The following is a 548,528-nucleotide window of genomic DNA, read 5'->3' as shown; positions in this document are numbered from 1 at the left end:
CCAATCGGTGCTATCTGTCCGCGGCTCTCTGACCGACAGCCAGCTTCACCAATCGCCGCTCACTGCCTGCGGCTCTGCCAATCGGCGCTCTATTCCCGCGCCTCCGCCTATCGCAGCTCCACCAATCAGCGCTCTCTACCCGCTGACCGACAGCCGGCTCCGCCAATAGGCACATTCTGCCCGCGGCTCCGCCCATCCAATCAAAGCCACCGGGAGGCGGTCCTCCAACAAGGAGGATGGGACGTCCCGCCGCCGAACTGTCTTATCCATCAGTGAATGAGGTGGAACACGCACAAAATTCAGCCGGTCAGGCAGCGTCTATGGAGGGAAATAAACAGTCCTGAAACGTCGACTGTTTATTTCCCTCCATACATGCTGCCTGACCTGATGAGTTCCACCAGCATTTTAAGATAAGATCTTTATTAGTCACATGTACATCGAAACACACAGTGAAAAGCACCTTTTGCGTAGAGTGTTCTGGGGGCAGCCCGCAAGTGTTGCCACGCTTCCGGCGCCAACATAGCACGCCCACAACTTCCTAACCCGTACGCCTTTGGAATGTGGGAGGAAACCGGAGCACCCGGAGGAAACCCGCGCAGACACGGGGAGAATGTACAGACTCCTTACAGACAGCGGCCGGAATTGAACCCGGGTCGCTGGCGCTGTAATAGCGTTATGCTAACCACTACACTACCGTACCTGCAGATTCCAGCATCTGCAGAATTTCTTGTGTCTCTAATAAGGTGGAGCTGATACCTCAAAGTCACTTTCCCCGTCCAGATCCCTTTAGAGCACCTCCATCGACTCGATGGACTCTTAACCTCACAATCAACCTCGTTGTGACCTTGCACCTTATTGTCTACCTGCACTGCACTTTCTCTGTAGCTGTTAAACTTTATTCTGCATTCTGCTATTGTTTTACATTGTACAACCTCAATGCACTGTTGTAATGAATTGATCTGTATGAACGATATGCAAGACAATTTTTTCACTGTACCTCGGTACATCTGACAATAATAAACCAATTTACCAATTTATCTTTAAAACAGTCTCTCTGGGTCAAGAAACTGCTGCTCATTTCGGTCTTAAATGCCTGACCACTTATTCTAAAATTTTGTCCCTGGATAAGATAAGATCTTTATTAGTCACATGTACATCGAAACACACAGTGAAATACACCTTTTGTGTAGTGATTTTGGGGGGCAGCCCGCATGTGTCGCCACGCTTCCGGCGCCAACATAGCATGCCCACAACTTCCTAAACCGTGCGTCTTTGGAATGTGGGAGGAAACCAGAGCATCCGGAGGAAACCCACACAGACACAGGGAGAACGTACAAACTCCTTACAGACAGTGGCCAGATTTGAACCCGGGTCGCTGGCGCTGTAAAGCATTGTGGTAACCACTATGCTACCGTGATACTAGATTCTCCAGCCCGAGGAAACAATCTTTCAACATCAACCCTGTCAGTTCACAAAATTATTGAATAATCATGTTATGTAAGGTCATTTGGTCAATTGAGTTCATGTCAGCACTTCATAAGGGCAATAGCACTCCCCTGACCCTCCCCATGGTCATGAAAATTCTTTTTCAGATTCTTCTCAGAATCTTGTGTCTCAATGAGATGACCTCTCATTCTCTTAACTCCATTGAATATAAGCCATTCTCATTCAACCTCTCCTCAAACAGCAGCCCTTCTTCCCAGATATCAATTTAATAAATTAACAAGTATAATATTTTATAGGAATAGAAATCAAAACCATACACAGTGCTCCAAGTGTGGTGTCCCCAAAGCCTTATACAATTGCCTGACTTCCTTACTCTGGTACATTAGTCTCAATGGAGTAAAGGCCAGCAAGCCATTTGCTATCCTAGTTAGTTGATTAGTTATTTTGTTATTCTGCCTGAAATTCAGAATCCACTTTTGATTTATTTTTTTAACACCGTCTCCTGACTCAGGGTAAATCGGGAAGGAGTAAACTGCAAACATACAACAGATCCGTTTTAAAAAAAAGCTGAGTGATAAGAAGACATAATATAAAGCTGGAAAAAAGAGAAATAAGATGGAAGAAAATGAATGGACAGAGGAATCATAGTTTTAAGAAATCTGTAAACTGCTTTGTAAAATACTATAATGTGACGTAAAGGTATCTGTGAGTGGAATCGCCAGTGCAGCATTGGCCTTGCACTTTAGGACGGATAACTTGGCTTCAGTGAAGGTGTTTATCAGAGCAATGCCATGGATGAAAGACACCAACCTTGTTCCAAAACTGGAACAATTAGGTTTGTTTGTAGAGCAGACACAATTGAGGAGAGATTTAATAGAATCGTTCAAAAATATTTTACGTGCAGTAAGAAACTGGTTCCATTGGCAGGAGGTTTGGTAATGACTGAATGTATTTAAGATGGTTGACAAAAGACCTTGGGGAGTTGGTCTGGCCATCAAAACCTTGAAGAGTAGTGGAAACAGATTCAAAAGTAAAGGAACAAATAACAAGCTGCTGGAGGAACTCAGCAGGTCAGGCAGCATATGTGGAGGCAAAGGGATAGCTGACATTTCAGGTCGAGGTCCACATCAACCTGTCTGTTCTTGGCCTTCTCCACTGCCTGGGTGAGGCCAAATGCAAACTAGAGGAACAGCACCTCATATTCTGCCCGGTTAGTCTACAACCCAATGGCAAGAACACTGAATTCTCCAATTTCAGGTAACTGTACCCCATCCACCCAGGTCCTCCCTCACCCCCCACCCCGCCCAAATAAAGGAGTCCTGGTGCAGGGTCTCAATCCGAAATGTGGACTATCCCTTTGCCTCTGCAGATGTTGCCTGTCCTTGCTGTACCTCCCCTTTTACATTTCATACATGTATATCCAGAACCAACTACCTACCAACATTTTAAGATAAGAATTCTTCATTAGTCACACGTACATCGAAACACACAGTGAAATACATCTTTTTGCGTAGTGTTCTGGGGGCAGCCCGCAAGTGTCGCCATGCTTCTGGCACCAACATAGCATGCGCACAACTTCCTAAATCGTACGTCTTTGGAAAGTGGGAGGAAACCGGAGCACCCGGAGGAAACCCACGCAGACTCGGGGAGAACGTACAAACTCCTTACAGACACTGGCTGGAATTGACCCCGGGTCGCTAGTGCTGTAAAGCGTTACGCTAACTGCTACACTACCGTGCCTGCCAAGTTTCAAGTTTCTTATTACCCAGATAATATTCTTTATTTCTATTCTTATAAGAATTCTTCTTCAGTTCTTCGCACCTCACATAACCAACATTATATTCATTTGCCACTTTAATACAAGCTCTAATCACTCCCTGACAAATAAAAAACTTACAAAACTGTTTTTCTTCATTATTCTTACAAATATTATTTTCCAGTAAGCTTTACTGCATATAATTACCAACCAAACCCTACCCCTACCCCTACCCCAGGAGTTTAAATAAGGTGGTAAAAATCTATAATCTGTAAACTTCCCGTGTTTATTGATTGTAAATGAGCGTGCTTTAGTTGTTCGAGTTAATCATCCAAACCAGCTCAATTTGCATTGGGCTAATTACTATTCCGCTGGCTAATCATTTGTTGGTGTCAACTCTTTTCATCCAGTCATAATCATTGCAGTTGTTATCCACATTTGGTGATGCCCTGTAAGAAGTAATCACTGTTTAGTTCACATAAACATAGAAAGTAGAAGCTAAGAAAACATACCAGATAGAACAATTTTCAGGAGAATGAGAGCGAGAGAGAGAGATAGAGAGAGACTGAGACAGACAGACAGAGAGAGACAGACAGAGAGAGAGAGACAGAGAGAGAGATACAGAGAGAGTGAGAGAGACTGAGAGAGAGACAGAGAGATAGAGAGAGACTGAGAGAGAGAGAGTGAGAGAGAGTGAGAGAGAGATAGAGTGAGAGAGAGAGAGATTACTGTTTGGACTTTTCAGCCTTACGTTAGAATTTAAAGTGTTAAGACAACAATACTAAAGCAAATATTTTGTTATTAGTAGAATACCCTATAAACAGAAGAAAATGTACGATACAAGAAATATCGGCCAAAATTGTCCGAGACCTTGGTGTTCTGGCAACTATAAGCTTACTGTTATATCATAGAAATAACATTTGAACATGCTTGCCTTAATCTTTCACACTTAAATGGTTAACAATCACGACAATCTAGTTAGTATGAGTATAGTAGCTTACCTAATATACTGTGGGTTCTTCTTACCATCGACAACTTCTTTATCTATGTGAACACTAATGATATTTGAATTTGGGATCTCATACATGGGTTCAAGCAGTATTTGTTCCTGAAATAAATCAAACATCACTATCCTTCAAACTTGTAACTTTAGCTGCACATAATTAACTAGAAGTTAAACCCTGTGACCCCTGCTTTTTATGAGTATATTTTGCTGAAAAAAAAGCATTTTGTGAATTTCCATTGAAGTTTTGTCGAACGAAAATTGGTCTGGACATTTTTTTTATTGCAATTCACCCCAACATGGATTTAATTTATTTTGTGGATGTGATGATGTTATCCAAGTGGGCAGCATCTATTAATTTCCTACCAACAAAATGCATCAATAGCTCAAACCCATGGCAGTTGCTTCTAATTGTCAATATACAAGAATTACACCACATTGAAAGTGGGGAAACATGCAGAATTTAACATGTCCACACTGGAATATTGTTTTCATATTTTGTAAATGCCACTCTTCCCATCACTTTCGAGTAGCCCCGATATCTTCAGTTCTTGGATGCCTTGATATTGACACAGTGTGCAGTGGCTGGGAATACAAGCATAATTGGCCCAATCTATGTATTGGTGGGGGGACGTTCATATGGAAACCCATGGCAGTTTCTCCTGCTCCCCATTTCTCTTCCAATCCCACCCCTACACCATTTTCTGCGATTTCCTCATTTTCCCTTCCCTCCAGCACAGTTTTAAGCCACCACACCAGCCTAGGACGAGGAAACCCCATTAGCGAAAATCCAAAAACTGCAAATATTAAAAATCTAAAACATAAACAAAAGGGTCTTCTGTGTAAAGGTCTCAGTCCTGAAACATTAACTCTGTTTCTCTTTCCACAGATGCTGCCAGACCTGCTGAGTTTTTCCAGTATTTAAGATATAAGATGTCTTTATTAGTCACTTGTACATTGAAACACACAGTGAAATGCGTCTTTGTGTAGAGTGTTCTGGGGGCAGCCCGCAAGTGTCGCCACGCTTCCGGCACCAACATAGCATGCCCACAACTTCCTAACCCATATGCCTTTGGCATGTGGGAGAAAAACCAGAGCACCCGGAGGAAACCCACGCAGACACGGGGAGAACGTACAAACTCCTTACAGACAGTGGCCGGAATTGAACCCGGGTCGCTGGCGCTGTAATAGAGTTACGGTAACCACTACATTACCATTCTGATTTTAATCCATGATAAAGATTATATAAAGCAAGGATGTCACAATTTTGTTTTTTTTTGCTGACACTCAAATAGTATTTGGGTAAAGCATTTAGCACAGCAAAAAAATGGATGAAATCAATTTCTAAGCAAGCTTTTATATTCAAATAGTTATTTTTCCACCTTGTGGCCCATGAAAGAAGATGGATATGAAAGTTCATTATCTACCAATATGAAAATTCAAACAAAATATGTTGAAAGGACTGGACAGAGTAGATGTGGTCAAGTTGTTTCCCTTGGTGGGTGAGCCCAGGACCAGATGGCACTACCTTAGAATTAGAGGGTACAGGTTTAAAACAGAGATGAGGAGAAATTTCTCTAGCCAGAGGGTGGTGAATTTGTGGAATTCCTTGCCACGTACAGCAGTGGAGGCCAGATCATTGGAGGCATTTAAGGAAGAGATAGATAGATATCTAAATAGTCGGGGTATCAAGGGATATGGGAGTAAGGCCAGAAATTGGGGTTAGAATAGTGTGTTTTTTTTTGCGCTCGCCTCCCCTCAATTTTTCATTTCTTTTTCTTTTTTCCCTTTTCTTTGGAGCAGACTCGTTGGGCCGAATGGCCTACTTCTGCTCCCTTATCTTGTGATCTTGTGAAAATATGCCTTGGACCACAGACTGGGACATAGTTTATCCTTGTACTTCTACCACATATAAATTTTCGATCTCACCAACAGCATTAACATCAAAAAAGATGGTAAGTGGTGTTGTGGAAGTTGTATTCCTGCCGTCTGAACTGAAATGGAACAGGAAGATTCCCCTAGATCATACTGGAAGAGGCAGAAAAACAACACAGTTTTTGGAAAAGCATTGAAATACCGGTATAAATTTGGGGATTTCTGCATTAAATCACATAATGCACGAGCTACCAGTTTCACCATCACAGCAATCACAGAGCATGGACAAATATTATCAAGTGACGTACTGCTAGTACACTGCTCAAGAATATTACAATTCAATTGACTTACAAACTGAACCTTTGTTACACTTCAATGTCCTACCTTGCACAGCGGCAATTAGTTTCAATATTAGTCCGAAAATATTTTCAATTTGATTTCCAAAATGCAACTGCAGTATTCACTTGCTCTGATACAGTTGGTGACACTAAACATACCATGATTGATCTCAGTCCTCTTGCTCCTGTCTTCCATTCAATTGCTTTACATGCAATGGCACGTAGGGCTTCCTCAGAAATGGAGAAATGACACTGAAACACCCAGAATGACATCCATAAAATATCCTGTATCACCATGGATTTCTTGTTTAAGCTCAAAAATATTTTAAAGATGTATGCTGAAATAATTGTAGCACATTAGTATTATTTTTATATATATATTTTGCGCTTTCAAAGAATATATTTTAAATTGCTCGAACATCAGGATAAATGCTGTCCACAGCAGTCTCAGTATCAAGAAAACACACTGAGTCCATTGGGTTTGTGTGTGTTAGCAGAGATACAATCACACGGCAGTGAATATATCTTTAGTCTGCTCGTCCTTCACATTAGCTTGGAAGCCATCGAAAGGTGGCTGACAATGCCTCTTACTATCATGTATTGAATTTAAGACCGTGACAGAACTGCAGTGCTTATAAAATACTGGTTTAAATGATTGTACTGATAGCAGAGGCTTCGCCAACAATATTGCTCATGAAGCAAACTCTAGCACATGGAATATGATGCAGCAACTTTGACTAAAATTAAATATTAGTTTACTTCTGCCATAAGTAAAATAATTCACTGATTCTACTCCTTGTGATGTTAAAAGGTAGACAAAAAAATTAATGTAAACTGAGTCACATGAATTGCCACATGTGTAGAATTGGCAGTCTATTTCGGTCAGAGGATTGGAAGACGTATGTGTGCAAGTTATGCTACAGATATAAGCACTGGGTGGACCACATCTGGAGTACTATGAACTGTTCTGGACTTCATACGTGAAGAACATCATACACACCTTGGAAAGAATGTAATGTGAATTTACTGGTATGAAACCTAGGCTCCAAACTTTAGAGGAGAGGTTACAGAACTTAGGGGTGTATTCTTGGAAGTTAGAAGGCTAATGTGTGGCTTTTCTTTTTGGTGTTTTCATTGTGTTAAGGGAAACCATTAAGCAAATGGAGAGGAACTATTGGTCTATCCCTGCTGGTTCAGAAGCAATGACCAGCCGTCATGGTCTAAAGACTGGAATCAGCCCTTTTGGGAGTGAAGTAAGAAAACAATTTTACTACGAAAGGATAGTTGAAATCGGGAACTTTCTTCTGCCAATGGAAGTAATTTTATGTGAATTGTTAGTTTAAGATCAGAGTCATTTTTTAATTCATTCAGGTGTAGTGATCATTGCTGGAAATGCAAACACTTAATGGCTAAGCCTAACCTTCTTTGCAAGGAGGCAGTTTAAGTGTGTCTAGAATAAAATGAAGGGCAGACAGGGAAAGAATATCATGCATGCTACATGCAGTTTTGCTGATGAGGTCCAGGTGTGACATTGGAGAGGTGGATTTTTGACAACATCAGGTATTAAAGAACATGGGACAAGGCAGATTTGGGGGCCAACTTCAGCCATATACACCCTAACCTCAGCTGTTTAGTTGGAAGGAGGCAGCGAGTGCAGGAAGGGGAAATGAAAGAGACCTTTTGCCTGTGACTGTCAGTTACAGGAGTAACTGCTGGCACTGTTGCGATTCTGACAACAGAACGTTCAACACCCTCAAGTGTGCAGAGGGAAGATGTCCAGGTGTGTTTCCAAACAGTGCAAATAAAGGCAAGGACAAAGATTTTAGTAGCAGATGACATGAGCTGTGGGCAAGTAATTCTATGGAAGTGAAATTTGCCATTTTTCATGATGTGATGCAGATTTGTGGTTGGATACTCACCTCAAGATAAAAAATACAACACTCATGTTTTGAAATAATCTGGTTCAGCCTCAGAGAATTGCCTCTGACAATAGTTTCACTTTTTCTGATATCCAAATAGGGCAAGTTACTGCTTTAATACTGGATATCATTTATGTAATTTAAGAAATAGTGGAAGACTCAAGACGTGTTGATGAAATAGAGCTGGATGTCATTAATGTACATACAGAATGTATGCTGTGTTTTTGGATGATATTGCTGATTAAATCATCTAAAGCACAAATCCCAATTTCCCTTCCTGAAAAGAACCTGCTCCTGGCTTTCCATTGTATCTAGGATTCCACAAATCCAATGAACATAACTTACAAAGTAAGATGTACAGAAATCTTCCTCATTCTTGCTTCACAGGGTGATAGTTGATTGCCCATCAGTGGTATCATACAAACACCATGTGTACTTATAACTAACTGGATCGCCCTGGCTTCATTAGAGAGATCAGCCAATTTTCATGGTTCACCATCACCCTGAGGCATTTCTCAATGCACCAGAAATGTGCAGAGTACATTGTACAGGTCTGACAGCCAATGAAAAGCCACAGGTGCTCTTCTGTAAAGAGGGACGTAGTGGGGTAGGTTTCAAAGTAAGAGGGTCAGTGATAAATTAAAAACAGAGCTTCTCTGCATTTTAAAATTAATAAAACGATTTTATTGTAACTTCATATGCAATAGATAGGGTGGTAAAGAAGGTGTATAGCATACTCGCCTTCATTGGTTGAGATGTTAAGTCTAAAAGTAGGTGTATGTTGCAGCTGTATAAAACTTTGGCAAGAGCACATTTGAAGTACTGCATGCAATTCTGGTCACCGAGAACAGGAAGGATGTGGAGGCTTTGGAGAGGGTGCAGAAAAGATCCACCAGGATTGGAGAGTATTAGCCACAAGGAGAGGTTGAACAAACTTTGATTGTTTTCTCTGGAGCGTTGGAGGCTGAGGGGCAATCTGACACGAGCATATAAAATTATGAGAGGCATAGATAGGGTAGACGGTCAGAAACTTCTTCCAAGATTGGAAATGGCAAACTCTAGAGGGCATATGTTTAAGGTGAGAGAGGGAAAGTTTAGAGGAGATTTATGAGGCAAGTTTTTTTTGAAAACATGGAAAGCTGCAGGTGTCTGGACTGCTCTGCCATGTGGATATGATAGCAACATTAAAAAGCACTTAGACAGGCACATGAACAGGCATGGAGGGGAGGGATATAGAACATGAGCAGGCAGATGAGATTAGTTAACATTGGCATGATCACCAAAGGGCCTGTTCCTGTGCTGTACTATTCTATGTATAGACCAATCAACTTGCTCAAAAGGGGCATACTGAACATACAGGTATCATCTATATTACAATATAAAGGAATTATACAGTCAGAATGTCATCAGTTTTAGACAGTAACATTGAATTAGTTTGCATCATGAAACACCATCTGATATTTTTTTCTCCTCATTGTCCCCCTTGACAGAAGTTACTTGGAATATACTTCCTCAAAAAAATTATACATATTGGATGGGCGCACATTCTTTTTCAAGATATCAGACACCAGCTATAATTGGCAAAAAAACTGATCATGACTTTGTTTACCATATTTGCTCATTGTCTGATTGCTGGCCTTAGCTTCCTCTTGCTGATACAGAAAGCAGCAATGGCCAGTGCTGGCATTTGGTGCTATGTCAACACTGCTTCTACATTTGATGACAGAATAAGGTCACAGGCAGAGCTGTGGATGTCATCTATATGGACTTCAGCAAGGCATTTGACAAGGTCCCACAAAATCGGTTAATCAAGAAAGTTCAGACGCATGGGGTCAGTGGAGAATTGGCTATGTGGATCCAGAACTGGCTTGCCTGTAGAAGACAAAGGGTGGTGGTTGAAGGGACTTATTCGGGCTGGAGGCCTGTGAGTAGTGGTGTTCCACAGGGATCTGTGCTGGGAACTGTGCTGTTTGTAATATACGTAAATTATCTATATATGTTGATGGATGGGTTAGTAAGTTTGCAGATGATACCAAGATTGGTGGAGTTGTGAATAGTGTAGAAGATTGGTGACAGATACAGCATGATATAGATCAGCTGCCAATGTGGGCAAAGAAATGGCAGATGGAGTTTAACCCAGATAAATGTGAGGTGTTGCACCTTGGTAGGACTAATGTCAAGAGGCAGTACACTCTTAAGGGCAAGACCCTTAACAATGTTGAAGAGCAGAGGGACCTTGGGGTGCAATGCCATGACTCATTGAAAGTGGCTGCACAGGTAGACAGGGTGGTTAAAGTGGTTTATGGAATGCTTGCATTTATTAATCAGGGTACTGAGTATAGGAGTCAGGAAGTTATGATGCATCTGTATAGAACTCTGATTAGGCTGCATTTAGAGTATTGTGTGCAATTCTGGTCACCTCACTATAGAAAGGATGTTGAGGCTTTAGAGAGGGTGCAGAGGAGGTTTACTAGGATGCTGTGTGGATTAGAGGGCATGTGCTATCAGGAGAGGCTGGACAAACTTGGGCTCTTCTCTCTGGAGCGGCGGAGGCTGAGGGGTGATCTGTTGGAAGTGTATAAAATTATGAGGGGCATAGACAGGGTGGATAAGCAATATCTTTTTCCCATTATTGAGCGATCCGATACCAGAGGGCATGCATTTAAGAGGAGAGAGGGTAGGTTCAGAACAGACTTGAGGGGTAAGTTTTTTTTTACTGAGAGAGTGTTGGATGCTTGGAATGCATTGCCTGATAGGGTGGTGGAGGCAAATTCATTGGGGGCTTTTAAGAGTGGCTTGGATGGGCACATGAATGAGAGGAAAATAGAGGGATATAGGTATTCTGTCAGTAGGAGGGAATAGCTATGTCAGCACAACATGGTGGGCCGAAGGGCCTGTTCTGTGCTGTACTGTTCTATGTTCTATGTTCATATTTTCTTCCTCTCCAGTTTAACTCTGCAGAAATTGCAGCTAAATTTCGTTTCATTTATTTTCCAGGATCCAGGCATTGCTGGTAATCCCAAATATTATTGCCCATCTCCAAATGCCCTTGAGAAGGAGGTGGTGAGTTGCTCTCTTAAACTACCATATTCCTTCTGGAGACAGCTGTTGAGCAGTTACCTATTCTCAGAACCCAGCAATGCCCATCCTGAACAACAGAATAGTGGCAGCTCAAGAGGGTGAGATAACTCCATTTAGTTTAATTTCCTTTTCTGTGGGCAAGCATTGAAGTTTGGTTACAGCTTGCCTACCACAGTGTTGTGACTGGAAAATTTTGCTTCTTCAAATCACCACCACCACTGTTTTTTGTTACCTTGATCTATATAAATTGAATAATTAACTTTTTTTTTTATATTCTGCAAATATACAAGCCTAGAACTCTGCTTCTGTCTTCACCATACCTTATCCATGCCAAACAGCATCTTGTACTGAGTAATTATTGCATTCTGTGGTTCTGTCAGAATCTGAACTAACATGTCCTCATTTAAACTGTGCAGTGCGAGAACCACAGGAAATCTTCCTACAAATTCAGGAATCATTCCATATTCTATTAGGTCCCTAGCCTCCACGTGATGGAGTAACTTGTCTCTCTCCTGGAACTCTTCATGGGTATTCACTCCCGAGGAATTAGCCAAACCAGCTGCTGCCACAGCACGACAGCCAGTGCCTGGACCAAATGTTGCACCAAATCCAAGGTACTGAGTGTAAAAAAAACAATTAGCATACATTTTTAAGAGCTTTATTATGTAAATAAAAAGTGGATAGTTTTGCAGTTGAAATCACGAGAAAAGTTAACATTAAATTTGATACTGAACTCTAAGCGTTGAAGGGAAACTTTTCAAAATGCTATCAACCTCATGGTAAGTAATTAGGGAAGAATTAAAGCTCGTTTATTCCTTTTTTAAAAGAAGTTTCATTATGACTGTAGTTAAAAGGGTGTGTCAGTTCTGGGAATTTCATACTGGATTCTGGGAGTAATGGGTGGTAAGAGTCACCAAGTCTAAAAGGTACTGATGGAGGAATGATTGACAGGCAGTGTTGAGTGTAGGTTTACAGAGGGTGACAATATGGGGAAGAGGTTTTGGGCCACACACTATTGTAAAGAGATGTGGGGGGTGGGGGGAAATGGGGAAGAGCAGGATTAGCATAGGACTAGGGGTGTGACCGCTTGCCAACTGATGAAAGTACTTCATGCATTGTTACATTGGTCTAATCATCTAAATGACTGTTTAAAACTCGGTAAAATCAGAACTTTGTGAACTGGAAGTGTACGAAATGATAAGAGGTCTATTCAGAGTGAATAGTGGAAGGCTCTTTGGTGGAGGGTTCAAAGACTAGAAGTCAGGATTAAAATGAAAAGGGAGGAGGAATTAAGTGTGATACGAGAAGAAACTTTCTCCTTTACAATAGAATGTGATAAGAATTAGGAAGGCACTGCCTGTCGGTAATGGAGGCAGGTTCCAATGCAGCCTTCGAGGAGGCATTGGATAAACATATACTGGGAAAAAAAAATTGCAGGGCCACAGAGGAAGGGCCCATGGGTGAAACTAGACAGTAGCTCTGGTGGCGAGGTTGCACAAACATGGTAGGTGGAATGACACCTTCTCTGCTGCAACCATTCTGTCATTCTGAGGTTTTCCCCATCTCGGGAAAGATCATAATACCAACATTTCTCACAGTGACTCAATAACATTGTTAGCTCCTTGAATTGTTCTCTGTGCTTCCTTGAAGTACTTCTTGTTTGGATACATCTTTCTCAAATTATGAAAAATAGTGAAAGTGGTCTGTGATATTCAAGTTACATCCAAACACAAGTGCTTCAAGGGCACTTTTATACTTTACATATATTTTGAATAATTAATAAAATTAATATTTCCAGCCAATACAGAAACATCCTCCAGAAGTTACAGAGAAGTCCAGTATGGCAATGGATTTCAGGAACTCAGGTTTTTAACTTCTTGGTGTGAGGAAGAGTCAAAATTTTTTGAATTATGGAACATTGTAAATCATAAACCTATGCAATACTGTCTCAGGTATTATTAACATTATGAGACTATTACAGCAGAACTAACATTGAGAGAACAAATTATCATAGGTATTGGAAAGAATGTTAGTTAAGAACTGACTTTTTCGTTTTTCCTCCTGCTGATTATTCTGTCCAATCCATTAAAAGCTCCTGAGCCTACAAAGAGAATGTTGGTGGTATCCACTGGAATGGTATCAGTACGATATCTCCGCGAGCTGCGTTCTGGAACATTCACTATTGTTCCCTCTATCAGTTTCAACAAGCCCTGAAAAAAAAATACAAGTACCGTTGACACATGTCCCCATTTTATAAACAATTGCAATCTAGTTCGATGTACATTTCAGACTATAAACTTTATCTGCCATTTTGCAATATCATCAAACTAAACACAATGATGTTAGGAATCCTTTTAAGGCTACATGACAACATGAGAAAACAATGTGTGCACTCCTTAACTTGGGTCATCTTCTTAAAAGCAGAAACTTCCTTAACGGCACTGTGTAATGAATTGACCTGTACGATCGGTATGCAAGACAAGTTTTTCCACTGTACCCCAGTACATGTGACAATAATAAACCAGTACCAAAATACCAATCACCTGCCCCCAGGTTTGGTGCACAGTTGAGGCAGATGTACTCAACTACTACTGTGTACTGTTTGATCTCCATTTTACAAAAAGGATTTAGAAGCAGGAAGAAAGGTCTTCAAAGATGATACCAGAACAAAGACATTATTACCATTAAGAAAGACCCAACCAGCTGGGGATTATTATGAAGCCGCTTCATGGGGTAAACAAAGAGAAAATATTTCTACATTTTGACTAGTCCTGAAATAAGGCTGATAAATAAAAGGTCGGAATCCGAAACAGATTTATTATCACTGACATATGTCATGAAACTTGTTGTTTTGCGGCAGCAGTACATTGCAAGACATAAAAATTACTATAAGTTACCAAATAAGTAAATCAATAAAATGGTGCAAAAGAGGAATAATGAGGTAGTGTTCAAGGACTGTTCAGAAATCTGATGGCGGAGGGGAAGAAGCTGTTCCTGAAATGTTGAGTGTGGGTCTTCAGGCTCCTGTACCTCCTCCCCGATGGTAGTAATGAGAAGAGGGCATGTCCCGGATGGTGAGGTACCCCCTCCCCTAAATGTTCACTCATCTCCATGGCAGACTTTTCTACAGCTGATCTAGCTACCATGGAGATTGCACCTTTAAGGTCCTGACATCCCCGTGATTCCCACCTGCAATGCCTTGGGAATCGTCTGTCTCATTTTCATACAGCATTCTGGGCGAAAATATGCTGGAGATTTTTTCAAAAAGGTAAATTTTGCAAAATTTGGTGCAGATCACTTATCGAACATTGGTCCAAAACACAGCACCCATTTAGAACACCAAATAAAAATGAACTTCAGTTTGGAAAAAAGTTGTAGATAAAGATGTTGCAAAACTTGCAGCTTAAAATGTGCTTCAATAGCCTTCACTCCATTTATGACTTGAGCCACAACAGGTCTACATCAAAATCTCCTCCCTGCTGCCTCACTCACTTGTTGCACACCTTCTCCCCCTACATCGCGAAGCTGATGTATTCCTGGAATTGCTCCAATCTTGTCCACTTCATCCAGAAACACAATTCCTAATTAATTAAAATGGATAAGTAAATAATCAAAACACCAGTGTCCCACTCTGAATAGACAACCCTTATTGTGAGGCTCTGATCCCAAATTCTAGACAACCCAATCAGGGGAAACATCATCTCAACATCCACCCAGTCAAGCCTGTTAGAATTTTGAATGTTTAGATTTAATCTTGTCTGTATCACTGGATGCCACAGCTTGAAAGAAACATTGTTGTACTATGGCCCATGTCACAGTCTGCATTACAGCATGCACTTTTTAATGGTATCTCCACTAAAAGAGTAAGATGTTCCATCTGGGTTGTTGATGGTGACCCCCATGCTATTTAAGCTAGCCAACCATAAGAACATAACTAGAGTAAAGAGTTCAGGAATAGGCCATATTCAGCTCCCTGTGCCTGCTCTGCTATTCAATGGGATCATGCTGGCTGATCTCTTAGCTCGGCAGCACTCTCCTACATTAACCCCATATCCCTCATGTCTTTGATTCAAAATCTATTGATCTGTCTTGAATGTACTCAGAGACAAAACTTCCACAGATAAAGTTCACTAACCCCTGGGTGAAGAAATTTTTCTCATTTATGTCCCAAATCGATAACCCCTTATTTTGAAACTGTGACCCTGGTTCTAGACACCCCAGCCAGGGGAAACATCATTCCCATGTCTATTCAGTCAAACCCCATTAAAATTTTATACATTTGAATTTAAGTCTCTCCTGGTACCACAAGTCACTATCCCGGAATTAATCTGGTGAACCTTCACTGCAATCTCTCTGTCACAAGTATATTCTTCTTTCAGTAGGGAAACCGGACCTGTACGCTTGTACAATATTCCAGATGCAGTTACACTTGGGCCTTCTATAGTTGGAGTTGGACCTCTTTACTCTTATATACAAAACCTCTAGTAATAAATATCAACAAATTGTTTGCCTTCCTAATTTCTTGCTGCACCTGCATGTTACCTTTCAGTGATTTGTGATTCCCAATTCCATTATTATTTTCCAAGTTCCCAGTTGTCACTTCCTTAATACTAGATCCCAGCATTTTCCCCACTACTCATTTCCAACTAACTGCTCTATAGATCTCTATTTTCTCTCCCTCCTTAACTTTGCTAGCATTGCAGTCTGTGGGAACCATTAGAAAACTTGATGACATTTGGAATGTGACAATCAGTGGATCCAATATCTTCATAATACTGCCCTGAAAACCGGAGAATGCATGCTAACAGGTCTTGGGGAGCTATTGCCTTTCAATCCCTCTAATTTCCTTAAGATGAATTGTTCACATTCTAATCTCTTTTATTCATTCTAGACCTGTTGTTCTCCACTATTTCCAGGAGGTTTTGCGTCTCTTCTTCCATGAAGAAGTAGTTTAATTTCTGCCATTTTCTTATTCCCTAATATAATTTCTCCTGTCTCAGTGTAGGAGACCCAGGTTAACTTTAGTTATTCTTCTGCTTTTACATAACTATAGATGATTTTACTGATTTGGCACATCTCTTCAGAAGGAATACAACTCACGTCAAAATTAACTGCCCACTCTGTATATGAAGAGACCTAATCATTGTTTGAGGCCAATTTTGCAAATTTTGTTTGCAACTATTCATAGCTGGTGCTCTGCATGCTGAAGCAAAGTTAGTTGTGATCCAGCAAGTGAAGTAAAGCAAAATCAATTTACTTTGAAATTGTATAATATGGACAATTTGGCAACAATATTTTTATTTTACAGGAATTGTGTGAGAAAGAGTAAAGGTTCATATGACATTTAATTTCCACTGTTCCCTTTCTTTACATTTTATCTTAAAAATAAATATACAAGTAACAATTTTTTTTGTTTAAATTGTTTAAGCTCATCCTAATCCCAACTGCTGACCTACATAAATCAATGAAGTACAGTACAGCACTCTTCTACCTATCATCTCTTAGCTTATTACATCTTCTCCCCCTCCCCGACCCACAACCTCTCCCCTCTCACATGGACTCCCTGCCTGCATGTGCTGCTCCCCCTTCCCCCCACCTTCTTATTCTGGCTTCCGCCCTCTTCCTTTCCAGTCCTGATGAAGGATCTTGGCCCGAAACGTAGACTGTTTATTTCCCTCCATAAATGCTGCCTGACCTGCTGAGTTCCTCCAGCACTTTTTGTGTATTGCTCCAGATTCCAGCATCTGCAGAATTTCTTGCGTCTCCGAACTACAGTACTGATGTCCAGGTTGTCCAATTGCTGGAACTTATGTAACTATTGAATAGGATCTATGTTTCATATTGCATAGCCAACATAAGCAAAAATACAAAAGAATTGACACATTTAAACAAACGTAACCATGGTTAAAAAAAAACACACTGGTATTTGTCCATTCCTCTTATTTGATTGTTTAACTGACAAAATTAAAAAATAATTATACCTTGCTGAGCTCTTGCAACATTGAAGTTTGCATCCTGTAGTAGCTTAGCAATGACGGATTCAATGTCTTCACCAACATATCCGGATTGTGTTAGGCATGTACAGTCACAGATAGCAAACGGTACATCCAAGCACTTGGCCAGTGTTTGGACCATTAACGTTTTCCCTATGAAAGACAAGCAGAATGTTTGAATTTGAAATAAAAAACTAACTCTTACTACTTAAAATAAATTGTCAATCAATTTAATTCTTCAGAGATATAGCTGACTAAAAAAGTTCCCAGTCTCCTTCCAATATATTCATACCAGGCCTGCAAATTGCTTCCTACCTCTGGTAGACAGAGGCCATCCATCCCTTTCTGTATTTTCTGTGCAAAGCCTCCAGTGCAGTAGCAGATAACCATTGTTACAGCTGTCAACAACAATCCCTGCCTTCAGCTGCACTTGAAATCACAGTGCCCTCCAATGTAGTAACTGTTGGCTGCCCTGGAAGAATGCTGCTCATCTCCAAATGAGGAACCTGTGTGCAGCCAACCAATAATGCAGGTTGCAGTAAATGCAGCATGAAACCAGCAAACTAGATGCGCAAGATTGAACATGATGTTTGCATCATTATGAACTGCACAGGTCAATTTCCACCACAATATCAAGTACATTTTCTTTTAAAACTCCCATTCACTTATGAAATATGAATGCAATATGAAAATTCTCTATCCACCATCCTAACAAAAACATTTAATCTATATGGGTTAATATTTAGATCAAATGTTAATTGGGAGTCCCATCTCCCTGATCAGATCAACATGAAAGAAGTCTCATACTGTTCAAAGTACTGCAGTGAGTCTTCCATTAACTGGGATAACATTCCTCCCTCAATTAATACTGCCGTAAAGAGAAATGACTGATCCATTCATCACATTAGCCTTGGATGTTGTCCTATGTTAAATGGCTGCTCTGCTTTTACTTTAATAATTAATTGAAGATTTTGGGATGTTTTGAGAGAAACAGCAAATTAATTTGGCAAAAATGAAAATTATTATAAATGTCAGATTCATTTTTAACCAAACAATACAAACTAGTCTTCATGGGCAGATTTCTTCATATTGTAGTGCACAACTGAAACAAAAAATAATTTACAACACATCAGTACCCGAGCCTGTGGGTCCAAGCAGAATGATGTTACTTTTGTCCAGGTGAAGACTATCATTAACTGAGTCAAAGTTCTTTCGAAAATTTCTCTGTCGTACTGGTTGTTGCGATAAATAAGCCGAGGGTGGAATCAATCCTTGGAAGTGCAGTAGTTCTGTGGGAATGAAAAGATGTACATCTTACGAGTCTACAGATGGGAAAATGTTCAGAAGGGAATGGGAGTACGCAGTGGCCTGACGTGTAGCCCCAAGAACAGAGAGGTCATACAAGTAGAAGTTTACTGCTATGACTCTGGTTGTCAAAGCGAGTTCAATTTCCCAAAGACATACTCTACCAACTACCACCCTAAACTAAGGCTCATTTAATTTACTATGTCCCCATCTCTTACCTACTAATCCAAACTCTTGCCCAAACTCACTACTAATGCACGGGTAATCAACCATGACTGCTACAACTTCCAAACCTATTACAGAAGATTCATTGATACACTTTCATCTAAACGTATTTAGTTTTTGGGATATGGCCCTCATTGGCAAGGTCAAGGCCAGCAATTATTGCCCTTAAGTATTTGGTGGTAAGCAAACTTCTAGAACCATTGCAGACCTTCTGGAAAACATACTGCTGGCTGAGGGGAAACCTGAAAGAAGTATATAAAATTATGAGAGGCATAGATAGGGTGGATAGTCAGACTTTTTCCCCAGGGTGGAAATGTCAAATACTGGCGAGTATAGAGGGGAGATGTTTAAAGGAGATTTACAGGGCAAGTTATTTTACTTTACACACAGAGTGGTGGGTGCCCGGAACACACTGCCAGGGGAGGTGGTGGAAGCAGATATGATAGCAGCATTTAAGAGGCATTTAGACAGGCATATGAACAGGCAGGGAATGGAGGGATACAGACTATGTGCAGGCAGATGGGATTAGTTTAATTTGGCATCATGGTCGGCACAGACAGGGCCTGTTCCTGTGCGGTATTGTTCGATGTTCGAACCAACTTGTGGGAATCTCTGGCCTGTGACTGATTAAAATGAAGGAGCATCTAGGAGAGCACTGGGAACCTTGAGTTCCTTCAGCAGGAGCACACAGGAACCCGGTGCAAATGTGAAAAGGAGAGTACCACCTCCTATACTCCCCACCCAATCAAACACCTCCTTCCCCAGCTACGACGGAGTTTTGGGTCACACATTTACCTCATTGGCCACATCAAAACCCACAGAACTGGAGTGGAATAACCCTCAACTGAGGGACTGATTAATAAAAAGAGAAAACCTGCCTCTCGAAGAGCTGGAGTAGCCGTCACCATATCCCTCAGAACACTGTGCAACATCAGGTGGAATATTATTGTGAAGTCGTTTATAGTGATTGTAGACTGCCACCGAGAGAACTTTCTTTGCTTGGTTTTGACCAATAATATACTCATCCAAAAATCGATGGAGCTGAAACCAAAAATATTTAATAATATTTCAAAATTGAGAGACACATAAAAAAATGAATAAGGTGTAGTAATTTTCCATCTGATCCTTTGAACCTGCTCCATCTTTCATCAAGATTGGGGCTAATCTAACTCAGTGCCATTTTCCTGCACTATCCCCATATCCCTCAATTCCCTTAATATCTAGAAATCTATCTGTATCTGTTTTGAATTAACTCAGTGACTGAACCTCACAGCCCTCTGGGGTAAAGACTTCCAACTATTCACCACCTGCTGAATGAAGAAACTTCTTCTCATCCCAGTCCTAAATGACCCACTCCTCATTCTGAGACGACGATCCCTGGTTCTAGACTCAGCCAGGAAAAGATCCTTCCTGCATCCTACCTTCAAGCCCTGCAAGAATTTTGCAAGTTTCACTGAGATCACCTCTCATTCATCTAAATTTCTACAGAATCCAGCACTTATTGACTCAATCCCTCCTCATATAGTGAACCTGCATCCACGGAACCAATCTGGTGAATCTTTGCTACACTCCCTTTTTGGCAAGTACTTTCTCTGAAAGAAAATGCAAAGTATTACAAAACTCCCCTCCTTGGACTATGTCTTTACCTCTCGCTGCCTTGGTGAAGCAGCCACCGTAATCAAAGACCCCACCCACCCGGGTCATTCTCTCCTCTCCCGTCAGGCAGAAGATACAGGAGCCTGAGGGCACGTACCACCAAGCTCAAGGACAGCTTCTACCCCACTGTTGAACGGTTCCCTTATATGATAAGATGGACTCTTGACCTCACAATCTACCTTGTTATGACCTTGCACCTTATAGTCTACCTGCACTGCACTTCCTCTGTAGCTGTTACACTTTACTCTGTACTGTTATTGTTTTACCTGTACTACCTCAATGCACTCCGTACTAACTCAATGTAACTGCACCGTGTAATGAATTGACCTGTATGATCGGTATGCAAGACAAGTTTTTCACTGTACCTCGGTACAAGTGACAATAATAAACCAATATAATAACGTAGTTGTGGTCTCACCAAGACCCTAACTGTATTTTACCTTCCTCCTGTACTCAAATCCTCTCACAAAACAGCACGATTCCTCTAATTACTTACTGGACTTGCATGTTAGCTTCCAATGACTTTGTCTATAGTAATACCCTGATCCCATTGAACATCAATATTTCCAAATCTGTCATTTAATAAATATTCTGCTTTTGTTTTGAATGTAATTTTTCCGCATAACATTCTATTTGCCATGTTCTCAGCTACTCATCTAGCTTGTCTAAATCCTCTTGAAGCCTTCTTGAATCAGCCTTGCCACTCATAATCCTGCGTAGTTTTGCATCATCGGCAAACTTGGAAAGGTAATATTTGGTTCTCTTCAGATAGATGATTGATAGAGATTGAGAATGGCTGGGGCCCCAAGCAACAATCGCTCTGGTACCCCATTAGTCAGAGCCTGCCAACCTGACAAAGTCTGGTTTATTCCTTTTTTTTTGCTTTCTGTGTGTTAATTAATTCTCGTTTGGTGCTTGTAAATTACCCATAATTCCGTATCTTCTAACCTTGTTGACCAATCTCCCGTGTAGGACCTTATCAAAAGCTTTGAAAATGCAATGCACCATATGCATTGGTTTCTCCTCATCTATTCTATTAATCCTCAAAGATTCATCAAAAATAATTGTCTGTTCATAAATCCATGCTGAATGCTCAATTCCATTATTCTCTTCTAAATGTTCTGTTATTATGTTTTAGATCGAAGCTTTTCCCCCCACTATTGTTGGGGGACTCCTGTTTCCTCTGACCTTCCTTAAATAGGGCAATCACATTCAGTTTGCAGGAAGCATTCCAGAGTCAACGGAGTTTTGAAAGGTGATGACCAATGGATCCACTCTCTCTATTCTCAACTCTTTCTAAACACCGGGATATAGATAATTTGGTCCTTGAGATTCATTGTCTTTTAGCCTCACCAACTTCTCTACTACTATACTTTAGCTAATACTTAATTCCTTTATTTCCCCATACTCACTGGACTCTTGGTTCTTGAATATTTCTTGCAGCCTTTCATGTATTTTTCCATGAAGACAGATGCAAAGTATTTATTTTCTTTTGTCATTTCCTTATTCCCCGTTATAAATTCGCCATCCTTGCTCGAATTTTCATTTGACATACCTATAGCAACTCTTACAGTTCATTTTATTATTCCTCGCTAGTGTTATTCTCGTATTCTGTTTCCTGTTTCTCTATCATTTTTATTGGTTTCTTTGCCGAGTTCTTCAGATCTCTGGGTCTACAGCTATTTCTGAGAACTTTAAGCCTCTTCTCTAAAGTAACAGGCCATTAAATACAATTAAGTATAGCTTCATTAATTGAAAACTGGATTCAATAAATCTCCCTCTGCTGATTAAGAGAGAATTTTTCACAGCATGAACGTTTGAATTCTAGCAGTTTTCAATCAAGTGGGGAGGGTTTAAAATAATGCTTTTTGTCAGCAGTTAATATACCAATATACAATGTTTATATTAACATCTGACTTTTTCTCAGTAAGAATAATTTCCCTGAAGTTACTTGGCCGATATGTCAATCGCCCACTATAATTCGGGTGGAAGTCACAATGGAAAACTGGTAGAATCCCCAGGTAAATGGGTACAAATAGCCACAGATTTTATTATATTATTGGAATCTGTACCATTTTTACAAGGAGAAAGGAGGATGTGGTGAATATATCAGTGACTAAAACCTTTGGAAATATCAGGAAGGTGGAGGTCCACACAAATTTCACAGCAGGAGCACCTTAAGCATGTTTTACTCCTCTTCATGCCCAGCAGCGATCCAAACTGAGGAGCTTGTTGATCCCTGCAGGATATGGTAGCTGCAACTTTCAAACTTCCCCGTTTCCCTTTCCTCCTTGGCTGCAAGATTTCTTAGACAAGATATCTTTATTTGTCACATGTACATCAAAACACACAGTGAAATGCATCTTTTTGGGAAGAGTATTCTGGGGGGCAGCCCGCAAGTGTCACCACGCTTCCAGCGTCAACATAGCACGCCCACAACTTCCTAACCCGTACATCTTTGGAATGTGGGAGGAAACCAGAGCACCCGGAGGAAACCCACGCAGACACGCGGAGAACGTACAAACTCCTTACAGACAGTGGCTGGAATTGAACCCGGGTCACAGGTGCTGTAAAGCGTTACACTAACCACTACACTACCGTGCCTGAGTTACACTACTGTTCTTAACCATCTCAGCTGGTTGTCTCTTTACTAGCAACGAGCACTCTAAGGTTCCTCTACATGTCCATTGTTCTTTTGTCTCTTCTACCATTTCCTGCATCTTAAAAGTTGTTTCATCTCGAATTCTTTCCAGTTCTGATGAAAGATCATTGATCATAAATATTAACTATTTTTCCCTCCATCTGCATACCCTGCCTCACCTGCCGCTTCCATTTTTACTTTAGATTTCCAGTTTCTGTGTAAATTTGCTTTTGCAGTAGGGAAGGTGCATTACCCCCAGTAGACTCTTCCTGCCACAATGAGCTGTCACACCACTTGGAATGCAAAATTGCTCTCAATTCCATCTTTAGCGTGGCACCAACATTAATAGGCATCAGTATACTTAAATTCAACCTGAACATCATGTCCAAAAACAATTCATGAGAATGCCAGTTCAAGGAACAATAGATATCAACAAACAAAAATGTATGAACCTTACTTCTTTGGGTGCTGGCAGATTCACCTGGCAGTCACTTTTATCGGCTGTATGCCACAGGTCTACTTCTTTGTAACTGTTTGCAGGAGGTTTTTTTGAAGTCAACATCAGAAAGAAATGTTGACATATATTGCATTTTACAAATGGTGCAGCACCTAGAAAAGATCATTTAATATTTTATACATATTAGATCATGCATATTATCAAATATTCTACTTGAAATTGTAAACTAGAAACCCAACACATTTGGAGGCAGAATACAAGGTGAATGGGAAGACTCTTAGCAGTGTGAAGGAACACAGGGATCTTGGGGTCCACGTCCATAGATCCCTCAACGTTTCTGCGCAGGTTGACAGGGTTGTTAAGGAGGTGTATGGTGTGTTGGCCTTCATTAATCAGGGTACTGAGTTCAAGAGCCACGAGGTAATGTTGCAGCTCTATAGAACTCTGGTTAGACCACACTTGGAGTATTGTGTTCATTTCTGGTCGCTTCTTTATAGGAAGGATCTGGAAGCATTGGAAAGGGTGCAGAAGAGATTTACCAGGATGCTGCATGGATTGGAGAGCATGTCTTATGAGGATAGGTTGAGTGAGCTAGGGCTTTTCTCTTTGGAGAGAAGGAGGATGAGAGGTGAGCGTCGATTGAGTGGACAGTCAGAGACTTTTTCCCAGGGTGAAAATGGCTAACACAAGGGGCCATAATTTTAAGGTGACTGGAGGAAGGTATAAGGGGGATGTCAGAGGTAAGTTTTTCTCCCCCCCCCCCTACACAGAGTGTGGTAGGTGCATGAAACACACTGCCAGCAGAGGTTGTGGGAGCAGATAAATTAGTGACATTTAAGGGACTCTTAGACACATGAATGATAGAGAAATGGAGGGCTATGTGGGAGGGAAGGGTTAGATAGATATTAGAGCAGGATAAAATATCAGCACAACATCATGGGCCGAAGGGCCTGTACTGTGCTGTAATGTTCTATTAATACATTACATCATTTGGATTTGAATCAAAAAGTGTCAAGGGACTTCCAGGACATACTAAAACAACAACAGGCTTCCGACTTGTAGTTTTATGCTACTAACCAAGATCAATTTCATCCCTTAGAAAAAATGGCCAACGGCTTAATCAAGGACTTAGATTTCAGCAAGTCTTAACAAAAGGAACAGAGGTGAAGAGAACAAATTCAGTAGTATGGATTCAAAAACTAGAGGTCACAGAATCATAGAACCTGGTAGCACTGAGAGGTTATTCAGCCCATCATGTCTGTGCTAGAATCGGATGAACCATCACATTCAATTCCTTATTACTGTTGTAACTCCAAGTTTTTTCTTATTGACAAGTACCTGCCCATCTCCCATTTAAAATTATTAATGTAATCTGCTTCCACCACCTTTACAGATCCCACAGCTATCCAAGGTTACACTGTAAAGATGTACTTTAAAATTTATGATCTCTGGTTATTGACCCACTCACTATAAGACATAAATTCTCTCAATCTATTCTATTAAATCTTCTCAACAGCTTACAAGTCTCCATTATTTCAACACTTAACTTTTTCTGATCCTTTAAGTTTTAATGTTGAAGTCTCCCACCACGAGAATACTTTTCATTAGTCCTACCTTCAGTACTTCTTCCTGGTAACATTCAACATGAAGGGGAGCAGATTCCATGGTTGGCACAGATGGTAGGAGATAACCAGCTCCAGGTTGCCTAACCCATATTGACTGGTCCTGTACAAAGGCCCTGAGGCTCTCAGCCATTTCTTGATATCACATAGAGTGTATTGAATTGGCTGAAGTCTGGTGATGCTGTGATCTCAGCAGGAGGCTGAAATGGAACACTTATTTAGCACTTCTAGCTGAACACAATTGTGAATGTTTCAGCCTTGTCTCTAGCACTCACATGCCGGGCACTGCCATCATTGAGGATGGGGATGTCACAGAGACTGCTCTTTCTGTTGGCTGCGTAATTGTCCACCATCATTTCTTACTGGATGTGGCAAGACTGCAGATTTCCTACATTTGTTTATTTTATGTATCTATTCGTGACAATTTTAATCCAGAGCTACTTCACTGTGAATGTCCTGGAGAGTCATAACTAACTAGAAACCTATTTGGAACACCCTGAATTGCAGGAGCAGGCTTATGGAAAATAACTTGCCTTTAGACTTCCCAAAGCCTTTCCACCATCCGCATGGCATGTTAGAAATGTGATGGAATATCCTGGATCAGTGAAGCTCCGACAATACTCAATACCATCCAGGACAAACACTTGATCAGTAAACCACCCTCCAACATAACCATTCACTCCCTCCACAACTAGTGCACCATGGCTACGAGTGTGTCATCTATATATTGCAGCAACTTCCAAAGGCTTCTTCAACAAGTCTCTCCTAAAACATCCACCTCTGACACTGAGGTACAAGGCAGCAAGCACATGGAGACACCACCATTTTTAAAGTCCTCCAAATCACACTATTTCTGTTGTTACTGAGTCGACATCCTGAAGCTCTGTTTGTAACAACAATGAAGCAGAAGCTTCACAGACTTGCTAAGTTCAAGAGAGCAGTTAACCAGTAATCAGGGATGGCTAAACAAATGCTGGCCATGCTAGCAATGTCAACATGCCGTGCATCAACAAAAGACAGAAAGTGAAAGGATATGAAAGATTGATTGGGAGAGCGGAAAAAATTAACTGAAATGGAATAAAAAAGCATATTGAACCAAAAATTTAACATTTCCAAAATCCCCCAACATCAATCACAATCTGAAGGAATGAGAATCCAAGCCCCTAATGGTTCACATCAATCACCGAGGAGAGATTGATAGGGAGTCAGTAAGAATTATCAATTAGTTAAAAATGTACTTAAGTAGGTTATTATTTAAAAAATAGTTCTGTTTATGTAGGGCCTTAACTTCAGGCTCTAACTAATGAAACACTTCTTGAAATGTACTAGATTTAACTTTCTATGGTGAGTTTAATCAGTAATATGCAAATACAGCAGCAGACTGAAAATAATTGCAACGATTCCATATTCAAAGCTAATGATGGACTGGGATAAACTGGCAAACAAGTTGTAGCCACTGTAAATATGCAACATATTATTTAGCTTGTCATTAGTTATGGGTTGACTTGCACATGAGTTAGTCCTGCATCATTCAGATGCCATTACTTTTCAACTAAGTATAGGCCATCTAAAACCTTGGTTTTAGTTTTCTCAAAGATGCCTAAAACAAGCAGTAGGTAATTGACTTGGGTCTGCAGTGGCCCTCCTGCCAGCTGCAGGGACACATCATTCGGCAACCTTCAGCACTCCCATGACCTTTGTAAAATGAATCTCATTTTTACATGACCCTGTACAATGTTAAGATGAGCAAGTGTGACAATTCTTAGATAAGGTACTAATGTCATGGTTGACCTAACTGTCCAAGTAACTAAACCAAGACTTACAGGTAATTGGCTCTATAAGTATACTTTGACTTCCACATTTTGGACAGCGTAATTGGTCACGTTTTTTCCTGAAGGACTTATTTGACTGTTGGTATGGTATCTTCATTCCATTTTTATGATTAGCCTGTTAACATAGATTTAAAATACAAATTAGCCCCAATATTAATTCAAATCAGTCAGAGAAGGGGCAAGGCAGGTGGGAGACCAGCTTAGCTTTGACTCCTAGGTTTTTGACTGCAAACTCCCCTCCTGATGGCAGATGAATGGAAATCATGTTGGCTTTCTCCATTCAAACCACCATTGCCCTCGTGACTGCTAATTCTTGTTATTGACCACAGTAAGATCTACCACACCGAGGTTGAGCTGATTTGGTGCCGGAGGTTGGCAGCTCGTTGCAAGCTGCTCTCTGCAGATCTGCTCATTACTTCTACTATAATCGTTCTACTCTTTTAAATCTCACTGCACTTGCTCTGTAGTTGTGACATTTTACTCTGCACTTTAGATAAGACGATAAGATATCTTTATTAGTCACATGTACATCGAAACACACAGCAAAATGCATCTTTTACATAGAATGTTCTGGGGGCAGCCCGCAAGTGTCGCCAACATAGCATGCCCACAACTTCCTAACCCGTATGTCTTTGGAATGTGGGAGGAAACCCACGCAGACACGGGTAGAACGTACAAACTCCTTACAGACAGTGGCCAGAATTGAACCCGGGTCGCTGGCGCTGTAATAGCGTTACGTTAACTGCTACACTACCATGCCTGATACCTTGCACTACCTCAATGCACTGTGTAATGAATTGATCTGTATGAATGGTACGCAAGACAAGTTTTTCCACTGTACCTCAGTACAAGTGACAATAATAAACCAATTCTAATAATAAACCAATTCCAATGGATTATCCCCACCATGTCTTTTGTACAAAGGACTAAAATTTGGAGGTTTCAAGTCTTCAGGCATTTAAGAGTCTTGTCAAAATAGGTACACCACATCCTCTTCTTTACAATGTCTGGTTCAGTTACGTCCAGGGCATGCCTCAATCTGCTTGTTTAAGGCCGAAGATGTTGGAGTCTCCTCTAGCTGTCTTACTCCTTTCTGGCATTACATACGCTTTGCCCTGCAGAAAGGAGGAGGTAAGTAAATAAATAGATTGAGAAAATTTGTGGAGGTGCGTAGACGTGGTGAGGTGCGAGGATGAAGCAAATGGAAGTGAGGAGGTGAATGCAAGGGAGAGTGTGGCCGGTAGAACCCTAGGGTAGTGTGGTAGGAGTTGTGTGTGTGTTTGTGCAAATGGTGGAGGGTGAAAGATAACGGCGTTATCCTAAGGTGTGGAGAAAGGAAAGGAAGATGCGAGTTTATTTATAATGAGCCTGAAAAGTATTTCATTGTGTCTTTGTGTTGAAAAAATGTGATAATAGGGAGGGAATTGTTCAGGTGGAGAAGTGTTTCCTGATACTTACAAGATCATTGTTGCCATGAAGTGCTGTCCACACCTTTGCTGCTCTTGCAAGGCCATTGAATCTCTTGATACACTAAAGCCAGGTTCCAAATGTAATGCTAGTGGCATTTACCCTGTCAGCTGTCTCCATCAACCCTCTACCTTAACTCTAGACAAGATATTTTGAAGTATTCTTCCAGCAAAAAGGATCTAGAAATTGCAACCTTCCATAAGACTTGGACAATTTGACTAAGTTGTGTAACTTCGGTGAGGTGAGAGCAGCATGGATGGAAAGTTTTCCACTGAACATTTTGTTTTTGAACCAGAGGGCAATGCACAGCAGGGTTTCCCCGGAGTCCACTGCTCAACATACATATGAATGATTTGGATTTGGCAGTACAGGGCAGATTTGAAGATGATGCAAAACTTGCAGTCAACTGTCAGAGGAGAGAATTTGTCTTCAAAGAGGCTGGTGAAATGAGTGCATAAGTGTCACATGAAATTTATTGCCGAGAAATGTTGGTAGGAAGAACGAAAGGATGAAATAGAAACTGGAGGACACAATTCTAAAAGAGGTATATGGACAGAGAGATCTGGGAGAACATGTGCATAGTTTGTTGAAGGTGGCAGGGTAGGTTGAGGAAAAGCACGACATCCTGGACGTCATATCCTGGGACACACACCAGTCCTCATTGAGGGGTCAGCAGTGGAAAGGGAGAGAAGTTCCTGTGCGTCAACATCCCGGACGATCTATCCTGGTCACGTTAACATCCTTGTACCAGGAGGCCACTTATGTACTTAAAATAAATGGTCATGCAACTTTGATTAAGAATGCTGATCATTCAGAACCTCCCTATTAACCTACCCACCTCCTGTTATGACAATTATTTCCATAGATGCCCCAAATCCCTTCATCCAAGTTAATCGATTAACAGCCGTTTTCCCACACCTCTTACTTTACCACTTCCACGCTGCATGCCACATATTCATAAATTAATAACTTTTGCTCATGAGAGGTGGGTGGTGTGCTGGGGAAAATTAGTGTACTGTATATCTAACTGAAATATCACCAAGCTCTTCATTGCTAGATGAATATTAAGTCAACTATTCTCCATGTTACTGTATATAGGTGAAAAATGGAGTCAAAATCTCCAATTGCCACTCACTTGCAAAGCCAGGGAGAAGAAAATCCAGATCAATGGGGCAGAATGTCAGAATATTTGCTGCAAAAAGTTGTGCCCAGCTGCAGTAATTGCAAGGACAACTCTCTCACTCCTCAGACTCAAATCTGCCCATCTCATCTTGTCCTTCCAACAAGTGCATTGTATAATTCTCATTCTAATTTAGCCAAGTGCATTGGAAGAGCAAATGTAGGGATCTTGATCCTCCATTGTCACCAGCTCTCATTACAATAGTTACATTTTAAATTTAGTGGACACTTGCAATAGGGGCTACAAAGCACAAGCAAATTCAGAAGCATTGATTTAGGGTGGACACCAGGAATAAATTGGTTTTGTCACATTTTGTTAGCAACCAAAGTTACTTGCTTTGATTTGATGGTGAAGTTATGCTGAAAGCTGAGTGTAATAGTCAGGTCACTGAAAGTACACAGATGTTAGGGTCACAGAGCTATACAGCACAAAACAGGCCCTTCGGCCCAATTCACCCATGCTGACCAAAATGTCTGTCCCAGCTAGTCCCTGCATTTTGCCCATATCCCTCTGAACCTTTTCTATCCACATCCCTGTCCAAATGTCTCTTAAACATTGTAATTGTACCTGTCTCTACAGCTTCTTCTGGCAACTTGTTTCATATCCCCATCACACACTGTGCAAAAAAGTTGCCCCTATTCACCTTAAATCTATGTCCTCTAGTTTTAGACTTTCCTACCCTGGAAAAAAAGATGGTGACCATCCACCTTATCTATGCCCCTCATGATTTTATATACCTCCACGAGGTCCCCCCTCAGCTTCCTACACTCCAGGGAAAAAAATCCCAGCCAGTTTTAGCCTCTCCTTATAACTCAAGCCCTCCATACCCTGTAACATCCTCATGAATCTTTTGTGCACCCTTTCCAGCTTAATGCCATCCTTCTTGTAGCTGGGTGACCAGAGCCGTGCACATATTCCAAGTGCGGTCTCACCAATGACTTGTACAGTTGCAACATGATATCCCAACTCCTGTACTCAATAGCCTGTCCAATGAAGGCAAGCATGCCAAACGCCTCCTTCGCCACCCTGCCTACCTGTATCACTATTTTCAGGGGACTACATACCTGTACCACTAGGTCTCTCTCTGAACATTACATTCTCCCACTTTAAATAATCCCCACCCCCCCTTCCTCACAACCCCTACCCTCCACCATGTTTCTTCTCTTTCCTTGCTTCATTTTTCCCCCCCCCCTTTCTCTCCTTACCCTTGACCCATCCCCTGGTGGATCTGCTCTCCCCTCCTCCCCCACACCTGCCCATCACTGTCTCTTACCTGCATCTACTATCACCACCCTGTGCCCACCCCGCCTCCCCTCTTTTGTCCACCTATCACTGCTCTGCTTTTCCCTCCTATATATTGGGCTTCCCCCTTTTCCTATCTTCAGTCCTGAAGAAGGGTCCTGACCCGAAACGTTGACCGCCTGCTTTTCTCCACGGATGCTGCCTGGCCTGCTGAGTTCCTCCAGCATCGTGTTTTTCATCTAGATACCAGCATCTGCAGTCCCTTGTTTCTCTAGGTCTCTCTCATACTTATTTCCCCCCCCCCCCCGCCCAAAACAAAATCAAATTAACTGCCTCAAACAAAGGCGTGGTATTATTAAAAGAGTTCATCTTGTGATGAAGGAATAAGGCAACATGATGTTATTGATTAAAGTAGACAACATGTCAAGGTTTAAGGGGTAATAAAGCTAGTTGTAGGAAAGGGGGGGGGCTAGAATAAAAGGAAATGGACTAAGGATAGTTACGTGTAGATCAAGCAACACACGACTCGTTTGGCCACGTGGTCATTTCTATCTCATTTCAAAGCTCAGTAGCTTAAGAAGTCATGATCTAAAGTTCCAAAGAATAAATGGAAAAGTAAACATATATGGTTTATATAAGGACAGTATGGAAATATTAAAAACAAAACTGCACCTGTTTGTTTCTTGAATGATCTTTATCACAGCCATCATCCTTTTTGCCAAATACAGGAGTGACAGAAAATGTTCTCAGTGGACTATATGCTGGTTTATGGATCAGTTCACAAGAGGTTGTCGCTATTGCCAGAAGTTTTGTTGTGGGCAATAAGAGCTGGCAGGCTAAAAAGAGTAACAGAAATGTAATGCTCAGAAACACCATCGGTTCATTTGGAGTTGAGAATCTCATTATTTTAATTTCAAATTTCATAATAGTCCTAATCTTGAATTCAATATCTTCTTTCATTGCAAAGCTATACTTCACTAGCAACAGAAAAAGTGTCTAATATGGTTCACCTTTGCCTGCCTTTCACACATCAACAATTGGTCCAACCCTACTTCAAAACACTATCTTGAGCATTAGGCAGAATCATTGCTCTTTTATGTATGCTCATCTATTGTAACAAAGTATATTTGTTTGGATAGTTAATCTAGTGATGAAGAGACACCAAGCCAGAAAATTGATCTAGCCAGCTATGTCAAGAAAAAAAAAACACCACTAGATGAAAGGAAAAAACATATTATTGCTGATAGAGCAGTGAGTCTGGGGACCAGGAAAATTTCAGAATTCACCAGAGAAGGACCAAGGTAATGACAAGGAAAGAGAAACAGAATAAAAGAGTAGGCTAGTGATGAACATAAAAACAGACTATAACAGCTTCTGCAGATATTCAAGAAAAAAAGTTAGCTAAAGTTAATATGGTTCCCTTACAAACAGACAGAGGGGAAATTATGCTGGGGTGTATGGAAGTTGCAAAGAAATTTTTTTTTAAATGTGCCTGTCTTTACAGAAGAGGATACAGAAAATCGTCTGGAAATAGCAGAGAGAACTACAGTTCTAGTGTGGGTGAGCAGCTGAAAGAAATTAGTGTCAGTAAAAAAAAGTACATTGGTGATATTAATGGAGCAAAGCTAATAAATCCCATGGATCTGAAGGAATTGGCTATGGAGATAGGAGATGCATTAGTTATCATCTTCCAAAATTGCATCGACTCTAGAAAAGCCACCACAGATTGGAGGGTGGCAAGTGTAGACCCACTGTCTCTGGGAGGTGGACAAGGGATAATAGGGAACTATAGACCAGTTAGTAGTAGGGAATACGATGTTGACATCTATTCAGTAAGCAGTAAAAGGGCACTTAGAAAATAATAACAGGACTGAGTAGAGTGAATATGGATTTATGGAAATAAATTATGTTTGACTAATCTGTTAGAGTTTAAGGTTAGGAGGCTCCGAGTCACATACTAATACTTGGAGTAACACACTAATACCCCCACATACTAGTTAACAGCTAAGCTCTTCTGCTACGCTCTGAATCAAATGTCTTGTTTACAAAACAGAATAATGGGAAGTAGCGTATAAAGTCACCTCCTGCACTTCATAAATGAGTGAAGAGATTGCAGTAGACTTCTTAATGTTACCCATGGAGGCACACGAGAGGACCTTCCATTCAGATGAAGGGTCTCGACCCGAAACGGCACTGTCCGTTCCCCTCCATAGATGCTGCCTGACCCGCTGAGTTCCTCCAGCTTTTTGATGGATAACATTAAGCCACACACAAAGATTCAGCTTGTATTTTAGTCATGACACTTAATATGGTATTAGAGTTTTGGAGGATGTTTAGCACAATCTACTTGGTTGGGAGTTTCTCATTCTCTACCCTGGTATCTCAGGCAACATCCTTGTTGTGTACCTTTGCTCCTGGTACATCAGAGTCAGATTTATTATCACTGACATTAGCCATGAAATTTGTTGTTTTGCGGCAGCAGTACAGTGCAAGATAAAAATTACTATAAGTTACAAAATAAATAAATAAAAAGCAAAAGAGCAATAACGAGGTAATGTTCATGGGTTCATGGACAGTTCAGAAATCTGATGGTGGAGGGGAAGAAGCTGTCCCTAAATCATTGAGTGTGGGTCTTCAGGCTCCTGTACCTCCTCCCCGATAGTAGTAACGAGAAGAGGGTAGGTCCTGGGTGGTGAGGGTCCTTAATGATAATAATACATAACTTTTGGCCTGGAGGAAAAAATCCCAGCAAAAGTACATATTCAAAAAGCCGTAATGTATGAAACGGCACCTCTTCGAAGCAGTTTGACAGTCCAAACCAGGGATGAACAATAGCCCGTTGCTGTTAATTAAAATTAAAACCAGCACGCAGGATTAACGAAAGACAATTCTAAACTACTTTTCGCCCCAACTGCAAGGATTCCGAACATCATCATGTGCAGACAGGATCTCACTCCATCTGATGTTGCCGCGGAATTTTCAAAGTCACGCACTTAACTCCTGACGGCAGGGAAGGAGAAAAAGTCTCGGGAGAAATGCAACATGAAATATGTTTTCACAGGCGTGGGCATCAACGTCAACAAACCAATTGTCCCCATCCAATGGCCCATGTTACGTCAATTTACGCAAAAAGACTCGTATACATAGCTGTATATAATCACAAATACGAGTGTTTAAAATCCACAGCTCTCTCCCAGATTATGAATACCATACCTAAATCCGGAGATCGAGTAAGTTATTTTCTCCTGGGGAACGCTCTACTTCCCGATTCCTTTTTGATTTAGGTTTCGAAGGTACAACGATGCACAGGAACAGTGGTAGCTTCCAAAAGCCGGGTTGACGGTCCCCAACTTGGCAGGAGGAACACCCGTGTCATGATTGATTAATACTGGGCACAGAGCAGTTTAATCACATTCAATCTGGAATGAATTGAAAAAAATGTTTGCCTAATTAAGATGTTGTTAGCATTTAAACAACAGATTGAAAATCAAATTAACTAATCTCTAGATTTATCTATTAAATAGGCTTGAGTATACTTTATTTAGTCCACTACATAATCAAACAACATTTATGGCAATATGGGGTTATTGTTGATAATTGGGCGTGGCTATGCTCAATGCGTTAAAAATATCGTGCTTGCATATCGAACGATTGATATAAGTGGCTATCTTCTGCTGCTTATATGGTGTCGTGAGAAGATCGATTTGTCACTGCCTGTGTGACTCGCACTCTCCGGTTGTGAGGCTTCACAACCAATATTACATCCTTTTCGAGAGGATGATGTGCCAGCGAATTGCTCTCAATGTCTCCATTAAGTTACTGCAGGTACATGTTTAATATGTTTCGTACAGTCGGCAAGCCTTTCTGTAGCAAAGTTAATCCATTTAATCACCGAGGACCGATTGGTGTAAAACACAGGCTGGCTAGAATTTTAATTGCTTGCACCAGGAATTATCAACCTGCAGCCTGCTAACAATCTGCTTCTTCCTTCCTTCCACGGATGGCTGATGACGAAAGTTTCATGTGGGAAATGGTACAAACACATGTCAACTTGTACAGTCTCCTCACCATCAACTTTCAAATACAAGGTGCCTAGAAAGTAGCTCTTCTATTGGTACACCATACGGTGGCACAGAATCATCACAAGAGCCTTCCCTCTGCTAAAGAACCTAAGGCAGGTTAGATACCTTCAGTCTGGGATTTTCCCCAGATGCCTGTTCATTTTGCACACCAAGCCACCAGTACGAACGAGTGTAGATGCCAGGACAATTCCTAGGCTAAGGGACAGGCAGAAACCCATAGTGCAATCCTCATTGCCTGGGTCATGTCCGTCACCTTCAAAGAGGATGCTCATGTAACCCTGCAGTACATTGGTTCTGGTGACAGCTCCAGCCGCTCTAAACATTAGAACTTCATTGTCACACAGGTTTGCTGAGGGATAGATAGTAAAGTCAGATAATATATAAAAAAAACTTAGGAACTGGGAAGTTATATAATAAATGATAGCAATTGACAGCACTTTGGAATGACTTGCTTTGTGACAAGAAGCAAGCTCAATGACATCATTGGAACTGATACCAAAATGGTAAGTTTACAAAATTTTATTACTGAAGATGTGAACATCTTGAACACACCACTTGTCAGTAACTAGGTCTCGTTCATACTAGGCTGGTATTTCTTTACCTGGTGTGGTTCAATTCAATTTGAGATGTTGCTCTTATAATTGGCTATCTGTTCCACTTCAAAATACGCTCAGTTTAAACTGACAATGAAAGAAATACAAACAGATGCTGACCGCACTTTTACTTTTAGTGCCCCCACATTGAAAGGGGGATTAAATTATTTACTTCCATTTGTAATGCAGTCCATTTCCAGAATTACTTTTAATCCATTCAACATCTTATAAATAAAAAAAGTTGAAATCATTACAATTCGTAAGAAAATTCTCAGGTAATGATGCTGGTAATACCATATTTATTGTCAATACTCGGGCACTTGAGCAGATTGTGGAATCTTTCATTGAACAGCTGAAGAGATTGTGTGCACCACACGGTGTTGATTAATTAAAATTAAAATTAAAATGATTTTTTTGGGGGGTGGATGGATGGTCTCACTTTTCCACCCACAGTAATTGAAATTCGTGATGTCCAAATTTAAGTTTCCAGCAGCAAAATCTTATACATTTCAAAATAACAATCTGTCCATAGAAATTGCCTAAATGTCTTTTATAACTTCATTAAGGTAATCACCCATAGAGAAGGCAAATATGCAATGTGTATAATGAGTATGGGAACTTGCTGTTCTATTTGTCACCCGTGAAGTGTGCACACTCCTCTATGGAAGTAGCATGTTGCTTGCCAAAAAAACCACATGCACTGCTGGAGAAACTCAGCAGGTCAGGCAGCATCTGTGGAGGGTTGAGGCCCTTCAGCCCAGATGAAGAATCTCGACCCAAAACGTTTACTGTCCATTTCCCTCCACAGGGGCTGCCTGACCCACTGGGTACCTCCAACAGCTCATTTTGTTTTACTCCAGATTCCAGCATCTGCAATGTCTTTTGTCTCCATAGCACAGACAGAAACCAAACAACATGCTAAGTCCAGACATAGAACATAGAACAGTAGAACACAGAACAGGCCCTACGGCCCACAATATTGTACTGACATAGCTACGCCCTCCTACCTACAGAATGCCCATATCCCTCGAATTTGCCTCCACCACCCTATCAGGCAACGTATTCCAGGCATCCACCACTCTCTCAGTAAAAAAAAAACTTTCCCCTCACGTCTCTTCTGAACCTACACCCTCTCACCTTAAATGCATGCCCTCTGGTATTGGATCACTCAATGATGGGAAAAAGATATTGCTTGTCCACCCTATCCATGCCCCTCATAATTTTATACACTTCCAACAGGTCACCCCTCAGCCTCTGCCGCTCCAGAGAAGAGCCCAAGTTTGTCCAACCTCTCCTGACAGCACATGCCCTCTAAACCAGGCAGCATCCTAGTAAACCTCCTCTGCACCCTCCCTAAAGTCTCGACATCCTTCCTATAGTGAGGTGACCAGAATCTTCTCATATTTACCAGTAGCTCCTCACTCACATCATTAGTGCCACAGATGTGCCACAACACCATACATTGGAATGAGTGCCGTACAGCATGGAAACAGGCCATTTGGCCTAACTAGTCCATTGCAACCAAGATTTCCATCTAAGCTAGTCACACTTGCATGTGTTTGGCCCATTTCCCTCAAAACCATGAACCTGAGTGCCATTTAGATGTTGTTGATGTACCTGCCTCAACCACTTCCTCTGGAAGCTCATTCCATATACTTACCACCCTTTGGGTGAAAAAGTTGCCCCTCAAGTTCCTATTAAATCTCTCCCCTCCCACCCTAAACCTATGTTCTCTGGTTCTTGATTCCCCAACCCTGGGAAAAAAGACTGTACCTCTATAAGATCACCCCTCATTCTCCTACACTCCAGTGAATAAAGTCCCAACCTGCTCAACTTTGCTTGAGTCCCAGCAACATCCTTGTAAATCTCCTCTGCACTCTTTCCAGCATAATGGCATCTTTCCTATAGCAGGGTGACCAAAACAGAACACACTATTCCAAATGCAGCCTCACCAATGTCTTGCATGACTGCAACATAATGTCCCAACTTCTATTCTCAATGACCTCAGGGCAGGCGCAGCAGTGTAGCGGTTAGCATAACGCTATTACAGCACCAGTGACCCAGGTTCAATTCCCACCGCTGTCTGTAAGGAGTTTGTACGTTCTCCCCGTGTGTCTGCGTGGGTTTCCTCCGGGTGCTCCGGTTTCCTCCCACATTCCAAAGACATACGGGTTAGGAAGTTGTGGGCACGCTATGTTGGTGCCGGAAGTGTGGCGGCACTTGCGGGCTGCCCCCAGAACACTATACGCAAAAAGATGCATTTCACTGTGTGTTTTGATATACATGTGACTTATCTTATAAAATTTCTGGGGGCGATGAAGGAACAAGCAACAATGAAAACATGAAGTGATTTGGGTATCATTGTTGTAACATTGTGAAGAGAGGGATAAAAGTAAATTCTTCGACAACCAGTAAATATATTCTTTTCACCTCACTGAAAAAAATTGTTACCATACTAACACTGCCAATGCAAACAGCTGCTTTGGATCAGAAGCTTCTGCTCTCAGCCGGACACAGGAGTTCTCGCCTGCAGTAGATGAATGTTTTTATACTGATTTAAGCTGCCTCTGCAATATCTCAGAATATAAAGGGAAGCATCCCGCTATTTTGCATCTTCCACCGTCGGTCCCAGCTAGTGACATGACAAAGCTGTTTGGAAAGTGCTGAGTCAGATTATGTGACATTGCCTGGTCAGTCAGAGGCGGTGCATGCGTGGTCCTGCCGGTGGGAGACTCCCCGCTCTGTTCGGCCGGTGGGCGTTGCTTCCAATACAAACCCTCTCTGTAGCGGCGGGGCTGCACTTGTGATCAGGGCGCGGTCGCTGTGGTGCCCGGGCGGGACCAGGGGGCGGAGGGAAGAGGCGTCGGTCAGCCTCCTGCTGCCGGGAGAGGGGGACATTGGTCCTGCAGCGATGTCTGAGAAAGGACGCGGCCGGGGGAGAGCGCAATTCACGTTCAACATCGAAGCCATCGGCTTCTCCAGAGGCGAGTCTCTACCTGACACTGGGTGCCAGCCTCTCCCTTTATTCCCGGTAGGTGAGGGTTAGTTTCTTCTAAAGGGGCAGAGTGGCCTCGGGGGAAATCATACAGTGCAGGCTGGCTGTGATCAGCTTTTCTAACTTCTCTTACGTGCAAAGTACTTAGGACTTTCTTGGTGTACTTCTAAAACTCATCGCGGATGTCCCTGTTCTGATGGGAGGACATTACATATTACACCCAGCCCAGTTTTATTATAAGGCAAAATATCTCGCAGGGATGTCCGACTGAAACGTTTGAGCTACTAAGGATGTAGTCAGCATTAGGAGAATCGAGCAGGATGTGTAACTACTTCTCCGTTCCCTTTCACGTTTGAGAATTGTTGGATTTTACCTCCACTGTCTCAAGTGTCAATGGGAATGTGTCGTTTATTTGAATAGTAAGATGAAATTATTTAACTGTCGACGTGATGCCAGTTAATTTATTGAAACAAGTGTGCAATAAAAACTGGGGTTAGAATGTTTAAAAACCACGCTGCGAAAGTTCACACTGCAGTATACAAATCAGTTGCAGTATTTTTTTGCGCTTGACCACAGGGTGATATTGCAGTTACCTTCCAGAGCATGCTCAGAGCTGGATGGGAGCTGCTGAGTGTTCGGAGTTTGCCATGTGGCTGCTTTGCTGCAGTTTAGAGAGATGGTCACCCAAATGTTTTGTACCGACTGAAGCAGCTTATTCCAGCTCAGAAGTTGAACGCAGGTGAACAGTGAATTCACTGATTCACGTCAAATTGTATTAACCACTGCTTCCTTGAGAAAAAGATTCCTTGCCTGTTTTGTCGTCTCATCTTAATTCTTTAAATAGAAGCATCTAACACTATAATTTTGTTTGACAGCAGTGGGAAATCTGGGCCCATAAAGGTATTGCAACATTGAGTGAGGAATTTTGTTGTTGAATATTATGTGCCCTTTAAAGTATCTGCCTCAAGTATGCTATTTTTCTGTCTGAAATAAAGGCATTTTTTTCACCTTGTGTTACATACAATAATTCCTGCAATTAATGCTCTGGGTCCTATGACTGAAAAGAAAATAAAGGACTCCAGAATGACCACCAGTTTCTCAGTAAAATTGGATGAAGTAACGCCTTCATATAGCTGCTTCTTTCCTTTCTGTGTATATTTCAAAGAAATATTTCAAAAAACTATGTAGATAGAGTGAAACCATTCCCATTGACAGTGGGATTGAGAACCTGGGGACAATGAATAAAGGTAATTGTCAACATAAAAACAATGACATGAGTGTATGAAAATATGAATTAGGGGCTCGAGATTTGACTCCTTGAGCATGTTCCACCATTTCATAAGATCATAGCAGATCCAATTGCAACTTAAACTCTGCACTCCAATCTGCTTGCAGTAACCTTTCATCCCTTTGCTTATCTGGAGTCTGTGTATCTCTACCTTAAAAATATTCGTTATCTACGATCTGTCCACCTCTACTTCTAAAAATATTCAAAGACTGTCCTTCTACCACCCTTTCTGAGGAAGAGTTCTGAAGACCCTCAACCCCCTGGGAGAAGAAAATTTCACCTTGTCTTGCACGGGTGACTCCTTACTTAAAGATAAATAACCCCTTAGTTCTAGGTTCCACCCCCACCCCTTCCCCCCCCCCCCACAAAAGGAAACAACATCTTCTCACCTACCCTGTCAAGACCTCTCAGAATCTGGTGTTGTAATTAAATCCCATCTAAGTCATCTAAACTTCAGTAGATTGAAGCCCTGACTAGTTTCTAGTGCTCCTCTGGAAGATAGGATTATGGAAGGAAAGTGTTTCATCTATCATCCAGACTTACTGGTCTGTTTTGACTAATTTACCAGTGTCACAAACCAGCAACAAAAGAAACACACTGAGCATGATTCAGTGTTAAAAACTATTTTATTAATCACTACTTATAATAATACGTAAAATAAAAGTAAAAATGTTAGTATGTTAGAATTCAAGAATGTTAAACCTCGAACGTTAACCCCAAAACTAAACTCTTCGTGTGTGTGTGTGACAAAGTCCAAAACTCCCAGTTCCTGAATGGTTCTTAAAGTTCAGTTCCGCAAGCCATAAGGTGAAACATGAGCAAGGGCTTCTTCAACAACCACCGTTGTCTGAAGATAAGATGTAGATGTAGAAAAACATAGAGAGAGTACATACGAAATCCAAATGTTTCACGATGGAACCCAAACGACACTTCAGTGTTTACTCGGTAGTGACTTCCTCACCCCGAAAAGCATCCGAACCGTGGTCGTCCACACACAAATACCTGTTTCCTTCTACAGGTCAGCAACAAAGTGAACTCCACCGGATTACTTCCAACTTCCATACATGGATTTCAGTGGCAAACACAGTTATTGTTTCTCATCCATCGATAGAGAAAACAAGCAGGCTGGTGTCTCTCTCCCTTCTCTCTCTCTCTTCTTCTTCTTCTTCTTACTTCTTCAACAACGTCATTACGTCCTTTATCTTCTATTGACGTAAGCACGCCCCACACACACATACACACACACTCTCTATCTTAAAGGGACTTTCACTGAGTCCGTAACACCTCCCACCTAAAAAAAAAATTTTCCCAAGAAAATTTTAACCGCGCATAGAGTTAGTAATTTTAATAATTATCATGCTACACAACTACAGACTATCAGATTAGTACAGATACATGTTTCCCATTTAACATCGGGAAAGACAATCAGCAATCACATTATCTTTGCCTTTAATGTGAGTTATCATGAGATCAAACTCTTGCAAAATTAAACTCCAGTTTAACAGCCTTCTGTTCTTGTTTTTGACTCGGCTCAGAAACACCAATGGGTTATGATCTGTATACACAGTCAATGGTTTCTGAGCGGTGCAAACATATACACTGAAATGTTGCAAGGCTAAAACAAGTGACAGTAATTCTTTCTCTATGGTGGAATAATTCTTCTGATGCTCATTAAATTTCTTTGAAAAGTAAGCTACAGGATGGTCAATATCATCAAGGTCACCCTTCTGCAACAACACAGCTCCTGCAGCTTCATCACTGGCATCTACTGCTAATGAAAATGGCTTTTCAAAGTCAGGTGTTCTGAGCACAGGATGGTAGCATAAAATGGCTTTCAGCTTCTCAAATGCTTCTTGACAAGAATCTGTCCAAACAAACTTTACTCCCTTCTTCTGAAGATTAGTTAGGGGAAGAGCAATATCAGCAAAATTTTTACAAAATTTTCGATCATATCCAACCATTCCCAAAAATCTTCTAACAGTCCTCGTACCTGTGGGAATAGGGAACTCAGATATTGCTTGAACTTTTGCCTGAACAGGAGCTTGCTTGCCTTGACCTACAACATAACCAAGGTACGTCACAGTGGCATGGCCAAATTCACTTTTAGCCAAGTTAACTGTAAGGTTAGCCTTGGAAAGTCTTTCAAACAACCTTTCTAACGCAGAGATGTGATCCTCCCATGTATCATTCCCAGTCACTAAGTCGTCAATGTAGGCATCTGTATGTTTTAACCCATGAATCACTGAATTAATCATTCTTTGAAATGTTGCCGGAGCATTTTTCATTCCAAATGGCAAAACATTGTATTCATACAATCCAGAAGGGGTTACAAAGGCTGAAATCTCCCTTCCTCTATCTGTTAATGGAACACACCAGTACCCTTTTAATAGGTCAATCTTTGTAAGAAATTTTGCCTTTCCCACTCTGTCTATGCAATCATCCACTCTAGGAATAGGGTAAGCATCTGACTTTGTTACAGCATTCACTTTCCTGTAATCTGTGCAAAATCTAACAGTTCCATCAGGTTTAGGTACAATAACACAGGGCGAACTCCAATTTGAAGTAGAATGTCTAATAATATCATTTTCCAACATGTATTTTATTTCCTGATCAACAAGTTTACTTTTTTCCACATTCATTCGATATGGGTGTTGTTTGATTGGTTTTGCATCCCCAACATCAACATCATGGGTAATTATCGATGTTCTGTTTGGAACATCTGGGAACAGATTTTTAAATTTTAATATTAATTCTCTCATCTGTTGTTTTTGTGAAACTTGTAAATGGTCCAACTTCGTTTCAAGGTTCTCCAGGATATTTTGGTTTTTCAGTTTCGATGGAACAATATTTGGTCTAAATTGGCCTTCCTCAACATCAACATCAGGCATTCTAGAAACAACCTTTACACCATCCACCAAGGCCACAACTGAATCCCTCTCATAATAAGGTTTTAGCATGTTTACGTGACAGAGTTGTGTTTTCTTGCGTCTATCTGGTGTTTTGATTATATATGTTAGATCAGTCACTCGAGATTCAATAACATAGGGTCCAGAAAAGCGAGCTTGCAAGGGATTATTTTGGCTAGGGAAAAATACCAACACCTTTTGCCCCACTGCAAATGTCCTAGGCTGAGCACGTCTATCAAAATATGTCTTCATTCTTATCTGGCTTGTTTTCAGATTCTCTCTCGCTAGCTGGCAGACTCTCTCCAACCGAGTTTTAAATTTTTGGACATAGTCCAACAGACTCAAGTGAACTTCTTCATTTACCCATTGCTCTCTTAACAACTCCAAAGGTCCTCTCACCCTATGTCCAAACACAAGCTCAAAAGGACTAAATCCGATTGACTCCTGGATCGATTCTCTAACGGCAAACAAAAGTAAATGGATACCTTCGTCCCAATCCTTGGTGTTTTCAAAGCAATAAGTCTTCAGCATATTTTTGAGAGTAGAATGAAATCTCTCCAGAGCTCCTTGAGATTCTGGGTGATATGCAGATGATACAATCTGCTTTGCTCCCAGCTCATAGACTATTTGTTGAAAAATTTTTGACATAAAATTACTACCTTAATCAGATTGGATTTCTTTTGGCAAACCAAACAAGGTAAAAAATTTTACAAGAGCCTTTGACACCGTCTTGGCCTTAATATTTCTAAGGGGTATTGCCTCTGGAAATCTAGAAGTGGCACACATGATGGTTAACAAATACTGATTTCCAGTCTTAGACTTTGGTAAGGGACCAACACAGTCCACAATCACCTTCGAAAAGGGTTCACCAAAAGCAGGAATTGGTTTCAAAGGAGCCACAGGGGGTTTTTGATTTGGTTTACCTACCATCTGACATGTGTGGCAGGTTCGACAAAACATCACCACATCTTTTCTCAAACCAGGCCAATAGAATTGTTTCAAGATCTTCCCTACAGTTTTATTCACACCAAAATGACCACCCAAAGGCATACTATGGGCCAGGTTTAAAATCTCATCCCTATAAACTTTTGGAACAACAACCTGATGAATAACTTCCCATTCCTCAGTAACAGGAACATGAGGAGGTCTCCATTTCCTCATTAACACTCCATTTTTGACATAGTATCCAGTTGGCACTTTTTCAATCTCCTCACATGAGAGAGCTTTTTCTTTCAATTCTGTCAACTCAGGGTCCTTTGTCTGTTCCACCATAAAATCCTTCCTCGACAAAGACAAATCTTTAAATTCAGGCTCACTATAAGGATGTTGATCCTCCAGTGAAGACAGAAAAGTCTCAGATAAGGCATCAAAATTTTCTTCCTGTTTAGGACTGTCACAAGGAACTACATCAGACTGCACCGGACTGTCTGTCTTGGCTAATTCTCTAGCTCTAGCTCGAGTCACCGCACATGATGGGTAAACATCTGGATCATCCTCAGACTCATCAATCCTTGGTTTGGTTGTTAACCGTACCACAGGATCACTTTCTCCATTTGCAAGGTCATTTCCCAATAATAAAGAAACTCCTTCCACTGGCAAACTAGGTCTTATCCCTATCTCGACTGGTCCTTCTACGAACTTTGACTTTAAAATCACCCTGTGAAAAGGGACAGACATGGTCTCACCTGTAACGCCTCGTACTAGATTTACTTCACCAGTGTCACTTTCTTCACCAAAATTTAAAACACTGTCCAGCAAGAGAGATTGACTAGCCCCAGTATCTCTAAGAATTTTCACTGGCACCTGGGGTGACTCATCATTCAGTGAAACAAAACCCTCTGATACATACGAACGGAATTCTTTTCTCACCTCCTCCAACTTTTCCGCTTTTCCCTCTTGCAAGGACTGATCTTTAACAGCATCTCCTGAACCTTTTTGATTTTTAATTGCCTGAAAGCAAGCATTGGGCCCAGCTTCCTTCTTTTTCTTCAAAAGGGCACAATTAGATATCACGTGGCCAGGTTTCCTACAGTAATAACAAGTACGCTCAACAGGTTTCTCCAGCCCTGGCTTCTTTTCATCTTTTCCTTTTTGATTACCTCCCAATTTAATCTCTGGTTTACCTGGATTGTCTTTGTAACTCCTTTGAAAGGTTTTAGGTTGTCCCCATTTGGATTTATGGGTTAAAGTATAATCATCTGCCAACCTAGCAGTTTCTTGTAAAGTTTCCACTGCCTTTTCATTTAAATATGTTGTTAATTCAGCTGGAACACATCTTTTAAAGTCTTCCACTAGTATCAATTCTGTCAATTTATCATAATCCCCATCTACATTTTTAGCCAGGCACCATCGTTCAAAACATATTCTCTTTCCATTGGCAAATTCCATATAAGTCTGATCTGCAGATTTCCTCAAGTCTCTGAATTTTTGTCTATAAGCCTCAGGGACCAATTCATAGGCCTTCAATATAGCTTGTTTTACCTTGGTATAATCAGCTGCATCCTCAACAGACAAAGCAGAATAAGCTTTTTGAGCTTTACCTTTAATCACACTCTGTACCATAAGAGCCCATCCTTTCCTTGGCCAGTTTGAACTCACAGCAACCTTTTCAAAATGTTGGAAATACTGATCAACCTGATCTTCTTCAAACGGAGGGACTAATCGAACCTCCCTGCTGGCTGAAAAACCATCATCAGAATCAGATTCCGAACTCCTACGCTTCATTTGTAACTCATGCTGCCTCTGTTTCTCCTTCTCCTCACTATCCAGCTCCATCCTCTTCAATTCCATCTGCTTCATTGCTAGATCAGCCTCTATCTTCATCTGAGTTAGCTTTTGTTCAGCCTCTAATCTCTTTTCCTCTCGTTCAGCTTCTATCTTTAACTGGGTTTGCTCTCGTTCGGCCTCTAATCTCTTTTGTTCTCGTTCAGCTTCTATCTTTGCCAGCTGCACCTGTGCCTCAGAAATTGCTATTTCACTGCCAGGAAACTGTTTTAACACTTCCTTCTCAAACACCTTCTTTTCCACATAATGGCCAGCTATCAGTCTCTGAATATCTGCCTTTCTCATAGACTGCTTTACTTCTGTAAGGTTTAACCTTGTAGGCCAAGGACAGATATGGGATTTGTTTTTACTGCTTGTAAATTGTGAAGAAATATTTCTACCTCTGGAAAAAGAGATTATTTATTCATAACTGTTTTATGGTTTTATTTCCAGTTTTTCAACAGAACAATCTTTAAATCGTGTCTTGGAAAGTGCCCGGTAATAGGGCAAGGTGTCACGCTTTGGCAGTGTCCAGTTACTGATCACAGCTGCTTTTCTCAGTAAGAAGAGGCCGAGAGAGCAGAATATTCGAAGGAATGTGTGTTGCAGGGCCGTTTGCATTTCAAATGAATAGCAAATCAATATTAGCAGAGGGACAGTACTGGCTAAGCAAGAGGAAATGGAATGGGGATAAATGGGCAATTTTTAGGTTGGCAAGCTGTAACTTGTGGCATCTTAGAGGGATCATTGCTGGAACCTAAACTATTTACAATCTGTGTTAATAACTTAGATGAAAGAACAGAGTATATTGTATCCAAATCTGCTGACAATGTAAAAGATAGACGGGAAAGAGGTTGGATGAGTGGACCAAAAGGGTCCATGAATCTAGGAAAGCAAGTTGTGAGAAGAACAGAGTGTCTGTTATAGAGAGATCGATTAATGTACGAGAGTTTGGCAGATGGGGAATTAATGTGGGGAACTGCAGGTTATTGATTTTGATAAGAGAAATAGAAAAGCAGAATACTGTCCAAATGAAAAGAAACTGCAAAGGTAACAGACAGGAAAGTGGAGCTGAGGCCTTGATCAAATGAGCAGTGATCTAAAGAATTGACGGAACAGGCTCGGGGGACACGTAGCCTGCTTCTGCTCTCGTGTTCTTGCAGGTAAACTCATTTCTGGTAGTATATTAGTTGGTTTTTGGAAGGGAGGGTTGGAGCTATGGTGAGATAGCAAAATAAAAGGAAAAATGTATTTCTGACAATGAAAGTGGTTTATACCCTCAATAAAATAAAAAAAAATCTAGATTATAATTTAAAATAATTTGTTGAGTGAGTGAAGTGTTTAAAAACTGGATTTGGAATTCTTTGCCTTGGTGAACAGAATTTCTTTGGCTTAATGGAAATATTGTTTGGATCAATAATGTATTTATCTGGTTTCAGTTGTGTTATTTCCTAATGTACTCGTATTGTATGATAATCTACATTACCAATCTGTAGCCCACAGAATTTAAGCCTGTCCCCTTGAATACAGGGGAAGATGTGAACTATATCCTAGCCTTGAAGCAGGAGCTAAGGGGAGCCTGCAAGAAACTGCCTTACTACATGGAAGCTGCTATTGAAAAGAAAGGTAAGAACTTGTATTTCCTTCCAGGTAGCCTCATTAGGTACGGAGTTTGATAGCCTTGGAGTGAAGCCACGAAATTACATAGAATTTACAGAAAGGAGAAATGCCGATTCAGAGCAATGGTCCTTACCAACAACTTTGCTCCGTGTAAGAAAGCCACATTTGCACAGGCACTGCACAAAATAAGTGGAAAATCCAGTATATTCATGAATGCTTGACTTGGATTTTGCTGGTAACAGAGACTTCCATGACTCTGTGGCACAAGCTTCAGTAACGTATGTTAGTGGATTATTCAGATTCCTCTAGAAATCTTGTGTCATTGATACACCAAGATCCAGCAGTAAGCTATGCAGTTGGGGTAAGAGTCCCTAAATTTTAAATGTATAATACATTTTCAAGTGAACCACTGTGAAGTCTACCCCACTGTGTTAAGACTATTGAACGGTTCCCTTATACGATGAGATGGACTATGACCTCACGATCTACCTTGTTGTGACCTTGCACTTTATTGCACTGCACTTTCTCTGTGGCTGTGACACTTTACTCTGTACTGTTATTGTTTTTACCTGTACTACCTCAATGCACTCTGCACTAACTCAATGTAACTGCACTGTGTAATGAATTGACCTGTACGATCGGTATGCAAGACAAGTTTTTCACTGTACCTCGATACAAGTGACAATCATAAACCAATACCAGGCGAGTTTAAAGGGAGCAGGAACCACTGGACCCTGGTTCTGGCTGGGAACCTACTTGTATTCCTGACCCTCTGTGTTCTAGACCCCAACCCTTGGTGTGGCCTCGCGGCCGGTCCACAGTTCGGACCCAGCCCTGGCCGCACTAAAGAACCCCAGCTCCAGCTGCACACCCAGACTGCACTCTGGACGTCGGCTCACTTTCCCATCTAGTGAGTGAGCCAGATGCTGGGCCTTCAGAATTTCTGAGCAATCAGGTGTCAGATTATGGAAGTTTTGCTGTGTGTATGTGGAGAAGGACCAGAGCTGTGCATGTTGGTCCAGCTGTTACCAGGGCCCTATATCATTGCAGGATGTTTGACAGAATCATAGGAAAGTTATCACAAAGCAGGAGGCCATTCGTGTTATCATATCTGTACCAGTCAAGAAAGAGCCGTCCATTCTAATCCCACCTTCCAGCAATTGGCCTGTGGCCCTACACATCACAGTTTTTTGAGTATGGACTATTGAAGTTCTAACACTTGGCAGAGAGGAATTTCAGTCACAAATTCCAGAGTGGTTGGCATGGACTCGTTGGGCCGGAGGGCCTAAATCTGTACTGTATTGTTCTATGACTCTGATTTCGCAACCTCTTTCCCATACCTGGGAAGCGAAGGACAAGCCAGGGAAGTTCAGAGATGCTACATTTGTGACTGTCTTCAAGAATGGAGACAAATTCTGATTATGATAAGTGCAGAGGGGTTTCCCTTGCCTGGGTCCTCCCCAGCCACCTCCTTCCATTGCCGTTGCCTGTATCACGGTCTGGATTCCACACACCTAGCGGTACAATAGACATGTGCATGTCACCTCTGAGAAATGCAGGGAATAACATCAACCACTGTACAGTGAAGCCTTTCATTCAGTCAAGGAGGACTGTTAATCCCTCTGGCTGCCTGCAGAAATTTGTCTCCTTATGTCCACTATGCAATGACATGGAAGCAGAGATTTTAACCAATGGGTCCAAAACCGACCTCATTGCAATACAAGGCTGTTCTTTCATCTGAATGCTTTCTCTCCTGAGTCTTTTTTCACCATAATTCTGCGCTTCACCAACATTCTTCCCGCTGACATGGGGCTAATCCACAGGACAACTTTACAACCTATGTTGCCTGTACTCCAGAACCAACCTCACTGATCCAGCTGCAATATACAGATGATGGTTGTGTTCACACATATCTGGAGGTTGAGCTCCAAGTCCTTGTCAATTCATTCACTGAAGAAGGCAAGTCTTACACTTAACACCTGCTAAGCAAAGGCCTTCCACTAACTTGCCCTACAGAGCAACACTAATCCACGATGAGACATGTTGCTTACACGATCCCTGAAACAGACACGCTTTCTCTGAGCTCAGGTAGACAAAGGAAATGAACTATCAATGCCTTGATGAAAATATGTAACATCTGCACTGACTTGTAGGATTGCTTGGCCCTTGACTGCTCAAGATGTAGGAGGAGCATTTGGATGGTATTGAAAGCCTTGACTCTCTTCCTTGGGAGCACACAGAAGCCCAGCATAAATAGCAGAAGGAGCACCACCATGTCCTACGTTACCTGCCTGCCCCGTCCATCCATCACCTCCTGCCCCAACTGTGGCAGAGTCTGCAGGTCCCAAATTGGCCTCATCAGCCATCTCGGAATCCCACACAACTGGAGTGGCAGCATGTCGCTTCAACCCCAGGGAACTGCCCAAGAGAAGATATAATTGCAGTAAGCTTGATGGTATAAGAGAAAACTTACGACGTAAAAAGCAGCCACTCAGCTCATTGTGTTCTTGCCGGTTATAAAAGAGCACTGCTGCCAAATCCTACTTTCACACACTTGTTCTTGGAGCCCTGCAGGTCAAGTTGTGGAAAAGCTCTTTCAGGAAAACACCTTTGACCACAAGTCCATCAGGCAGCAGTCAGCACGGAACATCCCTGCAGGCACTTTGAGGGAAGGACACAATGGATCCTGAGGTATGGATACCTGACCAGACCGTCAAAGCCAATTAGCAGAATGCCTCATCACCAAAATTCACCAACAAGCACCGAGATCTCGCTTGGTTGGCAGTGAGGGGAGCCCTCTGTGTCAGACGGTTGGAGTCTCAGTCCCAACACATACTTCCTTCATGACGGTTGCGAAGAGGATGAGACGATCGCCCACTTCTCCGTGCATTGTAGATTTACAAAGAAGGTCTGGAAAAGGATGCAGGGAGGTTCATCCTGAGTAGTTCTGATCCATGGGCTGCTCTCAGAGACACATACCGAGACAAGCACCAAGTGCTGCTGGACTCAACTCAGTGAATAGACGCGCTTTGGTCTGCCTGAAACTTGTTGGTCATCCAGTACAACAAGATGTCCGTAAGGGAGTGCTGATGACTGGCACAGTCCAGGCTGCAGGAGTACGTGCTGAGGGAGGCACTGAAGCTGGGTGCAGCCAACACAAAGTCTTTGTGACAAAACACTGCCGTCTAAAATCTTTCTGCGACTAGACACTGAGGGACTAAGCCCTGGATAAAAGCCTCTCTAAACATTTGAAGTTTGTATTGTACAAAGGGGCCACGTGAGTAGCAATGGTGGTTTGTACATAGAATGTGCTAATTCTACAAGTGTAAAGACCCAATAACACTATGTATATACAGACTGAACGGCCTGAATGTAAAAAAAACATGCACTGTTTTTGTATTTCCTCTGCAGTATGAAGTTTATTTTTGAAATAAAAGAAAGTTTGTCTGAATAGATCTATTGGTCCATGATAACTATTGCACACCTCATGTGGAGACAAGGTCCCTTCTTCACATATCATAGAACATGGAACATAGACCAGTACAGCACAGTAGGGGCCCTTTGGCCCACGATGTTGTGCCAACCTATGTAAACCTGATCCCCATTCAATCTATCCTCTCTACTTCACCTCCCTTAACCCTCTGTTTTTCTTCCATCCATGTGCCCATCTAATAGTCTCTTAAATGACCCTATCGTATTAGCCCCTACCACGACCCCCAGCAGTGCATTCCAAGCACCCACCACTCTTTGTGTATCCAAAATAAAAACCTACCTCTGACACCTCCCCTAAAGTTTCCTCCACGCACCTTGAACAGGTGACCTCTAACGTTGGCCACTATGTCCATATGCTGGTACTCCCTATCCAACAGCATTGTGGGAGTATTTTCACCAGAAAGATTGTCACAGTTATAGAAGATGGCTCAGTGTCACTGACTTCTTGGAGGACTTCTTGATGGGGAAATTATTCTGGCCTTGCCAACGATGTCTAGATTCCAAAAAGAGTGAGTAAATAATAAAACTCAGCCATGGGTGGAGCGGGAAAGACTGATCTGTGGTTGTAAATTGTACAATGGATATCAAGGTGGGGTGTTCACATAAAATAACTTTCCAATAGGTAAATTTAATATTCTTCACATTGTGTTGAAGACCTGGATTTGAAATTCATTGCAAGGTTGTGCTTTTAGTTTGGTGTTCTCTTTCAATAACCACCAGGTGGCAGCCAAAATAAAAATAAGTCGACACTGCAAGGTGAATCACCGATAATATTTGGTCATTTTGTATAAGTTTATTTTGTATTTCAGCAAGAGTAATGTAATACGGGATGAATAGTCGATCATATTCTTAAATAATCACTACTAAAAGCTGATAGTGACCATGAATGATTCAACAATAAAATTTTGTTGTGAAGCAGCTTTGAAAATTTAAGAAATGCAATTTTGAAAGATATTTCTTCAATATAGATGTTGAAAGGTATACACAGAAGTATATGAAAAAGGATAACAACAAGAAATGGACACCAGGTAACTACAAATTAATTTGTTAATGCATATTGATGTATTTCCAGAGAGCTCAACATCACAGCCTCGCCCAGTCCATCCCACAGTCACTCATTGATTTAGCTGAATGCATATAACACGACAATGTGTATTGGATTACACTTTGGGTGTAATGGCATAACTCCATCCATGTTTAATATAAAATCTGACTAAAACAATGCTCAAGTAATCATCTGTGCTACATTATTAAAAACTAATTGTCCAAAAGCAATCAAATGACTATTCAATGTCGTTCTGTGTTTTTAAATATATCAACTACTTAGCACATAGAACAGTACAGCACGGAACAGGCCCTTCGGCCCACAGTGTTATGCCGATCTAATTAAATTAGTAATCCAGTGCCCAACTAAACTAATACCTTCTGCCTAAATATCCATATCCTTACATTTCCCACATATCCATGTGCCGAGCGAAGAGCCTCTTGACTGCCCCTATCTTATTTGCCTCCATGACCACCTCAGGCCCCCACCACTCTCTGTGTGTAAAAAAAAAAAATTGCCCTGCACATCTCCTATGAACTTGCTCCTTCTCACCTTAAATGTATGTCCTCTGGTGTTAGACATTTCAACCCTGGGGAAAAAGATACTAGCTGCCTATCTATTCCTCTCTTAATCTTATAAACCTCTATCAGATCTGCCCTCAGCCTCCACCGCTCCAGAGAAAACAACCCAAGTTTGTCCAATCTCTCCATGTAGCACCAGGCAGCATCCTGGTAAACCTCTTCTGCACCCTCTCCAAAGCCTCCACATCCTTCCTATAATGGGGCGACCAGGACTGAATGCAATACCACCTTATAATGGGGCAACCAGAACTGAACCAGACCAGAAACCGACCAGAACTAATTGTTCCTTCTTTGGAACAGTGTCAATAGGAATGAGAGAGAGGGCTTTGCAAGATTTGAAAATTCAAATTATACAATAAAAATAACTTACAAAACTGGTCACAATTGAGTTAATGCTTTAAAGCCATCTCTTTGTCAAGAGTTTCAACCATTTGGTATGTACCCTTCTCTTGAGGGAAATGCTTGTTATCACCCCATTACAGATCTTACTGTGACGTGATCTATTGTGAATTGGTGATAGAACATGTTCTAGTGATCGTATACCTCTCAAATAGTGAATGGGGAAACAAGGCAGCAGGGGAGAGATGCTAAAGTGGGAACACACCACTGTCGGGTCACCCTGTTAGAGAGGTCACCCACGTGGTCAAGGTAGGTGGCCTCAAATGGCCTTGGCTGAGAATCTTCAGTGGTACTGTAGGAGTTTCAGTAATATCAGATATAAAGAGAGGGATTTATATTAGATTTCTTTAGATTTCAGTTGATGAAAACAAAAACAAATACTTGATCACTTGTACATTCATTATTCATTGTACTCAAGATGAAGTAGCTTGCTCAAATCATTCCCTGGACCACTGTAACCAATCACAGACCCAACGCCTTTCTGGAGGCGTGTTTCCTGCCCATGCCACCACCTTTTCTGCCTTAAAGATTGCTTACTTTCACCCTTATAAAATTATCTGTGTCCATCCTTATCTCACATCTGCTGTTAAAACCCCTGAAGCTTTCATCTGCCTCCAGAAAAGACTGTTTGATTGGCTTTGTAACCTTGGTCACATCCTTCAGCACAGGGAAGAGTTAATTTCTCAGATCAGACTTTCTTTTCCATCACTTTGGGAAGTATCAATAGTTTTCCTAGTCCCTGGCATTGTATTATATAGGAGGATGTTATCTGGGTTGCATTAGTCTCTGCTGTCTTACATTGAGGAATGTGCAGAAGTTTATTCATTTATTCTTCACAAATGTTGGTGAGGGACTGAAAAATGGCTGCTTTACAATTGTTTCATAAGTGATTATTACTGACCTACATGTGAATTCATGTGCAAATGTTTAGATTGGAGAAGATTTCCAAGGGAGCTAAAGCCAAGAATGAAAATGTTAAAAAAAGCAAGTAAGTGTGTTTTATAATGTTACATTTGGTGTGTAAATGTTGTCAGTTTTCACTTGTTTGCTTCCACGGACGTCCTCTCTGCTAGGTTTAAATGTGCAGGTCTTAAACCACAATCATTCCGATTTTTCAGAAAGTAAAGCTTAAATGGTACAATAATCTTCAAACTGTTTCTGAAGCATTTTCGTACCTTTCTTGTGACACACTTTGAAAACAGGAAGGTTAATTTGGATCTGAGAATTCTGCACATCTACAGACAAACGTGGAAATCCTGACTGATACAAGGCACTGTATCTAATAAGACAACATTGGACTTCCTTTGGAGCCTGTTCTTCCTAAGATTGCCCATTTACATTGGGAAAATAATTTTTTTAAAAACTACTGGATTCTGTGGCTATGCGGTTCTATTGATTACAATAGGAATTTGTCAAATGCAAGGAAGGGATGGGCAAATCCCATGCCTTAATTATTTAAATATATTAATTATTTCATTTTAATAATTTAACAAATTTCTGAATGTCAAAAGCACTCCAGAATATTTCACTATTTTAAAAGCCAATAAATCTGGGGTAAATTTCTCACCTCACCTTTGAATTCGGCTGTTTGATCCACGTTTGAATCTGGGCTGCGATGGGGTCTGGAGCGAATGGTCCTGATGAAACCAAAGTGGGCATCAATGAGCATATTGTAGATGAGTAACTGACACAGTAGCTGTCGATTACAACTTACCACCCATGATTTGAGAGTGACCTGACTGGATTTGTCCTTCACTAACCAATCACAACTAAATGTAGCAAGACTGCACCACTTTAAGTCGATCTGTTGACTGCAGGATTACCTAACTGTCTATTTTATGTTGTCTTCTCTCTACCACATATGTAGCCTTGTGTTGCAGCTTCACCGTATTGTCTCATTTTGTAGTGTGACTACTGCTCCCAGCATGTCCCTCTGTGCTCCTCATCAAACCAGTGTTGTTTTCTCCTCGCCTCATAGTAATGGTGGTGTGAGGGATGTACTGGGCAATGAGGTTACAGATTGTGATGGTGTATATTGCTGATGATCTACTGTTCCTCATGGGAGCAGGGTTTTGAAGTGCTCAGTCTGTTCTGAGAATATCCCATTTACTGCAATTGCAATGCACACAGCACAATGGAGAGTGTCCTCATTGTGAAGATGGGACTTCATCTCCACAGGCACTGTGTGTGGTGGTCACATCTATCAAGGTTCTTATTGTCATTGGTTGAGTGATGAGGAAGTGTTCAAGTCGGTTTAACCCTGGTGGTGTCCACTAACTCCATGCAGGAGGCCCAGTCTGACAGCAATGTCTTTCAAGACTTGGCCAACTCGGTCAGTGGTGGTGGAACTAAATCATTCTTGGTTATGAAAATTTAGAGAGTACATAATGTGACTTTTGGGTTGGGAAGGGTGGGTTAGTAAGTTTGCAGATGACATGAAGCTTGGTGGGGTTGTGGATAGTGTAGAAGGTTGTTGAGGGTTACAAAGGGGCATTGATAGGATGCAAAGCTGGGCTGAGAAGTGGCAGATGGAGTTCAACCTGGAAAAGTGTGAAGTGATTCACTTTGGAAGGTCAGCTTTGAAGGCAGAATACAGGGTTAATGGCAGGGTTCTTAGCAGTGTAGAGGAACAGAGGGATCTTGGGGTCCACGTCCATAGATCCCTCAAAGTTGCTGAGCAGGTTGATGGGGTTGTTAAGAAGGCGTATGGTGTGCTGGCCTTCATTAGCTGGGGGATTGAGCTCAAGAGCCGCAAGGTAATGTTGCAGCTCCAAAAAAACCCTGGTTAGACCACACTTAGAATATTGTGTTCAGTTCTGGTCGCCTCACTATAGGAAGGATGTGGAAGCTTTAGAAGTGGTGCAGAGGAGATTTACCAGGATACTACCTGGATTGGAGAGCATGTCTTATGGGAATAGGTTGAGTGAGCTGGGACTTTTCTCTTTGGAGAGAAGGAGGATGAGAGGTGACCTGATAGAGGTGTACAAGATGATAAGAGGCATAGATCGAGTGGACAGTCAGAGACTTTTTCCTGGGTGGAAATGGCTAACACAAGGGGGCATCATTTTAAGGTGATTGGAGGGGATATCAGAGGTAAGATTTTTACGCAGAGTGGTGGGTGCGTGGGACGAGCTGCCAGGGGTGCTGGTAGAGGCAGATACATTAAGGACATTTAAGAGGCTCTTAGATAGGCACATGGATGATAGAAAAATGGAGGGGCATGTGGGAGGGAATGGTTAGATTGATCTTAGAGTAGGTTAAAGGTTAGCACAACATCATGGGCCGAAGGGTCTGTACTGTGCTGTAATGTTCTACAACAACACTAGGAGCATTGATTTATTAGCTGAAGGAGAGGAAGGTGTTAATCAGGAGGCTGAATCTTTGGCCTTGCAGACTTCGAGGCACAATATTTCAAATAATAAGAGGCCATTTTACTGATGAACCATGTTGGCTTCACTGAAACATCAGCAGTATTTACCATATTCAGAAAAAGGAATCTTGTAGCAGGTGGCTTTCTTTAGGCAATATATTTAAAATACCTGATTAAGTTAAGGTAAGATATCTTTATTAGTCACATGTACATTGAAACACACAGTGAAATGCATCTTTTGCGTAGAGTGTTCTGAGGGCAGCCCGCAAGTGTCACCACGCTTCCGGTGCCATCACAGCGTGCCCACAACTTCCTAACCCGTACGTCTTTGGAATGTGGGAGGAAACCAGAGCACCTGGAGGAAACCCACGCAGACACGGGGAGAACGTACAAATGCCTTACAGACAGCGGCCGGAATTGAACCGGGGTCACTGGTGCTGTTATAGGGTTGCGCTAACTGCTACACTACTGTGCCTGCACAATATTACACAAGAACAAGTGGCTGGTGGAATTAAAGACCACAGTTGTTAAAGTTGTCTTTTTTATTTTATTTTCATTTTGAATGTTTTCTATTTCCTTACAAGAATAAGATCAAACATGAAGAGCTTGAAATCGTATGCTTATGTTTTGCACGTGACCGAGTAACTTTAGTTGGTAGTATTTGGTCTTCTGACTGTTAATGAATGCTACATAAATGACAAAAGGAAAATAGACAGCCCCTTTTAATATCATAATTTATTTTACTCTTCATCTTTTTGATCTTGGTTCAGCAAGCAATTACTTCTGTTACGGACTCAGTGAAAGTCCCTTTAAGATAGAGAGTGTATGTATGTGTGTGTGGGGCGTGCTTACGTCAATAGAAGATAAAGGACGTAATGACGTTGTTGAAGAAGTTAGAAGAAGAAGAAGGAGAAAGAGAGAGAGAGAAGGGAGAGAGACACCAGCCTGCTTGTTTTCTCTATCGATGGATGAGAAACAATAACTGTGTTTGCCACTGAAATCCATGTATGGAAGTTGGAAGAAATCCGGTGGAGTTCACTTTGTTGCTGACCTGTAGAAGGAAACAGGTATTTGTGTGTGGACGACCACGATTCGGATGCTTTTCGGGGTGAGGAAGTCACTACCGAGTAAACACTGAAGTGTCGTTTGGGTTCCATCGTGGAACATTTGGATTTCGTATGTACTCTCTCTCTATGTTTTTCTACATCTACATCTTATCTTCAGACAACGGTGGTTGTTGAAGAAGCCCTTGCTCATGTTTCACCTTATGGCTTGCGGAACTGAACTTTAAGAACCATTCAGGAACTGGGAGTTTTGGACTTTGTCACACACACACACGAAGAGTTTAGTTTTGGGGTTAACGTTCGAGGTTTAACATTCTTGAATTCTAACATACTAACGTTTTTACTTTTATTTTACGTATTATCATAAGTAGTGATTAATAAAATAGTTTTTAACACTGAATCATGCACAGTGTGTTTCTTTTGTTGCTGGTTCGTGACAAAATTGGGGGCTCGTCCGGGATCGTTCCCAAGGTTAACAAGATTCGTCCGGGATCGTTCCCAAGGTTAACGAGTGTCGTCTGGGATTGTACCCCAGATTGACGAAATTTGTTCGAGATTCAATCCAAAGATTTTTGAGGGAGGTCTGATAAATTCTTTTTAATTGGCTTGTGTGTGTGGAAACCAGCAACAATGGATATTAAGGCATTTTTGGAGTCACCAAGCCAAAAGGGATTGGAGGTGGCGAAAAAGGATGATTTGATAAAGATTGCTACAAGGCTAAACCTTACAGAAGTAAAGCAGTCTATGAGAAAGGCAGATATTCAGAGACTGATAGCTGGCCATTATGTGGAAAAGAAGGTGTTTGAGAAGGAAGTGTTAAAACAGTTTCCTGGAAGTGAAATAGCAATTTCTGAGGCACAGGTGCAGCTGGCAAAGATAGAGGCCGAACAAGAGCAAACCCAGTTAAAGATAGAGGCTGAACGAGAACAAAAGAAATTAGAGGCTGAACGAGAGCTAACTCGGATGAAGATAGAGGCTGATCTAGCAATGAAGCAGATGGAATTGAGGAGGATGGAGCTGGATAGAGAGGAGAAGGAAAAACAGAGGCAGCATGAGTTAAAAATGAAGCGAAAGAGTTTGGAATCTGATTCTGATGATGGTTTTTCAGCCAGCAGGGAGGTTCGATTAGTCCCTCCTTTTGAGGAAGATCAGGTTGATCAGTATTTCCAACATTTTGAAAAGGTTGCTGTGAGTTCAACTTGGCCAAGGAAAGGATGGGCTCTTATGGTACAGAGTGTGATTAAAGGTAAAGCTCAAAAAGCTTATTCTGCTTTGTCTGCTGAGGATGCAGCTGATTATACCAAGGTAAAACAAGCTATTTTGAAGGCCTATGAATTGGTCCCTGAGGCTTATAGACAAAAATTCAGAGACTTGAGGAAATCTACAGATCAGACTTATATGGAATTTGCCAATGGAAAGAAAATATGTTTTGAACGATGGTGCCTGGCTAAAAATGTAGATGGGGATTATGATAAATTGAAAGAATTGATACTGGTGGAGGACTTTAAAAGATGTGTTCCAGCTGAATTAACAACATATTTAAATGAAAAGGCAGTGGAAACTTTACAAGAAACTGCTAGGTTGGCAGATGATTATGCTTTAACCCATAAATCCAAATGGGGACAACCTAAAACCTTTCAAAAGAGTTACAAAGACAATCCAGGTAAACCAGAGATTAAATTGGGAGGTAATCAAAAAGGAAAAGATGAAAAGAAGCCAGGGCTGGAGAAACCTGTTGAGCGTACTTGTTATTACTGTAGGAAACCTGGCCACGTGATATCTAATTGTGCCCTTTTGAAGAAAAAGAAGGAAGCTGGGCCCAATGCTTGCTTTCAGGCAATTAAAAATCAAAAAGGTTTAGGAGATGCTGTTAAAGATCAGTCCTTGCAAGAGGGAAAAGCGGAAAAGTTGGAAGAGGTGAGAAAGGAATTCCGTTCGTATGTATCAGAGGGTTTTGTTTCACTGAATGATGAGTCACCCCAGGTGCCAGTGAAAATTCTTAGAGATACTGGGGCTAATCAATCTCTCTTGCTGGACAGTGTTTTAAATTTTGGTGAAGAAAGTGACACTGGTGAAGTAAATCTAGTACGAGGCGTTACAGGTGAGACCACGTCTGTCCCTTTTCACAGGGTGATTTTAAAGTCAAAGTTCGTAGAAGGACCAGTCGAGATAGGGATAAGACCTAGTTTGCCAGTGGAAGGAGTTTCTTTGTTATTGGGAAATGACCTTGCAAATGGAGAAAGTGATCCTGTGGTACGGTTAACAACCAAACCAAGGATTGATGAGTCTGAGGATGATTCAGATGTTTACCCATCATGTGCGGTGACTCGAGCTAGAGCTAAAGAATTAGCCAAGACAGACAGTCCGGTGCAGTCTGATGTAGTTCCTTGTGACAGTCCTAAACAGGAAGAAAATTTTGATACCTTATCTGAGACTTTTCTGTCTTCACTGGAGGATCAACATCCTTATAGTGAGCCTGAATTTAAAGATTTGTCTTTGTCAAGGAAGGATTTTATGGTGGAACAGACAAAGGACCCTGAGTTAACAGAATTGAAAGAAAAAGCACTCTCATATGAGGAGATTAAAAAAGTGCCAATTGGATACTATGTCAAAAATGGAGTGTTAATGAGGAAATGGAGACCTCCCCATGTCCAAAAATTTAAAACTCGGTTGGAGAGAGTCTGCCAGCTAGCGAGAGAGAATCTGAAAACAAGCCAGATAAGAATGAAGACATATTTTGATAGACGTGCTCGGCCTAGGACATTCGCAGTGGGGCAAAAGGTGTTGGTATTTTTCCCTAGCCAAAATAATCCCTTGCAATCTCGTTTTTCTGGACCCTATGTTATTGAATCTCGAGTGACTGATCTAACATATATAATCAAAACACCAGATAGATGCAAGAAAACACAACTCTGTCATGTAAACATGCTAAAGCCTTATTATGAGAGGGATTCAGTTGTGGCCTTGGTGGATGATGTAAAGGTTGTTTCTAGAATGCCTGATGTTGATGTTGAGGAAGGCCAATTTAGACCAAATATTGTTCCATCAAAACTAAAAAACCAAAATATCCTGGAGAACCTTGAAACGAAGTTGGACCATTTACAAGTTTCACAAAAACAACAGATGAGAGAATTAATTTTAAAATTTAAAAATTTAAAAATCTGTTCCCAGATGTTCCAAACAGAACATCGATAATTACCCACGATGTTGATGTTGGGGATGCAAAACCAATCAAACAACACCCATATCGAATGAATGTGGAAAAAAGTAAACTTGTTGATCAGGAAATAAAATACATGTTGGAAAATGATATTATTAGACATTCTACTTCAAATTGGAGTTCGCCCTGTGTTATTGTACCTAAACCTGATGGAACTGTTAGATTTTGCACAGATTACAGGAAAGTGAATGCTGTAACAAAGTCAGATGCTTACCCTATTCCTAGGGTGGATGATTGCATAGACAGAGTGGGAAAGGCAAAATTTCTTACAAAGATTGACCTATTAAAAGGGTACTGGTGTGTCCCATTAACAGATAGAGGAAGGGAGATTTCAGCCTTCGTAACCCCTTCTGGATTGTATGAATACAATGTTTTGCCATTTGGAATGAAAAATGCTCCGGCAACATTTCAAAGAATGATTAATTCAGTGATTCATGGGTTAAAACATACAGATGCCTACATTGACGACTTAGTGACTGGGAATGATACTTGGGAAGATCACATCTCTGCGTTAGAAAGGTTGTTTGAAAGACTTTCCAAGGCTAACCTTACAGTTAACTTGGCTAAAAGTGAATTTGGCCATGCCACTGTGACGTATCTTGGTTATGTTGTAGGTCAAGGCAAGCAAGCTCCTGTTCTGGCAAAAGTTCAAGCAATATCTGAGTTCCCTATTCCCACAGGTACGAGGACTGTTAGAAGATTTTTGGGAATGGTTGGATATTATCGAAAATTTTGTAAAAATTTTGCTGATATTGCTCTTCCCCTAACTAATCTTCAGAAGAAGGGAGTAAAGTTTGTTTGGACAGATTCCTGTCAAGAAGCATTTGAGAAGCTGAAAGCCATTTTATGCTACCATCCTGTGCTCAGAACACCTGACTTTGAAAAGCCATTTTCATTAGCAGTAGATGCCAGTGATGAAGCTGCAGGAGCTGTGTTGTTGCAGAAGGGTGACCTTGATGATATTGACCATCCTGTAGCTTACTTTTCAAAGAAATTTAATGAGCATCAAAAGAATTATTCCACCATAGAGAAAGAATTACTGTCGCTTGTTTTAGCCTTGCAACATTTCAGTGTATATGTTTGCACCGCTCAGAAACCATTGACTGTGTATACAGATCATAACCCATTGGTGTTTCTGAGCCGAGTCAAAAACAAGAACAGAAGGCTGTTAAACTGGAGTTTAATTTTGCAAGAGTTTGATCTCATGATAACTCACATTAAGGCAAAGATAATGTGATTGCTGATTGTCTTTCCTGATGTTAAATGGGAAACATGTATCTGTACTAATCTGATAGTCTGTAGTTGTGTAGCATGATAATTATTAACATTACTAACTGTATGCGCGGTTAAAATTTTCTTGGGAAAATTTTTTTTTTAGGTGGGAGGTGTTACGGACTCAGTGAAAGTCCCTTTAAGATAGAGAGTGTATGTATGTGTGTGTGGGGCGTGCTTACGTCAATAGAAGATAAAGGACGTAATGACGTTGTTGAAGAAGTAAGAAGAAGAGAGAGAGAGAAGGGAGAGAGACACCAGCCTGCTTGTTTTCTCTATCGATGGATGAGAAACAATAACTGTGTTTGCCACTGAAATCCATGTATGGAAGTTGGAAGTAATCCGGTGGAGTTCACTTTGTTGCTGACCTGTAGAAGGAAACAGGTATTTGTGTGTGGACGACCACGATTCGGATGCTTTTCGGGGTGAGGAAGTCACTACCGAGTAAACACTGAAGTGTCGTTTGGGTTCCATCGTGGAACATTTGGATTTCGTATGTACTCTCTCTCTATGTTTTTCTACATCTACATCTTATCTTCAGACAACGGTGGTTGTTGAAGAAGCCCTTGCTCATGTTTCACCTTATGGCTTGCGGAACTGAACTTTAAGAACCATTCAGGAACTGGGAGTTTTGGACTTTGTCACACACACACACGACGAGTTTAGTTTTGGGGTTAACGTTCGAGGTTTAACATTCTTGAATTCTAACATACTAACATTTTTACTTTTATTTTACGTATTATCATAAGTAGTGATTAATAAAATAGTTTTTAACACTGAATCATGCACAGTGTGTTTCTTTTGTTGCTGGTTCGTGACACTTCCCATGAGTCACTGTTTTAAATGCATTTGAGACATAACAATTTCAGTTGTTGGAACTGATTATCATTCCGAAGTACTTCTTCATTGCTTATTGTAGTTATTAGCATTTCCTTGGCAGCAAAGAAGTGAATGTCACGAATAAGCAGTATTTAGAGCTAAGGGAACAATAAGATTGACTGCTCATGAGAAGGGTTTATTAGAGAGTGCTATATCAAATAGCAGTGCAGCTTTCATTCTTGGGGTAGCTATAGTTTTGACTGATTTTAAATCTTCATGGAACAGACTGCTAATTATTTTTTTCTACATTCCATTTTTTTTGCAGAAACTGGTACAGATGTACCCTCAGTCTCTAAAATGAATAGTCCAAAAGTTGTGGTTGACAAATCTAATGAGGACATAATCCAGAAACTGGAGGTGAGTATCAGAATCAGGTTTATTAGCACCTGTGATTTGTAATTTTACCATCTTGATTTCAGCTTTTTGTAGTTATCTGAAGCATTCTAAACCTTCGCCCACACAATCAATCAATCAATCAATCAATCAATCAATCAATTAATTAAGCTAAAAGTGATTTATGGAAAGCCATTGATCTCAGAAGTTGCCTGCAAAACAAAGTTCATTAAAATGCAGTGGATAAGATAGACCGACAGCAAAGCATCTACCAGGAGTTTGGTGATATGTGGCTACGTTCTTCTTAGGCAGTCCCATGGGATAACGAATGACTTGCACCTAATATTACTTGACTCATACTCCAGGTGCTGGTATGATAATCCACCCATTAAGAGTACGAATGCCACTGTGGTAGTTTGTGAACCTTCATTCACCTTTTAAAAATATCTGAAATTAACAAATACTCAAAGCCCAGAACTAATCCTTGTAACACTCCACTAAAATAGCCTGCCAATCTAAAAGTAACCCATTTATTCCATATTTCCGTTTTATAACTATTGACATGAGCCCTTATTTTACGTAACAGTATTTTGAGTGGTACCCTGCTAGTTGCACCCTTTTAAATTTGTCAAATTTTTCTCCCTTTCCATAAAACGATGTTGACTTCACCCAATCATATGATTTTCTGAGAACCCTGCTCTTCCATCTTTAATGATGAGTTTGAACATTTTGCAGATGATAGGTGTCAAGCTAATTAGTCTTTTGTTCCCTATTTACTCTCCTAATTTTCTTAGGTAGTAGTTTTATATTTGCTCCCTTCCAATCTGTAGGGTTTGCTCTAGAATCAAGGGAAATTTGGAAAATCGTCACTATTGCATCCAAAATGTCTGCATCACCTCTTTTAGAGTGTTAGAATGCAGACTGTATGGAAACGGGAGGAGGTGAGGTTGCAGATCCATATGTTTCCAGGAAGAAAACCTGCCACACATACTCATTCTGATCTCTGGGGCTCCCAATCCACACCAACGTTACATTTCTTTACATCTACCCAGACTCAGACCACCATGTTGTTTTAAGTGCCTTACAAATTCTAATCCACTCTAATTGTAAAATTTGGATAATCTCAATTTAATAATTTAAAAAGTAAAACTATTTGGTGCATCTGTAAATGTTATTTTATGTCTAGAGCTTCTCTGCCATAAATTTGTTAAATTAGTTACATTCTCCTCTTGCAGTTTATAACTGACCTCATGCTGTGGCACCAGGAATAATCTAAAGGTTATTTATTTTGGTTCCCCATTTTTAATTTTAAGATCTGACTCTTTAATTTTCCTTTGCAAAATGTGTACTGTTCTTCCTTACTTCATTTGTTCCACAGTGGACTGTGGCTTTACTGTTTGCTTTTCCCACATCTTTTCCAGAATCTATTCCATCTATTCTTTTTACCAGCAGAGTACTCCTGGTCAGGGCTGCAGAAAAGGCTCCACATTCCTTTCATAATATTTTCCCACATTCCCTGCCTCCACCGAGCTGTTATCTGCCAGTCCTCATTTGCCATCGTCTCTTTTCCATGAATGAACTGTTGTATTCATTGAGAAAACTTCAGCACTAGATTTTGTTCAGCAGTCAGACCATTTGTAATGAACAATAGTCGAGTAAATAAGTGACAGCTTAAAGTCCCTATTGATGCTCAGGACTAATCCTTGTGAAGTATGTAATTTAGCACTGGAGCTCCATGGAACCCAGGTCTGCCTTTGCCGGTTAAATGAATTGCCTTTGTTCTCTGAACCTCGGCTGTCTTCTCTGTTGTCTGTACCCTGCAATAGGCATGTCTAGATAAAGAGCCCAGTTGTATAAAATTTGCAATATCCTGTTGGCTTTGCTTTGTTTGGATCTGAAAATTTCTAGCTATCTTTAACGTTAAGGAGGTAAATTATTCCTTGTGTAACAGTGTGGGTTCAATTTCCTTAGACTGAAAATAAGTGTTCTTGTAGGTTCTAGAGAAGAAAGATACAGAAAATAAATCTGATGAAGAAACTGAAGAGAAGGAGAAAGAAGAGGAGGATGCGGAGGATGAAGAGTACAATGAGGAGGAGTTTGAAGAGGTATAATATTTAATGTTTCTAGCATTCATTTAAACCGATTACTTGGATATAATTCATAAACATTAAAATTATGGCAATTTATGGCCCTAATTGTAAGATAATGCAGTTCTTACTGGTGTTTACAGCATGCTTGCTAGCATTTGCAGCATGGAGTTAGTACATGTTCTTTGTAATCTTGGGAAAACTCCATCTGAAGTCACTTTATTTGCCTTTTAGGAAAATGACTACATTGCATCATACTTTGAGGATGGAGATGATGATGCAGCTAGTGACGATAACATGGATGAAGCTACATACTAGCAGTGTCAGGCATTCGGTGTATTTAAAACACTGTGAAACTGTTCAACAATGTTGTTTTAACATTCCTCAGGTCATTGCAAAATCCTGTTTTGGACTTGCAAAGGAAATCAAATAACAAAAAATCTTGTTTACAATGAAGATAAAAGGGTTGCGATGAGGCTAAAATGAGCATAGATCAGATCTAGGCACCTCAGACGTTCATTGGATAGTAAATTGATGGTAATAGATCTTGTTTATTGGGCTAGCATTGATGTACCATTATATAATTATGCACTTGTGAGAAAAATATGTTGCAAAAATTATTTTTATTGAAGAAAAATACTTCAGAGAAGCATGTTAAAATATCGTCATATGCAAGTTGGAAGCTGACAGGTTTGAGCAGCAATTTTATTAATTATTTTTAAAGCAATCCTCGGTATTTATGAATCTTAAAATCATGTCGATGGACGTGTACTATTTTTGGTGCTAGAATGTATCTGCTCTCTTTGCTGGTTCTGACTTCACTGGCATGAATGAATGACCAAAGCAATAGGTTTGAATAAAAACAGAAAATGCTGGAAATTTGCAGCAGGCCAGCCGGTATCTGCGGAGAAAGAAACAGTTCACATTTTGGTTTAATGAACTTCATGTTAGGTTTGAATAAGACTGATTCATTCTGACTGAAACTTTACTTAGGAGTGCTTCAGCTATTCACAGTAGTTGAAAACCATTATCAAATGAGGAATATTATAAAGAAATGCAATCACGTTTACAGAGCCAACTGCCTTCAATGCCCAGGCATGTAACCTACCTCTTAAATTATGACTGCACAGGTATGACTTTGAGTAATTCAAATCTCCAGCTTCACATCACATTTTCTGTGCAATTGTCTATAAATTGCATTAGAAGCAATGTCTTAGAAACCATTTTTCAAAAAAAAACAGTCCACTTCCCTAAGTAATTCTCTTCAAGTCTTATTTCCCAATGTTAAATGCATCAAACTGTCCCAAGCACTACTACATATGGCTATCCCTTGAGTTGTTAATGCATTTCCATTTAGGATCAGCATTTATTTTCTTATGTTTACCCAATATTCAGTCCACTTCAGAAGCTCACTTCTTATTGTTTGCCTTCCTGTTTTGAAAACTAATTGCTCGTGTTTTGTTCTCAGCCACAGAAAGTTGTGGTAATGTGATGTTCCAAAGTATGCTCCAAACAACAATTACTTTTGAAATGTAGTTAAGATTGTCTTCTAGGAAAGCGTGACAGGGCCTTTTGAACAACAAATGTACTAAGGGTCAAAATAATTCATTTTTGAGTTATTGGATACATTTTGGATGAAAATTATACTGGGGGGGGGGGGGGGACTCACTGATGATGTCTTTTTCCCACATTCATTTTTGGATTACAAACTTCAATTAGAATTGATAACTTTTTTTGAAGGTGTACTTTCAACTGCTAACTGTTAGTTATCTTTTGAATAAAACATGGTATGTTTCAGTTTAATTCCCTCTTCCAACATAAATCTGCACATGTGCATTGAACAAATTTGTGGATGGAAAAATGTGATGTGACTGGGACTAAAATTACTGTGATTAAACTTGAAGAAAGTGCAGTATAATTTTGCCTGAACATTTTTAATTCTTTTGTCCTTGAAGAAAATAGCTTATTTGCCTTTGATTTTATATAGTACATTGCATACCTTGTGCCTAATAAATTATTGGTGTTTATATAAAGTTTACCAACAATATGAAATATCTGAATATCTTATAATTATTATTTAGAGTGACTATTAATAATAAATTTGTTTCCATGATGTAAACTGAATCAACTGTTGTAATATACTAATATCTGACTGTTGCAAATAAAGTATTTAAGCACTGGATCCTTGGATAACCATTTTCATGTATTAAGTAGGCTTAGAAGAGTGACAATTAGTGGAGGGGTTGGATTTGCATCATTTTGTCAGCAGTTAATAAACACTGACACAGTTCATTTGACTGATCAAACACAACAGGATGGCTGAAATTCCTCACACAGAAATTCACATATTTCATTGATGATAGTCTCGGAAAACCCAAATCTGTGAGGACACTGTTCATTGAGGAGGTCTGGGTAAGATGTAGTGTTCAAGAAGAATGTGTGGGAGAAGGTTCTCCTGAGATGGCCTTGTCTGTGCCTTCTGCCAAGATCCCCAATCCATCTTGCATGCCCAGCCATCACCATTTCAACAGATTGATACCAGCAGTGTGAATACTGAGGTCCCATTGCAGGAAGTTCCCAACAGTTAAATGCTGTCAGTTATAGGTCACTCTTAAGACTTTGGAAGATTTCTGAAGTGACGTCTTGGAACTTTGTCAGGTAGCCTAATGACAGCAGAGTGTCTCTTCAAATCAGAAAACAAAGTAATACCATGTAGTGAAAATCAATGAACTGCAAATGCTGGAAAATAAAACAGAAAGTGCTGAGAATACTCAGCCGGTCAGGCCACATCTGCAGGAAGAGAAACAGTTAACGTCTCAAGTCAGAACTGGGAAGAAGATGCTGGAGGAACTCAGCGGGTCAGGCAGCATCTGTCATCCAGTCCAGACGAAGGGTTTCGATCAGAAACATCGACTGTCCATTTCCTTCCACAGATGCTGCCTGACCCACTGAGTTCCTCCAGTGTCTTGTGTGTTGCTCCAGGTTCCAGCATCTGCAGTCTCTTGTATCTCCTGGAGAGGAGAAAAGTTTGTTAGAGGAGGCTTGTCTCTGAAAGGGCAAAACCTGTAAACGAGGTTATGTGGTCAATGAGTAAATGACAGCGGTTAGAGAGTTAGAACGTTGACAAAAGAACATAGATGAAGGAAAGGCCAGCAGAAAAGCGTGCCCAGCAAATTACGATGGGCGTGTCCTCCACTTCCATAGAATAAACAAAAAGACACAGATGGATGACTAATACAGACAATCAAGTGTCCCAAAGTTTACGAATGCCATGTATTCCCAGCTCAACTGAATATTCAACAAAAAAAGGTTGCATCTTTATCATCCATTAAGACAGAAATGGGAACTATCCACATTGATAACATGAACAGCACGTGGATGCACCCAGTCAGATTTTTCACTGGTAAGTCGTATTGTGGCGGGTCATGGTTGTCACGTGACACCACTGTCCCCTACCTGGTCAGATGACAGCACTGCCCACGACCTGGTCGGAAGACACACCACTGCCAATCAAGGTTTGGCCCCGCCCCACCCATCAGCGCACACCTGACCATTGGTTCTTGCTCTTGAGACCCATCGAATCTGTTTTCTCACTCACAACAGAAGTATCTTACATAAACTCATGCACTAGGACAACAAACAAATCTGCTGGAGGAACTCAGCAGGTTGGGCAGCATCTGTGGGAGGAAGCAATTACTCCCATAGTTGCTGCTCAATCCACTGAGTTCCTCTGGCAGGGTGTTTATTGCTGCAGATTCCAGCTTCTGCAGTCTCTTGTGTCTCATGCACTAGGGCAATCTGTTCTGCTTTAAAGAACCAGTTTCTACCGTTCTTTCTGTAGGAAAAAGTGTGTTTAGAGGACAATTCCATGGTTTGTGCTGGTTTACTGATTTCTTGGTGAGTTCAGATTACCCCAAGATGCACGTGCTCAGGTTTAAATGGTCTTATCTGTACCCATGTTTTGTGAAGGCTGCTGTCCAATTACCTTATTACTGATAGTACTTGCCACTTCAAAACTTAATTCCTGCTTGTTTGGCTGAAGTGGGGCCTGTTGTGGCAATGAAGATATGCTGAGTGAATTTAGGTGCATTACACTTCAGCTGGGTGAGAACCTTAAAAACATTCCTGATCTTTCCGTTAATCCTTCAAGTCAGATAAGATCAGGGGACCCTTAACCCCTCCCTTCCCAAGGGGAATACTAGAACCGAGATTAGATATAGATATCTTTATTAGTCACACGTACATCGAAACACACAGTGAAATGCATCTTTTGCGTAGAGTGTTCTGGGGTCAGCCTGCAAGTGTCGCCACGCTTCCGGCACCAACATAGCATGTCCACAACTTCCTAACCCGTACGTCTTTGGAATGTGGGAGGAAACCGGGGCACCCAGAGGAAACTCACACAGCCACAGGGAGAACATACAAACTCCTTACAGACAGCGGCCAGGATTGCCACTTCTTTGTCACCAGTTCTTTGAAAATTAGCTCTCATACTAAGTTTGCAAACCGCTGCAGATTAATGGTGGAGAGTATTGTAGGGTGTGATCCCACTAACAGGGGCTACTTTGTTTACTCAATGTATAATTGTCCCAAACTAAATATCATAATCTGAATACAAATCTGAAATCACAGTGCATCAAGAGGTTTCAGTTTTTATTTTAAAAGTTAAAGAATATAAAGAATATAATTTCTTTAAAGCTTTAAGAATCAAAAACCATTACATAAAATGTTAACCTTCAACAGCCTCAATATTAACAGAATAAACACGTCTTCAACTATGGTATTTTAACAGTCAATAAATATACTTTATATTAAAACTTACTTTCAGGCAGAATCACTTTATATGAACAGTTGAATGTAAGACAAGATGTGGTCCTCTGACATTTAGAATATTTCTATGCTGCTTTTCCTGTAGCTATAGTGGTGTAATCATTCTATACTACTGAAAATCAATGTGCTACCACTAAGGTACCACTCAAGGTTTAAAGAATATGGAGGTGGGAATAAAGCTAAATGCATAATTTCTGACACTGGATGTCAGCTTTGGCATTTTAAATCAATTTATACTTTACCATACCAGGGATGAGGATATAATTTATTAGTTAATGTATTCTCACGCTAGAATACAACTGAACCACAAAAAGCCTGGCTGAGAAAAGTACATCATGCTGATCAGGATCACATTGCAATTATTGAAATGAAGATTGGCTGATGTCACAATGTTGCTGCTTACAACCAGAAATACTACAATGATGCGTCTCATGACTCGAGCCTAAACTGACACTCCCTTTAAATTCAGCCAATTATGTATCAGTGTCATTTTTTGTAAGGTTATCCCATAACATTGGAAGGCAAGTTTTGGTGACCTATCAACCATTCTACAAATGTTGTTTCTCTTTACTTGAGTAGAAAATATGAAAATTTATAACATGATGCAATTTTCCCAGTTCCTCCACATTATAATCGGACGTTATAGGATACAGCTGGTAAGCCTTTGCACAGGACAGAAACATTGTGTGAGGTGATCGATGTCAGGTGACAGACAGCTGAATTTTTGAATTCACATGCTCCAGAGCTTCCTCTGAACCTATTTTAGTCCTTTTCATGGGATCAATTTTACTGTTAGGTTTTGGCTCCTGCTGCACAGTCTGAGTAACAGGCAGATTTGTTGATTCCATGGTAGAATGATGGCTTGTCTCAACCTTTACCAGAACTTCATAGTAGAGTAAATAAAACAACGGTGTGACAATCCCAACCACTAACATTATCATCACTGCATTCCACCAGCGCATGCCCCAATCAGCTCCATAATGGGGATCTTTCCTTGGCACGACTTTGCGATCTGCTGCTTGATAAAATGGTTGTGTAGATAAAGCCGAAACCACCTCATTTAAATGCTCCCGAGTACTGTCATTAGATTTTACTATCCTTTCTATGTCTCTATCAACTTCTCTGAGAAAGCTGTCAGCATTTTCATTTGAAGAAGATTCTACACCCGTTTTAAATTCCTGAAACTGTGCATTGGATTCCAAGGCTACACGTGGAACCAGTCTCGATGCAACGGGACTGTGCTTCTCACCCAGTAAAGTGATCTTTTTCACAGGAATCTTAATAGATCTGAGAGCGAAGAAGTCCTGGTCATTGATGAGGTTATTAACCCTCTTGATATCTGCAACCTGAAAAATATAATTGATCAGAAGAGCAGTCAAACTGCGGAAATAATATTTAATTTTTGAGGAGCTATTCATAGGAAGATATTTTGTTGATGCATTCACTCTACCAACAGGACAGTAAAACTATGATGGCAATTAAAATGCCGTTCTAACATCAACGCAGTGAGTCGCTTCAAAGTATATTTCTATCTCAGCCAAGCAACAGCATTGTTTTCTTATATCAGGATTTTAAATCAGGTTTTTAGTTTTTTTTTGTTTATCAGATTTTTAGCTTTCTATTGATTTACTTTGATCCAGTGCAGAAAGCCAGAATGTTTCCACAGTCAGGAAAGTGGAAGCCCAGATCGGATTAAGCACAATTTTAAATGAATTATGGAGCAAGTCATAGAGCACTACGGCACAGAAACAGGCCCTTTGGCCCATCTAGTCCATGCCAACCTGCCTAGTCCCATCTACCTGCACCAGACCATATCCCTCCAAACCCCTCCCATCCATGTACCTATCCAAACTTCTCTTAAATGTTACAATTGAACCCACATCCACCACTTCCGCTGGCAGCTCATTCCACACTCACACCACCCTCTGTGTGAAGAAGTTCCCCCTCAGATACCCCTTATATATTTCACCTTTTACCCATGTCCTCTAGTTCTAGTGTCACCCAACCCGAGGGGAAAAAGCCTGCATGCATTCACCCTATCGATACCCCTCCTAATTTTGTAATCCTCTACGAGATCTCCCCTCATTCTCTTGCGCTCCAGGGAATAAAGTCTTAACCTATTCAACTTTTCCCTGTAACTCAGGTCCTCAAGTCACAGCAACATTCTTGTAAAATTTCTCTGCACTCTTTCAAGCTTATTTATATCTTTCCTGTAGGTAGGTGACCAGAACTGCACACAGTACTCTAAATTCGACCTCACCGATGTATTGTACAACTTCAACATAACATCCCAACTCACGTACTCAGTACCCTGATTTAGGAAGGCGAAAGTGCCAAAAGTTCTCTGTATGACTCCATCTACCTGTGATGCCAGTCTTCGATGTCACGTGGCCTTCTCCTGCTATTTGACTGTGTATCTGGTCTGCAGTTTGACTATCATTTTCTTGAATCAAGAGATTAAAATCTCGGGTTCTATCACCCTGCATTCACTATGGAGGACGGAAAATGACTTTCATCACTTTTATTGCATCATCCTTGTATAGCTGTACCGTTGGAACTAAAATATTTTTTTCAGAGTAGATTCTCACCGCATACCAAATGTTGACTTCAAAATGCAAAGCCTTGCTTGACCAACCCCACTGAATTGTGAAGAGGGAGATTGGATAATGGTAATGCAATACTTTTAATATATCTTGGTTTCTAAAAGGTCTTTGATAAGGTACCACACAATAGGCAAATGAGTAACATCAGGAGGATGTGCAATAAACAGAATTGATACTTAGTTGAAAGACAGAAACCAGAAGTCATAATAAAGAGTAGCTGTTCATAATGACAAGGTGGGAAGTAGATGCCCACAGAGTCCGTGTTGGGTCCATAGATTTTTTTTGGAATCAAAAGCACAATTTCCAAATTTGTTGAAGGTACCAAATTGGAAGGGATAGTTTAAACTGAGGAGGATTGCAACAAGTTACAGTAAGATATTAATAAACTTGCAGATAGGCACAACATTGGCAAATGAATTTCAATGCAGAAGCATTTGAGTGGAACATAAACACCTGTATAGACAAGCTGGACTGAAAGGTTTGATACTTCGCTGCAATTTCTATGTAATTCTATGTAACTTTGTTTTGAGATCAAAATCTGAATTCCTCTGCCCGGCAGGAAATGGTTCTGAGGCAGCAAAGTGTGTGAAGAAAGGGGATTTGTGTTGTAAGGATCAGGAAAGGCTACACGTGAAATGAATTATTGAGTTAAAAGTTGTGATACTGATGAACAAAATATTGAAAACATCAGTAAGACAATTGGAAGTGGTGCTGCTGGGGGGAGAGGGAAGTGCTAAAGCAATGGGGCACTGCATTTTCATTACATTGGAACAAACAGGGCTCTTAATTTGAAGAGCTGATCCGAAACATGCCAAAATCTGTCAAGATTGACACATCGTTCACTGATTTAGACTGGTTCCCAGTCAGCTAATATCTCATATTTATAATTGGTGTTCAAAATCTTTCATGACCACGCTAATCAATACTTTAATATCCTCCAAGATTTCAGACTCTCAAGAATAATGCGTACTCCACCTTGAATTTCTTACACACTCCTACTTGCTTCTTTCCACAACAGTAGTAATGCCTTCAACCATGTCAACACCAGGGTCTGAAGTCGCTCCCCAGACCTTAACCATTTGACACACTTCCCTCTTTAAAGCCACAGGTTAAAAAAAATCTTTAATCAAGCATTTGCACACCTATTTTGATACCATTCCATGGCTCTTTCCCAGTTTATTTTTCAGATAACACCTCTATGCACCAAGGGACATTTTATTCTATGAGAGGATTTTTACAAATGAAAGCTTTACTGCACTGCTTAAACAACTGACATTTAATGATATGTACTAAATGAAAGAAGAACCAGATAAAAGAAAGAAAATGTTTTGTTTGGTGTAATGCTTCACCCTTGTGAAGCAGAGGATTTCTTAGAAGGAAAGCCAACTGGTCTGGTGCTAATTATAACACACATCCTCACAATTTGCCTGTTGGTTCTAGACAGTTAAAATTGTATGAAAAACAAAGTAACAACTAATTAAAATGAGATAAAGTACATGCTTCACTCAGAGCTGACCACAGGGCATACCAATGTGCACTATGCTATATCCTCTTTTGGAATCAGGTCCACAATATCTAGTCCTTCAGTCAACATTCAATGGTGCTGCCATCCATGAAATCATGAGAAATTGCACAGCATCACATCCATTAGGTTACCTATCATATTTAACAGCTAAACTCCTCCGTAAATCTTCAATAAGTACATCCAATAAATTCAGTTATTTACAAAATTTCTGGTTGGCTATGAATATAATTCTCAAGAGGACTGAGACGTTGGAGGATATTGGAATTTGGATTGACAAAGCCATGGAAGGATTTGAAAACAGCTAATAATAAATGAGTCATAGGCTGACTGGGAACTAGTCAAAATCAGGGCACTTTGTACATGAATGTTTATGGCATATTTCAGGAGAGCTCCTATTTGTTTGAAGTCAAACAAAATGCGCAGTACCACGTTGCTTCCTCCAGCACTCCCCCATTCCCTCAACACCCCCCCCCCCACTGAATTGTCCCACTGATGAATTTACGATTTTACTCATCTATGTAACTTCTAACTTCCCCAATTCATTTACCTTCCACCCTTTCCAAAGCTGTAAAACGTCACCTACTGTCAACTTTTAAAAGGCACTCATTTTATCGGATCAAGCACAATATCACATCCTCGATGCAGCTTTTGTTTTAAAATCTCTTAAAATACATACAAAACAAATGACAATTATTAGCATGACATGCATATTTGACTAATGACTAGCACTACCTGTTGGGATTTAGTCTTGAATTAGGATAATGATTAAGTAAAAAAGTCAACAGAAAATCAAATCAGATTATACATATAATATGTAGGACTACAAAATTCAAAAATATAGGAATGATAGATATGAAGAGTTAGTAAATAAAACAAAATGTTGCTTTGAACACCCTTTTATAAAAAGTTATTGCTAACATCCAAAACAGTACAGATTTAGCAGTATGATACCCAAGATGACAAATACAATTATGTCAGACTTAAATAACTAAGGACTTATTCAAATGAGCACAAACCATTTGGCAGGATTGAAGATAAATATTCAAAATATATTCACTGTTTGGCAGATCATCACAAGCAGTATAAATTTTGAACGTTTTCTCATTTCTTACAATACAGCTGATACTGCCAAGGCTACATTTAATGCCTATCCTTTTGGTGCTGAGGTGGTGGTGGTACTTGCAAAGACTGGTAATATAAGAGGAGAAATTAGGAGACAACTTTCTGTGAAAAGATTACAGGAACATCATTCAAGTAACCATAAGTGGCTGCAGCAGTGAAGACAGGCTTGGTATTCTAAAAGGAAGTAGATACATACATGCAGAGAAAAGGTCCTAATGGTATGGGGAAGAAGCAAGAAAACAGGAACACAAAACTGTGTTAAAGCAGGCTGAGAATTATCAAACATTATGGGCCTTCCTGTGCTGAAATGTCTATTATAAATTTAATTAATGCATGAGTAATGCTCTTGAAAGGATATTAGAATTAAAATTTGAGACAAACTTTGTCATTTAATTTTACCACATTTAACCAGAAAATGTATACAACATTCACAATTTTTTTATTGCACATTTGAAGGACTGATTTACTTTTGGAGAAATAAATTTTGATGAGATATTTAATGGAAGAACTATACTACAAAACGTAGCATTATAAATTATCTTGCACATCTAATTTACTTCTGACATTTGACTGATTTGGAAGTGATACAAACAGAGTGGGGAACTATTTTGCAGCCACTCCTTTTGTGTTTATTCTCCCTTACTCTTAATTCCTGATACTGTTACACTTAATAGAATATTTTACTTCTATATTTTAAGATATTTTCTATACTATTTTCTACCTATGGCTTTCTTTACCATTCCTTCCACCTCTTCTTTGCAACAATCCTTTATGTTATGACTCAAATCATCACTTACAGTACAGCAGTACTGCAAAGCAAGTGCATTCAAGGTGTCACCCTCTTGTATTTCTCGGACCAGGTATACAATATCATCCAATCGATCTTTAGATGCAGTTCTTCGAATTTTCTCCTTTCCTCTTGGCCTCAGTTCAAAACATTCTACATCTTCTTCTGAAAGTTCATTTTCTGAAGGTGTGCTGTTGGCAAACACGTAAACGTTGCCTCCCAATGATGGCTGAATAGTTGCTGGCAGAAAACGTGTCTGACTTCTCCCTGTCATGGTTAACTGTAAAATGGTATAACAAAAATTAATATAGTATTGCCAAACAATAAAATATTCCGATAACAAGATAGGTACAAATGAAGAAGATAGTCCAAGTCATTCTAACACACTACTGCAGTATCCAGCTTTCTTGTAAAGGGTAACACATTTTTATCACCATTATCTTGCTGTAAAGTCAACTCTACTGATCCCTTCTTGTAAACAACTTCTGAAATTTTCCTTCCAATAAATTTCAATTTGTGTCTCTTAATAATGTGTGCATCAAATTTATTTTTCTATGGTCATTTACTGCATTTGATAATTCTATAACATGCTTTTAATATTCGAATGATAATAACTAAGTAATATTCTCACATTAAAATAACATGTACAATTTTTAAAATACATTCTGAAATCTACCGAAAAAAATTGCAAAACTATTTGAAAGGAAACCAGATTGCGACCTCAAATGATATCCGTACACAAATACTTGCCAGAATGAGGCACTGGACATCAATCAGGAAATGCTGTTAATTTTTCCCTTCCTTGTCCAAGGTGATGAAGTTAAGTGTGGCATCTAACTGCTGCCCTAAGGAATTAAGTCTGATGCCTTCTGCTTAATGACTTAAGACTGCAACTTGTAACTCTTTTCCCCCAACTTGTCACTAAGCAACCAGTGGTATAATCTGTAACCGATTTTGTGTGCAACCTTAGAGTATACAGACTTCAGTAAACATGAATAATTAACAGCTCCCGTCTCTGCAAAGTCACCTGCTTCTTTCAAACATCACTATTAATACATTATAATCCACATTCCACCCTCAATCTTATTTTCTGACTTTTTTTTAAAAAGAAACTCTACCTTTTCAAGTTTCCTACCTGTTATCTTCGATAACATCTGGTGACTCATTATGCACTTTTCCAATTATTTGTAAGATCCTTACAACTACCCTTCAAAAACAATGCAAACGTTTCACATAGGTTCCTGTACGGGTTCAACGTCACATTTCTGCTTTTGGACACAATCCCCCAACACAAACCCAAAAATTCTGTTGGGGGAACTCAGCAGGTCAGGCAGCATCAACGGAGAGAAATGAATGATCGACGTTTCATTTCCCTCCATAGATGCTGCCTGACCTGCTGAGTTCCTCCAGCATTTTGTGTGTTGCTCCAGATTTCCAGCATCTGCAGTCTCTCATGTCAAAAATTTTGTTGCTCACTGTCATTCTATTTTATGGTGAAGCTAACAACTCATATTCACATCAGAGGCTGCTGATGACTGAGACCACCCCTCAGGCAATTGGCCTTGGGATCTCCCCTCGCTTCATAAACAAAGAACAGAAGAAAATAGGAGTAGGCCACCAGACCCTTCATGCCATACAGTATGATCATAGCTGATCTATGCCAGCCTCAACTCCTCTTCTGTGCCAGTTCCCCAATAACCTTAACTTCATGGTCTTTCAAATATTTATCTATCTCCACCTTAAATAGAGCTCATCTCCACCACCTGCCGCGACAGAGAATTCCACAGATTCATTGTCCTCCAAGAGAAGAAACTTCTACACACCTCACTTTAAATCATCAGCCCCTTATTTACTAGCCAAGTCCCCTTGTTCCTGACTCACCCACTAGTGAAAACATCTAATGACCTGTCTCTTAGTTTATTTTCCCAGTCCACCTTAGAGAGCTCCATCTTCATACCATTAATAACTGCCCTTATTTAAGCTGAAGACACTGGTTTTGGTCCCGTGATGCCCACCCTGAAACTGCACCTGAAATTCTATTATGATCACTACCAAGGGTGGAAGGTATATGGAACGAGCTGCCAGAGAAAGTGGTAGAGGCAGGTACAATAACAATGTTTAAAAGACATATGGACAGTTACATAGATAGTAAAGGTCTAGAGGGACTAGATCAGGACGTCACCTTGGTTGACATGGATGAGTTGGGCCAAAGGGCCTGTTTCTATGCTGTACAACTCTGTGACTCTACCTCCTAGGTGTTCTTCAACACAACATCTCTTATTGATCCTTCGCCATTACTCATGACCAAATCAAAAATAATCTGTTTCTTGACAGGTTTCATAACATACTCTTCTAAGAAGCAATCTCTGACACACGCTACAAATTATTCTACAATACCCTTCCCAGGTTGGCTCATCCAACGTATCACCCATTACATTTGCAATTCCCTTCAAACATGCCCTAGATCTCATGTCAACATCTCAGAGGATCTATCTTGGGCCCAACACATTGATGCAATCACAAAGAAGGCACGCCAGTGGCTCTACTTCGTTAGGAGTTTGAGGAGATTTGGTACGTCACCAAAGACCCTTGCAAATTTCTACAGATGTACGGTGGAGAGCATTCTGACTGGCTGCACCACCGCCTGGTATGGAGGCTCCAATGTGCAGGATTGAAAGAGGTTCCATCACGGGTGCAGCAACCCTCCCCACCATCAGAGACATCTTCAAGAGGCAATGCTTCAAGAAGGCAGCATCCATCACTAAGGACCCTCACCATCCGGGACATGACCTCTTCACGTTACTACCATTAGGGAGGAGGTACAGGAGCCTGAAGACCCACACTCAACGTTTCAGGAACAGCTTCTTCCCCTCCACCATCAGATTTCTAAACGGTCCATGAACCCATGAACACTACCTCATTATTCCTCTCTTCCACTATTTATTTATTTTTGTAACTGCTAGTAATTTTTATGTCGTCTCTTGCACTTGTACTGCTGCCGCAAAACCAACAAATTTCACGACGCAGAGATAATAAACCTGATTCTAAGATTTCCCCATTTATGTTTCACCCTATTGAGGTCACATTTTGAGGAACTATGGACTAATCCTACCTGTGTCTTCTTTCCCTTGCTATTCATGATTTCAGCCTAAACCAATTCTCCATTAATATCCACTGCCTCTGTATCATGAAAACAGGTTGAGTGAACTCAGACTTTTCTCCTTTGAGTGATGGAGGATGGGGGGGTGACCTGATAGAGGTGTATAAGATTGTTCGTGTGGATAGTCAGAGGCTTTTTCCCAGGGCTAAAATGGTTGCCACAAGAGGGCACAGGTTTAAGGTGCTGGGGAGTAGGTACAGAGGAGATGTCAGGGATAAGTTTTTTTACTCAGAGATTGGTGAGTGCATGAAATGGGCTGCCAGCAACGGTGGTGAGGCAGATACAATAGGGTCCTTTAAGAGACTTTTGGATAGGTACATGGAGCTGAGAAAAATAGAGGGCTATGGGTAAGCCTAGTAATTTCTAAGATAGGGACATGTTCGGCACAGTTTTGTGGGCCGAAGGGCCTGAATTGTGCTGTAGGTTTTCTCTGTTCTATATTCTATTACAGCTCAACACCACTCTGAGATTTTCCTTGATTAACAATGTTCCCGTGCCTCCTTTCTCTTCTGGCACCTTCTTTTGGAACATTATGTAACCTGGAATATTAATCACCCAGTCCTGGTCACCCTGCAACCATGCATCCACAACAGCTGTTAGATCAGACTCATCCATCTTACTGTGAATGTTACATGCATTTGAATAAATACCGTTAAGCTTTGATTTTTTCCCCTACTTTTATTATCTTTGGATTTTCCCAGCGCTGCATACTTTTGTTTACGGTTTCGGCCTCAGACTGTTACATTCTGCTTGGCAACTTTGCCCTCAATATCTTGCACCACTGCTCTCTAATAATAAACACCCCATTATTGGAGCTCCCCTGGCTCCATTTAGTTTAAAACCGTGTCTACAACACTATTTATGCAATTCGCCAGGACTCTGGTCCCACTCAGCATGACCCATCCCAACAAAACAACCCTCTCTCCTTCCCTGGTACCAGTGTCCCATGGGCTACATATTTATCTCTTTAATCCGACTTACCCTTTGCCAAATGACACGAGTCAGGTAATAATAAGAACATAAGAAATAGGAGCAGGAGTCGGCCATTCAATGAGATCACGGCTGATCTGGCCGTGGACTCAGATCCACCGACCTGTTTTGTCCCCATAACCTTTAATTCCCCTACTATGCAAAAGTCTATCTAATTGGGTCTTAATTATATTCAATGAGGTAGTCCCTACTGCTTCCCTGGACAAAGAATTCCATAAATTCACTACTCTCTGGGAAAAGCAGTTCCTCCTCATCTCCGTCCTAAATCTACTCCCCCGAATCTTGAGGCCATCTCCCCATGTTCTAGTCTCACCTACCAGTGGAAACAATCTTCCTGCCTTTTTTTTAAACCAAAATTCTCTGGACCCTGGGCAGGTCCCAGCAGACTGGAAGACAGCGAACATCATGCCATTTTTTATAAAAGGATGTAGGCAAAGGCAGGTAACTACTGGCCAGTTAGCTTAACCTCCATAGTCAGGAAAATACTTGAAGCTGTCATTAAGGAAGAAATAGCAAGACATCTGGATAGAAGTGGCTCCATCAGGCAGACACAGCATGGATTCAGGAAGGGCAGGTCCTGTTTGACAAACTTACTGGAGTTCTTTGAGGATATAATGAGCGCAGTGGATAGAGGGGAACAGGTGGATGTTGTATACTTGGATTTCCAGAAGGCGTTTGATAAGGTGCCAGATAAAAGACATCAGTAAGATAAGAATGCATAGAGTTGGGGGTAATGTGTTAGCATGGATAGAGGATTGGTTAACCAATAGAAGGCAGAGAGTTGGAATAAATGGGTGTTTCTCTGGTTGGCAATCAGTGGTGAGTGGGGTGCCGCAGGGGTCGGTGCTGGGCCTGCAACTGTTCAGATATGCATTAATAATCTGGAAGAGGGGACTGAGTGTAGCGTATCTAAGTTTGCTGATGACAATAAATTGAGTGGAAAAGCAAATTGTGCAGAGGATGCGGAAAGTCTGCAGAGAGATATAGATAGGTTAAGTGAGTGGGCAAAGGTCTGGTAGATAGAGTACAATGTTGGTAAATGTGAGATCATCCACTTCGGAAGGAAAAATAAAAGATCAGATTATTTAAATGGTGAAAGATTGCAGCATGCTATCGTGCAGAGGGACTTTGGGAGTGCTTGTGCATGAATGGCACAAGGTTGGTTTGCAGGTGCGACAGGTTATCAAGAAGGCAAATGGAATGTTGGTTTTTATTACTAGAGAGATTGAATTTAAGAGCAGGGAGGTTAGGCTGCAATTGTACAGGCTACTGGTGAGGCCGCACCTGGAGTACTGCGTGCAGTTCTGGTCTCCTTACGTAAGGAAAGATATACTGGCTTTGGAGGTGGTGCAGAGGGGGTTCACCAGTTTGATTCCGGAGATGAGGGGGTTAGCCTATGAGGAGAGATTGAGTCGCCTGGAACAAGCATTTCCCCAGCTACCTTGCAATAATATTCTCAATCATATTTTACCCTGAACTCCTGATAATTGTTCAGCAGTGCCTCCTTCCGCGTCCAAACTAGTTCACCGGTGACTTAGTGAACCACAACAATGGGATCCTCCCAGTCCCTCTCCAAGTTAATCTCAAATCCAGGGAAGTCCTGAAGATCTAACACCTCGGGGGTTCTCCTCCAACCCGAACCCATTGGCAGTGACCCTCACCCTCCGACACCCCAGGGTCTCCTTCGACCCCCAGATCAGTCAATGACCCCCACCCTCAAACACCCTCCCATTGTCCCCTTCCCACAACATCCTCACATCACCGTACCCCCACCCCCCATCCCATCCTCAGGCCGGGGGGGGGGGGTGGGGGGGAATCAGGTCACCCACTGGGACACACGGGGGTCCCACTCCCATCACCGTACCCCCCCCCCCCATCCTCAGGCGGGGGTGGGGGGGGAAGCAGGTCACCCACTGGGACACACGGGGGTCCCATTCCCATCAACGTACCCCCCCATCCTCAGGCGGGGGTGGGGGGGGGGGAGGTCACCCACTGGGGTCCCATTCCCATCACCATACCCCCCCATCCCATCCTCGGGGGGGGGGGGGCAGGTCACTGTGGTCCGGGCTCTCTCCCTCCCTCCCTCCGGGTCTCCTCCTCCCGGGTCCCCGGCCACCCCCTCCCCTGGGGATCCCCCCCTCCCCCGGGACACCCCCTCCCCCCGACTCCCCGGCCCGAAGCGCCGCTGCGCCACACACCGAGCCCCGGCCCCGCTCACCCGCTCGCCCCGCCGCTCCCATCGCTTCACGGCCGAGCGGGCCGCATCGCCGGCGGGAAGCCCGGGGCTCGGCTCCTGTCTCCGGCGGCTGGGACCGCGCCGGGGGGGGGGGGGGGGAGAGGGGGGTGTGGTGGGTCCGGGGCTCGGCTCCTGTCTCCGGGGAGGGGGAGGGGGGGCGGGAACCAGCGACACCTCCGTCCGTCCGTCCGCCGCCGCCGCCGCTCGGCCCAACTGCCAGGTCAGCGGGCGAGATCTCGCGAGAGCCGGCGGCTTCTGTGCGGGGGGGGGGGGGGGGGGAGGATCCAGGGGGCGGGATCCAGGGAGAGAGGGGGGAGGGTCCAGGGGGCGGGGCCAGTGGGGGGATGCGGGGGGGGAGGGGGAGGAGAGAGGGGGGAGGGTCCAGGGGGGAGGTGGGGGGGTCCAGTGGGGGGATGCAGGGAGGGGGGGGAGGACAGGGGGGGGAGGACAGAGGGGGGAGGGTCCAGGGGGGAGGTGGGGGGGTCCAGTGGGGGGATGCAGGGAGGGGGGGGGGGGAGGAGAGAGGGGGGAGGGTCCAGTGGGGGGATGCAGGGAGAGGTGGGGGGTCCAGGGGAGGGGGGAGGGTCCAGTGGGGGGATGCAGGGAGAGGTGGGGGGTCCAGGGGAGGGGGGAGGGTCCAGTGGGGGGATGCAGGGAGAGAGGGGGGGGAGGAGAGAGGGGGGAGGGTCCAGGGGGAGGGTGCAGGGAGAGAAGGGGGGGTCCAGTGGGGGGATGCAGGGGGCAGGATCCAAGGAGAGACGGGGGGGGGAAGAGGGGGAAGGTCCAGGGAGAGGTGGGGGGTCCGAGGGAGGGGGGAGGGTGCAGTGGGGGATGCAGGGAGAGAGGGGGGGGGAGGAGAGAGGGGGGGAGGGTCCAGGGGGAGGGTGCAGGGAGAGAGGGGGGGTCCAGTGGGGGGATGCAGGGGGCAGGATCCAAGGAGAGATGGGGGGGGGAGAGGGGGAAGGTCCAGGGAGAGATGGGGGGTCCAGGGGGAGGTTGCAGGGAAAGAGGGGGGGGAGGAGGGGGGAATCCGGGGGGAGGGGGAGGAGGGGTCCAGGGAGAGTTGGGGGGGAGAGAGGGATAGGGGGAGGGTCCAGTGGGAGGATGCAGGGAGAGGGGGGGGTCCAGGGAGAGGGGGGAAGGCCCAGTGGGAGGATGCAGGGGGTGGGATCCAGGGAGAGACGGTGGGGGGGGGAGAGGGGGAGGATCCAGGGAGACGTGGGGGTCCGGGGGAGGGTGCAGGGAGGAGGGGTCCAGGGAGAGGGGGAGGGTCCAGTGGGAGGATCCGGGGGGGGGATCCAGTGGGAGGATGCAGGGGGGGGAGAGAGGGGGGAGAGGGGGAGGTGAGATGTTCCACTGGGAGGATGCAAGGAGAGAGGGGGGGGTCCAGGGGGAGAGAGGGGGGGTCCAGGGAGAGGTGGGTCCAGGGAGGGGTGGGGTCCAGTGGGAGGATGCAGGGAGAGAGGGGGGGATCCAGGGGGAGGATGCAGGGAGAGAGGGAGGATCCAGGTAGAGGGGGGGTGTTCAGGGGGAGGGGGAGGGTCCAGTGGGAGGATGCAGGGAGAGGGATTGCTGGCAGTGACGACATCCTGGAATTAGAGAGGTCAGCAGTGGAGCAGAAAAGCTTCTGGGTGCAGTGAGGTCGCTGGGAATGCGAGTTGCTGGAGGCAGTGAGGTCACTGAGAGAGCTGATGTTGCTGGGGCTACTAACAATGTTAATTAGTCTTTTTTTTTCTTTTTTCACTTTTTGTTCCTGGGTTGTGGACTTTGCATACAAGGCCATCACACATCCCTAATTGTCCTTGAGAAGATGTTTTTTGAGCCACCTTCTGTTACTTCATTTGAAGTTCTTCCTCAATGTTGTTAACTAAGTATTTCTGGGATTTAGGTTCAATAGTGAAGAAGAGACAGTGATACATTTCCAAGGCAGTAAGTTAGAGAGGTGGTGATGTTCCTCTGCACTTGCTGCTCTTGTGCGTCTTGGTAGACATGGGTTTGGGAGATGCTGCAGGAGGAACTTGGTGATAACTTCTGTGCCATTAGTACAGTCTGCAACTATACTGAAGAGAATGCATATCTCGGGTGGTGGATGGACAGCTTGCTCTGTCCTGGATGGTGTCAAGCTTCTTCTGAGTTGTTGAAATTACCCAAATCACTATTCAAGTTCTGGATGCAAATATATTTCCATATTTGTATATTTGTATGCGCCACAGCCAAGAAAACTCACCAGCGCCTCTACTTCCTCAGGAGGCTAAAGAAATTCGGTATGACCCCTTTGACACTCACCAACTTTTGTCGATGCACCATAGAAAGCATCCTATCTGGATGCATCATGGTTTGGTACACCAACTGCTCTGCCCGGGACCGCAAGAAACTGCAGAGTTGTGGACACAGCCCAGCACATCAAGGAAACCAGCCTCTAATCCATGGACTCTGTCTATACCTCTCGCTGCCTTGGTGAAGCAGCCAGCATAATCAAAGACCCCACCCACCCAGGTCACTCTCTCTTGTCTCCCATCAGGCAGAAGATACAGGAGCCTGAGGGCATGTACCACCAGGTTCAAGGACAGCTTCTATTGCACTTAATAAGATAAGATCTTTATTAGTCACATGTACATCGAAACACAGTGAAATACATCTTTTGCGTAGTGATTTTTTGGGGGGCAGCCCGCAAGTGTCGCCACGCTTCCAATGCCAACATAGCATGCCCATAATTTCCTAACCCGTACATCTTTTTGGAATGCGGGAGGAAACCGGAGCACCCGGAGGAAACCCACGCAGACACGGGGAGAACGTACAAACTCCTTACAGACAGTGGCCAGATTTGAACCCAGGTCGCTGGTGCTGTAAAGCATTATGCTAACCACTACACTACCGTGCCTGCACCTGTACCATTGAACGGTTCCCTTATAAGATGAGATGGACTCTTGACCTCACAATCTACCTCGTTATGACCTTGCACTTTATTGTCTACCTGCAATGCACTTCCCTGTAGCTGTGACAATTTACTCTGTATTCTGTTATTGTTTTTACTCTGTACTACCTCAATGCACTGTGTAATGAATTGATCTGTACAATCGGTATGCAAGACAAGTTTTTCACTGTACCTCGGTACAGGTGACAATAATAAACCAATACCAATAATACAAGGTGGACACCATCTCAGTTAAATGCATTCATCTGAAACATAGTGCAATCAGCAAAGCAGCACACTCTCAGTATTGCAGTGAAATGGCAGCCTCTGCCATCTGTTCAATTCCTGCAGCTGGATTTGGATTCATAAACATGTTAGCAAATATCTGTAAGTAGACCAAGATGTCACATTGATTTGACATATAAAGAATAGATAGCATGAAAAAAATTAATAACATTTATTTCAATTCCAAGGGTAGGGCTTCTTGCCACTGTGGTGAAAAGAAAATAAATGCGTTGATTGGTATTCGAGTCTACGTTCTGTGGAATGAAATTCAGAAATGATACATAATTCATACCCGTGCAAAACATACACACAGATTTTCTAACCTGAGAATTTTAGTTGAGGCTGATAAAACAGGTAAGAATTGAAAGTGAGATACTTTGCTGAACCTATTTGTATTTGAGATTATTTGAGCTTTCTAGGGGCCAAGGATTGTTACAAATATACAACTTATTATAAATATAAAATGTAATTTAAATATTTTGCATTTTTGTGTACTCCTTATTTATAAAATTGGTATTTTCTGTTAGTAGTCTTCTAAATCTGTCTTTGTGTTGGCGCCTTGAAATATATCCCTGTTTAAACTTCATAGAAGGAACTGTGAAAGTTGTAATACACAATCAAGCCACCGGGTGGGGGCCATGTCCTCTTTACTAAAATTATCGCTCCGTATGAAGTATTTTCCTCGAATTTCTTCATCTGAAAAATTTCAAACAACAATAGCAGTGTCAGTAGGAGAACAGTTTGGAGATATTGACAATAACTTTGTAAGTTTAGTATTAAGAAGCACCTGGCTCTTGCTTAAGCATTCCCCATTTTAAAACTCTGTCTTGTTTTCAAGAACCACTATAACCAAAGTCGAGTTCATTGCCATATGCACAAGTCCATGTGTGCAGAGGTGCAATGAAAAACTTACTTGCAGCAGCATCACAGGCACATAGTATCAGATAAGCAGCATTCACCTAAATTAAACATAAATTATACCCAATTTTCACAAGAAAGAACACAATTAGAACAACAAAGTGATCAAAGTGGTCACAGTGTTGCTAAACTGTGGCGATTAGGGTTTTGCTGGTTGGTTCCAGAACTGAGTGGTTGAAGGGAAGTAGCTGTTCTTGAACCTGGTGGTGTGGGACTCACCACTTGTTAGATGCATAATGTTAACTTTAAGCATGGCATCAAGTGCTTGCTGTTTGTTTCAGTGTTGAAACGTCCCCAGGCTGTCTCTGCAGAGGAAGCCACTATGAGAAATGTTGTTTTATACAGTGTAAGTTCTTTAATTAATAGACTACTTTTTTTTTGTTTAAATTACTGGCTACCTTCCAGTATCTTACCAAATGTAAACAAGCAGTAGATGAGTGTTAAAGTGTTCACTTTTGTTTTCAAATCCAGCTATATTCTGCACCTCTCCTATTTGCATAAACTACTTTGGCTGAATGATCTCGAAAGATAACTGCCCCTCTAATACAGGCCTCTGGATCATCCTCAAATTTAATTATACCTCGTCCTATCTCTGGAATCCTTCCCGCAATCTCTCTGGCTTTCGCATTTTCCTCATATAAGACTTTCTTTAAAGCTTATGTCTTTGATCAAGCTTTTGGTTATCTGTCCCAATATCTCCTTGAGTGGATCAGTGTCAGATTTTGTTTAATGTTGTGTGAAGATCCTTGGGATATGCTTAACTAATTTGACTAATGAAACTTCTCAGCCAGTCTTAAGTTTCAATAGTCCACATTTCACCATGGCATCAATACATTGTCTTTTCAGATTCTTTCAATTTTGACAAAGCTGCTTGCAAAAGCTGAACTTGGATTAAAGATTTTAATATAAGCAGGTTTCTCAGGGCGCATTAGTACCTTAAGCCAGTTGTACTACAAGAATATATTTCTCAGGTTTTTTAATTGTTTCTGTTTAGCTATAGTTTCCACAATTATTTACATTGAACAAGTGTGCGTACTTCATGTGGAGAACTATGCTGCATTCAATATTTTTTCACTTCAAGGTGGTCTTTGAGTAAAAAGAGTGTTTTTCCACTTGTAAATGCTCATTCATTTATAGATAAGCACCAAATGAGACAGCAACATAATTTTCTGAAGCTTTGATGAAGGGTCTTCAGCCTGAAACAAGCATGTCCTACAGTGTTTTCAATGGAGAATACATCAATTCATTCCATTGCCACTTTCTACAATTAAACTATGGAGTAACTTGTTGAAAACAATGTTATGTTATGTATCTTATGGTACTGAGTCATTTGGAAAGTTTCTCCTTCCACAGATGTTGCCCGACTTACTGAGTGTTTCCAGCCTTTTCTGGTTTTATTTCAGATTTCCAGCATATGCCTGCCTTTCTTCATTCTAATTTAATTTGGAAAAGTCTTGATTTTGAAAGCAAACTTGACAAAGAGTTGGAAATAATAACAATGGCAAGGATGGGAGAAATCAGCTGAGTTATAGGAAGGCAGATGCGTTGTTGTCCATTTTGCACTTCTACTGAAGATTTTCCCTGCAAAGTCAAGCATAATGGTGCAACCTAGCAACAGGCTTTCTGCTTGTACCACCTGTACGAAACAATAACTACAACTTGAAATAATGACATTAAGTATTTATACTCAATTCCCAAGTAATTATACTTACTGATGGATAGTAAAATTAATTATTTAAAAAGGCATTTACTATGAGCTGATTGTAATGATACCTGATATCATCAGCATCACTTAAGCAATCAATAACTTACGGTAACTGGACAGGGAAAAAACATGATCATATTTGGCATATTTCATGAGCTCAGATGTCCAAATGAGGTATATTTCAAGAGTAGTCACAGTTGCAATGTAGTAAATAAGGAGCTGTCAGCAAAGGTCTCACAACATAATAAGTATTCAAATGATCTGTTTTATTGGCATTGGTTGAGGGGTAAATACTGGTCATTGAGAGAACTCCTAGCTGTTCAGATACTGGCATGGAAGGCACATGGGAGTTTATAAAATCATACAAATTTACAGCAGTCATGAGTCTTCTGCTTGAAGAGAACTTTTCAGCTTAATTCCGATTTCCATGTCTTGGTCTGAAACTTCACACATTGTGGTGCTTCATGTGATGAAAGTTTCTGCCATTCCACAACATCAAAACGTGAATTTCAGATACCCTTGACACACAGGGTGAATATAAAATTCATTTCTCTTCTGGTCATTCAAACAACTGCTTGAAGTGTATGCCCCCAAGATATTATGCTGAGGGAAATATGCTTAGAAATTTATGGGCAGCTTTAAAGGCACCTCGACTAATAATGCAGACATTATTGAAAATACCAGCCATGTGTTGCACACTATTGGACGCTAGTGCAAATGTCTATGCTTCACTGTGTCAGATGCATCAATGGATTTGATGCAACTAGTATGAAATCCCTGCTTGTTAATTAGGGTTCATTTATTTGTTGAAACTGGATTGTGCAGTGACTAAAAAGCTGGTGCTACATGATCCAATGTAACAGTAAGAGAGAGAGTAAATAAACAGAGGCCTCTAACTTCCCCCATTAGCCTTATCAACCAAACAGCTCTGTAAGCGGCGGGATCACCTGAGCGACACTAGTCTCATCAGAAATGTACCTTTATCCTCTCCAACCTTTCCCCACTCTCCCAGTGCAATTTAAAACTAACTTATTTCCTCACATTCCCAGTTCTAATGAAGGGTCTTCGACCTGAAATATTAACTCTGTTTCTCTTCCCACAGATGCTGCCTGATCTGCTGAGTGTTTCCAGCATTTTCTGTTGGTTTTTTTTCAGATTTCCAGCATCTACAGCTTTTTTTCAAGAACTACTGAACCACAAAGCAGTTTAAAGAACCTTGCTCGAAGGAAGAACTAAAGCTGTGAGATTGCTTCAGGGCATAATTACCTTGAACATGAATTGCATAATGATCATGCGTCATGTGCTCTACAATTCAAATGCAGTGCAAAATAACACATGAGGAAAATTGACTCCTTCGAGTCGGGCAAAGTCTGTGAAGGTCCTTCTGGGTCCTCCCAGCATCTGACGAGGTAATGCGGACAAATACTGCGATGTCCAACTGTATGCAATGTATGCTTAGAGGTCACTTCGTGGATTTTCAACCACATTTGTGAGGCCACCACTACTGACAGGCCCTGGCTGCTAGTTTGGAGTCCAACCACTGGGAATCTAGCCCAGGCCACACTCACCCATCGGACAATCCGTCAACTTACACTCAGTCCTGGTGATCCTCAGCACAACACCCCCCTACCAACCTCCCTGCTAGGCACTGCTCCAACCACTCAGCTGACTGCCAGCGTGACCCCTCGACCAAACTCTCCATCCTATCCAATCTACTATCCTCCCTGGTCCATTTCCTCTGCTGGCTTCCCTTCCCAGATTCGGCTACCAAGTTGCTGGCCTGGTCCTTCCACAAACTTGATGGCCTGACTCTCTCTGCCAACCTACTGACTCGAGCCTCTTCTGATTCCTAAAAGAGTGATTTTATTCCACTTCCAGTCTGATGACCCCTTAGCACATACTTCCTGATAATGTCCTGATGTTTCCTTCCCAATTCTATCCTTATATCCCCCCCTCCCGAGTTCTGCGCTAACACCCCTTTCCTCAGTCCTATCCTGATTTTGCTCTACTAATCCTCTCCTGATGTGCCCTTCCCAATCTTGTCCTGATGGCCCTCTCCCTGATCCTGTACTGATGACCTGTGTTCTCATCCTGGCTTGACAACCCTTTATAGATCTCACAAAATGCTGGAGGAACTCAGCAGGTCAGGCAGCGCCTATGGAGGGACCTGACCTGCTGAGTTCCTCCAGCATTTTGTGTTTGTTGCTCCAGATTTCCAGCCTCTGCATCTCTCTTGTGCCTGTCTTTATAGATCTCAGAATGGTGACCTTGTCCCTATCTCAGCCTGAGATCCCGATCCCGATCCCTACCCCTATGCTGGCACTTTCAATCCCTAAACCATTCCTGCTATTAGGCAGCAACACACACACACACACACACACACACACACACAAAATCCTGGAGGAACTCAGCAGGTCAGGCAGCATCTATGGAGGGAAATGAACAGTCGACGTTTCGGGCCGAGACCCTTCATCAGGACTGGAAAGGAAGAGGGGAGAAGCCAGAATAAAAGGGTGGTGGGGGGCAGGCATGAACTGGCAGAACAGCTAGGATCTTCGATGGTGGCCAGCCATTTTAATTCCACTTCCCATTCCCATGCTGACACATCTGTCCATGGCCTCCTCTATTACCAAGCTGAGGCTAGATGCAGATTAGAGGAACAACACCTCATATTCCATCTTGGTAGTCTCCAACCTGACGGCATCAACACTGATTTCTCTAACTTCTGGTACTCACTCCCCTCTGTTCCCCCCCCCCTTAATATCACTTATTCCTCTGGCCCCATTACCCCTTCTCTTTCCCCTCCCTCACCCGCACGACCTGCCCCTCACCCACACCTTCCTCCCTCTGGTTCCCCGCCTCCTTCCCTTTATTCCATGGTCCACCGTCCTCTCCCATCAGATTCCATCTTCTTCAGCCCTTTGTCACTTCCACCCATCACCTCCCACCTTCTTACAGCATTCCCACTTCCCCCCCTCCTCCACCTACCTACCTTCCCCCTCTCACCTGGATTCACCTATCACCTTCCCCCTCCCACCACACCTCCAACCAGATAGGCACATAACTGTGCAGAGAATGGAGGGGTACAGACATTGTGTAGGCAGAAGGGATCAGTTTAGTTAGGTGTTTAATTCATTCAGCACAACATCGTGGGCTGAAGGGCCATTTCCTGTGCTGTACTCTTCTATGTTTATTAACCATGGTCACAAAATTTATTGGTATTGGTATTGGTTTATTGTTGTCATTTGTACCGAGGTACAGTGAAAAGATTGTCTTGCACACTGATCATACAGGTCAATTCAATACACAGTGCAGTTACATTGAGTTAGTACAGAGCACATTGATGTAGCACAGGTAAAACAATAACATTACAGAGTAAAGTGTCACAGCTACAGAGGAAGTGCAGTGCAGGTAGACAATAAGGTGCAAGGTCACAACAAGGTAGATTGTGAGGTAATTCCAAGCATTTCAAAATTCCCAATGTTTCAACATTTCAAGATCAACACATTATAGAGTCAAGACTAAAGAGAATGCAGATACTGGTATCTGCACAAAAGGTTCAGGCATTGAAAGTGGGTTCATCAGGTCAGGATAGGGGTGAGATTGTCAGCATATTATAGTCTGACTAATTGTAACTGACTTAGTGCTCCTTTGGAAATATACTGTACTGAATCTGGTGACAAAAAGAATCCTCACACATCATCACACGTAATTAAACTGAAGTATATTTAACATTTAGTTTATTTCTGCTATTCTAAAATGTAGGCCTAGAATTGGATTAGATCATCAACTAATGAGATTGCAAAGGAATGTTACCCATTGATTGACATACACTAAAACTGCTCGGTACTTGGGCAGAGATGAGGATTTGAGACTGATATGGAAGGGAACCCTGACCTGACAGGTTATTATGAAGGGAGAGGAGAATTACCAAAGGAGAAATTCCTTGACCAAAAGCTTTTGATTATTTGAAAGAGTCAGCAGGAGATGCTGAAATTTCGATTGCTTTTTAAATGCTCTAACATCTGAGACTGGACACAGGAGAAGCCTTTGAACCACGTCACCCAACCAAAGTAATCTGAAACCATGAATTGATTAACTACACTGCAACAATGCATTGGCTTGCCATAAGTTTCTGTAGCTTTTCAATTCTATTTCTTTTTTCTCTCCGGAAATATTCATTATACATCTTCGGGAACACATATCACCCAGAGATTATTAAGAGTTGCATAACGGATGCACAGGCTGACGTTATTGTTTTTTGGTCATGCCGAGGCATAACTATAAAATTACTTATTCTATACCTTCAGCAGAAGACCTGCAAAGCCACAGAAAGGTTTCAACAGGTTTCAAAGATTTTCTAAAATATTTTAGGATGGAGCTTACAATGTCAGATAAAAGAAAGTAAAGAGAACCCAAAGCAGCAAAAATAATGTGCTTATTTTGGGGCACTTAATGTAGTAAAATAATCTAAGGCGGTTCGAGTGAATGTTATCAACACCAATTCAACACTAGCGACAAACAATGTGCTGGAGGAATGAAACCCTGATTTCTTTCATCTCACAAATGCATCGCGACCCGCTGAGTTCCTCCAGCAGATCGTTTGTTGCTCGAGATTGCAGCAACTGCAGTCTCTTGTGCCTCAGATGCAACACCAAATCACAATAAGGAGGCATTAGGGCAAATGTTTGATTAAAGAGGTAGGATCAGGGAGCATCTTTTAGGAAGGAAAAGAGCTAAGGAGAGAGAGTTAGGGAGGAAATTCCAGACTTTAAGACCTTTGTGGTTGAAGGCATGGCCATCAACAGTGGAATAACTAAAATTAGGTTGCTCAGTACTTTTGGAAAGCAGGAAGGGCTGATGGAAATTACAGAAACGGTGCTTGTTGGGAGTTGGGGTAGTGGTGTTGGAGCCATGGAAGGATTTGAAAATTAGGATGCAAATTTTAAAATCATTTTTTAACTCTAAGCCATCACGGTTCAGTGAGTGCAGAAGGGCTGTGTGAGCAGGAGTTGGTGTGAGAAACAAGAAGTGCATGGTATGTTGGATGATCTCAAGTTTACAAATGGTATATCATGGGAGGCTATGCAGAAGTATATTGGAACACATAAATTCAGATGTGTCGGAGGTATAGATGAAACAAAGGCTGAAAATCTCGGAAATATTGTCAGCATTTGTATAGAAATGACATTTTACATATGCGGACATTGTTACGTTTATTTTGAAAGTTTACCAATAACCTCAACAATGAGACCTCTTGTAAAAAGGTAATTTTATTAACACATGGATTTTGATGTATCTCCAGCCTTCTTGAAAGTTTGTACTAGTTGTTGAGACAAGCGAGGTTTTTATGTAGCATGTACACATGGTAAGCCAGTCATAAGGTTATTTTTACGAACAAAATATTCTCACCAATTCACAGTGGGTTACCAGGGTGAATTATATGTATTCTTCCTTACTATATCAAACACGGAATTGATTTAGAAAAATAAATCAAGACATGATTGTGGTAGGAGGTATCATTACATGCTGTAGTCTATTCTACAAATCAAATATCAGATGTTAACAGTGCTCTTCTTTTGAGATGGTTAATATATTTTTAGTATTTTGAAACCAAGACATGTTTATTTTGAACCTACACTTTTCATTTTCTGTTATTTTTTCTGAAGTGGAATGTTAAATAGCTCAAATATTGATTCAGGGACGCAAATGGCTGCATCATTCATTGGGCTCTGACAACTGGACATATGCTTCCATGGTTACTTTTTGACATTCACAGTGGATACTCTGCTTTGTCTGCTCCCTCCTCTGCTGTTGAAATAAAATCACAATCCATAGGGAACTGCCACACATGGTGAACAAAATTCAGGAACAAGTTCAATCAAAAGGACTGCGTCAGCTAGTCTTGCATGGATTTCAGCAACAATGAACTCCTTTGGATTACTACTGAAGTTGACCAAGAGAGGTATTTAACCAAAGCAACATTTTAATTGCTATGTTATCTATCAACTTGTTTCTAAAAACTTTGTCCTTCTGTTGAGTGTACTTACACTATTTTGCTTTCCTACTTTATGTTTTCTGCAATAAGGGCAAAGACTTTTTGCAAGTTCTAATCTGCAGTGTGCATTTTTTTATTTTTAATTTTTTAGAGGACTTCATATTTCTGCTTGCAAAATATCATGTTTTAACTTAATAAAATAGTGATTATACAGACTCATCTAAAGCTAGGAAAGAAATCTCAAAGACAAAGCAGAATGTACTCTGTTTCGAAGTCTGCGCCAGAGATGAGAGCCCATTCATTGAACATCCCTGGTGTTACGACTATTAAATCCTGCACCTAATGACATTTTTCCATATGGTCTGAAGATGAAATTGGCAAAGCTACCAAAAAAAAATCAACAAGTAACTTCTGGTTAAAACTTTCATCTTTAGACAAGAATTTTTCTCAATAAGTTCTGCAACACATTAGCAATCTTATTTAGTATTTTCAATTTGTGTTGGTGGTTTCTGTTATTTTGTACCAGGAATGTCTTTATTTATGATGGAAAATATCCTCATGATACAAAAGCCTGAAGAAGTAAAGGAGGTGATTTTCTTCTTCACCCTGTTCATCGGTGTTGTCAAGGAGCTGGCAAGTGATTAAAAGTAAGATGACTGTTGACTGCTTTAGGTCCATCCGACACAACTTTCAGACGGGTCTTGAAAGAGGAGGCCAGGACTCCTGCCTATTTCAATCGTCCGTTCAAACTCCAGTTGTCTGGCAGGACAATGGAGGATGCTATTTGCAATTTTCACTGACGCTACTGGGCACAGGGTGGATTGATAATTGATCCCAAGAGGGGCTGCTGCAAGGCATTCAAAATAGTCAAGTTTCAGATGCAAATATGATTCTTATTAGAGTTTGCAGTAATGAACTGGAATTCTATTTAAGCTTCCTGGCAATTTTGTTATTTAACGTACCTTTTGATAATAATGCAGGGAATTTGCCTTGAAAGCCAAGAGGCTGTAATCCCAGTAATTACACAGGGATTACATCTGTTGATACTCTAACACCAACAATGAAAGATTTTGCAGCTGGAGACATTTGACTGGAGAATGGTATAACACATCCCTGCCCTTCTGCAGGCTGCGTCTCACTGGGTACACATCATACAAATCATGTGATGCCAGAGCAGGGGAAATGGAAACCCCTGGCTCTCTATATCTGGCTCTGTAAGTGTTGAGCAGAAAATACAGCCTTAAAGGACTGACTGGAAATTCTAAAGTAATTTTCGAACTCAGCCAGACTGACTCTTTTCTGAGTTTTTCTCTGCTGACACCCATAGGAGGAGTTATAGCAGGAGTCTGGTGAAATGTCTGATGGACAGGCACGGTAGTGTAGCGGTTAGCATAACGCTTTAAAGCGCCAGCGACCCGGGTTCAATTCCAGCCGCTGTCTGTAAGGAGTTTGCACGTTCTCCCCGTGTCTGTGTGGGTTTCCTCTGGGTGCTCCGGTTTCCTCCCACATTCCAAAGACGTACAGGTTAGGAAGTTGTGGGCATGCTTTCTTTTTCAATCTTTTTATTAGTTTTCAAATTAATACAGATTAATATATCAATGTTTATACACGTAATACAAAGAGATCAGGAGAACAATCATGACATGGATAATCATAAAGAACAATAGAGTATAAAAAAAATCTGTAGATCCAATGATCTGTTAGTGAATGAACATAATATAAAAGAAAAAGATTTATTATAAAATATTAAAAAAACCAAAACAATAAGAAAAATTATAAACAATATATCAAACCAAACTAAGCTAAAGAAAAAAAAAATTCGTAAAAAAACTGGACTAAAATTTCTCAATAGAAACAGAGCAATATTATGTCATCAACTCCGTTCCTCTAAATTGAAAGGTTATTATAAGGGGATCTATATCATGTGAAAATATTGAATAAATGGACTCCAAACTTCCTCAAATTTAGGCGAAGGATCAACAGTACCACTCCTAATTTTTTCCAAGTTTAAACATGATATAGTTTGAGGAAGTTGTGGGCATGCTATGCTGGCACCGGAAGCGTGGCGACACTTGCGGGCTGCCCCCAGAACACTCTACGCAAAAGATGCATTTCACTGTGTGCTTCGATATACATGTGACTAATAAAGATATATTATCTTATCTTATAAATGGCTAATGATTTGTCTCACAGACTTTTAACTAAAATGGTTTTAGAAGTTGGTCAGTATTTATGTTCCTAATGGAAAAGTTGTTGAGGTGTGGTTAGTGATTGTATTCTTGAATAATATAAGATTTCTTTATTAGTCATATGTACATCGAAACACACAGTGAAATACATCTTTTGCGTAGAGGGTTTGGGGAGCAGCCCGCAAGTGTCGCCACGCTTCCTGCGCCAGCATAGCACGCCCACAATTTCCTAACCCGTACGTCTTTGGAATGTGGGAGGAAACCGGAGCACCCGGAGGAAATCCACACAGACACGGGGAGAACGTACAAACACCTTACAGGCAGCGACAGGGATTGAACCCGGGTCACTGGCGCTGTAATAGCGTTACGCTAACTGCTACACTGCTGTGCCTGTATCATTGAATTTGATAATGTTAATAGAAATTTTGGAATATAATGTGACCAAAATTCAGCTGGTGTCACAAATTACCTGACTATATAGAATAATAATGGTATCTGTAGCTTATCATCGAAGAAGTGCTGCTCCATTTGTGGGTTCTTGTGCATATATTCTTCCTTCTTCCCACCATTTGCAGCCATGCCTTCTACTGTCTTTGCACTGACCTAGGGAATATCTTCCCTCAAACACTTGGAGAGCAATGGGTCAAGAAGGTGTGCCCCATTATCTTTTTAATTAAGGATGGGCGTTGTGCCGTCATTGCCTACACCCCAGGAAGCAATAAAAGACTTTAAAACCTACTTGTGTCACCACGTTTGTAAGAATGTAAGAAGAAGGAGGTCATTGGTCTTTGCACCTACTCCATCATTTGATAAGATCATGACTGACCTTTTATCTCATCCCCACTTTCTTACACTAACTTCATATCCTTTGATTCCCTTAATGTGGTAACCTAAGATTTTCTTCTGAAGAAAAATCATTGACCTGAAATGTTAACTCTGTCTTCTTTCCTACAACTGCTACCCGATGTGCTAAGTATTTCCGGCACGAGCAGTATTTGGCCTTTTGATTCTAGTATGCCCATATGTGGCACAGGACCAAATCTTACCCATGAAGTTCCTTGGGATATTTGATTACATAAAGAATGCTCTAATAGATACAAATGGTCCCAGTGTTAGAAAATTGAGCTGGAGGACAGTTTCCACAAAGACGTAATGAAAGAGAATTTCCACTGGGTTCTTCCAAATACTTGCTGTAAAATTGGTGGCCTCCACAGAGAAACAGCAAATATAATCCTTTTTTTGTCATTAATGCCAAACCCCAGGGGTTCCACCAATCTTTTGCACTTATGTCAGTAAGTAAGGAGAATGACTGCAAACATCACTATTTCATTTCAGGTGGAATATTAGTTTTTAATGCTAGCTTTTCAGAGTGAAAAAATGATGATAGGATTGATATATTTTGTAATTTTAGTATGAAATTTGAAATATTATTTTCTTACAGCTAATGGTGTTATATGATATGAACTAAATGGAAAAATATCATTTCTAGTTTCTCATATGTATTCTCAAATATTAGGATGCATTTTTTGGGAACTATGTCGATATTGTATTTGTAGTTGAACTTCAAATCCGCGTACTTTAAATCCATGTAAAAAGTGAATTTCTTCAAACATATGAAAGACCTTACAAGCAATTTCCATTTATATTTTAAGTTTTTGCACGTGGCAAGAATCTGGAATGTCTACCCCATTACTTGAATGAGACTGGTCCTGCTGCTCAGAAGGGAAGGGAGGAGAAGAGGAGGGCAATAGTGAAAGGGGACTCGATAGTCAGGGAAACGGATAGGAGGTTCTGTGGAAGTGAGCATGAATACCGGATGGTATGTTGCCTCCCAGGTGCCGGGGCCTGGGATGTCTCTGATCGGGTCCACAGCACTCTTGAGCGGGAGGGAGGACAGCTAGAAGTCATGGTACATATTGGTACCAACGACATAGGTAGGAAGAGGGATGAGGTCCTGAAAAGTGAGTTTAGGGAGCTAGGCAGAAGGCTGAAGAACAGGACCTCAAGGGTAGCAATCTCAGGACTGCTGCCAGTGCCACGTGATAGTGAAGGTAAGAATAGGAGGAGATGGCAGATGAATGCGTGGCTGAGGAGTTGGTGCAGGAGGGAAGGTTTTAGATTTTTGGATCACTGGGATCTCTTCTGGGGAAGGTGGGACCTGTACAGAGAGGACGGGTTACACCTGAACCTGAGGGGGACCAATATCCTTGCAGGCAGGTTTGCTAGGGTGGTTCGGGAGGGTTTAAACGAGTTTACGAGGGGGATGGGAACCAGAAGGGTAGGTCAGAGGAAGAAGTGGATTGGGAAAAGTCAGATCTAACATGTAGAGAGGCTTTGAGGAAGGAGAAGCAGAGTATTGGGTATAAAAGTAGTAAGGTGGATAGGCTAAAGTGCACTTACTTGAATGCAAGAAGTATCAGGAATAAGGGTGATGAACTGAGAGCTTGGATAAGTACATGGGACTATGATATTGTGGCTCTTGTAGAGACTTGGCTGTCGCCAGGGCAGGAATGAATATTGAATATTCCTGGATTTCAGTGTTTTAAAAGGGATGGGGGGGGGAGGGAGAAGAGGAGGAGGGATAGCGTTACTGGTCAGGGATACTATTACAGCTGCAGAAGGGGTAGATAATGTAGAAGGATCCTCTCTAGAGTCAGTATGGGTGGAAGTTAGGAACAAGAAAGGAGCAGTTACTCTACTGGGAGTATTCTATAGGCCCCCTGGTAGCAACAGGGATACTGAGGAGCAGATTGGGAGGCAGATTTTGAAAAGGTGCAAGAATAACAGGGTTGTTATCATGGGAGACTTCAACTTCCCAAATATTGATTGACACCTGCTTAGTACCAAAGGTTTAGATGGGGCAGAGTTTGTTAAGTGTGTCCAGGACGGATTCCTGTCACAGTATGTTGACAGGCTGACTAGAGGGAATGCCATATTAGATCTAGTATTAGGTAATGAACCAGGTCAGGTGACAGATCTCTCGGTGGGTGACCATTTGGGGGACAGTGACCACCGCTCCCTAACCTTTAGCATTGACATGGACAGGGATAGGAGCAGAGAGGACAGGAAAATATTTAATTGGGGAAGGGCAAATTATGAAGCTATAAGGCTAGAATTTGCGAGAGTAAATTGGGATGACATTTTTGAAAGGAAATATACTATGGGGATGTGGTCGATGTTCAGGGATCTCTTGCAGGATGTTAGGGATAAATTTGTCCCGGTGAGGCAGAGAAAGAATGGCAGGGTGAAGGAACCACGGGTGACAAGAGAGGTGGAACATCTAGTTAGGAGGAAGGAGGCAGCATACATAAGGTTTAGGCAGCAAGGATCAGATAGGGCTCTTGAGGAATATAGGGTAGCAAGGAAGGAACTTAAAAAAGGGCTGAGGAGAGCAAGAAGGGGACAGGAAAAGGCCTTGGCGAGTTGGATTAAGGAAAATCCCAAGGCTTTTTTCAATTATGTGAGGAGCAGAAGGATGACGAGAGGAAAGGTAGGATTGATTAGAGACAAAGGTGGGAAGATGTGGCTGGAAGCTGTGGAAGTGGGTGAGGTCCTCAATGAATACTTCTCTTCAGTATTCACTAAGGAGAGGGGCCTTGATGATGCTGAGGACAGTGCTGGTAAGGTTAATGTTCTAGAGCATGTGGATATCAAGAAAGAGGATATGTTGGAGCTGTTAGAAAATATTAGGACAGATAAGTCCCCGGGTTCTGATGGAATATTCCCCAGGCTGCTCCGTGAGGTGAGGGAGGAGATTGCTGAACCATTGGCTAGGATCTTTGAGTCCTCGTTGTCCATGGGAATGGTACTGGAGGATTGGAGGGTGGCAAATGGTGTCCCCTTATTCAAAAAAGGTAGTAGGGATAATCCAGGGAATTACAGACCAGTGAGCCTTACGTCTGTGGTGGGCAAGCTGTTGGAAAGGATTCTTAGAGGTAGGATCTGTGAGCATTTAGAGAATCATGGACTGATTAGGGACAGCCAGCATGGCTTTGTAAAGGGCAGATCATGTCTCACAAGCCTGATAGAATTCTTTGAGGAGGTGACCAGGCAGATTAATGAGGGTAGTGCAGTAGATGTGGTCTACATGGATTTTAGTAAGGCGTTTGACAAGGTTCCACGTGGTAGGCTTCTTCAGAAGGTCAGAGGGCATGGGATCCAGGGAGACTTGGCCGTGTGGATTCAGAATTGGCTTCCCTGTAGAAAGCAGAGGGTTGTGGTGGAGGGAGTGCATTCAGATTGGAGGGCTGTGACAAGCAGTGTCCCACAAGGATTGGTTCTGGGACCTCTACTTTTTGTAATATTTATTAATGACTTGGATGAGGGGGTGGAAGGCTGGGTTAGTAAGTTTGCGGACGACACTAAGATCGGCGGTGTCGTGGATAGTGTGGAGGGCTGTCGAAGATTGCAGAGGGATATTGATAGGATGCAGAGCTGGGCTGAGAAGTGGCAGATGGAGTTCAATCCGGAGAAGTGTGAGGTGGCACACTTTGGAAGGACAAACTCCAAGGCGGAGTACAAAGTTAATGGCAGGATTCTGGGCAGTGTGGAGGAGCACAGGGACCTGAGGGTTCATATCCACAGATCAATGAAAGTTGCCTCACAGGTGGATAGGGTAGTTAAGAAAGCTTATGGGATGTTTGCTTTCATAAGTCGTGGGATCAAGTTTAAGAGCAGTGAGGTAATGATGCAGCTCTACAAAACTCTGGCTAGACCACACTTGGAGTACTGTGTCCAGTTCTGGTCACCTCATTATAGGAAGGATGTGGAAGCGTTGGAAAGGGTGCAGAGGAAATTTACCAGGATACTGCCTGGTTTGGAGAGTATGGATTATGAGGAGAGACTGAGGACTTTACTCGTTGGAGAGAAGGAGGATGAGGGGAGACATGATAGAGGTGTACAAAATATTAAGAGGAATAGATAGAGTGGACAGCCAGCACCTCTTTCCCAGGGCACCAATGCTCAATACAAGAGGACATGACTTTAAAATAATGGGTGGGAAGTTCAAGGGAGATGTCAGAGGGAGGTTTTTTACCCGGGGGTAGTTGGTGCATGGAATGCACTGCCTGGGGCAGTGGTGGAGGCAGGTACGTTGGTCAAGTTCTAGAGAATTTTTGGTAAGCATATGGAGGAATTTAAAATAGGGGGATATGTGGGAGGAAGGGGTTAGATAGCCTTAGACGTGGTTTAAAGGTCGGCACAACATGGTAGGCCGAAGGGCCTGTATTGTGCTGTATTGTTCTATGGTTCTATGGTTCTCTGGAGAAAGGAGTTGTAAAGGAGGAATAAATGTATTGAATTTAAATCGCCCAGTTAAACTGTCCCACAGAAAGGTAAAGTCATGTGTAGCACAATAATCTTGAGATCACATCTGGGAAGCTCAGATTTAGGCTATGCCATTTTTATTATGGTTTATTCCTCATTCAATGTTCAGAAAGTGGGAGTAACAATTACTGCCCTTCCAAATTGCATGTCACACATCTATATTCGCCTTTGATATACAATGACTTCTAAAAAATATATATGTAAGCAGCTGATATAGAACTCTGCATCATGGAATCATCCAGGAAATTGCTTCCATGTTTATTGCAATATCTCTGGACCACCTGAAAATGTAGTCACATCTAAGACCACCTGGAATCTATTAAATATTAGCCTGAGTTTTCTGCTTTTCAAGATTGCAGCAATCCCTCAGAATAAGCTGATTTAGTGCATTGCAGATTATGTTGGTGAATTTATTGTGATTTACTTTAAATAATGGGAAAACTGATCATTGAAAGGCTGGGAATATAGTCAAAACAAGAAATGTTTGTAAAGGTATTCACTTTGACGATGTTCACAGAACTGAGCTTTCTTTATAATCAACACTGAAGCACTTCAGAAGCCTTAGAAACTGAACTTGAGAATTAACATAGGTCCTGAAGTACCTCATTAGTCCCTTGAGAGAACAAGGCTTAGCTAGTTCTCGAAGAGAATAGTATTTGTTGCTTCACATGATATCCAGAGGTCCTCTCTGAATCTCACTTGTTAACCAAGAGGAAGCATTTCATGGAAATAATTGCAGAATCGACCATTTGAATAATGGGAAGGAAAAGTTTTAATTTGAAGGAGATAATTGTTAGAAATTGATTTTAAAGAGAACTTTTAAGTTGAGGAGAACTTTAAGAAAAGTGCCAGTTGGAGCATTTACATTAAATCTTGTTCCTTTCTACTTAGTTCCAAAGCAAATTGCTTTATAAGTGAGATGCGATTCTGGGTCTGGGTTATTTGAACATAAAGCTGACTTCGCCAGAGGCAGAGATGATTCAGTATAAGCTGATAACAAAGCATAAACAGGATTTTACTGACAGAAAATAGCTTTCATATAAACTCCACTCGATGGAAGAATTGTATTTATCCTCATTTCTATCTATCTATCTATCTATCTATCTATCTATCTATCTATCTATCTATCTATCTATCTATCTATCTATCTATCTATCTATCTATCTATCTATCTATCTATCTATCTATCTATCTATCTATCTATCTATCTATCTATCTATTTCCTTCCTTACATACTTGTTTGTTTATATTTCTAAATTATCTCCTCCAAAGCAAATCTTATTTTTTTCCCTTGCCAACCCACCCTTCATTTATTTTGTGGTATCTTTTGATCCATGCACTATTATGATATAGCATCAGATCCCAGATGCTTTTAAATCTGTACATTATTCCAATATGGAGTATGGATATCCATTTGTTACAAAAAAAAGCTTTTTTTTACACCTGCAGGATTAGAATCAGAAATATTGTGATGGTGTATTGAAGAAACGCACTCTCAATTCACCTCTCAATTATTCTGTGCAAACATAGAAAATATGAGCAGGAATGGGCCTTCAGCTCTTGCAGACTGCTCCATCATTCAGTAAAATACTGGCAGATCCTCCAGCACAATACCATGTGCAAGTGCTCTCCCCATATCTTTTGATGCCTTTTGTATCTATAAATCTCTTTAGCTTTCTTCAGTAATTTATCCTCTGCTGCTTTCAGTAATATGCTCACCATCCACTGAATGAAAAAATATCTCCTCATCTTAGTTTTAAATGTTTACTCCATATCCTGAGACTGTGTCTCCCAGCTCTAGACACTCCAGATGGGGGAAACATCCTTCCCACGTCCAGTACAGCCCTGTCAGAGTGAAATATGCTTGTGAATGTTTAAGCCCCTGTCCTCAGCGCTGGGAAATTTCCTGAAACCTTTTCTTCCAGTTAGCTGTTCAACTGTCAACAACCAATCATGACTGCAGAGCTTTGATTTGATCTTTTGGTTATGAGATTGTTAAGCTCTGTCTTTTGCATGCTATTTTTGCTGACTGAGGCATGTATATAATCCGGTGTTGCATCTTGGGCAGGCATGGTAGTGTAGTGGTTAGTGTAACGCTATTACAGCACCAGCGACCTGTCTGTAAGGAGTTTGTACGTTCTCCCCGTGTCTGCGTGGGTTTCCTCCGGGTGCTCTGGTTTCCTCCCACATTCCAAAGACGTACGGGTTAGGAAGTTGTGGGCATGCTACGTTGGTGCCAGAAGCATGGCGACATTTGCAGTCTGCCCCCAGCACACTCTACGCAAACAATGTATTTCTCTGTGTGTTTCGATGTACATGTGACTAATAAAGATATCTTATCATATCACCAAATTGGCACCTCATTTTTAAATGCACCAGCCATTGCTTCTGACATGACATTCTGCACTCCTCACTGTGGTGGGCTTGTTCGTAAGTTTGTGGATGATACCTACATTGGTGGTGTGGTGGACAGTGAAGAAGGTTGTCTAAGGTTACAACAGGATCTAGATCGGCCGGGAAAGTGGGCCAAGGAAAGGCAGGCAGAATTTAATTTGGACAAGTGCAAGGTGATGCACTTTGGGAAGTTAAATCAGGGCAAGACTTAAACAGTAAGTGACAAGGCCCTGGGAAGTGTTGTAGAACAGAGAGACCTATGGGTAGAAATACACCATTCCCCGAAAGTGGCGACACAAGTAGACAAGCTGGTGAAGAAAGCGTATGACATGCTTGCTTTCAATGGACGGGGCAATGAGTACAAGAGTGGGATGTCATTTCACAGCTGTAGAGGATGTTGGTGAGATTGATTCTGAAAGGAATGCAGTTCTGGTTGCCAAACAATAGGAAGGATGTGATTAAACTAGAGAGGGTACAGAAAAGGTTCACAAGGCTTGAGTTATAAGGAGAGACTGGATAGGCTGGGACTATATTCCCTAGAGTGAAGGAGGCTGAAGGGGTGACCTATGGAGGTTTATAAAATCATGAGGGACATACACAAGGTGGATGGTACAGTCTTTATCCCAGGGTAGGGGAATCTAAAACTAGAGGGCACAGGTTTAAGGTGAGGGGGAAAGATTTAACATGGTCTGAGGGTGCAAGTTTTTCACACAGAGGGTGATGGGTATATGGAACGAGCTACCAGAGGAAGTAGTAGAGGCAGGTACAATTACAACATTTAAAAGACCTTTGGACAGGTTCATGAATAGTGAAGGTTTAGAGGGACATGGGCCAAATGCAGGCAAATGGGACTAGTTGAGGAAGGCATCTTGGTCAGCATGGGCACATTGGGCTGAAGGGCCTGTTTTCCTGCTGTATAGCTCCATGACCTATGAGTTTAGCCTGAAATCCAGTAAGGATTTCTGAAGTTAAAGCATTGACTGATAGGGCAAGCAGACAACAGGATACAATGATTACAACACCTCTTTCACATGTGGAGCAGCAGCTGCTAGAAATGTCAATAAATCTGGAATGAACAACTCGAAGCAGACGCCCTGTTGTACATCTGCATTAATACCTTTGAAGACCATGCAAATGGGCATAATGGAAACCAGCCATGTTCTTTATTGTAGAATGGGATGGGAAAATATTAAGAAATCTTCTTCCTTTGTGAGAAAATCAATATAATGAGAAACAAATGTCCGAATTGTAAATAGGTAAGTTGAAAATGCTTTAGCATATACAGCCAGGGGAGGTATAATTAAATCTAATATCTCTCTGACCAATCAGAAAGATTTCCTTGAGCGATTAAACAAAATAAGTAAATTTTGAAATCTGATTTAACATAGTTCTTGTGAATGTTCTTTAAAAAATTGGTCTAGAAATTTGAAAGCATATTGGTATTGGTTTATTATTGTCATTTGTACTGAGGTACAATGAAAAACTTGTCTTACATACCGTTCGTACAGATCAATTCATTACACAGTGCATTAAGGTAGTACAGAATAAAAACAATAACAGAATACAGAGTAAAGTGTCACAGCTACAGGGAAGTGCATTGAAGGTAGACAATAAGGTGCAAGGTCAAACAAGTTAGATTGTGAGGTCAAGAGCCCATCTCATTGCAAGTATAGTAACGCAAGTGAACGTAGTTCTCCAGAGGTGAAGGGCATGGCTTTCTGCTGGGGCAAGGAAAGTATGGTTTACTTCTCTGCACAACCCGCAAGGCTCAATGGTACAAAAGCAGAAGTTATTTGAGAAGTTTCTCTGAGCGCAGAACTGCTGAAGAACTGTTTTTTGGCCTCAGCTGTGTACTTGCACCTCAAGCACTGGAAAGGTTGCTGAGTTTGTCATGGAGGCTGCCACAGTTGAGGGATCAATAGTTCTAATGAGCACAGCAGCACAGACCTGGACAGAGGAAACCATACAGGACGCACATTCTCACAGAATACCCTGCCGACACAAGTTGCGGTAGCAGAGTGTGAAAAAGGCTCACTTCAGCAAGCAGCTACTGACCTGTTACTTGTTGTAGCAGAAACTGGAGCCAAACAGCAGGGCAGACACTGAGAATGTAACTGTTTGCATCATCTTCTATTCCATATGTTAGTACCGGGCTACAAGCCGCAACAGTCAAATTTTTGAGCATATAGTCAGAGGTTAAGTGGCCACTGTATACTTCTCGCTGCCTTGGTAAAGTAGCCAGCATAATCAAAGACCCCACCCACCCCGGACATTCTCTCTTCTCCCTTCTCCCATCGGGCAGAAAATACAAAATCCTGAAAGCACGTACCACCAGGCTCAAGGACAGCTTCTATCCCGCTGTTATAATTGAATGGTTCCCTAGTAGGATAAGATGGACTCTTGACCTCACAACCTACCTCGTTATGACCTTGCACCTTATTGTCCATGCATTGCACTTTCTCTGTAAATATAACACTTTATTCTTCATTCTGTTATTGTTTTACCCTGTACTACCTCAATGCACTATTGTAATGAATTGATCTGTACGATCAGTATGCAAGACAAGTTTTTCACTGTACCTTGGTACATGTGACAATAATAAACCAATTCCAATTCCAAATCCCTACTGTAGGTGGGTGTCAGAATCTGGAGGGAGCTGAGGGGATTGTGGGCAGAAGAGGTTACAGGAAAAGTTAGTGGGGGAATGGCAGTATGGTGAGCCAACATAGTTTTGATGAGCTGAATGGCCTGCTTCTATGACGTAAGGAAATATGAAACCTAACTCTGGTACCTAATTCATCTATAAACTAGCAAATACATAAATGAGAGGATGAAAGTTCTCAGATTTAAGTATGACGTGGTAGTGTACGATAGAGGGCAGGCACGGTAGTGTAGCGGTTAGCATAACGCTATTACAGCGCCAGTGACCTGGGTTCAATTCCAGCTGCTATCTGTAAGGAATTTGTATGTTCTCCCTGTGACTGTGTGGGTTTCCTCCGGGTGCTGTGGTTTCTTCCCACATTCCAAAGACGTACGGGTTAGGAAGTTGTGGGCATGCTATGTTGGTGCCAGAAGCATGGCAACACTTGCGGGCTGCCCCCAGAACACTCTACGTAAAAGATGCATTTCACCGTGTGTTTCGATGTACATGTAACTAATAAAGATATCTCATATTTCTCATCTCGTGGTAATACATAACTAATATGTAACTAAAACCACCTTTTTCCCCTAAATTCCTTGACAGCCTGTCATGAACTGTCTAATTATAGCTAGCTGTGATCACCAATCTATTTTCTCTGTTGGTCTGGTAGATGTATTGGGAGGGTTTATTTTCAACCCTGGTGGTCTTGTGGTGGAATATGTATGTGATTTCCCAAAACAGCATTAACATCCTGTCCATTTCAGTGGTGGGAGGACTACCAATAATCTGCCTTGAATAGATAGTACATCCACACTCCCAGACAGTACAATGGACAAATAATGTATCACTCTAGTGAGATTCCTCAACTGAGCCAAATAACTACAATGACTGCACACAAAAAGTAATTAATTGGCTGTGAATAGATTTGGGATGTTCTGAAGTTATGAGAAGGGTTATATCAAACTGTTTGTGTATTAGAATTATTACAAAATTACAGAATGAATACAAGCCATTTGATCCATCAAGCATGTCCTATTATTTCCTTCCACTTAGAACAATACCACTACCTTGTGCTTTCTAATATTAACTTTGTTCAGAAGCTAATTGCCTTTTGAAGTATGAGTGAATTTACAGCACCGAGTTTCATAATCAAACTATGCTCTACATAAAGATATAGTTTCGTATCTGCATTTTAGCTTTTCAACAATACCTTAAGTGTGTGCCCTCTGTTTGTCATTTCACTTTCTCGCACTGAAGCATGGCAATTCATTATAAGCTGCTCTCTGCCGATCCACTCATTACTTCTATAAAAATCGTTCCACTCTTTTAAATCTAAATTCTATGTCACTAATAATTACTGAAAATGTTCTTTTAAATACACTTTATTTTGCATTCTGTATTGTTTTACCTCATACTACCCCAATGTACTGCGTAATGAATTAATCTGTATGAACAGTGTGCAAGACAAGTTTTTCACAGTGACAACAATAAACCATTTCCAATTAAGATGTGATTTTGAAGATAACTTGCTTGGTTAAAATTTAAAAAAAAGATTCATTTCTGAAATCTCTTTCTAGCTTTGGCTCCTCATCTCTGACAATCAGATCTAACCTAAAATCAGCAGTTCACCTTCAAGCTTTGTGAACATTCAAAATATTTCAAAATATTCAAAATATTTCAGTCCAACTCAGGCCAGTCCCCTCAACTCCTTTTCTGGTATATTAAGATTAGATTTTTTAAAGATATCTTTATTAGTCACATGTACATTGAAACACACAGTATGCATCTTTCACTGCTACTATTTGCCTTCCTATAGTCTGAAAAACATTTGCTACTATCCTAGTGTAGGTGGGCGGCATGGCAGCGTAGCAGTTAGCATAACGCTATTACAGCACCAGCGACCCAGGTTCAATTCCTGCTGCTGTCTGTAAGGAGTTTGTACGTTCTCCCCATGTCCACTTGGGTTTCCTCCGAGTGCTCTGGGTTCCTTCGACATTCCAAAGGTGTATGGGTTAGGAAGTTTTGGGCATGCTATGTTGGCGCCGGAAGAGTGGCGACACTTGCAGGCTGCCCCCAATACACTCTATGCAAAAGATGCATTTCACTGTGTGTTTCGATGTACATGTGACTAATAAATAAATATCTTTATCTTTTATCCTTATCTGTTGCCTTTTATTTTGCCAACTTTGTATCCATGCTGTCAATATAACTTTTATGCCATGTGCTTCAACTCTGCTGATAAGCCTGTCATGTAGAACCTTATTAAAGGCCTTCCTAAAGTCCATGTACACTACATTGACTGCATTAACCTATCAGCTGTTATCTCAGCAAAAGTCTCTATCAGATTGGCTGAACACTAATTGCCCTTAGAAAATCCCCTTTTCTCCTATCGTGGTTAATCCTATTCTGGATCAACGTTTTCAAAAGGTTTCTCATACTGAGGTTAAACTGACAGTTCTGTAGTTGCTGGGTTTACCTTTACTCCTTTTTATTTGAACAAGGGAGTAACATTGGTCACTGCAGCCCTCTTGCACTGCCCACCAGCGTGCAATAGTACAAGAGTGCCGGAAAAGATTCATCACCCAAATTCCTGACTTGCACTAATGTGATTCTCCCACAAACCCAACTCACCAGAGCTCCCTTACTTTGTAAAGCCTGCAAACTAAAGACCACTATGTAAAAACCTTGGTGAGTTTTCCGACCCTCTCTTTTTAAACTCCCACACAGCATTGGGTGAGTCTGTTGATCAATGAAGAACATTAAACATAAGAGTGGGGATTTATAATTTTAAGCATGGGGACAAAGAGCCAATATAAATCAGTGAGTACGGAGGTAATGGGCAAGGGTGATTTGTTGGCATGGCATATGTGCAACAAGATTTTGGATTTGCTGGACATGGGAAGTAGACGGTGAAGTGTGCACTGGAATAATTGAATCCGACAGTGACAAAGTTATGAATAGAAGTTGCAGTGGACGGACATGATGTTGTACGGGTGGACACAGATGCCCAGTCTGGAGGAAATGACATGTGGTTGCACACTTAGGAGTGCATAGGACAGGGAGATTGCAAATGATTCTGGTCGACCTGGTGTGGATCGTAATGGAATCAATGGCAAGGGTACAAACTTATGCTGAGGCCAAAGGCTTTCTCTTGAATTTGATAGATCATCAATGTGAAATCAAAAGCAGAAAATGATACATCAGTAAATAGGAGCTCGTCATATGTTTATCACTTGCAAGGGACAAGGTGAGAAATTAGAACTAACACTTTTAATCCAAATGGCATACAATCTGTAGCTATAAACGTGTAGGACATTTTAAATATTTTCAAACTGTCTTCTGTCAGACCTGGCCTGGGGCGTTGGCTCTGCTTCCCTTTCTGATGATACTGTCCAGTCTGCTGAGTGTTTCCAGCATTTTCTGTTTTGATTTCAAATTTCAAGCATCTGCTGTTTTTTTTTATTTTCAGCTTGCTTGTGATTCAGGATAGAATGCTGGAGTGAAATTTCTGTGGATATAATCTGTGTTGCGCAACACCTGTCGACGGTGGGTTTTATTTTACACGCAAGAATATCTTCGTCCACTTAAGTTGCGGTGGGGGCTGTCATTTTAAATAAGATAAGATGATTTCTTTATTAGTCACATGTACATCGAGACATAGAGTGAAATGCATCTTTTTGCGTAGAGTGTTCTGGGGGCAGCCCGCAAGTGTCGCCACACTTCCAGTGCCAACATAGCACGCCCACAACTTCCTAACCCGTACATCTTTGGAATGTGGGAGGAAACCGGAGCACCCGGAGGAAACCCACACCGACGCATGGGGAGAACGTACAAACTCCTTACGGACAGCGGCCGGAATTGAACCTGGGTCGATGACATTGTAATAGCGTTACGCAAACCGCTACACTACCATGCCTGCACTCCGACTTTTTACATTGCTGGAAAATGAGCTTACCAATGGTATCACTGGCAGCACAAGCTCGTGCATTGAGGTGACTGTGTCATGGAGCACCTGCCCTCTGTCTGCAATGATCATCTTGAGCTTCTGGTTGCATATCATTTCAGTCCACCTCTCCATTCCCATGCTGACCTATCTATCCTTGGACTTCTCCTCTGCCTTAGTGAAGCCAAACGCAAACTGGAAGAACAACTCATATTCCACCTGGGGAGCCCAAAGCCCAATGGTATGAACATTGAATTTTCCAATTTCAAGTAACCCACGCCCCCGGTGTTTCTTTCCCATCCACTAGGTTCGTCCTTTTCATTACCAGATCCATTGCCTTCCCCCATCTGGTTCCACCTGTCCATCACCCACCCACCTGGGTCTCCTCCCTTGGTCTACCCTTCCTATCCACTCCCCCATCCAGTTCCATCTACCCATCACCTCCCACCCCACCTGGTTCCACCAATCATCCGTCAGCCTCTGTCTCACCCCTCCCCCTCACCTCCTGACACTGGCTATCTTCCCTCTACACTCTCAGTCCTGTTGGAGGGTCTGGACCATCCCTTTGCTATCTCTTGACCAGCTGAGTTCCTCCAGCCGTTTTGGCATTGCTCCAGATTCCAGTACCTGCCCTCTCTTGTCCCTTTGTGGTGCATGGAGCTTTGTTTACCGTTTAACTCCTTTTGGAGGAAGAGAAAATAAATCTAATTGCCATTTCTATCTGGCAAAATTAGGAGAATTTTGGATTGATAAATATCAGTGAATGGTTGTGGAAGAACACATAATAATTGTCCATCTTGGTTCAATCAAAAGAGGCTTGAATGGTTGTCAAATCTGTATGGTGGTGAAATTGCACGTAAGCACATTTCTTTGACAACTATTCATCACTGACAAAATCGTGGTGTGAAAATGTTCTTTAATCCAGTGACCCATTCAAAATCCCTTTGCTTGAAGTGGTTGTCAATTGGTGAAAAGTAGCAGCTTGCTGAACAGGCTGGAAAAGAAAATCCAAGCCTTTTGGCAAACTTTGTAGATATTTTGAGGATTCGAGCTGAAGTGAAACCCACTGTTGCTGATGAATGCGCACAATTACCACAGGTTCTGCGGGAAAATGTTGCTTCGAACAGAAGATAATTTCATTCCTCTGCACATGCATTAAGTGCGAGAGCAACAAAAAGTGCGCTGGGGGTCAGGTAGGGGGTGGTGGTGACTGTTCAAATTACCCTGTCCAGCTTTCAGGCTGAGAATTTACACCCGACAGTCACTGCAGACAAACGCAGGTAAATGCTCCATTTTGAACTGATATATAGTTGCTCTGCTCCCTACCCACACCATTCAGCACTTGATATGGTTTTGCCACGAATCGACTCTCCTGATTTTTTTCCCAGCATATGCATTGTTTACTGGGTCCCTCCAGTGAAAAGAAATACCGTCATTTTGTCTTTATCAGCAATATTTTATAAAATCGTTTATGGACACGTCAGACTTTTGAATTTATCCTTAGCTCGTCCAACCATTGAACAGAATCGCAATTTTAAAATGTAAGCTAAAGAGTTGTTGTCATGGCATTTATGAAGCATGGAGTTGCACTGAAAGAATGAGTTCAGAAAGTCTGGTCATTCTGTCGTGCCCAGTGTTCCTTCAACTTTATGTTAGTTACCATTCGTCAGATCATTTGACGTCTTTTGTGAAAGACATAGCCTAGGAAAGTATATTTACCCATGCCCATCAGAATACAGCCGCTGGAGAAAGGCAGTTTAAGGACATTCTAGGTAACAGAGAAAATGTTTAATTAAAATTGTCCTTTATTTGGACTATACTTTTTCTTAATTAAACTGATTAACATAATCACACAATCTTTGGTGGGACCGGTCAGAAATAATTCACCCTTTCCCTCACCAACTTGTCAGCAGTTGTGATTCTAGTCAGTGTATATAGGCTTAGAAGTGTTCAGACTGCCCTTATGAAGGGTTTAACACAGCCTTAATCCTGCCATCTGTTATCTGTCTGCTAAATAAGCAAATTTAAAAGGCTTGGATAGACAGTTAAAAATTTCCCACATTTTAAAAGGTAAAGGAAGATTGACAAAAAAAGTCGTCAATGGTGTATAAATATTTCCATAATAATATTTCTGAATTACAGAGTTTCCAAACTGTTTTGAGAATGCTATAGGTAATTAGCATTTCAACCAGCCGATTTGATTAAATGCATTGAAGTAATCTGGTTTGCAATTTGTCATTCTCCACTTGGCATGTTGCTGTATAGACTGCATGGAATCCCTTGAAGGCAAATTTCTTTTCAGCATTGTTATTGTTGCTTCTTATAAATAGCTAATCAGCAAGAGGCTGGATAATCCTGAACAGCTAGGCGACTAATAACAGCAGCATTTGAATCCAAGCTCTATTAAGAAGTATTTCAGTTTTCATTGAAGGTGTCAGAAAAAGAACTTGAAAAAGTTAAAAGATACTCTAGACCATGTTTTGTCTTTTTTTAGTTCTGCTTTCATTATTGTGTCCACCAGCTTTCTAAAGTGCAATGCGGCACAGTTTAGGTGGCTTTTTGTAGACAATTATCAACAACTGATATTTATTTTTAAAGAGCGTCTTTCACAATCTCAGAGTGCCCCAAAACACTTTACAACCAGTACAGCACTTTCGAAGTGAAACCACTGTTTTCACGTAGGAGTGAAACAGACAACTCGTGAACAGCAAGCTCCCACACGTAGTAAGATGGGAATGATCAGACAATCAGTGAACTGAGGGATAAATAATGTCCTGTTCACTGGGGATAATTCCCCTTTTCTTCCTTGAAATAGGTCTATGGGATATTTCACCAGCTAGCAGATCAGAAAGAGGCTTCTTCATCCAAAAGATGGCTTCTTCAATTGTGCAACTCTCCCAGAGTATTGCACTGGAGAATTAGCCCAGATCAAGTCTCTGGAGTGGGTCTTGAAACTGTAACCTAATGACTCAGAGGCAAGGACGCCAGCAACTAAGCCACGATTAATCCAAATACATAATTTTTACATTAGAATGGTATCTTTCCAATACTATGTTTCTCAGTGTAGCAATTTGATGTGATGCATTTAGAACATAAGGACAGATGGGGTAATAGGAACATCTGATAAAGCTGTTAAAAAGCATAATGGATGTTTTGTTTATAAATGAGGGCATAGGATAGCAAAGCTAGGAAGTTACGTTAAATATTTATAAATACAATTAAGCTGCAGCATGAGTGTCAGATCCACACCTAGGAATTGCTGTTTATGAAAATGATCAGAAAGATATCATTAATATGATACTTCAGGTTATGCAGGGAGACTAGAAAACCTGGAATATTCTCCCTTGGGCAGAGAAAGTTACTGGGGAGATCTAACAGGGGTTCTCAAAGTTACAAAGGCTTTTGGCAGAGTGGATGGGAAGAAGCTGTTTCTACTGATAAGGAAGGTCTTTACCAGAAGGCCCAGATTTAAGACAATTGGTATAAAAAGAAAAGGCTGCAATGGCGGGAAGTGCATTTGTGATGGGGAAAATCTATTATATAATGCATGTTGTGATGACTCACAGTTCTGTACTGGAGAGGATGGTGGATGCAGATTTACTTGTAAATTTTAAAAGGAATACTTGCAGGGTTACGGGGAAAGAGCAGAAGAGCCTGACGAATAGGAATGTTTTTTTCAATGCATCAGCACAGACACAGTCATCTTTCTGTGCTAACTGATTCTTTTTTTAAAATCCCTCCATTGCCACATTGACTTGTCATTCTTGATCTCCCTAATCTCCTCTGGCTAGTCCCATAATTCTTTGAAATTTCTGCATTCCTCAAGTTCTGGACCATAAACCAATCCTAGATTTAACCACCTCACACGGACATCCATCACAACTTACCTGTTACAACTCAGAAGGGGGCCATTCAGCCCATCAGGCAGGCCCATGTCAGCTTCCAGCAGAACTATCCCGTCAGCCTCATTATCCTTTTCCTTATTTCCCTGCAACATATTCTTTCTCACATGCCCTTCCATTCCCCTTTGATTTTATTTTGCACTGAGGGGTAATCTACAGTAGTCAAGTAACCCATCAGCTCAGCTGTGGGATGTTGGAGGAAACTGGTAGAAACCCATGCAGTCATGGGAGAATGTGTGAACTTCACATGGACAGCACTGGAGGTCAGGATGGATCTGGGGTTCCTGGAGCTGTGAGGCAGTTGTGCTAACTGCTGCACCACTGTGGCAAGGCCAGAAACTCTGCACTTCCTTCCCTAAGCACTTCTACCTCTCTTTCTTCCTTTAAGTCACACCTTAAGACACGTCTTTGACCAAGCTTTTAGATAACTGCCCTAATGTGTCAAATTTTGTTAAGTGTTGTTTGTGAAGTTCCTTGCAACCTCTTTCTATGTTAAATGTATTATTGGTATTGGTATTGGTTTATTATTGTCACTTGTATCGAGGTACAGTGAAAAACTTGTCTTGCATACTGATCGTACAGGTCAATTCATTACACAGTGCAGATACGTTGAGTTAGTTCAGAGAGCATTGAGGTAGTACAGAGTAAAAACAATAACAGAGTACAGAGTAAAGTGTCACGACTGCAGGGAAGTGCAATGCATCTAGACAATAAGGTGCAAAGTCAAACAAGGTAGATTGTGACGTCAAGAGTCTGTCTCATTGTAGAAGGGAACTGTTCAATAGTTTTATCACAATATTATCACATAACCTTTAAGCTATTAATGTGCAGCAAATGTCCATTGGAACCATGCAAAATAGACAGTTCATGGTGTCAAATAGTGCATAAAGGGAAGTTGCAAAATTGGCCATTGGATGTTGCATCAAGGCTGAGTCTACAAGTGTTCGAGCATGCTGGAAAGAATGGACTCCAAGCTCATAGCAAAGACCCACGTCTAGACCCTTCTGTGCACCCTGACTTTCAAAGAAAACTTTCTGGCAGGTCTACCAATCTACCAACCATTCTGAAATAAACATAAAGAGTGCTGGAAATACTCAGCAGGTCAGGCAGCATTCTGTGGAGGTAGAAAGAGAGTTAGTGTTTCAGATCTGAGACTCTTCATCAGAACCGGAGAACTGGGAAAACCAGTGTGTTGTAAATTGCAGAAATGGGAAGGGATGCAAAGAACAAAGTGCATATCTGGGATAGGGTGGAGACCAACATTGTCCAAGTGACAATGATTTCAGAGATGTTTCTGAAGACAGCCCCTGTGCATCAATTAACCAGGTCTCCAGTGACTCCTGGTTAACAGATGAACAGGGGCAGTTAGAGAGAGAATAAAATTGGAGCCATGCTCCCCTGTATTATGTACTATCAGGAGATGCTGGACAAACCTGGGCTCTTTTCTCTGGAGCGGCGGTGGCTGAGGGGTGATCTGTTGGAAGTGTATAAAATTATGAGGGGCAGAGATAGGGTGGACAAGCAATATCTTTTTCCCATTATTGAGTGATCCAATACCAGAGGGCATGCATTTAAGGTGAGAGGGGGTAGGTTCAGAACAGACGTGAGGGGTAAGTTTTTTCCTGAGAGAGTGGTGGATGCCTGGAATGCGTTGCCTGATAGGGTGGTGGAGGCAAATTCATTGGGGGCTTTGAACAGGGGCTTGGATGGGCACATGAATGAGAGGAAAATGGAGGGATAGGGGCATTCTGTAGGTAGGAGGGATTGGCTATGTCAGCACAACATTGTGGGCCAAAGGGCTGTTCTATGTTCTATGTATTGTGCAATTCTTCAGTGACTAGACCAGATTCAGAAACACATTCTGCACGACTGTAACAGCTGCTCTAGCCACAATGCATCCCTCCTTTGAGCTGGTCCACGTTTTAAAACTGTGCCTTTGTGAAGTGCCTTGGATTCTTCCCTTTTCAAAAGAAAACATAATGAGCTGAATTGTTCTGGACCTGGCTCGCTGCCCAAACTCATTGCACATGGAGCCTGCCTGCCTGCACTAAACTGTTATGGATATTGAGGACCAGCAGGCAGATCCTCTGTACTTGAAAGTCATCAGGACCAAATGGAGAGGCGTGTGAGCAATGACGAGTCTTCCAGTGGGGCCTCAGCATAGCTGCTTGCTAATGTCAAAGGCTTTTGAACTATTTTTAAATGTTTCTGATTATTTAAATCTTTTTGATATTAAAATAGATTGAAATAATTAAAACAATATTACAAAATTAAAAAAAAGGTAAACTGGAATTGGTTTATTATTGTGACATGTACCGGGGTACAGTGAAAAACTTGTCTTGCATACCGATCATACAGATCAATTCATTACAGAAATACATTGAGGTAGTACAGGATAAAACAATACAGAATGCAGAACAAAGTGTGACAGCTGCAGAGAAAGTGCAGTGCAGGTAGACAATAAGGTGCAAGGTCATAATGAGGTAGATTGTGAGATTAAGAGTCCATCTCATCGTATAAGGGAATCGTTCAATAGCCTTATCACCATGGGATAGAAGTTGTCCTTGAGCCTGGTGGTATCTGTCTGATGGGAGAGGAGAAAAGAGAGAATGTCCCGGGTGGGTGGGGTCATTCACATTCACATTCACATTTAAGCACCAGAAATTAATTAAAAATTTAAGATGAGGTAAAATAGGTAACAAAAAAATCCAACCTGCACATATTTCTTTCTTCAGGGTTGGTGAGCCAATTTGAATGGGGTCATACTTCTTTCACCTTCGTTGGCAGGTATGCCTGCACTTCATTGCTGAATTCAGTGGTGGTCAAGCAATGCAGTGGCAGGTCAGGTGCCCTGAGAACTGACTTTAAATTCACCCCTGACATCTGTGCTTCAATGCGCAGGCACGGAAACTGGAGATGAGCAGGAGTGGGAGTGGAGGATGAGCTGAGTAAGATCCAAGCCCACACTAGCTGAGAATTGGAAAGAGAGACTTCAAGAACGAGCTCCACTGGACAAAGAATGTAATTACACTGGAAAACTGAAATTTGAATGGTCTCTGAAATGAAACATTTCTCTTTCCAGATGCTGCCTGACCTGCTGATTGTTTCCAGCATTTTCTGTTTCTTTTATTTTATACTTAACTATACTGCTCAAAATAACTGATCTACACAGAATTTTCCAGTAACATGTTTCAGCAACTTAAAAAATCATGGTAGAATTTGGTCAGGAATTTCTTGAGTACACAGGAGCACCACCATCTGTGTGCACCTGTCGAACTCATGCGTGCTCCTGACTTGAAAATATATCTCTGGTCCTTTATTGTTGCTGGTTTTAAATCTAGGAAATCCCAGCCAATGGCAGCGGGGGGGTACTAGGAGGTGAACATCACCAATAGCCTGTCTTGGTCCAACACATAGATGCCACGGCCAAGAAAGCTCACCAGCACCTCTACTTCCTCAGGAGGCTAAAGAAATTTCGCATGTCCCATTTGACACTTACCAACTTTTATTGATGCACCATAGAAAGCATCCTATCTGGATGCATCATGGCTTGGTACGGCGACTGCTCTGCCCAGGACAGCAAGAAACTGCAGAGTTGTGGAAACAGCCCAGTGCATCACGGACACCAGCCTCCCCTCCATGGACTCTGTCTATACCTCTCGCTGCCTTGGTGAAGCAGCCGGCATAATTAAAGACCCCACCCACCTGGGTCATTCTCTCTTCTCTCCTCTCCCATCAGGCAGAAGATACAGGATCCTGAGGGCACATACCGCCAGGCTCAAGGACAGCTTCTATCCCACTGTTATGAGACTATTGAATGGTTCCCTTATACGATGAGATGGACTCTTGACCTCACAATCTGCCTTGTTATGTCCTTGCACCTTATTGTCTACCAGCACTGCATTTCCCTGTAGCTGTGACACTTTACTCTGCATTCTGTTATTGTTTTTACCCTGTACTACCTCAATGCTGTGTAATGAATTGACCTGTACAAATGGTATGCAAGACAAGTTTTTCACTGTACCTGGGTACAAGTGACAATAATAACCAATACCTTCACGAGAAGGGACTGTGGAGTTCATCACCATCTTCTCAAGATCAGAGAGAGATGTTCAATAAATGACGTCCTTGCCAGAGATGCCCTCATCCTGTAAAAAAATTGAATTAAATACCACCAGAAATATAAGAAATGTTCAGTAGATCCTAAGCACTAACTTTTGAAGTTGATTTAGCCTGCTGTCAGTGAGAGAGACACAAGAGACTGCAGGTGCTGGAATCTGGAGCAACAAGCAATGTGCTGGAGGAACTCAGAGGGTCGAGCAGCATCTGTGGGAGGAAAGGAATTGTTGAAACCCTGCATCAGGACTGATAGTGCAGAGGTGAGATGGCCTCTGAGAAAAGGTTCTGGGGCGATTGTGCAAGGAGAGAGGGCAGAGGGCAGGCAGGTCGGTAGGTGGACATCTGCCCGTTCAATTGCACCAGGCAGTCTCTGCAATGATAGAATGAGAGGAAAGCAAAAACTGCCTTGACGAAGGAGACTGCCTTCACCTTGAGAAGCCTCAGCCTAACTTGGGGGGAGCCAGTCAGCCCCCAGGGCTGACGCATGCGCTCCGGCCAGGCTTGGAGCAGCCGTGCAGTGCCGGGGAGCGGGCGCCTTTCTCGCCTTGACGCTGCCGGCAAGCGTGTGGATCAGCGGCTGGAGCCGGACCCGGACCCGGACCCGGACCCGGACCCCGGCGGGGGCGGCACCCGTGGGCGAACCGTCGCAAGTGAGTTTACAGCCGGTGGTTGCTGAGGTGTCCTTTACAGACTGTGGGACAGGGGTTTACGTTAGAGATGGCTTGTTCAGTGAGTCTGACTGCACTTGTGGTGGGCAGGGATTGCTCACCTTTGGATGATCCTGTATTTGCAAGTTAAACCAAACCAGTCAAAGAACTGGTCACTGAGGGATGTAGCTCTGTCAATGCACGTTGTGGGGGCTTTTGTCAGCGTTGGAGCTGGGTGTTAGTTTGTGTCCGGGAGGCTGTGACTGTTCGAGCCTCAGCGGGCGATTGTGTGGGAGACAGGGGACGGTGTCTCAAGGTGACAGGGAGGCGTTACACTCTTAGTGTGAGAGCTGACACATCGTGTTCAGGAGAAGCCCAGGATTCTCTGAAAAGTTTCTTATTTTCAGCAATCGGGACGTTTCTGCATTTCGTTTATGAAAAGGTTACGAGATCTTTAGCTACTTTAATTGAATACGTTTCACGTGGCAGCAGGTGACAAGTGAAGTTACTGTAAATATTTTCGTAACTTATAGTAATTTTTATGTCTTGCACTGTACTGCTGCTGCAAAACAACACATTTCACCACATATGTCAGTGATAATGAACCTGATTCTGATTCTTTGACCAAGGCACAGAATTCATTTACAAGTGGTAGTTTGCAGTGAAACTGTTATTTTTAAAGATACCTTTATTAGTCACATGTACATCGAAACGCACAGTGAAATACATCTTTTGCGTAAAGTGTCGCCACGCTTCCGGTGCCAATGTAGCATGCCCACAACTTCCTAACCCGTACGTCTTTGGAACGTGGGAGGAAACCGGAGCACCCGGAGGAAACCCACGCAGACACGGGGAGAACGTACAAACTCCTTACGGACCAGTGGCCAGAACTGAACCTGGGTCGCTGGTGCTGTAATAGTGTTACACTAACCGCTACACTACCGCGCCTGCCGTTATTTTAAAAGGATTACATGAAATTAGCCATTTACAGTCCATATACTTTTTTTTGAAAATCGTAACCAGAAGAATACAAACTAAATTGTGATGCAACCAGAATATTTATTTACTTAGGCACATAATAAAATAATGTTTTTATTTACTATTGATGTTATTATCTTGATTGAGTCTTTTGCAGTACTTTTATACATGTCAAGGTATCTACTTAGATACTACAGTTGAATAATATTTGAGAAATAAAAATTGGACAAACTGGTTTTGGACTGAAAGTTAACATTTGTTTCTATTCGTTGGCCTCTAGATAACATAACTGCTGACTATGTAAAAGTGGAATGGGTTGGATTTTGGAATGCATTTGGAGCTAACGTGCTTTTTGTATGAAACAAAAATAATTATACTTTAAAATGTTTTGGGATGGGTATGGCTGTTAATTTATGAACCTGTTTATGAGGAAGGGGTTAGATGAGGAATTTATGAGGAAGGGGTTAGATAGTCTTAGGTGAGGTTTAAAGGTCGGCACAACGTTGTGGGCTGAAGGGCCTGTATTGTGCTGTACTGTTCTATGGTTCTATGGTAACCCATGAAACACATAGTAACAAGGACATGTCATTATAGGATCTTGTTCTGGAGGATGCTATAAAGAAATATTGTCACTGTGCCGATGGGTAATGATCAAAATCATTCAGTTTGGAAGATGAATGCTAAGAATTTCATTGCAAAGTGGAAGTAATTTTAATATATTTGGTGCAACTGGGGAATTAAGATATGGAGATTTTCATCACCAATTTAATATGCCAGTGATTTGAAGTTTGTCATTGGAGAATTGTATTTTGGTTTTGAATATTTGTTGGAATTGTAAATCTATTCTCATTCTATCAAACGTTGACAAGTTTTTATAGGAGATAAGGATTAAAGAAAGTGCTCAACAAATAGTTCATCAAAATGGAATGAAAGCCTGGATAAGTTTTAAATCCTTTCCCAGTTGCTCTCAATGCTTCAGTTTCCAAGGAGGGAATAGAAAGAGTATTGAGGGCCAATCAACCTTGAACATTTCAGGAAGTAGCAGCCAATTAGGTCAGTTAAGTATATTGTCACAGAATAGGTATGAGTACTAACTCTTATGTTTAACCACGGGACCAATATCAACATCTGCTTTCGGGAGTGGCTGTAATGGTTGGTTTTACATTTATCAGTGTGTGACTGTTTAAATGATATCCAAACAGATGTAGAAAACTCTGAAAGGTTTTTCAAATAATTATTTGACTTTAACAGATGTAATTAATGGCTTTTGTTCCGTTTCAGTAAATATGTGTTCCACATAATGAGAGGAAACCAAATCAGGTGTTATTAGACCATAAGACAAAGGAGCAGAAGTCGGCCATTCGACCCATCGAGTCTGCTGCACCATTCTATCATGAGCTGATCCATTCTCCCGTTTAGTCCCACTTCCCCGCCTTCTCACCATAACCTTTGATGCCCTGGCTACTCAGATACCTATCAATCTCTGCCTTAAATACACCCAATGACTTTGCCTCCACAGCTGCCCGTGGCAACAAATTCCACAGATTCACCACTCTCTGGCTAAAGAAATTTTTCCGCATCTCTGTTCTGAATGGGTATCCTTCAATCCTGAAGTCATGCCCTCTTGTACTCTTATTAAGACAGAATTACATCAAACCATTATAATCCTCAAAAACAAAAATAGAATGGATGACTTTTTGTTTTGATGTCTGTTTTCTAAAACAGGTTATCTATACTGAAGCTGTGATTGTAAACCTGTTTAATTTTAGAATAATTGAAGGTGTGATTGATTGCAAATGTATGAAGGAAAGGTTTATAAAGCCTATTAAGGTGTGCATATACAGCAAATATGTTAAAGTATTGTTTTCTAATGGAAATCATTGAATTTGTCACGTTATCATCACTGTAAATGCATATTTACATTTGTTGTTGATTTTGATTGCTGTACTTTAAATAGCTTTTGTGTTAAAAAGAATCATCATTTAAAATATGGTTAATAACAGGAATATGTTGGCACCCAGCAATATTGCTTGTTTCAAACAGAACATATTTGAGTAAATATTTAATGGTTTCTTAGACTTATGCAGGTTTAATGTGCGGATCCTGATCAATAATCTTAGAAAAATTTTTGTATGTATATAGGATAGGGAAAGGGGTGTTGGGGTTTAGGGGGAAGGTAAATTAGCAGTGAAAGCTTGAAAATCCCTAAAATATGATTGCCACTTAATTTATGAATAAATTAGTATACTAAAGATTAAGATAATAGTTAAGATTATTTAGATTTGATTCTTGTTGTAGGTGCCAAGATAATATCCAAATGTCTTAGTTCCAGTTGGGTCCCATTATTTTTCAATCTGAGTCTATACATCCTTTTGTCCCCTTAGATTTTTCAACCTGGTACCACGTACTGTACTGTATCAATTGTATCATTTTATTCAATCCAAGGGAGTGAGCATCACTGGCTCATCACTTGATGCACTTGAGAAGATTGTGGTGGGACTTCTTGAATTGACTTATTCCATATTACCATAGATACGTTGCATGTTGGGAAGTGGGAGTTTGAGGATTTTGGATCATCAATAGCCCTAGGTGGTCTCTTGGTAAAGATATCCATTGCCTGCCATGCGTGGCATGAATTTTACTTGGCACTTATCCACTCAAGGCCGGATATCATTCTGGGTCTTACTGCACTGGGCAAGAGCTGCTTTGTTAATTGAGGAATTCTGCATGGAACTGACCACTGTACAATTATTAGTGGACAGCCCAAGTTCCAACCTTATTATGAAGGGAAGTCATTGTTAGATGCAGCTAAAGAAAGTTGGGCACATAATTGGTAAGTTTGCAGATGACACCAAGGTGGTGGTGTAGTAGGTAGTACAGAAGGTTGTTGTAGGTTGCAACGGGATATAGGCAGGATGCAGAGCTGGGCGGAGAAGTGGCAGATGGAGTTCAATCTGAAGAAGTGTGAAGTGATACACTTTGGAAGATCGAATTTGAAGGTAGAGTATATGGTTAATAGCAGGATTCCTGGCAGTGTGGAGGAACAGAGAAAACAAGGGTCCATAGATCCATAGAGAGTACATAGATCCCTGAAAGTTGCTGTGCGTTGATAGAGTGGTTAAGAAGGCATATGGTGTGCTGGCCTTCATTAGCTGGGGGATTGAGTTCAAGAACTGAGAGGTTATGTTACAGCCCTATAAGACTCTGGTCAGACCACACTTGGAATATTGTGTTCAGTTCCGGTCGCCTCATTACAGGAAGGATGTGGAAGCTTTGGAGAGGGTGCACAGGAGATTTACGAGGATGCTGCCTGAATTGGAGAACATGTCTTATGAGGAGAGGTTGAGCAAGTTAGGGCTTTTCTCTTTGGAGCGATGGAGGATGAGAGGCGATTTGATAGAGGTGTATAAGATTATGAGAGGCATAGACAGAGTGTACAGCCAGCATCTTTTCCCCAGGGGCAGCAATGGCCAATACTAGAGGTCACCCGTTTAAGGTGCATGGAGGGAAGTTCAGGGGAGACGTCAGAGGTAGGTTTTTTTTTACACAGAGAGTGGTGGGTGCCTGGAATGCACTGCTGGGGGTGGTGGTAGAGGCTGATACAATAGGGTCATTTCAGATAGGCACATGGATGAAAGAAAAATAGGAGGTTATGGGAGGTGAAGTGGAGAGAGGGATAGATTGAATGTGGATAAGGTTTATATAGGTCGGCACAACATCGTGGGCTAAAGGGCCCATACTCTGCTGTACTGTTCTATGTTCTAATACCATCTTGATGAACCATGTAGATGTAAAGACATTTATATGGCTGACCTTCTGAAATTACAACCGTTCCTTTTTGCAAATATGACCAGCAGCTGAAGTGTTTCTCCATAGTCCCTCCCCTTGCTGGTCCCAATACCACCCCAGCCATTCCCACTGTCCTCATTACCAGTTTTGCTGGGGCATCTAAGTTCCGCAATAGCACAGATGTTCTTCTGATGACACGAGTGACCATTCTTATCTCAGCTGATGAAATGCATTGCTGATGACTCATTCCATAATTAAAATAATGATTGGGAGTAGGCATAGGTGGTCATTTGAATTTGTTTTGCCTTCAGGACATACCTGGGCAATTATTTACGTTATTGGCTGGATGCCAGAGCATTAGAATACTGGTCTTCAGCGTGGTTATCTGGTCCAGTATAACATTTAAAACCCATCAGAACTCTCACCTGACAGCAGTCAATTCGAACCCAACCTAAGTGTGGGAACCCAAAATTAATCTGAACTGGTAGTTGACACATATTTTTGGGTGCTCTTCAGCTTAGCAAACCAGGTTCTAAATAAAATATCAGAATCAGGTGTATTATCACTAACATATGTCATGAAATTTGTTGTTTTACATAGAACAGTACAGCACAGAACAGAACAGGCCCTTCGGCCCACAGTGTTGTGCCAACATAGCTAATCCCTTCTACCTACAGAATGCCCCGATCCCTCCATTTTCCTCTGTTTCATGTGCCCATCCAAGCCCCTCTTAAAAGCCCCCAATGAATTTGCCTCCACCACCCTATCAGGCAACGCATTCCAGGCATCCACCACTCAGTAAGAAATGTGCCCCTGACGTCTGTTCTGAACCTACCCCCTCTCACCTTAAATTTATGCCTTTAATTGATGCAACAGTACAGTGCAAGACATAAAGACATAAAAATTACTATAAGTTACAAAAATAAATAAAGAGTGCAAAAGAGGAATAACAAGGTAATATTAAGCTATAGGTCACTTATTGATAAATAGTTCAATCCAAATAGAACTTGAAGATAAGATATCTTTATTAGTCACATGTACATTGAAACACACAGTGAAATGCATCTTTTTGTGTAGAGTGTTTTGGGGGCAGCCCGCAAGTGTCGCCACGCTTCCGGCGCCAACATAGCACGTCCACAACTTCCTAACCTGTACGTCTTTGGAATGTGGGAGGAAACCGGAGCACCCGGCAGAAACCCATGCAGACATGGGGAGAACATACAAACTCCTTACAGACAGTGGCCAGAATTGAACCTGGATCACTGGTGCTGTAATAGCATTACGCTAACCGAGAAACAATCCAAAACCCTACAAATATCATTTGGTCCCATCAGGCTCAGGTTGAGAAACCAGGTTGTATTTCAGCACCACAGTTTGAATCTTGTTGAAACTTGTATTCTTCTGTGTCCAATCCACACAGCTATTTCCAGATTTGAAATGGTATGAAATGAATTGGTTGAAGTCTGCCATCTCTGTTGATGGGAACCTTGTGAGCCAGCTGAGGAGTATCATTGCTTATCCATTACGGGTTGGAGATACTGGCAGACGAGCCAGCCTTGCCTTTTGCATACAAACAAATTAGGCTCCACAATTTTTAAGGTTGGAGATATTAACCGAGTTCCATTTTCTTTTGTGTGTTTAACTGTATGCCACCATTCGTGGCTGCAGAAGTTTAACTATTCTCTTGTTTTCACATGCTGCTTTTGGTGCTTATTATGAATTTAGAGCTGTGTTATAACTTCACCAGGTTGTAGGCTTGCTTTCAAGTGCTGAACCGCACCATTCACAACCTTGGTGTTATATTTCACTCTGCATTCACTGTAACATTGCCCGTGTCTCAGCTTCAGCTCACCTTCTACTGAAACTCCCTCATGTGTAACTTCATTACCTCTTGACCATTTCTCTCCAGTACTGGGTAGTCTGTCTCCTACAACATAAATGCCTCACATCTAGTCCTGTTCACTTATCACACTGGTGCTTGCTGACCTACATTAGCTCCTGCAACAGCTTTTACCTTTGTTTGCGAATCCTTCCATGCCCTTACCTCTCATTATCTTTGTAGTCTTCCTCACAACTATATTCCTTTTGGATATCGATGCTTTTCTAATTCTGGCATTTTGAACAGCCCTGCTTTATATTTCTTCCCCATTGGTAGGTGTCCCTTCAGCTGTCTATGCTTCTGAAGTATGGCACCGCAAAGCTCTGCAGGTCTCCAAAAGATCCTCTAAGTTTACCAGCAGAATAAGTGAATCCCTGTTGATACCCTCTTCCAGCCATCATCCGCAACGTTGTGGCCTTAATTAGACTTGGTCAACTCTGATCTTAGGCTATGCTGGTATTGGTTTATTATTGCCACTTGTACCGAGGTACAGTGAAAAACTTGTCTTGCATACTGATCGTACAGATCAATTCATTACACAGTGCAGTTACATTGAGTTAGTACAGAGTGCATTGAGGTAGTACAGGTAAAAGCAATAACAGTACAAAGTGTCACAGCTACAGAGAAAGTGCAGGTAGACAATAAGATACCTTTATTAGTCACATGTACATCGAAACACACAGTGAAATACATCTTTTGCGTAGAGTATTCTGGGGGCAGCCCGCAAGTGTCGCCACGCTTCCAGCACCAATGTAGCATGCCCACAACTTCCTAACCCGTACGTCTTTTTGGAATGTGGGAGGAAACCGGAGCACCTGGAGGAAACCCACGCAGACACACAGGGAGAATGTACAAACTCCTTACAGATAGTGGCCGGAATTGAACCCGGGTCACTGGTGCTGTAATGGCATTACGCTAAGAAGGTCACAAGGTAGATCGTGAGGTCACAGTCCATCTCATTGTATAAGGGAACCATTCAATAGTCTTATCACAGTGGGATAGAAGCTGTCCTTAAGCCTGATAGTATGTGCCCTCAGGCTCCTGTATCTTCTACCTGATGGAAGAGGAGACAATGACCCGGGTGGATGGGGTCTTTGATTATGCTGGCTGCTTCACCAAGACAGCGAGAGGTAAAGACAGAGTCCATGGAGGGGAGGCTGGTGTCCGTGACGCGCTGGGTTGTGTCCACAACTCTCTGCAGTTTCTTGCGGTCACTGGCAGAGCAGTTGCGGTACCAAGCCGTGATGCATCCAGATAGGATGCTTTCTATGGTGCATCAATAAAAGTTGGTGAGTGTTAAAGGGGACATACCATTCACATATCCAACACCAGACACCCAAAATAGATACTAAGGTCTGTTGCAGCAAGAGATTATCAGGTGGACAGAGGAAATGACCCAAAGATGTCTTCTGAGGCTTCTATCTCCACCAACCCATGCACCATGACCCTTCAAGATGGAGAGGGAGCTTTAAGGATGGTATTGAGATCCTCGAGTCCATTTGTTATAAAACCCAACATGAAGAGCAAAGGAGCGCACCACCTCCCACACTGCTCACACATCCAACCTGTCAAACACCTCCCGCTGCACATGTGGCAGGGTCTGCAGGTAACACATTGGCCTCAACAGCCGTTTTAGAACTCACCGCACTGGAAAAAATGAAAGCCATCTTTGACCACGAGGAACCGCCCAAGCAGCCTGACCAAGAAGACGTTGGAGGGACTGGAATTACCTCCCCAAACATCACTGACTTCCCTTTCTCCTTTATGGTGGTCTTTAAGAAAAGCTTTCCTTTTGTGTAAGCTTCCGGTCATCAGTCTTATCGGGTTGGATCTGAACTATTGGCCGAATTTGCTGCCTGCTTTCTCTATAGATGTGCTCACACTAACCTGACAAGGTACAGAGGAGTAGCAGAGCAAAGTTTAACAGCGTGCAGGTGATGTATCCTGAGGTCCCATCCCAAGAATGATCTGACTACCATTTGACTGCCCACCACTGTCAAAAGGCCTTTGAACTGTTTGTAAATATCTCTGAGAGAGATACATTTAAAATCTTTTAAAATAGACTGAAACAACAATTTAAAAATATAATAAATTACTAAACAAAAAGCTTAATTATAAACCAATTTTAATTACTTTGTGGAGTATTAAGACATAGAATAAATTAAGTAAAAATCTTAATTGATGTTTCGGGTCGAGATTCTGCATCGGGACTTATGCGGTATCTTGAACCGAAACGTTGACTATCCCTTGCCCCCACAGATGCTGCCTGACCTGCTGAGTCCTTCCAGCAGCTTTTTTTGGCTCCATATTCCAGCAGCTGTGTCTTGTGTCTTCAAGTAAAATTCTTACCTCGTTCAGGTGAGCACATTCAAACAGACGGCTTCGCACTTCTTAAACCAGCCGTACCATAATGTTGGGGGGCAGATGCATCACGTTGAAATCGTCTCATCAGTTTGTCTGCCCTCCGCCACTGCACCGAGTGGGGGGGAGGCGCAGAGTTCAGTGGCAGTGTGGTGGGATGGATACCCCCACATCTGTTCTCCAGTATGCTTCTGACTTCTCAGTTTCAATGCAAGAAGTTGAAAGCAAGCTGAACAAAGAGCAGCATATAGCTGGCACTCCTCAATGGAAATGTCAGCTGAAGGTAAGTATGATTCAGCCCAATGTCACCTTGTGTGTCTAGGCTTCAAGCATTGTGGACATTGCCATAATGAAGTGCTTTGGGATGTGATAATAATATTAAAGGATGTTGTGTTAACCTAAATTGTTATTAATAGCTGGTACCATTCTGGTATGCATTCCTTCTATGCTCTAACTAGTATCACCAATAGCCTATCTTGGTCCAACCAACTTCCTCAGGAGGCTAAAGAAATTCAGCAAGCCCCCTTTGACATGGCTTGGTATGGCAACTGCTTTGCCCATGACCACAAGAAAATGCAGAGTTGTGGACACAGCTCAGCACATCCCAGACACCAGCCTCCCCTCCATGGACTCTGTCCGTACTTCTCGTTGCCTTGATTAAAGCAGCCAGCATAATCAAAGGCCCCACCCATCGGGGACATTCTCTCTTCTCTCCTCTCTCATCAGGCAGAAGATATGAAAGCCTGAGAGCACATACCACCAGGTTCAATAACAGCTTCTATCCCACTAATATTAGACTATTGACTGGTTCCCTAGTATGATAAGATGGACTCTTGCCCTCAATATACATCGTTATGACCTTGCACCTTATTGTCCATCTGCTCTGCACTTTCTCTGTAACTGTAAATGCTTTATTCTGCATTCTGTTATTTTACCTTGTACTACCTCAGTGCACTGTGTAATGAATTGATTTGTGTGAACGGTATGCAAGACAAGTTTTTCACTGTACCTCGGTACATGTGACAAACCAATTTACCAATATGTCTCAAAGTGATTAAGATAGTTATTAAATGTTATCGTCCCAAAAAAATATTATTAATGCCCATTAATACTGTCTCTTGTAATTCATAAACTACTAAATATCAAGCATTAGATCACTATCTTAATCTATTGCATTGTTGCTTATTTTTCTCTCAGAAAATATTGGGTTATTGTGATAACAAACATTCTAACTTCATTCCAGCTCAGAGTATGTCAGAAGATCTTAGATATAATCTAAAAACTTAAATGCATTCACTGTGCTAGTACACTGCACGTTTGGTTAATCTGTACTACATTTCTGCATTCTGTATTTGAAAATCTTAATTTGGACCTTAAGTGAATTCAGATGAAAAACACAATGATGCTGGAGGAACTCAGCAGGTCAGGCAGCATCCGTGGAGAAAAGCAGGTGGTCAACGTTTCGGGTCAGGACCCTTCTTCAGGACTGAAGGTAGGAAAAGCGGAAGCCCTCCTTACCTTTGACCCACCCCCCGGTGGATCTGCTCTCCCCTCCTCCCCCGCACCTGCCTATCACCATCTCTTACCTGCATCTACCTATCACCACCCTGTGCCCACCCCACCTCCCCGCTTTTGTCCACCTATCACTGCTCTGCTTTTCCCTCCTATACATCGGGCTTCCCCTTTTCCTATCTTCAGTCCTGAAGAAGGGTCCTGACCCGAAACGTTGACCGCCTGCTTTTCACCACGGATGCTGCCTGGCCTGCTGAGTTCCTCCAGCATCATCGTGTTTTTCATCTAGATTCCAGCATCTGCAGTCCTTTATTTCTCTTAAATGAACTCATTTGTTTCATCCACAGCTGATAATGAAGATGTTAAATGTATATGTTTTTGCATAAAATGTACAAAAATAAAGGTAGTGTTAAAAACAGCAGGCATGCACATATTACGCTCTGAACTGCCACTAGTTCAGACCTAAATATAGGCATCTGAAAAGGTTAACACAAATTACTTTGCAACTCCTAAGTATGTAATATTCATGGGACCTACAGCATTGTGCGTGGGAAGGTGAGCAGTGGCATCTCAGTTGTTGCTGGGTGAACTAGAAATACCAGCTGATTATTAATTGATGATACTATTATGAAACAACTTCTCTGTTTCCAAATGAGTAGCAGAAGACTTTAAAATGACCTCTCTATTGGCAGTATGGCTAACCTTTCATGAGATGACTATGGAGGATCATATGTTACTATATCAGTTTCAGTATGGTACTTCACATGGGGCAGGAGTGGCATAGTGCTACAGCTGTTAGTGCAACTGTCATCTAATTCTGGCAGTCCAGGTTCATTCACAACCTGTATGTGTGGAGTTTGCATATTCTTTGTGCGCGGTAGGTTTCACCTGGGTAGTCCGGTTTCCTTCCACATCCCAAAGATATGCTGATTGGTAGGTTAGTTGGACACTGTAAAGCCTCCTAATGTGGGGAGGTGACGGGAGAATCAGGGGATAGTTGATGGGCATGTGAGAGAGAATAGGTTAGGGGAAATAAGTGGTGGAGTGGGTCTTATGGAGAAGCTTTGGGAGCTGGAATGGACTTGAATGGCCAAATGGCCCCTTTCTATGTTGGATGAGAAATGTAGGGAAAAAAAACGTGGGAAGAGAAAGAAATGACTTGTAGTGCTGGTGACCAAGACCACAATATGTTAGTCAGACTACTAAGAAGTATCTGGGATATTTGAAAGGTATTTAAATAATTTCAGTAGTAGGTAAAACACAATATGTGGACCATTTTGGCCAAATGACTAGGAACTGAACTACAATGCAACATTGGGTGCTGTATTCAATGTTGCATGCAGTGTAAAGTGCTTCTCACGATAAGAGTCTCCACATGTTGCATGGTGAGACGTTGCAAGCAGTCCTACTGAGGAATGAGAGAAAATACCTGCTTTAAGAATGGGAAGTTAAACAGGAAAACTGATGGAATTGCAGTATTTTCTCATTGAAGATTTCAGTGCAGGAAATGTCAACTGGAGTGGACAGATCCAATAGATGTAAAAATACTTAGATTTTAAAAGAAATGTTCAACAAGGTGCCAAATAAAGGGTTACTTTGCAAGATAAGACCTTGTGATGCTGGAAGTAATACAAATGGGGATAAGGCAGTCTTGTTCACATGGGCAACTTGTGAACTATGGGGTGCTGCAGGAATTGGTGCTGGGACTACAGTTGTTTGCAATATATTTGTGGGGTAGAGGAAGGAGGCAAATGTACTGTAGCCAGATTTGCTGGGTAGAAGGCAAGCTGCAAGGCTGAGTGAGGTCTTTTTTTTATCAGAAACGTAATCGTGGGTATAGTCTGGGAAGGCGAACTTGAGTAATGTTAGATCAGCCACGATCTTATTGAGCTGCAGGGCAGGCTCGAGGGGCTGAATGGCCTCCTACTGTTCCTATTTTTGTTTATATAATCTTAAAGCATCATCAAATGTAAAACCATGGCTGCCACCATTTGTCAGGGGTATCTTCTGGGTAAGAATGACAGATGGAATTTAACTCAGACAAGTGTGAAATGTTGCATTTTGGTAAGTTAAACCAGGGGAGGACTTGTACAGTAAATGGCAGGGCCCTAGAGAGTATTGTAGAATAGAGAGACCTAGGGTTACAAGTAGATAGTTCTCTGAAAGTGGCAACACAGGTAGACAGGGTGGTGAAGAAGCTTGCCTTCATTGGTCAGGTCATTGAGTGCAAGAGTTGAGACTCATTGGATGAAGGATGTGGTGCCTTTGAAAAAGGTACAAAAGAGGTTTACCAGGATGCTGCCTGGATTAGGGCGTATGGGGTTGGACAAACTTGGATTGTTTTCTCTGGAGCGTTGGAGGCTGAGGGGAGACCTGATAGAAGTTTATAAACTTCTGAGAGGCATTGATAGGGTAGACGGTCAAGATCTTTTTCCCAGGGTAGAAATGTCAAATACTAGTGGACATGCATTTAAGTTGAGAGGGAGAAAGTTTAAAGGAGATGTCCAGGGCAAGTTTTTTTTACACAGGAAGTAGTAGGTGCCTGGAGCAGGCTGCCAGGGGTAGTGGTGGAAGCAGATACGATAGTGGCATTTAAGAGGCATTTAGATAGATGCATGAATATGCAGGGAATGAAGGGATATGAATCATGTGCAGGCAGAAGAGATCTGGCAACATGTTCAGTGCAGACATCATGTGCTGAAGGGCCTGTTCCTGTGCTGCACTGTTCTATGTTCTATCATGTTACAGCTGTATAGGATGATGGTGAGACTGCATCTGGAATATCGTGTGCAGGTCTGGTCGCCATACTATAAGAAGGATGTGATTAAGCTAGAGTGGGTGCAGAAAAGATTCTCAAGCATGTTACCAGGCCTGGAGGGCTTGAGTTATAAGGAGAGACTGGATAGGCTGTTCTATTTTTCTCTCCTGGAGTGGTGGAGGCTGAGGGGTGACCTGAAAGAGGTATATAAAATCATGAAGGGCATAGATCAGCTGAATGACTGTGGTCTTTTTCCCAGGGTAGGGGAGTTTAAAACTAGAGGGTAGAAGGTGAGAGGAGAAAGATTTAAAGGGGACCTGAGGAGCAACTCTTTCACACAGAGGGTGGTGGGAATGTGGAACAAGCTACCAGGGCAAGTGGTAGATGTGGGTACAGTTACAATGTTTAAAAGATATTTGGACCAGTACATGGATAGGTAAGGTTGAGAGGGACATGGACCAAATTCAGGCAACTAGCTCAGGTAGGCAACTTTCTTGGCAAGGACAGATTGGGTTGAAGGTCCTGTTTCTGTGCTGTATGGCTCCACGACTCCATGACTCTGAGTTTTGTCAAGTGACGAATTCATAAAAAAACTAATTTTTCATTCAGGGTTGCATTATTTAAGACTCCAAACTACTTATTTTTTGTTGTTGTTGATCTTCAACAGTAGAGTGATAGAGAGCCCATTTCTACAGATCTTGGTTTCATACAACCACTAATTGCACATCAATTGTAATTTGGGCTCCTGTGTAATACAATACCTTGGATTAACTGACAGGAATACATTCTATCACTACAGCTGCACTGTACAACCAACATGCATTAATTTAGATAAATTCTTACGGACTTGGCAACTTCCACTGTCTTCATTTCAAGGCAGTCAATTATGCTGTGCCCACTTGACAGCATTAGCAACAAGGATGGATCTTGAGAAGCAACAGGTATCGTCTAAAACCATCTTTTATCATCCTTGTATGGCAGCTTGGAGAGAAACCAAAGGCTTGCACAATGGATTCTGAAGGAGGGGTTAAAACCTCTAGAGCTTTTAGGGTTTTTTTCACATTATGATCTGGTCTATTGTTTCACAAATAATTATTGTGAGTTGTCTGATGCATACTTTTGCCCCTGCATACTTGAATATTGGGGATGGGTACCAGATTGATGGAACTACAGAATGGCAAAAATCTAAAAGCTACGTTGAGTTAGATGCCTGGTCATCAGGGTAGCATGGAAGTCTGGGGGACAAACATTATTCCAAGGTGCCTTCTAATAATTCCCAAAGTTGTGCCTTCCGTTAAATATGCATGCATCCAAAGTAGCATACTGCATTTTTTCTGGAATTTATGGTACAATTCTTCTTCGTATACTGCCTGCTACTATTTTTTGTTGTGCTATTGTATTATTCTGAACAATGACACAAAGATGCTTAGCACAATTTGCAAACCATTTGAAGTATATTTATTTTACTTTAGTGTGTATTTTGTGAATAACTAATGATGTGTCTTGTCATTTTCCATTTTGCATGCAGTTTGTTTGTGACTGTGGAACATCTACCTCGCTTCTCAGTGATCTTGTAATTAATTACAAGGAATAAATATGCTGACACTTTGCAGTCTATCACTGCCAGTCTTCTGGGATTATGATAGCAAAGTTCTCTATAATATGCATTTCCTTGAAAGTAGCCACACAGCCAGGGTGGTGAAGAAGATGTATAAGATATTTATTTATTAGTCACATGTACATCGAAACACGCAGTGAAATGCATCTGTTTGCGTTACTGAGAATGTGCTGGGAGCAGCCCACAAGTGTCGCCACTCTTCCGGCGCCAACATAGCACGCCCACAGCTCCTAACCCGTACATCTTTTTGGAATGTGGGAGGAAACCGGAGCACCCGGAGGAAACCCACGCAGACGCGGGGAGAACGTACAAACTCCTTACAGACAGCGGCTGGAATTGAACCCGGGTTGCTGGTGCTGTAATAGTGTTACACTAAAGGTGTTTAGCATGCTTGCTTCATTGATCAGGGCGCCAAGTACAGGAATTCGGGCAACATGTTAGAACTGTGCAAGACGTTGGTGAGACCACACTTGGAGTATTGTGTGCAGTTCTGGTCGCCCAGCTAAAGGAAGGATGTCGGTAAGCTGGAAAGGGTGCTGAAAAGATTCACACGGACGCTTCCAGGATTAGAGGGCCTAAGTTCCAAGGAGACACTGGATAGGCTGGGTTTTCTTTCCCCGGAGTGTAAGAGGCTGAAGGGTGATCTTATAGAGATATATAAAATCACGAGGGGCATAGATAAGGTGAATGGTCGCAATCTTTTTCCCAGGGTAGGGGAGTCTAAAACTAGAGGGCGCAGATTTATGGTGAGAGGGGAAACATGTAAAGGATCTGAGGGGCAACTTTTTCACAGAGGGTGGTGGGTATCTGGAAAGAGCTGCCAGAGGACCTGTTAGAGGTGGGTACAATCACAATGTTTAAAAGACATTTAGATGGGTACATGGATGGGTAAGATTTAGAGGGATATGGGCTGGACACAGGCAAGTGGGACTAGCATAGGTAGGCAACTTGGTCGGCATGGACAAGTTGGGCCAAAGGGCCTGTTTCCATCCGGCTATGGCTGTGTATTTGATTCAGCAGGCTTGGCAGCAAAGCTACCAATACAGGGATACCTGATTGACAGAATGTGGTGCTGTCATTGAAAACTTCTTGCCTGATTTGCAACAGATATAGGGAAAATCCTTTTTGTTTCGTATCTGCACGTGACTGAAAAGAAATCTTTGGGTGAATATGACGTTGCCTGTGGGAAATAGACTTTAAAATTAGAGACAAAGAGAGAAAAATAGTGGCATCACCATTCATGCAAGGTGCTCTCTCTATACTTACGATCCATACAGTTATATGGTCCACTTTTTATATTCAATGATAGACTACAACAAAGTCATACCATGCTGATCCGAGTGGTGGGGTTCTCTGCACTCCAATCTATGTTTGGCTATGTGCCTTACATGTGTGCTATGTGCCTTGCACTCTGTACTAACTCAATGTATCTGCACTGCGTAATGAATTGACCTGTACGATTGGTATGCAAGACAAGTTTTTCACTGTACCTCGGTACAAGTGACAATAATAAACCAATACCAATACATGAAATATTCAGCATGATTACCCATTTTGAGCTTTTATCAAGGGGTTGACTCCCCTTGTGCAGCCCATTTTCTTTCTACAGAGTTCATTATTGCTTGACAATATCCCAATGGGATTCAGAAGAGAAAGATTTGGCAGGGCTGGATTCTTGCACATATGCTGAAGTTTCCTCTCATACCTAAAGTACAAGTTGCTTTGGAGGAGCCACTGTAATATATTCCCTGTGTTGTTCTTTTGTCAGGCAGCATGGTCATTGTTTTAAATGCTGAGTTTTAAAAATGTTCTCTTGCTATCCATGCACCACTGTATAAGAAAATTATCAGTGCTTGTCAGCAGTGAGTTCCTAGTAACTACTGCAGCAATTTCAGTGGTTAAATATTATTGCTTAATGGCTATCTTATTGGTCCTTCTGTACCACAGCATAATGATTATTACAGCTCATGCAGTATACAGATCTTGGCCGTATAGATGCAGGGATGAACCTTTCCCCGAGCTGGGTTGTCTGGAATTAGACATCGCAGCATCACAATAAGGGGTTGGCCATTCAGGACAGAGTTCAAAAGAAAGTTCTTCGCCTAGAGGGTAGTAATTTTTGGAATTTCCATCCTAAGAAGGTTGTGAAGGCTCAATCGCTGAGTATACCGGAGGAAGAATTTGGATGTTTCGATCTTAAGGGAATCAAAGGATATGGGGTTAGTGTAGAGAAGTGCTGCTGAGGTGAAAAGATCGGCCATGTCAGGTATGAGGGGCTGAAAAGCCTCCTTCTGCTCCAAAGTAAAACAGGAAATTGCAGAATTATATGCATGTGTAACCATGTTGGAAAAATGAAAGCAACACTTAATTCCAAAGCACCACGTGAGCGATGATGTGTGATATAATTCTGCCTAAACAGTTCTGATTCTAGTTAAAAAATTTAATCAGCTAATTTTAGTGAGAGTGCTCTTATTTAAAATTTGTGTAGCGGTCAGCGTAACACCATCACAGCACCAGTGACCCGGGTTCAATTCTGGCTGCTGTCTGTAAGGAGTTTGTATGTTCTCTCCATGTCTGCACGGGTTTCCTTCTGGGTGCTCCAGTTTCCTCCCACATTCCGAAAGACGTACGGGTTAGGAGCTGTGGGCATGCTATGTTGGCGCTGGAAGAGTGGCGACACTTGTGGGCTGCCCCCAGCACATTCTCAGTAACGCAGAAAGATGCATTTCACTGTGTGTTTCGATGTGCATGTGACTAATAAATAAATACCTTGTATCTATCTTGATATCCAATGGAGTACCTTGGACCTGGGTCTTTCCCAATCACAGAGCCATAAAGTTATTGAGATACAGCAGGGAAACCAGTCCTTTGGCCCACTAAGTCTGTGTCAACTAAAAAGCATCATTTTTACATACACCTTGTCCAAGCCCACAGGGAGAACATGCAAACTCCACACAGGCAGTACCAGAAGTCAGGACAGAACACTAGTCCCTGGAGCTGTAATGCAACAGCTCTACCATCTGCGCCACAACAGTTGCCCTAAATAAGCAGGTTCATCTCTCATGTGGGCACAAGATCAGGGGTGTAATATTGTGCTCTCATTGTGGAACTTCGTGAGTGTGCTTTGTGAAATATTGAGTCCGCAAGTTAACAGGTCCCACTAAAATGAATGGATTGGAAGTTCTGTAGACAATTCTGGCAGATCTAACCCCAGAGAATTGCATGGCTTACTCCTGCTCTCAGTTCTTGTGCTCCTATGATGGGGAAAGTCTGTTCTTGAGGAAAGTTGGTGAAGGGAGGAAGTTGTGTTGGGCAGCAGCTGGCTTTGCTCATTGGGTTGATGAGTGGTGAAGGTTGCTTGGAGATTAGCAGGAACTGCAGTGCATTGTTCTGTGAGAGTTGTGAGAGCTGCTGAAAGATAGGGAGACAAAATCACAAGGACTCAGTGGCTGAGCAAGAAGCTTCCATATTGGAGACAGCAGGAGTTCCTTGTGTTTTGTGTCAAAGTTGAAAGTAGAGAGGGCAGGAAAGGTGAATTGGAAGAGGTAATTAACAATGAAGAGGAAGATTTTAGAGTTAACAAACAATATTCTGAAGGAACGCAGAGGGTCAAGCAGTATCTGTGAGGGAGAAAGGAATTGCCAATGTTCTGGGTCAAAACCCTGCAGCAGGACTATTCTGATGCAAGGTTTTGAACCTAAATCTCAACAATTCCTTTCCTCCTTCAAATGCTGCTCGACCGGCTGAGTTCCTCCAGCAGGTTGTTTGTGGCTCCAGATGCCAGCAGTTGCAGTCTCTTGTGTCTCGAAGACCTTGTCTGGCCTGCAGAATTTTCCTGTTATAATTATTGTTACTAATAAACAATAAGAAATTCTATGATCAAGAGTATTTATAGAAATTATTGGGAAAGATTGTGAATCTATAAAATGATATCTTTATATTTTTGGGTTTGTATTTATGTAATCCCAATGATCCTCATTTGAAACTGGTCCTGTTTCTCTGATTTTTGTCTCTCCAGGAATGCCTGCTGCCTTCTCGGTAGCTGAGCTTATTTTGGGTCTCTGCGTCACACTTGCGTTTGGAGATACAGAAGTAAGGTTTGCAGGTCAAACAAACTTTGTGGTGAATGAAACAAGTATTTCAGTTATACGCTTGGTTATTGAAAGGATTGGAATACCAGCCAATGTCACAGCACTCTTACTGGTAAGTATGTTATTATATCCTATTATGTAGTTATAATAAAGAACTACAGTTCCCAGTAGGCAATGCAAGGGGTCACATGGGGGAACTGGAAGTGACTTTAAAAAGAGAGGGAAAGCAAGCCAGTCTGGTGTTGGTTAACAAAATGTTCAGATGCTAAACCCACGCAAAGTTTGTCTCTTGATGAAGAACAAACAGAACATGGTGTCAGAAGTTGGGGTGAGGTCTGAACAGGGAGAGTAGATGAGTACTGTGTGCAGTTGAGAAAGAGACCCAGTGAGTACGAAAGAAAAGCTGTAAAAAGACGGAGAAAAAGACGGAGAAAAAGCTGGCCGGCGTGGCGAGGGAGCACATTGTTCCCAAAGTTCAGCAGTCCCTGGATTTGCCAAGAGAGATTCAAGTGAGAGGCCGAGAGTTCCCGTTACGGATGAGCTAAGTCCTCCCACGCCTATGCAGTTTACTGGCAATCTAACCGATAATTGGAAACACTTCAAGCAGCAATTCAACATATATTTAGATGCTAGTGGAGTGGGAGGGAACAATGAAAAATTGAAAGCGTCTATTTTTCTGCACTTGATTGGCGAAGATGCTTTGGACATCTATAACAGCTTCAAATTGATGAGACAGCTTTTGGGTTGGGCACTTTGATGAAGAACAAACATAACAGTAAGGAACAAAGATTGTCTTGGCGATACCCTCTTGGAACTGCTGCAGTGTTAAATATTGCAGTCATTTTACATTTAGAACGGTTTTACATGAATTAGAACACTAGAAAATATGTAGCAAAACTTTCTTAAATTCTCATTCATTCATTACTTCATCTGCTTATCTGCCTGTCCACCTCTCAATCTTTCTCTCTAACCATTCATCGATATTTATTGGGAAATGCAGTTGCTATATTGTATTGCAAGAAATTCAGTGCTTCATTCTGTGTCATTCCTTTAAATAAAATGAAGTTTTTCTGTAAAATGAATGTGATTGGAACTTGAATAGCTTTCATTTTGTGGAAAACATCCAGAATTTGTGATTAGGATTGTATGTAGCAAATAAATCCTCTGATTTATAAAAACTAGATGAAATATCAAACAAACCTAAAAAATATATATAGTTTCTGAATCCTGCAGATATGGGTTAAAAAAAATTAATGAATCCAATCTTGTTAAATTGTATTCGTAACTAATTGTGGATCTTTTTGCAGGAAACTGCTGAAACTAAATATAACTTAGATTGGCATTGTAAATGACAGGACTTCAAAACATTTATTGTTCCTTTGTGTACTATCAAGTGTCTGTGAAGTGATTAAATAATGTATTGACAAAAGTCAGTTGAAAATTGAGTTATCAGTAATGCTGCATGTTGTATAAACCAGTTGATCTCGAGACTATGAGAAATCTTCTAATTGTTAAAGAGCAGAAAATAATTGAATAGTAGCTCACAATTCAACTCTCAATAAGAATTGTACATGATATTCTCTTTATATTGGCAGTATTTGTTGAAATGCATGGCCTTTCTATAAACTCCAGGCCAGTTTTTTATACGTTGCCATTGCCCTCCCAGAATATTGTTTCATATTTAGACACAAAAACTGCAACATTCAAAAACTAAGTAAATGTAAATTCAAATTCCTTCATTCAGGGTCTTATTTCCAAACATTAGAGATTCAGAATTTACTGCAGACTATAGAAAGTGTGATTTTGTGATAAAGTAATAATTCAAACATGCGAATTAAAATAATTGTGTTCTTTTTTTGAAAATCATCTCTGCTTCTAGCATTTTTAGTAAAGAATACATACATTAAAGTATGGCACAACCTTTGGAAGATTTCTCTAATTTGGTTTGGTTCGGTCTTTGTTTTCTAACAGATACATACAGATACATAGTGTGACTGTAAGAGATTCAGCTGGCTCATCTGCAGAATATTTCAAACTGAGCGGGCATTGTAAAATTTCATCTGTCAGATTACAATAACCATCCAAAGACATTACCTTGGAAGCTTTCTTTAAATGGGTTCCAGTGCACATTTAAGCTTGAAATGTGAATACATGTAAATTCTTGTCAGATTCACGATGCTAAATTTGGGCTGTTTGGATTACTTCATCAAAATGTTTAACTTTTTACAGCAGAGCAAAAGAAGTGATACGGACTGGCTCCCTATGGATTTTCCTTTTCATTTTAATTTGATCCAGTTACAAAATTGAAACATTACACAAAGCTCAATTTTTCTATTGTTATCCATTCACAGTTAGTGTTATCTTGGTCAAGTATATCTATTTCTAGAGGATAATCTCTGCGCTTTGGGGATTAAGATATATGCGTTTGGTTTTGTGCCTTAACATGTCAGAAATTAAATGTTTGAAATGATAGGGAAAATGTATTCCCAAATACATGAAAAATTAGTTGTCATTTTAAACTCTGCTGATCTTTAAATTCAGATGGTATTTTCTGATATTTATGGGTGTATGAACAAATTTATCAATTGCTGATAATTTATTTAGTACTATCAGACTTCCCTTAAATAATCTTAATCTGCTGGCATTGTTACACGGTGTTGTCAGCGTAAAGGGTAAATGACAAATTTATGGTAAGTACCGTACGCAGTGTATGCATGCATAATTTTTCATACATAAGCCTTACATGACTTTTCAAGAAGAAAGAAAAAAATGTAAAAGACTAGTTTATCCAAGGCATAGATTACATTTGGTTTAATATCAGTATTAAAGTATTCCTGTCTCTCCATTCAACAGTTTAACTTTTATTCTAAGCCCGTAATATATACTACCAATAAGACCTGAGTAATCGAGAGGAAGGCCATGAATCATAGTGTAAGAATGCAACTATAAATGCTCTGAGATGCACTTGTTACCATTTATAATTACATCTAAAGTTGTGAAGTGTGTTATGGTACCCTCCTGGCTATTGTGTAAGATGGAACCAGATATACAACCTTGATATCCTATTTGATCCCAAATTGCTTCAATCCCCATATCTCTTGCATCACTAAACCACGTAAACCTATCTGCCGAACATCTCTGGCACTATCTCAGTTCATTTGATGCCAAAGTTCTCATACTTGACATTGGTAGTTCCAACCTCACACCTTGACTTACAGTAAGCTTGAACTAAAATAAAAACAGGAAATGCTAGAAACACTCACTAGTTCCGACAGCATCTGTGGAAAGAGAAGCGGTTATCTTTTCAAGTTTGAGACAGTCAGAACTGGGAAAGGGAGAGACCAAGTTAGTCTTCAGTAGCAGAGAAGGAGGGGTAGGGATGGATAGAGCAACGGAAGTATCTTTGATAGGGCAAGACCAACATCTGCATTTGTTAATTTTCATTACCTGTCTTTCTGACTTGACAAGTATCAGAATCAGGTTTATTATCACTGACTTGTATGTTGTGAAATGTGTTGTTTTGCGGCAGCAGTACAGTTTAAAGACATAAAATTACTATAAATTCACCCATTATTCTTCTTTTTGCTTTGTATTAACTTCAACTGGAGGAAGCGTCTTGATTTTAAAATTCTCAATCTTGTTTTTAAGCCCTTTCATCATTTCATCTTTCCCTGTATCTGTAGCTAACAACAACCCTACAACTGTCTGACATCTACAGGCTCTTCCATTTCTGGGATCCCTGAATGGTGACTCTGCCTTCAGCTGCCTTGCACTAAGCCCTGAAATTCTCTCCCCGTACCGTCTCTTGGTGCTGATAGTGTGGAGTTTGTGTGTGAGTGTGCGTTTCTTGCAGGTGCTCCAGTTTCCTCCCCTATCCTAAAGCTGTCTGGGTTGTTCGGTTAATTGCCCACGATGAATTGGCCATGGTGTGCAGGTTGGTGGTAGAACTTAGGAGGATTTGATGGGAATGTGGTGAGGATAAGATAAGATAAGATCTCTTTATTAGACACATGTACATCGAAACACACAGTGAAATACATCTTTTGTGTAGAGTGTTCTGGGGGCAGCCCGCAAGTGTTGCCACGTTTCCGGCGCCAACATAGCATGCCCACAACTTCCTAACCCTTACGTCTTTCGAATGTGGGGAGGAAACCAGAGCATCCGGAGGAAACCCATGCAGACATGGGGAGAACGTACAAACTCCTTACAGACAGTGGCCGGGATTGAACCTGGGTCACTGGCGCTGTAAAGCGTTACACTAACTGCTACACTACCGAGCCTGCCCTGATATGATGGGATTATGTAGGATAAGTGTGATTGGGTGGTTAGTGGTCAGCATCAGCTCGATCGGCCATTCCCATGATATGTCTCTTTGATGAGTTGTTGCTATTTCCATGATGATATAGTGCACAGCATTGTGAAGCATCATTATTACTTGGGCAGACTGTTTTACTATTTCAAACGCAAATAATTTGTAATCAAATATTTTTTCATGAAGGAAAAGTAGGAAAGCAAATTGTCCCAGATTGTGCTTCCCCTGAGGAATTCAAATTAAGATTAAAAAAAATATCTTTTCAAAAAGACCTTGAAATAGAGTTTTGTTGCTGAACCATATAATGATGCAGACTGTTATCTCAGTGTTATATTAATACATCACACCACTTTGCCATCTTTTAATTTTTTTCTATCCTGCAATCATACTTTTGCCTTGTGCATTTAATAACATTTTTGGGCAACACTTGATATGTTAATAGAATAAAATAATGGTTGAGTAGAAGTTCATCTTGATCATTGATCTAATAATTAGGTTACCATTTCTACGACAATTTAAAAACCTCTGAAAAATTTCTATATATGTACATGTTTAGAAGTCTAAGATATGATCTCACGTATTCATTGCAAATATTTATAGCTTCAAGGGGAAGATACTGATGATTTTGAGGCCACATCTGCTGCAGCCAGATTATTGACTACAGAGACAAATAAAACTGTGTATATCGCAGTCAAGGATGATGATTTTCCGGAAGCAGATGAAACTTTTGTTTTCTCACTAAGTCTACAGGTAACTTCATTTTGGTTTTGAGTCTATTCCAAGTATGATGTGTGTTGGAATGTTCTTCATGGCGATAAGCCATTTGTTACAGTTGCAACAAGATTGCTCCCTCAAATCGAATGGAAATACCCAAAACATTCTGTTCAAATGGCTGGAAGAGAGAGGAGAGCGGGGATCTGTAGGAGACTAGTAGAGAGATTTTCGCCCTGCTTCAGAATCAGAATCAGAATCAGATTTATTATCACTGACATATGATGTGAAATTTGTTGTTTTGCGGCAGAAGTACAGTGCAAAGACAAAAATCTATAAATTATTAAAATATATAGTGCAATAAAACAAGAATGAGGAGGTAGTGTTCATGGATCATTCAGGAATCTGATGGTGGAGGAGAAGAAGCTGTTCCTGAATCATTGAGTGTGGGTCTTTAGGCTCCTGTACCTGCTCCCCGATGGTAATAACGAGAAGAGGGCATGTCCTGGATGGTGAGGGTCCTTAATGATAGATGCAGCCTTCTTGAGGCACTGCCTCTTGAAGATGTCCTAATGGAGGGGAGGGTTGTATATGCGATGGAGCTGGCTGAGTCTATAACCCTTGGCAGCCTCTTGCGATCCTGTGTATTGGAGGCTCCATACCAGGCTGTGGTGCAACCAGTCAGAATGCTCTCCACCGTACATCTATAGACATTTGTAAGAGACTTTGGTGACATACCAAATCTCCTCAAACTCCTAATGAAGTAGAGCTGCTGGCGTGCCTTCTTTGTGATTGCATCAATGTGTTGGGCCCAGGATAGTTCCTCTGAGATGTTGACGCCCAGGAACTTGAAGCTGCTCACCCTTTCCACCGCTGACCCCCTCAATGAGGACTGGTGTGTGTTCTCCTGACCCCCTTCCTAAATTCCACAATCAGTTTATTGATATAAACTATTGATTTCAATGATTAGTTGATTTCTATTGATTTAAATTATCTCCTTGGTGCTATTTTTGGTAAAATGCTGTCTTAATCTCAAGGGAAGTCACTCTTAATTCATGTCTAGAATTCAGCTTTTTTGCTCAGGTTTGGAGCAAGGCTGTGACAAGGTCTGACGCTGAATAATCCTAGCAGAATACAAACCAATTGTCCATACATAGGTTAAAACCACTGAGTAAATGGGGCTTAATAGCACAGTTGAGGACTTTTTCCATCACCCTGCTGATGATTTGTCAGTAAGCTGAATGGGATGGTGCTGCTAGGGTTGGATTTGTCTTGGTTTTTATATATGGGGCACACCTGGCCAATTTTCTGCATTGTCAGGAGATACCAGTGTACTGGAGTTGCATGGCTAGAGTTGTGCCTAGTTCTTGGGCACACCTTTGAGACCACAGCCAGGATGTTGTTGGGTCTGTAGTTTTTGCTGCATATCTAGTGCTATAGGATGTTAATTGATTAATCACATTGGCTGAAAGTCGTCTGAAAGAAGGCAGAGGTGAATGAAAATGGAAACAAACACATTAGCTCATCATTTGCACTCGCATGCTGGTGTCTAGCATCCTTCATCATGATTGGTGCTGATGCCTTTGGTATTGTGTGGTTTAAAACAATATGTGGTAAAATAAGAGTTAAATATTTATCCAAAATTCCTTCTAATTAATCGTCATACATGCTGTGACCAATAAAATCATTTTTTGAGTTTTCTTTCCAGGAAAGAGAAATGGAAACTCAGCAGTATTTTTGTAGTTTTGTTTGGAGACACATGAGTATTAGTTTTGTTTGGAGACACATGAGTATTATGATGATTTTCCATGAAGCCAGCTAGCTGGCTGAATGCATAAAAATATTTACCATCCATTCATCTCATGGCTGTCATAAAATGGCTGCTCTGTTTCTCTACATAACGCAGCCAGTGACATTTAAAACAAAAATAATTGTATAAGATATTTTTCAGTGTTGTCAAATTGGAAACACAAAATTGCTATGAGTATTATCTTAGCTTCATTGTGCCGTTAAAAACACATTGATAGATTTAATGAATTAGCAGTCGAAGTGCAAGGTTTTGCATGATAAGAGTGCATACTGGTTATTTAAATACACAACTAATAAATGGTTGGAAATGTTGACTTTGTTGCTTAGATTCCATGTGTATACTGCCCTAGTGTGTAGCCTTGTGCCACAGCATTGATTTGTAAAATATATTCCACGTAATAACACTTCAAAACATCTGAACTTGGAAAACCAGTTTAAGAAATACAGTTTATAACAATCCAAGTTACAGTAAAATAATTAGCAACACTAAGCACATCATGAAAATTATTTTTCATGAGATCAGTTATACAATCAGTATTTTTGGAAGTGCAATAAAGAAATGAATGGAAATTCTGTTTCAAGCTAAGTAGACATGAAACAAAAGCTTTTGTGTATCGTCACTGAAATCTCAATGTTAAATGACCAGATGCATTTTTTAATTGCTTTTCTCCAGTGTTGTGAGAATAAAAAGAAACTCACTTTATATTAGAAGTCTAAATCTTATTTAAATTACAACTGCAGGTATTTCAAGGCATAGATGAAATCATTCGCGTTTAAATTTAAATGGTGTTGAGTGTGAACAGTAAGATGCTAAGTAAGTTGCTATGGAAACTGTTGATAATGGAGTTCTGAGTAGATGGTATGAAGTTCAGGCTTTGGATCAATTGAATATAAGTCACAAACTGCAGAGCCCCAATATTTCTCATGGGGCTCAGGAAACAAAATCAATGAAACAACTATTATGGCTTTAATATTTTATAGAGTCCAGAATATTTTAAAAGGATCAAAACATTATATGGGTAATATTTTGGCAGTCAAATTAAATACTTGGTTTGTACCTATTCACTTTAATGTATATGTAAACATTTCCCCTGAGATATTTTCTAACATTTGAGGTTAGACATCCGTTTATGTTAAAAGATACTTACAAAATGCTTTTCATTCCTTATTTTTAAAACCGAAGAGTTCTTGTGTCCAAGTATGGCAGCTTCAAATTAACAATGTTTAAATGGAAGATATGTAGACTTTTAACCAGTATGTTATAATTCCTATACCAGTGCCTGTGAGCTTATGGGCCAGATAATTTCTTTTAAGAAGCTATACACTTATTCTTTTAGAATGTCCGATATCATTTAAAATATCCACTTAGTACACTTGCTCTAGATTTCATATTTTATTTCAGAGGCAAAAATATTCCAAATTTTTTTTTTGTCCAGATGTAATTAATTTACTTTCTGCTGTTCACTGGAGAAAATTTCCTTATTTGTGAGAATTGATTTTGAGCAAAATGTCTTATTATATCTCAGTACAGCATGTAAGATGTTTTACCTTCACTCGTTTTCAATGTGCGATAATCATTAAGGATTTTAATACAGTATGTGTTTAGTGGATAAGCTTTTTTGAACATTATTGTTATATTACATTGATACATCCAGTTTTAAAAAAAGGAATGTATTTATCTTCCCACAACCATTCAATTTGCTGCATGAAATGGATTGTAGAGACCTTTGACCTGGACCTAGGAAGAGAATTCCGCTTTTTAACGTTTAAGTCAAAGGATTACGTATGAAGGCGTTGGACTGAGAGGAAACTTCATTTTCAAACAGAACTGCATACTTCATACCTAGTTTCTTATTGCCATGGTGTCTTAAACAGATTGTCAAATCATGATAAATGAGTTTCAAAAGACCTCCTTATTAACTGGGGTTCCTAATGTAGCTAAGGTGCCCAAAGCACTTTCTTTCTGGAGAAGTTTTACATGATGAAAAATTTTAAGGTTTCGAACAAAACTTCATTCCTCCTCATTATTACAACACTATTAAGAAAAATATGCATCAAAATATGTCTGGCAACTGTATTTTTAGTTTAGTTAATATGTTTGTACTGAATATTGCTGTAAATTAGGTAGGAAATGTGGAATAATTTTCAACCTGGAACTGTTATAATCACTCTCATTGGGGATATATAATTCTTCTGTTACATCTTTGATGGCATCAGAATGCAGCACATAATTGAAAATATGTAACATACTGTCTATATGAAAGTGCCTCAAGAGAACTGGTCCAACTGGAATTATGCACAAAACCTGGAGATAAAAACAGTATCTTTCTCTTTAGGGATCCTTTTCAGATGTTATGCTTGGAATTCCCAATATTGCCAGAGTAACCATTCTGTCAAATGATAATGCCTTTGGAATTATTTCTTTCAACATGGTAAGTATACTTTTAAGCCTCTGTAAACGTTTGGCATTTTCAGAATGTTCTTTAGCTTGTAATTATTAGAACAGATTAATGGATGGAGAATTTGTGGCCAGGAATCCTCAAAGTATATTCCTAGTAAGAGACAGGGTCTGCCAACAGCATGCTTTTGATAGATTTCCCATATTATTATCTAATTGAGTGTTATAGTGCATAATATAGCCGAATGATGATGCTGATGAAAAATAGATAAACAGGATTTAGCTTGGAGGACAGGTGCAGGAAAGTAAAACGATGATTTAAAAAAAGCATGAAATGCATGTTAACAACTTGGTTCCAAATTTGTTAAAACACATTTGATGTTTTTGACTTCCATCAAGTCAAAGTATTATCAGCAATCAATGAAGAAACTGAATGCATTGTAGTATTTTTTGGTACTGTAGTTTTTACCGTGTATTCATTACCTTGTACAACAATGTGGAACATTTTTAGCTCATTTCTACCTTCAGGTAAGTGTCTTGGAGTATTTTCATAGGTACTGTGGAACTATAAACTGTTGAATTATACTAAAATTGGGAATAGGGGTAATATTCTTTACTGATATATATTGTTTTTTCTATTAACATTAATAAACAGATGCATATAATCTTTCAAATTCTCTGTTTGAAATTATCCTGCTTCCACAGTTCACAGATTGACTCACAGGGTCTTTTGAAGAGGTTGAGTTGTATTGCCAAAATAACCTTGCAAAGGTGCTTCTCAGAAAATGAAAACGTATTTCCAAGTGAGGTTGCTGTGTGACTTGGAACTTCCTTTGAAGATATTAAAAGACAAAAATGACAACTGAACTTAACCTTTGGGGTGCTGCAGGCCAATGTCTTCTCGTACAGTACAGAAACGGGCACCTTTAGTCCACCATGTCTATGCTGAGCGTCAGTTTATCTATACTAATCCCATTTCCCAGCAGTCGCTCTGTAGCCTTGGTGATATAAGTGCTCTTACAGATGCTTCTTAAATGGCATGAGAGCACCACCTTCTCAGACAGTGCATTTCAGATTGCAGCCACCTGCTGGGTGAAAAACTTCTTCCTCTGTAAACCTTGTAAGCATCCCATCTGGATACATCACGGCTTGGTACGGCAACTGCTCTGCCCAGGACTGCAGGAAACTGCAGAGAGTTGTGGGCACAGCCCAGCATGTCACTGAAACCAGCCTCCCCTCCTTGGACTCTGTCTGTACATCACGCTGCCTTGGTGAAGCAGCCAGCATAATTAAAAACCCCACCTACCCAGGTCATTCTCTCTTCTCCCCTCTCCCATCAGGCAGAAGATACAGGAGCCTGAGGGCACGAACCACCAGGCTCAAGGACAGTTTCTATCCCACAGTGATAAGACTATTGAACAGTTCCCTTATGTGATGAGATGGACTCTTGACCTCACAATCTACCTTGTTTGACCTTGCACCTTATTGTCTACTTGTAATGCACTTCCCTGTAGCTGTGAAACTTTACTCTGTATTCTGTTATTGTTTTTACCCTGTACTACCTCAATGCACTGTGTAATGAATTGATCTGTATGAACGGTGTGCAAGGCAAGTTTTTCACTGTACCTTGGTACAAATGACAATAATATACGAATACCAAATATTACCTAGCTACTTTTGGATCCAATTTTACATTTTATCCTGAATCCCATGGGCTCTCGCTTTTAGAACAGTCTTCGATGTGGAACCTTGTCAAAGGCCTTACTGAAGTCCAAGTAAACCACATAAACCACACTGTCCTCATCAAAATATTGTTACCTCTTGGAAAAACTCAATTAGTCTGACAAGATCGTCACTAAACAAAGCCATCCTGAATAAATCCCTGTTTCTCCAAGTGCAGTTTTATCCTGTCCCTCACAACTTTTTCCAATAATTTCCCTCACCCTGATGTTAGATTAACTGGCCTATAATTCCCTGGTTTATCGCTGAATAAAAGCACCAGATGATGTCACCCAGTCATCTTGCACCTCACATGTGACCAGCAAAGATTTAAGTATCTCCATCAGGGCCCCAACAATCTCCTCCTTTGCCCTCCAGAGCAGCCTGGGATACATCTTATCAGCCCCGAGAGACTTATCCACCTTTATGCCCACTAAGGCACCTAACTTTTTAACTTAATATGCTCTGGACTTTCACTGCCCCAAGTGAACTCTCCAATTACAATGTTCTCTTGAGAGAATACAGATGAAAAGTATTCTTTTAAGACATTGTCCACGTCCCCTGGCTTCACGCACAAATTGCCCCTTTGGGTCCTAATGTGCCCACTCTTTCCCTGGTTACCCTCTTGCTCTTAAACATACATATAAAATACCTTGAGATTTTCCTTGAACACATTTCAGTGATATTTGTGACCCCTCTTTGGCCTCCCAATTTCTGCACTCGAAGAGCCTTCCCAGTTCTCAGTGCTCTATGCCTACTATATGCGTCCTTTTTTTTTCATTTTCAAAGTCTCAATATTCCTTGACATTCCTGGTGAGTTCCCTGGACTTGCTGTCCTTACCCTTCACCCTTACGGAAACATGTTGGCCCTGAACTTTCACAATTTAACTGCAAGTAACTGCTTTCAATCTACATTTGCCAGGTCCTGTCCAATGATAATTGAAATTGGCCTTCTTCATTATGGACACTTAATTTCTGACAATCCTTACCCCTTTCTGTACTACTTTGAAACTTACTGAGTTATGGTCACTATCCCCACTGAATCCATTTGCCAGGCTTCATTCCCTGAGACTAGGTCCAGCATTACCCCATCCCTGGTAGGACTATCTACATACTAGCGCACAATGCTCTCCTGTGTGCACTTTAAAAATTCCACCCCATCTAACCCTTTCACACAAAGATGATTCCACTTAATATTGGAGAAGTTGAAATCCCCTGCTACTATACAGCTAGAATGCTATTCTCCTTGCATTTCCTGCTGACTTTTGGGGAGCTTGTAGTACATCCCAGCAAAGTGATTGCCCTTTTTTAATTTCTAAGCTCTACCCACATGCCCTCATTTAATATAGAACGTAGAACAGTACTGCACAATACAGGCCCTTCGGCCCACAGTGTTGTGCCGACCTTTAAACCTCACCTAAGACTATCTAACCCCTTCCTCCCACATATCCCTCTATTTTAAGTTCCTCCATATGCTTATCTAGTAATCTCTTGAATTTGACCAATATACCTGCCTCCACCACTGCTCCAGGCAGCGCATTCCATGCCCTAACCACTCTCTGGGTAAAAAAAACCTTCCTCTGATATTTCCCTTGAACTTCCCACCCATTATTTTAAAGCCATGCCCTCTTGTATTGAGCATTGGTGTCTTGGGAAAGAGGCGCTGGCTGTCCACTCTATCTATTCCTCTTAATTTGAAGAGCCTTCTCAGATATCATCCCTCATTACGGCAGTGATGATCTCGTTTATCAATAATGCAATGCTCCCTCCTCTTCTACATTCCTGCCTATCATGCCTGAAGCTTCTCTACCCTGGAATGTAGAATTGTCAGCCCTTCTTTCAACCATGTCTCAGTGATTGCAATATTATTATTATGCTGATCAACACTCCAAGTACATCTGCCTGATCAGTCAGGCTCCTTGCATTAAAATAGATGCAATTTAACGTTCCATTTGTGCTTTGAGTGCAGAATATTTCACAGTGTAAATGCTTACTTTGCTGAATTCTTCTTCACGTTAAGAGTAAATATCAATCGCTGACCCAATCCTTTTTTTATTACATGTAATCTTTAATTGTTAATGCTCAGATTAATTCAAACCAACTTCATATTGTGAGTCAGTTATGAATCTCACAACCGCCCCAAAGAAAATTTCAATTTTACAAGGATTTTTATGAATAATATGGGGAATTAAAGATCAACACAGAAATTAATGGGCAATCCAAATGTTATTTCTGTCATTAGCCCTTTAATATTAAAGTCTGATTTGCTAAATTTATAACCCAGCATCTTTTTCAAAAAGTTGGATGATTTTGGCAGTTTCTTTCCCATGGAATGTAAACAATTTGCTGAAGGGTTTTACAGATTAGATTTGTCTGTGAGAGATTGATGTTGTCAGGGTTATTAATCTGTCAGCGTTATTCATGCAGGGGAGTATATTGCTGAAATAATATTTTCTGTCTCACCCACAGTCTTCCATAATCATTGTCAGTGAGGCAAGGGAGGGAAAAGAACTTGTCCCGCTTAAACTAATCAGAAAGAAAGGAACCTATGGGACCATAACTGTGACCTTTGAGGTAAGGGATATCAAATTACTTCATTTCATCTGGCTTAATACCAGAACCCAGCATTCGGTTGAGTGCCATAAGCTGACCTAAATTAGTTAATCAAATAGAAAACAACATTTGTGACTGGGCAGTCACCCGGCTTAAATATTGATTAGTTTCATGATTTTGCTCTCTGGATTGATACGGTGTTTGAATATTATTTCCACTAGAATTGGAGCTGCCTTGGACAGACTATGGCACCTTAGTTTAATCAAAAGATCTTAAAGGTAGCACCTCCAACAATGCAGCATTTAATTCCTTTCACCAAAGTCTTCCTAAACAAATCTAACAGAATTTTTGAGGATCTATTTATGATTGATTATTTTCTCACACAATACGGATATCGCTGGCAATCCCAGTGTTTACCATTCATTCCACATTGTTACTGACTGATAGCAGATAAGAGTGAACTACGTTGCTGTGGCTCTTGGGACGCGTGTAGACCAAAGTGGATAAGGATGGCAGAATTCCTTACTGACAATCTGATTTTTTTTGAGCAACATACAAAGTGCTGGAGGAACTCAGCAGGTCAGGCAGCATCCATGGAGGGAAATGAACAGTCGACGTTTAGGGTCAGAATCAGATTTATTATCACTGACATATAACGTGAAGTTTGTTGTTTTGCGGCAGCAGTACAGTGCAAAGACACAAAATCTATAAATTACAGAACTAAATAAATAGTGCAAAAAAAAAGTATGAGGTAGTGTTTGTGGGTCGTTCAGAAATCTGATGTCGGAGGGGAAGAAGCTGTTCTTGAATTGTTGAGTTTGGGTCTTCAGGCTCCTGTACCTCCTCCCTGATGGTAGTAACGAGAAGAGGGCATGTCCCGGATGGTGAGGGTCCTTCTTGATGCTGTCTTCTTGAGGTGAGACCTTTCATCAGGACTGGAAAGAAAGAGGGGAGAGGGCCCATATAGAAGGGCGGGGGGAGGGGTGGAGCAAGAGCTGGTGGATGATGGGTGGGTCCAGGAGCGGCGGGGGGAGAGGGAATGATTTAAGAAGCTGGGAGGTGATGGTGGAAGTGACAAAGGGCTGAAGAAGATGGAATCTGATAGGAGAGGACAGTGGACCATGGAATAAAGGGAAGGAGGTGAGGAGGGGAACTGGAGGGAGGGATGTGTGGATGACGGGCAGATTGAGAGGGAGGGGAGGGGAAAGGGAAGGGGTGATGGGGCTGGAGGGATAAGGGAGGGAACAGAGGAGAGTGGTTACCAGAAGTTAGAGAACTCGATGTTGATGCTGTCAGGTTGGAGACTACCAAGGCAGAATATGAGGTTTCTGTTCCGCTCATCTACGTCAAGTCTCAGCTTGGCAGTAGAGGAGGCTGTGGACAGACGTATTGGTGTGGGAATGGGAAGTGGAATTGAAATGCCCAGCAACTGGGAACGTTGACTGTCCACTTCCCTCCGTAGATTCTGCCTGACCTGCTGAGTTCCTCCAACATTTTGTGTGTTGCTCCAGATTTACAGCAGCTGCAGTCTTTCTTGTGTGTCCTGATTTTTTTTTTTCCCCCTGGTTCCCACAACTTGTACTGGTGGGATTCAAACTTGTGTTTCCACATCAACATTTCAGGCTTCTGGATAATAATCCAGTAATTTAACTGTAAAGTTACCATGCCCTCCAATTTTAACAGGCACATTGCAGCAGTGTAGATGAAGGGGGAAACCACTAGAATAGTATCTATGTTTTTAGAGTCATAGAGTAATACAGCACGGAAACAGGCCCTTCGGCCCAACCGGTCCATGCCGACCACAGCATCCTCCCTGTTAGTCCCAGCTGCCCATGTTTGGCCCATAACTCTCCAAGCCCCTCTCCTCTTAAATGTTGCAATTGCACCCACCTCAACCGCTTCCTCTGGCAGCTCATCTAAAAAAACATTTGACAGAGATGCGACTCATAAAATATAAACAGAAGGGATTGGAGGAATAACATGAATAGTGGATGGTTGAAGGACAGAAGACAAATAAATAGACTGTTACTGGTGAAATGTCATAAAGGTTGACTCGAGCCAAGTTGTCACTGACTGAGTTAAGAGTCAACCACGTTGCTGTGCGTCTTGGATACATATAGACCAAAATGGATAGGGATGACAGAATTCCTTTCCTGACAATCCGTTTGGCTATTTACGATCTATAATAATAAGCCAGATGAAGGAACAGAGTGTATTGTGATAATATCTATTTGCCTTGGAAGCACCTTAATGTAGATTTAACAGAGCAGGTGCGAGCTTCATGGTCTACTCCTGCTTCTGTTTTTTATGTCCTTCTGCCTCCAAGGCTACACCAAAGACTTTCGTCCAGATGATGTACTCAAGTTCTTGAGTGGGGCTGGAACTCGTGAGCTCCTGACTGACGGGAAAGTGACGCACATTTGGGTACAAATGTAGAGTTGGTTAAATGGTAGAAAACAAAAGATACTCAGTTTCATGAGCTTAAGAACTGAGAAACTGAAAAATTCAAACTGTACGTGTGGTAAATGAGCATCTAAAGTAGCAGCTGAGCATTGTGTTCTGGTTTTGATGTTTGGCTGCTTTGATGGATTGCGTTTGTCTCAAGTGTCCAAAGTTGAATTGGTGCTTTTTTTTTAATGAATTCTCTATTTTCTGTCCTTCAGACATCTCTCTGTGGTAATATATTAAGCTCTTTTGGAAATTTAAACACGTGACATTCCCTGTTTGTTGCATTTTAAAAATCCATGTTTACACTATATATCCAACAGCAAAACACACATTACGGGAGGAACTCAGCAGGTCAGGCAGCACCTATGGAGGGAAATGAATAGTCGACGTTTCGGGCCGAGACCAAAGAGGGCAGAAGCCAGAATAAAAGGGTGGGGGGAGGGGTGGAGCACGAGCTGGCAGGTGATAGGTGAGTCCAGGTGAGAGGGGGAAGGTAGGTAGGTTATTCCTCCCCCATGTACCTTCCCCCCCCCCCTCACCTCAGCTACCTTCCCCCTCTCACCTGGATTCACCTATCATCCACCAGCTCATGCTCCTCCCCCTCCCCCCACCCTTCTTATTCTGGCTTCTGCCCTCTTTCTTTCCAGTCCAGATGAAGGGTCTCGGCCTGAAACGTTGACTATCCATTTCCCTCCACAGATGCTGCCTGACCCGCTGAGTTCCTCCAGCATTTTGTGTGTGTTGCTTCAGATTTCCAGCATCTGCGTCTCTCTTGTGTCTCTATATAATCCAACAAGATGCTTTATGGATTGCTGCTGGTGGCACGACTTCCTCTAATTTGCATTGATAACTTGGTTTCAGAAGAAACAAAATGAGCTGGCTATATTTTCAGATATTACTGATGCAGGAGAGGCAGTGGAATCAGATGGGAAATGTGTTGACTGAACATGTGAATGGGTTGAACAGATGCAAAGAATAGATGAATGGGTTGTACATGTGCAGATTAAGTGGACAAATGTCAAGTATGCTCGTAGGAAGGGCAGCACACCACTCCACAAGTATTGTTATCATAGGTGACACTGCAAAAAAGACCCAGAACCATAAATAGTTTATATGGTCAATCTGTCTAATCAAAACTGAACCCAAATCAGTAAGGTCAATACAAAGTTTATAAAATAACCAGAACAAAAGTGTGCGAGTCGGAGGGGGTCAGCATCAAAATGTAAAGATTTGAATGTGGAGCTGATGCCAGAGATCTGCATGATGAGCAGATGGTTGGAGGAGTGAAACACGGTGCCAATTCCAATTCCTGCACTGCTGTTCTCACATCTTCTCATCCCTTCCAGAGCCAGGAGAGTATTCCCATTGTTCCCAACTTCTGCCTCTGCCGGTCTCCATATCCAATCAGCCACATCTATCACCTCCAAAGTGAATCTCCTTTCGCACGCATCTACCTCTCCTCCGTTCTCCTTTCTGCATTGTGAAGGGCAGGTTTCCTCAGGGACACTCTAGTCAATTCCTTCATCTCCGTCAATAACTATTCCTGTTCATATGATGCATTTATCGATGCACCATAGAAAGCATCCAACCTGGATGCATCACGGCTTGGTACGGCAACTGCTCTGCCTGGGACTGCAAGAAACTGCAGAGAGTTGTGGACACAGCCCAGCACATCATGGAAACCAGCCTCCCCTCCATGGACTCTGTCTACAATTCTCACTGCCTCAGTAAAACAGCCAGCATAATCAAAGACCCCAGTCATTCTCTCTCCTCCCCTCTCCCATCAGGCAGAAGATACAAAAGCCTGAAAGCATGTACCACCAGGCTCAAGGACAGCTTTTATCCCGCTGTTATAAGACTGTTGAATGGTTCCCTAGTACGATAAGATGGACTCTTGACCTCACAATCTACCTTGTTGTGACCTTGCTCCTTATTGTCTACCTGCACTACACTTTCTCTGTAGCTGTGACACTTTATTCTGCATTCTATATTGTTTTACCTTGTATTACCTCAATGCGCTGTTTAATGAATTAACCTGTTTGAACGGTATGCAAGACAAGTTTTTCATTGTACCATGGTACAAATGACAATAACAAACCAATTCCAATTTCATACAGTGCCTTCCAGAGGAGATGTAATTCCTTTTCTTTTCACTTCTCCCTACCCCTTGTCCAGGGCTCCAAGCGTTCTTTTCATTTGGGGCAGTGATTTACTTTAACTTTAGTGCACTGTAATTGCTGTTCATAATGCTCATGTCTTTCTACATTGGTGAGACCTGATGTCGCAGAACAACTCCATTCAGTCCACAGTTATCTGCTGGATGTTAGCAGATCTGTTATCAGTTGTGATGTCATCTTCTTGAAATATATCTTCATGTGTGTAAAATCTAAGTAAATTATTTACAATTGTTTTATTTTTGACTCCATTGGCAGATTACAGCAGGTCCAAATTCTGCAGAGGAAGACATCAGTCCAGCAAAGGGAACAATTCTTCTTCCTCCTGGGAGAGCAGTGATAGATTATAACCTTACCATTTTAGATGATCAGGTGAGAGACACAGTCCTGAAGAACACAAAGAGTGAACATTCTTCACTGATTGAAATGACTCTCTGCCATGTATTTGGAACCCAATGCCCCAGGAGCTACAGTCTGCTGCTGTAATTCTGGCAGATTCTGCTTCAGTGTTTACAAGCTCAATTAAAAACTGGATACGCTGATCTTGGTTATAGTTTAGTGTTGAGGAATTTGTTTGTGGTTCTTTGACGCTTAAAAAAGCTACACAATAATTTTATAAAATAGTTTTAAAAATCTCTCTTCTTAGACATGCCAATGCCTAGGAATTCTAATTTGGGTATGCTCGAATGATGTAGATAGAAGGGTGTCAGTGAAATTTTGGCCATTTGCTACAGCTTCAAATTTCCTTAATGCAGTGCCCAGTCTCTTGCAAACTTCTCTATGGAAATTAAGCTATGCAGCTTAGCTTCCTCAGCAGATCACGGTCCCTGTTTAAATCAGGCATGTGGTTGTGACGGGGAGATAGGCTGCTGATGGTGAGAGATGGGAGAGTGGAAGGTGCTCAGAAGATAGGTTTTGAGTGTGGGTGAGAGGAAGATAGTGAATGCTGCTCAGGTGTGTTCAAGGAGTTGTGGGGGAGTAAATGGAGGCCTGAACTGTTGTGGAATGGGGTAGTGGAATTGGGGTTGACGGTGTGGCAATTAGCCTAGACAGGTGAGACAAGGATTTAGAACTGTCAGGTTACTTGGAAGGAGTGAGAGTGAAGGATGGTGTCATTAGATTATATCAGGATTGGCGGCAAAGGCAGGAATAGTTAGAACTAGCAGCAAAGTGAGGTGCAGGAGATTTGGATGGGGGCTCCTGGAGATTGGGTGGTGTTTGTCAGCAGGAGCTTGTTTTAAACCTGTGGTGAGGACCCAAAGACGTAGATAAGCAATTCACTTAACTGCAGGTCTTCCTGTTCAGTGCCCATGGAGTATGACTGTTGGGAGTGTCAAGCGAAAGGCATGTTAGTGAATCATGCTCCAAGTTCCAGTGCTGTGCTCCAGAACGTGTGTTTAAATGGGGAATGGAGTTACAATATTTGGCACTGATAAAGATATTCAATTGGATTGCAAAGGTGATTCATGACAGAAAGTGCATGGTGAAATTTTCCGAGTGGTGTGAAACGACATAGGTTGTTATTGTGTTTACTCAGGGGGGTGGGGATCCAGTTGCAAAACTTGCATAATGCTGACAGAAAAAACTGCTTTTTGTAACTGAATTTCCAAGCACTGATGTATTTTCATTGGGCCATTGCCTTGTCATGGCAAACATTTTCAGCATTTTGCTGGAGAACTGGTGATGAAACCAGTGCCCTTGGAGAAGCAGGGTTCATGGCAGCTTTTCTGATCTCCTTTGCTGATTGTGTTGACACAGGGCAAGAAGTAGATGAACAGGCTTTAAGAATCAAACATATATAAAGCATAACATTCCTGTTTCTGGTTACAGCAGATGAATGCTTGCAATGCTCAATTGGTACTCCTCCATCTGCTTTGTATTTAAACAGAGGTTAACTTAATTAAAATAAATTAATCCTCTTTATTAAAACAGAAGACACAGGAAGTCAGTCAAATGTGTTATGCAGTTGAAGCTGTTTTTGAGCAACATTCCTTCTGTTATCATTAGAACATAGAACACTACAGCACAGGACAGGCTCTTCGGCCCACGATGTTGTGCCGACATTTTATCCTGCTCTAAGATCTATCTAACCCTTCCCTCCCACATAGCTCCCCACTTCCCTATCATTCTTGTGTCTATCTAAGAGTCTCTTAAATGTCCCTAATATATCTGCCCCCACAACCTCCGCCGGCAGTGTGTTCCACACACCCACCACTTTCTGTGTAAAAAAAAAACTTACCCCTGACATACCCCTTATACCTTTCTTAGTGAAAAATATGCATTGTACTGGAATCATCTAAAAAATTGGGGAGCTGGATTTGCTCTCTTTGGTAGGTTTAACTGGTTCTAGTCAGAGTTGTAATCTATTCTATTCTAATTGATTATTAATACTGCTCCTCACATTTCTGTGTGGCAGCTGACCACTCTTTTACAGAGGTTGCAGGCTTTTCTCACTGATTATTTTGTGTTAACAATAGAGCTTCGAGGATAAATTTGTAAACACATTGGAGTCTAATTTTTCAAAGAGGCGTAAGAAAACCAGGCTCTACATTTCAATGCCAAATGAATCTATGTCCTATCACACATCATACTTGTACATTGTAGTAGGATTCCTATCATTGCATTTCAAATAAACTTATCAGTTTCAGCTCAGCTTCCTATTTTAATCCTAACTGTAGCTAACTGTAGCAGTGAAGCCCACTATGTACACTTGTAGCCTGGTGTATCTTCTTCATCTCCTATAAGTGATTGAATCCAGTCTTAATGTAAGGGAAATAGCTGGTATGCATTGTCCAAAAACAAAAATGAAAAATTTTATTCTGGCACAAATTGTACCAGCTTATTTGTGAATAATTGGAAGCTTTCCTGAATGCTCCTGCTTCTTACCACCCAAAGGATGGGTAAGCATTAAGCAGTTTCACAATGGGAAGTCTTTCATCATTTTTCCCCGCTGCAGATGTTCTTAAATGGAAGGCATGTGCTGATCATCAATGCCTCTGGTGTTTGTGGATGGAGAGGAATGCTATTCCATTAATATCCAGGTCATCTATGATCATATTCACAAGATAAAGCAACTAAATCCTTCCTAATGTACCTGCTCTATATCCAAGTCTATTACTTTCTTTCTCTTCCAGATTCCTGAAAACGATGAAGTTTTCACTGTCCAGTTGACGAGTGTTGTAGGGAGGAGCTGAAATTGACTCTACGCAAAGTAGTTTTCAACTTGAAATCAACAAAAATGATTGTCCACTACGATTTGCACAAGCAGTGTACACCGTGTCTGAGACAGTTGGTGTGATTACCGTACCGGTCATTCGGGGCAGGGACCAAGATGGAAAAATAATTGGTTCTGATGATGTTCTGATTTCCGTTAATTACCAGATAGTAACTGGCAACAGTTCTGCCAATGCATTGTTACAGCACGATTTTATTGATCTCCAGCAAATGTGACCATTATTTTCCCTCCATATGTTTATGAAATAAATCTGAAGTTTCAGATTATTAATGATTCTATCCCTGAAATTGCAGAGGTCATTTCAGGTTGCTTTACTTGAAGATACAATAAAAGGAGATGCGGTGCTGCTTAGTCCCAGCAAAGTTCAGATTATTATTGAGCCAAATGACAAACCCCATGGAGTTCTGTCAATTAACAGCAATCTTTTAGCACAGAAGTTGTTATTGATGAAGACATGATAACAAGGGTAGGGTGTATCATATTGTGTCACTTTGCTATGGCTTCTCCTATTACTTTGCACAGTTTTGTTCTTTGTTTGCAGTGGGTTTTTTTAAAAGTAATTATTAATCAAGTTGTAGTGACTGTAGCACACATGCAAAATGCTAGAGGAAACTCAGTGGGTCAGGCAGCATCTATGGAGGAAATGAACAGTCGATGTTTCTGGCCGAGACCCTTCATCAGGACCGGAAAGGAAGAGGGCAGAAGCCAGAATGAAAGGAGGGGGGAAGGGGAAGATCACGAGCTGGCAGGTGGTAGGTGAGTCCAGGTGAGAGGGAGGGTAGGTAGATGGGTGGGGAGTGGGAACGATGTGAGAAGCTGGGAGGTGATAGGTGTAAGAGCCAAAGGGCTGAAGAAGATGGAATCTGATAGGAGGAGGACAGTGGACCATGGAATAAAGGGAAGGAGGCAGGGAACCAGAGGGAGGAAGGTGTGGGTGAGGGGCCGGTCGTGCGGGTGAGGGAGGGGAAAGGGAAGGGGTAATGGGGCCAGAGGGATAAGGGAAAACCAAAGAGGGGGAGTGGTTACCGGAATTTAGAGAAATCGATATTTGATGCCGTCAGGTTGGAGACTAACCAAGACGGAATATGAGGGGTTGTTTCCTCAGTGAACTGCAATTACTGATGATTTTCTTTTTCAATGGTACACTTTCCCAAATAATAAGAACACCACCATTTAGTTTGCTCTCTGACATATTGAAGGTATTTTATATTGTTCAATAAGCTGGTGATGTTGTTTTCATTGCTTATTTAGTTAATTGTATATTGAGTTGTTGCCATCATTCTGAATCATCATCCTGAATTCAAGTGCTTATTTACCTATCAATGTCCACTTAAGCTGGATAAGTCATTGCTCACATAATGTGTGGACCTTGAATGGACAGAGACTTGTATGAAGAGGGCCTCCACGTGGGTTTGAAGGTAGAAACTGAGATGCAGGCGGGCACGGTAGTGTAGCGGTTAGCGTAATGCTATTACGGTGCCAGCGACCCGGGTTCAAATCCGGCCACTGTCTGTAAGGAGTTCGTACGTTCTCTCCGTGTCTATGTGGGTTTCCTCGGGTGCTCCGGTTTCCTCCCATGTTCCAAAGACGTACGGGTTAGGAAGTTGTGGGCATGCTATGTTGGCGCCGGAAGCGTGGCGACACTTGCGGGCTGCCCCAGTACACTCTACGCAAAATATGCATTTCACTGTGTGTTTTCGATGTACATGTGACTAATAAAGAAATCTTATCAATGTAGAAGGAAGGAGAGAGGGCAGGGTCAGGTGACTGATGGATAAGTTTACCAGTAGTGGAATTGAAGCGTGAAAATAAGCCATTGCTGGAGAATCAGTGGGTAGGTTTAGATGTGGAAAGTTGGTTTATGAGAGCTTCATCGGGCAGAAGAAAGGATGCCCAAATTAGGCAGACAGTAAGCTTGAACATCTGGGACAATCGTGATATTGATGTGGACACTATAATAATTGGATTTTGGAAGCAGGATTTTTAATAAGGGTATTAGTAGTGGAAGGTTGATGTTATAAACAACAAAAACAGGAGCATGCAATAATTTTGAATAAGAAGTGCTGGATTTGTATTCAGCCCAGAAGGTTTGGAGAGTAGTTGAGAATCAGTTTGGGATTCTGAAAGATTGGGTTGTGCACAGTGAAGTTTGGGGTTGATATATGAATCCAAAGTTACCGGGAAAAATCTTTGGTAGTCTTTCAGAAGTCAGGAGTAAATTATTTTTCTGTGGATTTTATATGGTTAATCCATATTGTTAAAGCACTCATAAGTCATGGAGTCATAGAGCACTACAGCACAGAAACAGGCCCTTTGGCCCATCCAGTCCATGCCAGCCTGATTTTCTGCCTAGTCCCATCTACCTGCACCCCAGACCATAGCTCTCCATTCCTCTCTCATCCATGTACCTATCCAAACTTCTCTTAAATGTTACAATTTGACCCACATCCACCACTTCCGCTGGCAGCTCGTTCCACACTCGCACCTCCCTCTGAGTGAAGTAGTTCCCACTCAGATTCTCCTTAAGTATTTCACCTTTCACCCTAAACCCATGACCCTCTAGTTCTAGTCTCACCCAACCTGAGGGGTAAAAGGCCTGCATGCATTCACCCTATCTATACCCCTCATAATTTTGTAATCTTCTGTAAGATCTCCCCTCATTCCTCTTGCACTCCAGGGGAATAAAGTCCTAATCTATTCAACCTATCTGTGTAACTCAGGTACTCAAGTCCCGGCAACAGAAAGTAGTGGCTAAGAAATTAAATTGAAACTTTGACAAATTTCAGATGCCCATACAATACAGTGATCCTTAATCCAAGTAATAATCTATCCCTGTGTATCTTCTGGTTACAGGTTTGATGGAATTACTATTGTAAGGAATGGAGGGGCACATGGTAACATCTCAGTGGATTGGATTATTTCAAGGAGTGGTAATGACTCTTCAGCTGTCACTGAAGACCTCAAGCCATCTTCAGGCACTCTGGAACTTGTGGAAGGGCAAATGATGGCTCTTGTGCCCCTCACCATTGTTAATGATAATATACCTGAGAAGCAGAAGCTTTATCTTTTCCAGCTGTTAAACAGTACAATAAAAGGAGGAGCAGAACTGGATGAACCCATGCAAGTAAGTTTATTAAAACTCTTGAAAATCAGAAAAAACCTTTTGATTGGAAACACTCAGCAGGTCAGGCAGCATCTGTGGAAACGCGAAACATGGTTTATGTTTCAGGCTGTAAGTTAATGTGTTTGCATCTTCTGGTTCTCATACAGTGGGCTGGGTTGTGTTTGAGTTAGTCTGTGCCTTGTGTTGCCATTTGTGAGTGCTTGGGACCACGTCAATGCCCAGTGACTGCATGGCTTATGATGTCCTGGTGGCTTCGCTGCCACCACTTGTCCTGTCAGAAGGCCTTTCCCATTGTTTCTGAATGTCTCTGATGATCAGAGTCATTTGGAAATAGATAAGAAGTACTTAAAAAATTAAAAGAAAGTTAAAAAATAAATTCATTGAAAAATGCATCTGTTTCTGTAAATCAATTAAAAAACACCTACATTAATTTAAACTAAAAAGGCAAATACCTTACTTCCATATTGATGATGTCATTCTAATGAAATATGGCCATGCTAGATGCTGGTGTAAAGCTCATGGGCTCATTGCAAAATCCGTGCTATCCCAGAGCTCAGTTGTTCCTGGCGCAGGAGAGGTATGAAGTACACTTGCATCAGACCTTCAGCAAGTTGCATCTATCCACTGCAGTGCACAGGTGCAGAAGTTCAGAATTCACTCGCACGCACGCACGCACGCACGCACGCACGCACGCACGCACACACACCACACACACCACACACACACCACACACACTGCAGCTATGATTGGTTCTCTATGGGACAGTTGGCTGTCCATCAGTGTGATCTGGCCTATTCCAGCTTTCTTCCCAATACTCTAAAGAATAAATAAAATACTTTCAACCAAATTTTTGATGATGGATAGATAATTTAAATAAAAGAAAGATCTTTGTTTTATTTAGTGCTTTCACAACATCAGCTCATTCCAGAGGGGTTTCACAATCAGCAGAATACTTTTGAAAGCAGTTACTGTTGCAGAATGGTACATAATTACCTGTTCTCTGTTGCGTGTTGCTGGAGGATTGACAGGTGTTGCTGGAGGATTGACAGGTACACCTGGAAATTTTTTTCTGCTCTTTGTCCAATGATCATCTGAGAAGATGCACAGGGCTTCAGATTAGAGTCTTATTTGACTGGTGACACATTGACGAAGGAAAATTGCACTGGAGCGCTCTCCTGCATTGAGTACTGTGGGTTATGCTTTCTTCAATAACATGAGCTGGAGAGCCTATTAAAGTGATTTTTTTCCAGTTATTGCCATTGTTTGGGGGAAGGGCAGACGAATTTAGGTTCTCAACTCATGAACCAAACTTTTGGTGCTATTTAGCATGCTGAACTCTAATGGTGCTGTTGGTGTTCAAGGAAAACCTCCCTATATTGGTGCATTTCCACAAGTAAGGTATTAGTTCAAATACCTTCATTTGCTGCATGGATCTCACTCTTTTCTTGAAACAACTTGTGAACATTGAGAATTAAATCCAGTGTAGAAAATAACTTGTACCTGTATGTTCTGCAATGCTTATGAGATAGGAATACTTGGGTAATTGTTTTTGTATCAGTTTCCAAGCTGTAGGTTTGGTATAATGCACCAATATGTTAGATTTTAAATATTTAAGGTAGACCATGATTGAGAATAAAAACTATTTATGTTTTTTCCTTACTTTCTCTCGCTTAGATTATATTTTATATTCCAAGACAGTGATGATGTTTATGGCTTAATTAGCTTCTATTCTATGGAGGAACAGAAGATCGAAGTAGCCTTGCTGGGCGGTTTCTGTCGTTGAGTTTTGGCAGGCACAATGGAACAGTTGGGGTTGTGCAGCTGAACTACACTGTACTGTACATGCCTGCTGGTGTCATGGATCTTTCCAAAGCAAAAGATGATGTCCTAAACGTTTCCAGCAAAAATAGTATCATCTTCATGCCGGGGCAGTCACAGATGAGCCTCAAGCTACCAATAAGAAATAATGCATTCCTTCAAAATGGAGCAAGCTTTCTTGTGCAGGTAAATTATTACAAATTACAACTGATTAGAACATGATGAAGCAGTGTTAATCATCAAATTGTCAATATAGTTTAATGTTCAATAATAATAGACAATTATTGAAAATTTAGACTAGCTCTTTCAATAGTGTTAACTGTGCCTCAGTGAAAAATCAGTCTCTGCCTACTTCCCCATGAGACTGTTTATTTTGTATTGTGTCCAGTTGCTGCCAGTCCCATTATATTTAACTTAAGTAGGTTTGATGCCAGTGGTCTAGAGTGCCCCTACCAGGAGAAAGCTGGATTAATTACAATGGGAGAAAATGTCACTTTTCCATCCGAGCCTAAGCAAGATTTTCCTAATTAAAAAATAGATAATTTGTGAATTTAAACTGTTTGTGAACCAGCATTTGAATCCGATAAAATACGTGCTGTCCCCAAGCTCAGAATGTTATGGAGCTGTTTTTGGCACAGGAGAGATGTGAGGTAACACTTGCATCTGTCCTTCAGCAAGTTCTGTATTTCCTCACTGCAGTGCACAGGTGCAGAAGTCCAGAATGCACTCTCACACACACACACACACACACACACACACACACACAACACACACACAACACACACACACACACACACACCACACCACACACACACACATGCAGCTATGACTGGTTCTCCATGGGGCAGCTGGCTATCCATCGGTGTGATCCAGCCTATTTCCAACTTTCTTCACAATACTGCAAAGAATATATAAAAGAATCATAATAGATGAGTTGTGAATTTAATTGTTTGTAAACCAGCATTTGAATCCTATTTTTAACGATAGTAGCAGTAATAATAATGAGTAATGCACTGAGGAATCGTGAATAAGCACTATATGTGTGTTGGTGATGGGTCGTGGTTTATATTTTGTTGTGACTATTTGATCTTAGTTCCTGTTAAGTAAGCTATTGCCTTATTTTTCTAGTATTATGCTACTTTGCAAAAAAACTTAAGCATTTGTATCCAAGCAGGGAATCATAATAGTTAACAAAAACATGATGTAAATTAGACGGAGCCCTTGGGTTACAATGAAGTTTATTAGTGTTTATGAATTTGGAACAAGGAGATGCTGAAACTCTATATGTATAAACTTTACGTGCTTTATCCTTGCTTTGAGTAGAAAGGTGGGAAATGAAACAGATGCAGTTGAAAGCTCTGCCAATTGTGATGAAAGAGTTGAGGAAAGTGAAGACCTATTTGAAACACTGTTGGGAGGGTGGTGTCATTAGAACAGATGTAACAGAGATGGAGAAAGTGGGTGAATGAAAGCAGGGTGGGCGCTAGTGATGTTGGTGTTGGCTCTCTTGTGGTGGAAACTGGTCGCTAATCTACCCTCTGAAATGGAGATAGAGAAGTCAGAAAGGGAAAGTGAGAGTCAGAAGGGTACCATGTGAGGGTGGGAAATGAAAGCAAAGGTTTGTGTAATGGCAGAAAGATGCACTGATACGGCCATCAATGGACCAGAAAAAATGGGTGAGGTAGAAGATCCAAAAGGACTGAAACAAGGAACTTCTATGCATCCCGCACAGAGACAGCCCTAGTTTGGACCCGTTTGATTTTTCCATTAGCTCTATGTTTTATTTAGAGGAAATGTGTGGATGTAAAAGAGAAATTGGTCAAAGTGAGAACAACTTTATCCAGGAAAAAGGAGGATAGTGGCTGGAGGGTGATAGTTAGGCCTCTGTTCAAGGAAGAAGTGAAAAGCCTACAGATCATCCTGTTGTGTTTTACTGGTGTAGAAGGCTGGAAATAACTGGCAGCATTAAACCAATGAGGATATCAAGAAGAGACATGGTTAAGTACAAAAAAATAGTAGTTCATAATAAGAGATGTGTTCTGTGGGATAAGAATAGGCTGAAATGATGAGTTGTCAGGGCCAGTCCTGCTTGTGGATCTTGGAAGGGGAGGTATAAGTGGACTGTGCACTGTTTGAGGGACTCTGAGGTTGGAGACTGTTGAGGGAAGATCTCTGGAGGAAATGAATTCAGTAACTGGGAAAGTATGGTCTGATGTTCCATGATGGGGTCATGGGTCCAGTGGGAGGAATGAAATGTCTGATAACTGGGGTAGAAGTCAGGAGGCCAAAAGCAGTACCATGCTTGTCACCTGGTTAAATGATAATGAAACGGTTAGTGAGAAGAGTTATAGATTCAGAGTGGGCTGGGTTAGTGGAATGGAAATATTGAAAGCTTCTGAACTTTTTGCCTCCGTTTATGGATCTCAGGATCCAAATGGTTTCCTTACCACTCTCTTAACAACCCTTTCAAAAACGTATTCATAGATTCAGGTGTTGCTGCATACCCTTTGGAACTGTGCCATTTTATCCATCTCGCCTTTCCTCATCATTTCTGCCGGTGTATCACTTTATACTCTTTTTATTATATTTCATCTATCACTTGGGAAGCCAATTCAGACAGCCTATCTACTGAATGTCTTCTTGTTGCCTATTACTACCCTCCCACGGATTACCAACTTCCAGGCTCTGTCGTTTGCTAATTTGTAAACTTTGCTCTGGACATTCATGTCCAATGTCATTAATATATCTGAACAAAAAAGCAGTGTCAAGCACAGACCCCTGTGGACACTGCTGGTCTGCCATACATCAGTCTAAAAGAAATAACACTTTCCCACTACTCTCTGCTTCCTGTCCTTCAGCCAATTTCCAATTCATGCTGCTACTATGCCTTTAATCCCTTGGTCCTCAGTTTGATAATGAACCTTTTGTGTGGAACTTAATAAAAATATGCCGGGGGAGAATTGGAGGTGAGTATTGTGGGAGAACAAGAACTTGGGAAGTATGAGTTTTTATATGTTGTTCAAAACAAAATTAATTTCAGGTTGTCCTTTTGGGCCTGAGGCATAACATAACTGCTGCTACTAACTGATGAACAGTGCAGTAAGAGGACATATTGTGGATCTGGTCCTTCTTGCTTCCTTTACCAGCTTAGTTTTCCTGAGGACCGACAATGTGTTAAGACAAGTGCACTACTTCTTAAAATATTTCACTGCCCACTTCCACTTTGAAAATTGGTTGAGAAGTAAAGGACTGCAGATGCTGGAATCTAGATGAAAAACACGATGATGCTGGAGGAACTCAGCAGGCCAGGCAGTATCCGTGGAGAAAAGCAGGCGGTCAATGTTTTGGGTCAGGACTGAAGATAGGAAAAGGGGAAGCCCAACATATAGGAGGGAAAAGCAGAGCAGTGATAGGTGGGCACAGGGTGGTGATAGGTAGATGCAGGTAAGAGATAGTGATAGGCAGGTGTGTGGGAGGAGGGGAGAGCAGATGCACCAGGGGATAGGTCAGGTAAGAAGATTGGTTGCCTACCCCAATTCTCTTAAAACCAGAAGTGGGAATGTGGTGATTGGACTTGGGAATTATGGTTTCACTTTCACATCCTTCTGCACCTCTGGTTATCTTGGAAGGAGGAGTGGCTGTGGAACTAAATTTCCTCTCCATGTGATTTCGTTTTGTGGATTTGCTGATGGTATTGCAACGTGTTCCAGCAGGAGCTACAGCTTTGATAGCAGTAAGGGGATTGTTTTGTATTAATAAAAGTGTTGTGCTAGATAAAAAAAAATGTTTCCCTTGTAATGTTTGACACTTAATTCTGACAAGTTTATGGAAGCCATAGAGAGGGTACAGAGGAGATTTACAAGGATGCTGCCTGGAATGTGGAGCATGCCTTATGAAAGCAGGCTGAGGGAACTCGGCCTTTTCTCCTTGGAGAGACAGAGAATGATGGGGGATCTGATAGAGGTGTATGAGATGATGAGAGGTATTGATCGGGTAGATCGTCAGAGGCTTTTCCCTAGGGCTGAAATGGTGGCCACAAGAGGACAGGTTTAAGGTGCTGGGAAGTAGATATAGAGGAGATGTCAGGGGTAAGTTTTTTACTCAGAGAGTGGTGAGTGCGTGGAATGGGCTGCCAGAAACGGTGGTGGAGGCTGATACGATAGGGTCTTTCAAGAGACTGTTAGATAGGTACATGGAGCTGAATAAAATAGAGGGCTATGGGTAAGTCTAGTGATTTCTGGGGTAGGGACATGTTCAGCACAGCTTTGTGGGCTGAAGGGTCTGAATTGTGCTGTAGTTTTTCTATGTTTTCTATGTTTCTAAGTTTCTGTTAATTCTTTCAGCTGGAGACAGTGGAGCTAGTGAACATCCTTCCCCCTGTTCCATCAGTGAGTCCCAGGCTTGCTGATTTGCTAATGGTCTCACTAATAATTACACCTGAGTTGGCAAATGGAGAAGTTGGATTTACCAGCAATGAAACTCTCCTTGTTTATGAACCAGAGAACTCCTCTGACAGTCAGGTATGTGGAGCTATGTATGGTTTTTGTTTTGCCTGGGTTGGAGTATATAAAAACAGATTGAGTAGGTGGCTGCAGAATTGGCAAACGGAGTTTGAAGTGGGAAGCTGTGAGGTTATGCACTTTGGCAAAATTGTATCTGTGCCCTCCAGTTCTGGACTCCCTAACCCTTTTCCCCTGGGGGAAAGTGGGCCAGAGGAAGTGGTTGAGGCAGGTACAACTGCAACATTTAAGAGGCATTTGGATAGGTACGTGGAGGGGAGGGGCTTGGAGGGTTATGGGCCAAACGCAGGCAACTGAGACTAGCAGGGAGGATGCTGTGGTTGGCGTGGACCAGTTGGGCTGAAGGGCCTATTTTTGTGCTGTATTATTGTATGACTCTAAAATGAACCTAAAGACAGTGTATTATCTAAATGGCAAAAGATTGCAAATAAGTGAAGTACTGAGAGATCTACTTGTTCTGACTGAATCACAAAGTTTGCAGGCAGGTGCAGCAAGTGGTTAGGAAGGCATATGGCAAATTGGCCTTTCTTACAAGGGAGATTGGAGTTTAGAAATAGGGAACTATTGTTGGTGAGGCCATACCCAGAGTACTGTGCACAGTTTCAGTTCCTTTATTTAATAGTGGATATTCTAGTTTTGGAGGCAGTCTAAGAGAGTTTCACCAGGCTAATTCTCAATAGGTGCCCTTTGTAAGCAGCTAAAGTAAATGGATCTGTATTCTTTGGAGTTTAGAAAAATGGGTGATCTTCTTGAACAATACAAGATCCTATGTGGGTTTGACAGGGTAGATGTGAAGTTTCCAGTATTGGGAGAATAAAGAGACATAGATATAAATTGGTTTATTATTGTTCCATGTACCAAGATGCAGTGAAAAACTTGTCTTGCATACCGTTCGTACAGATCAATCCATTACACAGTGCATTGAGGTAGTGCAGGGTAAAACAATAACAGAATGCACAATAAAGTGTAACAGCTACAGAGAAAGTGCAGTGCAGGTAGACAAATAAGGTGCAAGGTCACAATGAGGTAGATTGTGAGGTCAAGAGTCCATTTTATTATATAACGAGGTAGATTGGGAGGTGGCTGTCTAAGACTCATGTACATAGGGACAATTTCTTAGAGAGGGTGGCAAATCTCTGGAATTTCATACCCAAGAGGGTTGTGGAGGCTGGATCATTTGGAGAGGGTGTAGATAAATGTTTGAAAGGTCAGGGAATTGAGGGCAGTGGGGATCTGGCATGGAAGAAGAAATGAGCCTGGGGCAGATCATCCGTGATCATCTGAATGAAGGAGCAGGCTTGAGGTTGCCTACTCTTACTCCTATTTTCTTGTGAACATGTGAATATGATAAATATTAAATCATTTCTTCTTTTGTTGTTATTTTACTGTTTCAGAAGCACTGGCACAGTCTAATAAGTTGTTATTCTTTATTGTGGACATGGTTTCAGATATATATTGCTTTGCAACGCGATGGCACTGATGGCTCTGCAGAGGTGTACTGGCATTTGGAGCCCGCAGGGGTTAATCGTCATAACATTAGCATTGATGACCTCAGCCCTATCAATGGTTCTGTTAAATTCTTGTCAGGCCAAAGCAATGCGACGATCAACATCACAGTAAAATCAGATGATCTACCTGAAATAAATGAGACTTTGATTATCTCTTTAGACCGGTATGTGAATTTCATCCTGGGCTTGTTTATTTTTGATTAACAAGCTTTTATATCAATTTATCAAATAATATAAATACATTAATATTTATTAACAGTGAATACTTTATTCAGTGAAGTATACATGTCTGTATTTCAGTCGGGAATGAATTTAAGCCCGATTTCAGAGAATCAAGCATGTAATCTCAGATGACATTTCCGTCTAACATTTTAAGAGAGTTTTGCACTGACAGAAACATAACCTTAAACTGAATTGACTTCTGCCTCTTGGATGGGTGTAAAATATCTTCTGGCATGATTGGAAGAACAATTGCCCTGGTTGTTACATATTTCTGAACCAACATCAGTGAATGTAAATAAAACAAAAAGTGCTGGAAATATTCAGCAGGTTAAGCAGCATCTGTGGAGTGAGGGAAAGAGGGTTCTTCTCTCTTTCCACTCTGTTTCTCTCTCAAGTGAGGCTGCCTGGTCTGCTAAGTATTTTCTATACTTTCAGCATCTATTTAGCCCTTGGATCATTAAATGCCATTAGTTTTATTATACTGAAAAAAAATACTACAGATGCTGGAAAACTGAAATAAAGAGCAGAAAATATTAGAAATACTCAGCATCACAAGCAGCATCGATGGAAAGAGAAACAGTGTTAATGTTTCAGGTCAATAACCTTTCATAACAGAAACATAATCTTAAACTGAATTGGCTTTTGCCTCTTGGATGGGTGTAAAATATCTTCTGGCACAATTGGAAGAACAAGAGAGTTCTCCCATTGCCCTGGTTGTTACATATTTCTGAACCAACATCAGTGAATTGAGGAAAGATGGGAATAGTTAAAGTTTAAATATTGTTTCATACAGCACGGTTCTGTGGTTCAAAAGAGTTCCTTGACTCTTAACTTCACTAGTGTTCTTGGGCATTAGTTATTTGATTATGTCATTAATCTGTAAGTGTAACAGTTAACTGATATAATGTAAAGAATGTTATTTGTTCTTAAATTGCACAAGATTATTAGCATCAATATCTTGCAAACTAAGTGTAATTATGTTTACCAAACCAATATTTAATATGGTGCAGTATCTTTGATTTATAGAGTGTGATTTGTTTATACACTTGAATAAATTTGGCAGAACATACCCAGCGAAATGAAATGTATTAAAGCTACTTTTGTATTGGTTCTGTTTAACTCAAAGTCTAGGAATGATCTTGGGTCATTTTCACCGCTAAATGAGCTCTCCTACCTCTGACAGGTTTATTTGTTCAGATTTGTTTTTCACCCAGTCGGTATTGCAATCCGTTTGTGTAGGGGAAGCCTTAACTTTTCTTGTAGAAGACAGCACAGCACACCTGCTCTTGGTGATCCCACAGGGAACTTAGAAAGTACCTGTTTGGGCCACTTCAATACTCAGTACCCCTGCCAACTACATTCACCTCATGGGAAAAGTGCTGTTAATATGACAGCTTTGGCCTGATAATGTCTTTGAGCCTAGACCTAAATGAAGAAACACCCAACTAGCTTTAGGTGTGTGTATCTCGGTATTAAATTTTGCTTTCCAGAAGTGCATGTTGGGGAATTGCAAGCATGCAATTGAGAAGTTTCAACATCAAAATATAGGGACATGTTTGTGATTTCCCAATATGGTTTCCAGTGAATACTGTTTTTCATACTGCACTCATAAGATTGACCTGTAAATCTTTGCTCAGCACATCTTATACACTATCCATGTGTGACTGTAAAGCATTGTATCGTGTTAAATTGACAACTGCCCATGCTAAAAATATCAAGGTAAGTTAACACTGCCTACAATTTACCAACTGCCTCCTTAAAATTTGTTGATATAAGCACAAAAGCTCTTAATTATATTTTTGCCATGGAAGGGACATCAAAGTTCTATTAAATTATAAAAGTATGTTTTTATAATTTGCAACAAAATGACTAACAGTCCTTCTGTTTTCTTTATTGTAAATTTTCATTGCATTGCTCACTTTGTTACAGCTATTAATGAACAGTAATAAAATGTCAATCTTAATTTGGATAACAAAGTTAAACTGAAGTAATGCTGATGCCACTTAATCCTAATTGAAATTATTCCACAGCTGTTGCATTGCCAGTTTGTCTGCAGCCTTGCAGTTGCCAGTAATTTGGCTGTGTGAAAGAGGCAGTTCTGCTGCCGGCATTAGTGTTGTGTGGCATTGAAAGAGCTCGTTTCAGCAGGGGCCTCTTGTACTGTCTGTGGTGACAACATGAACAGCATAAGCCTGCCTTTGGAAGAATAGGCAGTCTTTTTTTGTGTATCTGAAATACTCAACTGGTGTCTCAAAGATCCATAAAATATTTTAAAATCATAGTTACTTTTTTGGCCAACTAAATTGTTATGAATTGATTTAAAAGAAATGGTGTGACTAATTGTTGGAGAAGAAGAAAAAAATGTTGCTGAACAGAGGTGCCCAAATTCAATACTTTAATCTCAATTCAGGCAACAGTTTCTTTCATACATGGCTCAAATTGGCTAGTCATTGCAGGAATAGTGGAGTTATCTGTTGGATAGATTAATGGCCTGATTATGAAAGAGGGTTTGTGAATATCGGTGAAGAAGAAGTGTAGGTTATGGGGTAAAATTAAAGAAAAAAAATCAAGACAAACCTTTCTGAATGATAAGAATTACATTTCATACTCTTTCTTGCCCACCCCAAACCCCAAACCCCACCCACACCACCACCCCTCTTTTAGTCAGCATTACTCTTAATTTGAGGCAAATTTCCTCTTGCTGACTTATTGGTAATAAGCCAATCATGCTTTTGATTGGACATGGTCCCTTTCCAAAATTAGTTTGCAAACAATCGTTGAGACTACCGCTACTCATGATCTGAAGAAAAAAAATGAGTAAAATTCCGTCATATCCAAGTGACAGTGTGGCTTGGAGTGCCAAGCATTTTGTACCCTACATCACACAAGCACTTTTTAATTTTATATTTATATTTACTGCTATGAAAGACTACCATCCCTTATTCAGTGTGAATAATCTCCACACATTGAGGAAAAAAAATTCACCAGTTGGTTCCTGAATTTCCTGGATACTTATTAAAAACTGCACATTTCCAAGAATAAAGCTATAAAAAGAACCAGAAATATGAAGAACATTATCATGATTTTTTTTTCAGATACATGAACAATGTTATCACTAAATCTCTGAAATAAATGTTACTCAGCTGCTCTAGCTTGACTGCTTTGTGTGTGCATTGTTTGTCAGCAATCCTCGTAGTGATATCCTGGAATAGCATTATGAACAGATCTTGACATTCTGATTAGTCATGGGGATGCACTTGTTAAGTGGGAAATAACCAAAAATTCTTTGAATGTGTTTGTCAGGAAGTAAGTAGCATTATCATAATATGCATGCTATGCCATGTTACAGATGAAGAAAATCCTTAATTTATCTTCTAAAATTTCTAGTTTAAAAAAAAAGCTCACGTTACCTACTAATCTGTGTCTGCAGGGTAGAGACAGAAAGATTTGTTGTATATTTTGGGTAAGTAGAGTGAGTTGTGTTGTTCAGATTTTGCTCAAAATGTTGATTCTAATCTAATTGTTTCATAAATATTTTATTGCACACATCACTGGTTTGCATGTAGCATGATTCAAATTAAGGAAGCGTTAGGTTATTGGTACCTTAGATATAAGGTGGCTAATTTGAATAACTAGGTTGCTTCCTTTTTTTTATTTAATTATTCAAATATTTAGTAACGATTAAAACAGAGGATGTCACTTGGATGAACAAGTTTTTATGTTTTCAACAACTTTATTTCAAGTAACCTCCTTTGCATTGACCATTTGCATTTTGCATTACATAAACAAATGGATTATTAGAAATGTTTTAAAAGAATACTAATTTTTCTTCTGCTGTATTGGGCACTTAAAATACCTTTCTATGAAGCAGGAGACACAATGAGTTTTCATACCAGTTTTGGAAACTGCAAAGGGGTCTATGTGAATGGACAAAGATGAGGCAAATGGGGTATAATGCAGGAAAATGTGTAATTTTCCATTTTGCCACGAAAAATAAAAAGAAGCCACAATATCTAAATAACAGGAGATTGCAAAGGTCTGAGATACAAAGAGAACTGGGTGTCATGGTGTATAATTCACAAGTTGCTAGTGTGTGGTTGCAGCAAGTAATGAGGAAAGCTCACAGAACGTTGTCCTTTGTTGCTCAGGGAATTGAAAACAAAAGTAGGGAGGTTTTGCTTCAGTCACACCTGCTTCCTTGTATTTCATCTTGATGTAGAAGAAGGTCATTTACACCACTGAAACTATTACTGATCCTCCCCTCCCCCCTCCCCAATTCTTCCATGGGGGATAATTTACAGCTGTAATTTACCTTGATAACATCATGTCTTTGGGATGTGGAAGGAAACCAGATCACCTGGGCATTATCCATGTGGTCACAGGGAGAATATTATAAATTCCATATTAAATCAAACCTTGGATCACTGGGGCTGTACTACCTGCAGCACCTCTTCTTGGAGTCATAGAGTCATTCAGCACAGAAACCGGCCCTTTGTCCCAACTCGTCCGTGTCGACCAAGATGTCATTCTGAGCTATTTCCCCTTTCCTGCATTTGGCCATGTCTCTCCAAACCTTTTCTATCCGTGTACCTGTCCAAATGTCTTTTAAACATTGTTATCATACCCACCTCTACAGCTTCCTCTGGCAGCTCGTTCCATGCACCCACCACCCTCTGTGCGGAAAAAGTTGCCCCTCAGGTCCCTTTTAAATTTTTCCCCCTCACCTTCCACACGTATTTGTGGAATCTGAGGTGATTGGTGAGGTCAATGTGGGAACCACAGACTCTTCCACAGATGGGGCAGGAAGTGGCTGATGGGGCAGGCAGATAAATAGTGTGTGAGGCAGTGTGTTGCTTCTGCCATTTGCAAAGGACTTCTCTGTGCTCCCAATGAATGAATTTGGAAGTTCTCAATAAAAGGCCCTTATGCTTCCTTCTTTGAGCGGTAAGAGTTTGTGGGGATGTTGCATTTGTTCAACAAGGTTTTGAACCTATTCTTGAACCTTTTCCTATGTTAGCCTGGTAATTTCTTCCCATGACAAAGTCTGTTTTAAGAGACATGAAGATGTCATGACTTGTCCAACTCATCACAGGGCCTCAATACTGGGGATATTGGCCTGCAAAAGGACACTTACGTTGATTCACTTACTCTTCCAGTGAACTTGGAGGATTTTGCAGAGGCAACATTGGTGCTTTCTCTCAAGTACCTTGACATACTTTTGGTCTTCCAATTCTCAGAAGCATTTTTTGGAAGGAATCACTGCAACCCGACAGACGTGCGTTTTTTTACCAGATTTGAAGTCTTGATCTTCAAATGCCCTTTTCCTCAACAGACCAAAGGCTGTGCTGACACGTTGAAGGTGATGGTGAATCTCATCATCAACTTCTGCCTCAAATGAGCAGTGGTTCCTGAGGTGTGGGAAGTTCTCCACTTTTTCAAGGGCTTTGCCATGAGCTTTTATTGTTGGAGACTAGTGCCGTGTAATAGAATCATGCAGCACAGAAACAGGCACTTTGGACTACTGAGTCCATGCTGACCACCATCCCCATTTATGCTAACCCCATTTTATTCTCTCCATGTTCTCATCAACTCCACCATAGGTTCCACCACTCATTACCCATGAAGATTCGACCACTCATCTCCACACCAGGGGAAATTTGCTTTGTCCAATTAACCTGCCAAAGTGCGCATTTTTGTGATGTGGGAGGAAACTAGAGCATCTGGAGGAGTCCCATGCAGTCACAGGTTCACATGCGGTGCAAAGTTCACAAAGACAGCACTGGATGTCCGCATTGAATCTGGGAACAGTGAAGTAGCAGGTCTACTAACTGTCCCATTGTGCCACCCTGTGCAGTGTGGGCAGGTTGGCAGAGGACCATTGTCTTGCAGATGTTGAACTTAAGGCCCATATTCTTGTCAATGGCATCAGAATACACACAAAGCCAATTGTTATCTGCACATTACATCTTAATTTCTGAGATTATAAATTATTGGATGCAATTCAGAGAAAATTTGCTGGATTTGTACTGAAATGTAAAGCCTTGTATCTTCTGGAGTTTAGAGAGAGGACTTGATTGAGACGTGAGATCCTGATGGATCCTGACATGGTGGATGTGGAGAGGTTGTTTCCTCGTGGTGACATCTGGAACTGCTTAAAAACAATGGGTTGCCCATTTAACACAGACATGAGGTAAAATTTCAAAAGAAGGTAGAAGCAGAGTATTTGAACATTTTGAGGTAGGTGCAGACAGATGCTTGATGAGCATCAGAGTCAAAGCTTATTGTGGGCATGCAGGAATGTGGAATTGGGGTTACAACAAGATTGATTGTGTGGCTCCTTGACAGAAAAGAGCAACTTAAATCTTTGTACAATGACTGAAACTTATAGTGACATCAGTATGTACACATGAAAGAGGTAATAAAGTATTTCAATGATCTCTTGCTTGCTTGCTAATAAAGCAAGACCAGTGCAAGTTGGGAATCAAAGGTCTGAGATCATGAAGTTATTGACAATAAGGTTGTTTGTTTTAAGGTAGAAGCAGGTATTAACAAGTAATTATTCAGAAATAAAATTTCAGGAACGTTGGTGAACAGGATGCCAAGAACGTTGATATAATATTCAATGTGATCTGGCAGTTAGAAGTGGCATGGCAACAAAAAAGGATTAAAGAAGAACTTGGTCCTTTGGGAGCATGGCACTTGAGCTGCGTGGTTGAACTAGGGAATAAAGTTGCTCTTATCGAATATAATTTTTGGGTGTTGTGAAACTGCAAGAGACCGGCATCAGGTGACATCGTTCTTCATGAAGTGCTGTTTTTGGAGTGTTGCCCGGGAAATTAGGCCATGTTGTTCCAAAGAGCCGCCATCACTGGTCATTTCAAAAAAACTAGTGGTCCACTGGACTGCAACCCAAGTAAGGAAAGTCAAGTTGGAAGATAGAACATAGAACAGTACAGCACAGGAACACGCCCTTTGGCCCATGATGTTGCGCTGAACTAATTATGTTAATCACACCTAATCCCTTCTGTCTACACATGGTCCATATCCCTCCATTCTTTGCATATTCATGTGCCTATCTAAGAGCCTCTTAAATGCCTCAATCATATCTGCCTCCACTACCACCCCTTGCAGTGCATTCCAGGCACCCACCACTCTTTGTGTTTTTAAAAAATAACACTTAGCCCGCACATCTCCTTTGAACTTTTCCCCTCTCACCTTAAATGCATGCCCTCTTGCATCAACCCGAGGAAAAAGATACTGGCTATCTACTCTATGATAATTTTATAAACTTCTATCAGGTCTCCCCTCAGCCTCCAGAGAAAACAACCCTAGTTAGGCCAACCTCTCCTTGTAGCACATGCCCTCTAATCCAGGTAGCATCCAGGTAGAAAGAAGGTAAATAGTATAAAGTACTATTTCCTCTGATGTCAATTCCCACTACCATCCACTGATCTCATCTCTGATGATTCCCGTTTCTCAGGTCCTTCAAAAGTTCCAAATTCTGATGGAGACCCTGATCTCCACTCCTCTGCCCTCCCAGGCCTTTGATTCTTTGATGGCAAAATTGACACTATGGTGCACGAAGAACAGATGTAATGCTGATACCTGAAGGCTAGGGATCTTGACTGCCATTGAGCTTTGCAATAACCAAATGACCAGCTGCAATGGTGCACTGCACTTTCTGGCCAAGATATCTTGTTACTAAATTCAGGTTGTTACTGAAGTGAAATGACAAATGAGAGAATTATGGTGCATAGCAATGATTCAAATCATGTACTAAAAAGGTAATGTTGCAGCTATATAGGACCCTGGTCAGACCCCACTTGGAGTACAGTGCTCGGTTCTGGTCGCCTCACTACAGGAAGGATGTGGAAGCTATAGTAAGGGTGCAGAGGAGATTTACAAGGATGTTGCCTGGATTGGGGAGCATGCCTTATGAAAACAGGTTGAGTGAACACGGCCTTTTCTCCTTGGAGCGACAGAGGATGAGGGGTGACCTGACAGAGGTGTATAAGATGACAAGAGGCATTGATCGTGTGGTTAGTCAGAAGCTTTTCCCCAGGGCTGAAATGGTTGCCACAAGAGGTGCTGGGAAGTAGGTATAGAGGAGATGTCAGGGTAAGTTCTTTACTCAGAGAGTGGTGAGTGTGTGGAATGGGCTGCCGGAAATGGTGGTGGAGGCGGATAGAATAGGGTCGTTTAAGAGACTTTTGGATAGGTACATGGAGCTTAGAAAAATAGAGGACTATGGGTAAGCTTAGTAACTTCTAAGGTAGGGACATGTTTGGCACAACTTTGTGGGCTGAAGGGCCTGAATTGTGCTGTAGGTTTTCTGTTTCTATGTGAAAAAAAAACAAACCACTGGAATTACTCAGCATGTCAGAATGCATCTGTAGAAAGAGAAACAGTGATGGTGTTCAAGGTCATTAACCTTTCTTGCTTTTAGATTCAAATCATGTTTTGTGTGTTGTAGGATGACTTTGTAACAGTTTAGTATGTGTGGAAAACTAAATTGAATAAACTGTTGTAATGATTCAGTATATTAATTTTTAATTGTTTATTCTGTCTGAGTGTGCTTGATAATTTGTTTTTAATGGCTTTTTGCAGCATCGAGATACTGCACAAACAAATTTTATGTGAATATGTTTGCTGTGTATTCATTTTTTGGAGAAAATTCACTTTTTGGTTTTGATTTGCACTGAAAACATGCTTTCTATCGATTATGCCTGCATGGGGTTCTTGCTTTCAAAAATATGCATTACTTAGTTTATAAAATTTAAAGTTGGATGTGGTTAACAAATATTTCACTGCTATTTGAAGGCATGTGGTTTTTTTTCTGTGATACCATGATAATTATAGATTTTGACTTTTAATTTCATTTGCAGAGCTAGCCCGGAAAATCAGATTATGAAATCAAATTTCATCAGTAGAAAAATAATTATTTTACAAAATGATGACCCGGGTGGAATATTTGAATTCTCCTCACAGACAAGAGGACCATATTTTGTGCACGTGAGTCTGGATGAGTAATGTTGAAAATTATTACTATGGGCATAATAACAACGAATATATCAGAGCAAGTGAGGGGCTTGGGGAACTAAAGGCTAACAATGAGAATTGTTTGAAATTTTTAATTCAAAAGTATCTGGCATACAAAGGATAAGAGAAATAGAAAACATGACATAAAACAAGATACAAAATTAACTTTCTCTAGTTCAAGCCCGGCTTTATCCAGAATTTTGGGAAATATCCACTTGGTGTGATTATTAAACTACAATGTGCATATTTCATGCTATGATTTCTATCATTTGGAAAAGCATTCTGCTGTAGAGTCCAAGTTATGGAGTCTTGGAATCACAGAGTCATAGAATCGTACAACACAGAGTCGGGTTCTTTGACCTACCATGTCCGTGCCAATCTGTTGTCCATCTATTACCAATCCCATTTGCCTGCATTAGGACTGTATCCTTCTGTACCTTGCCTATTTAAGTGTCTGTCTAAATGCCTCATAAATGTAGTAATTGTATCTGATTCCACCATCTCTTCCGGCAGTGCGTTCCAGATATCAACCATCTTCGTCGTAAAGAAACTTTCCCTTCGGATCCCCTTTAAACTCCTTCCTATTCCTTAAACCTATTCCTTCTTGTTTTTGATACCCCTACCCATGGGAAAATGATTTTGACTATCTGCCCTATCCATGCATCTCATAATCTTATGTACTTCTTTCAGGCCACTCCTCTACCTTCTCTGCTCCAGGGAAAACAAGCCCAACCTATCCAATCTCTCTCCATAGCTAAGGTCCTCTAATCCAGACAATATCATGGTGAATTTCCTTTGCACTCTCTCCAGCACAACCACATTCTTCCTATAGTGTGGTGACCAGAACTGCACACAATAGTCTAGTGCAGCCTAACCAGTGTTTTGTAACATTTCAACATTATGTCCCAACTTTTTTATATTGTATTCTCCCACCTACGAAGGCAAACATGCCATATAGCTTCTTCAGCACTTATCAACTTGTGTTGCTACTTTCAGGGAATTATAGACATGGACCCCTAGGTGTTTCTGTTCATCAACATTCTTTTGTGCCCTACCATTTACTGTCTATGTCCTACCCCTATTTGACATCCCAAATGCATCACTTCGCACTTGTTGGGGTAAATTCCATCTGTCAACGCTCTGCCCAACTTTCCATCTGACCTATATTCTGCTGTAGCCATAAACAATCTTCCTCACTTTCCACAACACCACCCATTTTCATGTCATGTCATCTACAAACTTACTAATCATTCCTCCTACATTCACATCCAAGTCACAAATAGCAAAGGTCCCAGCACTGATCCCTGTGGTACACAACTAATCACAGTCTTCCAATCAGAAAAATTACTTCCACTACTACCTTCTGTTTCTTCTGACCAAGGCAGTTTTTGATGCAATTAGCAAGCTCACATTGGATTCCACGTGCCTTAACCTTCTGGAACAGCCTATGATGCAGGACCTTGTCAAATTCCTTACTAAAGCCTATATAGATGATATCTACTACCCTGCCTTCATCGATTTCCTTTGTTACCTCCTCAAAAAAACTTGATCAAATTAGTGAGACAGGATTCCTTCCCCACATAAAGCCATGCTGACTATCCCTGATCAGCCCCTGCCTTTCAAATTGATTTAAATCCTATCCCTTGGAATTTTCTCCATTAATTTTCCGATCACTAATGTAAAGCTCACCCACCTGTGGTTACCTGGCTTATATCCCTGTTACCTTTCTTAACTAAAGGAAGAACATTAGCTATCCTCCAATCTTTTGGCTAACAAAGCTACAAAGGTCTCTGTCAGGGGCTCAACTATCTCCTCCCTTGTTCTCATAACGTTATGGGATAGATCTTATCTGGCCCTGGGGATTTATGAGTTTCAAGACATCTGACACTTCCATCTACCGACATTAAGTCATTAAACATATCCAAGTCTGGGATAGATATTTAAACCCAGGAAATTATGAGTTAACAGGAAAAAAGGTGTCGAGACCAACATCACATCAGCCACGATTTTCTTGAATGGTGGTTCAGTCTGGAGGAACATCATGGCATTTTACTGTTCATCCTCCATATGCTTATCTTTGCTTACTGCAAAAGGCCGTGATGTTTTTCTTCAGATGTGAATAGGTCATTTGTGTCAGTTGATTTAAGTGAATGAAAATATTTTCTTTCATAGGAAGGTGTTGCCTTTGAACTCAAGATTGTACGATACCATGGTGCACTTCTGAAGCAATTCCTGCGCTATGTTGTGGAACCAAAACAATCTTTTGAATTTTATGGGAACACAGGGGTTTTGGAATTTGACCCTGGTGAAAGGGAGGTAGCAATAACATTGTTAGCAAGGCAGGATGACATACCAGAGGTAAGGTTTTGAGTTACCTTTATTCAGAACATTAAAAAAAACATTTGATGGGTAGATTTGCACATGATAATTTCAGAAGTAAACATCAAATGACAGAATATTCTGTTCAAGTGAGTAGATTCCTTTAAATCAAGTATTTCTTTAAAAATCTGCCTGTGCTGAATGCAGTGATTATAAGATGCTGTGTTGCAGGTGAGTAGTTGTTTTATAAAAAGGAGACTTGCATTTATATAGTTCCTTTTACAACTTCAGAACTTCTCAAATCATGGTAGGCTAATGGAGCTATTTCAGATGCAGTCATTCTACCAAAGGAAACATATCCAATTTGCACACAAGAAAGTTCTCAAAACAACAATATTGTAATGAATAAGTATAGAAAGAGAAAGAAGATACATAATTCTAATTCTGATGAATCCTTCTGTAAAACCTTGTTCTTTAACTGCAAGCCTTGCTGTCATGAAAAGAGAACCAATTTTGGTGGATTTTTCAGTGTGACTGCTTCTGTAACAGATAATTTTATTACAAATTAGCTACAACTTGTGTTTCATCCATCCTATCTCACTTCCCAAGGTTCTTCAACATTTTGCCATCCCTATTGCAAATCTAAAATCACTTCAAAGTATCAGTATAAATCTACACCCTGTCGCCCAACCAACCGACGCCCTGGCAAATCAGGAGCATGAGATTTGTAAGATGTTCAATCTCTATTTATACTTCAATGCTGTTTGCAACCACTTCACTTTTAAGGGTGTTGATTAGCACAGTATTGACTTGTTTTTCTGCATGCTTTATTGTACATCTTTATGTCTGAAGAAGGAAACAATTCTTCTTTGAGCTTGAAGCTTCTTAATTTTCCATTTCTCTTTTCATGTTTCAACTTCCGTGAAAAACATGGGTAACAGATTAACGATTCTTGTTTGTAGTTATGTAACTCATTGACTTGTTCTAGCTGGATGAACACTATTCTGCAATACTCAGCAGCCATGGGATACCGCCAAGCAAATTAGGAGCTGCTACTCAAGTCAACATCACAGTTATGAAGAATGACGACCCTCATGGTGTCTTACTGTTCAACACTCCAGAATCTACTAAAAGCATAAATGAAAGCAAGGATGATATTTTAAACAAAGGTAAACACAACAACACCAACTTTACATATAACCCAACTAATGATCTTATTTTTCAGTAATTGGATGGATTTATTATGTTAGATGTCTTCAAACACATCCTGTTAAAGTAATGAAATAACTTGATCATCAACAAAAAAGGTTGATCAACATACAACTCTGAAAATGAGAATAAAATAATCCAGGTGCCAATGGCAGGAGCTTCATTCATTTACTTTGGCACCAATACACATTCTTGGGGCTCTGAGGAAGTAGAAAGACTGAAGACTATTACTGAGGGACCAGATACTGCTGGAGTTGTGAGTGCCAACATGATTATAACACTTCAAGCACTGATTAAGAGAAGGTACAAGGAGGCTCTTTGGTATCCTGAAACAGAGCTTTCAGTGTCTGGGGGGAAGAAAATAGATCTTTTACCAAACAGGTCAGAGAACGCACAGCCAAGTAATTTGCAAGCTTTCTTTTGTCACCCAAATCGTGGGCCCCATTCAACCAGTACACCAGAGAGGTGCATTTGCAGAGAGGGAGAGCAGAAATTGAAACATGGCAGGTTTTCTAACAAACCTATGAATGCCTCAATTGTAGCCTTGCTGAAATTCCATGGGTCATCAGGACCCTAGAGAGGAGTTGAAATATAAATCTACCAAAATTACACCACGATCGAAGATGTTAGTTTTTTTCGTTAGAGAAAATAAAATGTACAGATTCTTTGAATTAATCTTGTTAGCATTTTGTAATTTTTATCTCCTGGCACTCCAGAAGGTGTCAATCTACAGCACATAGTGTGGACATTGTGGTCTCTCTCTGGCTAAGAGACTATCAGAGGTTGCTCTTCATTCTTAACAAACTCAGGCCCAGTGAACTGGTTTGTAGTCACATCAGGGTCAATACATAGGGAAAATCTATTCAGATAACATAAGATTTTGTTTTGAGTGTGCAGGATTACTTGGCAGAATTAGATGTCCTGCAACCTTCATTTGAGAACAGAGAAGTAAACAGAGTTTCAGGTTTACTCACCAACATTGTTCTCTTTGTTGCTGTCTTTTTAATTACTGAACTTTGTATCTTTCTTCACCTCAATAGCTGACTTTACTGTAATCCGTGACCGAGGAACATTTGGCAATGTTAGTGTTCACTGGAGATTGGACCCAGCATTCACCAATGATGTTTACCCCGTCCAAGGTGTGGTCAACTTCAGAAGCGGTGAATCTTCAAAGAATATCACACTCCAGTCCCTTCCTGATTCTGTGAGTTATGGCTTTGCAAATTCACTAAATCCTGATATCAACAGCAGGTTTAAAAAACAAGTTCAAATTAAGCAAATGTAAAAAATCTTGAAGAAACTGCTGTCAATCTATGGTACAGTCTTAAGATTTGAAATTGGTGGAGGCTTTTGAAAGGGTGCAGAAGAGATTTACCAGAATGCTGCCTGGATTAGAGGGTATGAGCTAGAAGGAGAAGTTGAACAAACTTGGGTTGTTTTTCTCTGGAGCGGTGGAGGCTGAGAGGAGACCCGATAGAAGTTTATAAAATTATGAGAGGCACAGATGGGATAGACAGTCAGAAACTTTATTCCAGGGTAGAAATGTCAAGTACCAGAGGACATGCATTTAAGGTGAGAGGGGGAAAGTTCAAAGGCAGTGTGCACGGCAAGTTCTGTTACACTGAGAGTGGTGGGTGCTTGGAACAGGCTGCCAGGGGGTGTGCTGGAAGCAGATATGACAGTGGTGTTTAAGAGGCAGTTAGACAGACACATGAATATGCAGGGAATGGAAGGATCTGGATCACATACAGACAGAAGAGAATTCGTTTAATTCAGCAATGTGTTTGGCACAGATGTTCTGGGCCGAAGGGCCTGTTCCTGTGCTGTACTGTCCTATGTTCTAAAAAATGGATGGTGGACCAAAAGTATGAATTAAGAGAATGGTTAAAAACTTGGGTTTTAAGGAAGTTTTAAAGAGGGGAATTAGAGAGGCTCATGGAAGGAATTCAGAGGCTTAGGACTTGATTACTGAAGGTAGAGTTGCTGTGAAAGGGCAAAATCTGAGGGGAGGAACAATAAACCATTGTCAGAAATGTGGAGCAGTTCAAGTATTGGGCTTGAGTTGGTTACAGAGGTGGGAAGACAGAAGGTCATGATCAGACTTAAAGATGAGCATTTATCATTTCCAGTACGGGTGGGGGTGGATGTGTGTCATTGTTTAGTAGTTAGTTGGAGTGGGTACAGGAGCCTTCAGGTGCTCGGGTGTAACAGGCAGAACACAAGTGTGGGAATCCAAGGCAAGAACAAGGATTTTGGCTTCAAATGGAGTAAGACCAGCATGGACAGGGTGATGTCAAGTACGTACATTTAGATCATGGTGGTGGTGATGGTAATGCAGAGGTTAAGTTAAAATTTCTACTATAAATCTAACAGGAGTCAAAGTTGCTACTAGTCAGGATCAACCTGAGAAAGTATAGTAGGAGATGGAATCAGTGGTGAGGAGTTGGAATTGGTGAAGAGTTGGAAGATAATCAATGTTTTACATTTTATTCATGGGAAGTAAATAAATTCTTAAAATTCCCATATTGCATAATTGTTAGATGTTTTAAACTTGGAAGTTAGGGCATGACATTCTAAGGCATCCGAAATACACAGTAAAGTTGGGGAGAGTGGGAGGCTTGTACCAGTTTTCTGTGAAACGCATAAGTAGGGCGGCAATTAAGAGGAGTGTGGAGGTGGTTGGAGACAGTGGATGTCTGTGGGTAGGAGCTGAAGTGTAGAAGTGTGGGTTATGCTTCTCCCCCTGCTGACCTCTGTCACAGCAGGCTGGCATTGTACCATCACTGAGTGCAAAAGTCTGATCCAGGGATTTAATAAGTGATGACAGACCCGAATTCCTTATTGTGTGGTGATAAACCTTTACTTGAAGTTGAGAGTAACGTAAAAGCTGCAACCATGATTCCCTCTCTCTCTACTTGATGTTCTGAGCCCTACAAACTTGTGACCGTCTCGGGCGTCAGTTCGCCAACAACTTCAGGTGGCTTACCAAGTCCTCCGAGTGCATTCTCTGTCCTGGTGTTCAACCCGCTGATGTCACCCCTTCCTTGCTGCAGTGCCCCTATGGCTGAGAGGCCCTGCTACCTGTTAGCAACTGTAACTGCAGTTTATCCTGTGATCATTCATTAAAGGTTGCATTGCTTCCTTTTCTTTGCCAGAGCATGCAGAATTTCAGACTGAACACCACCCTTTTCCCCCCCCTTGTCTATTTGGTGTTTTATGCCAACCCAATGCTTCTTTCGATCCAGTTTCAAAACATCACGTGGAAGTTGGAAAATGCAATTTTAATACAATTTTAATATTGTACGTCTTCAGCCTGCCTCCATCCCTCTTTCTTTGTTTAAAGAGTCTTAAGTGCCATGTGCTTAGCAACGTGATGGCTTCTATCTTTTACATGGAGTGGCCGGTTGATTGTGAATATTACCAAAAGCTGTAAATGCTGGAGCAACGTGTTCTGCCACAAACATAATATTGACTTGGGTAATTAAAGTTTGCAGAAAATGTAATGTAATGATATCCAATGTTAAGATATTTATAAGATTTCTTTATTCGTCACATGTACATCGAAACACACAGTGAAATGCGTCTTTTGCATAGAGTGTTCTGGGGGCAGCCCGCAAGTGTTGCCACGCTTCTGGTGCCAATGTAGCATGCCCACAACTTCCTAACCCATACATCTTTGGAACGTGGGAGGAAACCGGAGCACCCGGAGGAAACCCACACAGACACGGGGAGAACGTCCAAACTCCTCACAGACAGCGGCCGGAATTGAACCCGGGTCGCTGGCGCTGTAATAACATTGTGCTAACCACTACACTACCGTGTGAATATGGATGAATTCTTTGGAAAATGCTCTCTGCTGAAAAGAGCTCCTAATTATTATTACTAAATAAACATTATATAAGCCGTTTATATTTTTTATCTTTATACTCTCTACTCAGATTCCTGAGGAAATGGAAGCTTTCATAATCATCCTTTGGAATATCACTGGAGAAGCCAGGCTTGGAAGTGCACAGAATGCAACTTTGTTTATTAATAAAAATGATGATCCCATTTATTTTGAAGGTTTGGTTCATTCCCTATAAGGTTTTTCAACAAGCATTTTGGCAAATGTTTTCAATTCTTAATGCAAGCATTGGTAATAACAGATGAAACTGTGTTAATAGAAGATTGGGCGCTTCACCCTTGGCCAACCCTTCCTGTCCCCTTCCCCATCTGCCCATCATCCCTCCTTCATCTGGTTTCACTTACCACTTTCCAGTGTCTACCTTCCCCTTTCCATCCCCCCCACCTAGCTTCATCTGTCCATGTCTTTTCCATATTTCCATGGAACACTCACCAGCCTCTGTCTCTGAACTCCCCCTCCCCTGCCTGGCCCCATCTGCCCATAATTCCACCCCCCTACCTGCCCAGTTCCACCTGTCACCTACCGGCCTGTGACTCATCCCTCCCTCTCAGCTCTTCCTCTGGGCTATCTTCCCTCCTCACTCTCAGTCTTGCTGCAGGGTTTCAACCTAAAATGTCATCAACCCTAAGCTTCCATGCTGCTTGACCCACTGAGCTCCTCCAGCAGTTTGTTTTTCACTGCAGAATCATTGAGTCATTGAGTAACAGGCCCTTCAGCCCAACTCGTCCATGCCGACCATGGTGCCCACCAATCTAGGTCCCATTTGTCCACATTTGGTCCATATTCCTCTAAACCCCTCCTATCCATGTACTTAATCAAATGTCTCTCAAATGTTATTGTACCTGCCTCAACCACTTTCTCTGGCAGGTAATTACATATACCCACCACCCTCTGCGTGAAGAGGTCGCCCCTCAGGTCCCTCAAGTCTTTCCTCTCTCACTTTAAACCTATGGCCTCTAGTTTTTAGCTCCCCTTCTCTGGGGAAAAAGACCATGTGCATTAACCTTATGATTTTATACACCTCTGTAAGGTCACCCTCAATCTCCTAATCTAAATAATTTTTCCCTCGTACCTATAATTCTCCAGACCTGGCTACCTCTTCATAAAGATTCCTACTGCTAAAACATACTTTCTGTCCAGAGCTCCACACAGCATGCTAACTGTAGCCTAACTGCTGTTTTATTCATGATTCCCCCTGTTCTTACATTCCATGTTTCAACCAATAAAGACAATTATCCCATATGCCTTCTTTGTGAACATGCACTCTCAGGATTCCTTTGTTCCTCTCCTTGCCTTACTACCCCACCACCTATGGTGTGTTCCTTTACTTTTTTGACCTTCCCCAACAAATTATCTCCCATTTATCTGGATGGATTTCCACTTTTTCCTCCTTTTGAACATCACTGAAGAAAGCTCCATTCAAAGACATTAAGAACAGTATAGATATTTTGAAAGATTATTGTCAGGAAAAGAACAATATATCATCCTTGTCATGTGAAGAGTTTGTTATTGCATTAGCTAAACCACAGTAATATCTGGTACAACTGATTCCGCACAGTTCTGCATACACGCAAGTTATCATCAATGTAAACTGTGTAGATTAAAAATGATCAGCTTGGTAGTGGATATTTTATCTGAATGAAGTGGGTCTCAAGTACACTGTGAGTGGTACACGTAGAATGACATTAATTAATGCATGGACACAGGTAAAATGCCAATAGACTTTCAGAATTTAAAGTTAGAAAACAATAATATAAAGATTGGAACTAAACTAAATAATAAAATTGGAATGTAATTTGATTGCATTATAATCATCATCAAATTGGACTTCTTTCTGATGGATTTGTTCTTCAAGGACCCAAACCTAATGGGAACTTAAACAAAGCTGAACAGCTCCTTTGACCTATTGGCAGTCCATAACAAACAAAGGCATTTGACAATGAAACAAACCCGTTTATATCATCATTTGAATTTGGATCTGTGTTTGAAAACCATTGTTCCTTGTCTTATTTGTAATCATCAAATCTCAATTCTGAAAGTTTCCTGTTGGTACTTGCAATAACAGTGGTGTTATTTCTAACTTTATGCCCAAACTTTCCTTTACCACATTTTAAAAAGCTCTGACAATGAGCTACAAGGTACATAAAATAACATCACAGGGGCAGTTTCACAAGACCATTCTTAATAATAATGAACATGGGCCAGAAAACACTAAGGCTCTGACATCTTCTGACTTGGCATGTAGGCTTGATTATCCAATCCGTGCTCATCATTAGTAAATCTTCTCTCTCCTATTACACCAAGCTAAATTGCTTCTGTACCACATTGCTACTTTGAGAAAACAGTATTGGAAATTACTGAAGTATAACAGGACTTTCCATTCTGACTAATTAGTGGATAATTACTCTTATTGAACACTTACTGGGTAGAAGTGGTGTTTTTTGAATACTATCTGGAATTTAGTCAGAATAGAAAGGAACACTGCACGTATTTGTTCTGCAATCATGAACAGTTATACTATATGTATCCACAGAATTGTTTTCTGCCATGTAGCACTTAAAGGCAAACTTTCATAATTTATATATCTGCATAAGATTCGCAAGTGCATTTACCTGATTTGAAATGTGTTTAATGTTCTTCCTGATGTATAATGTTGGTAAAACTGATCCTAGTCTGATTTGCTTAATTATAGAGCCAGTTGTTATTAGAGTCCAAGAAGGAAGTGTTGGCAACTTCACAGTTGTTAGAAATGGATCTGCAGATTTCGTAGCTGTTGTCGTCTACAATGTTGAAAGTGGAGGAGCCTCCCAAAGTGAAGGAGACTTTCATTCACTGACTGAAAATATGACGCTGGTATTTGAAGTTGGAGAAAAAGCTAAGACTATTTCTGTGATTACTAATGAAGATGACATTCCTGAAACAGATGAAATGTTCTACATTGTGTTACTTAATTCTACAGGTACTATAATTTGTTTTTCTTCAGCAGTAATTGGATGTTGTTGCATGCTTTGTCATTAGGACATCTGTTTCATTTTTTAAAATAAGCAAAGAATAAGAATGCCAACTGTACAAATGAGTTTAATTACATCAACTTTATTGGGAATAATATGGTTATGTTTCATATTTGTTTTAGTAGTAAAAGGTAACTGCAAATAGTAAATAGATCCACGATGAGCACTATTTTTCTGAAACAATTTTGTTATTTACACAATACCCGAAGAATTAACTATCTTGGTAAAAATAAAATGGATCGTTGAGCCACTTTTGACCCAGAAGGCATTAGTTAACCCATCCATTATTTAAAGAACATATATGAGAGTGTTCAGAGTGTTGGACACTTGATTCATTTTTGGAAAAGTAAAATGGGAATACAGAAGGATTAGATTTTTTGAAGAATTACTGTCTTCATCCAAACCTGTTTTATGATTTTAGGGGAACATTTCTGCTGGTTTCTTTTTGTGAAATTTTACATGTATCTGTTTATAAATGACTTATAATATTTAATTTATTGTTAAACCTCTTTTAAAGAAAACAGTTGTTGTTCTACATTTAGCGCACACAATAAGTGTGAAATACTTATTTTTAATGATATGTTTCAAAACACCATATGCATTGTGAAGAATTAAAATCTTACCTGCTGTTCTGAAAGGATATTGAGTACTGAGTTACATTTAATTGTCCTAGGGGATACAGTTGTTTATGAGCCTGTAAGGGCTACAGTTATTATTGAAGCAAATGATGATCCTAATGGAATCTTTTTGCTGGAACCTTTTGAAAAGGCAGTTTTTGAAGGAACGACCAACAATTTTATGTAAGTAATAAATTTTGTTTTTTTTTAAAGGTAAGGTCAAATTTCAAACAGGGTAAGTATGAAAGACAAGCATTTGGTAATGCAAGTATCTGTCCAGGAATGTGGTATACGCTTTGTGGATTATGGTGGCTATAAAAGTAAATGCTACGTCCTTGAACATTAGGATTTCTTTGCAATGCATGAGGACTTTTAACAGCCTTGTGTGAGCAACCAAGGTATGCTGCTTTTTTCTGCTGACTCTTCTTGGTAGTCTCTTTATCTAAGCGGTCCTTCCTTTGTTACATTTCTGTTGACAAAGACAAAGATATTGGAGTGCAGAGCTGATAGAGGCATTAGGTTCTGGTTCTCAAGATTGTGAACCCAGATCTTTGGAGTTCCACTATCAACAAAAGAATGTTGGGTTTGGATTGCAGACCAGAGAAGGCCATGGGGGCTATTGTTAAAAATCCAAGATGGGCAGCATGGATTTGTATGAAAGTCAATCTCTTCCTCAGTGCTGAAATCTTTTGGAAAGAGTTTGACACAGTGCAGTGTTCACTGGAGCATATAGTGCACCATAAAAATCTGGATCCATTTCTTCAAGTGGGGAGGGCCAGATCACATTGGATCCATAGACGTTACCAAGTTCTTTCCAAAGTCAGTGAACTGTTTAAGGAGAAGGATAGAAAGGAGCTTCCAGGACCTTTGGTAACAGTGATTTTCAGGAACTGGGGATCTAAGTGAGCTGCCAAGTTTGGTGTCTGCTTATTAGTGAATATTCAGAATTGGGACATAGCTTAAATGGGAAATTTTAGAGTCTAGTTTTATGATGTTGCCTCTTCTCAACTGATGATGACTCTTCTATTTTTCCCTGTTCAGATATTGGCTCATGTGGCTGTCATGATATAGGAGTAGTTTGCCTTTGGACCCTCAGACCAGTAATGAATTGGGGCTCCAAAGTTCTTAGATAATAACCACTTTTGTCCCATGAGGGTACAGGTGACCTCCATTCCCATCCCTCAACTATTGATTTGGAAATAGCAAAGAAAAGGCTCCAGATGTGGTAATAAACATTTGCTTTATGAGTATATTGTGGTTTGAACTGCAGAAATTTGAACATAGTTTGCTCTTTGTATTTTGTGTGTTGCTCTTTTTTTGAGATTGTTTGGAAATAATTTTTAACAGAAAGCTCTAGAGTTTAAGCCACCTTACACAACCATGGCCTCCTTAAGCAGAGTCTTTCTAAAAGGAAAGGTGGAAGTATAAGATTTCCCTGTTTGAAGCTATAGTAAGGTAGTTTTCAGAATCCTATCATTGGTGCCTGGTTGAGTGCAAAAAAATTCTGACTGCTTCAACCAGAAGTGATTTTTCAGACATTAGAAGCCTGTACTGTCAACTACTTCATGGTAACTTGCCTTCCTTTTTCTGTAGGTTTCATGAGCGTCAGGTTCAAATTGTGGTGTCGTAGAATTTTTGGGGCAGCGATGTCTGCCCTCGTTGCCAGGCATTATCATTAAATAAGTAATTTTTCCACAAACTGCTAATTCAGAAGGAAGGAATTCTTGAAATGTGATTTATGTTCTATATTCCTGTCCTCGTGGCAGAATTATATCACTATTAAGTGAAAAGATGTCACAATTCAGGACTTTTTTTATCCATTTTATTCCACAAATATGTTATCACTGAAGTAACGTACACCAGCCCAAAGCATAAAGTGAATTACTTTAAGCAATTTTTTTTTGTTATTCCTTTGTTTACTGACAGGATTATGAGACAGCGAGGAATATTTGGAAATGTCTCTGTTTCATGGCAGCTGTTTTTCAATGATACCTTATTGGAACCTGGGCAGGAGTTTTCCGAAACATCTGGTGTTGTGCTCTTCACTACTGGAGAACTAGCCTCTCCTATAGCTCTCCATGCACTTCCCGACGGAATTCCAGAGTTCAATGAAACTTATGTTCTAAGGTTGATCAATGTTTCAGGTATGTGCTTGAGGCAAGGCACGTTGAATGATATTCTACATTTTATATTGCAAAAATATTGTAGTATTCCCTTATAGCTATATTATTATAACCTGAATTTACAGTTATTATTGACAGTTGTTTAAAAGAGCTTTTTCAATATGTATCAATATTCTACATTCTTGGGGATTCTGGGATCTTTCATTGAACAGGAAAAGCAGAAGTAGTTTTTAGAAACTGCATTCTTGAAATGACTGGTACAATATTTTGTTAAAAACATTCGCATCAAATTCTTATTTTGTAATTTCATTGAGATCATTTAAATTTAAATCATTGAGATCATTCTCCACTGAAGAAAAATTAATAAGAATTTCCATATTTCTTCACAACATGGTAGGAGGCCATTTGGTCATTTTAGTCAATGCTGGTTTAGCAAACAATCCCATTGCCCATTAACGTTTTTCCCTTTAATCTATTCTTCCCACGTTCCCATCAACTCCACCCACACACTGGAGGCAATTTGTAGTAACCAATTAACCTACCAACCCCTAGGTTCTCGAGATGTGAGAATAAACTAGGTACCCTGGGATAACCCAGGGTTTGCAGGGAGATTGTGCAAACTCCATGAATTCTTTAAGTGTATGTGCAATAATATTGCAGACAGATTTACAATGCATGAAACTCCAGCTTGCATGTGGACTTTCAGTGGCCCCTCTGAACACATTTTACATTTATGTGTGACTCTTATTTACATTAGATATACTGTCTATACTTTAAGTTACATTCATTGTTATAAAATGAGGAAATATAACGTTATTAGAAATTGATAAAAATGTCCAGTTGAATCATTCCGCAAAGACTTATTAACTTTTCTCTAACTTCATAGGAGGGACTCCTGGCTCTGGCGGTCAGTTATCAAATAAGAGCTTAAGTGTCAATGTTGTGATTCCACTCAATGATGATCCTTTTGGAGTTTTCGTTCTGGATGCAGAAAGCCAAGACAGGGAAGTTGCAGAGGATGTGCTTTCAGTTGAGGATATGTCGTACATTACAAACTTTACCATTCTACGACAAAAAGGCATATTTGGAGATGTTCGACTTGGATGGGAGATACTGTCCAATGCATTTAGATATGAACTGCCTGAAATGATAGACTTTATACTGGTTGGAACATTTTCCAGTTCTGTTGAATTACGTCCTCACGCCAGAAGACGTCACACGGGTACAGATGTCCTGTACTTCAGTGGGGCAGAGGGTGTTTATGGAACTGTTAACCCAGAATATCATTCATGGATGAATAACACAATTCCAAATTTTACGTTATCTGTTTGGGTGATACCTAATCCCAACACCAATGGGTTTATCATATCGAAAGCAAATGACAATGGCACCATTTATTATGCTATGAAGTTGATGACTAATGAATCCTCTGTCTCAGTCATGTTATGCTATAACTTGTTGAGCTCAAATATTACCCATGTTGCCACAGTAACAGCATTAAAATATATGGATGAAAATACTTGGATACACATTATAATTGTGGTGGCTGATAGAATAATCGAATTTTATTTGGATGGGATTCTACTTCCTGATGGCATTAAGAATCTCAAAGGTGAAACAATTGCAGATGGTAAGTGGTAAAAGCAAACCATTGTGTAGAATCCGATGGTACATTTGTGCTACTGGCACTAGTTCTTGCCAGCAAATAGTTTAACAGAGTGAATGCTGTTGCTGGCAGGGTCAGGAGTTCTTTATTGAAAAAAAAGGTTTTGGATGTAACCTTCAGTGATTGTCATACTTCTGTCATGATTTAAATACAGCTGTGTTATTTGCTCTTTGATGATTGAGTAGGAAAAGTGATCACACCCATTGTATACTACTGGCCAAGTACGTTTAGAACTGTAAACTCATCTAGGACCTTTGGTAGTTCTGAGGAACAAAAGGACCTTGGTGTATACATCAAGAATCACTGAAGGCAGCGGTAAATACAGATAAGGTGATTAAGAGGGCATATGGGGTTCTTGACTTCATTAGCAGGGTCATAAAACATCAGAGAAAGGAGATTATGGTAGAATTATATAAAACACTGGTTTGGCCACAGCTAGAGTACCGTGTGCAGTTCTGGTTGCCACAGTACAGGAAGGATATGATGGCATTGGAGAGAGTGAAGAGGAGATTCATCAGGAGGTGGCCTGGAGTGGAGATTTCCAATTATGAGGAGAGACTGGATAGGCTGGGTTTGTTTTTCTTGGGAGGCTGACTGGGGACCCAGTTACAAAGGCCATGTATAACAGAGGTATCTATTCACCAGAGGGTACAATTTTAAATTAAAGGTGGGTGATTTAGAGAGGATTTAGGGAAGAATTTTTTACCCAGAGGGTGATTGAAATCTGGACTGCAACAAAAAATTTCATGACAAATAAGTCAGAGATAATAAACCTGGTTCTGAGGATGTGGTAGAAGCAGGTACTCTTCAAGCTCTTAATAAATATTTTGACGGGAATTTAAAATGCTGTGGCAAAGAAGGCTACTAGTTAACTGCTACTAGTTAAATGGGATTAGTATAGGTGAATACTTAATATTCAGTAGGGACATGGGGAGTCAAAGGGCATGTTTCCATGGTGGATGTCTCTGTGACTTAAGAACATAGAACATAGAACACTACAGCACAGTACAGGCCTTCGGCCCACAATGTTGTGCTGACATTTTATCCTGCGCTCAGATCTATCTAACCCTTCCCTCCCACATAGCCCCCTATTTTTCTATCATTCATGTGTCTATCTAAGAGTCTCTTAAATGTCCCTAATGTATCTGCCCCCACAACCTCTGCTGGCAGTGCGTTCCACGCACCCACCACTCTCCGTGTAAAAAAAAAACTTACCCCTGACATCCCCCTTATACCTTCCTCCAATCACCTTAAAATGATGTCCCCTCGGTTAACATTAATGAACAGAATCTTGACAGTGTTATTTTAAAATTTGTTTCTCGATAGTTTTATGTTGAGTTGTAAAAACTGTAAATCCAAACTTTTGTGAGGTGAAAGCATTGCCAAGGCTTATTTTGCCTTGAGTTTAGAAGATTGCAAAGGGCTTGACAGAGTAGGTGGTGGGAGGATGCTACCCTGAGGTGAGAATCTAGAAATGGGGGCATAATCTCATGATAAAGGGTTGACCACTTAAGGCAGAGATGAGGAAGAAGTCCTTTCCTTGAGCTGAGTATATTTAAGACTGAGATGAATAAGTAGATTTTTGAGTTATGGCAATCAACAGCAAAATGAAGTTGAGGCCAAAGATCAAAACAGCCATGATCTCAGTGAATGCCCAGACAGGCTTGAAGCACTACTGCTATTTGGTTTTAAGTTATCTTACAGTAACTCATTGAACAATTCCTAATTTTTGTGGTACGGCATATTATTTAATTCACATTAAGCTTTCTGTACCATCATTCACATTGTGTTTCATATATTATATTTATGCATCAATATCATAAAAGAGAATTATATTTTGGATGAAAATTGCAATAATATTTAAAAAACAGTTTTATCTTAACTTATTTGAAATAATATTATGCATCTCCAGGGCTTGGTTTTCTAACTGTTGGGGCAAATACCGATGGGCAGAACAGGTTCACGGGGCTAATGCAAGATGTGAGAATGTATGTTTGCAAGCTGAACCGAGAAGAAATCCATGAAATCCATGCCACTCCGGCCAAGGCTGACCTGCACCCAATATCTGGATACCTGGAGTACAGGGCAGGAGAGAAAAAGAAGTCATTTATTGTTGCTGCAAGAGATGACTCTGAAGAGGAAGGGGAGGAATCTTTCACCTTAAGACTGACGAGCGTGCATGGTGGAGCCAGAATTTCACAGGATAATGCCACAGCCAGACTGCGAATACAAAAAAGTGACAATGCCAATGGATTGTTTGGTTTCACTGGGACCTGCATTCCACAGGTGAAATGTGTATTTTCACACTGTATATGAGGTTAACAGGCAAGTTTCTACATGTAAGATTTTAGTCTAGTTTCATGAAATTTGGGGTCCTTTATATTTGGAACTGTGGACATGAAACTCTGTAGCCTGGAAGAGACTCTTTTGGCCTTTATATCTGTCAGTCTCACCTGCTGCAGCAGTCCAAATCTCTTCCCACTGGTGACCCTCACCACTAAGTCTTAAGGTACAAATACTTATCCATTTTTTCCGTGAAGTTCATTGCTTCAGATACCCTGTCACAATGTGTTCCATGTTCCAGCAATTTCTCCCAATCTATGTTTAGATATGCAGTCACTGTCTGACAAACCATACTCTCCTTTTTCTCTTTGAAGATCTTTCATAACTTTTTCAATGGATAAAATTATTTGTATTCATACCCTGTAGCAGTTAAGTTTTTGAAGTCTTAAATATCCATGTTCAGTTATTCCAGCAATCGTTTTTGTCAGTATATGCTTCATTTCTTGTTTTTCCTCTCAGAGTATGTTACTTCATAATAGATTTCATCCGTCCCCTTTAACTTTTTCAGCTAACCTTCTGTATCGTAGTGGACTATTTTATATCTTGTTGTTTGCAAATCCTGTGCTGAGAAATTTCAAGTGCTCAACTCCAAAATTATGAATGTATGTGGCAAACAAAAGTAGACAAAGGATGAGTACAATGCCCACTTTTCAATTCAAGTAACACCTATTAAACAATTTATTTAATGTTCATAAATTACCTTTCCAACTATGTTGCAGTCTTTCTTGAAAGTAAACATCTGAATTGTTGAAACAAATCACCCGTGAGTGGAAATTGTAAGCCTTTTTTCGAAAAAAAAATCTAAATTTGTTTCATCCAATCTTTTCACTTCACAGATGCAATCAATTTCTGATCAAAAATTATATTAAAATTGTTCTATGTAACTTATCATTAATACACATGCCTAGAATTTCCTGGAAGCAGCAAGCCAACTGTGTTTGCTCACCTGCTAAACATTCACTTATTCAAGTAGATCCCTTGGCAGAAACTTCCTGAATGTATTAGTTTGGATCTGATCAGTGAGGTCCTGTCCAGTGCACAGCATTCCAATCATGTCCCACAGAATGCTTTGATGGACAGTTAAGCCACTCTTCCAAGTTTAATTGGCTGTGTCCAACATTCACATTCAAATATGATTCAAAATAAAATATATTATTAATTTTTAAGCAAAACTAAATGAATTAGAATGTATTAACAATTAAACTTTAACTTGATCAAAGTACGTAACTTGCCTATCTCTCTTACAGCTGTTGCTTTCCATTGAAATGGCTGGAGTCACTGACCCGGCCAGCTTCCCCAGTGTAACACTTGGTGCTCCACCAGTGGGCTAAGTAAGAAGTCCAATGTCAGAGCACAGGGGGACTGAGGACTGCCTGGAATTTGTTGACTTATCTTCTCATGCAGAGTTAATATGGGATTCCCCAGTTTCCTGATAGCTATGTGGGGATATGCTGGTGCCTCTCAGGAAAATTGGATCCACTATCCCTTGCAGCACTTAGTATTTTGATCTGGGTTCCAAACGCCTTACAGTATTGCTTTTTGTTTTGTGGGGCCCTTTTGTGCAGTTTACCAGCAAATCTTTCTTTTGTTTTCTTGCAGACAGCCAGTGAAGGATCTACAATATCATGTGTTGTAGAAAGAACAAGAGGAGCCTTGGCCTATGTCTTTGTGAATTATAATATCACACAGGTTGAATTTGACAGCAGCAATATTAGTGATTTTGTCAGCTCCACTGGTACCATCACCTTTGCTCCCCAGCAAAACTCTGAGGTGAAAAGAAAACTAAACACCAAAGAAAGTTAAATTCTGGGGTGTACAGCAATTTTAAGCACTACCAGATGGTGCCATATAACTGTGGGCTTTAGTTTTTAACATCATGCTATCATATATCTTGAATTTATGATTTCAAATGCATTTGTGTTGTTGGCAAATTCAACGATAGATCAGAGAGGCTTCAGGGCAGTTTTCAGGTAGCACATGAAAAGAACGTGAAGTTTGTAGAGTGGCAGCTCTCCTTGCTCGTTTGTACTGGATTGATGCATGGGCTCCACAAACATACCATTAGAAAGCTGTGGTGACCAGGCTGTGTAGGTCACTGGTTATGTGAAGGCAGGAAATGGAATTCCTATGGAGGATGAGTAAATATCCTAGTGACCTGTCTTGACTAGAATTGAGATAGAGATTTCTTTTTGGTAAATTGGTTTATTATTGTCACATGTACTGAGGTACAGTGAAAACATGTCTAGCATACTGTTCATAAAGATCAATTCATTACACAGTGCATTGAGGTAGTAAGAGGTAAAACAATAACAGAATGCAGAATAAAGTGTTACAGTTACAGAGAAAGTGCAGTGCAGGTAGACAATAAGGTGCAAAGTCATAACGAGGTAGATTGTGAGGTCAAGAGTCCATTTTATTTGTGCTAGGGAACCATTCAATAGTCTTATAACAGTGGGATAGAAGCTGTCCTTGAGCCTGGTGGTACATGCTTTCAGGCTTTTGTATCTCCTGCCTGTTGCGAGAGGGGAGAAGAGAGAATGTCCGGGGTGAGTGGGGTCTTTGATTATGTTAGCTGCTTTACCGAGGCAGGGAGAAGTGTAGACAGAGTCCATGGAGGGGAGGCTGGTTTCCGTGATGTGCTGAGCTGTGTCCACAAATCTGCAGTTTTTTGCAGTTACGGGCAGAGCAGTTGCCTTACCAAGTCGTGATGCATCCGGATAGGATGCTTTCTATGGCACATTGATAACATTTGGTGAGGGTCAAAGGGGATGTGTGAGAAGGCTAAGAGGTACAGATATGAGTAAAAACTGAAAATGCTGGAAATACTCAACAGGTCAGGTCACGTCTGTGGGAAGAGAAACAGGGTCAATGTTTCAGGTCAAAGACCCTTTATCAGAACAGTTCTGACAAAGGTTCTTCGACACGAAATGTTGACTCTGTTTTTCTTCCCACAGATGCAGCCTGACCTGCTGTGTACTTACAGAATTTTCAGTTTTTATTTTTGATTCCTTGTATCTGCAGTTTTTTTGATTTTCTGATATTTTCTGAGTGTCCACCAGGGAGCTGCTTTAAAGATTGCTGGTAATGCCTTTCAACATCTGGTCACAGTAAAAAATCACATGATTAATTGGTTGAAGTGTACATGCCACAGCTCTGTCTAATGATAGCAAAAAAATTACTATGGGTTTCTACTATTGGGGCATAATTCATTAGGGGAGTCAAGAAAATTAATATTATTAAACCAAAGATGAGTTTAAGTTGACAATAAACTCAGAAAATTTCTCTCTGACTTCCCAACTCAATCAAAGAGAGTTTAGGAGATCACAGTGAGTATTAAGATAATGATGATGAATCTACAGTTTCACTTGTTGTTTGAAATTCTCTCAGCGTTGGTGGAGGAAAAAGTATTTGCATAATTCTGAAATGAATCTTGAGTTAAGGTATGAAGAGAGTGGTTCTTCCTTTTAAAAAAATTAGTTTGCTTTCACTACCAAAAAGTGGAAGCATTTTATTTATTCAGGCATTTGTCCTTTCCCTTATTTCGTTCATGATTTACTGCATTTAGTGCAAATTCTCTTTGTTTCATTCACCTTGATTCATTAAAACTCTACATAATTAAAATGAGACAGATTTTGTCGTATAATATATTTCGAGCAAAAACACTAAATTAGTAAGAAATACTGCCTTTTTTAAAAGTTCTCAAAAAGTTGATGTTCAAAAGTAGTTGACTATTTATAACCATCTTATTTTTTTGTGGGGCATTGATCTTTGATTGTAATGCTTCTTCTCTCTTGAAGGTTTTGAATGTGCATGTTCTAGATGACAATTTACCTGAGCTTGCTGAGCACTTCATAATTTCCCTGGTTTCAGCAATATCCGGAGATGGGAAAATGGGCTCTACTCCAACTAGTGGGGCCAGTATAGACCCAGAGAAAGCAAGCACAGAAGTCGTAATAAAATCCAGTGATCATCCTTATGGTAATTATGTTAAAATGTTCATTGTACATGTTAAAGTAGTTGCCACAGAGCAGTTAATGATTAGATTGTATTGTGATGCTGACTCTTGATACAGGTCCCACCCAGCTTACAAACACCCCGTTTATTGGAATTAGTTTATTATTGTCACTTGTAGGATAGGATATCTTTATTAGTCACATGTACATCGAAACACACAGTGAAATACATCTTTTGCGTAGACCGTTCTGGGGGCAGCCCACAAGTGTCGCCAGGCTTCCGGCGCCAATATAGCATGCCCACAACTTCCTAACCCGTACGTCTTTTTGGAATGTGGGAGGAAACCAGAGCACTCGGAGGAAACCCACGTAGATACGGGGAGAGCGTACAAACTCCTTACAGGCAGCGGCGGGAATTGAACCTGGATCGCTGGCGCTGTAAAGTGTTACACTAACCACTACACTACTGTACAGTGAAAAACTTGTCTTTCATATCGTTCATACAGATCAATTCATTACACAGTGCATTGAGGTAGCACAAGGTAAAACAATACAGAATGTAGAATAAAGTGTTACAGTTACAGAGAAAGTGCAGTGCAGGTAGACAATAAGGTGCAAGGTCATAACGAGTTAGATTGTGAGGTCAAGAGTCCATCTTGTCACACTAGGAAACCATTCAGTTGTCTTATAACAGCAGGATAGAAGCTGTCCTTGAGCCTGGTGGCACGTACTTTCAGGCTTTTGTATCTTCTGCCTGATGGGAGAGGGGAGAAGAGGGAATGTCCCAGGTGGGTGGGGACTTTGATTATGCTGGCCTCTTTACCGAGGCAGCGAGAAGTATAGACAGAGTCCATGGAGGGGAGGCTTGTTTCCGTGATGTGCTGAGCTATTCATGTCCATACAAATGACCGATGGGAGATCAGTGTTGGCTGCTGCAGGGCTTCAGGCATTTTCTGCTGCCTGGTAACTCAGTTCCTATCCACATTTCTAACTTGTGAATTGTTAGGGTTATGGACAGTTCACAGGAACAGAACCCTGATGTAACCTGGGGAGGGCCTGTAATTGTTTGTTGGTGTGCTGTGCAACACTAAATTAATGCTAGCAATGCAACAAAGGTGGCACGGTAGCGTAGCGGTTAGCGTAACGCTAGTACAGCGCCAGCGACCCGGGTTCAATTCCAGCCGCTGTCTGTAAGGAGTTTGTACGTTCTCCCCGTGTCTGCGTGGGTTTCCTCCGGGTGCCCTGGTTTCCTCCCATGTTCCAAAGACATACAGGTTAGGAGCTGTGGGCATGCTATGTTGGAGCCAGAAGAGTGGCTGCCCCCAGAACATTCTCAAGTACGCAAAAAGATGTATTTCACTGTGTGTTTCGATGTACATGTGACTAATAAATAAATTTCTATCTTTCCAGGCAGCTTTGAGTTTTAAGGGAGCCTGTGGGGGAGTTGAAGATGCAGTCGGCCAAAATTTGCTTCAGCAAAGAAATCAAAAAGCATTTGCTGTTGGTTAAACCTGTCCTTCCATTCTTAAATATTTAATATTTTTGTGTGAGTAATCACTCTGGGCTTCAGTTGAGCAAACATAAACTGAGACCTGAATGTTCAAGGAAATTAACTATACTTTGTTTTAGCCAGTAAGAGTAAAGAATTGTAAAATTCGAGTGAGAAGCACATGCAAATTACAGAGGTTGAATTCATGGTCAGATCAGATGTAAAAAGGGAAACAGGGGGGGAAAAAAGCTGGATTAAGCGTTAGAGATAGACACCAATGGAAAAGTAAAAATAAATGTGTTTATTTTACTAAATAAAATATTAAAAAATCCGTCAACCATTAATCCAGAAAGGCTTGACCAAGACATTGTGGAGCTGGCCACTATTGGGGGGTGGGGGTTGTGTTCCTAGTAAACAGTCTGTATTGTTGTCCTGTGTTACACAAAGCTACGTCATCTGCGTATGTGTCAAGGAGCGCAAATTGAAAGAAAATAAAATTTTGTTTTTGTTTATTTATTTTGACATAAATCCGGCGGGATTCAATTTTATTCTGTACCTCAAATTCCGTATCTCAAGTTTTTGGGTAGTGATTTGTGAATTCTGTAAGGGTGAATTTCCGTTACCCAAACTGCCTCAGCACTGGGGTCGCCTGTACTTGGGAAGAGGATATTTGTGCTTATAAGGACAGCATCCATGGTCAAGTTTGGTTTGTAGTCAAGTACAAGATATCATATCTGCAAGGCAGCCTGCAGTGTGACTTCAGGTCTTGAGCGATATTTGGATTTTAGTAACTAACCACCTACTATCTGAAATTTCTGAATTATTTGTGCTTTTATCACACAAGCACCTTTAGCCTCAAAGTCAAGGTGACAGGAAAATCTGAGTAAAATTATGGTTTTGGTGGCTTTGTCTAAACTGAAGATGATATGTGCATATCACTGAGTGAAAAAAGGGGAGAAAGAGGAACAGGGGTATGGGACATCACAGATATTAGAAAAATAGAGGAATGGCAATGAGATGTTTGAATGAAAACAGGAAGCACTTAACATTGAAATGCTATTAGTGTCGGATGTGATCAGCTATTATGACGGAAACCAAAGAAATTGGGGATATTTCTAAAAAATCACTCATTTAAAAAGACAAGCTGAGGAGATGAAGGATGACCAAGAATGAAATTGATGCATGAAAACCTGGAAAAGTGAAACCAGGATGCAGCGATGTCTATTGTAAGGGGAAAAGAAATTCAGCTGGCATGAATGGTGCGGACAGTCTCACCAGCAGTCTTAGAGCAAATCTCCAATATCAGCCAATTTCTGTTTCCCTTCCCAGGAAATTGGTAACACATCTAACCTGAACGACAGGCACTTGATAAATTACTGTTGTATTAAATTGTAACTTAGAACATGGAAACGCTATTTTAAAAATATTAAGTGTTATAACTAAGCCTTAAACGGCCCAAAGCTCAGAATTCTGAACCCGAAACATCTACCATCCCTCTGCCTTCACAGATGCTGCCTGACCCATTGAATTCCTCCAGCAGTTTGTTCTCGTTCCAGATTAGAGCATCTGCAGTTTCTTGTGTCTCTCAGAAGAATAATGTCTCCTGTGATATTTTGACAGGTTTGCTGCAGTTTTCCACTGGGCCACCACCTGATAAAAATGTAATTGTCCCTCCTGCACTTTCTGTACCAAGCATTACTGTGACGGAGGAAGTTGGTTCAATCAGATTGCTGGTAGTTCGTGCACAGGGTCTTCTGGGCAATGTCGTGGTGGCGTACCAAACTGTTCCTCTGACAGCTGCCAGCCCATCTGATTATCAAGTAAGCAATAAAGTTTTTTGTTTAGAAGTAGAATTCTTCTTATTTAGATTCACTTAGTTGGACAAATGATATTATTAGTAACTTTGTCAGAGCCATTAGCATTCTACACATGTTGACTCAACAATGCTATCAGTGCAACAGATTAAAATGTCACTAAATTGTGGCCATATCTTTCACTTTACTCTTGTATGATGTTGAGTGGAACAGAAAAGTTGATCCATCCATTGTGGCAAATCAGAAGAATCAGAATCAGTTTATTTATATGTCCTGAAAAGTTGAGTGTGGGTCTTCAGGCTCCTGTACCACCTCCCCGATGGTAGTGACATGAAGTGAGCATGTCCTGGATGGTGAGGGTCCTTAATGATGGATGCCGCCTTCTTGAGGCAGTATCTCTTGAAGATGTCCTTGATGGTGGGGAGAGTTGTGCTCATGATGGAGCTGGCTGAGTCTACAACCCTCTGCAGCCTCTTTCGATCCTGTGCATTAGAGCCTCCATACCAGGCTGTGATGCAACCAGTCAGAATGCTCTCCACGTCTCTAGAAATTTGCAAGAGTCTTTGGTGACATACCAAATCTTCTCAAACTCCTAACAAAGTAGATCCACTGGCATGCCTTCTACGTGCATCAATGCGTTGGGCCTAAGATACTGTAGAGCCTCTGAGATGTTGACTCCCAGGAACTTGAAGCTGCTCACCCTTTCCACCGCTGACCCCTCAATAAATACCGGTGTGTGTTCTCCCGACCTCCCCTTCCTGAAGTTCTCAATCAAGTTAATAAAAGTACCAATGTTGCAATAGTGTGATTCTAATGAGCTTCACAAGTTTTCTCCCTTGCCATTATCTTCAAAGAAATAATTAATTTCTAGTGTACATTTTCATGGATGTCTGAATGTGGCAGCATCTCGGCCAAGTGGTTATTCTTCATGTTGGGCTTTAACAATGTTTGTAAGTGCACTGTTCTGTTACTAACATTTGGTCGAATGAGGAATGTGGCAGGTACCAGCAGCTACTGACGCTGAAGGCAACGTACGTGGAGCTGAGTGTTGAACTGTCAGGCCAGTATGGATTCGGTCATCGCCCAGTAAGATGAAAATAAAGAACTATGTCACTTGCTTGCCAGCAGTTATTGGCTAAACTATCATTAGGATTGTCTTTTTTTTTAGGGACCCACAAATCTGTGCTTTCAACTGGATAATGACCAGTGACCAGGCACCCCAACTCAAAGACAGTAAGGCCATGTGTAGTGCCTTTGCTGTTTTTATTGAGATAAGCCGACTCAGTACAGTTTAGTGAATGCACTTGTGCATTTTCCAGTCTGTATATCTCAAGTTTCTGCGTAGAAATTGAATCTTGCTTCACTGATTTCAGATGAAACTAGGCCATCTTTTGATCATAGCTTACAGTCACTTAATGATAGGCATTTGGTGCCTTCTATAATCGTAGCTATTTAAGGCTCCTTTGCAGCAAGTGGTCTATGAATCAGAATCAGGTTTATTATTATCACTGACTTCTATGACGTGAAATTTGTTGTTTGGCAGCAGCAGTACAGTGCACAGACATAAAAATTACTATAAATTACAAAAATAAATAAATAGTGCAAAAAAAAGGGATAACAAGGTGGTGTTCATGATTCTTCAGCACCATGTATGTGTTTATTTTAGTTGCAAAATTATAGCCGTGGAACCAGAAGAACTGGGGGTGCTTTCCCAGCTCCGAGGTATTCATAGTTGCACCACTGTTGTTGGCTTGCCTTTCTTGGGCTTACCTTTTGTTTCTTTGTGGTCAAGGCAAGCACCATGACTTTCATGCAGGCAGAATGGGCAGACTGCATGTGAATGTGTGATGGGAGCTGGCACATTGGCCAAGTACAGTAAATGAGAGTGAAGCCTAATAGCAGCCTGGCAAATATGCTGTTTATTTTTCTACCAACTGACCAGCGTGGATTCACACCACAGCTGGAAAGATGCAAATGCAGAGAAACATGTTATTAAGTTACACTAATTTTTCTTTTTTGAAATAACCAATTAATATAGTAAAGAACATTAACTATTGTGAGACACAAGTTGAGAAAGTAAAATATGACAGTGTAGCAGCTAGCTACACTACTATAGAATAAAGACACGGTGTCTGTTGCTTGGAGTCAGAAGTCGATTGCCCGACAGGGGCGCGGTGCACCTTTTAATACCGAAACTCTTCCTGCGCTTCAGTTCCCGCTCTGATGTCATGCGCGGGTCACTTGACCTTCCCGCGTGCGGGCTTTCCTAGCCCAACGATGGAGAAGAAGGAGGGCCCCGCGCCATCTTGGGTCGGGGCCTCTGACGACGCTCACGATCTCAGGAGCCGGTTCGATACCGGTAAGGTGAGTCGCCACAACAGAAAGTTTATTCATCCAAAGGACATCTGTGTTGTACTGTATAACAAGCTAAGGGGGAAGGTATTGAGACAAACAACAGAAGAGAGAATTGGACTTTTTCTTTCAGGACCGGTTCGAGAATGAGTTTCACCAGGCAGATAGGATTGTTGAGTACGTACTTTTGCTCATGGAAATGTTATTGTTTTACCTAATTAAATAAAATCAAATGTTTCACTAATCCCATTTGTGATGCATTACTGTTATTGTTATAGAACACTACAGCACAGTACAGGCCCTTTGGCCCACGATGTTGTGCCAACGTTTTATCCTGCTCTAAGATCTATCGAATCCTTCCCTCCTGCATAGCCCTCCATTTCTCTATCATTCATGTGGCTATCTAAGAGTCTCTTAAATGTCCCTAATGTATCTGCCCCCACAACCTCTGTAGGCAGTGTGTTCCACACACCCACCACTTTCTGTGTAAAACAAAACCTTACCTCTGACATCCCCCTTATACCTTCCTCCAATCACCTTAAAATTATGCCCCCTCGTATTAGCCATTTTCACCCTGGGAAAAAGTCTCTGACTGTCGACTCGATCTATGCCTCTTATCATCTTGTACACCTGTATAAGATTTACATCTTTTCAAATTGTTAATTTGTATTTTTTTTCATTACTGTCTCAATCCAATATCTGGTTGAATGCTGTTACAGTTTTATTTGCGGTGGTACCTTCACAATTTCACTAATTTTTCAGGACTTGAATAACAGATTAACCTAGTGATATAAAGTGTAATAATGCAACAAACAAATTAAGGGGGAATTGGAAGGGGTGAAGATCAGCAAATGATCCTTAATAATGAAAGCTGATTAATAGATACATCTCCTTTTAAGTGATTTGCAATACTTGCAGATTTTTCCATGGTTGTTAATTTTGAATGTATAAATTAAAATCAATTAATACCGGTATATCAGCACCTGCCAAACCCATAAGAAGAACATGGGAACACTGCCACCTATAGGATTCCCTCCAAATCACATACCACTCTGACTTGTTGCTTTATTGTCACTGGGTCGAAATTCTGGAAGTCCTGTCCAATAGCACTGCGGGAGTACCTTCTCCAGAATGACTTTAACAGTTCATAAAAACAGCTCATCCTCCCCTTCTCAAGGATAAATGGAGATTGATATCAAATGCTGCAACAATGCCAGGATCTTGAAAGATGAATAAAAATGCATCAAAATAGTGAAAAGCGCAATTTTCACCCAGAGCCATTAAGTGTTTGTGCATGTGTGGATTGTAATTTCAAGCTATTGAGACCATTTGTCTCATTAATTGGACTAAAGTAAATTAAACTGATTTCTTGAGTGATCCCCGTGAACTGCAGATGATGGATGGGTTGCCTCATTTGCGTTAATATCCAGTTGTCAAATACTGAAATATTACTAATACATTTAAATTATTTTCCAGGATACAGCAGGCACTCTGGATTTTAAACCTGGAGAGCAATATAAATACATAACTGTAAATATCACTGATGATTCTGTTCCTGAACTGCCCAGCAGCTTTAAAGTGGTGCTGTTGAACTCTGAGAAAGGTGAGGACCAATAGGAGCTTTTCAGGTATACAACAAAGAGCATTTAACTACTTTCTGATTGTTAAAGAAAATAAAGCTTATTTTTCAATGGCAAATGAAAGATTAAGGCAACTTTCACATTATAACTGCAGTGATTTTCTACTATAGTTTGGTAGGATAAAGATTCATCAATTTTCACTTGGTGAGTTTCTAATCTTGTGCCTTGTTATGATGCAATTAGTTCTTCACTAAGTAATGAGTGACAGTTTGTCATTTCACTTTGTACAGTCGACATTAGTTTGGGTAGATTTCTTATGTCTGAAATCAAAAGCAGCTGCCTGCTCGTGGCACTTTAGTAATCTTCGAGCTGTGTTAAACCTATCACATCTATGACATTGTGGCATGCATTTTTCCAGCTCAGTTTCCGTTTATCCACCTGAGCTGTAAATCTAATGGGGGAAAAACTGCAAGACATTGCTACAGCTTGTTATCATGAAGCTACCTGATTAGTTTAATGCTATATATTGCCATGGTTATTAACTGTGTTGATGTACAAGAAAACTGCTTTATCTTTCAAAGCTTCTGTCTTATCTTTCAGCAAAGTCATTTGTTTGTTTTCTCATGTTCATTGTTTTACCTGTTTTTTTTGTGTGTCTGTGGATATGCTGTGTGTTTATTTCTGAAGTGGCTGAACTGCTTGGCATAGGTACCAGCGGTAGTGGTGATGGTGGGATGGAGTTTGTCCTTCCAGCTTTCCACATGCATGGTAAGAACCTTCTGTCTATCATGTATTCGTTCTCATTTCATTTGCTGGTTACACTGAGATCCTGAAGTGGTTGAGGTGGATGGTGCCTGGACCTGATGTCCCTTCTTATCTTTTACATAAGAATCTGTCTCCTGTATCAATGTTCAATTCATGAGAATTTAGTTTTGTTTTGAAAGTCTCAGCTGTTAAGTTTCTTCACGAATCATATTTATACTTCCTCTAGAACTGAATTTTATGATAGGCAACTTGTTGTCAATTGTCCTGGGAGAGCAGAATGACTTTTGTTTAATGTTTGTGTTCAATATTTGTCCCATTATGTAAAAAAAAAGTGAAATTCGGGGCTAACTGCAGTTAAAGCAATAGAGTTGAAAGGTGTTATCCAACAAAGGAATTCCCGTGAAGAGCCATGAGACAGCAGAAAACTTTCACAGTGGTAGTGGGGTGAAGTGGAGCAGAACACAGTTGCTTTAAAAATATTGGGCATTACAAGTAGGAATGCAGAAGAGGGAATGTAACAGAAAACTAATTGATGTGTTTGAAAGGGAATGGATGAGACAAGGGTACGAAAAGAACTAATGCTGGAAATCTGAAATAAAAGTTGGCTATATTAAAAATGCACAGCAAATATAACATGAGGCATATATAGCAAAGAGTGGTAATAATTTTGTGTATAGTCCCTTAACTAGGTCTGAAAAATGGCACCTGTCTTGCACCAAATTTGGTTATTAAATGCTGTAGGTTGTAGGAGCATGGACATTAAAGGGAGATTAAGCATTTCTCAATGAATCCGAGTGAAAGGCATGGATGATGAATCTTCAACACAATGAACCTCAGAGAGAAGAGGATCATGTGATGTATCCTGTATGGAACTTTGCTGGAAAAGAGGAATTTACTAAAGCATCTTAAAAAGCTTCTGTTTAAAAAATATTGTTCAGCTGTTAAGTATTGCCCGTCAGTTGTCTGTTGCCTTGTGACCTGTCTAGAAGTGTGCTAGATCTTAGAAAATCCTCTGTAGATATTCAAAATATATTTGTTCCAAATAGAAAGTTTCTTGGAAAGTAGATGGCAGTGAAATGTTTTACAGGAAACTGAATTTAAGCTTTCTGTAAACAACTATGTCAATGGAGGTTTTGGGGCCTTATTTTGATTTAGCTTATAAAGTATATCTCCAATGATCCATTATCCAACTTTTCAGAAATCCCAATGATTTGGCATCTGGTTCACCTGGTGATGTTTCCTGCATTCCGTTCCGACTCACCAGGGCAGCAGGTCCCACACTCTCTCGAAACTGAGCAGGGTCCTGTTTCCCATTCTCCCGTTAAACTTGTCGAATTCACTGGGAAATTTATTATAATGCTGTGTAACACCTTAACACAAAGTGAATTAAATATCTGTTGGGGCATTAATAGGAATAAAAGCCACCAGAAGTCCAGAAAGTGTGCGGGTCTGGCACCAACAAAGTCCCAAGCATGCCGGATTATCGGAGTTTTGCTGTCCATAGCTATATTTTAGGAGTTCGATAATACATATTTAAGGGATAGTGGGATGGGGTGAGTCAGACCTAAGCAGGAGAGAGGAGAACGGAAAAGTGCCCGAATGCAGGTAAGGAAGGTTTGAACTGGAGCAGTGACTTGAAAGGAATTTGGAGTAGTTTTGGCGGAGTAGTTTTGGCAGAGTAGTCCTGATGTAGGTTTTACCCGAAATGTTGACATTCCTTCCCACCCTCCCCCCCCCCCCCCCCCCCCCACAGATACTGTTCATCCTGCTGAGTTCCTCCAGCAGTTTGCTAGTTACCCCAGAGTCCATCATCTGCAGTCTCTTGTCGACCATGCTGGTTGTCGGATTTTCTTTCCTAAAAGATCGTTTGGAATGTTATGTCATCTGCTAGCTTCTTGTCACCATTTCAGAAACGCTTTTGTCTTTTTCAATTTCAGATTTTTTTTTAACAATTCAAATTTTCAATTTATCATGGTGGTCATTTTAATTTACAATTAATCCAGATCCCTGGATTACTATATCTTTGTTGGAAATTTCAAAAGACCATAATGCCACTTACGTATGTCCTTTGCTACTCTAAGCTCCTCTCAAGCCTAATTAAGGAATTACAGGACTAAATTTCTGGGACAGGTCAGGAATTTCTAATGATGCAACTCCTTTGTGTGGGGATAAATGAAGGATCTGCCCATTTACTATTTCCCTTGGAAAATTAATTTTATTTTAAATATTAGTCTAATGTATTCTTAAAATGCAAGTCATTTCATAAAATCAGTAGGAATTTCTATAAAATCAGTTAGCAATGAAATGATGTTTCAAATGTTTTGATTTGCAGCTAACCTTGCAATAGCATCTGAAATCATAGTTACTATTGATGCCTCTGATGATGCATATGGAGTGTTCCAGTTCAGCAATGACTCTCTGCACACAGACGGTACAGAACCCGAAGGGAGTCATGACATTGTTTTATTTCAGGTCAGTATTTTATCTTGCCTGTAGGTAAATGTCTTATCTGGGATGCAAAATAGAAATTGTGGTCAAAGTCGAATTTATTGCCATATGCACAAGTACATGTGTAATGAAAAACTTACTTGCAGCAGCATCACAGGCACACAGCATCAGATAAGCAGCATTCACAAGAGAAAAAAATATTATACATAAATTATACACAATTTTTACAGGAAAACACAAATAGAACAAAAAAAAAGTCCATTTTAGTGCAAAGTGATTAAAGTGGTCATAGTGTTGCTAAACTGTAGTGATTAGGGTTTTGCTGGTTGGTTCAAGAACCGAATGGTTGAAGCTCTTGAACCTGGTGGTGTGGGACTTCAGGCTTCTGTACCTCCTGCCAGATGGTAGCTGCAAAACGATGGCATGGCCCAGATGGTGGGGATCTTTGATGATGGATGTTGCCTTCTTGAGGCAGCACCTCCTGTAGATACTACCAATGGTGGGGAGGAATGTGCCTGTGAAGTATTGGGCAGAGTCCATTATTCACTGCAGCTTCTTGCGTTCCTGCGTATTCAAATTGCCAAACTAGACTATGATGCAACCAGTCAGGATACTCTCAACAGTACGTCTGTAGAAGTTTGTTAGAGTGTTCGGTGACAAGTTGAACATGTAGTGAAACATATTACAAGGATTCCAATGCTTATTTTGCAGTGTTAAATTTGTTAATGCATAATTGTTCCATTAATTTAAGTAACTCTGACAAAACTTTATAATTAGAAATATGCCTTATAATTCAACTTAACAAATTGTTTGAATTTTTAGGTGATACGTGCTGGTGGTGCTCTGTCCCAGGTTACTTTATTTTGGGATGTGGTCTCTGACCCTTACAATACTTTGGTCAATACCCATGGCAATGTCACATTCGAAATGGGACAATCTCTGGCCAACATTGTGCTACAGGTGGCTTCAGATGATGTGCCGGAATTGGATGAAGATTTTATGATTTATATTACTAATGTTTCCAAAGGACGCCTGGGAATTCTAGTAAATGCCACCTTGACAGTTTTAGCTGATGATGATCCTTATGGTGTGTTCATCTTTTCTATAAGAAGTCGACCTATCAGAGTTGAGGAGGAGGACCAAAATGTGACGCTGACAGTTGAACGAATTAATGGACTCATGGGTATTGCTGTTGTCACATACTCGACTGTGGATGACACAGAGTCAACTGATCTGCCATATTTCATTGCTCGGGCAATGGAGGAAAGTGATTATCTTGCCATATCTGGGTCAATAATCTTTGAAGCCAATCAAACGGAAGCTAATATAACTATTCCCATTCTGGATGATGCAGAACCTGAGAGGCCAGAGTCTGTGTTTGTCCAGTTACGTAATGTCGTGCTGCTGAAAGGGGAGCAGGACAGACCAAGTGAGTAATCCAAAATGGTTGACTAGATTTTTAGTCTATTTGGTTGTATTGCTCAAGCCATTGAGTGCGTCATTGCAATAGACATTTACTCCCGACATGTTCCAATGGGCTAGCAGTGGAACCTATCTCTGGAAAACAGCTGGGATTAATAGTTTGCATTTCCACCACGTTCCTCCATACACTCTGACTCCCCTCCCTCTGCCCTGCCCCATGCCCTGCTTTGACGCTTAAACTCTCAGTCTAACCCAATGGAAGTTTCAACCTTTCCACTCCAACAACCCAAACTGTGTCTCTCTCCTATGTGACCACCACTCACAACTTGCAATGCCCAACCTGCAATTGTGACTCTCTGTCTGCTCCACTATAGGTCCTCCTGCAGTAGAATGTTACAGCTTGGGCCTCGCGCACGAAGCAGGTATTGCCCCCCCCCCCTCCCATCCCAAATGCATTGTCAGTTTACATGCCTTTTCAGGCAGAGTAACCTGGAATGCTTATGTCTGCACCAGGTAATGCTCCAAGAGGGAATAAGTAGAACGTAGAACATTACAGCACAGTACAGGCCCTTCGGCCCACAAAGTTGTGCCGACATTTTATCCTGCTCTAAGATGTATCTAACCCTTCTCTCCCACAGAGCCCCCTATTTTTCTATCATTCATGAATGATAGAACATTTTAGCACTCAACATTTTAGCATTCATAAAGAATGCATGTAAATAAAACTGAAGTGTCCTTTAGGAACAATTTGGGTTTGGAGTCAGTAATGGGCAGTTAAGTACAATTACCGGCTAATGAAAAGTATACTTTTAGATCTTATTTGCTTGGCTGATGGCAATTTTATTCCCTTTCCCCAATAATAAGGTATTTAGTACATCAATAGAACCTATCACTGAAATGAAAGTGAGGTTAGAAAACAACCTTGAAGCTTGCTTTTACGATGGTAGCCTTCATCAGGGTCTGCATGGCTGGGAAGAAGATGCAGCTGTTCCCAAATGACATAGTGTTAGGTTCCGAATAACACTCCATTATACAAAAGTTTTCCCAGTGGGAGGGTAAGTAAGTCCTTAATATTTGTGGGGGATACCAGCTGTTGTGACTGTTGAGAAAAGAAGTCAGAAGCTCCCTGTGAAGATGAAGTAAATCAAAATCAAACTATGTTTTGACAAGCCGGAACATACAAGATATTTACTGAAGGGCCATAATTGCCAATTAGAGAAGCACAAGTGCTTATAAAATTTAGTTTCCATCAACCTGATCAAAAAAGATTGTTAAGTGTTGCTGGTTTTTAATGACCTGTGGACCTGTGTTTGAAAGACAGTCACTCTACCATTGCTGCATGAATTAAATCTTAGTTAAATGACAAATTAAATTAAACCCTTTTTTGTGGTGAACATCATTTAAGTAAATGTCCGCTAACTGGGCGAAAGTTGTACGCTGCTTTGTGCAGATGTGATCTTTATGGTTTAATAGGTTCATGGAAGGACTTGTGGCCGAATATCACTGAAATTATAAGTAGAGCAGGTATAGTGACTATTATAGATCTGCTTTAATTGATTGGTTCAGTAATTGTTACAGTAGTGAGCAGGAACTGATCATGAATTATTATTTAGCAATTATTTCTGACACCAGAGAATATTTTTCCAAGCTTTTCTGGAGCACACTGAACACGATTGTTAACTTGTCTGTTGGTGTGTCAGATGACTCTAAGGAATATTTTATGAACGAAACAGTTAAGTTTATATACAATTACCATTGGATTAATTATGCTTCTATTATCTCTGAAATAATAACAATAGAATGAGACATATTATCCAGTCTGCTTCTGGGGAGCTGAGATTAAAGAGAGAATGTGATTTAAGTTTTCCAGAGCCTCTGAAGAAACATTAGTGACTGAAAAGAGAGTACAATAGATGATGCAAGTTCTAAATGACTGATAGTGGTGCGAGCCATCACAGGCCCACTTCAGCCATATGATCACTGACCTTCATGTATCAGTAAAATAACAAATGGTTTCTCAAACAGCTTTACTTAAATTTTGAAACTGGTGTGGTCAGAAGGAAGTTTCAGAAAAGGCAGGCAGATTTCATTATTATTGGTTTTCCTTGCCACTTCACTGAAGTACCACACTGGGTTCTTGAGAACCAACACCAGCAGAAAGTATATTAGGACATGCTTGCTGTAAAAAGAAACACTCAGCAGATAAGTCCCGTATGATCTTCCTTACAGATATTTTATCCAATATAAAAATAAGTTATCAGAGTGCTAATCCGAAATAAGTGTGAATGTGAATGCAAAAGGAAATCATTTTAAATGTAAAGAGACAATACACTGTTAATGGCAGGACCCTTGACAGTGTTGATGAGCAGAGGGATCTTGGGGTCCAAGTTCACAGTTCCCTGAAAATAGCTGTACAGGTTGATAGGGCAGTAAAGAAGGCGTGTGGCATGTTTGCCTTCATTAGTCGAGGCACTGAGTTCAACAGTCAGGAAGTTATGCTGCAGCTTTATTAAAACTTTAGTTAGGCCGCATCTAGAGTATTGCAAACAATTCTGGTTGCCCCATTGTAGGAAGGATGTCGAAGCTTTGGAGAGGGGGCAGAAGAAGTTTACCAAGATGCTGCCTGGATTAGAGGGCACGTGCTGTGAGGAGAGGTTGGACAAACATGGGCTGTTCACTCTGGAGCGGCAGAGGCTGAAGGGAGACCTGATAGAGGTTTATAAGGTTATGAGAGGCATAGATAGAGTAGACAGCCAGTATCTTTTCCCCAAGGTTGAAATGTCTAATAACAGAGGGCATGCATTTAAGGTGATGGGGGTAACTTTAAAGGAGATATGCGGGGCAGGTTTATTTACACAGAGAGTGGTGGATGCCTGGAATCTGCTGCCTGGGATGGAGGTGGAGGCAAATACGAAAGGGGCATTCAAGAAACTCTTAGATAGGCACATGACTGTGAGGGAAATGGTAGGATGTGGACATTGTGTAAGCAGAAGGGATTAGTTTAGCTGGGCATTTTATTACTCATGTAATTGGTTCGGCACAACATTGTGGGCCGAAGGGCCTGTTCCTGCGCTTTGCTGTACTGTTCTATGTTCTCATCTTTTAATGAAGTTTTACCCCAATCTAGATAGCTAATGTACAAATAAATAAATCCTTTGCTTTTTGGAATATAACCAATGTTTTGACACATCGTCCTGATTATTTGTTTATCAGAACACAGTGTAGGATCACTCAAATTACATCCACCAAGCACTCAGTTATTAATGGTTCCATCAGAAATCTTGTCGTGGATGCTGACTGGAGCTGTCTCAGCAGATCAATCTCACTGCACTCTAAATACTTTACAGTGCCACTCTACAAATATATTTATCTGTACTGTGCATTAGATAAATTGGTCATTTCAATCACCCTAACTTTGGAAAATTGATTGAATGCAAAATTGGTTCAGAAGTATTTGGTTCCATTCATGTATAGTTTTACTCAGTGAGCAACTTCCCTATTCTGTTATACAACATAACCAATAATATCCAGTTTACTCAGAGAGTGGATCAGAATTTTTGTTTCTGGGTACTGGATTGATATCTAGGGAATACTTGTGTCTCATGGTATGATTGTAAATTGGTATTGGTTTCAGGGTTCATATAAAAAAGTTTTTTTATGTAAAGACTGTAGAAAAAAAGTAGATTGCTTTGTGTCACTAGGCGTGTGGAAAGAATACATGATACATCAAGTTTACCCGCAGGATTAGAAATGACTTTTGTCTTATTAAATGTTTCTTATTTCCTGATTTTTCACATGGACTGTAATAATATATACATCAATGATGCTTTCATTCAATGCATTAGTTGCTGGTTCTCCACGCCTTGGATCAAGGAATGACATCATAGCCCAAGTGATAATCGATGCCAATGATGATGCATTTGGTACGCTGCAGCTCTCTACTTCTGCTGTACGGGTTCCTGAAAATTACATTGGACCGATAATCAATGTGACGAGGACTGGAGGCATATTTGCAGATGTTTCTGTAAAATTCCAAGCTTTGTCAATGACAGCAAGAGCTGGTAGGATATATGAATTCTTATTGGTATTACACACGGAGTGAAGTCCTGTATGTTAATTAAAATTTTTACACGTGAATATTCATTACATTGGGAATACTGAAGTTGTTGCTTTGTGGCTGAAGTTCCCCAGCCGTTATTAATAATCTGTCCTGTACTAATCCCTCATCTGACTCTGGCAACCAACTCTTCACCTCATCTATTTACATCACCATGTTCAGCTGACTCTCACGGTTTCAGTTGGCCCGGGCTTCATCAGTAGGGCCAGAAAGAGACTTGCAGCTAAAATGTACTCTTTAACTCAAGGGAACATTCCAAGCACAAGTTGGGACTTCCTCTGGCGGGTCACCCTTAAGTATTTGCCAAAGCTGGCCTCTCATTTGATTGGATTCCCCAAAAATGTGTGGTGCCTTCCACTAGAGGCCACTACTCACATCAAGGTGTCCGTGCGTTAACAGGTCATGCTGATGGAGGGTCCACTTGCAATTTTGCAAGCTTTGTTAAAGATACAATAATTACAAATGGCATGGGCTATAAAAGCAGGGAATTTATGCTGGACCTTTATGAACGTTGATCTGGCCTCATTTGGAGTATAGTGTTCAATGCTGGTTGCTACATGACATGAAGGGTCCGGAAATGATTTATGGACATGGTTCCTGGGATGAGGGAACATAGTGATAGGGATAGATTGGAGAGGTGGGAGTGTTTTCCTTGGAGAAAAGAAGGGTGAGGGGAGATTTTCTGGAAGCATATAAAATCATGAGGGGTCTGGAATATGTTGTCTGGGGAGGTGGTGGAAGCAGGTATGATAGTAACGTCTGAGAGGCATTTGGACAGGCACGTGAACAGATGGGGAATTGAGGGATAGACCTTGTGCAGGCAGATGCTTTGATCGGCATAGTCGGCATTGATATCATGGGCCGGAGGGCCTATTTCTGTGCTGTACTGTTCTATGTTCTATATCTGAGCAGAATGGATTGTGGTAGGCTCTTAGGGTAGGGTTGAGGACAAGAGGTCACAGGTTTAAAGTAAAGGGTGTGACAGTTAAGAGTAATAGCTGGAAAAAAAACTTCCACACTGCCTGCAGATGTGTCGGAGGCAGGCTTCGCTGTGGCCTTCAGGTGAGAAGTGCACAGATATATGGTGGAGAAAAATCTGGAAACAGACACTCGCAAACTTGAGCAGATAGAATGTAGCAAACTGGCTCACACTGTCTGGGATAAGTTGTTGGGAGCCTTAGCCTGATTCAGGCACTTGAATCTGTGTTTCAAAATACTATTGTTACACTTAATGGTGTTCCTGGTGGACCCATTGTTCCTGTGTTACTGAGGTGTGAAGATACTGTAGAAGACTGTAATCATCCAGCGATGGAGGGGCAACATTTGTTCCTTCGCAGCTATAATTTTTAATGGGTAATGTGGTTAAAAATAGACCAGCATCTACATATCTGGATCATTGATCCAGAAACGTGAGTTCAAATCTCAACACAACAAATCTTTAACTCAACTTCAAGTAATTAAGTAAATTTGGAACAAAAGTTCAGAATCAGGTTTATTATCACTGACATATGTCATGAAATTTGTTGTTTTGTGGCAGCAGTACAGTGTTGAGTGTGGGCCTTTAGGCTCCTGTACCTCCTCCCTGATGGTAGTAAGGAGAAGAAGTCATGTCCTGAATGGTGAGGGTCCTTAATGATGGATGCTGCCTTCTTGAAGAACTGCCTCTTGAAGGTGTCCTCAATGGCGGGGAGGGTTGTGCCCATAATGGAGCTGGCTGAGTCTTCAATTCTCTGCAGCCTCTTTCGATCCTGCACATTGGAGGCTTTATACCAGGCGGTGATGCAACCAGTCAGAATGCTCTCCACCGTAGATCTGTAGAAATTTGCATGAATCTTTGGTGACATACCAAATCTCCTCAAAGTCCTAATGAAATAGAGCCATGGGCGTGCCTTCTTCGTGATTGCATCAATGTGTTGGGCCCAGGATAGATCCTCTGAGATGTTGATGCCCAGGAACTTGAAGCTGCTCACTCTTTCCACCGCTGACCCCTGGTCTGTGTTCTCCCAATTTCCTCTTCCTGAAGTCCACAATCAATTCCTTGGTTTTGCTGGCATTGAGTGCAAGGTTGTTGTTGCGACACCTCTCAACCAGCTGATCTATCTCACTCCTGTACGTCTTCTCATTTGCAACTATAATGCTGAACTTTGAACTATTGGATTATTGAAAGGCTTGGTAGGTTGACTAGAGCACTGTTGTGGTAGAGAGCTGCTGAGGGCACAATCTTTCTGTGCAGTAATCATTTTGTAAATCTATGGTACAACATGAGTGACTTATTGATAAAATTTCTGTTGCATAAACATTATAGTACATAATAGAATGTCTACCAATATTATGGAATGAAACACATGGTGTCCGGTTGTAGAATTTTATAGTGACATGTTAGAATCTTTATAAATACTAATACTTTGCAAAAAAAATAACTGGTAGTATGTCTTAAATTATTCCTGTAGGTGAAGATTACAGTATAGCATCCTCTGATGTCATCCTTCTCGAAGGTGAAACGAGCAAAGCAGTGCCAATTTACCTTCTTAATGACATCATTCCTGAACTTGAAGAATCATTTCATGTTAAGCTCATTAATGAGACCACAGGAGGAGCTGTGCTTGGAGCTATTACACAGGCAACTATTACTATTGAGGCTTCTGATGACCCTTATGGATCCTTTGGTAAAGTGAAAAGTTTAGAAATTAAATGGTTCCAGAAATGCATGATTAGTTTTCTTTTCCCCAGTCTTGAACAACCCCTGAGACAACATTGAGTGGTAATGTTGTATTTATGGGTTATTAAGATTTTATTCATGAATGAAATTAAAGGATGTGTGTACAAAATGTGGGCATGCTCCTTATGATTCTTCACCAAGCATGGCCAGTGAGTTAAGTTCCTCTTGTCAATAGAATACTTCATTAAAATTGGCCCTTGAATCCATATCTTTACCCTATTTACCTGTCAGAACATCACACCGCTATAAACTTAGGTTATTGAAGTGCTGGGTCAGGATGCATTTTAAAACTTTACTATTGTGGAGTGCAAATAGAAAAGGGAATGCTAGACATTTTTTTTATACCTTGGCCTGGGTCATGAGTTGGGAATTTGCACACAACAGCTTTAATACATAAGTTAAAAGAAACCAATGTTAATTATTGAACCAAACTGACCACGAAGGAGTAATACACACAAAATGCTGGAGGAACTCCGCAGGTCAGGCAGCATCTATGGACGGAAATAAACAGTCGACGTTTCGGGTCGAGACCCTTCATCAGGACCGGTAAGGATGAGGGCAGAAGCCGGAATAAGAAGGTGGGGGAAGGGGGAGGAGCACGAGCTGGCAGGTGGTAGGTGAGTCCAGGTGAGAGGGGGAAGGTAGGTGGGTGACTTCCACCCTCTTCCTTTCCAGTCTTGATGAAGGGTCTCAAACCGAAACATCGACTGTTTATTTCCCTCCATAGATGCTGCTTGACCTGCTGAGTTCCTCCAGCATTTTGTGTATGTTGCTTCAGATTCCAGTATTTGCAGAATCTCTTGTATCTCCACAAAGGAGTAATACTTGCTTCAATTAGTACCCCTCATAGTGGTTGCCAGAACCTCAGCTAAGTTGGCAGTGGCAGCAGCAAAAGTGCTATGTCTGCAAACAGACCCTCAGAAACTCAAGCAGACAGAATGTAGCAAACTGTGGCTCGCACTGTCTGAGATAGGTTTTTGGGAGCCTTAGCCTGATGCACTTAAATCTTTGTTTCAAAATACCATGGTTACACTCTACGGTAGAAAAGTATGGTAGAATTTGGAATAAAATTTTGCAGCTATAATGGTGACTATCAAACTACTGAATTATTGAAAGATCCCATCAGGTACATAAGGGAAAGAATATAGCCAGTGTCTGATTTTTGACACACTGCTTCCTATCTGCTTCCTTAATTTGGGGTCAATTAGGAATGGACAATAAATGCAGGATTGCTAGTGATAACATTCCATGTATGAATACATCTAAAGGAGAATAAGGGGCTGGATGAATGTTGCATATATCATGGCTCTCTCATCTTGGTGCCTGGTTTTCTCTTGAAAAGGAAAGTATTGGTAGTGTGTTTGCCATAGCTGTGCACTTAAGATTTGGAAATGTGGCTAGAACCTGTACCATCATGCAAAGAGACTGTGGCAGCAAGTTAAGGATTGTGGTGAGCTATGCTAGCTGGCAAATCATGCTCCTTAGTCCATCAGCTAAGAGTTTCCTCATCCATTGCTCCAAAGATATGTCAAAGGAAATATTGCATGGACTCTGCGGGTTGGCTAAGTCCTTCTACGAGCACTTGCTGTCTTCTCAAAGATTCTCTCGCCTTATTTCCATAGTTTGCTTGAATAACTCCCATTTAAACTTTCTACATCATGCACCTGCCCCTTCTTGTGACCGGTAAAGTGAAAATGGCTTTCAACCAGTTTGTCAGCCATGTGCTGATGTGACCTTCAGCCTTGTTTCAGGTCACCAGTTCTGTGTGCTCCTGGTATGCTGCCTATCTTAGACCTAAAGGTGGACATGGCTTAAAATCTCATTTGATTAGACAGTACATTGAGCAGTGCAGCAATCCGTTGAAACAACACTGAAATATTAGCCTAGATTTTGCTCAGGGTCCACAGCGGTGTTTTAATGTGCAGCTGGCTAACTTAGTGCTAACAATAGTGCCAATGTGGAGTATTGTTTTCACCAGTTGGATCATTTCACCAGACAACTCAAAGCAGATTATTGTATTACATTAATTGGTTTGGAATCTTAAGACTATAAAATTAAGTTAATTCTATAGGCTTTTCTTTAATAGTTTTCGAAGGGACAGAATTCATTGTTGCAGAACCAGAATCTGAAACTACAAAGATAAATCTGCCAGTTGTTCGAAATGCTGGGACGCTTGGTACTGTTTCAGTCCATTGGGTTGCCACAATGAATGAGCATGAAATTACCAGCGATCTCCAGGAGACCTTGGGAGAAATAATTTTTGCTCCAGGACAAACTATTCAAACTTTGCAATTGGAGCTTCTAGCAGATGATATCCCTGAAATTGAAGAGGTAAGGACAGAGTGAATTTATTCAGATTATAAGATAAGATAAAATATCTTTATTAGTCACATGTACACCGAAACACACAGTGAAATGCACCTTTTGCGTAGAGTGTTCTGGGGGCAGCCCGCAAGTGTCGCCATGCTTCCAGTGCCAACATAGCACGCCCACAACTTCCTAACCCGTACATCTTTGGAATGTGGGAGGAAACCGGAGCACCTGGAGGAAACGCACACAGACATGGGGAGAATGTATAAGCTCCTTGCATACAGTGGCTGGAATTGAATCTGGGTCACTGGCACTGTAATAGCATTACGCTAACTGCTACACTACTGTGCCTTCGTGAATACTCTTCGTGAAATTGCAGTTAGCTCTGTGGAGTTTTCAAAGTGGTACCACAATATAATGCACATAACTTTAAGAGGCACTAAATCATCCTGCAAAATGTTTATAGAGCTCTGTGCACACTGACCTGACGTCATTTTTTTTTGCTGTTTGCATATAGATCCTTACCACAGATAATAAAGTTAAATGGGCAATTAACTTTCAGCCTTTTGCCTCGGTACTTTATAGCTGGCTTTCAGATTAAAATCAAGAATGATTGCTAATTAGTCACAAGAATATCAATTATGCGTATGACAACCTAGCCATTGTTGGCCACTTAATAGATGGCCAGTTTTTATGAAATGGCATTTTAATAAGAGGATATGGATAAATTAGTAAAGATTCCATGAATTATGTTATGATTTAAACATATTGAAATCATGAAATTAATATACATTTGAACCAAGTCATTTGTGTTGAATAAGATAAATCTAGTTCTTGTGTACCTGACAGGAGGTGATCAACAGATTCTGTGAATTTCAATGGTCACCAATAGGCTCTGAACACAACAGGTTAAAAAAAACATCATCCAGAGACTGTCAAAATATGTCTCTCCTTTTCTCATGTGGAACCTCCAACCCAACTGTGAAAGATGCCAGGAAATGTTCAAGCAGTTTGTTACCTTTCCACGATAGTTGTCCTCTAAGAACTGAGAGACCATGGCAGTGTTTGACTGAGTATAGCATTAAGGAGCCTGTAAAACTAAGGTCGATGGGCATCAAGGCAACAAGACTCACTGATTGTTGTCATACCTTTCATGAAGGAGGATGAGTGTTGTTGTTGGATGTCGATTGCCCCAACCCTAGCATATCACTGCAGAATTTCCTCAGGGCAGTGTTCTGGCCCGACCCATCTTCAGTGCTTCATCAATGACCGTTGTTCATGATACAAAAAAATTTAAAAAAAGCATCAGAGTACAAATGAAAAATAGAGGTTAAAACTGTTAGTCAAGCCCGGTGGCCAACCAAAGACCACCAAGGCTTCCCAGATGCTGGACTTCTCTAATGAAAACAGAAATGCTGGAAACACCAAACAGGTCAGGCAGGGACAGAGTTAAAATTTGCCAAAGACCTTTTACGAGGCTTTGATGGCCACTGATCTGTAGTGTCTTGCCTCCCATGCTGAGTAGGGGTGGGCAGATGGATATTAAATGAGGACATGGAAGTTAAATACCTAGGCCCTAGGTCAGTGACTGCATTCCTTATTAGCCCACCCTCTCCATTGTAAAATCTGCGTATATTATGGCCAAGAAATTCATTGGTGCTGGGGTGGAGAGGGAGCCCATCTTTGCGTAGGGTCAATAACAGCTGGATGTTCAACGGGGTTGTGGGGGAAAGTGGAGGAGGGTCAAAAGCAAGATGGGACCCAGGTTTCTAGAAACTGGAGCTGAATTTTTGCTTGGAAACTTAAATTTATTCCTTTTCAAAAGAATAACTTTGACATCAGTTTTTATGTGGCTGGTAAACAGTTTAAAATTGAATCTTCTCTTTCAGATCATTCAGGTGAAACTTACCCATTCTACTTATGGGAGCTCTGTTGGGAGAAACAATGTGGTGAATATTATTGTTCCAGCAAATGACAACCCATATGGTACTGTTCGTTTCACACAGACAGTTTACAAAGTTCAGGAGCCACTGGAAAGAAATTCCAGAGCAAATATCACAGTGGCGAGAAGGTGTGCAATCTGCTGTGAAAGTTTACATATTAAGTTCTTTTTTTGTGACATTTTGGGATAATATGGGCTAAATTTCACTATGTAACCATGTTGAGACTAACAACACAGGCATGTAAAATTATAAATTGGTTTATTATTGTCACATGTACCGAGGTACGGTGAAAAACTTGTCTTGCATACTTTCCATACAGATCGATTCATTACAACAGTGCATTGAGGTAGTACAAGGTAAAACAATAACAGAGTACAGAGTAAAGTGTTACAGTACAGAGAAAGTGCTGTGCAGGTAGACAATAAGGTGCAGAGTCACACGAGGTGGATTGTTAGGTCAAGAGTTCATCTTATCGTACTAGGGAATCATTCAATTGTCTTATAACAGCGGGGTAGAAGCTGTCCTTGAGCCTGGTGGTACATGCTTTCAGGGTTTTGTGTCTTAGTATTAATAGGGAGTAGATGAAAGCATCTTCTAGAATACATGCATTTGTTGTTAAACATAGAAACCTGGTCAGTGACATCAGAGATACCCCGCTTCCCTGTAGCATTGGTGTCATCCTCATCAATAGATCAATGATTGACTGCAGTGGTGTGACCTTATTGTGTTTTCCCACTAGTTTTGCACTGAAAATGGTTGAAAGACATAAAATAATGGTTTCAGAGGTGAATGATCTCTCAGTGTTAAGTGATAGTTATTACCAGTCGACTTCATTGATCCCAAAAATGTCATTTTGTAAGAGTGAAGTCCCATTAGTTTAGAAGATTACAATTGGAGATTAAAAAAATAAGTGAGCCAGAATTTAATTCCAGTAGTTCCCACCTGACTCAACTTGTAAGTACAGGATAAGCCAATATTGATGGTGCTCTGTGGTGACAGGGCATAATGTGGTCTAATGCTATCTCTTGAGTAAGCTGAAATGAGCTCTGCCCAAGAAAAAGCAGAAAAACTGTCAAGTACTTTAAACACCCCTGAATGCCCCTGACAACCAAAAATATTCAAAAGAACATTACAAGTGTTAAAGGTTACTGAAGGAATGAAAAAAAACTTCTTAAAACAGGTTTAAATTAAAGCCATTTTAAATAATTAAACCGATGAAGTTAACTCAATTAATTCGTAGGAATGTAAATAATCTAACACTAACTTGCTGCTCTTGCATCAGATCTAACTAGCACAGGTTCAGTGAACAGAATTCATTTGCTGGAAAACTGCAGCAGGTTCAGGCCCTCCTGCCCAGTACCACGAGGAATCCCACATCAGAGTGTTGTCAGAGAGTTGCTGATAAAGAGAGGTCAAGAAATTTAGGCTAAATTTCACAATATAACCATATAATTTCCGCATGGGAATCCTGAACTTGTCGGCACTTATGCTGAGAAGCTCTCAAACTTTGGTGTGGAATTATTGATAATTCCCTTAAAAGTTCCACCTTTTTTTTAAGAAACATTTTATATCTGTCTCTTTCATCTATTTCCCTTAACCCTATCTTAATTTTTCTGTTGCTTCCTGTCCACCCTTTAATTAATATTTCATTTTGCTTCTGGTTTAAATTTTGTTGCTGAGAGATTTATCACTAATCATCAGTGCCAAGACTTCAGCCGAACAAACTGCAACTTCATGCTGAAGCTGCTGTGTAGCACAATTAATACTACTGACCAGGATTGAATTTCTAGGCATATAATGAGCATGCTTTCTCTCCATTAAGTACACTAGAACTCTTCTTATCTCTGTTAATCACATTATTGCCATGGTTATATAACTGCGGGAAATCCTCGGGGCAGCGTCCGTAGCCAAAACGTCTTCAGCTGCTACATTGAGACCTTCCATCATAGGTCAAATGTGTGGGTTATTCACTGATGATTGCACAATGTTCATTTCCAATCTCAACCCCTCAGCAAATGAAGCCGCCTATGCAGCAATGAATCGTGAAATTACTAGATTGTTGTAAAAACCTATTTGGTTCTCTGATATCCTGCAGTGAAGGAAATCTTCAGGCTTTTGTGATCACAGACCCATGATGTTGTTAGCTCTTCACTGGTTCCACTATTCAAAGGCAACGCAGAGTGGACAATATATGTTTGCACTATCCACATCCTGCAAATAGAATAAAATTTAATACTTCATGAGTCATTGAGAACTGTTGTGCAGTTATGTATTTGATTTATTGTTTGCATTGTGAGTGCAATATAAATGAATTTGTTGGTTTTATTCATGCATATTAATTAATTAAAGATATGAAGTCTTTACTGCAATGTGGCTGTCAAAACTTAATTGCCAGCATTAATGTAATAATGCTTTTCTCTTGACACTTATTTGTACTGTAACTGAATATTTGGTTTGAAGTGTGGATCAATAACTAGATACAATGAGTGAATGTGGTCTCTGTTCATGTTTTCTGATAGTGTTTTACTGTGTTTGCTTTCCATGTAGTGGAGGCCATTTTGGGCAACTGCGATTATTTTACAGCACCTCTAAGATTGATTTTGTGGACCTTCTGATAAAAGAAGGACAAGACCTGCTCTCTTATTATGAATCCCCAGTTCTTGGAATTGCAGATGGACAACCTATATTCCAGCTGAATGTTTCTCTGGAGATGGATGCTTTACGTGCCTGTGCAGCTTCTTGTCTCAAAGAACAAGCTTGCTTAGCTTTCTCATTCAGTAATACCTCTGGGCAGGCCAATTGTTCCTGGATAATTTCATCATCTGACATATTGGCCCCCAGCATAGAATTCACAACATATCGCAAGAACAGTTCCAGTGTGTCCGCCTTGCTGAGAACTCAGGCCACAGCTGGCTTTGACTATGAGCCAGTCTCTGGACAATGGGCAATCATGCATGAAGGAAATGAATTTGCTAATCTATCAGTTTTAATTCAAACTGACACAATACCAGAACGCGATGAAAAATTTGCCATTTTGCTTTTAAATGTGGAACTGCTGAATGAAAAGGTCACTCTGGAAAACCAGCCTACAGTTGGCCAACCAAACATCTCAACTATTATCATAGCCATGAATGGAGATGCATTCGGCATCTTTCTGCTTTATGCTGTAAACATTAATGCCTCAGACAAAGGAAGTTACCTTGAAGTAAGAGAAGAAACTCAGCTGACAGTGCAGCTAGTTGTAGACAGGAGTGGTGGAAGTCTTGGTGAGGTGACTGTGGAGTGGAGTGTGGTTGGTGGCACAGCTACAAAAAACATCGATTTCATTGGTGATGGTGAAATATTAACATTTGCAGAAGGTAGGATAGATGTGTCCGCGTAAACGCTTCTCTGAAAATAAGCATTTTATTTGTGTAGGTGTTATAAATACTTAAAGATTCTGATTCAACTGCTTGTCATATTAAATACAAAATGGGCAATGTTTAACATGAAGTATATTTTTTATGTATATTTCTTTATCTTTGATCACTGAGTGGGATTGTAACTTTTTATTTTTGCCCAGTAAATTGCAGATTGTTTCTTTGTGATTTGCATTCCTAATCTGGGTCTTTAAATCCATAAATTTTATTTGGATATTTTTAATTTTTTATTTTACAGAACTAAACCAGGACATTAGGGCCAATGGGTCTCTGCCACTGCTTTTGCTCCACATGGGAGGAGACTCAAGTGGAACAAACACCTGACCAACACCAACATGTCCTTCTTTACCTTTCACCCTTGCAGAAGTAACTATAAAAAGTAGCAATCAGAATATATTTTGCACCAGAGGCTATTTACAAGCTGTTCTAATTCAGCTTCTCCAATACAAAAAAAAACTTTTTACAGATGTGCACTGTATCTGGAAAGAAAACTGCAAATTCAAAGAAAGGACAGACTTTAAATTGTACTTCAATACTAAAGAGCAAAAGAGAGAGAAACTTCATTTCAATTTCTCTGCATTTCTCTTGCAGGTGAGAATAAGAGAATTGTCACATTAATAATCATAGATGATGAAGAACCAGAAGACAATGAAACCATTTTCGTCCGTTTGACACATACTGAAGGTGGCAGTCGTATTCTGCCCAGCTCCAACACTGTCACTGTAGTCATTCTAGCCAACGATTATGTTGCAGGAGTGATTAGTTTTCAGGCATCCTCACGATCAGTCACTGGACGGGAAGGTGGGTTTCTGTGTTTAATGACAACACTCCTAATAATCATCATCAATTTTAACAGTGCCACAGCATTTCTTTCTGCCTGACTTTCATATATTAGCCATGATATATTTTTTTTATTTACCTTACAAGAAGAATGTTGGAGGATAGAATAAATAACCAAGATTCTATATCTATGTAAAACAGTTAATTTTGTGACAATTATTTTTATTTTATCCTCCTGGTACTGTAATAGGATAAAATGAATAGTGCTATCAGATTTGAAAATCGTCTTCACCATTCTATGAACTGCAGTATATTTTGCAAATGATGAGAAAACTGAGGATGATCACATCCAGGATAAGCCTGAAGTGACAATAATCGTGCACCAAGATATAGCTGAAAGCGATCCAGGGTGTTACTACTTTTAATCTGCTTTGGACTAGCTGCTATATAACATCGGCACCAAGCAACAGGATACCTTTTCCTTAATGGCCAGTTGGAAATTGGAAATTGAGGAGATATTAGTATCTGTTTTATTATACAACATTTTGACAGGAAGAAATTACTTTCTTAAGGAACAATCCATGACTTTCTTTTTTGGATTTTTGTCCAGGTGCTTATACATTCTCCTGTCAAGAGATTATTATAAATCATGTTTGACAAACATATTTTGAGTTCCTAAATCATGTCCTTGAATATTGTTGCTTTAATTATGTACAAGTGTTTGTTGTTGCTCAAGATTTCTCAAGAATATTGTGGTGGTGATAATTAGTTTTTAAACATGATTTATAATATGTAGGAATGCTGAGGGAGCCATCCATAATTGTCATTTTTCCAGAAGTATATTTATAATTCTTTCTGCCAACTATAAAAGAAGGAATAAACTAGTAGTAATACTTGTGTAAAAATGATGAAATTATTACAGATGGCTCTTTTAAATCTTCTTTTGAAAGCCCTTAGTGATGTGGATTGTCCTGATATTTTATGTGGTGTGTCTCTGCATTAATGTTTCTGGTTTGCCTGTCAAGGTTGGAGCTGAAGCTCAACTCTGATTGGTCAAAAAGAACCATCAATGTTGGTTAATTCTCAAAGTGTATTGGCTTTTAAATAGTTGTTAAAGAAATATTAATTACTGCAGTTCTCTCTTTAATTCTAAAGAAATCTACATCTATAATGAATTGTCAATTTCACCTATACCAAGATCCACAGATAATTATTGGATGGCTGTAGTGGCGGAGGAGGGATTTAGTGATCAGAAGACTCCAAAAAAAAACAGGAATAACAGTGATGAATTTCAGTGCTGTTGTTCTTCTAACTTGAAAGTAATCACAATCTGATACAGCTTGGCATAGTTAGTTGACCCAAGTGTAAGATTCGTGAAGTAAATCTGGACTTAGTTTCTAACTTCATTATAGTTACCTTCCAGTTATATCATCATTCTTCGGATGAGGTGACCAGTGACGTCCTCTGCCTTTTCAGATGCTGTGGTAAACATTTAAAAACCTGTGGAATTATTTAAATAAGTACTTGGCAATTTTCCAGTGTCCTGCCCCATTTCCATTGGTATGATAATTACAGTACAGAATGTTTTTGCTGTCACTTACATGGCAACATATCACACACTGAAAACAATCATTGTGCAGCACTGGTAGAATAGAATAAATTCTATATAATGTAAATATTATTAAGAAAGATAAATTTTCCACAATATACTGTAAATTATTTCAATAGAATTTCATTTTCAAGACATATTGGTTGTTGAAAACTATTTCAAAGAGTAAAATGTTCCTGTGGAAGTATATTTTGCAAATTCCATTGAATTAAATGGTCAAACAGTTGTAAAAATTATGTCTATGATTTGTGATTGTTATCTTGGAGGGAGAGGCTACTTGGAGCATACTGTAAAGTCAGCATTTTTCTGCCTGACTTGTAACATTTAGTGTTGTGTTTCAACATCCATATTTGAAATGTGTGGATTCTTTTCTGTGATTGGTTGGGTTATATTTAAAAGCCAATGCAATACTGTGTGTACTGGCAATGCAATGCTGTTTGAAGAAGTTTATAATCCCAATTCTTAATACAATAAGAAATCATGATTATGTAATTGCAATACTTTGGGAAATTTATAAACTTTATAGTTATGAATGCAATGTTTGATATGTAAATGTAAACACCAGTAGGTTTACTTATTTCCTGCAGAATTACAGGTAGCTTAGTTCAGCTTTTTTCAAAACATTTTAATATATTTCAGGTATATTTTTCACATTCTGTTAGCCTAATTATAATGTCACTCTTAATGTTTTGGTTAGCTATCTTAGATTGATTTTTCTTTAAAATTGTAAAATATTTTTTCTAGATTTTTTGACAAAAAATATTTTCAGCTGCAACATTCAATGTATTTTTTTCTCTATTAATAAATGGCTGCTCTTTGGTTTAATGGTTTTTATCCAAATTTATTTTTAATGAATGTTTTTTGCCAGTGAAACCAATTTGCCTTCCAATTTTGTGATTGTTCAAACCCTTTCTTATTTTTTTTGCATAAAATCAATGTTTAACATTTACATAACCCTTGGCTTTTCAGGTAGATGCAGCTGTATAAATTTTGCTGCATGCTTTTCACATAGTTATGCAATGCCAATAGCTTTAGCATGCACTTTTATAACATAATAATGTAGTTGGTACATACGGCATGCCAATTTGCCATTGTAGAACTCAGCAAAAATACCTTAGATTAAAAAGACTGAATAATTCAAACTACTTGTGTGTTGTCCTATGGTTTAACTTTGTAAGTTAAACTGCAGTGAAGTTGATTGCATGTATCATTGCATGAGCTGTCGGATTTATTTTTCGTTCTTTGGGAAGAAAAGAACTGCCATGAGTAAAAGTATTTCAGATTATAATGCTTCAAAATTCATGGCAAAATATCATATTTAGTGTTTGGAGTTCAACAACAAACCATGAGTACTGAGAGTTATTACTGACACAAATATTTGAAACATTTAGTGTTTCCTTGGTTGTTCTCTTTCGTGCATGTTTTACGCAGTTGATTTGTTGAATTGTATTTGCAATAAGGAGTGTAGTTCAGCTGTATTTGGAAAAGTTTGGATCACTTTCTATTCTGCATGCATGCATATGAGTGAATACCAGCAATAATTGAGCAAAGTCAAATACAAAATTTTACAATTAGGACATGAATTACTAAATCCTGTTTTCAGTAAAGATGATATGTTCCTCTTTACCATTTTGCTTTAATCTCATCTCCTTGCTCTACACTTCTTTAGTTTTCCTCAGCTCTGCCTTCTATTCTCTGAAATCCTTCTTGTCTACTGCAAATATATTCATGACTGCTTTCCTCCTCCTCCACACTGACTGAATTCTCATTGAAGATTTGGCCAGAAACTGGTGAAGTAGAAAATCAGCCATGATCTAATTGAATCCCAGAGCAGGCTTGAAGAAATGAATGGGTTTACTCCTATCATTGTGTGCTTATGTTCTCATTTGCAGTGATATTGATATTTATCGTAACTCCCCTTGTTCTCTTGTACGTTCATTGACCATCTTTCCTCTCCATGAATGCACTTCAATCCATAATTTATGACCACTTGTTGATCTTTATAGAATGTTCACATGCATCTTCTAAAAACTGTAACTATTCCAAGTATTTTATATGACCTTGTAAATGATTATTTAGGAACTTTATTAAAAATTCTATCCATAGCTATATCAATTCATTGGCCATTGCTGCTCAAACTTTGTAAATGCTTTTGTAAATTGGAATTGGTTTATTATTGTCACATGTACCGAAGTACAGTGAAAAACTTGTCTTGCATATCATTTACAGATCAATTAATTACAATAGTGCATTGAGGTAGTACAAGGTAAAACAATAACAGAATGCAGAGTAAAGTGTCACAGCTACAGAGTAAGTGCAGTGCAGCTAGACAATAAGGTGCAAGATGAACAATAGAATACTTTCCCAATTCCCTTGTGACTTCTGTTTGAAGGGAGTACAAATTTAAGAGAATTCTGTTGCACTGCAGATATGAATTTTAACTCTCCCTCCTTTTAAACATAATTCTAACCTGAGGGCATGGCCATCTTGAACTTATCATTTGGACACAGATGCTGAAATTTACTGGGTCGCCAACAAAAGACATGTAGAAATTTAGAGTTTTTGAAGAGACACTTTAAGTGCATATATGATAGGCATGTGCACACCTTTGTAATAGGCCTAATAATTATTGGAGGAGGGAGACCTGTCCTTCTGCTGGTCCTCCAGCCTTCTGCACACCTCTGGCACCAATTAATCCTTGATATCAACATCCAGCCTACAGTGGAGTGAGTGTGGGAATTGACAATTTTTATATAAATGATGATCTTGCACTACTTTGTGCCAACCACTCTGTGGGTTTTAAGTTGGAGAGAGACAAAATGCATCATAAAGTTACGTCAGCCAGATTCTCACAGTGTGGTTGCCAGCCAGATTTAAATATAAGTATATGCATGGACTTTTGCAGCCTGGAAGTTGGAAGATAAAAAAAGTAAATAAAACAAATGTGAAGGTGGAGTACAAGGTTAATGACAGGATTCTTAGCAGTGTGGAGGAACAGAGGGATCTTGGGGTCCACGTCCATAGATCCCTCAAGGTTGCCACGCAGGTCGATAGGGTTGTTAAGAAGGCGTATGGAGTGTTGGCCTTCATTAGTTGGGATATTGAGTTCAAGAGCCGCGAGGTAATGTTGCAGCTCTATAGAACTCTGGTCAGACTACACTTGGAGTATTGTGTTCAGTTCTGGTTGCTTCATTATAGAAAGGATGTGGAAGCTTTAGAGAGGGTGTAGAGGAGATTTACCAGGATGTTGCCTGGATTGGAGAGCATGTCCTATGTGGATAGGTTGAGTGAGCTAGGGCTTTTCTCTTTGTAGAGAAGGGGGATGAGAGGTGACTTGATAGAGGTGTACAAGATAATAAGAGGCATAGATCGAGTGGACAGTCAGAGACTTTTTCCCAGGGTGACAAATTTTTCCCAGGCTAACACGAGGGTACATAATTTTAAGGTGATTGGAGGAAGGTATAAAGGGGATGTCAGGGGTAAGTTGTTTTACAGAGAGTGATGGGTGCGTGGAACGCGCTGCCGGCAGAGGTTGTGGGGGCAGATACATTAGAGACATTTAAGAGACTCTTAGGTAGACACATGAATGATAGAAAAATAGGGGGCTATGTGGGAGGGAAGGGTTAGATAGATCCTAGAGCAAGATTAAATGTCGGCATGACATTGTGGGCAGAAGGGCCTGTACTGCGCTGTAGTGTTCTATGTTCTATGGAATGCAGTGATGCAGACTTTATGTCCATCCCTCATTGCCTGTATTTTGAGACTTTAGAGTCTGAAGCACAAACTGTTGTACTGACTTATTATGCTGATTGTGTTTAAAAAAGGTTGGAAAATAGTCACTTTTGTTCAAATCTGCAGAGTACAGTTGAAACCTTGGATAAAATGGGATTAAAAAAGAGTCATTAATTATCTACTACTATACATTTATTTAATCTTATCCTATAGAAACCTACTGTAAATACAAAAAAATTCTCCCAGACATTGGTATTTGGAAAGAAGTGCTTTTCTTACTTGATTTAATCTTAAATATTCTGAATTGGTACATTTGCTAAATGTATGCTGAACATTTATGGACTGCAAGGTCTAGGAAATACTTGCTTACGTGGTTTTCATTTTAGCTGCGTACTTTTTTTTGCATGATGTGTTTGATTAATTAGATGAATGAATGACGCATGTCTGATAAATCCACAGCTTCCTGCTGGGAGGAAATGGGTTGAATGTTCAACTTGGTTCTGATTTGTAATTTTCAGGAGAATCTTTGCTACTCTGGATTGAGAGAAGTTCCCCAGGAAGTGGAAACATTACAGCTGACTGGGAGATTAATGGGCGACACGTTCAGCAAAACTTTGTGGATACTGGAGGGACCCTTTTTCTCTCTGAGGTAAATAATAAACATGCTCTGTGAAATTTACTGAACAGTTATTTCCTTCCATCAGTTGATGGGCACTCCTGTTATATGGAACAAAGAACTACAGATACTGAAAATCCAAACCAAAAGAGAAAATGCTGGAAGTTGTCAGCAGATCAGGTAGCATCAGTGGGGAGAGAAGCTTTTACAGATTTAGGATTTTTCATTGTATCTGAGAAAGCGAGAAGACAAGCATGTTTTGAGTTGCAGGGAGGGAAGAGCTGGAGAGAACAGAGAGAATTTATGTGACAGAGGGCAGAATGACGTTGTCAAGATAACAATTAGAACAAAATGTTACAGAAACGGGTAGAAACATCATGAATTGAAAAAGAAAGGCACACGTACATCTTGAAGAAGGAAAAAAGATGAATCTGATTCTTTTTGATAAATTATAGACAATAACAGAAAACGCCTGAAATACTTGGCAGTCAGGCAGCATCTGTGGAAAGAGAAATTAAGTTAATATTTCAAAGTCTTGTCAGAACTCCTGACCTGCTGAATGTTCCAGCATTTTCAGGTTTTGTTTCAGATTTCCAACATTTGCAGTTCTTTGATTCTGATAAATTTATAGTATTTCTCATTTACTTTAATATGTCTTGGAACCTTGCAGCCTAATGGCATGAATATTGAATTCTCCTACTTTAGGTAATCCCCACCCCCCTTCCCCCCGCTTCCTCACGATTCCCCCCCCCCCCCCCCCAGCATGCTGCTTCTCTTCCCTTTCCTAGTCTCCTTTTTACCTCTCACCTTACCTTTGACCCATCCCCCGGTGGATCTGCTCTCCCCTCCTCCCCCACACCTGCCTATCACTATCTCTTACCTGCATCTACCTATCACCTCCCTGTGCCCACCCCGCCTCCCCTCTTTTGTCCACCTATCACTTCTCTACTTTTCCCTCCTATATATTGGGCTTCCCCTTTTCCTATCTTCAGTCCTGAAGAAGGGCCCCGAACTAAAACGTTGACCGCCTGCTTTTCTCCATGGATGCTGCCTGGCCTGCTGAGTTCCTCCAGCATCATTGTGTTTTTCATTTACTTTAATGTGCATCTAGTTATAATTGCTAAACGTAATTATATTTCTGCATTTAATTGATGCATAATTATCTTTATGAACAAAAATATGAAAATGGACCTTTTTGAATACTAGCCATGGTCATATTTTAACTCCTGTTCAGAAATGTAAAAATAAAGACATGATGTGGTTTATGGTAGTTTAGATATTGTGCACAAGACTAGAATTGCTGAAGAACTGAAGAACACTAGAATCATTTCTCTTTCTTGCAATCTGTGGAACTGAATTTAATTCAATTAGTTACTTCACGGGATGCACCAGGAAACAATGACCTCTGAAGGTGCAATTTTCTTGTTTAAAATCTACTGTTTCACCAACACACTTCAGGAGAGGGATCTTTCCACTCCTTGGTGGCCTGTGACTAGCCTCCTTGAAACTAAACTCTTATACTATGTAGTTGTCTTTGAAACCTATCTGGACTTGTCTTGCAGTTCAGGGCAACAAGGGATTGGAAAGGGTACTTGATGTGACTTTGTCTCCGTTGGAGGGAGTGCATTCAGATTGGAGGGCTGTGACAAGCGGTGTCCCACAAGGATCGGTTCTGGGACCTCTGTTTTTTGTGATTTTTATTAATGACTTGGATGAGGGGGTAGAAGGGTGGGTTGGTAAGTTTGCAGATGACACAAAGATTGGTGATGTTGTGGATAATGTGGAGGAGTGTTGAAGCTTGCAGAGGGACATTGATAGGATGCAGAGCTGGGCTGAGAAGTGGCAGATGGAGTTCAATCCGGAGAAGTGTGAGGTGGTACACTTTGGAAGGACAAACTCCAAGGCAGAGTACAAAGTTAATGGCAGGATCCTGGGTAGTGTGGAGGAGCAGAGGGATCTGGGGGTCCATATCCACAGATCACTGAAAGTTGCCTCACAGGTGGATAGGGTAGTTAAGAAAGCTTATCGGATGTTAAGATTCATAAGTCGTGGGATCGAGTTTAAGAGCCGCGAAGTAATGATGCAGCTCTACAAAACTCTGGTTAGACCACACTTAGAGTACTTTGTCCTGTTCTGGACACCTCATTATAGGAAGGATGTGGAAGCGTTGGAAAGGGTGCAGAGGAGATTTACCAGGATGCTGCCTGGTTTAGAGAGTATGCATTATGAGGAGAGACTAAGGGAGCTAGGGCTTTACTCTTTGGAGAGAAGGAGGATGAGAGGAGACATGATAGAGTTGTACAAAATATTAAGAGGAATAGATAGAGTAGACAGCCAGCGCCTCTTTCCCAGGGCACCAATGCTCAATACATGAGGGCATGGTTTTAAAGTAATGGGTGGGAAGTTCAAAGGAGATATCAGAGGGAGGTTTTTTACCCAGAGAGTGGTTGGGGCATGGAATGCGCTGCCTGGGGCGGTGGTGGAGGCAGGTACATTGGTCAAATTCAAGAGATTACTAGATAAGCATACGGAGGGATTTAGAATAGAGGGATATGTGGGAGGAAGGGGTTAGATAGTCTTAGGCAAGGTTTAAAGGTCGGCACAACATTGTGGGCCAAAGGGCCTGTATTGTGCTGTACTGTTCTATGAAACTAATATGATATCAAGGAATACAGAAAAATACTTGGGAAGCAGTGTTTCTAATTTTGTTGTCGTGTACTATCTCCATGGGAAAGAAAACAACATTGCATAATAATTGTTATCCTTGCAATTTTGCAATTAGTTTCAATGGAACTTGTCCTAAAAGTTAAAGAAAAATACTGGTAACATGCTGTACATTTATTGACATTTGTGTCATGAAAATACATGTTAATATTTTCGACATTGACTCTGACTTGAAGTTCTAACATGTGATATCCTTTTGAAATATTAACTTGCCTATTGCCTTTTCAGTGACGATGTATTCCGAGCATTTTCTGTTTGTACTTTAAATTTCTGATACTTCCTCACTTCTCTTTAGTCTGTCGTGCACATTACCATTACACCTGTATTGCAAGTTTAATTTTTTTTCGAATTGATCTGCTGTTTTCATGTTGGTCTGATCTGAACCCATAATTTTCTGTTAATGTTTCTGCTGTGTTTTCTGTTGGTTCTAATTACATCTGTGATCCATGTAACCTTGCAGGGTGTTCTAAATACATCCCTTCTGGTCCACATACTCGATGACGGCATCCCTGAAGAAAAGGAAGAATACAGAATTATTTTGTCAAATGTCAGAACTCAAGGTAATGTGTCATAAGTTATTTTTGTGACAATGACAATGAAGCCGTTGGATGGTGAGAATGCATAAGGAAATGAGGAAAATAAAAAAAAACTGCAGGTGGTGGACGTTGGAAATAAAATTGGAAAATGCAGGAAACAGTCACTAGGTCAGGCAGCATCCACAGAAAGAGAAATGGAGTTAATGTTTGAGGTTGTAAAACCTTCAGGTGGGACATGCTGATGCTGCCTGGTCAAAGTCAAGTTTATTGTCATATGCACAAGTCCATGTATCCACAAGTGCAATGAAAAACTTGCAGCAGCATCACAGGCACATAGCATCAGATAAGCTGCATTCGCAAGAAAAACATCAATTAAACATAAATTATACACAATTTTTACCAGAAAGAACACAATTTGAACAAATTGTCCATTTTAGTGTAAAGTGATCAAAGTGTTCATAGTGTTGCAAACTGTAGGGATTAGGCATTTGCCGGTTGGTTCAAGAACCGAATGGTTGAAGAGAAGTAGCTGTCCTTGAACCTGGTAGTGTGGGACTTCAGGCTTCTGTACCTCCTGTCCGATGGTAGCTGCAAACAGATGGCATGTCCCAGATGGCAGGGATCTTTGATGGTAGATGTTACCTTCTTGAGGCAGCGCCTCCTGTAGATACTACCGATGATGGGAGGGATGTCGCCGTGATGTATTGGGCAGAGTCCATTATTCTCTGCAGCTTCTTATGTTCCTGTGCATTCAAATTGCCATACCAGACCATGATGCAACCAGGTCTGCAGAGTGCTTCCCACATTTTATGACCCATTGTAAATATCTGCCTCAATGAGGTTGAGTTATAAGAGAATTAGGGGAATATAAACAAGATGGGATGAATTTTCCCCTCAAGTGTACCCAGTGGGCAGGCACGGTGGTGTAGCGATTAGCATGGCGCTATTACAGCGCCAGCGACCCAGGTTCAATTCCCGCCGCTGTTGTGAGGAGTTTGTACGTTCTTCCTGTGTCTTTGTGGGTTTCCTCCGGGTGCTCCGGTTTCCTCCCACATTCCAAAGACTTACACGTTAGGAAGTTGTGGGCACGCTATGTTGGCGCCGGAAGCGTGGCGACACTTGCGGGCTGCCCCCAGAACATCCTACGCCAAAGGTGCATTTCACTGTGTGTTTCGATGTACATGTGACAAATAAAGATATCTTGTCTTATCTTAATGACATTTATTCACACTGAAGAGTGGTTTGTGTCTGAATTGAGGTGGCTTGCTGTATCCAAAGTTGAGAGACATTCCCTAACTATGCTAACTGGGAGTCATTACAAAATTGAGCAGCCTAACCAGATTCCAAACTGAAGGAAACTTGTTTTAGTTGGTGGGGTGTGGAGGGGTTGGTGATGGAGATGATGATGATGTTTGGAATTTGGAGAGCTGGCCGGCAGTTGTCCCAACTCCCATACTCAGTACCCTGACCGATAAAGACCAGCCTGTCAAACAGCTTCTTCACCACCCTGTCTACCTGTAATGCCACTTACAGGGAACTCTGTACTTGTACTCCTAGGTCCCTCTGTACATAGTTGGAAGTTTCTAAGTCCTATGGTAGCAATCTAATGACATTAATTAACTTCTGCATGATTTCTTGAACTATAATAGTTTGCGGTGATGGTTAACTTGTGTTTTCAAGAAAAGTAAAAAAAGTTTCTTTTTCTCTCCTTTGGCAGGCATTCCCCCAACAGGTGCAGCTGCTCTTGACAGCCAGGGATACAAAGCCATTCTTACAGTGGAAGCCAGTGATGACCCACATGGCATAGTGACATTTGCTCTGTCATCTCGCTCTGTTTCAGTTGAGGAAGGCAACAAAGCCATTCATCTCTTTATCAGTAGGGAATTTGGATCCCTAGGTAACATATTGATTGGAGCAAACATTCAATTAAGCATTGGTTTTCTCCATCAAAAGCAAAAAAAAAAACAAGCTGCTGATGGAACTCAGTGGGTCAGATAGCAATCATTGGAGAAAAATGGACAGTCAACTGGCAGTCCAGTTAACCCAATGTGTTGACTGTCCATTTTCCTCCACCACTACTGCCTGACCCACTGAGTTCCCCCAGCAGCTCGTTTTTTGCTCCATATTCCGGCATCTTCAGTCTCTTGAGCCTCCTGGTTGGCTTTGTTTTCTGTTGTGAATTAGCCAAACATATATTTTATCAAGTAAACTGTACACAAGGAGTCAAACTTTGCAGCGGGGTTTTAGCACACTATAAATGGCAATGCATTTCCACTTTAATGATTGTGTGATTATTTTGCATGTTAGTAACATTTAAATTCTAGAGAGTAGATGTATAAAACACATGGAGATAATAGAAGTAAACTACCAAGAATTTCTACTTGTCAATAAACCTAATACAAATCCCATTAAAGGATTATCTGAAGGAAGATTTAGTTCTTGTAATCTCTGAAACTATGCAGCACAGCAATAGAACAACATAATATATTCACTGAAATTCTTGCTACTACATTAGGCATTACTTTAAAAGGACTAATTATGTGAGCATTTACATCATTGTAAATGGAATTCTATTTCGTATTTGCCGGCTAATATCCCCACTGTATAACTTCAAATGGCCTTTTGTAACTTTGAATATGAAAAGCTAACATACTAAATTTGAGCCTGGTAATATTGATAGCAAATGAAGGCTTCAAGATATCTGACTGAATTTATTGAAGTTAAGAAAGAAACCAGTTATTTTATGTAAGCACTTAAGTGCAGAAATTCAATGTTTCTGTCAGTGTTTTTACCCCAGAAAACATATTCTTTTAATGTAGGCTGCATAGTGGAGTGGCTGAGGGGATTTAGAAACTATGATGGTAATTTTGATTTTGAATGATATTTAAAAATAGCTAACATCAAACTGCCATCCATTAGAGTGATACAGCAATACAGCACAGATACAGGCCCTTCGGCCCAACAAGTCCATTCTATTCCAATTTTTGTTTCCATTGAAATAACGGTAGGCTTACAAACGTGAGAAAGAATATGAAAAATCTGAGGAACAGTATTAACCTGCACTTGGAAAGGTAGGGATTAATCAAAGATGGGAGGCATGGCTTTGTTAGAGGAAGATCCTATCTTCACCAATTTGCTTGAATTCTTTGAACAGCTACAATAATATATTGATGAGGATAGTGTGGTCGATGTAGTCTAGATGAACTTGTCAAAGACTTTAATGAAGACTTTGACAAGTTTCCACATAGGAAGCTGGTCCAAAAGGTTGGAGCTTATGGGATCCAAAGCAACTTGACATATTGGATCCAAAATTGGCTTGATAGTAGGAGCCAAAGGGTAATGATGGAGGGTTGTTTTTATGATTGGAAGGCTGTGACCACTGGTGTGCCACAGGCGTCGATGCTGGAACCCTTACATTTCAATATGTACACTACACTAATGATTTGGACGTGAACATGGGGGTATGTTTGCGGATGACATGAAAAATAGTGGTGTTGATGTTAATAGGATAGTCCAAGGCTAAAGGAAGATATTGATCAGTTGGTAAGATGGCCAGAGCAATGGCAGATGGAATTTATTCCTGATGAGTGCCAGGTATTGAACTTTGGGAATACTAGTAATAGTAATGAATGGTAAGGTCTTAGGGAGTATCGAGGAACAGAGAGACTTTGAAGTACAGATTCATGGATCCCTAAAGTTGAAAGCACAGATAGGTGATGAAGAGAACATTTGAGATACTTGTCTTCATTAGCTGGAGCATAAAATTTAAGAGCAGGGAGGTTATGCTGTAACTTCATAAATCATTGTTTAGGCCTCGGCTAAGGTACTGTGTGCAATTCCAGTTGCCATACCAGAGGCAGGATGTGATTGCACCAGAGAGGATGCAGAGGCAATTTACCTGAATGTTGCATGGGAAGGAGCGTTTCAGCTATGAGGAGAGACTCGTTAGGCTGGGTGTTGTTTCCCTTGGAGTAGAGGAGGCTGAGGGGGGAATCTGATGATATATACAAAATTATGAGGGGTATAGATAGGGCAGGCAATAGAAAGCTTATTCTCATAACGGTGCTGTCTGAAACTAGAGGACATAGGTTTAAGATGTGGTGTAAGGGGGTGTAGAGGGAATCTGAGGAAGAATTTTTCACTCAGGGTAGGGTGGTGGTGGTTGGAATCTGGAACACATTGAGGAGGGGACAGACGCAGAGATTTTCACAACATTTAAGTAGTATCAGAATGAACACATGAAACATCAAGGTTTAGAAGACTACAGATCAAAGTTCAGGTAAATGAGATTAGTACAGATACATATTTGATTGTCAACATGGACGTGGTGGGCCATAGAGTCTGTTTCTGTGCTGTACAATCCTACAGCTGCTCAGCTGGCTCATCTGAGCCTGCCCATTTTGCCCTGATTTAACTTTCACACACTATGACCATACCCTTCCCAACCTTTCCCTTCTGACCCAGGACAATTTTATGGGGCAAAAGAAACAATAAGAGTCCATTGTGTGGAAATTCATCCCCAGTCAGGGTACTAGAGGTATGATAAACTGCTGTTGTTCGTTGTACTCTGACACCTGAATCATTTCATTTACATCCATTGTATAAATTTTTTTAGTCCAGGTGTAACAAATGACAAGACCCTGGAGAGTATTGAGGAGCAGAGAGAACTCGTAGTACTAGTCAGGGATGAATTTTTAAGGCCTTGTGTCAATTTAAAACAAAAAGGGATGAAGAATTGCTTTCTGACATCTAAAGGCATCAAGCAAGTTCCATCAATTTCCCTAGTGTCAGTCCTTGCATTATTGTGGTTGTATGTTCCTTAAAGATAGAGATTGCAATTACATCTTCTATGATTCCTCCTTGATGGCATGTTTTCTTTTGTTCTGCAGGTGCCATTAACATCACATTTGAGACAGTTCAAGGGTCGTTGCTGCCTCTGAACCAAACTGAACAGTCCCTGGCTGAGTCTGGTCTCGATTTTCTGCTCATGTCTGGTTTCGTTATTATGGAGGAGGGTGAAGCCACCACAACTATAAATGTCACAATTTTAGAGGTGAATCAAAACTCTTTCTGGAGAGTTTGTTTCGTAATTTGCAAACTATGTGACTAGTTTAACTGTGCCTTCTGCAGCATCGGTGTGCTTTTTACTTTTAATTATTCATTGATGGGAGGTGGACGTTATTGGCAATGTTGGCATTGATTGTCTGCTAGAATTGTGCCTGAATTAAAAAGCTAGTTAAGTTTCAACCACATTGGTGGGTCTCTAGTCATACGAGTATCAGACTGGGTAAGAATGGCAGATTTCATAGTCAAAGGACTTGGATGTTTCTTTTATGAAAATCTGGTAGATTCCTGGTTATTGTACTGAGGCTTATTCAGTGACTTGAAATTAAATTCCCCTACTCTAATGGTGGGATTCCTATTCCTGTCTCTTGATTAATGGTCTGAAACTCTGGCTGCTATTTCAGCAACTTAACTGATCTGCTGCTAACCTCTTTTTATCATCCCAAAAGATAAATATAGTGACTTGTGTACTAAAATTATATTGGGTGTGAATAAAATCGTCATAAAAATTAGGTGAACACAATTATGTTAGAAGGTTACACAGCTGTGATATGGAGAATTGAGACCTTAATGAGACAAGAAGATGGGGATGAGGATTTTAAATCATTGTTTTAAACAGATCAACCAGTTACCTCAGGAACAAAGCCAGATTTAAGCAACCTGTATCATACCCAAATCTGCATTGAACTCCCACCAATATCAACAATGTCTCTTAAAACTAACTTTTTTGAGGTTTTAATGTGATAATGTACAAAATATTGATGTGAAATGTCATTCACTGTAGCTTTGAGATTTTAGTTTTTTTTAATCCTTTGGTTAGATTCTCAGAGGAAATAAAAGTGCGGATAAAAGGGAAAAATAAGTTTGTCCACTAAACCAGTCCCACTGTTTCAATATGCACCTTGCACCTACTGAATTTGCATCCTCTGCAGAGAAAATAAATCTTAGAAAAATATCAGGGACAAAATGCTGGGAAATATTCCCTAAAAACTTTTTCACACAGATAACTTCAAAAATACTGTGCTGATTCCAAACGATCCAAAATAAAATTTGAGCCCATGTTTGAAGACGAGATTTATTTTGAGATCTTTCTGAAGGAATTAATTCAGTTCCAGGAGGCTACAATATCTAGGAGACGTGCATACCAATACATGGCCTTCCTTCTGTGCATTGCTTGGCCATTTGCAGCCTTGAATCCTTTTGAATGCTTTCGTTGAATCTGCATAATCCAGCAAAATGTTTCATAAGTTCACTCCTTTAACGGGGTTGCATGAAAAAAGTTATTTTTTTGTCTCTAGGACTACAAGTGTGAAATTGTCATATCCACTGATACTCTCATTCACTCTTGTTGGTTAGGAGGGGTGACAATGCTGGTCTGAATAGATTGCTGTGGGATGGAATCAAGGGCATCACATTAAGGACAGAGTCATGGTTGCAGAGGTCTTCAAAGTATTTCTTCCAGCCGGATTCGTGCTTCTCTGTCCCCAGTGAATTCACTCCCATTCTTGGCTCTGGTCCATGACTGCTCAAAGTGGAGAAGGAAATGATATTGAGAATCTCAAGGCCATGTATTGAGAGAACATAGAAAGCCCTGTGCAAGCAGTGGAGGGAGCACAACACCACATAAAAACCATCTGCTTGCCTCATCAGTCTTCTCCCACCCTATGTGTGGCAGAGTGTGTGCTTCCCATTAGCCACCTCAGAACCCACAAAACTGAAATGGAAGTAAGTCATTCTTGACCCAGAGGAACTGCCTCAGAAGAGGACAAAAACTGCATCTGTACCTTAGTTGTTGGATGTAAATGAGAGCACAGTAGCTTGATCTCTCAGTTGAATTTTTGGTCTGGCAATGAATGGAATCCCCCTGTCTGCCACTTTTTGAAGCATCGCCCAAGCAAAATACAGGCGATCCCCATGTTGCAGCTGTTTGGGTAATGGAAATTCGCTCTTGCAGAATTCACAAATCACTACCCAAAAATTTGAGATATGGAATAAAATTCACTTTCACAGAATTTAGGTGGAAAAAATGAAGTAAATAAATACAATTTTTTTCTCAACTCGTGTTTCTTGACGCATGTGCAGATGATGTGCAGATGTGCAGATGATGTGGTTCTGTGTTACAGAAAATCTCGATATGGTCCGTTTCCTAGGAACCCAACCCTCATTATGTAGGGGTCACCTGTATTGACTTGTGTTTCTTTCACAAGCATCTTTTTGTAGCACCTCATTTTAAGTCAAGTTAGCAAACCTATAATTTCCCAGTTATTAAATATCATCAGATCACAGGGTTCATGTTACTAAAAATTTTTGTTCTGTTTTTATGATTTAGAAGATAGTATATATTTTGAGATACATCAGACTTTAGGGGAGATGTGTATTTGCTTTTGTTGTAAAGAAATGTATATTTTTGCAGGACGAAATTCCTGAATTGCAGGAGCTCTTTCTTGTGAATTTAACGTTTGTGAAGCTCATCCAATCTGATTCAAGTATTTTCCCCCCTCGATTGGGTGCGTATTTTGTGTTTATATACGTACATTGTTTTTTGTTTTTAATATCATAATTGTGAATCCTCAGTCCATTGAGATTTTTAATATGTGTCGATGCTCTCGCTTTCTCTGAGGCCTTCTACAGTAACCTGGCATCATATTTTGACCGTGGTTTTATGCGGCTGTTGTGTTCTAGATTTGTTCCTAATGTTACCACCTCCTGTTTGTCTTGGAATTGGATTCATTCTGTCAACCTGTGCTCCCTGGAGGCTTTCTCCTCTGTTAATTTAGGTTATTTGATTCTTTGATAGTAAAATGCCCTCTTATATCTGCTCTACCCTAGTTTACCTCCTTGCTATTTCCTGATCTTCACCAGTCCACCACAAAACTCAAACTTGCTGCTGTTTGTCCTTTCAGATGTACTTAAGGTCTTACTCTGTGTCCAAATTCATCTCCCATTTTCCTTACCAGCTGTCTCCAGCCTTCTTTCTTCATGTACATTTTTCACACGTTTTTTTTAAATTCATTCAGTTACTTGCTTTCGGTTTTAATTTTCAGATGCAGCAGGTCAGGTCTCTCAGATAATTATTAATGCAAATGATGGTGTGAAGGGAATTATTCAATGGCAAAGCATTAAGTAAGTGTGCATTCTCTTAAGTAAAGTTGTTAAGTTTTTTTTCTTGTCACATGTATCAAGGTACAGTGAAAAGCTTTGTTTTGCATGTCATGCATCATTTCAATACAATAGTGCACTGAGGAAGTTAGTACAAGGGGAAACGATAACAAAATGCAGAATAAAGTGTTACAATTACAGAGAAATTGCACTGCAGGCTGACAATAAGGTGCAAGGTCACAATGAGATAGATTGGAAGGTCAAGAGTCCATCTTGTCATACTAGAGGCTGTTCAATAGTCTTCTAACAGCGGGATAGAAGCTGTCCTTGAGCCTGGTGGAATGTACTTTCAGGCTTTTGTATCTTCTACAATAAAGTTATTTTTACTTTGGAATGTTGTTGCATTCCTTACTATATATTTGTTTAATTTGTAACTTTTAAGTTAATTTCATAATTGAACATAATTGTTTCATTTGAAGTTTCTAATTGTGTAGTATATTGGATAATGAAAAGTCTCAACATGAAAAGTCTTCCTTATATTTGACACTGAGAGGGTTTCTTGAAGTTACCCTATATCCAATAAACTAACAATCACAGATAGAACATGAGTGTTAAAATACTTGAATTGAGAAAAGGACTCTAGCCCAACTCCATTCCACACACCATATCACCTCTCAGATTCCAACCTCCATAATTTTTAATCATACCAATTCATAAAGATGAGCAGTGTCATGTGTGGAATAATATTGGTTAAATTCTGAAGATTTAATTAAATCAATAGTTGCATAGGAACTAAATTATTTAGTAAAAGTGAAAGAAATTGCTTGCTACGCATCACTGTCTGTTCCTGTGATTGGATTTTACAATTTAAAGCCACTCAGCTGTTGTCTATTTAATTCCAAAAGCCAAGACAAAACTTAATTTGAAACATTTTAGCTGCATTGGTGCGGTTAAATTACTTAAATTCAATTGTCATTCAAGCACTCAGTTTCTTGAACTGCCTTATTGGAACACTTGTTACCTTGCAGATAAGGACGGGCACGGTAGTGCAGCAGTTAGCGTAATGCTATTACAGCGCCAGCAACCCGGGTTCAATTTGGCTACTGTCTGTAAGGTGTTTGTACGTTCTCCCCTTGTCTGCGTGGGTTTCCTCCGGGTGCTCCGGTTTCCTCCCACATTCCAAAGATGAACAGGTTAGGAAGTTGTGGGCATGCTATGTTGGCGCTGGAAATGTGGCGACACTTGCGGGCTGCCCCCAGAACACTACGCAAAAGTTGCATTTCACTGTGTGTTTCGATGTACATGTGACTAATAAAGATATCTTATCTTATAAGTTTTTACTTTGCTTTCTCTTCAAGTTTGGAGGTGAATGAAACCACAGAAAATCTCACCTTGGTGATTTATCGAGATAGGGGCACATATGGGAATGTATCACTGTTTTGCTATCCCCAGAATTTGAAAGCACAACTTGGATTGGACTTCAATGTGCAACCAATGGTGAGTTGTAATTTTAAAATAAATTTCCAAAATGTTGGAAATGAATAATTAATTTCGCAGGATTTTAGGGTATTTGTTCTGTCCTGCACCTGTAGTATTTGCTGCGGCCAGAAGCACTGGGGTTAGGGGTGTGAGTGTAGGAAGAGGGGAGAAAGTGAGAGAGAAGCATTGCTTGAAACTTCTTGCATTCACAATGGTTTCTGTTTGTGTGTAAAATTTATTGAAGCTTCAGGCTGGTTTTCATATTAAGTTCAGTGGTAAAATCCTGGATTGTAATTTCTGCATTTGAAATGGCTGAATACAGGTTTAAATCGAAATTTAGTTTATTTATATCCCAATAACTTGTATCCTTGCATTTTTACCTTGTTGTATGCTGCTTTAAGTATCAATTTTATTGCTATGTTTGGGCAGTTCAAATGTAAACTTTCAGCCAGTTAGATTTGAATACTAACTAAACTTGTTTTTCTCCACCCATAATGGTGTTCTAGCATTGGGCCAATATTAATTTACATCAGTCTATATTTACAAAATCTTTCATCTAATGGATTGGTCTCTGTTACAGCAAATTCACATCATAATGATCCAAAAGAGTTATCTTAGGTTATTTGCATTCACACCTCAACCATAGGCACTCACCGGCCACAGTTCGTGCCACAAAAAAATGCATTGCATTTACTTGTCAACTCTATTCTGACAACACATTTAAACCATCGAGAAGGCAAAGGCATGAAAATGTAACCACCTGTAGATTCCTCTCCAAGTCACACACCATCCAGTCTCTTGAAATTCTTCACTGTTCCTTCACCGTTTCTATTGCTAAATCCTGGAACTCCCTACCCAACAACATTGGGAGAGTAATTTCACAAGGAAGGCTGTAGCAGTTCAAGGAGGTGGGTCACTACAGTCTTTTAAGCTTTATTTATACATTATTTATACGGCCCTTTTTGGCCCAACAAGCCTGCGCCACCCAATTACACCCATGTTAACCTACTAACCCGTACGTCTTTGGAATGTGGGAGGAAACCCAAGCAGTCACGGGGAGAACGAACAAACTGCTTACAGGCAGTGGTGGGAATCGAACCCCGATCGCCGGCGCTGTTTAAAGCGTTACGCTAACCGCTACACTACCACGCCTCCCCTTCTTAAAGTTAATAAGTGATGGGTAATGAACGATGGGTAATATATGTCAGCCACACATTGACATCATTATTATCTGAAAATGTCCGTGATATCCAATCTTTGTGGTACATTATTTTCCTTGATGTTACAGATCATATATTTTGGTGAAGGAGAAAGATATAAAAATGTGGAGGTTTCAATCTATGACGACGATATTCCAGAAGGGGATGAGAAATTCCAGATGATTCTCACTAATCCCTCTTTCGGATTAGAATTAGGGGAAAGAACCACAGGTAACATAATGAATATTTGTTTAGAAAGTAACTCGGGACTGTGGTTTGTTTTTTGTAGGACCGGCCAAGAACAAATGTTTTACCCTTTAAGTGTGTGTGTCAGGATTATAATTTGTTTTGCGGTTGGAAGAATAAATGGAATGGTTTACCTGACCTGCAAATAAGAAAGCAATGTGAGCAGGTAGATGGGGGCAGAAGTAATAAAGGTAGTGTATGTGAAAGAATGGAAAGATACCCAAGGGAAACTTTCTGGAGAAGATGACTGGATTTAAAATTAGGAAGATAGTAAAAGTGATTAAACATGCGAGAGAAAAAAAAAACAGAATAGGGGTTTAAAAGTGATTTGGGGTTCATTCTGCACCCATTTTGTTGCAGTAAAGATCATTGCAGCCCTAATTTGTTCCCCCCTTGCTCCTTTTAGGAATACCGGTTATGTCAGTTAGTTTGCAATTCCTGACTTTATACTCACAAAAAAAAAATTGCTGGAGGAACTCAGCGGGTCGGGCAGCACCTATGGAGGGAAATGAACAGTCGACGTTTTGGGCCGAGACCCTTCATCAGGACTTGGAAGAAAGAGGGCAGAAGCCAGAATAAAAAGGTGGGGGGAGCACGAGCTGGAGGGTTTTAGGTGGATCCAGGTGAGGGGGGAAGTGGGAACAATGTGAGAGACTGGGAGGTGATAGTGGAAGATGCAAAGGGCTGAAGAAGATGGAATCTGATGGGAGAGGACAGTAGACCATGGAATAAAGGGAAGGAGGTGGGAACCAGAGGGAGGAAGGTGTGGGTGAGAGGCAGGTCATGAGGGCAGGGGAGGGGAAAGAGAAGGGGTAAGGGGGCAGAGGGATAGGGGAAAACAAAGGGGAGGGCAGGGAACAGAGGGGAGTGGTTACCAGAATTTAGAGAAATCGATGCATGATGGCTTTATTCTGTTTTTAACAGTTGACTGACACTGTTTCAGATTCCAGGTGATGGAAGAAGGAGCAGAATAGTTGTACAATGATAGCAGAGAAAAAATATTCAACTTAACATGTTAAAAGGGTAGAAGAGCCCAAAAAATCATGTCAAACACTGAGACACTAGGAGTGTCTTTACTTTATTTCATTTACACAGCACTGTAACAGGCCCTTCCAGCCCAATGAGCCCGCGCCACCCATTTTAAACCCATGTTAACCTACCCGTACGTCTTTGGAATGTGGGAGAAAACTGGAGCACCCGGAGGAAACCCACGCAGACACGGGGAGAACGTACAAACTCCTTACAGACAGTGACGGGAATTGAACCCCGATCGCTGGTGCTGTAATAGTGTCGCGCTATCCGCTAACGCTACCGTGCCGTACCGATGTCTGAGTATAGGAACTGTATGAGTGAAATTGAAAGGGAAATCAGGAATAGCAAAGCGAGGATGTGAAAAACTATTGGAAAGCAAGATCAAAGAAAGTCCAATGTTGTAAGCACATGAAGGACAAGAAGATAACTCAGGAAAGAATGGGGTCCATTAGGATTGAAAGGTAAGCTAGTTATGGAGATGCGGGATGTGGATAATCTCCTTAATGAATATTTTACAACTGTCTTCACAATTTTGTGAGGATGATACCAAAGTAGTTAAGACAAAAGAATATGAAGTATTAGATAGGGTTAAAGTAGAGAAAGTATTAAGATGTTTGCACTGTTGTCAAAATAGACAGGAATCTAATAACTGAAGGCCAGTTAACTTAACATCAGTGATGAAGAAATTATTTAGAATATATTTTAATGGATAGTATAACCCTTCATTTAGGAAGTCTGATCGGTGACGGTCAGTCTTTCTCCCCAGGGTAGGGAAGTCTAAAACTAGCAGGCATAGGTTGAAGGTGAAAGGGGAAGATGTAAAGTGGAACATTTTTCACAGAGGGTGGTGTGCGTATGGAACAAACTGCCAGAGGAGGTGGTAGAGGCAGGTACCAGTACTAAATCTAAAAGACATTTGGAAAGGTTTAGAGGGAAATGGGCCAAACGCAAATGGGATGAGTGTAGATGGGCATCTTGATCACCGTGGACGAGTTGGGGCAAAGAGCCTGTTTCCATGTTGTATAACTCCATGAATATCTCTGATAGTCTGCATCAGTTTGTTACGGGAAGAATGTATCTGACTAACAATGAAGTTTTTTGAGAAGAGAGCAAGGAGACCTTGATGGAGTTCAGTGCATTTGATGCTCTGAATGGATTTCAGCAAGGCTTTTGACAAGGTCAAACGTGGTAACCTGGTAAATAAAGTAAAAGTCCATGGTATCCAAGGCAGATTGGATTCAGTACTGCCATTGTGGCAGGAAAGAAGGAACTAATAGCTGGTTGGTGTTTTTGTGACGGGAAGTTTGTTACCTGAGGGGGTCCACAGGGCTCAGTACTCAATCCCTTGCTTCTAGTAGTAAGTATTTATGACTTAAACCTAAATGTAGGGTGCATGATCGAGTCTGAAAATGATACAAAAACCATGAGGAGGAAAGCCTTATAGGGCAGGAAGATGTAGGTAATCTGGTCATTTGGGCAGAAAAAAATAGCAAATGGAATTCAATCCGGGAAGGCTGCAACAAGGCAATGGAATGTACAGTCAATGGGAAGATATTGAGGAATAAAAGGAGTATATGATCACAAATCCTTAAAGATGGCAAGGCAGATCAATGAAGTGGTTAAAATGCAGAGTAGATGTTTTCCATTATTAGCCAAGGCATAGAATATAACAGTATGAGGGTTATGCCAAAACTGTAGAAAATGTAATTGATGGAAGGATTAGAGAATCAGAATCAGGTTTATTATCACTGACATATGACGTGAAATTTGTTGTTTTGCAGCAGCAGTACAGTGCAAGACATAAAATTATCATAAATTACAGAAGTAAATAAATAGTGCAAAACAAAGGGTAGTGTTCATGGGTTCATGGACCATTCAGAAATCTGATGGCAGAGGGGAAGAAGCTGTTCCTGAATCGTTGAGTGTGGGTCCTTCTCCCCGATGGTAGTAACGAGAAGCTGCATGAAAAGTTGCAAAGCAGAAATCCTTATCATATTTAAACAATACTTGAATATGGACAAGGGATGTGACCTGCAGGGTTTCGATCAAGAGCTGAAAGGCAGAATTAGATCAGGAGCTCTTTTTCAACAAGCACAGACAGAATGGACTGAATGACATTCGGTGTCAATTTTTTTTTCTGATTCAATTAATTGACAGTTTCTATGTAGAAATTGAGCATTCTTTTTCATCATGTCTAATTAATGGAAGTTGGAAATACACAGGAAAATTAATTTGTTAGATATGGTTTGGTGAAACATCTGCATATCCTGAGATCACTTGAAGATTATGCCAAAATATTTTGAGGAAGATTTTTTACCCATTGGCGTTTCTGCTTACAGAATGCTATTGTTATTACAGCCACAGTGACCATCGCTGCCAATGATGATGGACATGGGATTCTGTCGTTTAACAACACAGAGCACTTTTTCCTTAAGGAGCCAACTGCCCTTGGTGTATCAGAGAGTGTTGCTGCACTGCATATTATACGAGACCCACCACAAGGGACATTCGGAATAGTCTCTGTTCAGTATGTTGTCACAAGTGTGAATGGATCGGATCCTTTACTGGACTTAACACCGACACAAGGTCTTATTGTATTGGAAGATGGTATAAAAAAGAAGGTAAATTACTCTTGAAAATATTTAAAGTATTCTTGGCCAAAATAATAGTCGTGTAACTTTGAGATAATTCATGGAAGGATTAGAGGGTAACTTAGAAAAGACAATTTGTGGGTAATGTTGTTATACACACAATATAAATGTTCACATTGCTATGCAGCAGTGATGTTAAACAGATTTTTAAAAAAATCAAACTGAAATTGAAGCTCTGATCTAACCAATATTTTGCAAACAGTGTATTTCCAGTACAGTATGGAAGGAGGTGTTGCTGGTTCGGGGCTAGGATGGGTCAAGTGGAGCAATCATATTTTAGATTTTGATTAGTAACAGAAAAGAACAGGAAACAATCAAGTGCAAACAAACAGTTGAAGGAGGGTCAATTTTAACAGTTTGAAAATGGATCTTTTCTCTCTGTGGATCCTCAAAGGGTGGTGTAAACAATCTTTGAATATTTTTATGGCAAAAGTAGACAGATAATTGATAAGAAAAGGTGAAAGATTACTGTGGGTAGATAGAAATGCAGAGTGAAGGTTAAAATCACATCAGCACATGATCTTATTAAATGGCAGAACTGGTCTGATAACTGAGTGGCCAACTCCTGCTCCTAAGTTGTATGTTTGTATGTGATTCCAAAAAAAAAGTGATCCAGGGGCAAAAAGTACTCATATTTTATATGAAAAGTATTGGATGTGCATTCACTTCCTGTTAATCCCCTTGATTATTACCTCCTGTTCTGCTAGTTCTATTATGTCTGTCTGACATCCAGACCAGACTGATGTGCACTTTTCCATCCAAGCTATATAATGCTTCACACCACCCTCTTCCACCTCACCTCAGAATCTTTGCTGCTTGTAAAGCAAGGTGATTATTTGTAAAATATTTTCATACCTTTTTCTAATGAAAAGGGTGAGCATTGCGACACCCCTTCCCACTTATGCTGGCTGGATCCCTGTTCCTGACCAACTGTTTCACCAGACCTTGGTTAAAACCATACCTAATCTTTTACTGTGTTCCCACCTTCATGGTAGTATTGACAACCATTGCCAGTCCTGCCCCTAAAACATCAGGAAAGCTTTGGAGGAGGTGCTCGGTGCAACACCTTCCTTGGTGTGAAGCTGGATCATCATCTGTGGACAAAATGACAGAAACAGCTATTAAAACGAGCAAGGAGTAAGGATAGCATGGTTACGTTATGAAATGACTGAGACACAGATGAGAAAAATCCCTTTGCAGATGTCTTTTTATGCTCAGGGTTAATGTTAGGATATACTATATAGTTTTGGGTTAGATGCAGTGTGCTTTTGCTCTTAGTTCAATAGTTGGCTGCTTGGTTTAGCTCAGTTCAATGCCCCATCTAGTGGCCTACGTAAGTACTTGCATACGGCATCGTACCCTGACCAGTTTGGTAAATAGGTTTATTATTGTCACGTGTACTGAGGTACAGCGGAAAATCTTTGTTATGCATGCCGTCCATACAGATCATTTCAGTGCATTGAGATAGTACAAGGGAAAACAATAACAGAATGCAGAATAAAGTGTTACAGCTACAGACAAAGTGCAGTGCAGGCAGACAATAAGGTGCAAGGCCATCTTAGGTTTAGATTTAAAAGAGTAGAACTATTCTAATAGAAGTAATGAGTAGATCTGCAGAGAGCAGCTTGCAATGAGTCACCACACTAGCGCCATTGTCACACTCCAGTGCCATTGTTTATTAGCAACTGTGTCTATTCTATTGGTTTATTATTGTCACCTGTACAGTGAAAAGCTTTGTATGCTATCTAGGCAGATCATGCCATACATAAGTACATTGAGGTAGTAAAAAGAAAACAGAATCCAGAATATAGTGTTGTAACTTGAGGTACATCATGTTTGATTATAAGTATGTTGTTTGCATTTTTGTTTCCTCAGATTCTGCGTATTTCTGCTGTATTGGATGAAGAGTCAGAGATGGATGAAGAATTCTTGGTTACTTTGTTTGGCCCTACAGGAGGGGCTAGGCTGGGTGACAAAATACAGGTCCTGATAACAATCCTTCAGAACCAGGCGCCACTGGGACTTTTTAGCATCTTCCCAGTAGAAAACAGGTGAGATAAATCTTACAACATAGAACAATTTACATTGGAAATGAAGGATATGTTTTGGGATCCTTCAGCAATTCATAACAGTAAACTAAATTTACAATCCAAAAGATCGTAAATTCAAAATTTGGCCTCAATTTGTAATCAGCAAATTTTTCTTCCAGCAAACAAACGTCTTGTAGAATTTACCAGTTCATGGTAATGGCATTTGTTTTAAAACTGTCATTATCTTAACTTCTCAGAAATTTTGGGGTAATTATTCCAAGTGAAAATTTCCTGGATTCTATAGTGATGTTTTTAATTTTTTTAAACACAATTTTGCTTACAAACATAATTTTTTGCAGTCTATCGATATTTTAGAAAAATATGACAGAAGTCTTGTGGCTCCATAGCTGTCTATACATACTACCTGGCACTTTCAGGACTTGTGCCTTCCAATACTGCACCCCAATCATATTCATGTGAACAGGCCTGCTCTAAACATATGGATGGGATGCCACTCTGTGTGGAGTTCTGGGAAAGACAGCCACTCATCCTGACAGGGGCGCTGGGGTGGGCCCATGTCCCAAGTGGAGCATGGGACAGGTCTCCACTCTCCTGGCTGCCTTTGTGCATGATATCCTGTCGCACAACATTATCAGGTCTCTTCAGCCACTCTTATTTCTGACCACACACAGTAACACCCAGGCACATTTGGCAGTGCATACCTGCATTCCATGACATTTTGCTTGAGATTACCAAGAACTGACCAGCTTCCACCCCTCCCCATTTTCTCCCTTCATCTTTGCCAGTATCTGGATTATGTTCCTTAACCATTAAACTTGGTTTTGCAACATAAGCAGACAACAGAATTCTGATGTATTATTTTCAAGGCTGTTTTGTCACAACTTTTACATTTTTTAAGTGTACATATTTTATTTATTCATGCTTATTTGTACTTGTCATGGATGGAAGCAAAGCAGTTTATTAAGGATTAGTAATATTGTGCATTTTGCAAATTTGTATGACATTCAGTGGAATCATTTGAATGCCAGCTAAATTAATAAATTGGTTTATTATTGTCACATGTATAGAGGTACAGTGAAAAACTTTGTTTTGCATGCCATCAATACAGATCATTTCATCACATCAGTACATCGAGGTAGTACAAGGGAAAAGCAATAACAGAATGAGGAATATAGTGTTACAGTTGCAGAGAAAGTGCAGTGCAGGCAGACAATAAGGTGCAAGATGAAGAGGTAGATTGAGGTCAAGAGTCTATCTTATCGTATGTGAGGTCTATTCAATAGTCTTATATAAATAAGGTGAATTATAGCTAATGGGAAAACGACTGTATGTTGGCAAAAATGTAGAGTAATTCATCTTCTGATGTTTACTATTTGAATTTCAAAAACACTAAGAAGAAAGAGATATAATGTAGAGTTAACACAACTTTTTCTGCCTGAAATAAATTGCAATGCTAATGTTAATGGGTAATGGTTATCAGTGTATGGGCAACCTACAGCTTCAATCCCACGGTGATAAGACCATTGAACAGTTCCCTTATATGATGAGATGGACTCTTGACTTCACAATCTACCTTGTTATGACCTTGCACCTTATTGTCTACCTGCAAAGCACTTCCCTGTAGCTGTGACACTTTACTCTAAATTCTGTAATTGTTTTTACCCCATACTACCTCAATGCGCTGTGTAATGAATTGATCTGTATGAACGGTATGCAAGACCACTGTGACAATAATAAACCAATACCAACATAAGCGATTGTTCATGTTAAGCATGGATATTTTATGTGGTGGGGACTATAATTGGCTTTACCTACGCAATCTGAAGGACAGTGGGTCTCTAAGAATAACCCTGTTTATCTGTGAAATCAATAATCTCATCAGTCGTTTTCTATAGGACAATGTACAGACATTTCAGCTGTATGTAACGACAAACAATAGGAGGAAATAAGGCACAAATTTAATGAATCGTTAACTTCTGTTCTTATTTACTTCTCGCAGGAAATTGGACAAAAACTCAGTAAAATTCACCAGACTGATGTTCTGGTTGCCTGCCCTATTTTTTTGAAAAACACTGTGTATGTAAAGTGTTATTGGAAGTTTATTTGATCTAAGGAAATCTAGTTTAAAAGCTCAAAACGTTTGAATGATTTTAACCAAATTGGTGATGGTATTAACAACCTCTTTGATCAAACAGCTTGGTTCAAAAATACAATGCCATACCAGGTAATGGACTTAAAAACAAACTGAGGTTTGTTCTATGAGTTCTAGTGTTAATATGTCACTAAATTACTGCTCTACAGACAGAAGCCTAAATAATATATGTAAAAAATTATCTGATGAGATTATTGACTCAAGGCATTACAATGGAACTTGGCTTTGCTCTTGCCTGACGACACCACCTTGCTCTTAGGTGCACATACGCATGCTGTCTAGAATTAATTTGATGGTAATTCAAAGCAGAAACTGTGGTTGATGTATTTCCTGTCCCTCCATGATTCAGGGTACTGAGGCCAATTGTGATTTCTCCAACAGCTAACATTTGCACGATGCATCAGTTCTGGTCCATGGGAGTAGATCTTTATGCAATATTGATTTGCACTACAATTATTTTACATTGTGAAATCAGGAAGGTTTTATTTCTTTTTGTTGCTTTATTTAGGACTCGCTCTCTGAGCCTGGAGGAAGGCCATAGAACTTTGTATTTTAATATTTCTCGAAGTAATGGCTTAGGGAATAGAGTCACTGTGGAGTGGGAGACACAGGCTGGAACAGCATATGGAACAAGTGAGTTGCACTTTTAGAAATAATGTGTAGTTACACATAGAAAATCTGTTGCAAAAGGTTAAATATAATTCTGTTGTGATAGTTAAAATCTCTGAGTGGCTACATTGATTGAGAATGTATGCACTGTTAACAATAACAGAAACAGGTTTGAATGGATTGCTTCTTTATTTTTTATAAAGAATATGTCATTTTACAATCATACTATACCTTTACTTTTTCTCTCATTTTTATTCTTTGTTATTTCATTAATGTTTAATTTATTTTGCTGGTGGAGGACTTCCTATGCCACAAGGCTTTGTGGTTGAGAACTTGGGGTGTGACTGCTTTACCGTAATTTTTTAAAATATAAATGCTTCTGTAGATCGAGTCACTGGAGTTCATTGGGCTGCCTTGTTGATCTACATCCTTCTACTTTAAGAAATAATAAGTTGGGTTATCGGTACAATGGACTTTGCATTATTTTCTTTTTGTATACACGTTGCCATTGAAACATTTTCAGAAATTCTTAGTTGCTTTGTTTATTCTTACCTTGGCTCTGTTTTTCTTTAATTGGAATTTGTGGTTTTAATCTCTTTGTTAAATTAATTAGTTGCTCACATTAATTTATTTTTGTGTGTTTTCCTGGATTTTGTTTTAAATTGAAAAATTAAGGCTAAACATTGATTCTGCAGAATATTATCAGAATTAAAAACAGGGAAAGTGAAGCCTGAGGTAAACTTGGAACATAAATACATAAAATATAGCTTTAATATTGGTTCCGTCCTTCGCCTTTCAGTGAGATCATGCTGATCTCTCACCTAACATCGTATAGCTCTTTTTGCTCCTTTTTCTTTGATACTTTTGGTGATTAATCTGTTAACCAAGATTTCAAAGAAACAGTTAACGTTCAAAAAGATGCATTTCACTGTGTGTTTCAATGTACATGTGACTAATAAAAATGTCTTATCTTATTTGTGAAAGAGTTTTGAAAGGCAGAGTAAATAAAGATTAGAATATATACACGAAAAAGAATTCGGCTGTGCTTAACAGTATAAATTAGTGCTCAATGAGTTGAGGTTACTGGTAAACAAATATGAAAAGGAAAATGATATTCTTGGTAATATGGAAACGTGATTTAAAGAGGAGCAGGACTGGAAGCCTAATGTTACTTGTTATGGCTTTCCGGATGATGTATACAGGGGTCTAAGCTAAAGGAGAAGTTTGCTGATATTGGCTGACAAACCATCATAGCGGTGAGAGGGAATGATATATCAGAGGGATCATCAAATAAGCCCATGTGTATTAAATCAAAGATCAAAAAAGGTGCAAACACACTCTTGAAAGTGCACTATAGCCCTCCAAATGGTCTGAGGGAGATAGAAGGGCAACTTTGGAAGCAAAGGTGTAAAGCACCAGGGCAATAATAACAGGAGATTTCAATTGCCCTAATGTTAACTTGGCGAGGGTCAACACAAAAGGTTTAGATGGCAACAAGTCCCTAAATTGCATTGAGAACATTTTTAGCCAGCATGTTTCAGGCTCAACAAAAAGGAGTACAATTTTGGAGTTAGTCTTGGAGAATGATTCTGGTACCAGTGGGAGAGCAGTGATCATCATTCAATTAGATTTAGGATAGTTATTGAAAAAGATGAAATTAAAGTGGGGCAAGGCCAATTTTCCTAGAGTAGGAAGTAATTTGTCAAAATTGGACCAGAAATATCTCTTTGAAGGTAATTCAGTCTCAGGATAATAGGAGGCATTTAAGAAAGATATTCAAGGAGTTCAGTGTAAATGTGTTCCCACAGAGGAAATGGATGTGACTGCCAAATGTAGAACCTGTTGGATGACAAGATGCATGGAGGGTGGGATAAGTCAAAAAAGGAAATTACTTTTAGGCTCTGAGAGCTTAATACAGCAGCAAGGACACAGGAGTGTACAAAGTGTAGCGATGAAATTAAACAAAATTTAGGAAAGCAAATGCAGATTATGCAAAAAAAATATTGGTAAGTAAAATAAAACACCCAAAGCTATAGCAAGAGGATAATTAGGGAAAGAGTAGGTTCTTTTGGGAATGGAAAGGTAATCTATGTGTGAAAGCAAGGAATGTGGATAAGGTCCTTAATGCATATTTTGTAACAGTCTTCACAAAAGAGGGTGATGGAGCTGATGTTGTAGTTAAGATGAACAAGTGTGAAATATTACAGAGATGAGATGAGATTTCTTTATCAGTCACAATGTACATCGAAACACACAGTGAAATGCATCTTTTGCGTGGAGTGTTCTGGGGACAGCCCGCAAGTGTCGCCACGCTTCCGGCGCCAACATAACATGCCCACAACTTCCTAACCCGATAAATAAAACAAAAGAGGAAGTACTAAGGGGTTTATCATCTTTAAAAATGGATACATTGCCAGACTAAATGAAATATGTCCCTAGCTATTAAAAGAAGCCAGGAAGGAAATTAGAACATAGAACAGTACAGCACAGAACAGGCCCTTTGGCCCACAATGTTGTGCCGATATAGCTTATTGCCTCCTACCTACAGAATGCCTATGTCCCTCTATTTTTCTTTCATTCATGTGCCCATCCAAGACCCTCTTAAAAGCCCCCAATGAATTTGCCTCCACCACCCTATCAGGCAATGCATTCCAGGCATCCACCACTTTCTCAGTAAAAAAACATATCCCTCACGTCTGTTCTGAACCTATCCCCCCTCACCTTAAATGCATTCCCTCTGGTATTGGATCGCTCAATAATGGGAAAAAGATATTGCTTGTCCACCCTATCTATGCCCCTCATAATTTTATACACTTCCAACAGATCATCCCTCAGCCTCCACCGCTCCAGAGAAAAGAGCCCAAGTTTGTCCAGCCTCTCCTGATATCACATGCCCTCTAATCCAGGCAACATCCTAGTAAACCTCCACTACACCCTTTCTAAAGCCTCGACATCCTTCCTATAGTGAGGTGACCAGAATTGCACGCAATACTCTAAAGGTGGCCTAACCAGAGTTCTATAGAGATGCATCGTAACTTCTTGACTTCTATACTCAATACCCTGATTGTGGAGGCTCTGATGACCTTTCAGTCATCTCTGGCTACATGATTAGAAACGATTAGAGGACTACTAACTAACTGACAGTGTTGAGGAAGTGATAAACCAAGTAATTATAGACCAGTGGAGTTAACTTTGGTGGAGGGGGGGGGTGCAAATTATTGGAATCCATTCTGTGGGACAGCATTAAGCTTTGTTTAGAAAAGCACAGACTGTTGACCAACAATCAGCATCAATTTGTTGGGAAGAGTTGTGTTTGGCTCACTTGATGAATGATTTGAGGAGGTAACAAAGAGACTTGACAAAGGCATTGCTTTTGATGAAGTCTGTTTGGATTTTGGCAAGGCTTTTTACAAGGCCTGCATTTCAGGCTGGTCAAAAAACTAAAAGTGCATGGGATCCAAGGGAGAGGGGCAATTAGAATCTAACTGGCAAGGGGGTTGGGTTGGGTTGCAAAGGTTAACGATTGATGGGTATTTTGTGAGTTAAAGGCAGATCCTACACTCAGTCCCTTGCTTTTTGTAATATGTGTAAATGATTTAGACCTCAGTATAGGGGCCATGATAAAGAAAATTTTTTTTGATACAAACATTATTCATTTAATTATCCATGAGGAAGAAAGTATTAGGCTACAGGAAGATATAGATGGCCTGACACTGGGCAGAGAAATGGCAAGTGACATTTAATCCAGAGAAGTACAAGGTAATAATGCATTTGGTGGACTTGTAACAAGGCAAGGGAAAAGATATTGAATAGTGTGGCTGAACAAAGAGACCTTTGAATGTATGTCGACAGGTACTTAAAGATAGCAGGACAAGTTAATAAGTTGCCTAAAAAGGCACACAGAATGCTTTCTGTTATTTGCTGGGGGACAGAATAAAGGGGTAGTGAGGCTGTGCTAAAATTGTACTCACCACTACAGCTTGAGTGCTGTATGCACACATTACAGGAGGGATGTGATTTCATTGGAGAGGGTACAGAGGAGATGTATGAGTGAAAATTTTACCCACGAGGAAAGATTGTATAGGCTGTGGTTGTTTTTCTTGGAACAGAGGGAATTGAAAGGAGACTTAAATGAAAAATATAAAATTATGAGAGGCTGAGATAAAGTAAATGGGAAGAAATTGTTCCCCTTCACTGAGGCATCAAAAACCAAAGGCATAGATTTAAAGTAACTAGTAGAAGAATCAGAGGGAAGATAAAGATTTGTTCACCCTTAGGGTGGTAAGGTTCTGCTTGAACGGGTAGAGACAGAAACCCTCATCATTATTGAAAAAGGACTTGAAAAGCTGTGACTTGCAGGGTTATGGACCTAGAGACGGAAGGTGGGATTAGGTTAGGGAGTACCTTTTCAACTGGCACAGAGATGATGAGCCAAGTGGCCTCCAGTGTTGTAAACATGATGTGATTCTGTCTATGATTCTGAGATTAATATCTTGGGTCAAACTCTTGAACTTTGTAGCTCGGAGAAAAGGCTGAAGTAGATAAGGAAGTCTGTGGAGCTGGGGTAAAGTAGTTAGAGCCTTCATTTAGAACCATAAGCAATACAAGTGGTGTAAAAGTCCTCCGAGACACAAGATCTTCAGTAAGAGGAGGTGCAGTGAGGCAGCTGGTAGAGCTTCTACCTCACAGCTCCAGCAACTCGGGATAAATATTGAACTCAGGTGCTGCCTTTGTCGTGTTTGCACGTGCTCCCTGTGACCATGGGGTTTCCTCTGGGTGCTTCCTCGGGGTTTCTTCCTGCATCCCAAAGATGTATGGGTTGTTAGGTTAATTGGCCACTATAAATCGAGTGGTAGAATCTGGGGGAAGTTGAAGGACACGTAGGGAGAATGAAAATAGGATTCGTGCAGATGAGCGCTTGATGGTTGATGCAGAGTGGTGGACCAACGGGTGTGTTTCCTTGCTGTGTGACTCTGTAACTGTATAAAATGAATGGATTGACAGTTCCAGTGCCAGGCCGAATCTGGCACAGGATCCACACTCAGATTCCCCAGTTTAAATACGGGAGAATTCCAACAAGTTTGCGCTCTACAACTGGACTCTGCGCAGAGTTCAGTAGCAGGTCATAGTGACAGATTGGCTGGCAGGAATCTGTCAGCAAGTTCAGAACTTCTGCATTTAGATAGTCATGCACTGAAGTCACAACCTTGTCAGCATTTACAAAGGATAAAATGTTGGGAATTTTCTGTGGAACTTCTTGCGTTTTAATATTACCTCAGCTAATAATAGGTAGATTTAGTATTACCGATACATTGGTACTTTTTAACTCTGCTTATGAAATGTAGGAGCCCATTTGTTTTATGTCTACCATCAATTTTGTGAGGCTACAAAGTGAATGAAGAGCAAGTAAGATGAGATATTTAAAGCTTAGAAGGTGCAACGGAGGTAGGAGGAAAACAGGTTCCAACAGCACCCACAAAATGTAGAATGTTAAAATTAGTTGTAGTTGAGGAATGGCGGGGTTGGTTGTAGGTGACTGTTGGAAAATTTGCATTTATCCTGCCAGTGCTTCCAACAGAGAGAGTAAAGGTTCATCACATTGATTCCTGGAATAGTGAATTTGCCTCGTAAGGAGAAATATAACAGACTGGGCCCGTACTGTCTCGAGAGAAGAATGAAAGGGGGTTGACAGGATGGATATGTAGAGTTGATGTTTTCCCTGGTTTGTGTGTCCAGAAGCATGGGTAGCTGACTCAAAACAAGAGGTTGGCCATTCAACACTGCATTGGGAAAAAATCTCTTCACACAATGGGTGGTGAATCTTTAGAACCCTCTACCCATGAGGACTGTGGAGGCTCAGTCACTGAGTGTATTCAAGACATTGATTTACAGATATTGAGGAAATCAAGAGGTATGCAGTTAGTGGGGATGGGTGATTAGAATCCTTGATATAAGGAAGGAATAGATTGCAAAGGAAATCAGTGCAATGGGGAATTCTTCAATTAATGGAAAGAGTCTACCAATGGGATAGTCAGAGGCTATTTCCCAGGGCTGAAATGGTTGCCATAAGAGAACACAGGTTTAAGGTGCCGGAGAGTAGGTACAGAGGAGATGTCAGGGGTAAGGTTTTTACTCAGAGAGTGGTGAGTGTGTGGAATGGGCTGCCGGCAACGGTGGTGGAGGCGGATACGATAGGGTCCTTTAGGACACTTTTGGATAGGTACATGGAGCTTAGGAAAATAGAGGGCTATGGGTAAGCCTAGTAGTTTCTAAGGTAGGGACATGTTCAGCACAGCTTTGTGGGCCGAAGGGCCTGTATTGTGCTGTAGGTTTTCTATGTTTCTACTGTGAAATCAAGTAGGGCACAGAAATGAGTGGCAACTTGGCAGCTCTGAATGTGGCGTTGTGGGAAGCCATGATTTGTTCAGGAATGAAACTTCGTGGTACCAACGGTTTTGAAAGTGTCTCAGATGATGGTTAATAATTGACCAAAAAGTTTGAAAAGAAAACCTCAAAAATTTGTAACAAATGCAGCAAAATCATATCAGGAATGGCACGATACAATATGTGGACCAGAACTTCCAAAGTAATGGCTAATTTGAGTATGGATATAGATACAATGATCACAGTTTCAAAAATGCACAATGGATATTTAGTTGAACATCTGCTAGATTGACTTTTCTCACAGCTTGCACAGGGCTTTGATTAATGTGGAACCTCTGTATGCTTCAGTCATTGTCCTGTGTCAGAAAGAGAATGGGTTGATGGTGGAGACCTGCCAAACAAAATGTACCCAGTTCTTCCTGCAAGGTCAGTAGGGCAGAATATATACTGCGGCCAATATGATCAGTGAGTTGAGATGGGAACCTGGATACATCTATAATGATGTTTTGGCCTTTGCTAATTGGTTTCCTTTCCCTAATCCTCTCTATGTATGCATTTCCACCCAGCCTGTATTGCAGTACTTTGAAGGTGGGGAGGATTGTTTTTATGAAAATGATGAGCACAAAATTACATGAAGAGAGAAATAAACTGAGAATGAGAGAAATTAATCAGATGGCACTGAGCAGCCTATGTTCACGTGGTGGGTTGCCATCAGCATCATAGGTCTTACTGGAGGCGGTGGGAACAGCTGAAAACTGCTAGATTAAGACTTTTTTTAAGCAAGATAGTGGAGATATAAATTGACAGTGGAAAGTAAGTCATTAAGGTTTTTGATGTAACATTATATAGTTCTGTTTAAAATGTTAAGTTATCAATGTTTAATTAATATCCACATTTTTCTTGTCTTTTCAGGGGGTGATGTTCAAGTGCTGTCCACATTGCAGAATTTCCCTGAAGTACTCGGCTCAAGGTGGTGCTTCCTGACATTTAACAACAGCCTGTTTGGAATTTTTCTTCAAATAAACGGAAGCAGTTGGAAGGTAGATGCTGTGTCAACCCTATATCAATGGCGTGGTGTATTTGTCCCAGTGCAGGTAAAGGGAAAGAATCCAAAATGCTCTTGAATTGCTTATTCTGAAATTACAATTGACTTTTTAGTCATTTTGGAAACCTGAGAAATTAATGATGTTGTTGTTGTTCTCACAGAACATCGAAACATGGAACCCGACAGGCTGCACGACGTTTGTCAAAAGTGATGTATCTTATATAGTCATTACCCACAGTGGAATAACAGGAACGAAAGCATCCAATAACAGCATTTACAGGTTTACATTGCAATCTGAATTAACATTGGTATGAGCTATATAAAGCTTCCTGTTTTTAGTTATTAATATGAATGTGTTACAGTAAACTAATTAGAGTTGTTTTCGACAGAATAGAATTTGTCACAGGGGAATGATCTGAGGAAATGTATTTGGTCCATGCATATATAACAACTCATCAGATTACTGTTGAATTGTGATCACCAGCAAACCAGCAGCATTCACTGCTAACATTACAATTCAGCAATTCCTATGCCAGGTGTCAATTCGGGGAAGCCCAGGTGTTCCACAGCTGTGAGATCATCATGCTACCTTATCACCAAATATAACATTCTTTCAGGCATATGTCAGGAAACAAAAGACATATTTTCCAGTTAAATTTTAAATATTATACAGTGTGCTGAATAAGGACTAGAACATACCAATATAATTAAGATGGAAATTGAAATTGAAATTTTATAGTCCTTTGTATATTGAAATCTGAAATGAGACAATTATAATGTAAATCCATACAATCATTTGTTTAGGACTGGGTAATTTATTTAATAACAAAGATAGTTTTGTGTATTTAATAACAAATATTCCTTGTGAATATCTTGTGAATCTAATACAATAGAAGTTAAGATTTTTTAGCATGTGTTAAGGGGGGACCAGTTTTTGAATAGTTTAATGTTAATTTCAGGAATTTATAAGAACATAAGAAATGGATGCAGGAATAGGCCATTTGGCCTGCTAAGCCTGCTCCACCATTTGTCTAAATTATAGCTGAATTTCTACTCAAAGCCATTTTCCTGCACAATCCTCATTTTTCTTGATTCTGTTAATGCCGAGAAGTCTCTTGATACCTGTTTTGAATGAATTCAATGACTGAATCTCCATAGCCCTCTGGATGAAGAAATTTCTCCTGTCAGTCAAAAACAGCCGACTTCTTATTCTGAGACTGTGACCAATAGTTCCAGACCTAATCCCTGCAGTCAGCCTGTGAAACCTTGTGAGGACTTCAAACAACATAGAACAACATAGAATATTACAGCACAGTGCAGGCCCTTCAGCCCACAATGTTGAGCCGACATTTTATCCTGCTCTAATATCTATCTAACCCTTCCCTCCCACATAGCCCCCCATTTGTCTATCATTCATGTGTCTATCTAAGAGTCTCTTAAATGACCCTTATGTATCTGCCCCCACAACCTTTGCCGGCAGTGTGTTCCATGCACCCACCACTGTGTGTGTAAAAAAACCCACTTACCTCTGACATCCCCCTTGTATCTTCTTCCAATCGCCTTAAAATTAAGCCCCTTCATATTAGCCATTTTGTCCCTGGGGAAAAGGTCTCTGACTGTCCACTCGACCTTTGCCTCTTATCATCTTGTACACCTCTATTAAGTCACCTCTCATCCTCCTCTCCAAAAAGAAAAGCCCTAGCTCACTCAACCTATCCTCATAAGACATGCCCTCCAATCCAGGCAGCATCCCGGTAAATCTCCTCTGCACCCTCTCTAAAGCTTCCACATCCTTCCTATAATGAGGCAATCAGAACTGAACACACTACTCCAAGTGTGGTCTAACCAGAGCTTTATAGAGTTGCAACATTACCTGGCAGCTCTTGAACTCAATACCCCAACAAATGAAGGCTAACACACCATATGCCTTCTTAACAACCCTATCGACCTATGTGGCAACCTTGAGGGATCTATGGACGTGGACCCCAAGATCCCTCTGTTCCTCCACAATGCTAAGTGTGGTATACTTTAGAGTATACTAAATATACTTTATAGAGATTTCTGCTCTTGTTCTTCTAAACTCTAGAGAAAAAAAAACAGCCCCAGTCTGCTCAATCACTCCAGAAACAGCAAACCCACCACCCTGGAAAAAGTCCAGTGAATCTTTAGTGCACTCTTTATGGGACATATATCTCCTTAGGTAAGGAGACAAAAATTGAACACGATAATTCAGGTGCAGTCTAACCAAGGCCCTGTATTATTGTGGTAAGACACATTTACTCCTGTTCTCCCAGGTGGCACAGTCGCATTGCAGGTGTAGTTTATATCAAGTCTGAATGTTCTCTGTGTGACCTCGCTGGGATATGCTGGTTGGTGGGTGAACTGGAGAATTGTGGGTTGTTAATGGGTATATCTAAGAAGATAGGTAGCAGATAAATAAGTGGGGGAGATGGGATTGATGCAATTTTTTAAAATCAATTTCTTGTTCCTTCTTCTCTGTGTTTCAAAATGCTCCCAATTCTCAGGCCCATTGTTATTTCTGGTAACTTTATAAGCAACTTCCTTTGATTTAATGCTACAGTTGTCAGCCACAGATGTATTAGGTAATGTTTTAGGTTTTGCTGTTTCTTTTGTTTGCAATGGAAAATGCTGCCAACAGTGGAGGAGTGTTGAATCTCTTTGAACAGCATGGAAATTTCTGCTTTGGACTATGCACACACAGAAATCTTGAAGTTGGTGTCATTACTGCAGAGTAATGATGGAGACTGCTATTAAATTTGCCAGCATTACTAATTCAAAATCCAGATCATTAATAGTGCAGCAAAAGAAAAAATAAAGGAAATTCTTGACAGGTTTAGGAACATCTCTAGAGAGAGAAGTAGAATTAATGTTTTGGATCATGGAACTGCACGTTAAACAAATAGGGAAGGGGAGAGGAGAACAAGTGTGGAAGCCTGTGATGGTATGATTAAGTGACAGAATGTGAAAGAGAGTGGAGATATGTTAAGTAAAGAAACAAGACTACTCTCTGCTCCATCATGGCAAGTGACTTCCAGGAGGACAGAGAGCACCAAGCACTATGTGGAGGCCAAGCACAAGGAATGTGCCAGGACCCAATTAATCTCTCCAATCTGCTTGGACAAGCTCCCAACTGCCTCATCTGTGGCAGAGTCTGCCACCTGACCAGCCATTCCTGAGAGTCCACAACACTGGAGGGGAAGCAAGGCAAGCTCATTTCCAAAGGATTGCCCAAGAAAGAAAAGTGGGTGACGAGAAGAAAGAGACAAAAGGTCAATGGAGGGAAGGTGTATAGGGGACTAGCAGAATCATCTGAAATTGTTGAATAATATGGCAATTAGTATAGTACCAAAGAAAAGTTCAAGGAAGACTCTTTGATTTTCTAGACCGCAAATCAGCCAGATAGACGCTGAGAACGATTGAGTCAGTTGACCCCTAGCTTGAGGGAACTTTGGGGTTGAGAATGATTCTCGCTATTTCCGAGCTGAGATTTAAAAAATCATTCCTAACTCCTGTCACATTTGCTGAAATCTGTGAAATATAGAATAGTTCTTGCATGAAGAGAAGTGGAGGATGTATCAGATGTTTAAATTTAGTGCTTTAGAGAAAGAATAAAAGTAATTAGATGAAACAGCATTTACTGAAAATTACTTCAATGTCTATCTGTATAAATCAGTTCACTGGAGTGCTAGGAAGAGAATTTCTATACATTTTCTGGCTTGGGACAGACTTAAAATGAATAAGCTTTAAGTTTATGTATTTATGTTTGTACTTAAGTTTTAGGTGCTTAAAGGAGCGAAAAATAGATCCTGGTCAGGTTTGTCTGAGGTGAACCCTGTTCAGTTTTTATGGTTTTACAGGCAAAAGATAGAGATAATAATTTTTAAAATGACGTGATAAATTCAGATTTTATTATGCAGAGTTATTCCTAATTTTTTTGTGCTTTTCCTCAAAATACTGGCTTGTATTCTCATGAATAGTATGATGCTTAATATATGTTATCAATATACAATGTTATTATTCTGGTGATGTGAACATTTTGAACATTAAATCAAATAGATACAACCTTGTTAGAATTTTAAAGTGTGATCCTTGTCTTTGCTTTGATTTTCTCCACAGATTCAGGCTTTGACTGTCCCAGAGAGCAGTGATGTAAAACATTTTGCACAGGAAAACCAAGATTACTTGATCATCAGCAGTCAAGTGGACACTCTTGACAGTAACTCAAAGGTTAATTTTGAGGTTACACTAAATTTTGAAACTGTGTTATTCATTTCAAGATATTATTTGTATAAAGCTAAAAAAAAGTGACAATTGAATAGAACTGTATCTTTTAGACTCAGTTAATTCAAATACCAGAAACTGACTGAATTTTTCATTGTGCCTCTTACACCAGTGTTACAGATTTGGTGGACCTGCAGTTCTTTTGTTTACAGTGGTACTATTGTTGGGGTTGGTCACTAAAAGAACCTAAAGGTTCTGTCAGAAAATAATTTCTGAACCAAACAGTAATTGAGACTTTCATAGGGTCATGGAGCCATACAGCACGCAAACAGGCTCTTCAGCCCACTGGGATTGTGCTGACCACTCGCACCCATTTACACTAATCCTACGTTAATCCCATTCTAGTCTGCCCACATAAACATCAACTCCCCACAGATTGTACCACACACCCACACGCTAGGAGCAGTTTACAGTGACCAATTAACCTATTCATCTGCATATCTTTGACACGTGGGAGGAAACCGGAGCGCCCAGAGGAAACTGGTCACAAAGAGAATGTGCAAACTCCACACAGACAACATTGGAGATGAGGTTTCAACCCAGGTCAGTGGAGTGTGATGGAGCAGCTCGACTGGATTCATCAGTGTACCACCCAGATCTGTCAATGGCTATTTATGCAAGTCAATCGGGTTGGCTGTGGTCTGGAACCACAATGTTTTGGTGCAGTTAATGCTGCATTCATGGACGTAAGTGGCCAAACAAGTACAACCATATCAAGGATGGTTTCAGAAGAAAATTATGCCATCCATTTTAAGTTCAGTTATTTCTACCCGAAAGCCAGCCTCTCTAAAGAATGACATTGTTAAACATAGCACCTGATGGAAGCATAGCCGGGTTTATAAAGTGACTAGTTCATATTTAGTCATTCCAGAGATAGAGATACCTGATTTTAAAAGATTAATTCTGCAACTAAATCTTAGCCTTGCACCTTCACGTGAGGTTTTGATTGTTGACTTTCCTACTATTATGAGTTCCAGCAGAGATATAACAGCAAAATTCTGTGGTCACTAGAAATCTGAAATATAAAATGGCAGAAACACTCTTTTGGTTGGGCAGTGTCTGGGAATCTCATATATTCCCTCTCTAAAACTGCTGAGTACTTCCAACATTTTCTGTTTTAATTCCAGTGGGAGCCCCCTCTTTGTGATGTATATTTATTGAACATTTGTCAATTCTTCAATTAAACTTTGTGAAGGTGCAGTTTTACTTTGGCAGGGACACAGTGGACAACCTGAGAAATCCCCCCCCCCCTTTGCTTTCTCTCTGATAAACAAATATGAATCCCTGTTGGTATATTACACCCATTTCTGCATGCTCTAATCTTGATCACCATCCTCCTGTACGAGACCTTATTGAAAACCTTTTAAAAATCCAAATACTCCACTGCATTGGTTCCCCCTTTTATTTGCTCTACATCACATCCTCGAAGAACTTCAGCAGAGTAGACAAATGTGATTTTTCCTTTCATAAATCCATGCTGACTCAAGAGCACAAGAAAACAGGTGCAGGAGATGGCCACCTGGCCCCTTAAACACACCTCACCATTCATTGCTGGTCTATGCTGGCCTCAACCCCTCTTCTGTGCCAGTTCCCCTATTACCCTCAATTCCTTGATCTTTCAGATATGTAATCATCTCCACCTTAAGTATATCTAATGATCTTGTCTCCACCACCCTTAGGGACAGAGAATTTTACAGATTCACTACTGTGAGAAGAAATTTCTCTGCACCTCGGTTTTAAATGACCAGTCCCTTATTTAGTAGATACGTCCCCTTGTTCAAGACTCTCCCACTGGTAAAAATATTTCAACATCTACCCTTTCAAGCCCCTTAGAAATTTGTATATTTGAATAAGGTCACCCCTCCTTCTTCTAAACTCCAAGGAATACAGACCCAAACTGGCTAGTCTTTCTTGATAGGACAATCCTCTCATCCCAGGAATTGGCTTGATGCATCTTCTTGAGACTGCCTACAATGCTATTTAATTCTTTTTTAGGTAAGGGGATCATAACTGTGCATGGTATTCCAGGTGTGGCCTTGCCAACACCTTGTATAACTATAACAAGTCCTCCCTGTTCTTAAACTCCAACCTTTACACAATAAAGACCAACATGCCATTTGCCACCCTAACTACCTGTTGGACCTGCCTGCTAACTTTTTGTGATTCATGCTCCAGAACACGTAGATGCCTCTGATTCACTCATTTGCAGTCTCTCTTCATTTAGATAATAATCTGCCTTTTGATTTCTCTTACCAAAGTGCATGACCTCCCAATTCCTGACATTAAACATCATTTGCCATATTTTTGCCCAGTCACTCAATCTATCTATGTCCTGTTGTAGAATTACAATGTCTTGATCACATCATGTCTTTCCATCTATTTTTATATCATCGGCAAACTTGGAAATGTTACATTTTGTTCCCTCCAGGTTGCTAATGTAAATAGTAAGCAATTGAGGGTCAGGAGCTGATCCCTGTGTTACTTCACTTGCTAAATTTTACCAGCCTCAAAAGGACCCATTTATTCCAAATTTCTGTTTTCTGTGATGGCCAATCTCCACCCCTCCTCCCCACCCCCTTCCCTCTTTTGATATGTTCTGCAAGTTTTCTTGCAAATTAAATTTTCTCCATTCTTATGAGTTGTTCAGTCTTTTGCTGCTGGATCCTGAAAACAATCTAGTCCTCTGGTCTACCACCATCCCTTGCCACTTTGTATGCCTTACTTTTCTTTTTAAAACTTTGATCAATCCTTATCTTTTTAAGGTGTTTTGTTATTATCTTTCACCCCAGACTGAATTTTAAAGGGAAATATTGGTCAATTGCTTTTCGGGTCATTAAATGTCCTTGTGCATTGGAGTGAGGTTTCATTGTTAGAAACCTGCCATGCCTCAAGATCCTTTCTGCTCTCTCCCATCTGGTGTGACCTAGGGTTCACCCCAGCATGAGGTTTGGATAGTTTGTTCCGGACCACGGACACACCTCAAAGATTCAGGATCAGGACAGGTCTGGTGTGTCAGCAGGAGAAATTACACAAATTATGATTATATTCCCTGGAATGTGAAAGGTTAAGACATTATTTGACTGAAGTTTTGAAAATATTAAGGGAGAAGCTGAGAGTAGATAAACTATTTCTGCTGGTTGGAGAATCCCAAACTAGAGGCCATAGTCTAAAAATTAGAGCCAGACCTTTCAGACTTGGTTGAGAAAAACATTTACGCAGAATCCTCGCATGCCTGATCAGCTGTTGATTTTAAATGTGAAATTGTTAGATTTTGTTTTGTTAACTAAAGATACTGAAGGGTGAAGATAGAGGCAGTAAGTGTACAAAATTAGGAACATCAGGAATGATCTTATTGAATGGGCTAGGTTGTCTTCTCCTGTTCGTATGTTAATTAGATTGTGTTCCACCTTCTAACACAAAGCAACTTTCTACCCTTCTTTCCCTACCTGCTGTACAACTTCCATATGCTAACACTGCTGCTTTCTGTACTTCTGCAGTCCTACACTCTGGTAGTTATATCTTTGACCCTAGACTGTGCCCTCTCTCACATGGTTCAGGCCCCCACAGACACTTCACTGATAACATGTAGTTTAACCACTGCCTCCACATCCAACTGTTCCTGCTCCCAATCTGATACTCAACCTTGGCCAAACTTAAAACTTGGCTTTCACATCCAACTGTTCCAGCTCCCAGTCTGATTTTCAACCTTGGCCAAAGTCTACACACTTATTGAGCAAATTCTCAGGGCCATTCGCTGGTGTGAAAAGATATCCACATCCACAAGTAACAAACAAGGCTACCTTGCAGTATTTAAAGATGCTGCTTGACAAATTATTGAGGAATGGGGATAATATAGTGAAATATCTGTAGACCAGTGAAGTTCACTTTGTAATGCATAATGATTAACCTGGCCCTCTGAAGTCGCCTAAGTGTGTTAAGAAGTTGGATCAGAATATTCTACAATTTTTTATGAATTTGATGTACAAATTTTACACCCCACTATAAAACTGTACTGACCATTTAGCAACATCAATTTGTGCCAAAATCTGAATGACTCGTAGGGCTGAAGTCATTCGGATAATTGGCACAAATTGATGTTGCTAAATAGATTGAAATAGGCAGAAAGGACCCAAACAATATAGCAGTCTGTGCACTTTGGATGCTAATTGGACCAGCTGATCACTTGAATTTCTTCCCTAAAACTTTTTTAATGATTTAGAAACCAGGGTGAAATGAAATCTAATTTATTCCTCTATTTGGTTTTGAATCTTTTAGATTGTTTTATTTTAGTGGCAAATGCATTCTCATTACACAGTGTCTTCTTGTGGCAGTGAATGAATTCAACAGGCTCTCAGATCTAAAATAAATAATTTGTTTCAATTATTATGCACACAGATCTATAGATGGGATGGGAGTTCATTTACTTTTCATCAGAACCTACGGACTCATGGTGCTACTGGCCTTGCTCTGTTCAAACAAGGAAATCTACTATACCTGGCTGTTTCCCAGTTCAACCGAGCATCTGTGCTCTTTCAATGGAGTGACGACCAGTTCGGCAAGCCCCAGAACTTGACTGTCCATGCAGGAATGCACGTCAGTAGCATGACTGCTGGGGCTGACACCTACCTTGTCTTTGGTAACACTGCCATATTACTTGATCATTTTGTTTTCAATAGATATTAATTTTCTACCAATTTTGATTATTTTGTATTGGAATCCTTTGTTAATTAAACATTGTTAATTGCCACAGTGTATTGATTATTCTTAGACGGGTATTTTTAAATGGAATTTGATAAACCCAAAAGTTCAGATAGCATGATTATTCATTGTGAATGTTCTGCACTATTGCTGTTGGCTGAAGATGTGGCATTGGAGTTGCAGTGTAGAAACAGAGAACTTGTATTTGTACCAAGGTAGTTAATGCTGAGATTATTATTAAAGTGCTATTGGTTTACTAATGTCCTTCAAAGAAGGAAATTGTCACGCTTACTGGCTTGGACTACACATGGTTCTGGTTCAGTGTGGAGATAAATTGTTGTACATCCATCTTGTGCACCACAGTAGAGATGAAGAAACTAAAACAAGAGGAGTGATTCAAGTATTTGATGGCAGAGCACAAAGCATGTAAAGACATCTCAGATTCTTGTATAACAGGATTCTTCAGCCAACTGTGTCAGATTTTTCAGTTAAATAGATATTAATTTTGTTAGAAATAGGCTATTTTTGAGTTATTATTAAGCAGTGCTATCAGATTCTTTTACTTTAGTTCTTACACCAATGCATTAAATAAGCTTACATTTATTATGCTTCACAGGCAACCATACTTCCTGCCTTGTGTACATTTGGAAGGCAGGACAGCCCTTTTTAAAACTGGTCCAGTCTATTCCTGTCAACACTGTGAGAAGCATCCACCTTTTCACACCTCCCTCTGGTGTAGGTAAGGCTCCAGAAATGAACTCATCAAACCATCAAGGGTAACATGGAAACACTTATGAAAAATAAACAGTGTGCAGAAAGATAGATCTTAAAATTTACAATTACCTTGTATCACTTATATATGATTTGAGGCTTCATTTTCACAGATTAGAAATTATTCCAAAAATGATTACTCTTTTTGCTATTTCACATCACCAGACACATAGCTCAGGATTAGACACATCTCCAGGGGGATGGAGTTAGAGTTAGACTGCAGATTGCCTTCGTTTTACCTGTCCAACTACATTCCATATGTCTGCTGCAATTGTCTATGCAATAAGTGTTACCTAAGCACCTGTCTATTTGATGAAATGGCCTGTGTACAAATAGGTACAGATACAAATGCTGCTCGACCTGCTGAGTTCCTCCAGCAGATTGTTTGTTGCTCCAGATTCCAGCATCTGCAGTCTCTTGTGTCTCTACAGATAGTTCCTTGTGTGCATTCAAATATTTGGGCCAAGATTCCCAGAGGGATTTAATGGTATCTTGGCAGTTGTGGCTAGTTAGGCAGATTTGCTCTTAATCTCCATTTTTACTGCACTTCAAAGCACGTCATTCCAAAATGGGGTCTAGCTGAATAAGCATGTAAAAGTATGGTTAACTTGTCATACATCTTAGTGGTGCCATTGGGACCCAAGAATGGTATGCTCACCTCTGGGAGCGTAATGTTCAAGTTCCAGCAAACTGATCTCTCTCCACCAATCTTCATTTCATAAATACCTCCAACAGGTGATTTGAATTGGTGACGATAACAGTGCTCAAGTAAAAAGGAAACTACAACAATTTGCATGGATCCTTATGGGAACCTAAGATCAGCCATGATCTCAAAATGGCGGTGCAGACTCGAAGGGCCGAATGGTCTACTTCTGCTCCTATTGTCTATTGTTACCATAAGATGAAAGAAAAATAAGAAGAATCAGTTGAAAAACTTTTACTTAATATTACTTCGTCTTTTTAATGAACTAATTATTATCTTATTTTGTGGGCTAATAACTCAACTAACAGTTTACCAAATCTCAAGTGTTATTCCTAAATTAGTTGTCATGTTGCTTATATTTTGAATGGATTAGGAGTATTCTGTGTCTAAAACCCACGTACATGTGGGTCTATTTTTTACTATTACCTGGTTACTCTGGGAACTTAATTCACATAAGAATGAATTAGAAGTTACATCTTGTTCACCAGAATGTCCTGATGCAAAATTGCCTTCCTGTATAGTATATAATGAAAGGTCTACTGTAGTCCAAATATATGGGAATACTTTGTGCATTATTTCTGATTAGCAGAGCATAATTTACGAATATTAATTGTAGATTTTCTTCCAGTTCATCTCGTGTTGAATGGTGAAGACACGTCAAATCTCTACACATGGGATATGGACAATAGCCAATTTATATTGGTGCTGAAACTCCCAGCATCAAATTCCATGGTTTCTGTCACTGCTCCTTCACGTAATGGAACCAAAACCCTCATTGCTTCAGTGGGCAATTCAGATTCCTGGATCTATGAGCTGGCTTCTATTTCTAATGAATCAGATTTCATTCCAGGGTAAGAATTTTTGAGCTGCTATTTCATTTGTTTGATTTGAGAATAATACATCTTTCCCCAGTAGAGTAAAGTGGTTGTGTGGTTGGCTGATACCTTGGTGATTTGCAACCAGGACTTTGCAGATGGTGCCCAATAAAGACACAGTGTAATAGTGGATGGATGTAGGGGCTGTTCAGAATGTTGGTAGAGTTGCCTGCAAAGAAGGTTGTTTTGTCACAGACAACATCAAGCCTTTTGTTTGTTACTGGAACTGCTTCACTTCTCTTTCTCCTCTTGCTCCTTTTTATTTGTCTTCCACTTCTCCTCACCTCCACATTCCATAGCTGCCGGCAATGGGTGAACTTATGTGAATGTCAGTTCGTGAAAGGTGCAGTAAATGACAATCAGTGGAAAACTATCTCTGGAATGTACTGCGGTGTACGTGCAGAGTGCTCTGAGAAGTTGAACTTTTGAGCATACCAATGTAGTGCTCCCTAACACTGTAGTTGACAGCAAGCCTCTCCTTCTAGGAGCATTCTCCCCTTGTGTGTTAAGTCCATAGAGAAGTCAGGAGCCAGGTGGACATGGGATTACCCATGTCTCCAAGCAGACACGAGTTGTTCCAGTTTGGTGCCTAAAAGGCAAAAGGGCAGATCGAAATGAAAGCATCATGAAAGCTTCCTGAATACTTGCCATTAATCATCAGAATACGTATTTAGTGGCAGGGCAACTACTATTCATTAAGGGAGTGAAAACCCTTCTGATTGTGGTTAATTACTGCATTTTTGGATGAAGCCCTCACACAATAAGATAACAGTGTGTTAATGAGGGTAGCACATTTAATGTGATGAATATGGGCTGCCAAAGATGGTTTTGGTGTATACAGGCTTAATTTCACAATTACAGATTACACAAACATGGAAATATAGTGAATAATAAGGAAGATAGTGAGAGACTTTGAGAAGATGTAGTCTGATAGAGCAGAAAAGTGTCAGATGAAATTTAACACAGAAAAGTATAACTTTTATGCAGGATAAAGTGATTCATTTCAGTAGCAAAAAGAGAGGCAATATAATATTAAAGAATACAATCTTGAAAAGGGTGCAGGAATAAAGATGAAGGTGGCAAGATGGGTTCAGAAATTCATTTTAAAAAGCCCAAGTAATCTGCTGCTTAAATAGAGGCATACAAAAGCAAAGAGGTTAAAATGAATCATTATAAAGCACAAGGGAATTATATCCAATCCTGACCATCACACTTTAAGGATGTAAAGACCATGGAGAGGTTGCAAAGAAGGTTTGCTCAGATGATTCAGGGACAAGTGACTTGTGTTACAGGGGGAGGCTGGAGAAGCTGGATTGTTCTCCCCAGAGTAGAGGAAGTTAGAGAGGACTTGTGATAGTGGGGTCAAGACAGTATGGAAAGAGAGAATCTTGGTAAAAGACAAGAGATCACGGTGTTACGGAATAACCAAAAGAACCAAAACAACATGAAGATCTTTTTTTCTGCTTTGAGTGGTTACCTTTGGAATGTATTTTGTGATCAGGTGATATAGACTGGTTCAACAGCTTTTAAAAGGGAGGTGGATAAATAATAGAAAAAAAAACATAATCGGGGTTAAGAGGAGGTGCAGGGGAGTGATATCCTACCATGGAAGGGCACACTGGATTACTATTCTAAGCTTCAGTCAACGGCATCGTATCCTACTGGGGAATCTGCAGTCATGGTAAAATCTGGGACTGCTGCCTGCTGCTCTCTACTCAAGGAGAATGAGAGCTTGTGACATTCTTAATCTACTCTGCAAATTGTGACAGACTGCTGATATCCCTAGTACCAGCCCGGAAAGATCTAAAGGCAAAGAAAGCGAAGGCTCAGTCACCTCCAAAGCCATGACTAGGTAGTTCTCATACAGCTGTGGTCTTTGCATATTGCAAATTTCACCTCCATTCTTACTGAAGCAGTGTCTTCAAAAGCATTGTTTCTCACCAAGGAGCTGTGGCAAAACTGCTTGAATGCAAGTGTAGAGGGGGCCACCTGCTGAGGGACATTCTTCCAATCTCCTCTCCCCCTCCCCAACTTAGCTGGGAGGTTGTTCTGTTCTGCGGTCTCTGTATTCCTCCCAATCATATTGAAGGTCAAGAGGGAAACCTCCATTGTGCCCACTTCTGGCAGGTGAAAAGCACAGTGTAGATAATAGTTCAAGATATAATTCCCAATTTCAGCCACAGAACTCACTGAAAATTCAGAGCTTTTTAGGCTTCCGATGATGGCAATCACTGCATTTCTCTCGAGCCAATTAGCAAACCCGCAAGTCTTGAATATCACATTAAGCAATGCAGTTTGAGTGTGGCGGGTGAGTTGGTGGTGGGGTCTTCCTCCTACTAAGTGATTGGCTCCCAGTGCTTGCTTCACACGTTGTTGGTTGCGTGCTATGCCACCAATTTGACAACAGTGATGCCAGTCGGTTTTGCATGAGGATTGATATAATGAAAAGCCTACTCTGCAAAGTACTAGATGTGCAAATATTGCACCTCCTGATTTGCAAACCAATTCACCAGAGGAATGAAGATGCAACTTGCTCCTGCAGCCTTAATTCTCTCCTCATAACAAAAGTTTCCAACGCCTGGGATCATCCTGATGATGGCCTGAATATTCTTTATTTCAGGGAACCTTAAGCTACATATGGCACTGCAACTATGGCTTACACAATTTATAATTATTAATTTACAGATATTTTCTCTACACAAAGCTTAAAAAAAAGAGGTTGATTGTTTTTTTTATTTTTGCATAATTTTATTGCATTAGCACCTGTAACCTAGCAGTCTCTGTCAGTTATGGATTCAAGTCCATGGTACAAATTTGAGACCGATGTTTCAATACAGTACTGAAACAATCTTCACAGTCAAATAGTCATTGTTAAGATGAGGTATTAAACCAAGGTTTAATTTGTCCTGAATGTTGGTCATTGAAAAAAGATCCCATGGTACTCTGCAGCAAAGGGAAGGAGACTTCTCCCTGATTACTGCCAAAATTTAATAAACATAATTACAGTGCATTTATGTGAGTGATTAAGTGGCACCACACATCAATTGGCTGTTGAATCCTTTGAAACATTCTGAGGTCATCCAACGTTCTATATAAGTGTGACAGCTTCAAGCCTTTTGGTGGAATCATGAAGTCAATATAGACAAGTAAATTTATTTTTAATTTCAATGCAATTTCCACAGCTCAATAAGCCGATTATTTACATGGTCCTTTATTTATAATCAACCTATAAAATATTCATTGTTTGCAGTTACCAGTGTGTTGTGTCTTGCGTCAAACAGTTCTTGGCTCGCACCAAGATCTCAGTAAATAATAGAGATAGACACCTCAATCCAATCCAACCCAAAGGATGGGTTACCATGTTGGAGCTGCTGTTTTTTTAGAAGGAGTATTAAATAGCAGCCTTATCCGCCAACTCAATCACATGTTTAACAAAAAATCACATGACCATATTTAAAGATCAACAGGGGGTTTTGCTGGTTTGCTAAAAGTTTATCCCTTAACCAGCAAAATAGATTAAATGGTTATTTACTTAATTTATTGATGGTGGATTTTGCCGCATGTAAATTGTCTGCCATGCTGTCGACCAGATGATGACTGCACTGCACAAATAAGTTGCCTGTGAAGTGAACACTTGAAAACATTGAAAACTATTTCTTTATTGTCAGAATAATTGAAAAATTATGCACTCACACACGAGATGAACAAATGCATAAAACAAGGCAAATATACGAAGGGATTGGGGAGCAAACAGGATAAAGTATAAAATTTTAACTTAATTATATTACAATTATAATAGCATGCTCCTGTTCATGTAAATAATTGCTACCTTGAAATTGTTAGATCTGATGAGCTCGTATTTGAACTTGGTGAGAAAGAAGCAGTGATAGCAGTAAATATTCTTGATGATGAGATACCGGAGGACGATGAGTTTTTTGCAGTCAGACTCGTAAATGCAAAAGGTGGAGCTGAAATTGGTTTTAATGATCATGTGACTCTTGTGATCCAATCAAATGATGATGCCCATGGAATAATCGGTTTTGCGCAGGTAAATGCAATTTCTTTTTCATATTGATCTGGTTTTGAAAACAATTTGAAAGCATTTTACATGTTCGAAATTCCATACTTCTGGTGTTAACATCAAAAGCTTGACTTCAGTGAATTATAAAATGAAAGTGATGCCAATGCTGTATTCAACACTATTGTTGATTGTGCAGTATTTCTTCAAATATATTGTAGTCGAAAAAGTAGATTATTTTATAAATGGTTTAGCTACTAAAAGGTCACAGAAGGGACCTTCACCACTTATAAAAGACTGAATTTTAAAGCAAAGCCGCATCAAAAACTGAAAATGTGCTTTTCCTTCTCCAGAGTTCCAAGTCCATGCAAGTGCAAGAATTGGAACAAGACAGTAAGATCGCTCTGAGTGTTGAACGTTTACGAGGAACATTCAGAGCTCTCACTGTACATTGGGTAACCACTGGAAACGTCAATGATATCTTTCCAACTTCTGGAGTAGTAAGGATATTTCATTTTACCTTATGTACCAAAAATTACATTTCCATGGAGTTGAAAAGGCTGGGAGGGATCCTTTTCTTTCTTTTTCAATCTTTTTATTGAATTTCAAGTTAATTCAAATTAATGTGCATAACATTAATGATTATACATATGATACAAAGAGATCGGGATAACAGTAATAACAGTTAATATTTATACTCACAGAGGGATCCTGATTAAGGTATGCAAAATTCAGGGGCATAGATGAGGTAGATGGTGAGAAACTTTTTTTGCATGGAAAAGCTGTCCATTAACCAGACAGCATGGGTTTAAGATAAGGGAAAAGGAATTCAGGGAAGATTTGAGGAAGAATTTTCTTTCTCCCAGAGGGTGGTTGGTATCTGCAATTCACTGACTGAGAGGGAGGTGGAGATAAATCTCTTCCATGACCTTCAGGTCCTTCCTGATGTGCGGTGTTTAGTATTTAATGGAGTGGGCCAGATCTTGCTGACCTGGTTCCACCACATGGTTTCACAATGCAAGAACTCCCCAAACCTGTATTTATCAGGGCATGGCTAATCCTGCTCTCTCAAAGCAACTTGGACTCCAGCAGTGTGGGCTGGACATCCGCTAATACGGATCATTAAACTGAAACAAAATCATTGAAATAAATGTAACCTACCTTCCCCTTTGCCTTCTAATCCTTTGTCCTGCTATTGATATCAATGGGGTCTTGTATCCAGGCACAGGGTCAGCGTGACTACTTCTCCAGGAGGCCAGTGGGGGAGCCCAGACTTGCTGAGCAGCAGAGTCCTGTTACTAAGTATAATGCTTCTGCTCTAGACAATGCATTTGCAGGAGGCTCAGACTTACTGCTGTTTAAAAGGCTAAATGTTCGAGGTTCTGAATAACCAGTGAGATTCAAACCAGGAATCGAGTTGAGGCTGAGCTCTTATTTTTATTTTATAGTTTTATATTATTATTTTGCCTAAATTCTTAGCCATTCCCCTCCAAACCTTTAAAGCCCATGGTCCCATAGAGTTTAGTATATTTTTTTTGTTAATCTATCCAGCCACTTGGAAGGAATTGTGCACAAATTATTCCAGGTTGCGCTCATCTTGGATCCCCTTTAAAGTTGTCTCTCCCTATACTACTGCCAAAGTTTCTCACCTCACACTTTTTCCACGTTGAATTTCATTCACCATTCCAACAGCTTGTCAATGTTCCTTTTCAAATGTATTGCTATTTTCCTCGCTCTTCAGTCTCCTTTCAAATTAAATACTGATTGAAAATGTCAAAAATCTAAGCCACTATGCTCATCCTAATGAGAGCGGTTATTGTCTTGAACCCTGGGAAACTCGAGTGGATGCCTCCCTCTAGTCTAATAAACAGCCATGCAGCACAACTGATTTTTCTGTGCCTCACCCAATCTTGTATCCATGCTACTACTGTCCCTTTTATCCCATCGGCTTCAGTTTTCTAACAAAAATAATATGTACCAATCATAAAGTTTCTCATTCTATGTCTCTATTGGGAGATGGGGTTAGTGTGGATAGTTCCCACTGGTTGGTGTAGATGTGGTGGGGCAAATGGCCTGATTCCATGCTGTCTGTCTCTATGATTTAATGTCAACTGCTTTGTCCTTAACTACCCTCTCTTTGAAAACGTATATGAGCCAAGCATGAATTGCTCTTAACAAACTTAAGCTGGCTCTCCATTATTACTCCATGTTTTTTTTACCTGACATTACCATGCTTCTGGACTATTGAATCCAAATGCTGCTCCACCACTTGTATAAGACTAACTGGTCTGTAAGTGTCTGTAATTTTTCTCTTTATTGAAAATGATTGAACCATCTGCAATACTTCAGCCTTCTGACACAACCCTTGGAGCTAAAGAGGGTTAGAAGATTCCTTTTGTAATAATTTCTATGCTCTGTTTTAGGAACATTCAGTGGCAGAAACCACGATGCAGTGGGTCTGACTGCTATCACTTGTCTCCACTGGATAGCTCAGACGTTCATTCGCATATTCATTGCTGCCTACGTAAAGTAGTTAAACTAAACTGACCTTCAATTGCCCTCCTTCTAAATTTGAGCTGGGTAGCCTAAGAACTCAATTTAAAGTGCTTTTAAGAATGATGTACCTTTTGTAGCATATCTACCCTGAACATTCTCTCCAGGGTAAACAATTGCAATCTCTGCCTGGACATGCTTGCTGTAGCACAGCAGCCAGAATTGTATACAGGACTCCAGGCATGGCTATATCAGCACATTCCACAGACTTGCGTTTGGATTCATTCTAAATCTGTCTGGCTATGCTTAAAATCTTTGACCTTTATCTGATCTTTCTGTGCAGCACACACTGTTGTTTGCAGATGCTTACCTGCTAGCTGTAATTTCTCTCCCATGTAGTGCTTTGTTATCCAGAGTTAATTGCTTTACACACCTTAATGTTTTATTTCTTTTCCTTGTCTTGTTTTTATCCATAATTATCACCATTTCCCAGTCATCATTCCACTTTCATATGATGTTAATATTTTTATTTAGTTTGCTTCTTTTTGCTTGAAATCACTCACCAGGCCACTGCCCCACAACATTTGGTATCATATGCAATTTTTTTTCTTTCTGCTCACCAGGTTATTTGTCTTTGTTTTAAATAATAATTATTTCAATACTGATCCACCTACTTGCTCTCCTACTCATGAGTCCATTCCATATTAAAGCAGTTCAATTTGCAATCACGATTATGTGTTCACTGGTGTAACAAGACATCACCTTCCCTGGCTAAGCTCAATTCTACTACTCGACTGTATTCTGACAAACCAGGTGAGAAAAGGTTGACTAATTCCCAATTCATTGAATGGTCAATTCAGACACGTGAGCAGAGAGCACTCCCGACGGACCTTATCTTCTGCTTCAGTGATAGTGCCACTGGTCAAACAAATTATCAAAAAACCTTATGGGTTTGTAACAGATGGGTTTAATTTACTGAATTCATATTGGTCTTCAATTTTTTTTCTTTTTGTAACTAATTATTGGTCCAATTTTACAGTTTACTTTCACGGAGGGTCAAGCACTCACAACGCTTTTACTTGTGGTGCTAGCTGAAGATATTCCAGAAGGAGCTGAGCTTGTAACCATTACACTTGTAAATGTCACCACTATGGGTGTGCAAGACCAAGCTAAAGGCGCTACCATTGATTCCAACAAAAGAAATGCCGTCTTGACTGTTCTCCCGAGTGACTCGCCCTATGGTGTGATTAGCTGGCACATAAACTCAAGCAATGTCTCTCTGCAGGAGCCTGAATGTAAGTTTTGTTTTGTGGCTGCTTCAATAACTTTTGGACATTCAGATCTTTGATTACTTACGGCTGTCCTGGTGAATGGCAAAATTATTATAAGGATTTTGATAGCAAATACATGTTCATTTCTAGCAAATTGTCAGATAACAAACATGGCTGTTTACGTAACAGTCAGTTTACTTGTTTCTGATGATCTTTCATTGTTGAAACTAAAGATATTGTTTTAACTGCTCAGTCTGCCATCTTTAAGGATGTTGGTAATGTAAAATGAGTTTATTTGTCTGCATACAAAATAACCACTACTGGATAATGAGAGGGCAATTTTAAATCCTTTCCCAGGTGATTTCACAAAACAGAATTCTTAAATAGCATGGTATCTTGAATTTTACCCAAAGGAATTATATATTGCAATACAGTAGTTTAGATTTCTTACCTTGTGTGAGTGGCTGTTAGCTAATTGTCAGCTTGTTTGCAACTGATTTGATATTTCTGTTGAATGTACTATCATACAAAGCCAAAATATTTCTTTCAGAAACTTACCTCAATAAGCATACAAGTATAAGGGTTATTTTAAACTCCTTTTGTCTTTTTGCAGTTGATTCAACTGATGTCTTCTTAACCATAATTCGTGAACAAGGATTTGTAGGTGATGTTATTGTCCAGTACAGTACCAAATCGAATCTTTTCCTTCCACCTGTTAATCAAGCAACTGCAAACCAGGACTATAAGAGCAGCCAAGGCACAGTAATTTTAAAGGAGAATAGCACACAGGCTTTGATTAGATTGATGATATTTCCTGTAAGTTTCTTAAAGCAAATGAATGATTACTTTCTTGTTCTAAAGCATTTACTATAAGTTGTTGGTACTCATGATAAATAGCAGTGGGTAGTTCTGCAGTAAGAAATGTGGCAGAGGTGTTATATGCTTATAATGACTCTTTACATCAATTTATTAACCACATTGAGTTATATCAGAATCAGATTTATTATCACTGACATATGATGTGAAATTTGTTGTTTTACAGCAGCAGTACAGTGCAAAGACATAGAATCTATAAGTTACAAATACAAATAGTGCAAAGAAAAAGGAATAACAAGATAGTGTTCATGGGTTCATGGATTGTTCAGAAATCTGATGGCGGAGGGAAAGAAGCTGTTCCGGAATCATTGAGTTTGCGTCTTCAGGCTCCTGTACCTCCTCCTTGACAGTAATAATGAGAAAGGGGCATGCCCCAGATGATGAGGGTCCTTAATGATGGATGCCACCTTTTTGAGGCACCACCTCTTGAAGATGTCCTTGATGGTGGGGAGGGTTGTTTTCCTGATGGAGTTGGCTCAGTCTCCAACCTTTTGCAGCCTCTTGCGATCATGTGCATTGGAGGCTCCATACCAGGCGGTGATGCAACCAATCAAGATGCTCTCCGCCATATATCTATAGAAATATGTAAGAGTCTTTAGTGACATACCAAATCTTCTTAAACTCCTAACAAAGTAGAGCCATTGGCATGCCTTCTTTGTGATTGCATCAATGTGTTGGGCCCAGGATAGATCCTCTGAGATGTTGACACCCAGGAACTTAAAGCTACTCATGCTTTCCACCACTGACCCCTCAATGAGGACTGGTGTGCGTTCTCCTGACTATTTGATGCTGAATTTTGATAGTAAGGAGGTAATTTTACCCTGAGATGGGAATCAAAATTGTGAATGCCAAAGAGAATGCAAACCTACAGACACCCAGCACATGAAATCTGTGAGATTCTAACATACCCAGACTCTGATGTGCCTAAAACTAATGGGGTAATGTCACCACAGGTGGGCAGAAGCTTATTCATTTATTTTATTCATTTGATAGGTTATGGGTGACACTGATAATAGTCCTTGAGTAAGCAGTGGTGAGCCACTTGTTGGAAATGTGTAGGTGTGAGGAAAGGGCTTCTAGACTGATGTTGGTTTGGGTTTCATTGTATGGAGTGTGGCTGGGAGTTCTATAATATTCCCCATTGTTAGCAGCTTCCCTGCATTCTGACCCAGCCTGTTTGGTGAAGGAGTGGTCTCAGGGTTGGAGAGCAAGAAAGGGCATGGGGAGGGCTTGGGGGATGCTGAGCAGAACAAAACAAACGGAAGGGTTGTCTGATATAAGGTAGGAAGGAAGGAACCTCGAAACAGGGTGCAAAAGGGATGGGGGGCTGGGTGTGTGGGGGAGGAGGTGTTAGAGTGGGAAGGAAGGGGTGTGAAGAAGATTGGGAGGAGGTTGGGTTCATGGGGGTAGGGCCAGACACTGAAAGAGAGGAGATTCTGGGACCGAGGAGGGTTGAGGGTGAGAGGGGAAAGTGTGCCCCGTTGGTATTGGGGAGAAGGAACCATGGAGGATGTAGTTAGTAAGGTCATCTGTACATGAGACCACCCGCAGAAGTACTGAGAACGTTAATGTCCATGTAGCAGGACCAGGTCTCCATCCTCTTGCCGCTGAATCAAGACCTCACGTGGTCAAGTCCATGTGGTGGCTTGTGTGTAATGGCTACTCCACAAAAGAAGAAACGCTCAATATGAAGTCGGTCCTCAATATGAAGTCAGCATTTAGGACATCAGACCTTCATAGACAGTCCCCGAAGTGACAGACCTAAATGCCACTTTGCTATCCTCAACTCAGGTGCTTTGAAGTTGGGAAGGATATTTTTTCCTCTTTGAAGGTTGTAACTCTTTGGAAATCTCTAGCCCAGAGATCAGTGAAAGTGGAATCATTCAAGGTGAAGATTGATGAACATTTAAACACAAGGGTGTTAAGGATATGGGGACAGAACAAGAAAGTGGTCAAAGCTGGATCAGACATGGTCTTTATTGAATGGTGGTGCAGGCCCAGGGCCGATTCTGTTTCTTTTAACACAAATCATTTGATGAAATGATCTTCTTCACAGCTCATCACCATGGCAACCCTGGCCTCACCCCATCAGCAATTGTTCCCTTTGTCCCATCCATCCCTCCATTGCCCTCTCTGCAATTTCACGCTCACTTGTTTTCTCTTCAGCACAATTCTACGAAGGGTCTTTGACCTGAAACATTAACTCCCTTTCTCTTTACACAGATGCTGTCTAGCCTCTTAAGTGTTTCCAGCATAGAACCATAGAACCATACAGCACAAAACAGGCCCTTCGGCCCACCGTGTCGTGCCGCCCATCTGACCACCCTCACACTACCTAACCCCCTCGTCCCGCATATCCCTCTATCTCACGTTCCTCCATATGCCTATCCAACAAGCTCTTGAATCTGTTCAATGTATCTGCCCCCACCACCACCCCAGGCAGTGCATTCCATGCACCAACCACCCTCTGGGTGAAAAACCTCCCTCTGACATCTCCCCTGAACCTCCCACCCATAACCTTAAAGCCATGACCTCTCGTCTTGAGCATTGGTGCCCTGGGAAGGAGGCGCTGACTGTCTACTCTATCTATTCCTCTCAATATTTTATATACTATATTTTTATATTTTATATTTTATCAAAGCATTTTCTGCTTTTATTTCAGAATTCCAGCATTTACTGAAGTTAATTTTGAACCTTAAGCAATTTAGTCCAAGTTAGGTTGTGTGACTAAGTCAGCTGCTGATTACGTCTTCTCTTGTTTTGTGGGTAGCACTAGCTTTGAAGAGTCCAAATGAGGTTCTTCTGCAGGATTGGATCAGCATTCCCATGCAAGTTCCTGATGGGAAGACCACTTTAGTTAAGCTGGATTCTTTTTTAGTGGTGAACACAAGGGCCTCATTGCCGACCCTAATGATTGTGTAAGGTGGAAGCCACTATTAACAAGCAGGCAGCTGATAATGGAGCAGAAAAAAAACTGCTGGAGGAACTTAGTGAGTCGGGAACATCTGTGGAGGCAAAGGGATGGTTGGCATTTTGCATTGAGACCGTGCATCAGGATGGTCTCGACCCAAAACCTTGACCAAACGTTAGCTGAATTGACAGAAAAATATTATCAGCTGCCTGGAGACACGAGACTGCAGATGCTGCCTGACCTGCTGAGTTTCTCCAGCTGTTTGACTTTTGGCTCCAGATTACAACATCTGCAGTCTCTTGTGTCTCCGGGCAGCTGATAATGTTTTTGTTCCAATTCAGCTAACTTTTACTTACAGTTACATTACTACAACAAAACACCAATATTGTTTGCTTTTTTTTTTAATTAATGCTTTATTTGGATCTTATTAAGATTTATTTTTCCTCATATTAAAGGATGACATTCCTGAATTACATGAAAGCTTTCTCGTTAACATTACCAGTGTGAAACTGGCTGATGCTGCACTTGTTGGAGGAAAGCCCAGAGTGAAGCATTTGGAAATGGAGCTGGCAGAAATAACAATCAAAGAGAATGATGATCCCAGGGGAATCATTCATTTCAACACATCAAGGGTATAATTTATTACGTAATATATACATACAGTGATGATTGATCATTGAAGTGCCACACCTAAGTAGCCATTGAGCTTGTTTCTCGAATTATATGCTTTAGTAATTGTTTGAGTTTAACTATTGTTTTGCTGTTTCCTGTTCCTTTCACCTGTAGAAGTTTATAGATGAGATTGATGTGGGGCTGGGATTGGAATGCAGGATTAACCTCGTTGCTTCCGATGCAACTATGTGCAGCCTCCCACATTGCATGACTGGTGCGTGCTGACAGCATTAGTTGTTCATTAGCTTGTAATCTTAGGAGGAGGCACTACTTAAAGCCTGAAATCCTCATGCGTCTACGTGCCTGGTCCATCTACTGTCTGTTACCAAGGGGGAATGAAACAGTCACTTACAATGGAATGGAGACCAGCAATGGCCTTTATGTAACTGCAGTTTGTTTGAAAGATCTCCAGCTCCAACATGAAGGAGCATAACATATTACATTTCAAAGTCACAGTGACCTTGGCAGCCACTTGCAATGTAATACTCATTACTCTGAGGTTGCATTTGTGGCTGGAACATGTAGTATGTTTCAATGCAGACATCCTCAACTAAGACATAGCTGTCTCACACACTCTTACATACTAAGACTCGGGCCCCCTGCACTCTCTAGACAGATGGAGGCTGATGCTGAAAGCCCTTCTTTCTTTTTACTCTCTCTTCTGCCAACTTGTTCTGCTTTGAATGTCCTCTACTTTCTTTCCCAGAGTTTGGGGGCAATGAGTTCATGCAGGTGTCTTAAAAGGCAAAGCCCTTCAGCACTTGTTACACCACTCTTGGTGACCTCTTTTGAAGAAAAACTTGAGATAGCACCAAAATCTTGGAGATTAGTCATGATGATTGTACAAGTGGTTGATATTTATTGAAACTGTATGTAAAGCAGGGATCACTGGAGGCTGTATCCAAACTGCCGGCTGGGTGCTTTTGAATAAATTTTCTGGGACTAGAAAGAGCAGGGAATTTGAATATTAATCCTATTCTCTGCAAGTACCTTTTAATAATTACTGGTCCCAGTCAGTTTTGAAGTTACTAGCAGTGTAGTGAAGTGGAAATTAATGATATATTACATAACCTAATTTAGCAGGACATTTTGATATTTCTGGGTTATTTTCAATGTCAAGAGGGAATGAACTGTGTCTGTAACAAAGGGGCTTAGGTTTAAGGAAAGAGGTAGGAGATCTAGATGGTATTTGGGGAAGATTTTTTTTCACGCAGTGGGTGGATTAAGTCTGGGACATATTGCCCCGGGGGTTGGTGGAGAACAGTACTTGCACACCATTCAATAAATATTTAGATGAGCACTTAATATGTCTGGTGCTGGAAAATGGGATTAGTATAGGTAGGTACTTAATGGCTAGTATGGACAGGGAGGACATGGGACCTGTTTCCGTTCTCTATAACTCTGACTCTATGACTCAGTATGTGTGGAAGATTAGATCCATTTCTTTGTTCAATCATGCCCAATGGTTTGGTTGGCTATTCAAGTAAAAAGCATTGACACTAAAGAAGCATAGAACATCGAACAATTACAGCACAATTCAGGCCCTTCGGCCCACAAAGTTGTGCCGAACATGTCCCTACCCTAGAAATTACTAGGCTTACCCATAGCCCTCTATTTTACTCAGTTCCATATACTGATCTAACACTCTCTTGAAAGACCCTAACGTATCAGCCTCCACCAGAATTTCCGGCAGCCCATTCCATGCATTCACCACTCTCTGAGTAAAAAACTTACCCCTGATATCTCCTCTATATCTACTTCCCAGCACCTTAAACCTTTGTCCTCTTGTGGCCATCAATTCAGCCCTGGGGAAAAGCCTCTGACTATCTACCCTATCAATACCTCTCATCATCTTATACACCTCTATCAGGTCCCCCCTCATCCTCTGTCTCTCCAAGGAGAAAAGGCCGAGTTCCCTCAACCTGCTTTAATAAGGCATGCTCCGCATCCCAGGCAGCATCCTTGTAAGTCTCCTCTGCACCCTCTCTATGGCTTCCACATCTTTCCTGTAGTGAGGCGACCAGAACTGAGCACAGTACTCCAAGTGGGGTCTGACCAGGGACCTATATAGCTGCAACAATACCTCACGGCTCCTAAATTCAATTCCCCGATTGATGAAGGACAATACACCAAAGGCCTTCTTAACCACAGAGTCAACCTGCGCCACCACTTTGAGTGTCCTATGGACTCAGACCCCAAGATCCCTCTGATCCTCCACACTGCCAAGAGTCCTACCATTAAGACTATATTTTTATTTTTATATATACATACATACATATATATAGTAAACTTATATATGTAGATATAGTAAATATTCAACTAAAGATATAGAATATACTTGTATAAAATCATACAGCAATACATGAACTTTGTCAGTTTATCTTGAAGTAATGCAAGTGATTAATAATGCTATGTAATATCTGTTAAATACTAGAATAAAACTGATGCCATTGTCGCTTATGAGATGGCCCCTCCAGGAAACCTCCTGAAATTACCAGTGATCCGCAGTGCTGGTAAATTTGGGGAAGTAACTGTACTTTGGGAAGCTCTGCCTGGAAGTGCCAGTTTCTCAGATTTTACACCATCCAATGGAAGTCTTACTTTTGCTGAAGGACTGGTAAGCTTTATATCATGTGCATTAAATAGAAGTGACAAGACCACAACAGATTTTTGGCCCAATTAATCCGTGTTAGTGTTTCTCTGTCATGCGTTCATCCTGATCCCATAATTTTGCTGTTTGCAAATATTCATTTAACCCACAAATTACTATTAGTTTTTGAGATCAATGCAGTATAGTGTACTCCCGTGTTCTGGCAGTTCGGGTAACGGAAAGTCAAAGTCAAGTTTAATGTCATATGCACAAGTACATCTATGCACAGGCGCAATGAAAAACTTACTTGCAGCAGCATCACAGGCACATAGCATCAGATAAGCAGCATTCAAAGAAAGACATAAATTAAACAAATTTTTACGGGAAAAAACACAATTGGAACATAAAAAAACAAAGCAACACTCAAAATGCTGGAGGAACTCAGTGGGTCAGGCAGCGACCATGGAGGGAAATGGACAGTCGACGTTTCGGGTCGAGACCCTTCCCTCCATAGATGCTGCCTGGCCCGCTGAATTCCTCCAGCATTTTGTGTGTTGCTCCAGATTTCCAGCATCTGCAGTCTCTCTTGTGTCTCCAAAAAACACGGTCCATCTTAGTGCAAAGCGGTCATAGTGTTGCTAATCTGTAGTGATTAGGGTTGTGCCAGTTGGTTCAAGAGCTGAATGGTTGAAGGGAAGTAGCTGTTCTTGAACCTGGTAGTTCACAAATTACTACCAAAAAAAGAGATACAGAATAAAAATTTTCTGTAGTGGAATCTATGTGGAAACAAAATAAACACAAAATATAGACAGAGGACTGAATTAGTTTACCAAGGACAATGATCGCAGGCTGCGGATCACAGCGGGAGGTCACCTCAGAGATTTGCTTTGGAAACTGACAAGGCAATCTCTTCAGTTGAAACCTGCACAATGATATTTTGTCAATGTATCATCCATTTCTAGTTAATTAAAACAGCAACCTTTACTCTTGCTGACAGACAGCACACCCGTGGGGGCATTACTGTTGAAAGAGAAACTTCCCATAGGAATGCATCTCCACTTATAACATGGAATTCAATGAGAAAAAGGGTTCAAGTTACAGAAAATCCTAATGAGGACAGTTTTCTGAAAACCATCCCTTCCATAACATGTGGGGGGTTGTACATTGTACTTATAAGAAAGCATAGCAAGTCTCCAACTTTCTTTATTGCAAATGCATGAACCAGAAACTTTCTAACACAATTTTAACATTTTCTTTTGAAGTCTTCTGCAGTTCTAGAAATCATCATAGTGGATGATAATCTGACAGAATTTCTGGAGACTTTCAGCGTTGTACTGACTCATGTGATGGGAGGTGCCAAAATGGGAGATGACAATATTGTTACTGTCAGCATTCCAAATAACGACTCGCCTGTGGGAATATTTGGGTTTGAGGAACGTTCTGTAAGTAGTCTTTTCTTTCTTTCTCAGTCATTTTTAATGTTCAAATTCAGTTGTAATATTTATATGTAATAAGCAGACAGAAACATTGCTGCAAATGATTGTTTAATGTATTAATTTATGGGATATAGACGTCTTTGACAGGCCAATATTTATTGCCTATCCCTAATTGCCTTTGAGAAGGTGGTGGTGAGCAGCCACCTTGAACTACAGTACTGTTTCTAGAGAGGACCCTCGTATAGTGTCAATTGGTCGGACTTTCAGGAAATACATGCGTCAGCAATGAAGGAATGATGTTTGGGTGACCTCGATGAGAAAAATGGCATTCCTTTGCACCTATGCCTTTGTCCTATGTGGTGTAGGTTGCTGTTTTAAGTGTATTTTGCAGATGGTACATACTGCAGCCACAGTGAATGGTGGTGGAACGTGTGGATGTGTGCCAGTCATGTGGGTTGTTTTGTCCTGATCAAAGTCAAGCTTCTTGACTGTTGTTGGAGCGGCACTCTTCATATGTTATGCATAGTATTTTATCATACCCTTGACTTGTGCCTTGTAGATGTTGTGAAGGCTTTTGGGAGTCAGGAGATAAATCACACCACAAGATACCCAGCTCTGAACTGCTCTTGTAGCCGTGGCGTTTATGTTTTTGGTTTAGTTAAGTTCCTGGTCAGTCTGGCTTCCAGGATGTTAGTGGCAGGAACTCTGCAATGGTAGTGACATTGAGTATGTGGTTAGACTCCATCTTGTTTATCATGTTTATTGCCTGGCACTTGAGCTATTTGCCATTTATCAATCCTCATTTTAATGTTGCTGAGGATATGACGCATTCAAGCATGAGCTGTTTTATTTGGGGAGTAGTTGTGAGTGGAATTGAACATTGTACAATAATCAGTGAACATGGAAAATATGGAGAGGAGAAGGCCAAACTCCGCCATTCAATACTATCGCGGCTGATCCTTTCTCTCAGTATCACACTTAATGCCTTTTGTGTCTAAGAATGAATCAATTTCCTTTTCAAATACATTCAGTGGCGTGTCCTCCACTGTGTTCTGCGGTAGAGAATTCCAGTGTTCGCAACCATCCTTGTGAAGAATTTTCTTATCTCAGCCTACTGTATGTCTTACCCTATATCCTGAGATTGCGACCCTTCGTTCTAGACAGCCCCAGCCAGAGGAAACATCCTCCATATCCAGTCTGTATGCTCTTGTTAAGAATTTATGTTTCAATGAGAGATCCTCTCATTCTTCTCAACTCTAGTGAATACAGACCTAGTCTACCAGAGCGCTCTCCATATGACAGTCCTGCTATCCCAGGAGTTAGTCTAATTTTGTTCCATTTGTTGCATTTCCTCTGTGGTAAGTACATCTTTTCTTGGGTAAGGAAACCAATGCATTGCATCATTTCACCAAAGCCTTATATAACTGTAGTAAGAAGCTGGTGCTCCTGTACTCAAAGCCTCTTGCAATGAAGTCCAGCATATAATTTGCTTGCTTAAGTGCTTGCTGCACCTGGTATACAACAACATCCAGATCATTTTGCAGATCAACATTTCCCAATCTATCACCTTTTAAATAATCCTCTGCTATTCTGTTTTTATATGCCAAAGTGGATGATGCCACCTTTATCCGTGTTATACTGCATCTGCCAGCTACTTACCCACTCACCCTAAATCACCTCGAAGACCTTGCATAAATCCACATTTACTTTGTTTAATCCTGTCGATGTTTTCTAAGTGTCCTCTTGTGACATCCTTTGTCATAGACTTCATACTACTGATATTCAACTAACAATTCTGTAGCTCTCTGTTTTCTCTCTCCCTTGTTTTTTTAAATAGTCTGGTAAGATTTGCCACCCTCTATTCTGTGGAAACTGTTCCATACTTTTGGAAGATGGCAACCAAAACATTCACTATTTCTATCTGTTTATGTCTATTTGCATTGTTATTTTATCTGTCTTATTATAAATATATCATACACTTCAGTAACAATGCATTTGGATTTGTCTGTTTACTATTTTATACATTCTTTTGTACTCTGCTCCTATTTGTTTTATTACAACCAAGGCTCCATTTGTTAGTGCACTCTTTTGTTTTTATGCTCTGTCCCTTCTTGAGACAATTCGATTATCTTTATCCCAAACCCCCTCCTTCACTACTTTATTGTTTTACCTCTTTAGTATTCTTAATGTCTCTCCATGGGGACCCTTCCCCAACCCACCTGTATGCTTGCTGCAGTGAAACTCCAGTAATACATTATCCGGCTATTCGGAAATCACAATGGCTCATCAACTGGTGATGTTTCCTGCACTCCCCGAAACTCTCTGGGGCCCTGGTTCCAGTACTCTCCTGAAATTCTTCGGGCGCAGTTCCCATCCTTCCCTGAAACTCAATGGTACCCCAGTTCCCACAGTCGCTTTCAACTTATTGATTTCAGTAGAAAATTGTGTGTCACAAACCAGCAACAAAAGAAACACACTGAGCATGATTCAGTGTTAAAAACTATTTTATTAATCACTACTTATGATAATACGTAAAATAAAAGTAAAAAAAAATGTTAGTATGTTAGAATTCAAAAATGTTAAACCTCGAACGTTAACCCCAAAACTAAACTCTTCGTGTGTGTGTGTGACAAAGTCCAAAACTCCCAGTTCCTGAATGGTTCTTAAAGTTCAGTTCCGCAAGCCATAAGGTGAAACATGAGCAAGGGCTTCTTCAACAACCACCGTTGTCTGAAGATAAGATGTAGATGTAGAAAAACATAGAGAGAGTACATACGAAATCCAAATGTTCCACGATGGAACCCAAACAACACTTCAGTGTTTACTCGGTAGTAACTTCCTCACCCCGAAAAGCATCCGAACCGTGGTCGTCCACACACAAATACCTGTTTCCTTCTACAGGTCAGCAACAAAGTGAACTCCACCGGATTACTTCCAACTTCCATACATGGATTTCAGTGGCAAACACAGTTATTGTTTCTCATCCATCGATAGAGAAAACAAGCAGGCTGGTGTCTCTCTCCCTTCTCTCTCTCTCTTTCTTCTTCTTCTGACTTCTTCAACAACGTCATTACGTCCTTTATCTTCTATTGACGTAAGCACGCCCCACACACACATACACACACACTCTCTATCTTAAAGGGACTTTCACTGAGTCCGTAACATGTGTAACATCTAAAAAAAATAGATGAAAATAAGGAAGTATTGCAGATGCTGGAAATCTGAAATAAAAATAGATATTTTCTTTGTTCTATCCATCCCTTCCCTACCTTTGTAATTTAAAACCCTCTTTCTAAGATCTGGTGAAGGGTCTTTAACTTGAAATGTTAACTCTCTTTCTCTTTCTACAGATACAGCCTGATCTTCTGAGTGTCACTAGCACTTTCTTCTTTTATTTCAGATTTCAGTTTTTGATTTTCATTTATCATTATGGTACATTGTTGGCCTATTTTATATTCAGTTTCTTTTTTAAAATTCATTTCAAAAGAGAAGAATGATTTGGTGGACTTTTAAGATATTGTGACGACATATTAGCACCCACTTTGTGTTTTTACTCAAGGAATTTTACCTCACAATTTCAAGCTCACTGAGTATGTTCATATCTAAATTTTCAGCATAAACAGATAAGCATATAGAAAAGTTGATAGAACTGTAAGCAAGCAAAGTTTAAGGAGAAAAAAAAACACTAAGAAGATTTCCATAAATAGTTGGTAAATTGGTTCATGATTGTAACATCTATCAAGGTAACAGTGAAAGACTTTGAATTGCATACCATCCATACAGATCATTTTATTACAACCATGCATTGAAGTAGTACAAGGACAGATTGCAGAATAAAGTGTTACAGATTACATTTAAAGTGCAGTGCAGGCAGACAATAAGGTGCAAGGCTGTAATGAGATTGATTGTGAAGTCAGGAGTCCATCTTATCGTACTAGGGGACCATTCAATAATCTTATAACAGTGGAATAGAAGCTGTCCTTGAGCCTGGTGGTATGTGCTTTCAGAATGTCCAAAGTGGGTGGAGTCTTTGATTATGTTGGCTGCTTTACCGAGACAGTGAGGTGTAGACAGAGTCTGTGGAGGGGATGCTGGTTTCCGTGATGTACTGAGCTGTGTTCACAACCTCTGCACTTCCTTGCAGTCACGGGCAGAGCAGTTGCCACACCAAGCTGTGATGCATCCGGATAGGATGCTTTCTATGGTGCATCGATAAAAATTGGTGAGGGTCAAAGGGGACATGCCAAATTTATTTAGCCTCCTGAGGAAGTAGAGGCTCTGGTGAGCTTCCTTGGCCGTGGCATCTATGTGGTTGGAGCAGGACAGGCTACCAGTTACATTCACTCCTAGGAAATTGAAGCTCTCAACCCTCTCGACCTCAGCACCGTTGATGCAAACAGTAGCGTGTGCACTGCCCCCCACCTTCCTGAAGTCAATGACCAGCTCTTTTGTTTTTCTGACATTAAGGGAAAGGTTGTTGCCATGAGTTTTTGTGAGTCACAATAAAATTGCTTTTAAATTTTTTCAGTGTGTTACCTTTTTTTAGTTTGATGCTATAAAACTACAAAGAACAATGAACCGTTTCTTTATTTATGATGTTTTTTTCATCTTGTGTGGTGGAATGATACCAGAAATATGTTTGAATTCTTCAGTTTCAGATGGGTAGCCCAAACTGCTGTGAGAGGGCCTTAATGCTGCTTATCATTCCAACATTCTTGCATCAATTCTCCCCTTGATTATTGGATAAATTGACATACATGAGGAATTACAGATTAGAACCAGCTTTAAATTCATGAACCCTATTTTGTGTTTGAGGTTTGCCAACATGGTCCGTAAACAGTCAGGGTTGCCCCATTCTTCTCAAAATGAGTTTAATAATTGAGATGAAAATACTTGAAAACATTTAGCTTTAAAGGGACATGGCCTCTTTGCGTTACTGCCATCGGGGAGGAGGTTACAGGAGCCTGAAGACCCACACTCAGGATTCAGAAACAGCTTCTTCCTCTCCGCCATCAGATTTCTGAACAATCCACAAACCCATGAACACTATCTCGTTATCCCTTTTTTTGCACTATTTATTTATTTTCGTAATTTATACTGATTTTATGTCTTTGCACTGTGCTGCTACCACAAAACAACAAATTTCATGTCATCTGTGATAATAAACCTGATTCTCATTCACTGGAGCTTTGATTTGAACCTTGCCCTGATAGAAAAATCTTCTTTCTCAAAGCTACACAAGGATCATTAGCAATTTATGAGTAGAAGATTACAATTCATTTTAGTGTAGAGATTAATCAATAATTCAAAGATGCTTTCAAATTTTGCTATTGGTAGCAAATCAGTAATATTGTTCATAAATGTCAAAGTAAACACCATATTTTTGCAACTGAAACACTGGTAAGCAATCAGCAGTAACTAATAGGGTTTGAGGAGCTCAAGTGCCAGAAATAGAAATTCTCCTGAGAATTATTGGTAGATTGAAAGTGAAGAAAAATATGGGAAAGAAAAATACTGAGCTGGAAATACTTAATCATATTTTGTATTCAAGTGTTTGATACATGTTATATATTTGCAACATACATATTTTACTTTTAGTGTTTATCATTCATTATAAATTCAGAAAATGTGAAGTCTAGTGAATGAAGCAATATTTAATTTCAAATTAAATTTTCCAAGACTTTTTTTCAATCTTCTTTGGTTGCTTTTACATTTTTTTTCCCCCTTTTAACCACTTCCTTAATGGTCAACAGCACATGATATATACAGCTAAAGACCTTCCAGCTCATTCACAGATAAAGTTATCACAGTGTCACTTGTGTCTCATCATTTCCAGGACTTTTAGATCTGATAGCTGACAAAGAATTTCTTTCCACATGTTGATTGTTATTTGTATTGAAAAGACATTTTATTGGTATTAAAATTGCTTTCCATTGCTTTAAATCTGCGGCTCCTCGTCCTTCTCTCCAGATTTACTTTGAAAACATATCCCAAATATACTTTTCCCTTAATGCGTGATATCTTGGGAATTGCTTTTTTTAATTGCCCTTTTCCCGGCTAGAAAACTCATTTCTATCCTGGTATTCATTCATAAACAGTTCTTTGACAAGGGCTGTCAAAGACCATTAATTTAACATCTGCTTTTTTTTCATAATTTCTGGGGTTTGAATGTCTCCTGATGCCAATTGACCAGAACTAAATATAGCACCCATGTTTCAGATTAGACTATGTATGTCCCCACCCCCATGCTCTGTAGTTGAATATTCTGTTTGTGTTGATGACTGCTGCTGTGCAGTAATTGAACATATTAAATACCAAGACTGCTGAGATCTCCAGACCATTTTGTAGGCTGCACTGTTCAGTCACAAAATGTGTAGTTTTAATGTTCAATGAGTAAAGCAAACACACATTGGGACATTACAACTTTGATAGGTTAGCAAAATTGAAAAATGTTCAAAGTTTAAGTTAAAAACAGAAAATGCCATAAGTATTCAGATCAGGCTTCATCTGTAGAGGGACAAAGGCAGTTCCTCCACTTTAGATATAAATTTTGATGATATTTATGTGGAGGTTAAAGACTTAATGAGTCAGGTGATCTTTCTCGTTTCTCTCTCCACAGATGCTGCCTGACATGTTCAGTTTTCTTGACTTTTCTTCCTTTTATTTCAGATTTCCAGCACTTGCAATATTTGGCTTTGGTTTGGTTATTAAAATCTGGTTACCCAGAGCAAAGTTGAATAGACCTTACTCTATGTTGGGTTCGGGTTAGGTGGATAATCTGATAGACTTTAAGGTTTAGGTTTGGTCAGGCAATGCCTCAGCACTTTATCCAGGTTAGTATGATTAATGCAGTGTATGACGTTGGTGAAACTCAGTGTTCTAAGTACAGGTTTGGATCCCTTATTTAAGGAGAGATATACTTGCAAAGGAGGCAGTTCAAAGAAAGTTCTCTAAGTCGATTTCCTGGATGGAGGAAAGTATAAGGAAAGGTTGAGCAAATTGGGTCTACACTCAGTGGAGTTTAGAAGGATGAGATATTGTCATATAGAAACATATATGATTCTGAGGGGGATTGATAAGGTAGATGCTGGGAGGAATCTGGACCTGGAATACCAGTCACCCATCTAAGCCAGACTTGAGAAATTTATTTTCTCAGAGGCTGATGAATATTTGGAATTCTCTATTCTAGACACACGTGGAAACGGGAAGAACGAATTTCATCAAGACTAAGATAAAAAATTTTTTTGTCAAAGGTGGAGTCATCTTTTATGGGGAACAGGCAGGAAAATAGCAAAGCAGGTTTGATGGGTCATATATCCAACTGCTGCTCCTATTTCTTATTTGCTTATGCATTTCTGCTTGTATCCTCTAATCTTTATCAATGTTTAGGGTTTTATCATCACACAGCACAATGGCATGTTTGACGTTGTTATAGTCCTGACAGTGATTAGATATGGGAACAATTTTAAGGTTTCGAGCTCAGATCAGGTCTGGATTGGCTGTGGTCAGGTCACACTCGGGTCAGGCTTTAATTGTTATCTGTTGGTTATTATACACAAGTTTTGTTCTTTTAGGTGGCTGTTGAAGAACCACAGACATCTGACGATCCAGCTGGCCTCGTATCCTTTACTGTCCGTCGAAAGGAAGGTTATGGCTCAGTTCAAATTGTTTGGCAAGTCGATGAATCTGCAGTAGATGACCTCACACCCCTTTCTGGAGCTTTGATGTTCAATCAGGTACAAAGCATATGTACAAGAATAGAAACAGACTAGCAATAATCTACATTTCAATATTATACAATTTACCAGAGCTAACTTCATTGGCCCAGTTGGCATTTTAGTTTCATTTTTTTAAAACTAAACTTACAGAAGAAAAAGAATGGGAGAACCTATGTGAATATCTACTCCCATCTTATTTTCTGTGACATTTGGTTCCTTGAATATCAAGCAGAGGTAAATAATTGCATTCTATATTTTTTGTTCACTGACGGTACATTTTTGTCCCCTTGTTCTTCAGATCTCTGCAGTGTAAAATAGTTTATTATCTGCAAGAATGAGTTTTATAGATAACTTGTCTGCAAACCTCTACATGGGTACTATCCTTTCAAGAAATGTTTGGTTAAATTCACTTTTTTGTGAGCCCTAGTCAGGCACCTAGTCTTTGCTTGGTGCTTCAACATGAGGGCATAGGTGAGGTTCATAAATTGCTACCAACTGAACTTTTATATGCATTTGTCACATTAGATCAAGATAGATGCATAAGTGTTACGTCATAATATGAACACAAATGTTACTTGACTCAGAAGGTTAGCAGTCACTTTCATTTTTGTTGTGTTAGACTGAGACGACAAAGACACTTGTTTTACACATTTATCCAGATGCTCTTCTGGAGGGAGAAGAACAATATATGATTCGGCTGATATCTGCCTCTAATAATGCAGAAATATCCCCTGTACATGGTAAGTCTATGCAACTCATTGATGAATGCAACAGTTTTAACAATAAATGGGAAGAATCAATCAGGTTTATTATCAGAGACTTATTTGACATGAAATCTGTTGTTTTGTGGATGCAGTACAGTGCAAAGACATAAAATTACTATAAATTACAAAATAAATAGTACAAAAAATAGAAAACCAAGTAGTGTTCATGGACCATTCAGAAATCTGATGGCAGAGGGGAAGAAGCTGTTCCTGAATCACTGAGAGTGGGTCTTCAGGCTCCTGTACCTCCTCTCTGATGGTAGTAATGAGAAGGGGGCATGTCTTGGATGGTGAGGGTTCTTAGTGATGGATGCTGCCCTCTTGAGGCACCGCCTCTTGAAGATGTCCTCAATGGTGGGGAGGGTTGTGCCTGTGATAGAGCTGGTTGAGTCCATGATATGAAAGATATGTCGGTCTGCAGAAATAAGAACTTCTGTGATTTTACATTTATTCTTTTTACTTTATTTGATGTATGTTTCTTCCACAGGAAGTGCCACTATCATTATTTTAGGTGATCATGCATCATCTGGTACAATTGCCATTGCTGAATCAACCAAACACGTTCTAATTGGAGAGCCAACCAGCGAGTACAATGGGACTGCGCTAGTAATGTATGTCAGTTTTATGAAAACACTTTTTGCAGAAATTTTGAAGGCTACCATATAAGAATTAATCCATATTTTAAATTTGTGCGATGGTGTATTTTTGAAAGCAGAAGTTGCATTCATTAACATGTCAGTTGTGTCTTCTTTCATTATATTAAATTCATGCTCATGAGGGTTCAGTTTACAGTGTTTGGCTCTGCCTTACTGGAGCCACTTGATTCAAAAAGGGTAAATATTAATGAGCATATACATATAATTTCTCCTATTCATTGATAAAGATTTGGATCTTGCTTGTAAGTAATACAGTTAACAAACATATCAACAGACAGACTTCAACTTCCTTTCCCAATACAATCCACCTTGCAAAAGAAAAAAAAATCAGAGAAAACTCGCTGTTTACAGACCCATCCATTCGCCATGATCAGTATATATTTTTAAAAAATTTTATCATTGGCAAAATAGAGGTGTGAACTCCACAATATAGTTTTGACACTATACATGTTACAGTAAATGCACAAAATCTTGTTGCTAAATTCTTAGGATTATTGCACACACTTATTTTGCTTCAGGTTGGTGCGTGGTCCAGGAGTTTTTGGTGATGTTACTGTTAACTGGATTATAATTCCAGCATCTCTGAATGAATTTGCTGAAGTGAGCGGAACTGTTTTCATGCGCGACAGGCAGTCATCTGCCACTATTTTGCTACAGGTATGAGAAACAAAAAACTGAATACTGCGTGGAATATGTCAGACTAGGAAGCTTGATCATTCAATGCTGATGAATTGGGTTTTAATCATTGTGATAATAAAGTAGCTATACTTATTCTCAATGCTTTGTGTTATGGGTATGGGTGTGGCTTGGGATGATAATAGGGTTGGGACAGGGCTTTGTGAAACATGGCCAGAACTACAACTGCAGATTGTTTTCATGCCCATTACTTAACATTTGCATCTTATTCTGTGAGTACTTCCGATAAATGTAAAGCTTTGCCTCTCCCAACAATTTAATCTTGAAACGCTATCTCCTGTGATCCATCTGCTTCCAATGACTACCATTGCACCACATCTCCCTGCACCACCCAGTTTGACTCCATGCTTCCTTTGTCCAGACCACTGATGGGACTCCCTCCACTGGCACAATTTGGTGGATCCCAAAGTTATCCCTCTGCCCCCACTGTACCTAGCTGCTCCTTGTGAAGAGGATTTTCTGTAGATCCCCAACCTGTCAGCATTGTCAGTTCAATCTCAAAAAACAGATGAAGTGTCATTGAAAATTGCATTAATACAGTAATAAACAATTTTGCACCATTTCTGAGAGAGTTAATATGTTCATTAATATCACTTGGTGTTTTAGGTGTGAATGTCCCTTGTCTCTTGAGCTGATTCTCCAGCATATCCACACAGAACATAGAACAATACAGCACAGTACAGGCCCTTCAATCCACAATGTTCTGCCAACATTTTATCCTGCTCTAAGATCAATCTAACCCTTCCCTCCCACATAGCCCTCCATTTTTCTATCATTCATATGTCTAACAAAGAGTCTCTTAAGTGTCCTTAATGTATCTGCCTCCACCAGCAGTGCATTCCATGCACCCACCGCTCACTGTAAAAACTTACTTCTGACATCCCCCCCTATACTTTCCTCCATTTACCTTAAAAATATGCTCCCTTGTGTTAGGGATTTTCACCCTGGGAAAAAGTCTCTGACTGTCCACTAAATCTATGCCTCTTATCTTGTAGACCTATCAAGTCACCTCTCATCCTCCTTCTCTCCAAAGAGAAAAGCCCGAGCTCATTTAACCTATCCTCCAATCCAAGCAGCATCCTGGTAAATCTCCTCTGCCCCCTCTCTAAAGCTTCCACATCCTTCCTATAATGAGGCAACCAGAACTGAACAATACAATACTGAAGCCTCTTGAGCCAAAGCCTCAGTCCCCCAATTCTAACACTGGTCCACTCCAACAATGGCCACTCTGCTTGACCCTACCTTCTTTTTATTGGCTGCTGTTAATTGGGCAATCAACTATGAACAATTTGCAAATGTGCCCCTTTTAGACTCCTGCAAGGTGAAACTCACAAGCACAAAGACTCAAATCTCGCTCCCGACTCCCAACTCTGCAAGGTGAAACTCATAAACAGAGACTCACCTCTTTTCAAAGCTCCCGCTCCAAATCTCATGATGCCAACAGTTCTGTAACACCCCAAAATGTTGGTCTAAATAATGGCGGTTGTTTTCCCTCATGGAAGAGCAACTTTTCTAATGGTTCAAAGCAGTGTTACTTAAAGAGTCAGACATAGTTCTCTTGCAAACGTCAGCACACCACAGCCTGTTCCACCACAAAATATAGTGGCCTGAAATGCCAGGAGATATCTTGCTAATCGAGAGGTAGTTCCATGTTCATCAGATGAGAAATCAGTGGGGGAAAAAGAAGAAATCCATCTGGCAAAATCGATGGCCAGCTGATAGCACCATTTTTAAACAGGCATTAACACATTTTGACTTAAGAGCTTTAAGAGCTTCAGGGAGATTGCTAATGCTGTTATCTATCACCTGTCCATTCAAGGTTCCCAGGGTGCTACCTTCATCAAAACGTCTTGTGGAAGCAATGTCAATGTGGGCTACGTTTCCTTTAGATTATCCTCACTAATATCTGCAAAACAAAGTACAAATGAGGACACCTGCACTGCACTCAAAGTAAAGGTCACCCTTACTCTTAAAGCTTAGCCTCGGGACTCTTCCTGGAAGTTTCTGCTGAAATATGCCAGACATTCCACTGCATTACAATGGTGATGGTGGGGAACCTTTGATTACCGTGACTTCAGCATTCAGAGCCAGCAGGGCCTTTGTCTGCATTGCAGAGTTCCCTAAAGTTCAGACATTCACAGAAGGGATTCATGTCCTCACAGACATATCCATGGCAACTTCCTGCTAGACTACCCCTGCACAAAGGAGATGCTCTTTTTTAGGTTCCTATGCTCCTTGTGAGGATACTGCCACTCCTTTTCATCACTGGGGCACACTTTCATTCCTTGTCAATGCTCCCAGTGCCTGGAAATGTAGTTTGCAGGAGCACTTCCTAGGATCAGTTGTGATGATTGGTACTAATGGTGCAAGAAATTTGACCAGTAGTCCCTGAAACAGAATTTGGTTACATGAGCAAGCTGATAGCACAGTTTTTAAACAGACACTAACACATTTTGCAATCCTTTTAGAGCTTTAGGGAGGTTGCTAATGCTGTTTTATCATCCAGCACAGATAAACTTGGTATTGGTTTATTATTGACACTTGTACCGAGGCACTTGTCTTGCATACCGTTCGTACAGATCAATTCATTTCACAGTGCATTGAGGTAGTACAGGGTAAAAACAATAACAGAATACAAGGTAAAGTGTCACAGCTACAGGGAAATGCATTGCAGGTAGACAATAGGTGCAAGGTCAAACAAGGTAAATTGTGGGGTCAAGAGTCCATCTCACCATATAAGGGAACCGTTCAATAGTCTTAACACAGTGGGATAGAAGCTGTCCTTGAGCCTGGTGGTATGTGCCCTCAGGCTCCTGTATCTTCTGCCTGATGGGAGAGGAGGAAGAGAGAATGACCCGGGTAGCTTCACACCCAAAAAGCATCTAACCTGTGATCAAGCTTCCTCTAGGCACTCTTTGGTTAAAAGCTGTGGAACATTCAGGAAACCACTGGGTTTCCAGTCCCAGTGTTTTGATTGCCAAACCACCACCTTGCTCCCCAATACCAGTGATAGCTTCAGGCTAAAGTCTAGGTTTTGACTGGCTGCATTCTCTCTATGGAAGCTGATGGCTTCTGACCTTCTCTGGTTTGGTTAAAGAATTTGCATATAATTGCATTTGGTGCATACTATTGAACTTGCACCTCCTTAGATATTCAGCTTTTAACTGTAAAATTAATGTTGTTATTCAGGCAATAAAAGATGATATTCCTGAAGAAAAACAGTATTACCAACTTCAGCTGACAGGGGTCAGTGGCAGTGCTGTAATTAATGACACATCAAACTCTGCTAATATCACCATGGCAGCCAGCGATTTTCCATATGGTCAATTTGCATTTTCATATGAAGATCTTCAAGCCTTTGAGAATGGAAAACAGGTACCACAATTTAAAGTACATTCTTTGTTTAATTAACAGCAGATAGTTAAAATGAATTATCTCAGTAAATTGAGGAAGACTAGATTCTATTGTATGAAAATTATGTTTTGCATCATATCAAAATTTACATTCCTTATCACGAATGATTTGCTAGTTACCATATATGCGCAAGTAAAATAGGCAGCTAATGAGGACATTATCGCTTGAGCACCTTCACAGCTGTGCGGAAGCTCCAAGTTAAATAGCGTCCTTGCTTGGAAATGTACTTTGCCTTTTTTATGTATTCACACGTTACTCATATCGGAGCTACACCAAAAACACTGGAGTTTTCTCATCACAACTACTGCAGAAGATCATGAAGATTGCTTTTCACTACCTTCAAAGGCATTTAGAGATTAACAACAGATACTGAAAACCCTACTCCTTTGAGGAGCAATAGATGAGAAATGAAATGTCTTTGTACCATAGTGCATTTATTAAGAAATTCTATAAGTATATAAAGAGCAATAGGGTAACTAGGGGGAGAATAGGTCCCCTTAAGGATCAGTATGGTCATCTATGTGTGGAGCCACAGGAGATAGGCAACTCCTTAAATGAATATTTCTCATCTGTATTTACCAGGGAGAAGGTCATGGAAGCTAGGGAATTCTGAAGGTTGTGCCTTTGTTTAAGAAAGGCAGCAAGAACAAACCAAGGAACTGCAGGCCAGTGTGCCTAACATCAGTGGTGGAAAAGTTACTGGAGGGGATTCTGACAGACAGGATCTGTCAGGATTTGGAAAGCCAAAGACTGATTAGGAATAGTCGGCGTGGCTTTGTGCATGGGAAATCATACCTCACGAATTTTATTGAGTGTCTTGAAGAGGCAACCAAGAGGATTAACGAGGACAGGGTGGTAGATATTGTCTATGTGGACTTTAGCAGGGCTTTTGACAGGGTACCACATGGTAGGCTGGTCCAGAAGATTAGATCATATGGGATTCAGCGTGAGCTAGCCAGTATGAAATTGGCTTGGTTGAAGGACTCAGAGGGTGGTAGTGGAGGTTTGTTTTCCATATTGGAGGCCTGTGACCAGTGGTATGCTGCAGGGATCAGTGCTGGGTCTCCTGTTTGTCAAATTTATTAATGATTTGGATGAGAATGCAGTTAACATGATTAGTAAGGTTGTGGATGATACCAAAATTGCTGGTATGGTGGACAGTGAAGAAGATTACTTAAGGCCACAACAGGATCAAGATCAACTGGGAAAGTGGGCCAAGGAATGGCAGATGGAATTTAATTCAGACAAATGTGAAGTGATGAAGTTTAACCAGGGCAGGACATGCACAATGGATGACAGGGCCTTGGAGAATGTTGTGGAACAGAGAGAATGAGTGGTTCAAGTGCATTAATTCCCTGAAAGTGACAACATAGGTAGACAAGGTGGTGAAGAAGGTGTCTAACGTGCTTGTCTTCATCAACAGGCCATTGAGTAGAAGAGTTGGGCTGTCCAAGATGTTGGTGAGACCACACCTGGAATATTGTGTGCAGTTCTGGTTGCCCAGCTATAGGAAGGATGTGATTGAGCTAGAGAAGGTGCAGAAAAGATTCACGAGGATGTTGCTGGGAAAGGAAGGCTTGATTTATAAGGAGAGACTGGATAGGCTGGGATTGTTTCCCCTGAGGTGAAAGATTGAGGGGTAACCTGAAAGAGGTTCATAAAATCATGAGGGGCATAGGTAAGATGGATTGTCATAGTCTTTTTCCCAGAACAGTGGAGTCAAAAACTGGAGGGCATCAGTTTAAGGTGATAGGGGAAATACTTAAAGGGTGGTGGGCATATGGCATGAGCTGCCAGAGCAAGTGGTAGGAGCCGGTAGAATTACAATGTTTTAAAGACATTTGGACAGGTACACAGATTGGAAAGGTTTAGAGGGATATGGGCCAAATGGGAATAGTTCAGGAAGGCACCTTGGTCAACATGGATGAATTAGGCGGAAGGACCTGTTTCCGTGCTGTATAACTCTCTGACCCTATTAGCAAATGGAATTTGTTGCTGTTTCCACTAACCTTGACTACATGTCTGCCATCACTAAACCCAATGCAACACTGCTGCTCTTGCTCCTCAAGTTGCAATACTACTTCAAACAGTGGTTGAATTCTATGGTTGTCTCCACTTTAAGGATGCAGGCAAGCTGTGAATTAGCACTGGTTAGTATCAACAAGTGTGTAGCAGTCCTGAAATTCCCCATGCCTGATGACTGGCTAAACATTGCAGCCTACAGCTACTGAATGCATAAGAAGCATATACAAACCAACAACATCAGGGTAAACTATTAAATGCTCTATGCGCAGTGCCCTTCGAGTTTAGCATTTATTGAGTTGAGTTTCTAGCTCAGTGTCTTGTAAATGGTATACTTCATATTCTGATGGCAGTGGATCCACTCAATTCCCAGCCATTTTAGTAGATGTACAGGTGCAGACATCGATATAATCAGTTTGTCTGCTTCATTGCTTGCTGTGAGTGCCTGTGATTTTTCCCAATCTCGAAGCAAGTTATTTATGAAGATTGGTGAAGGCGAGAGGGCAGATGGACTCGAGTCCATTTATTTTATTTTGAATTGGGCTGATTCAGAGCATATAGTTGACATTGACTTAGTACTGACATGTAAAACATTCATGACCTAAACCAAGATTGTGATGTTATAGATTTTGTTTCAGTTTCAGGAATGCCATTGCTTTGAGGCTGTTGAAGGAAACATTAATCTAGAGGCACATTGTTGTGCAATTTCAGCAGTAGTTTACACTACTGTAATCTCTGTATGTAATAGCTGCTTCTTTCAATATGGCAAAAATGACCAGAGCAAGGTTACTTAAATAGAAGGTCTTTGGAACAAGACATCATTACTTTGTTTAGGTGCTCAATGTGCTATAAGTGTCAGTACACTAACCAGTCTTAAGGTTCATGACTGCATTGTTACTTTCAAAGATAATAACATAAGAAATAGGAGCAGGAGTCGGCCATCTGGTCCGTCGAGCCTGCTCCGCCATTTAATAAGATCATGGCTGATCTGGCCGTGGACTCATCTCCACCTACCTGCCTTTTCCCCATAACCCTTAATTCCCCTACTATGCAAAAGTCTATCTAACTGTGTCTTAAATATATTTAATGAGGTAGCCTCTACTGCTTCCCTGGGTGGAGAATTCCACAGATTCACGACTCTCTGGGAAAAGCAGTTTCTCCTCATCTCCATCCTAAATCTATTCCCCCAAATCTTGAGGCTATGTCCCCTAGTTCTAGTCTCACATACCAGTAGAACCAACTTTCCTGCCCTTATATTATCTATTCTTTTCATAATTTTATATGTTTCTATAAGATCCCCTCTTATTCTGAATTCCAGCGAGTATAGTCCCAGGCGACTCAATATCTCCTCATAGGCTAACCCCCTCATCTCTGGAATCAACCAAGTGAACCTCTGCACTGCTTCCAAAGCCAGTATATCTTTCCTCAAGTAAGGAGACCAGAACTGCACGCGGTACTCCAGGTGTGGCCTCACCAGTACCCTGTACAGTTGCAGCATAACCTCCCTGCTCTTAAATTCAATCCCTCTAGCAATGAAGGCCAACTTGATAACCTGTTGCACCTGCAAACCAACTTTTGCGGTTAATGCAAAAGCACTCCCAAGTCCCTCTGCACAACAACATGCTGCAATCTTTCACCATTTAAATAATAATCTGGTCTTCTATTTTTCCTTCCAGAGTGGATGACCTCATATTTACCAACTTGTACTCCATCTGCCAGACCCTCGCTCACTCACTTAACCTATCTATGTCTCTCTGCAGACTCTCCACATTCTCTGCACAATATGCTTTTTCACTCAATTTATTGTCATTAGATACTCTACACGCTACACAAATTGTTAATGTATATCATGAAAAGTGGGTGCCCAGCACCGACCCCTGCGGCACCCCGCTCACCACTGATTGCCAACTAGAGAAACACCCATTTATCCCAAATGTCTGCTTTCTATTGGTTAACCCATCCTCTATCCATGTTGATACATTACCCCCAAATCCATGCATCCTATAAGTCTTTTATGCGGCACCTTATCAAATGCCTCCTGGAAATCCAAGTTCAAAGCATCCACCTGTTCCCCTCTATCCACTGCACTCAAAGAACTCTGGTAAGTTTGTCAAACAGGATCTGCCCTTCCTGAATCCATGCTGTGCCTGTCCAATGGAACCACTTCTATCCAGATGTCTTGCTATTTCTTCCTTAATGATAGCTTCAAGCATTTTCCCAACCACAGAGGTTCAACTAACTGGCCTACAGTTCCCTGCCTTTTGCCTACATCCTTTTTTAAACAATGGCATGACATTCGCTGTCTTCCAGTCTGCCGAGACCTGCCCAGAGTCCAGAGAATTTTGGTAAATTATCACAAATGCCTCTACTATAACTACCACCATGTCTTTCAGTACCCTGGGATACATCCCATCAGGACCAGGGGACTTGCCTACCTTTAGGCCCACTAGTTTGCTCATCACTCCCCCTTTAGTGACAGCGATTGTATTGAGGTCCTTCCATCACATCCATAACATCTCTCTTTAGCATGTCAGACATGTCCTACACCGTGAAGACCGACACAAAATAGTCATTCAAGTCATTTTCCACATTAGCCAGTATTAATTCCCCCTTCTCGTCTTCCAAGGGACCTATGTACCCTTTTCCGCTTCACATAATTATAAAAACTTTTACTATCTGTTTTTATATTTTGTGCTGGTTTACATTCATAATCTATCTTCCCTTTCCTTATTGCTTGCTTAATCTTTCTTTGTAGCTTTTTAAAGTTTTCCCAGTCTTCCAGTTTCCCACTACTCTTGGTGACTTTATATGCATGAGCTTTTAGCCTGATGCCTTCTTTTATTTCCTTTGTTATCCAAGGCTGACTCTCCCCACCCTTACTGTCCTTGCTTTTAACTGGAATATACTTTGTTGAGCACCGTGAAAAATCTCTTTGAAAGTCTTCCACTGTTCCTCAACTGTCCCACCATATAGCCTGTGTTTCCAGTCTACGCTAGCCAACTCCTCCCTCATCACATTGTGGTCTCCCTTGTTTAGGCATAATACACTGGTTTTAGATTGAACCATTGCACGCTCCATTTGTATGAGAAGTTCAATCATTCTATGATCACTCTTTCGAAGAGGATCCTTAACTACAAGATCGTTAATTGTATCTGTTTCGTTGCACAGGACCAGATCTAAGATAGCATTTTCCCTTGTAGGTTCACTAACATGCTGTTCAAGAAAGCTGTCACAGATGCATTCTATGAAGTCCTCCTCAAGACTGCCTCAATCAACTTGATGCACCCAATCTATGTGGAAGTTGAAGTCCCCCATGATAACTGCCATTCAATTCTTACATGCATCAAATATTTCTTGGTTTATTGCCTGTGCCACTGTAATGTTATTATTCGGTGGCCTGTCGACAACTCCTAGCAGTGATTTTTTTTCCCCTTTACTATTCCTAATCTCTACCCAGATGGACTCAACATTCTTCTCCTTAGATCTTATATCGTTTCTCACTATCGTCCTGATCTCATCCTTAATTAAGAGCACTACCCCACCTCCCTTACCTTCCTGCCTATCCTTCCGTATTACCTGATACCCTTGGATATTTAATTCCCACTCATCTCCACCCTGCAACCATGTTTCTGTAATGGCCACTAAATCATACCCCTTTGTACTGATTTGTGCCACAAGTTCACTGACCTTGTTTCGAATACTACGGGCATTCAGGTAAAGTGCCCTTACACTCATTGTCCTTTTAGAATCTAGTAACCTTTGTGTTTGACTCTTCTGTTCTCCACTCTTACGTTTCTCTTTTCTAGCTTTTGCTCTGGTCTCTGCTTTGCTTCCCTCTGGCTTTCCACATGGATTCCCATCCCCCTGCCATATTAGTTTAAACCCTCCCCAACAGCTGGCAAGCAAGCCCCCTAGGACATTGGTCCCAGTCCTGCCCACCCTAATATTTCAAACCTGATATTTCATTAGGTAATTTAGCTAGTTACAAAAATCAATTTTGAGGGAGAAAATTACACAAACATTCTAAGTTAATCTAATAATTTAAGAACAGAAGTGGAGGAGGTAGAATGCTTATTACATGTGGGTGTGTGAAAATCTATGGTAATTATTCACCAGTAGAGATAAGGGTAAGCCATCTGAATTTGGCTCAGTTAAAATATTTATGACATTTAGTAAAAATTGATCCAAAGGCAGGTTATATTATGTAGTTATGATATTTTTAAGAAAATCTATGGTAATTATTCACCAGTAGAGATAAGGGTAAGCCATCTGAATTTGGCTCAGTTAAAATATTTATGACATTTAGTAAAAATTGATCCAAAGGCAGGTTATATTATGTAGTTATGATATTTTTAAGAAAATCTATGGTAATTATTCACCAGTAGAGATAAGGGTAAGCCATCTGAATTTGGCTCAGTTAAAATATTTATGACATTTAGTAAAAATTGATCCAAAGGCAGGTTATATTATGTAGTTATGATATTTTTAGGAAAATATGCCACTTGTGCTCCTGGATGTAAAGCTCATTAAAAACTTGATCTTTACAGATTTCTAAAAGTAAGCACTTTGGAAAATAAAAATAGCAGATGTCTTTGCTGATGCACACTTAACCTGACAGCTATTTTTGTGCTAATGTAGTTCTTGAGCTAAGTTTAGTGTATTTGCTTCGTAAAAAATGCCATTCACAAGTAGAACTGACTTGTTTGTTGCTCCTATCCTTTCAGCATTTATGAATTCACTGTTAGCTACTGACACCTATAATTTTATAATGTTTTAATAATTGGTAAACAACAGAAGTATTTTTCAAAGAAACACCTAATCAAATAATGCAATGCTGACATTGTTTTACAAGGAGAAATATGTGTACATAACTCTATTTTCCCTTCAAATTTTGTTTTCCTTGTTAGGTTAATGTTACCATTGTGCGATCTCATGGCAGTTCAGGCCACATTCACCTGTGGTATCAAACATACAATGGGACTGCACTAGGTGACATAGATTTTGCATCCAGTTTTGGGCAGTTGTTATTTGAACCAGGGGAACGAGCTCGACAAATACCAGTTGATATTCTTGATGACAGTATTCCTGAAGGCCCCGAGGATTTCTTTGTAAAAATTCTTAAAGTGGAACTTCAGTCAGACAGGTAGGTAATTGAATGATAGTACTGAGTAATTTCACAATTGGGAAAGGGTTTTTAGTGCCATTTAGAACTATTCAGGTAGGGAAATAATTTTACCCTGCTTACCACCAAAAGGAAAATGACATTTCAAACAGTAAAGATACTTTAAGGGCATTTCCACATTATTGACCAACAGATGAAAGGAGGTCCATTGTGCCTTTTTGCTTTAGCACTGTTTTACGTAAAAGGAGTAAACATTTTGTTAAGGTTTTGATTTCTTTTATTAAGTCCACAAAATAGTCAAGATCTTAATGCAAAATTTGGGTGTCTTGTTGTATTGGTATTGGTTTATTATTGTCACGTACCGAGGTACAGTGAAAAACTTGTCTTTCAAACCGATCGTACAGGTCAATTCATTACACAGTGCAGTTACATTGAGTTAGTACAGAGCGCATTGAGGTAGTACAGGTAAAAACAATGACAGTACAGAGTAAAGTGTCACAGCTACAGAGAAGGTGCAGTGCAATAAGGTGTGAGGTCACAACAACGTAGATCGTGAGGTCAGAGTCCATCTCATTGTATAAGGGAACTGTTCAATAGTCTTATATCAGTGGGGTAGAAGCTTTCCTTAAGTCTGGTGGTACGTGCCTTCAGGCTCCTGTATCTTCTACCTGATGGAAGAGGAGAGAAGAGAGAATGTCCCGGGGGCATGGGGTCTTTGATTACGCTGGCTTTTCGTTCAGTGCAGTTAGTTTGGTCAAGTGACGTGTTTATAAAAACTGAGAGAGCAGTTCTTTATAATTGTGGATCTCTGCAGATCACTAGCTTGTACAGTTTTCAATGGGTGGATTGCGTCAGATTTGATTAATATCATTTACTGTCAACATGTAACTTGTGTTTCTGCTACACAGAAAGATGGTTTTCAGAAGACCATCCTTGCTAAGGTCTTTATTGATCAGGGGGCTGGGGGGATATTCTGACTTGTCCAGTGAAGAAGCTTTCATGGGAGATATTGCAAATGTTGTTTTCCACATTTCAACGGCAACTGATTTTCACATAATTGTAAAGACAACATTCAAGCTGCAGAGATTGTTTCTAGGAAGCTATAAGAAACTGTAACTGCATTTGCCAGAGTTGATGTAACATTTGCGTTTTGGAGGTCACCCCTGCATAGATGGTGGTTGGACAATGGAGAAATGGTCAATGGTTTTACATAAAGAACTGGATGTGATGGACATATTGAAACTATTTTTGAAAAGCTTTTCCAAGAATCAGTCCACCTGACTTCTGCTTGAAAATTTTCAGCTTCTATCCCATCTGGAGAGGTTGAACAGCCTTTCCTTTTTTTGACTTGAATTAATGATGCGTAATATTGGGCTACTGGTGTTTGTGTAAACTACCATTTAGTGCATTTGTAGCATCAGGTAATCAGTGCTGTTCTATTTCAAGTCCTTCTGGAAGTTGCCACCTCAGAGGTCAATTTTTGGTTTTATGAACATAAGCTTCCTGTCCCCACTTTGTTAGAACTAATTGATTTTTGTTCAAAGTGAGCTTAATTGGCTTTTTTGTATTTGGCCAATGGAAATAAGGGATACCATTCTTTTAGCCCAGATTATTAATTAAATTTTATGTTTTATCATTGCACAGGGATATTTTCCTTTCAACTTGATTTAGTTTGCCACTTAGAATTTAGAACTTAAGTTGGAACTCGTTTACCATTGAATAAACCTGCAAAAAAGTGGCAGTTAACGGTTAATTAGATGGTCAGGTAGCATCAGAAACCTGAAGTGGCAGTAATTACATTCCACAGAAATTGAGTTAGTCCAAATCAAAGTTGACTTTATTGCCATATGCACAAGTACGTGTGTGCACTGGTGGAATGAAAAACGTACTTGCAGCAGCATCACAGACATACACAGCATTATATAAGCAGCATTCACAAGAAAAACATAAATTAAAAATAAATTGTACACAATTTTTACAAGAAAAAAACAATTAGAACAAAAAAAAATCAGTTTTACTGCAGAGTGATCAGAATGGTCATAGTGTTGCTAAACTGTAGTGGTGATTAGGGTTTTGACGGTTGATTCAAGAACCAAATGGTTGAAGGGAAGTAGCTGTTCTTGAACCTGGTGGTGTGGGACTTCAGGCTTCTGTACCTCCTGCCCAATGGTAGCTGCGAAAAGATAGTATTTGAGTATCGAGGTTGTGGTATAAGTATATAGATGAGTGAATAATTTCTCCTGTTGTTCTGAGTGTGGAAGCAGAGTACAGTTTAAGTGGTACACAAATTGAATGCACAGGTCAGGAGTTTAATCAGTGATGAAATTGGATGCAGAGCTTGAAAAAAATTAAGATAAAAACCTATGCCATAAACAGGAGAGATTAAAATAAAAACAGAAAGAAAGAGGGGTTGTTCCATCAGTATCAAAAATTAATTATGAGCTGATCAAGAAAGGGAATAAAGAAGAAATAAATTTCTCAGATGGTGGACTGACAGCTGAGATCTATTGCCTGCAATTCCTGTGGCACTTGGGAATAAGGTTTCCTGGGGGATCCCATGTGTAGGGAGTCCCTCCATTTGTTCAAACTGAAGCACAATGCTTCTGAGTGTGAGGGTCAGCTGGTGTCACTGCCAAATATAAGAGAGGTTGAGAGTTTTCTGGATTGTATGTTCCAGAACATGGCCACTACACAGCCACAGAGTTCAGAGCACAGTATTGATAATTACACAGAAGTGTAGGAAGTGCAAGAACCTTCAGGCTGAGTGCCATTCTCAGACTGGCAGTCAGCATTAGAGACTGGTGTGGATGACACCTTGAAGGAGTGATATCCAGAAAATGGAACCATGAGGCAAAGGATTGCACAAAGGGAAACAGAAGGAATTCATTCGGTCCATGATGTCTATGCCAGCTCTTTGAAAGAAGTATCCAACTAGTCCCACTCCACTGATCTTTCCCCCAAGGCCTGCGAGTGTTACCACCTCAAACATAAATCCAATTCCCTTTTAAAATTCACTAGTCAACCTGCTGCCTTTTCAAATATTGCATTCCAATTCAGCAGAGCTCAATTGAAGGTAAGAATTAAAATATTCCATGAATGTTTCTTGATCATGTTGTGACTGATCACCCTTCTGTATTTTCACAGTTTGCACGACTTCACTGTTCGAGATCATGGCCTTCAACCAGATCAACCTCCTGTTTTGGGTAACATCTCATCCATTAGGATTGTGATACAAATAAATGACAATGCAGAAGGTATTATAGAATTTGAGGCACAATTCCTTAGTATAGAAGGTAAGATTTGTTTTACTCGTGATGAACTATTGACTATTGATAATATGGAGAAGATATGTGCTGGGAAATTCCCTGGTGCCTGTAAAGGTGTGTTAAATGGGTGGTGCATGACTGGCCAAGGAACAGAGGGAGGATTGTGATGCACTGGGATGTGGGTGAGAGATTGGAAAGGACTGTCTCTGAGATCAGTGTGTGCTGAGCAGAGATCAGTATCTGGGTGGAGTATTGGAGGATAGCAATATCACACAGGAAATCAGTGGTGTGGGTAAGAGTCAGGTAGGAGATTGCTCATTCATGGGGGATAAGAGCATAAGAAACAGTAGCTTGGTATAGACTTTATCGACTCTTGAGTCTTATTTCCCATTCCATAATATCAAGGCTGACCAGATCTTTTTCATTCATCTCCACTGTCCTGCCTGATCCTTACAACCTCTTGACTACCTGTAGTGCAAAATCTGTCTATCTCAGCCTTGAGTATTCTTAATGATTCAGAATATACAGCTCTCCACACATCTTAATCTTCTGAGAAAAGACATTTCTTGACATCTCAATCTCAAGCAGTCTTTTTTTAAGTCTCTGTGCACTCTTAAGTAGCTGACTCCTTATTCTGAGACTGTGCTCTGTAGATTAAGAACTCCCACCACCACTAGCCCCACAAAAGAAACATTCTCACAGCCCCTACCTCTCAGAATCTTTAATATTATAATGTGACCATCACATTAATCCCATGGAGACATTTAAGATTCTGTGAGGTAGAATCCAACTCAACTGCATCTTTCTTCACAAGACGGTGCCTTCTTCTTAGAACCAATCCAATGAACCTTTGTGGCACTGTCAAGTATATCCTTGCTAAGTCATGCAATAGTTCAACTGTGGTCTCACCAACAATTGCAGCAAGACTTTCTCTTTATCTTCCCCCCCTCCTTGCAATAAAAGTCAATATTCCTTTTGCCTCCTTAACTAAATACTGTATGTTAACTTCCTATTTTGTTTTGTAGAGGGACACCCCAGGTCTCTCTATATTTTTTTTAAAGTCCTTTTCTATCATGTTATGGCTAACACGAGGGGGCATAATTTTAAGGAGATTGGAGGAAGGTATAAGGGGGATGTCAGAGGTAAGTTTCTTTACACAGAGAGTGGTGGGTGCGTGGAACACACTGCCGGCAGAGGTTGTGGGGGCAAATACATTAGGGACATTTAAGAAACTCTTAGATAGACACATTAATGATTGAGAAATGGAGGGCTATGTAGGAGGGAAGGGTTAGATAGATCTTAGAGCAGGATAAAATGTTGACACAACATCATGGGCCGAAGGGCCTGTACTGTACAGTGGTGCAGTGTTCTGTGTTCTATCAGTGGAGAAGCAGTCAGGATAATGAGATGGTGATAGGGCAGGAGATCAGTTTGTAGTGTAAGAGGTTGTGACCATGCAACTGCCACTCTTTAAAGAGGACCTCTCAGACACAACTTCGCAGCACTTGGTCCGCTCTGGCAGGGTCCCACTGTATTAACAATACAGCAGGCCTCATATGCATTATAGCAATCTAATACAATATAAGTGGCCCGCATCATCAACGTGTTATTTATGTATTGACTAATGTTATGGAAGTGGTTGGACTTTACTGAGTGCCACTGCAATGGGCTACCCTGTACATTAGCATGTTAGACACATGCAGGACCCAAAAGGAACATTGCAGAAGTTCACAATTTTCCACTGTGATTTTAAAAAAGAGTTATAAGTGGATCTCACTATTGCATAAAAATGATATGCTGCATTACCCAATTTCTAAGCCATTAGCTCTGTTTATGCAATGTTGTACGTGATGGTGACCAAGAAAATAAGGGCTGCAATTTCCCAAGTGTGTTAATCATGAGGGCCACATATATTTGACTTGTACCGACATCAGAAATGTAAGAATAACAATGATTTAATAAATATCAGCTGACACCCAGTTGAATACTAGTAAAATATATAATCAAGTATATTATTTGATTATTCCATGTATCCTCTATGTTATCTTTTTGTTTATGAATTTACACAGTATTATAGGAATTGTACGAGGATTGCTGGTGCTAAATGGCTCTCAAATTTTGCCCTCCAGCTCTGCTCCTTCCCAGTACGTCTCAAGGAATATTATGTGACCTGTACGCCAGCTTCTGTTTAGTCCATGTTGTAAAGCAAGTCTCTGTCACTAATGTTTTCGATGCATCATCCTATCAATGTGAAGGACAGTGAACGTACCTGAATAATTTGATGCTTTGCTCTAGGAATGAATTGTTCTTCCTGAGCAGTCTCTTGAGCAAGGATGATTTTTGGTTTTATGGGATCTGAGGTGGCTCCTGAGGTCAGTGTGGGAGCCGCAGACTCTTCCACAGATGGGGTAGGAGGCGGGTGATAAGGCAGATGGGTGGATAGTTTGTGAGGTAGTGTGCTCCTTCCAGTATTCATACAAAGCTTCTGTATGGTCCCAATGCATGTCCTCAAGGTTCTCAATACCATCCCAAATGCTCCTTCTCCACTTTCTGCAGTCTTGGGCCAGGGATTCCTAGCTCACGGGGCTGTTGTGCTTCTTCATGGAAGCTCTGAACACGCCCTTGAATATTTTCCTCTATCCACCTGCTAATCACCTCCTACAACAGTGCTTGGAACAGAGTGTCTGCTTTGGGAGTCTGGTGCTAGGCATGTGAAAGGCATGGCCAGACCAGCTTAGCGGCTTGAGAGTAACTGGAGCCTCATTGCTGGGGATATTGGCCTGGGAGAGGATGCTGATGTTGGTTTGCTTATCCTTCCAGTGAATTTGAAGGATTTTGTGGAAACAGCTTTGGTAGTGTCTTTCCAGTGCTTTGAAATGCCTGTTGTAGGTAGTCCAGGTTTTGGAACCAAATAGGAAGGGAAGGAATCACTGCTCTACAGACCATGTTTTGTGCCAGATCTGAGGACTTGATCTTCACATTACCCCTTTTTTCAATCCAATGAATTATAATATCCATTAAATCTTGCTATATGAGCAAAACTACACACAAAACTATACCACAGCCCAGCACATCATGGAAACCAGCCTCCCCTCCATGGACTCTGTCTTTACCTCTCGCTGCCTTGGTGAAGCAGCCAGCATAATCAAAGACCCCACCCACCTGGGTCATTCTCTCTTCTCTCCTCTCCCATCAGGTAGAAGATACAGGAGCCTGAGGGCACGTACCACCAGGCTCAAGGACAGCTTCTATCCCACAGTGATAAGACTGTTGAACGGTTCCCTTATACGATAAGATGGACTCTTGACCTCACAATCTACCTTGTTATGACCTTTCACCTTATTGTCTACCTGCAAGGCACTTCTCTGTAGCTGTGACACTTTACTCTGTATTCTGTTATTGTTTTACCCTGTACTACCTCAATGCATTGTGTAATGAATTGATCTGTACGAACGGTATGCAAGATGAGTTTTTCATTGTACCTCGGTACGAGTGACAATACCAATACCAATTTTGATACTGGTTGCAATTAATAATTGTGACTTACATGGAGCTTCAGGTTTTCAAGAGTAAGGGTTAACAGTCATCATTTCACTATTTAATTCTACAGTTGAAGAAGACATTGGGATACTTGGAATTCCTTTGGTAAGGAAAATGGGGACATATGGATTTGTCACGGCAGACTTTGTTTCTCGTGCTATCACAGCATCCCCCAATGGAGCTGACTATGTTCTTCCGAATGGGACAATCATATTCTACCATGGACAAAATCAGAGTTTTATAAATGTGACCATTATTGATGACATAGAAAGGTAAGGAAAAACGTGCCAAAAGTATCAAAATATTAGTATTTGAATCTTATCTTAACTCTTGAGTAACCAGCTATGCATTCAACTCCTACATTGGCCTCATCAGATTCCTAAATTAAGTTCAGCTTCAATACACCATTGTGATGAATATTCTAAACAAAAGATTTGAATACTATACTATAATATGTTAGGAAAGCTTAAGAAAAATGCTGCAAAAGACTTAATTCTACATATTCAGTATTCACTAATCTAACATGGTGGTCATTTTCAATGTTTTCTTTCCAAAAGTATATGGTATACAATTGAGCTGTTCTTAAAACAAAACACGGGATTTTGGTAAGGTGCAGAGATTCCTATCTGATTGTGTGAGCTGATTTTCCTTCCGCTCATGCTTGCTTAAAAAAAATACTCTACAAATGGAAAATTGCCACAACTAATTCCAGTCAAAAGGTGACCTTTAAGTTTGTTTTCCATGTTGTTGAACAAAATATAGCAAATTGCAGTTGAGTTGCATTTTTCTTATCCTGAATGTCAAAGCAATTCACAGCTTGTGCATTTCTGAATTCGAGTCACTCATTGCAGTCAAAGTGTCCACAACATAAACTCATTAGTCATGCCTGTTGTGTTGGGAAGAATTTGGTCTAATTTCTCCTGCAATGATCCAAAAGAAGCATTGCACAGAGAATGAAAACACCTCATGCGAGACGAGGGTGAATCACTTGGAGCGATGTAAAGTAGCCTGGAAATGGTTGTTTTATCCACTTTAAGATGCAATTTCAAACACAATTAACTTTCCTGCTCAATATTTTGATGTACAGTAGTGGTGTCTTCTGTTTTATTTGCCTCCATCACCCCCTACTCCACCACAGCACATTCCAGGCACCCACCATTCCCTGGGTAAATAAAAAAACTTACCCTGCATATCTCCTTTGAATTTACCTTCTCTCACCTTAAATGCATGTCCTCTAGTATTAGACATTTCAATCCTGGGAAAAAAAATATCGGCTGTCTATCTATGTCTTTCGTAAACTTAAGAACTTCTATCAGGTCTCTCCTCAGCCTCCCCCGCTCCAGAGGAAACAACCCAAGTTTATCTGACCTCTCCTTATAGCACATGCCGTCTAATCCAGGCAACATCCTGGTGAACCACTTCTGCACCCTCTCCAAAGCCTCCACATCCTTCCTATAATGGGGCGACCAGAATTGAATGCAATATTCCAGTTGTGGCCGAACCAGAGTTTTATAAAGCTTGCAACATAACTTCCTGACTCTTGAGCTTCCTGACTAATAAATGCCATACGCCTTCTTTACCACCCTATCAACCCATGCAGTCACTTTCAGGGAGCTATAGACTTGGACCCCAAGATCCCTCTGTACATCAACACTTTTAAGGGTCTTTACTGTCCCTGTACATTTGATATCCCAAGTGCAACACCTCGCACTTGGCCAGATTAAACTCCATCTGCCATTTCTCTGCCCACAACTACAGAATCAGAATCAGATTTATTATCACTGACATATGTCGTGAAATTTGTTGTTTTGCAGCAGCAGTACAGTGCAAAGACATAAAGATGCAAAAAATTACTATAAGCTACAAAAATAAATAGTGCAAAAGAGGAATAATGAGGTAGTGTTCATGGACTGTTCAGAAATCTGATGGTGGAGGGGAAGAAGCTGTTCCCGAAATGTTGAGTGTGGGTCTTCAGGCTCCTGTACCACCTCCTGATCTATATCCCGCTGTATCATTTGGTAATCTTTTACACCATCCACAATGCCACCAATTTTTGTATTGTCTGCGAACTTACTAACCCACGTTTTCATCCAAGTCATTTATATATACGTATCACAAACAGCAGAGGTCCCAGTACAGATCCCTGTGGAACACCACTAGTCACGGACTTCCGGCCAGAGTAAGTCCCATTGACCACTACCCTTTGTCTTCTATGGGCAAGTCAATTCTGAATCCAAACAACTGAGTCACTGTGGATCCCATGCATCTTAATCTTCTGCATGAGCCTACCATGAGGGACCTTGTCAAACTCCTTACTAAAGTCCATATCAACAACATCTACAGCTCTACCTTCATCAATCACCTTCATCAATCCTTACCTGTATGTAAGTAGTTCGTATGTTCTCCCCGTGACTGCATGGGTTTCCTCCGGGTTCTGTGGTTTCCTCCCACGTTCTAAAGGCATACAAGTTAGGAAGTTGTGGGTATGCTATGTTGGTGCCAGAAGTGCGGCGACACTTGCGGGCTGCTCTCAGAACATTCTACGCAAAGATGCATTTCACTGTGTGTTTCAATGTACATGTGACTAATAAAGATCTTACCTTATCTTATCTTATCACCACCTCAAAAAACTCAATCAAGTTATCAACGCATGACTTGCCCTGACTGTCCCTAATTAGGCCATGGTTTTCCAAATACTCATAAATCCTATCCCTAAGAATCCTCTCCAATAACTTTCCTCCGACTGACATGAAATTCACCGGTCTATCCCTTTTTTCCCTTCTTGAATAATGGAATAAATTCAGCATTGCATTATTAAAATCTATCTGTTCCAGGTGTGACCAATAGTGGGTAATTCCAAGAAAAGTTTGTCTAATTTCTGCTTCCCCCTCCTGCCATCCCCCTCCCACCCTCATCCACCCCGATGCCCTGCCACCTCACATCCCCTCTAAAGGTCCAAAAGGAGATTTAAACAAGGAAGGAAGGCATTTTTCATAATCAGACATGACACCTTAGACCTCCATCCAATGTATAGACGCACTCTTACAAGCACAGAGCCACTCAGGTAGAGACGAGCTCATGATCAGTTGTCGCTCACAGCAAATGGGGAGTGCTGTCCTGTCATGACTGAGTTCTATACCAAGAATAGACTGACTGCCTTCACTTCTAACTTCCTCCGAAGGAGACCTTCGTGATCTCTACTACATTTGTTGTAAACATGGTGGTCCTGTGTAATTTAAATTCTGATTAGTCAGTATCATAGGACTAATTCCCACCAGTCTCCTTGTTTTAATTGTGTTCCAGTGGGCATCTGAATGACTCTGAATCCTTCCTTCAGTGGGTCTAGGAGAGAGTTTATCTTGTCCGCCCCCTCGCTCCCTCCCCCATCTCTAATTTATTATCCTGTTTGTTTCCCTGAAGATCTTCTAATACTGATTGATAATTAACTTAAGATAGTGTGCAGTACTATCACTGTCTTTATGCAAAGATTAATCCTCTAAGCTATTTACCTATTCCCTCTATACTTTGTAAATCAATTTGACATCAAGTCTTAACATTTTTATTGGTTATGCCAGTAATCTATGCATTATTGCACTTTTTTACATAATATTTAAATTTACTGTGCAATTTTAAAGTGGAAGAAAGCTGACATTTGTGGCTTCGTTCCCTGCAGTGAATTTGATGAGCAGTTTGAAATCCAGTTGGTAGCAGCAAAAGGAGGAGCAGTGCTTGGAACCCATCTCACCACCAGAGTAACCATCCGCAGAAGTGACTCCATCAGTGGACTCATTCGATTTCGAAATCTGACCCAGTTGATCATCCCTAATCCCAGTACACCACAGGTGCTAACGCTGATGCTGGAAAGGATTGGAGGACACACTGGAGATGTGCAGGTAGAGTACACTTGTATATCCTTGATAACTAACTAATAAATTTGTTTGGTAACAGATAAATTATGGCCACGGCACAGTTGGAAAAAATTCCTTCTCTTTTCCAGAATCAGATTTATTATTACTGTCTTAAATGACATCAAATTTGTTGTTTTGTGGCAGCAAAGGCATAAAATTAGTATAAATTACAAAATAAATAAATAGTGCAAAAAAAAGGAACAATGAATAGTGTTCATATGTTCATGGACCATTCAGAAATCTGATGGCGGAGGGGAAGAAGCTGTTCCTGAATCATTGAGAGTGGGTTTTCAGGCTCCTGTACCTCCTCCCCGATGGTAGTAACAAGAAGAGGGCATGTCCTGGATGGTGCGGGCCCTTAGTGATGGATGTTGCCTTCTTGAGGCACCGCCTCTTGAAGATATGGTGGGGAGAGTTGTGCCCTGGATGGAGCTGGCTGAGTCTATGATATGAAAGATACATCAGTCTGCAGAAATAAGAGCTTCTGTGGTTTTACATTTATTCTTTTTACTTTATCTGATTACTGTTTATTTCATAGGAAGTGCCGCTGTCATTATTTTAGGTGATGGTGCATCATTTGGTACAATTGCTATTGCTGAATCAATCAAACACATTCTAACTGGAGAGCCAATCAGGCTGATTTAACATGAGTGCCCCAGAAGTTACTATCTTGCTGTAGAACTCTTTATAAAAAATTGGAGGTTCGTGAACAGGATTGCGATTTGTATGGGCAATTAGGATGTATGATCCACCTAAACTGGTTTATATTAGACTCTTAGTGAATCTAATGTGCTCAAGTCAACAAGGCATTATTTGTGTTATTGGCATCCCAAGAATAAATAATCTACAACCAGGACAATTAAACAAAAACTAGAAGTTGTTTTTAACTTGTAGAAGGTGTTGGTTCAGCTACGTTGAGAACACAGCGTGTATCTATCTCTGCTCCCTTCAGAAGGCAGAGGACATCAGGCACCTGGAAAATAGCAATTGGATGGACAATTGGTTGCCACGTTTTACACAGACCAAGCCATAGATTTATTTCTATGTTGGACGAGATCAAACATTATACTGTCAGAAATAAGAGTGACCAAAGAAAAGAAAATAACAGGAATAGGAGTTTGCCATTTGGCTCATAGAGTTGGCTCCACTATTCAATAAGGTATTGGTATTGGTTTATACCGTGGTACAGTGAAAAGCTTGTCTTACAAACCGATTGTACAGGTCAATTCATTACACAGTGCAGTTACATCGAGTTAGTACAGAGTGCATTGAGGTAGTACAAGTAAAAAGAGTAACAGTACAGAGTAAAGTGTCACAGTTACAGAGAAAGTGCAGTGCAATAAGGTGCAAGGTCACAACAAGGTAGATCGTGAGGTCATAGTCCATCTCATTGTATAAAGAAACCGTTCAATAGTCTTATCACAGTGGGGTAGAAGCTGTCCTTAAGTCTGGTGGTATGTGCCCTCAGGCTCCTGTATCTCCTACCCGATGGAAGAGGAGAGAAGAGAGAATGTCCCGGGTGGGTGGGGTCTATGATTATGCTGGCTGCTACACCAAGACAACGAGAGGTAAAGACAGAGTCCAAGGAGGGGAGGTTGGTGTCTGTGATGCCCTGGGCTGTGTCCACAACTCTCTGCAGTTTCTTGCGGTCCTGGGCAGAACAGTTGCTGTACCAAGCCGTGATACATCCAGATAGGATACTTTCTATGGTGCATCTGTAAAAGTTGGTGAGAGTCAGAGGGGACAAACCAAATTTATTTAGCCTCCTGAGGAGGTGCTGGTGAGCTTTTTTGGCCGTGGCATCTATGTGATTTGACCAGGACAGGCTGTTGGTGATGTTCACTCCCAGGAACTTGAAGCTCTCAACCCTCTCGACCTCAGTATCGTCAATATAGACGGGTGCATGAACACCGCCCCCTTTCCTGAAAACAATGACCAGCTCTTTTGTTTTGTTGTCATGGCTAATCCAATGTCTGATATCTTGGCTCAACAAAAATCCACAGACAATGACAAAGAAACTTTAATTGAAGACAAAACAGCAACTGAGAGCAACTTAATGCTACTACAAAGCATGATTAAGCATGGTAGCAGAATACAAGATGACTGGAAACATTCAAACATATAAAATAGGGGCAAGAGTAATGTATTTGGCCCTTTGCGCCAGCTCCACCAATCCTTATGATAAGAGCTGATCATCTATTTCAATTGCACAGAGCTGTGGACGCAGCCCAGTCCATCACTCAAACCAGCCTCCTCTCCATTGACTCTGTCTACTCTTCCTGCTGCCTTGGGAAAGCAGCCGATGTAATAAAGGGCCTCTCCCACTCCTTGTCATTCTCCTTCTCCCCTCTACCATCAGGCAGAAGGTACAAAAGCCTGAGAAATGTACCACCGGGCACAAGGGTGGCTTCTAACCCGCTGTTATCAGACTCTTGAATGAACCCCTTATACACCAAAAATGAACTCTTGATCTCTCAGTCTACCTCATCATGGCCCTTGCACTTTATTTGTCTACCTGCATTGCACTTTCTCTGTGACTGTAACACTATATTCTGCATTTTGATTTTCCTTTTTGTACTACTTCAATGTACTTATGTTCAGAACGATCTGTGTGGATGGCACGCAAACAAAAGCTTTTCACTGTATCTCGGTACATGTGACAATAATAAACCAATTACCAATTACCATTGAAAAACGCGATGATGCTGGAGGAACTCAGCAGGCCAGGCAGCATCCGTGGCGAAAAGCAGGTGGTCAATGTTTTGGGTCAGGACCTTTCTTCAGGACTGAAGATAGGAAAAGGGGAAGCCCAATCCAGCATCATAGTGTTTTTCATCTAGATTCCAGCATCTGCAGTCCTTTGTTTCTCTACCAATTATCATTCTCTCCCCATATTCCTTGACACCTTTTCATTTAAATATGTAAAAAAAATCCCTTTCTTAGAAAATATTCAGCAACTTTGCCTCAACTGCCTTGTGTGATAGAAAATTCCAGAGCTTCACTGCCCTCCAAGTGAAAAAATTTCTCTTCATTTCAGTGTTAAATCTCATGTTGTGTACCTTGTGATGATGACACTGTCATTTAGACACCCAGCCAAGGGAAATATCCTCCCTACATTTCGCCCCTCTATCCCTGTCAGAATTTTGAAAGTTTTGGTTAGATCCCCTCTCCTTCTAAACCCCAATGAATACAAACCAAGCTGTTTTGATCACTTTTCATTTGCCACACCCACTTTCCCAGGAATCAGTCTGGTGAATATTTGCTGCATTGCCTCTATGGCAAGTATATCTTTACTTGAGTAAAGAGACTAAAATGACACACGATACTCCCAAGTGTGGTTTCACCAAGAATCTGTGTAGTTGGAGTAAGGCACCCTTACACCTGTACTCATATTTTTTTGTTATTGGGACAATATACCATTTGGCTTCTTAAGTGCTTGCAGTATCTTAGTTTAAAGCACTCAATTCACTCGGTCCTAGTGCAGTTCCCTAGCTTTGTAACTTTGCTGAAGGCAAAGTATAAAATGTTTGGTGTATGCAGAAGGTCTATCTGTCTGTGATATTGTTGATGAGAAGCAGTCTCTCATATATTTGCAGTTATAACTTCAAGCCTTCTAATGAATATTCTGAAGCTGCAGAATCCTGAGAAATCCCAATATTAACTGGGGTTGAGGTTTACCAGTTGGTAGCCAGGGTTCTTGTGGTTCTTGATGTCTCAGTGTAGAACGAAATCAAAATCAAAGGCCAACAGTTCATGCAGTCCTGAGTGCTGCAATATTAGAAGTGAGATCTTTTGGATGGTGTATTAAATCCTGGCCATATTTGCCTTGGTGTGTGTAGAAAAATTCATGGTACTAATTGGAAGCAGTAAGCTTGCCTCAAGACCAGATTAACTGGGCAGAGATTTCTGCCAGTGAGGGTACAGTTTCACTTTTCAAAGAAAGTAGTTTTAGAACTGCATCATCCATGACTTAGGGACCTAAGTGAAGGGAGGTAAGTCTCAAAAATCTCTATGAATGTCAGTAATATTTTCAGATTTGTAAATATTGCAGTACGGAATAAGAATGCACCTTCAATAAAAGAAGTATCCATGGTGGATTTTGTTTTCTCCCCTCAGTTAAAGAACATTGAAGTACCAAGTAAAAATATGGGGGTGGAAGCAAAGAAGCAAAAGAAAAAAAAATCTTGGTAATGAAAATAAAGACACATTTCTGGAAAAAAAAGTACTTTTCAAGCCAACCTTCCTTTGATGGATTCAAATAATTTATCACTGCCCAAATGAAGCTTCTTATTTTGTTATACTACTAGACTTTGGCTTGTGATTTTTATGGAACGCGTTATGCTCATTTAATCACATGTCATAACTCAGAAAACATCCAATGTTCAAGGAACATATGAGAACCCTGTCCTTTTCCTGTTCATTCAACCCATGGTTGTGGGTGCATTTTGAAAGATGACCAGGAGAGGTCATTATCTGTTCTAGACAATGTTTTATAACCAGGACTGTAAATACACCAATCAATCCGACTTTACAATGCTCCAGGCTTTCTCAGTTTTTATATTTGGCATTATGCTTGTACCATTTGTCTAAACTATACCCTTATAACTAAAATACAGAGTAGTAAAACCTAAAATCCATTTTTTAATATAAATTTTATTTTAAAAAATCCTATGTTTAGTTCTGCTCAGAATATTTCATTAAAAATCAAACTAAGAAGTACTAATAAATGCAATCAAGTAGTTCTGTGGGATGTCAGTTTTGCTTACTTGAAGATGAGCAGTATTAGTGATTTATAAAACCCGATTAAAACGCTCAAATTCAAAACTTATTCAAGACAAACAGTAGCACGCAGCAGGAAAAGTATTACTTTCTAATAAGTCTTGCATTTCAAGATTAAATAATTGTCACACTTAACAGGGAAGTACTGAGCTTTGACATCATGGTGTAGGTGGAGAGTAAGGACAAAGTGCTGTGAAGACTAAAGTAAGTGTTATATTTGTCACAGATGTCAAACTCCTTAACCACACGACTATCCTACTTAGTTGGTAGTTTTGTTGATAGTGAGGAAGGTAGTCTTAGGCTACAGAATGATATTGATCAGCTGGTAAATTGGGCAGGACAATGGCAGATCGAATTTAATCTTGATAAGTGTGAGGTGATGCATTTTGATGTTTACTAAGGGTAGGGCATATACAATGAATGCTGGGGCCCTAGGGAGTATTGAGGAATAAAGGAAGCTTATCTAAAATATATATATTTTGGTGTTCATATCCAAAATTCCTGAAGGTGACAGCAAGGTGAATTGGGTGGTGAAGAAGGCATACGGGATGATTGCCCTCATTAACCAGGCATAGAGTATAAGAGTAAGGAGGCCTTGGTACAAATTTATAAAACATTGGTTAGGCCACAGCTGGAATGTTGTGAGCAGTTCTGATTGTCACACTGGAGGAAGGGAATGATTAGACTGGAGAGGGTGCAGAGGAGATTCACCGGGAGATATTTGCCTGAGTTGGAACATTTCAGTTGTGAGAAGTGACGCGATAGGCTGGGTTTCCCATGGAAGGGGACCTGACAGAGATGTACAAAATTAGGAGAGGCATAAATGGGGTAGATAGTCAGAAATTTTACCCCGTGGCAGAGGTACAGTATCTAGGACCAGAGGGTATTGGTTTGAGATGAGGAGTAAGAGGTTTAAAGGGTATCTTTGGAAGAATTTTTTCACCCAGAGGGTGGCTGCAATCTGGAACACACTGCCTGGGAAAATGGTGGGGGCAGTTACTCTTACAATGCTTAAGAAGCATCTGGCCAAGCACTGGAACTACCAAGGCATAGAGCAGGTTACGGACCAAACACGAGTAAATGTGATTAATATAGAGAGGTAGTTGATGGTTAGATGGGCCAAAGAGTCTGTTTCTATTTTGTGTGACTCTATTGCACAGGGGAGTTTTGATTTGGCATCGCACTCTTTGTTATGGAGTCCTAACATGTACAAGTACATAACCCCCATACTTTAAAAAAAAAGACACCTGCTCAGGCTACATGCTACTCTGGTTGGAAGCTGGCACAAACTCTTTCCATCTGTTGGTACTCCCTTGGCAATGAAACACTGATCCCTTCGCCACAGAGTTCGCTCCAGCCTCAATGGTTCACACCACAACAAGGCATGTGGTGATGGGATGACTTAGCCATTTCCCTTCTCTGGGAGCACCAGTAGAGGGCTGAGCCTTCAACCAAGTTCCTGATATAGCAGTACCAGGGACAGCGGAAGCTTACAGCAGAGCTATCGGTAATGCATCACTCCGCATCTAAAGCCAGACTGACTCCTTTTGGTGCTGATTTCACTGGCATTCTTCTTCCTGGGAATGTATTACCAATATATAGGTATATTTTAAACGGTGGCATTATCAAACCAATACAGGGAGTTTACTGGGACATTATTTAGACTCTCACTGTGCAGTCTAAGTTAACCAACAGAAATACTATAACATTTGCTCTGCTGCTGGTGTTCTGGTGGTGGAAAATGCATCTTGCAAAGGAAAACAAAGTATTTTCAAATTCTGATTCTCCAAAAAAAATGCTTCTTGCATCTTATTACAATGGAAGTGTGTGACCAGTGCACAGAGGGAGACGAATTCATGCAAAGGTTGTGTTTAGTGCAGATTCAAATTAAGGGAAACAAATGTCTTCTAGATCCTGAGGAATCCAATAGATCTATGGTAAAACAGGTAGATGCAGGCAGTACAAAGAGTCCTGTTGAGGAAAGTACCTACTTGCCGTTGATATAACAGTCTGCCTACGCTAATTATGCCAATTTACTCCTGGTTTTGGGGAACGAAACTATATAAGATTCAGGGCTTTTCCCTTGATCAAAAAAGTGTTAATAATGCAATAGATTGTGTCCGGACTGTGCAGAATGAATGGCTCTGGTAATCAGGAGTGAGAGGTGGCTGAAGACAAGAAGGTCTGAAAATTTTGTGCGATGAGCAATCTAGCAAAGCAGCAAGTTGGAGAAATGTGGTGTTGGCTGTTGATATAAAGAATAATATGAGTAGAGTGTGTGAATCAACCAATATGAGAGTTGCAGGAATTTACTGAACAGCCCCAGATTCCTCCAGTTGCATGGATCTACGAAGATTTGGTATTAGTATTGGTATTGGTTTATTATTGTCACTTGTACTGGGTTACAGTGAAAAACTTGTCTTTCATACCAATTGTACAGGTCAATTCATTACACAGTGCACTTACATTGCGTTAGTACAGAGCGCATTGATGTAGTACAGGTAAAAACAATAACAGTACAGAGTAAAGTGTCACAGCTACAGGGAAAGTGCAGTGCAATAAAGTGCAAGGTCACAACAAGGTAGATCATGAGGTCATAGTCCATCTCATCATATAAGGGAACCGTTCAATAGTCTTATCACAGTAGGGGAGAAGCTGTCCTTAAGTCTGGTGGTATGTGCCCTCAGGCTCCTGTATATTCTACCTGATGGCAGAGGAGAGAAGAGAGGATGACCCGGGTGGGTGGGGTCTTTGATTATGCTGGCTACTTCACCAAGACAGCAAGAGGTAAAGACAGAGTCCAAGAAGGGGAGGCTGGTGTCTGTGATGTACTGGGCTGTGTCCACAACTCTCTGCAGTTTCTTGCAGTCCTGGGCAGAGCAGTTGCCGTACCAAGCCCTGATGCATCCGGATAGGATGCTTTCTAAGGTGCATTGATAAAAGTTGGTGAGAGTCAAAGGGGACAAACCGAATTTCTTTAACCTCCTGAGGAAGTAGAGGCGCTGGTGAGCTTTCTTGGCTGTGGCATCTACGTGATTCGACCAGGATGGGCTGTTGGGGATGTTCACTCCCAGGAACTTGAAGCTCTCAACCCTCTCGACCTCAGCACCATTGATGTAGACGGGTGCACGTACACTGCCCCCTTTCCTGAAGTCAATGACCAGATCGTGTTTGTGCTGATCTCACGCTTGCTTGCCTTTTTATTTAAGGGCTGTTTTTTGTCCCAACTCCTGTGCAAAGGCAACCACTGACGACACTGACAGAAAGCTGCTTCAACCTGCTCCCTGGGGCAAGTTCCCCAATGTCTACCAATGGGGAGGGCATAGGAGCCATTCACGGTATACCGTGTGCACTCTCAACTCCCCAGATTTACAGCACAATTCCATGGACACTCGCAGCAAGCTGCACCAAATGGTCAGTTCTGAGTCCCAGCATACAAATGTGAGCAAAGCAATGCCTAGTTGTGTAAACACAACTCCCTCCTCCATGGTTACAAGGATTAGCTGCATTGCACATCCTCCAGCTGCCCTGAAAGATCTGCTGTCTTCACAGTCCACTCTATTATTGCATGACACCCCTGTGCAGTACAGTTGCTGCCAGCAGATCTTATTACAGTGACTGAAACTCGACCAGTGGCACAGGTGGGAAACACAATGTCACTACAATTAAAAGGAGTATTTAACTTCACATTTATTTGCACACCAAAGTAAAGATGCATATGTTGCACTGAAAACCAGACATTTGGATTCTTAATTGCCAACTGGACAGACACGAGCCAAAAGAACAGACTGTCCAGACCAAAACTGGGCAGGTGGTAATGCTACAGTTAGCTGAATTAGTTTTAGAGATACGTAGCTAAGGCAGGCATGGATAGCATTGGTACAAGATCCAGGAACTGCCTCTTTTCAGTGTTGTTGACCTGATGCACTGGATAAATTCTACGAATTTGCAACTTAAAACTCCTAAGCTTCTGAACATTGCAGAAGAAGCATAACATCACAAGTAAACTTTAATCAAACTAAGGGACTGAAAAGAAGCCACAGCTAAAGTTGAAGAGAAACTTGGCAGAAACTTTTCAAAGGAAGTAAAGCTGGGAGACTGTGAGCTGATGATAGCAGGAGATGGCGTTGTTAAGGGATGTAAACAATTGCTAAAAATAGCTTTCTGATTGATTGATTAAGATCTCGGCACAGGGGAGACCAGAGTTAATGAGATTAGGGATCTGTGGCGGAGACCAGGCTTGCATTTACTTTGAGAATGGAAGATTCAGGAACAATCTCATTAATGTGCCTAAGACAATTAAAAGAATTGATAGACTGGATAGAGAGCAACAATTTTCTCTGGTGGGCAAATTCAGGACAAGAGTGTGTCAGGTTTATATCAGAGATAAGCCATTTGGGAAGCATTTCTTCAAAGGTTAATGGAAATCTGAAACTCCCTCTCGACTATCTGCAAGCCTTTGGCCAATTGGAAAAATCAAAATGAAGCAAAGTTGAGATGTTGGCCAGTCATGCATAAACAGAGAGGCAAAACAACTTTGAAGAGGCTAAATGATCCCCTATTATTCCTGAGTTTGGATTGTGGCTGAATTTGTCAAAAATGATGCAGTTATGTGAAGATAAAGGGCAACTGAATGAGAGCTGGGGGAATTTAAATGCAATTGAATCAGCATGGATATGTCTGTTTTTGGTGCAAAGCCAAACGAAAGAGATCTAATCCACAATACTTTAAATTATTAGAACATTCTGCACATACATTTAATATGAATTAGACCTACATACTCCTGATGTCAAAGGTACTTCTGTGTAAAAGGTTAATTTTACTCCTTTATGCTACTGGTAAAGAGCCCTCGCCCATAAATGGGAATTTCATTTGGCATGGTACAATTTGTTTGATCATTTAAGTGAATGGTTGGAATATTATGCTGAGCAGAATCCAAATTTCAAAACTGTCAAAATGCTAGCTGCTAAACTCATCAGAAGTTGGAATGTCAGAGGAGTTCCTGCAGACATGTTCTCTACCTGTTTATTTCTGCAATCCTGTAAACAGTGAATTATATTTTTTCTTAGATCAAATGGCACATCTTGGGTCCAAACTCAGAAACAATTTTACCATCATCCAACACAGACATAGGTGATCCTGTGAATGGAACGTTCTACTTTAGAGATGGGGAGGTCGGGAACCGAATCATTGAACTGAACATTTTACCACATGAAGAAATTGAAATTCAAGAGACATTTATCATCCAACTTATCCTGGACATTGGTGATGCTGAAATCGACCATAAGGCTGGGAAAGTGTTGTTGACAGTGAGTAACTTTTAATATGTAATACTATTATTTGAACATACTATTTTTGTAGCCATTAGCATAACGCTATTACAGTGCCAGCGACTCAGGTTCAATTCCCGCTGCTGTCTGTAAGGAGTGTGTATGTTCTCCCTGTGTGTCTGCGTGGGTTTTCTCTGGGTGCTCCGGTTTCCTCCCACATTCCAAAGGTGTACGGGTTAGGAACTGTGGGCATGCTATTGTTGGCACTGGAAGAGTGGCGACACTTGCGGGCTGCCCCCCAGCACATTCTCAGTAATGCAAAAAGATGCATTTCACTGTGTGTTTCAATGTACATGTGACTAATAAATAAACTTATCTACTTTTTGAACTGTGAAATCCTTTTGATTATTTTGTTGAGTTGCCATTGATACGATATAGTTCTGATGACAAAAATAAATAGTCTAAGAATGTACCTGAAACAGTACCAAAAAAAGTGAAAGCAGTAAGTTAATAGTTTGTAAATCATTCATTGACATGTAAAGGCCTGGGAATTGAACCCATTCATGTCCAGTTTTGATGTGTAAATCGAACATATAGCCATTTTGCACATTTTAATGCAAATGCAATTATTCCCAGTGGGCGCCTCACAAACTGAGAAATGGAATCAGACACTATTTACCTCAATGTGGCTTAGGCTTTTCTAGTGTCAATCGTGCACTTGATGGCATGACACTTATCTCTTCCTTACTGACAGAAATTGAAGCAATAATGTGCAACCAAAGACCTTCATAGACAACTGCCAGTCAAGTGAGAGGCAAACATCACAGCCCATCCTAGCTGAACGTCAATGTGTTGCTGTCTGCAATGTGCCTGCCTGGTTATGTTGTTGCTGGGTCTCATGGTGGTTATTGCAGACTTACAAAGTCATGCACACCACAGATATGTTGTGATTTCTGCCTGAACAATGAGCCAGAGCTCTAAGTGGAAAAGGGCAACTCCCAATAATCTGTGAGGACAATTGTGGGGATTGGGCGGTGTAGCCGCGCACATTGAGGACGTGTGTTTCCATACCTCCAACATGTTTCCCTCACCACCGTGGCAGCCCTTAATGCCGTAATACAGTAGTAATCATAGAGAGAGTTCATTAAGGGAGTGTCTTGCTTCTTGTGACTCCTAACAGCAGCTGCAATCACTATAGGCAGTTGCCTTGAGGAAGCATACACGTTGCATTTTGTGGCACTCAGACCTACCTTAAAGATCTTTTAAATTTGAGCATTTTAGCAGTTTTTGGGGTACACTTATTGGCCATTAATGCTAAATAAAACATCTCTTTACCATACCAAATCAAGGTGAAATCCACTTCCTAGACAAAAATTCCTGAGCAACACACTTGTAAAATTTCCTGAGCCCCCTTCTACATTTAAACAATGAGAGCATTATTTGCTTATGGCCAATTATTTCATTCTGATTTACATTCTTTTTAATGAACATGCAGAAGATTCACCCATTACAATTATTTTTATCCTGAATTTAAAACCCCAGAGCCATACAGCATGGAAACAGGCCCCTTGGCCCACTGAGTCCACACCAACCATCAGGCACTCATATACATTTATCTTGCACTAATCCAATTTTATTCTATCCACAGTCTCAGCAACTCCTCCCCAGATTCCACTCACCTGCACACCAGTGGCAATTTATAGTTGCCAGTTAACCTATCAGACATCGTTCAGATAAAGGAGGAAACTGGAGCATCTCGAGGAACCCCATGTGGCTGCAGGGAGAATGTGCAGAATCCACAGAGCCAGCACCAGAGATCAGGATTGAACTCGGGTCATTGGAACTGTGAGGCTGTTCTACTAACTGTGTGACTGTGCAATCCACAACAACAATCTGTTTTGGATATATGCTTTTTTTTTCCATCTACCTTTTCAAAAATTAATTTACTTATTCTGAACCCTGATTCCTCCCTTTCTGACCTCCCACAACGGCAGGGAATGGGCAGCTGATGTGATCTATAATGAGTTGCAAGGAATGTGCAATCGTGTCTGTTCGCTACTCCCTCTAATCCTTTCCCTTCAGTTCTGAGAGAGGAAAATCTAGATATTCAAAACAGAGATATTGTTGAATTCAGCAAAATCGGGAATTGAAACCATGCCCTGGTGGGCTATGACTTATCCATATTACAGTACTGCAACACAGTGTGTCCTTGATGTTGCACCCACTTTATCAGCAGTAAAATGTTTAGCAGATATTTTCTGAGAGGTATACAAATCTATTTTAAATTAAGTTTTGCATTCACCCTAGTGATATTTACATTTTTGGAATAGAATTGGAGTGGTGGTAGGTGTATGGTGCTGTTGGAAGCAACTCTTAACATAACAAATAAAAGCAGGAGTAGGTCATTGATTCCCTTGAGTTGCTCCATCATTAAACAAGATCATGGCCTATCTTCTATCCCTGACCTTTGCCCGTATCCTATAAGAACTTGTGTATTTCAAGGGTAAATCGGGGTTCAGAGTAAGCAAATTGATTTTTGAAAAGTTAATTAAATGTCTACACTTATGAAATTTCTTGTGCTTTTTATTATCCCTTAGGTTCAGAAGTTTGGAAATCCCAATGGAATAGTCCAATTTACTGAGGAGTCCTTGTATATGAAGACTTTCTTGGAACCATCCAACCAGGAAGAACTGATAAATATTTCATTCTTTATTACAAGGACTAGAGGAATGATGGGAGATGTAAAGGTCAGATTATAACTTACAACATTATTACTTTTAATTTGCTTGAGTGTCTTTCATAAAATATAGAAACTATTTTGCAAACCATAGAAATGTATTTAATGCTATATAAAGGTAGAAGCAATATGACAGTGGAAAATATTGCCCTTTTCACTGCAGAAGGTTATAAGATCACCCATTTATTTATTGTTTTTAAACCGTTCACAATCTTTTTTCCATTTCCAGCTTCAGACATGTAAATTAGCAGATTCATGTAAGCAGCAGACAGTGAACCTGCAGGTGTGATCTCACCAGCACTGGCACTGTGTTGGTGTAATGTGTACCAGATGATGCAAGGACAACCTACATGCATAGTTTACTGATGCTCTGCATGCAGTGCTCAGGCCTTTACATTTAATTCTGCAGGTTCCTTGCTCCTAAATCCCTGTCTACCAATATTTACACTATAATAAGAATTGTAATCATTAACTTCTTTATTGTTGACCAGCCCCAAACAGCAGCAACTGAAAACGAACAGAGGTTTTGGGTGAGATGCAAGTACTCTAAACCACTGCTCATCTTTTGCTTACCTTTACTTCTAATAGTGTAATGAATATGTTGGCTACTTAAATTGAAACTAAGCATGCATGTTCCAATTTTCCTCCAAGTTTGATTGGCAAATGGTTTCAGTCGGCAAAACAAAAACCTAAGATGGCGTAATGGCTTTTTGAGGGAAAGTTCCAGATTTCTATTATCCTTTGTTTGAAGAAGTGCTTCCTGGCAGAACCCCTGAAGCATTAATTTTAAGATTATGTTCCTTTGGGTGATACGATTCAACTACACAATTAATGATGAACTATCAGAAATCCTTGTATGTTTATTACTAACTTGTTTGATTACCTATATTCTTTTCAAGTCATTTGTATTGCATCTTTTCACCTCATTTTGTAACTTTGTACTTTCTATAACTAGCTCAAGAAACTATTATATGTATGGCATTTACTACGATGCAAAAATAGTGAAATTAAAGCACTGTTAGGTTGTCCAAAGTCCTTGAACTTCATGATTAAACAGACACACTTTATTCTGTTCTTGCTGTAACTGGTAAACTGAAGAGCAAACATGTCAGTTGTTGAAAATATAAATGTCCTTTTCCTATCCCTGATTAATATGACAAGGTATGAAATGTGTTTTATTTGTGCACTTGACATTTTGCACATATCTTAATAGAAGTGAATTAACTTTTTGTGTTCCTGAAGGCACGTTCAGGTTTGCTGTGATTCCTACTTAACTCTTACTATTTACCATTTGTTAATTTACCCTTTGAATATTTCAATAGCTTTTTTCCTCAAAGCAGGATTTATTTTAAGCTGGCATGTTAAAAAAAAATATCAAAAAAAGTTCACTACTTAACACACTTTTGCTACATTTGGTGATTTTGTTCTTAATTATCTTGTATCTCAATTTCAGGTAAACTGGCAGCTGTGGAGCAATGCTGATATGACAGGAGACTTTCTGTCAATCAGTGGCTCAGTTACTATCCCTGATATGCAGCAAAATGCGGAGATAAACATTCAGCTGTTAGCTGATGACATTCCAGAATTAGATGAAGTTTATATAATTAGGCTGACCTCTGTAGAAGGAGGTGCCGATTTGAATGAAGAAAAAGATCACGCAACATTTATTGTACCGGCAAATGATGACCCCTACGGCTTATTTGCCATCTACTCGGATCGACAAGCTGTAATTGTTGGAAGTGATTTGAATCGCTACTTTCAGATTAACATTACAAGACACGGTGGGACATTTCAAGATGTGAGTGTAGAATACGAGCTCATGTTTCACGGGCAAGGATTTACAACAGATGGATTGTTGGGAACTGTGTTGGTCAGAGATGGTGCCAGCTTTGCTGTTGCCAAAGTGCCAATCACAAATCAGGTGGGTACAACAGCTTAATGACAACATACTTGATCTTTTGACTTAACAGTTGTTACCTGAGTTTGAGGGGTACTGAGCATTCTACGTAAATGTTTTACTGAAGAGAGTGTACAGTGTCTGGAATCTAAGTGGGTGCAAGCACTGGCTGCTCTTCATGTATGGGAGGTGGGAAAGGTCCCAGAAGGCCTTCTGTCTCGTTTCTCATTACTCCAGCAATTCCAATCCTTTGGTTGTGGCTGACTTTAATCCTGCTTCCAATAACCAGACTATTGTGGAAGAGGCTGTGTCATGAAAACATCTGACATAAGTACAGGCATGAACCCAGAAATCTATACTTTGGGTGTAGGTCATCTGACTTACATTTAGTTGGAAGTGATGGAACAATTAAAGATCATTATACTGTATCTTCCTTTGGAAAATCCTGCATTACCTTTATAATGGACTTGCATGAACAAAAGTGGCAGAGCAACTTAATGCAGTTTCATCTGTAGAAAACTGTGGGGGCAATTTATCAAGAAGTATTTCAGCTTACTTATTTTGCTAAATTTATATATTCATATATATGACTGCATGGACTGTGCATAGTAGCTCTGTCTTGCCCTCTGTAGTCTAATGACACAACATATAATTTAAAAGGTTAATGATATTTTGAGATTCATCTTAGTAATACTGGAAATCAAAAGGATGCATATTAAGTTCCAGTCAAATGTACATCTTGACCCCAACAGTAATTACTTCTGGACATTGCACCTTGGGAAGAATTATAATTTCATGGCTAGGGTGTGGGCATCATTGGCAAGGCCAGGATTCCATCCCAAACAGCTCTTGATAAGGTACATGTGTTGTGAACGACTGGAATCCTTGAGGTGATGATAATTCCACCACTCTGTTAGATCGGGAGTTCCATAATTTTGACCCATCATTAATGAATGAATGGCAATGTACTTCCAAGTAAGTTTGCTATATGTCATGAAGGGGAACTTAAAAGGAGTTGGTGTCTCCATGCACCTGATTGCCTTGTTTTTCACAGTAAAGGTCATTGGTTTGGAAAGTACCATCAAGGAATCCCTGGCAAATTACTGAAGTGTACTTTACAGATGCCACAAACTGTAAACAACTTTGTGCTGAGGGAGTGAGGTAGTTGAGGGAGTGAATGTTCAAGGCAAAGGAAGCTGTTCCAATCAAGTGGGTTGTCCTGTCCTGCATCAAGTTGCGTTCCTTGAGTACTGTTGAACCTGCATTCATCTCACCAGATGGAGAGTATTCTATTACACCAATAAATTGCTGCGCTGATGGTGGAAAGGTTTTAATGAGTTGGGGGCTGCTGAATACCCTGTCTCTTGCTTACTATTATAGATACTTTATTTATGTAGTTGGTTCAATTAAGTTCCTGGCCAATGGTGGCCTACAGGATTTTGGTTGCAGGGGGTTCAATAACAGTAATGTCATTGGACACTAAAGTAGGTGATTAAAATCTGTCTTGTTGGAGATGGTCGTTGTCAGGTAGTTGGGAACTGCAAATGTTACTTGCCATTCATAACCCCAGGCTGAAATATTGTCCAGGTAAATCTGAACATGGGCATAGTCATACAACATGGAAAGAGGCCATTTGTCCACTGCAACCCCACTAACCAGTGGACATCTATCTGTATTAATCCCATCTTCCAGCACTTGGTTCATAGCTTTTAATGCCGGGGTGATTTCAGTGCTCACGTCTCTTAAATACTGTTAGCAACTCTACTTCCACCACTCTTTCTGGCTGAGCATTCCAGGTCCTCACCATTCTCTGGGTGACAAAGTTTCCTGTTAGATCCCTTCTGAATCTCTTACTCCTTGCTCTAAATCTATGTCCTCTAATTTTATTCACCTCTGATTAAAGGGAATCTGCAATCTACCTTTTCTATACCCTTCACCATCTTGTACACCTCAATTACATCTCCTCTTAACCTCCTTCACTCCAGGGAAAGCAGACCCAGCCTCTCATCATAAGTAAAACGCTCCATCCCAAGCAACTTCCTGGTGAATCTCCTCTGCATCTTCGCCAGCCCGATCACATCCTTCCTATCGTGTGGTGACCAGGACTGCACATTGTTCTCCAGCTGACGTCTGACCAATGTTTTATAAAGTAGGAGAATAACCTCCCTGTTCTTGTATTCAGTGCCCAGACTAATGAAGGCCAGCACCCCATATGCTTTCTTAACCATGTCATCTGTCTGCACTGTCCCCTTTTAAGGATCTTTGGACTTGCACACTAAGGTCCCTCTGTTCCTCAATGCTCCCTAGGACCCTACCACTCATAGTGTATGTCCTAGCCACATTAATACTTATCAGTGTTAAACTCCAACTGTCATTTCTCAGCCCATTTCACCAACACATTAATATCACCCTGTAGCCAAAGAAATCAGGTTTGCAACAACTCCACCGATCTTGATGTCACTGCAAACTTGCTGATCATGCCACCTACATCCAAATCTAAATCAATCACGTACATTGCAAGTAGCCATGGTCCCAGCACCCCTGTGGATCGATAGAACAACCCTCTGTCTCCTATTGCCAAGCCATTTCCGAATCCAATTTGCCAACCTGCCTTGGATCGCATGGGCGCCAACAAAATATGAACTGCTTTATCATTTCAGGAGTTGTGAATGGAATTGAACACATTGCATTCATCAACAAGTTGCCCATCTTTGACCTTATGTTATTTCTAAAACAACTGATGGTTGGGATCAGGACATCACCCTTGGAAATCCTGCAGCAATGTCCAGTGGCCAAGGTGTCTCCTCTCGCAGCTAATTTTGTGCTGGATGTGACTCCAGCCAATAAAGTGTTTTTCCCATGTTTCCACGTTGAATTAAGTTCCAGATGGGTGACTTGTTTCCCCATTAGGCAAAATGCAGCCTTGATGTCAGGGGAATTTGCTTTCAGCTCAGCTCTGGATGTAAGCTGGTAGCACAGTAGTGTAGTGGTTAGTGTAACGCTATTACAGTGCCAGCGACCCGGGTTCGATTCCTGCCACTGTCTGTAAGGAGTTTGTACATTCTCCCTGTGTGTCTGCATGGGTTTCCTCCCACATTCCAAAGACGTACAGGTTAGGAGCTGTGGGCATGCTATGTTGGCGCCGGAAGAGTGGCGACACTTGTGGGCTGCCCCCCAGCACATTCTCAATAACGCAGAAAGACGCATTTCACTGTGTGTTTCGATGTACATGTGACTAATAAATAAATATCTTAAAAGCTGTTCTTTTCTCACGTTTGGCCCATAGCTCCATTGAGATCTGAAGTGAAGTGTTCCTGCAGCCACCTAAAATGAGTGCTGAGTAAAATAGGTTGGTAAGCAGAAGTTGACTAGATTGGAGTTGTACTCTTTTTGTGTTCAGGATAGGACTAGATAATTTTTCACTTTGTTAAATGGATGCCAGTACTGTATATTTATTGGAAGAGCTTGGCTAATTCTAAAGCACATTCCTCGAACACTATAGATGGAATGTTTCCAGGGCTTATGGGCTTTGCTGTATCCATTGTACTCAAGTATTTATTAACATTACATGGAGGGAATTATATTGGCTGAAGACAGGCTTATGCAATGAGTAGATCTGAAGAGGAAACAGTGATGGAGCTAAATCATCCACTCGGCACTTCTGGTTGAAGGTGGATGTGAGAGCTTTAGGCTTGACTATCAGCCTTGAAAGGATCCAGCATGGATTCACCAGAGTAACAGAGTTGCTTCAAACGGGCAGTTTGCATTCTCTTTAACATGGAAGATTGAGAAAGAATGCAGCTGAGGTGTTTAAGATAACGAAAGGATTTGTTGGATTGATGAAGGAAATTATTTCATCTGGTGGGAAATCTAGCTCAGTGATGTTTCTTCTTGAAAATTCATCCTATGATATGAGTAATGGATGCAATAACTTGGACCAGAAAAGTTAACCTTCCAACCGTAAGATGATGAGATGCTGCTCCACAGTGATCTTCATCTTGGCTCACTGTGGTATGGCAATTTTTTTTTGAAGGTTGAAGGTAATTACCGACTAATACTGTTTTTGCATTTTGACTTCTCTGTAGATTTTCATCAGACTGGATTCTGACATTTCTGTTAAGTTGATAAATGTGAGCCTTTTGAGTGGAAATACTTCTGTTCCTCCCATGCTGTTAATTGGGACAGACTCAGCCAATATTTTCATCCCAGAAGAAGCAGCAAATTCTGAGGTAATTTTTCTTTCAATAAAGATACACGGTGACTGAAACATCTCTACTGTTGTTCTAATTCTCAGCTTCTATATTTTTCAGATATGATGCATAACTTTTTCAAACTTTTACTTGGTAACTTGGTTTATTTTTGTCACATGTACCGAGGTACAGTGAAAAGACTTGTCTTGCATACCATTCATACAGATCTATACAACAGTGCATTGAGGTAGTCCAAGGTAAAGCAATAATAGAATGCAGAATAAGGTGTTACAGTTACAGAGAAAGTGCATTTCAGGTAGACAATAAGGTGCAAGGTCATAATGAGGTAGATTGTGAGGTCAAGAATACCAGGGGATCCTTCAATAGACTTACAACAGCAGAATAGAAGCTGTCCTTGAGCCTGGTGGTATGTACTTTCAGGCTTTTGTATCTTCTGCCAGAAGGGAGGGGGGGAGAAGAGAGAATGAATGAAATCAATACACTAAGAAAATTATTGCTTGTTTTTCAAATCTAAAATATAAAAACACTGGATATATTCCATGGGTCACGCACATCTGTGGGAAACAGTTAATATTTCAGTTCAATGAACTGTCATTGGAATTATTCTGATGGAAGTTAATAATGACATTGAATTACTTTTCAACCATTCTTGGTTTATAGCAGCTTTTCAAAACTATAATTGGGAGAATTACAGAAGTCTTTTGCATTGCTGATTACTCTTTAGGGTATTAGATATATAATGCACAGTTAATAAATCTATTAACTATTCAAGATAATTTTTTACTTGCTGATCTGTTAGTCATAGGTAAATAATTTAAGATGGATTATGGGTTGAATATTTTGGATATTCTAGATCTGCTTACTGTACTAATCAGGGCCTTACACTTCCCTTGAGTTAAGCAAGTGAGACAGTTGGTTTTGAGAATGCCCAGTGTGATTGGTGTCCATGGTAACATTGATGTCAGGCTGGAAACTCAGTTTGGTGTTATCCTCTTCTGTATTTTCAGCTGCTCAGTGTTGGTGCATTGCCAATTCCATATAGCTCAAAGACGTACGTGGATGCTTGCCAATAACTGGATTTCACCTCAGTTTGTAACTCACAGTCAAAGCCTGCATATTGACATTCTGTGATACAGAATATTCAAGCATGATATGCACTTTGGACATTTGTTAACATTTTAATAGAAGTCTTTAAGTCAAAGTGGCCTCAATTGTTGTGGTAACTGGAAAAGAGCAGTTGGTTGGTTAAGATTACATTATCTTTCTTACTGATTACGGCTTCTGCCCTTCCTGTGATGTTTTCAAAACTCAATACTTATCCACATAATATAAATGAAAATTAATATTTATAGTATTATAAATTTTAATATGTAATCCAGAAGATTAAGATGCATGGCATCCATGGTGATTTGGGAATTTGGGTTAAGAATTGTGTCGTCCTCCGTAGAAGACACGAGGGTAGTGGTGGAAGGGTGTTATTCTTGACCAGAAGGTGTTCCACAGGGATCGGTGCTGGGGCCTCTGTTGTTTGTGACACATATGAATGACTTCGATGAAAATGTAGATGGGTGGGTTAGTAAGTTTGCAGATGACACAATGATTGTGGAGTTGTGGACACTGTAGAGGGCTGTCAAAGGATACTGTCGGTTATAGATTAACTACAGGTGTGGCAAAGAAATGGCAGATGGAGTTTAATCCAGGCAAGTGTGAGGTGTTGCACTTTGCGAGGTCAAACATAAGGGGAAAGTATACATTTAATGGCAGAATCCTTACCAGCATTGATGTACAGAGGGGACTTGGGATCCAAGTCTATAGCTCACTGAAAGTGACCACACAGGTAGATAGGGTGGTAAAGAAGGCATATTGGCATGCTTGCCTTCATTGGTCAGGGCACTGAGTAAAATTTATTAGAAAAAATGTACTTTAATTTGGCACTGTGTTTGGTGCAGACATTATGGGCCGAAGGGCCTGTTCCTGTGTTGTACTGTTCCATGTTCCATATGTTCTACCTCTGTCAAAAGATCCAGTTAATTTTCTCATGTCCATGGAGGCAGCAACTGGTATTGCTAATACAAGAAGAATGCAATTTAAAGCACAAACAAAGCATTTTGAATCCATGACCAATATTTGTTGTGTTAAGGAATGCTCTTTCATCAGTTTGGTTTATTGGCATATTACTATTGTCACATGTACCGAGATACAGCGAAAAACTTTATTTTGCATGCCATCCATTACAGATCATTTGAAAACATAAGAGTCTTATAACAGCAGGACAGAAGTTATCCTTGAGCCTGGCGGTATATGTTTTCAGGCTTTTTTATCTTCTGCCTGATGGAGGGGGGGGTGGGGGGAAGAAGAGAGAATGACCAGGGTGGAAGGGGTCTTTGATTATGTTGGCTGCTTTCCTGAGGCAGTGGGAAGTGTAGACAGAGACCATGGAGGGGAGGCTGGTTTCTGTGATGTGCCGAGCTGTGTCTACAACTCTATATTTTCTTGCGGTCTTGGGCAGAGCAGTTGCCGTACCATGCTGTGATGAGTCCTGAAGAAGGGTCCTGACCTGAAACGTTGACTGCCTGCTTTTCTCCACGGATGCTGCCAGGCCTGCTGAGTTCTTCCAGCATCATTGTGTTTTTCCATCTAGATTCCAGCATTTGCAGTCCTTTGTTTCCCGATACATCTGGATAGGATGCTTTCTATGGTGCATGTATAAAAATTGGTGAGGGTCAATGGAGACATGCTGAATTTCTTTCCATTTTCTGGTCAACTGTATCCAAGGACTCCCCAGTTTGTTCATCTCAAGACAGAAAGTTCCGTCTTTAGGGAGGTGGCATGGCAACCTAACAAAAAGCTCCAATTAGAACATAGGACATTACAGCACAGTACAGGACCTTCGGCCCACGATGTTATGCCGACATTTTATCCTGCTCTAAGATCTATCTAACCCTTCCCTCCCACATAGCCCTCCATTTGTCTATCATTCATGTGTATATCTAAGAGTCTCTTAAATGTCCCTAATGTATCTGCCCCCACCACCTCTTCTGGCAGTGCGTTCCACGCACCCACCACTCTCTGTGTAAAAAAAAACTTTCCTCTGACATCCCCCTTATACCTTCCTCCAATCACCTTAAAATTATGCCCCCTTGTTTAAGCCATTTTCACCCTGGGAAAAAAATCTCTGACTATGCACTCTATCTATGCCTCTTATCATCTTGTACACCTCTATCAAGTCACCTCTCATCCTCCTTCGCTCCAAAAAGAACAGCTCACTCAACCTATCCCCATAAGACATGCTCTCCAATCCAAGCAGCAATCTGGTAAATTCCCTCTGCACCGTCTCTAAAGCTTCCACATCCTTCCTATAATGAGAAGACCAGAACTGAACACAATACTCCAAGTGTGGTCTAACAGGAGTTTTATAGTGCTGCAACATCTCTTGAACTCAATACCCCGACTAATGAAGGCCAACACACCATACATCTTCTTAACAATCCTGTCAACCTATGCGGCAACCTTGAGGGATCTATGGGCGTGGACCCCAAGATCCCTCCATTCCTCCACACTGCTAAGAGTTCTGCCATTAACCTTGTATTCTGCCTTCAAATTCGATCTTCCAAAGTGTATCACTTCACACTGCTCCGGGTTGAATAACCGGATTGAGTAACTTTGGATCAGGCGGCATATCAGCTTGAATGGAAGTTAACTGCTTATTGTCAATTTACCTTCTGTTTTCTGAGGGGGAGGTACAAATAAAATCATTCTCCTAAACCTTGCACCATCGATCCACGGATCTACATTTCATTTTGATTCAGGCGTACCATTTCAGTGCAAAAGGGACAACTTGTACATATCCATGGGTGAATTGGCACTTTTTGCACCTTTCAAACTTAGATTAGAGAGGGGAATTGTGGCAGAGCTTGGAAATAGATCATGAATTCTAATAAGTTACTAACCTTAAAATCCTACGAGTGGATAAACTACTTCAATCCCCCCCAAAAATCAGATTTCATTGTTAGATATATCATCAAATTGGAGGGAAATCTAGTTGTTTTCTAAAAGATTTGGTGATATCACTGAAGAGTGATATTGCCCATTCCAGAACTATGCAATGGCTACCTTACTATGCCTACAATAGCACAGTACACATTGCAGTTGCAACTTCATGGTATTTATGAACTACAAACAAACTTGAAGTACATGGACTTTCAAGTATACTTGTTCACTTTCCATGCGGATCCATATTAGACATATGAGATACAAAATAAACTGCAGATGCTGGAAATTAAATGGAAACAGAAAATGCTGGAAACACTCACCAGGTCAGGCAGCATCTGTGGAAAGAGAAATAGTTAATGTTTCAGGTCATGAAGTTGTACAGCACAGAAACAGGCTCTGCGGCCCACCACATCCATGCTGATCTTTTTGCCCATCTACACCAATCCAATTTGCCTGCGTTAGTCCATATTCTCCTATTTAAGTGCCTGTCTTAATGACTCTGAAATATAGTAATTGTCTCCGATAGTAATGTAGTATATGAAATATAGTAATGAGTTCCAGATGTCAACCACTCTCTCTGTGTGGAAAAAAAACTTTCCTCTCAGATCTCCTTTAAAACTCCTTCCTCTTACCATAAATCTATGCCCTCTTGTTTTTGATATCCCTACCATGGGGAAAATATTTTGACCATCTAGTCTATGCCTACCTCATATCATTTTATGTACATTTATCAGGTCACCAATCAGCCTCCTTCGCTCCAGGGAAAACTAGCCCAGCCTATCCAATTTCTTCCCATCAACTGAAGTCCTCCAATCCAGGCAAAAGGTGAATCTCCCCTGCACTTTCTCCAGCGTGACACTTTCTTCCTTTAGTGTGGTGGTCAGAACTGCACACAGTGCGATATAACCAGTGTTTTGTAAAGTTGCAACATAACATTCCAACTTTTATATTCAATGACTTGACATGCCACATGCCTTCTTCACCATCCTATCTACCTGTGTGGTCACCTTCAGGGAACCATGGACGAACCCCAGTGGCCCTGTATTAATCAACATTCCTTAGTGCCCTTCCATTTACTGCGAACCCTACCCCTATATGACTCCCTAAAATGCATCACCTTGCACTTGTTGAGATTAAGTTCCATCTGCCAACACTCCGCCCAACTTTCCATCTGATCTGTATTCTGCTGGAGCCTTGGACAACTTTCCTCACTGTCAACAACATCACCAACTTTCGTAGCATCCCCAAACTTACTAATAATGCCTCCTACGTTCACATGCACATCATGAATATGCAAGGATCCCAGCACCAATTCCTGCAATACACCACTGATCACAGACTGGGCAAAGTTCTAGTGAAGGGTTCGGGACCTGATAATGATAATCTCTTTTCACAGATGCTGGCTGACCTGCTGAATGTTTCCATTGTTTTCTATTTTCATTCCAATTTTGACATACTTGTTGAGGTTACTAATAACTAATTGTTGACAATCATGATAATTTTACCACTGCCCAGTTCCACAGTGATTGCTGAATATTCTTTTTAGGTTGGCTTTGATTCTTTGGTACTTCAAGTCTCAGATATTTCTGCTGGCATATGTTGGGCTGTAATATCACGGAATGGTGTGTATGGGCTTGTGGTTGTAGAATGGAGAAGTGGCTACCCTGATGGCATGGTCCCTGCTGGATTCACACCTGGCTATATCAAACCTGCATTTGGTAAGTGCAATTGGTCACAGTTTACAAGACTTAATAGTGACCAATGTGATCAGTAAACTATCCATGACTTTGCCCTTTTTGCAGACTGGACTCAATTCTTCATTTTAAATGCATTATTCCAGGAAACCTACTTCTTGCTTTAAAACAAAAAGATCCACATGAAGAATTACACAGGTAGTTTAGTAACTCATGGAAGGACTTTGCTGGAAAGGTCACATCTATGCCAGCTGGTTGAATAGCTTGTGACTGTGGAAAATACTCAGGGATATTGTCTGAATCAGAAAAAGTTAAGCTCTATACATAATATTTAACTTTCTTGAGTCCTTCATGAATAATGTACAAAGGTATGTGTATACCTGTAATATACCAGATTATCATGTGAAAAAAGATACTTGGACCTTTGCAAATTCAAGCAGCCATTTTCGTGTCAAATTCATTTTGAATATTTTTCAAGCATTCCTCGGTCTCAAATCTGGTAGTTTTTGTGATGGTTGCTTCTCAGAGTCGGCCCTCATTGCATCCATTTTACTTCTGGTAAACCAGGTGTAATAGTATAGTTCCTTGCCTATTATCATTTTTAATGTCTAAATTTATAGAAAACTGGATTGAAGAACCTTTTTAATATATTGGAAACAAATTCAACAGCAAGAATAATTAAACAAGTATTAATAGTAAAGTTTGTTTAAGTAACCTGTGCTAACGAAACTAAAGTAATGGGATCAGTTAAGCAAGCCAGCACTTGAAGTAAACATGTATTAAAGATGGAGTTATAACATTGTTCTAAAGACTTCTTGACTTGTTATGTTTGCAAATGTAGCAGTGAAACAAGCACAAAATCACTAAATTTACTCTCGCCTCGGAAGTGCTGTCATCAGATATTAAGTCACTGGAAACTCTGCTGGACAATATGTCTGTTATTATTTATACAAATAAAGTGCACAGTTAGTGATGTTACCTATTATTTGTGAATCCATATTTTACTCAATTATTAGTTTTTTTGTCTTCATTATGTCAAATAATGGTTCTGCAAAATTGTTTTCCATATGCTACTGCATATGAGGAGTAACTCTTCCCTCCATCCTGGACATCTACAACACACAATGCACACGCAAGGTCTGCAGAATCTTAGATGACCCTTCTCATCCCTCCCATGACCTATTTGTCCCACTGCCGTCTGGCAAGCGGTGCCGGAGCATCCGGGCCAGAACTACTATACTGCACAACAGTATTTTCTCCCAGGCTGTCAGGCTCCTGAATACCCTGGAGGCAGTTTCAGACAAATGCCGCGTCAAAGGCCCTGGTTTGCACGACGGTGTATAAGAACTTTGGCTGCTGCTGAACATGTTTATACATTTAGTGCAACGCACTGAGTTCTGTATTTTCTTCGTCCAACTCAGTTTTGCACTAACCCTGCACTAATTTTGTACTCTGTATATACTGTTTTTTGCACTATTTGTACTTGCACAATTTTTTTTTGGTCTGCGTTTATTGTACGTCTTTTTATGTATGTCCTCTGTTATGTGAGTCTGGGGGAAATGACATTTTGTTCCTCCATGTGTTTTTATAGCATATGGGTGAATGACAATAAAGTAACTTGACTTAATTTAATGACTTTACATCAGGTTCAGTTGTCCTTTCCCATGGTGAAAAAAGAAAGCCAGTGTTACTCACTGTACCAACCACTGACTTTACGGGCAAGGAGTCCTTTGCCATTCATCTGACTGCCGTACACAGTAATCTTACTGGTAAAGCTGAACTAAGGTAAGCCCATCAGATGTATTATAAAACTTTGTAATCAATAATTATCTACATTTTTCAGTTAATTTCATACATTAATTACTTGAAACTATTTATTTAACCAAGACAGTCCTGGGAATTTTCTTAGATTTATTTTTTGGGTTTAAAGCAACAGTGGCAAGGCCAGCATCTATTGCCCTTGAACTCAGTGACTTGCTGGGCCATGCAGAAGGCAACCACATGAGATGGGTCTGGAGACATATGTAGGCCAGATGTGTAAGGAAGGCAAATTTCCAGTCCTGAGGGTTATTGGTGAACCAAACAGGTTTCTGTAACAATCTGGAATTTTTTTGTGGTCATTATTACAAAGCACTAGTTCTAGTTATCCCAAATGATGATTAAATTAATTTAAATTCTGGAAATGCTATGCTAGGATTTGAACGTGGGTCCCTGCACTGTTAGCTTAAAAAAATGCAAATGCTGGAAATCTGAATTAAAAACAGAAAATGCTGGAGGTACCTGCTTTGATGAAGGGTCTTCAGCATGAAATGTTAAATGTTACTCTTTACATAGATGCTGCCTGGTCTACTGAGTTTCTCCAGCATTTTCAGTTTTTATTTCACTGGATTGTTCATCCAGCTACATAACTGTTGCACTAAGGTAACATTTCTTAAGATTTCGTTATTAGTCACATGTACATCAAAACACACAGTGAAATACACCTTTGCATAGAGTGTTCTGGGGGCAGGCCGCAAGTATCGCCATGCTTCTGGCGCCAACATAGCATGCCCACAACTTCCTAACCTATACATCTTTGGAATGTGGGAGAAAACCGGAGAACCTGGAGGAAACCCATGCAGTCACGGGGAGCAGTACAAACTCCTTACAGACAGTGGCTGGAATTGAACCTGGGTTGCTGGCGCTGTAATAGTGTTATGCTAACCGCTACACTACCGTGCTTGCCCATTGTATCAGGACAGACTAAAAAAAATCATTGATTTGAAACATTAACCCTTTTCTTTCTTCACAGATTCTGCCTGGCTAATATGCTCTGTTTTTTATATTGGTTTTCCATAATTTGTTCTGTTTTGCTTTTTAATCATCATTATTTGGTGGAATTACTACAGATCAATGCAATTACACTCACCGTGAAGTGCATATATTTTCTTGGGAAGTTTGACATGCCGGTATTCCAAAGCCAATGATCCAGAATATAATTTACCTGAGCACCTGAATGCATAATACAATTTTGGAAAACTAGTCCTGTAAACATGATCAGTTGGATATTAGGTTAGAGAACCAGACGGAAAAGCTTCAGCAGCATTAAGAATTTCTTTTTAAATTTCATTGTGTTCTTATCAAATATAAAGTGGGATGGTCATAATTTTTAGAATTTGTTTATATAATGCTGATGATACAGAGCAACAAAGAAATGTGGAATCAGAGGAAGCAGTTCAGAAATTATGAAGTGATTGGGACAAATTAAGTAAATTAACAAATTAAGTTTAATTTTTGCAATATAGAGCAGAAAAAAATGAGGCACTCACTTACAATAAGTAGATATTGAAGTAACTAAAAATAGACCTGGAAAGATGAATAATTGGCACTAATTATCCACCCAGGACAAAATGGCAGTCAGCAATGAAATAAAATGTTAAAGCTGATAATCAGAACCATTGACTAAAAATTGGAAGTGGATGTTGACCACAACTCAGGCATACCAGACGTTGAAATGGTGTTTGTTTCCTCTTGATGACGTATTCTAGCACTAAAAACTGTCTGGGGAAAAGTCATGAGGATAACCCTAGTGTTACAAGAATGTTAAGAGGAAAGACCAGAGAAACCTAGAAATGAAGAGTCGGAGGTACAACATGGTTGTTTGGAATGTAAATCCAATATTACTTCAAAGGACAGAGGGGTATCTGTTCAAACTGTTAAATTGAAATTTATAGCTAACACCAGACTGTTGGGAGGAAATACCATTGGGATCATTTAAAGAATGGGTGCTATTGGTTATAGGAATTAAATGGGATGAGTGGGCTTTGCTGTTGCAATTATCTATTGATATTCCAATGGCAGGTATTTACACACGATGAATTATACTTTCTTGCTGTTTACTTTTTATAGATCAGGATTCACTGTAGCTGAAATTGAGCCATTTGGAGTCTTCCAACTTGCCCCTAATTCAAGGCAGCTCAGAATAGAAGAAGATGTAGGTGTAACTACTTTACATATCCAGAGACTCTTTGGTTTCCGTGGCAATAAAACAAAACTGACCTACTGTACAACAGCAGGAAGTGCCAAACCTGATGAAGATTACGAGCACATCCAAAAAGGAGAACTCATTTTTGCTTCATATCAGTTTGAAGCTATTATTAAGCTGTTTATCATCAATGATAACATTCCAGAAATAGATGAAGTGTTTTACCTAAATTTGTCCAGCATTGAAGTTCTGGGTTATAAGCCAAATGAAGCAAAAGAAAAACCTTACTTGAATCCAAACTTTAGTGTGTCATCTATAACCATTATTGCCAATGATGCCACCAAGGGTGTTTTAAGTATTGGACCCACTGTGATACACACTATAGAGGACACTGATAATAATACAGTAAATGTAATACTTCATATTCGAAGGACTCTGGGATTTACTGGGATCGTCAGTGTGAGAGTTATAACCTTTGGAGAAAAGAAGCTTATAAGTGGTCTACAAGAAACCCCCTTTCAAACCAACCAGCAAAATTCCAGTCTTTCCTGGGCCAAAGAGGGAGAAGATTTTGAAGATGAAGCTTTGAATGTTACTTTACAAGATGAGGAAAAGGAAATCAACATATCTATCAGAATTTTAGACGACAATGAACCTGAGGGCCGAGAATTTTTTTTTGTCTATCTAACAGATCCTGGTGGAGGTGCACAGATTGTGGAAGGAAAAGATGAGCATGGATTCATGGCTTTTATGAAGATAGTTATCTTAGGTAACTCATAGTTATTAAATGGTTTAGATGCATTTAAACCAGCATTTCTTTTGCAATCTAGCCATGCAAAATTTGTCTCCCGTTGTTTGGGTGTCATGGACCTCATATTGGTTATAATGTGGGCATTTTGGTGATGTAAGGCACAGCAATTCACAGGGCATAACCAATGCCAGTGCTGCTGAGCTGGAGATTGAAGCTCCAGCTAACCCCCTGTCGTGGGGAATACACAGCTGAACACATGATTCACAGCACAAAGGACTCCACTCATTCTACATCAAAGGAGCATCAGCTCATAGCAGATTGATTTCTACCGGCTGCTGCTCTGGTTATACAAGGGTTTGGTGCTTTGAAGAGTTTATTAAAATTGGTGAGGTCTACAGTTAGTGCTGTGCCAGCTGCTGAAGACTTGACCATATTGCTGCATGGGCCAGCTACCTCCACACGTGACCATTACTAGACATTCCCCTTGACTGCAACACGACTGTGAACTTGAGCAGAGCTCACAGAGAGCAGGACAAATGAGTAGGAGGAGGAAGGGGAAATGGCTTCTTGAAAGAGGAGATAGCCACCCTGGATCTTCAGAGAGCAATTGGCCCACATGAGCCTTTATAAGAGACAGAGTGAGGTGTCTGTTCTTCAGAGATGGCACATTTTCAGGAGGACTTCCTTACTATCAGTCACAGCTCCTATGCCAGACGAGGGTGGGGCCCACTTTGCCAGTGGCTGTCAAAGTTACCATAGCATTGAATGTTTGTAAATTGAGTCCTTCACAGTTGGAGCTTTGTGCAGTATCTGAGTTCGTCACGTAAGGGGAATCGTTAACACATACTTTTCAAAGAGAATTGATTACATTTCGTGCTCCAGTGCTGTTTATCAGAAAGCAGAATGAGCTCCTGGGTTTGCAAGGAATGCACACTTCCCAAAGATCTAGGTTGTTATTGACTACCTGCATAATTGTTTCTGTTCCCTGCATGTCAACTTGGAGGTGCACTAGAAAGGATTTCACTCATTTCCAAACTGCGTGAGACCATACACAGCCTAGAAAGCAGGACAATGTCTGGTGTACAGAAGAATAAGAACATAAGAACTAGGCACAGCAACAGACCATTTTGCCTCTTCTGAGTGCACCACAGTTCATTATGGTCACAGCTGATAAGTTACCACAGGTCACTTTCCTGCACTGATCCTGTATCCCTGAATTTCTCTAAATCAGTCTCAATCTTGAGTGTGCAAAGTAGTCAAAATACCTTTGTTCTGCAGTAGTCTCAGTACTTGCAGTTAAGCCACCACAATGCTCTAAGGTGTGGCTACAGGACACAAAGAAGAGAAGATATGAGTCAAAGATAGAGAAGAAGAAGAGATGCAAAAGGAAAAGAGTCAACAGCCTTGACTTCCATTTCCGGCCACACTGATTTATTTGACTGCTCCACCTTTAAACAGAACCACAATTTTCCCCATTCACCAACAGTGATATATCTTACCTACCTTCTTTTACTATACATCATGGCTTCTAGTTGGCCAAATACCAACATAAGATAAGCATTTTAAACCAATTTTTAACAAAACTTGCTAAATTGCATATTGGTGTCAGCTAAGCAACTTAGTGCTTTTCCTAGTGATTGACTTCCATGAGCTTTTACCTGCTCCAATTCACAGACATTTACCAATTTACTTCACTAATTCACAGACATTTGCCAGTTTAATGTACCAATTCACAGACATTTGCATTGTCTTTGTAGAAGACAATGCACTTGTCTGTGAATTGGTAAATTAAACTGATAAATTAGTTTATTCTTGTCACATGTAAAAGGTACAGTGAAAAACTTGCATTACCTGCCATCCATACAGATCATTTCATTACAACAGTGCATTGAGGCAGTACAAGGGAAAACAATAATGTAATGCAGAGTAAAGTGTTGCAGTTACAGAGAAAGTGCAGTGCAGGTAAACAATAAGGTGCAAGGTCATAACAAGGTGGATTGTGAGGTCAAGAGTCCACCTTTTCATAGTAGGGAACCATTCAATAGTCTCATAACAGCAGAATAGAAGCTGTCCTTGAGCCTGGTGGTACGTACTTTCAGGCTTTTGTATCTTCTGCCTGATGGGAGGGGGGAGAAGAGAGAATGTCTGGGGTGTGTGGGGTCTTTGCTTATGTTGGCTGCTTTACCGAGGCAGTGAGAAGTGTAGACAAGGCCAGTCTCAGGCAACCAAGGCTCTAGAAGGTCTAGCTTTCAAATTGCTCCTGCTCCATATAAACAGCAATAGTCTGGGCTAATCTGGTTTACGAGCAGGAGTATGGGTGGAGGTTCAGTGGTAGTGAGAGTGGAGGGGCATGGGATGGGGGATATCACAAATACAGCGATATGGCTGTGGTCATCTTGAGAAAAAAACAGCAAATTCATGCTCCATGGAGCCACTACCACTCCTCCAACAATACATTGGATGGCATACTGCTGGATGGCTGAACTATGATGAAAGCTTATGTTGGCATTAGTATCCACAACCATGATGGGTGCAGATTTGCTTGCCTTTGCTTCTGCTGGTGGAGGCCAAGATGTTGTCCATTACGCTTGGGTCCACAGTATTCCAATTAAGTTGCTCACCAGTTCCATGCTCAAAAGAATGGGCTGCAAGCTCTGCACAGCATCTTTAACACTGCACATAAGCTTTCAGGCAGGGCAGCACATGCATCAAACATTTTAATATACAAATCCATCAAATTAATTTGACCAAATGATCAGTCAGCAGCAGAACTCATGCGCAACCTCAGCCTTTGGTCAACTGATCAGACTATATACCCCTGCCCTGAGCTTGGGACACTACTCATGCCCAAGTCTCCAGTTTTCTTTAAAAAAACATTATCTCCATTTGGCATAATTATTTTTCTTAGCCTTAATATATTTGTACCACAGGAAATGATGTACAGAATGGCATTGTGGGTTTTGCAAGTGTGTCCCAGAGTAACCTGGTGTTGGATGAAGACTCTGAAAATAGGAAGGTTCAGCTAACTGTTGAAAGACAAAAGATCAGGTAAAATCTTCATTAACTGAAATATTTCTCATTGATTCATGTTGAAACTGAGCAGCTCCATAATAGAATCATCAGAGAATTTAATAATATCTCTGAAATTTCAGGGTCAATTTTGACCCCTGTATGTTTTTATGGTGGGTGGGGTGAGTACAAAGTGCACATGATGGGTGGAATTTGAGGTCTGGGGTAACTGTATCAGTCAGTCACCATTACAGCAAGTGGAAGGCACCTCACGTCTGCAGAAATCTTCTCCCTCTCGTCTTTTGTAACCTCTGATCAAATGGGGCAAACCATCTTAATTATTTTAGTACATAACAATGTAGAAATTATCGTTTTTGTGTTAGCCAAGAAAAATGAACACTGGTGATTCCTCTCTTTACTTTAACAAAATGATTAATGCATTTAAAATAAATAGTTGTGCACCAAGAATGCTTTCTGAATACATTAGATAAGATTTCTTTATTAGTCACATGTACATCGAAACACACATCTTTTGCGTAGAGTGTTCTGGGGGGCAGCCCGCAAGTGTCGCCACGCTTCTGGTGCCAACATAGCACGCCCACAACTTCCTAACCTGTAAGTCTTTGGAATGTGGGAGGAAACCGGAGCACTCGGAGGAAACCCACACAGACATGGGGAGAACATACAAACGCCTTACAGACAGCAGCCAGAATTGATACCGGGTCGCTGGCACTGTAATAGCGTTACACTAACTGCTACACTGTCAATCTGCTACTTAACAGGCAATTATTTCGAGCCTTCAAATAGCAGTGCACTGTTTCATGTTCCAATAATTATTCTGTATTTATCTCTCCTCAATGGTCTTTGCCTGGACAGTGAGATCAGTGAGAAATAGCATCAGATCACATCAGGTCAAATGCTGCACAACACAAATGAAAACTGTATAATTTATATTTTGTGTGTTGTCTGTACCTACGTGCCAGTGATGCTGCTGCAAGCAAGTTTTTCATTGTACCTGTACCTCACCGTACCTGTGTACATGATAATAAACTCGACTTGATTGGTGGGTGCTACCCATGTAATTATGGTGGCATAATGGCCTGTCCTGACCTCGGCTGGTGTCTGGGTGGAATTTGCATGGGTTTCCTCTGGGTGCTTCAGTTTCCTCCTGTATCCCAAAGACATGCGGGTTGGGAGGTTAATTGGTCACTGTGTGTTGCCCCTAGGTGAGTGGTAGAATCTGGGGAAATTGGATGAGAATGTGGGGAAAGTAAAAAAAAAAATGAGCTTAATGTAGGATTAGTGTAAATGAGCAGTTGACAACCGGCTGAAGGGCCTGCTTCCATTCTGCATGTCTCTCTGACTCTATATCCAGTGAATGGAAATCTACCCAGTCTGTCTATTTCCATGTTCGTAAAAACAACTGAGAGGTTGCGAGAGTGTTTTGTTATTTTAAATGTTGTTCCAGTATTAAGGAGCTCTGTAACTTCACTCCAGATATGCTGGGTGTGACATTTCATTTACATTTGCAGATCTTTTGAGGATGTGACGATTTCTTGGCGAGTGACATTTAATGAAACAGATGTTGTATTGCAAAGAGATGGGGTAGATCTGGTCAATGAGCTCAAGGCTACATCAGGAATTATCCTCTGTGTTTCCGGAGAGACTCAATGCCCAATCACCATTGAAATCAAACCCGACCAGGTAGGCACTGCTACTTAAATAACTGCTTGGAATCTGTGGATACTCTGTTTGAAAATTCTGTTCCTCATGGGCTATATTATGAAGACACCCTGAACTGTCAGGCTCTGACTATTCCTACCTAATGTGGCAATCTGGATCAGTGAATGGATCATTAAATCTAAATGGGAAATGGTATTGCTGGAATAAAGTTGTTTCTCTGGGCACCCAGCTGCAATATTCCTTGTAAAATGGAGATGCTGGATTACTGCTGCTATTTGAACAAAAAGACTGCCAACTGCAATCTGAATGTGTTAATCTGCTGGCCTCCACTTCTCCCATCCTAATAAGCAGCAGTTGAGGGTACACCAAGATGACTCTGTAGTTTAAATGGATCATACTGATCAACTGAATGGCAGACTACATCCTCCCTGTTATTCATCAGGTAGACTCGGATTTCTGGTCAGTAGATCTTCATTGCAATCTATTGCAACCTGACTGACTTCAGATGATCATTTAGATCTTACACAATTCGAGAACTTTGTGCTTGGGAGAGGGTATGGCTAATTTTAAGATCAAACAAGGAAACGTTTCTTCCACAGTGACCTATTTCAATCTGAAAGGAGAGTGGAAGATGATTTGATAATAAATTTCAAAAAAGGAAATGGATAAATATTTGAAGGGACAGTCTTGCGTGGCTCTTGAGAATGAGCATTTGGGAAGAGTGGGACTATTTGGATAGTTCTACCAAAAAAGCCAAAATGGGCAAATGGTTTTCTGATCCAATTAGATATATTGGGTGCCCTTCAATGAGGTTATATCAGTGCATATTCAAAGTTAGATTTCCTGGAAAATATATAAATTTTGTTGTGAGGATTAGAGAGCATGTCTTGTGAGGGTAGGTTGAGCGAGCTAGGGCTTTTCTCTTTGGAGAGAAGGAGGATGAGAGGGGGCTTGATAGAGGTGTACAAGATGATAAGAGGCATAGATTGAGTGGACAGTCAGAGACTTTTTCCCTAAGGTGAAAAGGGCTAACACGAGGGGGCATAATTTTAAGGTGACTGGAGGAAGGTATAAGGGGGATGTCAGGGGTAAGTTTTTTACACAGAGAGTGGTGAGTGCATGGAACACGCTGCCGGCAGAGGTTGTGGGGGCAGATACATTGGGGACATTTAAGAGACTCTTAAATAGACACATGAATGATAGAGAAATGGGGGGCTATGTGGGAGGGAAGGGTTAGAAAGATCTTAGAGCAGGATAAAATGTCGGCACATCGTGGGCCAAAGGGCCTGTATTGTGCTATAATGTTCTATGTTCTATAACCAATCTATGGCCCATGGCAACTCTTGGATTGGTCCATTGAAGTGCTTCCAATGCTCTGCTGTGCACAATGTCTTTCCATTGCCACTACAAGTGTTGTACACCATTTAGCTTTATCCGTCGCACTCTTGCAACGTGCATCCTGCACAAGGAAGTGTTGACAGCTACTTGAGTCCATGATCTTTGGCTCAAAATGAAAATGGCCCACCAAGCACAAATTATTGACACCTGCCAGGAAGGTGTCAATAATACTACATTCACTATGTTGGAGGAAAATTATAAGGAAAATATCAAAGATAGGAATAAGAAGGTTATTGGTATCAAGTTGTAATTTTAAACACAAAGAACCCTGAAGTACTATGCAGTAGGAACAAGAAGCAAAGACTATAGAAAAGCTCTGTTAATTATCCAAAACCTTAATCAGGTAATGCATCTTTATTGCTGAATATGTTTTTAAAATGTAGGCCATAACTGATTAATTGTAATTTTATTTCTAGTATTAAAGTTAAAAAATGAAGCAATATATTAAGCATTGCTTCAGTTGTGCTGAAATAAAAATGAATCCTTTTCATGAAATTTTAAATCTACTAACTGCTGAATTTCTGAGAATTAATTGGCAGTCCAAAACTAAAACTTGAGTAATGTGATATGAAAGAAATTGACAGTACTGCCTCCATACTTACTGTTTTGTACTTTCTTCTTTGTAGATCCCAGAATCTGAAACGTGGTTTCTTGTGGAAATTTATGAAGTGGGAGCAGGAGCTTTGATAAATAACAGTGCTCGATTCTTAAACATTATAATTTTAGAGAGTGATAACCTTCACACATTGATCTATTTTGCTCCAGAATCTCGGCTTTCTGTGATTCATCAGAAGGCCACATTTGTTAGCCTGCAGGTGGTCAAGAATGCAGTTTCAAGTATGGTTGTAAGTGTTAGTTACCAAACACAGGTGAGTACATAAAGCTTTTTTTTAACATGAAGTTTTATTTAACAGGTTATTTTGTGAAGGCATTTTTATTAAATGCATTATACAGTTAAAAGCTGAGCTCTTAAAACATTGGGACTGTAATTATTTAATTAAAATTATAAGCTTCCAGCATGATTTATCTCATTTGATTTGTTACAGCTTTGAAATTAACGCCTTCAGTTTTAATTGAGTGATACTTTTAGATAAATAATAGTGCTCCATGAAACATTTGCTAATCATTTTTGAACTGCAAATTGAACCAGTTCTTGTGACTGAAGCTTTTGAACCATAATTTCCCTCAAAAGTTGCATTGAGCCATTTTACTCCATGTAATTAGGTAGTTTGAGAATCCAGTTGCATTAACCAGGAATTCCAATTATCAAGTGTGGAGAATTGTTTTAGGTAGCATGTGAACGTTGTATTGACTGCTTATTATTATAATGTCTGTGTGCAACCAATACCAACCATGCTGTTGATTTGCTAGATACTGTGGCTCCGAATCATAACTTGTAAGCTAAGATTGGTTGACCATGGGTTTAGCTATGTAGCTTCATCACTCTGATAATGTAATCCTACTACCTGATTTTCAAATATCATTTGGAATTGGTTTATTATTGTCACTTGTACAGTGAAAAACTTGTCTTGCATACCATCTATACAGATCAATTCATTACACTATACATTGAGGTAGTACAAGGTAAAATGATAACGGAATACAGAATAAAACGTAACAGCTACAGATATTGCAGAGAGCAGGTAGACAATAAGGTGCAAGGTCATAACGAGGTAGATTGTGAGGTCAAGGGTCCATCTTATCGTACTGAGGAACCATTCAATAGTCTTGTAACAGTGGGATAGAAGCTGTCCTTGAGCCTGGTGGTACACACTTTCAGACTTCCGCATCTTCTGCCCGATGGGAGAGGAGAGAAGAGAGAATGTCCCGAGTGGGTGGGGTCTTTGATTATGTTTGCTGCTTTACTGAGGCAGCATGAAGTGTCGACAGAGTCCACGGAGGGAAGGCCGGTTTTTGTGATGTGCTGAACTCTGCCCACAACTTTCTGCAGTTTCTTGCGGTCACGGGAAGAGCAGTTGCCATACCAAGCCGTGATGCATCTGGATAGGATGCTTTCTATGGTACAGCGATAAAAATTGGTGAGGGTTGACAGGGACACAGAAGTGTAAGTCCTCAGCAGGCTAAATTTCTTCAGCCTGCTGAAGAATTACACTTGTATAACATATATAACACTTCCTGAATTTGTTAGTTTTTGCTGATCAACTTCTTTCTTAAAAACTAAAACCTAGAGCATGATAGAATGGACTCTCCCATTTTCAGTTTTCTATACCTGTCATATGCTTCCTGTTTTTTGCTTCATCACCCCCTCAACATCCCTTGTCATCCAGGGTTCCCCAATCTTGCTATCCCGTCATCGTCACAGAAAAATACTGCCCTGAAGCCTTATTATCTCACTTTTAAAAGACTCCCGCTTGTTGGATGTTGTATTACCAACAAGCAGCTGCTCCCAATCTACTTCGGTTAGGTCGAGTCATGTGTTATTGAAATTAACCCTCTGCTTACATAGGACCCAAACTTACACACCATTGTTATCCTTCTCCACAACTACCTTGAAACTTACGGAATTATGTTCACTGTTCCCAAACTGTCCACCCACTGACACTTCCTGTCTGTGCCAGTGGTGTGATCAGCTCATGAAATATGCTATCCACAATATTCTCAGCTTCGTGGATACTTCACAGTGAGTCTATTCACAGCTCCAGCTCAGTCAGAAAGTATTCATTTAGAAACTTACCAACATTCTCCATTTCCGCATGTTACTTATTGGTCTCCAAAAGACTCTACTCTTCCCTTAGTAATCCCTTTGTTCTGTATGTTATTTAAAAACAAATCTGGAATGTTTTTATTATTTCACTTACAAATAACCTTTTCATATTCCCTCATTGTTTTCCTAATCTCACAATTAATTTCACAGGTGGAATACTAACACCATAACTTTTAATAAAAGAATCTGCAATGTAATTTACTTTAAAATATATGTTACATATCTAATGTCTCATTGTCCTTTTATTGACTCATTTATCATTTGTACTGGTCTGTAGAGGAGTAATAACCTGTGTTTTATTTTGCTCATCATTTTTCAGAAAAATTGAACCCCTTGAGTTTGTTTTTAGCTTTGTCCTATTATCACCACTTTCTATCTTCTGTAAGTATTGTAATTTGACATGTTTGCTGTCTTTGACTGAAACGCAGACTAAAATAGACCTCAATCGATATAATTTTAAAACAGGTTTTCTTTTTCACAATCCAACTGAAGCAAGGTTGAGTAGTGCTTCAGCCTGACTGGTAAACTAAACTATTCATGCACTGGATTGAGGTTAATGTCCACTGACGCAGCCTGAATAATCTCCTGCATCTTTGGCGAAAGAATCAATTTAAGTATAACCAATTTGATTTTAACTGACCACTCTCTGCTAATGGTAACTAGGAAAGAGAAGAAGGCGCAGATAAAATGAGAACAGTTACTTGACCCATCTCATCTTGCTGCTTTCCCAATGTTAAGAACATAGAACACTAGAGCACAGTACAGGCCCTTCGGCCCACAATGCTGTGCCAACATTTTATCCTGCTCTAATATCGATCTAACCCTTCCCTCCCACATAGCTCCTCATTTCTCTATCATTCATGTGTCCATCTAAGAGTCTCTTAAATGTCCCTAGTGTATCTGCCCCCACAACCTCTGCTGGCAGTGCTTTCCACGCACCCACCACTCTCTGTGTAAAAAACTTACCCCTGACATCCCCCTTAAATCTTCCTCCAATCACCTTAAAGTTATGCCCCCTCGTGTTAGCCATTGTTGCCCTGGGAAAAAGTCTCTGACTGTCCACTTGATGTATGCCTCTTATCATCTTATACATCTCTATCAAGTCACCTCTCATCCTCCTCTCCAAAGAGAAAAGCCCTAGCTCACTCAACCTATCCTCATGACATGCTCTCCAATCCAGCCAACATCCTGGTAAATCTCCTTTGCAAGATTAACCTGATATTTTTAGGATGTGAGATGACACCCAAAGGAATACACTGGGTCCTCCTTTAAATCAGTAGATTTGGCTTTGGCCACACCTGTTGGCAGGTGGATCTTCAGCAAAAGTTGATGCAGGAAAGTTTCTGTATTTTAGTTTCAGTTTCTTTGTGGACTGGAAGAAGCAGGAAAACTCTTCAGGGTTTGCAAAGAACACTTGGGCATCCCTTGCAGTCGGGCTCCCCCCCCCCCCCCCCAACCCACTAACAGCATCCAAACTGTGATCCCTTCCCTATCAGTTACCTAATTACTGATCACTATTCCCTTTTCAGCAGGTTTGTCCTCCTGCCTCTGAATTCCACCTCCCTCCTACTGGCCAGATAGTGATCTGCCTCCATTCTTACTTCTCACTCCCCTTCCCCTTGACTCCTTGCAGCTACAGTGCTCCTGAAACTCCTCACAAGAGTTTCTTCCCCTCTGCACTCTCCTTTTTTCACTGAGCTCTTCCGACGACACTTCTCCCTTCAGCCCTTACGCACCCTCCTTCTCCGTGTATACCAGCTCACACCTCACACTTCAGCTGCTCCAGCTCCTGATCCCGACCATAGTCCAGCCCCAGCTCCTGGCCCCAAACTGCCCACTCGGCTTCATCCACCCCACCCCACCCCACTGACAATCTGGAACAGAAGTGAGCTGATCAAGAACAGAAAGGCAGTCAATGCCTGCTGGAAGGAACACTTCAAAGAAATCCTCAACTTGTCCTTGACGTGAATAGTACCCGGAAGCCTGATTGGTTTAGTCTTGCCACCACTCATGGCGGACACGAATCAGAATCAGATTTATTATCACTGTCTTTTATGACGTGAAATTTGTTGCTTTGTGGCATAAAATTACCATGAATTACAAAATAAATAAATAGTATAAAAAAAATGGAATTGTGAATCACAAAAATGGAATCTATGCCTCTTATCATCTTGTACACCTCTATCAGGTCACCTCTCATCCTCCTCCTCTCCAAAGAGAAAAGCCCTAGCTCGCTCAACCTATCCTCATAAGACATGCTGTCCAATCCAGGCAGCATCCTGGTAAATCTCTGCACCCTCTCTAAAGCATCCACATCCTTCCTAATCATGAACATCTTCCATAAAGGAGACAAGTTTCATTGTGGTAACTACAGATGGGTGTCCCTGCTGTCTACCATAGCAAAAGTCATTGGCAGGGTCCTCCTCAATGCCAGCTTCCAGTGGCCAAAGAGGGGCTTGCTGAGTTGTAGTGTGGATTGGTCCAGCTCGAGGCATCATGGACTTAGTCCTTACCACTCGACAACTATGAAAGAAATGCAGGGAGCAGCACAAATTATTATACATGGGCTTTTTAGAACTCACTAAAGCCTTTGACTCCATCGACCAGGAGGGACGGTGGAGGATTCTCCTCAAGTTCAGCTGTCCACTGAAATTTGTCTCCATCTCGTAGTTGCTTTGTGATGGCATGCAAGCCATGATCCTGACCAGTGGTCTTCAACAGAGATATTCTCAGGGAATACTGGTGTAAATTAAGGCTGCGTCATTGTCTCGATACTATTTTCAATCTTGTTGACGACAATTCTGCACCGCAGGAGTTCAGCTGATCTTCAGAACTAATGGAAACTGTTCAATGTACATTACTTGCATTCCAGAACCAAGGTCACCCCAACTTCAGTAGTAAAGCTGCCAAGTACTAAAGAAGCTTGCATTTATTTATGGTTGGGGGTCAAACTCCATTGACTCATTCACTAAAGCATATGAGAGGATGGGATTTGCACTCAAGAGTAAAGTCCTCTCCCAACTTGTCCCTGCTGTACAATACTCCACTCTGAAACTTTCTTCCCTAAATTGTCATCAATCACGATAGCTCTCTGGTAATGAAGCAAAATGAGAAACCTGGCCTGGCTTTTACAATCTCTATTTTGAAACATAAAAGGTTATCTTTGATGACATTTGAGAAAATTTCTCCTGTTCAAAAAGAACTGTGCTTTGAAAAGTGAAAAGAATTTTATGTATTCTTTATTCAAGCTTTCTCTTTATTGATCTTCAAAGGCTTTGAAGAGAGAAATTATATGAACTTAAGAAATGTCATAAATTCATTTCAGTATGTGTCATAAGCAGGAAAAGGCCAGTCAGCCCTTAATGTTCGCTCCGCCATTCAATTAGATCATGGCTGATCTTTTACCTCAGTGCCACTCTCCTGCACTGACCTTGTATCCCTTGGTTCCCTTGGTAGCCAAAAATCTATTGGTCTCTGTTTTGAACATATCCACAGCTCTGTTGGGCAGAGAATTCCAAAGATTCCCAATCCTCTGGGTGAAGAAATTTCTTCTTATTTCTGCTCTGAATAGCCAAAGTCTTGTTTTGAGACTGTGACTCCTGGTTGTAGATGGCCCATGAAGGGAAATATCATCCCTGCATCTACCTTGTCAAACACTGTAGGTGGTTTCAATGAGATCAGCTCTTACTCTTTTAAGCTCCAGAAAGCGTCTGCTCGGTCTGCTTAATCTCTCCCCATAGGACAAAGCTTCAATCCAGGGAATCAATCTGGTCAAGCTTTGATGCTCTCCCTCTGTCAGAAGTATATCCTTCCTTAGGTAGACTAGTGCTATACAGAATATTCCTGGTGCATTCTCACCAGGACCACATATAATTACAGTAAGACATACTCATTCCTGGACTCCAATCTTCTTGCAGTTTGTGGTTCACTTTGATACAGGTCTGTATTTCAATTTGCAGAGCAAAATAATTGTGCTGGTCCATGGTGAAATTTAACTTTTCTTACACTATCTTTTTAGCTACAGAGTCATAGACAACTATAGGACAGAAACAGGCTCTTCAGCCCATCTAGTCTATGCTGGCCTGGTTTTTTGCCTAGTCCCATCTACCTGCACCAGGACCATAGCCCTCCATACCTCCCTCATCCATGTGCCCATCCAAACTTCTCTTAAATGTTACAATTGAACCTGCATCCACCACTTCCGCTGGCAGCTCGTTCCACACTCGCACCTCTCTCTGAGTGAAGTAGTTCTCCCTCAGATTTCCCTTAAGTATTTCACCTTTCACCCTAAGCCCTAAATCTTGTTCTAGTCTCACCCAACCTGAGGGGGAAAAGCCTGCATGCATTCACCCTATCTATACCCCTCATAATTTTGTATACTTCTATAAGATCTCCCCTCATTCTCCTGCGCTCCAGGGAATAAAGTCCTAACCTTTTCAACCTATCCCTGTAACTCAGGTCCTCAAGTCCTGGCAATATCCCGGTAAATTTTCTCTGCACTCTTTCAAGCTTATCGATATCTTTCCTGTAGGTAGGTGACCATAACTGCACACAATCTGCTAAATTTGGCCTCACCAATATCTTATACAACTTCAACATAACATCACAACTCCTGTACTCAGTGCCCTGATTTATGAAGGCCAATTTTCCAAAAGCTGTCTTTATGACCCTACCTACCAGTGACACCACTTTCAAGGAATTATGGATCTGTATTCCCAGGTTCCTCTGTTCTACCGCACACCTCAATGCCCCACCATTCACTGTGTGAGTCTTACACTGGTTTGTCCTCCCAAAGTGCACCACCTCACACTTGCATTAAGTTCCATCTTCCATTTTTAAGCCCATTTTCCCAGCTGATCCAGACAACTTTGCAAGCTTTGATAACCTTTCTTGCTGTTCCCAATCTTGATGTCTCTCATGTTTTATATAAGCCTTTAGAACATTGTCTCTTTCTCTCTCCTGCCTTGGGCAGAGAACTTACGTGGCTGCTACCAAGAGAGCAACTAACCCTATTTGATGTTAGAAATGACCAAGAATTTTCAAAATAAATAACATGATTTATATTGTGTACCGAATTGTCAGAAGCTATCTCAGATTGCTGCATCCCAGTGATGTGCTAATGGTAACTGTCTACTATAAATTCACCCGTGGTACAGGTAAGTTGCAAAATAATCAAAGGGAGTTGATGAGCATGTGAGAGAGAATAAGTTGCAGGGTAAAAGGGAAAATAATGAGAGGGGGAATGGGATTGCTAGTAAGGCTTTGCTGGGGTTGGTATGGACAGATGGCCAAATAATCTCTGTCTGTGTTGGAATGAATACATTGACGTGGGTCAGATGTTTAAAGGCTCAGCTCCTTTAAAAAGGTAGTAAAGGCTGCAGAATTAGCTCTGCAGTGTTAGAGCCATAAATGATATCGTCCACTGGACCAGGGCTTTGCATGTTGATTATTTGACACCAGATACCCTAGCATTCTGTTTTAATCCAAACTTCTCAATTCCAAAGTTAAGCTTGAAGCCAAATGCTGAGTAACGATGGGACGTAAAATACAATCAAGGTTTACATGGTAGGTGGGAAATCAAGTACAGTTTTCTATTTCAGGGTAGTTCTACAGAGGCTCAGAGCTGAAATATTCTGTCCCAGAGATATACGAGTTTTACTTCAATCTCAATGTGGAAGCACTGAAAAAACTACTGCAGTGCGCTTTGAATAACTAAAACTGAATTATAATTCAAAATCACGAGATCTGGCGTTTCTCCTAAGGGCTAATTCTGCAATTGAGGACTTCTGTGAAGCAGGATGCAGGAACTTGATGGATGGAAATCCATGCCTGTGCATTCCATTGTGGAGAGACAGGTTTGCTGAATAACACCTGGGGAGTAAATTTTCCTTGAGGCAACTTGGTATTATAACAGCAGAGCTCTTGGAACAGACTTGGATAAGTAAAAATAACATTTACCATGAAATTAATTGAAAAAATAATGCACATTAAACATCAATCACAGCAATCTTACGAATTCCGAATGTATTTTGTACCTTAATCACAATGTCCCAGAATTTTCTAGTGAGGGACATTTCACGATAGCTTGTTAGACTTCTTCCTGCACACTTCAACTCAAATGGTTTTGGCTTTGCAAGTTGCTGGAAGAACAAGTTGTATGTGGAGCTCAAGGAAAGTAGGGTATCAGGGCCTGGAAACATTGGGATACACAATGTATTTCTTTAACCACTGAGGTTTAAGCTTTGCGGAATTATCAGAGAAAAAACTGAAAGAAGGTGAACTAGAATGTTTGAAATCACTCACAAATTAGGTAGAGAAAGAGAAGTAGGAGAGATTGGAAAAAAGGAAAGAAATGTAAAAAAAAAATTTAAGATTTAATATTTTTTGCATCTCTCAATAACGGTATGCTGTCTGAATATATGTGATGCACAGTTTTAGCTGTTGAATTTTTGGACAAGAGAAATTGATTCATTTTCATTAATAGTCAAGTCATTAAATAGGTACTTAATCCTACTAATTACCAGACTTAATTTTAGATTTCATGGACACATAATATGCAGTGAAGCTGCTTCATAGAAATCTGAGCAGGCCAAGAGTGTGATGCTGTTTTTGCAAAGGTAAAGGTGAATTGGCCAGCAGCTTGTGGTGATTCATAATTGACTGGATATCAGATACTGGATACCAGAACTGTTAACTGACAAGCACAAGGCAATGTTTAACATTCAGACACCTATACTGATTCAGCAACATTCTGGACCACTGCTATGATGGTTTTAGTTTCTGCTGAAGAGTTTTCCAGATATAGCATTAAAAATTAATTCACAGTGGTGTAATGTGTTATAGCAGAATCAATATTTGTTTATTAGAATGGAAGAGCAAATAAATATTGTAATTTTGCATTAACCTTTTGTTTTGTAGGAATTAAGAAAGGCTGAGCTGATGGGCCAAACCTTAATATCGCCAGCAATTGCTGGGATGGATTTTGTGAAGTCGGAAGGGAGTTTAACTTTTCAACCAGGACAGTTAAGCGTTGCATTGGATATTGTCCTTACTCCAGAGTTGACATCATCTAATCCATTGCCCAAACGATTTCAAGTGGTGCTCTATAACCCTACTGCAGGAATTCAGTTGAACGAGAACTACAACATAGCAAATATTACAATAGTTACGGACACTAACTCTCAATTCCTTTGGGGTTTAGTTGATCAGTTATACCAACCCCTTGATGATGAATTAATAAATCAAGTTCTTCAGAAACTGCAAAGCAAGATTACTGTGGAAACCACAAGAGAACAACTCAGTGCAGTTATGAAAGTGTTAGAAAAGGTGAAACTTACAATTTAAGACAAGCAATTAGAATCTCAATACCGTAATCACATTGCTATAATTATAAGGGAACCGCATAACCTTTTTAAATTAGCTGACATTTGTTGCCAAACTTTTTCTTATGATGCAATAAACCTGGGTCAGCAATATATCTTGACATATGTGCTTGAAATGCAGTAATTAGTACATTACAGAACAACATAATAACTTTGGCATCTAATTTTCAATGGGATCTGGGGTGGATGAACAACAGAAAATGACATAATTTCAAGCTACGCATTATAATTCTAAGTGGTGAGGGGTCTGGCAACCTTCTCAAATGAGAGCAATTAAATACCAGGTACTTAAGTAACTTACTGTGATTTATACTTTTAAAAAACTGCAAATGATGGAAATCGAAAATACAAGCAGAAAATGCTAGAGGTACTCAGCAGGTCCGGCAGCATCTGGAGACAAGTTAACATTTCAGGTTGATGAGAACATTTTCTGATAAAAAGGTCATCGTCCTGACACATTAACTCTGTTTCTCACTCCACAGATGCTGCCTGACTTGCTGAGTATCTCCAGCATTTTCTGTTTTATTACTGTAATTTAGTAATAAGCTGAGGCACTTGATGTGTGGGAAAAAAATTGTAAGAATGGGTTCTTCCCTCATCGATTGCTTAGCCCTGGACTAGAACATAGAACATTACAGTACAGTATAGGCTCTTCGGCCCACCATGTTATGCTGACATTTTAACCTGCTCTAAGATCTATCTGACCCTTCCCTCCCACATAGCCCCCCATTTTTCTATCATTCGTGTGTCTATCTAAGAGTCTCTTAAATGTCCCTAATGTATCTGCCCCCACAACTTCTGCAGGCAGTGCGTTCCACGCACCCACCACTCTCTGTGTAAAAAAAAACTTACCCCTGACATCCCCCTTGTATCTTGCTCCAATCACCTAAAAATTATGTCCCCTCATGTTATCCATTGTCGCCCTGGGAAAAGGTTTTTTTTATACAGGCAGTGGAATATATACTGGTTTATGTTAGCTATGCACTGTCTGATTAAGCCTGGTAAGCCATACTGTCTACCTAGCACTGAGGATTGTATGCTTGGAGGTAAATTGTGTTCAGCACTGTTACATTACTCTGTCACTTTGAATCAGAATGTAATAGATCATTTTACTCATGGTCTATTAGGTGATACAAGAAGGAGAGAAGAGACCCCTCAATGATACCAGTAGAGAACTATTGTACGATAGTCTCTGTGCACTACTGGATCCTACCCGCAAGGATACCAAAGGATTGAGTCAGCTGGCTGAAGTGACTGAGAGATTTGCCTTCTCATTACTCACTGATGTAGAATGTGGATCACCTGGTCAGAGGTAAAATTATTCAAAAATTTTGAGATTTTATCGGATTAATTCATAGAGCAACAACTGTTATCTAAATGCAAAAATTGAATTTAATGCTTTGAGTACTGAATGCATAATGGCTTTTAGTAAGTGTCTGCAAAAGAGAGCGTCATAAAGAACACTAGGATCTAGACCAATGTATATAGTGTTTTAAATTCAATGTATTCTATAAATAAATGGAGAAAATTGAGCCCACTTTTAAATCTGGTGTGGGTAGGACTGCTGGAAGGTCACAACTAGCGTTAATCTAGGCTGTGACAGTCAATGTAATACATTGACAGTAAAATATTGCTAATTAAATGATGTGATATTTGTGATATTGAACACTAAAAATCTGCAATAAATGAAGTTCTTTTCTCCTTTGTTCACAGTACTTGTTAAATCTAATCTTATTTTGCATGTTATCCATTTTTGCAACATGAAATAAATATTTGCTATTTATTTTTGCCTTGTTATATAACATGGATATCAGTGGAAAGTGATTCCTATGGTTTGATTACTATGCAGAACATGATTTAGTATGAAAATATTCAGTGTATCTAGGGATACAATGTAATTTTGGATATTCAAAAGGAGCAATAGTGTATTGGATGCCTATTATTGGTATTGGTATTGGTTTATTATTGTCACTTCTACCGAGGTACAGTGAAAAACTTGTCTTGCATACCGATCGTACAGGTCAATTCATTACACAGTGCAGTTACATTGGGTTAGTACAGAGTGCATTGATGTAGTACAGGTAAAAACAATAACAGTACAGAGTAAAGTGTCACAGCTACAGAGAAAGTGCAGTGCAATAAGGTGCAAGGTCACAACAAGGTAGATCGAGAGGTCAGAGTCCATCTCATCGTATAAGGGAACCGTTCAATATTATATTCACATAATAAGAAACATTTGGATGTAGCATATGCATAACAGTCTTCCTTGCTGAAGTTTAATGTTAAATCTTTTTTCTTTAAAGTAGCCATTTTAATCATTTATCCACAATAATTCTGATATCACAAATATTTTTTAATCTGCCAACATATATAGTGTATGCTAATAAAAATTGTAAAAAGATCAGGCCTAGAAATTCTTCAGCAGCCGGAAGGCAAGTTCAACCGATACTGAACAGGTTTGTGGATGGATCTCCTCGGGACTGAAACTCTATCGTGTGTGAGGCCAAGGTGCAGGGCTTTGAATGTGAAAGGAGAGGCCGAGCACACAAAACGCTTACATGGGCCTTTCTTCTGCTTTGTCCACCATAACTAAAATGGTAAAGAAGATCTGATAGGCTAAGGATTAAGAGAATATTAAGGTGATTTGCAGCATGGTAAGATTAGACCTAGAGTTGGGGTGAAGTTGTCGAGAGCATCAAGTGAAGTGAAGAGGTAGGGATGGAGGCTAAGATTTGAAAGAACGGAGATCGGGGCGATATGGCACCGACATTTAGATAGTGATTGAGTCATAGTTTTGGATGTGCAACCAGGTCAGGTCTGGAGACTTGGGAATGGTAGGCATGATCAGGGTGAAGGGGTGGGTGGTGGGTTCATAGGTTGGGTGAGGTTGTTACTAGATATGCACTCAAACCAAGACCTGGGTGAGGGTGATATTGGCAGTCATGTTCAAGCACCTGAACGCCATCAGCAGTAGGAACAAACACCAAGCACACAATCAACCCTTCGTTTCCTTAGCAGCAGATCTGGTTCCCTTTAAGTCAACATCAGAGCAGGACTCAGTTGCCCACTCTGTCCTCAGGCCTCAAAGTGCAAATGAATTTTATTCAAGTAAAATCCAAACATGCCATGTGCACCAACGACAAACTCAGCAGCCTCTGTATGTATGCAAAATCACATGAATAGTGAACCAGGAGATAAATAGACTTTGGATTAACTTCCTTGGCATTATATGCACAATGTGATCTGTGAAAGAACTCTGTGAAAAGGGGGAGGAACGGGAGAGGTTTATCTGCTGTTTCAAAAGCTAGTTAAGATAAGGGTGATTCCTGCCTGGTTAATTTGTAGTTTAAATTAACAAAAAAGGACCAAAAAAATCATCAGAGAACAGAACTGCACCATAAGAGCCTTCCTTTGGTTTCTCTGTGGGTTATATTCCCCCGTGGTTGTCAACTAAAATTAGACTGGAATGTGCTGAAAGATAGCTAGCAGGTCTGCAGAGAACCACCAGACTTCTGCATCTGTGCACTCAAAAGTTGGGAATGCACTTGAGGTCAGTTGTATAAACACCTGACCTTGCTCTACACCACTGTACTCGCCACTGAGTGAAGGAGTTTTCCGTAACTTGCTTCATTTCTGGCATCTCACTTTCACGTAACCAGCAGGCAGGACTAAGAAGAGGAAGATGCTGGTGAATGGAGATGAGCAACATTGGATGGCTTGAATTTAATGGAGGGGAAGTAGAATAGAAGGCCTGGCAAACATGGAGAATGTTGAAATAGTTGAATGTTGAAATAATTAGACAGATAAGATATGGCTCCATAACTTAGCACAATTTATTAAAAGCTAAATAACTAATGGACTGTAAATGCTTCGACAACCATTCTTTCCAAGTGATGCCCCATAGCCCCCTTCTCCCTTTTTCTTTTCCTTGCCTTACCAACTCCATGTGTCCATCACCCACACACTCCTCCCACTGGATCCCCTCCACCTCCCCCACCAACCCCCCCCCCCCCCCCCCATACACTGTTCCCTTATTTGGTTCCTCTTCACCTTCCTTTCTTATCAGTAAATTGAGTACAAGAGTTGGGACATCATTCAACAGCTGTACAAGATGTCGGTAAGGCCACATTTGAAGTACTACACACAGTTCTGGTCGCCCTGCTATAGGAAGGATGTCATTAAGCTGGAAAGGGTGTAGAAAAGATCTACAAGGATGTTGCTGAGACTGGAGGGCTTGAGCTATAAAGAGAGACAGGAGGGGCTGGGAATTTTTTACCTGGAGCATAAGAGGCTGAGGGGTGACCTTATAGAGGCTTACAAAATAATGAGCAGCATTGATAAGGTGAACGGCCACAGTCTTTACCCCGGGGTAGGGGAGCCATAGGTTTAAGGTGAGAGGGGAAAGATTTAATAAGAATCTGAGGGGCAACTTGGACACACAGAAGGTGATGGGTATGTGGAACAAACTGTCAGAGGAAGTGCTAGAGCCAGGTACAATTTCATGTTTGATAGATTAATGCATTTGAAAAATTATCGCAGTTTGAATTAAGAAATTACAGGCTCTGGCCTAATCTGATCAAAGTGACTAAATTCAACTTCTTTGAGATATCTATCTTCATTCTTTTTTTTCATTTCCACAGAGGCAAGACAGTTCTTGACACTTGCCAGTACCTCACTATTAAATCATATCACTGGTATCCCCAACAAATTAATGGGCACAAGGTTGAGTGGGAGAACGGTGATTCCCTGCAAGTTCCTGAACAGTTGCTGGAAGTTTCTTCTGCATCTTCACCTAACCCAGGACGTGAAAGTTGTCAGTCTGTGCAATTCACAGAGTACAGCAGCCAGCAATGGTTCCAAACCAGTGCGAAAGGAATTGCGCTCAACAATAAAGTAGGATCAATGTGTTCTGAAAATTTATATTTGAAAATATTTAAACAAATCGATGATTAATGTTTAGATTAAGAAGCAATAATGGGGGCAGTGGCATAAAATGGGGGAGGGAATCAGCAGTCTTTCACTATTTGCTGAGTCTTTTCCATTGCTTTCAATTGATCAGTGCAAACTTTGTGTTAATTTTCCATATGATATGCTCCTGGTGATGTGTATATATATTTCTGATTTACTTGATATGTTTGTTTATCATTGGGTCATTAAAATTCCATTTGTATCTGTTAGGCTGAAATGCAAGCATAAAAAGCTGTAGGAGTTATTAGTCTTTCATTGTTAAGAAGGCTTATGGAATGCTTGTTTTCATTAATCAAGGTATTGAGTACAGGAGTCAAGAAGTTATGATGCATCTCTATAGAACTCTGGTTAGGCCGCATTTAGAGTATTACGTGCAATTCTGGTCACCTCACTATAGGAAGGATGTCAAGGCTTTAGGGAGGGTGCAGAGGAGGTTTACTAGGATGCTGCCTGGATTAGAGGGCATGTGCTATCAGGAGAGGCTGGACAAACTTGGGCTCTTTTCTCTGGAGCGGTGGAGGCTGAGGGGTGATCTGTTGGAAGTGTATAAAATTATGAGGGGCGTAGATAGGGTGGACAAGCAATATCTTCTTCCCATTATTGAGTGATCCAATACCAGAGGGCATGCATTTAAGGTGGGAGGGAGTAGGTTCAGAACAGACATGAGGGGTAGTTTTTTTACTGAGAGAGTGGTGGATGCCTGGAATGCGTTGCCTGATAGGGTGGTGGAGGCAAATTCATTGGGGCTTTTAAGAGGGGCTTGGATGGGCACATGAATGAGAGGAAAATGGAGGGATATAGGTATTCTGCAGGTAGGAGGGATTAACTATGTCAGCACAACATTGTGGGCCGAAGGGCCTGTTCTGTGCTGTACCGTTCTATGTTCTATGTTAGTCCTAGATTTTGTCTGACATTGAAGTCATTGTCAGGATCCAAGTATAACTGGTGGCTGATATTCTAGCACCACTTACTGCTGGCAATTTAAGATTAACTTCTTCTTCATGGGTTAGTAGGTACTTTAATAATTGCCAGATGAAATTAGGGTGGCATGGTGGCACAACAGGTGATGCCAGTGGCTCACTCCTCCAGCCACTTGGTTGGATCCTTATGTCTCTGTGCATGTTATCCCTGTGCCGGCATGAGTTTCCCTTGTGTTCTCTGGTTTTTCTCCCACATCCCGTGGGTTGGGAGGTTGGTTGGCTCTTGTAAATGACCCAGAGCAAAGGTCGTTGGGGCTTCAGAAGGAATTAATGGACAATATGACTGTGATTAGTTCGTTGAGAAATAAGTGGGTGAATGGGGCTGATAGGAATGCTCTGACAGCTGTCATCGACTCATTGAGCGATCGAGCCACCTTCAGTGTCATGAAAAAAAAATGGGGAGACAATTTCGAAGAAACTAGAGCAGTATTTTGTGGCTGTTTCTCAATGACTGCTTTTAGCTAACAAAATTCATGGTTCAGTTAATTTTAGTTTCAATAAATAGTGAATAGTACTATTGAGGGGTGAATGATTTGACTTTTAGCTTAAAATTTATCTTAAAGCAATTTTCTTTTTTGAAAAAAGGTTTATAACCATTTAACGATATTTAAAGGATGCAGTTTTTATTGCACGGTGTCTCTCCAACTTCTACCATCTCCTAGGTATTTTCAGCAAGCCTAAAGGATCATGATCCACGACCTCTTGCAGACGACAATGAAATAATCTATCGGATTCATACTCCAGATAGTCCTGTTGTTCCACACACAGCAGCATGCCTTCTGTGGAGCCAAGCCGCTGAAAGGTGGGCATTTTAAAGGAATCAGTTTTCTATTAACAACTCGAGAGGTACTGCTTCATTTCATTGAGCACCTACTCCCAGAAGGAATTGTGTAGGATGCAAGATAATCCATGTGGTCTTGTAGACAAGCTTCCAACTTCTGCTCGCTTCAAATCCGCCCATGCCTGGACCCTGGGAATAGTGAATGTATTTTTCCATCTGCTGTTGTGAAAGTGAAGATAACTAGAAGCATGTAGTAACCTGCTTTAGACATTGCACAGGGCTCACCATATTTGCTGCTTGAACAGTGATCTGCCCATCAAGATGCCCTTTGGAATTTCATTTGCACATCCCATGATCTTTACATCTGTAATACTTATCGGTCAAAAGATGATCAGTTCCCTTTTGTTTCTTAAAGTGTAAGCATGACGAAAAGGTGTTAGGGGTGGGGAACATTTAATCCCTTCGGTGTGATTGGCAAGGCTCGAACAGGCAAATTCGTAAAAACCTGACCCATCACATTTATTTAATCCTGGTGGATATAGAGACTTCTAACTCTGAAGAAGCAGATCTGTCTTTATAAATGCAAATGAGGCTTCATCACAATACAGAGGCTCCCTGGTTTACGGAAGACCTGACTTACGGAAATTTGACTTTATGAAAATTTTCTCATACATTTTTAAAGAATTTAATAGTAATAATAATAAAATGCTTCATGGTTTTCATTAACAACTGGATACGGTATATGTTCCCTCAGTTTAATTACGGGTAGTGTTAGAGTGAAATTAGAAGATATTCGATGAAATGGAAGAATTATAGGAGTGTATGCAGGACAATATGATATGAAAACAGACGTTTCTGACTTACGGAAAAATCAGTTTATGGAGTTCTCAGGAACGTAACCCAGGGACTGCCTGTGCTTGGGTGGCCATTTAAATTTAGCCATGACCAGGCAGGGAAAACCATTCAGGGATATGGGACCTGCCTGATCCAGCAAGAGAGTGCGATATATATATAACACTATCTGTGGTCAGATGGAGGAGTAGTCCACTGGTCCCTCAAGCAAAACTTAACCATGCCTCCCAGCCACGGTTGCTTTGTTGTGTCTCTGGCCACCTTCCCTCCCCATTAATGCTTGCCTTTCCAGTCCAAATTGATTTGTAAAAACAAAACATGGAAAGAGGCCCTGTCTTTGCAAAGGTTGTGTGCAAGCAGAGAATTAGCTTTATCCAACATTACGGGCTTGTTGTTTACTCAAATGTTTATATGGGAACATTAACATGACAAGGAAGCCCTAAAAATGGAACCACTAATGTAATTTTCCAGCCTCGTGAAATGACCAGCTGGCTGTAATTTTCACAGGTCCCTAATGTGGGATGCCTAAATGTTTTCCCAAACAAATTAGTGTCATAATTGTAATTAGAAATCCAAGGAAAATATAGGCTCTGCTGGCGACAGGGGGTGCTGCACAGAAATGGTACTCTTGCTCCCACTTTGCTTGGCATCATGACCTTCCTTCTTCAAGTACCTACCCATGAACCTCCTCCCAGCAACCAATCTTCCCATGACCAACAGTCGTAAGCTGTGTCAAGGCACCTGTTTGCAATCACAGCTCAAGTTCCAAACTTCGGAACCTTCCTGAAACCCGAACAATAGTAAACAGTGTGCCAATGCACCTGTTTGTCAATCACAGCTCGAGTTCCAAACTTCAAATGAAGCTGGATGCTTAAATTCACAAGTGCTTCTTTCCTGTTTGAAGTGAACATTGACCTCAGGAAGATAATTTTGTGATCAAATAGAATGATGCATTTGACTTTTTTTTTTAATTTTATTTACAGCGTGGTAACAGGCCCTTCCGACCCAACGAGTCCTTGCCGCCCATTTTAAACCCAAATTAACCTACCCGTACGTCTTTGCAATGTGGGAGGAAACTGGAGCACCCGGAGGAAACCCACGCAGACACGGGAGAACGTACAAACTCCTTACAGACAGCGACGGGAATTGAACCCTGATCGCTGGCGCTGTAATAGCGTCAATTATTGTCAGCCTTGTCACCTTAAGGTGCAGCATGTAAGAGTCACCACTGGGAAGAAATTAAGTCTTTTGATTATTCTTTTTCATTTCAGTCTAACATTCGAGATGTTTACCTCTAACAATCCTTTGATTGTGTTTTTTTTTAAATAGTTGGCTGTCGAGCAACCAGTTCTGTCAAGTGGTTGATGATACGAGTAATTTTGTGGAATGTGCCTGTTCACACATGTCCACCTACACTGCCTCTGCTCTAACAGATAAACTTTCCATCTACAATGAAGCCTTCTTCTCAGCTGCATTTATTTGCATTTCAGGTATGTGGAGAATGAAAAATAATTTGGGAAAGCATGTGATCCTGTTGCATAAGAGTACAGATGACTGACCTGTAAAGGAAGAGCACTGTTATCCTTTGAAGTACACAAGGGTGAAAAGCAACAACGTTTAAATTATCCACTTCCCTGCATTTGTTTCAGGTGTTATTATTTGACCTGGTTTAAATGTACACTTTTCCCTGTGTTACTCAATATTCAGCCATAGAGCAAAAACTTATAACATCCTTAGTTCCTACATATCAATCTTACAGGCATAGAGTAGAGTCATACAGCATGGAAACAGGCCTTTTGGCCCAACTTGTCCATGACGACCAAGATGTCCGTCTAAGCTAGTCCACATTTGGCCCGTATCTTTCTAAACCTTTCCTATCCATGTTCTTTCCAAACTTTTCCACATTCTGTCCAAGTGTTTTGGATGCTGGAAGTTTGAACTAAAAGCATAGAAGTCTGGAAATAATCAGTGGGTCAGGCAGCATCAATGGAGAGAGAAACAATGTCTTGGGTTGCTGACTTTTCATCGAAACGGGGAGAAGTTGGAGTTAAACTAGCTTTAGTTTGCAGATCAAGTGGGAGGAGGGATGTCGGGGTGGTAGGAGGAGAGAACATAAAAGTAAAGTTTGTAATAGGGTGGAAAGGAAGAGAAGTAAAATGGTAAAAGGGTTGAGGGGTGGTACTGGAAGAAGTAAGTAGAATAAAAGTAAGTATAATAGATAATTTCTCGAGCTCTGGTTACTGTGCATGTGGATATAAATCCTAATCTCACCAGTTCATTAAACCTTGGTTTCTGATTGAGTTTTGTTCAGTTTTGAATTGTTTATTTGAAGTGTTTTGTGCAATGTCAGACTCTTCCCCATGTTAATGCCTTCCTACTTTGTCTACTGTCGTTTCTGATGGTTAGCAGAGGTTCACTTCCCTGTGGCTTCAGTTTAAGTAACTGCATTATGCCATTTTCTAAGCAAATATAACTGATGCAGTAGTAGCACAGGTCCCATTTCTGAACATGATTGCCTTAGACCACACCAGTATACCTAGAAGTTACTGCACAGAGAAAGCCTGTTTGAATCAGTTTATCACCAATGCTGTTTGTGCTTCATGTGAGCCTTCTGTCATCTTGCATCCTATCATCCTTTTGCTAAGTTCGTGACTTTCCATGTAGCTTCACTAAACATCCCAGTGAAGTTCTCTCTTGTTTCAAGATGTTTCTCGTTATTTTATACCAAAGTTATTTTTGAATGTGTCAAACAAATGACAAATGCAGTGGAGTTTAGAACTCTTGGGGTGTCTTTTCATCTTCCAGGCTTGTAAAAACATGAAAATCATGCCAAGTAGTACCAAAAGTTGTGCTTAATGAGAAACTCTGTTAACTGAGAAACTCTTGGCCACGGAACTGTTGTCCTATATCTTCACTAGATGGCCAGAGTTTCCTGAACAGATGGTAGATCCTTTTAAAATATACATAATCATGTCTCTGCTGAATTTCAGATAGCACACTAGTAGAATTCCAGGGGAAAAATATTCCCTGATGTTCTAATCTGGCCAGTAATACGCAGTGTGATAATTGTATTCAAAACTGGCACAGACTTGCAGTATTCTAATGTGGTGATCAGGGACTAGTTAAACATTAATAGAGTGATTGTCTTTCCTTTCTGATACATTGAGAGCTTCATGAGTATAGACTGATCAGGTCTATGATTGTTGATTATCGGCTCAGGAGGTGAAGGAAGTCGGCCCCGCAAAGTGCACAGCTCTTTCAGTTCAGTTACTGTCATCCACAAGAAACGTGTTGGTTGGCTGTGGGGAGAAAAAGGGTTTTGGTGATCATCCTGAGGGACAGGGAAATATGGATGTTATCTCCTGAAGGCCACAGGCAAAACATGGTTACTTGGTCCAGCAGTTGGAGGCCATGCATGAATAGATCATCAACATCCCACCTGGAAAAGCAGTGTTTCCTCATTCAGAGCTCCTTGGAGATACACAGGAAAGTGACTCATGGCCTTTGGAATCCATGTGATGTAGGAACTTCTGTGAGAAAGTCGCCTTTTATAAAAATACATATATTCTTTTGGGATCTGGGAGTGATTAGCGAGCCAATAGTTATTGTCCATCCCTAATTGCCAAAGAGAAGGTAATAAAGAGTTAACTTCTTGAACCACTGTGGTACTACTTGTGAAAGTGCTCCAAAAAAGGTTTTTCAAAATCCATTGAGCTCCAGGAAGGTACACGCAGATTGTAAACCACAAATATGACTCCGTTGTTCAAGAAGGTAAGAAGACAAAAAAATGGGTTGGCCTGTTAGCTTAACATCTGCTGTTGGCTGGATGCTGGAGTCTATACTCAAGGAAGAAAGCACTGGTCATTTAGAGTAACAGTGTAATCAAACCAAGTCAACATGAAAGGTAAATCATGTTTGACAAACTTGCTAGATGCCTTTAAGGATGCAACAAGCAGAGTTGATAGAAGAGAATCTGTGGATGGAGTGTATTTAGATTTTCAGAAGGTATTTGACAAAGTGCCACATGAAAAGACGGGTACACTGTCCATGGAATTTGTGGAAGTGTGTCAGCATGGACTGAAGATTGGTTAGATCATAGAAGACAGAGAGTCAGAATAAAAGAGTCTTTTTAGGCTCAAGAATGTAACTAGTAGAGTGCTCCAAGGAAAAGTTCTTGGTCTTCAATTATTAATGATTAATATTAATGACTGGGGGGCGGGGGAGTGTGTAAAGTATCCAAATTTGCCAGTGACATGAAGATAGTGATTGCCAGTGACATGAAGATAGTGATTAGCAAGCCAATAGTTATTGTCCATCCCTAATTACCAAAGAAAAGGTGATAAAGAGTTAGCTTCTTGGTGGGAGAGCATGTTACAGTGAGGATATTAGGACTCTGCAACCAGATGTAAGTAGGTTGAATGAGTGGGTGGAAACTTGGCAAATAAGTTTAATATGGGAAAGTCTGAGGTTATGCACTTTGATAAGAAGAACCTAAAGACAGACTATTATCTAAATGGAGACAGATTGTAGATGAGTGAAGTACAGAGGATCTCGGTGTTCTTGTGCAAGAATCACAGAAAGTAAGCAGGCAGATACAGCAAGTAGTTGGGATAGCATATTGGCCTTTCTTGTGAGAGGGTTGGAGTTCAGAAATAGAAAAGTGCTGTTGCAATTGTACAGGGGACTGTTGAGGCCACACCCAGGGTATGTGCATAGTTTTGATCCCCTTACTTAAGAGAGGATTTACTGGTATTGGAAGCAATCCAAAAGGAATTCACTAGACTAATTAAAACTATATACTTTGGAGTTTAAAAGAAGAAGGGATGACCTTACTGGAATATATAAGATCCTTAGAAGGCATGAAGTTGTGGATGTTAAGATGTTTCCACCAATGGGAGAATCTCAGATGAGGAAACATAGTTACAAGATAAGGGGACAGTGATTTAAAACTGTAGTGTGTAGAAACCTCTTCTCAATCTCTAGAATACTCTACCGCAGAGGACTGAAGAGGGTACTTAAGGAGGAGGAAGATAACTTTTTGAAAGATCAGGGAATTGAGAGCTAGCGTAGTTAGCACACAAGAGGAGCTGAGGACTGGGGCAGATCAGCCATGGTCCTATTGAATGGTGGGACAGACTTGGGGAGGAGGGAGCAAATGGCCTACTCCTTTTTTTATTATCTTCCTATGCTGTTGGGCAGGTAGTACCAGGGTTTAGCCCCAACATTGATGAAGAATCAGTGACATATTTCCAAAACAGTTTGGTGTGCATCTTGGAGGTGAACCTATTGTTGACATTGTTCTATACACCTGAAGCCCTCGTCCTTCTAGATGGCAGAGTTGGCAAGTTTGGAAGGTATTGTCAGAGTAGCTTGGGTGAGTAACTATAGTGCACTTTGTACAGCCACTGTGTGTCGGTGGTGGAGGTTTAGAGTGTGTAGAATGGCGGATACAGTACCAGTCCTCCTGGATAATGTCCAGCTTCTTAAGAGTTGCTGAATCTGCATTCATCTAACCAATGGAGAGGATTCTATCATATTCCTGACCTGTTCTGAAAAGGTGTCAGGAGATGAGTCATTTACCACAGGATACCCAACCTTTGTACCTGCTCTTGTACCATGATATTAAGGTGGCTGGTCCAATTGAGTTTCTAAACCCCAAGGTATTGATAGTGGGGTCTCGGCGATGGGTCCAGCTTCACCACCATGGATGGAGTCATCCAGTGAGTGCCACTGTACAGGCTTTGTTAGTAAAACCTTTGGATGTTTCACCATTGCAGAATACATGGAGGGAATCGGGCAAGTCTCAGGATCTGCACTAGGCGGAGTCCACGGTTCACAGTGGAGAGACTCCAGGGGTGGAAAAGGGTCAGGGGTTAAAAGAATATAGGTTTGTACTGAGTGACAAGGATTGGGGCATGGCTCAGCTTCCAGGAATTGATAAGTGGAGGCAGTGTGGAGTGAGGAGGTTTGGTTATCAAGGGGAGAATAGGCTTATTTGTTGGTAGTGGGGTTGTAGAAGGTGTTTAGTAGCAACATCTCTTATTCCGTCTTGGTAGTTGCCAAACTGACGTCATCAACATCGATTTCTCTAACTTCCACTAGCCCCGCCTCTCTTCCCCCCCCCCCCCACCCTTCGGTTTTCCCTTATCCCTCTGGCCCCTTTACCCCTTCTCTTTCCCCTCCCCCACCCTCACGACCTGCCCCTCACCCACACCTTCCTCCCTCTGGTTCCCACCTCCTTCCCTGTATTCCATGGTCCACTGTCCTCTCCCATCAGATTCCATCTTCTTCAGCCCTTTGTCACTTCCACCTATCACCTCCCGGCTTCTCACATCGTTCCCACTTCCCCCCCTTCCCCCCCACCCCCACCTACCTTCCCCCCTACCCCCACCTACCTTCCCCCCCTCAGCTGGATTCACCTATCACCCGCCAGCTTGTTCTCCTCCCCCCCCCCCCCACTCACCTTTTTATTCTGGTTTCTGCCCTCTTTCTTTCCAGTCCTAATGAAGGATCCCAGCCTGAAATGTTGACTGTTCATTCCCCTCCACAGATGCTGCCTGACCTGCTGAGTTCCTCCAGCATTGTGTGTGTGACTGGACTGTCAGGGATTATCAGCATGTCGGTAGTGGGGGATTGGGTTGGGATGGGTTGGGATCTTTAGGGTTGTCTGTGAAGAGTTTTCATGTTCCCCCTGTGATTGCCTGAGCTTCATAGAACATAGAACAAGACAGGCCCTTCAGCCCGCGATGTTGTGCCGACCTGCATAAACCTACTCCATGATCAATCTAACCCTTCCCTCCTACACAACCCATTACCCTCCATTTTACTTACTTCCATGTGCCTATCTAAGAGTCTTTTAAATGTCCCTAGGGTATCTGCCTCTACCACCACCCCTGGCAGTACGTCCCAGGCATCAACCACTCTCGATGTGAAAAACCTACCTCTGACATCTCCCTTAAACTTTCCTCCTCTCACCTTAAATGGATGTCCTCTGGTATTGGCCATTGCTGCCCTGGGAAAAAGCTGCTGGCTGTCCACTCTGTCTATGCCTCTCATAATCTTATACACCTCTATCGAGTCGCCTCTCATGCTCCATCATTCTAAAGAAAAAAGCCCCAGCTCACTCAACCTTTCCTCATAAGACATGTTCTCTGATCCAGGCAGCATCCTGGTAAATCTCCTCTGCACCCTCTCTAAAGCCTCCACATCCTTCCTATAATGAGACAACCAGAAACAGTAGTGTAGTGGTTAGCATAACACTATTACAGCACCAGTGACCCAGGTTCAATTCCCACCGCTGTCTGTAAGGAGTTTGTACGTTCTCCCCGCGTCTGCGTGGGTTTCCTCCGGGTGCACCGGTTTCCTCCCACATTCCAAAGGTGTACAGGTTAGGAAGTTGTGGGCATGATATGTTGGCGCCGGAAGCGTGGCGACACTTGCGGGCTGCCCCCAGAACACTCTACGCAAAAGATGCATTTCACTGTGTGTTTTGACGTACATGCGACTAATAAAGACATCTTACATCTTACATCCTCCCACATCCCAAAAATGTCTGGGTTGGTAGGTGAAATGGCCACTGCTAATTGACCCTAGTGTATAAAGAATGGTACTGGTATTGGTTTATGGTGGTACAGTGAAAAGCTTGTCTTACAAACCGATCATACAGGTCAATTCATTACACAGTGCAGTTACATTGAGTCAGTACAGAGCGCATTGATGTAGTACAGGTAAAAACAATAACAGTACAGAATAAAGTATCACAGCTACAGAGAAAGTGCAGTGCAATAAGGTGCGAGGTCACAACAAGGTAGATAGTGAGGTCATAGTCCATCTCGTTGTATAAGGGAACTGTTCAATAGTCTTATCACAGTGGGGTAGAAGCTGTCCTTAAGTCTGGTGGTACGTCTGGTCCTGTATCTTCTACCCGATGGAAGAGGAGAGAAGAGAGAATGTCCCGGGTGGGTGGGGTCTTTGATTATGCTGGCTGTTTCACCAAGACAGCGAGAGGTAAAGACAGAGTCCAAGGGGACAAACCAAATTTCTTTAGCCTCCTGAGGAAGTAGAAGTGCTGGTGAGCTTTCTTGGCCATGGCTTCTACGTGATTTGACCAGGACAGGCTGTTGGTGATGTTCACTCCCAGGAACTTGAAGCTCTCAACTCTCTCAACCTCAGCACCATTGATGTAGACAGGTGCATGTACACCGCCCCCTTTCCTGAAGTCAATGATGGGAATGTAGGGAGAATAAAATGAGTCAGGGTGGAGTCAGTGTAAAAATGGGTGCTTGGCAGTCAGCATGAACTGGGGAGTGGGGCAGATCCATGCAGCACCTTTCCTCCAAGCTGCACACCATCCTGACTTGGTGGTTAGGGGTGGCAAGGGTCATGAGCTTAGTGGTTCCTCCTGGGCAGGATGACATCTGCCCAAAGTGTTGCTGGATCAGTACCTGGATTAAAAGGGACTCACCTGAACTGGCTTCCAGTTGCAGCCGACGTCCTGCTTCAACAGCTCCCCTTTGTCAGGCAATGAGAGCCTGCTGTTGCATCAGTGGCCTGCAGGTGGTGTAGGCTTGATGTGCGCCACTGAGAAAACACAGAAGTGATTCCACGCATGCCTTGCATTGTCCCGGAAGCCACTGTGTATAGCTGGGGTTTTACATTTGTGAGATTGTCAAAGGCATAAAGGTCTTCAAACAATATTATGAATTTTGTCCATGAATTTACAAATTTTCAATAGTTTTGTTTGTGTCATTGAATTGTACAAAAAACTGGTGTTACTTGATCCAATTTCTGGGCGGCTGTTTACACACTTAACTGGGGATTCTGATGCATTTCCAGCAATGTTTTGGTATTGGTTTATTATTGTCACTTGTACCAAGGTACAGTGAAAAACTTGCCTTGCATACCGATCGTACAGGTCAATTCATTACACAGTGCAGTTACATTGGGTTAGTACAGTTTTGGCAATAGTAGTAAGTTGCTGGTCTTAAATTCTCCAATCTACTTGCTGTTTATAACAAAAGGTTGACTGGAAAAGCTTTTACTTTTAACATGCTTACTTTATAACAGTCAATTGGTCATTGACTTTGTTATTATATTTATAAACCAAAATGGATCAGTATGGGTCACATAACCTTGTATCGCTAGAGTAAGGGCAGCCAATTTAGTTGATTAACTTTGCCAACAGCTACACATTTACACTGTGACTACTATTGTGTTTCATTTACTATCACCTTCTTTTGTTATCGCACACTCACTGGAATTAACGTGTAGATAGGGAAAGCTCCACAAGTCTGTGATGTACTGCTGATAATAAAAAAATTCTTTATCATAAATTGCCGCCTTTTCTAGTTCAAATTTAACCTTGAATATGTACCAAAGGTCTTCATTTCTCCCAACATAACATTGTCTGTTTATTATTGAATGGTTCAATACAAACTTTCCTCCTGTTACCTCTCATTCTGCGAAATGCTGATTTAACTTAGATGGGAGCATTTCAATGGCAAAAGGTGTAATGTGAATCTTTCAGAGAAAATGAAACTGCAAGAGTTATGTAGCAAATAAAAGGAATGGAATATTTTCTTTTAGATTGAGAGCAATTCATTTTCCTGTGAGCTTCACCTTTGGAATAATTGTCTATTTCCACACTTCCTTGAGGTAAAGAATAACATTCTGCATTAACAGGAAAAAACATTCAGCCATTACACACATGCAGCTTTGCAGAGGATTTATCCACTCACCTCCACACTCTACCTTTTATTTTAATTATTTTGCAAATATCTGCCCAACCTGCAGAATATTTGAACATCTATTATTATTATTTCTATGTTCTAGCAACCCCCTGTGTAATTATTCTTAGAAATGTCTTGTTTTCTCCAACCATCGGTGAATTTAAATGTATGCCCTCTGGTTACTGACTCACCACCAATTGTGATCATTTTGTTTCCAGCAATTTGCTTTCTCAAAACAACTCATAATATTGAACAACTCCATTACATCTCTGCTTAACCTTTTCTTTATTTAATGTATGTAAACTAAGTTTCCCTAGTGTGCCTTTATAACTAGAACTATTTATCCATGTTTCCATATTATTGATTCTTTTTACATCTACATTGTGACCTACTGGTGTAATGGAGTCTGCAATTAACATAGCCGCACCCATTTTGTGCTGTTGTTTCACCTCTGAATACTTTGAAAGCATGAATGCTGAGCTCCCAATCTCTCACAAACTTACAGCTTTATTGATATTATTCCTTATGCTCACATCAATTTTGCTTTCTTCAGGACATTTCATATTAATGTGCAGAGAAATGATAATATATCTGCTCAAAGATTACTTTGTTATTTTAAAAGATCCTGACAGGGCTATTTAATATTAGGTGACCTCACACTATGTAAATTTATATGGGTTGAGCTTTTCCCATTCTCTGCATTTGATGATGGGTGGTTCTAAGCATGACAAGATTCAGAACAAACTCCTTGCTGGCCCTCTTTTCTCTGTGTCTCAAACCTTTCTTTTTCTTCTGTAAGCAACCGCCACTGCATCAATATTTTTCTCTATTTCTCTTGTTATTTTAGTTCATTACTTTTCCTCTTCCCTGCTTGGCGGGCTCTGCCTAAATCCTACAATCCTTCAGCATGTTGATTTCAGATATCTAGATAAGAAATCCACATTAGTGTCCTACAAAATGAGCTCATAAAGTATATCAAACTGACCAAACCAGCAGCAAAATATTTTTTGGTTGAAGTGAGTTTTAAGAGAATCCTTTTATTTAAAATATAGGTTATAGGCACAGCGACATGTTCAAAACCTAATGTTCCTTCTAACATCACCCATGGTTTGTGTCCACAGGTTTTTCTCTGTCCATTTTGTCTCATTTGCTCTGTTCAAGATTCTCCATGTTTGCAGCCAAACTCCTCGTGCACATGATGGTTGCCTGCCTAGGAACTCAGGTAAACACTTTCCGATCTGTGCTGATTGAGATTTAACAATATTTTGCAATATGTGAAATTCATCCCTGTCTTATGTTTTGAACAGTATTGGCTATTTCATGTATAACACATTTTGAATAACAGTAAATGACACTTAAGAACAAAAAGTCAGGTTTCATATTGTTTTTGAATGTGATAATTCCTAGACACATGATAATTGCTTTGTTATTATCACAGATCCTGTAACAGTGTCAGTCCTGACCTAAAAACAGCGTAAGTTATCACTTACAGAAGTGTTCCAAATTTCTACCACCACTTGCAGGTGGAAGTTTTTCTGCAATTAATTTCCCAAAGATTTGTCTCCAAATATTTTGACTACATCCTTCAGCCTTGGAACCCTCAATCTGCAAAAGTATGTTTTATTTCTCTCTATCCACCTTATTTATTATCTTGCAACCTTTCTTCCTGCCAATTTTGAGTTTCTGTTTATTATCTCTTCTCTGCCTCTTGTTGCTTAGCTAATTTTCTAACTCATTCAATAATTTGTCTCAGTTCCATAAATTTTAGCTTCAGCTGACAATCTTTTATGAGCAACTTTCACAAGTGAGAATTTCATATAAGTTACATTCATAGGATTCCATTACTTCAGACAGTTCTTCAAAAAAATTAATTTTGATAAGCAGGTGTTATCCACACTGGCTCTCTCTTATCAGCTAAAAAAGAATTGGTGTTCAGTTACCTTATTCTTAATTATAGACTCTGGTGAATTATGACGATAGATATTAAGCCAACCGGTCAGAATTCCCTGCTTTGCCTCTCTCATGCTTCTTTAATAATGGAGTGACATACTCAAGTTTCTCCCCTTGACTCAAGAGGAATTGGGAAGGTTGTCATTAAGGCTTCTGCATTGTTCTCACCTACTTCCTTCAAAGCCCAGAGACGGGAACCAATAGATCCTAATGACTTGTCACTCTTTAGTACCACTTATTATTGTTATCGTGCTCATGTCAATTTTTGTGAGTCCCTAACCCATTCCAGTGTCAGAGCCATGAGATATCACCAATATTTTCAGTCAATAGTGATAATTTTTGTCATTTGTTTTTTTTAATTCATGCATCAGAAAAATATATGCATGAACTGAAGTCTTACGAAGGAGGCTTTGAAACTTAGTTATTTATATCCAAAGTGTTTGATTTTGTTTTATATACAAAGGAATCTTATTTCATCAGTTACCCATGATTATAATTGATTCTCTTTGCCAGATTATCCTAAACTTGCATCCAAGTCTTCTGTGTAATCATATTTGTTTTTACAACTCTTTGAAAGAATTTGCCATTTGTCATTCTTTATGCTTTAATAAAGTAATGCCAGTCCTTTAGGCTTTGAAGGGATATGAATTCAGAACATGATATACAGAGTATGAAATCCACTGAAAGTTAAGGAAGATAGATAAGCAGCTTTTTGAGTTATAAGGTACAACTTAGGTTGAAATCAGATCTTTTGGTCCTAAGGCTTTTTGGAACCAGTACTGTCAAACAATCAATAAGGATTGGAATGGATGAATATTGCTACATGGGTAAATGTCAGATCATCGTCTCCAAAAGCTGCAGAAGATGAAACATTAAAAACAGATTTGCAGCATTTCCTGTTCTAATTTAATCTTTATGCTTGATTCAAATTACTTGTAAATTGTAATTGGGGTTACTCTGTACCACATTATTTCCTTTGTTGCAGAGAAAAACATGCAGGAATGTTCATTGGGTACAAGGGCTAGTCTATAAAGAGAAATGCCTTGTAGGAATGTTTTACTTATTATCATTAAATGTTGAACTGAAGGCAGTGTTGGTTCATCCGAAAATGGATGGTGGACAACTGGTCTTTACTTCAGAGTGCTGGAAAAGCTAAGGGATATGATGAAAAGATTGAGTATACTCGTGGAAGCTGACTCTGCATCCACAGATGAGTTTAGCAGATAACTGCAGCATATTGATAAAGCCAAGGAAAGGGAGAACGATGGATCACTGAAGGATTGGAAGTATTGGTGCAAAAGCAAGAAGAGAAGTTACTATTGTGGATACTGTGATTATGGAAAGAGAAAAGGAAGAGAGGCAACTTCCACCAGGTCAGACAACAGAAAATATGTGGTGTATATGGAGCAGGAAAGAAACATTTACCATATTCACGGTGAATTAAATTTATGTTTTTGATTAGAGCTGTTTAAGATCTCAGGCAGAGAGATTACTGGAGAAGTGCAGATGCTACACAAGAGAATAGACTTGTTCGTGTGAGTTGGGTCAGTTTTGGGAATGAGATGGAGGGAAGTAGATAAGGTCAAAGAAACCATTTTTTAAAGCAGCGGGAATTTTTTGTGAAATAGCTGATGGAGATATAAGCATAAAGACAGGAACAGAGACATTCAGTGTTCAGGAATATATCGGGCACAGGATACCAAGAAATTGGGTGTGATGTGATCCAATTTCTCACTTTCTCACTCATGGTAAGTTTTGTGATACCTAAAAGACAGCGATAGCATTTTGAAAAATTGAGCTAATTGCATCTGTGAAATTCTGTGTGTTGCAGTCACAAAGAGTGCATCAGATGTTGCAGTCCTTAAAAATGTAAGCTGGAGGGGACAAGACTGACTAGGAACAGGGTGAAAGATAAAAAAGAACAGGACTTTTTCAGGATCTGTGCTCACATAACAAAAGTAGTATTAATAAGAGGAAGAAAAGCCACAAGGAAATCTGAAGTAAAAACATAAAATACTTGGAAAGGCCTACAAGCTTGTCAATTCACTGTAAAGAGTAAAGAGATATTAACGTTTCATGTGTAGATTTTCCTTAAGAAATGTTTAGTTACTCATGAAATATTAATTTATTGTTTCCCTATATGGATGTCAATGAGTCATTTTAACTATCCTCCCAGTTTTTAGTCATTTCCATTTTAGTTTTAAATTGTGTTAATGAGTCACCGATTAATCATTATCCCTGTTTGTGCTACCTGCAGATGGCAGCACATTACAGTTCAATGGGCATTAGAACAATACAGGCAAACAGGCATTTGAACATTGTGTTTCAATATTAGTGCAGTCAATAAAGTATTTTAGTTTATATCACATAGGAAGCCAGGATATACATTTTTGAAAAGCTTAACTGATAAGATGTAAAATTGAAACTCATTCTCCAAACAATCTCCACAGTTTGGATGCTTTGTTAAGCTGATATGTCTGTAACATAGATCTGGACTCATGACATGGCCCCTCTTTCTTGCTGTCATACCTGTGTATATTAAGTTGCTTGGGCACAGCCCAGAAGAGAATGTAGTTAGGTTTGTATGAAAAATATGTGATCCTCTCAACTGATTGCCTTAAAGCAAGAGGATTTACAATAACAATGATTTCCTTTAATAAACCCCCTTTAACACAGTAAAGACATCTAAAGGCCTCTCAGGAATAAATTGATGCCAAGCCACTTTGAGGTATTAGGACAAAGGAGTAAAAGGTTTGTTAAAGATTTAAATTTTAAGGATTGTCATAAATGAGAATACAGGAAAAGAGAAACAGAGAGATTGAGGGAAGGAATTTCAGAGCTGAGGATCTTTGCGGGTAGAAGCATGGTTACTAGTGGTGGTATGTTTAAACTTATGGATGAGCAAGAGGCTGGAATTGGAGGAATGTTGACATCTCAGAAAAATATAGGGCTGGAGGAGAGGAAAACCTGTTCCATTGTGTCGCTTAGAGCTAGAAAATGTGCAGTTCCAATCTAAAAATGGCTTCAGTGAACACACACTGTTAATGGTTCTTTTATTCATGTGCCAACCTCACCCCACCAGCTTTGCTGTACTTCCTCTTCAGTTCAAAACCTCATTACAACTTGTTAGTTTTTCAACATGCATAGATTGACATGCATGCAATGTAAAAATCTGCTGCTTTTTGACTTTTGAACTAAAAATAAGTCATTAATTTAGATTTAAAAGAATTTGATATTGGCCTGGGGCAAAAAAAACAAGCCCACCCTCAAAGGTTAATTTACATTAATTCATCTGTTTTGGAAGAAGATTAAATAATCTCCCGTTTCTTCTGTCCCAACTCCTTCCTAGACAGTCCAGACTAGGTTAAAATTGCAGCTGAATACTTCCACTCACCCGCAAAAGGCCTATTATGTTGAGGGATTATTTATCTAAAGGAAGTTGATTTCACTAACAATAACTTAGCCAATGTAGATAGCTGGTCTCTGGGCAAATACTTTCCCAATAAACCCCCGGAAATGTTTATGGATGGCATAAAAACTGCTCCAATTTTCTTGGATTTCCTCAAGAAGGGTTCATCAGCTGTAATTCTTAAGGACAGCCAGTTCATCCATAAAAATGTCCCATTCCTGAAAATTGGCAACATGGTGGGCAGAAGGTCCCACCAACCACACTGCTGTCCCTAAAAGTCTTCATAAAATTTTCACCATAAGATTTGTATTATGTGATCTAATGCAACCTAGGAAAGTCCCTAGAGTTTTGTCAGTTATGACTAAGCTTGTTCAGCAACATTCCTACTTCAAATTTTATCTGCAACTTTTTGTAAATTCAGTAAATGTTTGATGTGTGTAGACCTATGAAGTCAGAGTGAAACATAATTTCTTTATTGTCTTCTGACAATATTGACACACAGCATACGTATCTCAAAAGAGGCAAGATATTTACTTGCAAGATCACACACTGAAAACTATTTACATGTGACACACTGAATGTGGTTCATGCAACTGCACCTGCGTGACAATGCCACATTGGGTAACAAAATTTTTTTGTGCAAATTTAACCCACATCAAGGCATATGTTCAATGAAAGATGTGTTTTCACTGCCCATGTAGCACCAAATATATTAGGAAAGAGGAGCTGTTGATGGTTTTAAAGCAGAAAAGATGGTTCAATCCCTGGGGCCTGACTAAGTGTATCCTGACTTGTGGGAAGCAAGGGAAGAAAATGCCAGGGCCCTGGCAGAGATTCTTGCATCTTTATACAGGCATGGTACCAGGAGACTAGGTGGCTAACGTTATGCCGTTACTTAAGAAGGGTTGGAAGGACAAGCCAGGGAATTATAAACTGCTGAGCCTAACATCAGTGGTGGGAAAGTTGCTGAAAGGGATTCTGAGAAACAGGATCTATCTGCGTTGGAAAGGCAAGGATTGATTAGCAATAGTCAGCATGACTTTGTGCATGGGAAATCATGTTTCACAAATTTAATAGTGTTTTTAAGATAATATATTTATTTATCAGTCACATGTACATCAAAACACACAGTGAAATGTGTCTTTTTGAGTTTACTGAGAATGTTCTGGGGGCAGCCCGCAAGTGTCACCACTCTTCCGACGCCGACATAGCATGCCACAGCTCCTAACCTGTACGTCTTTGGAATATGGGAGGAAACCGGAGCACCCAGAGGAAACCCATGCAGACACGGGGAGAACGTACAAACTCCTTACAGACAGTGCTGTAATAGCATAACGCTAACCGCTACACTACCGTGCTGCCGTTAATTGTGTTCTTTGAAGAAGTGACCAAGAGGATTGACAGGGGGAGGGCAATAGACATTGTCTACATGGACTTTAGCAAAGCTTTTGACCAGGTCCAGCAGGGTAGGCTGGTCCGGATGGTGAGATCACATGGGATCCTGGGTGAGCTGGCCAATTGGATGCAAAATTGGCTGGTGGAAGGAATCAGATGGTGATAATGGATGGTTGCTTTTCAAATTGGAGGTCTGTGACCAGTGGTGTGTTGTGGGGAGCCATGCAGGGTCCGCTGTTGTTTTCATATATGTTAACAATTTGTATGAGAATGTGGGTGGCTTAATTAGTAAGCTTGCAGGTGACATAAAAATTAGTGGTGTGGTGAACAGCGAAGAAGGTTGTCTAAGGTTACAACAGGATTGAGATTAAATGGGAAAGTGGGCAAAGGAATTGCAGATGGAACTGAACACGGACGAGTGTAAAGTGATGCATTCTGAAAAGATAAACCAGGTAGGACATGTACTGTGAATGAAAGGTCCCTGCGGAGTGTCGCAGAACAGACAGAGCTAGGGGTACAAGTACATGGTTCCCTGTGTGGTGACACAGGTGGTAAAGGAGGTGTATGGCACGCTTGCCTTCATCGGATGGGGCACTTAGTACAAGAGTTGGGACGTCATATTACAGCTGTACAGGATGTTGGTGAGAACGCACCTGGAATATTGTGTGCAGTTCTGGTCGCCATACTGTAGGAAGGATGTTATTAAGCCGGAGAGGGTGCAGAAAAGATTCTCAAGAATGTTACCAGGCCTGGAGGGCTTGAGTTACAATTAGAGACTGGATAGGCTGGGATTGTTTTCCCTGGAGCAAAGGAGGCTGAAGGGTGACCTTAAGGAGGTATATAAAATCATGAGGGGCATAGATGAGGTGGATGGTCACAATCTTTTTCCCACGGTAAGGGGAGTCTAAAATTAGAGGGCATAGGTTTAAGGTGAGAGGGGAAAGATTAAAAGGGACCTGAGGGGCAAGCTTTTCATACAAAGGGTGGTGGGGACATGGAACAAGCTGCTACAGGAAGTGGTGAAAGAATTACAGGGTTTAGAAAACACCTGGACAGGTATATAAGATGATACGTTAAGATATTTATTTATTAGTCACAAGTACATCGAAACACACAGTGAAATACGTCTTTTTGCGTTGCTGAGAATGTGCTGGGGGCAGCCCACAAGTGTCGCCACGCTTCCGGCGCCAACATAGCATGCCCACAACTTCCTAACCCGTACGTCTTTGGAATGTGGGAGGAAACCGGAACACCCGGAGGAAACCCACACAGATACAGGAGGAACGTACAAACTCCTTACAGGCAGAAGCGGGAATTGAACCTGGGTCGCTGGCACTTAGTAGCGTTACACTAACCACTATGCTACCGTGCCGTACCGTGGATAGAAAGATTTGGAGGGATGTGGGCCAAATGCAGGTAGGTGGGACTAACTCAGGTAGGCATCTTGGTCGGCATGGATGAGCCGGCCTGAAGGGCCTGCTTTCTGCTGTGTGATTCTGTGATACATTCTGACCAGGATAATGGGTTCAGGCACAACTGCAGATCTCATTGACTTACTGTTGAAACAGCATTGTTAATAGGAAAAATGTTTGTTCCAGTAGAAAGAGGAAAAAAAAATCTGATATTGTTAATGATGATTAGAAAACCCTATTGTTCTTAAAAGAACATTTTCATTCACTAATATCCTTCAGCAAGATGTCTTCTGCCTTACAGATCTCATCTGGTGTGACCCACAATAACGTGCCCTCTGAAGAGACCCAAATAACAACTCAGTTTGCCAAACTTTTATAATAAAAAACATTAAATTAAAACTGGACAAAAAGCCTGGCATTAGATTTAGACCCTTTAAAGACATCTTTAGCCAAAGTCTGCTGTTTTTTAGCATGTGGAGATTTGTGCCAAAATTTACCAAACAGAAACATTCGAATTATAGAGTGCCACTGGCAAGGATGGCTCAAAAGCACCACCATTAACTCTCTGGTTGAGCTCAAAGGGCCTTCTAGACTGGGCCAGTACTGGGTTGTGTGGAGAAATCTCATTCTCAACAATGTAACTATCAGTGAGACATTCAACCCCAACAGAGCCATGGGGCACCTGCACCATAGTCACAGCATCACGGAAACCTGACTTTCAACCAAGGACATCCTCCATTGTGTTGTGTGGCAATATTGCCATACTAAATAGTTTCAGTTTGGTGTAGATCAAGCAGCTCAAATCAGGAGCAGCAAAATAATATTCTGCTGCCATCTGTAACTTCATAAAACATAGAAACATAGAAAACCTACAGCACAATTCAGGCCCTTCGGCCCACAAAGTTGTGCCGAACATGTCCCTACCTTAGAAATTACTAGGCTTACCCATAGTCCTCTATTTTTCTAAGCTCCATGTACCTATCCAACAGTCTCTTAAACGACCCTATCGTATCCGCCTCCTCCACCGTTGCCGGTAGCCCATTCCACACACTCACCACTCTCTGAGTAAAAACCTTACCCCTGATATCTCCTCTGTACCTACTCCCCAGCACCTTAAACCTATGTCCTCTTGTGGCAACCATTTCAGCCGTGGGAAAAAGCCTCTGACTATCCACACGAGCAATGCCTCTTATCATCTTATACACCTCTATCAGGTCCCCCCTCATCCTCTGTCACTCCAGGGAGAAGAGGCCGAGTTCATTCAACCTGTTTTCATAAGGCATGCTCCCCAATCCAGGCAACATCCTTGTAAGTCTCCTTTGCACCCTTTCTATGGCTTCTACATCCTTCCTGTAGTGAGGCGACCAGAACTGAGCACAGTACTCCAAATGGGGTCTGACCAGGGTCCTATATAGCTTCATGGCCTGTCATATCCCATATTCTATCATGCCCACCAAGCCAGAGGACCAGTGCAAGTTCAATGGGGTATGGGTCCCAGGATCTCCAATAGATGAAGTTCTAATCTGGTGAAGCAGTAACAGGGGATTAGTTGCATGGTAAGCCCCAGAATATGTATGCAAGAAATAGCTAAAATGATCCCAGAACCAAATATAAGGTCAAAGCTTCACAGTCTTGTCAGTTTCAGTCAGGAGAGATTTAAACAGTCGATGTTTCGGGTCGAGACATTTCATCATGGTCCTCATGAAGGGTCTTGACCCGAAACGTCAACTGTTTATTTCTCTCTATAGATGCTGCCTGACCTGCTGAGTTCCTTGGGCATTTTGTGTGTGTTGCTCCAGTTTCCAGCATCTGCAGAATCTCTTGTGTCTCAGTCATGAGAGTTGGTGGGCAGCTAAACAATCAACAGGAGGAAATGGTTCCAAAAGCAATGGCAGAGTGAAAGGATAGTACCTTCAATTTCCTTTAGCTAAGAATATTGACTGGATAATTCATCTATCTCTGAAGTACCCTCCATCACAGAAGCCAGTCTTCAATCAGTTTGATTTACTGGATGCAGCAAAGGCTATGAGCCCTAATGACATCCAAAGTGCTGTGTTATGGAACTAGCTATGCCTCCAGCAAAGTGTTTTCACAGATCTATAAAACTGGCATTTATACTCAACAAGTTGAACATTGCCCAAGTATTTCCTTTGCACAAAAAGCAAGGCAAATTAAATCCAGCCCATTACCACTCGATCAACCTACTTTCAATCATTTATAGGTCAGTGATGGTAAAGGTTATCGACAGTTATGTCAAGTGGTACTTATTCTCCAATAATCTGCTCACTCATATTTAGTTTGGGTTCCATCAGGATCAGTTGGTTCCTAACTTGAAGACAGACTTGGTCTGAGTATATACGTAATGTCTGAATTCCAGAAGTAAGGTGAGAATGGCTGTCTTTGACTTTAAGGAAGTACATGAATTCAACTATGGAACTGAGGAGCCAATGTTAGACCTGGTTCCATAACTCTTGAGCATTCAAATCTAGGCTGGCACTATAGTGCAGTACTAAGGGCAAACTACATCAGTGACATTTTTAAATAAATTAAATCAAGACTTTATTTCCATCTCAGTCTCTATTTTGCAATGCTTATTTTCAATCATCATCACCAAACATGCAATATTGACTACATTTCAAAAATGCCTCACTACCTATGTAGGATTATCCCGAGATCATTAAAAATTTTGTATAAGCCAAGTCCTCCTCCTTTTAATAAATTTGAACAATAGAACCAGTTTCTGGGTGACGAGGGACAGCACTCTCACACAAAAAGTGATGGTGTGGTTGATAGTTGCCAACATCTTGGCACCAGGATATCAGTGCAGGAATTCCTTATGGTAATTTCTTAGGCCCAACGTTTTAGTTGCTCCACTGTAAATTCAGAAGTAGTAATATTTGTTGATAATTGCAGTATTCAGTTCCCATCCACTACTCCTCAGGTAATGAAATGGTCCACATTGGCTTAGTGGCAGGAGACAGAGGGTGGTAGTGGAAGGTGGTTTACCATTTTGGAGGCCTGTGACCAGTGGTGTACCACAAGGGTAGAAGCTGGGTTCCCTCTTGTTTGCCATTTATTTTAGCGATTTGGATGAGAATATAGTTTGTTTTGTTAGTAAGTTTGCAGATGACACCAAAACTGATGGTGTGGTGGTCAGTGAAGGTTGTCTAAGATTATAACAGGATCTAGATTAACTGGGAAAGTGGGCCGAGGAATGGCAGATGGAATTTAACTTGAACAAATGCAAAGTGTTGCATTTTGGAAAGTTAAACTAGGGCAGGATTTGTACAGTAAACGGTATGGCCCTGAAGAGTGTTGTGGAACAGAGATCCAAGGGTACAGGTACATAGTTCCCTGAAAGTGGCACACAGGTAGGCAGGGTGGTGAAGAAGGCATTTGGCATGCTTGCCTTCATCAGTCGGGGCATTCAGTACAAGAGTTGGGGTGTCACGTTACAGCTGTACAAGGTGTTGGTGAGACCACACTTGGTATATGTGGGCAGTTCTGGCTGCCTAGCTAAAGGAAGGATGTCATTAAATTGGAAAGGGTGCAGAAAAGATTCACAGGGATGTTGCCTTGACTGGATGGCTTGACTTATAAGGAGAGACTGGATAGGCTGAGGCTGTTTTCCCTGGAGTGTATGAGGCTGACGTGTGACCGAAGAGGTATATGAAATCATGAGGGACATGTATAAGGTGAATGGTCACAGTCTTTTCCCCAGGGTAGGGGAGTCTAAAACCACGGGGCATAGGTTTAAGGTGAGAGGGGAAAGATTTAAAGAGGACCTAAGGTGCAAGTTTTCCACGTAGTGGGTCCATGGAATGAGCTGCCAGAGGAAATGGTAGAGGCAGGTACAACTACAAAGTTTAAAAGACATTTAGACAGGTACATGGATAGGAAGGGTTGAGGGGGATGTGGGTGAAACGCAGGCAGACGGGACTAGCTTGGTTAGGTACCTTGGTTGGCGACAGACAAATTGACCGAAGGTCCTGTTTCTATGCTGTCTAACTACGACTCTATCTACATGAAGGAGACCTGGGATAATATTCACGTGAAGGTGAATCAGTGACAAATGCTGACAAAAAAAAACGACCGTGCCTTGACATTCAACATCGCAACATCTAGAATACTGGACAAAAAACAATTTCACAGATAGTTCTGTTGCTCTGAACTATGTGGTTGAGGTGAGATTTAGAACATATATACAAAATTAGATTGGATGGTGAATGAAACAGTAATGATCAGAAGAGCATTAAATAGTAGCAGCCTAATAAAGAAATCTTATCATAATAGGACTGAGAAAAGGACTGTTCCACATATCCTGCAAAAAAACTAGCATAGCTTGGGCCCATTTAAGTTCCCATTGCTGCACCTTTGATCTGGAGAAAGCGAGTGGAGTTGAAGGAAAGGTTGTTCAATGTGAGGATGAATTCAACCACGTGAATGAATGCATTGCTGCAGAGGAACAGTTGGGCCTTTGATCAAGGATGAAGCCGAGCAGTTGTGAAATAGAGGTGCAGAGGGAATGTAGCTTCTTGGTAAAAGTGAGCAAGTTGGGAGCAGGAAATTGGAAATTGTCAAAGTGGCAGACTGCAGCAGAGGCGTCACGGATGCAAGTGGGAAGGGACGAGCAAGGGAGAAAGCATGGAGTCAAGGCAGGAAGAAATAAGTTTGGTGGGACAAGAGCTGACTGAAACAATGGGTTTGCCTGGACAGTCCTTCTTGTGGAGTTTGGGGAGACTGCTGGAAGTGAGCTGTGTTGGGGTTTGGAAACTATACAGACGAAGGCTGTGGAGGGAAGATCTGAGGAAATGATGAGCCTGCCTCTCTGGTCTAATGTTCAGTGGTTGGGTTGTGGTTCAGAGAGAGGTATTGAAAATGTATCTGAGAGCTGACATTTGGCCTCTGTCAGCGAGAAGCCAGTTTGCCAAACCACAATAGCATCGCTGTTATCAGTGGGTTTGATGGTGATGTGGGGTTGGTCCTTGGTGAGTGGGATGCTGTAAGTTCCGACAGGGTAGGCTAAGATGAATTAAGGAAATGAAAAAATTGAGACTCTCCATGTCACACCAGCTGTTTGTGAGGCCCAATGTAAGTGAGTTACAGCACCTCATTATCTGACCAGGCCACTGCAGCCTTCAGGACTCAATGATGAACTTAGCAATTTCAGGTAGCTCACTTTCTCTGTTTGTTTTGGAACTGCTTGGTTCTGTTGCAAAGTAATTCATCTGTAATGTTGAACCAACTATTCTTGCTCCACCAGCATGGTCTGACTCACTGGTCATTTTTGCAAAACAGAGCTTATACACACGGCTTGTTCATTTTCTCTCTTCCTCTCTCTCTAACCTTCCTCATCGACCTCTCAATCAGATGTCTTCACCAGTAGCTTATCACCACAACAAGCACGGCCTCAGAGGTATTCTCTTTATCCTATCAGTTTTCTCTGCAACTTACAGCTAAGTTGGTTTCTCACTTTTCCATTTCTGATGAAGGATTTTCACTCCCTACAGATACTGCCTGACCTGCTGACTGTTTCCAGTGTTTGTTTTTTGTGGGTTTTATTTCAGATTTCCAGCATCTGCAGTTTTATGATTTTCAAAACACATAATTGCCCTGTCTTCATTGACTTATAGCAGCAAGATGATATTCACATTCATGGTGTTCATTGAAAGTAAACACTTACTCCTTTGGAGCACTTCACAATGTTACTACCAATTCACATTTATGAAGTAGCATCTGATGACAAAGCATCTTGGCAATTTAAAGCTGCAACAGAGGAAGCAGGAATTAGATTTGCCTTGTGAGAAACTTGAAAATGCAAACAATCCAGGGTCGAGACTGTCGAAATGTTTAATTTGCACCCCTAAAGTTTACAAATTGTTGCCAAGTTATGTATGACGTACTCCATGAACTCTCTGAAGTCCCAATGGGATTCCCAAGGACACATAAGTTCGAGGAAATGTGCAACAAAACGTTCTCTCAGTATTTCGACAGTGTACAAATCTTTGGACAAACTTGACAATTTCAATTGCTTTAGAAGGCATAAGGTTGTACACGTGTCTGTTGGTCGTTTCTGTAATCTTACTTCCTACTTGTTCTGCAACAGTATTTGTAAAAACTTAACTGTGTGTTCACCAAATCTTTGCATTGAGGTCATGTGACTGAAAATGATGTAAGTCATATTCAGCCATATAAACATGACTTATTATTAAACAGGATTATTTTCCATTTAACATGTTTACTTAAAGTACTTTTTAGTATTGGTATTGGTTTATTATTGTCACTTGTACCGAGGTACAATGAAAAACGTGTCTTGCATACCATTCGTACAGGTCAATTCATTACACAGTGCAGATACATTGAGTTAGTACAGAGTGCATTGATGTAGTACAGGTAAAAACAATAACAGTAGAGAGTAAAGTGTCACAGCTACAGAGGAAGTGCAGTGCAGGTAGACAATAAGGTGCAAGGTCACAACAAGACAGATCGTGAGGTCAGAGCCCATCTCATCGTATAAGGGAACCGTTCAATAGTCTTATCACAGTGGGATAGAAGCTGTCCTTAAGCCTGGTGGTACGTGCCCTCAGGCTCCTGTATCTTCTACCTGATGGAAGAGGAGAGAAGAGAGAATGACCTGGGTGGGTGGGGTCTTTGATTATGAAATGATTAGCAGAGGATGGTTTCGATCCATCGCCCTCTGGGTTATGGGCCCAGCTGCTTTCGCAGCAAAAAGAACATTTCTTTCATGAAAAAAATAATTCGTAGAAACTGTTACTTAGGGTAAAAAGTGGTCCATGACTTATTTTCATTGCAATAATCAAACCTTATAACTGGCCTACTAATTCATGTTAACGTTATCTTGGAGGTTTGGTAATTTTTTAAATCTTGATGAAGTAATGAAGACTGTGCCTTCTTTACACGCAGGTGTAATTATACTGTGTTACTACACAGTTTTATTTCCTTAACTGTTCCCGGATACCCTCTTCTCTCTTTCCCGAGGCTTCTTGAAGCAACCTTTCCCTCCCAATCCTGCAGTAAAGCAGCAAGATTCTCAGCTTTGGCACAGGTGGCACCTGAGTCAGAAGGTGGCAGTGCAAAGCTCGCTGGAGACATGAGCACACAACTTAGGCTGACATTTCAGAGTAGGCTGACATTTTAGTACAGTGCTGTGGGAGTGCTGCACTTTTGATGGTGCTATCTTAATGGAGATTTGTAAAATAGCTTGAAAAGCAATAAATTGAGATGCTGCAAACCTGAAATAAATACTGCTAATGTTGGAAATATTCAGCAGGTCAGACAGCATCTGTGAAGATCGAAACAGAGATAATGCAGCAGATCGATGACCTTTCATCAGAATTGGAAACATTAGGAAATAAGGGTGTTTTAAGTTATATAGAAAGCGAGCGATAAAGAAAACAGAGAGGTCTGTAATAAGGTGGACATCAAAAGAATCCAGATGTATACATAATTGGTACTGGTTTATTATTGTCACTTGTACAGAGGTACAGTGAAAAACTTGTCTTGCATACCGATCGTACAGGTCAACTCATTACACAGTGTGGTTGCATTGAGTTAGTACAGAGTGTATTGAGGTAGTACAGGTAAAAACTATAATAGTACAGAGTAAAGTGTCACAGCTACAGAGAAAGTGCAGTGCAATAAGGTGCAAGGTCACAACAAGGTAAATCGTGAGGTCAGAGTTCATCTGATGGTATAAGTGACCTTACATCAGGACTGGCCAGTTTTGAGATAAACAGGAAAGCTGGTTATCTGAAATTGTTAAATTCAGTATTGAATCCCAAGGGTTGCAATGTGTCCAAGTGGATGATGCGATGTTCCTTGAATTTGCGTTGGGCTTTTTTGAATCAGTGTAGGAGGCTAAGAAGGAGAAACTCGAGAGTGGGATGGAGAGTCTTGCTTCCACTATATCACAGTTACTTTGTTCTCTCAACTGTTCCACTTTGTATGGATGTGGGAACCGGAGACACACATGTCCTCTTACTCTTCCAGTTCTGTTGAACAGACATTGACTACAACCATTAACTCTATTTCTCTTTTCGCAATTCTGGCCGACCTGTTGAGCCTTGAGCATTCTCTGATTTTATTTTCTTTACATACTTCACTGCTTTGCTAGATGTGAAAGGTCCAGGGAATTGAAGGAAAGAGGGGTTTGCTCAGAATTGGTCAAAATTCAACAGATAAAGGGTATTGAAAGGTTCTGGAAACAGAGTACCCATGTGACTTGCCCGTGTACAGAATAAATAAGAGCCAAGAGTGCTTCAGTTACTTTCTTCACCTTTTCCTGTGTGGAAATTTCAGTGTCATGGCTTTTTGTCACCTTTGAATTATTTAAATGCATACAGGAAGGAATATGACTTAAAGTGTTGTGACTTCCTACAGGTCTTACACACAATTGAGCTGCAGAAAAAAATCTCATTTAAATTAGAACTGGCATTAATACTTTGATTACCATCTCATTATTAAACAGCATGTCCTCCAATTATCCAATAATCATATGAGAAATGATAAGACAATGTTTTCGAATTTGTGTTACCCAGCATCATTTCAACTGATGTGAAAACCTCACAGCCGTTCCTATTGCTCCAAGCTTCTCAGCCTTGCTGCAACTGTTGGCTTTGCGTCCCTATTTCTGGATACAGGCAGCTGCGACATGTCAATTGCAGATTCAAGCAGACTGAATCTTTAATAACCAGAAGCATTCAGGTCCAGTTTTTTTTCAATTATTGATGTTTCAGGATCTAGGCACACTGGCAAGGCCAGTATGTTTTGTCCATTCCTAATCGCCCTTGTGAAGGTGATTGCGAGCTGCCTTTTTGAATGGCGGCAGCCCTTCTAGTGAAGGTAATCCCACAATGCTGTTGAGTAGGGCGCTCCAGAATTTAAACTGAAGGCTGGTGAGGGAGTGGCAATATATTTCCAAATATGGATCATGTGCGACTTTGAGGGGAACTTGCAGCTGGCAACATCTGCTTACCTTGTTCTCCTTGCTGGTAGGGGTCGTGTGTGTGGGAGGTGATCTTGGAGCTGCTGATGAAGGGTCTTCGGCCTGAAACTGTTTTCTCCTTCCGCAGATCCTGCTCAACTGGCTGAATTCTTCCAGCTGTTCTGTTTTTATTTCAGATTCCAACATCAGCAGTTTTATCTTTTCCATTACTTTGCTAAGACTTATTTTCTACAACCTCTGAAGAATAGTTTCAACCTGAATTGTATTCTTTCCTTCTTGAAGCTCTGCAAGTGTTACCATTTCTCATCTGTACATTGCCCTGGGTTTCCCTGAGAAATGGCAACTAGTGTTTATCACTAATTTTCACACGCTACTCTGTGACAGACTCTTCACAAGTTTCTTGCATTTCCCCAGCAGTTATGCTGGGAAATCAAGCATTAATCTGACCAGTACAGAAAAAGTGCTGGAGGAACTCAGTAGGTCAGGTAGCATCTATGGAGGGAAATAAGCAGTCAACATTTTTTTGTGTTTCCATTTAATCTGACCAGTCTGACCCAGTAACTTTACTTCCATGAGTCACACAATCCCTTTGCAACTCCCCTCCTATTCCCCCTCCACCCACCTTCTCCCCACCCCCCCCCCCCCAGCACAGTCCACTATCTGCATTTACACTTACATCGAGCCTGCGCCTTCACCCCTGTGCAGCTACACAACCAGATAACCATGAGGGAAAATCATAATGATTCCAACAATCTGTCTCCACTTGGAAACAACATTACAAGCTTCCATTCCAGATAAGGAGAGCTGATAATTATTCAAGCAGCTGTTCGGCAGCAGATGCCGAATGTAAATGTATGGATAGGGCATAGACATTGTTGTATCTATTGGATGTATTGAGCCTTAAGTCATAAAATCTATTTTGTCCATTAATTTAATTAACTCTTCAAAAAAAATCCAGTAGATTTGTGAGTCATGGCTTATTGTTTTGAAAACCCTGCTCCATATTTTAGCCCCTTCACTGAGATGAGCACTGATAGTAACTTATAGAGTGCTCTAAAGCATGATTTCTCCTGTGACTGACATTAAGATAAAAACATCAGTAAAATTTGATAATGCACTATATTATTGAGCTCATTTCCCATTGCTTTCAATGATGTAATAACACTTAGTATGCTCGCGCTCTCAGATAAAGCACCTGTATTTAGTTCCTCGAGGTTGTCTGGTTGTAAACAAATGATTTTGTATTTCTTGAATATAAAGCCTAGGTATTCCGATCAACATAGCTTTTTGCAGGTGTTATCCCATTTAAAACAAACTGGAAAATCATGGGATAGAAATTCTTCAACAAGAGAAGCAGCACTGCTTGGTGATCAGGGCCCATCTAGTTCGAAGTTCCAATGCGCACAGTGTCCAAAATGAAGTGGGAGTCCCGGGCTTTGTGGGCGTATTTACACATAGACCGCACACTGAGCCTTGGATCCCTGATCACCCATCATGGGGGAGGGGAAGGTGGGAGAAGATCAGTGGAGCCCAGCAAGAGGATGGGAGAAGAGTAATGGGGAGTGGGGGATTGATAGAGGAAAGGGTTCATGGAACGAGGAGAAAATCACTGGGAGAATGATTGAGAATAAGGTGATCAGAAGAAAAGGTCCAGGTGGATGTCAGATGGCCGGGGAGGTGGATTTGCCAGGAAGATGCAAGTAGGAAAAGATTGTGGAGTATGAGAAGATCAAATGGCTGCAGAGAAGGCTGGAGTGAGCTAGGGAGGACATTGAAAAGGATAGACGATGTGAAGCAGGGAGATGATGGTGAAGGGTTAGGGAGAAGATTGGGTAGCGTAGAATGTTGGATGTTAGGGAGGAGATCCTGGCTGACGATTGGGGTGGGATAGAGAGAGGATTGTGGCTTGGGGATCTGATGAAGGATAAGGGACCGACGAGAAGGGATGCCACGGAGAAGTTTGGAGAAGGATATTGAAGGCTGGAAGTGTCAGGGAGAAGATCGGGGATGCAGGTTGATGAGGAGATCGTGGAGAGGGGAGAGATGGGTGTGAAAACAAAGTCAGGGAGGCCAAAGTACCAGGAAGAAGATTGTGAGGTGGAGGTGGGGAAGTGATCCAGATAGAGGAAGTGTAGAAGAAGGCAGTGCAGGAAAGAATGGAAGACCAACAAGATGTGCGCTGACTCAATGAGGTTTGGATCCATTAACCTACAAAGAAGTTGAAGGCCCACGCCATTGGTGTGATAAATTTGTGGTTTAAAAAAAATTGTGAAAGCGAGGTCAGTTGTGTGTTTCATGTCAATTGACATCCATTCCGATGCCCAGCAGTTTTTGTGCGTTCAGGTGCCATTCACGGACTTCAAATAAAATGCAAGCTCATATCATGGAATGAGGTGCAATAGAATCTCTGGGACCTAGTCTTTAATTTCTGGTGTTTCTTCCTTTTTTCATTTGTAGCTTTAGCTGGTTTAATGTTCTCAGAGTTTCGAATATATAATGAGTTACAACAGATACTCCTCAAGGTTCTGTATGCTTGGCCATGGAGTTATTTAAAGTAAACTGTACAGGCTTTCATGCAAATAGTGACCCAGGTAGAACACATTGTGTCATTTAGGACTATGGACTTGTTCCTGTTTGAACTTTTGCATAAGCATTCCTTCCCTACGACAACTTATAAAATTTAATTTTACTCTTCCTTGCAGTTCATTCAAGAATGGAACTCTGTTTTTTTGTCTGTTCTAACTTGTATACATGTAAACACTTGTACAAAGATTTCAATCTAGAAGTAATGGCTGGTGACACAAAATATTCAGTATATTGACAGGACAGTTCTAGAACGTAGAACAGTACAGCACTGGACAGGCCATTCAGCCCACGAAGTTGTGCTGATCTTGATGCCAGTTTATACTGAATGTCCTCGTCCTGTGTATCATCCACATCCCTCCATTCCCTTCATATTCATGTGTCTATCAAAAACTGCTTAAACTCCACCAAACTATCTGCATCCACTACTGCCCCCGGTGACCCATTGCAGACACCTACCACTCTCTGCGGAAAAATCTTGCCGCTCATATCGCCTTTAATCTCTTCCCCACCCCCCCCCCCACCTTAAAAGCATGGCCTCTGGTGCTTGACATTTCTATCCTGGGGAAAAGATTCTGTCTACCCTATCTATGCCTCTCATAATTTTAAAAACCTCTATCAGGTCTTCCCTCAGCCCTCAAAGCTCTAGGGACAACAACCCAAATTTATCCAACTTTTCCTTATAGCTCATACCCTCTCATCCAGGCAGCATCCTGGTGAACCTCTCCTGCACCCTCTCTACAGTCTCCACATCCTTCCTATAATGGGGCGACCAGAACTGCACACAATACTCCAAATGCGGTCTGACTAAAGTTTTGTATAGCTGCAGCATGGCTTCCTTACTCTTATACTCAACACCCCTACCAATGAAGGCAAGCATGCCATACGCCTCCTTTGCCACCTTATCCACTTGTGGAGCCACTTTCAGTGAACTGTGGACCTGGACCCGAAGATTCCTCTGTACCTCAGTGCTATTAAGGGACCTACCATTAACTGTATACTTTCTCCTTTCATTTGACCTCCCAAAGTGCAAAACCTCACACCTGCCTGGATTAAACTCCATCTGCCACTCCTCTGCCCTTATCTGTAACTGATCTATATCCCGCTGTATTCTTTGGTAGTCCTTTACACTGTCCACAGCTCCACCAATCCTGCAGTCATCTGCAAGTTTGCTAATCCACCCATTGACATTTTCATCCAAATCATTGATACATAACACAAACAACAGAGGTCTCAGCACCAATCCTGGTGGAACACCATTGTTCATGGACCTCCAGCCAGAATAACAGCCTTCCACCCCTACTCTCCATGGCCAAGCCAGTTCTGAATCCAAACTTGCAATTCACCCTGGATCCCGTGCATCTTTATCTTCTGAATCAACCTACCAAGAGGGACCTTATCAAAAGCATTTTTACCTTCTTTTCTGACACCATATAAAATTGAAATTGCGGAAACAATTTTAGGTTTTAATCCTTATCAGAAGGGCCTGATAGCAATAATTTATGATCGGATTATGAAAATACATTCAGAGGAACCTGATAAAGTTAAGAATGGATGGGAAAGAGAACTCCAGATACTTTTACCTACAGAGACATGGAAGAAAATTCTTCAATTAGTTAATACATCTTCAATGTGTGCTAGATACTCTTTGATACAGTTTAAGGTGGTTCCCAGGACCCATATGTCCAAGGACAAGTTAGCCTGTTTTTATCATCATATAAATCCTATCTGTGACAGATGTAATTTGAGGGTGGCTTCCCTGACACGTATGTTTTGGTCCTGTCCCCTTCTGGAAAAATATTGGAAAGACATTTTTAACATTATTTCATCTGTAATTGAACATTGATTTACAACCTCATCCTATTACTGCAATTTTTGAGTTACCAATGATGGAATCTCGCCATTTATCTGCTTGTCGTATGATCGCCTTTGTCACATTAATGGCCAAGCGATCCATTTTGTTCAAATGGAAAGATCCAATACCTCCCACCATTTTTCAGTGGTTTTCTCAAACTATAGCATGTTTAAACTTAGAAAAAATTAGGAGTGGTCCTGTTGATTCTTTGCTTAAATTTGAGGAAGTTTGGAGTCCATTTATTCAATATTTCCATATGATATAAGCTGACCTTTTTCAGATCCCTTTCAATAACCCTTGACTGCAGAGGAGCGGAGTTGACGACATAGTAATGTTTTTTTTAATTGAAGAAATATCAGTCCAGTTTGTTTTTGAAGTTTTTTGGGTTTTTTTGGTTTATTATCAATATTATTTTTTTGATTTGGGGATTCTTTTTTCATATAATTAAATTTCTTTTCAATCTTTCCTTTTGTATTTGTTCACCTAATAAGAGAGCAGGAGGTCTAGATTACCTTTTTTTTTACTCCTTGTGATTATATATATTAACTGTTATGATTGTTATCCTGATCTCTTTGCGCCATATGTATAATTACTAATGTTACATATATTATTTTGTACTAATTTGAAAATTAATAAAAAGATTGAAAAAGAAAAGAGAGAAAGACAAAAGCCTTGCTAAAGTCCATGTAGGTAACATCCACTGCCTTCCCTTCATCAAGCACCTTTGTCACCTCCTCAAAAAACTCAATCACGTTTGTAAGGCATGACCTACCCCACACAAAGGTATGCTGACTGTCCCTGAGCAGGCCATGCCTTTCCAAATGCACATAAATCCTATCCCTCAGTATCCTCTCCAATATCTTCACTACCACTGATGTGAAGCTCACTGGCCTATAATTATCTGGATTATCCCTGTTTCCCTCCTTGAACAAAGATACAACACTTGCTACTCTCCAGCCCTCTGGGACCTCGCCTGTTGCTAGTGAGCACACAAATATCCTTGTCAAAGTCCCAGCAATCTCCTCACTTGCTTCTTTCAATATTCTGGGATCTCTGCCATCAGGCCCTGGGGACTTATCCACCTTAATGCTTTTCGAAGACCCAGCACTATTTCCTCCTTGATCTCAGCATATTAGCATGCCCCACTCTGCTTTCACTATCCTCCAAATCCTCTTTCTCGGTAAATACTGACACAAAGTACTCATTTAGTACCTCAGCCACTTGCTCTGACTCCAAGCACAAATCCCCTCCTTTATCCTTGAGTGGACCTGCCCTCTCCTCAGTTATCCTCTTTTATATTAAGTATAAAATCCCTTGGGATTCTCCTTGATCCTGCTCGGCAAGGACATTTCATGCCCCATTTTGGCCTTCCTAATCACCTGCTTGAGCACTTTCCTGCTATCTTTATATTCCAGTCTTATTTTAGATTCCTAAACCTTACATATGCTTCCTTTTTCCTCCTGAGTAAATTTAGGACCTCTCGTGTCATCCAAGGTTCCCTTACCTTCTCATCCTTGTCCTTGCTCCTTACCAGAACATGCCGATCCTGCACTCTGATCAACTGGTCTTTAAACAAGTCCCACATGTCAAACGTGGACTTGTTGGACAGCAGCTGCTCCCAATCAATGCCACTTAGCCCCTGTCTTATCTGGCGTAATTTGCCCTACCCCAATTTAGTACCCGCAAGATCCAATCCTCATAACTTCTGAATCAACCTACCATGCGGGACCTTATCAAATGCCTTACTAAAGTCCATATAGCTAACATCCACATCTCAAAATATAACAAGTTGTGGTCACTATTCCCAAAGTGTTTGCCCACTGTCAGGTCTGTCACCTAGCCTGGCTCATTTCCCAAAACCAGATCCAGTATGTTCTCTCCTGTTTCAAGAACCCCTCTTGGATGAACTGAAGAAATCCTGCCCCATCTAAAGCTTCTTGTATTCAGGAAGTTCCAATCAATACTGGGGAAGTTAAAGACCCCACTGTGACAACCCTGTCGTTTCTGCACCTTTCCATAACCTGTCAACATTATCTGTTCCTCCATCTCTTGGTGGTGATTGAGGAGCCTACAGTATAATCCCATCAGTGTAATTGCACCTATTCTATTTCTGAGCTCCACCCAAATCGCCTCTGTGGATGAGCCCTCCAGTATGTCCTCTCTGAGTACTGCTGTGACTTTCTCTTTTGTCAGTATCTTTGTCTCAGAGCCAGGCATGGTGCCACTGACCCAGCTACTGCTGCTGGCCTCTGAAAAGTCATCCTCCCCCCAAGAGTATCCAGTCAGTGAGGGGATTGGCCACAGGGGAACCCTGCACTGTCTGCCTACTCCCCTTACTTCTCCTGGTAGTCACCCATCTATCTGCAGCCTGCACCTGAGGTGTGACCACTTCACTAGAACCCATCTATGATCTTCTCAGCATCCCAGATGATCCTGGGTACATCGAACTGTACCTCTAGTTCCTTGACCCGGTCTGTCAGGGACTGTAGCTGCATTCTCTACCTGATTTTTAACTTGAACACCAATTTATTTTAGATAAGCTCATCCTTCAGTCAAATGTAAGGTAGTTATTCATTCATTTTGCGAAGAATTTCTTGTCTAATTACAAACTTCTAACATGGTAGTATTGCAAACTTTAATATTCTTGTAACTCAGGATGAATTTTACTTAGAATTTGCTATTTAACTTTTGCCATTTGCTAATCTGTTATTTTATAGTTCTTTGTTTACTCATGAAAAATAAATCCCACTGATAAATCTTGTAGCTGTAACTGGCAGTCATGTTTCATTTGTATGAGAGTAAACCATTAAGTTTGTGAGTATAACTCGGGAAGAAAGCTTAACTGTGTGCAAAATTGCATAAATTAGGGGCAGAGGAGAATAAATTACCTTGGATATAAATGTTAAAATAGATAATCTGTCACAGACTGTATCTAATAATAATTCCTAAATCCATGCCAAATTATTTGTGATTGAAATTATGTTTGAGATCCTCTGGGATTTCTGGAAAACCATGATTGTCAAGGAGAGAAAGCTAACTCCAATGGAATCCTTCTGAAAAAGTACTTGGAACACAACCTTATCATAAGCAAGATCCTGTTTTAGCAGGGGGACATGTACAGTGCTCTGAATCCAGGCACCGGCATGTTAAATCATGTCCACATCCAAGCAAAGGTCCACAAGGCATCACTTGTACCTTAACAGATTCTGATGACTGCCAAACTGACCACTGTCTAATCCAATCTGTTATCTCCACCAGCCAAACCCAAAATAATGGTAGCAATTGAAATATTGCCACACAAAAATAAAATCAAAGTTCTAAAGGATCGCACAAAAATAGATTCTCTCAGTCAATGCCTCTCCAACAACCTGACAACTCTCAACCAGCAGGAGGTGCAGAATGTCCATGGTGCCGAGACTTCCCTGAAGTCTACGATAATCAGCGCACTTTGCTTCTAAGGATTGGTTTTGAGAAAAATCAGGAGATCCAGGATCTATTAAACCACAAACACAAGGTATTTTTGGATTGGAAACGCCATCACACATCACAGTGAAAAGAAAACTCCTCGCGTTCCTGAAGACCAACGGATACAAAAAGTCAGTGGTCTAAAGAATAGATGATGATCCAAGGAGAACAGGAGATTCATAAACGTACTGGTAGCCATGACATTTTACACAGATTCTTTAGCATTATCAAGGCCACCTATGGCCTAAACAACCACTGAAATACCCTGCAGAGAGTCAAGAATGGAGGAGAGCTTATTAAGGACACACAGGCAGTGAAAGGAGCACTCAGAAGACCTCCTTAATGAAGACACTGTCTTTGATCCCAAAACTAAACCATCCAGTACAGGGTTGCTGCTAGGCCAGACCAACAAACAGTTGAAGAGGCCAAATGCCAGCTGAAAAACACCAACGCTTAGAACCAGAGTCCAGCTATTAAAGTTCAGAAATCTTGTGATGCAACTTCATTGTTTCATCTGGGAAGAGGAGATGCCAGAGGAACTCAGAGATACTGTCATAATGACCATCTTCGAGAAAGGTGATTACTCCTCCAACCCCAACTTCTCCAACCTCTTTCCATCCTTCACATATAAGGCAGGGAGGGAGAAAGGGATCACGCATCAGGAAGTGGTGCTAGGGTATGGGGCTAGGCATTGGATAATGGAGAGAACGTAAAAGTCAGCACCTTATCTAGAGAAGCGAGGTTGATGCACTCAAGCATATGAACCTGTAACTTCAGCCTGCCTCTGTCCGTGCATCCCCAACAGGCCATCTGCTTCAGACCTTCCTTCTCCATAGCTCCTCAATGTAGCCAGCTACCAGAGAAGAAACAAGTAAAATTTCCCGCTGAACTTCCTCATGTCCCATATTTCCCAGCAACCGAGGGAAGAGCTAGCTGAGACATTCCTACACATTTCTAATCAGTCATTAGAGAAAGATGAGTGCCGGAAGTTAGCAGATAGCTAAAGTAATAACTTTTTTTTAAAAAAGGGAGACAGAACATGTCCTAGGAATTATGGACCAGGTCAGGTCAACATCAATGACAGCAAAAATATGATATTCTTACCAATGGAGAGAAAACATCTAGAGATGATAAGATAATAATGGAGTTCCGAAGGGAATATGTTGTATGAGCAACCTATTATTGTACGTTTTGAGGAGTTAACAAAAAGAGTAGACAGTGGCAGATGTAATTTATCTGGATTTTCAAAAGCCTTTGATAAGGCACCATGTAATGCACTAATGATTGTCAGAGAATGCAGAGTCAGGGGGCAAGTAACAGAATGGACTGCTTGCTGGCTTCAGGACAGAAAGCAAAAGGTGGGGTAAAGAGTAGCTATTCAGAGTAGAAGATAATGGCGACTGGATTCCGCAAGGATTCGGGTTCAGACTGTTGTTCACAATTCATATTAATGGTTTATACTTTGTCATTGTGAACAAAACTGCGAAATTTGTATGTGATACTTCATTGTGGGGACAGTCAATGCTGAGGAGCACTTGCACAAATAGACCTGTCACTGAAAGTTGTGCCTCAGGTTAGCATGGCCATAAAAAAAAACAAATCGAGCACTGGGGTCTATTTTGAGAGAGAGAGAATAGGCTGAGCCAGTAGTTATGCTAAGTGTCTATCAGTCAGATCATGTGTACTGTATATAGTTCTGATTGCCATATTACAAAAAGCATATAGAGGCACTGGAAGCAGTGGATTGGAGGACTGGGGCAGTATCAGAAATATGAGGGTACACTTGTCAGGGAAATGTGAACATACTGGCTCTCTGTTCTGTTGAGGAAGATCTTTACAATGATGAAAGGATACAGAGAATGTTTCCTCTCGTGGGGAAGAAGATACACTAAAGAGCATCGAATGAAGAATAGTCACCAAACATCCCTAGAAGAAATTCAGAAGAAGCTTTACTCAAAGAGTGGTGAGAAGGTAGTTGAAGTGAATAAGGTAGTTAAAGTGAATATATAAGATTAAAGGGAACTGAGGCTCAAGGTTTAATGAAGAAAGATTAAAGAAGCCTCGAGTGGAATATAAACTGCAGCATGAATTGTTGGGCCAAATGGCCTGTTTCTGAACCATATATCCTATGCACACTGAAAAACATGCAGGCTCTTTTCTTCCCATCCCAGATGTTTTGGAGCCATGTTGTTCACCTTTAGTTACTGACATTTAAGACACAGATAATCCAAAATTACCACCATAACCATGTTTTCAGCTAATTAATATGACATGAGCCCAGGAAAATGAGACTGCAGTTGTTATAAACAAAATGACTGCTAAACTCAGGAATTTAACCATATGAACAGCTTTATTAACATATAACATAACCCACCTACTGTCTGAGTAGTAGTACATTTGCTGGGTATTGGTATTGGTTTATTATTGTCACTTGTACCGAGGTACGGTGAAAAGCTTGTCTTACAAACCGATTGTACAGGTCAATTCATTACACAGTGCAGTTACATTGAGTTAGTACAGAGTGCATTGAAATAGTACAGGTAAAATCAATAACAGTACAAAGTAAAGTGTCACAGCTACAGAGAAAGTGCAGTGCAATAAGGTGCAAGGTCACAACAAGATAGATCGACTTAACAAGACTTAACATTGTTTGTCTGCAGAAGTCCTGAGGTCCAGCACTGGCCTGCGCCTAAGCTGGTGGTGGTATCTTCCACACCACTGTCTTGCTGCTGGCTGCCACTGCAGTGTACCAATGGAATCCTCATGGACCCCACCAGAGCAGCATGAACATCTAGAGACTTCCCACTGAATGTACACCAAATTGGTACCACATTTTTAGATAAGGTGGGGTCTACATCCATGGTGTCCTTTGCTCTCCTCATTGAACCAGGTTTGATCCCCTAGTTTGAATTCCTGCTCCAGGAAATCTGGCTCCACTTTGCTCAGTTGGCTCCTGGTACATTTCAGGAGGCCAGTATGGCCAATGAACTCAGTTATAGTGGCCACTTCTCCGTGGATTGTCACCTTGTCGTGGTGGAGAAGCTTGTGTGACCCTGAGATCCCGAGAGCGATGCCATCTGGAGCTATGCTCCTGGTAGGGTCACCCATGGCGGTAAGGTTGATGGTGAGGTCCCTGACAAAGAACAATCCAACCAAGACCTCAACGGTGGAACAGGCGGACGAAGTTACTTCGAACTCAACGGCTGTGAAGGCGGATGAAGGCTGCAACAAACCCATCAGCTCCAATCGTCGTGGTTTCCATGCCATTGGAATCAGTTGGTTGATTTGTGAAGTATCGCGTGCTTTTTGCAGTGCAATATCAAGTACACATTAAACAAATACACGCACAGGTGTCTTCACTCTGTGGGCTACTTCTGATCAACAGAACGATGACCATCATCCTCAACCTCAAGGGATAGCCACGATGACGACGGTGGCCATTTTATTGATAAATGTCTATCCTATCAGCTCAGGATAATGGCCTAGATAGCTAAAGAATTTCAGGATTGTAATTTTTTTCTGCTAAAGAATCATTGATGTTATATAAGAGATCAGAATGATGTTTTTTAGTGTGAGCTTGGATAGGCTGGTTCACCACCTAACCTTTTCAGAACACAGATGCGGAGAAATTTCTTTAGCCAGAGAGTGATGAATCTGTGGAACTTGTTGCCACGGGCGGCTGTGGAGGCAAAGTCATTGGGTGTATTTAAGGCAGAGATTGATAGGTATCTGAGTAGCCAGGGCACCAAAGGTTATGGTGAGAAGGCGGGGGAGTGGGGCTAAATGGGAGAATGGATCAGCTCATGATAGAATGGCGGAGCAGACTCGATGGGCTGAATGGCCAACTTCTGCTCCTTTGTCTTATGGTCTTTTCCCCAGTTCCATCACTGGCAGTCCTCACATTTTTCAAATTCAATACACTGCGTTTTAAGACAGATCTTCCAAATGTACTTTTTGAATCCACTTCAGCAGACCCTGTTCAGAATAGATCCTTCTTGCAATACTATTTCAAAGCTTAAAGTGCATGGAAACCACACTGTCAAATATTCTGTATCCAACAATGTTCCAACTGTTAATAAGTAACAAGGTTTTTGGGAAATAAAACAACAGGATCCAAAATATTGGCATCAGAAGGGACAGTTTCACTCCGCTGACCTTCTAATTCCAGAAATTTGGCTGAAAACTTATTTCGATGAATTTTTCATGTCTTTTTTATGTGTGTTTCCCAGTCATGTTGTAATTTTCACCTTTGATTTCTCTGAAGGCTAAAAAGTCAATAGAAGGGTACTTTGTGTACTCTTTATTATAAATCATAACAAATCCAATCTGTGGCACAATGTACAATGTTTATAGAAAACGTGTAGACAAAAAAAAATCTGCTGTATCACAGTAAGAAGCTGGGACCAGCAGGCAAGCACAACAAGAAAAGGCATATTGTATTAAACGTCTTGTAACGACATGGATAGAAATATGGCTTGGGGAAAAAGAACCAGATTAGGCTTAATTGAATGTTCTTTGGAATTGGCCCAATGTGGACAGTTGCCTGCTCTCAGGTAGTTATTAGTTTACTGCTGGTACTAAATTAATGATCATGGAAAATTCCTCGAGGTTCACAGTAGCAATGTAGTGCCAGAAATCAATGGTATTCACCAGCAGAAGGAGTTAGATGCAAGTTACCAGAGTATAATGTTTGCAAATAAGCAGATGCACATTTTAGGATAACTAGTGCAAAATAAATGAACATTGCAGAATTTCAAGGATACACTGAAAAAATAGAGCTGAGTAAAAGCATCTGCAGTTGTTATGCACAGTAAAATGCTGGGAGACAGACAGAGCAGTTGCTGCAAGTTTTGATTGAGTCATTTACAGCTTCATTTCATGTTGGTAGTGACATGGAAACAGAGGGATAGGGGCAAGGGAATGATGAACTTTTCAGTAAAGAACACTTTGCCACACCATAGCTAAGAAATAGCAAGAGTAAAAGGACAATAGTAGCAGCTATATATAGGCCCCCTAATAGCAGTCAGGAAGTGGACTATAAGTTGCAGTTAGAAATAGAAAAAGCGTGCCAGAGTGACAACGTTAAGATAATTATGCGGGATTTTAACATGAAGGTGGACTGGGAAATCCAGCAAGGCAGTAGATCTCAGGAGAGTGAGTTTGTGGAATGTCTACGGGATGGCTTTTTGGAGCAACTTGTTGATGAGCCCACCAGGGGATCGGCTGTTTTGGATTGGGTGCTGTGTAACAAACTGGAGGTGATTAGGGAACTAAAGGTAAAGGAACCATTAGGAACTAGTGATCACAATATGATTGAGTTCAGTTTCAAATTTGAGAAGGAGAAGCTGATAACTGGTGTATCGATTTTTCAGTGGAACAAAGGAAATTACAGTGGTATGAGAGAGGAGCTGGCCCAAGCTGATTGGAAGAGTCAGCTAGCTGGAGGGACGGCGGCACAAAAATGGATGGAATTTCTACAAGAAATAAGGAAAATGCAGGATAGATATATTCCAAGAAAAAAGGTTTTGAATGGAAAACAGGCACAAATGTGGATAACGAGAGAGGTGAAGGCTAAAATAAAAGCAAAAGGGAGGGCATACAAGGAAGCAAAAATTAGTGGGAAAACAGAAGACTGGGAAACTTTTAAAAACCTGCAGAAAGAAACTAAGAAGGTCATTAGGAAAGAAAAGCTGAGTTATGAAAGGAAGTTCGCAGATAACATTCGAAAGGATACTAAGAGTGTTTTTAAATATATAAGGAGTAAAAGAGAGACACGGGTTGATATAGGACCAATCGAAAACGGTGCGGGAGAGATTATAATGGATGATAAAGAGATGGCAGAGGAACTAATTGAGTATTTTGCATCGGTCTTCACTGTGGAGGACATCAGCAATATACCGGATAGTCGGGGGTCTCAAGGAATGGAACTGAGTTCAGTTAAGATTACTAGAGAGAAGGTGCTCGGAAAGCTAAATGGACTAAAGACTGACAAGTCTCCCAGACCAGATGAGGCACATCCCCGGGTTCTGAAGGAGGTGGCTTTAGAGATAGCGGAGGCATTGGTGATAATTTTCCAGGAATCGATAGACTCCAGCATGGTTCTGGAGGACTGGAGGGTTGCAAATGTAGTTCCGCTATATAAGAAAGGTGGGAGGCAGCATAAAGGAAATTACAGACCTATTAGTCTGACATCGGTGGTGGGAAAGTTATTAGAATCGATCCTCAAGGATGAGGTTATGGAATACCTAGAGGTACAAGGCAAGATAGGTCCAAGTCAACATGGTTTCTTGGAGGGAAGATCCTGCCTGACCAACCTATTGGAGTTTTTTGAAGAAATCTCAGGTAGGGTGGATAAGGGAGAGGCAGTAGATGTTGTGTATTTAGACTTCCAAAAGGCCTTCAACAAGGTGCCACACAAGAGACTGACTAATAAGATGAGAGGTCATGGAATTACAGGTAAGATAACAGAATGGGTGGAGCATTGGCTGGTTGGCAGAAAGCAAAGGGTGGGAATAAAAGGATGCTGTTCTGGTTGGCTACCGGTTACTAGTGGTGTTCCGCAGGGGTCGGTGTTGGGGCCGCTTCTTTTTACCCTGTACATTAACGATTTGGATGATGGAGTAAACGGTTTTGTGGCTAAGTTTGTGGATGACACCAAGATAGGTGGAGGAGTAGAGAGTATTGAGGAGACAGGAAGGTTGCAGAGAGACCTAGATAGCTTAGGAAAATGGGCAAGGAAATGGCAGATGAGATTCAATGTTGAGAAATGTGCTGTTGTACACTTTGGAAACAGAAATAAGCGGGCAGATTATTATCTAGAAGTGGAGAAAATTCAAAGTACAGAAGTACAAAGGGACTTGGGGGTACTCGGCCCTAAAGGCTAACCACCAGGTTGGATCGGTGGTAAGGAAAGCGAATGCTATGTTGGCATTCATTTCGAGAGGTATAGTGTATAAAAGTAAGGAAGTGTTGATGAGGCTCTACGGGGCACTAGTGAGGCCTCATTTGGAATACTGTGTACAGTTTTAGGCCCCATATCTTAGGAAGGATGTGCTGATGTTGGAGAGGGTTCAGAGGAGATTCGCGAGGATGATTCCCGGAATGAAAGGGCTTACATATGATGAGCGTTTGTCGGCTCTTGGACTGTACTCACTGGAGTACAGAAGAATGAGAGGGGACCTCATAGAAACATTTAAAATGTTGAAAGGACTGGACAGAGTAGATGTGGCCAAGCTGTTTCCCTTGGTGGTGAGTCCAGGACCAGAGGGCACAATCTTAGAATTAGAGGGTACAGGTTTAAAACAGAGATGAGGAGAAATTTCTTTAGCCAGAGGGCAGTGAATTTATGGAATTCCTTGCCACGTACAGCAGTGGAGGCCAGATCATTGGAGGGGTTTAAGGAGGAGATAGATAGATATCTAATTAGTCAAGGTATCAAGGGATGTGGAGATAAGGCTAGAAATTGGGGTTAGAATAGTTTTTTTTATTTTGCTCACATGGAGCAGACTCCCCCCCCCCCCCATTTCATGGGCCGAATGGCCTACTTCTGCTCCCTTGTCTTGTGATCTTGTGACACCAGACACACCTTTCCCTCCACTTCACTTTCAGTATTCCAAAGGGGCCATTTCTCTGGGATGCTAAAGTTCATTCTTCCATCATTGTCGATGCCAATTCTTCCCTACTCTACACTGCAGAGACAAAATGCAGTTTGCTTGACTGCTTTACAAAAATAAGCTTCCAGTCGTTTGTCACTTTAATTCGCCATCTCATTCCCACCCTGACGTCTCTGGCCCTATCCTTCTACACAGATCACCGAGACTGTAATCCAGCAATAGGGACAGATTGCACGTGAGGTTTATTCCCTCCATACCCCCATGACCTCCCAACTATTTGGGATATCTTCAGGAGTTATGGAATAGGGGGAGCAGAGAGTTAATTCAAATAAGGACTAGACTTCAAAGAAAATCTGTTCACTGTTTAACATCCACTGTTTAAAGCCATCAAAACTAGCAATTGGGTGTGAGACATTCTGATTCTGTACCATTGTAACTGTGCAGGGAAAGACAATAAGTGAATGTGGATGTTAATCAGCCCTCACTGAAACTCTCATGATGAGATCAGGGAAGGCATTAAGTGGCCATCTCCTGTATTAAAGACATATCCCTACCACTTAACGCACAGCTCAGGACATATCTGTTTTGCCAATTAGTATTCTGGTTGTTTGTATATTCAGAGAACCATTCCTCAACATTGTAACAAAAGTAGTATATGTTGGATGTCACAGTCACAAAGCCAAGCACCTGTCTAGAGAAGATCCCTGGTCTCAGACCCAGTCTGGTCCATTGTGCTATAATCCCAGTCTCTGGTCCCTGATAACAGGCCCAAAACCTTTGGGCAAGGGCATCCTAGTGTTCTTTAGAGCACAATGCACTTCAAGGGAGATGCCTTGGAGAGGTTAGAGAAAAGACTTAAGAGAATGGTGCCAAGAAAGTGCAACATTATGTGCTTACATGATGAAGGGAAAGGACTTTAACAGTTGGGGATCTACTTTGCATTAATATGTTATGGCTGTTGGGATTGATCATCCCAGTTCCAGGACATCACCACATGAGTTTCTCATGGCAATGTCCTAGGCCCAATCATCTTCAGCTGCTTCACCAATGATCTTTCTTCCATGTTATGGTCAATTGTATGAATGCTTCCCAGTTGTTTAATACTCAATTCCATTCCTAACTGCTCAGAAAATTAATTCCATGAGTGCATACAGCAAGTCCTAGGCAACAATCAGGCATGAGCAGATAAGTGGCAAGTAACATGTAGCACAAAGGAATCTAACTACCTGCTGCTGACATTCAATAGCATTAGGATCACCGAGTCCCCCATATCAAAATTCAGGACATCACTGTTGACCAGCCAAAAGTACTATGGCTGTGAGGGCAATGTCAGAGGATGGATATCATGTGATGTTTGAATCACCTCTTGCCCACCCAAAAGCCTTTTCACCATCTACAAGGCACAAGTCAGGAGTGTAATGCAATACCCTCCAGTTCCCTGTATGAATACGGCTCTTTCAAAATTCAAGAAGTTTGACACCGTCCAGAGTAAAGCAGCTGATTTATTTGTCTCAGCCTTGAATACTTAGTGATTCAGCATTCACAGCTCTTTGATAAATAAGATAAGATCTCTTTATTAGTCACACACAGTGAAATGCATCTTTGCATAGAGTGTTCTGGGGGCAGCCCGCAAGTGTCATCACGCTTCCGGTGCCAACATAGCACGCCCACAACTTCCTAACCCGTACGTCTTTGGAATGTGGGAGGAAACCGGAGCACCCGGATGAAGCCCATGCAGACACACGGGGAGAACGTACAAACTCCTTACTGACAGCGGCGGGAATTGAACCCAGGTCACTGGCACTGTAATAGCGTTACGCTAACTGCTACACACTCCAAAAAAAACACACTCCTCTAAGAAACTTGTATTTCATTTGCTTCCTCTTCCAAGCTCCATATAATCCCAGTTTACTCAATTTTTCCTCATGATATTATCATTCTAATGAACATTCTCTGCATTGCTTCCAAAGCAAGTATATCTTCCTTCTATAAGACCAAAACTGTACGCTGTACTACCAGTGTGCTCTCACCAAAGTCATGTACAGTTTTAGCAAGGCTTCCACATTTTAACCATCCCTCTTGCAATAAAAGCCAACATTACACCCAGACTCTCTTAACACTGGCATTCATTAGTTCTTGCTATTTAAATAATATTCTGTTTTTCTTCCCGCCAAGATGGCTAATTTACATTCCACCATGTTATATTCCACCTGCCATCTCTTTGTCTATTTACTTTTGTCTAGACTTTGCAGGCTCCTCACACCTTACAATGCACTCAGTTCATTCATCTCAATCATTAGAGTAAATTGTTAATAGCTGATGCCTCAGCACTGATCCCTGTGGCACCTCAGTGGTTGCCAACCTAATGATCCATTATCCTCTGTTTTTGGATAGTTAACCAATCACTTATACATGCTAATGCATTACCCTCAATGTCACATGAACGTTACATTGTGCAGGAACCTTTTATATTCCAACTTGCGAAATGCTCTTTAGAAAATCAAACATGCTTCATCTAGTACTCTCCTTTATCAATGCTGTTTGTCACATCCTCAGATAATTCTAATCAATTCTAATTGATTTGTCAAAGATGATGTCCCTTTTATAAATATATGTTGAGTTTGAATGATCATATTATAACTTTCAAGGCGACTTGGTCCAACTGCTTTAAAAATGTTCTCCAGCATTTTCCTGATGACGGATATTAGACGAGCTCTCCCGTGGCTCCCTGCTTTCTCGATACACATTTTTTTCTAAATGAACTTCTCATATTATAGAATTTTTACCCTTTATGAGATGGTAAAATTTTCTCCTAGGATGTATTTTTGAATATCTGCATGATGCCCCAGTTCCTGAAGTGCTTTCTAAGTATTTCCTTCAGGCGTTAGTTTAATGACATTGTTCAGAATACACAGCGTGGCTTTACCTAGATGTAGACCTATGTACAAGCTCCCTTCCAGTTTTTAAAAGACAAAAAATTTGTATATAGTATTTGAATAAAACAATAGGTGTTCAGGTATAAAAGCAAATTAAATTAGTAAATTGGTTTATTATTGTCACATATACCAATGTACAGTGAAAAGCTTGTCATGCATACCATCCATACAGATCAATTAATTACGCAGAAGCTGTCCTTGAGCCTGGTGGTACGTGCTTTCAGGCTTTTGTATCTTCTGCCTGATGGGAGGGAGGAGAAGAGAGAATGTCTGGGGTGGGTGGGGTCTTCGATTATGCTAGCTGCTTTACTGAGACAGTGATAAGTATAGAATCCATGGAGGGGAGGCTGGTTTCTGTGATGCGCTGGGCTGTATCCACAACTCTCTGCAGTTTCTTGCAGTCCCAGGCAGAGCAGTTGTCATACCAAGCTGTGATGCATCCAGATGGGATGTTTTCTATGGTGCATCAATAAAAATTGGTAAACAGAAAATGCTGGAAACACTCTGCGGGTAAGGCAGTAATTGTGGAAAGACAAACTGAGCTAAAGTTTCAGGTCAAAGAAATGTGTGCTTTGTATACAAGGACACCCAGGTTCCTCTGTACTCCAAACAGCTCATGTGATTTGAAATTTATCTCATATTCCATTCAACATAAAGGTTCCAATGAGTAAATCCCACTGGCACTCCATGATCCTTCAATAGTTGTTACAGTTTTTTAAAAATGCATATAAATAGGTACACATTGATGTGATTGTGTCTTGACGTGAATAGGACTTTTTTTTAAACAAAATGAACCAGAAATTCTATAGATGTAGATTAGAGGAGCAACACCTCATATTCCGCCTTGGTAGTCTCCAACCTGACAGCATGAACATCGAATTGTCCAACTTTCGGTAACCAACTCCCCCTCCTCCCCTGTCCCCCTCTTTGTTTTCCCTTATCCCACCAGCCCCATCACCCCTTCCCTTTCCCCTCCCCTCCCCCGCCCTCTTGATCTGCCCATCACCCACACAATTCATCCCTTCGGTTCCCCTCCTTAACTCCTTCACTTTATATCATGGTCTGCTGTCCTCTAATATTGGAATATAAAAGGCTCCTGCACAATGTAACGGTCATGTGACATTGAAGGTAATGCATTAGCATCCACACAATAGGTGAAAGTGACTACTGATTTCTAATGCAAGTTGTTCCAAGTCAACTGGTTTCGAAGAAATCTCAATTTTGCCAAATTCTGATCACAAACTATTATTTTTAATTGGTTCATGCTCACAGAGCATGTATATATTTTTTTCCCTATTGGTCCACATCTGTTGTGTCACAGCATTTCAAAGTCCTGACATAACCCAGAGAAACAGTGCTTAAGTTGTTTTTCCAAGACCTACATCTGTTTATGCCAAGAATTGTGGAATTCTACCCTTTCCTGTTAATTGACCTGTCTCTTTTAAGACCTGGTTTTGCTAATTTCACTGAGAGGACTGGAAATCATCTGTTATTGTTCACTAATTTCTTTGTTATTATGTTCGTATTATGCTGAACATTTGAAAAAAAACAAGCTAAGTGAATCTGTGAATAGTGGATTCTTGATGGGGGATGTGTGTGCTATTTTTGCACATTTTCTCCTGCTCAGTATTGACCGTGAGTAAATGCTAATACAGAAAGGATCTTTAATCTGGAGTTCTGCTCAAACTGGAGATAACCAGTTCAGACCAGTCCTGAACATGGGGGAGGGGATGGCTGGAGCAACTAGATGAACTTTAATAAGCCAGCTCATTTTGCATTCTCACATTCAGTCTTGGGTTTTAAATGAGCAGTAACTGGAAATATGTATGAACTAGATAAAAAGTTGAAGTCATTCCCAAGGACACTGCAACTTTTGGGGCACATTGCATCGCAAGATTCTCTGTGAGAGTGATCTGGTGAGACTCAGTTCCTCCCCAGGTAAGCCGACTGCACCTGCCATTGCTAAGCAGTCCCCCATGCAAGCACAACTCATGGCAATGCAGGAGAAATCAAACTGACGGGTATCCATCTGCTGTCTGACCCACAGGCATACATACAGTGGTTAATAACTGGAAGTGGGAGAGGGGTTAGGGCATCTTGGACTTCACATTGATGCCCAAGGCATGGGTGATGTCACAGCCAACCAGCTCTGTAAGTAGGCAGTCAAGCTGCCTGTCAGAAAGAGATATCTGTGTTGCTTTATGCAGCTAATTAAGGTCTGCCCTTCAGCAGGACACGTTTTCTTAAACAAAAGTAGCAAGCTCTGGAAATAAATCAAGTGCTCCCTTGAGGTTTTCTAGAACATAGAACAGTACAGCACCGGACAGGCCATTTGGCCCACGATGTTGTGCCAATTTCGATGCCAATTCATACTAAATGTCCTCTTCCTGTGTTTCATCCATATCCCTGCATCCCCTTCATATTCATGTGTCTACTTAAAAGCTTCTTAAACTCCACCAATCTGCCTGTTTCCACTACTACCCCGGTAACCCATTCCAGGCTCTGTGTAAAAAAAGCTCGCCCCTCACATCGCCTTTAAATGTGTCCCCTCTAAACTTAAAAGCATGTACTCTTGTATTTGACATTGCTGTCCTGGGGAAAAGATTCTGTCTACCCTATCATAATCTTAAAAGCCTCTATCAGGTTTTCCCTGAGCCTCCAAAGCTCTAGGGAGAAAAACCCAAATTTGTCCAACCTCTCCTTATAGCTCATACCCTCTAATCCAGGCAGCATCCTGGTGAACCTCTTCTGCACCCTATCCTCAGTCTCCACATCCTTCCTATAATGGGGTGACCAGAACTGCACACAATACTCCAAGTGCATTCAGACTAAAGATTTATATAGCTGCAGCATGAATTGTTTACTCTTATACTCAACACCGCTACCAACGAAGACAAGCATACCATACGCTTTCTTTACCACCTAATCCATTTGCGGAGCCATTTTCAGTGAACAATGGACCTGGACCCCAAGATTCCTCTCTACCTCAGTGCTATTAAGGGGCCTACCATTAACTGTATACCTTCTCCTTTCATTTGACCTCCCAAAGTGCAACACCTCACACTTGCCCAGATTAAACTCCAGCTGCCACTTCTCTGCCCATATCTGTAACTGATCTATATCCTGCTGTATTCTCTGATAGTCCTTTACACTGTCCACAGCCCCACCAATCTTGGTGTCATCCACAAACTTGCTAATCCACCCATTGACATTTTCATCCAAATCATTGATATATATCACAAACAACAGAGGTCCCAGCACTGATCCTTGCGGAACACCACTGGTCACAAACCTCCAGCCAGAATAACAGCCTTCCACCCCTACTCTCTGTCTTCTATGGCCAAGCCAGTTCTGAATCCAAACTTGCAATTCACCCTGGATCCCGTGCATCTTTATCTTCTGAATCAACCTACCATGAGGGACCTTATCAAATGCCTTAGTAAGGTCCATGTAGATAACGTCAACTGCCTTGCCCTCATCAAGCACCTTTGCCACCTCCTCAAAAAACTCAATCAAGTTGTAAGGCATGACCTGACCCGCACAAAGCCATGCTGACTGTCCCTGAGCAGGCCATGCCTTTCTAAATGCACATAAATCCTATCCCTCAGCATCCTCTCCAGATGTTTTCTGTTTTCGAATACCCGAAGTTAGTCTGGATTGAGCTGCCCTACGAGTTAGGAGATCTGGGGGTAGAGGTGAGAGAGGGCAGAAAATTTGTTGTATCGGGAGAAACATGAAAACTTAAACATTTCCTGAGAGTGTACCAGTGGCACCTTTAAGATCACCAGTTGGGCCATTGTACACCATTCTAGCTGGAAACAACAAGCTACCGTAATAATTTTCAATGAGAGTGCTGGGTATGAATTCTTCTGAAAAGTAAACAAGGCAAACAAGTTAATAGTCCCTCTGCCCATTCAACTTTCCTCTGCTGCTTGAATATTTTTCAAGCAAGGCATATTGAACAGCAGTTAAAAAAAACTGCGCACAAGCAATTTAAATAACCATGTGAAATTTATAATTTAATGACTACTTGGCAATGTAGACCCTACAAAAGGACAGACCCTACAAAAGGACAGACCCTCCTCATGTTGGCTTTTTACTGTGTCTAATTGCTGTAGAATTCAGTAATCAGTGAATTAGCAGACTTCCTTGTTATTATTAAAACATAAACTGTTGATAAAAATCTATCAACTTTTATATTATTTTTACTTTGGGGCCTTTGTTTATGCTCTTCTTGTTTTCTTGTAGATTTGGTGTCTTGTCATGTCACGCAACCCGGGATATGATTTAATTTTTTTTTAAAGAAAATCCTTCAGTAGAGTGACCTTGGCCCATTTTATCTGGTGCATTGTGGCACAGACTTGTTTTAAGAGTCTGCAGTTTTGGTGCTGATGCATACCTTTCTCCTGTGACTTTTCTGTGAGGCTCTGAAAAGAACTGTGTGCCGTTATAATTCTTTTGGCAATTTTAGCCCCTGTTCTGATGAAACAAGTACGCATTCTTACATTTTTCACATTTTACAGTTGATTGGTTTTATCTGATTTGTTGATTTATTGCTCCTTCAAGGAGAAGGTTTGCTCTTTATTTTCAGTTGCTGTATTAGTATCCTTTGAGAAAAAGCTTCCTGTAAGGCAACTAAAATATTAAAATACCAGGTTAATTTTGTAGTAGAAATGGATTCTTCACCTCTGATAATATCACAGTGAAAACAGCAAAACACAAAAAGAATTTAAGATATCTTTGTTGAGATTTGTGCAAGCTTTGCTAAATCAAGCATAGGATCAGATCTTGCACTTAGGAGTTTGACAGCATTCTGGTTAAAGGACCAGCGTAGAACCTAAAAGCCTTGACCATGAATCTGGAAGCATGAGATCAAATCTCACCGGTGTATTTGGGCAGTTTAAATTCAGGTAATTAAATCAAACCTTAAAAAAGTTAATATCAGTAATGGTGACCATGAAACTGCTAGATGCTGCTGTCCTTAAGGTTTGGTCTCTATGAAACTCCAGATCCAAAGCAATGTGTTTGATTTGTAACTATCCTCCTAAATCATAGAAATAGAACATAGAGCGATACAGCACAGGATAGGCCCCTTGTCCACAATGTCTGGACCAACCTTGATGCCAATTTAAACTATCCCCATCTGCCTGCATGTGGCCAATAGCTCCCATCCCTGCCTGTTCATATGCCTGTCTAAATGTCTCCAAATTGCTGTTATCTTATCTACTTCCACCACCTCCCCTGGCAGCATGTCCCAGGCACATACCGCCCTCTGTAAGATAAAAACTTGCCTCGCTAATCTCCCTTAAACATTCTCCCTCTCACCTTAAAGCGATGCCCCCTATTATTTGATATTTCCACCTTGGATGGGAAAAAAAAGTCTCTATGTACCCTATCTATGCCTCTCATAATTTTATATACTTCTAAGATAAGATAAGATTTCTTTATTAGTCACATATACATCGAAACACACAGTGAAATACATCTTTTGCGTAGAGTGTTCTGGGGGCAGCCTGAAAGTGTCGCCACGCTTCCGGCGCCCAGAACTTCCTAACTCGTACATCTTTGGAATGTGGGAGGAAACCGGAGCACCCGGAGGAAACCCACGCAGACACACGGGGAGAATGTACAAACTCCTTACAGACAGTGTCCGGAATTGAACCCAGGTCTCTGGCGCTGTGAAGTGTTACGCTAACCGCTACACTACTGTGCCTGCCTACTCTATGATCAATCTAACCCTTCCCTCCTACACAGCCCATAACCCTTCATTTTCCTTACATCCACGTGCCTATTTTCCCCTGAAGTGCAGGAAGCTGAGGGGTGATTTCAGTTGAGGGTTATAAAATCACGAGGGGCATAGATATGGTGAGTGGTCGCAGTCTTTTTCCCAGGGTAGGGGAGTCTAAAACTAGAGGGCAGAGGTTTAAAGGTGAAAGATTTAAAAGGGATCTGAGGGGCAGGTTTTTCACACAGAGGGTGGTGAGTAGGTGGGACGAGCTGCCAAAGGCAGGTACAAAAACAACGATTAAAAGAAATCCAGACAGGTACATAGATGGGAAAGTTTTAGAGGGATATGGGCCAGATCTGGGGAAATAGGTCCAGTTCAAATAGCTTGGTCGGCATGGATGAGTTGACCTTCTTCAGGACGTCCTGACCCGAAACACTGACCACCTGCTTTTCTCCACGGATACTGCCTGGCCTGCTGAGCTCTTCCAGCATCATTGTGTTTTTCCTCTAGATTCCAGCATCTGCAGATTTCTCCAGGAATAACGAGGTCATGTTCATGGACTGTTCAGAAACCTGATCCCTTCTCTCCCCTTCATGTGTATGCCTAAATGCATAATAAACATCTCTATCATATCTGCTTCAACTATCTCTCCCCCACCCACCCACCACCCCCCCCCCCCACCTACCCACCCCCACCGGCGCCAGCAGCACATTCCAGGCACTTTTATCAAGTCACCCCTCAGTGTCTGGCACTCCAGAGAAAACAACCCATGTTTATCTAACCTCTCCTTAGAGCTAATACATTCCAATTCAGGCAACATCCAGATGAACCTCTTCTGAATCCTCTCCAAAGCCTCCACATTCTTGCTATAGTGCTGCACACGTTACTCCAAATGTGGCCGAACAAAATTTTCTACAGCTACAACATAACTTGCTCACTATCATAGCCAACGCCCTGACTGCTGAAGGCAAGCATGTCAGCTGCCTTCCTTCCAACTCTATCCACTTCAGTTGCCACTTTTCAGGGAGCTATGGACTGCATCCCAAGATCCCTCTGTACTCCAAGGGTCCTGCCATTTACTGTATGTTTTTCTCTTGCATTTGACCTTCCAAAATGCTTCACCTCACACTTGTCTGGATTAAAATCCATCTGCCGTTTCTCCACCCAAATTTCCAACTGATGTATATCTCACTCTATCCTTTAACAATCTTCCTTACTTTCTCCAACCCCGCCTGTTTTTGTGTCATCTGCTAAGTTACTAATCAGACCACCTACGTTTTCATCCACATCATTGATATATATTGCAAATAAGAGGACCTAACACTGATCCTTGCAGAACACCACTGGTCACAGACCTCCAGTCAGAGAAACACCCCTCCACTACTATCCTCTGTCTTCTATGATCACGCCAATTTTGTATCCAATTTACCAACTCACCATGGATCCCATGCGACTTAATCTTCTTGACCCACCTACCATGAGAGACCTTGCCAAATCCCGACATCCACTGCCGCACCCTCATCAATCACCCTTGTTGCCTTCTCAAAAAAATCAGTCAAATTAGTGAGACAGGAGCTGCCTCACACAAAGCCATGCTGACCATCCCTAATAAGTCCATGCAATTCCAATGCGAGTAAATCCTGTCCCGAAGAATCTTCTCCAATGATTTCCCTACCAGTGATGTAAGACTCACTAGCTTATAATTTCCTGGGTTACTCCTTTTGCCCTTCTTAAACAAAGGAACAACATTGGCCATTCTTCAGTCTTCTGAGACCTCACCTGTGGCTAAAGAGCCAAGGCCCCAGCAATCTCCTCCCTCAGTTTCCTGGGCTAGATCCCATTAGACCTTGGGGACCTTTTCAAGAAACCCCACACCACCTCCTTCCTAATATTGGTATTGGTTTATTGTTGTCACATGTCCCGAGACACAGTGGAAAGCTTTTGTTTGTGTGCCATCCAGACGGATAACGCCATACCTAAGAACATCAAGTTAGTAAAAAGAAAAACAGAATGCAGAATATAGTGTTGCAGTTACAGAGAAAGTGCAGTGCAGGTAGACAAATAAAATGCAAGGGCCATGATGAGGTAGATGAATTCATCTATTAGCTTATGAGAGGTCCCTAGAACATCGTTCCTTGATCTCACCATCATCCATGCTGGTGAATACCAGCTGAATACCAATTTGAAGTACTGATTAAGGACCTTGCCCACTTACTCTCGCTCCATGCATAAATTCCCTCCTCTGTCCTTGAATGGACTTGCCCTTTCCCCAGCTCCCAGCTTCCTCTTGCTCCTAATATATGTATAAAATGCCCAGGGATTCTCTTTAATCCTACTTGCCAAGGACATTCATGGCCCCTTTTAGCCCACCTGATTCATTGTTTAAATTCTTTCCTGCTTCCTTTCTATTCCTCAATAGCTTTGTCTGATTTCAGCTTCCTAAACCTTACATATGCTTTCTTTTTCTTTTTGACTAAATTTAGAACATCTCTTGTCATTCAGAGTTCCTGAACCTGCCACCTTTGTCTTTCATTCTCTCAGGAACCTGCTGGTTGAACTCCAAGCAATTGGCCTTTAAAAGACACCCGTGTGTAGATGTAGACTTACCCACAAACAGCCGCTCCCAATCTGTTTTTCCCCAGTTCCTGCCTAATACTGTTGTATTCGCCTTCCCCCAATTTAGTCGTTTCAACTGGAGGCCAGTCTTATCCTTATCAATAATAATATTAAATATTCTTGAGAAATCAAGATAATAAATGCCATATTTGCAGTCACAGATGATCTAATATGTATCAATAAGATAAGATACAAGATAAGATGTCTTTATTAGTCACATGTACATCGAAACGCACAGTGAAATGCATCTTCTGCGCAGGGTGTTCTGGGGGCAGCCCGCAAGTGTCGCCACGCTTCCGGCGCCAACATAGAATGCCCACAACTTCCTAACCCATACGTCTTTGGAATATGGGATGAAACCGGAGCAGCCGGAGGAAACCCATGCAGACATGGGGAGAACGTACAAACTCCTTACAGACAGCGGCCGGAATTGAACCCGGGTCGCTGGCACTGTAATAGCGTTACGCTAACCGCTACACTGCCGTGCCTGAGGCAGAGATGTGCCAGCTTTGTGATAAAGTTACTGAGTTTGAAATGAACTGTAAGTTCAAGCACCTTGGAGAGGAGAGAACTACTTTTATAAAGAATGAACTCTGGTGTGTAGGTGTATTTATAAAGGGAAAAGACTACTTTCATTGATATCACTGCAGCTTTTTGAAGTATTACAATAATTGCAGCAATTTTGTTTCATTAATTCTGATCAATCAGAGCTAAACTAGGACCTGATCAAATATAGAGCTTGCTAAGCAGCTATAAATGTGGGAGTTAGAAGCCTTGTTTACTTAAATATCAGATGACATCACATTATGAAGGAGTCATCACCAAGTGCACAGAATGAAAATGTGAGAATACAATCCATTTTCTTGGTCCTTGATTATACTGTGTTCCCATTTCCAGTAACTTCCATGAGCTAGTCAGATACTTTTTGGCACAAATGTTGTATATTAACAGAGAGCCTTTTACTAGAGTAATTGACATATGTAACAAGTGGAATGTCGTTGTGTGAGATTTGTATTTGAGTTCAAGTTGTTTGTGTTCTGTGTTAATATCAAAGGGGAAGATGGTAGAATGCTTTATTTTTGAAACTGAGACCAAGTTTGATAAGGTTACACTTGATGCTACCTTTTAAAATTATTGCAATTGTTCTTCAGCTTTTATAAAATATCTTCAATTTGAACGGCAACAGTAAGTTTTAACAAACAACTCAATTTACTGTAAGTGGTAATCCAGTCAACACCTTGCCATTTCTTATCAGTGCATCATGGGTGTATGTTATGACTAGAAATTTAACAACAACCTTATCAAGTTCAATTACTGAAACTGGAACCAGATATTTTTTTAAAAGCGCTATTTGTTTCAGTCTCAGAAAGCAGGTGATTTTCACATTGGCTCATTCCACGTTGATTGATCTCCTGCCACAGGCATGGATCAATGTGCCGGAAACTCAACACATAGCAGGTGTTGTGGGTTTATTGATCATGATACTATTTAAAAATATCCCTTAATATTTCAGATCTCGTTTTTGATGTCCGTTTACCTAAGTCGAGAACTCTCAGAGGAAACTTGCTCTGCCCTTGGATTGGTGATGCATTACCTCTATCTCTGTCAGTTCAGCTGGATGCTCATTCAGGTCAGTGCCGAAAATCTCCGAGCAGCCAGCACAAGTCTTTAGGAAATGGACAAATGTTCTCAATTTATTAAAATGAATAAAACTAATGATACAGGAAGAACACGTCCCTCAAGGTTCCCGTGCAGGTCGATAGGGTTGTTAAGAAGGCGTATGGTGTGTTGGCCTTCATTAGTCGGGGTATTGAGTTCAAGAGCCGCGAGGTGATGTTGCAGCTCTATAGAACTCTGGTCAGACCACACTTGGAGTATTGTGTTCAGTTCTGGTCACCTCATTATAAGAAGGATGTGGAAGCTTTAGAGAGGGTGCAGAGGAGATATACCATGATGCTGCCTGGATTGTAGAGCATGTCTTATGAGGATAGGTTGAGTGAGCTGGGGCTTTTCTCTTTGGAGAGAAGGAGGATGAGAGGTGACTTGATAGAGGTGTACAAGATGATAAGAGGCATAAGTCGAGTGGACAGTCAGAGATTTTTCCCAGGGCAACAATGACTAACATGAGGGGACATAATTTTAAGGTGATTGGAGGAAGGTATAAGGGGGACGTCAGGGTAAGTTTTTTTACACAGAGAGTGGTGGATGCGTGGAACGCACTGCCTGTAGAGGTTGTGGGGGTAGATACATTAGGGATATTTAAGAGACTCTTAGATAGACACATGAATGATAGAGAAATGGAGGACTATGTGGGAGGGAAGGGTTAGATAGATCTTAGAGCAGGATAAAATGTTGGCACAACATTGTGGGCCAAAGGGCCTGTACTCTGCTGTAGTGTTCTACGTTCTATCCCAGCAGTCAAGCGTTGAGATTGGGCATGTCTCATAAGAATATTAAGGAAGTCTGAGAAGCAAATTTAATGACGGGACTATTTCTGAAATGATCACTACCACTTTCTTCTAAAAACAAAAACAGCAATGCTGATTTATGGATCCCTCAAAATCAATTTGAAATCATTATGTCTTTTTGCTGATGTCTGACACCTTTGTGTCGCACATCAGCTGTCACACTTGTAGGTGCAAAAGTAGAGAAAGAAGTGTAATTTTTTCTTGCTTCTGAACTTGATAACCTGCTATGTCTCAAGATAAAAGCCAGGGAATTATCACAATCTGCCTATCTACAAAAATATACAATTAGTTACAGAGCTGTAGCAACATGCACAAAACGCTGGAGGAACTCAGCAGGTCAGGCAGCATCTATGGAGGGAAATGAACAGTGAAATGAGTTCCTCCAGCATTTTCTGTGTGTTGCTCCAGATTTCCAGCATCTGCCATCTCTCTTGTGTTCCACTTATAGAGCTGTACCACCCAGAAACAGGCCCTTCAGCCCATCGTGTCTATGCCAACCGTTCTGCCCACCTACACATCCCATTGCCACGTTAGGGCTGTATCCCATGCAAGTGCCTTTAACAGTAGACATCACTGTTATACTTAGCAGCCTTTATGTACTGCTTTCTCAGTAAGATATTTGTGCTGCTATATCGCCAGCTTTTTAAGGTTCCCAATGTGGGTTCCAGAAATACATCTCATGAGCTGAAGCGTATGAGGCCAGCACAGGAGAGTGAGCCTCAAATTGTGGCCTAGGCTTCTCAGGATATGCAAAGAATTGAGTTAAAAACAGAAGATGCTGGAAACACTCAGCAGGTCAGGCAGCATCTGTAGAAAAAGAATCAGAGTTAACATTTCAGATGCAAGACCCTTCATGAGAACTGGGAAAGTGAGGAATCATTTTAGTTTCCTGTTGCTGAGAAGGTGGGGCTAGAATGGTGAAACAAAGGAACATTCTCTGATACAATGACAACTTAGTGTGGAAGGAGAAGGAACAAACTGAGCCAAAATATTAGATGGATGACTGTGATAAATGACCAGTTCAGATAAGATAAGACAAGATTAAGATAAGATTTCTTTATTGGTCACAAACCTTACCGATGGAAGAGACCTGTCATGTGTGATGGTGAGACATCTGAAGCCATCAGACACACGGCGGAGATCCTCTTCCAAGACCGTGATGAAGAGTGTTTTTCCAAAGATCCAATGACTCCGCTGGAGGTGACGCTTTCAACGGAGAGGACTGACGGAATTCACCCTGAATACCAATCATGGGAGTGCCGGAGCGGTACTGAACATCGAACAGAGACTCTGACACATAATGACTTTATTCATTGTATATATGTATGCAATGACTGCTGCGTTGGTATTGTTGTTATCTGTGAACCTGTACTGTTGAACAATAAAGGCCTTGTGCTCTGCGCACCCCAGGCCAGGGTAGAGAGGGTGTTGTGAGGGTGGTCTTATGTTCAATTGCTCACGTTCACTTGGTGCTTGAACGATCCTGGTCATAATATCTGACCACTTGATGCTTCACAGCCCCTCCGGGATCCCAGATTAAGATCTTTCTGGACCCATGATTCTGTTATACCATCCGGTGGCCTGTTCCCTTATAGTGAGGTGGGGACACGATCTTGTTTGTAGAGTGTTCTGGGGGCATATTCAGCAATGGAAGAGCAAATTAGCTAAAGCTGGAGAATTCACTGATAAGTCTGGAAGGTTACAACAATGACAGATGGAAGGTGTTGTTCTTCAAGCTTGCGTTGGGTCTAATTGGATCAGTGCAGGAGACCACGAGCAGATAGATCAGAAAGGGAGTAGGATAACAAAATAAAGTGGCAGGCAACTAGAGGCTCAGGGTCATTCTTGTGACTGAATACAATCATCCTATCTGTGTTTGATTTCTCCAGTGTAGAGCAGGCCTTCGTTAGTCGGAGTATTGAGTTCAAGTGCCATGAGGTAATGTTGCAGCTATATAGAACTCTGGTTAGACCACACTTGGAGTATTGTGTCCAGTTCTGGTTGCCTCATTATAGGAAGGATGTGGATGCTTTCGAGAGGGTGCAGAAGAGATTTACCAGGATGCTGCCTGGATTGGAGAGCATGTCTTATGAGGATAGGTTGAGTGAGCTAGGGCTTTTCTCTTTAGAGAGAAGGAGGATGAGAAGTCGCTTGATAGAGGTGTACAAGATGATAAGAGGCACAGATCGAGTGGACAGTCAGAGACTTTTTCCCAGGACGAAAATGGCTAACACGAGGGGACATAATTTTCAGGTGATTGGAGGAAGGTATAAGGGGGATGTCAGAGGTAAGTTTTTTTACACAGAGTGGTGGGTGTGTGGAATGCACTGCCGGCAGAGGTTGTGGGGGCAGATATTTTAGGGGCATTTAAGAGACTCTTAGATAGCCACATGAATGACAGAAAAATGGAGGGCTATGTGTGGGAGGGAAGGGTTCGATGGTTCTTAGAGTATGATAAAATGTCAGCTCAACATTGTGGGCCGAGGGGCCTGTACTGTGCTGTAGTGTTCTATGTTCTGTTTTCTATAAACCCAACCATAATTAGCAATGTCATGCTCCAGATCTTCTCACTGCATTGAAGGTAGTCTTTTGAAATTAAAACCACTTTATTAACGTAAAAATTTTGAGATAAAAAATTACCGTCAAAGTCATAGAGTAATACAGCATGGAAAAAGGCCTTTCAGCCCAAGTCATCCATGCTGACCATGGTCCCACCAAGCTCATCCCATATTCCCATGTTTGGCCCATATCCCTCTAAGCCCCTCTTATCCATGTTCTTAACTGAATGTCTTTTAAATGTTGTTATCATACCTGCCTCAACCATTTCCTCTGGCAGCTCTTTCCACATACACACCACCCTCTGCATTGAAGAAAATGCCCCTCAGGTCCCTTTTAAATCTTTCACCCCTCTTACTTTAAACTTGTGCCCTCCAGTTTTTAGTTCCCCTTCCCTGGGAAAAAGACTGTATGCATTCACCCTATCTATACCACTCATGATCTTATACAACTCTATAAGGTCACCCCTCAACCTCCCACATTCCAAAGAATAAAGTCCTGGCCTGCCCAACCTCTCCCAAATTCAGGCTCTCGGGTCCTGCCAGCATCCTTGTAAGTCTTCTCTGTACTCTTTCGAGTTCAATGATGTCTTTCCTGTAACAGGGCAACCAAAATTGTACATGATACTCCAAGTGCTGCCTCACCAATGTCTTGTACAACTCCTACATTCAGTGCCCTGACTGACAAAAGCCACCTTCAGCAAACTATATGGTTGTGTTCCTTGGTCCCTCTGTTCCACAACACTCCCCAGGGCACAACCATTCACTGTATGTCCCACCTTGGTTTGACTTCCCCAAAATGCCACAATTGAAAGCTATTTTCCAATCCTCAGCCCACTTACCTAGTTGAACAAGATTGTCCTGTAACTGTTGATATCCTTCTTCACTGTCTATGATACCACCTATTTTTGTATCATCCGCGAAGTTAGTAACCGTGCCTTGCACATTCATGTCAAAGCCGTTCATATAAATAACAAGAAACAAAGGTCCTGGCATTGACCCCTGTGGCATACTACCAGTCACAGGCCTCCAGTCTGAGAAACAACCATCAGTCTCTGCTTCATATGATCGAGCCAATTATGAATTCAGTTAGCTATCTCTCCCTGGGTCTCATGCAATCTAACCTTCCAGACTAGCCTACTATGCGGGATCTTGTCAAAGGTCTTGCTAAAGTCCATATAAGACGATGTCCACTGCCCTTCTCTCATTATTCCTCTTGGTTACCTCTTCGAAAAACTCCAAGAGATTTGTCAGACACAATTTCCCACTCACAAAGCCATGCTGACTGTCCCTAATTAGACCTTGCCAATCCAAATGTTGATAGATTCTTAGGGTTAGGGTTAGGAATGTCATGCCCCAGATCTTCTCACTGCACTTAAGGTAGTCTTTTGAAATTAAGACTACTTTATTAGTGTAAAAATTTTGAGATAAAAAATTACAGTCAAAGTCATAGAGTAATACAGAATCCGCTCCAGTAACTTACTCACTACTGATGTCAGACTCACCGGCCTGTAGTTCTCCAGCTTGATTTTGCTGTCCTTCTTAAATAATGGTACAACATTAGCCACCCTCCAGTCTTCCGGAACTTCACCTGTGGCTAATGTTGTACCATAACTGGTTTAAACCTAATAGAATTATGGTCACTGGACCCAAAGTGCTCCCTGATTGACACTTCAGTCACTCCTCTGTTTCAATAGAGCACCAGCTGAAATCCACCAAAGCCCAGAAATTGCTCTGCACTGCTAAAGGTGTGTTTAATTGGCATTGACATTAGGTCCATGCATGTTTTGTGTATGAGCCAAATACTAAAATATTAAACAGCACCTGTAACCCATGGCATCTTGCAAAATAGTATCAGTCTTGCACACATTGTGCACCCAAAGGATTTTCCTTCATTCATTCAGGAAGGTCAAAGGACTTGGCTTGTGGTTAAGAAAGGTGTGGGGAATGGGGGAGGGTCTTTTGGGGGTTGGGGAATCAGACCCTCAAGGGTCAAGTCTTGGTAATGGCAGTTGGGGAAGGTTGCATTTGGATGGGGAAGAGACCTGGGTTGTGATTGGCTGCTGGAGATGGCTCACCATTACAATCAAGTAGAATGCAAGGAGAGATGGAGATCTAATTGATCCAAAGGAGACTTACGATGATGGGTAAGGGGAGAACTTGGTGGGGACCTACACATTGTTGATCTGAACACAGGGACTCCGTGACACTCAGACATGGTCAGGAGTCCCTCCAAGTTGCATTGAAATACATCTCTTGTAAAGACCTGCTTCTTTATGAGCAGCCAAGCAGTTTGACAATCCCTCTCCAGCTCTGAGCATGTCGTAGGTAGGGAGGACCCAGCATCAATTTGATGTTTACATGAGCCACACAGTAAGTACCTGATTGTGTTTAGCAATTGGGTTTATAAATAAAATTACTTTGCAAAAGAATATTATGCTTCAGACAACGGTGGTTGTTGAAGAACCCTTTGCTCATGTTTCACCTTATGGCTTGTGGAACTGAACTTTAAGAACCATTCCTGGACTTGGAGTTTGAGACTTGCCACACACACACGAAGAGTTTAGCTTTAGGGGTTAACGTTCAAGGTTTAACATTTTTGAATTCTAACATACTAACATTTTTACTTTTATTTTACGTATTATCATAAGTAGTGATTAATAAAATAGTTTTTAACACTGAATCATGACTCGGTGTGTTTCTTTTGTTGCTGGTCAGATTTTTATTGCAGTTACGATCCCTATAGTGGGAGCTACTTTATGTAAAATAAAACAAACTGAGGCTTGTAATTGTGGGTACGGTTGCAATTGGTGCCTAGCTGGATCAGTTCACTAACAAACTATTCTTTTTCTTCCCTTTAGTCTGTCAATTTCTGGCAAGTGCTTGTGATGAATGATGAACACACGGATCGGCGATACTTGCTCTTCTTCACTCTGAGTTGGGGTTTACCTGCCTTAGTTGTGGCCCTGCTTGTAATTATACTACGAGGAAGCTATAACTGGACCATGCAAGAAATCTATGGCACCGTACATGGTGACGTGTAAGTACAGCATGCGATCAATGAATGACAGCTGACAAATAGAAAACCCATGTCATTTTTTAACTATGAAGCATATTTGCCAGATTTTCATTTACCTTCATATCTATAAACTTAAATGTGTGAATCAAGCAAAAATAAGGAATACTGAAGCCTTTATTTTTCATACTTTCAGACTTTCCAGCTTGAAACAAGAACTGTATTCTGGCTTTCAATATAAAGTTTTGGTCAGGCCTGATTATGATTTCCTGTAGTTGAAAAGGGTGCGGACAGTTTTTGTTAGCGCTAGAATTAGGCCAAGTAGCTATTTCTGCAAGTTGGTAAAGAATTAACCACTTCCTGTTTGTACTTCAGCATGCAAAACTGTGTCAATCCAACATCAACTCAGCCTGTTCCTGCATGCTCTCCCCCACAGCCTCGTATGCAAACATTGCAAACGTACACGCACATCCTTTTCTAAAGAAATTTTGCATATGACAGTTCTGGTGTTTGGTATTAAACAAGAATTGAAGGGAATAACTATCTTACGAAGGCGTTGTCATCTTATGCTTGTCACCTAGTCAAGTTTACCATTTTGAAAAGCTATCCATCCTTAATGATTTTGCCAGTGTTTTGCTTTAAACAATAACATAAGAAGAAGACATCCTCCCCCACAATTCTCTGAAGTTGTTGACTTATGCTGGAGTCATACAATATAAATGAGACAACCTAAAATATGTAATAACTCAGCATTGTTTTTTTATTCCAACGATCATTTGGAACTATCATATTCCAACTATCATATTCCAACCTGGGTGAGTCCAGGACAAGAGGGCACAGTCTTAGAATTAGAGGGCGCCCATTTAGAACGGAGATGCGTAGAAATTTCTTTAGCCAAAGGGTCGTGGATTTATGGAATTTGTTGCCACATACAGCTGTGGAGGCGCGATCACTGGGGGTGTTTAAGGAAGAGATTGATAGGTATCTAGTTAGTCAGGGTATCAAGGGATATGGGGAAAAGGCCAGGAATTGGGGCTAGATGGGAGAATAGTTTAGCTCATGGTGAAGTAGCGGAGCAGACTCGATGGGCCGAACGGCCGACTTCTGCTCCTTTGTCTTGTGGTCTTGATCATTTGGTTTAGTTCACTGCCAACCCTTCAAGTGTACGTTTCGGCAGTGAGGCCCAGGAATGGGGCTACGTACTGTTTCTTGGGAACTGTTTGATCTCCCAAGTCTCCACAATGGTTGATGCTTTTGTGACCCAATTTCCAGGTACTTTGAGTCTGCAAAATAAAAGCAAGAAGAATGTCACTCCAACTGAATTTGTGCAACCTGTCATGAGGAGGGACAAAGGCATCTTTTAGCAAGCCAGACCTTAGGCTTTAACACATGGTGAAAGGGGATCGAGGACCCAACTGAACAACCAGTTTGCCTGGAAATATCTGGCACCATTTCTGGCTGCAGTCAGAGCAAACATCCTGCAGTAGGATAGTTGCCTTCTACTTGCCTTAGAGTGGATGCAGGAGTAGGAATGCATCAGCTGACCCCTTATTAAAACCCATCTCATCATGGTAATGCTCCAACCCCAGGATTCATGCTTCCAGAGTCACCAGTCTTTCGTCTTTCTTCACACTTGCCTTATCCCTTCTCTGTAGTCACTAGGTTCCATAATCTCCAACTTCTCTTGACTCCAACACCAATCTCCAGAGTCCATGACTTTGGCACCTCCCCTTGTCTTTGCCATTAAAAATTTTTCAAAACTCTTATCACTTAACTGCCTGACACTTGTGTGGGGCTGAGGTGGTTGCTCAATAACCACAACTCCTCTCACCCTTTTTTTTTTCCAAGTATTGTGTGTAAAAGGAATCTCCCAAGTGATTACTCCCAAATATTTGTATGCCTTTAGACCAATAATATTGTTCTTTACTGAAGTTTGTGCAACCATTTTTTTAATACTGGGTTATGAGTAATGAGTCCTGATGAAGGGTCTTGACACGAAACTCTGAATGTCCATTTACCTCCATAGATGCTGCCTGACCCGCTGAGTTCCTCCAGCATTTTGTGTGTTGCTCCAGATTTCCAGCATCTGTGTCCCCCTTTAATCAGTAGCTAGTAGTTACTGTTTAGGAATGGGAAACAAAGTTGATTTTTTTCCACCCTGGAATACTGAGATTAATTTTAGAATTGTTTATGCCGCCCTCCCTGAGATTAGCGGATTTAGCACAGACCAAGGATCAAGTCTGGACTTCCCTGCTTGGTTTTTAGATAATTAGAAGTTATTATAAACATTGCCTTTCTGTGTCCTGGCAACTCCGGATACTTCATGTAATTAGTGCCATTTCCCTGTCCAAGTTCCCTTGTTCAGATTGCAAGGAACATATCCTTATCATCATTCTTGAGATATGCTGTCAGTACAACGTCCACTGAGAATCACTTAGCCTGAACACCACAAGCAGGTTTCAAATGAGGAGGTACAGGAGCTTGAAGACCCACACTCAACGATTTAAGAACAGTTTCCTCCCCTCCTCCATCAGATTTCCAAACGGTCCATGAACCCATGAACACCACCTCATTATTCTTTTTTTCTCTGCACTATTTGCTTTTAGTAATTTATAGATTTTTATGTCTTCGCACAGCACTGCTGCCGCAAAACAACAAATTTCACGTCATGTGTCAGTGATAATAAATCTGATTCTGGTTCATTATCTGTGATTCCACATTCACTTCTGCATTAACAAACCATCTAAGTGACATCCAGTTATAGAGGTCACAAGAAAATCCAACAATTTTAAATTTATGGAAACCAAAGTTATCTTTCACAACTCCAATACATATAGCACAGAAACAGGTCCTTTGATCTACCATGTCCATTCCATAAATCAAGTACCTATCTATGGTTATCTCAATTTCTGGCACTTGGTCCACAGCCTTCTATACCTTTGATTCAAGTGCTCATCCAGATACTTATTCAACATTGTGAGAGAACCTGCCTCCAACACCTACTCATATCATCTCTAAATCTCTTGCTCCCTGCCTTAAACCTATACCTTCTAATTTTAGACACCTCTGCTATGAGGAAAAGCTTCCTATTATTTACCCTATACATGCCTCTCATCATTTTGTATACCTCAGGTATACAAAATTATGATAAGATCTCTTTATTAGTCACATGTACATCAACACGCAGTGAAATGCATCTTTTGCATAGAGTGTTCTGGGGGCAGCCCGCAAGTGTCGCCACGCTTCTGGCGGCAACTTAGCATGCCCACAACTTCCTAACCCGTGGAATGCGGGAGGAAACCGGAACACCTGGAGGAAACCCACGCAGTCATGGGGAGAACATACAAACTCCTTACAGACAGTGGCCGGAATTGAACCCGCATCGCTGGCGCTGTTAAAGTGTTACGCTAACTGGGGTAATTTTGTATATATCAGGTCCCCTCTCAGCCTCCTCTGCCCCAAGGAAAACAAGCCCAGCATATCTTGTCTCTCCCCATAACTGAAATACTCCATTCTAGGCAAAATCCTAGTAAATCTCCTCTCTGCCCTCTGCAATGCATTTACGTCCTTCCTGTTGTGTGACAACTAAAACTGCACTGTAGTTGAGTTGTACCAAAACCTTCATATTGTTTACATTGATATTCCAACTCTATCCCTAGACAGGACAGTTCTCCCTTATGTCCTCACCAATATTTGTCCCTCAAGCAGTATCAGATTACTTGATCATTATCACATTGCCATTGTGCCTCACTGGTGTTTGCATTGCAACAGTGACTATAAAGGGATTGCAGCAGTTGAAGAAAGCAGCTCACCACCATCTTCCTGAGCACAGTTAAGGATGGGCAATGAATGCTGGTGTCTCCCAGAATCCAAAAAATGAAAAAAAAATGTAAAAATCACATTTCAAAAGTAGTGAAATATGTTTTTACATGTCCTGAAGTCCAAAAAGGTTTGAAAAATCCAGAAGTTGCATTAGAACCAGTCTTCATTTACCATATTCATTTATACTTTGGTCATTTTATATTCTTCCTAGCAGCTTTGTGAGTGTACTCACACCTCAAGGACTGCAGCAGTTCGAGAAGGCAGCACGCCACCACCTTCTCAAGAGTGATTAGGGATGGGCAGTTAACTGCTGGCTCAGCATGTGAAACGCACATTACTTGAATGAACAAAAAAAATCCTATGCATCGCTGCTCAGTCATGCTGAGCGAGGCACTAATCACCATGTCCTGAAAATCTACGTGTTCAGTCCTTCAATTTCAATGGGACATCTTATTATCCTGGAGCACGACACACATAGTTGTTCTGACTTCATTCTCTCAAGAACAGACTAAGCCACAAAGATGGTAACAAAAATCCCTTAAAATGCTTTAATACTTACTATAATCAGCACAGTGCTGAGGCTAAACTAGCACACAAAGTTGCAATGCCAATACTCACAAAAAATCCAAGAAGTTTATGACTATAGTGGTTTGAGTACTAATCATCTGGTAGCGCTGGCAACAACAAGAACAAGTTGCTAGATTCACAAAGGCAGGCAGCCAGGAAAAATAGCATGAGTGAACTCTGATTGCTTGTTTTGCTTTTAGCATTGCAACACCATCATTCTGGGAGCCCACAACAGCAGGATGGCATAAAAGGTTCATGGAGTCATAGTGTCAGAGCCATATAGCAATAGAAATAGGCCCTTCGGCCCATCATGTCTATGCCAACCATCATGCCTATCTCTATTAATCCCACTTGCCCACACTAATTCTATATCCCTCTATGCCCTGCTCATTCAAGTTAGAATTCAAGTTCATTGTCCTAGGCATACATACCCAAGGTATAAGTGCCATGAAAGTTAGGTTTTTGCAGCAGCAGCACAGAACATTACAAACATGACAAAATAAGTTAACACAGACTTAAATTAACATAAATTATGCATAACTTACACAACAAAATAAACATAATAACATTATTGTATACTGAAAAATCATACCAAAATAGAAAAGGTGTCATTCAGAGCTCCCAACTTCATTTACAACATATATTCCATATGTCAACAACAAAATTTCTTCCTGGTTTTCATTTTTCAACAAGTTACTACGTAGTTTTATTGTAGAAAGTGGCAATGGAATGAATTGATTCATTCTCCACTGAAAACACTGTTTTAGCCAATTTGGAAGGTTTAGAACAGAACATAGAAAACTACAGCACAGTACAGGTCCTTTGGCCCAATATGTTGTGCCGACATTTTATCCTGCTCAAAGATCTATCTAACCCTTCCCTCCCACATAGCCCTCCATTTCTCTATCATTCATGTCTCTATCTAAGAGTCTCTTAAATGTCCTTAATGTATCTGTCCCCACAACCTCTGCCAGCAGTGCATTCCACGCACCCACCACTCTCTGTGTAAAAAAACTTACCCCTGACATCCCCCTTATACCTTCCTCCAATCACCTTAAAATTATGTCCCCTCGTGTTAGCCATTGTCACCCTGGGAAAAAGTCTCTGACTGTCCACTTGATTATTTTTAAGCACCGTTATCTGATCAGGCAAGAACAGAAAATGGGATCTGAACGATTAACTTTCCAATTATAGTGGTGATGATCACACAGTATGTGTATAGATAATACCATGCTAATTTGGCATTTCCTATCACTTTTGCTGTAGTGACCCTGAGTACAAGATATGATGAACATGCATGCATTCCTGGTGTTCATTATTGATAAGAGGTTCACCGGGATGTTGCCTGGATTGGTATTGGTATTGGTGTATTATTGTCACTTGTACCGAGGTACAGTGAAAAGCTTGTCTTACAAACCGATCGTACAGCTCAATTCATTACACAGTGCAGTTACATTAAGTTAGTACAGAGTGCATTGATGTAGTACAGGTAAAAACAATAACAGCACAGAGTAAAGTGTCACAGCTACAGAGAAAGTGCAGTGCAATAAGGTGCAAGGTCACAACAAGGTAGATAGTGAGGTCATAGTCCATCTCATCATATAAGGGAACCGTTCAATAGTCTTATCACAGTGGGATAGAAGCTGTCCTTAAGTCTGGTGGTACGTGCCCTCAGGCTCCTGTATCTTCTACCTGATGGAAGAGGAGAGAAGAGAGGATGTCCCAGATGGGTGGGGTCTTTGATTATGCTGGCTACTTCACCAAGATAATGAGAGATAAAGACAGAGTCCAAGGAGGGGAGGCTGGTGTCCGTGATGCGCTGGGCTGTGTCCATAACTCTATGCAGCTTCTTGCAGTCTTGGGCAGAGCAGTTGCCATACCAAGCCGTGATACATCCAGATAGGATGCTTTCTATGGTGCATCGGTAAAATTTGGTGAGAGTCAAAGGGGACAAACCAAATTTCTTTAGCCTCCTGAGGAAGTAGAGGCGCTGGTGAGCTTTCTTGGCCGTGGCATCTACGTGATTTAACCAGGACAGGCTGTCGGTGATGTTCACACCCAGGAACTTGAAGCTGTCAACCCTCTCGACCTCAGCACCATTGATGTAGACAGGTGCATGTACACTGCCCCCTTTCCTGAAGTCAATGACCAGCTTTTTAGTTTTGTTGACATTGAGGGAAAGGTTGTTGTCATGACACCATTCCACTAAGCTCTCTATCTCCTTCCTGTACTCCGACTCATCGCTGTTTGAGATTCGGCCTACAACGGTGGTATCATCTGCAAACTTGTAGACAGAGTTAGAGCAGAATCTGGCCACACAGTCGTGAGTGTATAGGGAGTAGAGTCGAGGTTAGCAGTAAAGAGAAGTTGGACAAAGTTGGATTGTTTTTTCTGGAGTGTTGGAAGCTGAGGGGACCAAAGTATATAAAATAATGAGAGGCATAGATAGAGTATGTCAAATACTACAGAGCATAAGTTTGGGTTGAGAGGGGTAAGTTTAAAGGTTTACTGAGGCAAAGTACAGAGCATAAGTTTGGGTTGAGAGGGGTAAGTTTAAAGGTTTACTGAGGCAAAGGTTTTACATAGAGAGTGGTAAGGGACTGGAAAAACACTCCGGGGAGGTGGTGGAAGCAGATACGATTGCTATTTAAGAGGCATTTAGACAGGCACGTGAACAGGCAGGGAATGGAGGGATATGGGCCATGTGTAGGCAGATTTGGTATTGGTATTGGTTTATTATTGTCACTTGTACTGAGGTACAGTGAAAAACTTGTCTTGCATACTGATCGTGCAGGTCAATTTATTACACAGTGCAGTTGCATTGAGTTATTACAGAGTACATTGAGTTAGTACAGGTAAAAACAATAACAGTACAGAGTAAAGTGTCACAGCTACAGAGAAAGTGCAGTGCAATAAGGTGCAAGGTCACAACAAGGTATTTTGTGAGGTCAGAGCCCATCTCATTGTATAAGGGAACTGTTCAATAGTCTTATCACAGTGGGATAAAAGCTGTCCTTAAGTCTGGTGGTACGTGCCCTCAGGCTCCTACCTGATAGAAGAGGATAGAAGAGAGAATGACCCAAGTGGGTGGGGTCTTTGATTATGCCGGCTGCTTCACCAAGGCAGTGAGAGGTAAAGACAGAGTCTAAGGAGGGGAGGCTGGTTTCCGTGATGCGCTGGGCTGCGTCCACAACTCTCTGGAGTTTCTTGCGGTCCTGGCCAGAGCAGTTGCCGTACCAAGCCATGATATATCCAGATAGGATGCTTTCTATGGTGCATCAATAAAAGTAATTCGTTTAGCTTGTCATCAGGGTCAGTGCAGACGTGGTGGGCTGAGGGGCTTGTTCCGGTGCTGCTATGTTTCTATTAAGAGCTTAGTGTGGTGAGGTGAGGTTGCAGTTTGAAAGGTTAGGTTCTCTGCTCCTGTTTACTGCAGATCAATCAATTTCATTCAAAAAAAAATATTTTTTAAAAAGCCATTTTATTTCTATGTTTGTTTGGTTTTGTGGTTAATATTATAATTTATGGATAAGCCATGGATCAGCTTACTTTGCAAGGCACCACAATGGATTTTTTCTCTCTCATGTAAACCAGACAATCCAGTTACATTCATAATGCTGGGGACAATCCCAAAAAAACATCTGGAACCTGAGTGAGCAGGGAAAGAAATTGTACCTCTTCAGAACCAATCAAATTGAGGGAATGTGCAGTAAAACAGTGCAAGGAGAGAGAAGTGCCAGTTGAAGTGAGTTAATTCACATCAAAATAGGCGTAAAAACAAAGAAATATTATTTTGAGGAAGAGAGAAAAGTAATAAAAGTAACATTTTATACTTAAAGAAAAATCTCTTAACACTTAAATTCTCAGAGAATAAGACGTCACACTTGTAATAATTAAGTGCTGGTGCTGGAGAGATTTGCTTGGCGGTAATATTTATCACATTGTTCAAAGGGAACTTGGACTTATGACCAGGACATAACTTTCAGTGGTTTGTTTAGTTTGTATCGGACATGCAAATATGGCAACCTCATGGTAGTCCATGCAAGTTACAGGGGAAACAACTTGTGACAGGTCTTCTCCGTGCAACTTCCAGATATTTGAGTTTAATGGAGCATTACCCCTTTGCTTGAGGTTCGTGGATCATTTGCTCATAAATAGCATCCTAAACTATTCATTTCCCTGATATTCTGACAGCAAACTTTAGCCTTATCATTTTGGGTGGGGTATAGCTATCCTACTGCAGAAAAGAAACTTCAGAGTCTGAAGCTGCTTTGAAATCAGTACCAGGGAGATTACTTTTAAATGAAAACCACCTGTATTGAAACAGCCACAACCTTTACAACCCAGCTGACTGCATGAAAGACTTGGATGAACCATCACTTTACCGGATACACGTTGGGAATACCAAATTCATCACCTTTGGAGCCTATATTTAACTCATCTCTCTGATTTAGCCATTACGTCAGGTTGCACCAGTTGTCCGCAATCTTCGTCTCTTTTGTGGTTCGAAGCTGAAATCCCCATTTCCACTCCATTGTGTTTACAATGTATCTGCACCGTGTAATGAATTGACCTGTACGAACGGTATGCCAGACAAGTTTTTCACTGTACCTCGGTACAAGTGACAATAATATAACAATACCAATCATGTGTTTACAAGCCATCATGTACTGTTAGCAACATCACCCATTTTGTTCACTACCGACATCATTATTGAAAGTCTGAAATGGAGACATAAAATGCTTGAAATATTCGGCAGGTTCTGCAGAAATGGTGAAAGAAAGACTTTAATGATCCAGGTTAATGACCTTTCATCAGGTTTGACCTGGACAATAAACTCTATTTAGCTTTTCAGCAATGCTGCTTGATGTAATGAGGCCTTCCAGAAGCTCAGTGCCTCACACTTAAAGCAATACAAGAATGTTCTGCCAGTTGCAAGCCACTCATGGTCACCACTGACAACACGATATGTTCACCCTTAGCTTTCTCAGTCTCAACTTCCTGCAAGGTACTAGCCTGAACCTAAAAGAATGAGGCTTTCCACGGCCATGTGCACTTAAGTGCCATTACTTTAAAACTTTGAAAGTCAGCAAAGACGTGCCCCAGGCCTAATGAGATTAAAATCTGTAATGTTCATATTTCTGCTACACACAATAAAAAATCTAAAATCAATTAAATGTTGTTAAATTATTTGAAAGTTTAATGAATAAACAGAAGTTGAAACACCTAAGAATGATTAAAACCAATCAGAAATATTTAACTAAACTCAGTTCATTTAAAAATATGAAATTACCTCCTAGTTACAGTGTAAGTGCTGGGAATTTACCGCAACTTTGTTGAAGCCCAAGATCCGAGTGTGGTCAGGAAAACCTTGCCAAGGAGTTGAGAGCAAATCTGGGACTTCCTCATTTCTGCACACATTCCTGACTTGGTGGCACTTATGCAGAAAATTGCTGGCAGATTTGCAGGGACGTTCCTGCAGACGTGCCAGCATTTCCTGACTGTTCTTTCTCGAATTTAAATCTCTCCTTGGCTCACTGATTCCATCTCTGTCATCTCCTCCAGCCCCAAGACTTCTGAACTTCATGTTATTTTAATACTATTCCACTGTGCCCCTCTGCTCCAACCACAGTAACCATTAATTTTGCTGCCCAAGCTTCACTCTAGAAATACCTCCCTAACCTTTCCAAGTCTTATTAAAGATTCTCTGTAAGATCCACTTCTCTCAATTCCTCCTTTACTGCCACGATATGTATCTTTCCTCTTGCTTGTGTGAAAGAGCTTGAAAACTTTTCCACTGTTTAAGCATGTTTTTGCTGTTGTCGCACTGAAGCACGTGGTGTTCACTTTGCTGTGCAGAAATACTGTTTTCATCATAAGTCTGCTAATCATTTTATTATTGCTGCACATTTTGCATCAGCAATGTATATTCTCCTCTGTCCAAGAGTTTGGACAGCAACTGTAAGATTGAGATTAGTCACAGACTATTTATAGGTTAAATCTGTGCATTGATTCACTGTGATTAGTTCTTATTAGAATCTGAACAATGATTGAGAGTTAATATTATCTAGATAACTTCATAAATCATGACAGGTTTTAATCTGTGATCTCTGATAATTTATGTAAATTGCCAAAGCTTCAGGGACCTCTGCACATTGCAGCAAAGTCAGGCCTGGGTGTACTCACCTCATGCTTTTCAGGCTGTGGGCCCCAAGCAGTGCATGCACTCCTAATGTCAGGGAGCTGGGTATCTGCATTTGATATCCGTGCATGCAGCAAGTACAACCTGCATATTTATAAGATAAGATAAGATTTTGTTATTAGTCACATGTACATCAAAACACAAAGTGAAATGCATCTTTTGCGTAGAGTGTTCTGGGGGTAGCCCGCAAATGTCGCCACTCTTCTGGCGTCAACATAGCATGCCCACAACTTTCTAAACCGTACATTTTTGGAATGTGGGAGGAAACCAGAGCACCCGGAGGAAACCCCCGCAGATATGGGGAGAACGTACAAACTCCTTACAGACAGTGGCCAGAATTGAACCAGGGTCGCTGGTGCTATAATAGCGTTACACTACCGTGCAGCCCATTCAGCTTGTCATGGGGGTGTAGCCTTGAAATTTTTTTTTGCATCTGCTCAGTTTCATAATTTCAATCTTTTCAAAGGCTAACTTATGTCAAGATTCTCTGAGAAACCAAAACACATTATTGAATGTTTTGCATTAAATATATTTGTTTTCTCTTAATTGTAACCTTATCAGACCACTTATTTCATTTTCCAAACAAAACAGTAGTGGGAATTTTGTTCTCTTTCCCAAACCAAACATTAGCATTATTTCACAATCAGTGTAAGCGATTTGAATATCCTGCTTGTATTTCCCTTGTACATTTTTCAGAGGTGCCTCTTTGAAGCAGTCAGAGATCTGACTAAATGTTGTAATACACTGAAGTGATCAGTCACTTTTAGACGTGGAACTGAAATGTTCTGTTAGCTTAACTCGATTGTTGGCATTTTCACAGCTGTGTTCGAAGTGTATTCAGTAATCTAAGCTTCTATCACACCGTATAAGGATAGAGAGTTATCCCAGAATTTTGACCAACTGTTTTCCATCAACCATCATTATAATCCCGTCATTCGTTTCACTCTTGTTTTTGAGATATTATTATGCACAAATATCCAACATGTTTTTCAATATAAAAGTGCCTGTATGCACTTAAATGGCTGTGAAGCATTTTCAATGGTAACAGAATAACACATCATATAAAGATCAGTGCATCCAATGATACTTTGACTGCAGCTCTCAAGCCACACGTGATGCTTGGGCTCTCCAAGATGTCTAATTTCTGGATTTGAATATGTCATTTTATTATACTAAACTAGAGAATAGTAATTATTTTACATTCCCCATTATACACCGCTAACTCTTGGACACAGTTAAAACCAAATTGGATTCTTTGAAAAATCATGTGCATTCCTCCTGTAGACATTGCTACCCCTGCTAAGAAGGCAAAAATAAAAATGGTTTATTTGACATTTTTACCAAGTAAACATATGTATGAAGAGAATACAAATCTTCTGAGAGGGGTAGGAACGTAGTTACTTCTTTGTGCCCAGTAGTGGAGTTAAATGTGTCTGCTTAATATGCAAAATTTGGATTGCCCATTTCAAAAAAAAAGCTTGAAAGCAGCAGGCAAAATTGAATTACTCTCCAATACAAAAGAAGAGTCCCTTGGAATTGCTGCCTCAAGCCTAGGACTCAACTTCAAGAAGCTTGTGTCCCAGAGGAAGGGATGACCAGACATCAAAATGGCAGCCAGGTAATGAAATACATACAATAAGTGAGTTAGCTAAATTTAGTTTTTATTGCGCAGAAAATTTATTTGCTGAATACTTTAGAGAATTTGGTTATGTCAGTGGTTACATAGTTAATATATATGTGTATGTGTTGGTATGGTGGGGTGGTGCACAAGGCATACAGTGTCATATGGCTCTTTTCGTTAATGGAGAGCCAGATGATCACTTAAATAAATAACTATTAGTGAGAGTTTATCATGTGTGTGTTGGCTACCACAATTGTATACATGATAATCACAGAATCATAGAAAGGTTACAGGGCAGAAGGAGGCCCTTTGGCCCATCATCTCTGTGTTGGCTCACTAGAAGGGTAATCTTCTAGTTCAACCGTTTCTCCGTGATCTTGCAAATTTTCCTCCACTTCCCTTTTGAAGGCGACAATGGAACCTGCGTCCACCACACATGCAGATAATACATTCTACCTTTCAAATACACACTGCTGCCTTTCCTTGCATCACCTTCAATCCCCTTACCCTTTGACCAGTGTCCTCTAATCCTCAACCCTACCACCAAAGGGGAAACAGAATGCCACTATCCACTCTGTCCAGGCCACTCCTTGTTCTATGAACTTCTGTCAAATCTCCCGTAAGTTTTTTCTTTTCCAAAGAAAATATTATCAGCCTCTGCACTATGTCCTTGTAACTGCAATCCCTGTTTACTGGACCCTGTCTAAATGAACACAGCACTCCATTTGAGGCCAGAAGAGTATTGGTATTGGTTTACTATTGTCACTTGTACTGAGATACAGTGAAAAACTTGTCTTGCATACCGTTCATATGGATCAATTCATTGCATTGAGGTAGTACAGGGTAAAAACAATAACAGAATACAGAGTAAAGTGTCACAGCTACAGGGAAGTGCTTTGCAGGTAGACAATAAGGTGCAAGGTCACAACAAGGTAGATTGCGAGGTCAAGAGTCCATCTCATCGTATAAAGGAACTGTTCAATAGTCTTATTACCATGGGATAGAAGCTGTTCTTGAGCCTGGTGGTATGTGCCCTCAGGCTCCTGTATCTTCTGCCTGATGGGAGAGGGGAGAGGAGAGAATGACCTGGGTGGGTGGGGTCTTTGATTATGCTGGCTGCTTCACCAAGGCAGCAAGAGCTATAGACAGAGTCCATGGAGGGGAGGCTGGTTTCTGTGACACGCTGGGCTGTGTCCACAACTCTCTGCAGTTTCTTGCAGTCCCAGGCAGAGCAGTTGCCATACCAAGCCGTGATGCATCCAGATAGGATGCGTTCTATGCTGCATCGATAAAAGTTGATGAGTGTCAAAGGGGACATACCAAATGTCTTTAGCCTCCTGAGGAAGTATAGGTGCTGGTGAGCTTTCTTGGCCGTGGTGTCTCCGTGGTAGGACCAGGACAGTGTTTATAAAGTTTCAGAATAACTTCCCTGCCTTTACAGCTTGTGCCTCTCTTGATAAAGCCCAGAACTGTGTATGCTTTATAAACCACTTCATCCACCTACCTTGCCCTGCCGTTTTCTGTGTCTTGTGCACACAAGCTCCCAGCTCCCTCTCCTTGGCATCCTTTTCAGAACAGTATTTTTTTTATTGTGTACAACCTCTTTTTATTCTTCCTAACAAAATGCATCACTCTGCATCAATGCTCATCTGCCACATGCCTGCTTATTCAATCAAGCAATCCTGCTGCAAGAGAGTCTTGGAGTCATAGAGTCATAGAGCAATACAGCATGGATAGAGGCCCTTCGGCCCAACCAGTCCATGATGACCACAGTGCTCACCCAGCTAGTCCCAATTTCCTGCATTTAGCCCATATCCCTCTCAGCCCCGCCCCTCCATGTACCTATCCAAATGCTTCTTAAATGACACTATTGTACCTGCCTCAACCACTTCCTCTGGCAGCTCGTTCCATATACTCACCACCCTCTGCATGAAAAAGTTGCCCCTTGGGTCTCTGTTTAAATATTTCCCCTCTCACCCTAAATCTATGCCCCCTAATTTTGGACTCCCCTACCCTGGGGAAACCATCCACCTTATCTATGCCTCTCATAATTTTAAACATTTCTCTAAGGATGCCCGTCATTCTCCTACGTTCCAAGGAATAAAGACCTCGCCTGGCCAACCTCTCCCCATAACTCAGGCCCTCGAGTCCTGGCAACATCCTCATAAATCTTTTCTGCATTCTTTCCAGTTTAACTATGTCCTTTCTATAACAGGTTGACCAAAACTGTACTCGATACTCAAGTGTGGCCTCACCAATCAATCTACCTTTATGTCTGCAGTTTACAATACTGCCAAGTTTTGTGTCATTCACAGAGTTAACAATTGTGGCTTCCATCCCCAAGTTCAAGTTATTAATATAGATGGAGAAAAAAATGACCCCAACACTAATCTCTGGGGAATATCAGTATTCATTTCCCTTCAGACTGAAAAACAACCATTTCCACAAGCTTGTCTGTTGCCTGTTCCTTAACCATCTTTACACCCATACTACTGCTCTCCCTTTTATAAAATAAGATATCTTTATGTCACACGTACATTGAAACACACAGTGAAATACATCTTTTTAGAGTGTTCTGGGGGCCAGCGTGGAAGTGTCGCCACGCTTCCGGCGCCAGCATAGCATGCCCACAACTTCCTAACCTGTACGTCTTCGGAATGTGGGAGGAAACTGGAGAACCCAGAGGAAACCCACGCAGACATGGGGAGAACGTACAAACTCCTTACAGACAGCGGTGGGAATTGAACCCAGGTCGCTGGCGCTGTAAAGCGTTATGCTAACCGCTACACTACTATGTCATGTGCTTCAACTTTGCAGATAGGCCAATTATGCAGCACTCTATCAAAAGTTTTCTGGAAGTCCATTATCCTCATGAACTCTATCTGTTTTCTTTTCAAACATGTCTGTCAAATTGGTTAAGCATCATTTGCCCTTATCGCATCTGTGCTGGGTTGCCTGATTTAATCCACTTTTCTCTGGGTGATTATTAATTCTGCCCAGGATCGTTATTTCTAAAAGCTTTCCCATCATGGAGATTAAACTGACTGGCCTGTGGTAAATCGGCCTATCCTCACTCACTTTCTTGAACAAGAGAGTAACATTTGTTACTTTGAAGCCCTCTAGCACCATCCACATGCCCAAACAGCATTGAAAAATTATGACCAATGCCCCTGTGATTTCCTCCCATATATCCAGTAAAATCCAAACATGCATCCCATCTGGTCCTGGTAACATAGTTTAGCCATTTTTTCTTGTATCTCCATGCTTTACAATTTTCATTTATCTCGTGTCTCAACTGTCTCCACCTTCAATGTTATATTGAAAGCACTCTCTTTCTTGATGTAGGTAGATGTAAAGTGTCTTCAACAGTGATGTGGAAGCTCCCATTTTATTCTTTAATGGACCTCACTCCTCCATGCGCTATCCTTTTTTGTACTTATGTACCAATAGAACACTTCTAGATTCCCATTTAAATTTTTAAATTTAACTTTTATTTACAGCGTGGTAACAGGCCCTTTCGGCCCAACGAGTCTGCACCGCCCATTTTAAACCCCAAATTAACCTACCCATACGTCTTTAGAATGTGGGAGGAAACCGGAGCACCCGGCGGAAACCCACGCAGACACGGGGAGAACGTACAAACTCCTTACAGACAGCGACGGGAATTGAACCCCATATCACTGGCACTGTAATAGCGTCGCGCTAACCGCTACGCTACCGTGCCGCAAATAGTCTTTTCTCATATGCTCTCCTTGCCTTTCATTTTAAATTATTTTAATTTATAAAGAGACTGCACTTTTTTTTTAAAAAATCATTAATTGATTTACCAGTGTAAGTGCAAAATTACAAATTACCTCTTATTCTTTGAAATTCAGCACTCAGTAATTTGAGATAGAGGGCATGTCTGCATTTTACGTTAGTTTGATATCAGACATTTAAAATGTTATTTTTCCAAAATACAATGAAAGACAGGATGTGAGAATTTGAGCATTTTGTTAAGCTGGATCCTAAGGATGAGTTCTGAAGTTTTAGAAGACAAATTCTTTAAATATCTACAATGGACATTATTAGCTAACTTCTGCCTTTATGCAGAATTTAATATTATGCACTAATTTAAAAGGTTGAGTGTTGTAACCCCTTTTTATGAAAGATTCATTGTTTTTGCATAGAATAAATTAATTAGTCATGTAGCTTGGCCTCATTAAAGTGCATTCACATGAGAGTGAGGCAGAAGAAAAGTCAGGCTAAAGAAAGCAAGTGTTGTATTTTTTTTGCCTCTTAGCGTGACAGTGGCTGTTTTATCAGATTGTCTCACTACTTCAGGCTGGGCAGACCAGACAGTGTTTTTCTGTGGTGGTTTTGAATTCAAGCCATTGTTGGTCCTGTTCCATCACGAAAAGTTCAGCAGCTGCAAATGGAAACTTGTAGTCATTAAGTTGTGATGTATCATGTAACTTTATAAAAAGTACACAGAGTATTTTTGGCTTGGTTGTTATAATACCATAATAAACCAGCCTGCTCTTAGTTATATGATACATAAAAACTATGAAAACATAAAAAGATGTCTCCTCAGGTGACGTGAATTCAGAAAGTTACTGTGCTGCAAGAGTTAATATTTTTAATATTATGCAGCAACGTAAATGCAATTGTTTGAACAATGTTGTAACTTGTTCTGAAACTTAGATTTGAAAATTACAGGTTATTGTATATATTTTGAACGATAAAATCCAGCAATTTGTAAGACTTGGTAAGCCATCAACAAGCGAAAATCTTTATTATAATTGGTTTTGTTGCTGAGGGCTAAATTATCAATTAATAATATTTTAAGCCTTTCTCACCAGCTGCATGCTTTGATGTAATCCCCATAAACACATATAAATTAATAAACGAGGTTCATAATTGGAAAACAAAACTTACTTCATCAATGAAAGATCAGTTTTACAGACCATTTCTGCTGCTTCCTAACTTTGCTGCAGGTAACTGCGTTAACTTTACCAACTACAGAAGTGTTACATGGTACATTGGCAAGCGTGATGTTTGAGAATTTCAGTAGAGAAAAATCAAGTTTATGACCTACACAATAAAAATGGTCCAATACATATGTTCTTTATTTAACTGGAAAACATGTTTTGCATTTGTATCCAATTATCATTGGTATGATGATATTTTGGACTTCATATTCACAATTTCCTGAATATTATAAACTGATAATTAATGGAAAAACCTGCAATAGTTAAAAAAAACATTTGGTTGGAAAATACAATATCTGAGAGTGCAGAGCATTCCTAAGTGATTTTTAGCAGATTGGATGTCTGGATATTTCATCCACAGCCAAATGTTTTTGTTGGTGGACTAGAAAGGTGAGAAGCTCTTTCCAAATGGAACATTGACTTAATTTAAATGCTCATGGAAATTCAAGTTAATTCTGTGGCCAATTATCTTGAGGAAGTAATATGGAGGTGTACCATTTTTCTTGGTATTATTTAATGAGATTGGGTTAATTAATAACCTTGCAGTTTAGGAGTCTCGAGGGAGGACTGATCAAAATAAGATAAAATATTTTATTGAGTTTGAAAGTGATTTAGCTAAAGGCAATACTAGAATCTTGCATGTGAACAAAGCAAATAGTATTTGTAGAAGAGGCAGGTTGGTCAAGTATTTTAAAGGATAGCCCAACAGAGAGCAGTGGATGGAAATTGCTACCTTCACTGTTTCTTCCATGTGTTTTTTCAATGTGGAGGAGCACTGATTCATCAAATGATGGAGCAGAGAAGGTGGCAATTGGTGGGAGATTTCCTTGCTCATGTTTGGCCTGATGTCACGAGGCGTATTAGACCATTTTTATTGTGAAGGTCATAAATAGACTATGCCATTTGAAGATTGAACTTGCTCAGTTTGACAGGTCGTTAACCTAAGTGTTCTGGGAGATGTACTTGTAGCACTGACCTTCACTGACAACGTTACTTCTGTTTCCTAGGCATTTATCTAGCAGGCCTCCAGATAGAGGCTGGCTGTCCTTTTCACATCGTATATCATAGCCTCTAGTACAAAGTTTGAAACTTAGGTGTTTTCTCTCTCATACACATTTATCCAGTCTACCAAGTCTCACAGCAGAGATCAGTTACTCCTTAGGCTCCCATCACATCTAACAGCCACAGTGTATCTTTCCTTAAGAGTTTTTAACAAGCCAGTCAAATGTCCTTGATATACCATGCAACCAATGAACAGCACAGGTAATGATGACTTCAACCAACAAAGATTTAAGAGAAATAAGGGACTGCAGACGCTGGAATCTAGATGAAAAACACGATAATGCTGGAGGAACTCAGCAGGCCTGAAGCATTGTCCTGACCTGAAACGTTGACCGCCTGCTTTTCTCCACAGATGCTGCCTGGCCTGCTGAGTTCCTCCAGCATCATCGTGTTTTTCAACAAAAATTTAATATATGATCTCTGTTTCACGAGACAGAGACAGGTTAATCACATACCAAGTTCTCTACATTCAGTTTCAGGTGCCATAAAGTTTAACCCCACATGTCTATATGGAAATGCCTGCTCTTTCTGATAAAATCACTTGTTTTGCATCATGGATGAAAGTTCTTTTTATTTCCTGCATCATTATACATGTAATGCATTCAGAGATCTTTGAAGTATTCCTCTCGCGTGTTTTATGACTCTCGGAAGAGAACTGCTGATATTTAATACATTTCAAATCATCAATTACATACAGATTTTAGGAAGTGTTAAAATATTAATTCTCCATACTGAGATTCCTCCTTGAGTTTAGTTGTACCTTGCCTACTTCAGAGTGACCTTTGGTGACTGGTCCAATAATTTGTACTGTTTCCCTGTTGGGGAGCTTTGAGGTTTCAGCTACTGTCCCAGTGCCAATAAGGTTGAGCTTAGGGACACATTGTGAAGGGAATCGTAGAGTCCTACAGGACGGGAACAGGCCTTTCAGTCCACTGAGTCCAGGCTGATCATCAAGCACCTATTTTATTCTCCCCACATTCGCATCAATTTCTACCCCCCTCCCCCGCCCCCATATACACACACACACACACACACACACAATTCTACCACCCACCTACATTCTAGGGGCAATTTACAGTAGCCTGAAGAACAGTATGTGGGCAATTGTTCAGGTGAGTTTCCATTCTTCCAGTGTTAGCAATGTCCTGTTAGTCACGTACCCTGTCGTGGTCCAACCACGTCGACGCCAAGGCCAAGAAAGCTCACCAGTGCCTCTACTTCCTCAGGAGGCCAAAGAAATTCGACAGGTGCCCTTTGACCTTCACCAATTTTTAATGATGCACCGCAGAAAGCATCCTATCCGGATGCATCATGGCTTGGTACGGCAACTGCTCTGCCCAGGACTGCAAGAAACTGCAGAGAATTGCAGACGCACCTCAGCACATCATGGAAAACAGCCTTCGCTCCATGGACTCTGTTTACACTTCTCGCTGCCTCAGTAAAGCAGCCAGCATAATCAAAGACCCCACCCACCCTGGACATTCTCTCTTCTCCACTCTCCCATCGGACAGAAGATACAAAAGCTTGAAAGCACGTACCACCAGGCTCAAGGACAGCTTCTATCCCGCTGTTATTAGACTATTGAACAGTTCCTAGTACGATAAAATGGACTCTTGACCTCATAATCTACCTCATTATGACCTTGCACCTTATTATCTACCTGCACTGCACTTTCTCTGCAACCGTGACTCTTTATTCTGTATTCTGTTATTGTTTTACCTTGTACTACCTCAGTGCGCCGGGTAATGAATTGATCTGTACGATTGGTATGCAATACATGTTTTTCACTGTACCTCAGTACATGTGACAATAATAGTCCAGTTCCAATGAACATGCTGCAGCTGGCAGTCCTTAAATTCTGTGAGGCTTCCTCCCAATCTCCTGACCTAAATAGAAACAAAACAATGTAAAGTGCCTTCAGTTTCCATCAGTTACATGACAACTTCGGGAAATTGCAGAAAATACAGTTGTGGCAGACGCTCAGTCTGGCAAAACCTTGGACAGTCTGTTCAGAAGAGTATTATTGATGCCAGAGTTGCTCTCCCTCAAAAACATATCATGATGGAATTCCAGGAAGCTGGATATTATTGTCCCTAAAAAAGCAACTAATATTGCACTGTAACAAGCTCCTCCAGCAATAATTTCTTCCCTGCTCACTATCACCTTCTTCTCCAGCCACCATTTCGGGCTTGCATCCTGTATGACAGATTTTGTGGTGCAGAAGCCAGAAAAAAAAAGATTTGAATTAATCAAACCAAGGAAATTTCCTGGGATCAGTAGCATCACAGTAATACGGACAGATGTCCTATCCCATAACATATATCATGCTACTTGTGCCAAAAATAACCATTTGAAGATATAGAAGTGGACGTCTTTCCTCCACAACAGGTATGAAACCCTTCATGGTTGTTACAGAGAAGTTTTACTGGCGTTCACTTTGCCAAAAGAAAACTTGTCATGGAGCACACAAGGTTTAAATGGTGAATGGAGGAGGAGGAGATGGTGAGTGAGAAAGGAGGAGCTGCAGCTTCAGAATAATAAATTAAGGGGTAACTGTATCTTCAGAGCATAATCTTGCTTCCCATTTTTTTAATCGGAGAAGCCAAGGGAAATGCTTCTGATACTACAGGTGTTTGAAATCCTGAGACAGAGATTAACAAATGCAGAATATTTATTCTGTCTGAATTTAGAGGTGGCTGCTTTCTTTAATGCTCAGGCAGCCTGAGTTACCTTCTAAATACACAAACTTGCTAAATTAGCGATTTCACAACTCAGCTGATTTAGGTAGTCTTTAATTGGTGAAGTGCAGTCATTCGAATTTTGCATAGAGTGGTTCTGGCTGTTATAAGACTATTGAACGGTCCCCTCGTATGATAAGATGGACTCTTGACCTCACAATCTACCCCATTATGACCTTGCACCTTATTATCTACCTGCACTGCACTTTTTCTGTGGCTGTGACACTTTATTCTGCATTCTATTATTGTTTTACCTCAAAGCACTGACGTAATGAATCGATCTGTAGGAACAGTATGCAAGACTGTACCTCGGTACATATGACAATAATAAGCCAATACCAATACTTGTACCATTAGCATTATTACATTTAAATTTAACAAAATGATTACCTAAGGAATACATTAGCTCTAAAAGTTACTTAAGAGATTTAAAAATAGTACCACTGAAAATTTCTACTGATGTGCATGTTGCAAATGTGAAAAACTGATTATTTGCTTCATTCTTGTCTGAACTTTGTCATTTCAAAGTCTAAGCTGTTATATGTTAAAGTTAAGATGCAGCTGGTGAAAGAATACAGCTTTCTTTTACAACTTTTCTCATGTTAGAACTTGACTTTTTTTGGTTGGGTTTTTGTTTGGCTTCGCTTTTTGCTTGGTAACAACCTCTCCCACAGTTTAACCAATTCGAGCCTTCAGCATTGGATTACAATTCACTCAGCAACAGTTCAGCAAACCAATAGAAAAGTGTTTCTTCTGCTACTTTGCATGAAGGTCAGCAAAAAATTTACAAGCTTCCTATTCACCATCTGTGAGAAACAGATGCAGCATTTCTGATAGGCGATGCAAGGGATAATGTAGAAAAGCCACCGCTTCAAAGACAGAGATAATGTTGTATAAATTAATGTACTATTTTAAAATGTGGGTACCAGAGTTAGGTCCTAATACATAAAGCGATGACTTGATGTTTTAATATGTATTCCTTGATTTATACATATCTGTACTGTAAATACAATAAAACCTAGCTACACAAAAAATTGCTGGTAAGCATGGGTCTTTACCTTGGAAGATAAGACTGCTGACATATCTGGCCAAGTTCTGTACCTGTACACCCAGGAGAGGAAATTGGGGTCAAGGAAACAAATCAGGTAAATCAAAAGTGTAATATTGCTGCAATGTTATTAATTCAAAATCGGGGTTGGCTGAAATTAATTGGAACTAACCATCAATAACAGAGCTTCCTGCTCAGTGAATAGTTTGTGTCTAGACAGCGCTGTTCACGACAGCATTTCACTAAGCAATAGCAGCATTTGCTACTGCTCAATTTCTTGCCTGATATCAGCCAGTACAAAAATATAATTTATGATTATTTTTGAAGTTGCTTTTTAAGTTCCTGTACTGAAAGTATTAAACTAAAAGTGATATATTCAAAGACCGTGATCGCAACAAGTTCATACCTACTGGCTCCAAGGCACAGAGAGAAGAAAATAAGCTTGGCTGGAAACTGGATTGTGTGGCAGCACAATTTTGTGCATTAATTGATTCTATTTAAGAGAAAAATGAAACATAAATGAAAATCACAAACCAAGTATGAATGCTACAAAATCCATGATTTCCTTTCCAGACTCTACATTTGCATGACCTAATATCGCAATGAGCAATCCAAACGTCTGTAGAGGCATGCGGTGCATAATGGGCGTCATTCTGGGATGTTCATCCATGCATGGCTCAGTAAAGAGTAGATCTCAAAACTGGATAATTGTTTTATGGACTAACTTAAGGGGTGTGCATGTGGAGGTAGTTTGTACAAATTTTCCTGAAGAAATTTAATACAATTCCACACAATAACTAACATTAAACTTATGGAATTGCAGGTGCTTTATTAAAGTGGTTATGTGAATTGTCAGGCATTGCAGATCTAGATTAGGGGTAACACTACTGTCCTGAAAAGGAATTGGCGAGAGATGTTTGTCAACAATATATATTGGAACCTCAATAATCCACTGTATTTGTTCATGATATATATCAACTGTCTGCAGACTTCTTGAAGACTTGTCAGTGAAACTAGTGGGCAGATATAGCAAACGTACTTCATTGCAGTCATTTAATGTGGGTGTTTCAGTAACAATTCAGTAACTGCAAGAGTACATTCAGTGGAATGACAAGGTATTTCTGACAGCAGCTTCTGGATTTCCACATTTGATTCCATATGCACACTACAGAGCCTGGAAATTATTCTGCTACCTTTTAAAGACATTACTACAATGCTGTGAGTCACCATGACACTCTTTATGAGAAGTCCCATAAAGATCAAAATTCACAGCACAGTGTTGTTTGCTTTCCCTACGTAGTGTTAGTTTCAGTGTGCTGTATTAGTTTCAGCACAGCATTCTCTGTTACATCAATTGCTAGTTCTCACCGCTGCCAGCATTTAACACTGCAGGTGCAATCTGTGCAGTCAGCTCTTAAAGAGACATACCACAAGACAAGCAACACTGATTTAGCTGCCAGGGAGCATTGCTACTGAATGAGTGGATGCTGCAATGATGGGAAGAAAGGTAGGAGGATACTCCCTGGGGGTCAGAGGGATCTAGATAGGCTGGTGAAGGATGGTGTTCACAAGAGGCAGCTGAGTCACAGAAACCCTCCAGGTCTGAGGTCAGCTGCCCCTAGCTAGAGGTTGCCTGGCAGTAATATTACATCTGTAGTGTGTGAATACCTATTCTTTGGGAAATCCTGTAATACAAACAAGATGCCTACTCCCCATCTACCTGCTCCTATGGACTGAAGGAAAGCATATCTCCTCGAGTTTGGAGATTGGGTGTCCTCTGTCCTACAAAGTAGGAAGGAGCAAACTGTGAAATGTGGGACAGTCTGCAGTGATCTTGAGACAAGGGAGCTGAGACTGGTCATGACCTTGACTTCCAGAGGCAAAGCAGTCCAAGCACATGTCCAGAGATGCATCTGAAGTCTCACAGATTTCATCTAGAACAAAGGATGCTCTTTGAGTACTGGTCCATGAAATTGAACAATTTCAGGAAAAGAGGAGTTAATAAAATTTGGTTGTAGTGGGAGTATATAAGAACTGTAATTTTTTTAGACCAGTGAGGTTAAAAATCATGTTGGAGATGATTTTTGCATGTTGCACAGCTGTTAGTTATTTGGGGGAGTTCTATGCTGAAAACAAAATGCTTCAGCAGATTAAAATCCTGTCAAAAAAATCAAGATTCAGATTGGCAGTGAGACGTTAAGATTCCCAGAAATGGGTGCAACGTTACAGTATCCTAGATTATGCCCATTTTCATCTATACAGCAGCGTTTTTTGGGAGATGTGGGAAAGAATTTCTAAGTTGGAGATGCCAGTCGGCTTTGCTCCAATCCAGTGGTGATGATGTCAGCCTCCTTGTGATTATTCTCGTAAATTGAAGGCCTCAATCTAATTGCACAGTAAAAGGGTCTTCTCTTGTTCCTTTGTTGAATTAGCTTAAAGATTAATTTGTGAGTGGGAGAATATATTCAATCTTGCATACTTAATTCTACCATTGTTAATAAAATGGCTGGGAGTCTTCTTCAAAGCCTAACTGCTTTTTTTCATCCACATAATATACTCAAATTATTACGATTAATCGTGAAATGCAGACGTTTTATTTCAAAGAAGGAAAGCTCTTTAGAATATACAAAACAAATTGCAAGTTGCATCTTGTAAGAAACTTTGAAAATATATTTAATGTTCTGAAAATTGTAAAGATAAAACAAACATTAAGTTGCTCTATGTACCAAGCTGCTGAAGGGGTTTTGCAAGATAAAGTTACTGAGTCATCTTATCACAGCCATAAACTTAAAGAATGCTGGTGGAGATGAGTGTTTACTAGGATTATGAACTATTGCCAGCTGCCAAGACAACATTCTTGATCTGATACTAAAGTGCGTAGAATATACAGTAGGAAAAGCGAGAGGCTGTAGTTTCAGCTGCTTCCTCAGAACAGATGAGTGAGCCCGCTTGGTGAAAAAAGTTCTGCATTGTCTGCAAGCTCTGCATCAAGCCTTGTTGCAATTCCATCCTATTTGATCAGTATTTGGAATTCTATGTTTTATATTCATTCTTGCTGTTAAGATCATTTATGCCGGTCCCTATTTGACCTCAAGAAAGTGATGGTGATGGTCACCTGCATGTCCTGCCCTTTATGGTGACAGATTTACTTATTTTTTTTCATTTTAGTCTATCTTCATTCGTAATATTCAGTTCTTTTACAGTGTTTTAAATATTTTTTTATTCTTTTAATAGTTTTCAGTCTTTTTTAATTATTTAACTCAATCTGAAGTGCATGTAAATGTCTCTGAAAGACCATTTAAATTGGTAAATTAAATTGGTAAATTGGTTCATTCTTGTCACATGTGGAATGTTACGGACTCAGTGAAAGTCCCTTTAAGATAGAGAGTATGTGTGTATGTGTGTGTGGGGCGTGCTTACGTCAATAGAAGATAAAGGACGTAATGACGTTGTTGAAGAAGTTAGAAGAAGAAGGAGGAGAGAGAGAGAGAAGGGAGAGAGACACCAGCCTGCTTGTTTTCTCTATCGATGGATGAGAAACATCCATCGATGGATGAGAAACCTGATGGAACTGTTACATTTTTACTTTTATTTTACGTATTATCATAAGTAGTGATTAATAAAATAGTTTTTAACACTAAATCATGCTCAGTGTGTTTCTTTTGTTGCTGGTTTGTGACAGAATAAACCTGTCTTGCATACTGTTCATACAGATCAATTGATTGACAAATTAAATCTTGTCATTGTTTGAAGTATAGCCACTTTGTGATGTTGGTTAAGGGAAGAGAACAACACCTCTGTGAAATAAGGGGCAGCACAAGTGAAGAAAGGAAGTTAAGGGATAATGGGCATAGAAGCGGAGAACTCCATCTCTTTCTGTGATTAAATGCTTGCCGAGCTTTGTCTGAAATAGGGGATGGAAACTGGAGTTGTGCTGGATCACAGTTTGTATCAAGAGCCGTGGACAGGGGAGAAGAAATTTAGAAAATAGCCTTTCTTTCTCCTGTTCTCTCAAGTGTCTTCCTGATTCTTGTAATGTCCTGCCATAGCCAAGCCAGAAATAAGGATTTACAACTCAGGAAATCGATTTTTATAGGTCATATTCAATAATACCTGATGTCATATGGCCTGGTGTTACATGTGGTTAGAAGTTCATACAATTATTCCTCCAGGAATACCTGCAACCAGAGTTGTCAGCTCTACTGTAGAGCAAGTCAAGTATTGATGAGCTACTAACAGACCCACAGGTCCTGTAATAGTTCCCTCTTCAGGTTACTCCGACCATTTAGAAAATAAGAATATCTGCAAATCAAGTCCACATGTTCCAAATTCCTTACAGGTGCCTAGTTCACAGATTTCCCTGCTATCTACACTGGCTGACTGTTGCCTCCCCTAATCTCCTGAAGGTATTGTTGCTCCATTTAATTTCATCCTGACACTTACGGTCTTCAGTTACAACAGCACCTCTATTCCTGCCCCCTCTCCACTTTCATTTTAAGTTTCCCCATTCCTCCAATTTCAGTACCAGTGCTGAGTCCTACCTCCTGCTGCTGCTCCGGGTGATGGAGCGACATTGGACATTGTTGGAGGGAATTGTAAGAAGGAATTTTTCGTATTTTGGGAATCCACGCACGCAACAAGCAGAAGCATTGTGTGAAGGAACAGAAGGCAGGACTGATCAGAACATTGGGAGGAAAGGTTGAATGAGCTAGGACTTTTGTCTTTGGAGAGAAGGAGGATGAGAGGTGACTTGATAGAGGTGTACAAGATGATAAGAGGCATAGATCGAGTGGACATTCGGAAACTTTTTCCCAGGGCAAAAATGGCTCACACAAGGGGGCATAATTTTAAGGTGATTGCAGGAAGTTACAAGGGGGATGTCGGGGTAAGTTTTTTTACACAGAGAGTGGTGGGTGCATGGAACGTACTGCCGGCAGAGGTGGTGGAGGCAGATAGATCAGGGACATTTAAGAGACTCTTAGACAGGCACATGAATGATAGAAAAATGGAGGGCTATGTGGGAGGGAAGGGTTAGATAGATCTTAGAGCAGGATAAAATGTCGGCACAACATTGTGGGCTGAAGGGCCTGTACTGTGCTGTAATGTTCTATGTTCCATGAATGGTGAAGCCTCCAGTGGAGTTTACAGCTGGGGGAGGCTGGAGAAGTACCAGAAGAAAATATTAAGCCCATTCCATACTACCGTTTGTGAATAACTTGGAAGTATTCAACTTGCTAGCCACATGGAAATGCATTATCCTACTTATCATGTGCTTTCAAAGCATGACCTAATGGTACACACTAATAACATGAACATATCTGAGTTCTGAGGATATAGTTAAAGGATATGAATTTCAAAATTCTTCAAATTAGTTTCTAAATAATATCATATTTAATTTCATGCCTAACAGGTGAATTAAGCAATCTGCATATTTACATGCCATTTACATTGGAGGACAGAACTGAAGTCTCGGAATGAGAGAATTGTGATAGAATTTGACCTGTGCTTCCAGGAGAGGTTATAATTTATTATTATTTGTGTTCAGATTAGTTTACAACCTCTTTATTTGAAGAATGTTAAGATACAGTGCCTTTGTGATTGATAATTAACCATAGAAATTCTGCCGGAAATAAGAACAAAATAAACTCCTTGGATTGCTTTTTACTTTGGAGTCAACTATCACAGTGCCACTTTTGCAGGGACTGATTTCATTGCAAAAATTTTTTTAAAATCTGCAGATTCTGGAAATCTGAAACAAAAACAGAAAATGCTAGAAACACTCAGCAGGTCAGGCAGCATCTGTGGAAAGAGAAACAGTTAACATTTCAAGTCATAGACAGTGAGGTAAAGAACTAAAGTGGCAGCTAGAGAAATGCAGCTGTTCTCTATCCCACTCCTGCTCCGACTTGTCTCTCTGTAGCCTCCTGCACTGTTATAGCGATGCCTAATTCAAGTTTGAGGAACAATCCTTTCCATCTGGGCTCAATTCTCTGACTTCAGGAAATTCTTTTTTCCTGTCTGTAATAGAACTGGTGACCTGATAGAGGTGTATAAGATGACAAGAGGCATTGATCGTGTGGATAGTCAGAGGCTTTTTCCCAGGGCTGAAATGGTTGCCACAAGAGGACACAGGTTTAAGGTGCTGGAAAGTAGATATAGAGGAGATGTCAGGGGTAAGTTTTTTACTCAGAGAGTGGTGAGTGCGTGGAATGGGCTGCCGGCAGTGGTGGTGGAGGCAGATACGATAGGGTCTTTTAAGAGACTTTTGGATAACTACATGGAGCTGAGAAAAATAGAGGGCTATGGGTAAGCCTAGTAATTTCTAGGGTAGGGACATGTTCGGCACAGCTCTGTGGGCCGAAGGGCCTGAATTGTGCTGTAGGTTTTCTATGTTTCTAGAACTGACCATTTCTCATGTGAGTCAGAGACTCATAGAGCCACACAGCATGGAAACGGGCCCTTCGGCCCAACTCATCCATGCCGGCTATGTTGCCCAGTGAGCTAATCCCATCCACTCGCGTTTGGCCCAGAGTTCCTCTAAACCTCTCCTATCCATGTACTTATCCAGATGGCTTTTAGATGTTGCTAATGTGCCCGCCTCAACCACTACTTCTGGCAGCTCATTCCAAATACGCACTGCCTTTGCGTGAAGAAACTGCCCCTGATGTCCCTTTTAAATCTCTCTCCTCTGATCTTAAACCTATGCCCTCTAGTGTTTCACACCCTCTCCCTGGGAAAAAGACTACGTGCTTTCACCCTGTCTACGCCCCTCATGATTTTATATACCTCTGTCAGGTCACCCGTCAATCCAAGTAATCTGTCTGTTATATTGACTCAATTTTTCTCTCTCCACTAATACAGTCTGACCTGCTGGGCATATCCCACAACCCTCCCATACCCTGACACTGTTCTTCCTGGTCTGTATTATTGCCCTCTAATGGCACCATTAACCCATTTAACAAAAGAACCCCTGCGGCTTAAGCCCACAGCAACCCCGGCCTCAGACAATCACAGGTGTTCCCTGTATCCTATTCATTCCTCTTACCATCTACTCTGTAACTTGAAACTACATTTTTTTTAAATCTCTGTTTCCCAGTCCTGACCGTCTTCAACCTGAAATGTTAACTGTTTCTCCTTTAGCAGATGCTGCCTGACCTGCTGAGTGTTTCCAGCGATTTCTGATTTGGTTTTCATTTCAAGTTTGTTATTTAGCTAATAAGCTTATTTAAGTATATCTCAATGGTGCTGTGTGACCTCATAATACAAAGGTCGTTGCATTTTATTCACATTCATAACGAAAGGTATACAGCTGCCTATATCTGACAACGTGACATTGAAGTGTTTTGGTGGTTTGCAGTTAGCAGGTACATCAGTTGTTTATTCTTCTGGCAAACAAGACATTGCTGCTCCTACTTCTGAACTTGTTCAGTTGATGGAATCGTATGTCTGTGGTATAAAACTGAAAGGGTCAATTGAAAAGTGTCAAAGCAGCTTCAACCTATCAATTGTTTGACTAACCTCTGGAATTGCTACTGATCAGCAGATATGTTCCATGCAGAATACAATGATCTTTGTACCATAGAGTGCTTGCAAATTGCTTTTAACTTGGAATTGGAATTGGTTTATTATCGTCACATGTACTGAAGTACAGTGAAGAACCTAGTTTTGCAAGCCGTCCATACAGATCATTTCAAAACATAAGTACATTGAGGTAGTACAAGGGAAAAGCAATAACAGAATGCAGAATATAGTGTTATGATTAATATTTTTTAAATTGAAATTTGTTTATTATTGTCAGATGTACCGATGTACAGTGAAAAACTTGTCTTGCATGCCATTCATACAGATCAATTCATTACACAGTGCATTGAGGTAGTACAGGGTAAAACAATAACAAAATGCAGAATAAAGTGTTAAATTCACAGAGGAAGTGAAGTGCAGGTAGATAATAAGGTGGAAGGTCATAATGAGGTAGATTGTGAGGTCAAGAGTTCATCTTTAGCATATAAGATGTCCATTTAGGAATCTTATAACAGCGGGATAGAAGCTTTCCTTGAACCTGAGGGTACATATGTTCAAGCTTTTGTATCTTCTGCCCAATAGAAGGGGGAGAAGAGAGAATGTCCAGGGGTGGCTGTGTCTTTCATTATGCTGGCTACTTTTCTGAGGCAGCATGAAGTGCAGACAAAGTCACACTTTGCCACAAAATTATTGTTTGCGCAGCATGGGTTTTCCAGGGTTGACAAACTGGAAATGGGCAAGTTTGAATAGCAGTTAAGATGTATAATTAAATGTAAATGTACAATTGGAGTAAAGTTCAGTTATTAGCCAGTGTCTCAGTTTCCTCTGACGAATGCTTGGCAGGAAATTCTTAAGTGGATATAATTATAACCCTGGAGGATTTCAAAATAACAGGATCAGGGTGGGAGATGTATTGAATGTGCTGAACCAGAAGATTCCCACTGATGGCAGTGATGACGTGCTTTGGTGGGATCTAATGTGCACAAGAGGGAGATGTGAAGCAGTGGGGCCAAAGACACAGGAGGCATTAACTATATCACATGCTTTGCAGTCAAGACTCAATTTCCTTGCCCTCCTGGAGGAGCACTGTTTCGTCAGGCTGAGGCCGTCCTGCCAGGAAGAGGCAGTCTCCTCTGCCTCATTATCTACTTCATTATGACCTTGCACCTTATTATCTACCTGCACTTCACTTCCTCTGTGAACATAACACTTTATTCTGCATTTTGTTATTGTTTTACCTTATACTACCTCGATGCACTGTGTATTGAATTGATCTGTATGAACGGTATGCAAGACAAGTTTTTCACTGTACCTTGGTACATGTGACAATAATAAACAAATTTACATTTAAAAAATATTAACTCTAACACTATATTCTGCATTCTGTTATTGCTTTTCCCTTGTACTACCTCAATATACTTATGTTTCGAAATGATCTGTATGGATGGCTTGCAAAACTAGGTTTTTAACTGTACCTCGGTACATGTGACAATAATAAACCAATTCCAAGTTAAAAGCAATCTGTAAGCATTTTATGGCTCCTGCTCCTTTTTTGTCCTCATGTTACTAATCATTGTGAAAGTAATTACTTCACAATGGTTCTTCCTTTGGATCCTTCCAGACATGAGACGTATTTCTGACCTCACAGTTGGCAGCATGTAAGTGGCTAAAACAGGTTATTTTCCAATTGTTTCCCAAGCCTGGCAGTTATGTAAACTTCCTGTAAAGACGGTCAACAGAATAAGCAGGCTTTCTGAATTGCCTCTCTGTTTGGATTTATTTATTTTTAAGGGCTATCAATTGCACACAATCTATACATAACCATAAAGCACCAGGAGTTTTCCAAACAGTAAGAAATATTCTATATCAAGTTGCAACTGGTGTGCAGCTACAAAACATTCATGCAGGGATGTACCACTGGATCACTGCTGCTGTAAACTGGCCCAGTAGTGTTTATACTTGTATAAATCAAATAACTAATATTGGAGACAAGACTTCAAACTAAACAGTTGGGGCGAGAGTTCTGTGAAGGGACATTTGGAAAGTTTCAGAGAAAGATCCAGGTGATAATGGAAATTAAGAACCAGAGTCTGTCAGGAAGGGACGGAGAATACAGGCATAAATCTACCAGTAATTTGAGTCAGAGAAGAGGAAAAGGGTTCAAAGACAACATTGAACATTCTTTGTCTGTAGCACATGCAGTAATATTGATTAATTATTGGCACAATCAGAAATGTATGGGTACAAGGTAATAGCTGTTAGAAGAGAAAGGCAAAATGGAAAGGAGGGGAAATATCCCTTAAATAAAGGATGGGAAAAAGACAATAGAGGGAGCATAGTGGTTAGCACAATGCTTTACAGCGTCAGCGACCCGGGTTCAAATCCGGCCACTGTCTGTAAGGAGTTTGTACGTTCTCCCCGTGTCTGTGTGGGTTTCCTCTGGGTGCTCCGGTTTCTTCCCACATTCCAAAGGTGTACAGGTTAGGAAGTTACGGGTATGCTATGTTGGCTCCGGAAGCGTGGCGACACTTGCAGGCTGCCCCCCAAAATCAGTACGCAAAAGATGTATTTCACTGTGTGTTTCGATGTACATGTGACTATTAAAGATCTTATCTTATTAACTTATACAACCCAGGAACAGAACGAGTTTGGGTGGAGCTAGTAAACAGCGAGTGGCAGAAATATTGCTTGTACACTCCCAAACAGTAGCAATAGTGTAGCGCCTCATAGATACCAGGAAATTACAGGCACATGTAACAAGGGTAATGTAATAATTATGGGGGACCTTAATGTACATTTCATCTGGGCAAATCAAATCAGCAGAAATAGTGTGGAGGACAAATTCCTGGGGTGTATGAGATGGTTTACTAGATTAGTTTGTTAAGGAACCAAAGAGGGAACAAGCTATTTAAGATCTAGTGTTGTGCAATTAGAAAGGGGTAATCAACAATCTGGTACAGTAGTTAGGAGCCATTTGAGGAAATTGATCATTGTATGATAGAACTTTATGTGAAGATTTGTAGTGATTTAGTTCAATCTGAATTCAGGGCCTTAAATCAAAACAAAGGAAACTACAGGGGTTGGAGTGTGAATTGGGCTATGGTAGATTGGAAATTTTCATTAAAAAGTATGACTTTCAATGAGCTATAGCTAGGTTTTAATGAATTAATACATTTTTTTAGCAAGTATATATTCTGTAAGGCACAAGAACACAACAGGCAAAGTGATTCATCTAACAAGAGAAGTCAAAGACAGTGTTAGATCAACAGCAAAGATTTGTAAATTTGCCAAAAAAGATGGCAAGCTTTTGAATTATGAGAATTTCAGATTTTAGTAAAGAAGTATTGAGGAAATTGAAAACAGACTACAAGGGTAACCTAGCAAGCCCAGTAAAAGCTTCTATGTAAAAATAAAGAAAAGATTAGGCCAACATTAACACTGCTCTTTGAAGGTGTAATGACCAACTCACATTGATGTTTTCTTAGCTCCACCTAAACTGATTCTACTTCTCCATTTGTGCTTCCTTTTGGCAGTGCAGAAGGCCACAGACAGGAGGATAGAGCAGGAGTGGGATGGAGAATTAAAGTGGCAGGCAGTTGGAAGCTCAGGGTTGTCCCTGTAGACTGAACACTGGTGTTTCTTAAAATGGTCACCCAACTTAATTTTGGTAACAGCCTTAACAATCATAGTTCAACAATCCTTGAAATAACGTCAATGCAATTCTGAGAGATACATTTGTATTTATGTCACCAGCTACCTATAGGCTCCTTGTTTCTTTATCTCCTTTTCGGAAGGACTGATGGCTGCTACATGAGTTGCACCAGGTACTGTTCATCCATCACTCCTGTAGACCTGCACTGAGTCCTGGGTAAAGCAAACCCTCAATTTTGAATTGTCATGCTTCAAATCCCCATATGGCCTCAACTTCCTTCTGTCTACAATATTCTCTGGCCATATAAATCTGAAGAAGCTCTGAAAGATAGCGGTTCTGGCCTCTTGGCTTTTTTAATGGCTTTGCAATAGTTGTGCTTCCAGCTGACTAAGACTGAACTTTGGAATTCCTTGTCTGGGTCTCTCCATCTGTCTACCTTTCCCTTTAAAATGCTCCTTAAAATTTAGTTGTTTTTCCCAAAAACATCTGGACATCTGTCTGTGATAAGACTATTGAACGGTTCCCTTATACAATGAGATGGACTATGACCTCACGTCACTTGCTGTGACCTTGCACCTTATTGCACTGCACTTTCTCTGTAGCTGTGACACTTTATACTGTTACTGATTTTACCTGTACTACGTCAACGCACTGTGTACTAACTCAATGTAACTGTACTGTGTAATGAATTGACCTGTACGATCCATTTGTAAGACAAGCTTTTCACTGTACCTTGGTACAAGTGACAATAATAAACCAATACCAGTACCAATGTTATGCCCTTGTACAGCTCAATGCCAAATTTTGTCTGTCTGAGCTCTTGCAAAATACCCCGGGATGCTACAGACACTATAAAAATGTTAGTGGTCATTCTACACAACTGATGGCTGTATTGCAGTGAGCATGAACTGCTGTGAATCAGAAGCATGGCATTGCATTGGGATAAAGCAAGCAGCAATGGTGGATGGACAAACCCAGAGAAAAAGAAGTGCACAGAAACCTTTGGGTGTGAGTGGTTCTGTTATGCCGAGCATTTCTCAAACTTGAATGAATGGAGTGGGGAGCTGAATGCATGGGAAGTAAATAAATCAGGAAATGTACTCACCTTTTTTCTGGCTGGGTATCAAACAGTTCCGAGCATTGTGCCCCTGACTGGGACGCATGCTTCCAGAATTCTGGAATTATTGTGGTGCAGATAGTGGAAGCTATTCAGCTATCTGAGGTCATCTTATCCCTTATCTTTCCCTTGAAGCCCTGTGAATTATTTTCTCTCATGCCTTTCTAATTCCCTTTTACGCCTTTCCTGCTCCCAACTCCTCTCATAAGTAAACCAAGTGATACTCGGTTCATTTTGGATGCTGCCCCTGCCTTTTGTCCATCCTCCATCCTGAACGTTTACTATTTTCTATCAATTCCTTCAAATGCCACTGAGATTGTTTCACCCATGCAAATCTACTCTTCCCCTTCTTGTTAACAACAGGGTAATGCACTGTAAAAGCTTTGAAGTATGGAGATACATAATTCTGATTATTTTAACACAGATTTGACAAACAGGAAAGCAGCTTGATAAAAGTTCCCAGCATTTGTAATGATTCTTGCCTGTGAATTACATTTCCAGACAAATATATTAACATCCTGTTGACTGAAAATCTAAGACAAAGATGTACCTTCCAAGACGTTAGAAAACAAGGTCAGAACTGGAAAGGCACCAATGCCAAGAAATTGGGTGTGACTCTCTTCTCATGCACTGAATGTGTGTTGCATATAGTACTAACCATCAATCAGGTCCCCTGCCAAAAAAATTAAATGCATACAAAAAGACATTAAAAATAATGCTACAGAATCATGAATCAAAATGGGATCTGCGCAGTCCCATATGATGCTGTCTGAAGGACTCACTACCATCTCATTATTGTCGTGCTGATTATGGGAAGGTGCATGAAAACTTAAAGTGCACAATGCAGATAAGAGTACAGCAACAGAATAAGCTGCCACAGAGGTGGAGAAACATGGGGGGAGAAAGGGGTTCATGGCACTCACCAGCATGCCTCGGTACTTACGTACAATGGTCGACCCTGATTGACTTCTGCGTCATGAGTGGGCCCAGACCGTACGGTTTGTGGGTTGATGAAAGACAAGTGATTGCAATGGGCAATGCAGATGTGATTTGTGCAAAATGGGCTGTGAACAGTAGAGGGAACACCACTGATGCATATCCTGAGCATTGAAAACTGAAGTTGGCAGATGATCTTTGCAAAATATTGAAGTCACAGTGCAGACCCTTGAATCAGTGACTCATTGCTGATTGTTGTGTGAAGTGCACCATAATTTGTGAGTGATTAACAAAGTTTGTAAGTTGCGCACAAACTTCAAGCTCAATTTTGTGCCAGGAATGGAGGAAAAGTATGGTTCTCAGACAGTTATGTTATTTGGTGTGTGACTGGCATTGGGCGAATGAAAGCTCCAGGAAGTGAACTGAGCACTGAGTGTCTTTGAGATAAATTCTTTGTGGTTCAATTTTACCTGGAAATTATCACTAGTGTGATCTAAACTGGGTTAGATTTGTGAATGCAAAGCATTCCCAAATGTAGCCTCGGGTATTTTAATGTTAGTTTAATCAGGGAAAGGCAATTCTATTCCACTTTACATGGAAATAAAGCAGAAAACTTGAGATTTGCCATACTTTTTTTTGTGATGTTTATTTGAGCAGTAGAAGTTGAATAAAATTCTCATGTTATGAATCACTGAAAAACGATTCTTCGATTTGAAGCATTGTTGGTTTCTCTTTCCATAGATGTTTCACAAGCTGGAAATCCAGTTGATCATTCATAGACATAGCAGTTGGCCATTTGTACTTTGAGCTTTCTCTGTTAGTGAGCAAGATAATGTCTGATGATTTTTTGTTTATAATTGATTACATCACTACAGTATAATTTTAAAACAACTGTCAATTTATATGTTTCTGTTATGTGGTTAAGATCCCAAGTACATAAAAAGGCAGCAATCTCAATATGAGTGTTCTTTCAGTTTTGTTATCTGCATTGATTTACACATTGGAGACGTGGGCTAATATTGGTAAATATGATGAGGTCCTGATAGTTATGCAAACCTTCCCAAGGAGCAGGATGGATCAGAAAACAAAGGCTACCATAAAACTGTCCTAATTATTCTGCCAGACTCGCTACCAGTGACTCTGTGATGAGAGTAGAGTGTCAGTAAATGATTCTTATTGACCATATATGTATTTGCAAGTGTAGCTGTATCAGATGTGGCAATGTTACTTGAAGAAAGGATGTGTCATGCTACAGCTGTATATCAAAGATGACAGAGAGTGAAAAGTGCTATGAGAAAATTCTTATCAGTGTAGCACTGAGTTTCATATGCAGGGAAATGAAGAATATTTTCCCTTGCATTCTATTTTCTGTACCTTGATCACCATTGACCTCATTAAAATGAATATTGTTATTACCTGATCTCTAAAACTCTCATCGGACCATAGACAAAATTGCATTGCTTTGACGTAGAATTTTTTTTTATTGTTTGCTTTCCATAGGTGCTTCATTCCAAATATTTATGCTGCTCTTGCCACAGCAGCACTGACGCCCTTGTTATGCCTTGTGGGAGTCCTTGTGATTTTTATCTATGTCTATCAGACTGTTCAGCAGTGGAAGTCCTATGATGATATTTTCAGGGGGAAAGCTAATAGCACAGGTAAGGATGATTCTTTTGATATTTTCAATCCTATTTTATCCTCTGTTTTGGCACTGACAAATAAAATATTACCCAATACATGTTGAAATATAGAGATATAAGAGAGATGCAGATGCTGGAAATCTGGAGCAACACACACAAAATGCTGGAGGAACTCAGCAGGTCAGGCAGCACCTATGGAGGGAAATGAACAGTCCTGATGAAGGGTCTCAGCCCGAAACATCGACTGTTCATTTCCCTCCATAGGTGCTGTGTCTGGCCTGCTGAGTTCCTCCAGCATTCTGTGTGTGTTGCTTGAAATGTGATATGCCTGTTTAAAAAAAACAAGGGTACATTTTCATGATCTCTTCAGGATGGACTGTTTGCATTACTGCAAAAAAACTGGGCAAGTATGGTTACATATTGCAACTACCTCAGCCACTGATATTCTAACGTCAAAGTCAAGTTTATTGTCATATGCACAAGTCCATGTGTGCACAGGTGCAGTGAAAAACTTACTTGCAGCAGCATCACAGGCACAGAGCATCGTATAAGCAGCATTCACAAGAAGAACATAAAAATTGTATATAATTTATGTTTAATTTATAACAAAGAACACAATTAGAACAAAAAAATACAAAGTCCATTTTACTGCAAAGTGATCAAAGTGGTCATCATCTTGGTGAACTGCAGTGGTGATTAGGGTTTTGCCAGTCAGTTCAAGAACTGAATGTTTGAAAGGAAGTAGCTGTTCTTGAACCTGGTGGTGTGGGACTCCAGGCTTCTGTAACTCCCGCCTGATGGTAGCTGCGAGAAGATGGCAAGGCCCGGATGGTGGGGGTCTTTGATGACGGATGTTGCCTCCTTGAGGCAGCACCTCCTATAGGTACTACTGATGGTGGGGAGGAATGTTCCCATGACGTATTGGGCGGAGTCCTCTACTTCTCTGAAGTTCCTGCGCGTTCGAATTGCCGTAACAGACCATGATGCAATATGGCAGGATACTTTCAACAGTGCATCTGTAAAAATTTGTCAGAGTGTTCGGTGACAAGCCAAACCTCCTTAACCTCCCACTGTGAGGATCCGAGTGAATGCCAAGATGAAATTATGAGTTTCAGCAAACATTTGAAGGAATTATGCATTAGCACCTTAAATGACCAAAATGATTTTATTACAAAATCTAGATCCAATAAGATAATGTTATTGACATTGAAGATTTGAATTTTCTTTTCTTGTTCAGGCAAGGGTTTATCATATTATTTTCACTGAGCTGTTATGTGCAAACACCTTTTATGAAATCTGGACATGCCAAAATACCTTGCAACCAATTAAGTACTTAGTGTTGTTTGAAACACAGGTGCCAGATTGTGCTCAGTAGTTCCCAGTGTAATAGTGACCTGATTATCAGCTTCAGGTGTTAATTGCAGGCTGAGCGTGAGTAAGAACATTGGGCAGAACTCCCATGCTCTTCTTCAAGATCGTACTTTTTTACATGCAGGGTAGTGTGCAGATGGCCCATGCAAAAGGCAGCATCTTTTACATGAAAGGATTAGTCCAGTACAAATTCTCTAATGCACAGAATAAACTAGTAATTTGATGGACCATAAAGTATTATTAATATTAACCAAAGCTAGACTGGTCGTCGCGGCTATCTCTCGAGGTCGAGGATGATGGTCCTCATACCGTTGATCTATTTGTGGACTCTCAAGTGGCTTATGAGTCCAATCTTGGCTCTGAAAGTTCTTCCGCATTCAGGACAGGTAGTTCCAGATGGCAGATCGGGCTTTGGTTCTTGCTGCCTCTCTTTCCAGTTTCTTCTCTTTTCCTCTAATTCTGCACATCTGTCGGCTTCGAAAGTTGCTGTTCCTTCTCGGATGATGGTTTGCCAGAGTTTCCTGTCCTTGGCATTGGTTTCCCAATTGTTGATGTCAATGTTACAATGTTACTAATTTGATGGACCATAAAGTATTATTAACATTAACCAAAGCTAGACTGGTACATTAAAGGCAATGGAAAGTTTCACCATCGATGTCTTCCTTCTTTGAGGGATGGCACCATATAAATGAGAAGTAGTTAAAATTTTTTTCAGGGTTTGGCCATGGACCTTTACTGCTGGAAGGCAGTGATGAACAGCAGAGGTGGGTTGGTAGAGGGCCTTTGTCTTTGAGTGTAGGAACGGGATGTTTCAAGAGCAGCAGCTTAGACGCTAGCAGAAAACTCATGGTTTACTGGGCAGCAGTGAACCCTGTCCTCCTATATCCTTCTGAAACTTGAACTAACCATAAGAGACATCTCAAGGTTACCACCAATGCTATCTCTGTAAAATCCTCCAAATTCACTGGAAGAATTTTTGAACCGTATTAGTGACCTCTCCCAGGCTAACATCCTTATCATTGAGGCCCTAGTTACACTCATTTGGCTATGTTTGGCGGGGCCATGTTGTCTGTATGCCCAACATCAGACTCCCAAAGTAAACTCCCATTTCTGAGCTCTGATATGGGAAGAGATTACCAAACAGACAAAAGAAAAGATGAAAGGCTATGCTCAAAGCCTCCTTGAAGAAAACACAACATTCCCACCGACTCTTGGGAATCTCTAGCCCAAGACTGTTCGTGGAGAAGGAGCTTTTGGGATGATAGTGAAAATGTTGAGTCCATGCAAGAGGAGCACAAAGAAGCCCTCTGTAAGTCAAAGTCAAAAGTCAAAGTCGAGGTTATTATCATATGTACATGTGTGCACAGGTCCAATGAAAAACTTGCAGCAGCATCACAGGCACATAGCATCAGATAAGTAGCATTCACATGATAAACATAAATTAAACCTAAATTATACACCATTTCTACAAGAAAGAACACAATTAGAAGAAAAAAAACAAAGTCCATTTTAGTACAAAGTGATCAAAGTGGTCATAGTGTTGCTAACCTGTAGTGGTGATTAACATTTTGCCAGTTGGTTCAAGAACCGAGTGGTTGAAGGGACGTAGCTGTTCTTGAACCTGGTGGTGTGGGACTTCTGTACCTCCTGTCTGATGGTAGCTGTGAAAAGATAGCAGGGCCCGGATGATGAGTGTCGCCTTCTTGAGGCAGTGCCTCCTCTAGATACTACCGATGGTGAGGAGAGGTGTGCCCATGATATATTGAGCAGAATCCACTACTCTCTGCAGCTTCTTGCATTGCTGTGCATTGGAATTGCCATACCAGACCATGGTGCAACCAGTCAGGATACTTTCAACAGTACATCTGTAGAAGTTTGTTAGTGTTCAGTGACAAGCGTCTTACTCCTAAGAAAGTAAAGACGCTAGTGCATTTTCCTTATGATTGCATCTATTTGCAGAAAGTCACAGAAAGAGTGGAATATCCCACTAACTCATGTGGAATCCACATGCTCACCTCTTCAGGTTACCCTGTCATCTGTGGAAGAATCTGCAGTTCATTGCAGATAATTGCAATCTTGTAGGTTAACAGGACCTGATGATCAGAGACCACACTCTCTATGGCGTCTGAGAGAATGGCTACCAAGTGAGACAGAGTTAACTCTAGAAAAATGCCTACGTACACAGAAGGCTCTGGAGCTCTCTGATGCCAGGTTAGAAATGTTGGAATGTGAACAGCAGGAAATAGAAGTGACAGACAGAAGGCAGACAGGGATACTACAGCCAAGGTGGCTTAGATGTTGTAAATGTGGTGGACAGCAACATGAGAGGCTGAGAAAGAAATGCCCTGCTAATAGGAAAAGTTGTGTGTAATGTGGATGGAAAAATCATTTTTACAAACGGTGCACAGTGGAGAGGACATTGAAAGTTCATGGAGTGGATCAGATGAGCCACGTAGCGACAGAGACAAGGTCTGAGTACTGTTTGAATGCAATGTATCCAGTACCAAATCAGGTCAATTCCATGGAAAGATGACCTGCTAGATGTATGTATACAGATGTTGGTACAAGGGAAGCTAGACTTAGGCCATATGACATGTCCACCTGAAGCAAGCCAACATTGTCAAGGCAGTGCACTTTAAACCAGTAAGCCATGTACCATCAATGTCCAACAATGCAGCCAGCTGTGAGATGTTCTCCAACAGTGGTGAACTGAAAAAAAAAATCAAGGAATTTTTGATGTGGAGTTCATTGTTGTAGGCCAGGAAGATGTCACGCTTACACTTGGAAACAGCACAGAACGGCAGGTGGGATTGCCAAAGGTACACCATGACAGATTGTCACCATGCAATTACTTCAGCCATACAACTCACAGATGCAGACTATTTTTATCGAGCAGTGAAATTAGAAGGCATAAACCATCCAGTCCTAGATATGAGGAACCAGCAAGTAGTGCATCAATCAAAGTTGTTGCAGTGTCTCTCAAAGAGAACCTTAAAGCTGAATTGGAGAGATTGGCAAAGGCAGGGACTGTAGCCTCAGTAACCATGCCTAGGCCCAGGTATCCAGCTTGACACATGTTGGGAAATCAAGCAACAAGCTGAGAATCTGCCCTGACTTGAGATATCGTAATTGAGCTCTAAATAAAAGCCTCTAGACAATGAAAGCAATAGAAAATGTTTTGACAGAGTTGAGGAGGTAAAAACATTCTCTGTGTGCCGAATGCAAAGAATGGGTTCTGGTATGTGGATCTTGACAAGGAAAGCTCATATTTTTTAGATACACATCAGGAAGAATACCATTTTGAATTAGAACAACACCAGAAAAATGTCAGCAAAGCCTGCATGTGGCCCATGAAGGTCTCACTGCTGTAAAAAAGCACAGTAGATCACATATTAACCATTGCAGAGGAGGAAACAGGGGACCAGAAGCTGAGCAGAGGCAGGGAAAAGCAAATGAAGTTGAATGAGCAAAAGTTCAAATTCATGATGAAGGAAGTCTCTCTCCTGGGTCACTTGATCACAAGAGAATGCCAACCCTGTTCTAGCCAAAGGCAAGACAGTGAAGGAGATGTCAAGATCGACATGTTATCTACCTGTGCTGTCACCTTCAAGGATCTTTGGACATGCACCCTGGGATTCATTAGCAATCTGAGCAAGTTCCTTCCCCATCTGGAAAAAACATGTGAGCTACTCAGATGGTTGATCAAGAAGGATGTGAAATGGGGTTGGTTGGATTGGTGCCCATGACCAAATGGTCAAATGAATTAAGGAGACATCACAACAGGACCGGTGTTACATTACTTTGATGATAAGTACCAACTGACAGTGCAGGAAGATGCTTCAGAAAAGGCCGTGGCAGCAATGATCTTATTAGAGGGTCAACTGTTAGTATAAACAGAGCTCTAATAAACAAGGACATGTGTTACATTCACTTTGGGAATGAGCTACTTGCTGTTGTCTTTGGTCTGAAGAAGCTTCATTGGTACACATATGGGAGAACTGTAAATATGTAAAGTGATCACAAGCCACTCAAAAACAATGCCGATAAGCCTCTCCATAGATTACAGAGAATTCTTTTAAGGATTCAGGTGGACAATGTTAAGATTTGGTATGGTTCAGGCAAAGACATGCCTATATCAGATACGCCTATCCAAGTCATGGACGTAAGGAATGCCTTGGATAATGAGCTTGTGATAGCCAATATGCAAGGTATATTCTAATTTCTGAACAATCTATTGAGAACATTCAGGCTGCCAGCCAGGTTTATAAGATGCACCTTCTGAAGTGACTGATTACGACATGGTAGAAAGAGATGAGGCATGAAGTAGAAGCTGTTTTCACACTGTAGTTCAAGTGAAAAATTAACTGGGCACGCCAGGTAATCTGATCTTCAGAGGCAAAAGTGTATTTGTTCCCAAGACACGTAAATATGAAAGGATCAACACATACATTCCACACACCCAGGAATGAATGATCAACCTCACAGAGTGAGAGGAAGCATCAATTGGTCAGACAGAATGGGGAGATCAGGAAACACATGCAGAAGAGCAAGATCTGTAGATCTTTAGAACAGAACCCACCAAAGGAAACATGTCATTCTCAAAGGTTCCAGATTGTCCCAAGGAAAAAATCGGGTCAGATTTGCTTCATCTGGGGGAAATATATCTGGTGGCAGTAGATTGGTTTTCAAATTTTTCAGAGGTGGAATTAGAAAACACCCATTAATCAATGGTCATTCACAAGCTCAAAGGATAGTATACCAGATATGGCACCACTAAGATACTGACAACAGATAATGGGTGACGAATCACAGCACCTAACATCCCAAGGAACTGGAGATTTGGATCACAGGACATCATCACCTTATTCTCCATTCCATAACAGAAAAACTAAAAACAGGCTGGAGGTAGCCTGGGAGCCACGGAAGAAGGATCAGTGGACGCATTCAGACCCCTATTTGAGCATCATAGCCTTTTGCAATTCTCCAGTGCCTTGAGAGCCGAGCAATCCTATGCAGACTCATGTAGATGCATTATGGCTCTTCTCCCAGCTAGAATTAGATATGCAGTGTACGTTAGGAACATAAGAAACAAAACAGTGGCACATTCGACCCTTGTGTTTACACGGGCTTGATCTCTTAGCTCAGGGCTAATTTCTTGCACTAATTCCTTGTTCCTTGATTCCCTGAATATCCTAATAATTCGACAACTGGAAGTGGTCAACATAAAACAGACACAATACTACAGGAGGAGTGCCAAAATCCTGCCACTTGGAGACAAGATAAGGATGAATCTCTAACAGCAAACGTGGCAAAAGGCCGTGGTAACTTGACATGTACTGTATTCAAACATAAAGGTTACAGAGGATGAGGACATTCCTTATTGAAGGAACAGGTCCCATGTCAGGGAGGCCATTGGAGCAGATGTGGGGACACCACATCTGCAGAGCAAGAAGAAAGCAGCTCAGCTACAGACCCTGGAAGGACCACATCAGGATGGGCAATCCATTGAGCTGAGTATCTGGAGGAATTTGTACTCTGAGCAGAGCAGGCAAAGACAGTTACTTTGAATGTTTATTCTTTCTCTTGTTTCCCATTACTAAAGAAGGGATGTAGCATATGTGCACTGTGTTATATTGGGTATGTACTCCTGTAGGAATTGTACATGTGACCATCTGTTCTCTATGTATATATTGTGACATTCTGAGTATTGAACTGGCTAGAATCCAATTACCTCTCTGGAAGAAGGAAACAAAATGTTCGGTCTTGCTCTTTTGCTTAATGAAGCTCTTCGTCGGTTTAACACTGGTTGTTATTGGGTTTGAAAGGTGGCTTGCCTTACCCACGTTTACTCAAAACCAGCAGTTCAACAGGATTAGGATCTTCAGAGCCACATTACAGACTGATGCAGTTTCACAGTTCTTTTGAGAAGCCCTCTGACAAGTGTTACTTAAATAATCAACAAAGATTTTTAAAAATAATCAGTTCACTTGTTGCTAAATTTATTAATTCCTGGCTGTTAATCTACAGTGATAGCTTGAAGACAGAAAATCATACTACGTTTAACATTAGTTTAATGCTGGCAGTCCTGATGAAAGGTCTCGACCCAAAATGTCGACTGTTTATTTCCCTCCATAGATGCTGCCTGACCTGCTGAGTTCCTCCAGCATTTTGTGTGTTGTTCTGGATTTCCAGTATCTGCATCTCTCTTGTGTCTCCAGTTTAATGGCTAGCATTATTTTCCAGTAATTAGAACAAAAATCTACAGATGCTGGAAATCTGAAACAAAAGCAGAAAATTCTGGAAGCACTCAGTAGGTCAGGTAACACCTGTGGAAAGGAAAACTCGAGCTTTCATCAAAAGTAGGAGCAGAGCCAGGCTCAGTATTTGGTTTATGAAGCACATATTGTACAATGTCATTTGCATCCAGGTAAAAGAGATTTGCCTGCCTTATAGATCTGGATCCCTAGACCTTTAATCTTTTATTTTTAGAAAAACAGGATTATTCCAGGACCGGAACATTCTGAAGCTGTGTGTTTCCCCAAAGTGGACTAACTTCAGTCAGTACTTCCATCTACCTTGGACAAACATGATGCAAAACATACCCTAATGGTATGAAAATCTTGGACAGGGTGTCAGGGACACAAATAAACTAACTTAATGGTCAAGTGGATTTTGACGAATCATTGGCAGACAAACCTTTCACTAAAACTAATATCTACCCAAGATTTTTGGAACTTATTGTCAACACCGCTTGATTCTTTTCTTTAAAATTTAAAAAGAAATAAATATTCTTTAAAAGAACTGAACAGCAAGGTGATTTTTTTTTATTTGGAAGGAAGTCCACAAAAGAATAATTATACGGTCAATGTTCTGGTCAGTGTCCTGAAACGTTGACCACCTGCTTTTCTCCACGGATGCTGCCTGGCCTGCTGAGTTCCTCCAGCATCATCGTGTTTTTCATCAAGATTCCAGCATCTGCAGTCCTTTGTTTCTCAAAGAATAATCATACCTGGATTGTGGATTGAATCAGTTTGATGGGCTGTTAACCTTCCTTTCATGGTTTTTTGTACATCTCTTGGAGCAGACATCAGCATTTCCAACTGCTGCTTTCAAAAATGACAAACATTAACTGAGAGGCTCATTGCCACTTCAGCAGTCTGATCTCAATTTTCCTCCAGCCAGAATCCACACCGACAACTAAATCACTGATGTTGCAAAATTTTAGTTGGGGCCCATTCACTGTCTCACATACCAGTCCCAATTATCTGTATCTATTGAAGTTTTCCAAGTGGCAGTGCTTCTAGGACAACATGGGAGGGAAATCCCGAAATCAGGGAAGGAAGAGCCAGACAGAAGTTAATTCCCTCTCTCCAGATATGCTCTAAATTGCTATGCGAACATTTGTCTTGATTTTATTCAGGTTTTCTGTTTCCAAAGTAATTCTTATCAGTTGAAAAGTGCTAGCCACAGATAAGATACAGTTTGAAGTATTGTGTGCAGTCTTGAGAGTGTAAAGCATACTTTAATTGAAGGATTTTCAGGACTGTGGGAGAGCAGTTACTTGGAGAGACTTAAGAATCTGGGGCCACAAGAGATTCTGCAGATGAAGGAATCTGGAGCAACACACACAAAGTGCTGGAGGAACTCAGCAGGCCAGGCAGCATCCACAGAGAGAAATCAACAGTCGATGCTTTGGGTCGAGACCTGTCATCGAGACTCTTTATTTTACAAAGGAAGAGGGCAGAAGCCAGAATAAGAAGGTCAGAGGAGGGGGAGGAGCACATGCAGGCAGGTGATAGGTGAGTCCAGGTGAGAGGTGGAAGATGGGGGTGGGTGAGGGGGGAGATGTAAGCTGAGAGGTGATAGGTGAAAGGGGCCAAGGGCTGAAGAAGAAGGAATCTGGTAGGAGAGGGCAGTGGACCATGGAATAAAGGGAAGGAGGTGGGGAATAGATAGGTAGGTCATGAGAGCGGGGGAAGGGGAAAGAGATGGGGGAGGGGGCCACAGGAATGAGGGAACGCAAAGGAGAAAAAAAGGGGCGGGGAAGAGGGGAGGGGTTACCAGAAGTTAGAGCAATCGATATCAGGTGACAGATCTCTCAGTGGGTGAGCATTTGGGGGACAGTGACCACTGCTCCCTAACCTTTAGCATTGACATGGACAGGGATAGGAGCAAAGAGGACAGGAAGATATTTAATTGGGAAGGGCAAATTATGAAGCTATAAGGCTAGAACTTGCGAGTGTGAATTGGGATGACATTTTTGAAGAGAAATATACTATGGGGATGTGGTCGTTGTTCAGGGATCTCTTGCAGGATGTTAGGCATAAATTTGTCCCGGTGAGGCAGAGAAAGAATGGCAGGGTGAAGGAACCGTGGGTGACAAGAGAGGTGGAACATCTAGTTAGGAGGAAGGAGGCAGCATACATAAGGTGGAGGCAGCAAGGATCAGATAGGGCTCTTGAGGAATATAGGGTAGCAAAGAAGGAACTTAAGAAGGGGCTGAGGAGAGCAAGAAGGGGATTTGAAAAGGCCTTGGCGAGTAAGGTTAAGGAAAACCCCAAGGCATTTTTCACATATGTGAAAAGCAGAAGGATGATGGGAGTAAAGGTACGACCGATTAGAGACAAAGGTGGGAAGATACGCTTGAAGCTGTGGAAGTGGGTGAGGTCCTCTATGAATACTTCTCTTCAGTATTCACTAAGGAGAGGGGCATTGATGACGCTGAGGACAGAGTTGGTAAGGTTAATGTTCTAGAGCATGTGGATATCAAGAAAGAGGATGTGTTGTAGCTGTTAGAAAATATTAGGACAGATAAGTCCCCAGGGCCTGACCAAATATTCCCCAGGCTGTTCAGCAAGGCGAGGGAGGATATTGCTGAACTATTGGCTAGGATCTTTGAGTCCTCGTTGTCCACAGGAATGGTATCGGAGGATTGGAGGGTGGCAAATGTTGTCCCCTTATTCAAAAAAGGTAGTAGGGGTAGTCCAGGGAATTATAGACCAGTGAGCCTTACATCTGTGGTGGGCAAGCTGTTGGAAAGGATTCTTAGAGATAGGATCTATGAGCATTTAGAGAATCATGGACTGACTGGGGACAGCCAGCATGGCTTTGTGAAGGGCAGATCATGTCCCACAAACCTGATAGTGTTCTTTGAGGAGGTGACCAGGCAGATTGATGAGGGTAGTGCAGTAGATGTGGTTCTACATGGATTTTAGTAAGGCATTGGACAAGGTTCCACATGGTAGGCTTCTTCAGAAGGTCAGAGGGCATGGGATCCAGGGAAGCTTGGCCATGTGGATTCAGAATTGGCTTGCCTGTAGAAAGCAGAGGGTTGTGGTGGAGGGAATGCATTCAGGTTGAAGGGCTGTGACTAGCGGTGTCCCACATGGATCGGTTCTGGGACCTCTACTTTTCGTAATATTTATTAATGACTCGGATGAGGGGGTAGAAGGGTGGGTTAGCAAGTTTGCAGATGACACAAAGGTCGGTGGTGTTGTGGATAGTATAGAGGATTGTTGAAGATTGCAGAGGGACATTGATAGGATGCAGAGCTGGGCTGAAAAGTGGCAGATGGAGTTCAATCCAGAGAAGTGTGAGGTGGTACACTTTGGAAGGACAAACTCCAAGGCAGAGTACAAAGTTAATGGCAGGATTCTGGGTAGTGTGGAGGAGCAGAGGGATCTGGGGGTCCATATCCCTGAAAGTTGCCTCACAGGTGGATAGGGTAATTAAGAAAGCTTATGGGATCTTAGCATTCATAAGTTGTGGGATTGAGTTTAAGAGCCGCAAGGTAATGATGCAGCTCCACAAAACTCTGGTTAGACCACACTTGGAGTACTGTGTCCAGTTCTGGTCGCCTCATTATAGGAAGGATGTGGAGGTGTTGGAGAGGGTGCAGAGGAGATTTACCAGGGTGCTGCGTGGATTAGAGAGTGTGCATTATGAGGAGAGACTAAGGGAGCTAGGGCTAGACCCCAACTAGTGGTTGGGGCATGGAATACGCTGCCTGGGGTGGTGGTGGAGGCAGGTACATTGGTCAAATTCAAGAGATTGCTAGATAGGGCGCCACGGTAGCATAGCAGTTAGCACAACGCTATTACAGCGCCAGCGATCGGGGTTCAATTCCCGTCACTGTCTGTAAGGAGTTTGTACGTTCTCCCGTGTCTGCGTGGGTTTCCTCCAGGTGCTCCGGTTTCCTCCCACATTGCAAAGACATTCAGGTAGGTTAACCTGGGTTTAAAGTGGGTGGCATGGACTCGTTGGGCCGGAAGGGCCTGTTACCACGCTGTAAATAAAATTTAAAATTTAAAAATTAAAGAAAATTTAAATAAGTATATGGAGGAACTTAAAATAGAGGGATATGTGGGAGGAAGGGGTTAAATAGTCTTAGGCGATGTTTAAAGGTCGGCACAACATTGTGGGCCGAAGGGCCTGTATTGTGCTGTACTGTTCTATGATTCTATGACGTTGAGGCTGTCAGGTTGGAGACTGCCAAGGTGAAATATGAGGTGTTGCTCTTCCAATCTACATCTGGCCTCAACGTGGCAGTAGAGGAGGCCATGGATAGACATGTCAGTATGGGAGTGGGATGTGGAATTGAAGTGGGTGGCCACCAGGAGATCCTTGCTTTGGCGGTGGACGAAGCGAAGGTGCTCGACGAAGTGGTCACCCAACCTGCGTCAGGTCTCACCTGATGAGGGGTCTCGACCCAAAGTGTCGACTGTTGATTTCTCTCCGTGGATGCTGCCTGGGCAGCTGAGTTCCTCCAGCATTTTGTGTGTGTTGCTTGAGAATCTTTGACTATTTCCACGAGCAGAAAAAGATAAAAGCAGATTTAATAGAGATTTTTTTCAAATTATAAAGGGTTTGATGCAGAAAGACTGTTTCCATTGTTGGGGGTTAATAACAAGAATAATACCAGTTTAGAACAGAGTAAAGATTAAAATTAGGGGAAATGTCTCTACATAGGAAGTTGTTAAGATAACATTATCATTTGCCACAGAAAATAGCTGAGGCAGATATCATTACATCTGTAAAAGCAAGTGGATAAACATTTAACCAGATGTAATTTCAAGGCTTCAGCATGGGAGTATTTGGAGTGCTCTATCGAAGACACATGATGTGCCAGATTGCTTTCTTCTCTTCTATAAACTTATATAGTTCTAGAATTCGTTTATTTGCAGCGCTACTATTTTCTTTGTGGTTTCATGGTACTGACAGCTCAATAACCTTACTTAGCAATTGCAAAATCATTTTGATGTTAGTTATCCTCAAATTCAAAGTTACAGATACGGAGGAAGTGAGAGTGCTGGACTACAGTAGATTACTTTTGTTCTAACTGCGAGAGAAGCATTGACAAGGTCTCAAAATGTAACCCGTGCCTAAACTTGTAACCCGTGCCTCAAGAGATAGATTTGTGTGAAAAATTCAAATCTTTGGAAGTTCAGTCAAAAGTTCCTCAGCATTAAATGTGTACAAATAGTTAATAGTAAATGGAGTGGGAGACTTCTGAAATGATCAGTGTTATAGGTCAACCTATGTGCACTATAATTGAAAGAAAGCCACCCACAACATCCTGTCAGCAGCTGATTCCTTCCTGCATTTACTTATTCGTGGTAATCTCAGGTTGTTTCCAAATCGTGTTCACACAGCTAAAGCTGCATTAATTATTTATAGGAAAAACTGAAAATAAACACACCCATAGTTGAGGTAAATGCTAATACTAGTCAAAGTGCTGAGAACAAATTTATTTGTGTTGCATTATCCACCTACTTTGGATAGACCAAAAACCCAATGACCTTTACCGGTGCTTGCAGTTAACAGCGCAGAAAGTATTAGATTAACAATCACAGCCACCGAGATTGTCTACAGCGTTACTGACTCTCTTAGAGGTTCCCTGATTAGCTGGTGGGCTTCTGATTTACTTGGCCTGCCTGAGATTACATGGCTCCTCAGGCATTTCTCCAAACCCCACTCGCAATATAGAGCCAGACAGTTTGGTGTCTGCTAGCTATCAGGAGATTGGGTCGATGCCCAAAACCACACCTGAGGATCTTGTGACCAGACGATGTGATCAGAAGCTAATAGTTAGGCATTCCTTGAACAATTTTCTGTTTTCATTTACTTGTAGTGCTACAATTTTCTTTGTTATTTCATGGTACTCACAGCTGGGAATAACTAGGATTTGAGGAATAACCAGCATTGGCAACAACATGCAAAAATAATTATAAAAGTTGAGTCTAGAAAATACTCAATTACACTAATAATCTCTCTAAGGAAGCTTGTTATCATGACTGGTGGAATTGAAGTAAATACTCAAACACAGGGCCTCATGTTTTACTTTAAAGAGTCTGACATTCTTGTGGGTGCCGACTTCAGGTACTTTGTGATTCAGTGGAATGGAATGGTTTCCTCAGGGATTAAACTCTATCTACTTTTTTTCACATTCAGTGCCTTTTTGAATTCAATGGATTGTGGCTCTGAATAAACAAGGTATAAAGGAAATTTTGAGAAATGGCTGATTAAAGCACAAAAATTGTCTATGGTCATCCTTGTGCATTTTGACTGATTGATGAAGATGCTGAGTTATTATAAAATGACTACTCCCACCACAGCCCACAGAGCAAAGATGCCTATGCGTGTATTTGTTTAACGTGTACTTGATGTTGCACTACAAAAAGCACACGATACTTCACAAATCAACCAATTGATTCCAATGGCATGGAAACCACGACGATTGGAGCTGATGGATTTGTTGCAGCCTTCGTCCGCCTTCACCGCCATTAAGTTCGAAGTAACTTCGTCCGCCGGTTCCACCGTTGAGGTCTTGGTTGGATTGTTCTTTGTCAGGAACCTCACCATCGACCTTACCGCCATGGGTGACCCTACCAGGAGCATAGCTCTAGACGGCATCGCTCTCGGGATCTCAGGACCACACAAGCTTCTCCACCACGATAAGGTGACAATCCACAGAGAAGATGACCACCATATATTAATCTTACAATGTGACGTCATGTTGTGACATGCTAGGGGATTAACACCGCCCCATCATTCTACCCCACCCCAGATGCTTAACATTTAGAAAAAGAACATAAAATGTTGTCACAAATGGATGTTTAACAATTTTAAGATTTGGTCCTTTTCAGATTCACTTTGTTGAAAATAAATTTGAAGTTTAAGGGATAAATGTAAAGGAATAACAGATCAAGAATTTCTTGTTGTGTGGTTCCAATGGTTACACCAAAATGGTGTCTGGCTGTGCCTTGTAGCACTGAACCCTCCAAAGTCTCAAGTCAATAGGAGAACATCTCATTTACATTTAAAAAGCAGCAGAACATTTCAGTGACTCATGCCTTGGGGAATGAACATAGTTGGGCCCTCCACGGCCCCAATCCTAGCTTCTATCTCTGAACACTGATACACTGCGAGATCAACACTGAGAATCAAGTATCCAAACTCTTATCTAAGGATTCCTTTGTCTTTGGCCCCACTAAATGCACATAATTTATCCTGTAGTGCATCAATGTAATTTTTATTGAGGATCAACTGGCCCCCATCTGGTCTTTATAAACTGGGATTAACCTTTTTGTATAATATTGACCTTACTATCTTTTCAATTGGAACATAAGTTTGTGACATTTTTGCAGTGGCTTAGTGATAATGGAACTACCCTGGAAGCTATTAGTTGTTAGTCCAACACCCCAGGACAAGTTATGACTTTTGGTCATTTGAGGAAGGCCCATTTCAGAACTTTGAAAGCAGATCTAGCCATAGGAAATCAGAATCAAAGATTGTTTGGAAAATTGATGGCCTTTCAAGAGGATATGGGTACAGTCTAGGTATGTTCCTACTAGGGGAAGAGTTAGGACAATAAAAGCCACTGATCCCTGCGCAACAAAAGAGATAGATGGTACAATAAAGCAGAAAAATGGGTGGAGGACAGCTATAATGTAGACAATATATATTGAACATAGAATACTACAGTACAGTACAGCCCCTTCGGCCCACAATATTGTGCAGACATTTTATCCTGCTCTGAGATCTATCTAACCCTTCCCTCCCACGTAGCCCTCCATTTCTCTATCATTCATGTGGCTATCTAAGAGTCTCTTAAATGTCCCTAATGTATCTGCCCCCACCACCTCTGCAGGCAGCGCGTTCCATGCACCCACCACTCTCTGTGTAAAAAACTTAACCCTGACATCCCCCTTATACCTTCCTCCAGTCACCTTAAAATTATGGCCCCCTCGTGTTAGCCATAGTCGCCCTGGGAAAAAGTCTCTGACTGTCCACTCGATCTATGGCTCTTATCATCTTGTACACCTCTATCAAGTCACCTCTCATCCTCCTTCTCTCCAAAGAGCAAAGCCCGAGCTCGCTCAACCTATCCTCATAAGACAATATAAATGAATAAAAATATCACAAGTGAAGTGGAAAAGGAAATAAAAGAGACAAAACAGACACAAGGAGCTGAAATAAGAGGGAATCTAAGTGTTTTCTCCAGGCAGATGGAATACAACAATAGGAAAAAATGGACAGTAGGTGAGAACTTGAAAAATGCTGGAGTCCAGAGAGACCTCAGATGCTTGCATATTAATTGCTATAATTTAGCATATGAGTGCAACATGCAAGTTGGAAAACAGGTGGATTGTTGGTTATTAGCTGCAAGACTAAAGATCGCAATTATTTAGGTCCCCGGTGTAACTGCATGTGATAGAAGGAGTCCAATGAAGATTCACCAGATTGACCCCTGGGATGGAGAGGATACTCCAAGAGGTGAGATTAGCCGGACTGGCCCTGTGAAGTTCCGAAGTATGAGATGCAATCTCATGGAAGCAGACAGAGTACTTATGTGGCTTAACAGAGTCGAGTCCAGTATGATGTCTCCCATGGCTGGAGTGTTTGGAACTAAGGGTTGGCCATTCAGGCAGAGCTGGAAGGAAATTTCCTCACCCAGAGGGCGGTGAATTTTTGGAATTCTTCACTTATGAGAGCTGTGGAGACTCGGTCTCTGAGTATATTCAAGACAGAAATTGATAGATTGTTGGACCTTAATGGAATCAAGGAATATGGGGTTGGTGCTGGAAAGTTGCACTGAGGTAAAAGATTAGCTATAATCGTTTTGAACGGCAGAGCAGGCATGAGTGGCTGAATGGCCTACATTCCTTCTGTCACTTATGTTATGTTACTATAGTTAGTGACAGAGGAGTAAGAGAAGGGGTAAGACTGATTCGGGATCATTAAGGAGATCAACATATCGAAGCCTTGATGTATGCAGAATGAGTGCTTTGCATCCGTCTTTACTGCATTCATCACTGCATCTCTAAACTAATTTCCCACTTTCCTTTTATGTATATTTTGCTGAGATCTAACCCGGCAAAGGTTGCACAATGAGATTCTTCAGCAAGTGCCGTGGAATTGCCCCAATTTAATGTTCTGCCTTGAGCCTCCATGAGGAATCCAGTAGTGGAGGGTAGTCGTGAAAATACAGGCAGTTTCCAGGATGTTTGGCACTTCTGTTTTTGTGCACTTGGAACCAGGTGCTCAGAGAAATGCTGGCAGTCTGTGCTGCAAAGAGTCAGTCATTGCATGGACATCAACAGTCTTAGACCTGTTGCTGTAAACTGTATGAATGCTCACTTCCTGCAGTGATACTAAATAGCCACCATATGTTTGTCTTCATGCTCTGCAGAGCTGGGATGCACTTATTTTTTGCACTTGCATAGGTCCAATCATCCTCCAGGCCTAACTGCTCCAACCTCCTCGTAAGGCAGAGGGATTTGCAAAGATCTGCAGTTCTCTGATGTCTTTGATCTTCAGAGACAGTTCTTCAACGTCTCTGATGATCAAAGACATTTAAAAGCAATTCAAAGAGATTTTGTAAAAAAATATTTAACCTGCATTTAGCTTTTCAATCAGCAACCCCACTAAATAAATGGAGTCATAAAACTTATGCTAGCAACCCTGGCTTAACATTGAGGAGCAGTATACAAAGTGCACTATTAATTATAAGAGCTTTTCAGTACAAGAGTAGTGAGTTCTTGTTCCAATTATGTAGCATCCTGGTGAGACTACATGTGGAATACTCTGTACAGATCTGGTCTCCCTATGTAAAGGATGGATTCCTGGGATGGTAGGTTGTCATATGAGGAGAAAATAAGCAGGCTGGGCCTTTACTCTCCATAGTTTCGAAGAATGAGAGGTGATCTAATTGAAAGGGATAACATTCTTACAGAGCTTGACACGGTAGATGTGGGCCCTGACTGGAATGTCTAGAACCAGGGTACAAAGTTTCAAAATAAGTTAGCCATTCACAATCGAGATTCAAAGAAATTTCTGCAACCAGCAGGAAGGGAATCTTTTGAATCATCTACCCCGGATGTCTGGTGAGTATATTTAAGAAAGAGATCAATAGATCTTTACAGAGTCAAGGGATAAAAGGCGAGTGCAAGAGTGTGATGCTGAAGTAAAAAGATTAGGCTTGATCTAATTGAAAGGTGGAGCAGGCCTGAGGGTCTGAATGACCAACTTCCGCTCTTTCTTCCTTACCGATTTCTTTGATGAATTACACACGCACGGATGTCACAGCAAGTTGACCTTGCACTGCAGCTGGCTAGCAGATCTCTGTCTTCTGGCCCGATGACATTGAGCGAACATTTCTAAGTGCAGAAGAAAATTGGAATCTCTGTTTTCTCTTGACACCTGCCTTCTATTTTATGTTGACATTAGGCTGCTTACAATAAACATTTTAATGCTTGTGTTAAAATAACACAGGAAGAGAAGATACAAATATGTTAAGCATTTGCTTGTTGATGAAAATAACATTGATTTCAAGTCTTAAAGTAATTGTATTAAGCTGAAGCTAATGCAAATCATAAAATCTCTCACACAAGGAAATGAGAGCAACTTGTTGATCTAAGCTGTCCACACATGCCACTGACCTCCAAATAAAGTTTGTACTTGGCTGATGCAATCGCTCAAGAGATCTTGCAGGATGAAGCTGACCTGATGCTCGGTGCTAAGACGAAAAGAGAAAATATTGACAGCTGGTCTACCAGTTTAATTGATTGTTAAGGCTATCAAATACTTAAGATTATAATGTGGAGGAACAGAGGGATCTTGTGGTCCACGTCCATAGATCCCTCAAGGTTGCCGCGCAGGTTGATAGGGTTGTTAGGAAGGCGTATGGAGTGTTGGCCTTCATTAGTCAGGGTACTGAGTTCAAGCGCAGTGAGGTAATGTTGCAGCTCTATAGAACTCTGGTTAGACCACACTTGGAGTATTGTGTTCAGTTCTGGTCGCCTCATTATAGCAAGGATGTGGAAGCTTTAGAAAGGGTGCAAAGGAGATTTACCAGGATGCTGCTTGGATTGGAGAGCATGTCTTATGAGGATAGGTTGAGTGAGCTTAGGCTTTTCTCTTTGGCGAGAAGGAGGATAAGAGGTGACTTGATAGAGGTGTACAAGATGATGAGGCATAGATCGAGTGGACAGTCAGAGACTTTTTCCCAGGGCGAAAATGGCTAATATGAGGGGCCATAATTTTAAGGTGATTGGAGGAAGGTATAAGGGGGATGTCAGGGGTAAGTTTTTTACACAGAGAGTGGTGGGCACGTGGAACGTACTGCCGGCAGAGCTTGTGGGGGCAGATACATTAGGGACATTTAAGAGACTCTTAGGTGGGCACATGAATGATAGAGAAATGGAGGGTGTGTGGGAGGGAAGGGTTAGATAGATCTTAGAGCAGGATAAGATGTTGGCACAACATTGTGGGCCGAGGGGCCTGTACTGTGCTGTAATGTTCTATGTTCTATATGTTTCTGAATGTCTAAAACATTCAAAGGCATTCGGAAGCAATTCTAATAAATTAAAATATATTGATTTTAAATATGTTAAAACACCAGGAAGAGTTTCTTATGTCACTCAGGATATCTCAAAGTATTTCACAACCAAAATATTGTAACCTGCAAAATGGTCATTGTTGTTGCATGAATGTATCTCAGCACTTGGTGACTGAAAATCGCTTTTGCTAGAATAAGTCTCAATTGTGACCACTTCAGAGATGCATCAGGATGATATCATTCGCCATGTATCTCTTGGATGATTGCAAGGTATCTTGGACCATGTTGTCCCCAGAACGGCCATCAGTGGCAGCTCCTGGAAATACGTTCTTACCAGCTCAGCACTGAAGTGGAGACCTGCAGGGAGAGTAACTGAGCTGCCTTCATCCTTGTACTCTCATCCCTTGCACTAAAAAAAATACCCAATGTGCCCTGATCTCTTACCCACCGCAGGCTCCTTCAGTCTGAGGACCCCAATCCCCTAAACCACCCACCATGAGTTATTCCCCCAGCCCCACCTATAATCCAAGCTCGATACCCCCAACAATAAGCACTAGACTTTCCAACCCACACTTGCTGGTCTTCCACTCCCAGATTTTTGTTTCCTGTACCCACATGCAAAATTCCAGACCAGTGCACCAATTCCTGTTCCCTCCTCCCCATCTGCTCCCTCCTGATCCCGAAGCATCAACCATCAGTCCATTCCCCACCTCCACCTCCATCGCCATCTCCCAAACTTTTCCAGTCACCAGCTGAACACAGGCCTGATCGAACCTGATCCAATGAACTCCAAACTCTAATCAAGCAGGAGGAAGGCCAGCTGGTATACTTCCAGGTATATAAATGGGCAGCTACAGTTTCTAGCCCTGAGCGAGTGATCACTTGGTTAGTGGTGCCCAGCTGCTGCTTTAGCTAAATCCACCCTTATGGTGCACTGAAACTTCTAGGCATCTGAAGCTACATCAGACAAGCAGGTCAATGTCCCACAAGTTTGTGCAACTGGATGCCCTCTGAGTGAATGAATAGATCCAATCATTTTATCCACACTGTACATCACATTTCTCCATTTATGGGCCTTCTAGTTTGACCCTCTCCCCTCTCTGTCTGACTGCTCAACAGAATAAGGACAAAATGTTCAGCCTACATCTAAGCCTGTTTAATGTTTCCAACCTGTTTTGCTTATAGAGCAATATGTTCTTTTGCTTGTTTGAAGCTCACAGCTAACTGCTGTTCAAGGGTCAATGATGCTGCTCACAAAAAAACAAAAAAGAAATTGCCCAGCTTTACTTAAATCAGGAAGGACTAGGTCAAATTGACCGGAGAAAAGCAGCTGAACTTCCAGTGCACACTGCTAACCATATTTAATCTGGAGAAAGCAAGGACACTTAATTCTAAAATGGTAACAATTTTTCATGGATAATTGATAAAGTTTAGAAAACATGCCAAGGCTAAAATCCCTTGAAATGTACTTTCTTCACTTTTTATTTACTTTCTTAAATAAAAAGTATTAATCAAAGTGATGAGTTTTGCTATTAACTTGAATCTTCTCCACTTCTGGACACAATAAACACAGTTTTCTTTGCATGTTTTCTCATTTAAATTTCTAACAGTTCTGTTTTCTATTCCTCACCAAATACCTCGACCATCAGTGCTTTATATATGTAACATCCATGAGGGATTTTGAAGGCAGGGCCTCAGAATACACTGCGTGAAGTCCACTTGTGGTAGTAGCCTTTTCCATGTCGCCAACAGCCTGTTTGGCATGGAGAGTAGGCTTATGGAGAAAAGACATTCTTATAAGGATCTGGATCATCTGACACACTGCTGGAGTTAGAGAAATAACTGCTGAATCTTACCAATCTTTCTTATTAGCTGATAGGCAAATAGTCATGAGCCTGTTCTATTGTTCTGGCTGGCATTGTGTTGATCTAATGGGGCCTCTGCTCCAACACTAAGCTCCCCCTGCACACCCCCCCCCAGGCTCAGTATCCCATTGGTAGATGATCTCTGCTACATGGTACCTAGAAGGCATGAACGTACCTCACACCTGCTGGAAGGTGTGAGGTACATTCGTGCCTTCTGGCCAACAACAAGAAAGGGCTGAATGTGACCAAACCGCAGTTCATAATCTCTCTGGTGTCTGAGCTGCAGCACATTGTCTCTTCCTGGTCACGTATCCTAAGGTACTATTCGTGATCTCTTCCCAGCCGAGTGTCTGAGCTATTGCTCGTGATCTCTCCCAGGCTGTGTGTGTCTGAACTTCTGCTCACAGTTTCTCCTGTGGAGGATCTGCCTGAGAATAAACTGTCCTTTTCCAGAGAGGTTGAAAACCAAGAAGCCCAGGCCAAAGGAGAAGGTGAAAGAAGGCTTGACTTTCTTCTCCCTGTCTTGCCCTCTATCCTCATTTCCTGACTGTTACCCTCAGCACTGGAATCTCTGAACTGCCAACAAAAGCCACAGACTGAGCAGTGTGGATCAGAAAGTTTTGATGGGACAAGGTGCTGGGTGAACTGGGCATTTGGATCTGACCAAGGGTTTTCAAAGGCCTGGCAGATGGATCCAGCTTGGAAGCCTAAAACCCATCATTCTTTTGCTCTGCTCACGCTCATTGCCATACAAACGAACTGGAGATAGGTCATGGATATCAGAGAAGAAAATTGTAAGATCAGACCAAAGATGACGGCAATGGTAAGAAAAGCTCATAAGGCAAGTTTGAATTTGTTCTCCTGGCACATCAATTTGTCCACTAGTGGCATTTATTGGTATTCCAACAGGTCCTGCAAGATTTTCTGTTCAGAAAATGTGTTGTGAAACTGTCTGATATGTACTCTCACCATATTTACAGAAGTTCCACTTGTGCTGTACCTTTTTGCTTTGATATCGCTGACATGGCTATGGGGAGGCCTGCACATGGCCTACAGACACTCTTGGATGTTAATCCTGTATGCCATCTTCAACATCCTGCAGGTAAGTGCAATACACACGTATACAACCTTATTAGCCTCAAACAGGTGGATAATCAGTATTGGTATTGGTTTATTATTGTCACTTGGTACAGTGAAAAACTTGTATACCGATCATACAGGTCAATTCATTACACAGTGCAGTTATATTGAGTTAGTACAGAGTGCATTGATGTAGTACAGGTAAAAACAATAACAGTACAGATTAAAGTGTCACAGCTACAGAGAAAGTGCAGTGCAATTTGAAAATCATCAAAGTAATGTGATTCTTCATTTGAAAAAACAAGATGCTGGACAAACTCAGCAAGCCAAGCAGCATCCGAATTCTTAGTTTGTTCTGTTACCATATGAACAATATCATTAATCTAAAATTATACACAAGAGATTGGAGACACTGGAATCTGGAGCAACAAACAATCTGCTGGAGGAACTCAGTGGGTCGAGCATCATCTGTGGGTGGAAAGGAATTGTTGTCATTTCAGGTCAAAACCCTGCATCAGGGCTGGGGGGGGGGGGATGGCCAGCTTAGAGAGGGGAAGGGGTGTAGCAAGAAAGAATTCCAAAGCGATTGGTGGATTGAGGAGGGGTGAAAGATGACAGGCAGGTAGGGCAGGTGAGCGGGGTGGGGTTGGAAGACAGTAGCAGGTGAGTGGTAGATGGAAGCAGACAAAGAGAGAGAGAGAAAAAACAACAGATGGAGCAAGGTGGGGGCGGGGGAGAGGAGTGCGATGATGGGAGACGGCTGCTGGAGGGGGAGAAGCAGGAACACAAAGTGTTACCAGAGCTGGATTCAGATGAGTAAAGGAGGTGAGAATGGGAACCATTAGAGGACACTATATGATTGTAGGCTTCCCCAAATACTACCTCCAATTTTCTGTCTAAACTGAGCCCAATGTTAACATGTTAATTGGCGGCACGGTAGTGTAGTGGTTAGTGTAACGCTATTACAGCGCCAGCGACCCAGGTTCAATTCCGGCTGCTGTCTGTAAGGGGTTTGTACGTTCTTCCCATGTCTGCGTGGGTTTCCTCCAGGTGCTCTGGTTTCCTCCCACATTCCAAAGATGTACGGGTTAGGAAGTTGTGGGCGTGCTATGTTGGCGCCGGAAGCGTGGCAACACTTGCGGGCTGCCCCCAGAACACTCTACGCAAAGATGCATTTCACTGTATGTTTCGATGTACATGTGACTAATGAAGATGTCTTATCTTATCTATGAAATGTGAACAGGAATAGGTCTCGCCCTGCTTCACCATTCAGTTTGACCAAAACTGATGCAGTCTTAGCCTCAGTTCCACTTTCCTACCTATTCTCCATAACCTCTCACTCCCCTGTTGTCCAAATATCCATCTAAAAATACAATGTGAAACTCTTGATAGTACATTTTAAATTAGAAGTTCATTTTTGCCCCACACATTTTAGTATTTTCTGAAACTTAAAATCCAATTGAATAAGCTTGGAAAAGAAACAGCCCTGCTCACATTAATCCTTTTCACAAAATTCTCCAAGTGAATCTCTAATCTCCTGTGATCATTGTGGTTTCAGTTGTAACCAGGCAAGAAAAGAAGTCATTAAAGAAGCCCTCCCAAATGAACCATGCCAGCAAGCTAATTGACATCAATGATGGGTGTCTGCCAAACATCATACAGGCCCATGATATCCAGGAATAACTGGGGCTGATCATGATGGGAGGAATTGGTATACACTGTCAGCCTGTCACTTTATAAAGCATGTTTCATGTAGAACTCATTTGGGCTCTTTTCTCTGGAGCGGTGGAGGCTGAGGGGTGATCTGTTGGAAGTGTGTAAAATTATAAGGGACATAGATAGGGTGGACGAGCAATATCTTTTTCCCATTATTGAGCAATCCAATACCAGAGGGCATGCATTTAAGGTGAGAGGGGGTAGGATCAGAAGAGACGTGAGGTGTACATTTTCACTGAGAGAGTGGTGGATGCCTAGAATGCGTTGCCTGATAAGGTGGTGGAGGCAAATTCATTGGGGGCTTTGAACAGGGGCTTGGATGGGCACATGAATGAGAGGAAAATGGAGTGATATGGGCATTCTGTAGGTAGGAGGGATTAGCTATGTCGGCACAACATTGTGGGCCGAAGGGCCTGTTCTGTGAGTGAATTTAAAGCACACATTTTAGCTTTCTGATGATTTTTTTGTATTGATCGGTGTGAATGATCCTTTTGAAAAACCGAATTAAAGGAAATTTTCAGCTCTTCAGTCATGAACAGTATGATCCAAATGCCATCCTCTGATAAATGTACAACAACAATGCCATCAGGACCTGTTTCGGCTGCAATGTATCAGTTGATGCAAACAGAAGATCTGGGCACCAGGGTGTTTTATTTTGACTGTATGTTTCCTTATATAGTTCCAGGGAAATTTAGTATGTTGGGCATGAACACCTACAGAAGGGCAATTGTTTCAATAGAGTTGATGTGTCACTCTTTTAAACAATGGACAAAAAAAACTGGCCTGAAATAGTCTTTGGCAAATTATCGTGATTTATAAAGGAAAGACATTGAAACTACAGCAGTCAAATAAATGTTGTGGAAATAAGATAAGATATCTTTATTAGTCACATGTACATCGAAACACACAGTGAAATGCATCTTTTGCGTAGAGTGTTCTGGGGGCAGCCCGCAAGTGTCGCCACACTTCCGGCGCCAACATAGCATGCCCACAACTTCCTAACCCGTACGTCTTTGGAATGTGGGAGGAAACCGGAGCACCCGGAGGAAACCCATGCAGTCACGGGGAGAACATACAAACTCCTTAAACACAGTGGCCGGAATTGAACCCAGGTCGCTGGCGCTGTAAAGCGTTACGCTAACCGCTACACTACCGTGCCTGCACAAACGTAACAGATTAACCGTCAAACTACTTCAATGGTAAAGAATGTAAGATTATGGCTTTGCTGTATCCAATGCCATTTCATGTTAATACATGGAGTAAATTGAATCAGCTAAAGACTGGCTTCTATGTTGCTGGGGTTCTCAGGAGGAAACTAAAATGGCACTTACGCTTGGCACTTCTAGCTGACCATGTTTCAGCCTTGTCTTTAGCTGGACTCCACCATCATTGAGGATAAGGTTATTCTTGGAGTCTCCTCCTCTTGCTAGTTAAGACCATAAGACAAAAGAGCAGAAGTCGGATATTCAGCCCATCGGGTCTGCTCCGCCATTCTATCATGAGCTGGTCCATTCTCCCATTTAGCTCCACTCCCCGTCTTCTCACCATAACCTTTGATGCCCTGGCTACTCAGACAGCTATCAATCTCTGCCTTAAATACACCCAATGAATTTGCCTCCACTGCTGCTCATGGCAACAAATTCCACAGATTCACCACTCCCTGGCTAAAGAAATTCCTCCACATCTCTGTTCTGAATGGGTGCCCTTCAACCCTGAAGTCGTGCCCGCTTGTACTAGACTCCCCTACCATGGGACACAACTTCGCCAGATCTACTCTGTCCAGGTCTTTTAACATTTGAAATGTTTCTATGAGGTCCCCCCTCATTCTTCTGAACTCCAAGGAGTACAGCCCAAGAGCCGTCAAACGTTCCTCATATGTTAACCCTCTCATTCCTGGAATCATTCTTGTGAATCTTCTCTGAACCATCTCCAACTTCAGCACATCCTTTCTTAAATAAGGAGCCCAAAACTGCACACAGTACTCCAAGTGAGGTCTTACCAATGCCTTCTGGAGCCTCAACATCACATCCCTGCTCTTGTATTCTAGTTGTTTAGTTGTCTACCATCATTCACGATTAGATGCAGCAGGACTGTGGAGCTTTGATTTGATCCATTAGATGAGAGATTGCCTGGCTGATTAGCACACTTATTAGTACTGCTATTGATTTATTATTGTCACTTGTACCGAGGTACAGTGAAAAACTTGTCTTGCATACCAATCGTACAGGTCAATTCATTACACAGTGCAGTTACATTGAGTTAGTACAGAGTGCATTGAGGTAGTACAGGTAAAAACAATAACAGTACAGAGTAAAGTGTCACAGCTGCAGAGTAAGTGCAGTGCAGGTAGACAATAAGGTGCAAGGTCACAACAAGGTAGATCGTGAGGTCAGAGTCCATCTCATCATATAAGGGAACCATTCAATAGTCTTATCACAGTGGGGCAGAGGCTGTCCTTAAGTCTGGTGGTACGTGCCCTCAGGATCCTGTATCTTCTACCTGATAGAAGAGGAGAGAAGAGAGAATGTCCCGGGTGGGTGGGGTCTTTGATTATGCTGGCTGCTTCACCAAGACAACAAGAGTCCAAGGAGGGGAGGCTGGTGTCCGTGATGCGCTGGGCTGTGTCCACAACTCTCTGCTGTTTCTTGCGGTCCTGGGCAGAGCAGTTGCCGTACCAAGCCGTGATGCGTTGCATCTTCACCAGATTGACACCTCAGTTTGAGGTCAGCTGGGTGTTGTTCCCAGCATACATTCTGCACTCTTCGTTAAACTGTGGTTGATTACCTGACTTGATAATAGTCATAGATTGAGGGATAGGTTGGGCTGAGGTTCACAGTGCTTCTTAGATGTCTAGTTTTGAATTGCCAGATCTTCTCCATATCTCTCCTCTTTAGCACAATTGTAGACAGACAACACGACCCTGTAAAAACAGTACTTTGTTTCACCAGGTGTTTCTGGTGGTCATTTCTACCAGTGTTCTCAGGGACAGTATGCCTGGCTCAGGTAGACTGGTGAACACAATGTTAAGTTGGTTTACCCCTCATGTTGGGTCAGTCATTATCTGCCACAGACCCAGGCTGGTAGCCACACCCTTCTGTGGCTGTGCTTCCAAGGCACTCTAGGGTCACCAATTTATGACAAAGATAAGATGATTTTTTTGTTCTCTCAGAGGGTTGTGAGTAGTTTGAGCTTCCTTCCTGGAAGGGCAGTGGAAGCAGAGTCTTTGAATGTTTTTAAGGCTGCATTAGATCGTTTCTGTATGTCCCCCTTTCCACGTTTCACAAAATCCTAACGTGGAAATATATTGTTTTTCTTTCACCATCACTGGGTCTAAATCCTGGAACTCCTTCCCAAATAATATTGTGGGTGTTCGTTTACCAGAATGACTGCAGCAAGGCAGCTCACTACCAACATCTCATTGGCAATAAACCCTGCCCACATCTCCAACAAATTGAATAATTTTTTAAAAAATATTGCTTATCTGGTGAGGAAAGGAAAAGTGCTTAGCAACTCTTTGTTACACTCTTGCTAACAAGTTGATAACTTCATAGATGAAAATTAACGGAAATCACAGAAAATGAAAACTGGATAAGTAACATCAGAGGTATTGGAAGGTGCCACTCATCAAAGATTCTATTTAAAGAAGGATGGAATAGAATGCACTGAAAATGGGTATTAAAAACTACTTGGTCAAATATCCACAAGTAGAAATCCTTCTATACACCAGGAACAAATCTTATTTACTTTGAAATTACTTTTTAAGCTTTCAACAATATTGTTTTTTCCTCAAAATATGTATCCTCTTTACCGAACTCTTTATAAGATGTCTTTATTAGTCACATGTACATTGAAACACACAGTGAAATACATCTTTCGTGTGGAGTGTTCTGTGGGCAGCCCGCAAGTGTCGCCACACTTCCGGCGCCAACATAGCATACCCACAACTTCCTAACCGATACGTCTTTGGAATGCCGGAGGAAACCCACGCCGACACGGGGAGAACGTACAAACTCCTTACAGACAGTGGCTGGAATTGAACACGGGTCGCTGGCGCTGTAATAGCATTACGCTAACCGATACACTACCGTGCCTGCCTTTGTATAATGCCTTTGGTTTTGTTTTGCAGGGCCTGTATGTTTTTGTGGTATACTTCATCTTGCATAACCAACTTTGCTGGCCAGTAAAAGCCAGCTACAGTATGGAAATCAATGGACATCCCAGTCCTGGGTCAACATATCTCACTTCAGGCAGCGGTGCACCATCAGTAGGAGGGGAGATCAGCAAGTCCACTCAGAACCTGATCACTGCAATGGAGGAGGTAACATTTACCAGAACTGTGCTTCCACATAAGTCTCATCACAAGGTTGCTATTATACTCCCGAGCTTTGTTCTGACTGCACATATTCTGTTGTCTAAGTGGAGAACCTTAAAGCACAAAATATGTAGCTAATAAAATCTTATAAGTAGATGAAATTTTATGAACATAAAGACATTTCTTGACTTGTGCCTCCATTAGAACAAAGGTGTTTAACTCGTAGAGAGATTATTTAATTTAAGATACAATATCTTTATTAGTCACATGTACATTGAAACACACAGCAAAATGCACCTTTTGCGTAGAAATGTTCTGGGGGCAGCCCGCAAGTGTCGCCACGCTTCCGGCACCAACATAGCATGCCCACAACTTCCTAACCCGTATGTCTTTGGAATGTGGGAGGAAACCAGAGCACCCGGAGGAAACCCACGCAGACACGGGGAGAATGTATAAACTCCTTACAGACAGCGGCGGGAATTGAACCCAGGTCACTGGCGCTGTAATAACGTTACGCTAACTGCTAAACTACCGTGCCTGCCCCTCAGATCGCTGTCCTGGAAAAAACCTGGTGCTAGAGGACAGAAGCTTCCACTCGAGTAGGCTGGTCAAAGCTCAGCACCTTGATGCCAAACAGTAGGGAAAGTAAGTCTGGCTAGGAAACCAAAAGTGGAGATAAAAAATAGGACAGTGCTGGTTTGACTGTGAAGTTAAAATTTTATTCAAGGTACCGTAGAGCATTGTATAGACAAAAGATGGGGCTTCTTGCTTTTATGGCAGTAAAACAGGTGAAGATGTTGAGTCTCTTCAAAATAGTCATTGAGTTTTGTCTGTTCATTTTCAAATCAGTGATGCACAACATTCAGCCTACAGCCGACATAGAGGTGACTAGATGTTTCTTTTGTTCCCTGCCCTAACCTTTTGACAAGGGTCTACTCGTGCTTAATCAAATCATTCACAACCTGAAACCTCGCGTAATGCAACACAACAAACCTCTTTACTGGCGCTCATTCAGCAAGTAAAGTCCGACTTTACAGAGCCTTATAAACAGCGGAGTCATAACGTGCCAACTTGATGAAAAACATGATGATGCTGGAGGAACTCAGCAGGCCAGGCAGCATCCGTGCAGAAAAGCAGGTGGTCAACGTTTCGGGTCAGGACCCTTCTTCAGGACTGAGGATAGGAAAAGGGGAAGCCCGATACATAGGAGGGAAAAGCAGAGCAGTGATAGGTGGACAAAAGAGGAGAGGCGGGATGGGCACAGGGTGGTGATAGGTAGATGCAGGTAAGAGATAGTGATGGGCAGGTGTGGGGGAGGAGGGGAGAGCAGATCCACCGGGGGATGGGTCAAAGGTAAGAAAAGAGAGGAAAAAAAAGTAGAGCAAAAAAGGGCTAAGAAAGAGAAGAAGCATGGTGGGGGAGGTGGTTTGTGGGGAAGGGAGGTGGGGATTACTTAAAGTGGGAGAATTCAATATTAATGCTAACTTGATGCTTTGCGTCACTCCATCTGGAAATGCCTGCAACTCGTGCACTTTGAACTAGCAGTACCGTGTGTTTAAACAACAGGGTGTTCTTTTACAATATTTATTCAGAAGCCCTGGGCATGATAACTGAGGAAGTGAGGGGGGCAAGGTGGGTGGCGGGGAGGGAAGGTGTCATGGTGCCTCAAGAAGATTTTGTTCATCCTCGTTAAATGGCTCTCAAAGTAAGTAAAACATTTTGAAGGAGACTAATATTTACTTAAAATAGCTTTTCTCATGACCTATTCAGGACATTACAAACCACTTTGCAGCCAGCAAAATACTCAATGAAGTTACATTAGTGCACAGCAGTGTTATAATGACTAAATATTCTGTTTGAAGGATACATTTTGGTCAGGATAACAACAATAGCTTTCTCTTTTTCTCAAAGTAGTGCCAAGGAATCTTTCAGGTCCAATTAAAAGAGTAGAAATGGCCTCTTTTTAGTCCAATAGTACTGAACACTTAGTACTCCACTGGAATGAATATTGTTCTAGATTCTTATTCTCAATTACCTGGAGTGTTTCCAAAACTTTCTAACTCAGAAGCAACAGTGCTACCAGCTGAGTGACATCCTGTTTTGATATGTATCACTCTTAAACACAGCTCTTTCTTTCAGTGCTGGGCTGAGATTTTGTTTTTACCTGACCTCTTTGCTGTTGACAGCACACACCACCCTTGAAATGTCACATCCTAAACTTTTAGCTCTCAGACAGAGCAGCTACATTACTGTCCATCACCTGAATGTTGCCCAGTTGCCAAGTGAAGGAAGCTATGCTGCTCATCTTGTTGCCAGTGGTCTTCCTTGACCACGTGTGGGCCTCAGGGATGGAGACTTGGCCTGATATGTAGATATCTGTTAACAGGAGGTGGTAAGAACGTGACAGAAAATTACTCATGTTATTGCTGTTACTGACCCTGCAGGACTGATAAGTGCTATAAAAATCCTTTCAAGCAAATTGTGCTGTCAAACATAAGTCCCTGAATTTTAAAGAAGGAAACCATTATCAGATGACCCACCTGAGCATCAAATTATACAGCCTCAGTACCTTAACCTCATCTCACCTGTTACATGTCTTATTCTGTCAGAGAGATTCCCTTCAGTCCACCCACATTTCACTGCTACCTAGACAACTTATTTCTCTCTCAGGTCTGATGAAAGATCCCTGTTTCACTGTTTTGCTTTTTGCAGCTGCAACTTTCTACAACTGTTTCACTTTCCACAGCTACTGCCTGACCTGCTTAGTTTTCCCAGTATTTTCCATTGGTATTGGTATTGGTTTATTATTGTCTCTTGTACCGAGGTACAGTGAAAAACTTGTCTTACAAACCGATCGTACAGGTCAATTCATTACACAGTGCAGTTACATTGGGTTAGTACAGAGTGCATTGATGTAGTACAGGTAAAAACAATAACAGTACAGAGTAAAGTGTCACAGCTACAGAGAAAGTGCAGTGCAATAAGGTGCAAGGTCACAACAAGATAGATCGTGAGGTCATAGTCCATCTCATTGTATAAGGGAACCGTTCAATAGTCTTATCACAGTGGGGTAGAAGCTGTCTCTAAGTCTGGTGGTACGTGCCCTCGGGTTCCTGTATCTTCTGCCTGATGGAAGAGGAGAGAAGAGAGAATGTCCCGGGTTTAACCATTTTCTGGTTTTATATCATATTGGCTCAGTTTTTCTTATCCTACTTGCACAGGTCTGACTGCTGGGCAAGTCCCACAACCTTACCATTAACAGCTCATCACAAGACCAAGAAGCTTAATGTGCTGGTAACGTTAAGCCCTTTCAACTCATCCTAATCCATTGACTCTGTCTACACTTGCTGCTGCCTCAGCAAAGCAGCTAACGTCATCAAGGAGCCCCCTCCACCCCGGTCATTCTCTCTACCCTCTCCCGTCAGGCAGAAGATACAAAAACCTGAGAGCATGTACCACCTGACTCGAGGACAGCTTCAGTCCCACTGCTATCAGACTCTTGAACAGACCTCTGACATGCTAAAATGTGACCTCTTGATTTTCCAGTCTACCTTGTTGTAGCCCTTTATTTATCTACCTGCACTGCACTTTCTCTGTAACTGCAAACTATATAGATGAAGGGTCTCAGCCCGAAACATTGACTGTTTATTTCCCTCCATGGATGCTGCCTGACCTGCTGAATTCCTCCAGCACTTTTTGTGTATTGCTCCAGATTCCAGCATCTGCAGAATTTCTTGTCTCTCCGTAAACTATATTCTGCATTCTGTTTTCTTTTTATTGCGTCAATGTACTTATGTGTGGCATGATCTATCTGGATGGCATGCAAGACAAAAGCTTTTCACTATATCTCGGTACATGTGTCTATAATAAACCAATATCAATACCACAGACATTCCCTTTGTTTTACACCCCCTCCCCCACCTTCTCTCCTACTGAAAACTTGTATCTCTCTCTTTCTGAGTTCCGACAAAGGGTTGCAGAGCTAAAATATTAACTGTCTCTCTTTCCAAAGATGCTGCCTTACCTGCTGTTTTTTTTTCAGTAGTTTCTGTTTTTGTTTCAGATTTCCAGTATTCACAACTTTTGGCTTGCTGTCTACTATTATTCTGATCGAATATTAACCTGTAAATAACTTCTAGCATTTGTGCATTCACATTTATCACCAAAATATCAGCTTCTCGTCATTTACAAATGGTTAACATAATATGCTTCATGAGTGACCCCGAGAACTGATTCAGATTATTGGTCTGCCCGCCCAACAAAAGTGAAGGGCATCACTGGTTTAAACTGTGTCATTGGTTGGTTCAGACAGTTTTTGTTCATGTAACAACATGTTTCACCCATGGCCGCATTTGCAGACACTTACTGCTTTACGAAGGTAAATGGGTTACCTTCTCTCTGCATAAGCAAGCAAAAAGATGTCTTTTAAAATTCATGTGCTAATTTGCTGTGATTTCAAGCATCTCTGCTCCTCTGAAATATTCACCCTCTGTACCCCAAATACATCCAAATTCAGATCTTCATCACTTCGAGGCCGGTCTTCTCCAGTATTCTGTGTCAAATTTCTCATCTCTAACCTGGACAAAGCACAATTCATTCAGAATGCCATGATGCTCTCCAATGAACTAAATCTTCCTTCCCCAATTGTTCCCAATATTGTCAAATCAGCCGTAAGTAATTAAGTTGATTTCATCATTCTCATTTTCAAATCTTTTCAGTCACTCGTTGTACCCAGTCTTAGTAAAATCCACTCTCCTGTTTCTCTTTAATCCAACAGGTTAATCATTTTGATAGGAAACATAGAAAACATTTTTTTAAAATAATGAGAAACTGTAGCCGGTTCGCTTGTGCGGACGGTGAGTCACCACAAAACTATTAAACATTGGTATTCAGAGAGATGGAAGTGTCCTAGCTGATGAAACACAAAGTACAGTGAGCAGTTGAGAAGGTGAGTGATAGGTTGATCCTGGTTGTATGAGGGTTTAAGAATAAGAGTAAGAGGTTAGCGTAACACTATTACAGCGCCAGTGACCCGGGTTCAATTCCGGCCGCTGTCTGTAAGAGTTTGTACCTTCTCCCCGTGTCTGCGTGGGTTTCCTCCGGGTGCTCCGGTTTCCTCCCACGTTCCAACAAAGTACAGGTTAGGAAGTTCTGGGCATGCTATGTTGGTGCCAGAAGCATGGCGACACTTGCAAGCTGGCCCCAGAACACTCTACGCAAAAAGAGGCATCAAAAGATGCATTTCACTGTGTGTTTCGATGTACATGTGACTAATAAAGAAATCTCATCTCATCTCATCGCAATTGTACAAAGATTTTTGGAAACCATACCTCGAGTACTATGCATTTGCGATCTCTGTTCCTTAAAGGTAACTAAGAGAACCCATTATAGAATAATTACATGCTGAAGACCATTCAGTCCATTGAGTTAATGCAGGCTCCCTGCAAGAACAATCCAGAAAGACACATAGCCCTGCTTTTTCTCTTCACCCTGAGACCTTTAAGTGCTCAATGTACTGGCCCATTGAGTCTATGCCAGCTCTCAGAGCAATCCTATCAATCTTATTCATCCATCTATTCCCCTGCAACCTATTCCATTTCACATGTTCATCAACTCCACGCTCATAAAGTCATAGAAAGATATAACACAGAAACAGTCCTCTTGGCCCACCAAATCCAGGCACCCATCTTTACACGAAACCTATCTTATTCCATCTTTATTTCTCTAGCTTCCGATGACCCCATCCCTTCTTTTTCTTCCCCCCCCCCACTCCTTTGTCTTCCCTTATTCCTGTGGCTCCTTTCCCCCGCCTTGATGACCTGCCCATCTCCTCTCCTCCCCTCCCCCATCCTTTATTCCATGGTCCACTGCCCTCTCCTACCAGATTCCTTCTTCTTCAGCCCTCTGCCTCTTCTACCTATCACCTCTCAGCTTATTACATCTTCTCCCCCCCCCCACCACCTACCTTCCCCCTCTCACCTGGACTCACCTCTCACCTGAATTCACCTCTCCCCTGCCTGCATGTGCTCCTCCCCCTCCCTCCACCTTCTTATTCTGGCTTCTGCCCTCTTCCTTTCCTGTCCTGATGAAGGATCTCGGTCCGAAACGTCGACTGTTTATTTCCCTCCACGGATGCTGCCTGACCTGCTGAGTTCCTCCAGCACTTTTTGTGTATTGCTCCAGATTCCAGTATCTGCAGAATCTCTTATGTCTCCATTTTATTCTGCCCACATTTCCATCAATTCCAACCTCCCACCCTCCACCCACCCCCCACAGAGTCTACTACTCGTCTGTACACTAGGAATAATATATAATGGCCAATTAACCTACCACCATGGTCCTCCTACACTCACCTTCACTGGGGGTAATATACAACAACAATTAACCGACCCACCAGCATCCTTTAGCATGTGGGAGGAAACTGGAGCAGCCACAGGAAACTCATGCAGTCAAAGGAAGAAAGTGCAACCTCCACACAGGCAGCACAGGTCAGGATTGAACTCAAGTCACTGGAGTTCTGGAGCTGAGGTAGCAGCACTGTCTAAGATGAGATAAGATCTTTATTAGTCACATGTACATCGAAACACACAGTGAAATGCATCTTTTTGCGTAGAGTGTTCTGGGGGCAGCCCGCAAGTATCGCCAGGCTTCCGGCACCAACATAGCATGTCCACAACTTCCTAACCCGTATGTCTTTGGAATGTGGGAGGAAACCGGAGCACCCGGAGGAAACCCACGCCGACACGGGGAGAACGTACAAACTCCTTACAGACAGTGGCCGGAATTGAACCCGAGTCTCTGGCACTGTAACAGCGTTACACTAACCACTACACTACCACAACTTGTTGCCTGTAAAGAATTTTCCCTGGAGCAAAGGATGTTAAGAGGGGACATTATTGAGGTATATAAAATTAAAAATGCAGATGCTAAGAAAACAAAATGCTGAAAATATACAAAAGATCAGGCAGCATCTGTAGAGAGAGAAACAGAGTAAAGGTTTTAGGTTGGTGACCTTACAGGATATCCACATATGGCTCTTATGCCAATTTAATGCATTACCTTTTTTTTTAATTCCTACTGCTCTCAAGGAGGATCTCTATATTCACTTTGTTTTCTGAACATATTTAACAAATCACCTCTCAAACTTCTCTGCTCGAAGGATAATCCCCTCAGCTTCTGCAGTCTGTTCATGAAACTGAAACCACTCATCCCTAAGCCTCCATATCTTTTCACCACCCTCTTTGGCCTTTAAATCTTCCAGTAATGCAGTGACGAGAATCAGCTGTGATACTCACATAGTATCACAGCCAGTTAGAAAAACCAGTAATGTACAAAGAAACTAGTAATGTACAAACATAACCTCCTTGCTTTTGTACTTTATACCTCCAATTGTGAATCCCAGAATCCCCTATCCCTTTTTTTTAAAAGAAAGAGATACTCCTCTTTTGTCAATATATAATGGAGGTTCACTAATTGATTCCGGGGATACCTGGGTTTTCCCATGAGGAGAGATCGAGAAAAATGGGTAAATACTGATGGAGTTTAGAAGAATAAGAGGCATAACAAAATATCCCAAGAGCTCCACAGAAGTGCTTTTAATAAAATGTAATACTGGGCAGATGATCAAAAGCAGGGTCAAAGGGATCTTAAGGACCATCTGAGAGGTGAGAAGAGGGCTAAAGATGCAGGGAAGGTTTAGGACAGGATTTCGCAGCTTGAGGTTTTGGCAGTTGAAAGCACAATTTACAAAAGGGTGAAGCAATGAAGTTTGAGGACAGCCAAGAGCTCAAAGTTCAAGATAACATAGAAAGGGATGGGCCAAGACCATTTGAAAAGCAACCATGAGAATTTTAAAACCCTTGCCTTTGACCCTGAAACAAAGACCAACATTATTGACCATTCCTGATTGCCATTGAGAAGGTGATGGTGAGCTGCTTTCTTGGCCCTGCTCAAGGCATGCTGCAAATGTGTAGGGTCTTCAAGAAACTGCACCTCAGATATTAGACATTTTCGACCTCTGCACTGATAGGAAGCAAAGATCACTGATTGCAGAAGATTGTAGCCATGATCATGGAATAATTACAACAGAAAGAGTTACTGTTGGTGTCTATAGTTATCATTCACTCCATAAAGAATGGAGTCATAGAGATAAAGCATAAAAACAGACCCATCAGTCCACCAACCATCAGCTACCCATTGTGAGGCCTGTCTAAGTTTTGTTCTGCAGAGGAATTCAACCAGTGACTTTCAAAGCAGATCTAGCTTCAGAAGGTTTTGAAAGTGAAAGGTTATCAGATTCACATTCAGACTAGTTTATTGTCATATACACCAGGGTGCAATGAAATTCCTTGCTTGCGTGAAGCCCACAGAGTAAACAGTACACATAGTAACAATAAATACAGTAATAATTACAGCGACGAGCATAAAAAACCCCAGAATGTTGCAAGGTACAAAAGAATGGTACAAAGATAGTAGTGCATTATTGAGCAAGGCTACAGCACAATTTCTTCTATTAGCAGAAGCCCACACTTGCAGTGTCACAGCAGTAGAATATAGCCAGTCACCTCCAGGCTGACTGAAGTAATGTGCAACATTTTTTTAAATTTAGGCAGACAACCCTTGGATAAACAGTTGCCCAATGATCACTTTCAATCAGTTTACAAGATATTTAAAATCTAAAGCCTCCTGCTGCTTCCTTGACAATACTGGAGATCAGAGCACATTGTTGCTAAGTATTTATGAAGGAAAATGCTTTGAATGACACATTTTTCTCATTAACATGCAATCTGACATCTCTGAAACACTATTATCATGCATTAAGGAAACACTTGCTTTAAATATCTGGTTTTTTCACAAAGGTTTAATGTAGGAACAAGCTGGTGAGAAGGTTGTCTTATGCAGCAGATTTCACATGTTGGTAGTCATTACTACCTCATCAGTTTCAGAGGAAGATCCTCAAAATTGTGGTAAAAGTAGAAAGCTGTGTGACTCACTGCCAACTTCCCTCACAACTCTTCCCACTGCCCACTTAAACTGGGGGTAGCATCTAATCTGCCTTCCTAAAGTAAGAAACATTTAGAAATGTAAATTGTAGCAATAATGAATGAACAGCTGACTCAGACTTTATACCTTTCATGAAGTATCAATACAAACAAGTTGTACAACCATGGTAACTCATTATAGTGCTGTTTACTGCACTCCCACTGAACATTAAGGTCTTTCTTTCACAATGACTAAATGGTTTCCAGTCCTTTAGTAGAATGAAAACAGAACTCATATTGTACTATTAAGGTAGTTCTTGTTTGTTATGCAGTTTAAATGTGTGCAGAATACGTCAGGCAATTTAAATTGTTAATCAATAATTAACCATAGTTGGATTTTTATTTGAACTTTTCCTGCAGGTGGTTATTGTGTATTTGGCCGGAGAAAATGTCCCTATCACCTATAAAACAAACAGTGGCTAATTGATGTAGTTAATTAGTTACAGAAACCTCCGTATTGTTGAACATCGAATGCTCCTGTTTCATGCATGGGCTCAAAACGTTAAAAGATGGCTTGCATTGGGCCAGTCTATTTTGTTAAACGGCCTTTGATAGATGGAATTTGGTTAATAGGTATCTGTTTATAAAGGGCAAAAATGGTCTTCAGTAATAGTGCAGAGTGGGTGAAAGTAGATAAGCAATGTGTTCCGTATAACACTCGCTTTGCAATTAAATCCAGAGTTTTGCATAGAAATTATAGGAAGATCATTTTAGAACATGCGGGGCAAGAAATACAATTGCATAGTATATGTTTAAGTGCTACAAGATTAATCTTGAGGGTAAATTTGGTCATAAAATTGTGAGCCTGTAGTGCACAATACAACCTTTAATAAGCACTTTTCTGTAGATGACATAAATACATACAGAGCATGGAAAGGTGACATCAATCCACATTCAACAGCCAATTGCTGGCTCTCCTCTGAAACTGAATCTCTTTTTTAATTTCAAAAATAAACTTTATTCATAATAAAAAATATATGCAAAGGAAGAACACAGTGCAAAATACAAAAGCTTAACATTTATGGTTGTTACATTCAGTAGTGTAAAAACTTAAGGCGAGAAAAAACACACAAACAGCACATTGCCACTTATGTGTCTCCCTGAGGTGATACCCCTCTCATTGTTTGAGGGGCTTCCCCACCCGACTCAGCCCCTCCACGTGCGGTAACGGAGGGAGCCCAGACTGTGGTCCTTCCCCACAGAGCCTTAGCATTGGCTGCACCAAGATTCAGTGCGTCCCTCAGCACGTACTCCTGCAGCCTGGAATGTGCCAGTCGGTAGCATTCCCTTACGGACATCTCACTGTGCTGGGAGACCAACAAGTTTCGGGCAGACCAAAGGGCATCTTTCACCGAGTTGATGACCTTCCAGCAGCACTTGATGTCTGTCTCGGCGGGTGTCCCCAGATCAGAGAGTCCTCTGTCACACAGCTGCTGAGGATGAACCAGGACACAGACCCTTGCATCCTTCTCCACACCCTCTTAACAAATCCACAGTCTACAAAGAGGTGGGTGACTGTTTCTTCCCCACCGCAACCGTCAAATAACATCAGTGTGGACTGCACACAGGAAAGCAGGGACATGCCCCCCACCTGTGTTGTGTAAAGGCATCATCAATTGAGTGCGGGTTTGTTGAGAAGTCAGTTGAAGCTGAGCTCATTTCTTTTCAGGTGGTGGGATGGCTGCTGTCAGAAGTTGTAAGACAAGGCTGAACTTAACTTTGACTTTCATTGCTACTTGTGAAGAGAGCTGTGGTCTCCTGAATGGACTCGCTTGCTTACTATATTTGTAATGCAGCTGTTTTCAACCAGATGTGAGAGGTCATTAAACTTTACGCAATGTTGGGATAAAGTCTTTGGGGCATTCCACTCATCCTTAATCACTCTGGTCACCTCCTCCTTCAGTATTTCAGTCTGTAGGGGCTTTCTAGGTCCTCAGTGTACAGCACCAACTCTTCCCACTAAAGTTTTAAGGTCTGTGTAAATCAGGATGGCTACCCCTCTACTCGTGCTGCCATCGCTGCGCCTCTCAGCTCTTGTCACTCTGCACCTTCACCATTAACAGACACCAAGGTGATTTCCAGCAGCAGTTTGGTCTCGCTGTAGTTTGTTTGGTCCAGCGATAGTTTGACAAAAGGTTTACTGGGATCATGAATTTCAAAGCTGATACTTTGTACTTTGAGTGCAGGTAGTGCCTCAGTTTACCATCCCAAGGAGAGTAATCACAGAGTAATCATCAGGATGTTGCCTGGGATGGAGTTCAGTTCTGAGGAGAGACTGGTGAAGCTAGGTCTGTTCTCCCTGGCGCAGAGGAGGTTAAGATGGCACATTATTGAGGTATATAAAATTATGAGGGTGTAGATAGGGGTAGACTGGAGGAAACTTTTCCCTATATCAGAACGAGGTAAAACTAGAGGTAAAACTACAGTGTAAACTGGGCCCAGTCCTGCATTCATGAAAGTAGTTAAACATCTATCCAAATCGTTTAGTTCTCTGGTCAGACTGTACCTTGAATATTTATCTATTTCCACCTAATAAGAGGCAACTCTACTGCTGATAAGATATCTTTATTCGTCACATGTACATTGAAACACACAGTGAGATGCATATTTTGCGTAGAGTGTTCTTGGGGGCAGCCCGCAAGTGTTGCCACGCTTCCAGCGCCAACATAACATGCCCACAACTTCCTAACCCGTATGTCTTTGGAATGTGGGAGGAAACCGGAGCACCCAGAGGAAACCCACGTAGTCACTTGGAGAATGTACAAACTCCTTACAGACGGCGGCGGGAATTGAACCTGGGTCGCTAGCGCTGTAAAGCATTACACTAACCACACAGTGCAATCAACACTGGTAGTGGACTTCTTAGTGGAACACCTAAGGCAAAGCCCTGGGGGTTTGGAATTCAACTGCCTGAAAGTGTGGTAATGGCAGAAACATTCATTATATTTTAAAATGACTTGGATGTGTACCTATATGACCAGCAGGGCTGCAGTCTTAGTTTTTTTTTGTCCATTACAAATGGAGTGGACCAAATGATTTCCGTTTGTATCAAAAACATTGTGATTCTATTTTGTCCAGTCAGTATTGCTTCTGGTTGAATGAATTAATATCAGCCAAATGTTTACCTCACCCAAAATGATCTTATGACCTTTTGAACTGTAGGATGCCCTTATTGTCTGAGGTCATAAGTGTGTTGGATGTTTCACTCATTTGCAAAGTTGGCCTCCACACACAAAGTTCCTCCACTTGCTAAGAGTTACTTCTTCCAGGAATTCCTAATGATAGAACATAGAACATTACAGCACAGTACAGGCCTTTCAGCCCATGATGTTGTGCCGACATTTTATTCTGCTCTAATGTCTATCTAACTCTTCCCTCCCACGTCATTCATGTGGCTATCTAAGAGTCTCTTCAATGTCCCCAATGTATCTGTCCCCACAACCTCTGCCAGCAGTGTGGTCCACGCACCCACCACTCTCTGTGTAAAAAAAAACTTACCTCTGACATCCCCCTTATACCTTCCTCCAATCACCTTAAAATTATGCCCCCTCGTATTAGCCATTTTCACCCTGGGAAAAAGTCTCTGACTGTCCACTCAATCTATGCCCCTTATCATCTTGGACACCTCTATCAAGTCACCTTTCATCCTCCTCCTCTCCAAAGAGAAAAGCCCCAGCTCACTCAACCTATCCTCAGAAGACATGCTCTGCAATCCAGGCAGCATTCTGGTAAATCTCTTCTGCACCCTCCCTAAAGCTTCCACATCCTTCCTATAATGAGGCAACCAGAACCGAACAAAATACTCCAAGTGTGGTCTAACCAGAATTCTATAGAGCTGCAACATCACCTCGCGGCTCTCAAACGCAGTTGCAGAATTGAGTGACGTTGACATGCAAACCCGCCACATCTTTGTCATCATCATCTCAGAATGACCTGGAAGGCCTGGCAATAAAAGTGAAATGTTCCATCCTCCTCATTCAATAATGGCTTGAGAAAAAAATGGGATTTAACTTTAAGCACCAGTGCTGTTTAGTCACAGTTAAATTGACAACTAGTTTATGATTAAGGATATAACTAAGGTTAATAATCCAAACCACCTAATCTGGGACCCCAATTCATGTTGAATTCATGTTCATGTTGAATTCATGTTCAATTCATGTTGAATTCAATTCATGTTGAATTCAATTCATGTTGAATTCATGTTCATGTTGAATTCATGTTCAATTCATGTTGAATTCAATTCATGTTGAATTCATGTTCATGTTCAATTCATGTTGAATTCAATTCATGTTGAATTCAATTCATGTTGAATTCACGGGTCTCACCTTGAGCAACAAGTGGAATCCTGCAATTTGACTGGAGCATCAATGACGAGGGAGATGAAAATTTAATCCCTGCATCCACAATCCAGGCTCAAAGAAAAACTATCTGTTTAAAGGCATTGGAACTCTAACCAGCCTGAGTTTGTGCTTCAGGAGAGCAGCATTCAAAATTTTCATCATATACATTTGCTACAAAGTCAACATAAAAATCCAATTCCTGGGGTATGAAGTACTATTGTGAGTTGGACCAAAAGAGCTGGCTTTTGTTTTATGTGTGGGAAAGGAGTGTTGCCTGTTACTCAGAGAATCAAACCCTTAACCATTTTCTTGGATCGAATGTCAGTTACAATCTGGGGCATCCATTGGCATGATTATAGTTAACTGCTACGACTGACAAACCCCCCCAGGAATACAGCAATAAAGCAACTCACTTTAATGTCAGAATGTCAAAGCATGTAAAGAGGTAAAAAATCAATAAAGAATACAGAAGAAAATAAAATAGATAAGATATCTTTATTAGTCACATGTACATCGAAACACAAAGTGAAACACATTTTTTGCGTAGAGTGTTCTGGGGGCAGCCCGCAAGTGTCGCCATGCTTCCGGCGCCAACATAGCATGCCCACAACTTCCTAACCTGTATGTCTTTGGAATGTGGGAGAAAACCAGAGCACCCAAAGGAAACCCACAGAGACACGGGGAGAACATACAAACTCCTTACAGACAGCGGCAGGAATTGAACCCGGGTCACTGGCACTGAAATAGCGTTACGCTAACCACTACGCTACGGTCCAAACAAAGAATGATAATCTGTTCTCAAAGGGAGGTTCCCACAAGCCTCCTTCTCCTTTAAAAAAAAACTATTTAAGAAAATGGCCTCACTCTCACTAAACTGGGAGCTACTTATAAATGATCATGGGGACAGTGGATGGGAAGGAAATGGTCATTGACTACCATCTCTAAAGTGGTATTGGCATACTCTAGGAATGAGCAGGAACAGGCATTTTATGTGTGTGCACTGGAGGATTGGTGCTGGTGGTAATACATGGGATAGAATGCAGAGCTGGGCTGAGAAGTGGCAGATGGAGTTCAACCCAGATAAGTGTGAAGTGATACATTTCGGGAGATCAAATTTGAAGGCAGAATACAAGGTTAATGGCAGGACTTACCAGTGTGGAGGAACAGAGGGATCTTGGGGTCCACATCCATAGATCCCTCAAGGTTGCCACGCAGGTTGATACGGTTGTTAAGAAGGCGTATGGTGTGTTGGCCTTCATTAGTCGGGGTATTGAGTTCAAGAGCCGCAAAGTGATGTTGCAGCTCTATAGACCTCTTGTCAGACCACCCATGGAGTATTGTGTCCAGTTCTGGTTGCCTCATTATAGAAAGGATGTGGAAGCTTTAGAGAGGGTGCAGAGGAGATTTACCAGGATGCTGCCTGGTTTGGAGAGCATGTCTTATGAGGATAGGTTGAGCAATCTAGGGCTTTTCTCTTTGGAGAGAAGGAGGATGAGAGGTGAATTGATAGAGGTGCACAAGATTATAAGAGGCATAGATCGAGTGGACAGTCAGAGACTTTTTTCCAGTGTGACAATAGCTAACACTAGGGGACATAATTTTAAGGTGATTGGAGGATGGTATAAGGGGGATGTCAGGGGTAAGTTTTTTACACAGAGAGTGGTGAGTGCGTGGAACGCACTGCCTGCAGAGGTTGTGGGGGCAGATACATTAGGGACATTTAAGAGACTCTTAGGTAGACACACGAATGATAGAAAAATAGGGGGCGATGTGGGAGGGAAGGGTTAGATAGATCTTAGAGCAGGATGAAATGTCGGCACAACATTGTGGGCCGAAGGTCCTGTACTGTGCTGTAGTGTTCTATGTTCTATGTTTAGTTTCAGCACTGTCCTATCCAAACTATCTTTGTTTGCCTTAGTTTGATACAACAAAGGAAAATCTAGCTAGAGTTTAATTAGAAAAACATACATAAAGAATAAGAGACACTGTTGAAGGCTGATTGCAGGAATAACAATAACTAATGTATTGATATTAAATTGTGTTTGAATTTAAGTTCCATTTATGTAGCAGTAAGGGCAAGATATTTCATTTACTTGTAAGACTGTGCAATGTGTATCTATACTTTTAAAGGAGTTGTTTCCTTCTTTAAGACCCAACTGCAGATGAAAGATTAGCAGCCTTCGGTGAACGTGTTTTCTGAAAGTGGGTGTGAATGTTTTCTGTCACATTCTGTAAGCATTCAGATATTCAACTAATTCATGTGAGCACGTAAATTGCACGGAGCTTCAAAAATACACGGGCTCTGGTCTTTGCTAAATGACAGAAAAGTATTCAAGTATTTTGTTTAAAACCAATGACTTTCAAAAGGTATTTAATTTAATTTTAAATTCATTGCTCTGCATGTAAAGCCGTTGTATTAAGGCTAAACCATAATGAAAAGCTGATTGACTCATGTTGTAAAGCTGCAAATCTTGTGTCTCAGTTTACTAGAATACATCTTGAATCCATTGGAAGGCACCAAACAAAAATGGAAAAGGAAACAGATAGAGTCATAGAGCAATACAGCACGGATACAGGCCCTTCGGCCCACCCAGTCCATGCTGGCCACTTTGTCCACCCAACTAGTCCCAATTTCCTGCATTCGGTCTATATCCCTCTAAGCACCTCCCCTCCATGTACCTATCCAAGTGCTTCTTCAATGATTCTATTGTACCTGCCTCAACCACTTGGGTTTCCTCCGAGTTCTCTGGTTTCCTCCCACATTCCAAAGATGTACAGGTTAGGAAGTTATGGGCATGCTATGTTGGCACCGGAAGCGTGGCGACACTTGCAGGCTGCCCCCAGAACACTCTATGCAAAAGATGCATTTCACTGTGTGTTTCGATGCACATGTGACTAATAAAGATCTTATCTTATCAGGTCCCTTTTAAATCTTTCCCCTCTCACCCTAAATCTATGCCCCCTAATTTTGGACTCCCCTACCCTGGGGAAAAGACTGTCACTGTCCACCTGATCTACGCTTCTCATAATTTTAAACATTTCTATAAGGTCGCCCCTCATTCACCTACGTTCCAAAGAATAAAGACACAGCCTGGCCAACCTCTCCCTATAACTCAGGCCCTCTAGTCCTGGCAACATCCTCGTAAATCTTTTCTGCACTCTTTCCAGTTTAGCCGCGTCATTTTAATGAAAGGGAGTGAAGGGAGCACTGTTTTAATCTGCTTTTGTGGACATAATGGGGCACCTTGCCAGCAGGTCACCAGCTTTGTCTTTGAAGAGTCAAGATGTGCACATGAAGAAGAAGAAGGAACATAATATATGATAATAATCCATAGAAAGTGAAGTGCTGAATTTTCCAATAATTACAAAGTCATCGTCAAAACAAGGGAACAACAGTTCAGTTTTTTAAATAAAACTTCAAAAGGTGACTTTGAAAACTGTATCTGGTTGATAACCTGGAGAATTTTGATTAAGACTTGGCAGCCAGAGGCACACCAATGGAACATAACACTGACCTTGAGGAAGCTGCCCAAAAAGAGCGTGTAATTTGGGCTTCCTCTTTAGTCAAGCATTATGAGCAACAATCACAGTGGGTCAGAAAATGCTGACTGTTCTTAGTGCTTCTGATTAGAATTGCCAGTGTCTGGCTGTTGATGCTGAAGTAAGTCCCAACACTGTGAATCATGGAAATCCAGGACTCTCACATTCTGAAATCCGAAACTCTCAAAACTCCACAGAGCTAAATAGCTGGATCTAGTCTTTCTTGAATTTCCTTGTATCACTTCCTTGTATCATTTCCTTGAATTTCCTTGAATTTCCTGGTCACCTCACTACAGGGAGGATGTCAAGGCTTTAGAGAGGATGCAGAGGAGGTTTATTAGGATTACGCCTGGATTAGAGGACATGCGCTATCAGGAGAGGCTGGACAAACTTGGGCTCTTTTCTCTAGAGCAGCGGAGGCTGAGGGGTGATCTGCTGGAAGTGTATAAAATTATGAGGGGCATAGATAGGGTGGACAAGCAATATCTTTTTCCCATTACTGAGCAATCGAATACCAGAGGGCATGCATTTAAAGTAAGAGGGGGTAGGATCAGAACAGATGTGAGGGGCATGTTTTTTTACTGAGTGAGTGGTGGATGCCTGGAACGCGTTGCCTGATAGGGTGGTGGAGGCAAATTCACTGGGGGCTTTTAAGAGGGGCTTGGATGGGTACATGAATGAGAGGAAAATAGAGGGATATGGGATTTCTGCAGGTAGGAGGGATTAGCTATGTTGGCACAACATTGTGGGCCGTAGGGCCTGTTCTGTGCTGTACTGTTCTATGTACACAGGAGAAGTTACCTCCTAGACATGGTGCAAAGTAAGAGACTCCATTAATTTCAATGGTGATTATAAGGAAAAGATGTAGAATATAAAGGGGAAGGTGAGTTGTTATTCTAAAATTACTTTTGTTTGGCCTTGTTTTTACTATTTAAAAACTATTAAAATTGTAGCTTTTGCATCTGGCAAGACTCATGGGCATTTCAGGACAAGGCTCCCACACCACGCCCACTGAGTTCATTGTGCCACCCAGAGCATAAAGGGCAAGTGAGATGGCCCAATACACAAAAAGTGCTGGAGGAACTCAGCGAGTCAGGCTGCATCTGTGGAGGGAAATGGGCAGTCCAGGGGTAGGTCAGCATGACCTGAACAATCTTTGCAGAGAGCAAACTGGGAAGGAAAGTGCAAAATTATTAGCTAATTTATGAAACAATTTGGAGAACATGAAGTGGAGATGGAACATGCACACAAGGTTAAGAAGATGAAGCAACAAAATGTTAAAGTAAAACACTTTTCAAAAGCCATTGTTACTTTGAGATGTTTTGAGAGAATTACCATCCACATGGAAAATATTCGTTTTTTTAGGTACAGGTCCTCTCCAGCTTACAAACACCCGTCTTATGTACAGCCCATATGTACAAATGACCAGCGGGCTAGGTTTGCTGGCTACTGTGGGGCTGCTGTCAACTGTTCTTGACACCAGCTGGAATTTTGCCACATTGATCGACTAGAATACATTCTAGTTAACGCTGGTGTCCATTTTTTGAACCCTATTTCGAGGCCGCCATCTGGGCCAGCAGCAGTGTCCGTTTTAAAACCATCAATACCACTTAAAACCTCGTCTGCGGTTAAATCTTTTAAAAGAATATCATTATTAGTCCGAGACAGGTTCGGGCTAAATTTGTTAATATCAGCATTATATCTATGGGCCACTATCTGTAAGGAGTTTGTACGTTCTCCCCGTGTCTGCATGGGTTTCCTCCGGGTGCTCCGGTTTCCTCCCACATTCCAAAGACGTTCCAAAGTTAGGAAGATGTTGGCACTGGAAGCGTGGCGACACTTGCAGGCTGCCCCCAGAACACTCGACGCAAAAGATGCATTTCACTGCATGTTTCGATGTACATGCGACCAATAAGGACGTCTTATTTATTCCTGTGGGGCAACTGACCTCTGCATCTTCTTCTTGCAGCTGCTTTTCTGGGTTAGGAACAGAATCCTGCTGTAACCTGGAGGGCCTGTACAGGGCCATTTACAGTCTGGTAGATTAGAAAATCAAATACTCCCCATGCAACAAAACATAACATTTTCAGTGAATTTTCTCTCAAAATGGTCTGGAAATTCCTGAAATTCATCTCTGGTGAAATAGATAAGCAGTTAATGTGCTGGGTCACATTTGTGGATTGAATTTTAGCAGAAAACATCCAGCTCTTCAAATAGTGTTGAAATTGTGGAATTAAGACCAAAGGAATGGTCTGAGGTAGCCTTAGTGTGATGGTTAATCCAAAGGACACTGCTCTAACACTGCACCGTCCCTTATTACTGCTCTGTGCCAAGAGGATACATTTCCAGAGAGATTTTTTTCCTTATCTGTTGTATTTTATAATGTTTTATCTGATCTCTCTGTATTTTCCATCAACATTACTCTAGATGTGAAAGGGAATCCTAACAGAAATTCATCTCACCTACTATATGGATGGAGCATCAAGTCCACAACATAAAACTATTAACCATGCAAAGCAGATTGTTACGATTATTTTAAAAATATGAAAACGGTGTTTAGAAAGCCATTTCTTCAATAAATACAAGACACGAGAAGTTGCAATTGTGATAAATAGTACTAGCATTGTGCCTTATTGTTTTATCGTGAGTTGTTATTCTAACATAAATAATTTCTTTTATGTATGGGATTCTAATTGATAGATCTTTTTTTTTAGATATCTGCTGACTGGGAACAAGCCTCTTTCAGACCCAGCAGTCAAGCAAGCAGTATCTTCAAGCAAAGTCCACTGAATGGCAGCACTTACACCACTAAAGGAGATCATGGCACCAGCAACTTGGTGGGAGATGAGGAATCACAAGAGTTTGATGATTTGATATTTGCCTTAAAAACTGGTGAGTGGTGTCCACATTATCTGCTAACATGTGAATGTAGCTTACCAAATTATTAGTGCATTCAAAGACACCTATACCGAGGGAAGCTGGGACTGGAAATCTATTGCCATGGCAAAGAAGCAGCAAGGAATATCATACGTTTTCTTAGTAGCAGGGTCAGCACACCCTTGCTTTCATTGTCAAAAATCCACCCACCAATGACAATTAATGTCATTGGACTGCTCGTCTTTTGCTACGTGGTAACTTGAACCACGATTATAGCAAAAGGCACTTGCTCTCCTCTAGACCAGGATCATGAGACACCCATCCTTTGTGAACACAGTCAAGTAGATGTGCAGGGCCAATGGAAATGGTTTGTAGCTAAGCTGACTTGCACTTAATGGTGAATTCGGTCTCTATATCTCTGAGGTCTGTAGTTTACAATATTGGTAGGACTTGTCATATTGGTATTGGTTTATTATTGTCACTTGTACCGAGGTACAGTGAAAAACTTGTCTTGCATACCGATCATACAGGTCAATTCATTACACAGTGCAGTTACATTGAGTTAGTACAGAGTGCATTGAGGTAGTACAGGTAAAAACAATAACAGTACAGAGTAAAGTGTCACAGCTACAGAGAAAGTGCAGTGCAGGTAGACAATAAGGTGCAAGGTCACAAGGTAGATCGTGAGGTCAGAGTCCATCTCATCATATAAGGGAACCATTCAATAGTTTTTTAACCGCTCAATATTAAACCTATTAAAGATTTAGTGCTCAGATGAAATATTACCAACATGTTTTTTGTCAGATGTGATTGGTGTGTTTCCAATAAAACACTTAACATTACGTTACATGTTATATAAAAGAAACCTTTTAAAAAATGGATGAAATAGACTTGACCTACAGCAACAATGGATGCTCATTTGAATTGACTGCCATTCATGTGGAGATCCCCACACACTGAAATAACAGGAAATGATGAGCCAGGTAGACATGCCCCAAAACACTGCAATCAAGCACCCTTTATGTTTGCAGCAGGCACTTCCACTATTGCTGGTCCAGCCCACTGGGAATGAATTAGCACCCTACACACTTACAATGACCTAATTGCCATCCAGAACTTAAACAACGAAACAAAAAAATTCAACCTAAGATTTTTCCCCTACATTCCCATGAAAAAAACATTCTTGTTACTATCTTCAACTCACTTTATCAGTATTAAAAATCAGCAGTTGATCCTGCATTAACTACTTTTTCTTAGAAGTTCTCCTTTGCAGTGCAAAGAGTATTTACAAGTACTTTTGCCTCTATGCTCATGAGACTTATTGGCTAATGATTTCATTTACACAATGGTACTTCATATTTTGCCATGGGAGTCTCCAGCTTGACGGCCTCAACATCGATTTCTCCAACTTCCGTTAACCCCTACCCTCTTCCCCCCACCCCCTTCTTTTTTTTTCTCTCCTTTGATTTCCCTCATTCCTGAGACCCCCTTCCCCTTTCAATTTTCCCTCCCCCCTGCCCACATAACCTGCCCATCCCTTCCCCACCCTCATGACCTGCCCATCTATTCCCCACCTCCTTCCTTTTATTCCATGGTCCACTGCCCTCTCCCACCGGATTCCTTCTTCTTCAGCCCTTTGCCTCTTCTACCCGTCACCTCTCAGCTTCTTACTTCTCCCCCCTCAGCCACCCCCACCCTCCTACCTTCCCCCTCTCACCTGGACTCTCCTATCCCCTGCCTGCGTGCGCTCCTTCTTATTCTGGCTTCTGCCCTCTTCTTTTCCAGTCCTGATGAAGGGTCTCAGCCTGAAACGTCGACTGTTTATTTCTCTCCACAGATGCTGCCTGACCCGCTGAGTTCCTCCTGCATTTTATGTGTGGTATTTTCTTATATCTACATTTGCAACACTTCTGTACTCAGTACTTCAAGCCTTTATGGAACCCTGAATAACATCGACCATTGCTCGAAGATCTTAAAATGTAAACAATCTTGCACAGAACCTTGCATTTTAATTCATCCATTTCCTTTCAATGCTCTCAGGCCACAGGAACTTGCAGAATCATGCAAAAATGTTCACTTCCGGATTGGCAAGCAACCTATCCAGCAGCCAGGAATAGTGGTGGAAGCTGGAAATAACCAGCTAATTTCCATCCAAAACAGAGAGTGCAGCACAGAAACTAGCCATCTTGTGAAAGGTTAAACGTTGAGACAGTTATTAGTCTGCACACGTGGCGTATGAGGAACTTAACATTTGCTTGTTCAGGGAAATTTTTTTTCAATCATTTTAACAAGCCTATGTTATGTGAAGTAGATGTACATCATGATCAGGCATCTATAAATAGGACAGAGAAGGATCTGAGAAGGCATCATCCAAGCTTGCTTTGATGTTCATGTTATTGAGACAATTACCACAGAAAATCCCCTGACCCTTCCTACTAGATATCAGCATCCCTGAGGTGAGACAAAATTCCATACCAAGCAGGCCCCTGTGGTATAACAAGTGAGGTGAGACGAGATATCTGTATTAGTCACATGTACTTCGAAACACACAGTGAAGTGCATCTTTTGCATAGAGTGTTCTGGGGGCAGCCCGCAAGTGTCGCCACATTTCCGGCGCCAACATAGCACGCCCACAACTTCCTAACCCGTACGTCTTTGGAATGTGGGAGGAAACCGGAGCACCCGGGGGAAACCCAGGGGCGACACGGGGAGGAGGTACAAACTCCTTACAGATGGCAGCGGGAATTGAACCCAGGTCGTTGGCGCTGTAATAGTGTTATGCTAACCGCTGCACTACTGTGCACCCTGTATAGGACAGAGAAGGATCTGGGAAGGCGTCATCCAAGCTTGCTTTGATATTCATGTTATTTGAGACAATTACCAAAGAAAATCCCCTCACCCTGCCTACTAGATATCAGCATCCCTGAGGTGAGACAAAATTCTATACCAAGCAGACCCCTGTGGTATAACAAGTCGAAGTAGAACAATTAGAAGTGATTCATAGTGGAGACCTGGCATTACAGGAGCACTGTTGGTACAACAGAAATTTGCTCTTCATATCTGTGAGGTCTGTTGTTTACAGCATCGATAAGATTTATAATATTTTTAACCGATAAAGTTCTCTGGTAAATTCGACATTTCACTGCAATCAGCAAGCCACAGTTGCACTTAGATAGGAATAAGAACAAGATAAGCATCAGAAATCGTACTACATCTTCCAAATTAAGCAATAAAATCCCTCAGCTAAGATAGGACTGTAAAAAAAATAAACTGTTCTGATAAAATGACCTTGACTCTAACTAAATCCATGTATTAAGGGATACATGAATGATGGAACTTTGTTCAAAGTCAAAGCACTATGGAGAATTTTTACATAGGGGCTTATAGAAGAATTTTGCAGTAGTTCAATAACGTAAATGCATTCCATTTTAACAGTAGTAAACTTAAAAACATGTGTTTATCATGAGTTATAAGACATTAAGGACTACTTAAGTGAGTCAAATTCAACTTTTATGAATATATTTCACTATAATAAAACAACATGAATCTGCTCTTTGTGACCTAGCAACACAAATATAGTAAAAAAAACAAACTGCTGGAGGAATTCACGGGTCAAACAAAGGAATAGTCGATGTTTCAGATCGAGTCACTTCATCAGGACTGACAACAACGACGACATTGTAAACTGAGCCTCATTTGTTAAGGCCTCAGCAGAAGTGTTGTGTTGACCACATGTCAGGCAGAAATTTACTAAAATGGTGCCAAAGATGAGGGACTTCAGTTATGTGAAGAGCTGGTAAAGCAAAATAATTAAGAGATGTAGTGGAGGCTTTCAAATTCAATGGTTGCAAATAAAGTAGAACTGTTTCCTGTGGCAAATGGAAACAACCAGCAGCAAACATGAAGAAGCATTTATTTGTACAATTGTTGAGATCTGTAATGCACTGCAAGAAAGGGTAGTGAAAGCAGATTCAATGGTATTTTCGAAGTAAAACTGGGTAAATAATGAAAGAACATTGTGCACAAGGCTTCAGGGAAAGAGCAGTGAAGTGAGATTAATAGGAAGGCTCTACCAAGCACGAGGGTGGTGTGCTTAATAGCTTTTTTCAGACAAATACTTATGATTCTATGAAGAAAGATTAGGAACGGGAGAAGATTATGCAGCTAGCATGGTGCGAGAAGGAATGACATTTTGTAAACAGCTATAAGGACATTAAAGCCAGTGAACTGGAGGGAGAAGAGCCAGTGGAGTCTGTCAACATTTTTAAGAAAAGCCACCAATTATAGTCACTATCAAATATAGATCAACAAATCAATGTAGACTGTGGTTCAGTGCCAAGCCACACAGTCCATTTAGCATTCACATCATTTGGAGAATTTCTGTGCTAAATTTTTACTGCTTCAGAGGTATTTCCAGGATATAAACTCAGTACTACCTTTTGCAAAGAGCAAATAAACCTCTTGCAAGGATTCTAAACGAATATTTTTATCTTGCTGCAGGTGCAGGCCTCAGTGCCAGTGATAATGAATCCTATCACGGAAGCCAAGATGGTAGAAGCATTGCTAATTCACAGATTGTGGAGCTCCGAAGAGTACCAATAGCTGACACTCACCTTTAACCCCTTTACATGCCTTTTAATTGAAATTTGTCCATATTTTTATACTTTTTGGATGTCCTTCTTTTGCACTAAAATTTTGCATTTAAATATGTAGAGCAGTGTTATACTTTACAATGTTTGTACAACATTTTTGTAACGTTCTGCTGAACATAACCTTGGCTTTCAATGAAAATTGTTGAAGAGCATTTCCTGTAGGTTTTTTTAAAAACTTGATTACAGAGAAGTAAATTTTAATTTACTAATATGGATGAACAATTTCTGTAGACTGTAGATACAAACTAAAAAAAACTAGCAATAAATTACTTCTGTAAAAAACCTTCCTGTAGAAGTAATACAATAAAAAATAATTCTGTGGTCATTTCTGACAGTGAGTATGAAAAGAAAACTTGTACAACGTTATTTTTTGTATTTGACAAGCATGGCAAGTATTCACAAGATCACAAGACAAGGGAGCAGAAGTAGGCCATTCGGCCCATGGAGTCTGCTCCAAGGAAAAGGGAAAAAAAGAAAAAATGAGAAATTGTGGGGGGCGGGGGGGGGGGAAAGCAAAAAAAAAACTATACTAACCCCAATTTCCGGCCTTATCCCCATATCCCTCGATACCCCGACTATTTAGATATCTATCTATCTCTTCCTTAAACGCCTCCAATGATCTGGCCTCCACTGCTGTACATGGCAAGGAGTTCCACAAATTCACCACCCTCTGGCTCAAGAAATTTCTCCTCATCTCTGTTTTAAACCTGTACCCTCTAATTCTAAGATTGTGCCCTCTGGTCCTGGACTCACCCACCAAGGGAAACAGCTTGGCCACATCTGCTCTGTCCAGTCCTTTCAACATTTTAAATGTCTCTATGAGGTCCCCTCTCATTCTTCTGTACTCCAGTGAGTACAATCCAAGAGCCGACAAACACTCATCATACGTAAGCCCTTTCATTCCGGGAATCATCCTCGTAAATCTCCTCTGAACCCTCTCCAACATCAGCACATCTTTCCTAAGATATGGGGCCCAAAACTGGGCACAGTCCTACTTATTAACATGGAACAGTACAGCACAGGAACAGGCCCTTCGGCTCACGATGTTGTGCTGAACCGATTAAACTAGTAATTAAAAGCCTACTAAACTAGTGCCTTCTGCCTACATGACTATATCCCTCCATTCTCTGCACGTTCATGTGCCTATCTCAGAGCCTCTTAAATGCCTCTATAGTATCTGCCTCCACTACTACCCCTGACAGATCAATCCAGGCACCCACCACTCTCTGTGTAAAAAAAAATTGTCCCGCACATCTCCTTTGAACTTACCCCCTCTCACCTTGAATACCTGCCCGCCAGTATGGGACATTTCGACCCTGGGAAAAGGATACTATCTGTTTACGCTATCTATGCCCCTCATAATCTTATAAACCTCTATCAGGTCTCCCCCTCCTCCTCTGCTGCTCCAGAGAAAACAACCCAAGTTTGTCCAACCTCTCCTCATAGCAAACGCCCTCTAATCCAGGCAGCATGCTGGTAAGCCTCTTCTGCACCCTGTCCAACATCTCCACGTCCTTCTTATAATGGGGAGACCAGAATTGAATGCAATACTCCAGATGCAGCCTAACCAGAGTTTTATAAAGCTGCAACATAACTTCCTGACTCTTGAACTCAATGCCTCAACTAATAAATGTGAGCATGCCACATGCCTTCTTTGCTACCCTATCAACTTGTGCGGTCACTTTCAGGGAGCTGTGGACTTGGACCCCAAGATCCCTCTGTATATTAACACCTGTTAAGGGTCCTGCCATTAACTGTGTACTGTCCCTTCACATTTGGTCTCCCAAAGTACAATGCCTCACACTTGGCCAGATTAAACACCATCTGCCATTTCTCCATCCATATCTGTAACTAATCTATATCCCATTGTATCCTTTGGCAATCTTCTATACTATCCACAACACCACCAATCTTTGTATCATCTGTGAACTTACTAACCCACCCATCCACATTTTCATCCAAGTCACTTATACATGTTACAAACAGCAGAGGTCCTAGTATGGATCCCTGTGGAACACCAGTAGTCACAGATCTCCAGCCAGAATAAGCCCCATTGACCACTACCCTCTAGCTTCTACGGGCAAGCCAATTCTGAATCCAAACGGCCAAGTCACCATGGATCCTTTCCATCTCATTCTTCTAGATGAGCCTACCATGTGGGACCTTGTCAAGCGCCTTACTAAAATCAATGTAGACAGGACCACCTTTGTCACCTCTTAACTTGAATTGTCCATCTTTAATTGCCCTTGAGAAGATGGTGGCAAGCCACCATTTTAAACCTCTGTAGTCCTTCTGGTGATGGTACTCCCACAGTGCTGATGAGCAAGAGTTCCTGGATTAAGACCCAGTGGTGATAGAAGGGCAGTGATATATTTCCAATTCAAGATGGTGAGAGATTTGGAGGTTGGTATTGGTTTTGGTTTATTATTGTCACTTGTACCGAGGTACAGTGAAAAACTTGTCTTGCATACCGATCGTACAGGTCAATTCATTACACAGTGCAGTCACATTGAGTTAGTACAGAGCGCATTGAGGTAGTACAGGTAGAAACAATAACAGTACAGAGTAAAGTGTCACAGCTACAGAGAAAGTGCAGTGCAATAAGGTGCGAGGTCACAACAAGGTAGATCATGAGGTCAGAGTCCATCTCATTGTATAAGGGAACCGTTCAATAGTCTCATCACAGTGGGGTAGAAGCTGTCCTTGAGCCTGGTGGTACGTGCCCTCAGGCTCCTGTATCTTCTACCTGATGCAAGAGGAGAGAAGAGAGAATGACCCGGGTGGGTGGGGTCTTTGATTATGCTGGCTGCCTTGCCAAGGCAGCAAAAGGTAAAGACAGAGTCCAAGGAGGGGAGGCTGGTGTCTGTGATGCGCTGGGCTGTGTCCACAACTCTCTGCAGTTTCTTGCAGTCCTGGGCAGTGCAGTTGCCGTACCGTGTTTTCCTGTGCCTGCTGCTTTGTCCTTCTTGGTGGTAGAGGTCACACATTTGGGAGGTACTGCTGGAAGAGCCCATATAACTAACGGCTGTGCATTTTGTCCATGATACATATATTGCAGCCACTGTGTGCCGGTGGTGGAGGGAGTGAATGTTTGGAGTGTTTAATCGGATGTCATTCAAATGGCTGCTTTGTCCTGGATGGTGTTGAGTTTCTTGAATGTTGTTGACACTGCACTCATCCTGGCGAGCGGAGAGTATTCCATCACACTCCTGATTTGGTGGAAAGGCCATGGAGTTTCACAAGGTGAGTCTCTTGGCACAGAGTATCTAGTCTTTGACCTGCTCTTGTAGCCATGGTATTTATGTGGCTGATCCAGTTGAGTTTTTGGTCAGTGGTGACTGCCAAGTTACTGAAAGTAGGCAAGTTAATGATGGGAATGCCATTGAATGTCAGGTGGATGGATGGTTAGATTCTCTCCTTCTGGAGCTGATCATTGCCTGGCATTTTGTGATGCAATGTCCACTTCTCAGCACATGCCTGATTGTTTTCGAGGCCCTGCTGCTTTCAGACGTGGACTGCTTCATTTTCTGTGAGGTTGTGAGTGGAATTAACATTGTACAATCATCAGTGAACAACTCCACTTCTGATTCGCCATGGAGGGAAAGTCATTGAAAAAGCAGTTGGAGATGATTGAGCCTGAGTCACTTCCCTGTGGGGATCCTGCAGCCAACTTCTGGAGCTGGGATGATTGATCTTCAACAACCACAAACGTCTTTCTTTGGACAAGGCATGATTCCAGATTTTGGAGCATTTTCCCTTTGATGTCATAGAGCTATAGTCATGTGGCAGAGAAACAGGTTCTTTGGCCTACCATGTGCATGTCAACCATTGTACCCATCTACACTCATCCTACTGACTAGCACATGGCCCACAGCCTTCCGTGCTTTGGCAGTTCAAGAGCTTGTCAAGATACTTTTCAAATGATATGAGAATCTCTGTCTCCATCACCCTTTGGCCATTCCAAATTCCAACTACCCTCTGAGTGAAAAAAAATTTTTCCTCAGATCACTTATAAATATGGGTGGAGAAATGGCAGATGGAGTTTAATCAGAGCAAGATGTGAGGTGTTGCACTTTGGGAGGTCAAATAGAAGAGGAAAGTATGCAGTTATTGGCAGGACCCTTAAGAGCATTGATGTATAGAGAGATCTTGGGGTCCAAGTCCACAGCTCCCTGACAGTGGCCACGTGAGTAGATAGGGTGGCAAAGGAGGCATATGGCATTCTTGCCTTCATTGGTTGGAGCATCAAGTACAAGAGTAAGGAAGTCACGTTGCAGATGTATAAAACTTTAGTTAGGCTGTACTTGGAGTATTGTGTGTAGTTCTGATCGCCCCATTATAGGAAGGATATGGAGGCTTTGGAGAGGGTGCAGAAGAGGTTTACCAGAATGCTCTCTGGTTTAAAGGGTATGAGCTATAAGGAGAGGTTGGACAAACTTGGACTGCTTTCTCTGGAGCGTTGGAGGCTGAGGGGAGACTTGTTAGCAGTTTATAAAATTTTGAGAGGCATAGAAAGTGTAGACAGAATCTTTTTCCAAGGGTAGAAATGTCAAGTACCTGAGGACATGCATTTAAGGTGAGAAGGAGAAAGTTTAATGAAGATGTGCAGGGCAAGTTTTTTACACAGAGAATGGTGGGTGCCTGGAACACACTGCCAGGGGTAGTGGTGGAAGCAGATACCATAGTGGTGTTTAAGAGGCTGTTAGGTAGACACATGAATATGCCGGGAATGGAGGGTTATGGACAATGTGTAGACAGAAGGGATTAGGTGTCATTAATTTAATTAGTTCGCGCATTAGGCAGCAAACAGCCCATAATCCACTCCTATCGCAGGTAAAAAGTTCACTACAGGTCGGTTGGCCCGCCAGCCCTTCACCTGAATTTCAAGCGTTTACAGATCGCCAACATGAACTGAGCCTACAGGATGGCTGCATGTTATGGGGCATTCGAGCAGTGGCTCCCCCTCCAGGCCGCAAGCGCATTCTATGCCATTTGCATGATGATCACCCTGGGGTGGTCAGAACGAAGGCACTTGTGAGAAGCTGTGTGGCGGCCGAAAGTTGACACCGATATTGAGAATGTGGTGCGCATCTGCCCTATTTGTCAGAAGACACAAAAAGCATCACCAAAGGCCCCCCTTAAACCATGGGCCTGACCCAATTTCCCCGTGGAAGTGCATTCACATCAACTATTTTGGACCGTTCTGGGGACACATTTCTGGTTATTGTGGATGCCCACTCGAAGTGGATAGAGGCGTTACCTACTTATACATCATGTTCCTCAACAACTACTATAACTAAACTACAGCTCGTCTCTGCCACATTTGGTATTCCGGAACTGATCGTATCCGATAATGGCCTGGCTTTCCTGAATGCAGAATTTAAGAGGTTTGTAGAGAAGAATGGTATTAGGCACCTGACAACAGCTCCATATCAAGCAGCTTCAAATGGCCTGGCGAAGCGAGCAGTGCAAACAGTGAAACGAGGCCTTTCTAAACAAACACAGGGTGATTTGATGATGAAATTAAGCCATTTCCTTTTCAATTACCGGATCCCCCCCAAATGAACTAACGGGCGCCTCCCCCACTGAATTAATGTTGAAACACACATTACGCACCAGATTGGATCTCTTGCTGCCAGTCGTCCAGGAACGAACTTGTAGCAACCAAAAGACCATGAAACAAAACTGTGAAACCCACACTAAGCAGCAAACGCTTGGTGCCGATGACGAGGTCTACACTCGACTCACGCACGAAGAAAACAGGCAACTGGTCCTCGCCCGACACTGTAACAGTCCAGCTGCAGAATTTGAACTGCCAGATGGATGGATTGTCAGGTGACATTTGGATCACATACACCAGCGGACCGACGGAGAACCCCGCAAAGCCACAGAACCGTCCCCTGCTGATGAAGCTACCGTTCAAGTAGATGAACCAATGATGCTTCATCAAGAGGGGAACCTTCACAGCCCACCGATCTCGGCATCGGCTAATCAGGAGACACCGACAGAGAAGCCACGCCCGCCCCCCCCCCCCGTAGCGGTCCACAAGGGTATGTCAGCCGGTCGACCGATAACAGGCAGAATAGCGGCGGAAAAACCTTCTCAACGCTTCCCTATGTTCACCTATGTCCTTCCCCTGCAGTTCTCTCCTATAGGGGGGAGGGATGAACCCTACGGACAAACTGTGTGGAGAACGCGGCAAGTTCAGCGAATGCGCATGCCGGCAGGTCGATCGTCCAGCGGTTCAATGGCGCGAACATGGCAGTACCCATGAGCACGCCTATACACGTACGTGCACTGGCAGACCGATCGCTCGGCGGAGCGACGACACCCTCTGGCGCGCACAGCTTCACTTTTGGCGCGGGACTTCGGGAACTCGCACTCTTTGAGGTCTCCACAGACCTTCTCATGGATCCACAATTGTAACTTGCTCAATTTCTTTATTTTGATCGATATGAATCAATAAAGACGTTTATTCCACCTCACCGCTGTCGTTCTTGCTCCGTGGATACGTAACAGGGAAGAGTTTTGAAGGGGTGCATTTTTTACACAGGGTGTGGTTGATATCCAGAAGGTGCTACCAGAGGAGGTGGCAGGATCGGATACAATTTAAGAGGAATTTAGACAGACACTTAAGTAAGCAAGGCTTTTTTATCTAAATGCAAGCAAATGGGATAAGTGTAAATGGGCAAAAAAGTTTGCACGGATGTGATTGTCCAACAAGCCCACTCTCTGCTGTACAATTCTACAACTCTAACTACATACTGAGAAGTCTGATAGCATTAACCACAATTTTGTCCCCAGCTCAGTTCCTCAGTCAACAAATCTGTCCCTCTCCATGCAACTTTCTGACTCCAAACCAGACTATTTACCACCTCAGTGTATTTGACTGTGCATTGAGTAGGGAATACATAACTGTCCCACCAGCAAATCTACTGATATTTATTGCCATAGCATTGCTCAATTTCATCCCTTCAACTCCACCCAGCTCCCGCTGGACCTCTTGTCTGTGCCTGACTGTTGAATTCTCTCCTGGCTGCAGCCTGCCATATGTTAAGGAACCATTAGCAAGCCTAGTTAATAGTTAATGAAGTACAAACAGGCTAAGATTCCACAAAGAAGCTATTATCATGCTGCCCTTTTACCAGTTCAAATAGCACGATGGCACGTTTGCAGGCTTAGATATAGCAGAAATTATGTGGGAGACTCATAAATGGTTTTCATTGTCCTTGTATTAATAAGGCCATTCCTAAGATTTGGAACAGAATGGTGACTAGAAGACCTGCCCAGTCACACTTCCAGCATTGCAAAAGATTGACATGAATTTCAATGCTCCAATTTCTCATCTAGTTAAGGCTCATTAGGTTTATACTTCAGTCCTAATGTGAGCTGTATTCACGAAGTAGATTAAACAGCTTTCTTAAGTCAATGTTATCCTTACCACTCAGGCACCTTTTAAAGAACCAGAGAAACACCAATCTATGTATAAAACAGATAACATAGAGGCTCTGAGAGAGGGCAACGTTCCTGTGCTCCACTTACTTTAGCTGTTAATCACCATTAGATTAAGTTAGAAATAAACAGTTTTCTTGTCCCCATTGATCTGATACCAGAAGTTTACATATAGATTTAAGTTAATAATACTCTAATCATAGAGATAACAAATGGAAAGACATACAATGATTAATCAGTGACTCAAGTACAGTTCCAATAAGTATAACACCAAACTATTTTGGTGTTATGTGGAGGAACAGAGGGATCTCAGGGTCCACGTCCATAGATCCCTCAAGGTAGCCGTGCAGGTCGATAGGGTTGTTAAGGAGGCGTATGGTGTGTTGGCCTTCATTAGTTGGGGTATTGAGTTCACGAGCCGCGAGGTAATGTTGCAGCTCTATAGAACTCTGGTTAGTCCACACTTGGAGTATTGTGTATAGTTCTGGTCGCCTCCTTGTAGGAAGGATGTGGAAGCTTTAAAGAGGGTGCAGAGGAGATTTACCAGGATGCTGCCTGGATTGCAGAGCATGTCTTATGAGGATAGGTTGAGTGAGCTAGGGCTTTCTTCTTTGGAGAGAAGGAGGATGAGAGGTGACTTGATAGAGGTGTAAAAGACGATGAGAGGCATAGATCGAGTGGACAGTCAGAGACTTTTTCCCAGGGCGAAAATGCCTAACACAAGGCGACATAATTTTAAGGTGATTGGAGGATGGTATAAGGGGGATGTCAGGGGTAAGTTTTTTACACAGAGAGTGGTGGGTGCATGGAACGCACTGCCCGCAGAGGTTGTGGGGGCAGATACATTAGGGACACTTAAGAGACTCTTAGATAGCCACATGAATGATGGAGGGCTATGTGGGAGGGAAGGGTTAGATAGATCTTAGAGCAGGATAAAATATTGGCACAACATTGTGGGCCAAAGGGCCTGTACTGTGCTGTAATGTTCTATGTTCTATTTTATCTAATAGACAAAGTTAATTCACAAAGCAGGATGAAATGAATTTCATAAATGTTTAAACAGTGAAAGGAAGTCAATGAACAGTGCGAGCAACTTAAGGAATTTTCTGGCTGACGTCCTTAATATGCCTCCTGCTCAAGTTCCTTCATGTTGCAGCACATAAATCTGTCATTCATGTCACTTGAAGAAATCAGCTCCCAACCTTTGGCCAAAACACTGCACAAAGTGCTGATTTTCCTGCTTTGCCAACCTGTGAACTGTTACCTTCTATCATCTGCTTTTCTATACCTCCTGTGATCAAAGATCACAAAGTTAAACTTCTTGAGTGAATGAACACTATCCAAGTTGCCATGCTTCCAGGGCTTGAAATCTATAGGCAATAGAATAATACTAACTATGGATGGCATAGTGGCACAGCTAAGTAGACCTGCTGCCTCACGGATTCAATGACCCAGCTTTGATCCTGACCTTTGGTGCTGTCTGTGAAGAGTTAGCACGTTGCATGTTCTCCCTTTGACCGTGGCTTCCTCCCACATCCCAAAGATTTAGTGGTCTCTGATCACAGGAGGTTAATTGACCATTGTAAATTGTCCCTAGGTGAATTGTAAAATCTGATGGGGGCAGTTGAAGGGATTGTGAGGAGAAGAGGTTACAGGAAAAGATAAGATCTCTTTATTAGTCACATGTACATTGAAACACACAGTGAAATGCATCTTTTGCGTAGAGTGTTCTGGGGGCAGCCCGCAAGGTTCGCCACACTTTTGGCACCAACATAGCACGCCCACAACTTCCTAACCTGTACGTCTTTGGAATGTGGGAGGAAACCGGAGCACCCAGAGGAAACCCACTCAAAGGCGGGGAGAACGTACAAACTCCTTGCAGACAGCAGCCAGAATTAAACCCGGGTCGCTAGTGCTGTGTTATTATGTAGTTATAATAAAGAACTACAGTTCCCAGTAGCAATGCAAGGGGTCACATGGGGGAACAGAAATTGTCTTTAAAAGGAGAGGGAAAGCAAGCTTCTCTGTTGTTGGTTAATAAAAATGTTCAGATGTTAAACCCACACAACGTTTGTCTCTTGATGAAGAACAAACATAACAGGTGCTGTAAAAGCATTACGCTAACCGTTACACTACCGTGCCTGAGGAAATGGAATTGCTATGTATGCTTTGATGGGCCTCCTTCTAGGTTATAAGGAAATATAGAAGCGATTAAAGTTTTTCTAAGCCATTAGTAACAACAGTTAAAAACAAAACACAAAAATCTATCAGGTGTCTATTATTCTCCTGCCATGAGTTCAGCAGATACTAGTGGGATCCCACCAGAAAACAGTGGGAATCTGATGCCATGTGGTTAAATTTCCCACCTTGTAGAAATGACCAACATTCTTTGGATCTCAGCCATTGGCACCTAGTGCAACAACATTTGAAATAGTCATTATAGCCTTTGAATATGGGACCATTTCTCTGGTTTAATTCAGCAAACATTTAACTCACACAGGTAATTAAGTCCCAAAAGGGCTCACCTACATCTGCTCCAAACAGCTTTAGGCTGCGGATTAACTTTGGGATATTTATTGGCTTTTTCTGGATTCAACAATTCTGAAGTGTCAATTACCAATGTCAAAACAGAAAGAAAAATCAATAGAGGGACACCTCACAATCCACCTCATTTTGACCTTGCGCCTTATTGTTTACCTGCACTGCACTTTCTCTGTAACTGTAACACTTTATTTAGCATTCTGTAATTGTGTTACCTTGTTCTACCTCAATGCACTTGTAATGAATTGATCTGTACGAACGAAATGCAAGACAAGTTTTTCACTGTACTTCGGTACAAGTGACAATAATAAACCAGCACCAATACCAATGAAAATGTTGGTTGTCCCATTTCCCCTTACAACAAATTGCCCAACTGACTTAACTTTCTTTATAATAAACCAATACCAATACCAATGAACTTAGTTCATATATACTGTCCTAGAGAGGAAACAGTGCCAATGCATCTCACTAATGCAACAGATAGTAAGTTGCTATTTTAACTGAGTTAATAGTGGAACAGAGCATTCATGGCAGCAGTGTTTTGAGAGTTTAACTGCACATATACCCCTCAGATGAAGTTGCTGCATGAAATGCATATAAAACACGAGTAGTTTGCTCATCATTCTCACTGTAAATCCTGGGCCATTGTTGCTCTATGAATTGGACCAATCTCTGATCAGATGCTCGCACTGGAGAGCACCACTCACAAACATCAGGTGCTGGGAAATTGTAGGCCTTCAGCTTATGCCTTTGCAAACATTAATTCTGATGTAATTCCTTGAAGTGCATTTAATGAGCATTCTGCTCCCTACAGGATCTCCAAACCAGCTCTTTGCAGTGAATGCCCTTTAAATGGCTATCAGACATTGTGTGAGGTTTTGACAGGTGTTATGCAACAGAAAATCTGTATTTAAGATGTGAATTGAAAACTTCCTAGAAATTTGCAAGGCTCAGGAGAATAGATTTTCTCTGGAGCTACTGACAGAACAGAGAAATGCTGCAGTGATCAAAATATTTAATATGAACAAGATAAATATCTTTTCAGTAGAAGATTGATATAGATAAATGAGGGGAGTGGTTTTTGAGGATACATGTCAGAAGACATCATTAAATGCTCTGTTAAGCAAGGTGACCCTTGGGTTGTTTGGACATTGCTTCCAGAATGGCAACAGATCAAGTCTTGCAAATTATCATATTATTTAACTTTTCCTCCATTTGAGGTTTGGGGAGAAATTGAATGACCCCATTTCTCAATAAATAAGTTGGACATAGATGAATGAATTCTGGATTTTGCAGTGTCTGGGAGGATTGAATTTGTTGGGATTCAATTCCAGCCACTGTCTGTGAGGAGTTTGTACGTTCTCCCTGTGTCTGCTCAGGTTTCCTCCCACATTCCAAAGACATATGGGTTAGGACATTGTGGGCATGCTACGTTGGCGCCAGAAGCGTGGCAGCTCTTGCGGGATGCACACAGAACACTCTCAGTAAAGCAACTGTGTGTTTCGATGTACATGTGACTAATAAATAAATATCTTATATCTTATCTTATCATCTGCCAGTGGAACAATAAATGAGATGCATTTCACTGTGTGTTTCAATGTACATGTGATGAATAAAGAGATCTTATCTTAAGTTGTAACAATTTATTGTTCCCTAATTTCTCAGGTACTTAAACCATGCCCACTTCAGTGTAATTAGTCATACTTTTTCAGTTCAGAGCAGGTACATGCCAAATTATGGTCAAAGATGTGATGAGAAAGAGTGATAGATTTCTAGGGACCAACCATGCTGACCCTCCCTTGATCCTGAGATGTTGTGTCAGACTGATGCAATCTGTATGATAATTATTTCGCAAGACAATCTCACAAACTAGATAATGATTAGAACCTCAAAGATATTCAAAATTATAATTCTGAGGAAGGGTTCCACCCAAAACCAATTCTTTCTGAGGATCAGGTGAGTTAAAGCAGCACTGTCTAATTCAAGTTACTCACCCAGACATTGTGTAAACCCAGTGAGAGATTGGTGTACAGGAAATGGTTTGAATGCCATGTTGCACAAACAAGGATGTGAATCAGTATTCACTCACTAAAAAACCTCACCTCCTCTTGAGTCTTCTGTCAGGTATCTGTTTCAGAAAGCTTGTGAGTTTGCCTGATGAATCAGAAGGTTTAGCTTTTAAGTAGCTGAACTATGCCCAGAAAGGTGGTGTTTTTTTTTTGTTGTTGGGTTAGCTCAACTCAGCTTTCTCTTGCAAGGGTGATCGTGATTAGACATTGCACGAAGTTCAGGAAGGGCAAGGTACATGGAAATCCAATTCATAATTGCTATCCGATGGCTCCATGGTGTATGACAAAAAACACGTGGTCAAACAGTCTACTAACTACCCTGGTAAAATTTATGCCACAATAATGACTAATCTGGTGTGGAATGAGGGAGCCAGTAATGAGGGTAAGTATTCAGTGCTTTCAGGTGTGGAGAGGAGACATTCTGAGGCTTCTTGCTGAGAAGCCCGAGTAGTCAATTTCAGAACCACTGATAAGGTCTTTCAGGACCTGGTAATAACTGTCAGACCTTCAGCATCACAAACAGATCTGACATGGGAACAAGGTCCTCATTTCAGCTTCTACTAAGTTAGCAGTGAACCAATATCCAGACCAATTGGGTGTAGGTTTCTGGCCTACCAAATTGGTTATGATTGCAGATATTTTAGGACCATTTCACAAGCATAATTATTTTGAAATATATCCTTAAATTAATAATGCCAGTTTATGGACAAGTTGAGAACACAGGGAGGCAGAAACACTCATCTTGATTGAAGATGAGGGCAACTCTAAAACTGAGTGGACTTGTGTTGGAAATATGGATTGCAGACATGTTTACAGTGCTGCTCTCCCATGATCAAACCATGTATGATGGCAGCCTTAGGTGATTAAATTGGCAGTCTGGCAGGCAAAGAGGCGGCGGCGTGGGAAATGGGGGTAAGAAGAATCGTGTGTCCACAGTGACCCTCCTGTATAATGAGAACTCGCTATGTGAACGATTAAATAACTAAACACTGGAAATATTCAGCAGCTCACTGGCACCTGAGAGAATCTGTTTTCATCCACCATCAAATTATCATCCACTAATACCAAGGTTACACAAGAACCTGAAAGTTATAGATAAGTTGTGCTGAAAAGGTAAGCAAATGGTGGGGGTATAAAATTGTCAGACACAACTCCTTAAGGCTTTTAGCATGCGCTTCTCCAAAAGCCAATGTCTGAGCCTACAGCATGTCACCTTTCTGGCAGTGCACAAGTGGACTCCAACTGTCAACATTCTGTACATCCACATTCATGTTTTTCACATCTGATATGGATGGTTTCAGTGCTTACAGGTTGCTAAGCTGGAACAAAATTATTTTACAATGACAATCGTATAGTCACGTCCTGAATACTCTGCCCAAAACATCACGGGCACATCCCTCTCCACCATCGGTACTACCCACAGGAAGCACCGCCTCAAGCGGGCAACATCTATCATCAAAGATCCCCACCATTCAGGCCTTGCCGTCTTTTCACAGCTACAGTTGGGCAGGAGGTACAGAAGCCTGAAGTCCTACACCACCAGGTTCAAGAGCAGCTACTTCTCTTCAACCATTCGGTTTTTGAACCAACCGGCACAACCCTAATCACTATGGTTTGGCAACACAATGACCACTTTGCGCTACAATGGACCTTTTTTTGTTCTAATTGTGTTCTTGTAAAGATGGTGTATAATTTATGTTTAATTTATGTTTTTTCTTCTGAACGCTGCTTATATGATGCTATGTGCCTTTGATGTTGCTGCAACTAAGTTTTTCATTGCACCTGTTCGTACATGTACTTGTGCAGATGACAATAAACTCAAATTATCTAACAGGAGCAGTGACAGAATTTTTACTTCTATGTGTTTAATGACAATCAGAGTGATCAAGATCTGCACTCAAAGTAGTGGAATTTGTTCAACAGAGTTTGGTATTGGTATTGGAATTGGTTTATTATTGTCACTTGTACCGAGGTACAGTGAAAAACTTGTCTTGCATACCGATCGTACAGGTCAGTTCATTACACAGTGCATTGAGTTGTACAGGGTGCATTGAGGTAGTACAGGGTAAAAACAACAGGGCTTCCTTCCATTTCTCCCGCAGATGCTGCTCAACCTTCTGATTTCCTGCAACAGATTGTTTGTTGCTCCAGATTCCAGCATCTGCATTCTCTTGTATCTCCCATCATTTTAATATCATCATAATGCCAACAGTATGACTATAATGAGCTTTAAATATTATACGTCAGCTGATTTCCCTCCCCCTCAGTTTCTTCCAAACCTTGCAGTGGAATTGTCTTACCACAATCATATATGTCCCTGGTGAGGCCACGTGTGCAGTTTTGCTCTCCTTATCTCAGGAAGGATGTACAACAAAGGTTCACCAGACTGGTTGCTGGGAGAGTGGGAATATCATATGGGTAAAGATTGACTTAACTGGGCCTGTATTCACCAGAGTTTTGAAGAATGAAAGGAGTTTTCATCGAAACGTACAAAATTCTGAGATGGCCATGTTGTGACTGACTAAACTAAGCCACACGGAAGTTGTAACTGGGAGATAATACTTATATAAAAGTCTTTATTTCACACAGCAGATCTTCAGGACAGAATCTAGAATTGCTTCCCAACACAGTGTTTTATACTTTTTAAAACATAAAGATAACAATAAACGATTAACTACAGTTTCAATGACTATAATCACCTACTTTAACATTTTCAATATCGACAGATAACTTTGTAGAATTACATATTTACAATGGGAGCACATCCTAACTAGCAGAACCCCTTTGAATATTCAATACTGGTGGCTGGTCCAAAAGGTTCTCCACACAAACTCCAGACACCCAAAATATAGCTCTTTTGTTAGTGTTGAGGGATGGATCCCTGAATATACACTAGCCAGAATATTAAATGACAAAAAGACCTGTACTGAACTGCACGTTAAGTGGCAGGGCTACGCCTTTAACAATGTGTTAATACAGGAGGTGACCACTTAATGACCTCATCCTGAAGATTTCAATGAGCGCTAATTAACATGAACATTCATCTATTGTCTTCCCTTGCTCATCAGAAATAGGACAGAATCAGAATGTCCCACACCCAATGATTGATTTCAATGGGCTTAAAATATGAGTTGAAGTTATATTGTGAACAGGTTTTATTTCCTGAAGACCAGTCCTGCAGTCTCTCCTGTTCTCATTTTAATTCATATCTGCTCTCCATAATTTCATAACTCCAGAATAATCCCTAACAGACCAAATCTGAGGAGGAGGATTCCCTTGGCTGGGACGTCGAAAACAAATGCTCACTGTCTCAGGATACAGGGTAAGTAAGACTTTTAGGACAGAGCTAAAGAGAAATTTCTTCATTCAGGGAGTGGTGAACTATTGGAATACTCAATCACAGAAGGCTGTGGAGGCCAATAAATAAATTTAAGAAGGGAATATATAGATTTCTAGACAGCAAGTTGATTAAGGATTCTGGGAAAGGAGGCTTCCAGAAATTTGGCATGTCTCCATCGAACCTTGCCAATTTTTATCGACATACCATAGAAAGCATCCTTTCTGAATGCATCACAGTTTAGTATGTCAATTGCTCTGCCCAAGACCGCAAGAAACTGCAGAGAGTTGTGGACACAGCCCAGCACATCACGGAAACCAGCCTCTCCTCCATGGACTCTGTCTACACTTCTCGCTGCCTCAGTGAAGCAGCCGGCATAATCAAAGACCCCACCCAGCCCAGACATTCTCTCTTCTCCTCTCTCCCATCAGGCAGAAGATACAAAAGCCTGAAAGCGCGTACCACCAGGCTCAAGGACAGCTTCTACCCAACTGTTATAAGACTATTGAATAGTTCCCAAGTACGATAAGGTGGACTCTTGACTTCACACTCTATCTTATTCTGACTTTGCACCTTATTGTCTACCTGCACTGCACTTTCTCTGTAACTGTTACATTTTATTCTGCATTCTGTTATTGTTTTATCTTGTACTACCTCAATGCACTGTGTAATGAATTGACCTGTATGATTGGTATGCAAGACAAGCTTTTCATTGTACCTTGGTACATGTGACAATAATAAACCAATTCCAATTCCAAAGGAATATGATATTGAGACAGAAGTTCAGCCATAATCATTTTGATTGGTGGAGCAGGCTCAAAGACCAAATGGCCTATCCTGTTTCCGTTTTCCATGTTTTTTCCCATGTCCTCTTTTTACATTGGGTGATTCAAGATACCAGTTGCTGGTCAACTTCCCAGTTGTCCAGTTTTTATTCCGATCAGAAGAACACAGGGGGACTCAGGAATGGGAGTAGGCTATTTATCTCCTTCAACTTGTTCAATTAGTCTTATCCCATCAGGCAGAAGATACGGGAGCCTGAGAGCACATACCACCAGGCTCAAGGACAGCTTTTATCCTACGGTGATAAGACTGTTGAATGGTTCCCTTATACGATGAGATGGACTCTTGACCTCACAATCTACCTTGTTATGACCTTGCACCTTATTGTCTATCTGCGATGCACTTCCCTGTAGCTGTGACACTTTACTCTGTATTCTGCTATTGTTTTTACCCTGTAGGCAGGCACAGTAGTGCAGCGGTTAGTGTAACACTATTACAGCGCCAGTGATCCGGGTTCAATTCCCGCCACTGTCTGTAAGGAGTTTGTACGTTCTCCCCGTGTCTGCTTCGGTTTCCTCGGGGTGCTCAGGTTTACTCCCATATTCCAAAGATGTACGGGTTAGGAAGTTGTGGGCATGCTATGTCGGTGCCGGAAGTATGGCGACACTTGCGGGCTGCCCCCAGAACACTCTACGCAAAAGATGCATTTCACTGTGTGTTTCGATGTACATGGGACTAATAAAGAAATCTACCTCAATGCACTGTGTAATGAATTGACCTGTACGATCGGTACGCAAGACAAGTTTTGCACTATACCTCGGTACAAGTGACAATAATAAACCAATACCAATACCATTGATCAATTAAATCATAGCTGATAGGTGCTACATTCATCCCTGCTCCGACCCAACAAAAAAATCCATTGATCTCAATTTTGAATCTTTCATCTGATTTAACCTCATCAGCTTTTAGATTGAGAGGATTCAGATTTAAATAAATGAATAACACAACAGTTTATGTGAGGACAAAAAAAAGTAGTTATATCAGTAGAGCACACAGTGGAGTGTGGAAGCCTGTTCACAGGCCTCTGCTGTGTTGCTGCAATTGGGTTCTGAATATCTGAAACAATAATGGACTTTTGTGTAGAAATCTTAAAGACTCCTCAACTGGTGATGACACAAATACGCTCAAACACCATCTATAAATTTGCCGAAGACACCATTGTTGTTGGCAGAATCTCAGATGGTGATGAGGAGGTGTACAGGAGCGAGATAGATCGGCTAGTTGAGTGGTGTTGCAATAGCAACCTTGCACCCAACATCAGCAAGACTAAGGAATTGATTGTGGACTTCAGGAAGGGGAAGTCGGGAGAACACACACGGTCCTCATTGAGGGGTCAGTGGTGGAAAGGATGAGCAGCTTCAAGTTCCTGGGCATCAACATCTCAGAGGATCTATCTTGGACCCAACACTTTGATGCAATCATGAAGAAGACATGCCAACAGCTCTACTTTGTTAGGAGTTTGAGGAGATTTGGTATGTCACCAAAGACTCTTGCAAGTTTCTACAGATGTATCATGGAGACCATTCTGATGGTTGCATCACTGCCTGGTACGGAGGCTCCAACGCACAGGATCGAAAGATGTTGCAGAGGGTTGTAGACTCAGCCAGCTCCATCATGGATGCAATCCTTCCCGCCGTTGAAGACATCCTCAAGAAGGCGCCATCCATCATCAAGGACCTTCACCACCCGGGACATGCCCTCTTCATGTTACTTTTATCAGGGAGGAGGTACAGGAGCCTGAAGACCCACACTCAATGTTTCAGGAACAGCTTCTTCCCCTCCGCCATCACATTTCTGAACGGTCCATGAACACTACTCGTTATTCCTCTTTTGCACTATTTATTTTTGTAACTCACAGTAAGTTTTACATCTTTATGTCTTGCACTGTCCTGCTGCCACAAAACAACAAATTTCTCGACATATGTCAGTGATAATAAACCTGATTCTGATTCTGATTCTGATTCTGAAATATCCAAAAGCTCACTGACTACAGATTCAGAGGTTGCTTTACTGCTCTTGTCTGAATGGTTCTTTACCCTATGAGGCTGTAATGAAGGTAAAGTACCTCTCTGAGTCCTACTCAACTTCTGTGCAGCTTTTGACAAGGTTAACCTCAGCATCCTCCTGCAAGCAGCACCACTCTGTTTGTTGTCATTCTACACAGGGCCAGTTCCCCACTCATAGACCACAAATGCACATCAGCCCAGTAATTCTTTTACTGTCAGGAAGCCCAAGGCTGAGTCTCTGACTCTGTGATGCAACTGTTCAGACATTAGAAAAATAAATCTATTTTTACCAATGTCTTCAGAAGGAAAATTAGAAGTCTTTGCTTTTGATGCAATTTCTTCTTAATACTTGAGGCCCCAGTCTGTAATATCAAGGGCTTGGGGTTCTAGACTGTGTACAGAGCATTAGACAAAGGTGACCACTTTTATTTTTAAAGAACCTTTAGCACAGTAAGACTTGAATGTTAACGAATAACTTATGACCCTGAGTTTCAGGCAGTTCATCGAAAACTTAGTCCAAATGGGATATTTTAAAAATGTGTTGCTGGAGGAGAGAGAATTAAGGTCAAGATTTATGGAGGGGATTCCAGAAGTTATGGAGTCATGGAATTACAACATTATAAAAAGTTAATGACACAGAAGGAGGCCACCATATCATCTTGAGCTACTAATCTAATTCCATTTTCCAGCCTTGCAGATCAGGGCTCTTCAAGTACACAGTCAAGCACTTTTTAAATGCAATGAGGACTTCTGCCTCCACTATCCTTTCAGACACACACCCAGTAATCCCCCCAAACAAAATTTGTCCTTTTCTTCACTCTAATCCTTCTATCAGTTATTGGTTCCAGATACCCTCTACTCTCTGGTGAGGGGAAATAAAATTCTTTCTTCTCTTCCCTCTAAACTTTCTATCAAATATTGGTTCTTAACCCCTCTGCTAAGGGAAATGGCTTCTTCCCATTTACTCTACCTGAGTCCCCTGTAATTTTAAACACAATTGAAGTCTCCCCTGAGCCTCTTTAGTTCCAAAGAAAACAGCCCTGGCTTATCCAATCTTTCGTAAGAACACAAGAAATAGGAGCAGGTGCAAGGCAATCGTGACCGCAGTTCTGATGAAGTGCCCTGGACCTGAAATATTAACTGGTTCTTCTTCCACAGATGCTGCCTGACCTGCTGTGTGTTTCCAACACGTTCTGTTTTTATTTTAGATTACACCTGCAGTTTTTTTCATTTTCATTCACCATAGCCGATCTTCTGCTTCAAAACAATTTTGCTGCCCTAATCCTTATCTCTCGTTTCCTTCAATATCCAGAAGCTGGTCATTCTGAATCAACTCAGTGAGCATCCATAGCACCCAGGGACAGAGAATTCCAATCGTTCACCACCCTCTGAGTCTCCTCATTGTCAGTTCTACATGGCCTTCCCTCATTTTGAGACTGCTATTATTTCCCAATTCTCTGAACATAGTAGTAAACCTACTCAGAATCAGAATCAGATTTATTATCACTGATATGTGATGTGAAACTTGTTGTTTTGTGGCAGCAGTACAATGCAAGACATAAAGACATAAAAATTACTAGAAGTTACAAAATAAATAAATAGTACAAAAAAAAGGAACAATGAGGTAGTGTTCATGGGTTCATGGACCATTCAGAAATCTGATGACAGAGGGGAAGAAGCTGTTCCTGAATCGTTGAGTGTGGGTCTTCAGGATCCTGTACCTCATGATTGGTATTGGTATTGGTATTGGTTTATTATTGTCACTTGTGCTGAGGTACAGTGAAAAACTTGTCTTACAAACCGATCTTACAGGTCAATTCATTACACAGTGCAGTTACATCAAGTTAGTACAAAGTGCATTGATGTAGTACAGGTAAAAACAATAACAGTACAGAGTAAAGTGTCACAGCTACAGAGAAAGTGCAGTGCAATAAGGTGCAAGGTCACAACAAGGTAGATCGTGAGGTCATGAGGTCATAGGTCATAGTCCATCTCATTGTATAAGGGAACTGTTCAAGAGTCTTATCACTGTGGGGTAGAAGCTATCCTTAAGTTCATAGTGTAGAGGTTAGTGTAACGCTATTACAGCGCCAGTGACCCAGCTTCAATTCCAGCCGCTGTCTGTAAGGAGTTTGTACGTTCTCCTCGTGTCTGTGTGGGTTTCCTCCGGGTGCTCCGGTTTCCTCCCACATTCCAAAGACGTACAGGTTAGGAAGTTGTGGGCGTGCTATGTTGACGCCAGAAAAGTGGCGACACTTGCGGGCTGCCCTCAGCACATTCTCAGCAACACAAAAAGATGCATTTCACTGTGTGTTTTCATGTACATGTGACTAATAAATAAATATCTAATATCTAATCTCCCTGATGGTACACCTTGTCACATATACGATAAACAAGGATGCCAGATTTCTCTTCCTTATTGAACCAAATGGATCTTTACAACAATTCAGTAGTTTCATGGTCTTAATTACTGATACTGTGTTTTTTATTTACTTAATTGAATTTAAATCCCATGTTGGGATTTAAACCTGTGTCTCTGGATTAGCATTCCAGGTCTCTGGATGCTAACCCAGTAATTTAAACATTGCTGTCTTGGGCCCTCTGGGAACTTAGCAACACTAAGTGATCTAGAGTAAAATAAATCACAGTTGCTGGCAGCCTGTTGTTTTCAGGGAGAATTGGAGATGCAGAGCTGCATTCTGTCTTGAAGTGACTACACAATGCACAGCACTTAAATGTTTACTGTAAAAGGTATGTTTTTGCAAGTCTTGTCAAGTAATGAGAGTTATGATTCAGATGGACAGAGGATACCAGCTAGATGTTACGCAAAGAATGTGAATAAAAGGAAGTCAATAGTGAGGTTAGAACGTGTGTATACTTTAAGTTTTTTG

At 41.0% G+C, this 548,528-nt stretch overlaps 4 protein-coding genes across 5 annotated transcripts; 2 read left to right on the top strand and 2 right to left on the bottom strand.

The window, feature by feature from the left end:
- Positions 1–3,581: 3,581 nt before the first annotated feature.
- Positions 3,582–25,670, bottom strand: LOC127572937 (ATP-dependent Clp protease ATP-binding subunit clpX-like, mitochondrial). Its single transcript, XM_052020664.1, has 10 exons — positions 25,593–25,670; positions 19,820–19,982; positions 18,548–18,700; positions 17,400–17,564; positions 14,911–14,999; positions 13,464–13,628; positions 11,739–12,035; positions 6,578–6,670; positions 4,204–4,310; positions 3,582–3,651 (listed from the first exon to the last, which is right to left on the bottom strand). Exons 1-10 carry the CDS (start codon positions 25,668–25,670, stop codon positions 3,582–3,584), a joined length of 1,380 nt encoding a protein of 459 aa, XP_051876624.1.
- Positions 25,671–38,433: 12,763 nt separating this feature from the next.
- On the top strand, positions 38,434–67,208 carry polr3g (polymerase (RNA) III (DNA directed) polypeptide G). Its single transcript, XM_052019856.1, has 7 exons — positions 38,434–38,744; positions 47,162–47,291; positions 51,746–51,805; positions 53,734–53,790; positions 62,873–62,964; positions 64,935–65,045; positions 65,262–67,208. The coding sequence occupies exons 1-7, from the start codon at positions 38,625–38,627 to the stop codon at positions 65,343–65,345; spliced, it is 654 nt and encodes a 217-aa protein (XP_051875816.1). The 5' UTR covers positions 38,434–38,624; the 3' UTR covers positions 65,346–67,208.
- Positions 67,209–69,660: 2,452 nt separating this feature from the next.
- On the bottom strand, positions 69,661–82,518 carry lysmd3 (LysM, putative peptidoglycan-binding, domain containing 3). Of its 2 annotated transcripts, none has more exons than XM_052020477.1 (3): positions 82,263–82,518; positions 75,905–76,174; positions 69,661–71,203 (listed from the first exon to the last, which is right to left on the bottom strand). In XM_052020477.1, the coding sequence occupies exons 2-3, from the start codon at positions 76,166–76,168 to the stop codon at positions 70,559–70,561; spliced, it is 909 nt and encodes a 302-aa protein (XP_051876437.1). In that variant the 5' UTR covers positions 76,169–76,174; positions 82,263–82,518; the 3' UTR covers positions 69,661–70,558. The 2 variants fall into 2 exon arrangements, with proteins under 2 accessions (XP_051876437.1, XP_051876436.1); XM_052020476.1 differs by lacking the exon at positions 82,263–82,518 and adding an exon at positions 81,516–81,586 and having other exon boundaries at positions 69,683–71,203.
- A 36,579-nt stretch (positions 82,519–119,097) lies between these two features.
- On the top strand, positions 119,098–368,544 carry adgrv1 (adhesion G protein-coupled receptor V1). The gene is made up of 77 exons (XM_052020663.1): positions 119,098–119,263; positions 138,174–138,358; positions 143,159–143,308; positions 147,415–147,510; positions 151,665–151,769; positions 156,629–156,742; positions 159,554–159,754; positions 159,899–160,041; positions 162,459–162,729; positions 164,452–164,733; positions 168,891–169,067; positions 170,516–170,739; positions 179,683–179,809; positions 182,009–182,194; positions 183,144–183,324; positions 184,405–184,568; positions 187,303–187,426; positions 189,961–190,227; positions 190,953–191,079; positions 192,823–193,040; positions 193,906–194,649; positions 196,598–196,971; positions 198,628–198,798; positions 200,826–201,006; positions 204,091–204,290; positions 208,113–208,239; positions 211,314–211,453; positions 212,252–212,858; positions 216,697–216,912; positions 219,419–219,634; positions 221,774–222,018; positions 223,887–224,068; positions 226,488–227,299; positions 227,951–228,160; positions 233,999–234,129; positions 237,281–237,380; positions 239,074–239,253; positions 242,246–242,409; positions 244,834–244,927; positions 245,465–245,543; positions 246,878–247,016; positions 251,815–252,096; positions 254,002–254,177; positions 263,627–263,748; positions 264,235–264,416; positions 264,529–264,675; positions 268,505–268,615; positions 273,065–273,305; positions 275,458–275,692; positions 279,560–279,764; positions 280,088–280,234; positions 283,267–283,522; positions 284,112–284,260; positions 287,741–287,917; positions 290,392–290,574; positions 291,810–291,989; positions 299,558–299,719; positions 300,321–300,441; positions 300,953–301,076; positions 301,640–301,778; positions 305,007–305,192; positions 312,161–312,396; positions 315,520–315,668; positions 319,252–319,453; positions 322,855–323,074; positions 332,938–333,177; positions 335,736–335,885; positions 336,105–336,158; positions 337,329–337,796; positions 341,858–342,001; positions 347,523–347,694; positions 349,317–349,455; positions 351,559–352,403; positions 355,316–355,433; positions 356,927–357,098; positions 359,102–359,344; positions 368,119–368,544. The coding sequence occupies exons 1-77, from the start codon at positions 119,098–119,100 to the stop codon at positions 368,542–368,544; spliced, it is 16,323 nt and encodes a 5,440-aa protein (XP_051876623.1).
- The last annotated feature ends 179,984 nt before the right edge of the window (positions 368,545–548,528 follow it).

The sequence above is a fragment of the Pristis pectinata genome, chromosome 7, assembly GCF_009764475.1.
Source record: "Pristis pectinata isolate sPriPec2 chromosome 7, sPriPec2.1.pri, whole genome shotgun sequence".
Lineage (NCBI taxonomy): Eukaryota > Metazoa > Chordata > Chondrichthyes > Rhinopristiformes > Pristidae > Pristis > Pristis pectinata.
Note: the sequence above shows the minus strand (reverse complement) of the source record. Positions and strands in the feature narration are given on the sequence as shown.

Excerpts from the sequence above, each read along its gene's own strand:
- LOC127572937 (XM_052020664.1), bottom strand. The coding sequence starts at position 25,670 with ATGGTGGACAATTACGCAGCCAACAGAAAGAGCAGTCTCTGTGACATC. Across the intron at positions 18,701-19,819 it reads CTACTCCAGCTCTTCGAGAG|AACTACTGCACTTCCAAGGA; the intron begins GCAGGTTTTCTC and ends TCATTCCCACAG. Across the intron at positions 6,671-11,738 it reads TGCTGTTTGGCATGGATAAG|TGTCATTTCTCCATTTCTGA; the intron begins GTATGGTGAAGA and ends TGGGTGTTTCAG.
- polr3g (XM_052019856.1), top strand. The coding sequence starts at position 38,625 with ATGTCTGAGAAAGGACGCGGCCGGGGGAGAGCGCAATTCACGTTCAAC. Across the intron at positions 51,806-53,733 it reads CAACAAGAAATGGACACCAG|ATTGGAGAAGATTTCCAAGG; the intron begins GTAACTACAAAT and ends GCAAATGTTTAG. Across the intron at positions 65,046-65,261 it reads ATGAGGAGGAGTTTGAAGAG|GAAAATGACTACATTGCATC; the intron begins GTATAATATTTA and ends TTTGCCTTTTAG.
- lysmd3 (XM_052020477.1), bottom strand. The coding sequence starts at position 76,168 with ATGACAGGGAGAAGTCAGACACGTTTTCTGCCAGCAACTATTCAGCCA. Across the intron at positions 71,204-75,904 it reads CTTTGCAGTACTGCTGTACT|GTTGCAGATATCAAGAGGGT; the intron begins GTAAGTGATGAT and ends TATATTTTTCAG.
- adgrv1 (XM_052020663.1), top strand. The coding sequence starts at position 119,098 with ATGCGCTCCGGCCAGGCTTGGAGCAGCCGTGCAGTGCCGGGGAGCGGG. Across the intron at positions 239,254-242,245 it reads TAGGGAATTTGGATCCCTAG|GTGCCATTAACATCACATTT; the intron begins GTAACATATTGA and ends TTTGTTCTGCAG. Across the intron at positions 336,159-337,328 it reads AGCAGACAGTGAACCTGCAG|GTAAACTGGCAGCTGTGGAG; the intron begins GTGTGATCTCAC and ends TCTCAATTTCAG.